The sequence below is a fragment of the Pan paniscus genome, chromosome 12 (genome assembly GCF_029289425.2).
Source record: "Pan paniscus chromosome 12, NHGRI_mPanPan1-v2.0_pri, whole genome shotgun sequence".
NCBI lineage: Eukaryota > Metazoa > Chordata > Mammalia > Primates > Hominidae > Pan > Pan paniscus.
In genome coordinates, this window is record NC_073261.2 from 93,672,607 (window position 1) to 94,224,992 (window position 552,386).

General features: G+C 39.0%; 3 protein-coding genes and 1 long non-coding RNA gene across 35 annotated transcripts; 1 reads left to right on the top strand and 3 right to left on the bottom strand.

Annotated features, from left to right (window-relative positions):
* Positions 1 to 1,027: 1,027 nt before the first annotated feature.
* On the bottom strand, positions 1,028 to 195,887 carry TTC27 (tetratricopeptide repeat domain 27). Of its 3 annotated transcripts, XM_003822003.4 has the most exons (20): positions 195,515 to 195,887; positions 193,213 to 193,390; positions 189,897 to 190,026; positions 183,494 to 183,634; positions 173,685 to 173,787; positions 157,453 to 157,617; positions 155,143 to 155,276; positions 149,546 to 149,658; positions 143,043 to 143,109; positions 119,107 to 119,220; positions 88,056 to 88,151; positions 85,158 to 85,280; positions 64,956 to 65,183; positions 44,060 to 44,158; positions 39,379 to 39,431; positions 34,900 to 35,065; positions 10,839 to 11,036; positions 9,444 to 9,555; positions 4,522 to 4,622; positions 1,028 to 1,263 (listed from the first exon to the last, which is right to left on the bottom strand). In XM_003822003.4, exons 1-20 carry the CDS (start codon positions 195,600 to 195,602, stop codon positions 1,141 to 1,143), a joined length of 2,532 nt encoding a protein of 843 aa, XP_003822051.2. In that variant the 5' UTR covers positions 195,603 to 195,887; the 3' UTR covers positions 1,028 to 1,140. The 3 variants fall into 3 exon arrangements, with proteins under 3 accessions (XP_003822051.2, XP_034808804.1, XP_063451069.1); XM_034952913.3 differs by lacking the exon at positions 85,158 to 85,280 and having other exon boundaries at positions 195,515 to 195,860; XM_063594999.1 differs by lacking the exons at positions 1,028 to 1,263; positions 4,522 to 4,622; positions 9,444 to 9,555; positions 10,839 to 11,036 and adding an exon at positions 12,788 to 21,857 and having other exon boundaries at positions 195,515 to 195,839.
* A 110-nt stretch (positions 195,888 to 195,997) lies between these two features.
* Positions 195,998 to 199,073, top strand: LOC117979121 (uncharacterized). The gene is made up of 4 exons (XR_008624393.2): positions 195,998 to 196,144; positions 197,176 to 197,273; positions 197,946 to 198,063; positions 198,732 to 199,073. It is a non-coding gene; the product is annotated as an uncharacterized LOC117979121 (long non-coding RNA).
* Positions 199,074 to 205,026: 5,953 nt separating this feature from the next.
* On the bottom strand, positions 205,027 to 468,326 carry BIRC6 (baculoviral IAP repeat containing 6). Of its 29 annotated transcripts, none has more exons than XM_034952910.4 (74): positions 464,290 to 464,754; positions 444,067 to 444,248; positions 441,541 to 441,678; positions 432,876 to 433,069; positions 429,669 to 429,780; positions 426,234 to 426,316; positions 420,339 to 420,561; positions 420,101 to 420,261; positions 415,161 to 415,219; positions 405,508 to 406,902; positions 392,384 to 392,533; positions 390,590 to 390,815; positions 387,892 to 388,052; positions 386,111 to 386,200; positions 385,512 to 385,643; positions 382,020 to 382,198; positions 380,241 to 380,374; positions 379,473 to 379,634; positions 379,244 to 379,375; positions 378,110 to 378,207; positions 376,021 to 376,168; positions 374,726 to 374,859; positions 369,726 to 369,860; positions 360,378 to 360,565; positions 358,936 to 359,250; positions 358,593 to 358,692; positions 356,028 to 356,242; positions 355,656 to 355,864; positions 354,986 to 355,332; positions 354,154 to 354,373; positions 353,467 to 353,600; positions 352,644 to 352,754; positions 350,521 to 350,648; positions 347,405 to 347,536; positions 346,168 to 346,383; positions 344,925 to 345,108; positions 344,126 to 344,281; positions 342,305 to 342,438; positions 341,168 to 341,321; positions 337,988 to 338,104; positions 335,950 to 336,104; positions 335,035 to 335,161; positions 333,596 to 333,706; positions 332,190 to 332,323; positions 330,078 to 330,205; positions 323,640 to 324,202; positions 321,877 to 322,052; positions 320,873 to 320,969; positions 320,528 to 320,722; positions 318,582 to 318,782; positions 315,525 to 315,804; positions 313,797 to 314,053; positions 313,157 to 313,265; positions 310,639 to 310,860; positions 308,016 to 308,796; positions 305,402 to 305,545; positions 304,848 to 304,977; positions 298,893 to 299,024; positions 298,284 to 298,448; positions 294,076 to 294,249; positions 292,353 to 292,549; positions 280,312 to 280,612; positions 277,991 to 278,208; positions 275,838 to 276,002; positions 274,364 to 274,532; positions 248,517 to 248,727; positions 229,844 to 229,989; positions 228,731 to 228,841; positions 225,898 to 226,115; positions 223,966 to 224,127; positions 220,788 to 220,865; positions 216,250 to 216,438; positions 212,310 to 212,444; positions 205,027 to 206,178 (listed from the first exon to the last, which is right to left on the bottom strand). In XM_034952910.4, the coding sequence occupies exons 1-74, from the start codon at positions 464,612 to 464,614 to the stop codon at positions 205,999 to 206,001; spliced, it is 14,574 nt and encodes a 4,857-aa protein (XP_034808801.1). In that variant the 5' UTR covers positions 464,615 to 464,754; the 3' UTR covers positions 205,027 to 205,998. The 29 variants fall into 29 exon arrangements, 28 of the variants coding, with proteins under 28 accessions (XP_034808801.1, XP_054964046.1, XP_054964049.1 ...); XM_055108071.2 differs by having other exon boundaries at positions 354,154 to 354,355; positions 369,714 to 369,860; positions 386,111 to 386,242; positions 464,290 to 464,753; XM_055108074.2 differs by having other exon boundaries at positions 313,157 to 313,205; positions 352,617 to 352,754; positions 369,714 to 369,860; positions 386,111 to 386,242; positions 464,290 to 464,753.
* A 43,968-nt stretch (positions 468,327 to 512,294) lies between these two features.
* YIPF4 (Yip1 domain family member 4) lies at positions 512,295 to 541,775 on the bottom strand. Of its 2 annotated transcripts, XM_003822007.5 has the most exons (6): positions 541,385 to 541,775; positions 528,630 to 528,783; positions 526,915 to 527,086; positions 523,023 to 523,100; positions 519,848 to 519,961; positions 512,295 to 515,854 (listed from the first exon to the last, which is right to left on the bottom strand). In XM_003822007.5, exons 1-6 carry the CDS (start codon positions 541,461 to 541,463, stop codon positions 515,717 to 515,719), a joined length of 735 nt encoding a protein of 244 aa, XP_003822055.1. In that variant the 5' UTR covers positions 541,464 to 541,775; the 3' UTR covers positions 512,295 to 515,716. The 2 variants fall into 2 exon arrangements, with proteins under 2 accessions (XP_003822055.1, XP_034808793.1); XM_034952902.3 differs by lacking the exon at positions 523,023 to 523,100 and having other exon boundaries at positions 541,385 to 541,725.
* Between the last annotated feature and the right edge of the window lie 10,611 nt (positions 541,776 to 552,386).

Here is a 552,386-nt window from a genome sequence, read left to right on the forward strand (position 1 = left end):
TATTGGTCTTTCTCACAGGTATTGTCTCTGCTATAAGAGAAACTGCTTTGGGGCATATGCCAATTTCTTGTTAAGGCAATATGCTAATAGAAAAGAAGCATGTGGTTAAGAAATGAGAGCATTTAGCACTGGTAAGCATTCATAATCAAAATTCACTAATGAAAGAGTTTTTTAAAGATGGTTTTTAAATGTTCAGGATACTTAATGGATTATGAATTTTTAAGTTACCAAAGGCAATTGAAACTCACAAAGAGGCTACGAGTAGAAATTATTTACATCTTATATATAAGAACATGGAAAAAAAAAAAAGGGCCAAGTGATTTATACATGGGACCCAAAATGTAGCAACCCAAGCCAGGACTTAGAATTCCTCACTATGACTTTTGTACTAAGATTATTAAGCTCAGCTGCTGCCTTCAATATTTGGCTCCATAGACATTGAAAGCATTTTACTTTCGCATTTCTGTAATATGGCACCATTAATAGCTGTCTTCACCCATAATACCCTAATTAAACAACTATCTTTGGGGCCGGTTGTATACATAATGAAGGGGTAACAGCCTAGCTCCTAGTAACTAAGCAAAAATTTAGGTTATGCCATTTTTTTCTTGCATTTTCTTGATTTAGAAGTTAAACCATGCTCACATTTCCAATTTCGCCAAGTCTGTATCTTTCTGAAACAAGCACAAAATCTCAAGAAACATAAATGTTTCTAGCTCCAAATCCACTCTTTTATCACTTTTGAACAATAAAGCAGTCAATCTAATGATTTCACAAACTTGTAGTACGTGATTTTCACCTGTTTAGACAAAAGGTTTTCCAAAGTATGATCCAATTAATGTTAGGTTGAAAGAGAATAAACACTATATTAAAAACAAAATTAATTTAATTGCTCTTTGTGCCAAAATACCTCAAGAATAAAAATACTGAACTCAACTATAATTAGACCTAATGAAATAGGGAGTTTTAAAAATTTAATATACTTCAGAAAGCATATAAAATTGAAAACATCACAAAACCAAGAATGTTAAGTCATAAAACAAATTTATTTTAAAAATCAATATCTTGCATTTCAGATATACAGATGTATCTTTTACCAGCAGGTGAAAGCACCTTTTCCAGAATCTGCTTCCAGCAGAATCAATACTGATTTCGAAACTGGTTGCTTAGGTCTTGGAGCTCTGTCACTAAGGTGTCCATAGCTGTTATGTCATCAGCTAATTCCCTGGACATTTCTCCAGTTGCCACATCTGTAAAAAGTTGCTGTAATATAAAAAACAAAGCAGAAGTATTAAAACAACACAAATTTCTTTAAAATAAAATAGATACAGAGTATAGAGTTAAAAAACCTTTTGCATAATAATACTATACAATTATAATAGCAATGGTAGCATTTTTTTCTGTTCACTAGCTGAGAAATGTACAAGCTAAAATAATTAAAGGGTGAATCAAAACAACATGCCTGAACTTATAAATTCAAATGAGCTCTGCTCTTCAAAGCATTTGCCTAAATTCTGATTATTCATTTCAATGTTATAGGATGGTTTTTGAATGAACAGACATAATTCAACCAAACAAAATGAGTTTATTTATTGTGTATGCAGGCAAAACAAATATATTCTATGTTCAAATTCATATAAATCATACCCTTTATGCTACTTATTTGAAAATTAATTTCGCTTAGGCCTCAGAGACCACAAAGATTATCCTAGCAAAAAAGTCCAGCAAAATAAAAATAACTGTGGCCTCTCCCTGAAAAAGGAATTGCCTTGGGAGGTTTATTGCAACATATTTCAATCATGCTACCATAGCTGAAAACATTTGGAAATGCCTCTCCAGGAACTGCCTGCTGAGCCAACATAGGCCCCCATGAAAATCAACTTCAGGATTTTATGACCCCATGGTATGTGTATGTGTGCACACATGTGCACGTGTGTACATGCGACTGTGTATATGTTTTATTCAGAAATATCATTTATGTAGCTTGCCAAATATCTGTTTCACTGGATTTGACTACATGATTTGTACAGCATTTCATAACAAAATGAAGTAGGAACTGCTCCAATGTCATCAGCAGAGAAAACACCTTTTAGGAAAATAACCTAGCCTCACATAGTTTTTTTGTTTTTTGTGTGTGTGTTTTTAAACTAAGAATTACAGTGCTTGCAAATCATAATCAATCGGCATCACTTCCCTGTGGGGTAAGGAGGAAGCACGGAGAAACTGAGGCTTAGAAAAAAGTGAATAATTTGCGGAGAGTCCCAAAGACTGTAAGGGGTCAAATCTGTTCTGTGTCCAGGCTCTCCAGCACTCTCATGAACAGCCCCTTCATGCCACTCTTGGCAGCAAACCTGTACAAGGACAGGGTGCAAATGGGCAGGGGAGTCACTCTGTCCTGGGAGAGCATGGACTGGATGATTTGTTAGGTGAGTCTCTAGGTACTAGGAGCTTATTTCCATGAAGTCCCTGGCCTGGCAAGAAAAGATCTGAGATTCATTCAATTAAGCCTATTTAACATAGGCTGCAAGCAATTTAACATAGTTATCCTCATTCATTTTCAATCTTCATTTTCACTTTTTAAAGTATTCTAAAAAAGTGACTTTTTTGGAATGCAATTCAGTTTGACAAACCTAATTCATTAAATAGAAAAGGCATAAGATCTACGAAACCAGAGACTCCCAAATATATGTGAAATATGCTTCAGAGGAGGCACTGGGAGGTAATTTTTCCCATTTTTGGATAATCCAGTTGGCATCTAATGAGAATGAAAATCTAAACACAGATGATGTTCTGGGGCCACATTTTCATTATTTGGGAATCTACCATAATATGGGAAGGTGTGCAGTACCTGCACAGACAATACTATTCAAGTCATGCAAGTATAGATTACATAAAGTAGTAATTTATAAGAAAAAGCTTTGCACAGACAAAAGGAAGCCAAAGTATACCCTGAAGAAGTAAACTACTGTGGTAGTAGTAGAAGTAAACTACTTTGATTAGATCACTGATCAAAAGTAGGAAACAAAGCTCCCACTTTGGGAAGGGAAGTCACAGGAAAAAACCCTGCTGCTCTGACTTTGAGGGAGCTCTTATAGATTTCTGAGAGACACAATTTTGAAGTTGTGCTGCCAAGCTAGGAGGAAATATAGTTCTCCTGGGTCATGCAGATAAATAGGAAAAGTGAAGTAAGTTAATTATTTAAAGAGGCAAAAATGATGCCTTGATCTGAAAAGATCAAACCATTAATAAGAACAAAAAAATATTCAGAAAGGTGGTTACAGAGTAAAAAGGTATTCAGAAATGGCCTCCCTGTGCCAGAGACTTACTCTCGGAAGTAAGTCAAAATTACTTTGCAACCCAAGATGCAATAGTGAAAGCAAGTAAAGGCTAGAAAAGTAAGTGCTAAATTGTGCTAGAAGTTATATTTGTCCAAATTTTGCTTCCAGAGGTATAATCCAAACCTGGCTGCAGAGTAAAATCACATAGGAAATTCAACAGATTTCCTGGGTCCATCCCAGACCTGAATCTACATCGGTCACAGATAGAGCCCAAGAATCAATCCAGTCTTCAATAAAGCTCCCTGAGTGATTCTTAGGCATCTCTGGCCCAGCACTGGTACACAAGTTAGTTTTTGTGAACTAATGGCGTATTTCAGTTGTCAAACCTCAATCGCCATCTACCTTAACAATTTTGCTCACATGCATATACGACCTACTTAATATTTTTATCTAAGTCAATTTTTTTACTTAAGAGTCTTTCTAAAAGGAAACATTACATTGCAACTTTAAATACAAAATAAGCAATAATATTCATGAAATTATAGGCTTGATGAGCTAGTCTACTTTTTTTCTAATATGTACTGAAATGAATATATATTTAAACCAGAAGTTTACCAGTAGCATATATGCCACACTTTGGGGGAAAATGACAATAAATACAAGAGCATTGTTTTATTTTAATTTAAGGAAAGCATTAAGGGCTGAATTGTAAACATTAGTTTCAAAGACTTTTTTTTTTTTTTGGGACATGGTATCTCACTCTGTCACCCAGGCTGAAGTGCAGTGGTGCAATTTCGGCTCACTGCAACCTCTGCCTCCCGGGTTCAAGAGATTCTCCTGCCTCAGCCTCCTGAGTGGCTGGGATTACAGGCACCCGCAACCATGCCCAGCTAATTTCTGTATTTTTTAGTAGAGATGGGGTTTCACCATGTTGGCCAGGCTGGTCTCAAACTCCCAACCTCAAATGATCTGCCCGCCTTGGCCTCCCAAAGTGCTGGGATTACAGCCATGAGCCACTGCACCCAGCCAATTTCAAAGACTCTTAAGTCATACACATTTAGAGTGGTCTATCCATTAGGCCAATAGTATCCTCACAACACAACCAACCATGAGGGGCTGCTATATAAAATAAAACATGCGCCTAAAATTATCACTGATGTAAAAGAAGATTTAACAGCAATAAGCTGATACTAATGACCTTGTTCTATATGACAATTCCAATTAATTCACATGTCACTCTCACCTTTGCTTTAGATAACAAGCCCCGTAAATTGAGTCGAACTGAAGAAAGCATTTGTACAGCTTCTTGGGGACTGGATTTGTTTTTACTGCATTTTATGGCCACTGGAAGATAAGTATGGAGAGAAACATCCATTAAAAAGTGTTAATAATAATTCACAGGTACAAAAGCCAATTATTTAATTAGAATTTTATAGTAACAGACTTTAGAAACACTTCTACCTGGGAAGTTTTTATTGTTGAAAAAGAATAATAATTATGTACATAGCTTTTCCCTTTATCCTTCTTCTTCTTCTTCTTTTTTTTAAGATACAGGGTCTCACCCTGTCGCTCAGTCTGGAGGTGTGGCATACAGCCTTGAACTACTGGCCTCAAGCTAGCCTCCTGCTGCAGCCTCCCAAAGCACTGAGATTACAGGTGTCAGCCATTGCACCTGGCCTTTCTCTATCCTTCTTTAAGAATGATAATTTACTGCTCCAGGGAATTTTGGGAAAAACAGGTGATTTTTGGTGAGTTACGGATCACTGGGAAGAGACCCTAAACACATATACATGCATGCATTCGAGCACACACACGCACACATGTGCATAGACAAATAAAATTAGGCAAGGAGACAAAATATTATTGAAAACAAAGTACCCACACAGACAAAAACAGATGCAGCACATCTTTGTGTGGCTTTCCATGCTACCAAGTCCCCAATGGGGACTTCACAACTGCTGATGACACAAGCCCAAGGAAGTGACATGCCAGATCTGTACCACTCAATTCTTACTGCATTTTCATAATCAGGGTTTGAAGCACCATTCAGGAAGCACTGACAGCAACCCATGTGTCTTCATGTAGAGAACGCAACCACAACCAGGTTCTTAAGTTCCTGAGCAAGGCTTGGCATCAGCAGGGAATGGGGAAGAGTGAATCACAACTCTGCTCCCAGCATTCTGGGGAACTCATTTTCCCAAAACCTGAAACTACGAAGAAGGCATCGTTCTTCCTGGTAGAAGGCCTGGCTATTAATGCTTTATGAGAACGAGTGAAGAGCTTTGTACAAACATAATGCCCAATATTTCCCCACTGACTTGTTCTTGGTTTTGTTCCCTAAATTATGCTCACTAAATTCAAACAGACCAATAATCAGATACTCCTTTAAAATGACACTAAACAGCGCAAGGATTAAAGTCTACTTTATACTCTAGATTGTAGACCAAGGATAGAAAATCAATTTTTTTTTTTTTTTTTTGAGACAAGGTCTCGCTGTGTCACCGAGGCTGGAGTGCAGTGACACAATCATGGCTCACTGCAGCCTCAACCTGCAGGATTCAAGTGATTTTCCTACCTCAGCCTCTCAAGTAGCTGGGACCACAGGTGCATGCCACCACAACTAGCTAATGTTTTAATTTTTTAATTTTTTGGTAGAGATGGGGTCTCACTATGTTGCTCAGGCTGATATTGAACTCCTGGGCTCAAGTGACCCACCCACCTCAGCCTCCCAATTACAGGCATGAGACACCATACCCAGCCCAATAGATTTCTTTTTGCACGCAAAGACTAATCAATCGGTAGAGGCTGCCTGTGCCTGGCAAAACAGAGTTCTGTCATTAATTAATATCTTCCAAGGCCAGCAAGAACTAGGTTTGACATTCCTATTTTAGAGTAATAATGAGGAATAATAATTAGACTTTGACATTTCTCATTAAAGGGTGAGAGGATGCATAATAATTAGCAATGTTAAGCCCATTTTCAAAAGGCAGAGTTAGCCCAGAGATAGTGGGGATTATTAGTCTGTTTCTCTTAGTAGAGGAAAGTTGTAACCACCATGGCAGCGGTATTTGAGCTGTTTAGTACCCAGCAGTTTAGATCAGAAACTGCTGTATTTCTTTTTTAGTCCCTTATTTTCATTCTGACAAAAACAAAGGTAAAGCAAAAAGACAGATATACTCTATTAGTTTTCCTACTCAATCCCATTTCCAAAAGGCATTATAGACTGAGAGAGAGACAGACAGCTAGAGGGAGAGAAATAACTTGCTGTTTCAAATCATCAGAAAATCTGCCAGCACTTTGGGAGGCTGAGGCGGGCGGATCACAAGGACAGGAGATTGAGACCATTCTGGCCAACACGGTGAAACCCCGTCTCTATTAAAAATACAAAAAATTAGCCGGGCGTGATGGCGGGCGCCTGTAGTCCCAGCTGCTTGGGAGGCTGAGGCAGGAGAATGGCGTGAACCTGGGAGGCGAAGCTTGCAGTGAGCCGAGATCGCGTCACTGCACTCCAGCCAGGGCGACAGAGCAAGACTCCGTCTCAAAAAAAAAAAAAAAAAAAATCTGAAGCAGCAGTGCCTCCTCTATGTAGACTGCAGTTAAAATGCATTAACTCTTATTTTAAAAACTCCTGGATGGCAAAGAGCTGAAACACTTTAGCCCACCCTTTCCCAGAAAATAAAATAGCAGAAACTATAAATGTATACCTTCCAGACAATACAAATGAGCACACAATGATGACATTGTTATAGGGAGTCCTCAAATACTATGTCAAGGTCGCAATATCTTATCAAGCTTTCTGAAGTGCATGGCTACCTTAATGATAGCAACCCAAGGAGTAAACCATGTGGAGATTTTTAAAAATGTTATTCAGTCATGCATCACTTAATGATGGGGATACGGTGTAAGAAATGTGTGGTGAGGCAATTTTGTTGTTGTGAGAACATCATAGGGTGTACTTACACAAACCTAGATGGTATAGCCTACTATGCACCTAGCTACATGGTATATAGCCTACTACTCCTAGGCTACAACCCTGTACAGCATGTGACTGTACTGAACACTGCAGGCAATCAGAACACAATGGTAAGTATTTGTCTATCTAAACATTGGGAAGGTACAGTAAAAATATGGTTTTACAATATTATGGGGCCACCGTCATATATGTGGGTCCACTGGTGACCAAAATGTTGCTATGGGATGCTTGATTGTATTTCCTTTTTATAATTGGGTGGGGTGGAGGAACAATGTTTTGAAGAGACTCATACACAGAGAAATCCAGCTTATTCTTTGTGCACTAATGTACAAAAGTAACAAGGAAATGATTAAGATTTATCTTTGTAAATCTAAAATATCATCAGAAACGAAAGCTGGGCATCCACTCAAATATGCTTAAAATGTTGTAGGAGCATGAACACATAATTCAATGATGTCAGAGGAGAACTTAAAAGAATGGACGCTTGTTTTTCTCCAAGTATTGCCCTGATGAAGAAAATAATGCCAATAACAGTTTAAACCCAACTTTAAGATGCAAAATAAAGATTTTTCCTAGAGTATCTCTTTAACCTGCATATCTCTCTTTGACAGGTTTAATACCATTACTTGGTGAGTTCAGAAAATATTGTGGCTTTGACTGTTACAGACCAGCAGTTCATAGAAATGCTTAGAGTTGGCAAGTTGAAGTAGATAAGATAAATTTTTCAAAGTAAATCCCATCCTGCTAATTATGTACCTAATACATCAGTGTGGGTTTCCCCAAATATCATACAATATCTACAAAGACCAAAAGCATAAGGACTGGATCCCAACTGAGCCCACCCATCATGAGGTCAGTAGAAGCCACATGAATTCTAACCACCCCCAAAACATCCTTCTACGGCTCTATTAGCAATTACCCCCAACTTTTCTACATTGACTTTCAGCTATATAGAGCTCAGCACTTCTACCTTCTCTGCCAAGTGCTTGGTGACCCAGGAAATTAGATATTTATATCCTTTAGGTCAAAGATATCAAAGGTCAAAAGTAGAATTATCAACTACCAAGCTAATTTCTAAATTTTCTGAATGTTCTGTGACTTCTTTATAAGCAAGCCAAACTTTATCCTTGTTCTTAATTTTTGTCTTTTTAGTTTTGAGTCCCTTATCATCTATAGCTCAAGTCCTCTACTTTGGAAGGAAGAGGGTGGTGGTGAGAGGGTAGGGTATTAACATCTAAACCATGTGTGAAATACTGCTAAGTGTTTGAATGTTTTCATTTATTCTTCATGGGTAGGTATTATCCCATTTTACTGATGAGGAAAGTAAGGCTCAGAGAAGTTAAATTATTTACCCAAGGTCAACTAGCAAGCATGTGATAGAGCTGGTCCTGGAGCTTAGGTCTCCCTGATCTTAAAGCTCTGCCCTTTGCATTCTTCCTTGTTTGCTCCCTATTTGTTGTAATTATTAGTGGCAGCAAGGAAGTTAGTTAGGCAGGGAAGTAGAAGGAGAACTTTAGGATTGGTGTAAGGTCTTTGTGATTCAGTTCTTAACATTGGGGGCATCATTATTTTATTGGAACTGCATCACACACCCATATTCAAATATAAATATAAAAATGCATTACCAAATGTAACTGGCATTTTTAAAAATTAATAACTAAAAGCAATGCTTATTTGGACTATATTTACCCAACAGGCATATAATTTTATATGTAAGGTTAAACCTTTCCTCAAACAATATCCTCTACCATTTCCCAAAGATAAGGCTTTTAAATTATATTTCTTTTGTATATGCTATAGCTCTGCATACTGCTATGTACCCCAGAAATCTATGTGTGAGTCAAGTTAAAATTAACAGATTTCCTTAATGCTATGTAATCAACACAATGAGACTCAGTGTGGAATGAAGGTTATACAAAGTTGTAAAGATGTTTCACATCTCTAAAAAAGTTTCTAATTTCTGTTACTTACTCCAACAGAATATAAGCCTCTATCCTGTTTCTTCTTATTATTTCAAAATGCCTATTACATAGTAGGTGGTCTATGAATGTTTGCTGAATTAAATACAATGTCAATATAATGAAATAATTTGATACTATTTATAATGGAACTTTACTTTTGACCAACACTCTTTTCTGTCAGTAGAAAATAAGTCAAAACATTCCATGGATATCAAATGTTACATCAAATACCATGTGCAAGTCCTAAGGCTCTTTGAACAACTTCCTTAAATGATGTAATATCTTTCTCCCAACAATTGGACTGGGTGTCACACTTGTATGCCTTTGAGAGGCACTGGAATGCCTGAGGAAGGAGAAAGAACAACATTCAGAATAACAAGTAGAATTCACATTTCAAACTCTGTTTCCTGGAAGTCATATGGAACTAATTCCAATGTGAAAAAGCAGCATCTGTGTTGTACAGCACAGCGTCTATTACTCTCACCAAAGAAGGGGTGGAAATGCACACCCAACGGCAACAAGCTGTGGCAAGAAATCAAATGGATGTACCTGGATTGAGACACTTCCCTGTAACCAGAAAGATATAAAGGCCAGGTTTGGAAATCTGTAAATATACAGATTTTCTCAGCATTTGTAGCCATCAGTTTAAAAAACCTGTTTAGAGAATGAGGCATGAACTTGGTTAAAACAATGAAATTGCTGGTAGATATATGTAATCTCACAGATGTTTAATGCACCCTCTTTCAAATCCTTGAGGGAGAAGTCACAGGTCAGAGAATTCTGGGTACTCTTAATTCCATATATGCAAGAAAGTCCATAATTCAAGGAGAAATGGAAGGACATGAAAGTAGGGTGTGCATGTGTGCAGGTGATACACGTTCTCTGGGCTGACAAGGCCACGGTGGAAGCCAGCTGTGTGGATTGAGGGAGGAGAGAATGGCTAAGAATCCCACAGATTAGCTGTGCCGTGGCTAATTCCAAACCCACGCAAGGAGTACATTTGATTTGTTGTGGGTGTTTTGAAAAGAAACATAAAACAATTATTCCAACTTTGGAAACTCTGCAGACTCCTTTAAGTTCTAAGATAAGAGGCTAAAGGCATAACTTGAGTGGAACTGGTGTTCTATCACACTTGTGAGAAAGGGCAGGGCAACCTTTGTAAAAGTATTATATGTTTTGACTTAAAAGTTCTCTTCCAAGATCTTTATCTTGTTCATTTTTCTCTTTTCTTTTCCTAGTCCCCATCTCAGATCTAAATACTCCTTCTCTCCTTGTACCCATCTACTGTAGTCTTTAGCAAGGTCCTGCAGAAAGGGGTATAGAGTAAATAACAAAAGCCAGCTCTGCTGCAGATTTAGTAGGGGTGGCCATTTCAAGAGGCCCTTTTGCAGGAAACAGGGAACAACTATGTAAGAAAACTTCATGGTAAATAAAAAGATGAATGTTACAAGTTTTAACCAGCCCACAATTCAAAGTACGTAGGTTAAAGACTGAATCAGAACTGAACTTAAGCATACTAATCTTATCTTTCAGATTGTTAAACTCTTCCTCCACCCATCAAAAAAGTAGATCTACTACAACATGTTCAAACGAAAGGCAAGGACTCAGGAGGAATGAAGGACTTGCCTTTTCATTTTCATCAGGCTTTTCACTGTGCCCATTTCCATATACGTGGGCATACAGCCTCCAGATTTCTCCATCATTTGTCACTCTTGAAGTCACTCTGCCAAATAACTCCTGCAGCTTTCCTTTGAGGCCAGTTGCAACATCTCCACTTCGATCAGTCATCCCATCAATCACTGCCCTGACTAGAATTTTAAGGACCTTAAAAATGCACAGAACAAACTGGTAAGTTAGAAACCAACAAACAATAACAAAAACAAAGAGCTATCTCACCATCATCAAAGACAATGACAATGAAAAACCTTATGAAACTTGTTAAGAGTATCACCTTTAAGCTTTTGAAAAGCAAAATAAAATTCAATCCTAAAGCACTCTCTAGGATCTCATGGTGACTACCTCTCTGATGTCCCTTCAAAAGCTTCTGGAGAGGGTTCTTCTTTCATTCAAAGGGCCCCATGTTTGGTGCTTGGCTCTTCTCACCTGGAACATTCTCTCTGAATGATTGGATCCACACCTATAGCTTCATATATATTGCTGAGTTGGCTTCACTAGTGTCTATGCAGCTCCAGCCAGATTCCCCTCTGGAGCTCCAGGACTGTGCACCTCAATACCTACCAGACAGGTTACACCAATATCCCTCTCCATCTATCCAAAGTGAAACATAGATCTCAAATTGCTCTTCTTCCTGTAATCTCTAGGTGAGCCTATCCACACAGTTCCCAAAGCCAATAACCTGAGCATCAACCTAGATTATCTCCCACTTCTGCCACAACTACTAATTTGATTTTCAACATTCCTAATGTTGATTTGTTTGATTTTCAACCTTCCCAATGTTTTCAACATTCCTAATGCCCTATTTAGGACAACATTGAAAACAACGTTGTTGAAAACAATCCTAAATACAGCTTCTCCTACCTTAGTTCAGGCCTCATTAACTTCCATCTGGGCTGCTATAATAACCTTCTAACTCCGCTTAAAGAGGTCCTAGCCCCTCCTAATTACTAAATGATGAACCGTTAATGCATTTGCATTAGGCATGCGAAGTATCTAGCAAGTATCTCTTCTCTTTCCAACGACCTCAGGTTGGCTCACCATTTTTTTTTTTTTTTTTTTGAGACAGAGTCTTACTCTGTTGCCCAGGCTGGAGTGCAGTGGTATGATCTCAGCACCACAACTTCCGCCTCCCGGGCTCAAGTGATTCTCCTGCCTCAGCCTCCCAAGTAGCTGGGACTACAGGTGAGCGCCACCATGCCAGGCTAATTTTTGTATTTTTAGTAGAGATGGGGTTTCACTATGTTGGCCAGGCTGGTCTTGAACTCCTGACCTCGTGACCTGCCCGCCTTGGCCTCCCAAAGTGCTGGGATTACAGGCATGAGCCACTGCGCCCGGCCTAACTTCTTGGCTATCTTATTATCATCAGTCAGCCTTTACACATTCTATCCCAGATGCTTTGAATGCTGACAGATGGATTAAACTGCAGTCTGCACCAGGTTATATTATAAAAAGGCACATCTGTCATATCTACATTAGGCTGTGTATCTGAAGGCACAGAAAACACAACCGCAATCTTCCACTCCTTTGATGGTGGGACAGCAAAAGAACCAGCTTGAGGAAAGTACTGTAACACCATGCTAGTCAGTGCAGTCCATGGACCGACAGCACTGGCATCAGAGCTTGTTAGAAATGCAGAATCCTGGATAAAAATGCTGATCCATCTTGGACCAAGATTCTGCATTTCCAACAAGCTCCCAAGTGATGCTGATGTTGACGGTCTGCAGGGCACACTTCGAGAAGCAAGGCTCCAAGAGACAGCTGCCCACATCTTTAATTTTACCGTGAACTGCAGGGAGAGGATGGCATTTTATCATTCTGTATCACCAGTGTTTAATATAGTGCCTGGCATATTGCAATTGCACTGACTCAATAAATAATTGTGCCTGAAAGACTGAATGAATACAACTCTTTCAGAAAGCGTAGCTGAGAGAAATGCAACCAGTGTGAGATCTTGCTGTCTCCTCCTAGAACATTCTGATCCGTGCATGAGATGTGGCTGAGGAGTAGGGGCTCCTCTGGAACATGGATACTTTTAGGAATGTGAACTCAGATTCATGGTCTTAATTATATACAGTGATAAAAGAAGACAGAAAATTCAGTTGTGCTTTTTTCTTGTTTTGACAAGGTACATCATCTCTGTCTGTAAATTCACATTACAATCCCACATGTGTACCTTTGACTCTGAAAGTAATGAAATTCATATTACAATCCCACTGGTGTTTTAAATCTGAAAGTAACAATGCAGAAGAAACAGTCTGAATGTGTACTGCTTGTTTCAAGTGATCATTCTATAAGCATGTCAGGTATTAACATGTTTTGAAAAAGATGGTCTATTAAAATAGTTACTAACATGTACAAATGAAACACACTAATGAGTGATGCTTTGCTTCTTCTGGAATCCCACAGTTGGCTCAACATCCTATCCCTTCACTTTAGCCTACTGGGGAGATGATGTGAGGAGAGACAGCTTTTGGTGTTCTTGCCAATAAAAATGAAGAGCTGTAGTCCTGGCATTAAGGAGGGAAAAAGTTGGTAAAGTGCATTTGTGCCTCCTCTGTGTATGTGTGTGTGTTTGCAGGGGCATGAAGGGAACTGCAGAAGTGCAAGGAGGTGAAGCATCTGTCTGTTGTGGGGGGTAGACAGGGGATGGAACGGTAGGTAGGGCAGATACTGAATGCCTCTGCCCAGTTCATATGCAGATACTACCAGAAGAGAGAGGAGGGAGGCAATAACCAATTTGTTTCACGCTCCCCATCTGCATGTTCAATGGCCAGTGAAATAGCTGGGCCTGGAGCTTAGAAAAGAGCTCCACATGGGAGGAATAGATAACGAGAGTCATTGAGGGTCACGGCAGATATTGCCTAAAGAGACTGTGTTGGGCAAGAATAAGGCTGAGGATAGAATCTTAAAGAACACAACATTTAAGAAGAGGGCAAGTAGGTTGGGCGTGGTGGCTCACGCCTGTAATCCCAGCACTTTGGGAGGCAGAGGTGGGCGGATCACATGAGGTCGGGAATTCAAGACCAGCCTGGCCAACATGGTGAAACCCTGTCTCTACTAAAAATACAAAAAAATTAGCAGGGTGTGGTGGTGGGTACCTGTAATCCCAGCTATTTGGGAGGCTGAGGCAGGAGAATCACTTGAACCCAGGAGGTGGAGGTTGCAGTGAGCTGAGATTGCGCCACTGCATGCCATCCTGGATAACAAGAGCGAAACTCTGTCTCCAAAAAAAAAAAAAAAAAAAGAGGGCAAGTAGAGAACTCACTCATCGAACTGAAAAGGAGTGGCCAGAAAGGTAAGAAAGTGATGTCATGGAAACCAAGGAAGGAGAAAGTTACAAGGAAAGTCGATCTACAAAGGATCAGGAATGGAAGATTCACCTGGATTTGGCAATCATTAAGGGTGAGTGACCATAATCCAGAACCAAAGCCAGAACAAGGAAGGCAGGAGAGATCATGATTTCAGACAAGAGGCATAAAAAGAAAGAAAAAACATAAAAACCAAGACGATTATTAACATCACAAAAAATGAAGAGAAACCCCCCATAATCATAGTATCCCATAATACTAATTTTCAATATCCTTTGCATAGGCATTTAGTGTATTTGTTTAACCAAAATTGTTAAAATAAATATATTAGGATGATGAGAAAGAGAAGTAGTGGAAGTGCCGGTATGACAGTTCTCATTTATTATAAAAAGATAAGAAGAAGTCAACAAATAATGCCTCATTTTGTTTAATTAAAAAATAGCAGCAATATAGTAACTATTAATATGAAATATGGAAATGTGCAAGTAGCAGAAGAGACGCTAAAGGGTTTCTCCTTTTTTGGGAGAAGGATTTTGAAGAGTAAGGAGGGGTAAAGAAGGAAATTGGTATACTTTGTAATGAGCCTTTTACTATTATTTGGCTTGTAAAACTATATATCTGTTATTTTAATATACATTTAAAAACAGAGAAAAAGCAGACATAAATACATCTAAAGATTGGCAAAGAAGAAGAAAAAAATGATGACACACATGAATATTCATTTATTAGACTTGCCTTTAATGTCCCATAGTGGTGATTACCTTGAGGGTATTTGGGGGTAGTGGTGACTAAAAGAAGGAAGGGAGGGTTTGGGGAATATGGGGAGTGCTGGTAATGCTCTGACTCACCTGGTTACACAGGTGTTTTCTCTTCACGAAGAAAAAATTCTTATGTTTACTTATGATTTGTATACTTTTCTGTATGTACACTACATTTCAATAAAAATTAATTTAAAATTATTCCCTGTACTTAAGAAAACCTCGTAAAGTGAAGTAAAAATATGTAGTGTTATTTAAGGACATTAATAAATGAAGCTAATATTCAATCTTAAAAAGTGGTTCTAGAGTGATATCAATTTTTTTTTTTCTTTGAGACAAAGTCTTGCTGTCGGTCAAGCTGGAGTGCAGTGGTGCGATCTTGGCTCACTGCAACCTCCGCCTCTCGGTTCAAGCGATTCTCCTGCCTCAGCCTCCCGAGTAGCTGGGACTACAGGCGCGTGCCACCATGCCCGGCTAATTTTTTCTGTATTTTTAGTAGAGATGGGGTTTCACCGTGTTAGCCAGGATGGTCTCGATCTCCTGACCTCGTGATCTGCCCGCCTCAGCCTCTGATAGCAATTATTTTTAAAAACCATTACAGTAATTGTATAACTTACTGGCTAATATTATCATTTTTATTTCCACTAAGTCAGAAAATTCAAATTCTGGTTATCCAGACTGACTGCAAAAGGAGTAACTTTTAATGTAACATATATATAACCTTTCTTTAGAAAATAGATATTTGAGATTAAAAGGAGTAAAGAGTGTTATGATAGTATTTCTTTGATTAAATGAATCACCCATGAGTACAATTTCCTCTTGGGCAGTCTACAAATTCACCAGCACTACACCCCTTTGCCTCATCAAAAGTGAAAAAAAATTTAAATAGGTGAATGTTTTTACCCACTGTTACATGTAAATTGTTATGAGTAATTAACCTATCAGCAACAAGTCAAAACTATAAATTACTACATATGTAATAAGTGGCTCAAGAGTAGAAAATTGAAGTTTAAGATTTTAGAGGTGGAATGACTCTTGGGGAAACAGGACCCAAGATATAGCCACAGGGATGGGTTGTCACTGAAATAAAGACTAAGGCCTCTGTTATGTCCAAAGTACTGGAGATATTATCTACCTAAACACCAAGTATCAAGATCAGCTAGATCTAGAATGGAGAGGAGGATACATAGTTGCTGAAGTAGCTCATGAACATGGGAAAGGTACTAGGAGCCTGGTAAATAGCAGTAATGAGCACAAGCTTTCTGTCCACTACATTACAGAACTGTTCCATCAAAGGGGCCAATATACAGGTAAGAGGTTTGAAAAGTGTGAAGCAATACAAACATATAAACTATTACAATTATCATTGATCCTCAACTACCTTACTCTGTTGGAAGTGGACAGTAACACCACATTGCTGGCTCACTCACTGTACTGCCCTGCCCGTTAGCTCACTTCCATGTTTCCTTATGGTTCAAAACAGAACTCAAACAGAATTCACCACCATGGTGTCAGCCCTTGATACCTCCCTACTACTTCTGCTGTGAGCACTCGCTTTGTGCCAAGCCCTGTGCTAAGCACGTGACCTACCTGATTTCATTAAATTCTCACAATAACCCTAGGAAGCAGGTACTTTATTACCCCTACTTTACAAATAAAAAACCTGAGGCTTAAAGAGGTAAAACAAACTTTCTCATGGTTACACAGCAAGTGAGTCATGAAGCTGGATTCTGATCACCAGTGACCTGTGACTCCTGAGCTTAGATAAGGATGAGGAGATGAAAACAATGAGGCAGATAACACCTCTTATGTATATAGCCCTTCCTATGTGCCACATGCTCTGTGAGCACATGTAACCCACCCAGCAACCCTATGAGGATGATGCTATTTTTATGTGCATTGTGCAGATTAACAAACTGGAGCACAGAGGAGCTGAAGAACCTCTCCCAGGTCATACCTAGGGAAAGCAGGCTTCAGGCTTGAATCTGAATTCACTCTGAGTCCTGGATCCTGTTATCAAGCATTTGCTACATCAGTTTACAAAGCACAGTTCCCCTCTCCTCTTTCTTCCTTTCTATTAAGTTCTTTAACATTGGAAAGGTTTCTCTTTTATGAAATATGTATGCTAGTAACTTTTATCATTTCTTTGCTAAATCTCGAATCAACCAGAACCAGAATGGGTTTTGTTTTTGTAATTTTTTTTTAAAATTAGAATTTCCCCCATGTCAGAGCTAATACAAAATTTAAAAAAGAAAATTCTTATTGGGTTCATCGGCCAATCACAAACTACTAACATTAGAATAAATTTCTTTCTAATCTTTTTATTATATGTAAGTTTTATATTATAATACTATATAAACTGTTTTATCTCCTTTTTCACTGTAACATTATGCTTATTGGGTCCATCGGCCAATCACACACATTACTAACAGAGTAAATTTCTTTCTAATCTTTTTATTATGCGTAAGTTTTATAATATAATATTATGTAAACTGTTTTATCTTCCTTTTTCACTGTAACATTAGGCTATAGAATTTTTTTCATGTTTTCCACATACCCTTTAAGTATAGTATTTTGATAGATTCAAGATATTCCACTGGACTGATAGACCATAATCTATTTAGCAATTCCCCTGCGCTTAGATCACTAGGCTGTTTCCATGTGCTGCCACCATTATCAGTAGTAGTATAAATAAAACACTTTAGTGCATATCTTTGTGCCTAAAGACTTTTTTCTTACTGAACCTTTCCTTAGGTTAGAATTCCAGGAACGGAATTATGGAGTTAAGAGAATAAATATTTTAAGACTCGAGATAAATGAGGTATTCTCTAAAAGAGCTAAATCAAATTAGGTGCCAATGAATAGTACTGTGTATGAAAATGTCATTTAATTGCATATTACCAGCACTGAGTATATAAATTTTTTTAATCTTTGATATTTTATTCTACAAAAGGTATATACAGCTATTACTCTGAACTATGTTTCTTTCATTATTAGTTAAGTTAAACTTTTCCATTTCCTTAAACATTTCCAAATGTTTATTGACTAAATATATTTCCTTTCTAAGAAATTTACATTTTTTTCTTTTTTTTTTTTTTTTAATTGAGATGGAGTCTCGCTCTGTCGCCCAGGCTGGAGTGCAGTGGCACAATCTCGGCTCACTGCAACCTCCAACGCCAGAGTTCAAGCGATTCTCATGCCTCAGCCTCCCGAGTAGCTGGGACTACAGATGCATGCCACCACACCTGGGTAATTCTTTGTATTTTTAGTAGAGATGGGTTTTTGCCATGTTGGCCAGGCTGGTCATTCCTGACCTCAGGTGATCCACCAGTCTTAGCCTCCCAAAGTGCTGGGATTACAGGCATGAGCCACCGTGCCCGGCCTACATTTTTTTCTTATTTTGTACTGAACTCATTTTTCCCCAATGTGAAGTTTTATTGTTAATCTTCATTATAAACGAACACAAGTTGCCAACTCCTTCTGAATCCTAACCTTGCACAACATCAACCTTGCTTGAAAAAAGAGAAAGTTAACGATCTGAAAAAGTACAGTAAAACATGTGAGAAACCCTGGGGAGACAGAAGTGGGTTGGATCCTAATACGGTGGAGAACATAGCTCAGGTGGAAAAGTGCTAGGTGCTAAGGTTCACAGATGGGCTGAGAAAAGTGTTTATCTGTCCCTTTTTCTTCCACATCCTACTATCCATGACATTTACCATCAGCATGGAGAGACTGAAACAGCAGTGCCAGCCCAGTGCAAGGCAGGGACCATATGTGCACATCAAGGCAGAAGACCAGGCTAGGGTGGAGAGCAGACAGCAAGGGCTTGGGCAGCCTGGCCGGCGCCTAAGAGTGCCCTTCTACTTTGCCCTCCACTCACTGAGGTTAGATAACTACTCAGGAAGATGGGCACTGGAAAAGAGCAATGTCTAGTGAAGGTAAGGGAGGTTTCCTGAGGAACCAGGCCACTTGGTGGTGGTGGGAGGTGGCAGTGGCAAAGTGTATCCAATGGGTGAGCTCCCCCTATGGCCCAGCCTCACCAGGAAGGTCACACGTTAGGTCCTGGGCTTTAGCCCCTCCCATCAAGTACATATTACCAGTTGAACAGACAATACCCCAGGGAAATACGAGCCAACAGGAAAAAAATTAAGACATCCAAAATTACAACCATGATAAAATAAACAAATTGAACAGACTATGTGAAAAAGAGTTAAAGGGTCATGGGCAGAAAATCTTGTAACTTGTTTTTATAATATGTATTCTCAGGAAGGTGAGAAGAAAACCAAGGGAATAGATGAGGCCCCTTGGGTAGCAATACATATGGGGAAGAAAAATAATTGACGACTGAACTTGAGGTTGTTCTCACAGAGAAAGGAAGATGAGGATGAGTCTGCAAAGAAGATTAGGATGCAGCAGCTGGTGTGATAAGAAGTGTGGAATTCTGGAAGCCAACGGAGAAGAAAGGAGAAAGCAATGGTGTTTAATATTGCTGGAAACCTGAGGACCAGCAACTGTCCACTGGATGTGGCAAGTCAGAACTTGACAACAGTACCCTAAGTGGACTAGGGGAGATAAAACTGCAATGGCATAAGTTCCAAAGAGGATGAGGAGAGGAAGCAGAAATAATGTGGAGAGACTCCTGTCTTGAGGGATTGACTACAAAAAGAGCACCAGAGAAATGCGGGTGATAATAGGAGAAAAGGAAGTTTTAAAAATTATTTATACACAGTTTAAAACATTGGTAACTTTTAAAAACTAGGTAACTTAAAAACTTTTAAAAACTAGGTAACTTTTAAAAAGTTAAAAAAATTTGGTAACTTTAAAAAACTAAATAAATGCATTTAGTGATATTTTCCCCTTTGTACTGTAACAAGTTATAAAGGTAAATTTTAATCCATGATGTTTACAAGCAAAGGCCCACTTGCCTTTTCATCTGAAAACTAAATCTAACAGTCTACTCCAAAGATAATTCTTTAATCTCTGTTTTTTTTTCCTTGGGGTTCTGGACACCCTTGCGGATCTAATGAGAGTTTTCCATCCTCTTTCTAGAAAATGCACATATCCATATACACAAATTCTTTCAGGGTATGTCAGGGAATGTCATAATCTGCTGAAGACTAATAACAGAAACTTCTCACAAATCCTAATTTGTCCCACATGACCTGGGATTCCAGTCTTATCTCCCAATATTGTATATGACTAAGTTTTTGTCTCTTTTGAAAAGTTTTATTAGTTTTCCATCAACTCCCTTCCTAGTCTCATCAGCTCTTTCGTCACTTCCAGATGTTCAAATCTCTGGTGGTGTTCACTAAAGGCAAGACTTTCATAGGAGTGGTTGAGGTCTTTCTGGTCTTCCCTTGGTGTAACTCTGTGCCTGTCACCTCTGCTACCACTAACAGCTCCCAGTGAGGTATTGGATCTACTCCCCTCTTCATGAACACCGCTGTTCTCAATGCTACTGCTACAACTGTTTTCTTCCTGAAACAGAGCACAAAAGCTATGGTGGGCTGAATAACATTCCCCCAAAATTCATGTGCACCCAGAACCTCAGAATCTGACCTGAAATAGGGTCTTTGCAATGTAACTAGTTAAGATGAGGTGTCATTCTGGACTAGGGTTGGCCTAATTCCAATGACTTCTTCCTCAGAAGAAGGGAACACACAGAAGAGAGGAGATGAAAATGGAGGCAGTGATTGGAGTTAGGGTGCCACAGCCAAGGAACGCCAGGAGCCACAAGAAGCTGGAAGAGGTGCAGAAAGACTCTTCCCTAGCATCTGCAGAGGAACATGGCCAAGTCAACACCTTGATTTCGAACTTGACTTCTGGTCTCTAGAACTCAGTGGGGAGAACAAACTTCTGTTGCTTTAAGGCAGCAAGTTTGTGGTAATTTGTTATTGTAGCCCTAGAAAACTAACATTGCATTTTTAAGCAGAAAGACTAAGACAGTTAAAACACTGAGAAAAACTCTTCCGAGGGCACTCTCCTGGCTTCTGGAAATCATTTTCTAGTTTTAGTTCAGAAAGCAATAAACATATGAATGTCACTGTCACAGCCTACCCTTACTATGGCTAGTGACCTACAGTACCCCACTCACTGGCCAGAAGTCCTTATTTTTGCACGTGAGTAAGTTTTAAATATCAAATCTCTTGATCTTTTCCTTAGAAGTATGGCTTTTTGTCATGGTAAAAAATGTTTTTTTCATCACCAAGCGAATAAAAATATTTGCCATACTTTCTTTTAGTGCTTTTATGGTGTCACATTTTCAATGATGACAATGATGATGAGAGCAGCTACATTTAAACAGTACTTGTGACCAGGCATGGTGGCTCACGTCTGTAATCCCAGCACTTTGGGAGGCCGAGGCAGGTGGATCACTTGAGGTCAGGAGTTTGAGATCATCCTGGCCAACACGGTGAAACCCCATTTCTACTAAAAAAATACAAAAATTAGCTGGGCATAGTGGCGCATGCCTGTAATCCTGGCTACCTGGGAGGCTGAGGCAGGAGAATTGCTTGAACCCAGGTGGCGAAGGTTGCAGAGAGCCGAGATTGTGCCACTGCACTCCAGCCTGGGCGACAGAGCAAGACTCTGTCTCAAAAAAATAATGATAAAAATAAAATAAAAATAAAGGATCACGTGCAGTGGCTCACGCCTGTAATCCCAGCACTTTGGGAGGCCAAGGCGGGCAGATCATGGGGTCAGGAGTTTGAGACCAGCCTGGCCAACATGGTGAAACCCCATCTCTACTAAAAATAGAAAAAATTAGCCAGGCATGGTGGCATGCCTGGCCAGCTACTCAAGAGGCTGAGGCAGGAGAATCACTTGAACCTGGGAGGCGGAGGTTGCAGTGAGACGAGATCATGCCATTGCACTCCAGCCTGGGTGACAGGGCAAGACTCCGTCTGAAAAAACACAAAAACAAAAAACAGCACTTGTATGTATCTGCCAGGTACTGTTCCCAGCCCTTTACATATATTAACTCATTTACTCCTCTTAATAGTCTATTAACTTATTTAATCCTCACAAGAATCCTACTAGGCAGGTATCGCTATCATCCCTATTTCATGAAACTAAGGCAAAAAGTGGTTAAGTAACTTGCCCAAGGCGACGCAGCCAGTGACTGGCAGGAATGGGCTGCCTAACTCCAGAGTACGTGCTCTTCCCTACAACACAACCTGCTTCTCAAGAAATTCCAATTTAAATATTTTATTTAACTGAATTTATTTTGGTTTCAAGCTTTTGGTCCTAAACATTTGGCTAGCTATTTCAATACATATTAAATATCCTATTTTTATCCCACAGATTTAAAATGCCATCATTATTACATACTAAATTCTCATTCCTACTTGAATCTGTTTCTGAATTCTCTATTCTGTTCCATTTCATTCCTGCAGCAGATGTTAACTCTTTATATAATAAGGATATTATTAGCTTTTTATCTTTCTTATTTGTTACAAATATCTTGTCACATATTTTTTAAATGTGATCATAAAAATTCCTTCCAGCTCTCTTTTACTGCTTCAGAGTTCAAGCACTTTTATCAGTATCTACTTCCATTCCCTATTCCTAATTTTTCTATGAGATTAAAAAATATTTAGCATAGATTTAGTCTATCTGGAGTTTGTTTGGTGTATCATAAACTAATCTGGTAAACTTTTTAGACCTGGATGCTTAGAGAGATTTTTTTCTCTACTCTTTCTCATTTTAGTAAAATACACATAACATACAATTTAGAATCTTAACCATTTTTAAATGTACAATTCATCAGTATTAAATACATTCATAATGTTGTACAACCATCACCAGCATCCATCTCCAGAACTATTTTCACCTTGTAAAACTGAAACTCTACCCCATTAAACCATAAATCTTCATTCCTCCTCTCTTCAGCCCCAACGACCATTCTACTTTCTGTGTCTATGATTTTGACTACTCTAAGTACTTCATGTAAGTGGAATCATACAGTATTTGTTTTTTTGTGACTGGTTTACTTCACTTAACATAAACCTCCTCCAGGTTCATCCATTTTGTAGCATGTGTCACAATTTCCTTCCTTTTTAAGACTAATATTCCATTGTATGTACATACCACATTTTGTGTATCCATTCATCCATAGATGGAAATTTGGGTTGCTTCCACGTTTTAGCTATGTGAATAATGCTGCTATGAATGTAAGTATACACATTTCTCTTTGAGATCCTGCTTTAAATTCTTTGGGGTATATACCCAGAAGTAAAAGTGCTGGACCATATGGTAATTCCATTTTCGATTTTTAAAGGAACTACCATACTGTTTTCCACAGCAGCTGTACTGTTTTACATTCCCACCAACAGCGCACAAGGATTCCAATTTCTCCATGTCCTTGTCAACACTTATTATTATTATTATTATTATTATTATTATTTTTTGAGCTGGAGTCTCGCTCTGTTGCCCAGGCTGGAGTGCAGTGGTGCAATCTTGGCTCACGGTAAGCTCCACCTCCCAGGTTCACGCCATTCTCCTGCCTCAGCCTCCCCAGTAGCTGGGACCACAGGCGCCCGCCACCACGCCTGGCTAATTTTTGTTGTATTTTTAGTAGAGACAGGGTTTCACCGTGTTAGCCAGGATGGTCTTGATCTCCTGACCTCGTGATCCGCCTGCCTCGGCCTCCCAAAGTTCTGGGATTACAGGCGTGAGCCACCGCGCCCAGCCATTTTCTTTCTTTTTTTTTGAGATGGAGTCGCGCTCTGTCGCCCAGGCTGGAGTGCAGTGGCGCCATCTTGGCTCACTGCAAGCTCCACCTCCTGGGTCCACTCCATTCTCCTGCCTCAGTCTCCCAAATAGCTGGGACTACAGGCGCCCGCCACCATTCATTTTTTTGTATTTTTAGTAGAGATGGGGTTTTACCGTGTTAGCCAGGATGGTCTCAATCTCCTGACCTCATGATCTGCCCGCCTTGGCCTCCCAAAGTGCTGGGATTACAGGTGTGAGCCACCACGCCTGGTCTATTTTCTATTTTTTTTTTTTTTTAAATTTTTTTGCTAGTAGCCATCCTAGTGGGTGTAAGGTGGTATCTCATTTGATTTGCATTTCCTTAATGATTAGTGGTGCTGCACATCTTTTCATGTGCTTATTGTTCATTTGTTTATCTTCTCTGGAGAAATGTCTATTCAACTCCTTCGCACATTTTTTAATTGGGCTGTTTGGGGGGTTTTGTTGTCGTTGAATTTTAGAAGTCCTCTATATATTCTGGATATTATTCCCTTATCAGATATATTACTTGCAAATATTTTCTTCCATTCTGTGAGTTGCCTTTTTACTCCGTTGATACTGTTTTTGGTGCACAAAATTTTAAAATTTTCACAAAGTCCAATTTGTCTGTTTTTTCTTTTTATTGCCTGTGCTTTTGGTGTCATATCCAAGAAATCATTGCCAAATCTACCGTTATAAAGTTCTTGCCCTATGTTTACTTTTAAGAGTTTTACAGTTGTAGCTCTTAAATTTAAGTATTTGATTCATTTTGAGTTAGCATGTGTATACAGTGTTAGGTAAGGGTCCAGCTTTATTCTTTTGCATGTGGATATGCAGTTTTCCCAGGACAATTTGTTGAAATTTCCCCATTGAATAGTCTTGGCACCCTTGTCAAAAATTATTTGAGTCAGGCACAGAAGCTCATGCTTGTAATTTCAGCACTTTGGGAAGCAGAGGCGGGCAGGCTGCTTGAGCCCAGAGGATGGAGACCAACCTTGGCAACATAGCAAAACGCTGTCTACACAGGAAAAAAAAAATTGTTAGATGTGGTGGCATGCTCCTGTGGTCCTAGTTACTTAGGAAGCTGAGGCAGGAGGGCTGCTTGAGCCCCGGAGTTCAAAGCTGCAGTGGCAGTAAGCTATGATCATGCCACTGCACTCCAGCCTGTTCGACAGTGTGAGACACTGTCTCTTTTTTTTTTTTTTTTTTTGAGACAGAGTTTCACTCTGTCTCCCAGGATGGAATGCAGTGGCACAATCTCGGCTCACTGCAACCTCTGCCTCCCAGGTTCAAGCGATTCTCCTGCCTCAGCCTCCTCAATAGCTGGGACTACAGGCGTGCACCACCATGCCTAGCTAATTTTTGTATTTTTTTGTAGAGATGGGGTTTCACCATGTTGGCCAGGCTGGTCTCGAAGTCCTGACCTCAGGTGATCTGCCCACCTCATCCTCCCAAAGTGCTGGGATTACAGGCATGAGCCACCGTGCCCAGCCGAGACACTGTCTCTTAAAAAAAGAAAAAAAAAATCATTTGACCATATACACAGATTTCTGGGCTTTTAGTTCAATTCTATTGGTCTGTATGTCTGTCTTTATGCCAGTTCCACACTGTTTTGACTACTACAGTTTTGTGGTAAGTTTTGAAATCAGGAAGCATGAGTCCCCTAGCTTTGTTGTTCTTTTTAAAAGTTGTTTGGGCCATCCAGGGTCTCTTGAGATTCCATTTGAATTTTAGGATAGGTTTTTCTATTTCTGGGAAAAACCAATCCATTCAGATTTCCTATTTCTTCATGATTTCGTCTTGGTAGGCTTTGAGTTTCTAGGAATTTGTCTGTTTCATCTAGGTTATCCACTTTGTTGGCATACACTTGTTCACAATATTCTCTTATAATCTTTTTATTTCTGTAGAATCAGTAGTAATGTCCCCATTTTCATTTCTGATTTCAGTAATTTGAGTATCCTCTTTATTTTTTCACTGCAGTCTCTGCGCTGAATTCCAGACATCACTTTGGGTAGTATTGACAACTTAACAATGTTAAGTTTTTCAATCCATGAACATGAGATGTGTTTCCATTTATTTGTATCTTCTTTAATCTCTTTCATCATGTTTTCTAGTTTTTGTGGTCCAAGATTTTTACTTCCTTAGTTAACTTAATTCCAAAGTATTTTTTATGCTATTGTAAATGGAATTGTTTTCATAACTTCCTTTTGGGATTGTTCACTGTTAGTGTACAGAAATGCAGCTGATTTTTGTGTGCTGACTTTGCATCCTGCTACTATGCTGAATTCATTTATTAGTTCTAACAGCTTTTTCGTGGACTCTTTAGCATTTTCTACATACAAGATCACATCATCTGCAAACAGATAATTTTATTTCTTACCAATTTGGATGTCTTTTACTTCTTTTTCTTGTATAATTGCTCTGCCTTGAACTTTCAGTGCTGTGATGAACAGAAGTGAAAGCAAGCATCCTTGAATTGTTTCCGATCTTAGAAAAGAAGCTTTCAGGCTGGGAGCAGTGGCTCACACCTATAATCCCAGCACTTTGGAAGGTCAAGGTGGGTGGATCACCTAAGGTCAGAAGTTCAAGACCAGCCTGGCCATCATGGTGAAACCCCATCTCTACTAAAAATAATAATAATAATAATAATACAAAAATTAGCCGGGCATGGTGACATGTGCCTGTAGTCCCAGCTACTTGGGAGGCTAACACAGGAGAATTACTTGAGCCTGGGAGGTGGAGGTTGCAGTGAGCGGAGATCATGCCTCTGCACTCCAGCCTGGGCAACAGAGCAACACTTTGTCTCAAAATAAATAAATAAATAAATAAGTAAGTAAGAAAAGAAGCTTTCAGTCTTTCACCATTAAGTATGATGTTTGCTGTGGGTTTTTCATATCTGGCTTTTATTATGTCGAGGCTGCTTCCTTCTATTCCTAGCTTGTTCAGTGCTTTTTAAATCAGGAATGTGTGCTGAATTTTTTCAAATGCTTTTTCAACATTAATTGAGATAATCAGGTGAGATTTTTTTTCCCCCTCATTCTGTTAATGTAGTATATTATATTGATCTATTTCATATGTTAAACCATCCTCAAATTCCAGGAATAGAGCCCACTTGGTTATGGTGTATAATCCTTTTAATATGCTAGTGAATCAATTTGCTAGTATTTTGTTAAGGGTTTTTGCATCAATATTCATAAGAGATTTTGGTCTGTGTTTTTTTTTTTTTTCTTGTAGTGTCTTTGTCTGGCTTTGGTATCAGGGTAATGCTGGCCTCATAGCATGAGCCGAGAGGTGTTCCTTCCTCCTCAATTTTTTGGAAAAGTTTAAGAAAGATTGTTGTGACTTCTTTAAATGTTTGATACAATTTACCAGTGAATCCATCAGGTCCAGGGCTTTTCTTTGTTGGGAGATTTTTGATTCCTGATTCTATCTACTTACTAGTTATACACCTATTCAGATTTCTTATTTCTTTATGATTTAGTCTTCGTAGGTTTTGTGTTTCTAGGAATTTGTCTATTTCATCTAGGTTATCTACTCTGTTGACATATACTTGTTTACAATATTCTCTTATAATCTTTTTATTTCTGTAGAATCAGTAGTAATGTCCCCCATTTTCACTTCTGATTTCAGTAATCTGAATCTTCTCTTTTTTTTCTGTAGTCCATCTATCTAAAGGTTTGTCCATTTTATTAATCTTTTCAAAGACCTAATTTTTAGTTTCATTGATTTTTCTTTATTATTTTTCTACTTTCTATTTCATTTATCTCTATTCTAATCTTTATTCTTATTTTTTTCCTCCTGCTAGCCTTGGGTTTAGTTTGCTCTTTAAGTTGTAAAGTTAAGTTATTGACTTGAAATATTTCTTGTGTTTTAAAGTAAGCATTTAGAGTTATAAATTTCTTCCTTAGCAATGCTTTCGCTGTGTCCTACAAGTTTTGGTATGCTGTATTTTCATTTTCATTCATCTCTAAGTATTTTCTAATTTCTCTTGTGATTTCTTCTTTCATCCATTGATTAAGAGTGTGTTGTTTATTTTCCATAATTTTGTGAATTTTCTAGTTTTACATCTGTTATTGATTTGTAATTTCATCCTGGGGTAGTCAGAGAAGATACTTTCTATGACATCTATCTTTTTGAATCTACTGAGACTTAATTTGCGATCTATCATATTGTCTCTCCTAGATAATGTCCCATGTGCACTTGGGAAGAATACGTATGCTGTTGTTGGGTAGAATGTTTTATATATGTCTATTATAAAATTCATTAACATACAAAATCTCCGCTTCTCTAACAGAGCCATACTCACCCCTTTTGGTTGTTGATGTCACAAAATTACATCTTCATAAATGGTGTGCCCCAAAACATACACTAATATATTTAATGCATTAGTCTCTTAAATTACATAGAAAGCAAAATATGGAGCTACAAAACAAAGTTACAATACTACTAGCTTTTAGACTAATAACTGTTTTTTTAATGTATTAGTCTCTTAAATCATGTGGAAAACAAAGAGTACAGTTAAAAAAAACATTGTAACAGGCTGGGTATGGTGGCTCACGCCTGTAATCCCAGCACTTTGGGAGGCCGAGGTGGATGGCTCACCTGAGGTCAGGAGTTCAAGATCAGCCTGGCCAACATGGTGAAACCCCATCTCTACTAAAAATACAAAAATTAGCCGGGCGTGGTGGCAGGCACCTATAATCCCAGTTACTCAGGAGGCTGAGGCAAGAGAATCACTTGAACCCAGGAGGCAGAGGTTGCAGTGAGCCGAGATCGCACCATTGTATTCCAGCCTGGGCGACAGAGCGAGACTCCATTTCAAACAACAACAACAACAAACATTGTTACAATAATATTAGTTTTATAATTGTTCTTATATTTATCTTTATTGAGATTTTTATTTCTTTATCCAGCGTTGAGTTATTGTCTAGTGTCCTTTCTTTTCACCCTGCAGGACCCCCTTGAGCATTTCTTGCAGGGCAGTTCAAGTGGTAATGAACTTCCTTAACTTTTGTTTATCTGGGAATGCCTTAATTTCTCTCTCACTTTTGAAAGGCAGTTTTGCCAGATAAAGGATTCTTGATTGACAGTTTTTTTCTTTTAGCACTTTGAATATATCAGTCCACTGCCTGCTGGCCTCCAAAGTTTATTATGAGAAATCTGCTGATAATCTTATTAAGGATTCTTTGTATGTGACAGATTTCATTTTAGCCAGTATAAACAGCTCTATAGCCCTCATATCCCACCCAAACCAATACCATCCCACTGAGTTCATATAATGGCCTTTAAATCCCTTACCCACATCTTGATTTCATTTAGGTAATAGTAGAACTTATGTTTCATTCTCTGTCCCAACCCTATTTCTCACCTCCATCAGGAACCACACTTAAGGAATGCAGCAAGCAGAGAATGACTGGGAAACTAACACTGGCCTGTGAAGAGAGTTGAAGGCCTCTCACGTAGAGGAGCGGCAATTCCAACATAAATGTAGAAGAATCTCCACAAAGAGAAATGTATCAACTATTCGTTTCCCAACACTAACCTCGACTTCCTTGGGCTAGTCTCATCAAAGTCCTGGCCTAAAGTGCAAGGCACTGGCCCTTTGAATCCTGGAGGTCCTCAAAGAAGGAAGGAATAGCACTGCCTTAACCCATTACAAAAACTACCAGGAGGGCTCCAGGCCAAGAATGAAGCAATTTCCCACCTCCCCTGCTTGGCTAGCTCCCTGCTCCACTTGGAGCTCTCTAAGTACTTGTTCTGTTTCCTGGTCTGATAACCCTGACCCTTGGCTTCCCCAAACATCAGTTATCAGAGAGAGATAGGCAGTTTAGCATTGTCTTTTTCAGTCCTTCAAAAAAAAAACCAAAAAACAAAACAAAAAACAGTTCTTAGACTGTGGAAAGGGCTTTAGGTTAAATATGCCAGATATCAAGCCTTAGCTTTACTGCTCGCTAGCTATAAGAAATCAACCTTATTAATTCACTTTGCTGAGCCTCAGGTACCTCAACAGTTAAATGGAGAGAATACCTATTTTCCAAAGCTATGATTTGTATAACATATATCCATTCTCTCCTCTTCTCTTTACTTTCAGGTAATGCACAGCCAGCAAGTGTCCCAGAACTTCAATTTCATTGGCAACTTGCCCCACTGCACATCAACACCATCTTCTCCTGTCCCCAAAGAAAGCATCAAATAAAAATACACACAAAGGACAACCTCAATATGCAAGAATACATACTGTATGATTCTATCTATATGGTATTCAAGAAAAAGCAAAACTAAACTGTGGAGATGGAAATCAGAAAGTAGTTGCCTCATGGGGGAAAGAGGCAGTGTTTCAACTGACTGGAAATGCATGTAAGAGAACTTTCTGTAGTAATGAAAATGTTCCATAACTGTTTGGGGTGGTGATTACATAAAATACACGTAGTTAAAATTATCTGCAAATTATTTTTTTATTTTGTTATTTTATTTCATATTTTTTTGAGATGGGGTTTTGCTCTGTTGCCCAGGCTGGAGTGTGGTGGCATGATCATAGCTCACTGAAACCTCAAACTCCTGGGCTTAAGCAATCCTCCTGCTGTAGCCTCACAAGTAGCTGAGGCTGTAGGCACGTGCCACCATGCCTGGCTTATTATCTGGACATTATGTCTGAATTTTTAAAAACCTTTGTTAGGTATAGTTCACAAGCACATTAATATGATGGGAAAATGTGCTTTTGACATAAATCTTCCCCCACAGACTTCAAGGCGTGACAAAGAAAAAAATAAGACATGCCTACCTGTGATTTCTGTCTTTGGTTCCTACTAGCCAAATGACTGCTCAAGTTATATAAGCTCTCTGGGTTTCATATTAATCAACTATAAAATGAGGAGTATTTACTATCCACCTCACATACTGTATGCCCAATAAAAATAACCAGTGTTAAGTGGCAGAAACATAGTAAGCACTCAATATATATTAATCCCCTTTCCTTCCTCTTCCACATATAAACAGCAAATGAATGTCAATAATGCAATACTTAAATTATTTTCCCAAAATGTTGCCCAAGGTATCCAGAAAAAGAAAAAAGGAAGAAAAGGAAAAATATCCCAACAAATCAACATCAGAATTTACCTTGGGGAAAGAAGTATGGCTATATATGAGGATTTGTCTGCAAGGATATTCATGACATTATTTATAATAGTCAAAAACTGGAAAACTGAACAGGAACTAATTATGTAGGAACATGAAAATCAGTTTTATGATAGATGAATAAAAATATGTATAATCTAGAAATAAATACAAATAAGTGCTATTATAGAAAAGCATTCCTGGGTTTTACCAAACTATACATTAGTCAAAATTAGGACAAAGGTGTTTTTCAACATAGTACTGGAAGTCCTAGACAGAGCAATTAGGCAAGAAAAAAGAAATAAGAGATATTCTAATAGGTAAGGACTGAGCAAAACTGTCTCTATTTGCTGACAATATGATCTTAGCGAAAACCGTAAAGAGTCCATGTAAAAACTATTAGAACTGATGAAATAAATTCAGATACAAAATCAACATACAAACATCAGTAGCATATCTATAATACTAATAACAAACTATACAGAAAGGAATGATGGTCACTAGCATCAGGGTGGGGTGGAGGTGGGGTGGGGAGGAAATGGGGAATTGTTGGGGAAAGGATACAAAGTCTCAGACAGAGGATTAAGTTTGAGATCTTCTGCAAAGCATAGTGACTACAGTCAATGATAATGTATATTTCAAAATACCTGAGTAAAATGTCAAATATGTCACCATAAAAAGATAGGTAAACAAGGTGATGGGTATGTTAATTAGCCTGATCTAATCATTCCACATTGTATACACATATGAAAACATCACATGGTACTCCATAAGTGTATACAATTAGAGTTTGCCAATTAAAATATTATTAATAAAATTATAAAATGGATAAAAAAGAAAGAAAATGATAAAGGTAGTATATCCACTCATTCTTCAATTACAAATAGTGAGAAAAAAACAGAAAAATTTGAGGCTAATTTACCCTATGTCTGTATTAAAATAAGCATGAATTTATACACACACACACACACACACACACACACACACACACGAAAAAAATTTAATGGCAATAATCCATATCCATAAAATAGAAAAAAACAGGTACAGGATTAGAACATGTTACATTGGAATCAGAACACAATTTTGCTATATTGAAAATTCCCCATGATTACAGGAGTAAAAAGCTAAGACTATGACCACTAAAATATGTTTGAAAAAATCTACTTAAGATAAAAGTTAAATCACGTTATCTGAATTCATACTAGGAAAATATAGCTATTTTTTTTTAGATTTTTTTTTTCTTTTCTGAAAAATGCTCAAATGCATCTCTATGCATTTTGGGTCCTTTTATTCTTTCTTAGGGAAGGCTCCTGAAAGACTTCTCTTTTTTTTTTTTTTTTTTTGGAGACAGGGTCTTGCTCTGTCACCCAGGCTGGAGTACAGTGGTGTGATCATGGCTCCCTGCAGCTTCAACCTCTCCAGCCTCAAGGGATCCTTCCACCTCAGCCTCCCGAGTAGCCACAGGTACATATTACCAAGCCCAGCTGAATTTTTTTTGTATTTTTTTTGTAGAGAAAGTGTTTTGCAATGTTGTGCAGGCTGGTCTCAAACCCCTGGGCTCAAGTAATTTTCCCGCCTTGGCCTCCCAAAATGCTGGGATTACAGGTAGAAGCCACTGCGCCCAGCCGGCTGAAAGATTTCTAAGCAAATGTTCTTAAAATTCCAATGATTTTGATTTGGCATCCAACAGGGCAAATCACAACTGAAAGTTTTATCAGAATCAACTATCTACATACTCAGGTTATTTTTACCAAAATTATATCCTTTGGTATTTATAATACCACTGTTACTACCAATAGATAATTCTAAATATCACCTCTCTCCCTACACATTTACAGATACTCAAATACAGAAGTATCATCTAAACATTAGCAAGAATGTTTTTTCATCCTGAGAGAGAATGAGACTCCTAATCTGGGGGTGGTAGGGGTGGTAAGAAAAGAGAAATTTAAGTAAAATTCTTCAATACCTTTTCAGCTATTGTAACCGCTTCTGCTTCACTTTTTCTTGCCTTTCTTTTAGAATACATGAGTTAGCAAGATTTGCCATACCTAATTCATCTAAGTTAACTAAAATCAGCATTATCTTGATGACTTTATAACCCTATGATGTACAAGTAACAGCTTTTCCAAACAATCTTTGAATAGTTATTTTGTCTGATATTTTTAATTTCCTTAAAACAAGTGGGTGGAGAGATCCACCCATCCATCCAGAGTTAGACATAGCTTATGACAGTATAATCCTATCCCCCACAGCTGTGGTGAGAATTAAATGAGCTAATACATGTGAAGTGCTTAGGATAGTTTCAGACACATGGCAAGCCCTCAGTAAATATTAATTATTGTTATTTTTCCACACACCACTTTGACCTGCTCTATGTGCCTTGGGAAGCGAAGGAGAATAAAAGCAAAGAGAAAAACCACTTCCTTTCATGTGTACATGTAATAAGTCTGTCTCTTACTGGAGGAGAGAGGCCTAGACCTATTTGGGTACCTTATATAAAACAACTCCTACTGGTGCCAAGCATGAAAGGATGACCAGGATTTTCTCAAGATCCAAAAAGCCAACCTGGTGAGCCAGTTGTTACTAATCCTTAGCAGATATGAAGGAGATTACTGGGGTTAAAGTATAGATTTAGAGGGGAAATCCCACTCACAACAGAAAGACAAGCAGATTAGTTAGAAAATGGAGGCACAGGACAGAAGATTAACAGGATCAGACTGACCAAGGAAGCCAATTCTAAGACAATTAAGAAAGAGATGACACAGCCAAGTTATCAGCAGCAATACCAAGAGGATAGAAAAGCAGACTGACAGCTTGAAGAAGTCCCCTGTCTAGCTTATCAGGAAGGAGGGGAGCTTCACACTCCTTTCTGACTTGGTGTGTAAACTTACTCAGCCTGGCCCTAGAGGACTTCTAAGGTCCCTTTTTGCTCTGACAGTGTGTGATTCTAAAGAATGCTGGAATTGAGCCAGCAGCAATGTCTAAATGAGGAGTGTTGGATTTGAATGTTTCATGTACATTTTTTTTAATATGAAAGAAAACAACAGAATTTCTTTCAACTGTAAGATGGAATATACTACAAATATAAATAATTTACATTCTCCTTGAGATTTTAGGAACAGGTTTCAGAAATCTTTCCTAGTAAAGAAAGATCTTAAAAATCACAATTGCAGTAAACAAGAGATATGCACTATTTTCAGCAGTCACAATATACTGAGATCTGTTCAGTCTCATCAGTGCCCTTTGCCAAGGTGCTAAGTGTAGAAAAGGAAGAACTATCTCAATGGAAAATTTCAGCAGTGTTAACAGGACAACTATTGACTGTCAGGGGACTGTGCAGATTCACTAGAGCCCCTACCCTTTCTAGGGATGTAAAACTCTGCTATCTCTCCATTCACTTGGCTATCATTCCATTCAGTTTTGTTTATTTATTTATTTAGAGACAGAGTTTTGCTCTGTCACCCAGGCTGGAGTGCAGTGGCATGATCTCAGAGTATCACTTTACACTGAAGACATCATATTGTCTTCAACTACAATTAAACCAAAATGGTCTTTTTTATTTAATATTTTGGATGACACAACAGCTTTGAATCTCCCATACTTTCTGGAGGGATAACTTTATTCCACCAAACAGAGCACCATCTCATGAAACATTGCAAAGAAAATGTTAGCCATCCTCTATATATTGTTCATACCATCTGAAGGTATGCAGTAAATGCTTGTTAAATGAATGAACAAGTGAGTATAGGATTTATTCCAGCTATCACAAGTCAGAAAACACACAGAGATACCCAAGGTACTAAGTAACACAGTGTTTTATTTAGTTTCTGCAAAGTGACTATATATGTAACCCACATATCAGATTTTCATAACTGAGTCACAGTAATATTCAGTTTATGACTGTACGAACAAATTTGACATTAGAATAGCAGAATTCTATATATCATGAAGAATATTTGACTAGAAAAAAATACCCTTTTCATATGTTACATGTGTTTAACAAAATTTTCCTGTGCATATTCAAGGAAATAATTTATACCATATGATCAAGGATTAGTATCAAACACAAACTGAAATAACGGAATATGAATATCCTACCTGAACATCTTTGTATTTGTCACGTAAATCCAAGAGCCGGTGATAAGCTTTAATGGCTTCTGAAAATTCCCCAACGTCAGTGCTGGTGAGGATGTAGTTTTCCCAAATCTGCCAGTGTTCATAGTTACACTTGAGAGCTTCTTGTAAAGTTCTAAAAGCTTTTACTCTATTGAAGGTCAAATTTTAAAGAGAGCAATAATGAACTCTTTATTAGAATAAAGCATAGCTAAATGTATAAAATACTAATGTGGACTGTCAGTCCTTATTCGTTCATATAAACAAACAGAATTAGAGACCCAGACAACACAAAACCAACTCAAACTTCCCTAAAAATTCAGTGACAGACCCTATGGCATATGTAGCATACATACAGAGATATTCCTTTCCTAATCTATTTACTGGTAACAAGGACATTATTTTAAAACTAGGTATCAATCCCAGTATCACCTCAGGAGAAGGCACACTCAAGTTCCAAATCTGGAGTCAGAGTGGCCAAGCAAGCACAATTGCAAACCTGTAAGACAAAAGGTGCAGACAGTAGTGGAGGGACCAGAGGCAAGGAGGTCAAAACAAAACAACACACTCCTCATGAATCTGCAACCAAAATGCTGCAAACCAAAATTCTACACCCTGTGAGAAAAAAACCTTCAGTCAACAAAACTAATCAACAGGACATAAATTTACTAACGATAGAATTTTAAGGTGGCCAGGCATGGTGGCTCACATCTATAATCCCAGCACTTTTTGAGTGGCTGAGGTGGGTGGATCACCTGAGGTCAGGAGTTCGAGACCAGCCTGGCCAACAGAGGGTAACCCCATCTCTAATAAAAAATACAAAAACAAACAAACAAAAAAAGCAGCTGGGCATGGTGGCATGTGCCTGTAATCCCAGCTACTCAGGAGGCTGAGGCACAAGAATCACTTGAACCTGGGAAGCCGTGGGTGCAGTGAGCCAAGATCACACCCCTGCACTCCAGCCTGGGCAACAGAGCAAGACTGCATGTTAAAAAAAAAAAAATTGATTTTAAGGGGGAGAGGGAGGAGTGAAAAAAAGTTTTTCTTAATTGTTTAACAATTTGTCAAGCCTTTAAATAAACTTGTTTAGAATACTGAAAGAGACAAAGAAATAATTTACATTGAAAAGGAACAGAAAATTGTGAAACAAAAACACGGAGAAATGAAATAAGAACAAGGAGATGTGAATAAAAACTAACTGGAAATTTCAGTATTGAAAGAGACAATAAAACAACAACAGGCCAGGCACAGTGGCTCACAACTCTAATCCCAGCACTTTGGGAGGCTGAGGAGGGTGGATCACAAGGTCAGAAGATCAAGGCCATCCTGACCAACATGATGAAACCCTGTCTCTACTAAAAATACAAAAATTAGCTGGACATAGTGGCACATGCCTGTAGTCCCACCTACTTGGGAGGCTGAGGCAGGAGAGTCGCTTGAACCCGGGAGGCGGAGGTTGCAGTGAGCTGAGATCGCGCCACTGCACTCCAGCCTGGGCAACAGAGCGAGACTCTGTCTCAAAAAACAAAAAACAAAAACAAAACCCTCAATAGCTAACAAAAACTAGAATGCACATAGTCAAGGAGTAACTGATGCATTGGAAGATAATAGTAAGGAGTTCACACAGAATTCGAATTATAAAATAAAAGCTGGAAAGAGACAGAGGAAAGAATGAGAGGTAAGACTCAAACATACATCTGATAGAGATTCTACAGTAAACAAATGCAGAGCATGGCAGGATTCTTTATATCAAAAGATAAAAGCAGAGAATTTTCCAGAAATGAACAAATTTCAAAAAAATTTTTGATCATAAATTCTATGATCAAAAGTATATTTCACATACTGAGCATTATAAGTAAAGATAAATGAACGTCTAGAAATATTGTGTGAAATTTAGGAAACATATTCCTAAAATCTACAAAGAAGTGAAGACAGATATTTATTTCATCAGCAGTAACATGACAGAAGACAACAGAATACTACTTTTAAAGTGCTGAGTGAAAAATAACTGTCAGCCAAAATTTTATCATCAGCTAAACTTACCACTCAAGAGTAAATGCAAAATGAAACATTTTTAGATATACAAAGGTTAAGAGCATTTACCATCTATTGACTCTAAGAGAACTATCCAAGGGATTCCTTCTGGCAAAAATACAAGGGAACTCAAAAAGAAAGGAAACATGTCTTCAATTTCAGTCATAAATTGTTTCCATGGAATATTTTCTTCTTTCTTTCCTTTCTCTACTCTACCACATCACCACCTCCATCTAATAACAACTGCCTCCAACAGTTTTGGACCAAGACTCCCAAGCTCTCCCATCCACAGGGGTTGGGGGTGAACTCAACAAGTAAAAATCCACACCATGAGGATTATCCTTTTTCCTATATGTCCTCCCTTATGATCCCCCTAATCATAATTTCCTAGCCTCAAAATGGTTCCATGAATCCTTTTTTCCTTTTTGGTAAATACAGCTTCTTTGTAAGGTGCTTCACTTCAGGATTCACTTATCAAAACCCCTCTATAGTAGAGATATTGCACCATTAAAATTACATCCGAAGATAGACATTTTTACATGGGACTGATAGGAACATGATATCGAGGGGAATCAGATGAAACAGCAAAGAGAGCACTTTAGTGAAGAATCTTGTGACCACAAAAGGATAAAAGAAAGTTTAATGGGCCGTTTTAAGGCATGAATAGGATCTTCTGAGAGAAGCATTAATAATTGCCTCAGAAGTAACAATCCCGTTAGCTTTGTCTGGAACCTTAGCAAAGAAAGAAAAAAGTAAACAGGAAAGAATAAAGAAATGATTTATCTCAGACCTTACAACTCCACCTTTGCACGAAAACCTATTTGTGGAGCTGCAAGAGGTAAGAAAGTCGAGAAACAATATGCAAGAACCCCTAAGAGAGAAAGCAGAATTCCTAACATGATTGGGCGGGAAGACAAGGTATCAAGAGCCTCACTACGTACAAACTTATCCGGGTTGCCAGAAAAACTCACTGAGATCATTCTACAACTATGACAGGGACTTCCGAGCCTGTTGCTTTAAACCAAAAAGGGCTCCAGAGAGTTTTAGCACCACTATCAGTTGCAATCAAGAACATAATATTATCTTCTGAAGGGAATGGTAGAACAGATAGACTTTATTTATGTCATCCAAGAGCAGAGGCAGCATTTCATGATCTCTACGTAATATGGATTTAATGATGTCTTCAGAAATTATCTTGTGATTCCACCAAGAAAAATTAAATTAAGTTTGGAAGTAAGGCCAAATAAAAATGAAAATATATCCATTCTTTAATTAATTTATTAGAGTTCTGGCAACAGCAGTCCTTGTCTCCTCCCTTTCCTTCGCTTTTCATAGCCAGTCAATAAGCCCAGTTAGTTGGTTTTCTCCTTTATAAAGAGTTTGGCATCTGCCCCTTCTTTTTCCACTCTAGTTATCTCATGCCTGAATTGTTACAACAGCTGTGTCCTAACTGGTTTCCCAGCCTCCAGTTTCCTCTACTCTGCCTCATATACTGCCACCAGATAAATCTTCCCCAAAAGCTTCTTTCTTCATGAGATTACCACACTGAAATCTCTGGCTTCCTATTCTCAACAGGACAGTCTCAATCATTGGTCAAATAATCAGAAGATGCAGCAATTTTACGTCAACCTACCTTTCTAACCTTATCTCTCACCGTATATTTCACATTATAGCTGGACTATTTTGCTTCCTATCTCCTAAAATACTACATTCATTCCTGTCATTCTGCATTTGGTCACATCATTTCTCTTGCCTAAGCGGCTCCTCTCTGTCCCTTCTATCCATCCTTCAAATTTCTGCTTGAGTCCAACATTCTCTCAGAAGCATTTCTGATCCAGGATGACATGGTTTCTCTCTTCTTTGATCCTCACAAGACTAAATGAGTGGCTGGCACATAATAAGTGTGCTACAAGGATCATGTATGATTATTTTAGCCCTCTTTGTATTCTCACTTGGTATTTGCCACAGATAGCTTATATACTAATCAATTTTTAAAATAAGATGGCGTAGTATTTTATTTTTTAAACCTACATTCCCTGAAGACATTGGTTCATATTTATTTATATTTCTCAATGTCTAGTACAAAGCAAGCAATGAATAAAAATAACTGTCAACTGAGTTGACCAACTAAACATATGTTTGCTTTTATCATGTAATAAAATGTAGAATGTAAAACTTCAGTACTAAATAAAGATTTCAAGTAACATTTCTTATTTTATTACATATGAAATGTTTTTAAGAAATAAACTGTATATTTAGAATTCAAGTTAATTTAGTTTGAATTAAGTTATTCTACTTAAGTTATTCTATTTCATATACATGGGCGAGAAAGGTAAAACAAGGAGAAACATTGAAACAATGTTCAGTTGTAGAAAATCTCATTCATTTATTTGGGAAGCAAATTTCTTCATGTTTGTCTGATGTACTTACTTTTGTTTTAATCGGATATAGGAAGTTGATAAATTGTTCCAAGCTTCAGCATTCTGAAATGATAGAGAACACAGTTAATTAACTCTTCTCATTTAGGTAAAATTATTGCTTAAACCAAAAGTACAGCACACTCTCCTAGTCCAATATATGCTCTTTAAAACCACAATTTTCAATAAGAGTGTGTTTAAAGGTATATGGCAAAATTAAATCAAACTGAACTTTTATAATTTAGAGAAAGGTTAAAACAATCAACTATGCAATGTAACTATCATTGTACCAATTAGCAATTCAGTTAAGATTTTATTTCCAAATTTAGACTTACAAAAAAGCTAATTTACAACATACTCTATATAGTACATAGATTTATTACGAAAAAGGCAATGCAGTATACTGTTTTTTCCTGTCTTAAAAATTTTTGCCATTATACTGTCATCCTTCTTCACCGGATAGGGGGGTTAAGAAAAAATCTGTTCTCCAGTGTTACTACTAAGTATTTCATCCATCAAAGATATTTCTCTACCTATTCCTCTACCCAATGACAAAAATAAAGCAAAAATGAATGTTTTTTTACATCAGCTTAATCAGGTTGAATTTATACAAACAAGAATGATATAAATTATCTATTTCTCTTTGTTCCACTTTTCATCTAATATAGTATATATCATTCTCAAGTCCCATACATATGATTCAAAAATTAAGTGGCAGTGGACCTCCACTTCCAGACTTGGCAAAATTAGTAACTTTTTGAAGTCTGGCAAAGAATAACTACCAGAAAGCTGTGAGCTGAATGGAGATTTTGGAGGTCACACTGTGCTAGAAGTTATTCAAATTCTAAACTAGCAAAACTGGAGAGTTCTTATTGATTGCCCATGGCATTAAATTCAATCCCAGAGAGGTTATACCTTAAGAAAAGGTTATTAGAGGGCTGGGTGCAGTGGTTCACATCTGTAATCCCAGCACTTTGGGAGGCCAAGATGGGAGGATCACTTGAGGCCAGGAGTTCGAGACTAGCCTGGTCAAGAGAGCAAGGCTCCATCTCCATTGATTTTTTTTTTTTTAAAGGGTTATGAGAAAATAAGGACAACTCCAGACCCACTTTAACAAGCTTAAAAACAAGCTGATTTAGGAGTAATTTAACTGAATGCCAGAATAAAACTCAATCTTCCTTAAGAGAACAGAATAAAACCAACAAGCACAACAACACAGCATCCACGATGTGAATACAATTTTTTTTAAAAATGGTGGACATGGGAAGAAGCAGGAAAATTTCCTTCATAACCAAAGGGAAAAAAAATCAGTTAATAAGAAACAGTACCAGAAATGAAAGAGACGTTGAAATAAGCACAGGATTTCAAAGCAGTTATTATAAACATGTTCAAAGATGTAAAGGAAAACATGAACATAATGAGAGAATGTTGGGGGAATGTTAGTAGAGACATTAAAGCTGTTAAAATATCCAAATGAAAGCAGCCTGACTGCTGGAACTGCTTGTTGTAAACTGAAACCAGTTTTATCTGCAGCTTCTGAGATAATTTGCTGAAACTCTGGGACTAATTTTGCACTCTGCCATCCCTCATCAATGGAAGCTTGCCAGCTCCCCAAACCCGTACTGTAAGTGCCAATGAATTTCTCAAAGAGCAGTATGTAACATTTCTCCTTTTAATAAAACTTCTAACCTTCTCCTTGTTCTTCAGACATTCAAAGACTACCTGGCATGCATATACGCCCCAAATTGCAATTCTTTCTTTTCAAATAAAACATTAAATTTAGATCTTTTATATAGAACATTTTAAGGAGTCCATAAAAAAAAAAAAAACCTACTAGAAGTAATAAATGAGCTCAGCAAGGTTGCAAGATATAATTAATATATAAAAATCAACTGTATTTTTATATACTAACAATAGACAATCCAAAAATAAAATTTAGACCAGGCACAGTGGCTCACATCTGTAATCCCATCACTTTGGGAGGCTGAGGCAGGCAGATCACCTGAGGTCAGGAGTTTGAGACTAGTCTGGCCAACATGGAGAAACCTCATCTCTACTAAAAATACAAAAATTTGTCAGGCGTGGTGCTGCACACCTGTAATCCCAGCTAATCGGGAGGCTGAGGCAGAAGAATTGCTTGAACCTGGGAGGCGGAGGTTGCCGTAGGCCGAGATTGCACCACTGCACCTCAGCCTGAGCAACAGAGCAAGATTCTGTCTCAAAAAAATAAAAAATAAAATTAAGAAAATAATTCCATTTATAATAGTATGAAAAAGGATAAAACACTTTGGAATAACTTAACAAAAGAGGTGTAAAACTTACACTCTGAAAACTATAAAATATTAAAAGAAATGAAAGAAACCTAGAAAAATGTAAAGACATTCCATGTTCATGGATCAAAAGACTTAATATTATTAAGATGGCAGTACTCCCCTTATTCACCTGCAGATTCAATATAAGGTCTTTTGGGAAAATTTACAAAGCTAAAAATCCCATAGGAAAATTCAAGGAATGCTGAATAGCCAAAACTATCTTGTAAAGGAAGAACAAAGTTGGAGTACTCACAGCATTTTCAAAACTTACTACAAAGTTTCCATAAACAAGACAGTGGAATATGCACAGACATATAGTCAATGAAATGTGACATATAGTCAACGAAACGTGATTGATGGACCATAAATACATCCTTACATTACAGTCAATTAATTTTTGACCACTTACATTTACAGTAAACTGATTTTTGACCAGTGACAAGTCTATTAATAGGAAAAGAATAGTCTTTTCAACAAAGTTTTGAGACAACTGGATATCTACATGTAAAAGAATGAAGTTGGACCCCTTCTTTATATCATAAATAAAATTAACTTAAAATGGTCCCTAGACCTTAATGAAAGAGTTAAAACTATAAAACTCTTAGCAGAAAAGATAGGAGTACATCTTTGTGACTTTGGATTTGGCAATGGATTCTTAGATATTGTACCAAAAGTATGAGCGACAAAAGAAAAAACAGGTAAGTTGGACCTCATCAAGATTAGGCTTTTGTGCTTCAAAGTGCACAATCAATAGAGAGAGAAAAAAAAAAACTTAACAGAATGGGAGAAAATATTTGCAAATCATTTGTCTGACAAGGGACTTGTAGCTAGAATATAGAAAGACCTCTTACAACTCAGTGACAAAAGGATACATGACCCAATTTTAAAAATGGGTAGGATGTGAATAGACATTTCCAAAGAGGATATACAAATGGCCAAGAAGCATGTGAAAAGATGCTCAACATCATTAGCCACCCAAAACATGCAAATTGAACCACAATGAGATGCCACCCACTAGAATAGCTATAATAAAAAAGACAGCTAGTAACAAGTGTTGTCAAGGATGTTGAGAAACTGGAACCCTCATACATTGCTAGTGGGACTAATGGTACTTTGTTTTTATTTGTTTGTTTGTTTTTTTGAGACAGAATCTTGCTCTGTCACCCAGGCTGGAGTAAGGTGGCGCAATCTCTGCTTACTGCGACCTCCACCTCCCAGGTCCAAGTGATTCTCCCGCCTCAGCCTCCTGAGTAGCTGGGACCACGGCATGCGTCATCATGCCCAGCTAACTTTTATATTTTTAGAAGACATGGGGTTTTACCATGTTGGCCAGGCTGGTCTTGAACTCCTGGCCTCAAGTGATCCACCCGACTTGGCCTCCCAAAGTGTTGGGATTACAGGCATGAGCCACCACACCCGGCCTAAAATGGTACTTTGGAAAACAGTCTGGCAGATTCTCAAAATTCTGAATATAGAGCTACCATACGATCCAGCAACTCTACTACTGGGTATATAACCAAGAGAAATGGAAACATATGTTGGTCTCAAGCTTATAAACAAATGTTTATAGTAGTGATATTTATAATAGCCAAAAAGTGGAAACAATCCAAATGTCTACCAACTCATGAATGGATAAATAACATGTGATATACCCACACAATGGAATATTATTTGGTCATAAAAAGGAACAAAGTACTGAAGCATGCTATAACCATGCATGAATCTTGAAAACATTAAGAAAGAAGCCAGTCACAAGAGCCCACAAAAAGTATGAATCCATTTATATGAAATGTTCATAATAGGTGATCTACAGAGACAAAATGCACATTAGTGTTTGCCTAGGGCTGAAGGGGAGGGTGTTTGGAGAGAAATAGGGAGTGACAACTAATGGGTACAGGGGTTTCTCTTTAGGGTAATAAAGATGATCTAAAGCTAATTGTAGTGGACGGCTGCACAATTCTAACTATACTAAAAATCATTGAATTGTATATATTAAATAGGTGAATTATATGGTATGTGAATTATTATCTCATAAAACCATCAAATATAAAAAGACTCCACCCTAAAATAACTTTCTAGTAATGCAATTAACATAGGCAGGACATACTAGTGAATGACAAAATATACATGATACTTTGCTATACATTCAGTGAAGTATATTTTTAACAAGAAAATTGTTTTATCAAAATTATTTCCTAAATGAAACCATGAAATATTAACTTATTTCCAGATTTATAAATCCGATACCTTGAGGTAGGACCTTCCCTCAAATGTACACTTTCCTCCAACACAAAAGGAATTGCTGTTCTGAAACATACAGTACAATTTCAACAACTTAGAGAGTAAAGAGCCATGTAAGGACAGAAGATCAAACAAACTTACATCGGGTTCTAGAGTCACACAGCGCTGAAATGCCTTTGCTGAACCTTGATAGTCTTCCAAGGCCAAATAGGCACAACCGAGAGAAAACCACACCCCGAGCTGCAAAGACCAAAAGTCAAAGTCATTCAAACACACAGAAACATTTACAGAATGTAATCTGAAAATTATTAAGATGCTATCAACAAACACACTCCTAGAAAGAATGCAGAGCTATATAATAAATATTTGCATTACATTTAGTTTAAATGTAGAATATTTAGCAATGGAGGTAAATTTTTCCATATAATTTTCAATGCTAACACTGAAAACATGTGCAATATTATTGCATATGTTTCACAGAAAAAGTCCATACTTAGTGTTAACCAAACTCCTTACTGGGCATGTTGGCTGTGGGTTCAATCAGCTGCAGAGTGAAAATACTGGAGAAAAAAAAACTGGATGGTTGCATCTCTACTGAACATGTACAAACATTTTTTTCTTGTCATTATTCCCTAAACAATACAAATTACATAGCATTTGCACTGTGTTAGGTACCACAAGTAATCAAGAGATGATTGAAAGTATATAGGAGGATGTACATAAGTCATAAGCAAATAATACAGCATTTTATACAATGGACTTGAGCATCATGGATTTTGGTATTGGGGTTGGGGGGGTGATGCCTGGAAGCAATGCCCCATGCATTCTGAGGGACCACCATATACAAAGTATCAGCAGATTCACATCTGATGAATGTATTACAAACTCAAAAAAAGAAATTTCTGTTTTCATCTTCAAACTAGACCACAAGAACTTCTGCAGCTTAACCAAGAGCCAAACTGCCCTCGCATATAACTGCTTTAGGCATGCCTGAAAATAATTTAGAAAAAGGAGGTTCCGAATCTGGATTATCAAATAGTTACTCAAAATGTAAAGTATGACCCAAGCCAATTAGATGTGTAAACACTGAGATTTAGAAAACATAAAATACGAAGTAGCTATTCAGATTACAAAAAAAAAAGTCTGTACATCATAAGATTTCCTTAAAATTCAATAGCCTCTGTCAAAACGGAGATAAAACTAACAAAAATTCGGCTGGGTGTGGTGGCTCACACCTGTAATCCCAGCACTTTGGGAGGCCGAGGTGGGCAGATCACTTGAGGTCAGGAGTTCAAAACCAGCCTGACCAACATGGTGAAGCCCCCGTCTCAACTAAAAATACAAAAATTAGCCGGACATGATGGTGTGCACCTGTAATCCCAGCTACTCGGGAAGCTGAGGCAGGAGAATCGCTTGAACCTAGGAGGTGGAGGCTGCAGTGACCTGAGATTGCGCCACTGCACTCCAGCCTGGGCAACACAGTGAGACTCCATCTCAAACAAAACAAAACAAAAACAAAAACACAAAAAACTAACAAAAATTCAATGGAATTAGTCAGAAATGCAGCTATTATGAGTTGTTTTCCTTCCAACAGTCAGCAAAGGCAACTTTATAAGCAGATCGAAGTCTCCTTTCTTACTGACTTCCAGAAAGGCACTGAGCAAGCTGTCAGATTTACTTGGACAGTTTAGGTTAGGAAAGAAAATGAGGTACTCTGTTATCTATCCACAGCCTTCCATAGAGGCAGAGTAGGAGGCTGCCTCTACATCACTCCTCCTTCAGCCATCCCCACAAAACTTGTTCCATGTGGCTGGCAGAGGCCTGAAAGTTCTTTAAGCAGATAAAGATTTTTAGCCAGTAATTAGAGATAAAGCTTAGAAAGCAAGCAGACTTGGGCCATTTAACGCTTTGCCAGGAATTCACAGGAGGCTATAAATAACTGTTATCAGGAGCCTTTATGGAGAACAGATTTTGTTAGAGGGACAGGTAATGACTGAAAAGAGAATGGATAAATGTCTACTGGGAGGGGGCAGAAGCAGAGGTACTAGTTGAAACTAAAAGTTAGAAGTTCACTTCTCTGAATCATGGGACTTTCAACAACCTAAAAATGAGCTCACCATTTTGCTTTCATCTGTTTTTTAATAAAATTAAATGAAAAGAGCTTCAATGCACCAAACCACACTTGCTGAACATGATACATTCTGAGAAAACCTAAAGTCTGATGCTAACATGTAAAACAAGCTCTCTAAACTCCAACCAAGTAAAAAGTTTCAAAATCTGTGTATTATATTTCATCAATGTTAAAGTGTACTTTTTTCCCTGCCATTTAACATTTCTGAAATAGAGATGCATCTGAAAAACCAATAGCTTGTCAGTTTTATTGGCAACGTTTTTTTTTCTATACAAAGTGGTACTTAAAGGTACTTCTTACAACTGATGGCATCTTAGATACAAAGAATTATGATACCAAGTTTACCTGGAATAAGGGATTCTTATTTTGAGACTAAATCAAGAACAATGAGAACTGACCTCAAGGTCCTCAAAATGCATGTGCTCTGCTTGTTTTCTGCATCAGCAAAGAACAGATACTATTTCCCATGTGTTGTTATAAGAACCACATGTGTGGCCGGGCAAAGTGGCTCACACCTGTAATCCCAGCACTTTGGGAGGCCGAGGCAGGTGGATCACGAGGTCAGGAGATCAAGACCATCCTGGCTAACACGGTGAAACCCCATCTCTACTAAAAATACAAAAAAATTAGCCGGGCGTGGTGGTGGGCGCCTGTAGTCCCAGGTACTCGGGAGGCTGAGGCAGCAGAATGGCATGAACCCGGGAGGTGGAGCTTGCAGTGAGCTGAGATGGCGCCACTGCACTCCAACCCGGGTGACAGAGCGAGACTCCGTCTCAAAAACAAACAAACAAAAACACATGTAAATTCAAAATCTAAATAAAAACTTCATTTTTAAATCCATCTAAGAAGATTTACAAGGGTTGCAAATGTCCAAAATTAGCAATTACCTTCTAGCTCTAAAACAGACTGGTGATGAGGTTATCTTTTATTTTTAATTTTTAAAACTACTGAATGGTTTGTAACCAATGTATTCAAAACCAAAACAAATTTAATGAAAATCAGACAGATGACTTAATTTAACATTAAGTATTATGGTTCTCTTTTCTTTTTACTCTTGGTTATTTTTGCAGTGTTTTAATACTTTGCATTTGAAGGAAAAATCCTAGGATCGTTAACAGCTAGGTTTTATCTACTGACAACAAGAAGGGAAATGAGCTTTGCACACAGTGGTGTTCTTTGAAATCATCCAGTGGCTTTTCTTTTTTGAGGTCTTCAGAATTTGGGGGACTACAGAGAATATTTGGTGCCTCTTTTACTTTTTTCTTTTTAAACTATTACTTAAACTGCTATTACCAATAGTGACTGGCATCTCAGTTCAGAATAGTCATACTCTTAAGAACAGAACATCGTAAAAGAAAAACAAAATCAAAAGAAGCTTCAAAAAAACCTCTCTTGATTCCTCAGAACATAGTTGTATATGTTTGGGTACAAAAATCTCTATCTTCTAGTCCAGTGCTATCACATAAAAGTATCATGCTAGTAGCCTCATTATATTTTCTACATTTCAAAAAGTCAAAGGAAGGTGGTCCACGCCTGTAATCCCTGCACTTTGGGAGGCTGAGGTGGGCAGATCACTTGAGGTCAGGAGTTCAAGACCAGCCTGGCCAAAATGGTAAAACCCTGTCTCTACTAAAGATACAAAAGAAATGAGCAGGCATGCGTCTGTAATCCCAGCTACTCGGGAGACTGAGGTGGGAGAATCACTTGAACCGGGAGGCGGAGGTTGCAGTGAGCCACAATCACACCACTGCACTCTGGCCTGGGCTAAAAAATGAGACTCTGTCTCAAAAAAAAAAAAAAAAAGTAAAAGGAAGGGTGAAATTTATTTTAATAACATTTTATTTAACTCTACATATCCAATATGCGATTACTTCAATATATTATTACTATACAAAGTTATTGAGATATTTTATATCCACTTTTTCACACCAAGTCTTTGAAATTTGATGTGAATTCAACACAGCATGGATCAATTTCAACTAGTCACATTTCAAGTGTCCACTGTCACACATGGCTAGTGGCTACCATTATTAACACAGTTACACTATTTCTCTAAAACACTGACATAGGCCCTGGAATACCTTGCATCCTTCCCTTCTTTCTCCAATAAAAAACTAGCTCCTTTGGCTGAGACCCTCCCTTGAGCTTCTTTCATATATTATAGTTACTCCTGTTCCTCTCTTTACAATAATAACCAAAATAATTAGCTCTTAATGAGCATCTGCTATGTGTGCCAAGCACTGACACCATGAGCTTTCCACACATTACTCATGCGTTCCTCACACCCACCCTGCAAGGTGGTCAATCTCACTCTCCTAAGAGAGGCGACAAAGAGTCAGAGTCAGTCACAGACAGAGGAGAGGTTCGACACAGTCAGTGTGACTCCAAAGACCACGTCCTCTCTGCCTCTGACAACACCATTCTGCCTATACACAAGCCATGATTTATGGCAATACCATCCTTGTCACCAATAAAGAGAGAGGGGGAAACAGGGCAGTTAACATGTGCTGGGAAAACCCAAAAGATAATTCTTTAAGAACCAGGAGCATATCTCTTCCCCCACAAACGCTCTCTTGATTGGGCTAGTCAGGTGGACAAAAGAAGACATAGAAAAATGGGTGGCCACAGGATGGGGCAAGAATGGAGGGAGATAATCACCTGATAGAGAGGCCCTGGTTGAGATTTCTGCAGAGCTTATTTCCAGGGCAAATCGTGAAGGCAAGCTGGCTGTAGGCAGGCAATAACCTTTAAAAGCTGACTGTCTAGCGTTTCTGTCTCAGGGAGCCAATAGAGAAACACAACAGCAGGCCAACTGTTTATTTTGAATGTGATAATACCTGTACTTAACCAATGGCTTTAAATTATTTTTAAAATAATTCACAAAGAACTCAAAAGGCTGAGAGCATGGTTTCTCTGAATTTCCCTCACAAAGTCCCCTAGAGTGTGATAGAGGAGAAAGACTACTGGGATTCAAGTGGCTCTGAGTAACTGTTACGACCCTGGCTATGTCACTTAACCTATGAGTCTCAGTTCCCCAAGTGTGAAATAAGCAGGGGTGGACTAGGCTAAAATTCCTGAGTTCTTCAGACGCCCCAGATTCTGAAAACCCAGAGGGGACTGGGTTCGAAGGTACACAATTGCCATCTAGTGGCAAAATAAGGACATTGACAATAGAATGGAACCACTGCAACTTATAGGGTTATATTCTGATAAATCTATCATAAATTGAAAATATTGTTAAGTCAAAAATGCATTAAATTCACTTGATCTGCTGAACCTAATAGCTTCACCTAGCATACCTTAAACATGCTCAGAACACTTACATTAGACTACAGATGGAGAAAATCATCTAGCACAAAGCCGATTTTATTTTTTAAAAAGTGTGGAGTATCTCATGGAATTTATTGACTACTATACTGAAAGTTATCAACAGAATAGATGTATGGGTACTCTAAGCATAGTTTCTACTGAAAGTGTATCATTTTTGCACCATCATAAAGTCAAAAAGTTACTAAGTGGAACTATCGTAAGTCAGGGATCGTCCGGTATTTAGAATTAGCAGGTTTGAAGAACTGGAAGGGAATCAATTCAATTAGAGACCTTAGAAATCAGTTCAAAAGAGATCTAGAGGAAAATGATGCTTACAAAGGAAATAACTGGCTTAAAGCCACACAATGGTTCCTCAACCCAAGTGTGAAATATGTGTGCTGAAGACAGTGACTGTAATACTTATTAAACATTAATAATTAAAATAAAAATTAAAGTTTGCTACCCTGAGGGCTAGCAAAGACTAAGCACCACTAGACAACTGGCATAGATAACTTTTATAATTAAAAAGTTAATTTTTACAAGGGTATTTAACACACATCTGCAATGGGTACCACTTATGAACCTACTACTCAAACTCCCTTCCTCCTGAAAGTTTCCACATCATCAATAATCAGTATTCACACTTTTGCCTAATTTCCCTCATATGATCAACTGTTTTGAATTTTTCTGTCACATATAATAAAGGTTAATGTAGAATAATCTAATCCTAAAGCCATACCACACTCTTCACTCTTTCTGTACCCCTGGCTGATTTCTGTGACCCCAAACACAGATGAGTTGTTGAATGTGGTATCATTAAACAGGAAATGACCAAAGTGAAATCCAAGAGTGACGTCAATGGTGTCTGATAGTAGCTTTTCCTCAAGTGATGCTTGATGCTCATTTTTTTCCTAATGTGCACTGCCAACTCCTTCATAGCCAAGTTTCTCATTTACTAAATTCTAAGTTCTCCTTCCATGAGGAAATATAAATCTTAACTTACCAGCTTCCTGATCTCTCCAAAGGAATAATTTCTTCTATTTCAGTGTCTTCCCTTAAACTAAAGGATCAACTAAATTTTATACATACTTTTTCTTTTACTATAGGTTATTAATTACTGAATGCCCTTCTCTTAATTCTTGTCCTACATTTGGTTACCACTGGTCTTTATATTTGCCGAGTCTTTTCAAATAATTCACAATGCAAAGTAACACAGGTGTTTATATGTCATCTGCATGTGAGATTCTCCTGTTAGATATATCTCCCTAATTTTAGGCTACAGATAATGGGGCAACAATGGTTTTTCTACAGTGCAACAGGCAGAAAAGGAAAGAACGACTACGTAACATCTATTATTGTGAACTTACTATGGGCCAGGAAATATGTTAGACACCTAACATATATTGGCTCTAATTTTCTCAGCAGCAAATCCAGGTAGAGATTATAAACTCCATTATTTAAAAGCTCAGAAAGATGAAGAGATTTGCCTTTGTTATCTTCCTCGGGATTACCAGAATTCAGAATCAGGTCTGTGGTAGCAAAGCTTTCGGCCTCCCCACTATGCATCAGTCACAGCTACAGCCCAGATGTTATCACAGTACTCACATTTCTTGGCAGTTATGCAAGTTACACCTTAAGACTTTCATTCTGTACTGCTTACCAATATTAGAAGGGAAAAATAAAAAGGAAAGAATGTCTTTTTTCCATACATATTATTCACACATGTTCATCCTGTCCTCCCTATTGGAATGTGAGTTCCAACATCCTCAAATCTTCCCACCACAAATAACATAAGTTCAAAACAGAAACGATATAAATCCATTTCAAATAAAAATATTTTATCCTTTCAAAAGCTAAAATGAAAGAAAAAGTTAAATCAAGGAAGAGCAGCATGTATAAACCGCCAAGATGATTAAAATGTCAGAGTACTGTATCGTAGAAGTCTGGTCTTATGTATAACAATGGCCTTGGAAAGGTCGGCTCAGTTAAATCCCTGGTCTCAAAGAGAGTCACTCCCTAACATGTGCTGGATGGTTCCCAAACATCAATTTACAATCTCACTTTGCTTCTGATGAAAGCCCCGATGGCTCTTCATTAAAGGATGAAAAGAGTTCAAACCTGACAGCCTGGTATTCAGGGCTTTTTATAACTTGACCTCAACCGAATCTGCCATTATGTCCTAGCATACTATGATATCCTCGAGGGCAAAACTGTGAAGAGGTTAAGAGCAAGAGCTCTGGAATCAGAAAGCTCAGGTTGAAATCCCAGCCCCATCCCTCATAAACTGTAAAATCTAGTACAAATTACTTAACCCTCTATTTCTTCATTTATGAAAGTAGGGTAAAAACAATAAGTAACTCAGTGACTGCAGAGAATTAAAAATATATGGAAAATGCTTCTAGAACAGTACCTGGCACTGAGTAAATACTCAGCATTAGTTGCTATTCTCATTATTATAACTGAATAAAATATAAACCACCAAAACTGATAGTTACCAAGAAACTGCTCTCTGCAGGGTTGGTTTTTACATCCGCTAGTCTCCTTCCTTGAAACATATTTTCCCAATTTTTTCCACCTATCCAAATCCCAACCATTCCTGGTAGTTCACACCAATATTCACTTCCATCAGGTTTTTTCTGACCATTCACATCCTTATTTACAAGGCCACCCAAAAGCATTGCCAGGCACCCAAAGCATTTTGCCTATTCACTCAATTCCTTGGCTACACACAATGCTATTCATGCCTCCTCTCTCCATTTAACCTATATAAACCCCTGGAGGGCAGGAGTCTGCGTCTTAACACAATTCTCCTGTATCCCCCTCAATACCTCAATGGTTTACAAAGAGTTCATACTTACATAAGAGCTTAGAATATAGATGCTTAATGAATAGAAATAGCTATTATAATGTTAATGTTCTCATTTTCTAGTCTCGTTTTTAATACTATTCCTTATTTCCAAAGCTAATATCTTCATCTCTTCTCCTCATTCCACTCTCCCCTAGAACGATATTGCCTATTTATCTCCCCTCTCTCCTTACAATATTCAATCTCTCCTTTATCCACAGGCATCTTTCATTTCTGCCTTCCTCTATGTAAAGGTCTCCAGTATCTTGAAATGTTTTACCTGACTTTTCTGGCCCTCTGAGTACAACACTCTACATTTGTCTCTCATCTCTCTGACGTGCTCCTAAAAGGAACAGTCTATAGATTCTATCTCCATTTCTTCATCTATCACTCACCCTTTACTCTCCTGAATCTGTTTTTGAACGTCATCAGTAAGCTCCAAATCCAATGACCTCTTCATAGCCCTCTGCACTTTATCACTACATGTGACATAACTCGCTGACATTTGCTCTTGTTTTAGGTGCCACGAACCCCTTGCTGGGGTTTCCTTCTATCCCTCTGACCAAGACTCTGATGTACTTTGAGTCCTATTTCACTGGTGCCATTTCTCCTATCTTCTTCCAACTTCAGGAGATGCCCAAAGCTCAGGACATTGCCTGTTATTCTCTTCCAACACAGTTTTCTGTGAAGAACTCACTTTCATGGTTTCAAGTAACTTACACAGAAAAGCCCCATCTGCATGCTCAGGCCTCACTGTTGGGCTTCACTAGGGCTTTTATCTCCAATGGACTAGCAACCATCTCTGCTACAATACAGCACCATCTCCTCATATTCAACATCCAAAACCACATCACCTTGCTGGCAAAAGATATTTTCCCTTCCTCCTAAATTCCCTATGGCTATCAATAGAGACATTTTCCTTTTTAATCAGACAATTGAGAAAACTGGCCTCCTCTCTGATTCCAACGTCTCCCTCAATACTGCCAGCCCAATGTCTAAGTCCCAGAAAATTTCCTCTGTAATGAGGCTTCAGTCATTCTATCTTTTCCATGCTTACCACTCAAGCCACTGATAACTCACCCATGATATTCATTCCTTATTTAAACTTCCCATAATACCACTTTTGTCATAGCACTTTTTAATTCAAAACCACAATAGGCTCCCACATCTACAGGGTTAGGTAATCTTGATACAGGGCATTTAAGGCCCTTTGGAAACTAGTTCTGTCCATTATCATTTCCTGGCAGAAACTCTCTGTTCTCTGTTGATAGGTTGACATAGCACAATTCATAACCACATCCATATCTGATATACAAGTACTTGATAATGCTAGTTAGGCAACCACATAATGTAATGCACAAACTGCAACACTTTTGAAAGTGAACCAGAGCACTAAAGAAAATAATTAAAATAATTTAAATTACACGGTTTAAATAAACATTTATCAACCAACAAATTGTTGATCAATAAATTGGTTTTACTCCATCTGGGGACTTATAAGATGATTCTATTCAAAAATTACTTTCAAAAACAAAATTATTGAAAAATAAAACTACATTAAAGTAAAAAAATTTTAATGCTGATTATGTGAACATTAAAAAATAATAAAGGAGCATTAATCAAGCTGTACAATTATAATTTTGTACATTTCCATAATCTATTACAGAATTAAAATTAATTATTCTGAGTAGACATTCATATGCTTTAATCAGTGTTTTAGTCATATTTTATGCTAATACCATGTCATTGATATTTTACTAATGAATATATTTTTTCAATATGATCTTAGTATTTTTTATTTTTTCCTAAGATTACCTGCTACTTCAAAGTTGTTCCTTATTGTTAATTGTCAGATTCATTGTTTATACATTTAAAATTGTTGAAAGCTTTTATTGACTCTTTTCTAGGGGACACAATAGTTTTAATTGAAAATATTATTTCGAAGTATACTGATGTACCTGGTAAGCTCAGAGCAACTTCTGCTAAATAGAACGCATTTTTAATTCTAGCTTTGTTAATATTAAAACTTATAAATATTCACTTAGTATCTTTTGGCTTCCATTTAGGGTACTTTTCTTCAACAAATATTTTTAACAAGACAAAATATATCAAATATGCTGTCTCTATTTATGATTTTTGTAATGTTTCACCAGATTTAGATGCTGCTAAATTACAGACCTCTATTACAGTCTGTTCTAGTAAAGGATATAAATTTATTCAATTAAAATCAGAAACTCAATCAAAAGTTTCTTACAAATTATTACTGATGTTTTAAGTGCAATGGTATTACGGTTTTAAAAAATTCCCTATTTCTTAGAAAAATATACTCAAAATGTTTTTAAGGAAATGATTTGATGTATGGGATTTGCTTTAAAATGGTATGAAGCCAGGCATGGTGGCTGACGCCTATAATCCCAATACTTCGGAAGGTCAAGCAGGGCAGATCGCTTGAGGCCAGGAGTTCAAAACAAGCCTGAGTAACATAATGAAACTTTGTCTCTACAAAAAATACAAAAATTAGCCGGTCGTGGTGGTGCATGCCTATAGTCCCAGCTTCTCAGGTGGCTGAGGCAGCAGGATTGCTTGAACCCGGGAAATGAAGGTTCCAGTGAGCAGAGATCGCACCACTGCACTCCAGCCTGAGTGACAGAGTGAGACCCTGTTGCAAAAGTAAATAAATAAATAATAAAGCAATATGAGGTGAAGTAGGGAAATACAAGTAACACAAGATCAACCATTTTTCCAACACTGTGTGCTTACTTCGTGTCTCTGTCACATTTTGGTAACTCTCACAATATTTCAAATCTTTTCATTTTTTTTTTATTACACTTTAAGTTTTAGGGTACATGTGCACATTGTGCAGGTTAGTTACATATGTATACATGTGCCATGCTGGTGCGCTGCACCCACTAACTCGTCATCTAGCATTAGGTATATCTCCCGATGCTATCCCTCCCCCCTCCCCCCACCCCACAACAGTCCCCAGAGTGTGATATTCCCCTTCCTGTGACCATGTGATCTCATTGTTCAATTCCCACCTATGAGTGAGAATATGTGGTGTTTGGTTTTTTGTTCTTGCGATAGTTTACTGAGAATGATGATTTCCAATTTCATCCATGTCCCTACAAAGGACATGAACTCATCGTTTTTTATGGCTGCATAGTATTCCATGGTGTATATGTGCCACATTTTCTTAATCCAGTCTATCATTGTTGGACATTTGGGTTGGTTCCAAGTCTTTGCTATTGTGAATAATGCCACAATAAACATACGTGTGCATGTGTCTTTATAGCAGCATGATTTATAGTCCTTTGGGTATATACCCAGTAATGAGATGGCTGGGTCAAATGGTATTTCCAGTTCTAGATCCCTGAGGAATCGCCACACTGACTTCCACAATGGTTGAACTAGTTTACAGTCCCACCAACAGTGTAAAAGTGTTCCTATTTCTCCACATCCTCTCCAGCACCTGTTGTTTCCTGACTTTTTAATGATTGCCATTCTAACTGGTGTGAGATGGTATCTCATTGTGGTTTTGATTTGCATTTCTCTGATGGCCAGTGATGATGAGCATTTTTTCATGTGTTTTTTGGCTGCATAAATGTCTTCTTTTGAGAAGTGCCTGTTCACGTCCTTCGCCCACTTTTTGATGGGGTTGTTTGTTTTTTTCTTGTAAATTTGTTTGAGTTCATTGTAGATTCTGGATATTAGCCCTTTGTCAGATGAGTGAACTCCCATTCACAATTGCTTCAAAGAGAATAAAATACCTAGGAATCCAACTTACAAGGGATGTGAAGGACCTCTTCAAGGAGAACTAAAAACCACTGCTCAAGGAAATAAAAGAGGATACAAACAAATGGAAGAACATTCCATGCTCATGGGTAGGAAGAATCAATATCGTGAAAATGGCCATACTGCCCAAGGTAATTTACAGATTCAATGCCATCCCCATCAAGCTACCAATGACTTTCTTCACAGAATTGGAAAAAACTACTTTAAAGTTCATATGGAACCAAAAAAGAGCCCACGTCGCCAAGTCAATCCTAAGCCAAAAGAACAAAGCTGGAGGCATCACACTACCTGACTTCAAACTATACTACAAGGCTACAGTAACCAAAACAGCATGGTACTGGTACCAAAACAGAGATATAGATCAATGGAACAGAACAGAGCCCTCAGAAATAACGCCGCATATCTACAACTATCTGATCTTTGACAAACCTGAGGAAAACAAGCAATGGGGAAAGGGTTCCCTATTTAATAAACGGTGCTGGGAAAACTGGCTAGCCATATGTAGAAAGCTGAAACTGGATCCCTTCCTTACACCTTATACAAAAATCAATTCAAGATGGATTAAAGACTTAAACGTTAGACCTAAAACCATAAAAACCCTAGAAGAAAACCTAGGCATTACTATTCAGGACATAGGCATGGGCAAGGACTTCATGTCTAAAACACCAAAAGCAATGGCAACAAAAGCCAAAATTGACAAATGGGATCTAATTAAACTAAAGAGCTTCTGCACAGCAAAAGAAACTACCATCAAAGTGAACAGGCAACCTACAAAATGGGAGAAAATTTTCGCAACCTACTCGTCTGACAAAGGGCTAATATCCAGAATCTTTTCATTATTATTACATTTGTTATGGTGATCTGCAAACAGTAATCTTTGATGCTACTATTGCAATTGTTTGGGGGCACCACAAACTGCACACATATAGGACAGTGAACTTAACTGATAAATGCTGTGTATGTTCTGACTGCTCCACTGACCAGCACTCTCCTATCTTCTCCCTCTCCTCAGGCCTCCCGCTTCCCTAAGACACAACAATATTGAAATTAGACAATTAATAACCCTACAGTGCCTCTCAGTGTTCGAGTAAAAGGAAAAGTCACACATACCCTACTTTAAATCAAAAGCTAGAAATGATTAGGGACTGTGGATCACAGAAGAACTAGAAGCGAGGCCTCTGAATGTCCTTACCAAAAAGAAATGATAAATGTATCAGGTGATCATCATGCTAAATACCCTGATTTGATCATAATACAACATATACCTGTATTGAAACAGAAAATTGTACTCCATAAATATGTATCATTACAATGTATCAACTGAAAAGAAAGCTAGAAATGATTAAGTTTAGTGAGAAAGGCATGTCGAAAGCTGAGATAGGCCGAAAGCTGGGCCTCCTGTACCAAACTGTTAACCAAGTTATGAATGCAAAGGAAAAGCTCTTGAAGGAAATTAAAAGTGCTCCTCCAGGGAATATACAAGTGATAAGAAAGCGAAATGGCCTTATTGCTGATACAGAGAAAGTCTGAGTGGTCTAGATAGATCAAACCAGCCATAACATTCTCTTCAGTCAAAGCCTAATTCAGAGCTAGGCCCTAACTCTCTTCAATTCTGTGAAGGCTGAGAAAGGTGGAGAAGCTGCAGAAGAAAGTTTGAATCTAGTAGAGATGGTTCATGAGGTTTAAAGAAAGAAGCCATCCCCATAACATAAAAGTGCACAATGAAACAGCAAGTCCTGATGGAGAAACTGCAGCAAGTTATCCAGAAGATCTGACTAAGACCATTGATGAAGGTGGCTACACTAAACAGATTTTCTAGGAAGACAAAACCACCTTCTTTTAGAAGAAGATGTCATCTAGGACTTTCATAGCTAGAGAGAAGTCAATGCCTGACTTCAAAGGACAGGCTGACTCTCCTATTAGGGGCTAATACACCTGGTGACTTTAGGCTGAAGCCAATGCTCATTCACCACCCGAAAATCCCACAGCCCTAAAGAATTAGGCTAAACCTACTCTGCCTGAGGACTGTAAGTGGAACAATGAAGCCCAGAAGACAATACTTCTGTTTACAGCATGGTTTACTGAATATTTCAAGGCCATTGTGGAGACTTACTCCTTAAAAAAAAAAAAAAAAAAGATTGCTTTCAAAATATTACTGATCATTGACATAGCACCTGGTCACACAAGAGCTCTGATGAAGATGTACAAGGAGATTAATGTTTTCATGCCTGCTAACACAACAACCACTCTGCAGCCCATGAACAAGGAGTAATTTAGACTTTCAGGTTTTATTTGAGAAATACATTTCATAAGGGTATATAGCCGCCATACATAGTGATTCCTCTGATGGATCTGGGCAAAGCAAATTGAAAATCTTCTGGAAAGGATTCACCATTCTAATGTTCACCAGTAAGAACATTCCTGATTCATGGGAGGAAGTCAAAACATCAACATTAATAGGAGTTTGGAAGAAGCTGATTCCAACTTTCATGGATGACTTTTAAGGGTTCGAGATTTCAGTGGAGGCAGTCACTACACGTGTGGCAGAAATACAGAACTATAATTAGAAGGGAGCCTGAAGATGTGGTTGAATTGCCATAATCTCATGATAAAACTTGAAGAAATGAGAAGTTGCCTCTTATGCATGAATAAAGAAAGTGGTTTCTTGAGATGGAATTTGTTCCTCATGAAGATGTTGTAAACATTGTTGAAATGACAAGGATTTAGAATGTTACATAAACTTGATTGATAAAGTAGCAGCAGGGTTAGAGAAGACTGACTCCAATTTTGAAAGAAGTTCTGCTGTGGCTAAAGAGCTATCAAACACCATTGTATGCTACAGAGAAATCTCGCATGAAAGGAAGAGTCCATCTATGCAGCAAACTTCACTGTTGCCTTATTTTAAGGAATTGCCACAGCTACTCCAGCCTTTAGTAACCATCACACTGATCAGCCAGCAGCCATCAACACTGAGACAAGACCTTCCACCAGCAAAAAGATGATAACTCACTGAAGGCTCAGATAATCATTAGCATTTTTTTTTTGGTAATAAAGTAGGTTTAAATTAAGGTATTTATGATTTTTGTTTTTTTTTTAGACATAATAGTATTGCACACTTAATAGACTACAGCATAAACTCAACCTTTATGTGCCTGGGAAACCAAAAAATTCGCATGACTTGCTTTATTACAATATTCGCTTTACTGCGGTGGCCTGGAACTGAATCTACAGTATCTCTGTGGTATGCTTGTACATATACTGTCCACAGTATCATATAATCTCACAAAGGTGAGTGACTGGTTGACTGAGGAGGAGCTTAAGGAAAATAAATTTTTAAAAAGGTAGAAGAGACTGACAAAAGTAAAGGAAAACTGTATGTGTGTTAAGTGGGAGATGGAAAAACTGATAGGATATAATATTTCTCTTTTTCAGTGCTAAACACACTGGTTTGATAGCTGAGTAATTTCTTTGGTTTTTACGTTTTTGCATAAAAGTAGAGTGTTAACAGGAATAATAACTACCTAAGAATAGGAATAAGAATGTATATTTTAATTCTAGCCTCTGCCTGGGAAATTGTGCCTGGGAGATTTGGTCAGATTTCCCTCCCATTTTCTTCAGCTTTCACTATCCCGCAAACCTCAGAAGTCTAAGGTTGAATTTAAGTAGTTTCAGAAGTCACTTGCAAAAATGAAACAAGTGGGTATAAGTGAACAATAGCTAGCAATCTCCAAAGCGTAAATATAAGTGGTACATGTCTTTTGGTTCTCTAATGAATGCACCATAGACAATGTATTTAGTTTTGCATCCCATCCCTGTTATAAGACCAAACCCCTCTATTTCGTATAGGAGCTCTCATTTTTTAAACTTGAGCTCTCACTCACTTTATAGAAGTTGTTTTTATTTAAGCTCTCACTTTAAAATGCGCTTAAATCTAAAAGATGGACAATAGCCTTTTTCCCCCTAACCCTTTCCAGATACAACTACTCTTATACCAATTTGACTTTAGAAAGTTATTAAGAGGTGCAGAAGCCATTCAGATACCACTTTGGTTTGCCTAAATTTTGTTATTTAACCTAATTCTTTGGATATGTCTAAAAAAGAGGATAGAATTTTTTTTAATTCCATTTTTCTATTTTCCCTTTATTGCAGGTCTTAAAGGAGACAACATAGCATACAGGCGTTCTCCCTCCAGACAGTTCAACCTCGGTTCACAATTAAAATGAGTATATAGTGTTCAAGTTTGTATCTTGTAGTAGTTCTGTACAATTATAGCATCCAATGCCTGCATATTTTGGCATGGTTTACCGCCCGCCTGAATTGGATCCATATGAGAAGCTCCAAAATATTTTCACATAACATCTGTTTATACTGTGACTCTGCTTTGAGCAATTGTCATTTCTTTGTCTACGTAAATAATTAATTCTAAATTATATAATGAGACCAGCAAGCCCTGTCAAGTTCTCCCCTGTGACTTCCCTCACTTCATCCCTTCCTTCCTATTGCCCCTCCCACACTGAGAATTGCCATGGCTAAAAACTAGGCTATTGGGCTGAGCGCAGTGGCTCACGCCTGTGATCCCAGCACTTTGGGAGGCCGAGGCGGGCGGATCACAAGGTCAGGAGTTCAAGACCAGCCTGACCAACATGGCGAAACCCCGTTTCTACTAAAAATACAAAAATTAGCTGGGCATGGTGGCATGTGCCTGTAATCCCAGCTACTTGGAAGGCTGAGGCAGGAGAATCGCCTGAACCTGGGAAGCAGAGGTTGCAGTGAGCTGAGAAGCTGAGATCGCACCACTGCACTCCAGCCTGGGTGAGAGAGCGAGACTCCGTCTCAAAAAACAAAACAAAAACCCAAAAAACTAAACTATTGCTACAGTCTCTTAACTCAGCCTCCATCTAGAATCTCCTATAGCCAGTGTTGCCAAAACAATATTCCTGAATTACCTCTTTACACACCACATTCCTTCATTTAAAACAAAGCTCCAAAGAAATCAACCCTTTAATGGCTATCTGTCAAATAAAAAACCCAACAGTTTAGCCTCACATTGAAGACGTTTCACAGCCTGGCTCCAGTCTAGGTTTCGCACTGTAACTTCCCTACTTCCTTCTACCCTAAAAAACTAACCTCTTCACCAAACCTCTGTTCCCCCAACACACACACACACCCCCACACACTTCTCTCTGTGTTTCTAGAGCTTTGCTCATACTCTTCACCTGCCTAGAATGCCCCCACCACTGCACTTCCTTTGCCTATTCTAGTCCTACCTGTCTTTCAAAGCCGCCTCCAACATCCTCTCTTCATTGTCTACCAAAAGTAGAAATGTTCTCTTTGGCCTCTATATAACTGGTGCTTTACATATAAATTGCTAGGTTTTTCTTTGTTGCATCATATTGTTAGCTAGTTCTGTCTGTGTTTGCTTCACTAGATTGCCATGGTACAAATGGGACTATCTGCTGACCTGCTGCTATGTCTTCATTCTTTGGCTCAGTGCTATGTGCAGGGCAGACAATTAGTATATATTTGACTGAAAAAAAGTAGTTGAAGATACTATTTATTCACCCATTTAACAAATATTTATTGAATATCTGATAAGTACAAGGCACTTTAATAGGCCTTGCATTCTAGTGAAGACAAAACAGAACTTTTTTTTAAAAAGTAAGCTATACATAAGTACTATGGAAAAAAATAAAGCAGGGAAGGAAAATCAGGAGTATAAGGTAGGGGTATGATTTTAAATAGAATGATCATGGAAGGCCCCTCTGAGAAAGTGACCTTCGAGCAGACTTGAATGAAATATCTGGAAGAAGGACATTCCAGGCAGAGAAAGAGCAAGAGGAAGACCCTGAGGCAGGAATGTGCCTGGCATATTCAGAGAACAAGGAGGGCAATGTGGGGTGAGAAAAGGGCAGAATTGGAGGAAGGAGGAAGAAGTGCCGGGAGCTAGATACTGGGGAAAGTCTTGAGAGCCATTAAGAGACTGGGTATTACCATATCTGACCTGCGTTTGAAAGATAAATGTGGATGTCCTTTGAGAATAGGCAGAGGGGCAAGGAGAAAGGCAGGAAGACCAATAAGGAGGTAACATAATTAATCAGGTGCAAGACAATGGGGATTTGGACCAGGATGACAGGAGGTGGTAAGAAGCAGTCTGATTCTGGACATATTTTGAAGGCAGATCTGCTAGGACTTGCTGATCGATTAGATGTGGGGTATAAGCGTAAGAGGAATTAAGCATGACTCCAAGGTTGGATGGGGTTGCTATTTATAGGGATGAGGATAAGGATAAGCTTGGGAGGAAGAGGGATTAGGAATGGGGAGAACACTTCAGATACTGGAAATGTTAGGTTGGAGTGAGGAATGGGGAGATCGGGTAAGCAGTTAAGTACTGGCGTCGAGTTCAGGGGAGAAAACAGGAGTGAAAATAAAATCTGGGAAGTTGTCAGTGTATAGTTGGAACTTAAAGCTCCAGCACTAGATGAAATCAAGGAAGTAAGTGCAGACAAAGAAAGGTCCAAGGACTAAGCCTTTAAGGCACCCCTAGGAACCAGCAAGGGAGCCTGAGAAGGAGCTGCCAGCGAGGCAGAAGGAAAAGGATAATGCTAATGTGTTGAGAACAGACTGTGCGCTGCAGAGAACAATTCATGTCTGTGAGGCACCTGGCACTGATTTAACTGAGATTGTGGCAGGCTAAGCGAGGGAACTCACTTACCCCACTCATAAGGCAACTGCAGTTAGGGTAAACTTTAGGCAGAAGCTTCCAAGATATGCATGGATATGATACAGTTTTTCAGAAAAGTAAAATTTTAAAAACAATATTGAGTGAGTTCTCCCTTCTACCAAAAACCAAAAACTAACCCCTCCCCCCGCCCCCCCAAAAAACAGAGTGATAATCAAGTTAGAGGAGGGTTTCTCAACCATGGCACTAGTGACATGACAGGCCAGATAATTTTTATTGTAGGGGGCTGTGCTGTGTACTATGGGATGTTTAGCAGCATCCCTGGTCTCTACCCACTAGATGTCAGTAGCATATCCCCACACGTCCCCATTGTCAAAACCAAAAATGACTACATAAGTTGCCAAATGTCCTCTGGGGGATAAAATCATCCCCAGTGACTTAGAGCACCCCCCCACTGACTTAGAGAAAACTGTCAACAAAAACCAATTCCTTAGTATACTCTAAGCATCCTTGCTGTCAAATACACCCATTAGTTTCTGCTGATATTCTGTACTTACACCTGTACTACTCTCTTCTCCAGGCTTTTTACCTGATTTGGAAAGTTCTAATTATATTCACCACCCAGAGTTCGGAAAGTAAGCAATTAGCTCAATCCATCATAAAAAAACGCACTTCTGATTTTTTTCAATGTAAAACGCATTCCCTCAGTTATCCAGTTCAAAAATGACAATTTCGGCACGCCCATGTTCACAGCACCACTACTCACAATAGTCAAGAGGTGGAAGTAAGCCGAGTATCCATCAACAGATGAATGGGTAAACAAAAGGAAGTATGTACATAGAATGGAATATTATTCAGCCTTAAAAAGGCAGGAGGTTCTGACACATGCTACAACATGAAGGAACCTTCAGGACATTATGCTAAGTGAAATAAGTCAGTCACAAAAGGACAAATATTGTATGATTCCACTCTTACAAGTTACCTAGTAAAAATCATAAGACAGTTACCCAGTTAAAATCATAAGACAGAAAGTAAATGGTGGTTGCAGGTGCCAGGATGGGGAACGAAGGGGAAACAGGGAGTTGTTTAATGAGTATAGAGTTTTGGTTTTACAGGATGAAAAAGTTCTGGAGATTGGTTGCCCAACAATGGGAATGTACTTAACACTATTGAACTGTACTTTCATTTAATTTTATTTTTTTTTTTTTTTCAGAGATGAGGTCTCACTATGTTGCCCAGGCTGGTTTCAAACTCCTGAGCTCAAGTAATCCCTCGGCCTCCCAAAGTGCTGGGATTATAGATGTAAGCCACCATGCCTGGCCCTGAACTGTACTTTTAAAAATGGTTAAGATGGTAATTTTTCTATGTTTTTTACCACAATTAAAGAAAAAAAGACAGTGTAGGCTCTGGAATCAGACCATGTGGATTCGAATACTAGCAAAATGCTTAATGAATTACCTGGCTCATAGTAAGTGCTTGGTGAACATTAGTCACTAATTATACATTAGTATTTTAACTGGTGATTACAGCAAATCAGTGTGCATGTTTTTCAACGGCAATGATTGACAGTTATATGTGCCTTTGATTGGTGAAATGGGAAGGCAGTTATAAATAAAGTTTGGTAGAAAAAATGACGATTTCTAATAATAAAACATTCTGATAACTGAATATCATTAAGTACAAAATAAGGTTAATCTCTTTTCCCTCAAAATTAGGTCCACTCCTATGGATTTATCATGTCACTTAGTTTAAAGATCCAGACCCTTTTGCATTATTTTTTTCAAACCTTTAAAAACTTTTAAACATTTAAATTTATTTGTGTGTATATAAATACACGTTTTTCTTAAAATGATCAAGAATCCATTCTATATGCTATCCTATTTATATAAAGGTTTTTCTTTCATTACTGATTTCAGCAAATACTTGCAAAGTCCTATGCTGTCTGCAATTTTGGCTCTTGTTCATTTTCTTCCTAACATATCCGCTCAAAATTGTACCTAATTTTAATAGTTGTATGTCAGTTAAGGACAGATAAGGGGAAAAAAAATAACAAAATGAAACAGAAAGTTAAAGTAATAGAAAGTGAATTAAAAAAAAACCTATCCACTTTTTGCAACAAGCAAGTTTGCAACAAGCAAAAAGTCTATTAGAGACTAAGTTCTTAGCTGTCAAAAACAAACTCACCAGTTATCAGGTTAGAAAATGGGTACTCATTCTGTAAGATCAAATCCAAAGAACAGCACAAGCGCTGAGAGCAGCAGGGGGTTATGAGTTGTCTAACCTGCATGGGATTAATCTTAACCGAGCGTTCGAAGCACTCTACACACTCTTGAAACTCCTTGTTCCGAAGATGAAGGAGGGCTTTGGAGCGCTGCGCACGAGCACTGCGGTACCGGGACAACTCCCAGGCCTTGTCATAGCAAGAATGGTCTCCGAGGACATCTCCAAGCAAGCAGTATAAACTAGGCGTTTCTTTTTTCTCCAGCTCTTGTCTAAGGATTTCTTCTGCCTAGAAACAACAGAAATAATGAAATTGCTTAAGAGTGATTAACTATTTTTTTTTTTAGCACATATACATCTTTAATCTCACACAATCCAAATTTTTATTTTCAACGTTTGAGATTTCTTATTTCACCCATCAAGGACACAGGTTGAGTAAGAGGACCGATACAAAATAAATACAGGCATACCTCAGAGATATTGCGGGTTTGTTCCCAGACCACTGCAATAAAGTGAATACTGCAATAAAGCAAGTCACAAAGTTTTTGATTTCTAGCACACATAAAAGTTGTTTTTCGCCGGATGTGGGGGCTCACGCCTGGAATCCCAGCACTTTGGGAAGCTGAGGTGGGTGGATTGCCTGAGGTCAGGAGTTCAAGACCAGCCTGGCCAATATGGTGAAATCCCGTCTCTACTAAAAATACAAAAAGTAGCCGGGCGTGGTGGCAGGTGCCTGCCTGTAATCCCAACTTCTTGGGTGGGAGGCTGAGGCAGGAGAAATCGCTTGAACCCAGGAGGCGGAGGTTGCAGTGAGCCAAGACTGAGTCATTGCACTCCAGCCTGGACAACAAGAGTGAAACTCTGACTCAAAAAAACAAACAAAAAAAAAGTTGTTTTTACACTATACTGTAGTCTATTAAGTATGCAATAGCATTTTGTCTAAAAAAAAAATGTGCACAGCTTAATTGCTACAAAATGCTAACACAGAGATATGAAGTAAGCACATGTGGTTGGAAAAATGGTGCTGACAGACTTGTTTGACACAGGGTTGTCACAAACCTTCCATCTGTAAAAGGCGCAGTATCTGTGAGGTGCTATAAAGTGAAGTGTAATAAAAAGAGGTATGTCTCTAAGGTGCAAGTAAAAGAAAGGAACAAGGAATAAAAGGGGAACACTGCTTCACTGGCCCTCTGGGGTCCTCAAGGAAAGGCACCGAAGAGAGGTTTACTTAATGATATCAGGTGGACTCACTACCTGCTCCAGGTGTCGCCACTGTGACCATTTTTTAGAGCAGTACCTTTCATTCACCTCTACCCAAAGGCAATGAAAAGCATGTTTTTCCTTTTTCAAAACGGTATGGTTGGGGAGCCTGGGATCACTGTGGAATTTATAAAGGAGGGGTTTTTAGCAATGTCTATTAAATTGTATCTAAATTTACATACAACTTAATAGGCATTGCTTAAAACCTACCTCTTAATCAAACTACATCCTACTTCACAGATAAAACTTGCTCATACTAGACCTACCTGATTCCAGACAGCCCATTCACTTTAGAAATTAAAAATCATCCTCAATACATTGCACAGACTTCGGCATTATTCTCATATGTCCACAGTTTGGAGCTACCTCATCACTCAGGCTAATTGTGTACTTGTTGCCACCACTCCTCAACTTCCTCCCACCGCCATGTCCACCATCCCATTTCTGATAAACTTCAACATAGAGAGAGAAGCACAGTAGTAGCTCTACTTTGCATCCTCACACACACGCCTTCACATAAACAGCAGTGGTGCTGCCAAGGACGCTAGGATAGCCATTGCCAAAATGGATGTACATATCCAGGAAAGCCATCCTTTAGCAGCTAAAATGAGACTTTAAAGCCCCTAACATACATCAGTTGGCAATCCGAAAGTCTGTATATTTGATTTTCTTTAGGTTGGGCATATCTATACTCCTTAAGCAGTCTAATTTTTGTGAACTCTTTTAAAAGAAGACTATACTTCTAAAAGTGTCTTTGGATGTTGGCTCCTCTGCATTCTGATATAGTTCAGGTTGTGTATGCTTTTAGACCTAATCTGAAAGTGAAACTGGAATTTATAAAACAGTTTCTAAGAAAAAATACTTTTAAGTCCCAGTCAAAATAAACATAAAGTTTTAGAATATAATCCATGTAATTCCTCTCTTCAAACATCAATACAATAGCTATTAAAGTATCTAACTATAACTCTAGTCACCTATAAAGAGATGTATTCAACCACAAACTGTAGCCACAGCAGAATTTTTGCTGAAATCATCTCACTGCGTGATTGAAGGCATTTCTCTTGACAGCCCGATACTGACGGTATGGTACCCACGTCACCCCAGAAATTCTGGAGGCCAATTCACCTAATAAATTCCTTTCTGCTTTAGCCAGTTACAGTGTACTGTAGTGGTCTGTAATTAAACAATGACCATTATAGTAACTGGGTATAGAAATGATTTCAGGCAATGTACTCCTGGGGCAAATGGAAATGTGTGATTGGTATCTGATCTGGTTGGGTTTGAAGACAGAAAGCCTGCAGTGATCATAAGAGGGTTAAACACCGGTAGTCCATGATATCCCATGATGAAAGAATTACTTAAGTTATCATGTGTAGTAACAGAACTAAGACACTTATCTAATGCACGGCTTTGCATATTGAGTGATAGATTATGAGGGAATACAACAACTGTGAGGTAAGTTGGCTGTTTCCAAGTTCACTAGACAGCTCAAAGAAAGCAAACAACACTCAGTGTTTTAAATCCCCCAGGTCAGAGAACCAGGAAATTTCTATGATTATCTAAAAGAATTTATTTTTCCCTGTAGCTACCAACCTGGTAAAAGCCAAAATCAAAGGTAGGTAGATACTGCTCCTATAGGATAGCTGAATTAGAATGTAGAATGAATTCAGTTTTATTAGTTCTTTTATTTTTTATTTATTTATTTATTTATTTTTATTTTTATTTTTGAGATGGAGTCTTGCTTCTGTCGCCCAGGCTGGAGTGCAGTGGCACGATCTGCTCACTGCAACCTCCGCCTCCCAGGTTCAAGCGATTCTCCAGCCTCAGCCTCCCGAGTAGCTGGGATTACAGGCATGTACCACCATGCCCAGCTAATTTTTGTATTTTTTAGTAGAAAGGGAGTTTCACCATGTTGGCCAGGCTGGTCTCGAACTCCTGACCACAAGTGATCTGCCCACCTCGGCCTCTCAGAGTGTCAGAGTGCTGGGATTACAGGTGTGAGCCACCGTGCCCGGCCCAGTTTCACTAGTTCTATGTGAATGTTAGGGCATTTGGGCTCCACACGGTGGCTCAAGCCTGTAATCCCAACGCTTTGGGAGACCAGTGTGGGCAGATCACTTGAGGCCAGGAGTTTGAGACCAGCCTGGCCACCATAGTGAAACCCCATGTCTACTAAAGGTACAAAAATATGGGCGCGGTGGCACACGCCTGTAATCCCAGCTACTCAGGAGGCTGAGGCAGGAGAATCACTTGAGCCTGGGAGGCAGAGTGGGAGGCGGAGGTTGCAGCGACCTGTGATCAAGCCACCGCACTCCAGCCTGGGTGACAGAGAGAGACTCTGTCTCCCAAAAAAAAAAAAAAAAAAAAAAAAAAAAGGCATTTGATTGGATTAATCGAGTATGCTTTAGTCTCCCATTTATTTTCTCTATTGGCTTTCAGTTATATATCATTTTATATTCTTTAGCGATTGCTCTGGGTGGGCTTGGGACTATGGTAAAAGTGACACTATGCGACTTTCAAAGCTGGAGCATAACAGGCCACTCAGCCTCTGTGTGGTTCTCTTGGAATCCTCGCTTGGAGTCCTGAGCTGCCAGGTAAGTAGTCCTACTCCCTGTAGTCATCATGCTGTGAAGAAGCCCAAGCTAATTCATGTGGAGAAATCCCACTGACAGACCCTGAGATTAGATGAAGAGAGTTGCCTAGCCAGTCCCCAAGTGTCTGAGATCCACCACCATCTGATTGCAACTACGTGAGTGATGCCAGACCACTGCTCAGTCAAACCCTTCCTAAATTCCTGTTCTACAGAAACCATGAGAGGGAAACAAATGATTGCTGTTGTTTTAAGCCACTAAGTTTTGAGTAGGTTTGTTACACAGCAATAGGAACTGCAACCATTGTTTAAAGAAAGAGGGTAAGTCTAGTACCAGTTACTTCATCCTGGCCAGGAGCAGAAGAGGGCACTGATTATGAAAGAGCAGGATCCAAGAATTTAAATGGAGACATTTGGGAGGATTTAAATAACAGAAGTTCTCCAAATCTACTAAGTTTCCTATACCAGCAGAGTATATCTGATAAGACTAGCGCTGCTTTGCTTAAAGACACCATAATGACTGTACCCTTCCATCCCTCATTGCCTTCAGACATAAAAATAAACCAACATGCAAAAAGAACAGCTGATTTTGTTAATTTACAGGGGAAAACCTTGGGACCACATGGTAAAAGAGATTCTAACCATGCTAGACCAGAGAGAAAAAGGATCATAATTTAAATCGGGCTGAATTAAGATATTCATCAGAAATTTTTGATTCGCAGTGCTAACTCAAGCAGCTGGGGATGGTTCTAAATTATTTGCTCAACTGCTTGACTAAAATCTGGACTCAAATGTGGCCAAAACTAAACAAAGTTAAGATGCCAGAAATTCCTTTGTGTAATGTACAGGAAGGCATCCAATAACTTAGAACAAAAAGGCTGTTGTTAATTTATCACTTGCAACCTGCTCATCTACCCCTAACTATGTCCCCAACAGGGCCCAGAGGATATTCCTTTTACATTTTAAATGGGAGAACCAGCATTTTTGAAAAGTGCTGTGGTAGATGTTCCGTGTAAGCTGGGGAAAAGCTTAGAGGTCCTTTTGTTGAAATGGGCTTCCTGATTTTAACGGGGGTGGTTAGAACCCAGGGTGGGAGAGACTTGCTGATAGCACTGAACCTGGAAGCATGATGAGCATAGTTATTTGCAATCAGCATGGCCAGAGTGATAATCAGATATTTAGGTCAGACTAGCATGGATCTTAAGTAGTGACTGACTGATCCTGAAACTTCAGTTCCAAACTAGATGGGCAGCTGATGAAGTTCAAACTTGATATGTATAATATTAAAGAAAAAAATTTCTAGGTTTGGAGACCAGATGCCTGACCTGAGTCTCCATGCTAAGACATTGTCTCTCACCCAGTTCCTATCTTTGAATCACTTCAAAGACTCACAGCCTTTTAGATAAAAATAAACAAGAAGCCAATACCATTCAGAAGGACTCTGGAATAACATAACAAGGATATATCATAGCTCTTCCCTAGTATTTTCCAAAGAAGTAACATAAATATTAGCCACATAATTGTATCCTGGGGAAATAGAAATACCCCATCTTCTTAGGGTTACCTCTTTAATGTTAACCCTTTGGGACTCAAAACATCATCACGATGAGTGGTTGGGTTAATGAAAGTCTGTCCATCCCATGGTAGGCCCAGTAATCTGGGCCTGAATCTATCTAGTAGTGATTTCTCTAGTTTCCTTCTCTTCCCTTCACTGTGAGTATACAGTGAATTAGATACATTGAGCAACCAGCAGATTCTCTACTAAGTGCTACTACAGTATAAAGGGCCAAGCAAAAGCCCCTGAAGCATACATACTCTTCTCATTAAAAGAGTAAACTCAAAGCAACACTACATATCTCGTAAACCAGAGGTTGATGTCATTATCAAAAACTTGTGTGTATGTGTGTGCGTGTGTGTGTGTGTGTGTGTGTGTGTGTGTGTGTGGTTTAACCTACCCATTTAAACTGAGCAGAACAAAAATGGGTCCTGGAAAATGTCATGGATTATGATAAACTTAACATAGTGGTGGCTCTGATTACAGCTACTGTTCTGGACATGATCTCTTTGCTGGAATAAATCATTACATGGGAAGCAGGGTACTGATACAGCATATGTGCTTTTCTCTACACAATAACCAGACAACACCTCATATAGCAGCCTTTTACCAGCACAGAGAGAAGTACACTTGTCCTATCTTGCCTCAGAACCACATGGACTTTATGATATAATTTAATCTGCAGTGACCTTGATTGTCTCACCATCCCATGGCCTTGATGACATCAGGCTAACAAAACACAAACTAAGATTTAAAAAACTTCTGTGCCAATGTTAACTGAAAACCAATTAAAAATTATCATATAGCTGATATTAATACTTGTTATTAGGGAAATGTTGAATTTATAAAAATCCATTTGATGTATCACCCCTAAGGAATTCATCTATTAAACAAATCAAGGTTTGTTAAATTAAATATTTAACTTTATATGTTGTAAGAATGCTTCAATATCTAAACCCCCATTTGAAGAAATTTTAAAAAGTTTCCCCATGTCAGAAACTCTTCTTTATGTAACACAATCTATGGAATAATCTGTACCTGCTAGTATGTTGCTACTTTCCAAATAAGTAAATTCCCAAGTTAAACAACTAAACCCTTGTATAGTCATATGTACTGGATTATGCTATGTCAACTTCCTTAAACTGGAAACTGTTTCCTAAAATCCCTTTTCCTTCTGATTTCATGTTAGAGTTCATCATAGGAGAACCTATCAAGGATTTGAAAGGCAGAAGTGAAGCAACAGCCTTTACTCTTGGAAAGTTGTCATGGTCTAATATGGTAACAAACAAGATGTGGAGATGCTCTGCAGATCCCAGAACCCATGCTCTGTGTGTCTACCTTGTCCTTCCAACTGCTGGCTCTGCTGACCTACAGCATCCCCAGGCCCCTGAGACATTTGCTGTGTGGACTCACAGGGTTAATAGCTATATAGATATAATGGTTGTCCATAGATCCCTCCACAAGCCCCTGCTTCATGGTCCCATTTCAATGTCTGAAAGTATTTGGCTTCTTGGATTTACCTTAAGTTCTGACTTACCCACTTGTGCCAATGTTTCAAGTGGACTAGTCAATGATTCTTGCCTTGATCTTCTGATTCCCTCTTCCATACCTTCATTTCCCCAGCTCTTCTCACATTTGTGTTAAGATTCAACTCCTTTAGTAAACCACTTATTCTCTAAAATACTCAAAGTGGCTCTGCTTCCACAAAACAGGCCTAAGTGATAAAACCTTTTTTTTTTCCCATTTCTACCTTTTGAACTTATGTATCCTTCCATTTGGTAGTAACATATAGGTTAGCTTTTATCCAGTTGATTCTCAAATGCATGATCTCATGTAATCCCTATAATAATTCCAAGTAGTATACATTAACATGCCCATTTTTGAGAGAAAGAAATAAAAGCTTAGATTTCTTAGTCAATTGGCCACCCAGAACCCAAGAAACACTAAGTTAAAAAGCAGGAACTTGATTCTACCTTCAACACTATTCCACAGGCAGACAGTAGCAAATGTAATGGTATAAGAACATCTGAAAATTCCCTCCACTACAAAATAACTAGAAAACTGGCCAAAAGTGTCAGAACCAACTTTTTCAGAACTCTGAAAATTAACCAAAGACTTGCAATAATACAGGAAGCATTTATTCAAGAGAAATGCTAAATCTTGGTAAGAAGAGCAAGCTTCATGGCATTTTAACTTGTACCATTCCAATCCCCTCTTCTCCAGTTCTGTAGTAGCCTTGAATACCAAGAGCCTGCAATCTTCGTGAAAACTAGTGGCCTGGCAGCCACTGGAGGGGGCAGAATGGGTTTGAAACACCTTTAAAGCTGCATTTCTGGAAAACTGTCATCATATGCCCAGTCTAGTGATTCCCTGGAAAAGCTCACTTGCAAGACTATCTTTATTTGACCTAATTCTAAGCTTGTTCAGTGAAAAGTCTTTCAAAAAACAACTAGAAATGACTGATTAATTTTGCAGCTGCCTGAGGTAGTAAATAACAGTTGGGGCAAACAAATGCAAAGAAACAACAAAGTATGTTTATACAGGGAAAAGGCAATCAACAGAAACTATCCCTGAGGATGCCCAGATATTAGACTTACTAAACAAAGACTTAAAATCAACTATTTTAAGTAATCCCTGGTACAGGCATTAAGAATATAACTCAGGCCAGGCACGGTGGCTCACGCCTCTAATCCCAGCACTTTGGGAAGCTGAAGCGGGCAGATCTCCTGAGGTCAGGAGTTCGAGACCAGTCTGGCCAACATGGTGAAACCCCGTCTCTACTAAAAATACAAAAATTAGCCAGGCATGGTGGCGTAAACCTGTAATCCCAGCTACCCAGGATGCTGAGTCAGGAGAATCGCTGAAACCTGGGAGGCAGAGGCTGCAGTGAGCCGAGATCACGCCACTGCACTCCAGCCTGGGCAACAAGGCAAGACTCCATCTCAAAAAAAAAAAAAAAAAAGAATTGTTAGAACAAAGGCACATTTTTACGATAAAATGTTTACTCCATCAAGAAAGATACAACAATCACAAATATATGTGCAGCTAAAATAACTCCAAATTGCATGAAGCAAAAACTGAAAGAACTAAAGAGAAAAATAAATAATTGAACAATAATATTTGGAGATGTCAATACCTAACTTTTAAAAATGGACAGAATAACTACACAAAAGATGTAAGTAGACTTGAATAATGCTATAAACCAACTAGACCTAACAGACATTTAAAGAACACTCCAGCCAACAGAAGAATACACATTCTTCTTAAGTGCACATAAACATTCTCCAGGATATACTATTTGACAGGCCACAAAACAAGTCTCAACAAATGTGAAAGAGTGAAGTCATAGAAAGTATGTTCTCCAACCACAATTGGGATAAAATTCAAAATCAATAACAAAAGGAATTTTGTGGAAATTAAACAATATACTCTTAAATAATCAATGAAATGAAGAAATTACAACAAAATTAAAAACACTTTGAGATTAATAAAAACAAAACCAAAATATGCTGAAACTTACAGGATGTAGCAAAAGCCTGATTCAATGGAAATTTATACCTATAAATGCCTATATTGAAAAAAAAGTTCTCAAATCAATAATCTAACCTTCCACCAAAAGTAACTAGAAAAAGAACAGCAAGCTAAACCCAAAGCAAGCAAAAGAAAGGAAATAAAAATTAGGGTATAAATTTAAAAAACAGAGGATCAAAAAATAATAGAGAAAACCAAAAAACCAAAAGTTAAATCTTTAAAATCAAATTACTAAAATTAGAAAGAAAAGGAGACATTACTACCAATCTTACAGAAAAAAAAGGATTACAGGGAAATACTATACTCCCCAGGCATCCTACGCTGAAAATAGGATCCAAGGCTCAGACATCAAATCATATTCTCAAAGAATCTGCTTGGTTAAAAACACCATTCTACAAATATTTATTCTACTTCAAACTATACTATAGTATAGATTGTGATGATTTACCAGAGTTTAATACCTAGTATTCTGCAACCATTGCAAAGAAGACAAAATAAATATAAACAGTTCCCAACTTACGATGGTCTGACATACAATTTTTTAAATTTACAATGGTACAATAGCAATACACATTTGGTAGAAACTGTACATCAAGTACCCATATAATCATTCTGCTTTTCACTTTAAACTGTATAAGATACAGAACACTTATTACAAAATAGGTTTTGTGTTACATTATTTTGCTCAACTTTAAGCTAATGTATTTTGAGCACATTTAAGGTAGAATAGGCTAAACTATGACGTTCAGTAAGTTAGGTGTATTAAATGCATTTTAGATTTACAATTATTTTCAGCTTACGATGGGTTCGTTGGGAGGTAACCCCATTGTAAGTCAAGAAGCATCTGTATACAAATGAAAAATGAAATCATAATCAGGAAAATCTTCATATTTGGAAACGCTAGGGTACTCAGGATTTCATATATTTCCTCCACCAACTCCCACCCACCACAACTCTTTTAAGAATGAGGAACATAGTGGATGGTGTGTAACTTGTTGCTACCCAACATCAGTTCTGGATATTCTATTCACTGCAAGATGGGTCTGAAGGGCCAGAGTGTGTAACTTTCCAGAGAAGGTGAGAAACACTAGAGCAGTCACCCTGCTTGGTCTGAACTGACCTCTTCTTTCCTCAAATTCTATCCCACATTTTTGTGTTAGATAAGTTAATTCTTTCTCCTTGAGATCTTATACCTCTTCTTTCTGCCAACAAAATTATCTTTCCCATGGGCAATGCTGGCAGTATTTCCTTTCTTCAGCTAGTCATATTGCATTCCTCAGTTTTCTTCACTCTTTCCAAAATGTTCTGTTTTCTCGGTCTTCCTCCACTTATCCACTCAATTTACATAATTCATTACCAAATAATGAGCTACGAAAGATGTGCCCAGTGAACATAAATAAAGTACCAGGGCCTACGTAACATCACTTCTGCAATATCAAAATGCGAATGGCCATAAATCTTCACAGAATGCAAAAGCTTTAGAATTTCTGGCTAAGGGTTACTATTTCCCCATGGGAATATACAGATGTGCATTCTTTTTTTTTTTTTTTTTTTTTTTGAGATGGAGTTTCACTCTTGTTGCCAAGGCTGGAGTGCAATGGTGCAATCTCAGCTCACAGCAACCTCCGCCTCCCAGGTTCAAGCAATTCTCCTGCCTCAGCCTCACAGGTAGCTGGGATTACAGGCATGTGCTGCCACGCCCAGCTAATTTTTTGTATTTTTAGTAGAGTTGGGGTTTCACCATGTTGGCCAAGCTGGTTTCAAACTCCTGACCTCAGGTAATCCACCCGTCTTGGCCTCTCAAAGCGTTGGGATTACCAGCATGAGCCACTGTGCCCGGCCAGATGTGCATTCTTATAGGATACAAGAAACTTTATATCTAAATGTCTATTAAAAATAATAAAAATACATTCCCCAAACAAAAAAAACATATTTAAATGGGCAACTGGTTGCAATGAACCTGCAGCGCTTGCAAGAATCTTCTCAGATGCAAACCCCAAAGATCATTACCCCCGCTCCACATACATACAAATCTAAGCTGTTTCAACAATCTATAGTAAGTCCACACAACTAATTATTAATTTTAATACTTTTTTTTGGCAATGACTATCTCAGCATAAAACTAAGTTGGCCAAGACTCAAGCAGAACTTGTAATTATAACTGGAGTAACACGCTGTTTACTTGACCAGGGAAACCTCCACTATTTAGAGCAAAGATCATACCCTAAATTGCCCAGAGATGCTTGCCAATTTTTGAGATGAATATAGTGGGCTGCTAGATGAGCATCCAAAGGAAAGAGCCACTGCTTAGCTCCAGCCAGTTAGGACACCAACATGGGACTCTGGCCGCTCAGTGTTTCCACATCTTTAAATTCTTTAAGAGAGGCCAAGAAGTCTAGATTTTTTTAGATGAAGTATCCTTAAAATATTTATTTATTATTATTTTTTTTTTCAAAACACTGAGTTAGGCAAAAAAAAAAAACTGCCTCTCTGGCCTATATTCACCCATAAGCTGCCAGTTTGCAACTTCAGATTTAGGTCATTAAACTCCCACCCCACAGTGGACATCACAGTTGCTTTTTTCCTGCTCAGCATCCCTTCCCTGATCTTCTGAAAATTAAACTCCTCTTCCCTGAGGAAAACCCACTTCATGTGTGGTCCAGGTAGTTCCTATCAGATGAGACGGCAGAAGGCACATGACTCAAGCCCTTCAGTCTTCCACTGAATCGTTCTTTAGAGATGTGGAATTGACTATATTTTTCCACTGAGATTACTAAACTTGGGCTTCCTGTGGCCATCATGTCTGCCTCAGGGAGAGAGCTAAAAAGTCCTGATGATATCATCTGAGCCCCTGCAAGAGCTCTCATGCGAAGTCTACTAGAATTTTCAGTTGCAAGAACCAATAAAATATCCTTTTTTGCCTAAGCTAGTATGTGTTAATTATTTTACAACCAAAATAGTTTTAACATATTACTAAAAAATTGTGTTGCATAATCTAGTCTATAGACTTCCAACTACAAGAAGATCTGTGAGGATATATGTGCTTTTTTTTTTTTTTTTTTTTTCGAGAGAGTTCACTCTGTTGCCCAGGCTGGCAGGCTGGAGTGCAGTGGCGTGATCTCGGCCCACTGCAAACTCCACCTCCCGGGCTCAAAGGATTCTCCTGCCTCAGCCTCCTGAGTAGCTGGGATTACAGGTGCCCATCACCATGCCCAGCTAATTTTTGTATTTTTAGTAGAGATGGGGTTTCACCAGGCTGGCGGGCTGGTCTCGAACTCCTGACGTTGTGATCCGCCTGTCTAGGCCTCCCAAAGTGCTGGGATTACAGGCGGGAGCCACCATGCCCGGCCATGGATGTATGTGCTTTTAATCAGATATTTCAAATGTCAAATCTACTTACTAAATGAATGACCATGAACAAGCTAAACTAACATTTTGAGAGTTTGTTCTTCATTTTTGGCTTACCTACCTCAGAGAGGTTGAAAGAAGCAGTAAGCCCTAAACTGTTTATCTTCTTCCTCAACTCCTTCCATTAGAAAACCAGACTGGAAAGCAAGACACTTGAGGTTGCCCTACCTCTAGGAAGAGGGGACTTGAAAGAGCTTCTAGGAACATTAATATTTTCCATAAATAATCACACTGGTCAACTGTGTAGTTTCTCCAAAAACAGAAAAATTGCCGTTGTCAACATTAAATAGGTGATTACAGAACTTAGCCAAGAAGAATCAAGAAAGTGAGGTCAAAGAGAAAAAAATTACTAATAGTAGAAGATCAAAACTAAATTTTTCCACATAAGGCTAATTTCCACCAAACATTGGATTTTTTATTAAAAGTGTGGAAAATCATAGGAGTCCTAAAAATCTCAGAAAGGAATCTATGCAAGATACAAACCAAGGGGATCACTGCTTTAGAGCAGGACAGCAGAGAAAGAAATATGTAGCTGTAAATATGAGAGCCACATAGAATTTGGAATCTGTACATACTTTTATCTTAGCACTGTCATACTAAAATATTTGCTCATGCGTATCTATCATATCGGACTATAACTGTGTTTGTAGTAAGTTTGTCTATTAGTCATCTTTGGAATATTCTTACCCAGCAAACAGTAGGTAGTCTATAAACATTGGATGAACTCAACTGGAACTAATACTAAAGTCACAAAGGGCTAATGGTATTTTCTAAGGTCCTTCACATTCTAAACAGAAACATAAAAGATCCTTCACATTTGAGAACGACAGGAGAACTCCTTTAGGTGACACACTCTAGCTGAAATCAATACTGAGTATCACTACATGACTAAATTAGGAGAGATCTAACAAAAATGTACCCTAGTGAATAGAGAGGTCATATAGCAGAATCTGAATTTCACATGCCCTTCTAACCAAATGATGAGAACTAGGAAGCAACTCTTCTTAGGACTATAAACACAGAGAAGCAAAACTGATGGCCTGAAAGGGGATTTTGGGTATTTGAGGGGTTCCCCATCCTGATGGTGTATTTTGCGATAGAACAGTCCAGTGTTGACAACTGAGAATTTCAGGTATGTGCAAGCGAAGGAACTAATATATTGAAAACCTGCTATATTGGGGCTCATTTATATTTATGATGATATGGTTTCTCTGCAAGTTGTTATACGGGAAATTTGAGATTTGTGGGAGGGAAGATCCTACCCTAAGCACCACTAGGATTCCAGGAAGCACTCTGTCAGGGATGAAGCCTTGGGCTTGGGGTAAAGAATATGGGTGAAAAATTAAGTTGAGCCTCCAGTGAAAAGGTAGACAAAATATTTCAAGAAAGTTATTCATACTTGAGTGAGAAGGAATGAAACTACCCTTTTTGGCTGCGATCTGTGCCTTAACTTTGTGAATTAGCGGAAATTTTGTGAATTAATGGAAAGAATTAAAATTCTAATGTGTGATAAGAGTGGTTCTTATCCGACCTTGCATCTGGTCAGTATATTAGGAAGGGAAATTGGCAGACCAACAACTATAGGAAGCCCTCCACGTAAAAAATGAAGGGGAAAAAAATAAGCTCTAGACCCAGAGATGGCACCAACTATGAAGAGTATCTTTGAGGACCACATGAAGAGCAAAATTAGACTTAATAAATACAGGTTTGCTCCAAGGGAATGGAGAAAAAGCAGGCTAAGAATTTAAGGTTCCCCAATTAGCCAGATGTGGCCTCTTGACAATAGCTTTAGGATTAAAAAAAATCTTTAAAAAGTGTGTGCGCACACACACAAGGGACTCACAAAACATTGGCCATAGTCTAATTCTAGCCTTCTACCTTGAAGCAGAGAGCAAAAAATGGATTCTGATTCTACTGTAGAGGCTGTTTCTCAATGACAGGGAGACTGACCACTGAAAGGTGCTCTACGTCCTCAATACAGTACATAAAGACGACAGGGGCACAGCTGACAGAACTCCAAAGCATGTTTCACTCTCACCAAGAACAACCCTTTTAGCAGAATGGCAATTTACTCCTAGTCTAAATTCTTATTCTATGAGCAGCAGCTGAGAGGTGACAAGCGCAAAACACTTTGCCCCACCCATCAGACACTCCCAGCTACACTTCTGTGTAGTGGTGTCTACTCCTACTTACTCTCTCATGGAGCCAAATGTTCACTAATTGTTTTTCACAGTTATATGTGTGACAACACCATGCTCTGGCTTGATTTTTTTAAAGATTACTTGCCAACATAAATACTCCAGGTCCAAGATGAAAGAGAGTAATTAAAAACAGGCCTTATTATTCAATTAGTTGATCATCTCTTATTTGCATTACCAATTTATAGAGTATTTTCCATTATTTTGCCTATTTTTCTCAATCAAGTGAGCACAACAGGTTTTAACTTACAAAGCTAATATCCAATTTTTAAGGGATTAACAATAACCATGACGGGAGGCAGTTGTGGGGAAATGGGTGCTGGCTTTAGAGGAAATAAAGGTCTGAGCTGATATTCCAAAACTGCCACTTAGTAATGCTAATCAGTAAAGTGATGAAAACAATCCATATTTTGTGGGTTGTTATTAATAGCATATGACAATTATAAAATAATTATATAAAGAATGCAGTACATATAAGGCCCTCAAAATATAGCATTACATAATAATATGCTCACAGTGTCCTTAGCATTTACTGAGCAAGAATCAAAACTCTTTAAGGTTTGTTCCTATTTCTACTCCTAAAGTTAGAAGGTTCAAATGGGAGCGGGGGAATCTCATAATTTGTTTTTGGAGAGAGAAGAGTAAGGCAGTTGTTGGAGGGGTATCTTCTGCCACATGCAGTCATCCATAAGGAGTGTCCTACATGGAGATTGCTTCAATGAGATAACTATTGAGTGATCACTTACTAGTTACTCATGCAGCAAATATGATTGACTTCTTGCTACATGCCAAAACTTTGCCAGGTTCTGGGGCAACAGATGTTTTGTTGTTGTTGTTGTTGTTGTTGTTGTTTTGTTTTTTGTTTTTTTTAATGGATTCTCGCTCTGTCACCCATGCTGGAGGGCAGTGGTGTGATCTCAGCTCACTGCAACCACCACCTCCCAGGTTCAAGTGATTCTCCTGCCTCAGCCTCCCAAGTAGCTGGGACTACAGGCACATGCCACCATGCCCGGTTAATTTTCTTCTTCTTTTTTTTTTTTTTGTATTTTTAGTAGAGATGGGGTTTCACCATGTTAGCCAGGATGGCCTCCATCTCTTGACCTCGTGATCTGCCCGCCTCAGCCTACCAATGTGCTGGGATTACAGGCGTGAGCCACCACGCCTGGCCAACAGCTGTTGACACAGGTCTGGTTCTTAAGCAGCTTACATTTAGTAGATCAGATGAGCCAACAAATGGGGTACCAGAGTAGTTTGGGTGCTATAGGAGTACACAGGTGGATGGTACCACCAAATGTGGGAGGAAAGTATCTGGGAAGGCTCTCTGTAGAAAGCAATCTCCTAAAGAATAAGTAGCAGTTAGCTGAAAGAAGACAAACGTTCTAGACAGACAACAATTACAAAGGTCTGAAGTGAGACGGTGCTACAAAATCAAGAACTTACAAGTACTTTAATTCAAGCTATTAAAGTTCTGCTGGAACTTCAGGTGCAACCTGGATGACAGAGTAGGTATGAAGGGGAGTAGAAGAAGAAGGAGAAAATGCAGTTGGCAATGGAAACAAGAGACAGATCATAAAGTGAGGCTGGGTGCGGTGGCTCATGCCTGTAATCCCAGCACTTTGGGAGGCTGAGGCGGGCGGATCACCTGAGGTCAGGAGTTCAAGACCAGCCTGGCCAATATGGTGAACCCTCATCTCTACTAAAAATACAAAAATCAGCCAGGCAAGGTGCTGTACGCCTGTAATCCCAGCTACTCGGGAGGCTGAGGCAAGAGAATCGCTTGAACCCAGGAGGTGGAGGTTGCAGTGAGCTAAGATCGTGCCACTGCACTCCAGCCTGGGCGACAAGAGCGAAACTCCATCTCTAAATAAGTAAGTAAGTAAATAAATAAATAAATAAATAAAGTTGTCTGTAAGCCACTCATTCGAAACAGCTCAGACTTAACCCTGGAAACAGAGAGAAGTTACTTGGGGTGAGAATGGCAGATTTGTCTTTAGGAAGACTATTCTCGCTATAGTTTGAGGAAAGAACTTCTGGGAAAATCTTTTAAACTGTATAAAGAATCTCTACGATAGAAAAAAAAAAAAAAAAGCCCCCAAAACAGGAAATCCAAACCAACTACTAAAAAAGTCTTAGCTGTTTTAGAAATACAACATTAACTTACAATTTAAAGGAAAACTTTTTAAGAGTCCATGATTACAATGATCTGCAAATGTAACATAATAAAAGATAGGACCATGTAATCTCAGGGAAGCCTTGCTTCCTTGAAACAAGAGAAAACAAGAGAGGTCCCAACCCTTATCTATCCCTAACCCCCCACCCTCAGTCTTTGTCTCTCATTTAGGAATCAAATTTGCTCAACAAAATAAGAATACATCTATCAGCTAGGGGAAATTGCTATAAGTGGGTAGGATAACCTTTAAATACTAAATGCTAACAGATAAGAACAAGTTCTGATACCAAGGCCGAGCAAAATTAATCTCAGCTATTTTGCCTATGGTCATTAAATAACAAGAATGTATGCTGGTAGTTTCTAAGCTAGAATTTCTGAGACCCTACAACAGCGGGCTGTAAACATGAGCACCAGAACACAATAATTAGAATTAAATATTTCTCCAAATTTGCCTTTTAAAAATAAATTATGCCAATTAAGCATTAAATGCAAGGATTAAAATTTCACAGACTTCTAGTTAAATCAAAATGTGGTGACAGCTACTGGCACATGACCAAATACCAAAAGAGCATCAGCTGTTTTAGAAATAAAACATTTGCTTCCACATTGCAGCAAAACTTTTTAGGGTCTATGGTTTTAAAAATCTGCAAATATAGCATAAGAAAAACAGGTAAAGGAGGTCTTTTATGGGTTAAATAAAATACTAAAATCAACTTTTAAGATCAAGATTTTGGGGGGTGTTTGGCTAAAACTCACAAAAAACTTAAGACAAAGTAAATGACTATACATTTCTAAAATTTTAAATATGCACATTTTCTAGAGGATTTAGAAACAGAAGCATTTGTCATTATTACACACAATTCTTACAAGGTCATGTGCACATTTAAAAAAATAATAATCATCACAACTACTTAGGGGGACAGTCAAATCCCTTCTCTGAAGGGGATGGATTCATTATGTTTTTTCTCCTGCAATTAAGGAAAGTCTCATCTTTCCATACTTTCTAAAAATAATTAAATTAATATTCTAAAATATGCTTTGAGCATTTGTGATTTACCAACTTGCTTATTTCAAATATTATTATTTCAAAAACTACCATTTTTATATAAAGTTATTACTTATTTCTTGGCCAGTGTAAAAAGACTAGCACAGTAAAGAATGATGCAATGGGAACTACATCAGACTGGAAGTCAAAATATTCATTCATCCATTCATTCCTTTGTTAAACAAACATCTGAGTACTACTTTAGTGTCAGACAACGGGCACTAAAAAGATATTTAAGTCGCTGAAGAAATACATGACTATATTTCACCAAATTTGAGATGCTATCAGTTGTAAGACAAACTCTGTTAAAGAAAGAAAAAATGCTTTTAATTATAATCTAATGCCTCTTGTTTGCTTTGATTTTTTTCAGTCTATTCAGAAAAATTTGGCAGTTCTTCCTGCCTTCAATACGTTGCTTGACATTTTAAATGACAACCTTTCTTCATACATCTCAGTACAAAACATAGCTTCATCTACTTTTGGGTATCCTTCTTTCTTGACTCCCATAAAGCACTTGGTTGCTGCTTTTAAAGAAAAGTAAATGGAATTGTGATGATTTATCTGATGGCAAATGTTTATTTCAGTAATACTAAATTTTCATTTCTCTAATTTGGTTCTGTCTTTTTCTCTGTATTCAATAACTTTTTGTTTCAGTGCCAAATCATAATGAAATACTTTTGAAGATATTTTAAATGGCAATTAAACACAACATACGTAGTGCTGACACCTTGTCCACAACTCAACTGAAATGGTGGCCTAAATGTAGCTATCATTAGCTTTCACACGCACAGGTATGGACAACCTGACAGGACAGCCACCTGAATTAGAGCAAATGGAAGATGCCATCAATTGTTAAATACATTCCAATTTTAGAGATATTAAAATATGAAGAAAAAACATCTCATAGAATCACAGCAAGTAATGGCAGCAAGCACTCACGTCACATTATGAGGTAAGCACTAGAGTATGTACTTTACATATATTATCTTACAAAAACCTATAAGGCAAATAGATTAAGTGCTTCCAGATGAGGGAACTAAGACAAGGAAGATTAAAGCAACTTGTCCAACATCACAAAGCTAGCATGAAGCAGGCTGGCATTTGACTACCGGCAGCCAGAGACCAGAGGCTATGCTTTTAGCCACCATGCCATACTACCTCGCAAGTAAAGAGTCAATAACCAGCTTGTGATCTGAAGCAAATCATAAGGGAAACCTTTCCTCATTTACAAAAGGAGGGAGCTAGAATGGATGTTTATGGGGTTCTTTTCCAGGATAAAAATATTATAACTCTATCAATATTTTTTTGAGATAGAGTCTCACTCTGTCGTCTAGGCTGCAGTGCAGTGGCATGATCACAACTCACTGTAGCCTTAACCTCCCAGGCCCAAGTGATCATCCTCCCTCAGTCTCCCAAGTAACTAGAATTACAGGCATGCACCACCACACCCAGCTAATTTTTTATTTTTTAATTTTGTTTTTTTGTAGAGATGGGGTCTTACTTGGTTGCCCAGGCTGGTCTTGAACTCCTGGGCTCAAGCGATCTTCCCACCTCAGCTTCTCGAGGTGTTAGGATTACAAGTGTGAACCACCATGCCCAGTCGATAATCTTCCACAGTAAAACTTTGTTCTTATTCTGGTTTCTCCTTAAGTCAATACAATTCAAAGACCTTCACTGCCATTAACTGATTAGTGAAAGAAATGCAACTTTCACTATTAATCTAAAATAGACATACTTAGGAAGGTATTTAAGAAAAACACATGCTTGAACCACTATTGCTCTTTTTTAGGGTGATGGCAAAAGGTTGACTGTAGGTATAAATGATCCAATTTGTGGGCTTTACTCTGCTTGCTTATGTACTCAACTTAAGTCTTTTAAATTTTTAATCCAAAATTTAACATATGATTTCAATGTGTCAGTTTTTAAAGTGACTTACAATGCAGAGCCCCTTATTCTTCTTAAAATTCTGTTCATGTATGAGGGGAAAAAAACAACAGACTAATAACAGATGCAAATATTGCAACATTTTCCCTCCTGGCCCAATTTAAGGGTAGAATTAAATGTGCATTACACACTTGACAACTCTTCTGCCTCAAGAGGTGTCGTCACACCCTTTGGATTTTCTTTTAAAGACCAACCCAGCTGCTCTCACCCTCTCTCCTAGGGAACCTCCATTGAGGCCCACAGCATCTGATCATCAGGCAACCCAGTGATCATTAAAATGATTCCAAATATTTCGCTTTGAAGTCATCCTAAGGGAGAAGGCGAGTAAAGGAAAGAAATCAAAATCCCACGTCTTCAAAGCTCTTGTTAGTCTTTCTTAAAAATTTTGTAAAAATCTGCCCCAATGGAAATCAGAGAAAACATTTAAAAGTTTTCTGGAAAAAAAGTGAAAAAAGGAATATAAGTGAATATTGGCAAAAGTGGGTTTGAAAAACAAAACAAGTGAGAAGATGCTCCCAGAGGGAAGGCTCTCACCAGTACATCAAATTGGACTATTACATACCTTTCCGTGCTGCCCGGCTCTTTCATAACAAATGACAACATCTTCCCACATTTCTAGCTTTTCAAATATCTGAAGGGCTGAACTGGTACATCCCAACTCAAAGAGCAAACTTGCAAGTTGGCGCTAGAAAAATCAAGTTAAAATAATTAATACTTCTTGGTGTAAAAAGAGATTCCTGTTTCACTTGCAGGTATACCTAATCTGCCTTTTTAGGGGTCTGCTTATTGTAATAAATGTATAAATTCTACAATCTCTACTATTTAGAAGTTTGTAATAATTCAATACATACCTTTACTTTAGAAAACAAGCCTCTTTATAGGGTATAAGGAATTAAAGAACAATATAGAAACTGTTGAAAATGCTAAATATATACAAATTTTCTCTAAGAACTTAAAAAGCAAAAATAAATATTTCTTTTTTACCTAGACACTCTGTATATAACAATCTCTAATTTATGAGGCTGAGATCCAATAAATTAATTTTTAAAACTCTGAGCAGTCAATAGAGATGACATAAAATCTATGCATTAGCCCTGCTGAATTTTATTCAGAAGGGCATATCTAGCTCTTTCTCACTCAAAGCTACTTAGATTTATTTCAAGCACATTCTAACAAACTTTGCTACCTAATTTCCCAGTCCCTGGCAGATAAAAAAAAGAGCAAACTGAGTTAAGGTCAGTGAAAGTTAAACATATTTAAAAATAAATATATTGTGGTTTATAAGTGTTAACACCTGCACAAAGGGAAAAAAAATTTAAAGATTTTAAAAAGTAGGTAAGGTCAGAATAAAGTGTAGTTTCATATTAGAGAGAGCTGTGTTGTTCTCTCTTAAGTATACTTTTACTACTCTGAAAATTCAACACATATTTAAGAGTTAAGTCCAGAAAAATCTAGAACTGACAATATCAGAAATATGCCTAAAAATTATAAGCTACAGATTATCAAAATAAATAATGAGAATGATCCAATACATCAGTAACCCATGGAATACAGGAGAATTTGGCTATTTTAGAGAATATAATTGGACATTTTCAAAAACTGCCCATGGCATGTGAGAGCTGGAATAAATCTTGGTGCTTATGCAGTGAGCAGTACAATATCTTCATTTAACAGATGAAGAAAGTTGATGACATCCAAGATGATATGGCTAGTTAGTAGCAAAGTAGAGACTAATTCTCTTTTTATAATAAACTGTTCTGTTATTTCTCAATCTTTAAAATAATACACAAAGATAGTCCCCATGATGCAAGAAAAAGTAATTAACGTCTTAATGAAAAATGATCCTTATCTAACTGCCTGAAGATCCTGAAATCCACAGCTTCCTAGGCAGATAAGCATTTGGCCTAAATTCAGTTTGAACAGTATTTGTTTCCTAATGTTTCTGTTCAGAAAAAGATAAAAAGCAACACCCTCAACAGACACATTTTGTCATAACAGCTCAGTCTGAAATGTTTATCCACCAAACCACATAATATAAAGCACCTAACCAATTTCACAGATCAGAGTCAAAAACACACTAAAAAATTCCAGCTGTTAACACATTCTTGATGAAGAAGCTATTCCTTTTGAGATATCATAAAGCTTTTTTACTTGCATATGTTTTATTGAGATTCCTTCAATATGTAAACTGAACTCCAATGCACAATAAACCTCCTAGTTCACCCTGTGTTTAAGAATATAACCTACTTTAAGAAGTCTTATAATGGGGATTTTAAACGATTGGATGGTGGGTTGGCATTTATGTTTCTAACTCACTACCTATGTGTATGATCCATGAAAGAGAGGACAGAAAACTGATTAAAATGACAATAGTAGATAAATGATCTGTAATCCCCTGGCTGGCTCCATCTGACTCCACTTAACCTCTCTGTGACTTAGCTTCCTCACGTGTAAAACAGATATTTTTAAAAATTGTTGCAATAAAATAAGAGAATATGTGTGGAATGCAGAATAAAATGTATGCATCATATTAAGTATGCAGTAAAAGTTGGTTGTTATTAGCTGGTATAATTTCAACCCAATGAAAAGCTAAGGAAAAGAGGTAGATTAAAAGTGAGGAAACTAGAAACCTAGTTCATGTAGATTGGGTGATCAACACCAGAAAACTAATTGCACCGAGCCTCAATTTCTCCTCTGTAACATTAAGAAACTGGGTCAGGTGTCTTAAGTTATTTTCAGTGCTAAAATTTTACAAAATAGGGAACTACACCTATAATACAGGAGAACCATGTAGACAAGGGGCCAGAATCCCCACCCCACCATGTGCCATTAGGAGCTACAGTAGGTATTCTCATAGCCTCAGGAAGAGGAGAGTAGTCATGTGTATCTCACAACTTAAAGTATACCAAATAAATGCTTTCTTTTGCTTTTTGTAAACAACTTGTTTAAAAGGTTCCTTCTTTGGCAGAAAGTCCTTAAAATAATTTTAATATAAGAAATTATTTCAAAGCCAGGCATGGTAGTGCACATCTGTAGTCCCCGCTGCTCAGGAGGCTGAGGCAAGAGTGATTGCTTAAGCCCAGGGGTTCAAGGCTGTAATGCACAATGATCACACCTGTGAATCGCCACAGCACTCCAACCTGTACAGTAAAGCAAGACCTCATCCCTTAAAAAAAAAGAAGTTACTTTGAAAATGCAAGCATTTATGATTCTCCTATTATTTAATTTCTAGGATTCTATTTCATAAGATTTTAAATTATTTTAAAAATGTTTTATGAGTCTAATATCACTTTAATCAAAATAGCAATTTGAAGTAGTTAGCAATTCCCAGGTAGATACATTTATTATCTTTAGCAAAATATTTGAAAATTCAAACATAAATTGAAATCATCAATTTATAACGCATTTACCTTTCTAATGCCAAGTAATTTCCATACCCAATGACAAACAACAAAAATACCTGAATGGCCCAGTGAGGTGGTACTTGACAGCAATAGAAAATCTTCAGGCGTTCCAATACAGATGTAGTTTTATCTTCAAATTGGTCTGCAAGAGCCTTAAAGGACATATATCACAATCAGAATCTATATGTATAACTTGTAATATAAATAAGTCCTTATTGTAATAGTTACACAAATGCACATATAAACAATAAAGAACTTAAGTCATTTTGATAAGGTGATAGGATGTGTGAATTTTTTCTTGAATTTCTTTAAATGTTCAAAAAACTTTAAACCTAATCCACATTTACATAAACATGTACATTAAAAACTTACCAGAAAAAGTTTTAATTTCCTATAATAGTTCTTTCAAAGAGCTAGCCTTATTGATAAGCCTTTTTACTTCTTCTATGAAGAACTGTTCTTTAGCTTATCTATTTCACAACATAATGCCACTTTGACCATGGCACTTTATAATATAAATCAGAGAAAAATTACATGAAGAACTCTATGTAGGATTATTTGCTCAGGAATAAAATGAAAGGAAAAAGTAGCCTATTTGATCACAGAGAGCAAGTTCTCTCACTCTTCAGCAACAGAGCAATAAGGCTGGACATTCACTCATGTGAGACCATCTATATAGTGCAGTGGGCAGCTGCAATCCACATACATGAAAGAATCCCTCTGATGTACTGAAATTTCTACAATAGTACTGAATAACTAAACTCTCAGAAGCTACATCAAGAAGCAGACCAACAAGACCAAAATAGCTGACTTTGAGACAAGGTACCAGGGCCAACTGCAAAGTCAAAGCTGGCGCTATCCAGTGGTCAAATGATCCGTCATAGAAGAGCTCATGTATTCAGCATCAAAGCGAATGAAGACACATTGTGGGATTGCTAGAGAAGCATGTGGACAGCAGCCCCATTATCATGATCATTTTCTCCTGCCTCTTCATTTGCCATTCAGTTTACATTAAGTGTACATATTTTTCTGATATTATACACTTATACCTACTCTCAACTGAGAATTATCATGATATTTTTTCTACAATGCAGTACTCAAATTTTCTTTTTTTGCCAGTTGACTAGTTTTCACAGGCCTCTCTTATGAGGATTAGACGGTAGTGAAAAGTCAATGTTAATTTCCTGATGTTATTATGCATACTGGGTTATGTAGGAGAATGTTGTTCTCATATTTGAGGATGATGAAGCACCATGTTGGCAACTTACTCTCCAAAACTTCGGGATGCAAAAGACAGTTGCACTGTTCTTGCAACTTTTTGGTAACTTGGAAACTGTTTAAAATTTTTACAAAATTAATTTTTTAAATGGAAAATTTCAAAAAATAGTAAAAAAGGGAGCAAGTCCAAGCCTCAGGAGAAAAAAAAGGACGGGAATCTACCATGTCCTGGTAAAAATCTAAGACAGGGAGACCAGTTTCTGAGCAGGGAGGCTTCTCCTAAATTGAAAGTTCTCTATTTTACACTGGGTGGGAGATACATTTATTAGCCTAAGAATATCTTGTGGTATGAGCTCAAGTGTGAGAAAACACACATTACACAACACTTCGTTGACAATCCAAGATGTTATTCAGTCAAGTCAGTCAGAGCAAACTGAGACATAACCAGACTCCTAAACCATCTTGGTCAAAATATGTTTAAAGCTTTCTGGCCTCACTTCATAGAAACTTAATAGCAAAAAGATTGCATGCTGCCGCCCAAAGCTGTTTAGTTGTGGGAGGGAGGGTAGAGAAGAATAACTTCTGGCTGCATACATATGGTTACAATACATAAATAAAGAGATCACTGAGTTACTTCATAAAAGGGGAACAAATTACTTCATAGAGAAGGGATACTTTTTTATCAATTCATTTTTTTTTGGAAAGAAAAAATAACTAATGCTCTCCATTAATAATAAAAACAAAAGCAACATTGTAAAATTTACTATTACTAACACCTAATAACATGCAAAAAATTAATTTTCAAAAAACTCATGGTTGTTGGCTATAGTTACTAAAACTAGCTAAAGCATATTAGGTACTCAGTAAATATTTCCTCATTTACTAATAAACACATTTATTATGTATTTCAGATACTCTCAGATACTTTTGGAGTTTTTAAGTGTCTCTTACAACTCTCGGATACTCTCCAAAATGGCAAAGACCACTAAAGACAGTGCAGAGAACCAACACTCATTTGACCTGAATGCCATGAATAAGCCCCCATACAAAAACCTGATTAAGCCATATGCATGATAAAGATCAAAAACAGAACTCTAGGTTGGGTGCCACCCCAAGCACTTTGGGAGGCCAAAGTAGGAAGATCACTTGAGCCCTGGAGTTCAAGACCAGCCTGGGCAACATGGTAAGACCACATCTCCACAAAAAAATCGTTAAAAAATAGCCAGGGTTGGTGGCACGTGCCCATGGGCCCAGCTATTTAGGAGGCTGAAGCAGGAGGATCACTTGAGCCCAAGGAGGTCAAGGCTGCAGTGAGCTATGTTTGTGCCACTGCACTCCTGCCTGGGTGACAGAGCAAGCCCTGTCTCAGAAGAAAAAAAAGGGGCCAGGCACAGTGGCTCACACCTGTAATCCCAGCATTTTGGGAGGCTGAGGCAGGCGGATCAGGAATTCGAGACCAGCCTGGCCAACATGGTGAAACCCCGTGTCTACTAAAAATACAAAAATTAGCCGGGCATGGTGGTGCATGCCTGTAATCCCAGCTGAGGCTGAGGCATGAGAATCACTTGAGCCCAGGAGGCGGAGGTTGCAGTGAGCCGTGATTGCACCAATGCACTGCAACCTAGGCAACAGAGTGAGACTCTGTCTCAAAAAACAAAGAAACAAAGGAACAAAAACACAAAAAAAACCCCACACATACACACGAAACGGAACTCTAGCCTATTTTCACTCCTGCACAGAAAATATTTCTTCCTGCCTTATGCATGACAATCATCTACATAAAATTTAACTATCAACGAAAACTAAGAACATTAAATTAATATACAAAAGTTAAGGCTTGGCCGGGCGCAATGGCTCATGCCTGTAATCCCAGCACTTTGGGAGGCCGAGGTGGGAGGATCACTTAAGGTGAGGAGCTCTAGACCAACCTGGCCAACATGGTGAAACCCCATCTCTACTAAAAACACAAAAATCAGCCGGGTGTGGTGGCGCAGGCCTGTAATCCCAGCTACTTGGGAGGCTGAGGCAGGAGAATTTCTTGAACCCAGGAGGCAGAGGTTGCAGTGAGTCAAGATCATGCCACTGCACTCCAGCCTGGGTGACACAGTGAGACTGTCTCAAGAAAAAAAAATAATAATAAGAAAGTCTTGATAGGTGTACTGTTTATGTGCCTACTTCCTCTACTGGATCCAAAGTACTCTTTTTTTTTTTAATTTGTTAATTTACTAAAAAGACAGGGACATTGTTATAGTGCATGTCTAGGTTTTTCAGACCAGGATTATTTCTAGCAACGCAATCTGAAATAATTCCATCATATTCAACCAAACCTGAGTCCTTTACAGACACAATAAATGGAAGAAAATCAGTGATGGCAAGTGAAGCCACTTGGATTATGTCCTTGTTCTATCCCCAGCAAGCAAGTAGTTTAACTACAATGGCATTTATCTATGAGATGATTTTTTAAACAATACCTGTATTTTCAATGGTCTAGGAGTATGGCTTTATCAAAAGAGTATTTTGTTTTACTTCAAGCATTTCAGAAGGTTTGTTGATTAATTTTAAGCCGAACACAAGTATTAGGTACATTCATTAGAAGCAACCCATGTGCCCAAATAGCCTGGAAGAAGACAATGGAAGAATGTCAGGTACTGTGAGAATGGGACTGAATGCACGTGAAGCCTCACTACTATTGAGGTATTTATGTGCATGAATGCGAATATAAACAATGTGCTCCATGAGATAGAAGTACCTCGCAAGCTTTCACACACGCCCAGAAATTTAGGTAAATGGTCTCCAAAGCAGTGTGTCCTACCCTTGCACTTACCCATTTTCTCTTTCCAGTTTCTAAATTTCATTAATTTTAGGGCTTAGTCATAAGTAAAAAGTGGTATGAGGAGGTGGTCTTTAAGGAAAGATGATAATGTCAAAAATGGAGAGAGGGGGAGAAGAAGCAAATATACCCTAAACCAATCATTAAGGGCAGTTTGAAGCAAGACAGTCTACTCTAGGTGGATGACTGAAGAGATGTGAATAAACGTAAAAGGTAACAAGCAGAGAGTGAGGAGCCCCCTGGGGCGCGGTCCAGAAGTAGGGGCTGGATATACCAGAGGTGACTTCATGTTGCATGGACTACTGTGATATGAGACTGTTTTCAAGTTTTAAGACTCCCTTTTAATGCCATTTACTCCCTAACTCCGCCTAAAGACATTTATACTTTCAGTGTCCTTTGAGAATATGTATTTGTGCATAAAGACCCCCTAACCCCATGCAATAACAATTCCCAAATCTTCCAGGAGCCACAGTGTCACAGGTCAAGGGATATCTCTATGGAATGGGGAATAAAACCCAAGAAAGCAATGATGTCCCCTCTCCTTTCAATGCCCTGTTTTCAACAGAGAAGGAATTTCCCAGAAAAAACTAGAGAAGATCAAAACTACATTTTAAAATTAGCACATGGAGAATGATTTAGTATAAAAGGACAATTCTGAAAAATGTCTGGTATGATTTAGACTTATTTATATGTTCTCATCTAAAAGTATGGCACACGTTTTCAAAAGAATAGAGATAGTCCCAAAGGACCTACCCTTTTCCTGAAAGCTATTCATTCTCACTAGCATGACATCTACGTGTTCATCGGCTTTTTGAAGAGTCAGGTAGAAATTAGCTGATAATCTAAAAGTTATGACTGATCATATGCCAAATCACTTTATGCTGGCTTTGCTGTGCAATCTTTGTACGTGTGTGTGTGTGTGTGTGTGTATAGGAAGATGGAATTTATTATAAAAATATGTATATAATCCAACAGTTGAGCCAAACAGCTTTCTCTAACAGGAGTCTGCAGTCAATTCAGCTGTAATTTACAAATAGACTAGTCAAGCTCATTGCCATCTCAAACCTCCAAGCCCAAGAAAATTGCCAATGGAAACAGGGAGAATAACAATTAAAACTGTTAACACACCTAGTAAGTATCAACACCATCATTAAACTTATTGTGAACCCAGTCTTTCCTCATACATAGAACACTGTTGCTCTGAGAGATAAAAATGACTTGCCCAAAGTCATAAGGCAATGAAATAGGTGAGCCTGTCAGACTCCAAAGACCACAATTGGCAACTTTATTAAAACCTTCTGTAAAACTATGTGATCAATGTCAGATGTGTGAAAATTGAAAGCAGCTTCTCATTGGAAAAATACTGAGAACTCTATTTAACTGTCTTATTTACACATAAATCCAAAAATATGGGAGACAGGATGTGGCCTGATCAAGGAGATGCTCAGTTATTGCTTCTGCCCTAGCAACGACAGACTTTAGGGTGTGGGTTGGTAGGAACTGGGTCTACTAATGGGAGATGGGAGAACCTAGATCCCCTTTTTGTGATTACAGGCTGAAAAGATGAACTTTAAGAGGCAGTCCTGGCCGGGCGCAGTGGTTCACGCCTGTAATCCCAGCACTTTGGGAGGCCGAGGCCGGCGGATCACAAGGTCAGGAGATCGAGACCATCCTGGCTAACAGGGTGAAGGCCTGTCTCTACTAAAAATACAAAAAAATTAGCCGGGCGTGGTGGTGGGCACCTGCAGTCCCAGCTACTCGGGAGGCTGAGGCAGGAGAATGGTGTGAACCCGGGAGGTGGAGCTTGCAGTGAGCAGAGATCACGCCACTGCACTCCAGCCTGGGCGACAGCGAGACTCTGCCTCAAAAAAAAAAAAAAAAAAAAAGAGGCAGTCCTCTCAGGAGGCCCAGATGGCTATCATGCAGCCGTCCCCTTAATCAGTCACACTTTGGGCGAGCAGTTCAACCTTCTGTTTCCAAGACCCCTTTAAACTCTTATAAATTATTGAGGGACTCGAAGCTTTTCTTTCTGTGAGTTATAATCCATCAATATTTATCATATTAGAAATAAAAACAGGAAAATTTAAATGTTCATTAATTCATTTAAAAAGAAAAATCTATGACATTAACAAAAATAGCATGCTTTTATAAAAAACAACTACCTTTTCCAAAACAAAACAAAACAAAAAGTCTTGAAAAGAGTGGCACCATCTTAACAATTCTGCAAATCTCTTTAATGTATGGCATAATAGATGATAGCTAGATCCTCAGATCTGCTTCTGCAGTCAATCTGTTGCAATATAATATTTTGTTTGAAGTTTATGGAGGAAATCTGTCCTCACACAGATAGGTAATTGAATAGGGAAAGAGTATGTTAGTAGCTTTTTCAGTTAATTGTGGAATATTATTATTTGATACTACACCAAAATTCAACAGATGCTGGTTTCTTAAAGGTTATTTGTAATGTGGAATTTGAAATCCTATCAATGAACCTTTCTTTGTTACATTAAATACTCTGTTATACTAAAATCCACTGGTCTAAAAACAAACAAAAAAGTACTCACTGGTCAGTCTCGACTTTGAATACTGATTGTGTAACATCATGCACTAGTTTTTTGGAAAATGAGCTGATCTTCCCAATGTGGACATATTTCACAAAAAAATTTAAAACTACATGCATTAATATCACCACAATCTCATCAGAAAAATCTTGTCTCAATATTTAAAATATTAGGAAGCTATGAAGTTCATAGTTGCAGATAGAGGTTTTCCGAAACTCTCATTTTTTTCTTGGAAGTTCAAAATTTTATCATTGGTAACTGATATGGTTTGGCTGCATCCCCACCCAAATCTCATCTTGAATTCCCACATGTTGTGGGAGGGACCCGGTGGGAGGTAATTGAATCACGGGGGCAAGTTTTTCCTGTGCTGTTCTCGTGACAGTGAATAAATCTCACAGGATCTTATGGTTTTATAAAGTGGAGTTCCCCTGCAAAAGCTCTCTTTCTTTGACTGCTGCCATCCATGTAAGATGTGACTTGCTGCTCCTTGCCTTCCACCATGATTGTGAGGCCTCCCCAGCCACGTGAAACTGTAAGTCCATTAAACCCCGTTTTCCTATGTAAATTACCCAGTCTTGGGCATGTCTTTATCAGCAGCATGAAAATGGACTAACACAGTAAATTGGTACCAGTAGAGTAGGTTGCTGCTGGAAAGATACACAAAAATGTGGAAGCAACTTTGGAACTGGGCAACAGGCAGGAGTTGGAACAGTTTGGAGGGCTTAGAAGAAGACAGGAAAATGTGGGAAAGTTTGGAACTCCTTACAGACTTGTTGAATGGCTTTGACCAAAATGCTGATAATGATATGGACAATGAAACTCAGGCTGAGGTGGTCTCAGATGGAGATGAGGAACTTGTTGGGAACTAGAGCAAAGGTGACTCTTGTTATGTTTTAGTACAGAGACTAGAGGCATTTTGCCCCTGCCCTAGAGATGTGTGGGACTTTGAACTTGAGAGAGATGATTTAGGGTATCTGGTGGAAGAAACTTCTAAGCAGCAAAGCATTCAAGAGGTGACTTGGATGCTGTTAAAGGCATTCAGTTTTATAAGGGAAGCAGAGCATAAAAGTTCGGAAAATTTGCAGCCTGCCAATGCGATAGAAAAGAAAATCCCATTTTCTGAGGAGAAATTCAAGCCAGCTGCAGAAATTTGCATAAGTAACCAGGAGCCGAATGTTAATCCCCAAGACAAAGAGGAAAATGTCTCCAGGGCGAAAGGGGTCTTCACAGCAGCCCCTCCAATAACAGGTCCGGAGGCCCAGGAGGAAAGAGTGGTTTTGTGGGCCGGGCCCAGGGTCCCTGTTCTGTGTGCAGCCTAGGGACTTGGTGCCTTGTGTCCCAGCCATTCCAGCTGTGGCTGAAACAGGCCAATGTAGAGCTTGAACCATGGCTTCAGAGGGTGCAAGCCTCAAGCCTCAAGCCTTGGCAGCTTCTGTTGGTGTTGAGCCTGCCAGGGCACAGAAGTCAAGAACTCAGGTTTGAGAACCTCTGCCTAGATTTCAGAGGATGTGTGGAAATGTCTATGTGTCCAGGCAGAAGTTTGCTGCAGGGGCAGGCTGTCATGAAGAACCTCAGCTAGGGCAGTGCAGAAGGGAAATGTGGGGTCGGAGCCACCACACAGAGTCCCTACTGAGGCACTGCCTAGTGGAGCTGTGAGAAGAGGGCCACCATCCTCCAGACCCCAGAATGGTAACTCCGCTGACATCTTGCACCGTGTGCCTGGAAAAGCTGTAGACTCTCAATGCCAGCCCATGAAAGCAGACAGGAGGGAAGCTGTACCCTGCAAAGCCACAGGGGTGGAGCTGTCCAAGACCATGGGAACCCACCTCTTCCATTAGGATGACCTGGATGTGTGACACGGAGTCAAAGGAGATCATTTTGGAGCTTTCAGATTTGATTGCCCCACTGGATTTCGGACTTGCATGGGGCCCATAGCCTCTTTGTTTTGGTCAATTTCTCCCATTTGGAATGGCTGTATTTACCCAATGCCTGCACCCCAATTGCATCTAGGATGTAACTAACTTGTTTTTGATTTTACAGGCTCATAGGCAGAAGGGACTTGCCTTGTCTTGGATGAGACTTCGGAATGTGGACTTTTGAGTTAATGCTGAAATGAGTTAAGACTTTGGGGGACTGTTGGGATGGCATGATTGATTTTGAAATGTGAGGACATGAGATTTGAAGGGGCCAGAGGTGAAATAATACGGTTTGTCTGTGTCCCCACTCAAATCTCATCTTGAATTCCCACATGTTGTGGGAGGGACCCAGTGGGAGGTAACTGAATCATGTGGGGCAACTCTTTCCCGTGCTGTTCTCGTGATAGTGAATAAGTTTCACAAGATCTGATGGTTTTATAAAGAGAAGTTTCCCTGCGCAAGCTCTCTCTTTGTCTGCTGCCATCCACGTAAGATGTGACTTGCTCCTCCTTGCCTTCCACCATGATTGTGAGGCCTCCTTGGCCACATGGAACTCTAAGTCCATTATACCCTTTTTCCTGTATAAATTACCCAGTCTTGGCTATGTCTGTATCAGCAGCATGAAAACGGACTAATACAGTAACAAATATTGTCAATTATTTTCCTTGAAGTGATGCACTTACTTCATTTATTTTTTGGGGAATTTCCACCAAATACCCAAGTCTGAATAACCAGTTCATCTGTCAATAGTCCTTTCAAGCAAAAATAATGTTCCATGGGAAAAAGTTTCTTCCTGAGACAACCATTGTACTTTAGCAAGTGGCACAAGTTTTTTGTAAGTACTTTCCATTTTATCACATAGAATTTTAAAAAGGCATGTTCTTGAGGGTAAAGATGACAAAATAATATTTACTGCTTCATCAAAGACATTTCTAAACACAACTGTCTTAAAAAAAAAAAACTGTGTGGTGGTGAAGCATTCAGTAACTACCAGCACAGTCTGGTAGCCATAGTCTGGTGCCCCACCTTGATTTTGACAAAGGGGCCAGGAATTTGACTCCCCTGCCCTTCCACTGCTTCTGGACCAATATGCAAATATCAACACAGTGAAAAGGCAAACAATATCTCACTGCCCTTATTATGAAGATGGTTTTGACCTATGGACACTCTGAAATGGCCTAAGGACTCCCAGGGATCCGCAAGCCCTATTTGATAACTGCTGCCTTAGGATTAGTAAAAGTACAAGCTCTTATGCCTTCCCTACAGCCCATCTACCTCCAATTTTCTCCCAAAACTTCTCCAGGGGACCCTGCTTAGTGTCTTAAGACATTAGTGTCTTAATGAAAGCACAAGTCACCCTGTTTACAATCTGCAAATTTTATGAGGGCAAAGAATAACAAATATTTATTGATTATTAAAACCTGAGTGAATGTTTTAAACTCTTAGTATTTTCCTTTCTAAAAAAAAAAAAAAAAAAAAAGCTTATGTATGCCAGCTGGTGGCTCATGCCTTTAATCGTAACACTTTGGGAGGCCAAGGCAGAAGGATCACTTGAGGCCAGGAGGTTGAGGATGCAGTGAACTATGATTATGCCACTGCACTCCAGCCTGAGTGATAGAGCAAGAAAAAGGAAGAAAGAAAGAGAGAAAGAGAGTAAGACAGAGGGAGGGAGAGAAGGAAGGAAGGAAGGAAGGAAGGAAGGAAGGAAGGAAGGAAGGAAGGAAGGAAGGAAGGAGGGAGGGAGGGAGGGAGGGAGGGAGGGAGGGAGGGAGGGAGGGAGGGAGGGAGGGAGGAAGGAAGGAAGGAAGGAGCTGAGTCTAACAATAATTAGCTACTACTTTCATGAGTAAGTGTCAGCCAAATGCAAGGCACCTGTTCTAAGTGAGCTCAATTTCAATTGGCCCCAGAGAGTTGGCCCTCAATAACACCTTAAAGGTTCCTGCTAGCATTCATCCCGTTAAATCATAGCACTGTACCCCAGAGCTTGGTGTATACCCGTTTGGCCTCTGTTCTATGTGTACCTGGGGAGAGAGAAAAACATCTGGAGCTGCTAAAGAACAACAGGCCACCTCTACTTAAGGCAGCCTTTCCCAAACATGCCCATAATCACCACCAACACTCTAACCCTGAATCTCTGCGGGCTAGGCTGAAGATCTATATTTTAACCACCCCCACCAAGAGCTGGTATATATGTTCAGCAAATTTGGAAAATGCTGCGTAAGGATGTTAAGATGTATGCAGTGTTATCTCAGGGAAAACTAAAGCATGAATTCAATCACCATAATCTGACCTTGTTCAAAGAACTTAAGTTTGTTCCTCCTTGGGAATCTGACTAAAGTTATTATTTAGTGCCTTTGAAAGTGTGCTTTAAGCGAATATATTTTACTTCATCCCATTAATACATTCCTTTATTATTACCTACTTTTCACTTTTCTGTAACTTTCTAGGGCTTTTTTTAGTATCACTAGTAAAGGTTCCTTTATATTGTGTGTTACTTGTCCCACTCTTATTCCACTTACCTATAAGCTACTCGTTGCATATTTTTTACCCCTCTATTCTCAGGAAGCTCATATCCTGGATTCAGCCCATCAGTGTCGCTCTGGGCAGCCCCCTTTCTTGGCCTTATTAGAAGCCAATTTCATTCATCCATTTGCATGTTCTTTTCCCACACAGAACCATATCCTGAGATTGTGTGCCTTCCATTTCCCTCCCCTTCAACCTTAATTGTAGGCCTTAAGACACTGAGTTCTGCAACCTAAACCTTTCTCACAAAAGTCTCGATTAACTTCTTCCTGCCTGTGGTCATTCCACTCCTTTCCTCCAGATGATGCCAGTCTTCTACTGATATCACATTTCCTTTGTAAGCCAGTTCTCATAGCTTCCTTAGAAAGTAGGGCATGGTGGATAAAAGCACGGACTTCTAAATCAGGTGGACCTGGGGTGAACTCTAGTTCAGCTATGAGACCTTGGGTAAGTAATTTAAACTTTCTGTGCCTCAGTTTCTTCATCAGTAAAAATGTACATAATGACTCCTCCCTAGGATTAGTTACCATCTGGCATACGAGTGTTCAGTAAAGTAACAATACACAGTTAATTAAATGGCAGTAACTACACACAGCTCTGTATAAACAGTAGCAACTATAATTATTCCAACAAATACAACCACAGCAACAATCACATGAGCAACTCCTAACACTACTTTTCAATAACTTTCAAATGCACATAGTTATTAATGCAGATGAAATACAGAGCTAGAATGAAAGACACATGTTCATATCTCAGATATGTGAAAATCTTGATGGCATGACCCAGCACACTATACATGAGGCACTGTAATTATCTCAATGTTGTTCAGGTTTCCCAGGTAGTAATGACTGCTTTTAATCAGTTATGAAGGAACAGCAGTTTTCTTATTCTTGTACCTAAACTTCCCCTCCTATAAAGTGAAGATGATAATAAGAGTCAATGTTTATTGAAGATTGACTATGTACCAAGCACTATTCCAGGCATTTCACAAGTATCACCATTGGTATGAGGTAGGCTTGACAGCCATCCCCACCCTACCAATAAGGAAAGTGAAGCACTGCTAGGCACGGTGACTTATACCTAGAATCCCAGTGCTTTGGGAAGTTGGGGCCAGGAGTTCAAAACCAACCTGGGCAATATAGCAACATCTCATCTCTAAAAAAATGAAAAAATTAGCCAGGCATGGTTGTGTGTGCCTATAGTCCCAACTACTTGGGAGGCAAAGGCAGGAGGATGGCTTGAGCCTCAGAGCTTAAGGCTCCAGTGAGTTATAATCATTCCACTGTACTCCAGCCTGGGTGACACAGCAAGACCTTGCCTCTAAAAGAAAAAAAAAAAAAAGAGAGAGAGAGAAAGAAAAGTGAAGCCCAGATGAGGTGAGGAAGCTTAACAATCTTGGCCATAGCAGTTTGTGATTTATCTTCCTCTTGGATTGTGAAGTCTATGGATAACGAAATCTGGTGCTACTGTGACAACAACCTTCCTGATACTGTAGAAGGTGGAGAAAAGCAAAGATATGAGAATGAGGATGGGAAAAGCAAGAAAAAGAAAGGCCTGATGATCTCTTTGAACCCCTGAATCCAGCTATCTCCGAGACTGGGATATCCCTAGAACTCTCAGTTATAATAGCCAATTTATTTCCTTTTCTATGGCCAGTTTGAATTGGGTTTCTGTCCCTTACAACTAAATGACTCCTCATTGCGACCTGTTCTTAAAAATTCTTAAATTTTACTGACACAGAAGGTCAAGAGTCATGAAAAGCTCTAAATTCTATTTGTCCATTACAAGAACCTTACATTTAGGGGGATTTAAAATAAGCATGAAAATAAGCATAAAATCAAATGTAATTTTTCAAATTTTGAAGCCATGCCCACTCATTAGGCAAACCAAATACAGCCATGGTCAGCTTAAATGACTAGATCATGTGCTACACTCCACTTCCCAGTCCTTCTTTAATGACTCCATAATGGCAGCTGGAGATTCTCTACTCACACAAATAGTTACACATCAAGGGCAATACCAAGTCTGTCAAGTATAATGCATGTGAACTTACTTCTGTGAAGAAGATATGCAAAAATACAATAGAGCACACGAATATTCTGAGACGCTAACACATGAGAGAGTAGTCTTTAATAGAGAATAAATGACCGGTTCATAATATAAAGGAAAGCTTTGTCTTCTGGTATGCTAAAAAATACAGAGTGAACATATTTCCAGTAAATTAAGGAGTTAATTTGAACTTCAGGCTCTTATTACTTCTTAGGAGCACATAGGGTACTGAATTATGCATTAATTCACTATTTTTTAGGAAACCCAATAAGAAAAACTGTCATGGCTTCATCTCTTTTCCCTTCCCTTAAAAAAATACAACCAACCAAACTGAATTACTACCCTATGTTGACCTCAGTGTAATCACAGTGACTATTCTGTTCCTGTTAGCTTTGGCATTGGGGCTTGTTACTACACTAAAAATTTGGACTGGAATGATATCAGAAAGGCTGGCCTCTACAGCTCTCAGATTATTGAAGTGCCAGATGAAAACATAATCTTTAACTTAGCTAACTCTCAATTAGTCCTGCTAATAAGTAAGTAATTCAAAATTCTATTTTTCTAATTCATCATTTAGCAAACATCCATTGAGTGTTCATTTTGAGAATGTAAAAATAAGTAAAATATAGAAACTGACCCCTCAAGAAGCTCACATTCTAGCTGTTATGAAGGAAAGTTTTCCAAATAGAGCATAATAGAATTAATAAATGCTAAAACATAGCTATGATAACACAGAGTCCAAAAATAAACCATACACATACAGTCAGCTGATTTTTCAATGAAGGTGCCAATAAGAATGGGGAGAGGCCAGTCAGCAGTAAGGAGAGAAAGTAAGCAGTGTTGAAGCAATCTACCTAAGAAGTGAAGATCCTGAAGTAACATAATTCAAGTATTATGTTACTATTATTAGCTATAGGATAAAACTAGACTTCTGAAAGCCTTCTCTCATAAAATTTAGAATGGAGCTAAGACAGGTCAGAAGCCTGGGCTGCTGAGGGAGACTTACCCTCATGATCTATATTTGGCTGGGGGATGGGAGGTGGCAGGTGGGCATAAACCATCCTTTCCCCCTGTGAGAATACCAAGGGGAGCTTCCGGTACTGTGCCTCCACAGGAAGGCATCCTCTATCCCTGGATGTCTTCGTGGGAAACTCTGGGGTACTGGGAAACCCAGATGTGCATCTGAGATCATGCTGTATTGTCTCCAGCTTAGAGTAACTAAATATTACCTCCTGCAGTTGTGTCTGTTAGCTTCTTTCTTGCAATCATAATCTCACCCCTTTGAGAACCACACACTTCCTTAATTATTCTCAAGTTAAGATGATCTTCATAAGCTAGCTCTCTGCCCCAAACTACTGCATTCCTGCCCAATGTTCTTCTTTATGACCACATGCAGAAGGCAATTCTGATGAGCTGCTTTGACCTGAGATCTTGCTCTGGTCTAAGGCCATAAAAGGAGGCCCTGTGTTAATATATTTGATGCAGAGCTAATGTAAGTTTCCCATATAGTCAACCTCAATACCTGTTATCTGGGTTGTTGCATCTCTTTCTGACCCTGCTATTCCATCCTTTAAACATTTTGACCTTTTTTCTTGATGACTAGGTGCCTCTCCTAATCACTGCAAAGCCTTTTGTATCTTTTACAGCCTCCCTGAGTGCACCATCTAAGGATACCTCATACATTGTTTAGTTCACTGCTCTATGCACAGCTTCATCTGTTGGATGTCACTCTGGTGAGGGTGACCCTGTATTCCAGACTATGACTTCCATAGCTCAGAACCACTGGCCAATGCTTCAGACACCATACTGAGAGGAGGTTCTCCTCACTGGGTCTCTATCCTCTGTTTGTGGCTCTTCACTTGGGATCTTGATCCTGCTACCAGCTCCTCTGGATGCCTCCTCTGCCCCCTAGGCTTGGTCAAGCACACTGCCTTCTTGCACCACTTAGGAGATACTATCTCAGACCTCACATGTCTGTTCAGAAGGAAAGGAATGAAAGAATGAAGCAACAGGAGGTGTGAGGCTTATTTTAAAAGAGAAGCATCTTTGTTATAACAGCAAGAGTGCCCAGTTGCCTCAGATTCCCAATTCAGAGCCTTAGGGGAAGATTTAGAGGGAAGACCCATGCCAACCCTACAGAAGCCTGCTAGTTAGCCACACTCTGGTCACAGTGCAGAGTCTGCAGTCAGCCCTGCCTTCAGTGGAAAAGCCTCTAAGACAATGAGACCCACACTGCTACAGGGGGACTTGTGCTAACTATCAACACAATCAGCTTTGGCAATCATCAGCCATTTAAGAAAAAGCAGTACCCATGAAAAAGAAAGGCCAAGAGGAACATATAAGACAGGTCATACCTGAGGACAGACAATTCACAGGAATAATTTTTAAAATTCTAATTAATAATGCACAAATAAATTTAAATGAGATATTGTATCTATAAAACACAAAAGACTATTAAGAAAAAGGACAATCAGAAAAATACAGATTTACTGGAAATTAAAAATAATTGTCAAAATAAAAAATTTTACGAATGGACTAAATATTATTAATTGGTCAAAATGGTCAAAATTAGTAATACAGGAGAAAAGATGGAAGAAATCTCCTATAACATCAATCAAAAAGACAAACAGCTTAGAAGAGGCACAGAAGATAGATCTGGGAGGTCTCCACATAGTTCTACTAAAATTCCAAATTCAGAACTGAATTGCATAAAGAAGTCTTTTAAAGAATGAAGAAAAAAGTATAATTAATTAAAGTATAATTAAATTGTTTCATCTATAGAGTCATAATTGCTTATATTTAAATAACCCAATATATAATCCAGCAAGAGAAATAATAATTATGGCAACTAACATTTATTAAGCACTTCCAGCCTGAGATGCTGATCTAAATATTAATTCATACAATGCTCACAAAAACTCTACTTATTCCATTATTTATGTGAGGCAACTGAGGCATAGAGAGGTTCAGTAGCTTGTCCAAGGTATAAACAGGTATAATATATGGTAGCGCTGGGATCGGAAACCAGGCTGTATGACTCCAGAGCCCATGGTCAAATTTAGATACATCCAGAATTCCAAAAATAAAGAGAAAATTCTAAAAAATTTCAAAACAAGAAGAACAGAAAGAACTTAAAACAAGACAAAAATCAGACTGCCATACTTATTAGCAAACTTGGATGACAGACGATATTAAGGTAATGACTTCATTTAAAGTCCTGAAGAAAAATGATTTTGCAACTAGAATTCTATACACCCAAACTACTGAATTATGATGGAAAAATACTTTTCACAAAGACACAAATTTAACTACATTTGTTCTTCATGTGAAAAAGTTACACAATGAGGCAATACAAAAAAACAAAAAAGGAAACAAGAGAGATAATAACTAACAGGAAAGAAGCAGTGGTAGCTGACCATGACCTACAGCAAAGAGCAAAAAAGAAATCAGTGGAGAATCCCCTGGACCTTGATTCTTGTGACAGCTTCCTTCAAGTGGCAAACACTTAGACACGGAGCACTGCATTTCCTTCTCCATGGGTCCAATCACACCATTTGGTGTATAATCAATAATCAGTACACTCACAGCATCATAATTACAATGCTGTAAGATTGGGTTGAAGTTTTTAAAAAATCAACATATAGGCCAGACACAGTGGCTCATGCCTGTAATCCCAGCACTTTGGGAGGCTGAGGTGGGAGTATCACTTGAGGTCAGAAGTTTGAGATCAGACTGGGAAATGTAGTGGGACCCTGTCTCAAAAAAAATATTACAAATTAGTTGGGCGTGGGGGGCTGAAACAGGAGGATCACTTGAGCCCAAGAGTTCAAGATTGTAGTGAGCTGTGATCATGCCACTGCACTCCAGCCTGGGTGACAGAGTAAGACTGTCTCAAAAAAAAAAATTAAAAAAAAAACTGAGCCAGGTGTAGTGGCTCACACTTGTAATCCCAAAACTTTGGGAGGTTAAGGCTGGAGGACTGCTTGAGCCTAGAAGTCTGAGGCCAGCTTGGGCAACATGGCAAGACTTTGCCTCTACAAAAAACTTAAAAATTAGCCTGGCATGGTGATGGGTGTCTATGGTCCTAGCTACTGAGGAGGCTGAGGTGGGAGGATCACTTGAGTCCAAGAGGTCAAGGCTGCACAGTGAGCCATGTTTGTACCACTGCACTCCAGCCTGGAAAACAGAGCAAGACTCTGTCTCTGAAAGAAAAAAAAAAACATATAGAACAAACATACATGATAAAAATTACCCAATAGAATATAGAGTAACAATCCCCAACAATTGAAAAATAACATAAAAATGGAAGAGGAGATGAAAAGTGTGCTGATTTCTTCCTCAGTCATAGTGTGGAATCAACAGATTCTATCTAAAAAGTTGACAAATCAAGAGACAGAAGTATTAAAGAAACGTAAATATTTAAAGTTATAATGGAAACCACTAGAATAACAACTAAAAAAGAAATAGCTAAAAATGAACTCAGAATTGGGGAAGAATTTATATCTTTCATTTAAAATCCTCCTGAGTGAACTAATTTTTTTATTATATGCAGTACTAAAATTTGTAATATGCAGTTTAAAAATAAAATATTAATTAAAGGACACTTTAAAAAATAGAGGATTGGTTAAATAAGTTGTAGCACTTCTATTTAAAAGAGTGACATATGGCTGCTGGAATGAATGAGCTAGATTCACAAGTACTGGCATGCAGAGCTGATCAAGCTGTTATGTTTAGAGGGAAAAAGGTTTAAAGCAATGAAGACTGGATGATCCCACTTATGTCAAAGTATATTTATGTTTACGCATAGAAAGAGGTTTAGAAGGTACAAACTGTTGAGACTGAAAGGCAAGCAAGAGGAAAAGAAAGCTGTTGTTTTTTACTTTCCAGTTCTATATTGCTTATATTTTTATAATGAGCAGTATCATTCATATAATTAAAACAATTAAGAACAGTGACATAGTTTAAAAAAACAAAACACACTTCACTACTACTGACCGTGGACTTGGTCCAGGTGTTACATCTAATTCCTGCAGAGTGTGGTAATTCCATCAGTATTAAAAAAAAAAAAAACATAAAGGACATCTTTCTCAAATTATTCAAACACAAGTACGAGCCTCAGTGTAACAAATCCTGACAGTACATTACTGTGACTAATATTACTCCAATCAACGGTTTCATTATGACATGCCCTTAATCATTACTAGAATTAATGAGATAGGTCATGAGTGCCATATAAAGAAAGGACTACCAACTTTAAAGAGAAATGTTTCGGCCCACACAGGAGCAATAATCTCCACAATGGTAACAAACATGGTATTTTGGGTCTTCCTCCCTCCATAATTAACTATGAGAAAAATCCCCACTCCTTCAAAGCATGCATGCAACTACACAGTATCAAGAACAGATGTTCTAACGCTGGAGGAATCACATTATCATACTTCAAACTGTACCACAAGGCCACAGAAACCAAAATAGCATGGTACTGGTACAAAAAACAGACACACAGACCAATGCAACAGAATAGAGAGCCCAGGAACAAAGCCACACACCTACAACATGTGATCTTTGAGAAAGTTGACAAAAACCAACAATGGGGAAAGGACTCCTTATTCAACAAATGGTGCTGGGATAACTGGCTAACCACATGCAGAAGACTGAAACTGGACCCCTTTCTTACCCCATATGCAAAAATCAACTCAAGATGGATTAAAGACTTAAATGTAAAACCAAAAACTATAAAATGCCTGGAAGATAACCTAGAAAGTACTATTCTGAATGTAGGGACTGGCAAAGATTCCATGATGAAGATGCCAAAAGCAATTTCAACAAAAACAAAAATTGACAAATGGAACCAAATTAAACAAAAGAGCTTTTGCACAACAAAACAATCAACAGAGTAAAGAGACAACCTACAAAATGAGAGAAAATATTTGCAAATGCATCCAACAAAGGTCTGATATCCATAATCTATAAGGAACTTAAACAAAAAACAAAAAACCACCCCATTAAAAAGTGGGCAAAGGACATGAACAGTCACTTTTCAAAAGAAGACATATGCACAGCCAACAAGCATATGAAAAAAATGCTTAACATCACTAATCACTGGAGAAATATAAATCAAAACTACAATGAGATACCATCTCACAATAGTCAGAATGGGTATTAAAAAGTCACAAAATAACATGCTAAAGAGGTTGTGGAAAAAAGGGAACACTTATATACCGTTGATGGGAATGTAAATTAGTTCAGCCATTGTGGAAAGCAGCTTGGCAATTTCTCAAAGAACTTAAAACAGAACTACCATTAGACTCAACAATCTCATTACTGTTTATATACCCAAAGGATTATAAATCAGTCTACCATAAAGACACATGTGTGTGTATGTTCATTACAGCACTATTCACAATAGCAAAGGCATGGACTCAACCTAAATTCCCATCAACAGTAGACTAAATAAAGAAAATGCGGTAGGCCTGGCCAGGTGCAGTGGCTCACGCCTGTAATCCCAGCAATTTGGGAGGCCGAGGTAAGCAGATCACAAGGTCAGGAGATGGAGACCATCCTGGCTAACATGGTGAAACCCTGCCTCTACTAAAAATACAAAAAATTAGCCAGGCATGGTGGCAGGCGCCTGTAGTGCCAGATACTCGGGAGACTGAGGCAGGAGAATGGTGTGAACCCGGGAGGTGGAGCTTTCAGTGAGCCGAGATCGTACCACTGCACTCCAGCCTGGGCGACAGAGCGAGACTCCATCTCAAAAAAAAAAAAAGGCGGGGCGGGGGGGGGGGGGTGCTGCATATACACCATGGAATACTACGCAACCCTAAAAAAGAACAAGATTATGTTCTTTGCAGCAACAAAGATGGAGCCAGAGGCCATTAACTTAAGCAAACTAATGCAAGGACAGAAAACCAAATAGTGCATACTCTCACTTATAATTGGGAGCTAAATGTTGGATACACATGGATACAAAGAAGGGAACAACAGACATTGAGGCCTACTTGAGGGTGGAGAGCGGAAGGAGCTAAGAATTGAAAAATTACTTATCAGGTACTATGCTTATTACCTGAGTGACGAAATAATCTGTACACCAAAACCCTGAGACACACAATTTACCTACCTAACAAACTTGCACATGTACCCCTGAGCCTAAGTTAAAAGTCAAAAAAAAGAACAAATATTCTAGGAAAAAAGTCATTTAAAAATTGTGAAATCTGACTTAATCAACACAGTTAAGAAAGTCAAATTGCAGTATAAACAGACTTCAGGGACAGAAAACTGCAATAATCTCAAATTTCCAATTCAATGCAATGTCCTCCCGGAAATCCAAGGAAGAAGAAAAATATTCCTGTTGGACAAATATCTTCAGAGGCACAACGGCTTGGACAGGGACAGAACTTCACGACTTAAATTAACAGGTGTAAGAGGTAACCAAGTAATTAAAATTCATTATCAAGATTATTTCAGTAATAAACATAAAACAATCTAACATTGATCTCCAAAGACTGAACTAAGTTTATCTAACACCAAGTGAAAGGAGTTTGATATGAAAGAAGACAATGACAAATTTGGTTTGTACAATTTTTTTTTCAAAAATGTTTTGTTTTGGACATAAATAAGGTGGTCCCTTTGAATATATGTAGTTTCCATTAATTTGCTTCACATTTGGATTATAAAATGTTTTAGCCCCTTTGTGTTGCTGTAACAGAATATTAGGATTGGGTCACCTATAACGAGCAGAGATTTTATTTCTTATAGTTCTGGAGACGGGGAAGTCTAAGATGGAAGGGCCAGCATCTGGAAAAGACCTCTTGCTGCATCATCCCATGGCAGAGGCACAAGAGGGAGAGTGAGAGCAAGAGAGAGAGAGGGAAGGAAGCCAAACTCATTCTTTTATCAGGAACCTAACCCCTGAAATACCGGCATTAATCCATTAATGACCTAATCACCTCTTAAAGGTGCCATCTCTCAATACTTTTGCATTGGGGATTAAGTTTCCACCACATCAACTTTGGGAGATGCACATAAACCACAGCATATAAAAGAAAAGGATGTGATCTTCTGATAAAATGTTGAATATAAGAATTTAAGGCTGGGTGCAGTGTCTCATGCCTGTAATCCCAACACTGTGGGAGGCGAAGGAAGGTGAATAGCTTAAGCCCAGGAGTTCAAGACCAGCCTGGGTAATGTGGTGAAACCTTGTCTCTATAAAAAATACAAAAATTGACAGACGTGGTGACGCACACCTGTAGTTGGGAGGCTAAGGCAGGAGAATCAGGTGAGCCCAGGAGGTGGAGATCGCAGTCCCGAGATCATGCCATTGCACTCCAGCCTGGGTGACAAAGTGAGACTCTGCCTCATTTAAAAAAAGAAAAAAAAGAAAAAAAAAGAATTTAGATCAGATGGGGAAGGAAAGGCGGAATGACGATAGAGAACACTACTTTATACTCCACTGGTAGAAAAGCAGGGTGTAAATGATTACTGAAGAATATAATCTTATTTTATTTCAAGCAGCTTCTGAATCATAGCCATTAAAATAGTTTCCATAAACATTATTTTCTTCATTGTCACTAACATCACCACTGCCTTGAACATGCAATAAAAAATTGCAGCCTGAAATAATTTCAGAAGACAGGGTGTTTTTAATAGATTGTCCTCGACTTGGAGTTTCTTCTTCTTCTGTGGATCTTATAATCATGATTTATTTACCTTTAGTTGTGATTAAACATTTTCTTTTCAAGTTTGGCACGTCTCACTTAGAGATCTCTTCCAAATCTGCCATTCCTTAGGACTTGCCGTTGAAGCCTTCAGTGTAACTGCCTGCAACCATGTAAGTCTGTGTAGTCCAGACTGGCACTAACTAGCCAGACAAACTGGGGCAAGGTTACCTGACTTCATCACACCTGCATTTCCTCAACACATAATAGAACAAGATTAAACTTTTTCCTAAGGGGGTCCTTTCTAGCTTATTTTCCTTAAGTCTTTTTTTTTTCTTTTTGAGACAGAGTCTCACTCTGTCACCAGGCTGGAGTGCAGTGGCACAATCTTGGCTCACTGCAAACTCCACATCATGGGTTCAAGCAATTCTCCTGCCTCAGCTTCCTGAGTAGCTGGGATTACAGGTGCCTGCCACCATGCCCAGTTAATTTTTGTATTTTTAGTAGAGACAAGGTTTCACCATTTTGGCCAGGCTAGTCTTGAACTCCTGACCTCAGGTGATCCACACACCTCAGCCTCCCAAAGTGCTGGGATTACAGGCATGAGCCACCGCCCCCAGCCTTTTCCTCAAGTTTTAAGTTTACCATTTTATCACTTTACACTGCTGTGGAAGGGAACAGATTTTCATAGAAACTAAAACAATTAAAAAAACACAACACTGTCTTAATATATACATGTAATTTTAAAATCATTTTCCTCTTATTCCTCAGGGATGCAGTAACTTCAACAAACAAAGTAATATCAAGTTCTGAATCAGGGGAATTGGCAGAAGTTCAGATTATGAGCTAAATGCCTCAACATTGACAGAAACTTAGACAAATTGTGCATTCATCCTGTCACATGATCTGACTAATTTCCAAGATTTCTGCGTTGGGGAAGTAAAGAGAATTTTCTACAGTACTACCCTGCGGAGGCAGAAGTAACTGTCTAATTCTGTTCTACAGGTAGTGGACTACGCAACTCTCTTGATAATGCAGCATTTGAATGGCAAAATGAACGAACCCCAAATATAGTAAGGCCAATGCAAAGGTAAAATGCCAGAGCACAGTGATTTGGCTCTTCTCTTCATCTTTTTTTTTTGAGATAGAGTCTTGGTTTGTCACCCAGGCTGGAGTGCAGTGGCACAATCTCGGCTCACTGCAACCTCTGCCTCCTGGGTTCAAGCCATTCTTCTGCCTCAGCCTCTCGAGTAGCAGAGATTACAGGCACTCACCACCATGCCTAGCTAATTGTTTTGTATTTTTAGTAGAGATGGGGGTCTCACCATGTTGGCCAGGCTGGTTTCGAACTCCCAACCTCAAGTGATCCACCTGCCTTGGCCTCCCAAAGTGCTAGGATTACAGATGTGAGCAACTGCTCCCAGCCTTCTTTTAAATCTATGTTTCCCACTCAAAACACATTCTTGTTATTTGATATCTAAAAACATAATCTTCACAAATGCAGGTTTAGAACTGAAAAGGTATATACAGGCTGGGCGTGGTAGCTCACGTCTGTAATCCCAGCACTTTGGGAGGCTGAGGCAGGCAGATCACTTGAGGTCAGGAGTTCAACACCAGCCTGGCCAACATGGTGACACCCGTCTCTACTAAAAATATCAAAATTAGCCAGGTATGGTGGCATGTGCCTGTAATCCAAGCTACTCAGGAGGCTGAAGGAGGAGAATTGGTTGAGCCTGGGAGGGCAGAGGTTGCAGCAAGCTGAGATCACGCCACTGCACTCTAGCCTGGGTAACAGAGCAAGACTCCGTCTCAGAAAAAAAAAAAAAAGCTATATACTTATAAACACCTAAAAGATTCACTTTTTTAGTTTAATTTGCTGCTATAAAAGAAAAATGAATGCTGACCTAGTTATTTTATTTGCCAAAGTTACTGAAAGAGATGGCTAAAAGGCAAATTATTTCTAGGTCAGTATGTCCTTCATCAATAAGTGAATGTAGTCTAGCACTATTTCTATTAAGAAGGCCAAAACTAGCCCGACCAACATGGCGAAACCCCAGCCCTACTAAAAATACAAAAAATTAAGCCGGTGGTGCATGCCTATAGTACCAGCTATTCGGGAGGCTGAGATGGGAGAATCACTTGAACTCAAGACACAGAGGTTTCAGTGAGCCAAGATCATGCCACCGCACTCCAGAGTGGGTGAGAGAGCGAGACCTCCTATCTCAAACACAAACAAACAAAAAAAGAAGGCTGAAGCTTTAACAACAACAGACACTTAAACTTTTTCCATAATCTTAAAAAAGGATTATGTGTATTTCCTTAAATAAACTATATTTTAGCCATTTCAACATTTTACAGTTTTAGTGTAAACTGAATTTTTAATAAACTTTAAAACAATGGTATAATCCACCATAATTGAAGATGCTAATCAACTACATCTTCACCTTCCCTCTTTGCTCTACACGGTGGGGCCCAGCTGTGGGAGTGGGGACAACAGACTGCCTCGGACTATCAGCTTTTTCAGCATCACCTCAGCTACAGAGCACCTAGCCTGAGGTCATGCCCCTGAGGCCGCCCATATCCAGTGATAGGGAAGAGAAGGCAGAGGACAGGTCCAGCCATTTCAGCCCAAGGAGACAGCAAAGTGGGAAATACTGTAGGCTCTACTGAGCCAACACCTCGGATTGACATTTTCTTCTGCTTCTTTCTATTTCTTTTCAACAGGTGTTGTACCCTAGTAACATGAATTTTGTGTTCAGATTTGGGTCCCATCCCCAAAATATCTCATTATGTATATGCAAATATTTCAAAGTCTGAAAACAATCCAAAATCCAAAACATTTCTGGTCCCAAGCATTTCAGATAAGGGAGACTGAACCTGTATCAACAGTTTTATCACCAGTGATATTAACCATAATCACAAGGTTATGGTAGTGTTTGCTAGTTTTTTCCACTGTAAAACTGACATCTTTCCCTTTCCATATTCTATATTTTGGAAGTGAGTCACTAAGTCCAGCTCACAGTTAAGGGGTATTAATCTCTACCTCTTGGAGGGGCATATATTTACATAAATTATTTAGAATTCTACTGTAAGGAAGATTTGTCCCCTCTCCTCCATTTATCCAAAATTTATCATTCATCAATGTTTATCATTCATTTATAACAATATGGACTCATGTATATTTATCTTATACTTTGAGTTATAATCAAATACAGTTGACTCTTGAACAATGTGGGGTGTGGGATGCCAACCCCCCTATGCAGTCACAAATCAGCATATGACTTTTGACTCCCTAAAAACTTAACTAATAGTCTACTGTTGACTGGAAGCATTACTGATAACATAAATAGCCAATTAACACATATTTTGTATGTTATATGTATTATATACCCAACAGGGGTATCCAAGGGAGCAGATAGAGTCATGGGTTCTTAGTTTCTATTTCTGGTTAAGCCAGGAGAAAGCCCCTTCCTCATCCCCCTTTTCCACTTATCATTAGAGACAGAAACTAAAAAAACATGGTTTCAGGCTGCTAAAAGCCTAAAACAACAAAACACAACAACGACAACAACAACAAAGTAAGGTGGGTTGGACAAGCTTAATATACTGCATTCTTACAATAAAGTAAGCTAGAAAAATAAAAAAAGAGGCCGGGCGCAGTGGCTCACACCTGTAATCCCAGCACTTTGGGAGGCTGAGGCAGGTGGATCATGAGGTCAGGAGTTCAAGACCAGCCTGACCCATATGGTAAATGTGTCTCTACTAAAAATACAAAAATTAGCTGGTTGTGGTGGCGCACGCCTGTAGTCCCAGCTACTAAGAAGGTTGAGGCAAGAGAATCGCTTGAACCCAGGAGGCGGAGGATGTAGTGAGCCAAGATTGTGCCACTGTACTCCAGCCTGGGCAACAGAATGAGACTCCATCTCATTAAAAAAAACAAAAAAACAAAAAAAAACAAAAAAAACCAAGGTAGAGAAAAGAAAACACTATTAAGAAAAAAAAAGAGAAAATATATTTACTATTCATTAACTGGAAGCAGATCACCATAAAGGTCTTCCTCCTTAATGTCTTAACATCGAGTAGGCTGAGGAAGAGAAGCAAAAGGAGGAATTGGTCTTGCTGTCTCATGGATGGCAGAGGCAGAAGAAAACCCATATATAAGCGAACCTGTACAGTTCAAAGCAGTGTTGTTCAAGGGTCAACTGTACTATTTAATTTGCTGCTCAAATTGTTCTAGCTTTGACCACTGGGTTCTCTTTAGATTAGCTACTGTGTCCTTTTGACATACCTCATTTCTTTCTTTTTTTTTTTTTTTTGTTAAGTACTACCTTACTTCCTGGCACTACAAGATGTTCCAGGCTCATCATTTTCCCTGCCCCAGCTGCCCCAATCCTAAAACCAGCCATCTATCCAAGGAGCTCTGCTACCCTTTGTTGAAGAATGATACTTAAAAAATAAAATCTGGCACTAGATGTGCTGGTTGCTACTGAGCTGTAAATGCTTCTAGGCCCTCTCAGTGGACAGAGCTATGGAATATATAAAACCTAAGGAATAATATTTGTATTTCTAAGAAGCATCAATAGAGCGCCCTAAACTTAGTGAGGTGGCCATCAGAAATATTTTTAGTTCTAGAAATTAATAAAATATACTTCATTAGTTTTTTTTTAAACTTTGGAATAAGGGAATATTAATTAGGATATAGACTAAACTGCTATAACAAAAAGATCAAAAAGTAGACTTGAGCAAGACAGAATTCTGTTTCTCTTTCATTTACAAATTCAACTCTTGTTTGAATTTGTGCTATAGTTTGAATGTGTCCTCTAAAAGTTCATGTGTTGGCAACTTGGTGCCCAATGCAACAGTGGTGGGAGATGGGGGCTCTACCCTCATGAATGGATTAATGCTGTTACCATGGGAGTGGGTTAATTACCATGGAAGTGGCTTTGTTATAAAATGGAGCTCTCTCTCTTACATAGACTTCCTTTTGCCTTCTACCCTTCTGCCAGGGGATGACCCTCATCACATCCTGACACCATGCTCTTGGGCTTCCCAAGTCCCCAGAACTGTAAGAAACAAATTTCTTTTCTTTATAAATTACCCAGTCTGTGGTACCCTGTTATCACAGCAGAAAATAGACTAAAACAATGAACGGCTCAGAACTGCTAAAAGGGCTCAGCCACCTTCAAAACATCTCTGGTCTAAGCTGGCGGCCCAGTTCTCCTGATTTCCCAGCCAATGGGAAGGGACAAAGTGCCAGGACAGCACACATTCCCTTTTAAGGGTATGACCCAGAAGTGGTACATATCACTTCATCCACATCCTACTGTTCACAACTTAGTCACCTGGCCTCTCCAACCTGCAAAAGAGGATAGGAAGTCATGTGCCTGGATAAAATTCAGGAGGTTCTATTACTAAAATAAAGAAGGGGGCCAGGCGCAGTGGCTCACGCCTGTAATCCAACACTTTGAGAGGTCGAGGCAGGTGGATCGCCTGAGGTCAGGAGTTCAAGACCAGCCTGGCCAACGTGGTGAAACCCTGTCTCTACTAAAAATACAAAATTAGCTGGGCATGGTGGCGCATGCCTGTAATTCCAGCTACTCAGGAGGCTGAGGCATGAGAATCGCTTGAACCTGGGAGGCGGAGGTTGCAGTGAGCCAAGATTGCACCACTGCACTCCAGCCTGGGCGACAAGAGTAACACTCTGTCTCAAAAACAAAAAGGCGAGGGAGCAGGGAGAATGGATATTGAGGTTCTAAAATTAGCATTCTCTGACAGAGAAAATCCACTTCTGTTGTTATCATAACATACTGTCTGTGGATTTATTTTTAATACAGCAACAAATAATATGATTAATACTTATTCAAACGGGCTAAAATTTTGTCACAATAATAAGAATAAGATAGGCCGGGCGCAGTGACTCATGCCTGTAATCTCAACATTTTGGGAGGCTGAGGTGGGCAGATAACTTGAGGTCAGGAGTTCGAGACCAGCCTGGCCAACACGGTGAAACCCCGTCTCTACTAAAAATACAAAAATTAGCAAGGCATGGTGGCACATGCCTGTAATCCCAGCTACTCAGGAGGCTGAGGCAGAAGAATCGTTTGAACCCAGGGAGCAGAGGTTGCAGTGAGCCGAGATCATGTCATAGCACTCCAGTCTGGGTGACAAAGCAAGAATGTCTCAAAAAAAAAAAAAAAAAGAGTAAGGTAAATAAGGAATGATAATGTAAGATTACACCCCATAAAATAAAACAGGAATCCATAAGTCCACAATCAAGTAAATAAATACATGGAAAAATAAATGAGAAGAGAAAGCTCTTCCTTACAGTAGAATACCAATTTAAAAAATTATTAAATAATCATGGAATTAGAAAATTACCACTTGGCAATACATAATGCTAACTTATGCAGAGAAGATACATCAATAAATAGTAGGTGGCTCCCGCCTATAATCCAAGCACTTTGGGAGGCCAAGGCAGGAGGATTGCTGGAGGTCAGGAGTTTGAGACCAGCCTGGACAACATAGTGAGACCTCGTATGACAAATTAAAAAACTATCCAGGCACAGTTGCATGCGCCTGTAGCCCTAACTAGTGGTAAGGCTGAGGGCTGAGACAGGAGGAATACTGGAGCACAGGAGGCAAAGGCTGCAGAGAGCAATGATCACACCACTGCACTCCAACCAAGGCAACAGAGCAAGACCCTGTCTCTAAGAAGAAATAAATGAATAAACACATACATTTTTTTAAAATGCTAAAACCTCCTCGTTAGTATAGTGGCAAGTAAAAAATAAATAAATAAAAATGTAAAAAGAAAAGAATAAATGCTAAAACCTATGGGTGAAAGTTAGATGACAAACCAGATGGTCTCAAAGTAACTCCCTGTGTTAATCTGTTTTGTGTTGCTGTAAAGGAATACCTGAGGCTTGGTAATTTATAAAGAAAAGATGTTTATTTGGCTCATGGTTCTGCAGGCTGTACAAGCATGTACCTCAGCTACTGATGAAGCCTCAGGAAGCTTACAGTCATGGCAGAAGGGAAGGGAAGCAAGTGGATCACATGGCAAGAAAGGAAACAAAAGAGAAGCCAGGCTCTCTCAAACAAGCTCTCACATGAACTAACAGAGGGACAAGTCACTTATTACTGTGGGGAGGGCACTAGGATATTCATGAGGGGTCTGCTCCCTCCCGTGACCCCAACACCCCCCACCAGGCCCCATCTCCAACAATGGGAATCACATTTCAACAAGAGATACGGAGGGAACAAATAAACTATATCACTTCCTGAAAATGTTTATTAATTACAATGGGAAAAGAGTAGAGTAACTTTACTTGGGGAGAAATCTCACAAACACAAGCTTACTGAATGATCAAATAACATCCCCAGTGACAGGATAAGTGAACATCATGTGCCACCTGAGGGAAGAAGAGTACTACATCATTTCTACAATATGACAGCCAAAATTCTATGACCTGAATCAAATCATGAGGAAACATCAGACAAACTCAAACTGAAGGGCAGTCTCCAAAATAACTAGCCCATAATCTTCAAAAGCATCAAACCCATCAAGGTCAAAAAAGGACTAGGAATTGTTCTGGAATAAAGGAGCCTGAGAGGACATGACAGTGAAATGCCAGGCTTGGATCCCTGTGCTACAAAGGACGTTATGAGGACAAGTTGATAAAGCCTAAACGGGATCTCACGGTGAAGGCTATATGGGAATTCTTCGTACTGTTCTTATGACTTTTACGTAGGTTTGAAATTTTTATAAAATAAAAATAAATTTTTGGCCGGGCACAGCGGCTCACGCCTGTAATCCTAGCACTTTGGGAGGCAGAAGCGGGCAGATCACGGGAGGCCAGGAGTTCAAGACCAGCCTGACCAACATGGTGAAACCTCCATCTCTACTAAAAATACAAAAATTAGCCGGGCATGGTGGTGTATGCCTGTAATCCCAGCTACTCAGAAGGCTGAGGCATAAGAATTGCTTGAACCCCAGAGGTAGAGGTTGCAGCGAGCCCAGATTGCGCCACTGCACTCCAACCTGGGCAACAGAGTAAGACCCTGTGTCAAAAAAAAGTAAAAAAAAAATCACTTTCATTAATTACTATAGTCCGAATGTGTCCTCCAAAATATATATGTTGAAACTTAATGGCCAATATGAAAGTATTAGGCAGTAGGATGTTTAGGAAATTATTAAGTCCTGAGGGCAGAGCCCTCATAAGCAGGACTTTGGCCCTTATAAAATGGTGTAAACGGATGGGTTCACTCTCTTCCACTCTTCTGTCATATGAGAACACCTAGACAGTGCCATCCATGAGCAATGAGGCTTTACCGGACACCGAATCTGCCAGCACCTTGATCTTAGACTTTCCAGCCTTTAGAACTGTGAGAACATGAATTTCAGTACTTTATAAATTACCTAGTCTCAGGTATATTGTTGTAGCAGCACAAACAGACTAAGACATTGACGTTAAGAAATCCTACATCTATTGTAAGATTTTCCATTTTTCTTGGTAATAAATTTGCATCATGGATAGTTTAAGAGAAAATGTGTAAAAGAGACTAAATGCTATTGACTCACTGGATAGGAATAAACATTAGCATTAAATGAAGAATGGTACCTGAATATGGTTTAATCTTACATGTGGTTAGTTCATTAGTGAATATTTTTTGCATCAGGATGAATTTTATTTCTTTATACAACCCATACCTATGGGGCTGCATATCTTTATTTATTAATTCTTATACTGTCTCTTTTAATGCTCACCATAAACCTGTAAGTGCTATTATTATTATTATTATTTGAGACGGAGTCTTGCTCTTGTCGCCCAGACTGGAGTGCAATGGCACGATCTCGGCTTACTGCGACCTCTGCCTCCAGGGTTCAAGCGATTCTCCTGCCTCAGCCTCCCGAGTGGCTGGGATTACAGGCACCCACCACCACACCTGGCTATTTTTGTATTTTTAGTAGAGACGGGGTTTCGCCATGTTGGCCAGGCTGGTCTCGAACTCCTCACCTCATGATCCACCTGCCTTGACCTCCCAAAGTGGTGGGATCACAGGCGTGAGCCACCGCGCCCAGCCTAAGTGCTGTTATTATTATTAACCTCTTTTACAGATGATGAAAATGAGGTTTGGAGAGGTTAAATACCGAGTTCACAGAGCTGCTAAGTCACAGAGCTGGGCTTTGGAACCAAGAAGTTAAATTATAGAACTTATTCTCTAAACAGTAACAAATTATTTGAGTGAAATGTAAGCCATTTTATTCTTTCATTCATAGCAAACATGTATGCTTATTGATAGCAATAGAGGGTTGGAAGAAGCACACAAATTGCCACATTAATTCTTACCTGTGTCTGCCTCATTGCCCGTTCCACTCGGCGTGTACTTCCTTTCTCAAGTTTTGTCCGGAGGATCAAGGCTGATGTCTGAATGGCCCAGAACTTTGGTTGTGAAAGCAAACACTGATAGAAGCGGGAAGAAAAAAAACATAGAAAAGAGATAAGCTAGGTGATCTCATTCTGAATAGGACAAAATTAATTCTTCCAAAATATCAGGGTACAGTTAAACACAGATTTGAAAATCTTCCCAGTTAACAAAAAGTTCTCTTTTTCTCAATTTGTATTACAGAAATCATTCTAAAACATATGAGAATGCTTTCCGGCATTTGTTAGGGTAGGGAGTCTCCAATTTTAATGAAAATGCATTCCTAGAAGGGGCATTTTAACAAAGACTGGCCTATATCAAAACTGAATATGCACACACTGAAACCTAACCCCAGAGAAAGCTGTGACCACCATTACTCAGAGAATATAGTAGAAATCATCCAATATGATCACAAATGTAGTGGGAAACAAAGTGAAAGTACTGGATAAGTGAAAACAGGGACAAAATGTACTATGATAAACACTGACTCCTTAGTATAATGAGCACAATGTAAACTCTCTTTGATGACAACTTGGAATCTGATATTGTCTCCGTGATCATTCACAACAATTACTTTCAGTAAAGATTACCACAAATAAAGGAGAAAGACCTGTTTATTTATCTGAAAGTTGATGCCACCCTTGGTCCTTCTCTTGTTTCAAAAAGTCAGGTTTGGAAAACATCTTAGAGTACAATTAATCACTGAAAATCTAGCTACTCATTAGAAGTACCTGGGAAGCTTGGTATTCTAAAAGTATATCAGATCTCTGAGAGCAGGATGTGGGTGTCAGTTTTGGTAGCTGGTTTTGTTTTTGTTTTTGTTTTTTTGTTTTTTTGGTTTTTTTTGAGACAGGATCTCACTCTGTCACTGAGGCTGGAGTGCAGTGGCATGATCATGGCAAGCTACAGCTTCGGCTTCCTGAGCTCATGCAATCCTCCCAGCCTGTACCACCATGCCCGGCTAATTTATTTTATTTTATTTTTTGTAGAGACAGGATCTCCCTATGTTGCTCAGGCTGGCATCAGTGTTTTTAAAAATACCCCCCAGGTAATTCTCAAGCATAGCCAACTTTAAGAACTATTAGGCTAAGATAAAGTAAGTATTTGTCTTTTATCAAACTCATTCATAACTCCAAACTCTCATTAAAGGTTAGCAAGAAGTCCTTCAGCCTGTGACTCCTTACAGTTCATTTCACTCATTTTTATTACCTGCCTGACTCCTATAGGCACTTGAATTTTTAACCTCTAATCTAGACCAACTAACCTCTAATCTAGACCAACCCCCTTACAATAAGAGGAAAATGAAGCACCAACAGGTTAAATTACCTGCTCGATCTCACACCTCTATTAATAGCAAAAGCTGGTACTAACACTTAGTATCCTAAGTCCCAGAACACCTTTATATTAGTTTATAACATTTTCTCTAAATAAACTTGTGCTCATTTAAATAGCTAAATTAAGATATGACTACTTCCTGGACATGGATGATACTACCAAAGAAACATTGGAAAGTAGAGTAATGTAAAAAGAGGACTTGGAGATGGTGAAGGAAGAGGAGTACGTCAAGAATACATGAATAAGAGAGAAGAATCAAAAGAACAGAACCTTAGTGAAATTTGTTCATTAACTCACTTGAGCACCTACTCCCTACATGGCAGTGTATACTTGGCCCTAAGGACAGAATAGCAAACAAAACAGACAGGATCCCTGCCCCCATAAAATATATATTCTAATCTTATTCTTCTATAATTAACTTTGCAAATTAAAATATTTTCATCCCCTTGAAATACAGTTTACAAGATTTAATGTATAACCTTATCTCGTTGGCCTCCATTAACTTAAATCTACAAAAAGAATGAATTTACCAACATAAATAGCTGCATATGGCCCTATAAAAATATGAAAGAGAAGACATTAAAAAAACTAATTCTTTAAAATGTACAAAACTACTTGTCAGATTTTATTATAAAATGTGATCTCAAGACTTTTCAGGCAGGGCGTGATGGCTCACACCTGTAATCCCAGCACTTTGGGAGGCTGATGCGGGTGGATCACCTAAGGTCAGGAGTTCGAGACCAACCTGGCCAACGTGATGAAACCCAGTCTTTAATAAAAATACAAAAAATTAGCCGGGCATGATGGCGGGTGCCTGTGATACCAGCTACTCAGGAGGCTGAGGCAGAAGAATCGCTTGAACCTGGGAGGTGGAGGTTGCAGTGAGCCGAGATTGCGCCATTGCACTTCAATCTAGGCAACAAGAGCAAAACTACGTCAAAAAAAAAAAATTTTTTTTTTCAAAGGAAAAGACTTTTCTCATTAGGTAAATCTGCAAAACTGATTCCACTACCCATAACGGGTCACATCACTGCCTTCATTTTCTTTTCATCTTATTAAAGGGATTATCATCTATAATCCCATGACAACAAAATGGAAGAGTACTGAGGAAAAGGCTCTGTAAAACAGTGGGAAAAGTCTGCAGAGTGAAAGATTGAGAGGCATCCCAGCCCCACCAAGTGACCTGGGGAAGTTACTTGACCTCCCTGGGTGTCTCACTTTCCTCCTCTCTAAAATTGGAGTAGCGTTCCCATCTCTCACAGAGTTGGGAGCATTAAGTAAGTAAGAATAAGTAAGGCTTAATGGAGCCTATGAGAGTTCCCACTGAAAAGCACATCTGGCCCCTACAGGAGCTCTCCTCCTCCAGTGTTTACACTCACCCTTAACAGAAAATCCCTCTCCAGAGTGGGCATGGGCAACGGTGCTCACCTTCCAACCACACTGATCATTCTGCTAGCAACAATGGTGCAGTGCACAGACCAGCTCAGCCCATGGGCTTGTCAGAGTTAAAACCCACCTTTAAAAAGGTTGTCCCAAACGCTTGCACAGCAAAGGGATGAAATATCTTCCTTAGATAACAAAGACACACTGTTTTCTACACTGGTATGAGAACAAGAGGCTTGCCTAAGATTTTTATTTGAAGGTCAACCAAAACATTCTCACTAAATACTGAAAATAAGATACAATCTGACAGACATTTGAAAAGCTTTAAAGAAGGAACTAACTGGATAATAGCATCACTGAAGAATGTGATGATGTCTATTTGGCTGGGAGATATAAAGACTTGAGAAAGTCTTTCTGAAAGGAAGCAATTGCACATAGGCTATATTCAATATATTTTATAAAACACTGCTGCCCATGATGAGGTAAGAATTGATCATAATATGGGACATTGGGTAAGTAAGAAGAAAACTAAACAGGAAATATGTTGGTTTATGAAGCTCTATTGACTTATTAGAAAATGGCATTTAAAAAAAATTTCAGCAACCAAATGCAATGGAGAGAACACCAATCTAACCTACCTAAGCAGCAGGCCAACCCCAGCTGGTGAGAGCTCAAGCCATAATCTACATAAACATCTGGATAGAGTTAATTCAGAGTCTTCACCACGCCCCCCAATAGGGGGTTACTGCTCTTAATTCCATTCCATTTAGAACTTGAGAAGTGATCACCCCAATGCCTACAAGGCTGGCTCTGTCTCATTTAGGTCTTGGCCTTAATGCCACTTTGTGAGGGAGCCTTCTCAACCACCTCATCTAAGTGACTCCATCTCTATCCAGTGATTCTTTATAACTGCATCCAGTTTGGTTCCTCCAGGGCAGAAGTCCCAGCTATTTGATTCCTAGTGCCTTACATACTGTCTGGTGCACTGCAAGAAAGGGAAAAAAAGAGGGACAAAGAGACTTTTCTTCTGTCTTCTTTTACAAAGGGACAAGGGCATACAAAGGTGGTTCTTCGGAAACAGAAATGAAAACTAACTAACAGTGACTGGAGCTCATGAAAATCCACCTAATAGATTCTTTTTTTGGGCATTCCCTAGATAGAATTGGGAACATATGCTCCCAAGGACATAATATTGTAAATAATAACTAGCTATCATGACATAATACTTTTATTACTGTGACCTAGGCAATCTGGGGTTTATATAGGCTTTTGTAAGGCAGCTCAGAAACTTAAACACTACTTAAAATATTTTTTCTTTAAGACAACACGTTCCTTGGCCGGGTGCAGTGGCTCACGCCTGTAATCCCAGCACTTTGGGAGGCCGAGGCGGGCGGATCATGAGGTCAGGAGATCGAGACCATCCTGGCTAACATGGTGAAACCCCGTCTCTACTAAAAATACAAAAAAATTAGCCAGGCGTGGTGGTGGGCGCCTGTAGTCCCAGCTACTCAGGAGGCTGAGGCAGGAGAATGGTGTGAACTGGGAGGCGGAGCTTGCAGTGAGCTGAGATCGCGCCACTGCACTCCAGGCTGCGTGACAGAGCGAGACTCCGTCTCAAAAAAAAAAAAAAAGACAACACGTTCCAAATGCTAAATAATAATAATAATAATAACTTTATGGCTGGGTGAGATGGCTTAACTGTAATCCCAGCACTTCGGGAGGCTGAAGTAGGAGAATTACTTGAGACCACGAGTTTGAAATCATTCTGGGCAGTATAGCAAGCCCCTGTCTCTACAAAAAAGTTTATCAAATTTGCTGGGTGTGGTGGCATGTGCAGGTAGTTCCAACTACTCAGGAGGCTGAAGTGGAAGGATCACTTGAGTCTGGTCAAGGCTGCAGTGAGCCCTGATCACACTACTGCACTCCAGTCTGGGCTGAACAGAGTGAGACCCTGTATCAAAAATAATAATCATAATATTCCATTTGCTTCATGGCAAGTAATAATATAATAAGGTACCAACATAATGTGCTACCATGCTTTGTAAAAATCTACAAATTAAGATTAATTATTACTGGCCAGGCGCAGTGGCCACTTTTGGGGCTGAGGCAGGCAGATCACTTGAGGTCAGGGATTCAGGACCAGCCTGGCCAACATAGTGAAACCCCGTCTGTATTAAAAATAACAAAAATTAACTGGGCGTGCTAGTGCACACCTACAATTCCAGCCACTCAGGAGGCTGAGGTATGAGAATCGTTTGAACCCAGGAGGCAGAGGTTGCAGTGTGCCAACATCATTCCACTGCACTCCAGCCTGAGTGACAGAGTGAGACTGTCTCCAAAAAAAAAAAAATTAATTATTTCCTAAACTAGCTTGAATTCCTCTACCGTCCCAGCCATTATCTATGTGCCCTTGAATAAGCAGGTTAAGCTCTGTGTGACTAAAGATGTCTTATCCATAAAGAGAAAAATGTAGACTAAAAGTTGACCAACCACCTCCAAAATTCTGTAGTAATGAAGGGAAAACAAGTTCATCTTTGTTGAATTTTGGTGATTTTCTATTTTAACATTAAGCTAAATGCAATTACTACAAACTTTACATTTACTGAAATATCGTATAAAAACATTTCTTTACTGTTCAGTAAAAGTGTAAGAAAGAAGTACTTGAGAACAGCTAAACTGCTCAGATGCCAAAAATTGGTAAAGATAAAAGAAGATGTTGAAAACACCAAATTGTGACTCATCAGATTTGGAATGGTGTCTTACATATTGAGAGGTTAAATAAGCACAGAGTTTCAGCCTTGATAATAAGAGGCAATGAGTAACTGAACACATGGACCTAAATATAAGCTGATATAATTTGCTATTACCATAGAATTCTAGCTACCCACTATTTCTTTTTGTTTGTTTTTTTTGAGACAGGGTCTCACTCTATTGCCCAAGCTAGAGTGTAGTGGTGCAGTCTCGGCTTACTGCAACCTTCGCCTCCCAGGCTCAAGTGATTCTCCTGCCTCAGCCTCCTGGGTAACTGGGGCTACAGGCACTTGCCACCACAACTGGCTAATTATTTTAATTTTCTGTAGAGACAGGGTTTCACCCAGGCTGGTCTCGAACTCCTGGGCTCAAGCAATGAGCCCACCTTGGCCTCCCAAAGTGCTAGGATTACAGGTGTGAGCCACCACGCCCATCGGCTACTCACTAATTCTCTGAGTGGAAAACAAAATACATCAAGGAATAACAGGAACTGTAAAACTTGCAGTGACTGCTCTATATTCTGTAGAAGATACTTTATGCTATCTTTGTATGAAAAAAGTAAATCTAGGCATTAGAAAAAATTATCTCCAAATTAAATATAGTATTCCACATGATTTAGCAATTCCATTTCTGGGTCATGCCTGAAAGAACTGAAGTCAGATATTTGCATACCAATATTCATGGCAGCATTATACACATAGCCAAAAGGCAAAAACAACTCAAATGTTTGTGAAGGAATGGATCATAAAATGTGGTATAGGCTGGGCGTGGTGGCTCACGCCTGTAATCCTAGCACTTTCGGAGGCCGAGGCAGGTGGAACACTTAAGGTCAGTAGTTTGAAACCAGCCTGGGCAACATGGTAAAACCCAGTCTCTACTAAAAACACACAAAAAAATTAGCTGGGCGTGATGGTGGGCATCTGGAATCCCAGCTACCCGGGAGGCTGAGGTAGGAGAAGTGCTTGAACCCAGGAGGTGGAGGTTGCAGTGAGCCGAGATCGCGCCACTGCACTCCAGTCTGGGCGACAGAGTGAGACTCTGTCTCAGAAAATAAATAATAAATAAAATAAAATAAACAAAAATGTGGTATAGAAACAACAGAGTATCAATCCGCTTTAAAAAGGAATAGCATTCTGATATAACAACACAGATGAACTTTGAGGACACCATGCTGAGTGAAGTCAGTCACAAAAGAACAATTTTTTTTTTTTTTTGAGGTAGAGTCTCGCTCTGTCACCCAGGCTGGAGTGCAGTGGTGCAATCTTGGCTCACTGCAACCTCCGCCTCCCAGGTTCAAGCAATGCTCCTGCCTCAGTCTCCCAAGTAGCTGGGATTACAGGTGCATGCCACCACGACCGGCTAATTTTCGTATTTTTATTTGTTTATTTATTTTTACTTTCATAATATTTTATTTTATTTTATTTTATTTTATTTTATTTTATTTTTTGAGATGGAGTTTTGCTCTTGTTGCCCAGGCTAGAGTGCGACGGCGCCATCTCAGTTCACTGCAACCTCCACCTCCTGGGTTCAAGGGTTCAAGCGATGGTCCTGCCTCAGCCTACCAAGTAGCTGGGACTATAGGCACCTGCCACCACACCCAGCTATTTTTTTTTTTTTTTTTTTTTTTTTTTGAGATAGAGCCTTGCTCTGTCACCCAGGCTGGAGTGTGGTGGCGCGATCTTGGCTCACTGCAACCTCCGCCTCCAGGGTTTAAGTGATTCTTCTGCCTCAGCCTCCCGAGTAGCAGGGACTGCAGGCGCGCACCACCACGCACGACTACTTTTTGTATTTTTAGTAGAGATGGGGTTTCACCATATTGGCCAGGCTGGTCTTGAACTCCTGACCTCGTGACCTGCCTGCCTCGGCCTCCCACAGCGCTGAGATTACAGGCATGAGCCACCGTGCCTGGCCTAATTTTTTATATTTTTAGTAGAGATGGCATTTCACCATGTTGGCCAGGCTGGTTGTGAACTCCTGACCTCAGGTGATCCACCCGCCTTGGCCTCCCAAAGTGTTGAGATTACAGGCATAAGTCACCACGCCTGGCCTACAAAAGAACAAATATTTTATGATTCCCCTTAAACAAGGTACCTAGAGTAGTCAAACTCATAGGGCTAGAAAGTAGAATGGTAGTTGCAAGGGCTAAAGGGAGGGGAGAAAGGGAGTTATTGTTTAATGGATACAGAGTTTGGAAAGCTGAAAAAGTTCTGCATATTGATAATACTGATGGTTGCACAACACTGTGAAGGTACTTAATGCCACTGAACTGTACCCTTAAAAATGGTTAAGACGGTACATTTTGTGTTATGTATATAAAAAAATATGTATTTTACAAAACCACTACTGTCAAAATCCTTAAAAAGACAGAGCAGGCTGGGCGTAGTGGCTCACACCTGTAATCCCAGCACTTTGGGAGGCCAAGACAGGAGGATTGCTTGAGCCCAGGAGTTTGAGATCAGCCTAAGCAACAAAGCAAGACCCTGTCTCTAGAAAAAATAAAAAATAAAAAAAATAAACCTGGTGTGGCAGTGCACACCTCTGGTACCAGCTACGTGACGGGCTGAGGCAGGAAGATCGCTTGAGCCTGGGAGGTCCAGGCTGCAGTGAGCTGTGTTCATACCAGTGCACTTCAGCTTGGGCAACAGAGCAAGACCTTGTGAAAAAAAAAAAAAAAAAAGAAATAGCAATCTTACATTCAAATTTTGTATTGCTAAAAACATAAACAGAACATATAAAGACAGAAATATAATTACACCCAAAGTAATATTTCATTACTTTTTTAAAGTCACTAATAATTTCTTATTTTTTTTAATAGAGATGGATCTTACAATGTTACCCAGGTTGGTCTCAAACTGCTGGCCTCAAGTGATCCTCCTGTCTTGGCCTCCCAAAGTGCCGGGATTACAGGCATGAGCCACTAGGCCTGGCTAGTAATAATATTTTGTATGAAGCATCCAGTATGCATATATACCACGCTCCCAAATTTCAGAATTTTTTTCCCAAAAGCTGGGTTATTTTAGCCCATGAAAAGGCTCTGATATGTTTCTGTATAGTTAATTATAGTAAACACTTTAATTTCAATTATTTCTCCCAAAGGACACATTTTTATGAAGATATAAAATACTACATGTTGTTAATTCTTATAATTCATATTTTTATTCCAATAATTCATACTCATTTCTTAGAAATGCTAAGAAAATTTCTGAACAGTTCACTCTAAAACTGGTCCTAAATAACAGAGATTACCAAAAGGCTGACGACTAGAGAGTTAGCCTCTTGTTCTGAGAAAAATGCAGTAACTACTCAACTGCAAAAGCCTCTACAACGGTGGTTCTAACCAGAATTTTATTTGTTCTCGATACAAGTTTGCTGTTTTTGCTATTTTGTTATTCATTTTATTTATTAGTTTTATTTAATAAACATTTATATAACACATTCTATGTGCTGGTCAGGCACTAGTCTAAGTGCTTTACAACAGTAATGGTATCTTTTCATAAGAAGAAGTGCTAACTGTGGTCCAGTGTACCATTTTTTGTTTTGTTAGAGCTTTACTGTCCTGTTTGACTGTCCTAAGGTCTCAAAGATGTTCTCCTACATTCATCCTCTAAGAGCTTTATAGTTTTGCTTTTCACTTTTATATATTTGATCTATCTGGAATTATGTTTTATATACAGTATGATGTAGGGGTAAGATGCCCATTTTTCCTATAGGTATATAAATTATCTAGTAATATTTATTGAAAAGTCTATCCTTTCTCACTGTTTTACAACTCCACCTTTGCCATAAATCACATGAACTGTATATGTATGGATCTCTTTCTAGACTACTGGTTGATTTATATTTCCTTGTGTCAAAATGTCTTAATTCTGTGTTTTTAAAGAGCATAAAAATAACTTCAAGAGCTTGTTAAAACACAGAGTTCTTGGCTCCAACCTCAAAGGTTCTGACTGAACAGGGTTTAGGGTGGAGCCGGAGACATTCCATTTCTAACAAGCTCCCAGGTGACGCTGATGCTGCTGGTCCAGGGACCCCAATTTGATGAGCACTGTCCTAAAATAGGTCTTGCTATCTGACAACAGAAGTCCTCCCCTCCAGCTCTGTTCTTCAAGACTGCCTGAGCTATACCCTTAGTCCTCTGCATTTCCATATGAATTTCAAAGTCAGCTTTAGCTTCACGAAAAAACAACAGAAACAATAAAAACAACAAATTTAAAGTTCTGGGACTTTCTTAAGGATTGTATTAATTATGTAGGTTAATTTGGAAAGACTTGAAATTTTAAAACATGAAGTCCTCATGAACAAGACATATCACTCCGTTTATTTACATCTTCATTAATTTATCTTAATTATGTTTTATAGATTTTTTTTTTTTTTTTTTTTGAGACAGAGTCTCACTCTGTTACCCAGGCTGGAGTACAGCAGTGCGATCTCAGCCCACTGCAACCTCCACTTCCTGGGTTCACACGATTCTCCTGCCTCAGCCTCCCAAGTAGCTGGGATTACAGGCATTCACCACGACGCCTGGCTAACTTTTTTTTGTATTTTTTGCAGAGACAAGATTTTACCATGTTGGCCAGGCTGGTCTTGAATTCCTGACCTCAAGTGATCTGCTCACCTCGGCCTCCCAAAGTGCTGGGATTACAGGTGTAAACCACCGAGCCCCACCAGATTTTTAGTATAGAGATCTCATAAATCTTTTGATAGGTTTATTCCTAGGAATTTGATGTTTTTTGACACTATTACAAATGCTTTTCTCTTTTTAATTTTTAAAAACTGTGGTAAAATACATATAACATAAAATATACCATTTTAACAATTTTTAAACACACAGTTCAGTAATGTTAAGTACATTCACATTGTTGTACAACCAGTCTCCAGAACTCCTTTCATCTTGCAGCTGAAACTCTATACCCATTAAACAACTCCCAACCCCCTTCCCCCAGCCCCCGGCAACCCTTTCTGCTTTTTGGTTCTATGAATTTTGGCTACTCTAGGTACTTCATGTGGAATTACATAGTTGTAAATGCTGTCTTATTTTTAACCATGGATTCTATTAACTGTGGTAATTTGATGAAATATCAGCTAAGTTATAAGTATTTGGTTAAAAATCAAAATGGGTTTGAAAAAGAGCCCTCAGAAAGTTGGTGGATTCAAAAATCCCCGCTTCCATGGCTGGGTGTGGTGGCTCACGCCTGTAATCCCAGCACTTTGGGAGGCCGAGATGGGCAGAACACTTGAGCCCAGGAGTTCAAGACCAGCCTGAGCAACATGGGGAGACCTGTCTCTACAAAAAAAAAAAAAAAAAACTAAAAAATTAAAAAAGAAAATCCCCACATTCAGAATTAGCACACTGCTGAAAAACCTCATGCCATTTGCAACCATGTACTTATCCATGAGATGGAATTTCCACCACTTTTACACATCAAAACAAAGGCCAGAAACCACTTACAAATAACATTTGTGTGCCTGTCTTAAGAAAAGTTCTCTCATTTCTTACCTCTCATTGACCAAAATCTATAAAAGGTGACTCATTGAGCCAGTAAACTTTTACAAGTATGTAATCTTTCATGTAATTTTAATATTTTTATGACTGTTGTGAATAGTGAAATAAACTAGTAATATTTATTTTATTTATAGTTATAATGTTTTATAAATTAAAGAATCAATTCTCTTCAGCAATTGTTGATAAGGTGTATAAGAGGATATTTTGAGAACAAAAGAGAAGTATTCATTAAAGATTAAGAGATGCAGGCCAGGTGCGGTGGCTCACGCCTGTAATCCCCCAACTTTGGGAGGCTGAGGTGGATTGATCACCTGAGGTCAGGAGTTCAAGACCAGCCTGGGCAACATGATGAAACCCCGTCTCTACTAAAAATACAAAAATTAGCTGGGCGCGGTGGCGTGTGCCTGTAATCCCAGCTACTTGGAAGACTGAGGCAGGAGAATCACTTGAACCTGGGAGGTGGAGGTTGCAGTGAGCCGAGATTGCGCCATTGCACTCCAGCCTGGGCAGAGAAAGACTGTCTCAAAAAAAAAAAAAAAAAGTAAATATTCATATGATGACAAGCTATATATGTACCTAAGAAGGACTTATTATTTTATTCAGCTAGCAATTTCCCACTGTATGGGCATTTCCCTCATGCCCCAGAAAAGTAGCAAAGAAAATTCTGCACCATCATCAAAGAGGATCTAGAGTGTCATTTCTATTAAAAATAAATTTCCTTCTCATTCTTATCACTGCATGTTTCAAATAATCTTCTTCCAAAGGTCACTAGGATCCCTTTAAATGACACACAACCAGGCTACTCCTTTAAACACTGAAGGCGCTTTCAGATAGCTGCTTTTTCCATACATAAATCAAAGCCAGCTCAGAGCTCTCCTTGTGCGTGATTGTTTGGCTACACTAAAGCCAAATCGAACGATGCCCACCCAGGTCACGCTGATCTTCCAAAGCAAGGAACAAAGAAATACTATAAAAAGCAGAGCTATCCCCACTTTTTAATTATCTACTTAAAAGAGCATTCATTTTTGAAATCAGTACCAAATGACAATAAGTTTAAAATTCCAAGTTTAATCTATAAATAATTCCCAGTAGAAGTGGAAGAGCAGTCCAAATCCCCTATCCTTGCTAGGTAGGTCATTTAAAAACTTTTTCAAATCTACTCTTCCCTAAGTCTCACTATTACCCTCAACAAAAGGACCCAAATACAACTTACATTCTCCCGTCTCCTTGCCTTTGCTTATGCTATATCACTCCATCTAAACCCTATCTGTTGTTCAAGTCCAACTCAAGTCCTCCCTTAGTGAACAAAGCCTTCTTTGACTGCTCAGTCCTAAATATTGTCTTCCTTTCTTAGCAACTAGAGGATATCTTTATCTGTGCTATCCATTTGTAGTTTAAAGGGCCTAGTATTGCTAAGTACAGTTTCATAAATTTCTCTGACCTGGGCTAAATTAAAAATTCCATGAAGGCAAGTCCCATGCTTTATGCCTTTATTTTTTCCACAACATCTAGTAGCATGCTTGGCAAATTTTGAGACTCTGGATCTTCTGCCATTAAGCTTTTAAAACTTTCTCTGCTATGCAAATTTTCATATAGGCAGCAAAGACACCAGTGATCAATCTGTTGGTCACTTGGCTTCTTCAAAAAAGAAAAACCTCTGCATTCAGGAGATTTTAAGCAAAATGTTCTATAACAAAACCATGTTTTTTTCTTCATCATTGTTAAAGCAAGCAATGTTACCTGAGGACCTGTTGTACACTGTCTTGATTCAAGTCAGTTTCCAAAAACCTACTCATGATGACCTTAAGCAAGGGCTTACTGTATATCCTTCACCCAGTTCCCCAAATGTTAATGTTTTGCCACATGACCAATAGTTTACTTTCCATACCAGATATAGATTCTACTTAAAACAGTATTTACAGACTTAAAATAAATTCTACTAATTACCTATTTTTATACTGATTAACACAAGTTGCTAGAAATCATATATTAATGCTTCACTTTATTTCAATTACCTATGCTATTCTATATACAAGTCTCATGTGCTAAGAAATGTTAAGATTTTACGTTCATCCTAGCTATCTTTCTATTTGTTATTTCTGTTGACTCTCAATCACAAAGGGGAAAAAATTTCAATTCAACAAATATTTTTTCAATATCAATAATCTGTGTTAAATGCAAAGGGTCAAAAGTACCCCCAACTTGAGCTGTAAATAGTATATTCCCCCCATTAACTTTGGGATTTCTTTTACATGCAGGTTTCCAAAAATATATGGGGAAAACTAGCTTGATTTTGCTTCAGAAAAGCAGTAAACTTCGTAACGAATGTGAACACTAAGTAATTTCTTATTGGGAATTTGTTCTACATTTTTTCCACTTAATAATTAGGTAAATTGAATAGTTTGTGTTGTACTTCTGAAACTGGTGGCATAGAATAATCAATATTGAAACCCAAGTCTATATTGATAATCTTAAATAGTATAGCTCTAAATAAATCTGGTCATGTGAATTCTTCCCTTTAGTGAAGTATATGACAGATGAACAAAACCCATATTCAGTATTGTGACCTGTTTTGAAAAATGCATACACCTATATAACCACTATTAAATCAAATTATAGAAATTGTTCATCATCCTAAAATATTCCCTTGCAACATTTTGTAATCAATCTGTGATCTACTTTCTGTCATTACAATGTAGTTTTGCTATTCTAGAATTTCCATTAAATTGAATCATACAGCCTGGCTTCTTTAACTCACAATAATGTGTCTGAGATTCATCCATGCTGTTGCATTTATCAGTATTTCATAACTTTTTATTGTTGAGTATTATTTCATCAGAGGGATACACGGCAGTTTATCACTCATTTGTTTTGATGGACATTTGGGTTGTTTCCAGTTTTAAGCTATTATGGATAAAACAGCCACGAGTATTTGTGTACAACTCTTTGTGAGGACATATACTTTCATTTCTCATGGCTAAATACCTGGAGAAGCAATTGATGATTAATTTTATAAGAAAATGCCAACCTGTGTTCCAAAGCAGTTGTGACATTTTGCATTACCACCAGCATTGTATGAGAGTTCTAACTACCCCACATAGTGTTATGTAAGTCTTTTCAGTAATGTATAGTGGTATCTTGTTGTGGTTTTAATTTGCATTTCTCCGATGACTAATGTTATTACACATCTTTCAAGCTCCTTTTGGCCATGCATATATCTTTGTTCAAGTGTCTGTTCAAATATTTTATCCATATTTAATTGGTTGGTTTCTACTATTGAGTTGAAAGGGGTCTTTATCCTAAGTAAAAGTCTTTTGTGAGATACATGCCGTGTAAATATTTTCTCCTAGTCTATGGCTGGTGTTTTCATTTTCTTAATGTTGTCTTCAAAAAGCAGAAGGTTTTAATGTTAATAAAGTCCAATTTATCACTCTTTTTCTTTTATGGTTCATGCGCTTAGTGTCCTAGCTAAAATTTCTTCACTACCCAATGTTATAACAATTTTACTTGAAGAAAACATAGGAGGAAAATTTTGTAACATTGAGATCAATGATTTAACTTCATGAATGACCTTCACATATAAATTTCTTCTCTGTTTTCTTCTGTGATCCATGGATAAAATATGCAGTTTAATTGCTTGGTTTACAAACATCTGGGGTTTTTCTAGATATGCAATAGTTATTTATGTCATTTAATTCAATTACAGAAAAAACTAAGTACTATATGTAATCTATGGAAAAAACTATGTACTATATGTAATCAATTTCTTAATTTATTCATTTATTCTTTCACTTATGGAGATTTGTTTTATGTCCCAGTATATGGTCTTGCTGCACTTACCATACGCATTTGAAAACACCATGTATTCCAAGCGTATTCCATAAACATCAATTCAGTCAAAATGGCTGATGTTGCCATTTATCTATGTATTTACTTGCTGTTTGCCAAGTTGTTCTAACAATTGCTGACAGAGGGGTGTTAAAATATTCAACTATGATTGTGACATTGTCTGTTTTTCAATTTAGTTCTATCCATTTTTGTTTCATGTACTGTGGAGCCATTATTAGATACATACACATTTATAATTACTATGTCTTCCTGATAAATATTCCCTTTATTATTATAAAGTTGTCCTCTCTGTCTCTGGAAATATTCTTTGTAATGAAGCCCATTTTACTTTATAATAATTTAGCAAATCTAGCCTTGTTATACTTACTGTTTTCATGGGATAATATTTTCCATTCATTTATTAACAACCCATCTGAGTCTTCACATTTAAAGTACATCTCTTCTAGGAAGCATATAGTTGTCTCTCGCTTTTTAATTCCATTATCAATCTTTGACTTTTATTTGGAGTATTTATCCATTAGCATTCAATATAATTATTCATATGGCTGGGTTTAAATATACCATTTTACCCTTTTGTTGTTGTTGTTCCATTATGCTGCTTTTCCTGCCTTCTTTTTAGATAATCTGAATATATTTTAGGTTGCCACCTTGACTTCTTACTGGATTTTTAGCCAGATGCCTTTGCATTTTTAAGTGGATGCTCTAGAATAATAATATCTTTAATTTTTCACAACCTACAATAGTGGAAAATTAATAGAGTAATCCTTCACATAAAATGTAGAAACTTTGCAACCACATAGGATCACTTGTTCACCCTTGAATGCCGTCTAAATATGTTAGAAAATACCAAGAAATGGCCAGGTGCAGTGGCTCATGCCTGTAATCTCAGACTTTGGGAGGCTGAGGTAGGCGGATCACCTGAGGTCAGGAGTTCGAAACTAGCCTGGCCAACACAGTGAAACCCCATCTCTACTAAAAATACAAAAACTAGCTGGGTGTAGTGGTGCATGCCTGTAATCCCAGCTACTCGGGAGGCTGAGGCACAGGAATTGCTTGAACCCAGGAGGTAGAGGTTGCAGTGAGCCAAGATTGTGCCATTGCACTCCAGCCTGGGTGACAGAGTGAGACTCCATCTCACACACACACAAAAGAAACCTAAAAATAAAATCACCCAATGTATTCCCTTCTTCCAAGCAAAAAAGTCATCTCCAGAATCTTTCTGCCTTTGATCATTCCCCAGTATCACCAGGCAGTTGGATTTTTTGTTTTTGCACCTTGCCCACAGTTGATAATTTTTTTCTGCAGAAGGGTGGTTCCAATCAGAACCACTACAGAAGCAGCCGGGCGTGGTGGCTCATGCCTGTAACTCCAGCACTTTGGGAGGCTGAGGCGGGCGGATCACTTCAGCCTGGGAGTTCGAGACCACCCTGAGCAATATGGTAAAACTCCATCTCTACCAAAACACAAAAAAATCAGCTAGGCATGGTGGTTCACGCCTGTAGTCCCAGCTACTCGGAAGGCTGAGGCAGGACAAATGCTTGAGCCCAGGAGACAGAGGTAAGCTGAGATCGTGCCTTTGCGCTCCAGCCTGGGTAACAGAGTGAGACTACATCTCAGAAAAAAAGAAACCATTACAGAAGCAGAAGTCCTCCAAATGATTTTAGAATCCGCATGTCAATTTCTGCAAATAAAAAAAAAATGCCTATGGGGATTCTGATTGCTACGGATTTAATTTGAAGCTCACTTTTACAAGAATTGTGAATTCAACATATTGAGCCTTCCGATCCACAGATATGGTAAATCCATTTATTTAGATAATCTCTAATTTCTCTCAATAGTCTTTGTCATTTTCAGCATAGAGGTCTTGCATTTTAGTTGTAATTATTTGTAAATATTTGATTTATTTAAGGCTATTGCAAATGATTTTAAAATTCTTTTCCCAAGTATTGCTAGCAAATATAATTGACTTTTTTATATTGACCTTGCATTCTAAGAACTTGCTTGTTAGTTCTAGTAGCTTTCATGTTCATTCTTAAGAGTTTTCCTATGATATAAACATGTCACCTCTGCATAAAGGTAGTTTATATCCTGATTTCCAATCTGTATACCTTTTATTTCTTCATATCTTCTTCTTATCTATTGCACTACTGGGATTCTAGTTCAACTAGAAGAGAAGTGAAGAAAGCAGACAATCTTCCCTTTTTTCTGAGCTTAGGGGGGAAAGACTACTTTTCACCAATAATGATTTTAGCTAGATGCACTTAATCAGGTTGATATTCTCTTCTATTCCTAGTTTACTAAGAGTTTTTATAATGAAAGGTGTTGAATTTTGTCAAAGGCTTTTTTGTTTCTATTAAGATAATCATTTGGTTTTTCTCCTTTGCTCTATTAATAAGGTGAACTGCATTGTTTCATATTAAACCAATTTTGTATTCCTGGGGTAAACACTATTTGGTCATGATATATTATCCTTTTTATACATTACTGTTTCATATATTTTATCCAATTTTATAGTTGTTGACAATGGGAATTAAAGTCCAGTAACAGTGGGCCAGAAGGGAAATTCTAATAAGCATTAACCTCAAGACATGGTTAACTGTAGAAGACAAAAAAAAAGCGGTCAGTCCCCAGGTCATTTCTAATTTGCAAGAGAACTTAAGGAACAGGCAGGCTGGGCGCAGTGGCTCATGCCTGCAATCCCAGCACTTTGGGAGGCCAAGAAGTGCAGATCACCTGAGGTCAGGAGTTCAAGAACAGCCTGGCCAACATGGTGAAACCCCATCTGTACTAAAAATACAAAAATTAGCTGGGCATGGTGGTGCGTGCCTGTAATCCCAGCTACTCAGGAGGCTGAGGCAGGAGAATCATTTGAACCGGGAGGCAGGGGTTGCAGCGAGCCAAGATTGCGCCATTGCACTCCACCCTGGGGGACAGAGTAAGACTCCATCTAATAATTAAAAAAAAAAAAGGAAAAGGCAAAGCAGAGCAATTAGTTTCAACGAGAAGGTGAAGGTATTTGCAGTTGTTGTTTCCTCTTATTTAATGTCTTTTTTTTTTTTTTTGGTTGCTGTCAAGACATTCTGTTTATGTTTTCTTTTCACCAGGCTGACTATGACATGTGTAAGTACAGTTTTGTTCATTTTATTTTGCTTAAGTCTCACTGTGCTTGTTCCTCTATACTGTGAGGTAATTCTGAAGTAATTAACTCTGGTAATAAAACTATCAAAAGTACAAGCACTAATAGTTATATTGCCTATCTTAATAAATTACAATTAAGAAATGAGTAATTCCCTAGAAGAAAAATGGGTAATCATTTTCATCTGTAAAACGGATTAGCAAACTATGTTATGATCATAGATAAGTATTTATTAAACAGCTTTAAAGTCAATAGCAGAAAAAGAAAATACATAAAATATAATGTGTAACTTCCAAAGATCTTTTTCCTTCTTTCATTTACAGAGACCTAGGGGCTTCAGGTAGAGTCAAAAGGCAAGCTGCCAGTATCAATTCACACTCACTTAAACAAACTTTTTTTTTTGAAATTTGTTTTTTTTTTAATTTATTATTATTATACTTTAAGTTTTAGACACATGCACACGTATGTTTATTGCGGCATTATTCACAATAGCAAAGACTTGGAACCAACCCAAATGTCCAACAATGATAGACTGGATTAAGAAAATGTGGCACATATACACCATGGCATACTATGCAGCCATAAAAAATGATGAGTTCATGTCCTTTGTAGGGACATGGATGAAATTGGAAATCATCATTCTCAGTAAACTATCGCAAGAACAAAAAACCAAACAAACTTTTTTTCCCCCCGAGTCAGAGTCTCACTCTGTCGTCCAGCCTGGGGTGCAGTGGCGTGATCTCAACTCACTGCAACTTCCGCCTCCCGGGTTCAAGCGATTATCCTGCATCAGCCTCCTGAGTAGCTGGGATTATAGGCGAGCACCACCACGCCCAGCTAATTTTTGTATTTTTTTTTTAGCAGAGACAGGGTTTCACCATGTTGGCCAGGCGGGTCACAAACTACTGACCTTGTGATCTGCCCACCTTGGCCTCCCAAAGCGCTGGGATTACAGGCATGAGCTACCCCACCCAGCCTAAACAAACTTTTGCCAAGGAAAACTGAAAAACCTGTATGAATTAACTAAACTGTTCCCATTTTCAACAATAAAAGGAAATTAAAAACATTACTGAATGTCATGACGTGGCTCATCTGAAGGGAAATAATGTAGATAACACAGCTAATTTTAAGTTATCAAGCTGATACAACATAAATGGCTCTCTAAAACAATATGGGTTATTTTTACTCTGACTCAGCTTTCCTGCAACATGCAGATATAATATCTCAGAAATAGCATCACATAACAGCAACCTTAAACAAGTAAAGCTATTCCTCTTAGGACAAGTTTCTGACTTTGCTAAATTAAAACATTTTCCCAGCATATTTCATAAATATTTCAACCTGCTGCACCAAAATGAAAACACTGGCAAAAATTTCTCCAAAAAAGAGATTTCACCATCATTCTAGTAAACTTTGGGACAGTTAATCAAAACTGAACAAAATTCAGGACCAAGAGCCATTCATTTGTTTATTCAATAAATATTTACCAAACACCAAATAACCACTGTCCCTGTCTCTCCAAGTGCTTACAGACTTCTGGTAGGAGTATTAAGACTTCTATTGGCCGGGCGCGGTGGCTCACCCCTGTAAATCCAGCACTTTGGGAGGCTGGGTGGCTGCATCACCTGAGGTCAGGAGTTCGAGACTAGCCTGGCCAACATGGTGAAACCCCATCTCTACTAAAAATACAAAAATTGGCCTGGCGCAGTGGCTCACGCCTGTAATCCCAGCACTTTGGGGGGCCGAGGCGGGTAGATCACGAGGTCAGGAGATCGAGACCATCCTAGCTAACACGGTGAAACCCCATCTTTACTGAAAAACACAAAAAAATTAGCCAGGTGTGGTGGCGGGCGCCTGTAGTCCCAGCTACTCAGGAGGCTGAGGCAGTAGAATGGCATGAACCCGGGAGGCAGAGCTTGCAGTGAGCCGAGATCGCGCCACTGCACTTCAGTCTGGGGTGACAGAGCAAGACTCTGTCTCAAAAAAAAAAATAAAAATAAAAATTACGCGGGTGTGGTGGCCCATGCCTGTAGTCCCAGCTACTCGGGAAGCTGAGGCAGGAGAATCGCTTGAACCCAGGAGGGGGAGGCTGCAGTGAGTTGAGATCGCGCCATTGCATTCCAGCCTGGGCGACAAGAGCAAAACTCCATTTCAAAAAAAAAAAAAAAAGACTTCTATTATATTTGCTCTTCTATCAACAGAGGAAGACATCTTGTAGCCTCAATAGTTCACAACCCTAGTCCCAGGCCACCAAGCTGCTGCTAGAGCAGGGAAATGGATGCCCAGCAAGAAAAACCCATGCTGTTTCTTTCCTCTCTGTTCCCTTCTCTTCCACATCTATGGCCAATTCCAAGCAGATCTTATCCATTTAGCCTGCTTGAAAATAGGAATGCTCTACTACAAACTAGCATCACTGAATGCTATGAGTGTACCAGCCTCTACCTACTCTGGAGTACTTTCATAGATGTTCTGCAATATGATCCTCAAGTAAAGTCTTTTGTGTTGGGATAGGGGCATTTTCTCTTTCCCCCATTTTACAGAAGAGAAAGATGAAACAGATGGTTATTCCTAGTATCATGCAGTACTACCTAAATTATGGAACCAAGTAAGTGACACAGCTCTTGAATAGACATCAACCCTATTCCAGGGTGTAGGATATATATTTCATTCATTTTCTTATTCTGCATGCATTTATTCACAACAACTATGAGTAAAGCATTGAAGCACTGTCACAACCCTTGTAGAGAGCCTAGAAAAGAACAGAGCCCAGTCTCTAAAACTGAGTTTATAGTCTCGTAAGGAAAAGACATATACACACACACACACACACACACACACACACACATACATATATATAAATAATTATAATATAAGCCAAAATATGAACCTTGCAAAAAGAGAGGCACAAATAAAAGTTCAAGAGTTCAGAAGAAGTAGGGTAGCACCTAGAAGTAGTCCCTCTTGTCTCAAATACAAATGCTCCTCAATATATGATGGAGTTACATCCTGATAAATCCATCATGAGTTGTAAATGTTCTAAGTCAAAATGCATTTAATAACACCTGTCCTACCAAACATCATAGCTTAACTTAGCCTGCCTTAAATACGTTAGCCTACAGTTGGGAAACATCATCTAACACTGAGCCTATTTTATAAAAAAAAAAAAAAGCTGAATATCTCATGTAATTTATTGAATACTGTACAGAAAGTGAAAAACAGAACGGTCGTATAGGTATTCAAAGTATGGTTTCTACTTGAATGAATATCATTTGCACACCATTGCAAATTCAAAAAATCATCAAACTTTCATAAGTTGGGGGCTGTTTGCACTCTTTTGGAGTTACATAGGATTTAAATAAAGTTTCTTTCTTCATTGAAACCAGGGACCACTTTTAATTCATCATCTTATCCACTTCGGTATCATGCACAAAGAAGGGACAGGAGGAAGAACTGATAGATGAAGAGCTGACAAGGGCTGACAAGTTTTTCTGGTTTATTTTGTATGTTTCATTTGAGATTAAAAAAATGTCAGGGAGACAGTGCAAAGCCCAAAGTATGTGTGGGGCTCTTAAAAGTCCTCCTCACATAGAAGTTTCTTGCCCTACTTCTCCAATTAAAGATTTACTCGGGATTAACTCATCTCTTTAGAAGAGTTAGGCCTAGCACTGTGAGTCATTGTAATCAAACAGCTTTCCTCCAAAAAGAGGTCGGTCTTCAGGATGGTTCTGATTGTAAGAGGGTGGGAGGAAAGCAGAAAAATCACACAGCATAAAGGCCTGAGCGGAGAAGTATAAAACCTGAATTTATGACCTTCACTGCAAGCTAGGAATGATGAGTTACCCACCATCAGAAGTTACTGATTACTTCACAGGTACCTCACAGTGCAAGGGAATGAGAATAGGTTAAAGAAAGGAAAAGTTTTAAAGAAAGGGAACCCCCGCCACACACACAAGAAATGCTAAAAAATTAACTGTTTGAATGTAAAAAGAGTGTGCTAGTGTCTTCAGGATAACTGTGGTAATATATATGCTGCAATAAACTGCTTATGGACCAATCCCAAGAAACTGTTACTACTGGCCAGCAGGAACATTTCCTGTCATATGCCACATCCCTGTTTACTTCCATCATCAGAGAAAGCCAAGCATCCAGGTCACCATTCATCACCTAGACACTTGTCCCCATCCAGTCCCTACCCTGACTCAAGCTCACAGCCAGTCCAGACCTTCCCTAGCCTTCCCCCATCCCTCATTTCACACAGATCTATGTTCAGTGTCACCTTCCCACTGAGACCTTCCCTGAACACCTTGTCTAAAACAGCTGCGCCCATCCCATTCTTAGTCTCTTAACCTGCTTTATATTTCTCCTCAGCACTTCTGTGAAATAGCTGGTTCTCTCTTTGTCTACTCTGTATTTGACATAAACTCCAGAACACAAAAGGCTTTATTTACTGCTATACCCCCAATGACTAGTACAATACCCGTATATATTATTTAGTAGATATATATCAGCTGAATGAATAAATGAAAAGTACATAATATGTTTTTTATATGCCCTTTAAAATTTGTTAACACTTTGTCAATTCCTTTATAGCACATGTAATAAATAATAAGGAACATTTCCACAGTTACCTAAAACACACATAATATGATGATACACACCAAAGATTTCTGAGAATACTGAAGTGGGAAAATAAAACACGCAACCAGAGGACTCAAACGACTAACACCTAACCAGTTCAAACAGGGTATGTAGGAAATAGTAACGTGAAAAGTTTATATTACAGTACAAAATAAGCTAGCTTTTTTTGTTTTGTTGTGTTTTGTTTTGTTTTGTTTTGAGTTTGAGGCGGAGTCTCGCTCTCTGTCACCCAGGCTGAAGTGCAGTGTGGCTCACTGCAACCTCCGCCTTCCGGGTTGAGGTGGTTCTCCTTCTCAGCTTCCAGTGTAGCTGGGGTTACAGACATGTACCACCAAGCCCAGGTAATTTTTGTATTTTTGGTAGAGACAGGGTTTCACCATGTCGGCCAGGCTGGTCCGAACTCCTGATCTCAAGTGATCCACTTGCCTCGGCCTCTCAAAGTGCTGGGATTACAGGCATGAGCCACCTCGCCCAGCCACAATCTAGCTTTTCTTTCTAGCCAGTAAAAGTATTTTATTTTGCCTTATCCGAAAAATAACAAAGGAAGAAAACAACAGAATTCTAACTGTATTCCCAACTAAGATAATGAAAATGCCTTTGAAAAAATGATATATCTTAAGCAACTTGTATTCATTAAAGAACATATGTATCTTCCTTTATCCATAAAGCCAAAATATACTGACTGACCCCTTCGTCTGTGACTTTTCTCTTCTTAAAAGCCCTTCTTGATCTAAAATCCTCAAATATCTATTACTCCATCTTTCCTTTTCACTGCTATTCTTCTCCAACTGTGATCTTTATCTATTAACTTTATTTCCTTACACCATATTCCCTCTGAATTCTCTGTAATGAGGGAACTGTCCAGAGAGTCCACTGAAACTGTCCTAGAAGTAACCAATGCACTCCTAATTGTCCAATCCAGTGGTCTCTTCTCTGTCCACATTTATCTCCGGACTGCTCTAGACTGTTGAACACTGATGAGCACACCATGCTCTTGACATCTTTCTAACCCATGGTCTCCCGGTCCTGCTCCTAGCTTTCTTTTTCACCATGACCATGTAGGCGTAGCACTCAAATTAAGAGTTGCAGACTCTTAAATCAGCAGCAAGATACATGTGACTTAGAAACTAAAGTGATAAGATTTTTCTCCACCTTATTTCCTTAGGTGGCAGTGTTTCAACATAAACAATCCAAGGCAAGACCATACCAGAGGAAGTAATTTACCAGGAAAAAAATGAAATGGAAGAGAAAAAGACATTACTCACTGATGTAAATGCCAGAAGCTCCTCTTCAGTTAATGTGTGCACTGGGTTATTCTTTTGAAAATTAGTGCTTTAAATTAAGAAAAAAAGGTAAATTAATTATAAGATGCATGTTGTAGCTAATGAAATATAATTTTTAAAAAGTAAAGTAAACTGCTATATTTTATATATTTGAAAGCAGATATTTAAATATTATGGGGGCCGGGCACAGTGGCTCACACCTGTGATCCCAACACTTTGGGAGACTGAGGTGGGCAGATCACAAGGTCAGGAGATCGAGACCATCCTGGCTAACAAGGTGAAACCCTGTCTCTACTAAAAATACAAAAAATTAGCCGGCCGTGGTGGCAAGCACCTGTAGTCCCAGCTACTCCGGAGGCTGAGGCAGGAGAATGGCGTGAATCCGGGAGGCGGAGCTTGCAGTGAGCCGAGATCGCGACACTGCACTCCAGCCTGGGCAACAGAGCGAGACTCTGTCTCAAAAAAACAAAACAAAACAAAACAAAACAAAAATAAATAAATAAATAAATACTATGGCATTATATACAAATGTAGAGTTTGTCAAAGATAGGTATAAAAATAAAATGCTGACAAATAAAATGCGATTGGTGTACTAAATGTCAACATAATTTATCTTTTTTTTTTTTTTTTTTTGAGACAGGGCTCACTGTGTCACCCAGGCTGCAGTGCAGTGGCACACACTTGGCTCATCACAACCTCCACCTCCTGAGTTCAAGGAATCCTCCCAGCTCAGCCTCCGGAGTAACTGGGACTACAGGCGTACGCCACCATTCCCAGCTAATTTTTCTATTTTTGTAGAAATGGAGTTTCACTGTGTTGTCCAGGCTGGTCTTGAACTCCTGGGCTCAAGTGATTGCCCACCTCAGATTCCCAAAGTGTTCGGATTACAGACATGGGCCACTGTGCAGCCAACATAATTTACCCTCCTAGGAAAAAAGAAATTCAATATGTGCCACTCAGCAAAGAAAATGAAAAGAATTATTATGACACCAAGTCTTATTTATTAAACTCATGCCAAAAAAAAAAATGTTTTTATAACAGCTGTCAAGGAGGCAGAACAATAGGCATTCTTAGATCTTGCTGATCCAGGATCAATTACATTATTGGTAGGATCATTTTAGAAAACAATTTGGGCCGGGCACGGTGGCTCATGCCTGTAATCCCAGCACTTTGGGAGGCTGAGGCAGGTGAATGAATCATGAGGTCAAGAGATCGAGACCATCCTGGCCAACATGGTAAAACCACATCTCTACTAAAAATACAAAAAATTAACTGGGGGTGGTGGTGCACGCCTGTAGTCCCAGCTACTTGGGAGGCTGAGGCAGGAGGATTGCTTGAACTTGTGAGGCGGAGGTTGCAGTGAGCCAAGATTGCGCCATTGCACTCCAGCCTGAGTGACAGAGCAAGACTCCATCTCAAAAAAAAAAAGAAGAAAACAGTTTGGCACTATTCTTTGTGAACATTCACATATCTTCGACTCAGTACTTCCATCCTAGATATAGAGACCAGAGGAATTCTTGAACAGATATATCAAGAATGAGATACATAAATATCCATAGCAATATTGTGTATAATAGGAAAAATGCGGCAACAATCCAAGTGCCCAAAAGAAAAACGACAAATTGTTGTATATTCATCCAACAGAATGCTATACTGCAAAGTAAATTGCAGCTACATATAACAACATGCATCACAGGAATACAATAATGAGAGAAAACAAGCAAATCACAGAGGACTATATATTTATTATAAGATACCACTTTTATAAAGCTCAAAAACAAGCAAATTTAAGCAACTGACTTACAAGCATACAAAACATGAAATTAAAATTTTTTTAAAAAGGCAAGAAAATGACAAACATGAGATTCAGGATAACAGTTAACTTTTCACCAGTGTTCTTTTTATTATTAGACTATTCCAAATGGAATATTAAATATTCTTAATATATGAAATATTCCACATATAATAATAATATATATGGAATATATATAAGTGGATATATATGGAATGTAATTCCAAATATTCCATATATTAATTTAAAAAATTTTAAAGGGCATATAAATGTATATAAATATTTCATATATTAAGAATGAAAAGAGGCTAGGCGCAGTGGCTAATGCGTATAATCCCAGCACTTAGGGAGGCCGAGGCAGGTGGATCACGAGGTTAGGAGTTCAAGACCAGACTGGCCGAGATGGTGAAACCCCGTCTCTACTAAAAATACAAAAATTAGCTGGGCATGGTGCCAAGTGCCTATAATCCCAGCTACTCGGGAGACTGAGGCAGACAATTGCTTGAACCCAGGAGGCAGAGGTTGCAGTGAGCCAAGATCGTGCCACTGCACTCCAGCCTGGGCAACAGAGCAAGAATCCATCACCAAAAAAAAAAAAAAAAAACAGAATGAAAAGAAAACACTGTCTTATAAAATATAACATATCCTTATAATTTTCAATACTGTTTAAGGATTTTATAATGACCATAAATTGTTTATATAATAATTTTTAAATGAACCAATTTTTATTGTTGGAAAAGAAAAAAATCAATGAAGGGAAAAGGAAAGAACTATGAAATGATTTTATTAAAAACACCTACAAGACAAACACACATGAATGCATACAAGCAGTCAGGTAGAATGAGGTATAAGAGAGGTGGGGCAAGTTCCAGCATTTGGTCGTCAGGTAAAAATCCAACTCAAGCAGGAAGCCAGTGAACAGCAAGAGTCTAGGGAAGGAGCCTGAAGCTATCCCCACTGTTGTGCCAATCTACAATGCATAAGAATTCACCTTCTCAGGCTAGGCACAGTGGCTCACGGCTGTAATCCCAGCACTTTGGGAGGCTGAGGCGGGTAGATCACCTGAGATCAGGAGTTCAAGACCAGCTTGGCCAACATGGTGAAACCCTGTCTCTACTAAAAATACAAAAATTAGCTGAGCTTGGTGGTGGGTGCCTGTAATCCCAGCTACTCAGGAGGCTGAGGCAAGAAAATCGCTTGAACCTGGGAGTTGGAGGTTGCAGTGAGTCAAGATTGCACCATTGCACTCTAGCCTGGCTGACAAGAGTGAAACTCCGTCTCAAAAAAACAAAACAAAAAAAAAAGAATTCATCTTCTCTAAGTCTCCTTTCCAAACCAACCCAGCCTAACACAATGTCTAAGTCACCTCTTCATGGGGGTTAGCGACCACAGGGATCAGACAGAGACCAGGCAATATAAGAAAATCACTATTTAAAAACCCCACAGTAAATTAGTACATGCAAATCATAAATTCATTACTATTCTAACCACAGGTTTATAAACTGCATCAGATGCACTAAGATTCAGAAAATAAGCAGGTGGTTTCTACCAAACAATGAAGAGTTAAACTGCCGGTGAAATCAATTCTGTGCTTTTATCTGCTCTATATATTGAAATTCCGCTGAGATCTTCCCTTGGGAAAAACAAGTATCCAGAAAAGACGAGCATTTTCTGGATTTTTAGTCCTCTCTTAAATGTAAAGTTTACCTCAATATAGCTATAGTTCAGCTGACGTAATGCCTGGGAATACATTTATTTGGCATAGTTTAATTTCCTGATGAGATGACAATTATGAATTTGCCAAAATAACATTTTCTTAAGTAACATAAAGAAGAACTCAGAATTTGGGGTCAGTAAAACTTAGATTCAGATCCTAATTGCCACTCTGTAATTCTGAACAAGTCATTTAGCCATGTGAACCTTGTTTTCCCACCTGAAGAACTGAGAAAAATAACAACGCTTGGTGTTGTTAGACTATTGATGAGGGTTAATGTGAAGGTACATGGTATAATGCCTACCACATACTATTGTTCATAAATGGTTGCTATTCATATTATTAACATACTAAATGTTGTTATGGATTGAACAAGTATTTTTTATGCAGTAAACATAAATTCTGTCACTGGAGGGCCAGGTGCGGTGGCTCACGCCTGTAATCCCAGCACTTTGGGAGGCCGAGGTGGGCGGATTACGAGGTCAGGAGATCGAGACCATCCTGGCTAACACAGTGAAACCCCATATCTACCAAATACACAAAACAAAATTAGCCAGCTGTGGTGGTGGGCGCCTGTAGTCCCAGCTACTCAGGAGGCTGACGCAGAAGAATGGCATGAACCCAGGAGGTGGAGCTTGCAGTGAGCCGAAATCGCGCCACTGCACTCCAGCCTGGGGTGACACAGCGAGACTCTGTCTCAAAAAAAAAAAAAAAAATTCTGTCACTGGAATAAATAATGTTACAGGAAAATTGCTTTGGATTTAGAAACAGAACTCTGTATGTGTGATCCATTTTAAAATAAAAAGGAACTGTAGAACTGAATTCAACTTTTATATAAAAGAAAACTTACTATTGCATATATGAAGTAAAATGCTATAAGGTGAACACCACAGGGTGAGTTCTACTGAATTAAAAGAATAAGATTTTGACTGGGCACGGTGGCTCACCCTCATAATCCTAGCACTTTGGGAGGCTGAGGCGGGCGGATCACCTGAGGTCAGGAGTTCAAGACCAGCCTGGTCAACATGGTGAAACCCCGTCTCTACTAAAAATACAAAAATTAGCCAGGTGTGGTGGCACACGCCTGTAATCCTAGCTACTTGGGAGGCTGAAGCAGGAGAATTGCTTGAACCTGGGAGGCGGAGGTTGCAGTGAGCCGAGATGGCGCCGCTGCACTCCAGCCTGGGCGACAGTGCAAGACTCTGTCTCAAAAAAAAAAAAAGAACAAGATTTTTTCAAATGCTCCCTTTCTTAAGTTGCCTATTACTAATTTAACGGTATCAATATTATAGCTTTGTGAGGGATTCTATTTTGAACATTAATAAATCTCTTGATGACAAATGGGAAATTCATTTAGTCTAAAATTACCTTTCAAAGAATTTGTTTTTTTTTTTTGAGACAGAGTTTCACTCTGTCACCCAGGTGGAGTGCAGTGGCGTGATCTCAGCTCACTGCAATCTCCCGGTTCAAGCGATTCTGCCTCAGGCTCCCAAGTAGCTGGGATTACAGGCGCCTGCCACCACACCCAGCTAATTTTTGTATTTTTAGTAGAGACAGCCTGGTCTCAAACTCCTGACCTTGGGTGATCCATCCGCTTTGGCTTCCCAAAGTGCTGGCATTACAGGCATAAGACACCGCACCTGGTCAATGAAAATGTTAATTACAAAATAAAAGAATAACTTTGGAGAAGCCTAGCAAACACCACTTTAATCATGTGATCGAAGTTAACATCACCAGTAGTGGGGCAAACCCAAATCATATTCTACCTGCTAGGATGCAATGAGAATAACAAAACTTCATTTCTCTGACATCCCAGCTAAAAACGCATAAGGTGGCCGGGTGTGGTGGCTCATGCCTGTAATCCCAGCACTCTGGGAGGCCAAGGCGGACGGATCAGCTGACGTCAGGAGTTCGAGACCAGCCTGGAAAACACGGCGAAACCCCATCTCTACTAAAAATACAAAAAAATTAGCCGGGCATGGTGGTGTGTGCCTGTAATCCCAGCTACTCAGGAGGCTGAGGCAAGAGAATCGCTTGAGCCTGTGGGGCAGAGGTTGCAATGAGCCAAGATTGTGCCATTGCACTCCAGCCTAGGCAACAATAGCAAAACTCCATCTCAGGAAAAAAAAAAAAAAATGCACAAGGTGAATCCAATTATTAAAAAAAAAAAATCAGACAAACTCAAATTGAAGGAAAGTCTAAAAGTAATGGACTTGTAAATTTCAAGTGTCAAGATCATGCAAGTCAAGCAAAAACGAGGAACTATTCCAGACTGACAAGGACTGAAGAGACATGAAAACTAAATGTAATACATACATTCTAGACTGGATCTTTTCTAAAAGAGAGTATCTGAACAACTAGCAAAATTTGAATGGGGTCTGAGAATTAAATGATAGCAAAGTACAAATGTTAATTTTCTGATTTTGATAGCTGTATTGTGACTATGTACAAAAATAACATTATTTGTTGGAAATATACACTAAATTATTCAGGAATGATACAGTATCATGTTGGAAACTTATTCTTAGAAGTTATATGTATTGTCCTGCCCTTAAACATTTTTCACAAATTTGAAATTATTTCTAATCAGAAAAAAAAAGTTAAAACTATTTCCACCACAGATAACGTTCCACAGTATTAAAAAATAATCCTATCCTTTGAAATGTAAATATCCTCAAATCTCAAAATAGTCATTCTCATTTGTCTTTAATATTCTGTTAATAATCTATTCCTAGCTAAAGCTAACCAAAGAAATTGTGCTTATAAAGGAAACAGAAGAATAGATACACCAACTCATTGGAGATTCGTAATATCTAACCCTTTAATTGGCTCTCCAAGTATTTCCTCCTGATCTTCATAAGCACTACAAAATTCCCTATTCATCCAGAACTCTTGGAACCTCCGTGAATAAAGATTCTCCACACATAAGAGAATCAATATGCAAAGTGTTCAAAGCAGCCAAGTCAGTCATTAACTCACCAGATTCCAAGAATAATAGCGATCTCTTCAGCACACAGATCCGGCATCTGGAACTGTTCACAATCTGCTAACTTTATGTCATTCAGAATGGTGTCATCATTGAGCTCAAGATTCTAGTAGAATACAAAAGAAAATACTTAGACCAAAAATTAAATTTTATTCATTCACCAGAATGGCATGTAATAGATTGCTAGAAAGGATAAAGTTAACTTACCCGTTTGACATATGGTCAATAGGCTATTTCTTGTGAAACACATATTTGGAAACAATTTACCTTCCAGAAATGAAAGATGTGCCATCTATACCTCAAGAATGCACTAACTATGACAATAATAGGGAATAACAGCTATCATTGATTGAGCCAAGTATGCAAAAGCCCCTCTGCAGATAATTTTACATACATTTTTCAAATTCATCCTCACAACAATCATAGACAATAGGCATTTCTATCGCTATTTATTGATGAAAAAACAAAGAATCAGATACTTGAAGCTCATCCAAGATCACACTCAAAGTATGTGACAGCATCAGGATTCAAAACTGGATCTTTCTATTCTGCCTCTAAATTCTAATCAAAAACATCAACTTCCCAACTCTGTGTCTCAGCAATATAGTGTGATCAGTTGAGAAATTTCTCACAAATAGCTTGTTATCAATGATGGAAATGCCAAACTGTGACAAGCTAATTCTAAAATTTATATGGAAATGCAAATGATCGACAATAACCAAAACAATTTTTAAAAGAATAAAATATGAGGAAGTACTTGATTTCAAGAATTACTATAAAGCCCAGACAGTATAGTACTGGCATAAAGACAGACATATAAAGTGAATGGAACAGAATACAGTTCAAAATTTTAGACCCATGCATATATGATGTATTGATTTTCAATATAGCTACCTAGGTGGTTCAACAGGTAAAGCCTTTCAATAAATGATATTAGAGAACTTTGGGAGGACAAGGTGGGAGGAAGCTTGAGGCCAGGAGTTTGAGATCAGCCTGAGTAACACAGCAAGACCCTGTCTCTCCAAAAAATAAGTAAGTGAATGATGTCAGAACAACTGGATATCCATTTGGAAAAAAAAATGACCCTTCACGTTTATCTCAATCATACACAAAAATTAAATCAAAATTAATCACAGACCTTAATACACAAGCTAAAGCTAAAAAAACTTCTAGAAGAAAACATTTTAAAAAATCTTTGTAACCCTGAGATGGAAAGGCAGTCAGTCCTTAATTAGGATACAAAAAGTATGAATTGTAAGAGAAAAACTTCATAAATTAGACTTCATCAAATTAAAAACTTCTGTTCTCTGAAAACATTGTTAAGACAAAAAGTCAAGCTCCAGATCCAAATATACTGACAAAACATATATCTGAAAAGGGACTTGCATCCAGAATATGGAGAACTCTTAGAACTCAATAAGAAGACAAACAACTCAAATTAAAAATGGGCAAGAGAGGCCAGGCATGGTGGCTCACGCCTGTAATCGCAGCACTTTAGGAGGCCAAGGTGGGTGGATCACTTGAGGTCAGGAGTTCGAGACCAGCCTGGCAAACACGGCAAAAACCCCGTCTCTACCAAAAATACAAAAATTAGCCAGGCATGGTGGCGCATACCTGTACTCCCAGCTACTCGGGAGGCTGAGGCAGGAGAATCACTTGAACCTGGGAGGTGGAGGTTGCAGTAAGCTGAGATCGTGCCACTGCACTCCAGCCTGGGCAATAGAGCGAGATTCCATTTCAAAAATAAAAAAAGAAGAGAAAAAAAAAAAACTTATGTTCACACAAAGACTTACATACATATTTTCTAGGCAGGTTTATTAGTAATAGCTGCTAGAAATAACTTAAATGTCCACCAACAGTTCATACTGGTATTTCAACATGGATGAATCTTGAAACCATTAAGCCAGATCAAAAGATTATACACTGTATGATTCCATTTATTGGAAATTCTAGAAAAGACAGATCTAATCTATGACAGCAACTGACTGACTGCAAAGAACTATGACGGCACTCTTTGGAGAAACTTTTTTTCATTGTGGTGGTGGTGACATGCGTCTATTTGTTAAATCTCAACAAAGTGTAATTTAAAATAGGTATATTTTATATAAATTATTCCTCAATAATCTTGGGTTAAATTTTTTTCTAATTCAACAACAACGACAAAAAGAAGACTTTAGGAGCCAAATGAAGCTAGACAGAAGCCAGGTGCGGTGGCTCATGCCTGTAATCCCAGCACTTTGAGAGGCTGAAGCGGGCGGATCACCCGACATCAGAAGTTCGAGACCAGCCTGGCCAGCATGGTGAAGCCCCGTCTCTACTAAAAATACAACAACTATCCGGGCGTGGTGGCATGTGGCTGTAGTCTCAGCTACTCGGAGGCTAAGGCAGGCTACAGAATGAGACACCATCTTAAAAAAAATAAAAAAAAATAAAAATTAAAATACATATTTTCACATTGTAACATTTCTTTTTTTTTTTTTTTTTTTTTTTTTTTTTTTTTTTGAGAAAGTCTTACTTAGTCACCCAGGCTGGAGTGCAGTAGCATGATCTCGGCTCACTGCAACCTCCACCTCCTGGGTTCAAGCGATTCTCCTGCCTCAGCCTCCCAACTAGCTGGAATTACAGGCACACACCACCACGCCCGGATAATCTTTTCTATTTTTAGTAGAGATGGGGTTTCGGCATGTTGACCAGGTTGGTCTCGAACTCCTGACCTCAAGCGATCCTCCTACCTCGGCCTCCCAAAGTGCTGGGACTACAGGCGTGAGCCACCACACCCGGCCATGTTGTAACATTTCCAATCAGGATATGTTTTGTAATCACTATAAATGGTATAGTAGTGTTCCTTTCCTTTTCCTGAAAAATGATTATTAAACAGATGGTGTATATTACAATCTAATAATGTGTTTGACACAAGGTAATATGATATGTAACCAACTTAACAATTCTCTTCCGCCCATTAGAATAAAGCTATGTTTCTATCTAATCCATACCTACAGCATACAACTTGTACTCTCCATCTTCAAGTAGTAATTAACAAAGACCATAAGATTATCTGAATCTATTTTATTTCACATACAAAAGATTAAATTCTGGCCAGTGCAGTGGCTCACGCCTATAATCCCAACAGTTTTGGGAGGCTGAGGAAAGTGGATGGCTTGAGCCCAGAAGTTCGAGACCAGCCTGGGCAACACGGTGAAACCCCATCTCTACCAAAAATACAAAAATTAGCCAGTCTCATAACCTGGTCTCTAAATAGATAAACAGGTAAAATTTATTTTTTATTTATTTATTTTTTTTTTTTTTGAGATGGAGTCTCACTCTGTCGCCCAGCCTGGAGTGCAGTGGCACGATCTCAGCTCACTGCAAGCTCCGCCTCCCGGGTTCACGCCATTCTCCTGCCACAGACTCCGGAGTAGCTGGGACTACAGGCGCCCGCCACCACTCCCAGCTAATTCTTTGTATTTTTAGTAGAGACGGTGTTTCACTGTGTTAGCCAGGATGGTCTCCATCTCCTGACCTCATGATCCGCCCACCTCGGCCTCCCAAAGTGCTGGGATTACAGGCGTGAGCCACCACGCCCAGCCAAAATTTTTAAAATAAAATAATTCTGAAAAAATTTCTGATAGTCACATGTAATATGTTAAAAATGTTAACCACATTAACCCTGTAACATGTATTACATGGTTAATCCCAGCACTTTGGGAGGTTGAGGCAAGAAGATTGCTTGAGCCCAGGAGTTTGAAACAAACCTGGGCAATATAGTGAGACCTCATCTCCATTTAAAAATGAATGAAAGAAAGGAAAGGAAGGAAAGAAAGGAAGAAAGAAAGAAAGAAGAAAAGGAGAAAAGAAAGAACAAGCAAAAAAACGATTAAAATTCTGTATTAAATGTTACATCATTTTCATACATTTCTCATAATACTCATCATATCCTATTTATCACCAGGAGATAATTTTCTTTTCTTTTCTTTTTTTTTTCAAAGGGAGTTTTGCTCTTGTTGCCCAGGCTGGAGTTGAATGATGCAATTGCACTCATTGCTCATTGTAGCCTCCACCTCCCGGGTTCAAGCAGTTCTCCTGCCTCAACCTCCCAAGTAGCTGGGATTACAGGCACACACCACCACAACTGGCTAATTTTGTTTTTTTTGTTTATTTTCTTTTTTTTGAGACGGAGTCTTGCTCTGTCACCCAGGCTGGAGTGCAGTGGCATGATCTCGGCTCACTGCAAGCTCCATCTCCCAGATTCACACCATTCTCCTGCCTCAGCCTCCTGAGTAGCTGGGACTACAGGCACCTGCCACCACGCCCGGTTAATTTTTTTTTTTTTTTGTATTTTTAATAGAGATGGGGTTTCACCATGTTAGCCAGGATGGTCTCAATCTCCTGACCTCGTGCACCCACCTTGGCCTCCCAAAGTGCTGGGATTACAGACGTGAGCCACTGCGCCTGGCCTAATTTTCTATTTTTAATAGAGACAGGATTTCACCATTTTGGTCAGACTGGGCTCGAAGTCCTGACCTCAAGTGATCCACCCACTTAAGCCTCCCAAAGTGCTGGGATTACAGGCATGAGCCACCATGCCAGGTCAGTCACTGGGAGATACTTTTCTATAGAACAACTCCACATTAAAAAACAACAAACACAGCCAGGTGTGGTGACTCACGCCTGTAATCCCAGCACTTTGGGAGGCCGAGACGGGTGGATCACCTGAGGTTGCGAGTTCGAGACCAGCCTGACCAACATGAAGAAACCCTGTCTCTACCAAAAATACAAAATTAGCCGGGCGTGGTGGTGCATGCCTGTAATCCCAGCTACTCGAGAGGCTGAGGCAGGAGAATCGCTTGAACCCAGGAGGCGGAGGATGCATTGAGCTGAGATTGCGCCACTACACCCCAGCCTGGGCAATAGAGTGAGACTCCATCTCAAAAAAAAAAAAAAAAAAGTAGTTGGGGGTTTCTGGGATCAGAAAACACATGCATAAATACTAAAGGGCTTCATGGAAGCAGCTGGAGTGGACTATAATTAGGTAAACTGACCAAGAGTCATAATTCAAACTAAAGAAGAGAATTCACTAGACATGTCAAATAAACATACTAAGGCAACCACCCCCCAATAATGACAGAGAAACAAAAGGCCGATCACAAAGCTAGTGAAAAGGAATTCTGATAATCTGTTTATATATTTAGAAAAAGCCTAAGAGATTCCAAGAGAAGACAAACATAAGGAAACAAATATGATAGCAGATAGAGAAACTGGTCTACACCCAGTCTGCCTTTTGTATTTCTTCAAGAGGGGTAATACATAACTAACTGCATCATTAATTCATAGTTATTGAATCCTAGAAGAAAAGCAGTATTTACCTCTATATACAGGTTAGGGAAAAAAAAACACCAGTTTTTTCTATATACAGGTTAGGAAAAAAAAAACACCAGTTAAACACCAGTTCTCCCTGACTCAGCAACCTTTAAAAGGCAAAAGAATAAAATGAAGTCTGTCCCCATCCCATTCAGTGTTTCTATGGTACTCACCTATTAAAATTGTTAGACTCAGCTGTTAACTGAATTTAATAACTTAACGTCCTACTTGCCTTGGTTAAATGTTCCTGAGGAGTGGGTGCTGGAGTGAATTCACAATTTGAAAGGACATCCCCTTCCCTTCTTACATCTAGAATCAGTTGTGCCACATAATTTTCCTGGAACCGTGTTCTTTTTCCCAAAGCACCTGAAAAAACAATAAAATTATATCTACTGACTTACCCATGAGATCTACTGTACAGTCATGAAGAGTAATATTTTCAGAGTGCTTTAGAGTTTACAAGGTATTTTCTCCATTTCACATAAGAAAGTCCTGAGGCCCAGCCTCAGGTTTTAAATGACTTATAAAATTAGAAAGCCAACAAGCTCTGGTACCAGGACTCAAACCCAGGATTTCTGCCACTAGAATCCACATACTAATTTTTGCATCAAACTACCACCCTTTAAAAAAAAAAAAAAAAAAAGTAACACATTGAGTGTTGTAGGTAGAAGAACTATTATTATCTCTTTTTCACAGATGACAAAAACAAAAGTTCTAAAGAATACAGTCATTTGTTCATGATCACAGGGCTTCTCAGCATCAGAACCAGAGCTTAAAGCCAGGATCTTTTGGTTCTAAATCAACAGTTTATTACACTATCTGACTTCATGTAAGACCAAAATTTTTTCATTATGTCTCTGAAATAACTTACTGCAGAATAGCTGTTTTCAAACCACTTTAAGAGAAGCAAAAGTTCCAACATCCACTCTCTGGACAAGGTCAGATTACAAAGATCCTTGATTACAAAGACCAGTCTAGAAAGTCTGGATTTTATCCTGTTATGAGTCTGGCTCTAAGTCATACATTAACCTTTTAAATATGTTATGCTGAAGATAGCCACTGAAATTGTTTGATACAGCTTACTTTTTTATTTTATTTTATTTTATTTTTTATGAGATGGAGCACTGCTCTGTTGCCAGGCTACAGTGCAGTGGCGCGATCTCAGCTCACTGCAACCTCCGACTCCCTGGTTCAAGCGAATCTCCTGCCTCAGCCTCCAGAGTAGCTGGGATTACAGGCATGCACCACCACACCCAGCTAATTTTTGTATTTTTAGTGAGGCGGATTTTGCCATGTTGGCCAGGATGGTCTCGATCTCCTGACCTCATGATCTGCCCGCCTCAGCCTCACAAAGTGCTGGGATTACAGGCGTGAGTCACAGCACCTGCCACAGTTTATTTTTTATAGGAAGGCTATAGATGAGTGGAAAGAAAGAATAACCTGATCCTCATATTTGTGAACATCACATTTGTATTTCTAAGTTCTTCAACTCTAACTTAGAAAACAAAATATGAAGAACTAGTTAGTAAATATACCAACAATTAAGTATTATGGCATCAATAGTCCCAAAAAAGCCTCCTAGAATCAAAATATTTAAAAACATAACTTCTGAAACTAACCTCACAAGATATATTACATACATTTTCATATACAGACAACTTACACATGGCCATTGTTCCAACTTATACTTGGCCATTGTTCCAAGTTATAAGCTGGATATTAAACAATTTTGCCCACACACACAATGTAACAAAAGGTAGCTAAAATCCAAGACAAGCCCACAAAATCATATTTATTCATAATATATTGGAAGGATTTTACTGATAGAACTAGCTCTATAAGAAGCACAGAATGTGGGCCGGGCATGGTGGCTCACACCTGTAATCCCAGCACTTTGGGAGGCCAAGGCGGGTGGATCACTTGAGGTCAGGAATTCAAAACCAGCCTGGCCAACATGGTGAAACCACATCTCTACTAAAAATACAAAAAAAAAAAAAAAAAAAAAATTAGCCAGGCGTGGTGGTGGGCACCTGTAATCCTAGCTACTAGGGAGGCTCAGGCAGGAGAATTGCTTGAACCCAGGAGGCCAAGGTTGCAGTGAGCCAAGATCACGCCACTGCACTCCAGCCTGGGCGACAGAGCAAGACTCGGTCTCAAAAAAAAAAAAAAAAGCAAGATGGAAAGAATAGGTGGGTGTTTACAAGAAAGGGCAATGCAGAGAGGCCAAACTTGGTCAGGAAACACCCCTATGGGCCCATCCCCCAAAGGCTCAAAAGTGTGTTTGTGTACTGCCTGGCTGCTATCTATTATTACTAACATGGCTAAACAGATCAGCGCAATAAATGGAAAACTCTAGAAATAAGGAAAATATATCATTTCAAATTTGTTATAAACTATAAATTTGTAAATAAAACCTTTAAAGTCTACTTTTGTAAAGCAAATAGGATATAGGAAATCTAATACCAACATACAATACAAACTGCCAATGTATATAGTTTTATCATAAAAATAAAATCAATTATCCACAAAAAATAAGTCTTACCTGTCAAATCAATTTGTAATTGGCTGATGTCCTTAGCAATATCCAACTGATCTTTTGCTTTTCTGTACTCATAATAATATAAAAACACATATGCACATTCCAGGTGGAATTGAATAGCCAAATATCGACCTGAATCATCTACAAACAGATTCTGTAGTTTCATCACTGCAAGACAAAAGATAAAACATTAAAAGTTATGATGAGAAGAAATATATATTAATGTGTAAAATAGAGTCTATAATACATAGAGTATATAGTACATAGTCTCTGTTGTTAAATAATTTTAAACATAAGACCTGAGGAATACAGTAACACTAATAGTTACCAGCCAGCATTATCTGAGCACTTATATGCTCCAGACATGAGCTAAGGACATTATGTACACTGAGATATCCTTTATTCCACACAATCCTGGGAGATATGATTCATAACCTTGCTCTTTCTCAGCGGGTTTGTCTTAACAATGCCAAAAAAAAAAAATAGTGGGGGGACGGGCGCAGTGGCTCACGCCTGTAATCCTGGTACTTTGCGAGGCCGAGGTGGGCGGATCACAAGGTCAGGAGTTCGAGACCAGCCTGACCAACATGGTGAAACCCCATCTCTACTAAAGATACAAAAATTAGCCGGGCATAGTGGCATGCGCCTGTAGTCCCAGCTACTCAGGAGGCTGAGGCAGGAGAATCGCTTGAACCCAGGAGGCAGAGATTGTAGTGAGCTGAGATCGCACCACTGCACTCCAGCCTGAGCGACAGAGCAAGAACCCGTCTCCAAATAAATAAATACATAAATAGGGGGTGGCTGTCAAGATGGCCAATAGGAACAGCTCCTGTCTCCAGCTCCCAGCGAAATCAAGGCAGAAGGCAGGTGATTTCTGCATTTCCAACTGAGGTACCAGGCTCATCTCACTGGGACTGGTTAGACAGTGGGTGCAGCCCATGGAGGGCGGGCCAAAGCAGGGTGAGGCGATCACCCGGGAAGCACAAGGGGTCGTGGAACTCTCTCTCCTAGCCGAGGGAAGTCCTGAGGGACTGTGCCATGAGAAATGGTGCATTCTGACCCAGATACTAAGCTTTTCCCCTCTTCTCAACCTGCAGGCCAGGAGATTCCCTGGGGTGCCTACACCACCAGGGCCCTGGGTTTCAAGCACAAAACTGGGCAGCCGTTTGGGCAGACACAAAGCTAGCTGCAGAAGTTTTCTCATACCCCAATGGCTCCTGGAATGCCAGCAAGATAGAACCATTCACTCCCCTGGAAAGGGGCCTGAAGCCAGGGAACCAAGTGGTCTAGCTCAGCTGATCCCAACCCCAAGAAGCCCAGCAAGCTGTGATCCACTGGCTTGAAATTCTCACTGCCAGCACAGCAGTCTGGTCAACCTGGGACACTCGAGCTTGGTGGGGACAGGGGCGTCCACCATTAGTGAGGCTTCAGTAGGTGGTTTTCCCCACACAGTGTAAACAAAGAATCTCTGGGACACAGCTAAAGCAGTGTTCAGAGAGAAATTTATAACACTAAATGCTCATAGGAGAAAGCAGGAAAGGTCTAAAATCGACACCCTAACATCACAATTGAAAGAACTAGAGAAGCAAGAGCAAACAAATTCAAAGGCTAGCAGAAGGCAAGAAATATCTAAAATCACAGCAGAACTGAAGGAGATAGAGACACAAAAAACCCTTCCAAAAAAAATAAACAAATGAATCCAAGAGCTGGTTTTTTGAAAAGGTTAACAAAGTAGATAGACCACTAGCCAGACTAATAAAGAAGAAAAGAGAGAAGAATCAAATAGGTGCACTAAAAAATGATAAAGGGGATATCACCACTGATCCCACAGAAATACAAACTACCATCAGAGAATACTATAAAAACCTCTACGCAAATAAACTAGAAAATCTAGAAGAAATGGATACATTCCTGGACGCATACACCCTCCCAAGACTAAACCAGGAAGAAGTCAAATCCCTGAATAGACCAATAGCAAGTTCTGAAATTGAGGCAGTAATTTATAGCCTACCAACCAAAAAAAGCCCAGGACCAGACAGATTCACAGCCGAATTCTACCAGAGGTACAAAGAGGAGCTGGTACCACTCCTTTGGAAACTATTCCAATCAACAGAAAAAGAGGGAATCCTCCCTAACTCATTTTATGAGGCCAGCATCATCCTGATACCAAAACCTGGCAGAGACACAACAAAAAAAAGAAAATTTCAGGCCAATATCCCTGACGAACATTGATGCAAAAATCCTCAATAAAATACTAGCAAACTGAATCCAGCAGCACATCAAAAAGCTTATCCACCACAATGAAGTTGGCTTCATCCCCGGGATGCAAGGCTGGTTCAACATATGCAAATTAATAAACATAATCCATCACATAAACAGAACCGCGACAAAAACCACAAGATTATCTCAATAGATGCAGAAAAGGCCTTCAATAAACTTAAACAGCCCTTCATGCTAAAAACTCTCAATAAACTAGGTATTGATGGAACAGATCTCAAAATAATAAGAGATATTTATGACAAACCCACAGCCAATATCATACTGAATGGGCAAAAGCTGGAAGCATTTCCTTTGAACACTGGCACAAGACAAGGATGCCCTCCCTCACCACTCCTATTCTACATAGTGTTGGAAGTACTGGCCAGGGCAATCAGTCAAGAGAAAGAAATAAATGGTATTCAAATCGGAAGAGAGGAAGTCAAATTGTCTCTGTTTGCACATGACATTATCGTATATTTAGAAAACCCCATCGTCTCAGCCCAAAATCTCCTTAAGCTGATAAGCAACTTCAGCAAAGTCTCAGGATACAAAATCAATCTACAAAAATCACATATTCCTATACACCAATAACAGACAAATGGAGAGCCAAATCATGAGTGAACTCCCATTCAAAATTGCTACAAAGAGAATAAAATACCTAGGAACACAACTTACAAGGGATGTAAAGGACCTCTTCAAGGAGAACTACAAACCACTGCTCAAGGAAATAAGAGAGGGCACAAACAAATGGAAAAACATTCCATGCTCATGGATAGGAAAAATCAATATGGTGAAAACGGCCATATTGCCCAAAGTAATTTATAGATTCAATGCTATCCCCATCAAGCTACCATTGACTTCCTTCACAGAATTAGACAAAAACTACTTTAAACTTCATATGGAACCAAAAAGAGCCCGTATATCCAAGACAATCCTAAGCAAAAAGAACAAAGCTGGAGGCATCACACTACCTGACTTCAAACTATACTACAAGGCTACAGTAACCAAAACAGCATTGTACTGGTATCAAAACAGATATATAGACCAATGAAACAGAGTAGAGGCCTCAGAAATAACGCCAAACATCTACAATCATTTGATCTTTGACAAACATGACAAAAACAAGCAACAGGGAAAGGATTCCCTATTTAATAAATGGTGTTGGGTAAACTGGCTAGCCATAAGCAGAAAACTGAAACTGGACCCCTTCCTTACACCTTATACAAAAATTAACTCAAGATGGATTAAAGACTTAAACGTAAGACCTAAAACCATAAAAATCCTAGAAGGAAACCTAGGCAATACCATTCAGGACATAGGCATGGGCAAAGACTTCATGTCTAAAACACCAAAAGCAATGGCAACGAAAGCCAAAATTGACAAATGAGATCTAATTAAACTAAAGAGCTCCTGTATAGCAAAAGAAACTATCATCAGAGTGAACAGGCAACCTACAGAATGGGAGAAAAGTTTTGCAATCTACCCATCTAACAAAGGGCTAATATCCAGAATCTACAAAGAACTTAAACAAATTTACAAGAAAAACACAACTCCATCAAAAAGTGTCCCCTAGTCCCCCACCCCCCATGATGTTCTCCTCCCTGTGTCCATGTGTTCTCATTGTTCAACTCCCACTTATGAGTGAGAACATGCAGTGTTCGGTTTTCTGTTCCTGTGTTAGTTTGCTGAGAATGATGGTTTCCAGCTTCATTCATGTCCCTGCAAAGGACATGAACTCATCCTTTTTTATAGCCGCATGGTATTCCATGGTGTATATGTGCCACATTTTCTTTATCCAGTCTATCATTGATGGGCATTTGGGTTGAAAGATATGAGCAGACATTTCTCAACAAAAGACATTTATGAAGCCAATAAACATATGAAAAAAAGCTCAGCATCACTGGTCATTAGAGAAATGCAAATCCAAACCACAATGAGATACCATCTCATGCCAGTTAGAATGGCGATCATTAAAAAGTCAGGAAACAACAGATGCTGGAGAAGATGTGGAGAAGTAGGAATACTTTTACACTGTCGGTGGGAATGTAAATTGGTTCAACCATTGTGGAACACAGTGTGGCGATTCTTCAAGGATCTAGAACCAGAATTACCATTTGACCCAGCAATCCCATTACTGGGTATACACCCAAAGGATTATAAATCATTCTGCTATAAAAACACATGCACACGTATGTTTACTGCAGCACTGTTCACAATAGCAAAGACTTGGAGTCAACCCAAATGCCCATCAATGATAGACTGGATAAAGAAAATGTGGCACATATGCACCATGGAATACCATGCGGCTATAAAAAAGGATGAGTTCATGTCCTTTGCAGGGACATGGATGAAGCTGAAAACCATCATTCTCAGAAAACTAACACGGGAACAGAAAACCAAACACCGCATGTTGTCACTCATAAGTAGGAGTTGAACAATGAGAACACATGGACACAGGGAGGAGAACATCATGTGGGGTGGGGGACTAGGATAGCATTAGGAGATATACCTAATGTAGATGACAGGTTGATGGATGCAGCAAACCACCATGGCACGTGCATACCTACTTAACAAACCTGCACCTTCTGCACATGTATCCCAGCACTTAAAGTATAATAAAATAAAAATTAAAAACATGGCAACATAAGGTGTTGATACAAAGTACCATGAATCTACAACAGTTAAACATATTTTTGTGGCGTGAAAATGTACACATCAAAGAAACTGGTTAGAACCAAATATTAAATTGGTAAGATAAAGAAAAAATAGAGTTGTACTTCAATGAGATCCTTAAAAAAAAAAAAAAGAGGTAACACCGAAAATCTGATGAAGACGATATCAGTTTACAAGTTTTCTTCGAAGAGAATGTAGAATTTCTCCCTTAAAAGAAAAGGAGGGGCTGGGCATTGTGGCTCACACTATAATCCAAGTGCTTAGGAAGACCTAGGTGGAAAGAATGCTTGAAGCCAGGAGTTCAAGACAAGCCTGAGCAACATAGAGTGGACTCATCTCAACAAAAAAATAAAAATATTAGTCAGGCATGGTGGAGCATGCCTGTAATTCCAGGTACTCAGGAGGCTGAGACGGGAGGATCATTTGAACCCAAAAGTTCAAGGCTGCAGTGAGTTATGATCACGCCACTGCACTCCAGTCTAGGTGACAGACTGAGACCCTGTCTCTAAAAATAAAAGAAAAGGGGAAACAGATATACATCCATATATCTAATACAATATGAACATCAAATAAGGAATAAGTGAATATTGGCTTGGCAGTCAGATTCTAATTTATTTCACTAAATATCTAAGATGAAAAGAATGGAGGATAATAACCTAGTAAAACAGCATCTGAAATAAAATGACTGTCAAAATTAACTACATATAAAGACAGGCTAGTTGACATACACTAAGTAACAAGGGTGTCTAACAGGCACCCTTATCCAACTGATCCCCCAAACAGAATTCCCTTCTATAATATCACTGACAAACTATCTCTCACAAATGTTTCCAATATGTGTTAGCCAGCATTTCACAAAACAGCCTAACAGAATGAATACATAATGAATGAATGGAACACAAAGGCTGATGACAGTTTTCCCATCATTCAAGCTAAAAGAGAAGTTATTTTTACTGAATATCTAACTCTGCCTAGGAATGGGTATTTTACATGTTGCGTTATTTAATTCTCACAATGATGTATTGGAGGCTGACATTATCTCCACTTAATTCATTATAAAATTGAGCTCAGGCTGGGCACAGAGCCTCATACCTATAATTCCAGCACTTGGGGAGGCTGAGGTGAGATGATCACTTGAAGCCAGGAATTCAAGACCAGACTGGGCAACATAGCAAGACCGCATCTCCACAATAAATTAGCCAAGCATGGTAATACGCTCCTGTAGTCCCAGATACTGGAGAGGCTGAAGTGGGAGGATCTCTTGAGCACAGGAGGTTGAGGTTGCAGTGAGATATTATTACACCACTGCACTCCAGCCTAAGCAACAGAGCAGTCTCTAAAAAAAAATTTTAAATAGGGCCGGGTGCAGTGGCTCATGTCTGTAATCCCAGCACTTTGGGAGGCCGAGGTGGTGGATCACCTGAGGTCAGGAGATCGAGACCAGTCTGGCCAACATGGTGAAACCCTGTCTCTACCAAAAATACAAAATTAGCTGGGCATGTTGGCACGCGCCTGTAATGCCAGCTTCTTGGGAGGCTGAGGCTGGAGAATCACTTGAACCCCGAAGGTGGAGGCTGCAGTGAGCTGAGATAGTGCCATTGCACTCCAGCCTGAGCAAAAAAAGAGTGAAACTCCGTCTCAAAAAAAAATTTTTTTTTAATTTAAATTTTAAAAAGAAAAGAAAATTGAGCTCAGCTTACTGACTGGTCACCTCATTAAGTGGCAATGCCAGGATGTGAATCCAAGCTTGTAGGGGAAAGGGGTATGAAAAAGTTTTTAGGGGAAGGATAAAGGTGCAGAGCTGATGCTACAAAAGCCCAATCTACTGTATCACCTATAATCTGGCAGAAACACCTACAGCTAAGAAACAGATACCCCTTTGTCTTTACATGAGCTGAAATTTAAATGGGTCTGAAAAAGAAAGTGTTTCGGTGAAACCCCGTCTCTACTAAAAATACAAAAATTAGTCAGGCATGGTGGCAGGCGCCTGTGGTCCTAGCTGCTCGGGAGGCTGAGGCAGGAGAATGGCATGAACCCAGGAGGCAGAGCTTGCAGTGAGCCAAGATCGTGCCACTGCACTCCAGCCTGGGCTACAGAGAGAGACTCCATCTCAAAAAAAAAAACGAAAGACAGTGTTTTTCTACAGTCCATTTAAGAGATTCTCTGGACTCAAAGAGAGTAAGTCAAGATGTACATGTCTCACCTCAGAAGGCACATAGGCATCCTAACGTGAACTTCACTGTGAAAACCCCTGAGTAGATTTCATCCATGCAAACCAAATCCAGGAAAAGCTGGATCTAATACTTAACACTCTTGATGACGGCGTCTTCTTTTTTTTTTTTAAATGTTCTTCTCCTTTTGTCTGCCCGTTATTCCTGAGTGTCTAGTCATTACTCTCAGAAATATAATAACCTTCTATGACCTTAGTACAATTCACAAGTGACACAATTTTGCTTGGCTGCCAATGACAGTAATCTTCCCAAAATGTTCTGGATGCAAAAATCAAGGGACATAAGGGTTGGCCAAGGTTCTTAAAAATCTTCTCTCAAGTATCACAGAAAGGACATTTACTGCATTTAATAAGGCTTACTAAGTTGTGATAGTTCAGGTAGGTCTACTATCAAATTTAAACTGTACTAAGAATACATAAGTAAGTCACACAAATGCCCAAAGTTGGTTGTATGTATCTATCTTCCCTCCTATCTACCTACCAACTTTTCTGCCCACCTATCTATACATATGTATATATGTATGTACTATCAGTATAATTGGCTTTATTCTTGTACTTCTGTGCTTTCTCTGCATTATCTTATATGTTCAGAGATCAAATGTTGGATAAATAAAGTAGGGGAGCTCGGGCGCGGTGGCTCATGCTTGTGATCTTAGCACTCTGGGAGGCTGAGGCAGGCGGGTCACCTGAGCTCAGGAGTTCGAGGCCAGCCTGGCCAACAGGGTGAAACCTCATTTCTACTAAAAATACAAAAATTAGCTGGGCATGGTGGTGTGCGCCTTGTGGTCTCAGGCACTCAGGAGGCTGAGGTGGGAGAATTACTTGAGCCTGGGAGGTGGAGGTTGCAGTGAGCCAAGATCACACCACTGCACTCCAGCATAAAGAAAAACAAGCATAAAGAAAAACAAATAATGTCTCCAGGTAATTCCTGCATAGAGATACAGATTCAGAAATAATAGTAGTATGAAAGATGATGGCTTGAAATATATCTGAACCTAGGCCAGGCACAGAGGCTCACACCTGTAATCCCAGAACTTTGGGAGGCTGAGGTGGGCAGATCACTTGATGTCAGGATTTTGAAACCAGCCTGGCCAACATCGTGAAACTCCATCTCTACTAAAAATACAAAAAAATTAGCTGTGCGTGGTGGCGGGCGCCTATAGTCCCAGCTACTCAGGAGGCTGAGGCAGGAGAATCACTTGAACCCAGGAGGCAGAGGTTGCAGTGAGCCAAGATCGCGCCACTGCACTCCAGCCTGGGTGACAGAGCGAGACTCCATCTCAAAAAAAAAAAGAAAGAAAGAAAGAAAGAAAAACAAAAGAAATATATCTGAACCTGCAAAATAAGGAAAAGTTACAGCTGATAACTCTGGATTAGAATATAAGTAGGTGCTGGGCAAAGTGGCTCATGCCTGTAATCCCAGCACTTTGTGAGGCCAAGTCGAGCAGATCACTTGAGGTCAGGAGTTTGAGAGCAGCCTGGCCAACATGGTGAAACCCCGTCTCTACTAAAAATACAAAAATTAGCTGGGCTTGGTGGCAGATGCCTGTAATCCCAGCTACTTGGGAGGCTGAGTCAGGAGAATCGCTTGAACCTGGGAGGTGGAGGTTGCAGTGAGCCAAGATAGCGCCACTACACTCCAGCCTGGGCAACAGAGCAAGACTCTGTCTCAAAAAAAAAAAAAGTTTGTGAGTGTTTCAAATTTTCATTGTTCCAAGAGTTTTCTTGATAAGCCATGAAAACCAGGGAGGCACATGGCCTATCTTGTCTAAATAGGAAAGTGCTTGCCAACTCCAATTCATTTCCTCTAAAAAAATCCTCTTCCTGCTGACCTCTATACTTTGCAAGCTTCATTTCCTATTGCGGACTCCTCTAATTTTTCCATCGTTCTCCTGCCTCTCTCCCTTCCCAACTATCTCCTTCTCTTCCATCGTACAACCTTTCATCACTATCGATTGAGTTATTAGCAATTCTTAGAATTATGCTAGATTAGGCCAGGCGCGGTGGCTCACACCTGTAATCCCAGCACTTTGGGAGGCCGAGGTGGGCAGACCACGAGGTCAGGAGATCGAGACCATCCTGGCTAACATGGTGAAACCCCGTCTCTACTGAAAATACAAAAAATTAGCTGGGCACGGTGGTGGGCACCTGTAGTCCCAGTTACTCAGGAGGTTGAGGCAGGAGAATGGCATGAACCCGGGAGGCAGAGCTGGCAGTGAGCCGAGATCGTGCCACTGTACTCCAGCCTGGGCAACAGAGCAAGATTCCATCTAAAAAAAAAAAAAAAGAATTGTGCTAGATCTTACTGCAAGGTTTAAGTCCTATTCTTCCCTAAAAATGGGGTGGGGTAGGAAGAGCTAGTAGCTAAGAAGAGAAGACACACAATCATTATTGAATGATTCAATATGCAGTTAGTTTGATTCTAAATTGTGTGCCATTGACCAAAAGTAGCAGAGGGGGAAACCCATAAAGACTGGATAATTGAACAAACCTTATCAGAAGGGTGGCGCCTTAAAAGATGGGTAGAATTTGGCTACAACCTCACACATCAAGTTTGTAAGGTTTACCAAGGAGGGGTCCATGTGTGTCTCATCCACTGGTATAGGCCCAGCACCTATCACAGCTCAAATAATATCCTCAGAGTGAGCAAATATTCTAAAAACCCTTTCGTGGTGATCACCAAGGAGATGAAAATCCAGCATCCTCGTGATCTAGCTCCTTCCCACCTGTAAACCTCATCAGCTGAGACACACACCCTTCACACTCTGCTCCAGGCATTCCAAACTACTGGAATTCCCAAATTCACAAAGATGTTCCAAGTCTCTGTGCCTCTCTTGCACATAGTACATGTCCTTTCCAACTTCTCTACCTAAAAAATTCTCACCGTTCTTTAAGATTCAGTGCAAGTATCAGCCACTTCGTGAAGGTTTCTCCGACCTCCCGGTTCAGAACAATCACATTCTCTCCCTCATTCCTTACTCTGCATTACCTGTTTGTCCTACCTGTATTTTAGTCCTTATCTCACTAAGTTCACTGATATCCACAGCACCTAACACAGTGTCTGGAACACAGCAAGCACTCAAGAGTTTATTAAATTAAATATCAAATTCAGCAGGAGACAGAAGGCCAAAGATAAAACTGGGACTAATTAAAAATTTCCTCATTAAAAAAAAAGACATTATGAAATTGGCATTTAGAAAACTCAAGCCAGTACTCAATAGCAGTGTTGTTCAATGCAACTTTCCCTGATGTTGTTGAGCAGTCTACAGCTGCTTGTCCAGATGGTAGCCGTTAGCTACATGTGGCTTCTGAGCACCTGAAATGTGGCTAGTGAAACTGAGGAACTGAATTTGCAATTTCATCTATTTTACTTTATTTGAATTTAAGTAGCCATACATGGCTAGTGGCTACCATATTGAATAGTACAGCTCTAGTTAGCAGAAATACTGCATGAAAGTGACAGAATATAAGATTTTGTAATTAATTTTAAAAGTACTGGGTGACAGAGCAAGACTCTGTCTCTCAAAAAAAAAAAGGGACGTTGCAGCAATTATTAATCCTAACAATGAAATGAGCTCCTTCTCAAAGTAATCTCTGAAACTGTCCAACAAAAAAGGGGATAATTTTTTAGACGCAAACTTCCAAGAGTCCACCATTAGTATGAGTGAGAAGCTGGACTACAAAACGTCACATTATTTTATACCTGGAAAGAATTCAGACAATATTTTATAAGGAAGTGAACCTTGGTTTGGAAGTCAAGTGAACTGCTTGAGATCACACAGGGAATCAGAAACTAAAAGCTAGATTTTAAAATGCTATGTCAGGCTGGGCATGGTGGCTTATGCCTTTAATTCCGCACTTTGGGAGGCCGAGGTGAGAAGATCCCTTGATGCCAGGAGTTCAAGACCAGCCTAAGCAATATAATGAGACTTCTGAATTTTAAATTTCTCTACAGAAAAATTTAAAAATTAGCCAGGCGGGCCAGGCACAGTGACTCACTCCTGTAATACCAGCACTTTGGGAGGCCAAGGCAAGCAGATCATGAGATCAGGACTTCAAGACCAGCTTGGCCAACATGGTGAAACCTCATCTCTACTAAAAATACAAAAAAAAAAATTGGCCAGACATGGTGGCGGGCACCCGTAGTCCCAGCTGCTTGAGAGGCTGAGGTAGGAGAATGACTTGAACGCAGGAGGCAGAGGTTGAGTTGAGCCGAGGTCACGCCATTGCACTCCAGCCTGGGTGACAGAGTGAAACCCTGTCTCAAAAAAAAAAAGGCCAGACGCAGTGGCTCATGACTGTAATCCAAGCACTTTGGAGGGCTGAGGAGGATGGATCATTTGAGGTCAGGAGTTGGAGACCAGCCTAGCCAACATGGTGAAACCCCATCTCTACTAAAAATATAAAAATTAGCCAGGCATGGTGGTGGGCACCTGTGATCTCAGCTACTTGGGAGGCTGAGGAAGGAGAATCTCATGAACCCGGGAGGCAGAGGTTGCAGTGAGCCGAGATCACGCCATTGCACTCCAGCCTGGGCAACAGAGCGAGACTCCATCTCAAAAAAAAAAAAAAAATTAGCCATGTATGGTGGCACGCGCCTATACACCCACCCATTCAGAAGGCTAAGGTAGGAGGATCACTTGAGCCCAGGATTTCAAAGTTGCAGTGAGTCTAGATCTCATCACTGCACTCCAGCACGGATGACATAGCAAGACCCTGCCTCAAAAAAATAATAACAACATGAAATGCTATACCCTGTTAATCATCTTAATTGTGATGATTTCACAGGTGTATGCATATACAAAATGTCACAAATTGTACACCTTAAATATGAGATCTTATTATAGGTTAATTAAACTTGAAAAAAAAGCTGTTTTTTAAAAGGCACACTATATCCACTACTATACCATCTTCGGCTCTACCTCATAGTTGTTAGGAATAAGCTAGTTAATATAATTAAAGACTTCAAAGACTGTGTGATGTGGTGTATACACTATAGAAATGTTAGCTGCATTATCATTAGTTACTAGAATTCTGCCTTACTTACCAGCTTGGAAAAAGCAAGGGAAAGTGTCAGCAGGACTTGGAGTCAGAAACTCCACATCATTGTGCTGGTTCTTGGGCAACTTCTGTAAGTCTCAATTCTTCGTAAAATGATTTAGCTAGACAAGATTATCTCTAAAGGGCCTTTCCAAACTAAAGATTTCAGATTAGGATAAAAGCTGTAGATATGGAAAAGACAGATCAATATGGGACCCTTGGGGAAGAACTGGTAAGATTTAAGAACTGGCTAGAAACGCAGAATGGTGGAAAGCAATGAGTCAACAATGGAAGCAAAATTTTGAGCTTTGAAGATAGATAACTCAAGGTTTACATTCAAAAAGGAGTGTGTTGACCCAATAGGCATATATTATTATTTTAATAAATCAGGAGGTTCTCCCTGGAAATGAATATTTGTGACCTTCTGGATCAAAATGTCACCCACACTTAAAATGTATGCTAAAACCAAAATCTCTTCTCACGAGATTATCTAAATGCTATGCTAAAATGAAATCCCTAATGGACAATTATAATTACAGACAATGACATTTAGTACATTCAATAACATTTATTCCAAAGTATCCAATTTATGAAAAGAAATCAACGTACGCACGTATGCATCAGTCACCAAAAGACTGTTTTTTTTTTGTTTTTTTTTTTGAGATGGAGTCTCACTCTGTCATCCAGGCTGGAGTGCAGTGGTGTAATCTCGGCTCACTGCAACCTCTACCTCCCAGGTTCAAGAGATTCTCCTACCTCAACCTCCTGAGTAGCTGGGATTACAGGCACACACCACAATGTCCGGCTAATTTTTATGTTTTTAGTAGAGACGGGGTTTCACCATGTTGGCCAGGCTGGTCTTGAACTCTTGACCTCAGGTGATCCACTGCGTCAGCCTCCCAAAGTGCTGGGATTACAGGCCTGAGCCACCGTGGAGACTGTTTTTTTGAACACTATTTCAACGTGGAAACAACCTAATCCCAGAGTCACAGAGCTGCCTGAAATGTCACAGCAGGACCTGATGACAAAGTATTTTAACCCAGTTTCTCTTAGCGACTTCATGAGGTCTTCTTCAAACAGCTAAAGTGCAATATTACATCTCATGCACTATATATAACATGTTTTCAGCACTGGATGCCATGATCAATTGTTGTATGCCCTGAATAGTCTTTAGAGAATCATGCTTTCATTTAGTGTGACATCCAAAAGAATGCTTTAGATTGTACTGAGGAATAGATTCTGACCTACTCCTATTATAGATGTAATCAGCCCAGCAAAGTTATGCTGACATTTTGATAGACTCCCTTCCACTGTATTATACTGGTGTAACACATCTGGACAAAAACCTAAATATCATAGTTTTCATAAAATCCTTTGCCTATGTTTCATAGAACGAAAAAAAAAATCCTGCCAACTTTCTGATGATCCTTCAAGGGCAACATTTCAAATATAATACCCTTCTCTGGACACTGAATCGTATTTCAGTTATTAAGTGACTGTTTGGTCAACATTTGGATCAAATCCCAGAACAAAACATTTTAAAAATGAAATCATTCATGAAAAGTTATAATTCAGCACTATCTACGAATCTATTTAGACCTAGCCAAAATGGACCATTTTATGACTAGATAAACTGAAAAGTGCCGTTGATTAGCCTAGAACAGCAACATAAAAAATTCTTAGTTGCAAGGTAAAGCAAATGACATGCTGAAATATAATATAGAAAAGAACTGAGACCTCTTTGGGAATGAGTCACTTAGAGTCACATTTTCCAGCTATCTTAGTTTCTGGTTTGGAACTTAATTTTAACTCATAAAATAGAATCCTCTCCAAAATATACCATATGGTTCCTACCTTTTATTTTATTTTATTTTTATTTATTTATTTATATATTTTTTTGAGATGGAGTCTCGCCCTGTCGCCCAGGCCAGAGTGCAATGACGCGATCTCAGCTCACTGCAACCTCCGCCTCCTAGGTTCACACCATTCTCCTGCCTCAGCCTCCTGAGTAGCTGAGATTACAGGTGCCCACCACCATGCCCAGCTAATTTTTGTATTTTAGTACAGACAGGGTTTCACCATGTTGGCCAGACTGGTCTCGAACTCCTGACCTCATGATCTACCTGCCTCGACCTCCCAAAGTGCTGGGATTACAGGCATGAGCCAACGCGCCTGGCCCGGCTCCTACCTTTTAAAAAGATACATAAGCATACAAGGATATTGGTATGAGAGGGTCAGGTTCCAGAACCAATCCCCCTTGGATACCAAGGGATGACTTACAATGTTTATGCTCACATCTAACAGGCCCCCTGCTAGACCCCCAGGCTTACGTTACCTAAAAATGTTGAAAGAATATAAACTAAGTCCTGGAACAAACAACATAAATGAATCAATTATTATGCTGATTGAATAATACTTTCATTATTATCTCTATTTGAATTATGTATAGATGGTCATTTTATCTAAGATTAGCATATGTTTATGTATTTCTGTCCTAGAATAAAATAAAAACTGAGAAATTAGTTTCAACCACTCACCTGGCTTAGGAATATCTATGACTAAACAAGCTATAGTCCTCTCCACTGTATTCTGGCCTAGCTTGTTACTGTAAAAACTCTTGAAGGACGCCGGGCGCAGAGGCTCGAGCCTGTAATCCCAACACTCTGGGAGGCCAAGGCGGGCTGATACCTGAGGTCGGGAGTTCGAGACAAGCCTGACCAACATGGAGAAACCCCATGTCTACTAAAAATACAAAATTAGCCAGGCGTGGTGGCACATGCCTGTAATCCCAGCTACTCAGGAGGCTGAGGCAGGAGAATTGTTTGAACCCGGGAGGCGGAGGTTGCAGTGAGCCGAGATTGCGCCATTGCACTCCAGCCTGGATGACAGAGTGAAACTCTGTCCCAAAAATAACTCTTGAAGGAAACAGACCCCCAAAAGGTACAAGAGCCCCTTATATTATACATGCACACACATGAGAGTTATGTTATACCTTCATGAATGTACTACCTCCATCAAGTACAGATCACTTTTCTCCACATAGAATGATGCTAACTACCACTCCTCATGTCCCTTGGACACACACATACATATTCATTCCATACTCTTGGATCTGAAAGGAGTCTGGGCTTTGGAACCAGACACAGCTAAAATCAAATCCCGTCTCTGTAACTCAAAAACTCATGGTCAAGTCCAAGTTCACTTACGTTCACATATTCCTTCACCACAAGAGAATCTGTTTTTGTTTTTGTTTTGTGTGGCAACTTTTGCCAAAAAAAAATCCCCAAAACCAGGAAGACTGGAAACCAAGTATTAAGGCACCTAAGATTCTCCTCTTTTCCAAAGTCTTTCCCTAGGATACAGGAGGAATATCTGCAACAAAGGCAGCAGGAGGCACTTACATGGATGTTTGGCTTATAATTATTTGGCAAATTTTTCATTTAGGTTTTAGGTATTTTTCTGCATGTATATTATATGTTACAAAAAATACTAATAAAATGAAATGCAAAATAGCCTCCCTACCCATTGTTAACTTCAGTGAAACTTATTTTCTATCAACTGTTTTCTTATGCTTTTCTTGATGTACTCAATAGGATATAAGGATAATTTCTTATTCTTTGTGTAATTTAACATAATTTACTCCAGCTCAAGTTAGTTGAGGACTTTTTTTAAAAAAAGAACTAAGGAGAGTACATCTGTTTCCAATGAGGCTTCTTAAAGAACAGAGAAAATATTAAAATATCTTTAAACAATTTGAGATAAAATCATGGTGACCTACATAGAGCAAATCACCCTAAGTAGGTTAAGTAAGTGAAAGTAGTTATCTTTTTTAAACTAAAAAAGACTAAAAGGAACTCTATAATCTGACAACATAACAACTTGTGATATTCTACACCAAAAAAAAAAAAAAAAAAGAAACAACTCAAAACGAAAAGGCACTACTACCGGACAAAAAATAAACTAAAAAGGAGTATCTCAGCCAAGTAATTAGAACTGAGCTACATGCCCATATCAAACAAAATCTGCTACATACCTTGATCAATACAGTTTTCGGCAAGAGTAAAAAGCAGAGGTGAGCGTTCCTCAAGCAAATGCTGATGAATATTCACACATCTCAAAGTCCACCATGGCAAGCTCTAGGAAAAAACACCACGTAAGCTGAAATAAACGGATACTTTAGAAAACTCTTTTTACATTAACTGAGATTTTTAGAATTTTTTTACATTCATAAAATTAAATTTATTCCTCAATAAGATTACCCATCCACTACTCTCTTCAGTAATAATACCAAAACCCACATCTGTGTCTTCCATAAGAATAACACCTCACCTCCATCCTCTCAAACCTGTATTTTTTTTTCAGCCACTTGGACTTCCTTATGTCATTTTGAACTTACCAACTCCTCCTTTAAAATATATGTTGTGGCCGGGTGTGATGGCTCACACCTGTAATCCCAACACTTTGGGAGGCTGAGGCGGGCAGATCACAAGGTCAGGAGTTCAAGACCAGCCTGGCCAACATGGTGAAACCCTGTCTCTATTAAAAATACAAAAATTAGCTGGGCGTGGTGGCAGGCGCCTGTAGTCCCAGCTACTCGGGAGACTTGAGGCAGGAGAATTGCTTAAACCTGGGAGGCAGAGGTTGCAGTGAGCCGAGGATGCACCATTGCACTCTAGCCTGGGCAACACAGCGAGACCCTGTCTCAAAAAAAAAAAAAAAAAAAATGTTGTATTCATCCTGCTCTGTGGCACTCTATCACCACTTTAATCCGAGTACCAACTCCTTCAGAGGCCCCACAAGAACCCCCTGTGGGGGTGATTTTTCCATCACCTGAACTTCCAGCACATTATCTGTAATTCCCTTGCAAACACATTCCATTGTATTTTATGAATGTCATCTCAGGTTCCAATGTTGTTCACCGTCTACTACCCAACAAGGTAAGAAATCATGTCTTATTCATCTCTATATCCTCCTCAAAGCAATGTATTTTACATAATCTACACAGTAAGAAATACCTTGGATTCAGATGCTCCCCAATCTGAGAAGATTGCTTCCACACCTGTATGAAACCTCTTCCTTACAGTCTTCTCCTGCTAGTGTGGCACATACTGATCTTTCACTTCTTTGAACTTCTACACTGTTCCTAGAAGTTGGCATCATATTGGACAGCACCTGTTTTTCAAGTTTATAACTCTACTTGAGCCATACATTTCTGAGGGCAGAAACTGCTTTTTTTTATTTATTTATTTATTTATTTTTGAGGCAAGGTCTGACTCTGTCGCCCAGGCTGGAGTGCAGTGGCATGATCACAGCTCACTGCAGCCTGGACCTCCTCAGGCTCAGGTGATCCTCCCACTTCAGCTTCCTGAGTTGCTAGGACTACTGGCCATGTCACCATGCCCAGCTAATTTTTGTATTTTTTGGTAGAGATGGGGTTTTGCCATGTTGCCCAGGTTGGTCTCCAACTCCTGGGCTCAAGTGATCCACCCACCTTGGCCTCCCAAAGTGCTGGGATTACAGATGTGAGGCACTGCACCAAGTAGGAAACTGGATTTTAGACACTGTCTTGACTAATGCACAAGCTGAGCATATAGTAGCTTTTTCTTTTATTCGCTGATGCTTTTTCTTACTTGATCAACATATATTTACTTAAAAAAAAATAAAAACAAGAAACAACAAGCCAATATAAAAGTATGGCCAGGTATGGTACCTCACACCTATAATCCCAGCTACTCAGGAGGCTGAAATGAGAAGATCACTCGAGGCTAGGAGTTTGAGACCAGGTGGGCAACACTGTAAGACTAAGTCTCTTTAAAAAAAAAAAAAAAAAAAAAAAGGGGGTGCCGGGTGCAGTGGTTCACACCTGTAGTCCTAGCACTATGGGAGGCCGAGGTGGGGCAGATCACCTGAGGTCAGGAGTTCAAGAGCAGCCTGGCTAACATGATGAAACCCGGTTCCTACTAAAAATACAAAAAATTAGCCAGGTGTGGTGGCACGCGCCTGTAATCCCAGCTACTCGGGAGGTTGAAGCAGGAGAATCACTTGAACCTGGGAGGTGGAGGTTGCAGTGAGCCAAGATTGCACCACTGCACTCCAGCTTGGGCAACAAGAGTGAAACTCCGTCTCAAAAAAAAAAAGTATATACGGTGAAGAGTGAAAATCTCTCTTCCACAGTCCCAATATCATCCTCCTCCAGCGGAAAAAATCAGTGACAAAGGTTTACATTCCTCCAGAGCTTCCTCTATGTATGTGCATGTGTGTATATGTACATGTGTACAAGTTATGATAAGTAATTTTGATTAGCTCATTATAAATTATTTGTAACTATATTACTTTACATTATATTACATGAAAGTCTAACAATTAGTTTTCCTTTTAGTTACCTGCAAATATGAGATGACAATTACCAAAAAGCTTTCTTTTGAGATGGGGTCTCAGTACACTGTCCAGGGTGGAGTGCAGTGGCTATTTACGGGAGTCATCATAGCACACTGCAGCTTTGAACTCCTGGACTCAAGCCATCCTCCTGCCTCAGATTTCCAAGTACCTGGGACGACAGGTATATGCCACAGCACCTGGCTCCAAAGAACTTTTTTGCTTGAACTTAATTTCTTCATTTGACTAAGACGTTCCCTTCTAAACTGCTACACACCATAGCCTGGTTCACTTCTAAAGTGTTATACACCACAACTACTACAACCGTGATGCAACCACAAATGAATTTTGACTCCATGACAAAATCCTTTCAAATTAATACTGTTTCCTCAGTCCATGTAAGGAAATATAAAATTATCTAATAGCAAAGAAATTTCAGACAGTTTTTAACTGAATTCCCTGAGGTGTTGCCTCATTTTCATTCTTTTCCTATCACTATAGCATGAAGTCAGTTTACATCTCAATTATCTGTCCCTTATCTGCTGTCAGCAATAAGTGAGTCAGGTCTGGCAGCTTATTCTTTTACTTTTCTAGACATGGGAATTTAGATACATCCAGTCAAAAAGATTTCACTTTTAAGAAAACACATAATACAAGGCCAGGCACAGTGGCTCACACTTGCAATCCCAGCACTTTGGGTAGCAGGAAGCTCACTTGAGGCCATAAATTCAAGACCAGCCTGGGCAACACAGAGAGACCCCATTTCTACAAAAAAATTTTTTTAGGTAGCTGAGTGTGGTAGTGCATATCTGTAAACCTAGCTACTCAGGAGTTTAAGGTTATAGTCAGCTGTGATCACACCACTGTACTCCAGGTTGGGCAACAGAGAAGAGACTCTGACTCTAAAAAAAAAAAAACAAAAAACAAACAAACAAAAAAACATATAATATGCTGAACTCTCAAAAATCAGATCTATAAATTAACTCTCAAACCAAAAATCTTTATATGGGGGAGGGAAGAATAAAACAAATATAGAGGCCGGGCGCGGTGGCTCATGCCTGTAATCTCAGCACTTTGGGAGGCTGAGGCAGGCGGATCACAAGGTCAGGAGATCAAGACCTTCCTGGCCAACACAATGAAACCCCATCTCTACTAATAATACAAAAAATTAGCTGGGCGTGCTGGTGGGAGCCTGTAGTCCCAGCTACTTGGGAGGCTGAGGCAGGAGAATGGCATGAACCCGGAAGGTGGAGCTTGCAGTGAGCAGAGATCGCGCCACTGCACTCCAGCCTGGGAGACAGAGCGAGAGTCAGTCTCCAAAAAAAAAAAAAAACAAATATAGAAAGCATAGCCTATTTTTCTACTAGTCAGTATAACAGACCTTTTCAGTTTGTCAAGAATTGCTTAATATAAAAATAGAGGGCTGGCACAGTAGCTCATGCCTGTAATCTCAGCACTTTGGGAAGCCAAGGTAGGAAGATCACTTGAAGCCACGAGTTTCAGACAAGCCTGGGCAATGCAGTGAGATCCCATCTCTACAAAAATAAAACTTAAAAAATTGAGCCAGGCATGGTGGCTCACACCTGTAATCCCAGCACTCTGGGAGGCCAAGGCAGGTGGATCACGAGGTCAGGAGATCGAGACCATCTGGGCTAACATGGTGAAACCCCGTCTCTACTAAAAATACAAAAAATTAGCTGGACATGGTGGTGGGCGCCTGTAGTCCCAGCTACTCGGGAGGCTGAGGCAGGAGAATCGCGTGAACCCAGGAGGCAGAGGTTGCAGTGAGCCAAGATTGCACCACTGCACTCCAGCCTGGGCGACAGAGCGAGACTCCATCTCAAAAAAAAAAAAGTAAAATTGAAAATTGAGGCCGGTCACTGTGGCTCACACCTGTAATCCCAGCACTTTGGGAGGCTGAGGCAAGCCGATCATTGAGGTCAGGAGTTCGAGACCAGCCTGACCAACATGGTGAAAATCCATCTCTTCTAAAAATACAAAAAAAATTGGCCGGGCATGGTGGTGCATACCTGTAGTCCCAGCTACTTGGGAGGCTGAGGCAGGAGAATCACTTGAACCCGGGAGGCGGAGGTGGCACTGAGCTGAGATCACGCCACTGCACTCCAGCCTGGGCAACAGAGTAAAACTCTGTCTCAAAAAAATAAAAAAAGAAAGAAAAAATAGGGGGGAGGCGGGAGGGATAGCATTAGGAGATATACCTAATGCTAAATGACGAGTTAACGGGTACAGCACACCAACATGGCACATGTATACATATATAACAAACCTGCACATTGTGCACATGTACCCTAAAACTTAAAGCACACTAATAATAAAATTTTAAAAAAAGAAACAAAGAAAGAAAAAATTGAGGCATTAATAAAAAAGTGAACTTGAAGTCTTGCTTTAGATAATTTCTAGATTTTATCTCCTGATTATAACACTTATTACAGAATGGTCTGACTGAGAAGTCACAATAGTTTAGAACCTCCCAGACAGCAGGGAGCAGTAGTATACTCACAAGACACCAAATAAATATTTGCCAGTTTATCCCATTTTATAAATGGAAACTGATATTCAGAGAAATTAACTAGCATAAGGTCACATAGCTGTTGATTTCAAAACCAAGACTCATTTTACTCAACCACTTACATAGTACCAATTCTAGTGTATATACTTCACAGATTAGGGGTTGTGGGAAAATCTGCTTCTTCTATAATTTCACAAAAATAATATCATCATAAATAACTTGATACATTTCTTGGAGTCAGGTTACTCAAAAATTAATTTAAAAGGTTAAAATTAACTTGGATAAGTATGTAATGTTTCTTTATTATTTTATCTTAATTCATCAAATCAGCCATTTTTAATAACACCATTAAGAGAAAGATATAAGCCAGGTGCCTATAGTCCTAGCTGCTCAGGAGGCTGGAGCAGGAGGATCACTTGAGCCCACAAGTTGAAGGCCATCCTGGACAACACAGCAAGACAACATCTCCAAAAAAAAAAAAGCAGAAAGGAAGGAAGAAAAGAAGAAAGGAAGGAAAGAAGGAAAGGAGGGAGGGAGGGAGGGAGGGAAAAAAGAATGATATAGTAAAGACCCACAGGAAAAATCTATAATAGAAAGAATAATGCTTCAATTGAATGGCAAGAGAAGCCAGGCAGGATGGTGTGCTCCTGAAGTTCCAGCTACTCAGGAGGCTGAGGTGGGAGGATCACTTGGGGCCAGGAGTTCAAGATCAGCCTGGGCAACACAGTGAGAACCTGTCTCCCATCTCAAAAAAAAAGAAAAAGAAAAAGGCAAAATTTCAGCACAAAATGATGTATACATAGTAATACACTACAGGAAAACAGGTTTTTAAGCAGAAGTCAAAAGTTGTTTACAGCTGCCAAGAAATTAAGGTAACTTGCCTCTGCAACCCTACAAGAATGACATCTACAACTAGTATTCCACATATTTATTAATTCTCCTAAGTTGTTGACAGTATATATATTATTTTTCAAATGATGCTTAACATACTTTTTTTTTTTGGAGACAGAGTCTCACTCTGTCGCCTGGGCTGGAGTGCGGTGCGCGATCTTGGCTCACTGCAACCTCCACCTTCCATGTTCAAGCAATATTCCTGCCTCAGCCTCTTGAGTAGCTAGGATTACAGGCATGCACCACCATGCCTGGCTAATTTTTTTTTTTTTTTTTTGAGACAGAGTCTCGCTGTGTTGCTCAGGCTGGTGTGCAGTGGAACGATCTCGATTCACTGCAAACTCCGCCTCCTGGGTTCAAGCAATTCTCCTGCCTCAGCCTTCCAAGTAGCTGAGATTACAGGCACCCGCCATTACACCCGGCTAATTTTTGTATTTTTAATAGAAACGGGGTTTCACTGTGTTGGCCAGTTTGGTCTCAAACTCCTGACCTCAGGTGATCCACCTACCTCGACCTCCCAAAGTGCTAGGATTACAGGCGTGAACCACCATGCCCAGAGATGCCTGGCTAATTTTTGTATTTTTACTAGAGACAGGGTGTCGCCATGTTGGCCAGACTGGTGTCGAACTCCTGACCTCAGGTGATCCGCCAGCCTCGGCCTCCCAAAGTGCTGGTATTACAGGCGAGAGCCACTGCGCCTGGACAATGCTTAACATTCTTGATGAAGAAAACTTTTGAGCAACTTAAAAACCATCTCACTCATTCATTAGTGACCATAAGTTCTCACTAGAAAGAAAATAATGCCATTTGGCAGCCTCATGGCTTGGTGATACTTTACCTAGAGTAAAGTAGCTGGGCACAGTGGCTCACGCCTGTAATCCCAGCACTTTGGAAGGCCAAGGTGGGTGGATCACTTGAGGTCAGGAGTTCGAGACCAGTTGGCCAACATAGTAAAATCCCATTTCTACTAAAAGCACAAAAAAATTAGCAAGGCATGGTGGCACGTGCCTGTAATCCAAGCTACTAGGGAGGCTGAGGCAGGAGAATCACTTGAACCCAGGAGGCAGAGGTTGTAGTGAGCCGAGATCACACCACTGCACTTCAGCCTGGGCAACAGAGTGAGACTCTGTCTCAAAAAATAAATAAGTAAATAAATAAAACAATAGAGCAAAGTAATCGTCACTCTTTAAGACCATTTAACTCAGATCAACTTACTTAGGGGAAAAATTTTTTACTCAAGCTACTGTCACTAAGAGCTCAAAAGACGAAGCCTCATATATGCTAAGACATGTTGAAATCCGTGTATTAAAAAACCTTCAATTAGCCAGGCACGGTGGTGCACACCTGTAGTCCCAGCTACTTGGGAGGCTGAGGTGGGAAAATCACTTGAACCTGGGAGGCGTAGATTGCAGTGAGCCAAGATCACACCACTGTACTCCAGCCTGGGCAACAGAGCAAGACGCTGTCTCAAAAACAAAAACCTTTCTAGGCTGGGAATGGTGACTTATGCCTATAATCTCGGCACTTAGGGGAGATGGAGGCAGGTGAATCACTTGAGCCCACAAGTTCAAGACCAGCCTGAGCAACAAGGTGAAACCCTGTCTCTACAAAAAATACAAAAATTAGCCGGGTGTGGTGGCGCATGCCTGTAGTCCAAGTTACTTGGGAGGCTGAGGTGGGAGGATGGCTTCAGCCCAGGAGGTGGAGGTTGCAGTGAGCTGAGATCATGCCACTGCACTCCAGCCTGGGCAACGGGGCCAGACCCTGTCTTAAAAAAAAAGCAAAACAAACAAACAAAAAAAAAAACAACCTCTAGTACAATGGATTCCAAATCCTCTGGCTCTCATGAGAGTTGCAAATAGAGGCACCACTTCCCTTCTAACCTCTTCTTTTAAAACAAATTTAGGCCAGGTGCAGTGGCTCATGCCTGTGATCCCAGCACTTTGGGAGGCCAAGGCAGGCAGGTTACCTGAGGCTAGGGGTTTGAAACCAACACGGCCAACATGGCGAAACCATGTCTCTACTAAAAATACAAAAAATTAGCCAAACGTGGTGGTGGGCGCCTGTAATCCCAGCTACTCAGGAGGCTGAGGCATGAGAATCACTTGAACCTGTGAGGTGGAGGTTGCAATGAGCCGAGATCACACTACTATACTCCAGTCTGTGTGACAGAGTGAGACTCCATCTCAAAAAAAACAAAAAAAATTTAGTGTATAAACTTAAATGCTTAGGAAAGTAAGCCCTTACACAGCACAGACCAAGTCTATATTGACCTATAGAAATATTGTGATGCTTGGGCCGGGCACAGTGGCTCACACCTGTAATCCCAGCACTTTGGGAGGCTGAGGTAGGCAGATCACCTAAGGTCAGGAGTTCGAGACCAGCCTGACCAATGTGGAGAAATCCCATCTCTACTAAAAATACAAAAGATGAGCCACGCATTGTGGCAGCCGCCTGTAGTCCCAGCTACTTGGGAGGCTGAGGCAGGAGAATGGTGTGAACCCAGGAGGTAGAGCTTGCAGTGAGTCAAGATCACGCCACTGCACTCCAGCCTGGGCTACAGAGCGAGACTCTGTCTCAAAAAAATAAATAAATAAAAATAGAAAATTAGCCAGACATGGTGACGCATGCCTGTAATCCCAGCTACTTGGGAGGCTGAGGCAGAAGAATTGCTTGAACCCAGGAGGTGGAGGTTGTGGTGAGCCAAGATCGCGCCATTGCACTCCAGCCTGGGCAACAAGAGTGAAACTCCATCTCGAAAAAAAAAAGAACGAACTATTGCATTTCTTAAAAATTTTCAGCCAAAACTGGGAGATTTCATATAAAATTTAGATATACTATTTCTGACACTATGGGGTCTGCAGCACACCAGGTTGCAACAATCAGATGGAGCAGGGGTCAGCCAGGCACAGCCTGTGCGCAAATCCAGCCCACTACTGGTTTCCGTATAGTCCAAGAACTGAAAATCGTTTTTACATTTTTATATCACTGGGAAAAATCAAGAATAATATGTTGTGAATGTGAGAAGTATAGAAAATGTAAGTTTCAGTGTCCACAAATAAAGCTTTATTGGAAGACAGTCATGTCCATTTAATGAAACATTGTCTACAGCTGCTCTAACACTACAATGCAGCAGAGTTGAATAGCAGCAACACAGACTGCACACTGCGTGGCTGACAACCTCCACTAAACCTCCAAAGACTGTCTTTTCTTTCTGCATATTAGCATTCTGTGTGTATATTTGTCCTCACTAGTTTATATGAAGAAACCATATAATAGATATTTAACAAATGCTTTACTAAATCCAACCCAAATAATGACATAACATAGAATGTGAGCCAGAAAACAGAAATTAAGACCCATTAAATTTTGGTCACTGCTCATTATCCTACATGAAATTCATAAAAGACTGCGAGGTATATCTTTTTTTGTTTTGTTTTTGTTGTTGTTGTTGTTTTGTTTTTTTTTTTTTTTTGAGACACAGTCTTGTTCTCTTGCCCAGGCTGGAGTGCAATGGCACAATCACGGCTCACTGCAACCTCCACCTCCCAGGTTCAAGCAATTCTCCTGCCTCAGCCTCCCAAGTAGCTGGGATTACAGGTGCACGCCACCGCGCCCAGCTAATTTTGTATTTTTAGTAGAGATGGGGTTTCACCATGTTAGCCAGGCTGGTCTCGAACTCCTGACCTCAGGTGACCCGTCCACCTCAGCCTCTCAAAGTGCTGGGATTACAGGCGTGAGCCACCATGCCCAGCCCAAGGTATATTTTTAAATCGATATTTAAGATTTCTGCAAATGAACATTTATATCTATACAGTACACACATAAATCCTATTAAGGAGGTGCAACATAATCTCATTCTAAACTAGATCAATCTCATGAGGGAAGAAAAGTTTTTGCTTATTTTCATCAGATTTTTAAATTACATACCTAGAAGACTTAGAAAACAAAATAGACCAAGACATTGTCAGCGACACATCTACAGTCTGGTGTTAATAAGCACAAAAGTCATACCACGGTATGAATCTCATGGATCCTTTCCTTACCTGAATAGCTGTCAGTTTATGTCTTACATTCACTAGGATAATGCGTGCTAATAACAGTAGTATAGGCTTCGAGGTCAGGCTGTAGATTGATTCACCATCTAGAGTGAGCAGGCTCAGAACAAATGCATCCAGTCCTTTACCCTGAAAAAAGGATTATAAACTAAGATGATATAATTTAACAAAATATTAATCTTTATATGTCTTGTAATAATACAAAGATTTTCCAGTCAACTCAGCTTTGAAACGAAAGCATTAATATATTACACAGCAATTGGCACTGGACAGAATTATAACACTGCAAATGCCCTTAGACATCTATAAATCCAGCCTGCCCTGATGGATGGCCACCCATCTGATCAAACTTGATTTTTTGGGTTTTTGGTGTTTTGTTTTTGTTTTTGTTTTTGTTTTGAGATGGGAGTCTCACTCTGTTGCCCAGGCTGGAGTGCAGTGGCGTGATCTTGGCTCACTGCAACCTCCATCTCCCGGGCTCAAGTGATCCTCCTGCCTGGGCGAATAGCTGGGACTCCAGGCACGCACCACCACATCCAGCTAAGTTTTTGTATTTTAAGTAGAGATGGGGTTTCACCATGTTGGCCAGGTTGGTCTCGAATTCCTGACCTTAAGTGATCCCCTGCCTTGGTCTCCCAAAGTGCTGGGATTATAGGCGAAAGCTTCTGCGCCTGGCATGTTCAAACTTTAGAGAAACAAGGAACTCAAAAAAAATGCTAGCATTGAAGAGATATCATCACTTCATAAATTTACTTACAACAAAATATTATCTCAATGAAAAGCATCCCTATATTAAAGTATTTATAGTAAATAGTGTATTTGATATTTATATTAAACACCTACATTTCACTTAAGCTTCAATACCTGGAAAATGTCATTATGAAGTAAGTCTCTACTCCATAATTTCTATCAAGCCAAACAATCAACAAGGTCTCATGCATCAAATGCAGAATGGGCATATGACCACACACCAGAGTGAGCAGAAGGCTGCAAAAAAAAAGGATGCCTTTGAAAAATGCACTCTCCTGTTGTACAGAGATTTTTTTACAATGGACAAGGTTGTTAAAATTTGGATGGCAGAATTTTAACAGCTCCATAAAATAGCGAGCAAGAATCTTCACCCATCAGGAACATGGGTTCCAATGTCACATGCACAGGACAGTGTCCTTTCTCTGCTTCTCATTAGTTTGTGAGCACATGTAAATTTTTCCCACAATTGTTTTCCTGATGAAGCCTCGGTTTCATCAATTATGAAATGAAATAAGTGGGCCGGGCACGGTGGCTCACATCTGTAATCCCAGCACTTTGGGACGCCAAGGCGGGCGGATCACGAGGTCAGGAGATCAAGACCATCCTGGCTAACACGGTGAAACCCTGTCTCTATTAAAACTACAAAAAATTAGCCGGGTGTGGTGGTGGGTGCCTGTAGTCCCAGCTACTTGGGAGGCTGAGGCAGGAGAATGTTGTGAACCTGGGAGGTGGAGCTTGCAGTGAGCCCAGATTGTGCCACTGCACTCCAGGCTGGGTGACAGAGCAAGACTCCATATCAAAAAAAAATGAAATAACTGAACCTATACCTCAGAGGGTTCTTGTAAGGATTAAACTGAACAATCCAAGTAATGCCACTCCCTGGCTCAATACTGAGTATTTTGAATACTAAATATTTGAATACTGAATATTTTGAATATTGTTTAAAGTATTCAATAGAAGAAAGAAGGAGGGTCGGGCACAGTGGCTCATGCCTGTAATCCCAGCACTCTGGAAGGCCACGCGGGTGGATCACCTGAGGTCAGGAGTTCGAGAACAGCCTGGCCAACATGGTGAAACCCCATCTCTACTAAAAATACAAAAATTAGCCGGGCATGGTGGCACATGCCTGTAATCCCAGCTACTCAGGAGGCTGAAGCAGGAGAATCGCTTGAACCTGGGAGGCGGAGGTTACAGTGAGCCGTGATCATGCTACTGCACTCCAGCCTGGGCAACAGAGCGAGACTGCCTTAGAAAAAAATAAAAAACAATAAATAAAAGAGAAAGAAGGAAATAACTGTGAGTTCATCCTCTGTCCTATTTTCATCATCATTCAAGAGTGTAATAGAGGAATAAAGATTTAATATGAATTACCTCCACAACCACAAAGCCTACTGTTATCTCTGCTAAGCATACAAGGAATTATTAAAAAAAAAAAAACTTCAATAATTAATGAAATATTATCAAGTTATTACAACTGCCTCAATTTTAGAGGTGAGGAAACAGATCCATAAAAATTAAGTGAAGCCCATGTTTCCAATTCCCAAATCAATTCCCAAACCAGCCCACGCTGGTAGAAAGAACATTGGTTTGGGAACTGGAAACAGATCTCTCTACCTCTTCCTGACCCTCAGGAAGGCCTAGGGCTATGCTAAGCATTTGGAGAGCCTCAAGGACATGGCCAGGATGACTTTTAGCCTTCTGACTGGCACTACACCATGGTGGCGTGCGTAACTGAAATACAGACACAAAAAGAGAAGACCTTCATCATGAGTTCAGTCTTGGACATGATGAGGAAATGAGGTATTCTGTAAGAACCCCAACTGGAGGTACTGAATGTACAGTGAATATACTGACTTGAGAACTCAGAAGAACCTGCCTAAAGTGCCCAAACTAGACCTGCAGCCTCATCGGATCATGTTGTAAATTCAAGTAGATATAACAAGCTTATTTCCTAAAGCCCAAGCCAAACTGGTAAAGCACAAGAAGATAATAAGGAATGTCTTTAAGAAAGAGAATCCTGGCCAGGCCCGGTGGCTCACACCTGGAATCTCAGCACTTTGGGAGGCTGAGGCAGGCAGATCATAAGGTCAAGAGCTTGAGAGCAGCCTGGCCAATATGGTGAAACCCCATCTCTATTAAAAAATACAAAAATTAGCCAGGCACGGTGGCGGGCGCCTGTAGTCCCAGCTACTCAGGAGGCTGAGGCAGGAGAATCACTTGAACCTGGGAGGCGGAGGTTGCAGTGAGCTGAGATTGCGCCACTGCACTCTAGCCTGGGCAACAGAGTGAGACTCCGTCTGAAAAAAAAAAAGAAAGAAAAAGAAAAAGAATCCTTCTCCTAATCACTCTGAGACAAGAAATATGTCTGCCTGTTCTACCACAAATTTCAGGTCATTATCTTCTACATGAATCCCTAAATATAAAGAACAAACAAGTAATTTAACAGAGCAACAAATAAAAATTATACAGGGAGACAGCACATGGTATAATATCTGGAGAGCATTACCTGTGACACTCAAGCTAGGTTGTGAGTACAAAGGAGATTTATTATTTAAATTGTGTACATTTCATATGCTCTTTTAAGTGTTGGCAGTAGTTCCAATAAAAAAGTTAAAATCAAAGACTTAGTCAAAGTTTCCTACAACTCCAAATGACCTCCATCAAGTGATTTTTCACTGCTAAAAGAGGCAAGTTCAAAGCATCCTTTTCCCACAAACACTATGCTGTCCTCTCCTCTAAATTCCTGCTCATATGACTGCACCTAGAATGGATATTTTCCTCTTCTCTATCCATTTTCTAACCATCCTTCAGGTTCTAGCTCAAGGTCCACTTCCAACTAAAAGGTCTTCTTTGACAAAATCCAGCTTCCACAAATCTCTTTGTTAATAGCAATATTTCTTATGGTCTGAACTTCTCATGAAACTCATTTCCATATTGTTTTGATTTGCTACCTGAATTTACAGGTGCTTCTACACTAGTATAGAAGAGTACTGGATTTGGAACCAGAAAATGTGGATTCCAATGCCCCAGCTACAGATCTCTGACAAGATTCTTTTACCACTCTGAGCTTCAGTCTTTTCACCTATAGATTACCTCAAATCTGTAAGGACCAAATTGACACAAGAAATGTGAATTAAGGCCAGGCGCAGTGGCTCACACCATAATCCTAACACTTTGGGAGGCCGAAGCGGGTGGATCACCTGAGGTCAGGAGTTTGAGACCACCCTGGCCAACATGGTGAAACCCCGTCTCTACTAAAAATACAAAAATTAGCCGGGCGTGGTGGTGAGCACCTGTAGTCCCAGCTGCTTGGGAGGCTGAGGTGGGAGAATCATTTGAACCCGGGAGGCAGAGACTGCAGTGAGCCGAGATCGCACCACTGCACTCCAGCCTGGGCGACAGAGTGAGACTCCGTCTCAAAACAAAAAAAAAGAAATGCGAATTAAGCACCATTCAAACCACACATCAGTGCTCAGGAGATATTTATGGCTTTGGCTGTTTGGTGGATTTCTAATCTATACTATAGGGCCATAGAAGCCAGAAACTGATTCATACATAATAAGAGAGGGAATGAGATGTTTCATAAGTACATTTCTAGATAACTGAAGCTTATCTCTTTAAGTGCTACAATCATTTAGGGTTTGGGGTTTTTTTACCCCCATTTTGGATGAAAACCTCTGTAGAATATAAGTTATAAATTCCCTTCATAGACATAAGACACAAAACATCTTTTAACCTTTCAGTTATAATTAGGATCAGCATTATGGATTAAAATTACTCTAATGAAGTATATATAGTGACTCACTAAGCTGATATGCAAAGAGTTAATTATTGTGGTTTTCACTTTATGCTTGTTTTTGCACTTCTTCTCTTTCTACCCCCCCATCAAATTATTAACACATATCTCTAATAACTCTATTCCACATTTACTTGCTACACCTAATTCTTTTTCTTTTTTCTTTTTTTGAAACGGAGTCTCACTCTGTCACCCAGGCTGGAGTGGCGTGATCTTGGCTCACTGCAAACTCCGCCTCCCGGGTTCAAGCAATTGTCCTGCCTCAGCCTCCTGAGTAGCTGGGATTACGGGCGTGCACCACCACACCCGGCTAATTTTTGTATTTTTAGTAGAGACGGAGTTTCACCATGTTGGTCAGGCTGGTCTTGAACTCCTGACCTCGTGAACCGCCCGCCTTGGCCTTCCAAAGTGCTGGGATTACAGGCGTGAGCCACTGTGCCCGGCCTACTTGCCACACCTAATTCCGAGAAACCAGGTAACACTAGGTCTGTTTTGCTGCATAAGTTCTGGATACAATTTGGTGATTTTGAACAAAGCTATCAATCACTCAGCTTTTTCCAGGCTGAGTGGTGGATAGCTACGTTCAAAATCACCAAAGTGGCTGGATAAATCAAAGTTCTTACTTTGATTTAAACCATACTTCTTTCGTAGATCATCTCATACTAGCCAGACCCTCTATATAGGAGCTCAAGATTCCTGAGGAACTCAAACTGCAAGCTCTATTGACGACATACTGGCACAGATCAATAATATTATCTTCACAATGGATAATAATCACCATGAAGCAATGCTGTGCCAGAAACTTTAATAAAGTATTTGTAATTTAAAGCCACCCCTGGGAGCAAACCACTCCTGGGAGCCATTCTTAAGTACAGTATCAAAACTTACCTGCAAGCCGGGAATGGTGGCTCACGCCTGTAAACCCAGCACTTTGGGAGGCTGAGGTGGGAGGATCACTTAAGGTCAGGAGTTTGGGACCAGCCTGGCCAACATGGAGAAACCCCACATCTACTAAAAATACAAAAATTAGCCAAGTGTGGTAGCACACGCCTGTAATCCCAGCTACTAGGGAGGCTGAAGCAGAAAAATTGCTTGAACCCATGGGGCAGAGGTTGCAGTGAGCTGATATCGCGCCACTGTACTCCAGCCTGGGTGACAGAGCAAGACTCTGTCTCAAAAAAAATAAATTAATTAATTAGTTAAAAACTTACCTGAAATAAAATTAAACAGATTTCCAGATTTGCTGCTTTGCCATTAAAGATCTTTATGTACAACGCTCACACCTATAATCCTAGCACTTTGGGAGGCTGAGGCAGGCAGACCACTTGAGCCCAGGAGTTTCAGACCAGCCTGGGCAACATGGCAAAACTCCATCTCTACAAAAAAATTAGCTGGACATGTTGGCATGCAACTGTAGTCCCAACTACTTGGGAGGCTGAGGTGGGAAGATCGCCTGAGCCTGAGTAGGTTGAGGGTGCAGTGAGCTGTAATCTAGCCACTGTACAACAGCCTGGATGACTGAGTGAGATACCATCTCAAAAAAAAAAAAATCTTTATGTAACTGAGGTGATACAACCAACTAAACAACTGGTGCAGCTGTCTGTACTTTCATTAAAAAACACAGCTAACACAGCTCCATAAAATGGAGTGTGTATGAAGAGGAGTTTGACAAAGGAACTTCTGGAAATCTGTGAAAATCTGATCAATGAACAAGCATTCTTAATAGTTTTGTGCAAACCATAAAGTCATGTTTCTTTCCTACTATGAGTTCCAGTTTATAAAGACCTGCTTATAAAAAATAAATAACATAATAATAATTACATACAACATTTTCAAGAAGCATACCTCACTGAATTGCTGGAACAAAACAGATGACAAAAAGTCCTGAGGGTGTAAGTCAACAGGGGGCCCCGTCCAGTTGCTCTGAACAAAAAGTTGCAAACTGCTCACACCAAGTAGAAATATCAACTGTTGTCTGCATATAAGAATGGTTAAAGAAATAAATATGAACTACTATCACTGTATAATCTCAAACACACTATTCCATTTCAGTTTTATTAAGAAAATAATATCTATCAACATTTATTGAGACTATCCTAGAGTATTACCAAAAAAAAAAAATTTCTAAAACTTAAAACAATTTAGGTTAGCTAGGCACAGTGGCTCATGCGTGTAATTCCAGCACTTTGGAAGGCCACGGTAGGAGGATCGTTTGAACCCAGGAGTTCAAAACCAGCCTGAGAAACATAGTGAGACCCTGTCTCTACAAAAAATTTAAAAGTTAGCCGGCATGGTGGTACATCCCAGCTACTCAAGAGGCTGATGCATGAGGATTGCTTGCAGCCCAGGAGTTTGAGGCTGTAGTAAGCTTTGATCATAGCACTGTACTCCAGCCTAGATGATAAAGCGAGACCCTGTCTCTCTTAAAAAAAAAAAAAGAAATTAGGTCTACAATATCCAATATTATAGCCACGAGCCAAACATGGTTTAAATTTACATTAGTTAAAATTAATAAAATTTATAATTCAGTTCCTTAGTCATACTTTCCATATTTCAAGTGCTCAATAGTTAAGTGTGGCTAGTGGCTACCATCTGGGCAATGAAGATAGAGAGCACTTCTATCTCCACAGAAAATTATCTTGAACGGCGTTGATTTAGGTTCTGATCAGACATCTATAAGTTTTTCTTGCACTCCCTTTAACAGCTCTGACGTTGCAAGATGTATAGAAAACTGACTTTATACAAAAGAAAAGTGATGATATAAAGTTGTTGCTAATTGTTTACCAATCCCATACCACCAAATGCTAGAACAACAACAACAACAAAACATACAGACATTTTAGTGAAAACTCTATTTTTCAGTCTTGCTGTGATGTGAGACAGGGATAGGCAAACTTTTTCTAAATATGAAATATTTTAGGCTTTGCATATCATGTTTGTTTTTTTCCAACCCTTTAAAAATGTAAAAACCATTAATTCTTAGCCACTTAGTTAGCCTGCCAGCCATAATGTGCCAAACCCTAAATTAGGATCTAAATAGGTACAGACCAACTCTAGCAAATAACAGCCAGGGAATCCTGGAGTTTCATTCTGAAGAGAAAGTATTAGTAATCACTTTTTTCCCCACAGCCCCTAGGCCCTTCCTTAAAAGGAAGAGTCTTTCAGAAAAAGAAAAAAAAAAATCAAACATACAAGCCTATGGTAGCAAAAATATAAAACTCTGGACGCAAAGCAAATAAGCAGCATTAGAGAAAAAAGATAACAAAAGAGCTGGTATGCAATCAGCAGTTTGGAAATTTGGAGAAAACAGCCTTAATAAACTGTCCTAATCAAAAAACAAAATCCATAAGGTGAACTGAAAATACACTTCAACTTTCAAATGTCTGAAAATGAGTCAATTGAAATGTCTCTTTTTAGCTTTATGTGACAAGATAGAAATCTAGTATATCAGTGAATAATGCATTTGTGTGAATGTGTTGTTTTAATGGGTGCCACAAGGCTAGTTGCTATGAGAGTGCACACATATAAGAAAGCAATGAGAATCCAGCCGGGCGGAGTGACTCATGCCTATAATCCCCACACTTAGTGAGGCAGAGGTGAGGATTGCTTGAGCCCAGGAGTTCGAGACCAGCCTGAGCAACATATCAAGACACCATCTCTACAAAAAGGAACTAAAAAAAAAAAAAAAAAAAGAATGATACCAAAGGAACATAACTACCAGTAAACTAAAAAAAATTAAATGGAGGCTGGGCGAAGTGGCTCACGTCTGTAATCCCAGCACTTTGGGAGGCCGAGGTGGGCAGATCACCTGAGGTCAGCAGTTCAAGACCAGCCTGGCCAACATGGTGAAACCCCATCTCTACTAAACATACAAAAAAAAATGAGCCAGGTGTGGCACAGGCCTGTAATCCCAGCTACATGGGAACCTGAGGGAAGAGAATCACTTGAACTTGGGAGGCAGAGGTTGCAGTGAGCCGAGATCACGCCTCTGCACTCCAGCCTGGGCAACAGAGTGATACTCCATCAAAAAAAAAAAAAAGAAAAAAGAAAATGAATAATATTAATTTTCAAAATAAAATTAAAAGCCTGTAGTAGCATTCTTTTCCAAACTCCTTATGAATATGGGTTATGCTTTATTCATCCTCAGAACCTCCACATCTACTACAATAGTTTATTTGTTGAAGGACTAAATGAAGCTATTTCCTAGAAATAATGGTAAAATAAAATTGCATGCATTTATAAGATAATTAAAGCTTGACATGGTTGCCACAGATAGTAGACGAAAGATAGAGGTATCAAATTTATAACAGTGAAATATAAGCCACTGAAAAGCTTAGGTTTCCCTGCTGTGTAACTATCTGCTATACTTAACCCTATAAAATTACACAAACTTTAATGGAAGAAGGTAAACCAAGGGCTTCCTTACAAAAACATTAAGTTCTCTGAGCTCTATAAAGATAATAATCTAAAACATAATAAATAGTTACAAATTAGCACTCAGCTATGCAGAAATAACAAGATTGAAAGTATGTTTTTTGTTTTTTGGGTTTTTTTTTGAGACAGAGTCTCGCTCTGTCACCCAGGCTAGAGTGCAATGGCAGGATATTGGCTCACTACAACCTCCACCTCCCAGGTTCAAGCGATTCTTCGGCCTCAGCCTCCCTAGCAGCTGGGATTACAGGCGCACGCCACCATGCCCAGCTAATTTTTGTATTTTTGTATAGATGGGGTTTCACCATGTTTGCCAGGCTGGTCTTAAAACTCCTGACCTCATGTGATCCGCCCGCCTCAGCCTCTGAAAGCACTGGGACTACAGGCGTGAGGCACTGCACCCAGCCTGAAAGTATGTTTTTAAGTTAAAGGAAATAAGGTCTGAAGTTTTGCCGGTGGGTAAAGCCGACCAGACCTAAGTATTTGCAGTTAACACCAAAATATGTGCCAGTCTCATATATGAAACCATTTTATACTGCACCACTTTACTTCTTCATTCTGGATGGACTTCTGGATGAGAGTTTTTACATAGATTACTTGGTACATCATGAGTCTTGAGTAAAATATAAGGCAAGGTTTCTCAACTGCTAAAATCAGGGCCTTACCCTGTCAAGGTGCTATTATATGTATTCGCTCTGTTCCTCTATGAAAATTTCAAATAAAATTCTACCTTTCCGTTGTGTCCAAATCTGTTGAGTAATCCAGGAATGTTACTACCTGCTTCTCCAGGTAGCTATCAATCTTTTCTTCAGCGGTTGTTGTTGAATTAAAAATATTTTGAGTCATTGAATTTAAGAATATGGCTTCATAGTTCCCTTCCAGCAGCAATTGTAGGAAAGATCCACTCTCTGTAATATAAAAAATTAGTGCGGTAATCCAAAAAAAATTATTTTTCATACCGTAAAGGATAACACTATTAGGTAAATCTACCATTTTAGTGTGCAAAAACAATCTATAGACTTAGAATGATTACTGTATGTCAGTCACAAGGCACTCAGTAAATCTCCATCATTCTACAAACATTCTCTCTCCTAGAATTAGCAGCTCACTCATACTGACTATGAGCCCCAAAGTGGAAGTCAGCCCCAGAAATAATATTCCTCATTAATAGGTATTTAGTCTTTTGCTGGGAAATTCACAAAGATTCCTACTGACAATACAAAAGTTTCCTTAGTCAAGGTTCTAAAACTTTTCACAATCTGGCTCTTTCTACCTCCATTATTTTCTCTTCTTGAAAAGTCACTCCAAGAGCGCTGGTTTACTCATTGTTTCCCTAATGTCCCATGCGTATTCCTGCCTCCACACTTTGCACTTGTGATATCGCCTGTTGAACTCTTCTCCACTTGTTAGTCTTACCCGTTAATCCAAAATCAGCTCAAGTCTAACTTCTTCTAGGAAAGTTTTCCAGGCCACCAAACTTCAAACTTCCTGTCACTGGAAGCACCTACTGTGTCACACAAGTGCCCACACACACACACATACACACAGAGTACTTACACACTACACTGTTCATTATTACTCTTTTGGGTCCAGCCTAAATCCCACAACCAGATGTGCCAGTGCATGTGCCTTTTAACTCTTTATCTCTCTGGTAAATATTCATTGCTCACAAGAATTAATCTTTGCCTCCTAGGCTGGGCGCGGTGGCTCATGCCTGTAATCCCAGCACTTTGGGAGGCCGAGGTGGGTGGATCACGACGTCAGGAGATCGAGACCATCCTGGCTAACACGGTGAAACCCCGTCTCTACTAAAAATGCAAAAAAAAAAATTAGCTGGTCGTGGTGGCAGGCGCCTTTAGTCCCAGCTACTCGGGAGGCTGAGGCAGGAGAATGGCGTGAACCCGGGAGGTGGAGCTTGCAGTTCGCGCCACTGCACTCCAGCCTAGGCGACAGAGCGAGACTCTGTCTCAAAAAAATAAAAAAATAAATCTTTGCCGCCTAGGCCGTGCATGGTGGCTCATGGCTGTAATCCCAGCACTTTGGGAGGCCGAGGCGGGTGGATCACCTGAGGTCAGGAGTTCCAGACCAGCCTGACCAACATGATGAAAGCCGTCTCTACTAAAAACACAAAATTAGCCGGGCATGGTGGTGCATGCCTGTAGTCCCAGCTACATTGGAGGCTGAGGCAGGAGAATCGCTTGAACCGGGGAAGCGGAGGTTGCAGTGAGCCGAGATGGCACCACTGCACTCCAGCCAGAGCAACAAGAGGGAGACTCCATCCCTCCAAAAAAACAACTTTGCTGCCTCATTTTAGCTCCTCTGCTTACCAACAGTGTGACCTTAAATAAATTACTTAACCAGACCCGGGCGCGGTGGCTCAGGCCTGTAATCCCAGCACTTTGGGAGGCTGAGGCAGGCGAATCATCTGAGGTCAGGAGTTCCAGACCAGCTAGGCCAACATGGTGAAACCTCGACTCTACTAAAAATACACAATTAGCCGGGCGTGGTGGCGCGCGCCTGTAATCCCAGCTACCCTGGAGGCTGAGGCAGGAGAATCACTTGAACCCGGGAGGCGGAGGTTGCAGCGAGCCGAGATCGCGCCATTGCACTCCAGCCTGGGCAAAATGCAAAACTCCGTCTCAAAAAATAAATAAATACATACATACATACATACATAAAATAAAATTACTTAACCAAACTGTATTTACAGGTCTTCACCGCAAAGTGGGATTAAAAATTGAATCTACCTTAAGTATCTAATATAAGCATTAAATGACTGAGTACATGTTAAGGGCTTAGAAAAATAACTGACATTGCCATTGTTATTATTACTGAACCTGGGCGGTAAGAAGTTTTGGGCAAAGAAAGTGAGGACCACGCCCACCATGTCAAAGACTCAACGACCCAAAGCCTCAAGGAATCAGCTAGATTGTGTTAGGGAAAAATGAAGGGAGGGATGAGAATCAGTCGCTGCCATCCCTTTTCCTCACAGTTCCCACGATAGCCTAAGGCCCGGTAGGTGCGCCTCTCACCTGAACCGACGACCCCCTCCTGTTTCCATTGCTGCTGCTCAGCCTCAGTGGGGAATCCCCTCAGAATTGCCAGCTCCGGGGTCCACATCACCCCAGACACCGCTGCAGCCAAAACAGGCTCCCACGAGAGCCACACGGGAGTCAACAAAAGAAAGTGAAAACAGGAGAGTCCAAAGGCGCTGAAATCTAGTGGCGACAGTTACCGTAAATACACCTGCGGCCCTAGAATTCCATGTGCGGATACTACCACAAGGAGGCGGCCATAACAGCAGCGCGGGGCACCCTGGGAAAAACACGCACGCTCTCTGGTTTGGCTTCCGCCTAGGAGAAGAACCCGAGCTTGAGTAAGGAGCCTGTGGGGTGGTTATGCCCCACCCCGGGGCGGGCAATAGGCGGAGTTGAGGGCGCGGTCGCGCTCAGCCCCGCCCCCAATGGGACCGCTTCCAAGAACTGTGAACATGGAAGTGAGTGTGGCTCCCACCGAGGGCTAGGATTCAAATGCAACTCAAAACGGACGTCTTGGCCAAAGCAGTTTGATTAGAAGGGCTAGAGTTGTGATTCTTAAACCATTTTGGGTCAGAACGCTCTTGACAACCCGATGAAAACCACAGTCCTTCGCGCAGAGTGCAGGTGGGCCCTTGCTCTCAGCATAAGGGTACCCTCTCAGGGAATCACAGACCCTCTGACGTGGAGTCGGTGAAGCCCCAGGTTGGAACCCCGTCAGCATAGCATAGGTCTTTCGGCGAATGAGCGTGTAAGGAAAGGATCTGGTTTTGACACTGCTCTACATGAATCATGGCCGGGTGGGAAATCTGCCCCTGCCGCTGGTGCAGGGAAGTTTTTGGAACACTGTCGGAACGCTGTAGAAGAGTGATCCCAGGGGTGATCACAAAGAAATTGCAAGGAGACAAACCAGCCTCCGCTGGTACCTTATTTGCACTTCTTTGAATCTTCCTAGCAGCACTCCAAAGAAACAGTTAGAGGGCGGGCGCGGTAGCTCACGCCTGTAATCTCAGCACTTTGGGAGGATGAAGCGGATGGATCACCAGAGGTCAGGAGTTCGAGACCAGCCAGGCCAATATGGTGAAACCCGTCTCTACTAAAAATACAAAAATTAGCCGGACGTAGTGGGGCACCCCTGTAAACCCAGCTACTCGGGACGGTGAGGCGGGGGAATTGCTTGAACCCGGGAGGCGGAGGTTTCAGTGAGCTGAGATGGTGCCACTGCACTCCAGCCTGGGCAATAGGAAAGAGGGAGGGAGGGAGGGAAGAAAGAAGGAAGGGAGGGAGGGAGGGAGGGAGGGAGGGAAGGAGGGAAGGAAAACAGGACTATGGCTTTGTCGCATTGGCTTGACACCTGTACTGAGATATGTCATGTAAGAGCCAGGAGAAAACTGCAGGGTAACTCCGACCACAAGAGCAAAAGCTCTCTGAAAAGAGGCTGACCCGGTACCCAGCTCCAAGGAAGAAGCTAAATAAATGTTAATTCACTTTCTTACTCAGTAAAGAGCCACTCCAGAATGTGAAGGGAGAGGAACTCAGCTCAGCTCATCAGCCATTGCCATCAGATACCAAAGGAAGCCGGACCTGACTGTGATTGGAGAAGAGCGGATGCCCTAAAATGTCCTCCCATTGAGAAGTAATTAAAAACTATTTTTCAGGCCGGGCGCAGTGGCTCACGCCTGTAATCTCAGCACTTTGGGAGGCAGAGGCGGGCGGATCATGAGGTCAGGAGATGGAGACCATCCTGCCTAACAAGGTGAAACCCCATCTCTACTAAAAATATTTTTTAAAAAAATTAGCCGGTCGTAGTGGCGGGCGCCTGTAGTCCCAGCTGCTCAGGAGGCTGCCGCAGGAGAATGGCCTGAACCCAGGAGGCGGAGGTCACAGTGAGCCAAGATCGCGCCACTGCACTCCAGCCTGGGCAGCAGAGCGAGACTCCGTCTCAAAAACACAAACAAAAAAACCCCCACTATTTTTCTAGAAAATGATACTTGACCAGGTTGTCTGTTCATTTCCTTAAGTATAAAAGCCAGCACTGTCTAAACTAATTTGATAATTGTTAAAGATGAATGTCTGTAAAAACACACTGGCCGCTCTGCCAAAGCTCCTCACCTGTTTGTAGCACCCCGTTAATCCACATAGTAAACTTGCAACTTTCAGTTAAATTCAAGGTTGGTTTGTTTTAAATGTGGTATGCTAGATGATGATGGTGACTGAAGTCTGCCTAATCACCCTTCAAGCAAAGTGAATTCCAGTAATAAAGTAGGTGGGGAATATGGTCTCGATTAAAAATATGTACATAGTGAGTGGAAATTGAGCAGGCAATGAGATATCTACTGTAGGATTCAGTATAGAATGCCTTGGCTGACGAGTCTATTGGGATCCTGTATGTCACTATCTAAAAGTCTTTTTTTCTTGGGCTGGTCAGATTTCTCCAAAAGACTCTTTAAATCTCCTACCCGGAAGGTGAGGCTCTGGCTGCCACAGTTCCAGGGCCCAGTGGAGATAGAAAGCCAGAAGTCTCCATATTCAAGACTAAGAATGAGGTAAGTGAGAGATACTTTTAACAGAATTTAGGACTATCCTTGGCTTATTTTATGCCTCTAATCCATATTGTTTCCTTTCTCGTCTCTTATGTCAAGTAGTTCCCAACCTATTACAAAATCTCATCTTCTCTAAACTAGTGATTCTAGCTAAATGTTTATAGTAATGTTTGGTCTACAGTAAAAAATAAATACAATTATAACACCTCTATTTTGAAATACGGTGTGACAAGAAAACAAGGTTTTGCATCGTTTCTTCCAAAAGGAGAAAAAATAGGAAGGAGGATGGCTGGAGATGTAAATTCAACAAGTATTGCAAGAGGCTAGGAGACTGGAGAAAATAATGGTGCCATGGGAGCATCAGAGGGGTCAAGGAGGACCAGATCAGAGTTTGGTTGCACTGACTAGAAGGAAGCACAGGGCAAGGACTGGCTCACTCTCTGAAGGAAAGCGGTGGTTGCAGGGCCATTGTTCCGAGGGACACAGGGTTTGGAAAGAGCAGGTGACCAACGGTGTCAGAAGAAGGAAGAATTGTTATGTCAGGAGAAGGCTTCTGGAGAATATGGGTCTTGGGAGACCAGATTTTAAGCTTCATACAACAATTTTATAAAAAGCATTATTCAGGCAAAATTGGCATAAAGTGCACATATTTTAACTGTACAATTTGTTAGGTTTTATTTTAGGTATGTACCCATGAACCATCACCACAATCAAGACGGTGAACACATCCATCACTCCTCAAAGTTTCCTTGTTCCTCTTTATAATCCGGCCCTCTTGCCATCCCCATCCTCTACACCCCAAGCAACCACTGATCTGCTGTCACTATTGATGAGTTTGCATTTTCTAGATTTATATAATGGAATCATACACCATATACTTTTTTTCTGGCTTCTTTCACTTAGCATAATTATTTTGATATTCTTATATACTACGTATCAATGTTCATTTAAAAAATATAACTGAAGAGTATGTATTGTATGAATACATCACAATATGTTTATTTATTCATCTGTGGAGGGATGTTGAAGTTGTTTCTGGTTTTTGGCTACTTCAAATAAAGCTGCCACAAACATTTGCAAACACTGTTAAAAATTATTATTAAATGTGAGCTCTGTTAATGAATATGAAAGGAGATGGAAGGGTCATGAAATGCTATTCGCAATCCTGACTTCCTTATGCTTGAGCTAATGACAAATCCAGCCTCTCTTTCACCACTTAAAAAGATAGGAGACAGAATTAGTTCAAACACATGGCTGGGTGTGGTGGCTCACTTCTGTAATCCCAGCACTTTGTGAGGCCAAGGCGGGCGGATCACCTGAGGTCAGAAGTTTGAGACCAGCCTGGCCAAGATGGTGAAACCCAGTCTCTAATAAAAAAATTAGCTGCACGTGATGGCACACGCCTGTAATCCCAGCTACTAGGGAGGCTGAGGTGGGAGGATTGCTTGAACCCGGGAGGTGGAGGTTGCAATGAGCCGAGATTGCACCACTGCACTCCAGCCTGGGTGACACAGCAAGACCCAGCTGGGTGTGGTGGTGCACACCTATAATCCCAGCTACTCGGGAGGGAGGCTCAGGCATGAGAATCACTTGAAGCCGGGAGGCAGGGGTTGCAGTGAGCTGAAATCATGCCACTGCACTCCAGCCTGGGCGACAGAGCCAAGACTCTGTCTCAGAAAAAAAAAGTTTTACATCTTAAGTCCCATAGGTGCTAACAGATACTAACAGAAGAGGGGAACTATTGTTTGAGTATACTGAGGGCTGGGCGCGGTGGCTCACACCTGTAATCCCAGCACTTCAGGAGGCCGGGACGGGCGGATCACGAGGTCAGGAGATGGAGACCATCCTGGTTAACATGGTGAAACCCCACCTCTATTAAAAATACAAAAAAGTAGCCGGGCGTGGTGGTGGGTGCCTGTAGTCCCAGCTACTTGGGAGGCTGAGGCAGAAGAATGGCGTGAACCCGGGAGGTGGAGCTTGCAGTGAGCCGAGATCCCACTACTGCACTCCAGCCTGGGCAACAGAGCAAGACTGTCAAAAAAAAAAAAAAGAAAGAAAGAAAAGAAAAATAGAAGATGGGGTGAGGTGGGGGTCACCTGCTAGAAGCAAGGGCAGGCTGATTGAAGGGAGGGGTAGTTGGTATGCTTCCGTATCTCCATAGTGTGATGCTTTTTCCCTAGCAGTTGGCAAATTGAGACCAACTGATAAAGTTATCAAATACTAAACATAGGGTCTAGGACATAGATACCAAAAAATGTTAGCAATTCTTAGCTAAGTATTAGGGGTTCCTCATTTGAGGCAGACGAGGGTATAGTTTTCTCATTGTGAAATCAGAAGCCAGATGATTGAAGAGTATAGGCTTTTCCTAGAGCTGCATGAAGTCTTCTCAGGGATCTGTCCTTCCTTGGCTCACAATCTAAGGTGATCGCTTCGGCTCAGAGACTGAAATTGGTGATAACCGGAAGACTCCCAAAATACAATTGAAATGATGAATATTATTTATTTATTTCATTAGACTGACAGCTTCCTGGGGGTAGGGTCAGACTCTTATATGACATTTTATCCCAAGAATCCAGCACATTGCAGAGCAGGTACAAGTGCTCAGAACAAGTTAAGGCACTATCTTTCCTTGGTAAAGAGGCATTTACAAATGACACCTAAGGGTAGGTGAGCTTCAGGCCTTTCTAAGCTCTCCCTTGCTAAACTCCTTTGGGAGATTAACTTTGCCCTTTGGGTCAAAGGAAGTATTTGCCTTGCTTCAGGAAGTAACTGCTACCTTTGGGGTACGGAGACAACCAGGGGGAAGATTTTTTTTTTTTTAAACCAAGACTAACATATGAGTGATTTGGGCTTGAAAAAATATTTTTTCTCATTTGTGAATTTATATCAAAAAATTCTGACAAAGTCTTATAAAAAGAGGAAAAAAAAAAAAAACCAACAGGACAAATATTTGAAAATTGGCCAGGCTTGGGAAATCTCATACTTATCTGGCAAGAAGGGCAATAACAAAAATAGCAGCTCCCAGAAAGGGGGCACAGACAGATTAAAGGAGCTCTAGCTGGTTCCTCTAAAGATGAGAAAAGCTCCAGAGCTGGAAGGCACTCTATGGCTCCATTTGCTGACTTTGCAGACAGCAAGGTGAAAAAGGGAAGGAATAAACCACAGAACAAAACCTATAGAAAGGCTGGGGGAAAGCAACAGCAAGGAACAGAAGTGGTAGGAGTAAGAACGAGGGAAATGCATGTCTACCTTTTGACCCAGAGGAGTACAGGGAGGTGGGGAGGGGCAGTATCCTGGGGACCCCAGCAGGCAGAAGTGTCTAACCTGAGGCCGTAGGTCTCCCAGCGGCCCAGGGCAGCCTGCAGCTGACATAATTGGACTGGGTATTCCCTCCCTGGAGAAGTGAGACGTGAATAAAACTGAAAACAATTAAAATGGTGGTGGGCTGCAGTCTCTTCCTGCACAGGAAAACAGCTAGTGCAACCTGAAGAGGGACACACATGAAGGAAGCAATGGAAAGCAGACTTTTGGTGGAGCTCATGGGAGCACTACGAGATCACATCCAGGAACTAAGGGAGAAAGAAGGCCAGAGAATGCCTCTTCTATACAGGAAATGTATAGGCTCACAGGGTTCACGTCAGCCCCTTTAGAGCTTGAAGCATCAGGAGGCTAGAAGCTGAGCGAAAGGAGGCTTGGATGGCTGCTAGAAACGGGGCAGAGTTTGAAGAGGAAAGAGAAAGCAGGATGGAGCTTCCTTTCAACATGGCTTGTATCTTCCATCCACATGTGGACTCTGGCTTGTCACCACCATACCTGCCTCTGCAGGGTGCGAGATGGGAAGCAGCTCAAGCCTGTTGCAATTCAGTTGCAGCGAAGCCTGTAACAATACCAAAAATCAATCTCAGTTAGAAAATATATAGCCTTTTTTTTGCCTTTGCATAGGGAATAACTTCAAAGGAATAAAATGCAATTAAAATCACAAAGGAACAGATCAATAGATGACTTCACGATTTAAATTTTTTTTTTTTTTTTTTTGAGACGGAGTCTCGCTCTGTCACCAGGCTGGAGTGCAGTGGTGCGATCTGGGCTCACTGCAACCTCTGCCTCCTGGGTTCAAGCAAATCTCCTGCCTCAGCCTCCCAAGTAGCTGGGACTACAGGCGCCCACCACCATGCCCAGCTAATTTTTGTGTTTTTAGTAGAGATGGGGTTTCACCATGTCGGCCAGGATGGTATCGATCTCTTGACCTCATGATCCACCCGCCTCAGCCTCCCAAAGTGCTGGGATTACAGGAGTGAGCCATTGCACCCGGCCCCACAATTTAAAACTTCTATGAGAAAAATTAAACAAAAATTAAAAGGCCATCTGGACAAATACAGAGAAGTTTGACAAAAACTAATATTCTACTATAGGTAGCTGATACATACTAAAAGACTCTAAGAAAATACACAAAATAGGGAAAAGGTATAAACTGGTAACTGACAAAAGTAGAAATTCAAATGGGTAATATAAACAATGTTCAATGCACATTAAAACATGTTTGATGATAATACAAATATCAGATCAAAAAATTATATAATCTCCAATGCTGGCCAACGCATGGCAACACTAAAAGATTTTCCAAGTGTGAATCAGTACCTCTCAGGAAAGCGGTCATTATATATCAAAACCTTTGACCTAGGAATTCTACTTCTAGGATTTATCATAAGAAAATAAAGATAAGACCATGCTCATCACAGCATTAGTTATAATCAGAAAAGCAGAGACAAAAGCAATTCCAAACTGTCCAACGGTAAGAGATGGGTTAAAAACATCCATTAATTTTCTTTTTAAGACAGGGTCTTGCTGTTGCCCACAGTGGAGTGCAGTCATGTGATCTAGGCTCACTACAGCCTCCATGTCCTGGGCTCAAGCAATCCTCCCACCTCAGCCTCCCGAGTAGCTGGGACCACAGGCATGTGCCACCATGCCCAGCTAATTTTGCTATTTTTTGTAGAGACGGGGTTTTGCCATGTTGCCCAGGCTGGTCTCAAACTCTCCTGAGTTCAAGCAATCATTCCGCCTCGGCCTCCCAAAGTGCTGGGATTACAGGTGTGGGCCATCATGCCCAGCCTACAGTACATTTTACATTTGTCTGACTTTGGAGATTTTTGTCTTAAAGCTAGGAAAGTATTTAAGCAGTTTTACTTTTTGTTTTTTTACTTTTCATTAAGAGAAAAACTTTATATAGTTAAAAGTTTCACAAATAGACCAATTCACTTTACTGATTTTCACATCTCTTCAAGTTCTCCGCATGTGCTCTTGGACCCAGGTCATTTATGTCTGTTAGGCTTTGCTCCATCCTTCCCCAAGGACTTCTCCCTGGCTCCCCAGCCTGAAAACATGCTAAAGTTATTCTCCTAACAAATATATGTATTTCCCAAAGTCCTGTCAATTGTCTCTTAATCTCCACAGTTTATGTGCCCTAGTTTATGACCTATTGCTTGGATGTGAGCAGGCTTTTAACTGATCTCCTCGCTTCTCAACAGGTTGCAGAATGATCTTCCTGAAAGACTAATCAGGTTACTTCCTTAGAGCTACTTGTCAGCTCTCCTTTACCTACAGGAAGTCAAAGTTCCTTAACAGGGCAAGCAAAGGCCTGGGATGAACTGACCCCTCCTCTCTTTCCAAAACCACTGCCTCCCATCCCTTTTGACTATCCTCACTTTGCCTGTTAAAAATCCAGTAACATCCAATATGGTGCCATCAACCTGAGCTCTCCTTTTGCTCTCCTGTGTCTGGATTATCTTGTTTCTGCCTGGCTAACTTCTTTATCCTCATCCTTCAAGAATCAGGCTGCACTTAGGAAGCTTTTCCAGACCATTATCACCTCAGTGCCCACCCAACGTTTTGCCTGAGATAAGGATTCTCCTCTGTGCTCCCAATATTACCCTGTAAATAACTCTACCAGAGACCTTACCAGATGGCATTGACATGTTTTCATGTCTGTCATTCACTCCTCAAGTGCAGGAACTTGGAACTAGTAAAAAAGGAGTGCTCAAATGTTTGTTGACATAAAGTCTGGATCTCAAATGGAATGTTTTAATGTAATTGGTTCCAATTTAGGTGTTTAGACTTTGGTTTTTAAAAAATATGAACTGGACCTTATAGTACTGGTATTGTTACTTACATTTTACATGGAAGACAAACAATACATTTGATACAGCTTTTATCATCCAGCACTCACAGTCCAAAAACAAACAAAAACAACAAAAAATAGCCTAAAGGATTAATGACTGTCCTTTATTATTGCTGATAATTTTATACTTAGATTTTAGCTGGCATGTCTGTGGGTGACATAATTTTTTTCTTCTTGTAAACTACCACTATTTTGTCATTCTCGGTGTAGCTCACTACCCACCAGACCTAACACTATGTGTTTTAGAATCTTTGATTTCCTGTCCAAATACTATTCGTTTCTCCTTTTTCCATGCTGAAGGAGCTTTATACTTTGTACATAAGAGAGTATCATTTCCCCAAGATCCCCTTTTTCATCAGAGAGCAATTCGCCTTTCAGAATACGGCTTCTCCTGGTCAGCTCCAGATTCAGGCGTCAGCTCCAGTTCCTGCCTCAGCCTCCTGAGTAGCTGGGATTACAGGCACCTACCACCATGCCTGGCTAATTTTTGTATTTTTATAGAGACATGATTTCATCGCATTGGCCAGGCTTGTCTCGAACTCCTGACCTCAGGAGATCCGCCTGCCTCGGCCTCCCAAAGTGCTGGGATTACAGGCGTGAGCCACCGCACACAGCCGCCACTTATATTTTATAAAAATACTGTCCAAGAATCACCTTAGCCTTTCCCCTGCGGCAACTGGTCTTGGAAAAACATGCTTTGTTTTCCCATGCTTAAGTCTTGAAAGTGTTCAATTCTTTATAGAAATAGCATTTCACACCATGGCAAAGGGGTTTAAAAACAAGACATACTAATTCACCTAAGTCTTTATTTATTTGGCTCTAGGAAGAATTTGCATGAAAATGAGCCTGTATGGCAGGTACAGAATGTACTGTAACAGCACCAGAGAGGTACATCCTCTCTCCTCTACAGAGCCTCAATGTTTAATACATACATGTGACTTTAGTCATAAAACCACATAGTCCAGCAAAAAAGGAGCCCTTTAGAAAAAAAATCAGTTTAGAATGACTTTCAAATTGACCATTCCTTTTCAAATACTTAAATTCAAATAACAGATACATTCAGAGGCCCAAATGTTGGCATAGAATAAAATCATGTTCATTTATTTTTTTCTGCATCTTAGAATTAGAAGGCATAAAATTAAATATGTTGAATGTAATAAATTCATCCATACAAGTGCAAGTCTCCAGATATAATGCATTTTATGGCAGATTTATTATTTTAAAAATGTACCAGTAAATCAAAAAAGAGGGAGTATGTCCATTTAACTTTTATTGAAGTGTATGTAGGAGGTCTTCAGAAATCAAATGTGAGCATGAAGATATGGCCAAACATAAAATCTATCAAATTCAGTGAAAAGTTGCTGACTTTAAATAGTAGTTGTAAGAATGACCAATATATATTCTTTGTTAACAACCCCTCACTCTACAGTAAAAAATAAAATAAAATAAACATTCAGTAAACATTCTTTCCTAAGGTAGTTTCCCTTATATAGCAGTGATTTATCCATTTCTTTGTATACACAAATTTGTTGAACATACCAATCAGTGGTTCTCACAATTGAAAAATAAAAGCACAAAAAAGTTTACACTCCTGTACAGGTAAATAAAAGATCACCTTGAATTAAACTGGATCTCCTTAAGGGCATAGTATAGTTTCAGTTTCATTACCTATTACATAATTAGTTTCTTACATACAAATATTGACATATTTGGCTTGTGCTTCGAAGCCTTTGTGTCTATGAAGTCCACATCAATGCAGCTCATAACTGGAAGTCACTGGGGAGTTCTTTGCTGCTGCTGGGTTTAACCTGATCATGCATTAGAGTCTCCTCAGCACCTGTTGTGGCTCTGCACATCTCTGGGGCATCATCAGTGTCAGGATCCAAGCCTTCAGGGCAGGGAAGTTTCAGCAACTCTTCGCGGAGCTGAGCAGTGTGACGCTATGCAGGAGAAAAGGACTAATGTTAGAACTGTAAACCCTCTAGCACAACATCATTTGAGGCAGGAACTGAATTTCAACAAAGCCCAAAGCATTAAGCCTACAAATATTTACTGAGCCCCTACTTATGCAAGCTACTGTTACAGGCACTTGATATAGTAGGTAAGCAAAACTGACAAGAATCCTTAACCTCAAAGTAACCGATGTTGCTGAAAAGACCTCAGTAACCTACCAGTAGATCCTACCCATGCTCCCAAGCTGTCACAGAAACAGCATTACTGACAATTTAAAGGACATTATTAGATACATATACTCTTTTTTTTTGAGATGGAGTCTCGCTCTGTTGCCCAGGCTGGAGTGCACTGGCGCGATCTCAGCTCATTGCAACCTCCGCCTCCCGGGTTCAAGTGATTCTTCTGCCTCAGCCTTCCGAGTAGCTGGGAGTATAGTTGTGCGCCACCACAACTAGCTAATTTTTTGTATTTTTAGTAGAGATGGGGTTTCACTATGTTGGCCAGGCTGGTCTCGATCTCTTGACTGTCATCCACCTGCCTCGGCCTCCCAAAGAGCTGGGATTACAGGCGTGAGCCAATGCACCCGGCCTACATACAAATATTCTCTTATTTTGTTTTAAGATAGCTCTGCTTTGTCATCCAGGCTGGAGAGCAGCGGCACAATCACAGCTCATGCAGCCTCAACCTCCTGGGCTTAAGCAATCCTCCCACCTCAGCCTCCCAAGTAGTTGGGACTACAGGAATGAAGCACCATGCCTAGCTAATTTTTTACACAGATGGGGTTTCGCCATTTTGCCCAAGCTGGTCTCAAACTCCTGGTCCAAGCGATCCATCTGCCTTGGCCTCCCAAAGAGCTGGGATTGCAGGTGTGAGCGACTGTGCCCAGCCTATACACTCTTTCAAATTAAACACCGTAATCCCTTGATTTGTCACACATGCTGACTCTGGCTAAACGTTTTTGAGAGAAAGACAAGTCCGTAAATTAAAATAAATCCACTGATACTTTAGCGAATGAAAAAAATATTTATCAGGTAGTACGCCATATGTAAAATGTCTGCAAATGTTCACACTAATTTTCCCACTTAATGCTCAGAATAAACCTTAGAAATAATTGTATCATTAGAATTTTTTTTTTTTTTTTGAGAACAAGGTCTCACTGTGTCACCCAGGCTAGAGTGCAGAGGCACAATCTCGGCTCACTGCAAACTCCACCTCCCAGACGCAAGCAATTCTCATGCCTCAGCCTCCCGAGCAACTGCTATTACAGGCATGCACCACCATGCCCAGTTAATTTTTTTGTGTTTTTGGTAGAGACGGGGTTTTGTGTTCTTGGCCAGGCTGGTCTCGAACTCCTAATCTCAAGCAATCCACCTGCCTTGGACTCCCAAAGTGCTGGGATTACAGGTGTGAATCTGTACCCAGATTCACCCAGCCTATAGAACTGCACCCAGCCTATCATTAGAACTTTTTAAAAACTTAAGTTAAAAAGATCATAGAATTTTAAAAAATTAAGTTAAAAAGATCATAGAAGAACAAAGAACTGCACCCAGCCTATCATTAGAACTTTTTATAAAATTAAGTTAAAAAGAAGATCTATAGAGATTAAATAAACTTTGCTTTGCTCTATATTGCAGTTTACGTAAGGATATAGGCATGTTAATTGGGAGTGGCTGGTTGTCTAACACATGCAAAGATTTGGTTCATAATTTTCTGGTGAGAGAGAAATGACCTTAAATAATCACACCAAAGGCTTTTAAAATTGTGTCGTCCGGGTCTGATGGCTCACGCCTGTAATCCCAGCACTTTCGGAGGCCATGGCGGGCAGATCACGAGGTCAAAAGATCGAGACCATCCTGGCCAACATGGTGAAACCCCATCTCTACAAAAAATACAAAAATTAGCTGGGTGTGGTGGTGTGTGCCTGTAGTCCCAGGTACTTGGGAGGCTGAGGCAGGAGCATCGCTTGAACCAGGGAGGCAAAGGTTCCAGTGAGCTGAGATCGCACAGCACTGCACTCCAGCCTGGCAACAGAGCAAGACTCCATCTCAAAAATAAAATAAAATAAAATAAATAAAAACTAAATAGTGTCAACAGCTGACTTTGAAAATTAAACAACATTTATTTATAGAACAATTTTTATGTATGAGGCACTGTGTTAAATACCAATAACATAAAGGCAATGAGTAGAATGAGGATAAAATCTTTAAGCTTATGGAGTCTAAAATTCTGGCTGAAATTATAAGACACATAAATAGGAAAAAACAACTCTACCTTGCAGCTATTTGCAAAGTTTCAAAGCACATTTACATGCCGGTAAGTGAAAATTTCCCTAGCCTTGATTTTCCTTCCACTGTGGACAACGGGTGAAATCACTAACCAGGGAAGAAGAAAGAAAAATCTGGCAATCATGAGAACCCAGTTAAGGCTGGGGATTGATCCAGTTTGGATATTTGTCCCTGCCCAAATCTCATGTTGAAATGTAATCCCTGTGTTGGAGGTGAGAGAAATGGGGATCATGGGGACAGTTTCCTCATGGATTGGTGCTGTCCTGAGATAGTGAGTGAATTATCACGAGATCTGGTTGTTGTAAAGTGTGGCACCTCCCACGCCCCTACGCCTTTGTGATTCCGCTTCATCTTCCACCATGAGTATAAGGTCCTTGAGGCCTCTACAGAAGCAGAGTAAATGCCAGTTCCATGCTTCCTGTACAGCCTACAGAACCATGGGCCCATTGAATGTCTTTTTGTTATAAATTACCCAGTCTCAAGGATTTCTTTATAGCAAAGAAAGAACAGTCTAATACAGGGATACTATTATTTTATTGTGGAGTCAAGCTAAACAACTACATACTTTTCATTTATTTTTTAAGACAGAATTTTGCACTCGTTGCCCAGGCTGGAGAGCAATGGCGCAATCTCAGCTCACTGCAACATCCACCTCCCGGGTTCAGGCGATTTTCCTGCCTCAGCCTCCCCAGCAGCTGGGACTACAGGCATGAGCCACCACACTTGACTAATTTTTGTATTTTTTTTTAATAGAGTTGGAGTTTCACCATGTTGGCCAGGCTGGTCTTGAACTCCTGACCACAAGTGATCTGCCCGCCTTGGCCTCCCAAAGTGTTGGGATTATAGGCGTGAGTCACTGCGCCTGGCCAATTGTGTATTTTTCTTGTGTAGCACTCAACAGCAAATGTACAGTTAAAATGATATAAATTTGGATTAATTCAGAGATGGAAAATTCCAGGTGACAGTGACACAGAAGAAATAAAGGAATGTGGATATAAGCAAGACACTGAATGAAAAGAAGCTGGACTTGAGCCAGTTTTGTGTAAGTGAAAAACATATCTAAATACATATTTGGGGAAGATCAGCCTGGTAATGCACTAAAGAAGGAACTGAAAGGGGGAGAACCTGGTACAAGGAAGCTGGACAAACAGACAAAGCTGTGGGAACTCAACAGAAATCATGGGTTGGGGAGAGGACAGTCCCCTCATGAAGTAACACTGACAGGACCTAGTACTGACCAGGGGTGCTGGATGAAGGATGAGATACCTAATACTTGAAGATTCTAAGACAGAAAAAAATGGTTTAAAATCAAGTAAAATTAAGTAAATAGAAAGCTAGAAAACTTGATTTGAGGAAAATCTCCTTTAAGGAGATGATGACAGGGCATCTATGTAAAAAATGTCAGTAATACAACTCAAGAGAAAGCTAACAGCTGACAACAGTTTGAAGTGTCACTTTTAGAGAGTAAATGGCCAAAGTCAGGGTTACAGACACAATGAAGGAAAAACAGAAAGACAGAAAAAAAATTAGTTCTGAAGGCCAAAAAGTAAGCCTTCAGGTAAACAATTGCTCAGGAAAAAAGAAAAAGGAAAACACACTGAAAGAATTAAGAAGAGTGTAAGCAGAAAAGCCAAGATAGTTTACAGATGAAACGTATAGTACAAAAGACAAACATTAGACAAATGTTATGAGTGTTTTAACAGGTAGATGCAGAGGGTTAGAAATGCTTATACTGAAATGATCTAACAGTCTATCAGTCAGGCGGGGCGCGGTGGCTCACTTGAGGTCAGGAGTTCGAGACCAGCCTGGAGTTCGAGACCAGCCTGGCCAACATGGTGAAACCCCGTCTCTACTAAAAATGCAAAAATTAGCTGGGCATGATGGCAGGCGAGTGTAATCCCAGCTACTCAGGAGGCTGAGGCAGGAGAATAGCTTGAACCCAGGAGGTTAAGGTTGCAGTGAGCTGAGATCAAGCCACTGCACTCCAGGCTGAGCAACAGAGCAAGATTACATCTAAAATAAATAAATAAATAAAATAAATAATGAAAATAAAAATACAAAAGTTAGCCAGGTCTGGTGGCAGATGCCTGTAATCCCAGCTACTCAGGAGGCTGAGGCAGATGAATCACTTGAACAAGGGAGGTGGAAGATGCAGTGAGCCAAGATCATGCCTGAGTGGCAGAGAGAGACAGTGTCTCAAAAACAAACAAACAAACAAACAAACAAACCAGTCAAGGCAGGGTTCCATGAAGTGAAATTTAAGCTGAAATATGAATGGAGCTGAACAAGCAGCAGAGCTGAAAAGTAGAGGAAAATGGAAACCATGTGTAAAGGCCTGGAGGAGGGAGAGCAGATGAAGTGAATGGAGAAGTGAGCCAGGGTCACTGGCTTTGAGAACTGGAGAGATGGTAACTTTGGTAAAATAGAAGTCAAACTGCATAAGGTTGATTAGTGAGACAAAGGTTAAAAAATGGAGGCAGGAAGTGTCAACTGCTATAGTCTGACGGTGAAAGAAGACAATCTGTTTCATAATAATAGGGGCAAAATAGAACTAGCTTAGGGAAATTTTCTGCAAGTGTTTTTCTCTCTTTTTCAAAACATTTTTATAGTGAAAAAATTCAAACATATGCAGAAGTGAGCAGAAGAGTACAATGAAGTCCCATGAATCTATCACACAGCTTCAACCATTATCAACTCATGGCCCATCTTCTTTCATCTATATTCCCACACTTTCCCCTTGTCATTTTATTTTGAAGTAATTCCCAGACATCATACACTTTGTCATTCACAAATATTTCTGTACATGTCCTGAAAAGATCGGGATCTTTTTAAAAATCACACCTAAAAAACTAACAAATCCTTATCATCAACTAGTTGTTTGAAGTGAAGACAGCTTTAAAGTTAGAAGATAACAAGCCAGTAGAAATGGAAAAACCCGAAGATAGAAAAGGGAGGATATTGGTGGAGGATGAAATGAGTAAAGACATTCAGATGCAGGAAAAAAGGAAGGCTGTTACAAAGAAAGATCTTCATGGGTAGACACAAAATCTTCCAAACCAATCACATTTCACATTTCCATTCTATGAACGTCCAAACTGAAAACAACTGCTTGTCTCCCCTAACACAGCCACCGCCACCATCAGCTGAGGGAGAATCTGCAACTCACATCTCCCTCATCACTCCAAGTAATAAAATTCTGGAAGGCAGGAGGCCTAGGGAAAGACTAAGGGAATAAAAGAAGTCCTTCAAGTCTGGCACGGTTGCTCATGCCTATAATTCCAGTGATTTGGGTGGCTGAGGTGGGAGGATCACTTGAGCCTAGCCTAGGAAACAGGGTGAGACCCCATCTCTACAAAATTGAAAATAAAAAAATTTAGCTGGGCACTGTGGCAGCTACCTGTAGTCCTAGCTATTTGGGAAGCTGAGGTGGGAGGACTGCTTGAGCCCAGGAGTTCAAGGTTACAGAGAGTCATGATGCCACCACTGCACTCTAGGCTGGGACAACAGAATGAAATCCAGTCTCAAAAGAAAAAAAGAAAAAGGAAAAGGCATTCATGGAGCACATCTTGTCATCATTATCTTCAAGGAACTTTACAAAACTCTGTTGTCTCAGTCCTTGGCCCACTTTTTATTTTAGGAACTGTCAATCTACTACCAAAAAAAAAATGTATCTTTTCTACAGACTTCTGAGTAACAATTTATTCCTCTGAACTGAAAATACATATTATGTTTCTTTAATTCCCTCCCTCCCGTTATCTTCTGGTAGGCATGGTTCTGTCAATAATTACACAACTCTTAAAGCAACAAGGCTCCTGTTAGAAAGGCTTACTCACCTTGAGAGCTGCTGCATGGTGAGACATAGTCCTGCCTACCCGCTTATCACTGCTGTACTGCTGGATATCCGCAATCCACTCCTCACATTGGGCCATTATCTCAACTCTTTTCAAGTAAAAATGTTTGTGTATTACCTTGAGAAAAAGTAAACAGGAGAACAAGCAGTGTTTACAGTCAAATTTAAAAGACACAGTAAATGACATTACAAAGAAGTAAAATGTATTATAAATACATTTAAATAATTTATTCTATAAATACATTTAAATTAATATTTAGAATATTATTACAAATACATTTAACGAAATAAATATACAGACATTGCAATGTTTTTCTATCCATAAAACTCAATTTGGGAGGCTGAGGCAAGAGAATGGTGTGAACCTGGGAGGTGGAGCTTGCAGTGAGCCAAGGTCGCGCCACTGCACTCTAGCCTGGGCGACAGAGCAAGCCTCCATCTCAAAAAAAAAAAAAAAAAAAAAAAGGCAATTTAATCAACTCTACAATATTAGCAGGGAAAAATCAAGCTCATGATTTGATATGACGTGTTGAAATATATGAAATTTATGGCCCGGTGTGGTGGCTCACGCCTGTAATCCCAGCATTTTGGGAGATCAAGGCAGGCGAATCACAAGGTCAGAATTAAAATACAAAAATTAGCCAGGCATGGTGGCAGGCACCTGTAGTGCCAGCTACTTGGGAGGCTGAGGCAGGAGAATTGCTTGAACCCAGGAGGCGGAGGTTGCAGTGAACTGAGATCCCGCCACTGCACTCCAGCCTGGGCGACAGAGCAAGACTCCATCAAAAAGAAAAGAAGAGAGGAGGGGAGGAGAGAAAAGAGAAAACAAATTTATAGCAGAAAAGAGTGTACAATTGTGGTCAGACACTTGGAAAATTAATCCTGTCCAGAGACCACAAGACACATATGATACAATATATTCAGAAGGCAAATGCTAATAAATAAGTAACCAGGAGAAAAGATTTAAAAAGTATTGACAACACAGAAATTTCTGCCTTTAAAAGATAACTCAAAGAACACCTAGATAAGTATATTCTAAATGCCAAAGGCATTCACACAGAAATCCCCAGAAATGGTACTATTCTTACTTGCTTAATTTTATCTTCCGTTTAATTTATAGATGGGATTTTATTTTAGGAAGTTAAATTTCCTTATTATTACTGTGATTTACATTTGCGATTTTTAAATTCTATCTTTGAATTCTATCTTTGAAAAACTGAGTAAAATTTCTACCAACATATAGTGGTAAGAGTCTATTTCTGACAAATTTAAATTAGAAGACAATTATCAATTTGGAAACATTGCTCTGTATTCTGGTTGAGCATTGCCCAGGGAGCATGTCTATCCTAAAGAACAGACAATCAAACCTACAAAGGGAAAATCACTAGAAAGCTCTGGGAATGAATGTCAAACACCAATACGATCCCACCACATTTAATAGTTATTGGGTTTGAAGCCTCTGGGATACAGAAGTAAGTATGACACAGCTTTAAATGAAGAACAATGATAACAACAGAATCAGATGGGATGGGAGTGTACCAGAAAAATATATTTTAAAGAACAACAATAAACAAAAGCAAAAAGCCCAGGGCATTCAAAGAGTAGCAAGTGGCATTTGATTAGGAAAACTGGGAAAGCATACATGGCCAAGGAGTGGCCCCTTTAATGCAAGCTAGATTCTAAAGAATGAGAAAGTTGATTGTCTCAAATTATACATATTTGCTTTTTGTAAAAGTCAGCCCCTTCTCTGAGTTCCCTGTGTTTATCCTTCCTGAAAAAAATGATATGCATAAAACAAATTACTTTTTTTTTTTTTTTTTTGAGACAGAGTCTCGCCATGCTGCCCAGGCTGGAGAGCCGTGGCGCGATCTTTGCAAAAGTAAAGTATCCAACTTTGTCATTCAAAGGACACTGGAATATAAATTTACTCAGTAATAGCAAAAGCCAAAGAAAAAGAAATATTCATCAGTGCTATCTGATGAAGAAGGTGGCTTCACAGTATTCATGCAGAACATCTGCATAGTTACATTAAAGATCAATTTTATATCAGGTAAATATACCATTTTTTCCTCTAAAATGTTAACTTTCCAGCACAATTTAAGAAATTAATGATCAAGTGAAACAATTTTAAGAAAGAAAAATGTTTCTGGACACAATCACAGCAAGTTGTATTGCTAACGTCATTTGATATGGCAGGTGAAAAGTATAATTCTATTTAGGTATACTATGGAGAGACAACTAATCACAGGCAAAGAGCTACACACACACACACACACACACACACACACACAGAGCCACACTTCAGGATGACATGAAAAAAACCACTTCAGTGTATTAATACAGGTTTTGGAAACTCATATCATCCAATTTTTTTCCTAAAGAAAAGGAAACGTGGCCAGGCACAGTGGCTCACGCCTATAATTCCAACACTCTGGAAGGCCGAGGTGGGTGGATCACCTGAGGTCAGGCATTCGAGACCAGCCTGGCCAACATGGTGAAAACTGGTCTCTACTAAAAAATACAAAAAAAATTAGTCAGTTGCGGTGGTATGCGCACACAGTCCCAGCTACTCGGGAGGCTGAGGCATGAGAATCACTTGAACTGGGGAGGCGGAGGGTGCAGTAAGCCGAGATTCCGCCACTGTATTCCAGCACAGGCAACAGAGCCAAGTCCTGTCTCAAAAAAATAAAAAAAAGAAATGGCATTCTCCTTACATATACACATTAGAATAAGGGCAAAATTTCTATTTGCAAGACAAATTTAGAAACCATCTTCAATAAAAAACAGTTCAATGAGAAATATATCAGAAACATATTTACAGAGTTTGCTAGTAGAAGGGTAACTAATAAAAATAAAGAATAGGCCAGGGGCAGTGGCTCATGCTTGTAATCCCAGCACTTTGGGAGGCCAAGGCAGGTGGATCACCTGAGGTCAGGAGTTCGAGATCAGCCTGGCCAACATGGTGAAACCCCGTCTCTACTAAAAATACAAAAAATTAGCCAGGCGTGGTGCCACATGCCTGTAATTCCAGCTACTTGGGAGGCTGAGGCAGGAGAATAGCGTGAACTTGGGAGGTGGAGGTTGCAGTGAGCCAAGATCATGCCATTGCACTCCAGCCTGGGCAACGAGAACGAAAAGGGATGGGACAGGAGGAAAGGAAAGGAGAGCAGAGGGAGAGGAGAGGAAAAGGAAAGGAAAGGAAAAAAACTTCTCAAAAATTTAGTCAGATGTCTTTTAGAATATAGATGGTTTTATACTTCATCTGTACTATCTACTACCATTTTTTTTTTTTTCTGAGACTCTGTCACCTAGGCTGGAGTGCAGTGATGTGAACACGGCTTACTGCAGCCTCAAACTCGTGGGCTCAGGCAAACCTCCTGCCTTAGCCCACTGAGTATCTAAGACTACAGGTGCCACCATGCCCAGCTAAATTTTTAAACTTTTTGCAGAGATGGGGTCTTGCTATATTGTCCAGACTTATTAATGATCTTTGGGATTAACTCTAAAACCTACAGTTTCATATACTAGATACATATAAAGGCAAATAGAATACTAACAAACTATATTGTAAAATGTCTTTTTTTTTTTTTTGGAGATGGAGTCTTGCTCTGCTGTCACCCAGGCTGGAGTGCAGTGGTGCAATCTCAGCTCTCTGCAACTTCCGCCTCCCAGGTTCAACCTCACGTTCCAAGTAGCTGAGATTACAGGCGCCTGCCACCACGCCTGGCTAATTTATCTTTTACTTTTTTTAAGTAGAAATGCGGTTTCGCCATATTGGCCAGGCTGGTCTCAAACTCCTGACCTGAAGTGATCCACCTGCCTTGACCTCCCAAAGTGCTGAGATTACAGGCATGAGCCACCGTGCCCAGCCTATATTGTAAAATGTCTTTAACAAAGTATTTCACTAATTTTATTGAACATACCTCTTTAAAACATGGTGAAGGGTTTCTGATTTGTTCTAGCATTGCCCACTTAACTGTTGCTTGTCGAATGTTTCCATCATATTCTCGAGAACTCTGTGTGCCACTGGGAGTGCCTCTAGACCGTTCATATCCCGGTTCATTAAAATAAGGCTCAGCTACTAATATAAGGGACTGGACAGACACCAACACCTAAAGAATAAAGGAAAAGAACAGCTATGATGGGACATTTTTACTGTGGGTTAACTGATATCCTGCTTTATCCACAAAGACTCTTCTTTAATATGTGTTTCCACAAATTTCTATCACAATAAAATCAATGTTTATGATTATACCATTGAAATATTTCATTATAAAAGCAAAATAAAATTAGGCACAATAGAGCCATAAGTAATACTTACACATCTGTTTTTACTCTTGAATTCTTGAATAATAGATATGAAGATAGATAATAATAGCTACGAAGAATCTATTTCCAAAAAATGCTAAAAAATTTTTGTTTTTTTAGTTTAGTTTATTTTTTTTTTTAGTTGTTTTATGAGTTTAAACAACTCATAGCAACATTCTGCTCAAACTGTTCTTAAGGAGCATAAAACTAGCCATGTACTTTTTTTTTTTTTTTAATAAGACTGAGTTTCACTCTTGTCACCCAGGCTGGAGAGCAATGGCATGATCTTGGCTCCCTGCAACCTCCGCCTCCCAGATTCAAGCGATTCTCCTGTCTCAGCCTCCCGAGTACCTGGGATTACAGATGCCTGCCACCACGCCCGACTAATTTTTGTATTTTTAGTAGAGACGGGGTTTCATCATGTTGGCCAGGCTGGTTTTGAACTCCTGACTTCAGGTGATCTGCCTGCCTCGGCCTCCCAAAGTGCTGGGATTACAGGCGTCAGCCACTGTGCCCGGCCTAGCCATGCACTCTTAACAATACTCACTTATAAAAAAACTATGCCTGAGACCATTTTAAATTTTTATTCCAAGGACAATTAACTGCTACAGTATCACAAAAACCTTATTAGAAATTCTTATTTATTTTATTTCTTTGAGATGGAGTCTTGCTCTGTTGCCCAGGCTGCAGTGCAATGGTACAATCTTGGTTCATTGCAACCTCCATCTCCTGGGTCCAAGTGATTCTCATTCCTCAGCCTCTCAAGTAGCTAGGACTATAGGCGTGCGTCACCAAGCAGGGCTAATATTTTTTTTAATTTTTAGTAGAGACGGGGTTTTGCCATGTTGGCCAGGCTGGTCTCGAACTTCTGACCTCAGGTGATCTGCCCACCTTGGCCTCCCAAAGTGCTGAGATTACAGGTCTGAGCCATCATACCCGGCCAGAAATTCTGATTGACAAGATGGTCTTATGGTTCTAAGACCACTTCCAAACCACCACTTATTTACCAGAAGGCTTGTCCCAGATGTAACATATATTAAGAGAGGTGATTTCTAGCGAATACAGTACTTCCAGTTAATGTATCTATAGAAGTCAATAAAGTAACATCTTTGAAGGCAGGAAAACATCAGATATTATCTACCCAATTCATAAATGAAAAAGAACAGCAATTACACTTCTGTTGGGCACAATGATTAAACAGTCCCATGGATATGCATCTTATAAGTCAAAGTTAAAGAGAACTTTAAAAATGAGTACTCGAAAGTAACATATTTGACCCAAAATAGAAAGTGACCATACTGATGCCAAGGTCAACTATGGGAAAAACTTTAATTCATATTATATCTGAGATAATGATCTCATATTTTTAATTTTTATTTATTTATTTTTTTGAGACAGTGTCTTGCTCTGTTGCCCAGGCTGGAGTGCAGTGGTGCGATCTCAGCTCACTGCAACCTCTGCCTCCCGGGTTCAAGCGATTCTTCTGCCTCAGCCTCCCAAGTAGCTGGGGTTACAGGTGCCCGTGACCCCATCCCGCTAATTTTTGTATTTTTAGTAGAGATGGGGTATCTCCATATTGGCCAGTCTGTTCTTGAACTCCAGGCCTCAAGTGATCTGCCTGCCTCCCAAAGTGCTGAAATTACAGGCAAGAGTCACCTCGCCCAGCCAGACATCTCACATTTACTGACACTTCTGAGATAACTTTCAAAGGCATAGTTATTAGTTACTGTCCTCTTCCCTTTTAAATAATTGTCCTCTTCTGTTAATATAAGTAGGGTATAATTGCATTTTTGTACAAAAGCACAGAAAGAAATTAAATATTCATTACAAATTTATAAAAAAGGACTCATTTATTTATTTAACCTCATCTCCTTTGAGACACAACATGGTTATGATCTCAGGCAGTTATAGTAATTTAAAAATTACTTTAGATTCACAGCCTATTTTGTTTAAAACAGCAAAGCAAAGCCCACTAAAGGAAGTATAAAATATTTTGCAGACGCTGGGGCCTATTTGATGGTGAAACGTGGGAGGAGGGAAAAGATCAGAAAAAAATAACTACTGGCTGGGCACGTTGGCTAACGCCTGTAATCCTAACACTTTGGGAGGCTGAGGCAGACAGATCACTTGAGATCAGGGGCTCGAGGCCATCCTGGTCAACATGGTGAAACCCTGTCTCTACTAAAAATACAAAAATTAGCCGGGTGTGGTGGTGTGTGTCTGTGATCTCAGCTACTCAGGAGGCTAAGGTGGAAACATAGCTTGAACCCGAGACGCAGAGGTTGTAGTAAGCCAAGGTTGTGCCCAGCCTGGGCCACAGAGTGAGACCCTGTCTCAAAAAAAAAAAAAAAAAAAGAAAAGAAAAGAAAAAGAAAAAAGAAAAAAATAACTATTGCATACTACGCTTAGTACCAGGGTGACAAAATAATCTGTATAGCAAACCCTTGTGACGTGAGTTTACCTATATAACAAACCTGCAGTGGAACCCCTGAACCTAAAATAAAAGTTAAACAAAAAAGAATGAGTGTTTTGTGTACCAGAAAAAAGGAACAAAAAATTACATCTGAGAAATAAATGTGGCTATAATTTATTGTCTGCTAAGAGAGAAAAATATAAAGTTTGTATTTGATAAGAATAACAACAAAAGATTATCAGAGATCAATACTTCCTGCAATTAAATTCAAAAAATACTTTATGACATGGGTTATCTTACCACTGGGTGGCCCAGCAGACATTACCTTTTTGGAAGAGTATAAATGCCACTTTATTTTTCAATAGTGAACTTAGCTATTTAATAGCTATAATACATATTTTAGGGAATTTCTGGACCACTAGATTGTCTGAACTGGACACAGTCATTTTAATGCACGCTACATTTTACTGTAGGCAGGAAATAAGCAGAGAAACAGTAAACCCTTGGCATGAAGGATTTCCTCTTTTAAAAAAATCTGATTTTCAGTATTATAAAATAAAACTTTAGGCCTGAGAAACAGTGTACAATATTTGAAGTCATAGGGATCACAGTAAAGTTATCTGTACATTTAGAACCTCTATTTTCATCATCTGTAAAAGGGGCATAAGATCTACTTGTGTTACAGGATGAATGAGAGAATTACATAAACTTTATAATATAGAACAAAATCAATTCTACACTAAAAATAATTTCTATAAATATATTAGAGGCATGCAAACAAGCAGCCAGCATGAACTGTCTGATCAACAGAACTTCACTTAAAAAGCTATTTGGATCAAACCAAAAAGTAGTATTTATTTTACTTATACCAAGCTAAAGTGTTTTCTTAGAATCTGAGTTGAAAATCAATTGGTAATTAACATAAAAACATACAGTATATATGATATATATACATATATCTATATTGATGTAATAAATATTTATTTTTAATCCATAATGTAGGCTCACTGATTTGAGTCAATTTGTTGATATTTTCAGAGTAAAGACTTTTATTCACAGGCCAAATTTACTGTCCCTTTCGTTTTTATTTATTGATTTTTATTTTTTAGATAGAGTCTCCCTCTGTCACCCAGGCTAGAGTGCAGTGCCGTGATCTCGGCTCACTGCAATCTCCTCCTCCCGGGTTCCAGCGATTCTCCTACCTCAGCCTCCTAGTAGCTGGGATTATAGGCACGCACCACCTCGTCCGGCTAATTGTATTTTATATTTTTAGTAGAGATGGGGGTCTTACCACGTTGGCCAAGCTGGTCTCGAACTCCTGACCTCAAATGATCCACCCATCTCAGCCTCCCAAAGTGCTGTGCCAACACACCTGTGCCCCCTCTCCTTTTTAGCTTCATATTAGCATCTGCACAACTGTAAGAGGCTCTCATAATCTGTTCAGGAACAGAAATCAAGAAACACAGGTAACGGTGGGCACTGCGCCTGGCCTGGAATTTTTTTTGATGGGAGTTTTGGCTAAACTCAATTTTTGTTTTATGCCCCAACTTGAGACTTTAGATTACACATAAGATGAGACTCCATTATGCTAACTTCTCACTTATAAGCTATTTAATATGCATTTCCTAGTAATCTATCTTTTTTTAGGTTTATATATTTATTCTTGGTCACTAAAAATTTTTAAAAATACTACACAGTTCTTTATTTCTTAAGTGAAAATGTCAGAGAAATTCTGTTTACTTGCAAAAAGCTTGAGGTCTGAGGATTCCACTTCTCTTCTGGTCTTCCATGCCACGTGTTTAAGATGCTTAAACAAACCTGACGAAGGAAAAAAGCATAAACAGAATTGAAAAAAGAGTGCTTAAAAACAAACTGTCATGACGAGAAGTAAAAACAAAATGCTATCATGTCAAAATAGCTCAGTTTTATATGTCCCCTAGACAAAACCCTAAGGGTTGTCTGTTAAAACAAATTGGCATCTTCAGATGTGATTCAAATTTGTGTGGCATTATAACTTTTTCATAATGCAAAACAGACCAGCACCTATTATATGTCAACACAAATTACATTTTAATGAAAACTAAATTATTTTAAAAGCAAAACATTTTTAATTAGCACATAGTTGTACATATTTATGGGGTACAGTGTGGTATTTCAATTTGTGTATACAATGTGTAATGATCAAAATAGGGTAATTATTGTATCCATCACCTCAAACCTTTGAGTGTTGGTAACATTCAACATCCTCTCTTCTAGCTGTTTGACAAAATACAATTTTTATTTACTACAGTCACCCTACTGTGCTATACAACAACAGAACCTATTCCTCCTATCTAGTTGTAATTGTGTATCCATTAACCAACCTCTCCCTATTCCCTCCTCTCTACCTTTCCCTCCCAGCCTTTAGTACCACTGTTCTACTCTCTACGTTGATTGAGATCAATTTTTTTAGCTTCTACGTGAGTAAGAACATGCAATATTTATCTTCCAATGTTTGATGTATTTCACTTAACATAATGTCCCACCAGGCTCATCTATGTTGCTATGAAAGAAAGGATCTCATCCTTTTCATGGCTGAATAGTATTCCACTGTGTATAACCAAGTTTTCTTTATCCATTTACCTGTTGATGGCCGCTAAGTTGATTCTGTATCTTGGCTATTCTGTACGGTGCTGCAATAAACAGCAGTGCAAATATCTCTTCGAGATTCTGATTTATTTCCCTTGGATATATATTCAATAGTGGGACTGATAGATCATATGCTAGTTCTATTTTTACTAAAATAACTACTTTTAATAAAAGTGGTACTATTTTATATTTTTGTGTATTTCTTTCTAAATTCTGAAAATGCAAAATAGCTTAACAGAAGAGACCTTGATTTAATTATCTGCCTCTACATTCAACTAGTTGCAATATACTCCTTTGATTCAAGTATATGGATCAAATCTAGCCTCACGCAAACAGACCCCCTAAAAGAGTATTCAGGCTTCCCAGGGTTCCTCAAAATATACTTAAAGATAACATTAGATACTCACTTAGCAGGAAGAGAACTGGGGACACTTAATCTGCACCTGTAACTACTCTTGTAATAAAAACAAAACTGGGCCAATCACATGTGTTCTTCTGGCATATATTCTATCAACATAAAATATACTCATCAGATTTTGTACACTTTTAATAATTTAATAATTTTATATAATGGCCAACAGATTTGGATAACAGGCGGTTCTTTTTTTTTTAGACAGAAGTTCGCTCCTGTAGCCCAGGCTGGAGTGCAATGGCACAATCTGGGCTCACCGCAACCTCCGCCTCCCGGGTTCAAGCACTTCTCCTGCCTCAGCCTCCCAAGTAGCTGGGATTACAGGCATGTGCCACCACGCCCAGCTAATTTTGTATTTTTAGTAGAGACGGGGTTTCTCCATGTTGGTCAGGCTGGTCTAAAACTCCCGACCTCAGGTGATCCACCCGCCTCAGCCTCCCAAAGTGCTGGGATTATAGGCATGAGCCACCACGCCCGGCGTAGGTGGTTCTTATAAATGCAGAAAGGTCTGTCTCCTTACTACTCTTTCAATGCTCTGTGAAAGCAAGAACGCAAAATACGTTAATTCATTCAACAGGTAGTTGATTAATAATTTAAAAAGAGTTGTATCTGTGAAGTCTTGTGTATTATTCAAAGTGCTGTCATACATATACCATTTGACCTTTAGTGCAAGCTTGTGCAAACCGCAGGCCACATGCAGCCCAGGATGGCTTTGAATGCAGCCCAAAACAAAATCGTAAAGTTTTTAAAAATATTATGAGATTTTTTTGCTATTTTTTTTTAAAGCTCAGTAGCTATATTGTTTGTGTTAGCGAATTTTCGTGTGGCCCAAGACAATTATTCTTCCAAAGTGGCCCAGGGAAGCCAAAACATTGGACAGCCCTGCTTTAGAGCATTCTTGGGACTAACAATGGCAGATAAGTAGCCTCATACCTATCTGTAGATATAGGACCTAAGATTAAATGCTAACAGTGTGTAAACTTTAAAAATAAGTCCACAATTGTGTGTATCATGGAACACATAGGTAAGTATGATGGTAAAAGACCATTAATTTAAGATTCCCAAGCCCTTACCCTCTTCTCTATGCAATGAAGCCTTGAGAATTATTTTCTTAAATACATCTTAATATTTTACACTTACACTCTATTCAAGTTCCAGTGTCTCAAGTAAAGTCAACGTTGCTATTTCCTCTTCCCTACTCAGTTATAGAAAACCTGTTCTTTGTTCTTCCAAAGAAAGTTCTGCCTCTGGTCAAATCTTTTGCAACAAACCCAAAAAACTAATTCTAGTTTTATGATTTGAGCTAATGATAATTTGCAACCACATATCTGCCACATATCTGAGGCAGGCTGTACCTTTTGAAATTCTTCTCTTCTAGATTTTAAAACATTGAATACTCAGCACAGAATTTACCATTGAAATTCTATCAAATTATCCAAAATACCTCTGAAAAACAGATTACTCTTTTAAATCTAATTTTAAAAGGTTTATGGTCATATGAGATGATTTTTATTATGTCTTTTGGTCAGCTTTTTTGTAAATGGGAATGCATCTTCCTACTTTTAATACAAGAAAATGTAAAAACACTTGAATATAAGGTACACCTTAAAATAAGTTCCTAATAGCATGTATCATAGAACTTTACGTTAAGTCCCTGAGTAACTTCTTAAGACTGTAAGTGCTTCTTAATTAACACTTAACTGTTTCTGCTCTTTTCAGTTCCTTCTATTGCTTAAGCTAATCTGGACGTAGGGAAGAGAAGTACAAAGAAACCCATGCCCTCTTAGCAGATAACTAAAACAAAATTTTTCTTCAAATTACAAAGAACCTTTGTATACAATCATTGGCATTTGAAACAAAAAATTGCAATTAATTTACCTTGCCATCATTATAAAGGTTTGGATTGAATCGCACGCTATGACCACCAGTTGTCTCTAGATTCACAAGAGGGGGTGAACTGGGATAATCTTGAGGAAAATACACATCAAACTCAAAGCAGCCATTTGCATAAGGGGTGTCCGCTGGACCAGTTATTAGAACCTGGATATATATAAACATACAAAAGTCTATGTTAATGTTCCTAAACACTGATATTTAGAAAAATACAATCCAACATGAAATAAGAACAACCTTCGTTTCTGGAGATGGAGTCCCACTCTGTCGCCCAGGCTGGAGTGCAGTGGCGCAATCTCGGCTCACTGCAACCTCCGCCTCCTGAGTTCAAGCAATTCTCCTGCCTCAGCCTCCTGAATAGCTGGGATCACAGGCGCCTGCCAACATGCCCGGTTAATTTTTGTATTTTTACTAGAGACCAGTTCCCCATGTTGTCCAGGCTGGTCTCAAACTCCTAGCCTCAAGTGATCCGCTTGCATAGGCCTCCCGAAGTGCTGGGATTACGGGCTTGAGCCACTGTGCCTGGCCAAAATAAGAACAGCTATTTTTTTTTTTTTTTTTAAGACAGTCTCACTCTGTGGCCCAGGCTGGAGTCCAGTGGTGTGATCTCGGCTCATTGCAACCTCCACCTCCTGGGTTCAAGAAATTCTCCTGCCTCAGCCTCCCGAGTAGCTGGGATTACAGGCATGCACCACCATGCCCGGCTAATTTTTGTATTTTTAGTAGAGATGAGGTTTCACCATATCAGCCAGGCTGTTCTTGAACTCCTGATCTCAACTGATCTGCCTACCTTGGCCTCCCAAAATGCCAGGATTACAGGCATGAACCAGCATACCAGGCTTTTTTTTTTTTTTTTTTGAGATGAAGTTTCACTCCACCGCCCAGGCTGGAGTGCAGTGGCGAGATCTCAGCTCACTGCAACCTCCACCTCCCAGGCTCAAGCAATTCCCCAGACACAGCCTGCCAAGTACTGGGATTATAGGTGCCTGCCACCACAGCCAGCCAATTTTTGTATTTTTAGTAGAGACGGGGTTTCACCATGTTGGCCAGGCTGGTCTGGAACTCTTGACCTCAAGTGATCTGCCTACCTCAGCCTCCCAAAGTGCTGGGATTACAGGCATGAGCCTATCCAAAAAATCAAAAGGAGCAAGTAAACAAATAAAACTTTCTACAAGTCAATAGGCCAATAGTTTTAGCTGCGTATCTATGGAAGACAGAATGTTTAACCCATGAATTAAATCATAAATATAAAGAAAGTTTTCTTTTTCGGGTTAAATGTTTAACATTTTCTTGATGCAGCAGACTCTTGGAATTTAAGGCCAGATTATCACGTGTTAAACATAAAAGTAGAGATTATATATTATTGTATTACCTATAATTCACAGATCTTAGGAATTTTAAAAAAACATAAATTTCCTAGAAAAGACAGAAAATGACTAAGTTTTGAAGAATGACACTAAAAAACATGAGAGAAGTATCTTGGATGACAAAATGGAAATCCTGTAACATTTTTTAACTGATCAGCATTAAATCCTTTGATATTGTGACCAGCTTCACACAACCTTTGCTCAAGGATGATGGCTCTTTTGATATTTTCTAAATTTTTTTTTCAACAGCAGTGTGATCCACACACTCTGAACTAACATTAGAAAAGGGCTCTTTGTGGAGGCTGCAGTGAGCTGTGATCAATCACATCACTGTACTCCAGCTTGGGCGAGAGAGAGATCCTGTCGCCAAAAAAAAGGGGGGGGGGAGGGGTGGGGGAGGCTCCTTTCACTGCCGTCTAAAAATGGTCACCAAAATTTCTAGTGTTTTGTATAATTTATTTGTATAATATTTCTAGTTTTGTATAAAAATTTGAGTAATTAGATGAGCCAAGGAGATAAGGGAGAGTGCTTTATTATCATTATTTTTTACCTTCATGATGTCAAGTCGCTCCTCATCACAGCGTACAAACACACTAGAGGATGAAGACAGAGGCAGTGAGGTTGAAAGTGTCACAGCTTCCTGGGCAAGGCGGCGAGCTCTGGCAGCACTGTTCGCATCATTAGCATTTTTCACCTGAGACATGTAGTGGTAATTTACTTTAAATCCCAATTTCCCATCTTCATCTTCAGAAACCATTTCAAATGTATCTAAAAGGAGAAGAAAAAATAAAACCCAGAACTGCAAAAAATTGTTATAATGACAAAAATCACAAACAATCACTAGTCCTTCTCCCACTCAACTGGAGAGAACTTCCAACCATGGAAGAATAGCAAAAGTGTAAATGTTTACATAACACCTATATATTAGCACTGCCAGATGGATTAGCACTGCCAGATGGATGGACTCTTGTCTTTCACATGCTATAGGGATACATTTTCTTTAACTTTTATAAAAAAACAATCTAACAGATGCAAGAAATGGGCCCATTACTATGCCCAGTGGGAAAATTTTATATCATATAGAGGACAGGGTCTATTAACTCAAAGATTTTATTAAATAAATGATTCAATCAAAGACAATGGCTACTTGATAAAACATGCACAGCCTGTTTTAATCAACAATTTCTCTTCTGTTAATTCATCCTACAGAATTAATCCTGGATATGCACAAATATTTACAGGTAATGAAAGCCACTGAGATGTTGCACATGATATTTAAATACTGGAAACAAACTAAAGTTCCACTTACTGGTTAAACAAATGGCAGCCAATCTCATATTATGGAATTTTAGGCAGTTAGTAAGTATCAAGTTGTAAAAGAATGATACTAGAAAATGTTTGATACATATGGTTGAAAATGCAGTTTCTTAAGAAAGCATCAACTGAAAACTTGCATGTTTTCAGACTTATTTTGAAAGCCAATGGGGAGCAAACTTGATTATGTTTAAAGTCACATACTTGGAGAGTTTATGATTTTATGTAGTATGAGAGAACTCTTCTAGCTAGCTAACATTAATGAAGGGGTCTGGACATATGATTCTAAATTTCTGACAGGTAGTAACTTTAAACCAGAATCTCTCACACATAAGGATCCATAAACACATTCATATACATGAAATGAAACTTTCTGGATTGAAAGAACTAGTTAAAGAATTTGTAGATATGAAATATGACTAAACGCCTTCAAGTACAAGAACACTGCCATATATTTTTAAAAGCCATTAGCTGACATATTTTTGATGACCCAGGAAGCGGAATGAAATCTGAAGCCCAATAAAATATTTATGTCCAACAGAAACACACATACACAAACATATGTCTGGAAACTCTTTTCTGACACTCTTCCCCTCCCCTTGAGTGTTGGCTGGACTTAGTGAGTGATGCTGTACACTTTCTAAGACAAGGTCATAACAGGCACTATGGCTTTTTCTGAATTCCTGACCCATGTAAAGAGTGAGATAATAAAGGTCATGATTTTTTTTTTTTTTTTTTTTTTTTTGAGATGGAGACTTGCTCTGTCGCCCAGACTGGAGTGTCTCGGCTCACTGCAACCTCCACCTCCCGGGTTCAAATGATTCTCCTGCCTCAGCTTCCTGAGTAGCTGGGATTACAGGCGCCTGCCACCATGCCCAGCTAATTTTTGTATTTTTAATAGAGATGGAGTTACACCATGTTGGCCATGCTGGTCTCAAACTCCCGACCTCGTGACCGCCCACCTTGGCCTCCTAAAGTGCTGGATTACAGGCGTGAGCCACCATGCCTGGCCAGGTCAGTTTTTTAAAGCAAATAAGTTATAGGGGTAATTTATGTGACAATATATAATACAGAACTATTTGATAAAATAACAAGCCATAAAAAACCTTGGTAATTGTTAATTAAATTCATATAAATGAAATAAAGTATTTGGTTTTAGTACTTTAATACACAAAGGAATTTTCAATAAAATAATAAATTCAATAAAATATTTATTATTTAAAAACCAAGTTAATATTATTGCTTAGAGTGAAGTTAATACACTAGATTGCCAAGCTGAGTCAGGCAAAAGGCTGTAATATCATTAGACACTGACCAAAACTCTTAACAAAAGTATAAATCACTTTCATATATATTATCTCTTGTGCTCTTTATGGCAAACCTGAAAGTAAGTAGAGCAAAAGCTAAATGATTTATAATGAGGTTTCAAAGACAATATGACAAAAATCTGTTTTCTGAATCCTACTTTAGCGTTTAAAAAAATATAGTCCAAGATTTTTAGGTTGTTTCTCAAGGATGAAAAAGCAGCATAGACAATAATAGTTAATAATGGTCATCAAAATTTGGTATGTGTTTTCTCATAAATCAGAACCATATAAAGGGTACTGACATAATCTTTTTGCCAGTTCTTACTTGTCAAGAGTTTTGGAATGGGAAAAGCTAGAACTGAACTACGTGTAACTACATTTTCTAAAGGTGAATTGCAAAGAAATCGAAAATGGCAAGAGTAACAGACTTAGTTCAAAGTTCTGGGTCTTCGCTTCCTTCAGGCCAGGATGTACAGAAATGAAGAGGTAAATAAGGAAAAACATTTTCTGCCTGTTTTGTAGACACTTGGCTTGGATTTATTTTTTCTAGGCTCTTACAGTCCTTCTATTGAAGTCACAGTTTATAACTAAAAATACATACATAAATTCAAGAGGCAAAGATGATAAAAAATGTTGATATGTATGAAGTAAAATTCATGTTACAAGCAATTTTAAAAATCTTTAATTTGCTAAAACACATTTCAATAGCACTGTTAAAAAATTGAAAGTGAGATCTTAAGCAAATCAAAAATTTCATCTTACCGAACTGTAATTTCTTCATAACAGCCACATATTTTTCTTCAAGTGACTTTAATACTGACAAAGGTTTGGGTTTCATAGCCGCCTTCTTGGAGTATTCACCCAGTTTTTTTTCTGTTATTTAATATTTCAAGATAAATAACATATACATTTAAAGTATACATTTTAAGTATATATTTTAAAAAATAAAACTAAAAAGAATTCACCTCTAGAGTTCAAATTGTGAATTCCAAAAAATTGTCAACTTCTTCACAATTATCTTATTACAACCGCTCTGAGAATAAAAAATTTCTATTTCATAAACAATAACATAAACATAACAATAAAGCAAAAACATAATCATCTTTATGAAAAGCGGAAGTGAAACAATAGATAATTCAGATCACTTTCTTCAGCTAACATAGGAAAATATCTATCCATCCGTCCATCCATCCATCCATCCATCCATCCATCCATCCATCCATCCATCCATCTATCTATCTGGAAACAGAGTATTACTCTGTCTCCCAGGCTTGGAGTACAGTGGTGCAATTACAGCTAACTGCAACCTCAACTTCCCAGGCTCAGGTAATTCTCCCACTTCAGCCTTCCAGGTAGCCGGGACCACAGGCACACGCCATTATGCCCACCTAATGTTTCCTGTATTTCGTACAGACGGGGTTTCACCATGTTGCCCAAGCTGATCTTGAACTCCTGAGCTCAAGTGATCTACCCACTTAGTCCTCCCAAAGTGCTGGGGTTAAAGGCGTGAGTCACTGCACCAGCCAGAGATATCAATTTAAACTAAATTCTCACCCATAGTCTTAATGTATTATTTTCTATCTAATACAAAGGCATTTTTTCAATTTCATGAATTTCAGTGGGAAGAAATATTTATAATGTATGTTCTCAGCCTACTAAATTTAGCAATCATATATAGTAGAAATGTTTAAAAATTAGACTATACATGATTGAAATCAGATAAAGAACAAAATCTAACAGAGAACAAAATTTTTAGGTAAATGAACTTGCTTTAAAATCATTAACATAAAGCAAAAACACAAAGGCAGGTTTCAGTAAGTAAATGAAACATCTTTACATCAAATGAAAAGTAGCATAATAGGAAAAGTTTTGTACCCTGATTTGCTTGCCGCAAACTGGTGGTGGCTGCATAAACTATCTCAGCAGTCTTTTGGATGTCGGGTACCAAAAGAGTAAGTCCTTCTGGTTCTTGATCAGACGCATCTGGTTTTACTCCTGTTTTAACATTTTCCCTTTTAGATCTGAATTTTTTTAATATGGAAAGAAAAGCAAGGAAAATTAAGATTTTAGGACTAAAACACCTCCATAAATCAATATACAAATGAGTGTGTGCATTTCATTTGTCACACACATGATCTATATTAACTTGCTTTTGAAGCCACTGGCTAGTAAAGTTATGGGTAGGTTTTCCCTTCTAATATAAAATCAGAGAAGAGACAGACATTATACAAATGTCATACTGTAAAAGATCCAGATACCTGATGTCCTCAGAGACGCACTTTTAAAAACACACATAATTATAAATATTCAGAGACAGAAATCACTTCTACACCTAAAATATTTGAGAATTAAAGGACCAAAAGCAGTTTTTAAATTTTAATACTATTTGTATTTCACTCCGAATTAAATTTCCAAGAAAAAAAAACATATTTTAGAGTAAAATGTAGGTTCATTACTGGGTGTCTGAATACAAACAATGTGTTTTTATACATTGGATCTTTTAATGAAACACTAAGTTTTAGGGCATATTCATTTTAAAGATATTATTCTGTTATTTCCTATCACGACCTAAAATGTACCCAATTTCATTTCACATTGTTATCACAATAGGATGTATTACAGCAAGGTTTAAGTATATAGGACATTAAATTTTTATTTAAATTTTCTAGATAAATGTACTAGTAGTTTAATACAAGAGTTACTGAAAACACAACTAAACATTATTTCCTTTTCTCTATTCCAACTCTCAGCACATTATTGACATCACAAACATCTTTACACTACTGCTTAGAATTTCAAAAATCTACATCTTTATAATTCTTTAAATAGATCATTTGAAACAAACTAAAATCGTATATAAATAAAAGTATTTAAAATATTTATGCTAAGGTATGATCTAAACTATACATCACTTATTTTTTTAGTTGTATACCTACCTAAAAAGGGACTTGGTCATTACATTAAAATACTATCTCGCAAAGTGGTCATGGAGCCTTAGAGAACTATAAAAAGAGTAACAGACAGTAGAAGAATCCTTAACAAATAGGCTGGGCATGGTGGCTCATGCCTGTAATCCCAGCACTTTGGGAGGCTGAGGCAGGCGGAACACCTGAGGTTGGGAGTTCGAGACCACCCTGAACAACATGGAGAAACCCCATCTCTACTAAAAATGCAAAATTAGCTGGACATGGTGGCGCATGCCTGTAATCCCAGCGCCCTGGGGAGGCTGAGGCAGGAGAATCACTTGAACCCGGGAGGCGGAGGTTGCAGTGAGCCGAGATTACGCCATTACACTCCAGCCTGGGCAATAAGAGTGAAACCCCATCTCCCCCCCCCCAAAAAAAAGAATCCTTAACAAATAATACTATGTCATCTACATACAAATGAACCTTTCCCTGTCACAAAAACAAAAATCTGCTCAGAAGCTATTCAATCCTTAACTCAAGGTAGATAAACAGTAAACTAAGAAGTCACTCAAGTGGGTAGGAAGAATAAATGAAAATAGTATCATGCATGTGTTTTGAATTTGGTTCCTACAATGTGTAAACAAAAACTAGTTTCTACAGATATCTTTAACTAGAAGGTAAAAACTTATGTCACCTGACTTAACTGAAGAGGTATAATATGTCACTGAATGGCTGCCTTTTTTCCTGTGCTCTCTTCTTATCTTCCCTGAGTTATAAGAAGTCAGAGAACACATGGCCACTTTCCTTTACCACTCAGGAAATGACTTGGCAGATGTTATACTGTACACCATTTCAGTCATTAATTGTCATCTATGTACGTGTATCTGAATATATGTTTTTGCATATATAAGGAGAGTGTAGTGTACGTCTGAAGACTGAAATATCAGAGAATTTTACTGCTAGAGTCAACTACTATACTGTGTCTTTTACAGCTCTGAAATTAAGGTGAGACTGTAGTTTAACAGTGAGTCACTTCTTAATAAAGATATGATTCTGGTAGAGTAACTCAGATTACCAACTTCTGCATTTGTCAATAGCTAATAACAATCAGTGTCAAACACTGAGAATGAAGAGAAGTGCATAAGCTGCTTGACAGTACCCACTTTGAATTTACAAAGACTCTTACTCCCCAGTTGTAAATGATTCTCTATTACCAGGTCTTGACAAATTATTAAGTAACAGGGCCAGTGAATAAGAAAACAGTAACTTGTTTCAGAAAGCACTTATGATTACAGCCATAATAAAATATAGTTTCCTAAGCCTATAATCAATGAGTTAACCCACTGTACTCTCAATAAAGATTTCACTTAAAGAAACATATCTTGCAGAGAAGGAAGATATGAAAGTGAAGCTCTTTTTCCAGAAAGGTTATTTTCTCTTTGATGAAACAAGAATCTCTAGCATGGAGCGTGAACTGCATTAATCCAGTTTAGGTCTTTATTGTATTTACCACCCCAGTGTGTAGATTACCCTTGGAACTACTGATTCTAAATCTCAAGCTCTATTCATGCCAATTTCCTAAATCCACTTTTAAAAAGATTAGTAAGAGATTATTAAAACAGTGCACAAGGTTAGGATGATAAATTTTATTTTTTTACCGTAATTAAGAAAAAGTAAAAGAAAAATAATTGTGCAAGAATCCTCAGAAGTTTAAAAAAATTCTTTACACCAAATGTGTGAAAGAAATGATATATATTTCATATTGAAGACAATGGTTGAATCATAAAGCAGATATATATTAGACCTTTGCACCAGGTTCTAATGAGAAATCTTTACTTGAATAGTCTGACAAAAACACACCGAAAAAAAGAAAATCTCTAAATGGTGAGAATACTTTGAATATATGAAGAACACACACTACCTGCCTATCAATGATTCTAACTAGTCATTGTCTGACATTAAACTATAGCCAGTAGTCTCTTTTCTATAAAAGTTGCAGGTTACTGTCAACCCATATGTAGGCCCAGCTCATGAAAAAAGGCCATACCTTAGCTCACATCCTGAAGTCTGTGTGAAAAGCTATTTGAGTTCAAGGCACCTAGCTGGAAGTAGGTCTTTGAGACTGACAATGGATCCAACATGGTAAAAGCAATCAGCGACGGCCGCTACCATGGTATCCGCTGCTTTGTGCATACGTTGAATCTGGTTGTGATCACTGCCCTGAAGAAATACGAGGAAGCAACTGAAGTTTCCACTATTGCACAGAATTATCTGCAAACATTTTCCACTATGCTGTGAATTCCAACTAAATAGCTAATTAGTTAAACAAATTTTGGCTCTGTGACACATATCTGAAGTAGGATGTGAGCAAAATGGGCAAATCTTTCTCCTGAAAACAAAACAAAAAAGCAAACCCATACTTCAACATTCAATTATATTGAACTGCCTCTACCAGTATCTACCGCCCAAATAGAGTATTAGTAAGACTAAATACACCACGTCAGAATTATGGTATTTTATAATCCATAAACTGAAAACAGCTTAATACAGCTATTTCCTTGATAAAACAAGACCCCTTTAACCCTTTGCACTCCTAAATCTAAGCTAAACATACTGCAAAGTTGCAATAAACATTTAGAAAAGGAGAGCCAATTGAAGAAGTTATCTGGAGACTACATGCTGAAATGTAGATTCAGAACTATTAAGAATTAGCACTGCAGAAGAAGATTCTAAAACTATAAGAGAATGAAACTTCTACATTTACCAAAAAGCACTGATCACACTGTGCTCCTCAGTTCTAAAGCTCTTTGACAGTAATTATAGTTTAGATTAGAGGTAAACTGAAAGAGTAAATAAAAATATTACTGTGGGAAACTGCTTCTAGTATCTCCAGGATGCACAAAAATAATTCTTGAAATGCACCAGTAAACGGGCAAAGATCTCCGTACAATAAATGTTTTCTGTGATTAATTTAAAGCTTAGTTTTTAACTCTATGATCCCCTTTTGTTTTTACTTAATCTCTAAGTGGAAGTACCAGTTTAATTTTGAATGATTTAAATTAATGTTGAAAGAAAAATATTTTGGTAGCATAAGTGAGCATGAAAGAAGGGAATACTTAAAATAGTTATAAGAAGCCTTTAAAAATAAAACCTTGATTTCTATACTAGACACAAATATACTAATTTTTAGGCCAAATTAAACATCACCAGACATACGGAAGGTACTGCATGCTACTGTTAAATAGAGTTGCCACAAATACTATGTTTCAGCAGTTTACCAAGGGACAACCCAACTGAGCCAGTCAAAGAGATATTAAAATAAATATTTGCCTATCTGTGTGAAAAAAGACTGACGAACAACTGAACTTGTTTTACCACCATCAAAAACAGAAATGTTTAAAGAAATATATGGGTATAACAAATGCTACCTGGCTAAGAAACCAGGACTTTTTCACTTTTAGGTATGAGAAGCAGAGGTAAGAGTGTTTTTCAACAGAAATCAAAGTAGGAGGGCTGGAACTGAAATTTTTTTTAACTAAAGTGCTAGAAGATCCAGCTTATGGTGGTTAAAATAAAAGAGTCTGGTAGAAAATATGCCTTGAAAGATGTAAATCAAGTGATCTCCCATTGCTTAGGTATATAAAAAGGAAGTGGGGTACTTGTACAAGTGACTTCAGTTATTTAAAAGTATGATGAACAACTTTCCATTAGGAAGAAACTTTGAGATAGCTAGGAAAAACAGCAATAAAAGATGCTTGCTTCAATGCTGTTCAAAGAGAAGTTAAATATCCAGAACACTTTACACTGAACACAGAGTCATTTGTGTCATGCCCTGACAGCAAATAAGATTTTTTTATTCACAATAAGTTTATCTCTCAAATTTTTGGTGAAACCATCAAATACCAACTACACTAAATACGATTTTTGCTTATTGGAGTACAGCAGAAAAAGTCTGCACAGAAGATCAGATATAAAAAAAAGTCTTTGTTCCTGCTTGAAGGAAGCTATGAAGTATCATATTTATTCAAAAGTAAAACTACTATGGCTATATTTTAATTTCATCTTAAGATAATACCAGCTGGAATGACCAGCAGGAGATGAATTTCACCAGAACTAACTTGTAAATGCTAAAGGGTCCCATCTTCACAGAGTGACTATTTTGTGGGTAACAGAATGTATTTTCACAATAGATAATAATATTTAAATTCAAGTAAAAACAATATGTATGTACAGATTTAAAGTATTATGTTATCCACGCCAGAAATCCCTTTATTAGTGGAGGTAACTGAGAGTTACTTTCAAGTTCTGTCTTTTCTAACAGTCTAAAATAAAATGTTGAACAATACTCATAAATGGGGAGTGTTTTTGCTTACTCTTTAAATATCAAGTACTGCTGCATAAATACTTTAACCATCTCTTCTTGACAAAGGAGCTAAAGATATTAGAAATATAGGGTACACTAAACCACAATAAAATGCAGGAAATGGAAAATAATACTGTGTGTGTGGGAGCAGGGGGCTTCTTTAGGCAATGCCATTTTATCACCAACACATTGCCCTAATCTACGAAAGTGGATACCAAATCATCTTGAAAAGACAGTAGAAAAGTACATCCATCAATAATTAAGAAAATTTCAGAAAAATCTTATTTATTTATTTATTGAGATGGAGTTTCACTCTTGTTGTCCAGGCTGGAGTGCAATGGCAGATCTTGCCTCACTGCAACCTCCGCCTTCCAGGTTCCAGCAATTCTCCCGCCTCAAGCCTCCTGAGTAGCTGAGATTACAGGCACCTACCACCACGCCTGGCTAGATTTTTGTATCTTTAGTAGAGATGGGGTTTCACCATGTTGGCCAGGCTGGTCTTGAACTCCTGACCTCATGTGATCCACCTGCCTCCCAAAGTGCTGGGATTACAGGCGTGAGCCACCGCACCCAGCCTTATTAATTCTTATTCAGTTAATACTGCAAGAAAAACATCAGACGGCTAAAGCTGACCTACTCTTCATATAAGTGATTATAAAGTTGCTACCTGCTCATACTAGAGAGATAACCAAACACAATGAGACTCAGTTTACTTTGGTAATCTAGTAACTAGACATGACTGGAATACTATGGATATTTAGTGAAATATGCTGCCCTTTAATCTCCTATCATAGGATATTACAAATTCTTCAGGGGAGTGAAAACACATGAGTAAAAGGAAAACAGTAGGAAAATTCTGTAAAATGCACATTATTCTATGTATTTTTTAAATTATCAAAAACAGGTTATTTTCTTCTCTTTTTATTTTTCTGAGATAGAGTCTCGCTCTGTCGCCCAGGATGGAGTGCAGTGGCGTGATCTCGGCTCACTGCAACCTTCACCTCCCAGGTTCAAGCAATTCTCATGCCTCAGACTCCTGAGTAGCTGGGATTACAGGTGCACACCACCACGCCTGGCTAATTTTTGTATTATTAGTAGAGACAGGGTTTTGCCTTGTTGCCCAGGCTGGTCTCAAGTGATCCACCTGCCTTGGCCTGCCAAAGCACTGGAATTACAGGAATGAACCGCCATACTTAGCCCAAAAGCAGATTTTTTTCAACTAAAAATATTTTACTTCATTGCCATCATTTAAAAATAATTTTTTTTTTGAGACTGAGTCTCGTTCTGTCGCCCAGGTTGGAGTGCAGTGGCGAAATCTCGGCTCACTGTAACCTCCACCTCCCAGGTTCAAACGATTCTCCTGCCTCAGCCTCCCGAGTAGCTGGGACTACAGGCATGCACCATCATTCCCAGCTAACTTTTGTATTTTTAGTAAAGACAATGTTTCACCATGTTGGCTAGGCTGGTCTTGATCTCCTGACCTCATGATCCGCATGCCACAGCCTCCCAAAGTGCTGGGATTACAGGCGTAAGCCACAATGCCCAGCCCCTTAAAAATAATTTTTAAATATCCTAAATATTAGAACCAGCTCAGAAGCTCCATGCTCTGATTTTTAATTAATCATTTACGCACAAACCTAATTATTATTTGGGAGAGAAGTTTAATTTAGCAGATAAATGTTTTGAGACATTAGGAGGTATGAGTTCTTATCATAGCTATGTCACTAACCATCAGAGAACTGAGAACAAATAACAGTCTGTATGAACTTTGTTTTTCTCATTTATAAAAAGGTGGAATTTGAACTACCCGAACTCTAAAATCTACAGATAGTATGAACAAGTTACTAAATGTAATGTGCCCAGAAAGACCTGCTACGAAGTAAATTTTACTTAGCAACAGACTTCAAATTCAGTAATTAAGACTGGTTGAGATTTTGGCCGGGTGTAGTGGCTCACACTTGTAATCCCAGGACTTCAGGAGGCTGAGGCAGGTGGATTGCTTGAGCTCAGGAGTTCGAGACCAGCCTGGGCAGCAAGGGGAAACCCCATCTCTACTATAAACACAAAAATTCGCCGGGAGTGGTGGTGTACGCCTGTAGTCCCAGCTACTTGGGTCAAGGTGGGAGGATCGCTCTGGGTGGTGGAGGTTGCAGTGAGCTGATACAGTGCCACATAGCCTGGGTGACAGAGTTTAACCCTGTCTCAAAAAGGACTGCTTGAGATTTTGTCTGAGATAATACAGTGAAAACTGTCGTGAAACATAAAGCTCATATAATGCAATTTGATAAAAAATAAAGTGATCATTTTATACTAATATGTTATGCTTCTGAGGCAGAAACACTAAGTCAATTTATAATTTTTTTAAAGTTTTTTTTTTTTTAAATCACTTAAGTAACAGAGTAAGTTGTATTTGGGCATTTAATCAGTGTTTTCCAACAACCAATTAAGGCTTAAATTTAGCCATTATACAAGCGTGAATCCTAATGATCAATGAACTATTTGGGTAGTGGGTAGTAGTGGTATATAAAAATAGAAGTAGCTAGACTATGGGTCAATCAAACTATCTTTCTTCATCAATACTGTTTTCCATGATGAACATCAACAGTATCAGAAGGCTTGGAAGCTAAATCTCAGCTTTATTACCTATTACTAAGTTTGTAATGTAACATTCTAAGCAACAGATTCCTTTTCTATCAAATAAGAATAGTACATACTTTCTTGCCCACTACATAGAGCAGAAAAATCAATATATACCTAAGCAATTCAGAAACTATAAATCCTACATAAAAGTTAGGGCTGTATTATTAACTCCTTATATTCCTACATAACTATACGCAACTATGTATTTATTACAACGCATGCTTGATTTACGGCAGATTGGCTTATTTTCAAGAAACAAGAAGAGAAAAAAATGAAAGCACAGAGGCTCGAAAAGAAATACTGTACTAATCAGCTGGGCACGGTGGCTCACACCTGTAATCCCAGCACTTTGGGAGGCCGAGGTGGGTGGATCACCTGAGGTCAGGAGTTCGCGAATAGCCTGGCCAACATGGCAAAATCCTGTCTCTACAAAATATACAAAAATTAGCCGGGTGTGGTGGCACACGCCTGTAGTCCCAGCTACTCAGGAGGCTGAGGCAGAAGAATCACTTGAACCTGGGAGGTGGAGGTTGCAGTGAGCCAAGATCACGCCACAGCACTCTAGACTGGGTGACAGAGTGAGACTTTGTCTCAAAAAAAAACCAAAAGAACCAAATATTGTACTAATCAAAATTTAATTGGTAGAACAAAAGGAATGCATGAAATAATTTTGTTTTGTATCCTGCCTAAGTCGTCAATCAGAACATTTCTAAAATTGATTTTCACCAAATTTTGAGTCCTCACAATTGGTATGGAATGAGGCTTGGAGTCTGTGCATCAATAAACATCTTTTCACAGGTTGTCTTTGGCCCATGTGCAACATTGCTTGCACCTGATATATATCCTTTGCTACTTTTCAAGTCTCTTTTTCTGTCTTGGTCCTTAGGAAACTATTTCCTCCCACTCTTTATAGGCCTAAACCCCAAAAATATTACATACAAAAATGACTAAATTATAAAGCTAAAGAAGTAAGCCAGAATCTAAGGGTTTGGGGATAAAATTAATGATAATCTGGTAAATTTTTTTCTGCCAGAAAGAAAGGGGTTTCAATCACAAAGCGATTGAATATTGCCAGCCTAAGGGCATCTAAAAAAATAAAACGTTTATGGTAACAGGAATTTTCAAACACTAGCCCAGGGAATGGATCTCACCTAGAGTGCAAGTCCTTGATGGGTGAATACTAAGTTTTCTTCTTCTGCCTAATATGATAGTAGGCAAGTAGAGGAAATAAGCCTCTTAAATAATTCCTCTGAAATAAAATAAAGAACTACTTAACATTATACAGGCAAATAAATTAAAAAGAACCAATATTTAGGGTTTAATCAACCATTTTCATTCAAACTATTATTAAAAATAATTTTAATTGAACAAGAAAAACATACAACGCCAGCATCCTGATATGCTCCACTTTTTATTGTTTAGGTTTTAAAAAACTTTTATTTATTTATTTATTTATTTTTGAGATGGAGTATCGTTCTGTAGCCCAGGCTGGAGTGCAATGGCACTATCTTGGCTCACTACAACCTCCGCCTCCCCGGTGGAAGCGATTCTCTTGCCTCAGCCTCCCAAGCAGCTGGGATTACACCCACTGTGCGCCACCACACGCAGCTAATTTTTGTATTTTTAGTAGAGATGGGGTTTCACCATGTTGGCCAGGCTGGTCTTGAACTAATGTCCTCAGTTAATTTGTCCGCCTTGGCCTCCCAAAGGGCTGGGATTAAAGGTGAGAGCCACTGCACCCAGCCAAAAACATTTTTTTTAATTTAAATATTATTTTAAAGAAGAGAGATGGGGGTCTCGTTATATTACCCAGGCTTGTCTTAAACTCCTGGGCTCAAGTAATCCTCTCACCTCAACCTCCCAACATGCTGGGATTACAGGTGTAAGCCACCGCACCCAGCCTATTCTTTAGATTTTAAGTGACAGATGATATTAGAAGAATGGTCTAAGTGAAATTTACAGGCCGGGCAAGGTGGCTCATGCCTGTAATGCCAGCACTTTGGGAGGCCGAGGTGGGCAGATCGCCTGAGGTCAGGAGTTCGTGAACAGCCTGGCCAACATGGCGAACCTCCGTCTCTACAAAAATACAAAAAAATTAGCCGGGCGTGGTGGCGGGCACCTGTAGTTCCAGTTACTTGGGAGGCTGAGGTAGAAAAATCACTTGAACCCAGGAGGTGGAGGCTGCAGTGAGCCAAGATTATGCCACTGCACTCCAGCCTGGGCGACAGAGTGAGACTCTGTCTCAGGGGGAAAAAAAATTACAATACGTTTTAGCATTATAGGTATAGGTAAAGTACACATTCAAAATGCTATTAAACTAATGTACCAAATGTCACATATATTCCTTTAAAAAAACCTTTAATTTCTGAAGAAAATCCTAAGAATACTTAACTCTAACCTTGTCTTTTAGTTCAAAAAATGCAAAGTGTTGAATGTAAAATCTCTATTTTGACATAAAATACTGACCTAATCTTTTGTTCCTCCAGAAGGAATGCTATCTCAGAAATTGCCTTAATTCAAATTCTGGTTATTAATATACCAGCCAACATCAATATTCATCAGTTTATCTGTGTTAACTTTTACACTTAACACCATGCGGTTATTACAAATCGCGATTCTTGAAAGGGGGTATTAGGAAAGATAGTAAATTACAGAAACACAGAGCCCTGAACCAAAAAATATTAAAACATCATCTTTATGAAGCTCTTAAAACAATCTGTACAGTGAATACCCAACAACTGCCTAAGGAATTGTCAACTTTCAAAACACAGACTAAATCACCATGAAACACCCCTAGCTGCCACCTTACAGTGTCAATAGGTTACTCTAACAGGTAAGTCAGAAAAGATGAAATTAACTAAAAAGTACACTCATTCCTTGAGCAGTGCGCTAGTTTATACTAAATATCAATCCCATCAGAGTACTGTAATTATCATGCACCAAACTATGAGAGATTAATCACTTAGTATTAAGGTGTAATTGAGGACAACTTAAAACATGGCTTAAAGTCTACTATTTCAAAAATAAAAATTCAGAGGCTACCTTTCAGATATATGTATGCATGTATATTAGAGATATTATATATAATTATGTACCTGATACATTACTATATATAATAGTGAAAACTCTATAATAAGAGAACTACAAGACATAAAAGAAAATCCCACAGTGTTAATCCTGAGTTCCTTCTTTAAGCAGTCATTCTGGTTTTTTTGTTTGTTTGTTTGTTTGTTTTTGAGACAGAGTCTTGCTCTATCCCACAGGCTAGAGTGCACTAGTGGGATCTTGGCTCACTGCAACCTCCGCCTCCTGGGTTCAAGTGATTCTCCTGCCTCGGTAGCTGGGATTACGGGTGCGTGCCACCACACCCAGCTAATTGTTTTGTATTTTTAACAGAGACGGGTTTCGCCATGTTGACCAGGCTAGTCTTGAACTCGTGACCTCAGGTGATCCACCTGCCTCGGCCTCTCAAAGTGCTGGGATTAGAGGCGTGAGCCACCACGCCCAGCTAAGCGGTCATTCTTACCAAAACCTTTGGATGAACAGAAAGTTCAGTGATATGGCTGCAATATTGATTCTACCTACTCTACTCCACAGCACACCACCTAAAAGGAGTACAGTGTACAAGGCAACTCAACTAATATATCAGGGTTTTACTTACCATGTTGCCCAGGCTGGTCTTGAACTCCTGGGCTCAAGCAATCATCCTCCCACCTTGGCCTCCCAAAGTGCTGGGATTATACACAAGAGCCACCATATCCAGCCCAGCTTCCTTTTCAAAATTCAATGATACATCCAGGAGCTGGCTGTTTTTACATCTAAATTATAGATCAGGCCGGGCGCGGTGGCTCACGCCTGTAATCCCAACACTTTGGGAGGCGGAGGGGGGCAGATCACTTGAGGTCAGGAGTTCAAGACCAGCTTGGCCAACACGGTGAAACCCCCTCTCTACTAAAAATACAAAAATTAGCCAGGTGTGGTGGTAAGCGCCTCTAATCCCAGCTACTGGGGAGGCTGAGAAGAATTGCTTGAACCCAGGAGGTGGAACTTGCAGTGAGCCAAGATCGCACCACTGCTCTCCATCCTGGGTGACAGAGTGAGACTCCGTCTCAAAATAAATAAATACATAAAATAAAATATAGATCACTTTTCTTTTCCATTGTTGCACAATTTTACATGTATGAATATTCTGTAGTATAAACAATCCTCCTTTTGACGGACATGCATTTATTTTTCCAGTGTTTCATTTAACAAACAAAATCTGAATGATTATTCCCGATTGTACTGCTTTGCACACATGGTCTAATATATTTCAAGGATTAATAAGTAAACACTATTTTATTCACAGTAAATGGTTCACTCATGTTTACACTATCTCCTATTTATGGCAAATGATAATGGTCCATCCGTTATGGGGGTAATTTGAAGTTTCCTCTTTAAAAGCCTGAGAAAAACTTGTTGTTTGTTTAAGTTGATCTGAAGAAAAATTCTAAGTAGAAAAAAAAAGGCAAAGGAAAATTTAAGTAAACAGTAGCATAGGTGGTATAACATCTAAAAGTTCTTCCTCACAAATGCCAAGGTTCTACAGTCTAACAAAGAATTTCTACCAAGAAAATTTCCTTCACTTTTCAATCATGAAAACTGACTTATTTAATAAAATTAATAATATCTCATCATCATATGAGTTCTCTTTTAGATTTGGGTAGATAGGACACAAAATTTAATGTTGTATAAGTGTTCCATGTCTACAACTTTAGCTGGGTGACAGCTTTAAGCAAACAGTAGAGGAACAGGAAGACATGAACATGTATGGAGTCTCACCCTGTCATTCCAGGACCTTAATACAAAACATTTAAGATGCTTTTTGACTTAACGACTTAGCTTCTATCAATCGACGGATCATAGCTTTCTGCCTGAGTCCGTCAAATAACCAAGTAGTAGGATTAGTGTTGGAAAATTTCTGCCTAACATTGTAGACGTCAGATTCGTATATGAGAACAAAGGAAGCCATGTTCCCAGATCCATTTAGGCTATGGCACTTGTACTCTATTGAAGGAGATCCCTAGAGATAAATCTGCAGTAGCCAATATGAACACAGATTGCTTTTTAAGACAAATATCTGGAGCATAGAATATATTTCTACCTAAAAACTAACTATCTATTAAGTCCATAATATGAGAGCAAGAGTGCTGATGAGTACCAAAATCTCAGTCCCCCAAAACAGTAGGACAGGGAGAAGACATATACAGCTCTATCTGCTGAGACGAAACAGATGAAAGTCTCTTCCATGGTAGTTTGGTCTTGTTCCAACTTCCCCTCCAACCATTCAACTACACCTGAAGACCATCTTTCTATAATGCAAACCTGATGACAGCTGCTGAAAACCTTTCAGTGGCTCAACATTACTTTTAAGGTAAGTAACTCTGTGATATATTCCTGTTTTTCTTCTAGCCCCTGATTTCCTCTCCAGGCTCATCTCCCACCACTACCTTCCAGCTACACTATACTCAGGCACACCAAACTTTTCAAGGTCCCCTGAATATGCGATGCTTTCCTTCACTGCTGACATTGTTTTCATACCCTTGGGACACCAATCCCTTGCCCCTCTTCATTTGTACTCTATTCTTTGTTAATACCTATGTATCCTTTAGGCCTCCAAACCTGGATTGATTTTCCTGTAGTGTCTTGAATTCTACTAATATGTCAGATACTATGTTGTTACAACTGCCAGGTTGGCCCAGCACAGTGGCTCACACCTGTATGTACTCCCAGCACTTTGGGAGGCTGAGGCGGGCGGATTACCTGAGGTCAGGAGTTCGTGACCAGCCTGGCCAACATGGTGAAACCCCGTCTCTACTAAAAATACAAAAATTAGCTGGGCGTGGTGACACACGCCTGTAATCCTACTCGGGAGGCTGAGGCAAGAGAATTGCTTGAACCCAGGAGACGGAGGTTGCAGTGAGCCGAGATCAAGCCACTGCACTCCAGCCTGGCCGAGAGAGCAAGACTCTGTCCAAAAAAAAAAAAAAAAAAAAAAAAAAACCTGCCTGGTTATTATTTCCCCCATTTATATGTCAGCCCCTTAGAAAGAAGACCAATTTTCTAGTTATGTGCCCATAGACATTAAAAAAAAAAATCTGTTAAGTGAATGCATCAGTAATGATTTTGTGACCAGGCCAGATCTCACCTATCAGTGTTAATCATGAATTTCTTATAATCATGAATATGTTACAAATTAGATAAAGGTAAGGTAAATGATAAGCCTTTCCAGCTTTCTATCTTTTTTCTTTTCTTTATTTTTGTTTTTACACATGCAGAGTGGGTCTCACTCTGTCGCTCAGGATAGAATGCAGTGGTATAATCATAGCTCACTGTAACCTCAAAATCCTAGTCTCAAGCGATCCTCCCACCTCAACCTCCTGAGCAGCTAGGACTACAGGTGCAGCCCACGATACTGACTAATTTATTTTTATGTTTTGTAGAGACAGGGTCTCCCTATGTTGCCAAGGCTGGTCTTGAACTCCTGGCTTCAAGTGATTGTCCCACCTAAGCCTCCCAAAGTGCTGGCACTGGGATCCAGATTCTTAATGATGTCTTTTTATCTCCTCTTGTAAGGGTTTTGGGCTTGGGGGCGCACAAACCTATGGAATCTCCTCCATTCTTTGAATTATCAGATCAAAATTAATTGGGTTTAGGCAGTGGCCTCAGGATAGATTTCAAGATAGACAGGATATTCTCAGCAGTCATAGTTAACATCCTCTTTACACTTGACCTTTTTCTTTAATTTCTCTCATCCCCAAAAGGAAGGTAAAAATTCTATTACAAATACAACATACACATCATTTCAATGAAAATCATTATATGCAACCACAATCACTACCTAGAGATCTGCAGAATACACAATGAATCTATTTTCTTTATCTAAGATGATCAAAGAGTTAAATACAATTTTATTTGAAGAAAAGAAATTTGCATGTCTTGTGTATGCTTGTTAAAAAACAAAGACAAAAGAGAAATAAGAAAAAAAAAACAAGGCAATATATTAGGTGTATAAAAATAAGTAGTAAACTATGATTTCTCTTACTTAAAAAAAGAACCATACCAAATACATGTACTTTATTCACCCTTGGATTTCACAGTAATAGAGGCAGAAATATTGTAAAATGTTTCTGAGTGTGTGATACATAGTATGTATGTATGTATGTATTTATTTATTTTTTGAGACAGAGTTTCCCTCTGTTGCCCAGACTGGAGTGTAATGGAGTGTAATGGTGTGATCACTGCAACCCCCACCTCCCAGGCTCAAGTGATTCTCGTGCCTCAGCCTCCCAAGTTCCTGGGATTACAGGTATGCACCACCATACCCAGCTAAATTTTTGTATTTTTAGTAGAGATGCGTTTTGCCATGTTGGACAGGCTGGTCTAGAACTCCTGGCCTCAAGTGATCAGCCCACGTCAGCCTATCAAAGTGCTGGGATTACAGCCGTGAGCCACTGCACCCGGCCGTGATACACAGCATTTTTAAAGTTACAGCTCCAAACCCTCAAAAAAACACTAAAATAGACCCTGAAAGTGATACATTAACAAAACACATTTTCCTGAATCATTCTCTTCTCAGAGTATTCAAAGATTTTTGTGAAATACAGTTGGGAATGAGGCAGACAGGTGGGGTGGGGAGCTTTGAGTCAGTGTTAAAATTAAACTAAGGCCACTTTCTGTGGGTATACACTGTAAGGGAAAAATGGATTACTTTGTGAACTCTGTTAGAAAAAAAATACATCTTAAGTTGTGACAACTGGAAAAGAATAGATTTTACTCTCTCTGTGAAGCTGAAAATGAATTCTCTATATGGTAAACCTTGAAAGGAAAGTAGAGATGTAGTAACATTATTAGTCTTTACCAGTGTCGTCTTATAACAGAGGCTGCACAGATTAGCAGAGACCATGAGGGTTTCAACTAAAAAGTATATTCAAGTCTTAATACAAAATATAATAATCAGTAAAAAGAATTACTAAAAATATGTACTGCACAGGGTCACTGTAAAGATAAAATAATCTAATGAAATGAGCTTTACGAACAGTCATTATATCTTCACATGCATATTTTGTTGGTACATAATTTATAAGTCTGAAGAATGTTCTCTGGCTGAAGTAAGAATAAAAGAATTTAAATGGAATAATTTCATCCGGTTAATCAAATAGAAAAATAAAGAGCTCCAGTTAATTGAAACTCAGTTATCCTCTATCTGAAATTAAATTTTCATGGTGAATTAACTGGTGTATTTTTATACAGAAGATTCCTTTCTCAAAAAATTATAGTGTGTTATGTGAACAGGAAATAGATTAAGCTAAGAAAAGCAAATAGACCAAAGAGGCACTATAGGTGTCCAAATTTCCTGCAATAAGAATATTCTATAATTACCTTAGAATTCAATACTCTGTAACTCCATTTTTGGAGGATCTAATAGAAATTATAGCATAAGGAAATACACAGTTTAAAGAAGGATATTATTATTTACTGGTTTTATTTTCACTTTGTAACACTATAAATGTGTGATACTGTTTTTAATCAAACAACATTCCAAATCACTATGCAATTTTTCATCTAAAAGACAAAATATACCTGGGTAAAAAACACTCAAGGTTTTATAAATTTTCAGTTTTAGTTATAAGCTAACAGAGTCATCTCAAAACACAGAAATGTAAGGTACAGAAATACAGGGCAAGATTCCCCTAAAAAGACATGATGGCAGTTTCAAAGCTCAGTATATATTATACATATTGATATACTGAAAACTATGTTTATTCTACAAGAATAAGCAACACAGATGGCCAGGGAAGGGAATAAGATGTTTTAGTAGACACTTCTCAAGGAGGCATTAGCTCAATGAGACAATCAGATGTTCAGTTCAATTATGATACCACACTATTGTTATATTATTACACTAGCTTCCTTGGTTACCAGTGAGAAAGATTCTGGCGGGAGGGCCACAAGATAGGAGGGGACCAAATACAACACTATTCTCTTCTCTACAAAAGAAAAAATATCACACTATCAAAGAAAATATACCTTTACATTTTCCATTACTAGTAACAGAGTTGTATGAGTCTACAGCTTTTTATCTCTACCAACTGGCTCTTCATTTCATCTTTTCTATAATTTATGATTCTGACTGCCTGGCAGTGAGCCATCACCACCATATAATTCACCCATGTAATCAAAAACCACTTGTATGCCAAAAGCTATTAAAATAAATGAATAAAGTGATAATGACAACACATTAAGCCAACAAAGTCAGAACTCCTTCACAAGGTGATTTTTCCCTCATAGGCAAAGACTAACAAGAATTATTCTTCCAGTGACCAATTCTCTATGATCTTTTGATCTACACTATTTCTTAAGTCATAGGTTCTTAAAAAATAAGTGAGAAAAAGCAAAGTAAATACAGTAAATACGGTAAACGACATTAATTTACTCAAAAGGTAATTGACAAAGGAGTAAACTTCCATTAACAGTATAAATGCTTCAAAATTCAGAATTAGGCCATCTTTGAGGAATAAACTGACAATCACTGAACAGATTCTGCCATGAGAAAGGAAAAGGTCACTGAACAGATCCTGCCAAAGGAAAGGAAAAGGTTTCCTAGGTTATTTAAAAAAGAGTTTTGACAGAACTCATCGTCTGAATCTACTAAGGTGTAAACAAACTAAAAATAACAATTCGGTTTTCCTTAAAGATAAGCATTAAGACTTATTTTAATTCCATCAAATACTGAATCCTTTGACTTCTAAAATAAAACAGAAGTAATCCATAAACCTAACAATTATACTTCTTAGATTCTATCTGCAGAGATTTCTGCAAGCACCAAAAGATGTATGTATGAGGTTATTATGAACTGAAAATAACCTAAAATCTACTAATAAATAGTTAAATAAAATATAGCACCTAAATACAAAGGTGAATTCGAAGTATTTAGAACAATGTCAGTGATATTTATTGACACTGAAAGATGTCTCTGACATCAACATTATGTGAGAAACTAGCATCTATTTGTCTAACAGGTACAATGGGACACCATTTAAGAAAAACTTCACACCTATAGCTATGAGATCACACAGGGAGATACTGAATAAGCAGTTGTGAATAAATGTTTCTAAGTGTATAATTTGGGTGGATACTTTTTCTTTGTATGTTTATTTATTGCTTGTGTGTGAGGGTGTGTATGTTTCTTTTCTTTTTTTTTGAGACGGAGTCTCGCTCTGTCACCCAGGCTGGAGTGCAGTGGCGTGATCTCGGCTCACTGCAACCTCTGCCTCCCGGGTTCACGCCATTCTCCTGCCTCAGCCTCCCGAGTAGCTGGGACTACAGGCGCCCGCCACCATGCCCGGCTAATTTTTTGGTATTTTTCGTAGAGACGGGGTTTCACCATGTTAGCCAGGATGGTCTTGATCTCCTGACCTCGTGATCCACCCGCCTCGGCCTCCCACAGTGCTGGGATTACAGGTGTGAGCCACTGCACCCAGCCGAGGGTGTATATGCTTTTAAAAAGCACATATCACTGAAAAACAAAAACACCCATGGAGTTATTTTAAAAACATTGTTAGAGGCAAACTCAAGAGAAATGAACATTGTATAGTACCTTAAACGGTTGGTATAGGTATCAACACAGGTCTTCATTTTGGCTAACAATGTACCAACAGAAGTTTGACATTCTGACTGTTCTTCTTCCTCTTCACCGTTCTCTGTAGAAAGGGGCAACAATAGGGGCACCATGGCAGTACAAGAAGCAATGGCCCGAAGCAATTCCAGCAGTGCCCGATAGAGTGGCACATGTCTTGCCATGTCCAGAACTATAAGGAGAAGAAGAAAAAGCACAAAATGAGAAAATGTACAATATAAAAGTAGGTCCACAGGAATGTAGCTTTTACCTGGATCTTACCAAGGTCCACAGCTGACCCGGCTGGGCACGCTCGTTCAGGCCTGTAATCTCAGTAGTTTGTGAGGCCAAGGCAGGCAGATCACCTGAGGTCGGGAGTTCGAGACCAGCCTGACCAACATGTAGAAACCCTGCCTCTACTAAAAATACAAAAATTAGCCAGGTGGGATGGCGCATGCCTGTAATCTCAGCTACTCGGAGGCTGAGGCAGGAGAATTGTTTGAACCCGGGAGGCGGAGACTACAGTGAGCCAAGATCATGCCATTGCACTCTAGCCTGGGCCACAAGAGTGAAACTCCGTCTCAAAAAAATTACAGCTGACCCTTGAACAACACAGGTTTGAACTGCACTAGTCCACTTATATACAGATTTTCTGCCAGCCTGAGACAGCAAGACCAATCCCATCACTTCTTCCTCATTAGGCTACTCAACATGAAGACTCTGAGTATGAAGACTTTTATGATGATCCACTTCCATTTAATGAACAGTAAATATATTTTCTATGATTTTTTTCTTAATATTTTCCTTTCCTTAGCTTACAGTATATAATACATACAACATCCAAAATGTGTTAATAATCAGTAAGGCTTCCAGTCAACAGTAGGCTATTAGGAGCTAAGTTCTGGAAGAGTCAGGAGTTATACTTGGGGCCGGACACTGTGATTCACGCCCATAATCCCAGACCTTTGGGAGGCCAAGGTGGGAGGATCACTTGAGCCTGGGAGTTTGAGACCGGCCTGGGCAACATGGTAAAACTTCCGTCTCTACAAAAAGATAACAAAAAATTAGCTGGGCATGGTGGCGCACACCTGTAGTCCCTGCAACTGGGGAGGACAAGATCATGCCACTGCACTCCAGCCTGGGTGATAGGGCAAAATCCCACCTCAAAAAAAAAAAGAAAAAGTTATACTTGGATTCTCAAATATGTGGGGGTTGGTACCCTTAATACCTGCATTATTCAAGGGTCAACTTAATAGGTTAGTTGCTAAATGGAAGAATGCAGCAGATATTTATGAAGCACCAATATACAAACTATAATAATAGGCACTTTTGGAAAACAAAAAAAAGTAAAGTATCAAGTTTAGGGGAGAACAAGAAATGTAACTAAATAGCTAGTTATATTACATATAGAAATGATTAAATACCCCAGATAATATATTATGGCTGGAAACATATTTATCAGTATGAAGTGGAAACTTTTTTGAACTAAATTGAATGATGAAGTTATTTTATCTTTTGTAAAAATGAATGACAGAATTGCAATTTATCCATAGTCTATTTCAATAAATCAACTTTCTTTTTAGTAAAAAAGAAAATATTGCCTATGTTAACTTCCAATTACTAGCTATAAATCAAATGAATTTTGTATTAAAATCATTTGCATCTAAGAATGAATTCCTTACTCGAGGAACACATGTTGCTTCTAAGGCTTTTATAAGTTGTTTTGTTGGGTTTTGTGTTGTATACCAACTGGAATTTACTTTTGTGAATAATGTGAGATAAGGATCTAACATCTCTCTTCCAATGACAGTTACTGAACAGCCATTCCGTAAACATTTACCGGCAGGGCGCGGTGACTCACACCTGTAATTTCACCACTTTGAGAGGCTGAGGCTGATGGATCACCGGGGGTCAGGAGTTCGAGACCAGCCTGGCCAACATGGTGAAACCCCATCTCTACTAAATATGAAAATTAGCTAGGCATGGCGGCGCAGCTCTGTAATCCCAGCTACTCAGGAGACTGAGGCAGGAGAATCGCTTGAACTCAAGAGGTGGAGGCTGCAGTGAGCTGAGACCACATACTGCACTCCGGCCTGGGTGACAGAGCAAGACAGTCTCAAAAACAAACAAACAAAAAACATTTACTGAAAACCTGTTCCTGGACAGGCTGGGAATAAGCAGTAAAGAAAACAAAAATCTCTACCATCAAGTATCTAACATTCTAGGCGAAGGACATGAGTTACATTCTTTTCAGAAGCTAGTAAGTATTCTAAATGCTATATAGAAAACTAAAGCAGGGGAGGAGAATTGTGGGAGTCCAACTAGAGGTAGGAATTGCCTCAGTGCCCACAGAGCTATATGGGGATTAAGTTGTAACAGGATGAGGCATCACCTAGCATCCTGTACTTTGTATGGTAACTGATGTGAAAGAGATCTCTACAACTGATGTAAAACAGAGACTATCAGAGCTTAATGACAGTGAGGCTATTTGGAGTGACGTTCAAAGTGATGGAAGAGAAGGTCATTTTACACCTTCCAGTGATGATGCAGAGGACAGGGTAGTATGACTACCATTCTTTCCTTGTTTCCCCTTGTTTCCACATATACTTGAGTATGAAAGCCCATTTTCCAACCCATGAACAATGTCACAACATCCTTACTATAATTTTATAGTATTATAAGATACTATGTTATTCAGGAAAATCAAAATTATATCCAAAAGTTACTAACTGATAGGCATAAAACACAATGTCAGTACTTGTGAGGATGTGGAAAAGCTAGACTCACATATAGGTAAAAGCGCAAACAGGTATAGCCAACTGGCATTATCTATTAAAATTGTAAATGCCTATATTCTATGACTCAATAATAGCACTTGTTACTGTCTACCCTACAAAGAAATGTTCAATACAATACTGTTTTCAACAGTGAAAGCTCGAAATGATCTACCAATAATACCATAATCAAACAATAACATTCACAGTAATACAATAATAGTGGAAGACTTCAACACCCAACTCACAGCACTAGAAAGATAATTGAGACAAAATTAACAAAGAAAACATTGGACTTAAATTGGACTTTGGACTAAATGGACTTAACAGACGTAGGACAGTCTACTCAACAATGACAGTATATACATTCCTTTCACCAACACATGAAACATTCTCCTAGACAGACCACATGTTAGTCCATAAAAGGAGTCTTAACAGAATTTTTAAAAATCGAAATCATATGAAGTATCTTCTCAAGACCACAGTGGAATAAAGCTAGAAAACAATACCAACAGGAACATTGGAAGCAGTACAAATACATGGAAATTAAACAGCATGATCCTGAATGATCACTGGGTCAAAAAAGAAATTAAGGCAAATTTAAAAATTTTTTGAAATGAATGAAAATGAAACGCAACATCAGAAAAACTGTGGGATATAGCAAATGCAGTGCAAAGAGAGAGAAGTGTATAGCCTTAAAAGCCTGCATCAGAGAGTGGGTAACAAATCAACAACCTTACATGCACCTCAAGGAACTAGAAAAGTAAGAACAAACCACACCCAAAGTTACAAGAAATAACACAGACCTAAATGAAATACAGCCCCCCCCAACAAAAATATACAAAGCATCAGCAAACTGAAAAGTTGGTTTTCGAAAAGATAAACAAAACTGATAAACTATTAGCTAGACTAACCAAGAAGAGAGAAGATCCAAATAAACAGAATCAGAAATGAAAAAGGAATACAACTGATACTACAGAAATACAAAAGATCAGGGACTATTATGATCAACTATACACTCAACCTAGAAAACCTAGAGGAAACAAGTAAGTTCCTGGAAACATACAACCTCCTGAGATTGAACAAGAAACAAACTGAATTTCTAAACAAACTAATAATAACAAGCAGTGAGATTCAACCATAATAAAACATCTCCCAACCAAAAAAAAAAAAAAAAAAAAAAGCCCAGGACCACATGAATTCACAGCCAAATTCTACCAAATATAAAAACAACATACTGATACAAGTCCTCCCAAAACTAAAAAAATTAAGGAGGAGTTTCTTCTCTCTAACTCATTTTATGAGGCCGGTATTATGCTGATACCAAAACCAGGCAAAGATATAATAAAAGCAGAAAACTAAAGACCAATATCCCTAATAAAGTCAGACACAAAAACCCAAAACAAAAAACAAGTAAATCAAATCCAACAGCACATCAAAAAGATAATACAGTAATGGCATGGTGGTTCACACCTGTAATCCCAACATTTTGGGAGGCTGAGGCAGGAGGATCACTTGAGACCAAGAGATCGAGACAAGCAAGGTCAACAGAGGAAGAAAACCTGTCTCCACACACACACACACACAAAATTAAAATTAGCCAGATGTGATGGCAAAAACCTGTATTCCCAGCTACTTGGGAGGCTAAGGTGGGAGGACTGCTTGAGACCAGGAGTTTGAGGCAAAAGTGGGCTACGATGACACCACTGCACTCTAGCCTGGGCAACAGAGCAAGACCCCATCCCTTAAAAATAAACAAATAGGCCGAGCGTGATGGCTCACACCTGTAACTCCAGCACTTTGGGAGGCCGAGGTGGGTGGAAAACCTGAGGTCAGGAGTTCGAGACCAGCCTGGCCAACATGTTGAAACCCATCTCTACTAAAAATACAAAAATTAGCCGGGTGTTGTGGTGCAAGTCTGTGGTCCCACCTACTTGGGGGTGCTGAGGCAGGAGAATCACTTGAACCCAGAAAGTGGAGGTTGCAGTGAACCAGGATCATACCATTGCACTCCAGCCTGGGTGACAGAGCGAGACTCCATCTCAAAACAAACAAACAAACAAACAAACAAACAAATAAATGGCCACGCACTGTAGCTCACACCTGTAATCCCAGCACTTTGGGAGGCCAAGGTGAGTGAATTGCTTGAGGCAAGGAGTTCGAGACCAGCCTGACCAACATGGTGAAACCCTGTGTCTACCCAAAATAAAAAAATTAGCCAGTCTCACAAGCTGATCTCAAAATAAATAAATAAATAACTTTTAAAAAATAAACAACAAAAAAAAGATAATACATCATGATCAAGTATGATTTATCCCAGGGATACAAGGATGGTTCAATATACACAAATCCATAAATGTGACACATCATAATAACATAATAAAGGACAAAAACTCTATAGTCATTTCAATAAATGTAGAAAAGCATGTGATAAAATTGATATAAATCCCCAATAAACTGGGCATAGAAGGAACACACAACATAATAAAGGCCATATATGAAAAACCCACAGCTAACACTATACTTAATGGGAAAAAGCTGAAAGCATTCCCTCTAAGAACTGGAACAAGTCAAGAGTTCTCATTTTCACCACTCTTATTCAACATCGTACTGGACATCTTGCCAGAGTAATCAGGCAAGGGAAAAAAAAAGGCATTCAAACTCAAAAAGCAGGAAGTCAACATTTTCCCTGTTTGCTGAGGATATGATCTAGAAAACCCTAAAGACTCCATGAGAAACTCTTGGATTTGATACATGAATTCAATAAAGATTCAGGATATAAGATTAATATATGAAAACGAGTAATGTTTCTATACACCAATAATCATCTAGCCAAGGATTAAAGCAAGAAAGCAATCTCATTTACAATAGCTACAGAAAAAAAAAAAAATGAACAAGTGTGGTGGCTCACGCCTGAAATCACAGCACTTTGGGAGGTCCAGGCTGGAAGACTGCTCGGGTCCAAGGTCTTAAGACCAGCCTGAACAACACAGTAAGACCTTATCTCTACAAAAACCAAAAAGGAAATTAGTCAGGTGTGGTGGTTCATTCCTGTAGTCCCAGCTACTTGGGAAGCTGAGGCAGGAGAATCACTTGAGCCTACCAGGTCGAGGCTACAGTGAGCTCTGATAGCACTACTGTACTCTAGCCTGGGCGACGGAGCAAGACCCTGTCAAATAAAATTAAAAATAAGATAAAATAATAAAATCTAAAACAAAATACCTAGGAATATATTTAACCAAGGAAGTAAAAGGTCTCTATAAGAATAACTACAGGCCAAGTGCGGTGGCTCACGCCTATAATCTCGGCACTTTGGGAGGCTGAGGTGGGGAGATCACTAGGGGCCAGAAGTTCAAGGCCAGTCTGGTCAACACGGCGAAACCCCATCTCTACTAAAATACAAAAATTACCTGGGCCTCGTTGTGGGTGTCTGTAAACTCAGCTACTCAGGAGGCTGAGACACAAGAATCACTTGAACCTGGGAGGCAGAGGTTGCAGTGAGCCCAGATCACACCACTGCACTTGCACTCCAGCCTGAGCAACGGAGGGAGACTCCATCTCAAAAAAAAAAAAAAAAAAAAAAAAAATAGAGACATGGGAGACTCCTCCAAAAAGTGGGGTTTGAAAAATATCTACTGGGTACCATGTTTACTCTTCCAGTGATGGGTACACTAAAACCCCAGACTTCACACTATGTGCAAGAAATGTGTGCTTTTTTTTTTTTTTTTTTTTTGAGACTGAGTTTCGCTCCTGTTGCTCAGACTGGAGTGCTATGACATAATCTCAGCTCACTGCAACCTCTGTCTCCAGGGTTCAAGCAATTCTCCTGCTTCAGCCTCCCAAGTGGCTGGGATTACAGGTGCATGCCACCATGCCGGACTAATTTTTGTATTTTTGGTCAAGATGGTGTTTCACCATGTTGGCTTGGCTGGTCTCGAACTACAGATCTCAAGTGACTGCCCGCCTCGAACTCTCAAAGTGCTGAAATTACAGGCATGAGCCACTGCGCCCAGCCAAAAAAGGTGAACTTCTAAAAAATAACTTTACATTAATATTTATATTCTTTTCCTTTTTTTTTTTTTTTTGTGCCAAGGTCTCACTCTGTTGCCCAGGCTGGAGTGCAATGGTGTAACCATTGCACTTTGTAGCCTCGGCCTCCTGGGCTCAAGGATCCTCCTGCCTCACATTCCAGAGCAGCTGGGATTACAGGCACATGCCACCATGTCCAGTTAATTTTTTCTATTTTTTCGTAGAGTTGGGGTTTCACCATGTTGCCCAGGATGGTCTCGAACTCCTAAGCTCAGGCAATCTACCTGCCTTGGCCTCCTAACATGTTACGATTACAGTGATTAATATTTCAAATAGATTATCCTGAAAAAAAAAAAAAGATAAAACTTTCCTTTTAAGGCTATAGTTTCTTTTGACCATTTCTCTCCTTCTCCACTCTTGTTTGTTTGTTTGTTTTTTGAGACGGAGTCTCGCTCTGTTGCCCAGTCTGGAGTGCAGTGGCACGATCTTGACTCACTGCAAGCTCCACCTCCCAGGTTCATGCCATTCTCCTGCCTCAGCCTCCCAAGTAGCTGGGAGTACAGGTGCCCGCCACCATGCCTGGCTAATTTTTAATTATTATTTTTATTTTTAGTAGAGAAGGGTTTTCACTGTGTTAGCCAGGATGGTCTCGATTTCCTGACCTCGTGATCCACCCACCTCAGCCTCCCAAAGTGTTGGGATTACAGGCGTGAGCCACCACACCCGGCCTCCTTCCCCACTCTTTTACCTGGTACATCATTTTGGTATACATCCATCTAATCCATTTTCTATATGATGATGTTTCTCTGTGTGTACTATTATGTGGATTAGGTATTATCATCCCTACTGTGTGTATGAGAAACTAATATTTACTAAGTTGCACAAGCAGCTAAATAGGAAGTAAGAAGACCAGTGAAAACCTGGTACATTTAGCTTTAGTGCTTTCCCCATTATCCCATGATACTTCCTGAACTGTCCAGTATGGCAGCTACTGGCCACACGCTATCTAAATTTTAACTAAAATGTAAGAAAACTAAGAATTCAGTTCTTCAGTTGCACTAACCACATTTCAAGTGTCCCATAGCCACACAAGTCCTTAATGAATGGCATAGATACAGAGTGTTTTCATCACAACAAAAAATTCTTTTGGAAAGTATCATCTTCAAGAGACAAATTCCTGACATTCTCTTTTATAAATACAAGCCAGGAAAGGTATGTGGATATGGGGATTCCCCAAAAGAAAAACATTTTTTTAAAAAAGCATAAGAAGTGGGTAGGCCAGGTGCGGTGGCTCACGCCTGTAATCCCAGCAGTGTGGGAGGCCGAGGCAGGTGGATCACCTGAGGTCAGGAGTTCAAGACCAGCCTAGCCAACATGGCAAAACCCCGTCTCTACTAAAAATACAAAAACAGCCAGGTGTGGTGGTGTGCGCCTGTAATCCCAGCTAATCGGGAGGCTGAGGCAGGTGAATCGCTTGAACCCTGGAGGCAGAGGTTGCAGTGAGCCAAGATCATGCCACTGTACTCTAGCCTGGGTAACAGAGACTCTGTCTCAAAACAAACAAAAAAAGAAGTGGGAAAAGAATAATGTCTTTATTCTCAGAAAACTGATTCTCTATTTGGAAAATACGGTAAATCCACAGAAATACTATTAGAATACTAAAGTATGTGGATGCAAAATTCACATAAATGAATACTGTTAATTTTATATAACAATCAACTGCAAAATAGAGAAACTGCACAATAGGAAATACAACAAAAATACACAAAAAAACTTATGATGAAAATATCTATGCTGCAGGACAGAGATGATAGTCTCAATAAACAGGTGTATCATATTTACAATGGACATATACAACAGAATAAAAATGTCAATTAAAAAAATATGTGAGCTGGATGCAGTGGCTCATGCCTATAATCCCAGGATTTGGAAGGCTGGGGCAGAAGCATCTCTAGAGCCCAGAAGCTCAAGACCAGCCTAGGCAATACAGAAAGACCCAATCTCTACACAAAATTTTAAAAATTAGCCAGGTGTGGTAGTGCCCGCCAGTAGTCTCAGCTACTCATGAGGCTGAAGTGGCAGGATCACGTGAGTCCAGGAGGTCGAGGCTGCAGTGAGCCATAATCACACCACTGTACTCCAAGCCTGGGCAAGATCCTGTCTGTATAAAATTTAAAAAATTAGCCAGGCATGGGAAGCTGCAGTTAGTCATGATTATGCCACTGCACTCTAGCCTGGGACACAGAGTGAGACCTTATCTCAAAAAAGAACCTATTTATGTTTATTAATATGCAACTGTTTTAATTACTAAATGCCCATTATGTAGCCATAAAAAATTAGAATATGCTTTATGCTGTACTGGAGCAAATTCACAAGTACTATAATGTCATTTTGGGGTGGGGATAGGACAGTAAGGTATAAAAATGGGTTATATGGTAAACATAACCCATAAATGTTAATAAAAAATAAATGATTATTTGGGTAAACATAAAACAAAACACAAAAAACAAAAACATAAAAAGAGGGAGACTATGTGATATGGTTTGGCTGTGTCTCCACCCAAAACTCATCATGCATTGTAGTTCTCATAACCCCTATGTGTCATGGGAGGAACCCGGTGGGAGGTAACTGAATCATGGGGGTGGTTACCTCCATGCTGTCCTCATAATAGTGAGTTCTCACGAGATATGATGGTTTTATAAGGGGCTCTCACTGCTTTGCTCTGCACTTTTCCTTGCTGCTGCCATGTGAAGAAGGACATGTTTGCTTCGCCTTCTGCCATGATTGTAAGTCTCCTGAGGCCTCCCCAGCCCTGCAGAACTATAAGTCAATTAAACCTCTTTCCTTTATAATTCACCCAGTCTCAGGCAGTTCTTTATAGCAGTGTGACAATGAACTAATATGTATTTATATTTACTTGTTATATATAGATTTCCTATAAAGAAATATAAGAAACTAGTAGCACCGGTTAGTACTATCTGTAACTATTAGTACTATTAGTTAGATTAGTACTATAGGGATAACTATAGTTTATCCCTAATGAGCTGTTATTGGTAGGACAGAGGCAGGAAAACAGCTATTTATTAGATACCACCTTAAAGCTTTTGAATTTTAAAATGTGGAGAACAGAATACTTAAGAAAAACCTGATGTAATTTAATTAATAAAATATGTCTTATAGGGGAGAAGTACATGATATTGTATATTTAGGTATGTGTTGAATTTTATAAAAACTAGATACTCCATAGTGTCTAACTTCCTCTTTCTACCCAATATCAAGATAGATGGTTTCTACTTTCAAGAACTTGATGGATACAAAATATTCCACTGTAAGGTTCTAAAACATTTAATTAGTAGGAAAGCTTGAATATTTTACTTGGTTTATGAGAACTCAATTTTTCTTGCTAGCATGAGAGGGAAGATCCCTGCAGATCAGATCCCCAGTGAAACTGGTACATACTCTTTAAAAGAACACAACTATCTAAAATCTCTGGAAGTGGTCCTAAGAGTATGCAGCAAATGAAGAAACATTTATTCAAGAAAATGTACTAAAACTCAGTAAGAAAAGCAAGAGTCTGTGGTATGTGAATCAAGATGCTGCTCCTTTCTTCCCCACCCTCAGCTCAATGAGAAAGAAAAACCACTCCAGCTGGCTACAGCCAAGAACACAGGCCTCCCTCTCCCAGAGGTCCAAGTTGGAAAGCTATGCCTTAGTACAGAGCTGAAAGCCTGCCTTCCTAGCGGGGTGAGGGGCAGGATGTCAGCATTTCCCATCCTACCACAGCAACCTCCTGCTGCTAAGTTAGAAGGTACACATGGCTAAGAAGTTGACATTCAATCCCCTCTTCTAGCCAGCCCCCACTCATGGGGCAGAGAATTTGAAAAGATATTTCTCTGGAAAGGATAGGTGAATAGTCAATGAACACATGAAAATATGCTTAACATAATTAGTCATCAAAGAAATGCAAATTAAAACCACAATGAGATACCATCTCACACCCAGTAAGATTATTGTAATTTTAAGTCAGGTAATCCATGTAACTCAACAATTCCATCCTAGGTATATTACCAAAGGAATTCAAAGCAGAAACACCAATAGATATTTGTATCTATTTGTTGCTCACTGCAACATTTTTGCAACTGCCAAAATGCAAAAACAAATAGACACCAACTGATGGATAAGCAAAATGTAGTACACAGCCATAAAATGGAATGTTGTTCAGCCCGAAGAAGTTATCAACTACTGATACATTCAACATCAATAAACCCTGAAAACATTTTGCTGCATGGAAAAAGCCAATTTAAAAAGACCACATATTATATGATCCAATTTACATAAAATATTCAGAAAAGGCAACTCTATACAAGGATAGAAAGTAGATTATCAGCCGCTTAGTGCTAGAGAAGATGAGGGGATGGAAGATGATAACTAAAGGGTACAGGGTTTTTTTGTTTGTTTTTTGTTTTTTGAGACAGAGTTCCATTCTTGTTGCCCAGGCTGGAGTGCAATGGCACAGTCTCAGCTCACTGCAACCTCCGCCTCCCAGGTTCAAGCGATTCTCCTGTCTTAGCCTCCCAAGTAGCTGGGATTACAGGCGCCCACCACCACACTCGGCTCATTTTTTTATTTTTAGTAGAGACAAGGTTCACCATGTTGGCCAGGCTGGTCTCGAACTCCTGACCTCAGGTGATCCGCCCACCTGGGCCTCCCAAAGTGCTGGGATTACAGGCATGAGCAACTGTGCCTGGCCAAGGGTACAGGGTTCTTTATGAGGTGATAAAAAAAAATTATCAAATTCACTTTGGTAACAGTTGTACACATTTGTGAATATAATAAAAATCAATGAATTGTATACTTTAAATGGGTGAACTGAAGGGTACCGAATTATCAACCATTAAAGCTGTCACTAAAATTTTTTTCTCTTAAGTACCTATTCATATACATTTGCTCCTTTTTATACTGAAATATTTATTTTCTTCAATTGCTTTAAAACACTAATACGAGGAAAAGCACCCAATAAACATTGCATATATTTTATAAATGTTGTTTTATTTTTCAAATATATGAAAATATAAGACTTGAATGTACAATCATGTAGCCTCTTTTCAACTTGAGACTGGCACAATAATGAAGCCTTAGAAAAAACCTTCCCTATTCCACAGTTTTCTCCTGCCCCCCCATTTTAGCTACATCTGCTGGAATGGAATCCACAGGAGTTTTGAATGATTTCCCTGTCTACATCGAAATATTTGAAAAATCAGAATTTATACTGATAAAAATATAGCCAGGTACCCAAAGATTACCATTTGCACTGCTTTATAAACTCATTTAGCAAAGTAGTGCACATAGTATTTCACCGTTCTCAACCCTCTTCATGTAACATACAAAGAGAAACAGAACAGAGGACACATTGTTCCAACCAAAACCCCAGCAAGTTATTTTGTGGCTATCAATCAAATGATTAAGTTTCTACGGAAAGGCAAAATATGTAGAATAGCCAGCACAACACTGAAGAACAAAGTCAGAGGACTGACACTATATGACTTGACCACCTGACTATAATGCTGCGACAATTAAGACAATGTGGTACTCACGAAAGAATAAACAAATAGATCAGTGAAACAAAACTGGGAATAAAAATCTGTGTGTGAATGTTTATAGCAGATCTATTCATAAATGCCAAAAAAAGGAAGCAATCAAGATGTTCTTCAAAAGGTGAATGAATAAACACTTACATATTCATACAATGGAATATTTTTCAGCGATAAAAATGAAGCAGCCACCAAGCCATGAAAACACGTGGACGAAACTTAAATGTATATTATTAAATGAAAGAAGCCAATCTAAAAGGCTAGATCTTATGATTACAACTATATGACATTCTGAAAAAGGCACAACTATGGAGACAGTACAAAGAACAGTGGTTACCAGAGGTCTGGGGATTAGGAAGGGATGCAGGATTAATAGAATTTCTTAGGGCAGTAAACTCTTCTGTGTGATCCTGTCATGGTGGAATACATAAAATTGCGCATTTGTCAAAACCCACACAACTGTAGAACATAAAGAGCGAACTCGAATTTCAACTATAAATTTAGTTAAAAATAACATACCACTATTAGTTCATCAATTATATGTACTACACTAATGCAAAATATGAATAATAAGTAAACTGTGAGTAGGAACTGCATATATGGGAACTCTGTACTATCTGCTCAATTTTCTGTGAACCTAAAAATACTCAATAGCAATTTAGATAAAATTATAAAAGAATACAAGTAATACAAGATATGTTTATGTTTTAAAAATTAAATTATTATGAAGGTATTAAGAACAACCAAAACCACAAAATGAGAATCTTCTTCTCCATACATGAATAATGAAGACAGTCTAGCATGTTAAAGTTCAATAAGGAAGAGAAGGGGAAAAAGAGATCCCACAAATTTGCAAGCACAAATATAACTGATAATTCCAATTGTTAAAATCTAGAAATAATAATAATTTTATTTTTTTTTAAGTTGGAGTCTCGCTCTGTCACTCAGGCTGGAGTGCAATGGCATGATCTCGGCTCACTGCAACCTTCACCTCCCGGGTTCAACCAATTCTCCTGCCTCAGCCTCCCGAGTAGCTGGGATTACAGGGGCCCACCACCACGCCTGGCTAATTTTTGTATTTTTAGTAAAGACGGAGTTTCACCATGTTGGCCAGGCTGGTCTCGAACTCCTGACCTCGTGATCCGCCCGCCTCAGCCTCCCAAAGCGCTGGGATTATAGGCGTAAGCCACTGCCCCCAGCAAAATCTAGAAATAAATAAATAAATAAATATATGATTAAAGCATTATTTCTTCATATAAACACAAAAGATAATCCCAGAAACTTTAAAAAAAACTTTAGGTTCAAAAAAAACCTTGAATATAATTTACAACTAAAAAAAAAATCAAAATAAAATGAAATCGAACGATTTCAAATTTCATAATTAATGAATATTAATCAGAAAGTATATCACTCATGAGCGGGCACAGTGGCTCATGCCTGTAATCCCAGATATTTGGGAGGCCGAAGTGGGCAGATCATTTGAGGTCAGAAGTTGCAGACCTGCCTGGTTAACATGGTGAAACCCCGCCTCTACTAAAAATACAAAAATTAACCAGGCGTGCTGACACGCCTGTAGACCCAGCTACTCAGGACGCTGAGGCAGGAGAATCACTTGAGCTTGGGAAGTGGAGGTTGCAGCGAGCCAAGATCGTGTCACTGTCCTCCAGCCTGGGCAACAGAGCTAGACTCCATCTCAAAAAAAGAAAAAAGAAAAAAAAAAAAAGTATGTTACTTGGAGATCAATTTTTTTTTTTTTGAGATGTAGTCTCACTCTGTCACCCAGGCTGCAGTGCAATGGCATGGTCTCGGCTCACTGCAACCTCTGTCTCCCAGGTACAAGTTACTCTCCAGCCTCAGCCTCCCAAGTAGCTGGGACTACAGGCACGTGCCACCAGGCCCGGCTAATTTTTGTATTTTTAGTAGAGATGGGGTTTCACTATGTTGGCCAGGCTGGTCTCGACCTCCTGACCTCGTGATCCACCCGCCTCGGCCTCCCAAAGTGCTGGGATTACAGGTGTGAGCCACCGCGCCCGGCCTACTTGCAGGTCAATTTATAAAGCACGAGATGTTATATTAACAAAAAAAAGTTGGGCACAGTGGCTTATGTATGCAATCCCAGTGACTCAGGAGGCTGAGACAAGAGGATTGCTTAAGGCCAGGAGTTTTGAAACTAGCCTGGGCAACATAATGAGAACCTATTTCTACAAAAAATTTTAAAACTTAGCTGGGCATGGTGGCAGGTGCCTGTAGTCCCAGCTAATCAGGAGGATGTTTGAGCCTAAGAGTTGAAGGCTGCAGTGACCTATGAGCACACCACTGCACTCCAGCCCGGGTGACAGAGAAGACTATGACTGAAGAAGAAAAAAGAAAAAATATATAGTTACATTATATTCACATGTAAACAAAAGGGCATAGAGAAAACAACACAGCTCCTCTGAAATAAATGAAACATGCTATTCCCTCTTATTTAACTGGTATATATTTTACTCTATTGAGTTAGCATTAGGAGAGGCCAACTGGGAATCTTACATTATGGAAATAGAAGAAGATATTCTCTTCATATCAAGGAGTATGAAGGCAAAAGCTAGCAAAACAAGGTAATAATAAGCACTGGCACACGAGACTGGGAAAAGTCCAAAAAATGTGAGAGATAAAATTGTGTGTTTATTTTACAAAAATCTTTAAAATTTTAAAAAGAACTTTAAATTTCATTACTGTACTTTAAAAAATATCTCAAGATATCAAATTTCTTCATTTTAAACTAAAAATATCAAGTTTTTTGTATTTCTGTATTTTTCTTGACAACCATTAGTTACGTTAAGTATGCTTTTCTTTAAGTCAAATTCTATATTAATGCATATGACAATCTATGCCTATGTCTGGAACCTGACATGTGTTATTTATATCGGATTTATTATTATTGTTGTCATTATTTTTTTGAGATGAAGTCTCACCCTGTTGCCCAGGCTGGAGTGCAGTGGCGTGATCTCGGCTCACTGCAACCTCCGCCTCCCGGGTTCAGGCAATTCTCCTGCCTCAGCCTTCCAAGCAGCTGGGATTACAGGCACCCGCCACTACACCTGGCTAATTTTTTTGTATTTTCAGTAGAGACAGGGTTTCACCATGTTGGCCAGGCAAACCCTTGACCTCAGGTGATCCACCGGCCTCGGCCTCCCAAAGTGCTGGGATTACAGGTGTGAGCCACTGTGCCGACCTTATTTTTTTTTTTTTTTTAAAGATTTTGAAGACCCCCCCCACCAAGAGGAGAACTTGGAAAACTAATGTAGAGCTGATTTATGCTCTCCTTTTAAGACATGTGCTTTTATTGTAAATTAATGTGTACTGGTGGTCAGCAAGCAACAAGAATGGATAAAGACAATAAACCCTTAATAAAAACCTGCCTGTTAAAGCACAAAACAACATAAAAACTACTTCAATCTTGAACTCTTTCATTCTATTTTTGCCATGAAGAGCTTCATCAGAAAACCCTTAGATGTCTTCAAATTTAGCTCCTTTACACATACTTCACTGTTATTACAGGACTCAACGTGCGCCTGCCTGACAAAGAACAGAGGCACAACACGCTGTTATGCAACACCATGTCTCCAAGTGCAGCTTGCAGCTCCTTTACTCAGCAAGCACCAAATGCATGTTTAATCAGTGTTACAGCTTACAACCAGGCAAGTGAAGTCACTATCCTTCCAATCCTCAAAAGGGCCTGTTTGCTGATTTATGCATAGCTTGAAGACTATCTTGGAATTGTCATCAACAGCTACAGATGCGGGTGTGTGACATTACAAAACTTAGGCCAATAAACAATTTTTTTCATTTTTATAGTAGTAACTGGTAGTAGGGAGAGGAATAAAATCACTTTCTGCATTTGGAACTAAAACATTTCAATGGGGAAAAGTATCTTCAAACAGCTGAAAAGAAAAAGAACAGTGTAAAGGTTCATCAGACAGAAAATTCAAAAGAAATAACCATAAACATTAGCATTTTGGAGGAAATATGTGATTCAGCATAAACAAAAACCTAAAAAAACTAAAAAACAGAGCCTATTTACAGTGTGACTTACTTGCAGAGGCTAGCAATTTACATCAAATAGTTACAGTGAAATTTACCACAGATTACTAACAGCGAAGATACATCCCTTCAGGATATACTGAAAACATTTGCCATCTTTGATATGAAGCTTGTTCAGGTTTTGTTCACAAGCCCTCCATGAAGAGAAAAGGTTCATTCATCACTATTGTGGACTAAAGCAACATATCTGATAACACTTTACTCCTGATGCAATGTAGGGTAAGCAGCACTTCTCTTTTAATTATTTTAAAACTCTGATATTTAGTAACTCCATTATTTTAAGCTTAAATATGTGATGTGTTTAATCTGTGGAAATAAATCTTTTATTAAGAGATAAACTCTGCTATTAATTGCTTTTTCAAAATATTAGTAAAATGGAATTAATTTCAATACTAGATTATAAAATTAATGACACAATGATCCTCTAATCTTCAAAGGAAAAAATTATTTAAATCCCTATTCTGCTCAACGGCTCCCCAAAAGAGTTGCTTTAAAAAGGAGTTGATGTTCTAAACTTACCGAATTGTGTACACTAAGTATGTGTAGTTTTTTGTATATAAATTGCAGTTCACATTAAATACATCAGCCTAGTTAGATATGTAAAAATTTTTAAGTATCTTTGTAGCTACTAAATACAGAATACGTAAATGGCAGAATCTAACTTCTACATTTTCATTATATTTTCGGCTCTTCAGCCCAAATGTTAAAAATAACAGATTTTAAATTCTATTAAAATACACTCAGTTACTATCATTTTCCAACACGTTAACAGACTAAAGTAGGACTGCACACTGAAAAACTACGCAAGAAATGCAACATGTATAATAAATACATTTACTAGCTCTCTGCTAGTAAATACATTTTCTAGCAATTTTCTAGTATTTACTAGCTAGTATTTCTTTTCTAGCAATTTTCTAGTATTTACTAGTATTTTCTAGCAATTTTCTAGTATGTACTAGTATTTGTAATAAATACATTTTCTAGCAATTTGCTTCACAATCATTCTCTTTTTCTCTAGATGAAGACATTTTCTGGGAAAACTGGTACTTCTGTCATCACTACAGCAGAAGATGTTAAGAAGCAAGAAGAGAAGAAAAAGAAGAATCTATCTTGACTATGTTAGGTATAGCTGGAACAGTACTTAACCTCTTAGTGATTGTTTTGGTCTACATCCATACCACACTCTGAAGGCCTTGTGCAAGGGACTGCATTCAGGGCAAAACCTGGCTCTAACAAGAAAGATTTAGAAACTATCCTTTAAAAGCACACCTCCAGAATATTAAGACATACATCCCAGGGTAACTCCCTTGCTCTAAGAGCAATTACTATATGATGCTTCCAGCTTGAGGAATAAAATTATAACAAAGCAAACAGGCAAATTTTAACTTTACACAGAGGAAAAAAACAGGACAAAGCAATGAATATGGACACTGAAGATGGACTACTCCAAAACATACAAGATTTAGTAATGTATACAAGACACAACAGCAAAAATGCTACAACCATTTTTCTAAGAGTACATATAAAATATATATTAATTAAAATAAAACTGCATTTAGGTTTGTGTTTTCCTTAAGCCTCTAGTAATCTACTTAATACAGGAAAGGGAAATTTAGTCAGTATAGGAAAGAAGACTATGAAAATGTTCAGAAAAATGAAGTTTTAGTTAGCATTAATGAACACTGAATATTTTAAAAACTGTCTTTGGAAATTATATTTTAGTAACTCCAAAGAAATGAGCCTTAGCGTGACTTTTGGTAGTTAAGCAGTTGTAAAGATAAGGCCACATAGAAAAATAAAGACTACATAGAAAAGAAACTTTCTTGTTTCAATAAAGTATTGACATTATTTCTCTGATAAATGTGAGTAATACAAAATAAAACTACCATTGTTAACATTTTAATATATTCTCTAAGTAAACTGGAGTAACTCTTTCTTTCTTTCTTTTTGTTTTTTGAGATGGAGTCTTGCTCTGTCACTTAGGTTGGAATGCAGTGGCTCGTTCTTGACTCACTGCAACCTCTGCCTCCCGGGTTCAAGCAATTCTTGTGCCTCAACCTCCCAAGTAGCTGGGACTACAGGTGCCCGTCCACCACACCCGGCTAATTTTTGTATTTTTAGTTTTGCCATGTTGGCCAGGCCGGGCTCGAACTCCTGACCTCAGGTGATCCACCCACCTTGGCCTCTCAAAGAGCTGGGATTACAGGCTTGAGCCACCGAGCCTGGCCTGTAGGACTTTTTTAAAGCATTTCATGATTTACCATAAAAACATCTAGTTTGCATAACAATTATATAGCGGAAATACAACTGGCATAAACAAATCTGGAAACAAACACAGCTCACTCTTAACTGGGATGTTTCATAGAAGAAATGGAGAGTTATGGCTAATCTGGTAGGTAGTTACGTGGAAATCTGATTAAGCTTTTCTTAATAGCTGGACTACAGTGTGAAAGGTGACAATATAAGGATTAGGTACGTGAGCAGCTCATAGGAGAGAAAGGACTACTCTGGGTAGTCAAGAATGGTATCCCTGAAGTGTCTGAGATGTGAACTAATACTTTAACTTTACAAATCTGTACAAATCAAAGCAATTCAAAACCCATCTAAATTTTAATTTAAGCAACCTGTCCTCCCCTTATAAAACTTACCAGTCATAATTATTTAACACAGAGTGATATATTCTATACCAAAGTCATTTCCACATTGGATGCCCTTGACAAAAATGAAAACTCTAAATGAAAGGAATTAACATTTGTTGATAAGCACTTACGTTATAGATACTCTGAGTCGCCATCAACATGTCTTGCTAGTGACCATATATAGAAATAAATACATTAAACATGGGCAAGTGTTTTAAATTTTATTGGTACTGCTCAGCTAATTGTCACAAAAACTACAGCCATATTAAAATACTATTAAAATATACTTTGGGCTAAAAATAAAGTGGCAGGTTACTCTACCTTTTTTTTTTTTTTTTGAGATAGGGTCTACTCTGACACCCAGGCTGGAGTATAGTGGTATGATCACGGCTCACTGCAGCCTCGCCCTCCTGGGATCCCACTTCCCGAGTAGTTGGGACTACAGGCGAGTGTTGATTTTTTGTTCTTTTGTAGAGACAGGGTCTAAGTTGCCCAGGCTGGTGATCCTCACGCTTCAGCCTCCCAAAGTGCTGGGATTGCAGATGTGAGCCACCACGCCTGGCCTGCTACTCTAATTAGTAGAATAATCTGATAGATTATTTTATTTTTATTTTTTTATTTTTTTGAGATGGAGTCTTGCTCTGTCGCCCAGGCTGGAGTGTAGTGGCTCACTGCAACCTCGGCCTCTGGGGTTTCAAGCGATTCTCCTGCCTCAGCCTCCTGAGTAGCTGGGATTACAGGCATGCGCCACCACGCCCGGCTATTTTTGTATTTTTAGTAGAGACGGGGTTTCACCGTGTTGGTCAGGCTGGTCTCGATGTCCCGACCTCGTGATCTGCCCGGGTCAGCCTCCCAAAGTGCTGGGATTACAGGCTTGAGCCACTTCACCCAGCCTATTTTATTTTTTAATAGAGATGAAGTCTCACTGTGTTGCCAAGGCTGATCTCAAACTCGTGGGCATAAGCAATCCTCTCATCTTGGCCTCCCAAAGGGATTACAGGCATGAACCACCACCACAGCTCCCAGACTCTTTATTAAAACAGTACAAAGAAATGGCATAATTTGACAGTTTCATATGAACTATTACCATGAAAACTATAAATAAGGATACACAGTTAAGTATCATGTTACGACAGCTCGACAATTTTTCATTATTTGTTTCTCAGGCAGTGTATATCAACAAAATAAAGTATTTTTATAAATAATAAAAATTATGTATTTTCTATTGGTATCAAACCTTATCTTTTCCTGTAAGAGCACTAATACAATTTCTATGTCCTTTATAATTTGGAGAGCCCTGAGACCTAGCAAGATGGCTAGGTTTCCAACTGCACATTTACTTTGATGTAACTACTAAGTAATTCAAATTTAATAAATGTGGTCATATTTAAATTAAGACATTTGTCATGACAACAAAATTAACCTTATTCTCAAACAGTATACTTATGAAATTAAATACCTACTCTTAAAGAAACATATCCAAAGGTAACATAAAGTAAAAAAAAAAGAGCTTTAAACATACAAAATACACTGTGAGAAAAATCAGATGGTATATCAAAATGCAGTAATGGGTTTTGACACATTATAGTTTGTTATAAAACTGTCAAACCAATATTAGGGAAATTAAAAATTTTAATCCTAGTATATACCATCATTTAACTAAGATAACCAGCCAATTCAGTAGATTTTATAATTTTCCCAATGAAGTCCTGTGCCTGCTCTCTCATGTCTACCTTACTCTAACACATCACTTACTCATTTTTATTTTTCATAATGACAAAATCCATTTATATCTTGCTTTTCAACTTGAAAATAAGTGAGTTTAATAATCACCACGTCACTAACCAGTTAAACTTGAGCAACTGAATACATTTCTCTAGATTTCATTTGTTCTTTTCTAATCTGTAAATTGTCAGATTAACCCGGATAACAGCAATTTCCCTTGATAATCTGAAAGAATATTCATCCCCATATAGTAAGACCACTATTAAAAAGGTAAAGATTTATTTCAATAAGAATTTGTAGCATACCCCACTAAGTTAATGGCAAATAATTTAATGTGTGCTGAGACTTAATATGCTCTCTTCTCAAAAAAGGAACATACTATTTTCTAAAATAGGTGAGGGTCTCTAAAGTTAACATTCTGCCTGTTAACATTAACATCTGAATATTACCAAATACTTCTTAAAATGAAACAGGATCTCCATCTAGTGGCCAGTGGGGTAACTCCATACTATACAGGGGCTAGAGAAAAAATGATTCTGGCCTACAAAACGCAACTTTCAGAATACCATTTCTTATGAAAAGTGGAAGTGAAAATGTTGAGAAAGAAATTAAAATGAACAAATAATATATTTTCCTATCTAGAACACTAACAGATGTCTTTATTTTAGTAAGCAATAAGAAACAAATTATTAAAGCATCAAACTTACTATTTTGAGTAACTGGAACCATAATGTTAACCTTTGATAAATCTGATTAATTTAGCCTAAATATGAAGATTTATGTTTCTGCTGTAATGCCACCAAACGCTTTTTTTTAAAGTCTCCATTCATTTACAGGCTGGGTGGTGGCTCATGCCTGTCTGTAATCCCAGCACTTTGGGAGGCCGAGGTGAGTGGATCACTTGAGGTCAGGAGTTCGAGACCGGCCTGGCCAACGTGGTGAAACCCTGACTTTACTAAAAATACAAAAAAAATTAGCAGGGTGGGTGGCGGGTGCCTGTAGTCCCAGCTACTCGGGTGGCTGAGGCATGAGAACTGCTTGAACCCGAGAGGCGGAGGTTGCTGTGAGCCAAGATCATATCACTGCACTCCAGCCTGGGCGACAGAATGAGACTCTGTCTCAAAAATAAAATAAAAAAATAAGTCTCCATTCATTTACGTATCTAAATTTTCCTCTCCACCCATTTTAAGATCTACAAAAAGAGGTCAAAATAGTAGGAAAACTACTGTTAAGTCACAAAAATCTTATGCTAGAAACAGTGAATTCAAAAAGATGAAATACCAGGAATTTATCTTTTTTTTTTTTTTTTTTTTTTTTTTTTTGAGACAGAGTTTCACTCTTGTCACCCAGGCTGGAGTGCAGTGGTGCCATCTCGGCTCACCGCAACCTCCGCCTCCTGGGTTCAAGCGATTCTCCTGCCTCAGCCTCCCAAGTAGCTGGGATTACAGGCATGTGCCACCACACCTGGCTAATTTTTTTTTTTTTTTTTTAGTAGAGATGGGGTTTCTCCACGTTGGTCAGGCTGGTCTCGAATTCCCAACCTCAGGTGATCCACCTGCCTCGGCCTCCCAAAGTGCTGGGATTACAGGTGTCAGCCACCGTGCCTGGCCAGGAATTTATCTTAAGAATATTAAACGTATAAAGCTCTGGATACATGTTCCCAAAAGCATCTAATAATTTTAAATTTTACAAATTAAAGTAACAATCTGAAAGTAAATTGTTTAAATAACGGCATAGCCATTATTATGCAAGTAAAAAGTTCTTAGGCGATTATTTAATGACTAAATACAATATACTTAATGATTAAATCACTAAATATAATCAGTGCCTACCTCTGGAGAATAGGATCGGTGTCTCAGTTACAGAATTGTGACAAGTTAGTAATGGAAAAAAGGTTGTCCTTTCCTCTAAGGAGCTTATATGCTCCCTCTATTCTGGTAATAATTTTACAACTAACAATATTCTCTTTTTACCTTTGATGCAAAGATGTTCAGAACTAAAACTGAAGATCAATTTTATGTGCAATTATTGTTGATCCTTATGGTCAGCTTAGAATTATCATTTAATATGTTCAGGCCAGTTTTTAAACTTCTATTGAAATAAAACTGACTTAGCTAACCAGCTACATAGTAAACTCATTAATATGAGAACTTGAAGGTTTTATTAAAATGAGGAGCAGACTCTGGTATTCATCTCAATCTTTAACAGTCATTAAACATTAAAGTTTAAAGATTACAAAGTATCTAATGTATACCTGTAGCCAAAAAATAAGGGCAAAAAGGGTGTGGGACAGTAATAAGAAACCACAATTGACATTTAAAATTAATGGCAGACCAATCTCTGCACTGAAAGGAAGGCATAAACTAGTGTGTTCCTATCTTTTCTTGTCTTGCTCACCAATCATTTAAAAACATGTTATAGAAAGAAAATGTGCATTATTTTACTAAAGTTCTCAGAAAAGGCTATTATGTTAGGCCTGCGTTTTTTTATATCATCTGCTAGCAATATAAGCAAATCATCCCTTGAATACAATGTCTCAGGCAAAATTATGAGGACTACTCTCACACTTACAAACCAATCTGTAGAATATTCTATAAAATAAATGGTTATATTCTGTAAAAATATCAGTATTATGAAAGATAAAGATAGGCTAGGAACTCTTCCAGATTACAGAAGAAAAGGACATGACAACTAAATGTAGTAAAAAATGGTGGAGTGGATCCTATCACATTACCTCAACTCCCACATTGCCGAAAATAATACTATATACGCAAATGAAAAAATTGGAAAATAAACTTTAGACTAATTTTCCAAAATAGAAATTTTACCAAGTCTAAGGAAGACTCTGGCTAGATAATTTGTTCAGGTTTTTAAATGCCACTTAAGGCAGGGTGTGTTGGCTCAGGTCTCTAACTCCAGCACTTTTGGAGGCCAAGGTGGGCAGATCACATGGGGCCAGGATTTGAGACCAGCCTGGCTAACATGGTGAAACCCCATCTCCACCAAAAATACAAAAATTAGCCAGGCATGCTGCTGTATGTCTGTAATCCCACCTACTCAGGAGGCTGAGGCAGGAGAATTGCTTGAACCTGAGAGGTGGAGGTTGCAGTAAGCCAAGATCGTGCCACTGCATTCCAGCATGGGTGACAGAGGGAAACCCTGTCTCAAATAAATAAATAGTAGCCACTTAAAAAATTATTACTATTCTAACCAAAACTGATAACTAATTATATATTTATATATTTATATTTATGTTTACTTAATTATATATGTATTTATATACTTATATTAAGCTGTGTTTTCCTGAAAACAATCCATATTTAATATCATTTAGGAGGCATGCTACCGTTTAACCTACTGACTATAAGTTACATCATTTTATCTTAATATAAGGTATTATCTCAAAATAAGTATTTGTTACCACATCCAAATATATCAATTAGAATTAACCACTGGACAAGTTACCAAATTCAAGAACATCTAAAGCCTGATGAAAGAAATTTCTTTTTTCCAGGAAAATAATAAATCATAAAAGAAAGGTCAAACTTCGATCTGTCACATTAAATTTCTAAAACAGTTCCAAGATATAATATCTAAGTCTCTGCAATTCCATACATTTACCAAAAATCAGTTTAACATACACACCTTCCCAGGAAGTGCACTTACATGAACAGCAATTACTGTAAATATTATGTAAATAATCCTGGATTTCCTTTTTGACAATGAACCATAAAGATAAAAGCTCAGTGTTATAAGAGAGTCAATTTCAGACCAAAACAGAAATTTAAAATTTTTGGTAGGTCATATCTTCACAGTATAAGGATTAAGAAAATAATACTTTAATAATAGAGAAGTGAGATAAAAAGAAACCTATCGCACCCTATTCAATTGTTCTATATAATCTAAAATTAAAATGTATAGTCTCAAACATTTTAATAAAAAAAAATTATGCATTTGACATCTACTTTTTAAAAAAGACCAGTCTGATGTATCAAACAGGTCAACAATCTAAACAAACAAAAAAATCAATCTAATACTTCCATGAAGGAGTCTGAGACAGACTGGGAAATAGCGTATTTTTAAAGGACAACAATCTTCCTGATACTGGGGAATACGGGCAATAATCCCTTCAAATACTAATATTTTTACCAGACATCCAACTGTGTCACTTAGCTGCTACCAACCACAAAATAGACTACCAAGATTCATTTCCATTGTTTCCCTTATCTATTCTTCCTTAATAAATTAATGAAATATACATGTTAATTTTCATAAGAAGATAAAGACAGAGATAAGAATATGAGTAAAACAGAGTTGAAACAATAAATAATAAAGGTTTTGGCTGAAAGAAATAGATGTTAACTGCTTGTTTCTCTTGGAAATATCTATACATTTCTGAACATGTAACTTTCTATTCTTAGGAAAAGAACACATTTCTTAGATAATTCCATAACCAAGGAAACAATAAACTATATTATTCAATCAATAATCAGTTGTATACTGGCAAAACAAGTAGCTACAGTACTTTTATTATTGAATTTTAAGAAATTAATCATCATCTTATCAAGTACCTATGGACTTGATTTATGTATCTGCCTTTCTTCAAAAATAACTGTTGTCTGCAATAGTGTTTGACAAAAATATTTAAAATCCATAGAAGTTTGACCATATTCAGATCAGAATGATGTCATGAAGTTGTTAGCCTTTGTCCTATCATTTTCAGTTACAGATGATTAAAAGGAAAAAAAGTTTACTTTCACCTTTCACAGATAAAGACAAAGGAATAATGAAACTTTTATTATTCTGTGTTCTATGGTAAGTGATGACAAAGTATCAAATTAAGGGCACCAAAAACCAACTAAATATTTCCAGAATACTTTTTAGGAAATAAATCCATCAACTATTTCAACTGAAACTTACTATTAGACAATGATAAAATAAGCAAACAAAATTATTCATCCACAGACACATTTACAGGGATTATTTACCTGAATCATTTCGCAGATAAGATGACATGGCTGGGATGAGGCAGGACTGACTGAGAAGCTCGAGAAGTACAGAAGGAAGGGCATTACTGTTCTGCCCTCTAGTCTCATGAGATGACTGAGCTTCTCCATTTACCGCACTACTGACGGGATTTATGTAACTGGCAAGAACCTAAAAATTGTTGAAATTAATTTGGATTTCAGTTTCACATACTTCAAAAGTTTTTATTGTAAGTTAGAAATTCAATCTGAATACTAAGAGTACATATTTTCTACTTAATCAGTATCTTATACTATGTTTTAAAATAATTATTTGTTTAAATTTTCAAAAGAGAAGGATCTGTTTTGTCTGAGAGTGTTGCTTACAAAGGATGGTACACTACATATGACTAGACATATAAAAGCAATACAACTACGAACATAAAAAATGTAGTAGCAACTCTGTATTATTTACATATTTTATTGAATAGACTCAATTCACAGTTTGAGGGTAACAAAATCTTAGAACTTTATACTAGAAGGAGCATTCTAGAGTTGCAGAAGACACATTCAAAGCATTGACCAACTTCAATTAGCTGATGCAGGAAGCAAAGCTAACCTTTTCATTATTTCCCCTATACATTTCTGTGGTATAAAGACTTTCTATTCTTGTCCAACTTGCCTGAATCTAGAAAAGTTATTTATTTATCTATTCATTTTTTTGAGACAGAGTTTCACTCTTATCGCCCAGGCTGGAGTGCAATGGTGCAATCTTGGCTCGCTGCGACCTCTGCCTCCCGGGTTTAAGTGATTCTCCTGCCTCAGCCTCCTGAGTAGCTGGGATTACAGGCATGTGCCACCAAGCCCAGCTAATCTTTCTATTTATTAGTAGAGGCAGGGTTTCACCATGTTTGCCAGGCTGGTCTCAAACTCCTGACCTCAGGTGATACACCCACCTCAGCCTCTCAAAGTGCTGGGATTACAGGCATGAGCCACCGCGCCCGGCTGAAAAGTTATTTTAAAAAATGTAAGCAACCGTGAACCTGGGAGGTTAAGGTTGCAGTGAGCTGAGATCACGCCATTGCACTCCAGCCTGGGCCACAGAGTGAACTCCGTCTCAAAAAAAAAAAAAAAAAAAAAAAAAAAAAAAGTAAGCAACCAAAATGCATATAAATAAATAACACTTACAAAAAAAAAAGTCCAGATACAACACATTAAACAAGAAAATGCCTGTAGGAAGATGCATCTTCCAGCTACTGGATAATTTCATCCCTGCCACTTTCCTCTCAGTGAAGAAGCTAGTTGAGAGGGAAGAAATACAGAGTCACAAGTAAGCAAGAACAATCTTTATCCAGTGGTATCTTAGAATGCACTGGGAAGAAGGACCACAAGTGGGCATAAACATAGCTGATGAAAGTTGGATTAGTTATCAATATTTTAAAATAATAAATACAAAAAAAAGCCATTATCATGAACAATATCAAGTTTACAAATATACCTGCAGAAGGCAGGTAACATGTTCCTCTTCCAGCCTTTGCTTAGTTAAGGCTTGTTCCACATCCCACCCAGAAGCTGTAGAGCCTGTTCCAAAGCCAGTCCCTTTGGCCCAATATAACTGTTGTTCTTCTGTTGATGTAGGGTTATGAGAGCTTGACACCTGTGGCTTAAAATAACAAAAAATGAAAATCCATTACAATTTGTTTTTGCTTATCTTCAAAAATATTTATCACTGGGAAAGTAAAATGATGAAGCTACTATGGAAAACAGTTTGGTGGCTGCTCAAAAAAATTGAACACAGATTTTCTGTATGACCCAGCAATTCTACTTCTAGTATTAAAACAGATAAAAACTGGTGCTGAAATAGACACACACATTTACAGCAGCACCATTTAAAACAAAAGATGAAAATAGCCTAGATGCCAACTGATGAATGGATCAACAAACAGGATATTTATTGAGCCATAAGAAGAAATGAAGTACTGATATACGCTACACGAATAAACCTAGAAAACATTATACTAAATGAAAGAAGACAGACGCAAGGAACAACACATTACATGATTCAATTTATATGTAATATCCAAAATAGGTAAATGCATGGAGACAGAATGCAGACTGGTAATTGCCAGGGGCTGGGGGAAGGGGTAAATGGAGAGAAACTGCTTATATTTAAGAATGAATCAATCAATAAACACATAAATAAATACAAATTTTCAAATATTTATCAAGAAAAGAAGGGATAAACCACCCTAGAGCCTAAAAAGTCAATGACTCAAAATTGAATTGAGAAAACAGTGAAAAGAATACAGATATGAGCAGATCTTTCTAGGATAAATATAGCAAAAGGGTATCTCAGCTATTCCTGACCCTTTGCATGTTTATATACATTTTATAATTGGCTTGTAAACTTCCTCCAAAATGAATCTGGAATTGTATCAAACTTAAGGATTGATCTGGGAAGAAATAATATTATTGCACTATCATATCTAACCCACTGAAGATATACATGACCACAGACAGATTCACCTGCCTCAGCCTCCCAAGTAGCTAGGAATATAGGTGTGAGCCACCAGGCCCGGCTAATTTTTGTAATTTTAATAGAGATAGGGTTTCACTATGCTGGCCAGGGTGGTGTCGAAATTCTGACCTTAAGTGATCTGCCTGCCTCCACGTCCCAAAGTGCTGGGATTACAAACATGAGCTACCATGCCCAGTCAAAAATTTCATAAAGAGGTATTATACATATTTTTCAGATTTACTCTTAGATATTTTCTATTTTTGGTACTATTCTAAAATATATCTTTATAAAGCTCATTTTATGTCTGTTGCTAGTATGTAGAAATTAACTAATTTTTATAGACTGACCCCATGATGTATTATTAATAAACTCACTTATGCCATTAATTATTTTGGTTTTTTTTTTTTCTTTTTGAGACACAGTTTCAGTCTTGTCGCCCAGTCTGGAGTGCAATGGCACAATCTTGGCTCACTGCAACTTCCGCCTCCTGGGTTCAAGTGATTCTCTTGCCTCAGCCTCCCAAGTAGCTGGGATTACAGGCACAAGCCACCATGTCCAGCAAATTTTTGCATTTTTAGTAGAGACAGGGTTTCAGCATGTTAGCCAGGCTAGTCTCGAACTCCTGACCTCAGGCTATCCACCCACCTCAACCTCCCAAAGTGCTGGGATTACAGGCGTGAGCCACCTCACCCAGCCTATTCTGGTATGTTCTACAATACAATTAAATCATATTGAAATAATGAGGAATTTTTTTCTTTCTTTCTTGAATTTCCTGTCTTACTGCACTGGCTAGATCCCCACCCACAACCCCCATTCTATAGTATTATTCTTAAAAGCTCAAAAAGGAAAGGAAGAAGGATCACAGTATAAATTCAGTGTATTTTGGTAAATGGGAAAGCTTATTAAGCGCTTAAATCTTTTCTGCTTTTCAAGTAGATAGGTTTCTTTTTGGTTTACTGAAGAAGACTAATAGAGAAAACAATTAATTTACAATTTCTGTTTTAAATATCCTTTTAGATGTGAAAATGGAACACCCAAGTCTCTGAAAGATTAATTCAGAAAAAAACTTTATTCTGTACTCCCTAATTAAATCTAGTTTTTTTAATAACTGAAATAATTAAAAGTGAACCTACCTCAGTTTGATTCACGCTAGAGTTTGGAACTCGTGGGGCATGGTGGCTCAAAGCAGAGAGACAGACAAGAATGAGGTGTAAGGCTCCAATTTCCAATGCCATCCGCCTTAGAAGTACACCATCATCAGTTGTCAAAGGTGTAGTGCTAAACAAGCTACGAAGGACGTGGAAAGGAAGGGTTGGAAGCACATTGGCTGATGGAGATTGAAGAATATGACCTAGATTGAAGAAAGAAGAGGACTCAAGATTAAAAACAGTTAAAAACACATAAGAAGTTACATACAGGGTCATAAATTAATAATGACACTGTAATACAAAAGTATATCACTAAATTATTTAGCAAACCAAATACCACAAATACAACAGTAATATCTTAAAATTTAATAACGAATAAGTATCAGGAAAAACTCTGTCAGACACGGTATACATAAACCTCAAAAAAATGGAAACATATGTATGATCATAGCTATAGATTATGTCAAAATTATTACAAACTAGAATTTAAACTAAAACCTGAACAACAGAAAAGAAGCATTAGTAGTATCCTACAACAGTAAGAAAGTAACTGCTTTTCTTGGGAGTAGCTTTAACCATGAACAGATAATGAACAAGTAAAACTATTTTTTTCCCAACAGTGTTCTACTGTGTTCTAGCCAGGAAGGGGTATTAAATGCAAAGAAAGCAATGCTACATGGATGGTACACGAGACAATTATTAGAGAGAGAGATATCATAACTATCCTTTTTAATAAAAATTCATTGTATATGCACTAAAAATAGTGTGAAATTACAGAAAGGCATTTTTTTTTTTTCCTTTTCTGTTTAGGGTTACACCTACTTTAACACTCTGTGGTAACAATGTTGAAATACCATGGTTCTTATTACACATTCTATGTCTGTATCAAAATATCATATGTATAACATAAATATGTACAACTACTACGTATCAATAAAAAATATGGTTCTTACCCCTCTATCTACTTAAAAAAAAATCAGATCAAGTAATTAGAAATTCCTGACCTACTAAAATAAATACAGTTGACACCTGAATAACACAGGTTTAAACTACATGGGCCCACTTATATGCCAACATTTATGAGGGATTTTTGTTGTTAGGAAAATATAAAGGAAAAAATATTTACTTTGAATATTTGATAGCTTCAGAGTTTTGAGATCTACACATAAATTCATATAGTTTTATTAGATTAAATATACTTTGTAGTACAGAACTTAACAGTTTATTCTTTCTAAATGGCATGTGAAAGAAATCGACCCTAATCAAAACCATGTGATTTTAAAATAACATAAGGAATATTAATTTTCTAATAAATATTAATAGAATAAATAGTAAGTGAAAATGCAAAAAAAAAAAAAAGAAGAAAGAAAAAAGAAAATGCAGACGTCACCCAAATGAAAATCTACTCGTGAGGCTATCCTGTAATTCTTCAGTTTTTCTATTAAATAACAATGCCAACCCAATGGAAACAATCATCACAGCTTTCTCTTATTATTCTATGTTATCATTAATACATATTATGGCATCATTTTCCTAATTCTGTTCTCTTTAATCTAAATATTGCTACCAGATTCATTTTCTGAAAAAAACTATATTCAACACATCACTAATCTTAACACATTTTAATAAACCTTTATTGCTATTCAAAATAAAATCTAAAGTTTTTAGTACGTTTTTTCCATGATCTGTTACCAATATTAGCTTTTAAAATGCTCACAATGCTCCCTTTTGTGCAAATTTTCAGCTGCTAACTTATCCCCTCTCATACATTTTAACCTCAAAACACTGCTCTTTCCATTTATTTTCTGAGATAACTCATCCCAACCTAAATCTAATCTGTCCTTCAAGGCCCCACTAAAAACTACCATGCCACTTCACTCACATTGCTGAGTAGTAAAGAAATAATCTCACATGTGTGTTTCTCCATAATACTGCACTCAAGAGTACTGAAGGGATTTTATAACTTGCTAAGTATACATGTTTATGTACATCCCTTGTTTCTATTACTGGAGAACATTAGCTACTTGGGGGTAGCTCTAAATAACTGCTTCGTGTTTACATCCCTCCAGTGATGCCCAACAGTTTTGTCAGCACAAGGAAAATAATTTTTGAATGAATACAGAGATGAAAATGAAGATTCTTTAGGATTTATTATGTATAACTAATACTGGAAGTGAGCTACCACTTACAAATCATCTAACAGCTTAACTCTGAAGGAAATAAATGATGAATAATAGGCAATGATCTGGATACCTTTACACAACCTATTCACATATGTGTTGATAAATTTAATACTAAACACTTACTTCCTTCTCCATCATCAGTCACTCCCAATACCAATCGAAGAAGGCACTGGGCATGTTTTCTCTCTTTCAGTAGCACTTCCGCATAGCCCGGAAGACGAAGAAATAATCCAAAAGCAGCCAAAGAATGGGCAGGTATGGGAGACATGGTCTGTACTGCTGACTTGATAGGTGGAGGTTCAGCCGCAACAGTTTCTGGTGCTTCATAAACTAACTCCCCTGACTGTTCAATGGTCACCCATTCAAACTGATCGCTATCCTTCGGCTTTTCCTGAGTGGTAGATGTTACAACTGGAGCACTCACCTAAAGAAAAAGCAAAGTGTTTGCTTGGCCATTCACATTTTCAACATCAGATTCAAAGTAAAGACTTAACTTTAAATGATCTCTTTAAAATATAGGATTGTAAGGATTAATAAAGTTGCTTGCTTTAAAAAACAAGCTTCCAGCCGGGCGCAGTGGCTCACGCCTGTAATCCCAGCACTTTGGGAGGCTGAGGCAGGTGGATTACTTGAGGTCAGGAACTCGAGACCAGCCTGGCCAACACGGTGAAACACCGTCTCTACTAAAAATACAGAAATTAGCCAGGTGTGGTGGTGCACACCTGTAGTCCCAGCTACTCAGGAGGCTGAGGCAGGAGAAACACTTGAACCCAGGAGGTGGAAGGCACAGTGAGCCAAGATCACACCACCGCACTCCAGCCTGGGCAACAAAACTATCTCAAAAAAATAAAAATAAAAACAAGCTTCCAAACATCAAGACGCACATGACAGCAGAAGTATGGCAGTGTCTGCCAAGTGTCTCTACATTAGTTATTAATTCCACCTTTATAATTAGTTAAGTATCTGTATGCAGATTCTTGAGACTATTTAAATATCTTATTTCTCACCAAACTTTTGATCAGTCTTAGCATTTTTATAATTGTGCCTGAAACAATTATTACTAAAGTGGTTAAGAAAAGGAGAACTTTCTAATTCTGTCATTCTTTCTACATTTATTAGTTGGCACCAAGCTATAAGGAAAAATATTCCCTTCTTATCCATTAATTTTTATCAGTATAGATTCTAACTTTATTACACAGGTATACTGTTACTATCATTATTAATTTTGATGCCTGAGGGGAATAAGATTTGGTCTCTGAGACCCCATTAAAGCAGGATCCTACTTCCTTATAACTTGTCCCCCATCGTTCTTTGAGCACTTCCTTGCTTTCTAGCACAGCAAAACATTCTAGGCTCATGTTCTACCTACTCTTCCTCAGTACTAGAATTTCTCCAAGGAGCCCTGATTTCCTTTAGTAGAAAATTTTTAAAATGACAATATGGGAGATATATATGCATATATCACTAGGGGGAGTCTGCTTCTGGGTCCTATCAGCAAACATACCTAGAAAATACATGTATGTATACATGCGTAAATATATATATATATATAGACATAATTTCTAGCATGTATTCTTCAAAACTGTCAAGGCCATCAAGGCCATGAAAGATAAATAAAGATAGCAGAATTGTTACATATGGAAGACTACAAGACAACAAAATGTAATATATGATCCTGAACTACCAGTATCCTCAAACCACGCAAAAGAAAATTGATTTCTTTTTCTTTGGCCCTAAAGAACATTAGAAGGACAGGCAAAAGCTGAATAAGATTTGCAGTTTATATACAGAGTCAGTGTGAACTTCTGATTTGTATAACTGTATATGGTTATCCAAGAGAAGTTTTCTGAACTTAGGAATAAAGGAGCATCATGTCTATAATTTAATCTTAATAATTCAAAGAAAAACTCCAATTCTGAGCATGGTTGCCCTACAAACCTCTCATTGCATTTAGAAATACTCTACTTATCTTGCTTGGCCATGAATAATGCACTTCACTAACTACTAATTTGAAGTTCCACACTCAAATATATAATTAAATGAATAGTAAGCTAATCACAGTTATCTCACTATTCACTTCAAACATCAGGATGATTCCTAAGCTTCCTGTATGACTTTAGTAGACTGATAGGTAACTCTGTGGGGTGATTTTTAAATGAACGGTGAGGTAACTCTGTGATTAGTTCACTATTTCTTCCTTCTTTTACATATATATGCAGAAGTCTTAAGCTGATCTACAGCTTAGATCAGTCTTAAGTTGATCTACGGCTACACTACATGCATCTGTACACTGAATAAAACAGGTGCAATTTTGATGCCAGCTTATTTTCACTACTGAAGCTTAGGACAGAATGACAATATGAAATAGCCTAATTGTAAGAACATAGGAATTTGAGGCACTTTTCACTTCTAAACCATTTTGAAACTCTTTATAGGCAAATTTTTAAAGATCCTCTATATTTATTATTTTATGCTGCACAAAAGATAGTTTCATATAAAAGTACCTATATAATAGAACATTGTTACAGAAGCAGAACTTTACCTCATCATAATTGTTTTCTTAAAGGACTATTTCTCATATGATGCCACAAAACAAAACAAATATAATGAAAGCAAAAAGACAGCAAAACCAAAGAGCTCTCAGTTTATAGCATTCAAATTCTTTAACAAGTGAAAGACCTTCAACTTCACGAAAATCAGAAGAGCAAATTAAAACCACTGTCATATATTTCCCATCACCCATTATACAGATACAAATTTTTAAGTCTTATATTAGATATGTATACAATTCTTCACAACTTTTTTCATTATAGCTAACAACTGGAAATAAAAATGCTAGTCAACATCAAGACTAATACACACAATAAGGTATAGTTAAATATACAGCAAGTATACTAGAGCTATACAAATGAGACCACCACAGGCTTAGGCATCAACGAAGATTAATTTGAAAATACAGGTTCAGCAAAAGCACCAAACAGTAGAATATAAACTGATATTTACATAAATGTCACAAGTATAACGATTCAAACAGAACTGTTTTAGGGTATTAATATTAAGTGGATTTAATTTTTTAAAGTATTATATTCACTTGTATTATTTCACATTTTGAAAGTCGAAACTGAGAAGTATATGAAAACATGCTTTTTGCTCAATTAACAACAAAGAAATTTTATTTCTGATATACTAGGATAAAACAGCTCAATTTCCCAAAGAAAAGACTCTAATAAGGATGTGCTCACTTTGAATAATGTCTAAAACACAAATAAATTATTTTAAATTAGATGAACAGGATATGATTTATATCACAGGCTTTTAGGAATTACGATATTCCAACCATGTGATGTCTTTAATTCTGATACTCATTATATGTCACAGCAAACTGAGAAGACATGATACTTTCTAAAGTAGTCAAATGCTCCAATTTAAGAACAAAAAATGAGTTTCAGTTTAAATTGGAGAAACATGGGATTAATGTGATTTCAAAATCATAACCATGGTACTTAAAAATGAAAACAGACTAAAAATTCTGTATGTTTGATTACAATTCTGCATAAGTGTATACATACAAACGTATACATGCACTTCTTCTACTGATTCTGGTTGTGTTTTTCAAGGAATTTATCCATTATATCTAAGTATCAAATATGTTGGCATAAAGTTGGTTATAATAGTACCTTATTTTATTCTATAGAAATTATAATAATGTGCTTGCTATCATTTGTGGATGTCCAATTTGTGTGGTTTTCCCTTTTTCTTGAAAATTTTTCATAGTTTTACTATGAATTTACATAGAATTACTATGAATTTCATCAATTTTACTAAAAGTCTCAAAAGACAAAATGTACGGCTTTCTTGTTTCTCTTTGATTTTTTTGTTTTATATTTAATTGATTCTGGCTCTTACTGTAGTAATTCCTTGCTTCTGATTTTTGGTTAATTGTACTCCTGTTTTTCTAGTTTCTTGAGGTGGCAGTGTACATCACTGATAAATCTCCTCTTTTAATTATACGCATTTAAAGCTATAAAATCTCTCTATAGACTGCTGTAGCTATATCCCATGTCATGTTGGCATTATCGTTTTGAAATATCTTGTAGTATCTATTGTGATTTCTTCTTTCATCCATGTGTTACTAAAAACTATACTGCTTAGGTTACACATATTTGAGGTTTTCTAGATCTTACCGCTATTGGTTTCCAATTTAATTCTGATGTGGTCACAGAACATACTGGGTTTGATTTTAATGTTTTCAAATTTACTGAGACTTTTTGTATAGGCCAGCATACTGTCTATCTTTCTTTGGAAAGAAGTACATCCTGTAGTTGGTAAATGCTTTGTTCCATAAATATTGGTTACGTCCATCTAGAAGTTTTGGGCATTTCCCCCAACAACTCCTACTTCCTCACTTTGTTTCATTTACTGAGAGATAAATGTTATAATCTATTACTGAAATGTAGATTTATCTAATTCTTCCTTCAGTTCTATAAATTTCTGATTCATGTACTTTGAAGCTATTAAATACACACAAATTTAGGACTGTTATGACTTATTCTGAATTAATACTTTCATAGTGATTTAATGATCCTCTTTATTTCTTATCAGGTGGTCTATAATTCAACTTTGTGATACATTAAAAAATAGGGATAGCAGCTTTTTTCTTTCAAGCACATCTCTTTTAGGCAGCATATACTTGGGCTTTGCTTTTTCCTCTATTCTGACAAATGTTTGCTTTTCAAATGGGGTATTTAATACACTTATATTCATTCATTCATTCATTCATTCATTCATTTGTTCAATCATAGAGATGGAGTCTCACTCTGTCACCCAGGCTGCAGTGCAGGGGCACGATCTCAGCTCACTGCAACCTCTGCCTCCCAGGTTCAAGGGATTCTCCTGCCTCAGCCTCTCAAGTAGCTGGGATTTCAGAGGTGTGCTACTACTGCTGGCTAATTATCATATTTTTTAGTAGAGGCAGGGTTTCACCATGTTGGCCTGGCTGGTCTTGAACTCCTGAGCTCAGGTGATCTGCCTGCCTCGGCCTCCCAAAGTGCTGGGATTACTGGCATGAGCCACCATGCCCAGCCATACACTGTACATTGTTGATGAGATCTTGTACCAACTCTTGATTTTAAAATCTTCCTTGGAGTGTGTTTAGTTTTGTTTAGCAGATACGTAAATTATTGGTAGATCACCCTGAACTTAGAGGCTTTTGTAATTTATTAGAAGAGTCTATTTTGATTTTTCCCTTATTTCTCAAGTGAATCTTTATTAGGCTGTAGCCTTTATTCCTAATGTATGGGCCATTTGGAATTCCAATGGAAAAGCCAACATTTTTATCTCTGAGCAGGACTAAAACTGTAAATTGTATCCTCTCGGTGACAGACAGCAGCTGAAATCTCTGCACAGCTTTTTCAGCATTCTAGTTCATGCCTGCTCTCAAAATGCCTATGTTTAATAATTCTGGAGCAAGCTATGGATGTGCAGAATTTGGAGCTCCTCAGCTTCAGCTTCCTCCTTTCTGAATTCCTATTTTCCAGCCAGTACGGAAGAATCAAACTCCAGCCAACATGACTGTGGCTTAAGTCTGAGTTCTACCTGTCCCACCCCACAAAGACTGAGGAATACCCCCAGAAAAAAGCAGTATAGACGCTAATATTACTGAATTGATTCTATTAATATTGTGTTAAAATCCTCTTTAATTTCTGCCTGCTTCTAGTTGCTCTTAAAGCCTTTAAATAATTGGTTTTTTTTTGTTTGCTTTTTTTTTTTTTTGAGACGGAGTCTCGCTGTCGCCCAGGCTGGAGTGCAGTGGTGCGATCTCGGCTCACTGCAGGCTCCGCCCCCTGGGGTTCAGGCCATTCTCCTGCCTCAGCCTCCAGAGTAGCTGGGACTACAGGCGCCTGCCACCCCGCCCGGCTAATTTTTTGTATTTTTAGTAGAGACGGGATTTCACCACGTTAGCCAGGATGGTCTCCATCTCCTGACCTCGTGATCCGCCCACCTCGGCCTCCCAAAGTGCTGGGATTGCAGGCGTGAGCCACTGCGCCCGGCATAAATAATTGTTTTAAAATATATTTTGCCTAGAGCTTTTAACTATATAGAGACAACACAGTTAATCCCATACTTTTTATTCTGCCATCACTGATTTTTGAGAGGCGATGGGCGAGGTGGGTGAAGAATTGTAGAAAATTTTCTCCAATGAGTATAAAATTCTAGGATGACAGATTTTTTTGCTTATTTTGTTGCTTGTTGTCTTCTAGCATTTTGAAACTGTAGTGAGTTTCTTAATCCTGAGTTCTAGTTTGATTGCACTGTGGTCTGAGAGACAGTTTGTTATTATTTCTGTTCTTTTACATTTGCTGAGGAGTGCTTTACTTCCAACTATGTGGTCAATTTTGGAATAGGTGTGGTGTGGTGCTGAAAAGAATGTATATTCTGTTGATGTCTATTAGGTCCACTTGGTGCAGAGCTGAGTTCAATTCCTGGATATCCTTGTTAACTTTCTGTCTCGTTGATCTGTCTAATGTTGACAATGGGGTGTTACAGATTGTATATCCAGAAAACCCCATCGTCTCAGCCAAAAATCTCCTTAAGCTGATCGGCAACTTCAGCAAAGTCTCAGGATACAAAATCAATGTGTAAAAATCACACGCATTCTTATACACCAGTAACAGACAAACAGAGAGCCAAATCATGAGTGAACTCCCATTCACAATTGCTTCCAAGAGAATAAAATACCTAGGAATCCAACTTACAAGGGATGTGAAGGACCTCTTCAAGGAGAACTACAAATCACTGCTCGATGAAATAAAAGAGGATACAAACAAATGGAATAACATTCCATGCTCATGGGTAGGAAGAATGAATATCATGAAAATGGCTATACTGCCCAAGGTAATTTATAGATTCAATGCCATCCCCATCAAGCTCATATGGAACCAAAAAAGAGCCCGCATTGCCAAGTCAATCCTAAGTCAAAAGAACAAAGCTGGAGACATCACGCTACCTGACTTCAAACTATACTACAAGGCTACAGTAACCAAAACAGCATGGTACTGGTACCAAAACAGACATATAGACCAACGGAACAGAACAGAGCCCTCAGAAATAAGGCCACATACCTGCAACCATCTGATCTTTGACAAACCTGAGAAAAACAAGAAATGGGGAAAGGATTCCCTGTTTAATAAATGGTGCTGGGAAACTGGCTAGCCGTATGTAGAAAGCTGAAACTGGATGCCTTCTTTACACCTTATACAAAAAATAATTCAAGATGCATCAAAGACTTAAATGTTAGACCTAAAACCATAAAAACCCTAGAAGAAAACCTAGGCAATACCATTCAGGACACTGGCATGGGCAAGGACTTCATGTCTAAAACACCAAAAGCAATGGCAACAAAAGCCAAAATTGACAAATGGGATCTAATTAAGCTAAAGAGCTTCTGCACAGCAAAAGAAACTACCATCAGAGTGAAGAGGCAACCTACAGAATGGGACAAAATTTTTGCAATCTACTCATCTGACAAAGGGCTAATATCCAGACTCTACAATGAACTCAAACAAATTTACAAGAAAAAAACAACCCATCAAAAAGTGGGCGAAGGATATGAACAAATCCTTCTCAAAAGAAGACATTTATGCAGCCAAAAGACACATGAAAAAATGCTCATCATCACGGGCCATCAGAGAAATGCAAATCAAAACCACAATGAGATACCATCTCACACCAGTTAGAATGCCGAACATTAAAAAGTCAGGAAACAACAGGTGCTGGAGAGGATGTGGAGAAATAGGAACACTTTTACACCACTGGTGGGACTGTAAACTAGTTCAACCATTGTGGAAGTCAGTGTGGCGATTCCTCAGGGATCTAGAACTAGAAATACCATTCGACCCAGCCATCCCATTACTGGATTATAAATCCAAAGGATTATAAATCATGCTGCTATAAAGACACATGCACACGTATGTTTATTGCAGCACTATTCACCATAGCAAAGACTTGGAACCAAGCCAAATGTCCAACAGTGATAGACTGGATTAAGAAAATGTGGCACATATACACCATGGAATACTACGCAGCCATAAAAAATGATGAGTTCATGTCCTTTGTAGGGACATGGATGAAGCTGGAAACCATCTTTCTCAGCAAACTATCGCAAGGACGAAAAAACCAAACACTGCATGTTCTCACTCATAGGTGGGAATTGAACAATGAGAACACAGGGAAGGGGAACATCACACACCGGGGTCTGTTGTGGGGTGGGAGGAGGGGAGAGGGATAGCATTAGGAGACATACCTAATGTTAAATGATGAGTTAATGGGTACAGCATACCAACACTGCATATGTATACATGTGTAACAAACCTGCACGTTGGGCACATGTACCCTAAAACTTAAAGTATAATAAAAAAAAATTTTAAAAATAAAATAAAATAAAGTTGTAATTCCCTGGCTCATATGGTTTCTGTTGAAAGGCCAGTTGTTAGTGTTATTGCTGCTGTTTTGAAAATATAGGTCATTTTCTTTATAGCTGGTTTTAATATTCTCTCATTGTCTTAGCTTTTTTTTTTTTTTTTTTTTTTTTGCTTTTCTGGGGGTATGAGGTCTTGTTATGTTGCCCAGGTGGTCTGGAACCCGTGGGCTCAAGTAATCCTCCCACTTCAGTCTCCTGAGTAGCTGGGATTTCAGAGATGCACTGCAGTGGCCAGCTGTCTTTGTTTTTAACCACTTTTACCATGACAGTTCCAGGCATGCATATCCTGCATGAGTTAACAGTTTCTTACATGTTGAATTGAGATTTAAGTTTTACATCTATTTGGGAAATTTTTCTTCTTCTCAATACTGTTTCTGTCCATGTTTCAACTCACTCTTCTTCTCAGACTATAAATTCATGTATGTTAGAATTTTTCACTTCAGTCCATACAGCTCTTATGTTCTTCTCATTCCTTACACTTTCTATGCTTCCATTTGAACGATTTTTTTTTTTTTTTTTTGAGACAGAGTCTTGCTCTGTCACCCAGGCTGGAGTACAGTGGTGCGATCTTGGTTCACTGCAGCCTCCGCCTCCTGGGTTCAAGCAATTCTCCTTCCTCAGCCTCCCGAGTAGCTGGGATTACAAGCGTCCACCACCATGCCCAGCTAATTTTTGTACTTTTAGTAGAGATGGGGTTTCACCATGTTGGCCAGGCTGATCTCAAACTCCTGACCTCAGGTGATCCGCCTGCCTCGGCCTCCCAAAGTGCTGGGATTACAGGCATTAGCTGCCGCGCCAAGCCGAATGATTTCTTTTGATACATCTTCCAGTTCACTACTGTTGCAATCTGCAGTGTCTCTTTTTTTTTTTTTTTTTTTTTTTTGAGATGGAGTTTCATTCTTGTCACCCAGGCTTGAGTGCAATGAAGCCATCTCGGCTCACTGCAACCTCCACCTCCCGGGTTCAAGCAATTCTCTTGCCTCAGCCTCCTGAACGGCTGGGATTACAGGCACCCACTACCACACCAGGCTAATTTTTGTATTTTTAGTAGAGACGGGGTTTCACCATGTTGGCCAGGCTGATCTCGAACTGCTGACCTCAGGTGATCCTCCTGCCTTGGCCTCCCAAAGTGCTGGGATTACAAGTGTGATTACAGGATTACAGGCTAGGATTACACCATGCCCAGACAGTGTCTCTTATTAAACACACCTAACAGTATCCTTAATTTGATATATTAGAAATTCTCAACCCATCCCATATAGCTAGTAGTATCCTGACACCAAAACCAGACAAAGGCATTACAACTACAGACCAAACTCTGTATTAGTTTTCTACTGCTGCTATAACACATTGCCACAAACTCAGTGGCTCAGAACAGCACAATTTATTATTTTAAAATTCCAGAGGTCAGAAATCCAAAACAGGTCTTATGGGACTAAAATCAAAGGATGCATTGCTTGTGGAGGCTCTTAGGAAATAACAGTTCCTCACCTTTTCCAGCTTCCAGAGGCTACTTAAGTTCCATGGCTCTTGGATGCTTCCATCATCACATCATATCCTCTATTCCTGGCTTATGCTTAGACGGCTGAGGAGATCCATGAGTTACATGCCTAATCTCTTCAAAGAGCCCTCTATGTGACTGAATACTCTGACTTTTGATGTTTCTAAGGCACTAGCAAAAGGTTGTCCAGCCTCACCCTTGGCTTATACTTTGGAGCATGCTTTTCCGATAGCAAATATCTAAATTTTAGCACCCTCTGTGATCTGGATAGGTAATTTCACAAATTGACAAGCACTGATTGCTTGTTTTTCAACAGTTCTTCTCTCAATTTATATCTTTCCTCGCACATTTCACTATAAGCAACAAGAAAAAGACAGGTTGTACTTTCACCACTTTGTGTGGAAATCTCAGCTAAATATCCAAGTTCATTACATGTTCATTACATGTAAGTTCATTACATCCAAGTTCATTACAGCAGAAGTGCTGCTTTCTATATTTAGGACACAAATGAGTTAATAGTTCTGCTTCTATATGACAAAGGTCCCTTTTCCTTCAGGTTCCGGTAACATGTTCCTCATTTCCTTCTAAACCACCTTGTCAGCACCTGTATGTCTACCAAGTCTGCTTATGACAATTCAGATATTCTCTAAGACACTGTAGGTTTTCTCCCCTATGATCCTTACTTCCTTCTGGGCCCTCACTGGCCGAAGCTTTATCATCCACATTTTATCTAACAATCTATTCAAGGTAATCTAGATTTTTTTTTTAAATCATGCTACTCAAAATTATTCCATACTCTGCCAAGTACCCAATTCTAAAGTCACTTTCACATTCTTAGGTATGTATTACCAGGACCCCATTTCCAGTTACTAATCAATATAGTGAACCACACTGAACACTAAATTAGAAAAAATCATTTATGTTGAGCAATAATAATGCTGAAAATGTTGGGGTCTTTTCTGCTTCAAACTTTTGAGTAATTATGTCATTGTCTAGTAAGAAAATTTTGCTCATTCTGTGTCAATCACCTTATAACATAGTTATATCATCTTATATTTTTGAATACTAGGGAAGCAATAACATGAATAAGTATTATTGTGGGTTGCATTTTGTCCTCCCAAGATATGTTCAAGTCCTAACCCCTAGCACCTATGAAGGTGACCTTATTTGGAAATGGGGCCTTTGCAGATGTAATCAAGTTAAGATGAGGAGATAATGGTTTGCAGGACCCTACATTAAATGACTGGTGTCCTTATAAGGAGAAAGAGATACAAGGACACACAGGAAAGATGGCCATATGACGACGTAGGCAGAAATTAAAGTGATTCAGCTACAAACCAATGAACAGCAAGAACTACTGGCAACCAATAGAAGCCAGGAAGAAGCAAGGAAGGAGTCTTCCCTACAGCCTGAATTCAGAGGGAGCATGGCCCTGCTGATATCTTGATTTCAGACTTACAGCCTCCTCAACTATTGAGAATAAATTTCAGTTGTTTTAAGCCAGCCCATTTGTGGTATTTTGGTACAGCAGCTCAGGAAACTATAATAGAGTCTAGAGCTACTATACCAAAATAACCACACACACACACACACACACACACGACATGAAATCAAAGAGAATAATTCCCCTACTTCATTCAACAAACATAAAGTTTTGTTTTTACAACTCTCCATGCACCAAACTTCCTACTGATTGATACAAGAGCATGGAAAGCACAGACATTGACAGCTTCGTAAATGAACAGGGGAATAGGTCATGTTTTTTAACCACCAAAAATGGAAATGGCACCTGAAACAGGAATAAAAGGTAAACAAAAAGACATATATTGGTGGCAGTATACACTGCTATTTTACTTCTCCTATTTCCAATAATATCTCTAATAAATATCACACTTAAAGCAGCATAGAAAAGAGAATGCTAGTGTTACAACCATGAAATCAAGATAAATGCAACAGTGTAGTAAGTCTGGCAAATGTGCTTGATCTTCAACATTTCTTCCATACCTACTGAAGGTCATGAAGCTCTGTACAGACTGACCATTGAAAGAGTTATATAATGTTCAAAAAATATAAAGCAAAGGGTATTTCTACAAAGTTAATCCAAGTACATTAAAAAACAAACATTAAAAAGAAGGAAGGGCTTAGCTATGGAATGATATACTCGATTAGGAAATCTTATCTTACCTGTTGAATTACTTCTGGATATAGCATGGGTAGTCTTTCAGCAATAAGAGCCAGTCCACCCATTCCTGCAAAAACTTGTAATGGTGACTGAATTGGACAGGTTTCAAGCAAAGATTCATCCAGTATCCCATCCATGCATTCATCACCTGGAGTGAGAGCTTCATCTTCTGGACAGCTAGCAAGTAAGTCTCCATGATCTAGACAATAAATTACAAATAACTGAATAGGTAAGAAAGGGTATATTTTTTTAATATTCTTTCATTTACAAAAGCAGGTATTACTGCTTTCTTGCTACTCAAAAAAGAGCACAAAACATCATTTATTTAGATATAGCTGTATTATGGCTAGACGGTACAATGACCTTTAAATGACTTCTGATACTGCCTTCTTTAGTCTTGTTATTGGAAGAATGGTTCATGGACTAGTAGTATGGGCATCACCTGCAAGCTAGTTTGAAATGAAGAATCTCCATTTTAACAGTATGATGCTGGTCATTTGTAAGCATACTGAAGTTTGAGAAGCACTGTCCTTTAGGGCATACTTTAACTTATATCCTATGTTAAAATAAGTAAGTTCTCAAAGTTCTCATAGCAAATAATATGCTCTAAAGTATCCTATTAAGAAAAATTAATGACAAAGACTTCTATTACTTAAAACAAAAAATTATACCATATTAGTTTAACTCTGAATTACTCACCAAAGAAAACCAAAAGGTCACGTAACCAGACCCTTTAAACATTAAAACAAAAGAGAGAAATAATCGTGCTGAAAAACTGGGCAAAGACAATGTACCAAAATTTGCTGAAGAATACAAAAGACCAATAACTAAAGACTGAATTTTAGTCATGAGAAAGATGGAAAGTTTAAATAAGTTCATATCATACTCACACTATGAAAACTACTTATATAGCATTTATAGGAGTAAAAAATTGGAAACAACCACAATGTTTCAATGATTGGGGAACAAATAAATTTTCTTACATTTGTATGAAAAAATAGCCAATTTAAAAATGGATATTCAAAAATATTTAATGGAATATAAGGGCCGGGTGCGGTGGCTCATGCCTATATCCCAGCACTTTGTGAGGCCGAAGCGGGCAGATAAGTTGAGGTCAGGAGTTACAGACTAGCCTGGCCAACATGGTGAAACCTTGTCTCTACAAAAAATACAAAAATTAGCCAGGCATGGTGGTGGGTGCCAGTAATCCCAGCTTCTCGGGAGGCTGAGGCAGGAAAATCACTTGAACTCGGGAGGCGGAGGTTGCAGTGAACTGAGATCGTGCCTCTGCACTCCGACCTGGGAGACAGAAAAAGACTCCGTCTCAAAAAAAATTAATGGAATATATAAGTAAAAAACAAAAATATGTGATCCCAATTATATGAGAAAACATGTTTATATGCAAGAAATGCCACTCAATATAAATTATAACTAAGTTGTAAGTTGAGTTTCTCATTTTATTATAAAATGACAATTCACATAGCTCTCACAGAAATATCAGAAATTAAAGTACATGCGCTCATAAAACAAATGATGTTATAAGAAATAATGCAACTTAGTTTCCAAATGAAATAATGGCCATTTTTTATATTTACAAAAATTCAGTCTTAAAAAAATTATATCTTATGTTGATATAATAAAAACACAAGTCAAGTCATTAGCTATAGAAATCTCTGCCTCTTTGTATAACAGTCTGTAATTTTTAAAGTAGTATTATGCACATACCTTTTTCAGGGTGTAGTCTTTTATAAGAATCTGTTTTTGATAGACTGGGGTCTGTTATAACTCTTGATCCCAATTTAACAGTCAGATCTATTGAGCGGTAACCCTGAGGAAGCTTTCGGTCATACAGGAGGGTTAAAAGCTGGGCAAGTGTCATTTCAGCTGGCAATGGCTGGCCTAAAATGATATAACTAAGTTAAATCTGGAAACCGAGAAAGAAACATTTACTTGGTTTAATTATTATCTGCTTTTACTAAATTACAGGCAACAGTTTGATTCTGAAACCAATTTCAAAACAATTAAAAAATTCAACAGCCATTGGAAAGTTTACAAAAAGTGAGTTTATTTCTGACATATAATAATGAACAATAATGTCTGTGAAAGTGTTAAAAAGTCATGGGCAAAACGTAAACAAAGGAACAGACATTTCCATAAATCTGATGTGGGCCATTTTTTTCTATAAAAGGACAGCTAATAAATACTTTAACCTGGGGGGGCCATATAGTCTCTGTTACAACTGCTAATCTACATTGTAGCAGAGAAGCAGCTATGGACAATACACTAGTAAATGGGCATAGCTGCATTCCAACAAAACTTTATTCCAGGCAGAAGGCAAGACTCACATCACCTAGGTAATGGGCCATGAGATATGTCACAAGGACCTCTCTGGACAAAGGTATCCAACCCACCAGTCGATAGCTTGTTCACCTCCACCATGAATCAACAACGTAAAGCTAAGAAGAAAAATTCCTTTGAACTGAGTTGGCAATTTCATTTTAATACAGCATGAAAATGGTGATAAAATAGAGGATGGGTATCCCTCATCCAAAATGCTTGAGACTAGAACTGTTTCAGATTTCTTTTTTTTTTCTTTTTTTTGCATTTTCTAATATTTGCATGTACACAATGAGTTATCTTAGGGAGGGGATCCAAGTGGAAACACAAAATTTATTTTTGTGTGTATACACACATACACACATCCCTTATATACATAGCCTTAAGGTAATTTTATACCGTATTTTTGATAATTTTGTGCCTGTAATAAAGTTTGTATACCCTGAACCATCAGAAAGCAAAGGTGTCACTATCTCAGCCACCCATGTCAACAAGAGTCATCATTCCTGACTCTTAATCTACATGCTAACAATAGGCAAGTGTTTTCTTACATTTATTCATACATTAAGTACTTAACAGTAAAAATATGACATACCATTAACACTGAAAAAATAATGTGTCAGGACAACTAAGCAGCATAGTAGCATCACCAGGATACCTGTTTCAGCTATTAAACAAAACCAACCACAGAGCCGGGGGTAGTGGCTCATGCCTGCAATCCCAGCACTTTGGGAGGCCAAGGCAAGTGGATCACCTAAGGCCAGAAGATCAAGACCAGCCTGGTCAACATGGTGAAACCCCGTCTCTATCAAATATACAAAAATTAGCCAGGCGTGGTGGTGGTTGCCTGTAATCCCAGCTACTCGGGAGGCTGAGGCAGGAGAACTGCTTGAACCCAGGAGGCGGAGGTTGCAGTGAGCCGAGATCACGCCATTGCACTCCAGCCTGGGCAACAAGAGTGAAACTACGTCTCAAAAAAAAAAAAAAAAAAAAAAGGAAAAAGCAGCTACGAACAACAGCAGGCTTTCAGTCTTCACCTATGATGCTGTGTTTTTATTAAAAGGTTACTATAAACTGTGTTTTTTAGTTAAGAAGAAACATCAGAAGCAGCTGAGGGACCAGGAAGTGGATCCTATGGGGGATGAAGAGACATTCTGCTGGAAGGCTTTTAAAAATGCTTCTTGTGGAGTCATCTGCCTCATTAACATGGTTTTTAGCTCAGAAGTCTCTCTTCAATTTTAAAAACTGACATGGTTTTTCATTCTGTTGTTAATGCACGCTGCCGTAATCCTTCAATATGCCCACCATACATTTTCACCATGTCTTCTTCTATAAGCACCTTTTCTGTGGTGTTATCTTGACCTTCTTCATCACTATCATAACCCTGATTCAAAACCATTTCAACTATTTTACCACCAGTCAATGAATGAATAACTGAAGCATTATTATCAAAGTTCAAAACTTCTTTGACATCTACTTCTTCCAGCTTACTGCTGAACTCTGAAGGTATATTTTTTACATATGTAAGGAGGTCAGACATCATTTTTTTTCACTTGACATACAGAATCCTTCAAAGTCACACACACACAGTTCATCATTATCACTAAACACAGTTGCAGGCCAGAGGTTGTGCCAGGCATGCACAACTGTGTCTTTGTCACTGTGTTCCAAGTATTGGCAACAACATATATGGCATTCTTTATACTAAACTCCTTTTGAAAATTTTCTGCACCCATGCCTCTGTTCACTGCTGCCAGCATGCTATTCAAGAAAGTGGATTTATATTTTCTGTTCATTGATCTAAAGATACCCTGGTCACATGGCTGAATTAATGAAGTCACATCTGAGGGAAAGTACATGGCATAAACATTAGTTTTGAGAATTTTAGCTGGAGGATGAATTGGGTGATATCAAGGAATAACAAACTCCTACATCATCCAGTCTAGCTTATGGGCAGTACATACAAGCCACTGGTACAAAGTGTTTATGAAACCAATCAGAAAAGATGTCTGTGGTGATCCATACTTTTGTGTCAGGGTAACCATGGACTGGTAAGAAATTCACTCCTTGAAAACAACAAGTGTGAAAGGTTTTGCCTATCAGAGCATGTTTGTACTTATGTATGCCAGTTGCATTAGCACATCCCAGGACAGTTATTCTGTCCTTGGTATCCTTAATTCCTGGAGGGGCTGTCCCATCAACTGTAGCCCAGTGTCTTTTTGAGACAGTAACACCAGAACAGGGATATATTTCATCAGCATTATAAACTGTTCTGGCAGATTTTCATCAGCCATGACTTTGGCAAATTTATCAATGAACTTCTCCATTGCTTCCTGATCATCAGATGCTTTATCACCACAAATCTTTAAAAATGTAATGTCGTATCTTCTCTTAAACTTCTGCAACCAGCGTGTTGAATATTCACAGCTCCTTTCAACATTCAGTTCATCATGATAGATCGTTACTTGTTTCATGATCAGCATACCATTAACAGGCACGTGTTCACTGCCAACACTGATGGATTCACTGTTTCAATACACAATCAATATCTTCATTTTTAGCTTCATGGAGTGCTTTTTCTATTTTTCATTAACCTCTATTCACCACTTGCAGCACAGAACATCAACGGTTTATCTTTCTGTTTGTTCAGGTCATGTATGGTGGTCACTCCAACACCATACTCTCTTGAAAGACGTTTCACACTTACATTGCTGTCCAGTTTCTCCAACAGCTTGTTTTTCTGTGCTACAGATAAACATAAATACTTCCTCTTTTTATCACTGTTACCCATAAGGGTATCTGGGGCCTTTTTTAAATTTCCAACACCACAGAGCAAAAAAACACAGTAATGCACACACATCTTGGCATCATGTGGGGCATCATGGGAAACCTGCTGTTGGCACGTCTGGCACGCACATTTGCAGTTTTGTTACCCACTGTGGATATGTAGGGAGGAATCGGGCATGCTCAAAAAATATCTGAAGGGGGCTGGAAGGTCTTTTTCCTCTTGTGGACACTGAAAAAACTGTGTGTTGTGTGCCTGTGTTTAGACTGCAACCGTCATATGAGGTCGGATGTGGAATTTTCCACTTGTGTCATGCCAGCACTCAAAAAGTATCAGATACTGAATTTTTGGATTAGGGATGCTCAACCTGTTATCACCTTGAACAACAGACAGGATAGTGCTCAATAAATGTGTTTTACCTGGGAAGAACATATGGCTTAACTACCAGTGGTCTAAGAGTTCTACTGCTTGAACTAGTCCTACAAATTTGCCCCACGGTGTTTCCTAAATAACTTGTCATGAACTCTCTAAATGTCTATTTCATCAATCATTTCATGGCTCACTGACCAGAAAACTTAGAAAACCAGTAAAGTAGAAATAAATAACTTGATAGTGTTAAAAAGGATATGTAATAGATTACTCCTCCTTTGCTCTCACTTCTCTTCGGAGGAACTGTATGGAAGAAGTCTCACTAACTCACTGATCTCATCAATGGCACCTGATTAAAATGATTTTGGTGACTGTGCCTCTGATTTACATAGTTTTAAGGCTACTAAAATTTCTTTGACATTTATTCATTGAGGAATATTACCTGCCAAGAGTTTGTGAAACAGGTGAAACACTGGGACAGTAATTATTTTGTTGGCAGCCTCTGCTCCTGAAGTACTTCCTATTTTATCAGGTATTGTCCTCCCCCTCCTGGATGGTGGGCGAGGTGGTGTAGCTGACACAGCACGTTTAGATTGAGACTTCAGCCCTAAAAGAAAAGGATCAGTAAGATTCTACATAGTCAACACACTAATATGAAGGAAAACAGTGTTTCTAAAATATTTTAATAAGGCATGCATTCCTAGCTAATGTCAGAAGACAGAAATGTTCCTTCTAATCCAATATCTAATCTCCCAATTCTATTCGTCCTTCATGACAACAAATAAATAATTTTGGCATTGCATCTGTAACTATTTTCCTAAAAAGTAAAAACTGTAGCTAGCTGCTATAATCTCTGAAATACAGATGACAACCTATTTAGTGGAAAGTGAAAAAAAATAAAAATAAAAAGATAAAAATCTAGTATTAAAACATCATTACGAGTCAGCTTTTTATATTAGTACACTGTATTACATAAATTTCCTGTAACTAAAATTCTAATATTTTATAGAAACCCAAACAAAATCAAGATTATAAAAAATAGAAAGCATACCAGAGGCAACAACAACACTGTAATTGTCTTGAAATCCATTTTCCGCTTTAACTTTTTCTTTCTCTTCATGGTTTTTCTTTTCTTTGTCATCTTTTTGTTCACTAATTAATTTAGCTGTGATACTTGGAGTATCTGTAAGAAGATATTATCTAAAATACACTGCTTTTCCAAATCATTAAGAAGGGAAGTAATAAATATTTCAGAGGAAGATTATGCAAGATAATATTATCCTTAATACTAAGGCAATATAAAGGAATTTAGGAGAAACGGCATGAGGTAAAGGCCTGATACCCAATCTTTACTGACATTGATGAAGAAGACTCACCACTGTACTTAAGCCAGAATATTTAAGTTCTAATCTCTATAAAGTATTATATACAGTATTTTAATGGTACCACCTCCAGAAACAATGAAAAACCAGTAGCATGAAAACTTGCTTTATTTTAGCCATAGTTCAATGTGCTTGGCAACTGCATCTAATTCAGTCCTCGCAACATAGAAATGAATGTTATTTTCAAAATGAAGAAACAGCCTTAGAAAGGCTACTGATATAATCTGTATATGGCAAATATGGGACTCAAGCTCAAGATTCAGTCTATAGCATTAAACTAGACTTCTGCTTATATTACAAATGAAAGTATAAAAGAACAAATTTCTGTAACAGATTTCCTGTTCTGTTAATTTTTATTTAGGACAAAAACAGGAATCTTAGACAACAAAGTAATATGTTTTAAAATTTAATGTGTTTTACTTTAAAAAATGAGTATTAAGGGCTCTCATAGATAGTTATTACTCTGAATATTCCTTTCATTACTGTGGCATACAGCACACCACTAAAAATTATAAAATAAATGGGTGATCATATAATGTGATTTAGTTATTAAGAAATTTAAAGGCTGAATGAATTGATTTGAAATTTTAATTTTTTTCACTATATAACTGTTATCAAGTCTTCTCTCTTTTTTTTTTTAGATAAGGTCTCGCTGTGCTGCCCAGGCTGGAGTGCAGTGGTGTAATCGCGGTTCACTGCAGCCTCAACATCCCAGGCTCAAGTGATCATCTCACCTCAGCCTCACAAGTAACTGAGACCACAGGCACATGCCATGAATTTCTGTATTTTTAGGAGAGACGAGGTTTCGCCATGTTGTGCAGACTGTTGTCAAAATCCTGGGCTCAAGCCATCTGCCTGCCTCAGCCTACTAAAGTGCTGGGATTCCAGGCATGAGCCACTGCATCTAGCTCAATTCTCTTTTTACTTCCCTAATTTAGCACAATTATGACCCAGTCTTTTATGTTAAAAAGGTTGAGACAATAAAACAATAAACAACATCTTTTGTAATAACTCTCATTTTATAGTTTTTAGTATATGAAAGTGATTTCAATTTATACAACTTCTTAATACTAATTGCTAATTGCCTATAGACAGTTTTGTGAAGTAAAAAATTTTATACACATAACAAATGCATGGTGCAACAATACATTTTACTTTCTAACAAAAACAACCAAGCAACTAAAAATGGCAAACATACTGACACAGGTCAGAGTGAAACATTTAAATAATAAGAAATTCACAAAATTAATTCATAGCATAATCAGGTAAGAAAAGCACACAAAGAATATTAGGTAATAATTTACTTAGTGCAATTAGAAGTTTAGCCAATTTTCATTTATTACCCTTATTTCAAAAGTAAATATAAAGAATAAATGCCATTCAAACACTAAAAAAAAATTTCTCAACTTCCTTTTAAAAATGCTCTGGTTTCTAATATTAATTTACTTTTTTATTTTTTAATACAAATTTCTGTTTTATTTTTTTCTCTGTACTTGAATGTATGCAAAAAGCTGCTCTGTTTTAGAATTCCACTTCTGAAATTATAAGGACCAACTTCATCTCCCACCTGAAATAACCTTAACTAGAAATATATATTAACAATACTTTTCAGACACTGAGTATCAGGCAGGGCAGGGCAGTGATGCCTGGGTAAGTGGAAACCAATGAGGTGACCCCTAGGATTGTGTGAGCTGTCTGGAAAAGAATTCCTAGGCCACAGCTCAGCACAACCTAGTTGTCACCCTAGACTGAGGATGTAAGAGCCGGAAATCCAGGAAGAAAAGATTTGCATCTATGCAGATTTGCATCTAGAGATCTGGAGATCCCTGGATCTCCAGAGATCTATATAGGGTCTTCAAGACTTCAGCATGTACTGACGAACATATGTGAGCAAACCACTGAAGGCCAGGAAAGGTACTATCGAAAAGTAGCAGGGCAAGCAACCCCAGGGTTTCAGGGAATAAAATGCTTTGTGCTCTTAGACATCTAGTGAATTCCTAACAGAGTACTCATAAGGACAGAGCCTTAATAGTGGGGTCAAATGGGATTTAGAACTGCATTTTCAAACCTGGTACCTTAATTCTATTCTAATGAGGTACATATTTAAAGGTAAAATTCGTTAAAATTAAAAATTCAATCTAAAAATTTAGTTCCTTAGTCTCATTTCATGTGCTTAACAGTTACCAAACTAGACAACATTGGTTTATAAAAATTACCAATAATTACAGTAAGTCTTACCTTAGATTAAAAGCTGCTCTGATCCTACTTACAAAGATTAAAAGCAAGTCTAAAAGCAACAAACTGTTTTCAAATAATATCATTATATTTCATGAAAAAATAAAATATATATATTAGAATACAAAATATTCAGCACCCCAAAAAGTAAAATTTACATTGTCTGGCATCCAAGAAAATTCTCCAGGCAAATAAAGAAGCGAGAACATACAATCCATAAGGAAGAGAAAAATAGTACAAACAGACTACTATGTTCAAGAAAGCTGAAGAAAACCTATACACTTTAAGTAAGGACAAGGAGATATAAAACGTCTAACAGATCAGACACAGGAAATTATCCAAAATTTAAAAATAGAGAAAAAAAATGATGGAGGGAAAAGAGGAAACACAGATTTGGGGTGTCAAACAACTTCATACAGCCTAATAAGTAACTGTAATTATAAAAAAAGGGGAGGCAATTATTGAAGAAATAATTGCCAAAATATTTCCAAATTTAGTGAAATCTAAAACACACAGATTCAAGAAACTCGACAAACTCTAATCATAAGAAATGTGAAGAAAAAATTGTAAGGCACACAATCATCATACTGCTTAAAACCAGTGACAGAAATTTGTAAAAGCAAACAGACTGACACATAAAGGTTATTATTTGAAAGTAATGTTGTCGGCCTGATGTGGTGGCTCATGCCTGTAATCTCAGCACTTTGGGAGGCCGAGGAAAGCAGATCACTTGAGGTCAGGAGTTCGACATCAGCATGGCCAATATGACAAAACCCCATCTCTACTAAAAAAAAAAAATACAAAAATTAGCCGAGTGTGGTGGCGCGTGCCTATAATCCCAGCTACTCTGCAGACTGAGGCAGGAGAATTGCTTGAACCTGGGAGGCAGAGGTTGCAGTGAGCTGAGATCGCGCCACTGCACAGCCTGGGGGACACAGTGAGACTCCGTCTCAAAACAAAAAACAAAAAACAAAAAAAAAGAGAGAGAGAGAAAATAATAGGTCACTTCCTTTTTGGCCAGTTTTAGTATTCTCTTGTTGTCTTTGCTTTTTTTTTTTTTTTTTTGAGATGAGGTCTTGCTATGTTGCCCAGGTGGTCTGGAACTCATGGGCTCAAGTAATGCAGAGAAAGACTCCATCTCAAACAAAAAAAAAAAGTAAGTATACTGTCAAAAGCTACAGATAGCAGATAAATTTACTGAGGCAATACTTCTGAATTACTTATTCTTATACATGTTGATCTAATATAAACCTACAAGTAAATATATCAGAAAATATGGCTAAAGAGTATAAATCCACTTTAAAGAACCAAAAAAAAAATCGCCAAATAGGTTACATTCAGCACATATAACTTTTGAGGTCGTGTACTTCCAAAGCGATTAGCTTTTATTTTTATGCAATACAGAAAACTATTTTGTAAAATATTTTGAATGCTAGAATGTTTTAGAATAGCATTCTTCCACAGTAAAGACTAATTAAAATGTTCAATTTTCAGTTATTTTGTATTAGAATGTCTACTTTTGCACTTCAAGTTAAACATATGAAATATCAATATCAATAACTGAGCTTCAGTGCTCCTCCCCACTTTCTTCATTTATTTAATTTTGTTTGTATGTGTTTTGAGAGAGTCCCGCTCTGTCGTCCAGGCTGGAGTGCAGTGGCGCAATCTCGGCTCACCGTAACCTCCACCTCTAGGGTTCAAGTGATTTTCCTACCTCAGTCCCCCAAATAGGTGGGACTACAGGTGCACGCTATCATACCCAACTAATTTTTGTATTTTTAGTAGACACGTGTTTCCCCATCTTGGCAGGGCTGGTCTCAAACTCCTGACCTGAGGTGATCCACCTGCCTTGGCCTCGCAAAGTGCTGGGATTACAGGTGTGAGCCAACAAGCCTGGCCCATTTATTTAATTTTTAATTTTCATTTTTCTTCATCATGTAGAATGGACAATTTCAGGAAACTGATAGAAAATACCCTCTAACATCAAATTTTCAAAAAAGTTTCTCTGTAACAGATAAGGCAGTCATTTTCAAATAATTTTTTTTAATATTTATAACAGTATGCTAACAACCTATTGTATAAGTTGTAAAACGGTAGGAAAGAATTACGATTTTATGCACATGCATATTAGACACAGCGATTATGAAGCAGAAAACAATCTTTCCTACCTATAATGATTATATCCATTCACATGGCTTCACTTACCATCTATGTGTGGTAACAACTCCCAAATCTCTTTAACTCTCTCTTTTACTCTGGGCTTTAGATTTTTATTTTTAACTGATAGACATTTCCAACTTTTTTCTTAGATACTCCTATTCTTGCTTCAGTTCACAGCTTCCATTAAAAACTTAGGTCCCTTCTTATGTATACAGATAGAAATATATCTACTTATATTCATGTTATAATGCAAACAGACATTTCTAGTTTATTTTAGAAGTTGACAACAGACATAACATCACAACTATCTTGTGGGGTGGAATGTGTGTCTTGCTCATGTTTATAATCTTAGGACAAATTACAGGCACGGTAGCTCACACCTGTAATCCCAGCAATTTGGGAGGCCGAGATGGGCGGATCACTTGAGGTCAGGAATTCGAGACCAGCCTGGCCAACATGGTGAAAATCAGTCTCTACTAAACATATGAAAAAATTAGCTGGGCGTGGTGGCACAGGCCTGTAATGCCAGCTACTCAGGAGGCTGAGGCAGGAGAATTGCTTGAACATGGGAGGCACAGGTTGTGGTGAGCCAAGATCGTTCCACTGCACTTCAGCCTGGGTGACAGAGTGAGACCCCCCTCTCAAAATTAAATAAATAAATAAAATAAAAAGTTGATATGCCTTTGCCATCAAAAACTGCTTTTTAAAAAAGTATCCCATATGTTGTTTAAAGGTATCATCCTATAACATACAGGCAAGAACCTAGGGGAAAATGTTCTGTCTGCTTTCTTCACTGACTACGATAAACAATAAGGTGACCAGTCAATTCTACCTACTCCATTTATGTCTTGATCACTGATCACCACCTTCAATTTAGTAAATGTGTATTAATTAGAATCTTGCTATTCAACCAAATATCCTGCAATTAATCTAGTATAAAATGACCAGATGGTTTATTGTGAGAACATGCCATCAATTATTTGTCTGTATTTCTAGCTGCCCATTTGTCACTGTGCCACAATAAACCAAAAAATTAGGGGTGCCTAAAAGTATTTTACATTTTGTCCACTTGACTGGCTTCTTATGCTTCAAACTATAAAGATGTCTTGAACTTTCCTAGTCATCAATGGTTGCAAAGTGGATGCAGAAAATAAAGTTATAAAAACAATAAACCTCCATATACATCAAACATAAAGTTAAACAAAAACTAATACTTAAATCTGACTTGCCTGACACTCTGTCAAGAACATCTGATAATGTTGTTGAGACTGGCAAATGAAGAGTACGGAATTTGTGGCCTGCTCCATACATTGGATGCTGGATGACGTGGCTAGTAGCATTAATTCTACCTTTGTACAGCTGAAAATCAAGAAATCAAAGAGATCAGGAAGTAACTTTTTGGAATACATATTATTATAAAATAATCTCAAAAGCATCTAAGAATAAAATACTCAATAAATCCTACAAGATATAATTAATTTAGATATGGCATATTTGCCATGATTTGTTGGTCAACTTTTGCATTATCACTCTGTACCTAATATTTTTTCATTTTTTTCCACAAATCAAACTATACTTCTCAGGCTAAGGTAAAATTATGTTATTCCTAGGCATGAGGGAGAGCGCTATCCTGAAATTGTCAAGTTCTGTCATTAGGTATAAAGGCTGTGCTAGTTTCACTTTGCTATACTCGAAGTTAGAACATAGGAGGTAACTGCAGGCTCTGATACAAAATTGTAAAATACATGTATACACAGCCAATGATTAAGTGTTAAATACTCACTGGACATGGAGACTGAAGAAACATTGTCACTTTCTCATCTTCCAGCATCAACTGTAAAAATAATCTTCGTATAAACCCTGAAATGTTCCCAGATGTTGGAAGGTTCCCTCTTTGAGGAGATGTCTGAAATAGTTCACAAAGAACCTGGCAGACAAAATATTTAAAAAGTTAAATGCAAGATTTATATGCAGCTTTTTATTTTGAAAGATAAAAAGGAAACAGAAAATATGAATAAGTTTATTTTAACATATCAAATCAGTAGCTAAAAAACAAATGTCTCTGGGGGTCTAGTAGTTAAGTTTTTTTTTTTTAAGGAGGAAAGAAATGATTTTATCTTAAAATATATGAATACCAAAGGAGATAAAAGTGTAAGAAACGTATCCAGGGTTAGAAAAAATTAGTACTAAACGGTTTGCACATAATGAATACCTAGCATAACGAACTCCCATTAACTTTAGTCAATATTGGTGTGGTTATCTTAAAATAAAAATTATGAGAAAAAGCATATTAAAAATATATAACAAGGCCAAGGTCATGCTGATAATCTCAGAACTTTGGGAAACTAAGAGAAGAGATCATTTGAGCCCAGGAATTCCAGACCAGCCTAGGCAACGTGGTGAAACCCTGTCTCTACCCACTCCCCCCACCAAAAAAAAATAAGCTGGGCGTGGTGGCATGTGCCAGTAGTCCCAGCTACTTGGGAGGCTGAGGCAGGACTTCTTGGGCCCGAAAGTTTCAGTGAGCCACGGCTCACTGATTGTGCAACCGCACTACAGGCTTGGGCAACAGAGAGAGATCCTGCCCCACCTCACCCCCAAAATGTATATAAAGCCTTAATAAGAAACCAAGAGAGAAATCAATGGGACACAAAGAGTTCATGCTACCCAGAAGCACAAACCAAATTTTCAAATACCTAGAATCATGCCCTCGGGTGAAGTTGGTAATTTAAGCATTTTCTTTTAATGCATATTTAGCAGAGATATTTTCCCAGTAATTAATTACTACAGGCAGTAAAATATCTTTCTCTTCTTCCTCTGTTTTGTTTTGGTTTTTGTTGAGACAGGGTCTCGCTCTGTCGCCCAGGCTGGAGGGCAGTGGTGTGATCTCAGCTCACTACAGCTTCAACCTCCTAGGCTCAAGTGATCCTCCCACCTCAAGCCTCCTGAGTAGCTGAGACCAAAGGCACATATCACCATGCCCGGCTAATTTTGGTTATGATTTCTTTTTTTGGTAGACAGGAGGTTTTGCCATGTTGTCAAAACTGGCCTCAAACTTCTAAGCTCAAGTGTTCCACCCGCCTTGGCTTCCCAAAGAGATGGGATTATAGGTATAAGCCACAGCACCCGACCTGCCCTTCTTCTTAATAAAACTAACTCCTTCAATATTTTATAAAAATTATATTATCTATTTTTCTAGGTACTACTAAAGTTTGACTTGAATGAGCACTATTAAATAACAAGGAGAAAAGTTATTTACTAGTGTCTACCATATCTCATATAGGCTCTATGCTGGGTATGTTATACAAATTAAAATATTTAACTGTCTCAAAAAATCCTTGAGGCAGGTATTGCTAGCCCCATGTTAACCAATATGCCCAAGGTCACGTGAGGTAACCAAAAGCAAAATTTGGCAAAAAGCCAACTAGAATTACTCTTGAAATAATTCTACCTTTCAGGACTTAATTTATTATGATAAATAATAAATTATGATTATCATAATATATGACAATCCACCACGCCCAGCTTATTATGATAATCATAATATATGATAAATTATCTTCCACTTTTTTTTTGAGATGGAGTCTCACTCTGTCGCCCAGACTGGAGTGCAGTATGATAAATTATCTTCCACATTTTTTTTTTTTTTTTTGAGACAGAGTCTCGCTTTGTCGCCCAGGCTGGAGTGCAGTAGTAAGATTTCAGCTCACTGCAACCTCCACCTCTCTGGTTCAAGCAATTCCCCTGCCTCAGCCTCCCGTGTAGCTGGGATTCCAGGCACATGCCACCACACTCGGCTAATTTTTTTGTATTTTTAGGAGAGATGGGGTTTCACCATGTTGGCCAGACTGGTCTTGAACTCCTGACCTCAGGCAATCTGCCCGCCTCAGCCTCCCAAAGTGCTGGGATTACAGGCATGAGTCACCACACCCAGCCTATCTTCCACATTTTGTATGTGATTTATGTGGAGTCTCCTATCTGAAACCTAATCTAATGCCCATGTAAAGAGAAGCAAACTATCAGTATGGCAATCTCGTTACACAAAAACACAATGCCTCAAGGCACATACAGTACTCAGTGATCAGTGTCAATACTGTTCCAGCAGCTGAAATGTTTTTTTGGGCTTTTTCTTTTTGTTTGTAGAAATTTTTGAAAATAAGGGTTGTATGATCTAGCTAGCATCCCAATGCATCTGCTAGTCATCTCATCATAAAGAATAAGTGATTCCAGTGACAGCATATTTTGAGGGGGAGAAAGGAGATATCAGTACTTTATAGTTTAAATTCAGATCCTTAAAGGCACTCAACCCTCACTAAATTTATTATTACCTGGCCTTTATACATGGCCCTTTCTTATGTAATAAAACAACTAAAATGTAAGTTATTTTTTTGTCTTACCTGTGCCATCAGCTTTTGATTATTAGGATGGCATGAAATGCACTGTAGAAAGAATGCAACAGTTGCATTCTCAATTGCTGTGCGCTGTTGAGTAGTCAATCCTGTTGTAGCAGCTGAAGAAAGAGAAGCTGATCTTGCACTGGTCTGTTGTGCACCTAAATTATGGCTTCCAGAAGTGGACCCAGAGTGACACAATAAAAACAGAAGTGCTGTCCATAGTGGATTGACTTCAGAACCACCAAGCCAATCTTTCATAATATGGCTATTGCCAACTTCTGTCAAAAACCTAAGAATAGGAGCAACTAGGTCGGCTGTGATAGGCATCTTATTACATTGTTGTGGGACATGATGGCGCCTGAGTTTGTCCTGGGAAATATCTATTGACTGAGCAATGCTTTCTGAGTTAGAAATGTGGCTAAAGCAGAAACTAGCCAGACTCCTCACAAGAAGAGAAGGCAAACCTGAGTCTAGTAATTGTTTAATAGCTTCAGGAGATTGAGAAGAGGAAGCAAGGGTAGCCAAATGTGATTCAGTTAATGCGAGAGGTGCTTGTGCATTTTTAGAGTCATCTGTTAAAGATGAACTAAGATCCTGCTTTTTGCTATCATCTGTCATGGACAGTCTATGATGACATTGCACTGGAGGAGGGGTAATTCCCATCCAGCCCATGAGCAAAGAAAAATAGTTTGGGTGTACGTGACACATTGAGCAAAGTAGACTGTCAACAGCTTTCTTCAAAACCATATTGCAGGGAAGAGACATGGACCAATTAAAAAGTAACCTAAAAAATAAAAGATATCATATTAATGATACAAGTATATTTTTAGAAGAAACTATTTCAAATATTTCTGTTATAGTTCAATGTATACTCTGACATTATATACTTTATTTGACATTGAATAATAAAACATTGTAAGATTTAAGACTGCATATATATATATATATAGACACACATATATATATATTTAAAATTGAAGAATGTAGGTACAATGCAAGTTGAGTTAGACTTGTCACTGAGTACAGAAAATCAAGTAAAGTATTTTAAAATGGTTCTATCATTCTGTGTGACCTAAAAAGGTCATGTAGAGAAACAAACAAACAAAAAAATCATGCCAAACAAATGTTTACGTTAAATTCCACATGACAAATGGCTTAAATTCATGTTTGCAAATAAAAAACTACCAGTGAGGCTCAGTAATTAAGTCATGGATTATGCCAACCGCTAAGGCCAAATATGATGACCTACTAGAGAACAATAGGCCTACTTTTTATGTGTCACAGGAACTCTTCAAAAATGAATTCTGCTGCAGACTTAATAGTTAGCTATCAGTAAGTTCAGCAAAGACTTAGCTAAATATGGTGAAGAAACGTGGGTAAATAAAAACTACTTGTCAAAAGGACAATCTAGAAAAGTCTCAAATTTTCTAGCTTTACATTTTTGTTCTTTTTTGAGATGACATCTTGCTCTGTTGCCCTGGCTGCAGTGCCAGTGGTGCCATCATCATAGGTCAGTGTGGGCTCTAACTAACTCCTGGGTTCAAGTGATCCTCCCACCTCAGCCTCCCAAGTAGTTAGGGCTAGAGGAACGTGCCACCATGCCTGGCTAATTTTTAATTTTTTTGTAGAGATTTGGTCTCTCTATTTTAGCCAGTCTGGCATCAAACGCCTCGTTTCAAGTGATCCTCCCATCTCAGCTCCCCAAAGTTATTTTTTTTGAGATAGAGTCTCGCTCTGTTGCCCAGGCTGGGGTACAGTGGCGTGAGCGCAGCTCACTGCAACTTCTGCAGACTCAAACAATTCTTGCGCCTCAGCCTCCCAAGTAGCTGGAACGACAGGTGCATACCACCGTGTCCGGCTGATTTTTTTTTTTTGAGACAGAGTCTTGCTCTTGTCGCCCAGGCTTGAGTGCAATGGTGCAATCTTAGCACACTGCAACCTCCACCTCCCAGGTTCAAGTGATCCTCCTGCCTCAGCCTCCCAAGTAACTGGGATTACAGACACGCGCCACCACGCCGGGCTAGTTTTTCTATTTTTAGTAGAGACGGGGTTTCACCATGTTGGCCAGGCTGGTCTCGAACTCCTGACCTCGTGATCTGCCCACCTCGGCCTCCCAAAGTGCTGGGATTACAGGCATGAGCCACTGTGCCCAGCTTTCTTACTTCTGCATTTTTGTACAGACAACGTTTTGCATGTTGCCCAAGCTGGTCGTGAACTCCTGACTCAAGCGATCTTCCCACCTCGGCCTCCAAAGTGCTGGGATTACAGGTGTGAGCCACCATGCCCACCCCCAAAGTTGTCTAGCTGTACTTTCCTGCCAGAGTTGTACATTAAAGATAATCTGGTGGGAAAATCTGCAACTGAGAATAAACACTATGAACCACAGCAATATCTACATTAAGCATAATTTTAGGTTAAAAAAAAGGCAGTACTGCTAACATATCTTCTTAAAACACAAAGATAAATTAATATTTGACAATTCATTTCAAAAGTATACTTGATTATATTTGCTACTTTCAAAATATTATGTTTCTCCTAATAAACATGTAAAATATTTTGTTTTATCAAGTGAACACTAACTGATCTAGTACTGGGGGATAAAAAAGATTTCACAAATCATACTTACTCAAAGAGCTCTTGGTCCAGGAGTGCTGGTAAGTCATATTCTACAAGCAGCTCATAACTGTGCCACAGAATGGCTGCTACACAGTGCAAATGAGAAGGAGATGGCATCAGAAGACCATACTCTACTGTTGAGGAGTTAGGACACATGTAGTTCATCCTGCCACTTCTCTTCATAGCAGCCACTCTTGCAGAATCACTAACCCATTTTAACAAGGCCTGAATTCTTAAACGAAGAAAACGAATTCATATAACCAACTATATAGTGCAATTGGCATTTCATATAGATAAATACCATCTCTGCATGGTGAGTAGGGTATTTATGAGAATAATGTACTAATTGTTTTTGATTATTTTAATCTAAAATAGGAAAAAAAGGAAATCTATCGGCAACAAAGACATACTAGTTCCAGTTCCAATTTTCCAATAACCTTACCAATTTCAACCATCAAAAGGTTTGAGATAACATACTAGAACAGTGATCTGGGGCTAATTCTTCATTGTACAAAGTCTCATGAAATACAGCACGTTTCACATCCCTGGACCCTAGCATTAAATACTAGTAATAGCCACCCACACTCATTCATTCTGACAACAGAATACACCCTCAACACTTACATATATTTTTTTAAGTATAATTTTTATAAGATGGAAATTAAGCTTAAATTTATTTTCTCTGCATAGTACTTTTAAAAATACAGGTATCTGTCATTTAGAACTAACATTAATAACAAGATTATAGGTCAACTAACCCCACTAATCCCAATCTCCTGGAGCTCGGAACCAGTAAAACACACCCAATTTTGAACCACAACCTGGGAGCAAAAGACTTTTAGATTTCTCAAGTTCTTAAAACACTGTGTTTACATTTTGTTTATTTTCCTTCAATTTCTATTTCAGAATATAAGATTCTTGGCTTCACACTAAAAGAAACAGGGATAGGAAGGTATATAATACTAATTCTGAAAGATAAGACTTTCAATTTCACATGATGGGGAATAAAGAGAATTCAGAAGACACGGAAGACATTTTTCTCAGTCTAACAACCTTGTCATTAATGTCAGTTTTATATAACAAACATTCATGTTTTAAAAAGCAGTATGCAGAGAAAATGAATTCAGCTTAATTTTCTTCTTATTAAAAAGCCACAACAATATTTAAAAATTAAATAATCCTAACAGATTTCAAGCAACCTGTTCTGGAAAAATATTTAACACTGATATTTTAAATATATTTTAACCACTACTAACCATTATGATTCAAATTTGGCACAAATTGTTATTCACTTTATCAAAAACAATTGCAATCTATGTTTAAATGTAATCCATAATTTTAATAATTTATAAAGATATTAATAAAACATCAAATGACTTCATTTTAAACATAATTAATCAAAATATTAAAAAGTAACATAAATCAGGAAGAAATCTCTCTGTTTTTCTAATATGGATGCTACACATAAAGACAGAGAATGCCAAATATTTGCTCAAAAATTTATCAACAAAAATATGTTTCAAAACTACTTCAAGTTGGCCGGGCGCGGTGGCTCATGCCTGTAATCCCAGCACTTGGGAGGCCCGAGGTGGGCGGATCATGAGGTCAGGAGATTGAGACCATCCTGACTAACACGGTAAAGCCCCGTCTCTACTAAAAATACAAAAAAAAAAAAAAAAAAAAAGTAGCCAGTCATAGTGGTGGTCGCCTGTAGACCCAGCTACTCAGGAGGCTGAGGCAGAAGAATGGCATGAACCCAGAAGGTGGAGCTTGCAGTGAGCCAAGATTGCACCACTGCACTCCAGCCTGGGCAACAGAGCAAGACTCCATCTCAAAACAAAACAAAACAAACAAACAAAAATTCAAGTTGGTATCAATTTGGAAGTAAAAGACATCAAGGTAGAATGACATTAGGACAACTCATTAAAATTACCTAAATGTAAAAAAAAAAAAAAAAAAAAAAAAAGAAAAGAAAAAAATCACTAAATATTTAGCCAACGTGTTCAAATGTCATTTACATGTTATGATATTGTTTCATTCTGTAAATAGCAGGAAAGAGTGCAGAAAGTCATGAAAAGACTTCGATGAATACGATAATCAATAATAAATAAACAGAACCATTATAAAAACAGTTGAAGTACCAACTACAGACACAATATCCCTACATTCATATACACATATAAAGTACTACCTAAGACAGTATGACTCTGATACCATCACTTTACAAGGTTCCTTTCACACATAGCCAACTTAAAAATATATGTTTTATTCCATTCCTCAAAAGCAGTATTAACAAAGAATTCTATTTAAGTTCAAATTTGCTTAAAGTATGACCAAACACATACAAATGTATGTCTAATGTTCATGAAAACTTGCAGAAGTTACATCGTGTGAGGCATATGGTAAACATACAATATATCACAGTATTGTCTTTTATGACATCATCTAAGGAAAAACTGTCAGAAACATTTACTATAGCATGATTATGTGCATGTGTGTGCTTAATTAAATGAAAAATAAAATCATACCTGTCTTTTGTACCAGGATCCTGAGTTGTTCCAAGCTGGTAAAGAATATCTATCGTAGAGTCAGAAGAGAGTCCATTTAGTCTTCCAAAAAGTAAAGGACTATTCAAATCTTGCAACAAAGAATCCAAAGAAAAAGTTTGCTAAATAAGCAAGTTAACCATGGGAAGATTTACTTAATTGAATTAAGTTATTCATTAAAAATGAGGCTTCCATAAATTCCAACAACAAAGAACAAACTCTAAAAATAATGAAACTAGGCTGGGTGCAGTGGTTCACACGTGTAATCCCAGCACTTTGGGAGGCCAAGGTGGGTGGATCACCTGAGGTCAGGAGTTCAAAACCAGCCTGATCAATATGGAGAAACCCCATCTCTACTAAAAATACAAAAATTAGCCAGGTGTGGTGGCAGATGCCTGTAATCCCAGCTACTAGGGAGGTGGAGGTTGTAGTGAGCCAAGATTGCGCCACTGCACTCCAGCCTGGGCAAAAGAGTGAGACTCCATCAGAGAAGAGAGAAGAGATAAACATAAACTAAAAGAAAAAATAATTCCCAAAACAGAGTTAAGCACGAAGATCGCACAGTTCAACTGCTGTTACTTTACAGATATGTAAACATTTAAATATCAAAGTTAATTATCACCTGTAGGATCACTGCCTGATGCTGCACAATTTCTCAGGAGAATGTCTATGAGCTTCAGGCCAATTCTAGTAGACTGCAGTCCTATCTTTACAAGCACAACCTCGATGTTGGGTGAATGCATTCCACAGTAAGGTGACATCAATAAGGCCGCACAAGTCTGCAGCAGATTAGCAGTAGGTGCAGCTGCACTTGCCATCATTCCTTCTAGATCACTTATGTGAGTAAGGCAATGATGTAATAACCGTAACCATCCAATACTGAAAATACAAAATGACTTGTATGATCAATATAAGTCGCTCAAATCACTTCGAGGTAGAACATAACTTTTTAAAGATCAGCATGTTGTGTTTCATAAACAGCATTAACCAATCTAAGACATGTTTTTTTAGAATGCTGCAAATTAAGTAAACAGACAGTAAGTTTTCCCTATAAGATAAATCACGGCCAGGCACGGTGGCTCACACCTGTAATCTCAGCACTTTGGGAGGCCGAGGCAGGCGGATCACAAGGTCAGGAGTTCGAGACCATCCTTGCCAACTTGGTGAAACCCCTTATCTACTAAAAATACAAAGATTACTTGGGCATGGTGGTGGGCGCCTGTAATCCCAGCTACTCGGGAAGGTGGGGCAGGAGAATCATTTGAACTCGGGAGGCAGAAGTTGCAGTGAGTCTAGACTGCACCACTGCACTCCATCCTGGGCGACAGGGTGAGACTCTGTCTCAAAACAAACAGAAAGATAAATCACATACAAAAGTACTTGTATTCATAGCACTTAGACACCATGTGTTTGCTTTTTTAGGCAATCATCCAGAAACCTTCTTTTACATGCAATTATATATACTGATAAACAGATTACTATCATAGACTTCTAAAACTGTGTAGTCTTAGCACCTTGAAAATAGAAATCCTAAATTCTTTTTTTTTTAAAGACAGAGTTTCACTCTCTCACCCAGGCTGGAGTGCAGTGGTGGAATCTTGGCTCACTGCAACCTCCACCTCCTGGGTTCAAGCGATTCTCCTGCCTCAGCCTCCCAAGCAGCACACCGCCATGCCCGGCTAATTTTTTGTATTTTTAGTAGTGATGGGGTTTCGCCCTGTTAGCTAGGCTGGTTTCGATCTCCTGACCTCGTGATCCACCCGCCTTGGCCTCCCCAAGTGCTGGGATTACAGGTGTGAGCCACTGAGCCAGGCCTTAAATTCATTTTTATCAGGCAGAACTTTCAATAAAATCCATCTATAAAACATCCAGCTGTCAAAATTTATCAGAAAAATGTTGATTAAAAAATATATTTGGGTCCTTGTTAGTTTGGTTCAGACATAATCCTTCTGTTAACTAACATTTAGGAATTACCATATAAGACTAGGTCGCTGTTTCTAAGGTCAGTTGGTATGGTTCAGATGTCATAGGCTGGTCATAGGCATTTGCAAATTCCCGAAACAGAGTATAATACAAAAAATTACAAGCCAGAAAATTACAATGTACACCTACATGTAGCATACAGATCATCTCAAAGACTAAACATATATACACCTTAATTTTAATCAGTGTCAGCATTCTGTTTCCACAAAACTGTCTCTATTACATCTAATAAAATTGTATTATACAGATACCTATGGAACAAAGACCTTCCTAAGACCTAAAAAAGAAAAAACCCACAAAATAATTAAGTCCCCTATCTCCCAACCATGCCAAAAAAAAAAAAAAAAAAAGGACAAACAAAACATACCTTGTTTTGGATACCTGATCTTCAGATGGAAGGAATGGATTATTAACTGTTGCAGAAGAGGTGGTACCAAAAGCAGTGAGCCCCAATAATTTAATTTGTGAAAGGCCTAATGTGCTGGCATCCCGTGGACGATGTAGTCTAAGGCAGACAGCAGAAGCTACTTCGGCTTTTACAAGCTGAATTTTTATGTAGGTGAGGCCACTTGTGACAACAGGAGTGGACAAAGGTAGCATATTTACCCCATCTGCACTTACTTCAACAGACACTGAGGAAGGGCAGGCTAAAAAAAGAGAAAACTGAATCATCACAAAAGACAAAGTAAACTAGATTGAACAGTTTATTAAAATCCCAGTAAAATAGCAGCTTTCACAGTTGCATTCATCATGAACTTGTAAAAAGAAAACTTATACAACAAAATATAGTTTGACAATGACTTTCACCATAATTAATGTTGGAGCTACTTTTCAACACAAAATATTTGATCTACAATAAAAATTATACTTACACAGTCTAATATTCACCTAAAAAAAGAGGAACCAAAGATGTGTGATGCACATGTACCTGATGCTCCCTATGAATAAAACCAGCCAAATAGGTAATTATGTCATCATTTCTACTTTACTCAAAATTATCACAAATAATACAAAACTACCTTTGATTAATATGCTATGGTTTACTATTTTAAATAATTTGGGGAAAAATGTAATAAAACTTGTTTATCTACCAATTATTCTATTACTACTAGACTGTGATATTTTTTAAACACTGAGTTTAACCTCACAGCTGAGTTTAGAAATTTTTTTTTGTTTGTTTTGTTTTGTTTTCCTGAGATAGAGTCTTGCTCTGTTGCCCAGGCTGGAGTGAGTGCAGTGGCACGATCTTAGCTCACTGCAACCTCCGACTCCCAGGTTCAAGTGATTCTCCTGCCGTAGCCTCCAGAGTAGTTGGAACTACAGGCAGGTGCCACTACATCTAGGTAATTTTTGTACTTTTGGTAGAGACAGGGTTTTGCCATGTTAGCCAGGCTGGTCTTGAACTCCTGTCCTCAAGTGATTCACCTGCCTCAGCCTCCCAAAGTGCTGGGATTATAGGTGTGACCCACTGCGCCCAGCCTCCTTTTCAAATTAAACCAAATATCCACAGGATTTTTTTAAAAAAATCAATTCTTGCTGAAATGTAAGGAGTCCCCAATGAACTACCAGAAAATTATTTATTTCTAGCTTAACATGGAACCCCATATAATAAATATATGTCAACTAAAACTTTTGAAATTTGGTTTTATTTTTAATTTCAGTGGTAAAATAAGAAGGAATTACATGCCAGCTTTACACTGATTACTAGACAGTCAAGTTAATTTTTAAATTTCTACTTCAAAACCTTTTGAGGAAAGTATTATCTACATTTTACACAAGCAGACATAGCAAAAAGAGATTAAGTAATCCACGCTCCCACAAGAAATGTCACACCTTAGATTCAAGTCCATGTTTGATTCTAAAGACTGTTATTTCCACTGTATCACAACATATTTTCAACTTCTGCTCTAATCCAATAATAAAACCAAATTTTGTAATCAAGTACACTTAAGTAGGGAACACCTAAACCAATTAATTTTTCACAGGGGTTCCCCCTTCATAATATGCTTCCTGTTTCAATTCCCATATGAAAAATCCAGCTGAACTTCAAAAGCCACCACTTATGACCAACTCCTTTGCTTTCCAAATAAAAGCAATCTCTTTCCAATTTTAGAGGTAGCCTAAGTCTTACATTGACTTATATTTGCCTTTTAATATAGTTATTTTTGACCTCCTAAAACACCGTGTACTAGCATATTTTCCTTCTACCTTTATATTATCTGTTTTTTATCTAAGGAGTGTGGATGCCACAAGTAATTAAGCTGTATCAGTCTAATCTTGCAAACACATAGAAAAAAATTGTTTTCTCCAAAGATGCCAGGAATCTACAACATTTCCCACAGCTCCTCATGCAATTATTGAGTGATATTTGATAGCAAGGAGAATCAATCAATAAATGTAAGCATGTGTATTAATTTAAACAATTCTGGCAAAATTATAACTATATTGAAAGCATTTGTGAACCATATAAAACACAAAATGGGCTGGGTGCAGTAGCTCACACCTGTAATCTCAGCACTTTAGGAGGCCAAGGCAGGTAGATCCCCTGAGCCCAGGAGTTTGAAAGTAGCCTAGGCATCATAACAAAACCCCGTCTCTACAAAAAAATACAAAAATTTAGCCAGGCATGGTGGTACATGCCTGTGGTCCCAGCTATACATGAGGCTGAGATGGGAGGATCATTTGAGCCTCAGGGGTCAAGGCTACAGTGATATATCAAAACTGCACTCCAGCCTGGGCAACAGAGTGAGACCCTGCCTCAAAAAAAAAAGCAAATGAGTATTTCATATTCTTTATAAATACTTGAAAGAGTTCACGCTCTTAAGTGATAGTATTTTGTAAAAATTATTTTGAATTATTTGCCTTACAAAGTTCAATAAAATGTATTCAATGAACATGCAACAAATGAATGATACAATATTACAAGGATACTGACATATTACAATAAACACAGTATGAATCTTAAAATCACACTGAAGTAGTCAAAATATAATATTATTCAAAAAGGTAGTTATCTTCTAAAGAAGTTGGAGGGCAGGCACACAAATCTATGCTAATTTCACATTACAAGGCTAGGACTGAGGTCTGGGCTGAAAAAACTAACATGGAAAAAAATGGGTGTGTAATGAACTCATTTCAGCTTAATACTGAAGCTTAGTAAATTTGAGAGAAAAGAGAAAGCGAAATAATATATAACTGGAACATATTTGTTTAGACTTCATCACATAATCTTTTTGTCTGAGGTTAACAGTCATTTCTCCTAAAATGACTTGGTAGTATTAATTATTTCAATAAAAACTGTTCAGAAGTTACACTCTCTGGTAATCACACCTAAGTGTATTTCCGCTTACTAAACATTTTTATTTTCAAATATTTCTAAATTAAAGCTTGTTCTCATGATGCTTCTTTATAAAATATTACTCACTTGCAAGAGATGCAAGATGAGGCTGGATATGTATCTCCTTAAGCAGCACTGCTGCAGGAAGGTGAATGGTAAGGTCACACCAAGCCTCCTCTGGAAGAAAGATGTAGGACCAAGCAGCAGAGCGAGCTCTTCTGTGAGGAGGTGTGGCCTGCAATAGCACTTCAGCTGGTTGGGCAGTAGGACTGCTAGATGTGATTGTACCTAAAGAAGATATTTTACATAAAATAAGAACTTGCAAAAGAAACATAATAAAGCTTTAAAATCTATACAAATAAAATTAAACTAGAAAAATTAATTGAAAACATGAACAATTGATGCTGGTAATGTACTTAGTATCCTAAGCATGACTGTAAAGGTATTCACAAAACATTAGGAAATCCTGTCAACTGGCAAGGTGACAAGTTCATTATTAACTGCTGTCTACTTTGTACTCATATGATACATGAAAACTAAAGACACAGCAATAAACGTAGCTCAATAATTTTTAAACTCTTTTTTAATTTTTTTTTTATTATTTATTTATTTATTTATTTTTGAGATGGAGTCTCGCTCTGTCGCCCAGGCTGGAGTGCAGTGGCGAGATCTCAGCTCACTGCAAGCTCCGCCTCCCAGATTCAGGCCATTCTCCTGCCTCAGCCTCCCGAGTAGCTGGGACTACAGGCGCCTGCAACCACGCCCAGCTAATTTTTTGTATTTTTAGTAGAGACGGGGTTTCACCGTGTTAGCCGGGACAGTCTCGATCTCCTGACCTCATGATCCACCTGCCTCGGCCACCCAAAGTGCTGGGATTACAGGCATGAGCCACCGCGCCCAGCCTCAAACTCTTTAAGTAAAAAACAATGTCCAATATATCCTTCACCTTTAAAAAAATCATCTTTATTCTAAGATGTCAATGTCTATGATTTAGAAATATGAAAAGAAAAATTTAAAAGAAACTATGTGAACTAGATAAAAAAGTAAATACCTAAATTCAAAACTTTTAAAAAAGACAGTACTACTTTAAGGCCAGGCACAGTGGCTCATGCCTGTAATCCTAACACTTTGGGAGGCCAAGGTGGGGGATCACTTGGGGCCAGGAGTTCAAGACCAGCCTGGACAACATGGTGAAACCCCATCTCTACTAAACACACACACACACACACACACACACACACACACACACACACACACCCCGCCCCAGTGTGGTGAAACACGCCTGCAATCCCAGCTACTCAGGAGGCTGAGGCATGAGAATTGCCTGAACCCGGGAGACACTGTGCCACTGCACTCCAGCCTAGGTGAGAGTGAGACTCTCTCAAAACAAAACAAAACACAGTACCACTTTAAGAAGGAAAATGAGATTTAAAATTGATTAACATTTAAAGAGAAAACTTACGGAAGAATATTTAGTTTCTTAAATTGTGCTTCTATTTAGACTCACAAATAAAAACAAACTTTACTGCTAAAGAACTGTTAAAACATTCCCTCTCGGCCAGGCATGGTGGCTCATGCCTGTAATCCCAGCACTTTGGGAGGCCGAGGCAGGTGGATCACCTGAGGTCAGGCATTCGAGACCAGCCTGGCCAACATGGTGAAACCCTGTCTCCACTAAAAATACAAAAATTAGCCAGGCGTGGTGGCAGGTGCCTGTAATCCCAGCTACTCGGGAGGCTGAGGCAGGAATCACTTGAACCCAGGAGGCAGAGGTTGCAGTGAGCTGAGATCACGCCATTGCACTCCTGCTTGGGCAATAAGAGCAAAACTCCGTCTCAAAACAAACAAACAAACAAACAAAGTATTCCCTCTCATAAGTAGAATGTCGAGATATCCACTACCTCTAAAATAAACTGTTTGTAATTAAAATAGTGATATATAACATCCTCAACTGACTTCAACTAATTTTGTTTCATACCAGCTAATAAACTAGATAAATTCACATACGTAAGATTTAGTAACACTTTTCTTACCAAGGGGTGCAAAGTTATGAATCCCTTCAGCATTATCAGGCTCAGAAGCTAGTATTCTTGTTTTCAATGTGCTGTCAACAGCTTTATTTGGACCAGAGTCAAGAAATTTCATAATAGTTGATACCATACTTCTTGCAGTGTTCACAATAGCCCTTGTACTAGTAACCATATTATTGCATATGAGCTGAACACCACCTAAATTTATAAAGAATATGAAATGAAATCGATCTCAGGACAGATGGTTCAACATCAAAAGTAAACTTCCACAAAAGACTACAAAAATGAAAATGTAACATACTATCACATAACTACACTTAAATGATAGTTATTGAAATATTATCTTACCCATATCATGAAATGCTTTCAAGGCATCACTAGTATCCAATACTCTCAAAATGAACCACAATAATGGCTCAGATAACTGGCAAGTAGCAAGAGAGCCCTAAAAAATGAAATATGCATATTATGACTTTATATATTCCTGTGAATAAGAACTAAACTCAATGCATGTAATATTCCTTCCTAGTTAATTTTTGTAAACTGACAGCCTTAAATACGCTAAATACAAAATGTCTGCCAAAATACATAAGAAATCTTACCTGAATAAAAAAAACCATCTCCCTGAACTCAGAGAATTTTTTAAAGCATGTGTCTTCATCCATTATTATCTTTTCTCTTAATATGCATTTAGACACCAATTTCATTTAAAATTTGAACCATTTAAAGTACTTTTGTATTTTCTAATAGAGAAATATACACATTCAACAAATGTTTACAAAAATGATAATTATACGCTGCTATATAAAAGACATAAGAAATTGTTCTAATATCTGCATTTCAAAATGGGAAATGGACAAGAAAGTAAAATAATCTGGTTCCTACAATTTCATTTGTAAAAATGAAATACAAAAAGGAAAAATTTTGTAACCTATTTTCTTTAATTAGCCTAATCTCTTTTAATGGAAAAAAAAGAAGCTGAATACACAACATAAATTTCAAAAGATTTCACATTACTTCTTCTTACATAACATCTATGGAGAACACCTCAGTATTACACTATGCTATTTTTAGGAAAAAGAGAAGAACTTCTTGAGACTATATTAAAAAATCTAAAACTCAGGAACACATTAAATGTTTTACTCTTATATCACTGTGGTCATCTCTGAAAATACCACTTCAAAGAAACTTTATTCTCCAACTTTTATTAATAATCCATAGCCCTCTTGTACTGATGCTTTTCATTGTCCGATATATAATAAATATACTTATTTATCTTTGTCCTGTAATTTTCCACTTACATCGCAAGAAATTTATTTGAATCACTGCAACTGTTGTTGGCTTGAACTTACTTGTCTGCCCATATATCCACAGGCCATGTATGTTAAAATTGGCTGCAGCATCATGTGGACTGTAGAAGCTTTCTTACTAAGGGTTGTCAGTATGGTAAATAATCCATCCCCAACTGATATGGCATCCAACCCACCATGAAAGTTTTCATGTTTAGTGAGATGTAATCCACTTGCTCCTAAGAAAAATAAAAGATACCACATTAAAATTATATATATCCAGCCGGGCGCAGTGGCTCATGCCTGTAATCTCAACACTTTGGGAGGCCAAGGCAGGCGGATCACCTGACTTCAGGAGTTCAAATCCAGCCTGGCCAACATGGTGAAACAAATAATAATTAAAATATAGAAGCTGAAAAGTCATTTTTTCCAAAACTGCTGAAGAATGAATATATAATAGCTGCTAAACCCTCTACACATAACCCGAATGGACTCCTAGAGATTAAAATATCAATGACAATATTCAGTAGAGCACGGTTTATGGCTATCTTCTTACATGAGATACCTCTATATCACCAACAATAAAAATAAGTTGTTCTGTTATATGACTGAGAACATCACTCTACATACATCAAGAAGAGAGGACATGAATAGAAAAATATGTGATACCAGCATGTAACTATTCTTTTTAATCTAATCAAACGGAAGATGTGGCTGTTTCTCACACACTGACAAAGAAAAAAATACCAACAGGCAAAAATATATTAGAAATGGATTTTGCCACAGTATACAAATGTTCATTTATTTTAAAAATTTAATGTAATGTATTAACATTCAAAGAGGTAAAAGAGTTAAGCAACAGCATATAAATTTAACACTGGTTTGTGTCATAGAAAATGTTACAGTACGAGTAAAATTTTACATTTTATTTTTAAAGCAAATGTGAACAAATAATACTTGTCTTCAACACAAAATGATGTGAAATAAGAGTTCAAGACCAGCCTGGCTAACATGGTGAAATCCCGTCTGTACAAAAAAAAAATTGGCAGGGCGCAGTGGCTCACACCTGTAATCCTAGCACTTTCGGAGGCTGAGGTGGGCAGATCACCTGAGGTCAGGAGTTCAAGACCAGCTTGCCCAACATGGCATAACCCCATCTCTACTAAATACAAAAAATCAGCCAGGCCTGGTGGCACATGCCTGTAATCCCAGCTACTTGGGAGGCTGAGGCATGAGAATTGCTTGAACCTAGGAGGTGGAGGTTGCAATGAACCGAGATCACACCATTGCACTTCAGCCTGGGCAACAGAGCAAGACTTCATCTCAAAAAAACAAACAAACAAAAAACTAGCAGGGGCATGGTGGCACACACGCCTGTAATCCCAGCTACTCGGTAGGCTGAGGCAGGAGTATCACTCGAATCTGGGAGGCGGAGGTTACAGTGAGCCGAGATCGCGCCATTGTACTCCAGCGTGGGAGCAAGACTCTGGCTCGGGGTAAAAAAAAAAAAAATTAGCTGGGTGTGGTGGCAGGCACCTATGGTCCCAGCTACTTGGGTGGCTGAGGCACGAGAATTGCTTGAACCTGGGAGGCATCTCAATAAAAAGAAAACAAACCAAACTGACATGACATTTGTCAATATTTCACTTTCATTCATTAATTGAAGCCCCTAAACAAAAGTCCTCACCAATAAAAATCAGTCATGAAAAGCTTAAAGCAGTTTTACACTATAAAGTAAAAAGAAAATGAATCCATATATTGCTTAAAAAAAAATAAACAGTTATAGTATCAGAGACAATGGTAAGATTAATATTCTCAATACATACCAATTATCATTGCCATGGCACTGCTATTACACAGGCCCAGAGCAGACAAAATCTGGCTCATAATTTGTTGGTTGGCTAAGACTAAGTCAGCAACATATGCAGGCGATCCTTGAACACTGGTACTGCTTCCATTGCCATCTTTGCCTCCTGAGACTTTTTCTTCATCTGAAACACTATCTGTTGTATTTGTGGTCACAGACACTCTTGCACTGTATTCCCTATTGCCTGAAAGAGGCAGCTGCACTAAAATGTTAACAAGTTTTAACAAATCAAACATGAGTTGATCTCTTGTCATTTCGCCACAAACTGCTTTTGCATCACCCGGACGAATAAGATTGGCAAAGAGTCCCCCAAAGCATGCTCGAGCACCCACGGAGCTATCTGATCCACTTCTTGACATTACTTTGTCTGAGCAAGTGATATAGTGGTGCACTAAAAATGTAACCGATTCTATCACGGCAGAAATAGTACTAACTGAAACGACTTCAAAATTCTGCTCCAGAGTGAATTCTAAGAGCTTCACTTGGGCATCGAGAGGTCCTTGGCCTGTCTGGAAAGCACCCCTGCAGAGAGAGAGAGAGAGACAGAAAAAGAGAGAGAGAGAGATACAACAAGAGAAAGGATTAAAAATTAAACGATTTTAAATAGTTCTGAAAGTAGTAACTTATCACAATACAAGAAAGTTAAACAAATTCTTGATATTCACTATTTCATTAGGTAGCTAATAGTTTTCATCTCTTTTGGAATTCTTGTTCTTGTCTCCATTTTAGACAAACTCAAAAACAACCTCCCTTCCAAATACAAAACTAAGGGACAAGTATATCCGGAAGTGATTTTGAAGCTACAGACAAAAAAACTTCAAAATCACAAGGCACTTCTTATAATGAAATGAGTTCTAATTTTTTCCATTCTCAAATAACGCTGTTGTAAACATTTCCTACTGATAATAATACATAAAAATTAAGATTCAATCAAATCATTCTCAAGTATCAAAATTGAATGCTCTTCAAATTCTGTTTATGCCTAAGATATAGAATGCTGAAAAGTCTAACAGCAAGTCAGTCTAACAGCAAGAAAAAGGCAAATTAGGCCAGGTGCAGTGGCTCATGCCTGTAATCCCATCACTTTGGGAGCCCCAGGTGGGCAGATCACTTGTGGCCAGAAGTTCAAGACTGGCCTGGCCAACATGGTGAAACCTCATTGTTACTAAAAATACAAAAATTAGCCAGGCATGATGGCATGTGACTGTTAATTCCAGCTACTCAGGAGACTAAGGCAAAAGAATACTTTTGAGTTTGAGACCAACCTGGCCAACATGGCGAAACCCCATCTCTACTGAAAATACAAAAATTAGCCAGGTATGGTGATGGGCCTGTAATCCCAGCTACTCAGGAGGCTGAAGCATGAGAATTGCATGAACCCAGGAGGAGGAGGTTGCAGTGAGTCGAGATCACACAACTGCACTCTAGCCTGGGTGACAGAGCGAAAGTCTATTTCAAAAAACAAACAAAGACTGTCTAAAGCAAAAAAATAAAAAATAAAAATAAGGTTGCACAGTATTGTGTTTATAGCATATATAAACAGTAAAAACATGACAACTATGTCACAAAAGACGGAAGAAAGGAACTGAAACTACACTGTTAAGTTCTGACATTATACATGAACGGAATAATATTTTAAAGTGGAATGTGATTAAATAAAGGTATATCTTGTAAAACTAGGACAACTAATATTAAAAATTTTCGGTTATAGGCGGGGCACAGTGGCTCATGCCTATAATGCCAGTGACACGGGTGGATTGCTTGAGCTCAGGAGTTCGAGACTACCCTGGTCAACCTGGTGAAACTACGCCTACAAAATATACAAAAATTAGCCGTGTGTAGTAGCATAGCAGAAGAATGTAATCCCAGCTATTCGGCAAGTTAAGGCACGAAAATCACGTGAACCCAGAAGGCGGAGGTTGCAGAGAGCCAAGATCGAACCACTACACTCCAACCTGTGCGACAGAGCAAACGAACACTGTCTCAAAAATAAATAAGAAATTCAGTTATAAATAAGGATGGAAATGAAATTATTTTAAAAGTTGCTTAATTCAAAAGTCAACAGAAAAAGATTTCTTAAAAGGAATCAAAAATAGATGAAATAAATAGAAAAATAGCAAAATGATCAATTTTAATCCAGCATGTCAATAATTACATTAAATGTAAGTAGTCTATATAGTCTATATAGACCAATTCTGACTTTGTCAAATGCTTGTATTAGAAAAGAAAGGTCTAAAATCAATTATCTAAGCCATAAAGATCAAATTAAATTCAAAGAAAGTAGAAAGGAAGAAATAATCTATAAGCTGCCTTTTTTTTGAAATAATATTGATGAACTTCTAGCCAGAATGACCCCAAAAAAAGATAAAAATTACCAACATCAGAAATGAAGGAAACTTATAGATCCTATAAACATTAATACATATATATATTTCCACTAACAAATACAACAATGTAAAGGAACAACTTCCTTCACAAAATTACCAAAGCTCACTCAAGAAGAGAAAACCTGAATAGTCCAAGACCTAGAAAATAAGTTGAAAATTTTTGGGGCAAAGAAAACTCTAGCCACAGGATGCTTCAATGGCAAATGCTACCAAATACTTAAGTAAGTGACAATACACATATTACACAACCTCTTTCAGAATAAATTCAGAGAATAAATTCAGCAAGTTATAAAATGGATTGATATGTTATGACCAAGGGTGTCTATCTTGAGAATGCACATTAACTGACACTTAACAAAAAAAATCAAACTTGGTGTAGTGGCATATGCCGATTGGGCCAGCTAAGAACAGAATGAGACTGAAAGCCTGCTTGAACTCAGGAGTTCAAAGCCAGCCTGGGCAACATAGTGAGATCTCAACTCTTTAGAAAACACCAATATAATTCAACGTATGAACAGATGAAAGAAGAAACAATCTATGTTCATTTCAACAGAGGCAGGGAAACATCTAACAAAATCCAGAGACATTCATAATTTTTTTAATGTCTTAGCAAGTTAGAAACAAACTGGAACTTCCTCAACTTACTATCACATATCTAAAAAAGAGCTCCAGCTAGTAACATAACTAATTATGAAAGACAATGTTTCATAAGATCTTAAGATTGAGAAAAAGAAGGAAGAGTAACTTTTACCATATGTACTCAACAGCATACTTGAAGTCCGAACTAGTACAATTGGATGGGGGGAGGGGAACCCATGAGACATATGCATAAGAAAGGAGGAAATTAAACTAACCGTATTCTCTGACAATACGGCCAAACAAGCAATACATCTGCCCAAACTGATCTACAGAATGATGCAATCTCACTCAAAATGATTTTTTTCTGGAAAATCAATAAGCTGATTGTAAAATTTATAAGGAAAAAGGAATGGAATTAAAACAGCCAAAATAACTCTAAAAATAAAGAACAAAGGTGGAGAGCCTACACTACTAGATTTCAAAAAATACTGTAAGGGAACTAAGACAGTGAGGTAATGCATAAAAAACAGACAAAAACATAAATTCTATACAATACACTGTATGAACAAATGAGGCTGGGTGTGGTGGCTCACGATTGTAAACCCAGCAATTTGGGAAATGGAGGCAGGTGGATCTCTTGAGGCCAGGAGTTTGAGACCAGCCTGGCCAACATGGCAAAACCCCATCTCTACTGAAAATACAAAAATTAGCCAGGCATGGTGATGGGCCTGTAATCCCAGCTACTCAGGAGGCTGAAGCATGAGAATTGCACGAACCCAGGAGGTGGAGGTTGCAGTGAGTCTAAATCACACCACAGCACTCCATCCTGGGCGACAGAGCAAAGTTGTCTCAAAAAAAAAAAAGTGTATGAATTAGATCAAAACAAGTATTGATTGATATTTGAAAAACTACAAAGGGAATCCAATGAAAAAAGGAAAGTATTTTCAAAAAATGGTCTACGAAGGCGGGGTGCAGTGGCTCATGCCTGTAATCCCAGCACTTTGGCAGGCTGATCACGAGGTCAGGAGATCAAGACCATCCTGGCTAACACGGTGAAACCCCGTCTCTACTAAAACTACAAAAACAAAATTAGCAGGGCGTGATGGCAGGCACCTGTAGTCCCAGCTACTCAGGAGGCTGAGGCGGGAGAATGGCGTGAACCCAGGAGGCGGTGCTTGCAGTGAGCCGAGATCGTACCACTGCACTCCAGCCTGGGTGACAGAGAGAGACTCCGTCTCAAAAAAAGAAACAAAGATATAGGAACAGTTGGACATCCACAGGCAAAAAAAAAAAAAAAAAAAAAAAAACTTCATCCTGAAAGCAAAAAATAACAAGCCTAAATATAAAACATAAAAATGTAAAATTTCTAGAAGAAAACATAATATTCTGTGTGACTTTGTGTGAGGAGGGTATTTAAGACTTTGTGTGAGGAGGGTAACAACAACAAAAAATACACAGAAGTTGACAATTTAGATTACATCTAGAATTTTAAAACTTCTGCTTTTTGAAGGCTACTTAATAAAGTGAAAACAGAGTCCAAAGACCAATAGATAGTATTTGCAAAACACTCATCTGATAAAACTGAATGCCTTCTTTATACCAAGTATTTCTTTCAGTGTATATTATTATATCATTAATCTAACTAAAGACCTGCTGGATCTTTCACAGAATGCCAGAGCCTTTATTAAAAACAAACATAAACTAACATTCTTCTTGGGCCACAGCTTTGTGGACCCTATTAAATAAACTAGGCCACAAAAATGTACAGGATATATGTGTGGTGAAGTGAGGTGGAGAAAATTCCTAAACAGTTTTTGTGGCATATAAACCTCAAAATATCTCTGCTTAAATATTAGATGTGACTAAACTACAAACAAGATTAATAATCCTTTAGAAAATGTTAGAGCAAATATATTAAAAGTTTAGTATGACAATCTTCACTGTTGTGAACTCTGTGGATCGGATTATGCTAAAGCCTGCAGAGTTAAAATTTAAAAGCCTAGTTAAAAGAAAAATAAAACAAATGATGACTAATCTTTATTCCTCACGGGATTTTAATTATGTCATTCAAAATTTCACAAAATCCTCACAAAGTACGTATAAATATTGTTTATTTGAATAAAATTAGATAAAAAAGTGACAATAGTCACTACTGACTTATTCCTGATCATTAATTTATTTGAGAAAGAGTGTTGTTCTGTCACCCAGGTTGTAGTGCAGTGGCACAATCAGGACTCACTGCAGCCTCCACCTCCTGGGCTCACTGGTTCAATCAAATCTCCTGCATCAGGCTCCACAGTAGCTGGGATTACAGGTGTATACCCACACCCTAGCTAATTTCTTTTTCTTTTTCTTTTTTTTTGGAGAAGGGGTCCCGCCATGTGACCCAGGCTACTCTCAAACTCCTGGGCTTAAGCGATCTTCCCGCCTCAGCCTCCCAGGGTGCCGGGATTACAGGCGTGAGCCACTGAGCCCAGCCCTATTCCTTATATTAATGGGGATTTTTTTGAAATACTCAGTTTTATTGTAACTTCAAAAACAAAATAACACTTTATAATTCATTATAACTTTTCGGCCAGGCACAGTGGCTCACACCTGTAATCCCAGCACTTTGGGAGGCTGAGGCGGGCGGATCACGAGGTCAGGAGATCGAGACCACCCTGGCCAACATAGTGAAACCCCGTCTCTACTAAAAATACAAAAATTAGCTGGGTGTGGTGGTGCGTGCCTGTAATCCCAGCTACTGGGGAGGCTGAGGCATGAGAATCGCTTCAACCCAGGAGGCGGAGGTTGCAGTGAGCCAAGACTGCACCAGTGCACTCCAGCCTGGTGACAGAGCGAGACTCTGTGTCCAAAAAAAAAAAAAGTTTTCATCAGAAAGTAATGTTGGATTTTAAGAAATATAGAATAAAAAAAGACATTAATAAGAGATATATGATATTGAAGCATTCATGCATTATAATAATCAACCCATTATGGTCAAAATTTATTCTTATAACATGGAGTCTGATTTTGTTAATAAATTTATTTAGAATTTCTACACAAGATTAGTATACAATTTTCTTTTATAAGCTCTATTTTTCAGGTTTTCTTACATATAAAATCACTGGTAGCTTTAGAGTTTAAACAGCTTCAAAATAAATTTCACCTTTTAAAAAGCTTATAATAACTAATCTATAAAACCATTAAAAGCAAGTCAACTGTATTCCTTTCATATTAAAGAGAGTAGAGGTAGAAGGACTTGGGAAAACCATAATGAAATGAAATGGAAACAATCAGGAAACACACCAATATATCCTTCCCCCTTAATTACTACTGTCCTCCTGCTTATTTGTTCACAGATAAATTCCCAACAAATGTTAAAGAAAAGTATATTTGGAGAATTACATGTTACTTCTATATCAGGAACAAATTAGTACACAAAAATTTACCTTTCAGTTGAAAGTATATGAATTAGCTTGAGCAAAAATTCACTGAATATCTGAGGACATGTTGAAGAAAGATGCACTTGTAATCGAGTAAGAAATTCTTGCATAGCTTGTGTAGCTGTGGGACCAACCTGAAGAGAAATGTATATTCACTGAAAACTGCTTACTGGTAAGATGTAAAAAATCATTCATTTAAAAATTATCAAGTAGAAAGTCAAAAGCTATATACACTATAACTTTTCGTATGAGGAAAACAAAAGTATTAACAATGATAGCAGGAAATGAATTTTTTAGGTCTTGATGTATTTATTTTGAATTGCAAATAAAAATACTGTTAATACTTTTTCATTATAGTTTATACACCACAACTATATTAGGTTTATTGAACTCAATACTAAAAAAAGTTCACCTGAATTACACAATAAATACTTTTATAATGCTTTTTAGAGTATAAATAACTTCAACATAGATTTTCACAAATAACCTTCTTAATTACCCCATTTCAAAATCAAATAACTCAGGAGCAGAGAGGTAAAATGATCCATAAAAGGTCATGTTTCTAACAACTAGCAAAGCAAGCATTAAGCTAAGTGAAAAACAAAACAAAAACTAAATAAAAATAAATTTATACCAAGTCAAAAAAAAAAAAAAAAACTGCTTTCCCAAACTTCTAATTCATCAATGAAAGAAATGATAGTGAACACTACATTAAGTAACCTGAGGTAGAAGTGTGCTCTAACACTTCTACATATTATTTTATTTGATCCTAATTTGACTTGATGAACAACTCATAAAACCTTGGAGTAGTTCTGGAAAAATAAAATACAATATAATCCTCCAAACTATTTTAGAGTTAAATAAAGTTAATTTCTGATACTGAGCATACAAATCATAGCTTTCGTATCAGAACTTCCTATATAAAACCAAGATATCAGTAGGAAAGCTTGATCTTCAGTAACTTAAAAAGTTTTAAAAAGTTATTTCCTCCTTTCTTTTATTCAAAAACAGAAAGAAAATATTATTTTTTGCAATGCCTTGTTCACTGATACCTAGCTATACAGATAACTAGTTATGTAATTTGGGGCAATGTAGCTGATGCATGTTTTCTTACATGTAAAATAATTAAGTCAGAATTGGTCATCCTGAGGAGTCTTCCTGTTTGAAATTCAATCTTTAAGTACAATAATCACTTGATAACATGTCTCTGCCCCTACCAACACCCTGTCCCAATCTAACTGTAAGTTAGTTTCTTCTCTCTTACTTGTTCCTTGTCTCATTTATTTTATTAAGATCTGTAAAATTAAAATATATTAAGTATTAGAGTATTAACTAAAGCTCTATGAAGGCAGATATTTGATCTTGGTAAATACTGTATGTCTAGTACCTAGAACAAGCACGCAGAAGCCTCCTAAACACTGAATAAATGAATTAATAGAGAAACTGGGCTGTTGAGGACAACTAAATTAGAATTTATCTGACGGCAAATCCAAGAAGTTTAAAATGATAAACTTGCAAGATAATCTTGAATAATCTTGATTTTAAAAGATGTTATAAATGCTAAATATATTTTTACTTTAAAAGAAATATAATGAAGTACAAATGTTTACACAGAAGCAGTACAACATAACAAGAAATTAAATTGATATAAAGGAAAATTTACAGTGAAACAGAAAATGTTTATAAGTCCTGAGCAATATTGTTATCTTTTGCTAAGCAAAATCATTAACATCATAAAATGATTAAGGTGAATTGATAATCTTGATAGTAGAAGTAATCAAATATGACATATTAAAATTTATTTTGATTCCAAAATTTTTGAAATGCTTCTCTACCTTTGCAGTATTTACTCAGAATGTTTCCAATTATCCAAAATTAATGCCAAAAATATATATCTACATGAAAACCTAGTATCACTGTTCTAAGAGGTTAACTTACCACCTGCTATTATTTAGTGTCAGTATAGCTATTACTACAAATAACAAAACCTTTTTTATTATATTGATACATAAAAGGCTATTATTTAATACTTTAGCAATAAAAAAGTTACATAGCTTTACATTACGAATACTGTTTATTGAATAGTCTGGGCATATGCCAGGCTAAACATCATATTACCTGTGGACTGTGTTGATTTGTTCCATGTGGACTGGTGCCAGAAAGAAATTTCACTAATACATGAATTAGGTTTGGATCTGAAACCAACAAATGAGCAGTACTCTCCTGAGTTCCAATGGCACTGCTGGAACCAGCTATAAAACATTTTTTAAAAACCTCTTAAGAAATGGACCATGAAATAATGGAAATGCAGTATCTGAAAGCATCTTTCAGTTCCAAGGAAAATTCATATATTCCTAGTAATTACAGTTTATTAAAGGGGTTCAGTTTCTACTATATTGACTAAGCAGGACTTCCCTCTCTATCTACTATCTATCTCCTCTGCCCCCTTCTGATTCTGAAAACACCTCGAGCTTAATGTACATCTTATTTAGTACAGTCAAACAGAAAAGATATAACTAGGTCCTGACTCTTATTTGGAAAGCCTATTCTAACTAACTCCCCCTTCCAGAAACAGTCAGAGATCTACTTTTCAGGTAAACTTTAATCAAGTTTTCTAAAATAAGTTGTAGCAAAATTATTCCTTTTTGCATGTTAGTTGTATACAGGTTAACTGTGAACTAACGTACAGGTAACACAACAGTTTTCTGAGATGAATAAAATATCCTTTGCATGAAATCCACCTTCAGTATCATAGTGATGCTTTTGATCTCATTTTTGGAAAATATATTCCAAATGAAAAAAGATAATAGCATTTTAAAGCTAAGCAATGATTTAAATTATTAAACAAAACCCAGGAATCTAGTTATGCATGTTTATGAATATAATAATGAATAAATCATTTTTAAGTACAAAGGTATCTTAAAAGAATAACATAAAAACTTAGATGAAATGTAAAAACCTGCCTTTGTACTCTAAAAGCAATCAATTTTCTTTTAATCAGTTTTTAAAAGGTAAAAAATATGATTTGAACATCCAACGAGACATATGAGACTATATTATCAAAGTAAACAAGCACAAAGGATATATAAGAACTAATTCAGAAGAGACATGTTAGAAGAAAAAACTCAGTCACTTTTATTGGAGACAGAGTCTTACTCTGTCACCTAGGCTGGTGTGCAGTGGCGTGATCTAAGCTCACTGCAAACTTCGCCTTCCAGGTTCAAGTGATTTTCGTGCGTCACCCTCCCAAGTAGCTGGGACTACAGGCGCCCACTAACTTTTGTATTTTTAGTAGAGATAAGGTTTCACCATGTTGGCCAGGCTGCTCTCGAGCTCCTGACCTCAAGTGATCCACCCGTGCCGGCCTCCCAAAGTGCTGGGTTTACAGGCGTGAGCCACCACATCTGGCCAACTCAACCACTTTGACAAGTATACCACTCCTTGGAAAACTCTGTTTTAAGAATCCAATAGTAGAACACTAAAGTATATGTCAGAGATTCAAATGAATAAATTTATGAACTTACAATTAAGCTGCATGTTTGTCATGAGTGTTAGGCTATGAAGCACAAGGCACCATGTCCGGAGCAAAGTATTGGGATACCAAGCTAACACTGTGAGAAAGCTAGTTATTGATGCTATGCAGAAAAGAGAAAGGGAAAATATTTTTCAGAAAAACAATGTTTATGAAGAATTAAGTCAAAAGAATAAATTTAAAAACAAGACACTATTTCTTTAAATCAGCTCCTTAACCAGTGTCTTCAAAACATGCAAATAAAAGGAATTCTCCATTAAATACAACTAACGCATTAAGAATCAGTAACATTTTAGGATAAGGTTTAAAGCTCAGCCCACAACACCTGAAATGACATGTTATTACTCTCAGTATGTTGTACTTTCCAAACCATAGGCATTTCTACTTCAATACAATTTACTAAAAATCCTCACACTCTACAAAACTGGCAACTGAAAACAGTAACGGATACTGGAAAAACTGGTATTATAGGCATGCGTCAACACAGCCGGCTAATTTTTGTATTTTTTTCACCATGTTGGCCAGGCTGGTCTAAAATTCCTGCCCTCAAGGGATCTGCCCACCTCGGCCTCTCAAAGTGCTGGTTTTACAGGTGTGAGCCACTGTGCCCAGCCAGGAATAACTCTTTTTTACTCTTTTATTTTTTATATATATTTAATATTTCTCATAATAAAATTAAAAACAGATGAAAACAAATTTTATTATAATAATAATATAGTTGAAGAGATGGAAACCTATAAATTAAAGAAGGGCTGGCTGGTGCTGAGACAGTGCAGATGTAAGTAGAATCCGTGCGTGACTCAGTGGAGCTGGCACTCACATTGGAAAATACACCATGTAAGACCCAAGCAAGCTACAGGATGCCTCACTCTAGGGAGAAAGCATCAGGAACAGATTCTCATTTTTATTTTTCTTTAAATATAACTAAAATAGATTCCTGTAGCTAGAGCTGAACGCTAATTCTTTTCCTGTTGTATTATTTTACTACCACCATTCCCATACTCATATTTTGCCAAGAAACACACACAACTTCCACAGGAAACTGACAACCTTCTCCAGCTGACTAACTCCTCCAGGGGCTAACTCATAGTTTTAAAAAATGAAAAAAAAATAATAATAAAAAACTGACCTGCTTTTACAGATCAGACAAAACTTCAAGAAAATATAAAGGAGTAACAGAACATTGTAAATTTTAGTTGCATACAGGCATACCACAGACCAGAGAGTAAGAGTCTTCTATTCTCAACAAGGTCTCCCTGTATCTTTCCTGCTAATCGGTAAGTTAGTGCATCTTTTTAAAAAGGTATTCTGTTTTTTCCCCACTAGAATGTTATAACCCCTAATGACAAAGATTAGGTATATTTTAACCTAATAATTACGTTTTAAGCTTGCTATTTAGACTATAATGATTTTTCTCCTAATAAATCTTACCTTGATTTAATGAAATAACAGGTATCCTATTAGCATTATATAAAAATATGTCTGCTCCATTTTCTTTGTTTCCAGATGAACTAGAATTCAGGCTCAGTGTGAGCCACAATTGGAGAAGTGACTCCAACTGAAAAAGAATGAAAATCAACAGGAGAAAAATGTACCTATTATAATATGAAATACAATTTAAACAAAAATCTTATGTTTAAATTCTTGTCACGAGTAAATAACCTTTTCTATTAAACACTTCTTCACACTTAAAAGCATCTTCTAGTTAATTAAATTAGTTGATCAGCAAACACATCTTAAAATTCTTGAAGAAACAAAATTTACCTGAATTAAAAGTTAGAAATTACCTCATAAAAAGATTCTTCTAAATTAAAACAGGTGATTCAAGTCATTTTTTTTTTTTTATTTGAGACAAGGTCTGCTATATCTTGAACTCCTGGGCTCAAGCCATCCTCCCGCCTCAGCCTCCCGAGTAGCTGGGACTGTAGGCATGTGCTACTGCACCTGGTTAATTTTTTTTACTTTATTAGAGACAGGATCTAGTGTTATGTTGCCCAAGCTGGTCTCGAACTCCTGGCCTTAAGCAATCTTCCTGCCTCAGCCTCCTGAGTAGCTAGGACTACAAATTCAAGCCACCATGCCCTGTGATTCAAGTCTCTAAATCACAGCTGTGTGTATGTGTAGTAGGAATTAAAGTACTGAAGCTTAAAATCATTAAAATTATCAATGGTCCATCATTGAGAAACTGTGATTACTTTGGTAATCAAAGTATTTCTAATATTTTTCCAACTGAATATAATAAAGAAATCATCCCTGACAGGATTAGAATGAACTTCCCAATTAGTTTCATCTTTTACCAGGCTAACAATAATATGTAAAAATACACCATTTCTCCTGAAGTCATACCTGAACATGATGGACTTGAAGCATGGAAAAAAGTTTGTTGAAACAAACATTTAACATTGGGACAGATGATAACTGTATAATAAGCTGGCTGGTTTGGTTTGCTGCTTGTAAACCCCCTAGAAGTGAATCATCTGTTCCAGTGGGAGACTGTGATACTGAAAATTAAACACAAGTATAATTTTATACATAAAGTATCAGGATATGTGTTAACTGGTTATTCATATGTATAAATAGGTTAAATTGTTTTTAAAAATTAAAACTGCATTCTTTAGAATGGTTCAAAACAATATTTAGTATTTGAAAAACGTGTTTTTATAACATTACTTGAAAGTAAAAAAGACAATGACCAAAGAGAGAAGTTCCCAAATTCATAGGACTCAACCAACAAAAAAAGGCAAAGAACTTTTCTAGCAATTTTTATTTGCATTTTTTTCCAATTAATAAAGGAGGGAAAGTAAAGGGAAAGAAATAAGACTCCTGACTATTGATAAGGTAGTTTTAGAATAATCTAGATTCTAGTTCATTCATCTTTAACCTTGACTATAGATTAGAATGATCTGGGGAGCTTTCAGAAGTTCTGATGCCCAGGTTACACACAAAACTAATTAAATGAGAATATATTCATGGGAACCAGAGAAATACAAGGATACTAAGAGCTTTATCATATATTTAGAGCCTTATTTTATTATTATACTAAAAAGAGAGACAGCTGTGTGCAGGATAATCAAAAGATAAAGAGGAAACACCAATTTCAAACAGATTTTCTTTTTTATTCTTTTTTTTTTTCAAATATCCTTTCAGAATTACGAAAAGATATTCTAATAAGTGGTTTTAAATAAGAAATGTCTAACAAAGAAAAGGGTTACTTTGGGCAGTACCGAGTTATCTCTAATCACGCAGACACTGGACCCTACAAAAGGGATCCCCATATTGCCTGGGAGATAAGATACAAGAATATTTGTGTACCAATACTGAGATTATAGAACACTAGACCATTCCTTCTGTTTTTCTTTTTTCCCTTCTTTTGATACCCTCTAAAGCAAGAAACAAATGAAGATTGCAGACTGAAAGAATTCAATTTAACATAAGGAAGATGTAAAAACTCAAATTTCTCTATTGAAATGGGTTGTGAACTCTCCATAAGAGAAGCATCTGTAATTTTATTCGGTTCTACCTACTATCTCTACCCCTTCTTCACTCTGACCTAGAGAAGGGGGAGCAATATGCAGGCCTAAGAAAACAAAAACCAGCACCCTCTTCTAAGCACAGCTCCCTAATCTGTCCTTCAAAAACACCGTGCTATTTCAACTGTATTCCTCCGAGGTCTACCCAGTTCCAGACTTGTGTAGACCTCATCAAGGAAAACAAACCGTAACGTGATGGCCAGCTCTGGCAGGCTACCTGTTTCTTGTAACACAGCCATACCCATTCATTTACATATTGTCTATGGCTGTTTTCCTGCAACCAAGTCAGAGTTGAGTAGTTTCAATACACACCATATGGCAAGGAAAGCCTAAAATATTTACTATTAGTCCTTTACGAAAAAGTTGGCCTTTCTTTTCTGTAGGTTATTAGGTAGTAAATCCTCTCAATTCTGGCTTTCAATTAACAGGCCTATTTGGCTGTCATCCTACACTATATTCTCTATCCTAGTCTTTAAGGATGATAAAGATGTTACTACAAAAAATCTACTTCATCATAAATTTGGAATAGTGCAATGAACTCACAGGCAGGTATGAAGGCTTCTGTAGGAATTTTATTAACCTTACAACAATACAGTAAACAAAACACAATGGAGGTTTCTGCATTGAACTGACAGCACTACATGGAGGTATTTTGCATGACACTCCCTGCATTTGTTAATCCTTTGTCTTAGTTTTCAACTTGCTACTAACTCGGAGCCGGGAAAGTGCTACATACTAAGTCCCCTCAGACTCACATCATGGAATTTAAAAATCTGTCCTTGATGAATCCACCTGAAAATGATGAAGAGCTGAATCATTCACTGCAATACTCTAAAAATGGTCATTTTACTTACACGTAGGAGATGTATTTGTTAATGCCTGTAAAATGGAATCTGCCTCCAGAGTAGACATCATTTTCAACATCAGTTCTGCTTGCTGTTCAAGTCCAACTTCTAGGCGAGCATCCAGGGCTACAAAAAGCAATTGAAAGAAAAAGAAAACATTGACAATTATTACTCATGTCCTACCTCCTACAATAAAATGATGACATCTGAACCCAAGAGAGGATGAGGAGTGTGTTCTTACAGAACAGCCACCTAACATGCAGTATCGGAGCCACAGCAGGGGAAGAATATCTGTGGAAAGGAGGGTAGAGACAGGCGATTGGTTATATAGAGACAGAAATATTAAATAAGTGAAGTAACAATAATGGAAACAAAGACATTAAGGATAATGAGAACCAGGTTTCTCACTGTCAGAATAAAGTGCTATAAATACAGACAAGAAGAAAGCTAAAATGAACCCTATGGAGTTAGATTAAATCCAGATACACTGATGTGAATTCATCATATTCAGAATAGAGAGACAGATACAGAAATATAGATGCCAAGTGTGTGTGTTCACACGCACACACAAACACATACTCCCTAGCTCCGTCCACCACGAGGAAATGAAAACAGTCCCAAAATAGCAACACATATATCTATGACGAAATCATGGTTTGTTAACCACATTTCTCCTTTAAAAGGTTTTGAAATACCATGCTCCTTTAAGAAGTGACTAATTCCCGGGGTGGGGCAGATTAAAGTAAAGGATGAGCCTGGGCTATCATGTTTTGCCAGAGAACAAGGAAGTGCTAAAATGATGAGAAAATCTCAAGGGGGATCCTATTGGTCAAATTTGAGACAATCTGAACATCAAAAAACAGATGACAACATTGTGAATATATTCATTAACAGTGAACTATACACACACAAAAAATGGTCAAAATAATAAATTTGCCAGGTGTGGTAGAGCATGCTGTAATCTCAGCTACTTGAAATGCTGGGGTTGAAGGACTGGGCTCACCCAGGAGTTCAAGACCAGCCTGGGCAACATAGTGAGACCCTATCTCAACAAATAAAAAAGAAAAATTTTATGTTATTTACATTTTTCCACAATTTAAAAAAATGATAAGGTATAATTCACTGAATAAAAAAAGGCAACCATGAGTCCATTCAAAACTGAACGAATAAACTATTACAGTAATTTTTTCTTTCTTTTTTTTTTTTTTTTTTTTTGAGTTGGAGTCTTGCTCTATCGTCCAGGCTGGACTGCAGCAGCACAATCTTGGCTCACTGCAACCTCTGCCCCCAGGGTTATAGCAATTCTCCTACCTCAGCCTCAGTTCCCAAGGATTACAGGTACTCACCACCATGTCTGGCTAATTTTTTTATATTTGTAGTAGAGATGGGGTTTCACCATGTTGGCCAGGCTGGTCTCGAACTCTTGACCTCAGGTGATCCACCTGCCTCGGCCTCCCAAGTGCTGGGATTACAGGCGTGAGCTACCACACCTGGCCAGTAATTTTTTTCAAAAAGAAACTTTGTGAGGAACAGGATAGTTATAGTTTCCAAGTACCATTCTGCTCCCCAGCCCACAAAAAACCTTTTACAGCAGCTGGGCACAATGGCTCACACCTTTAATCCCAGCAATTTGGAAGGCTGAGGAGGGCGGACTGCTTGAGCTCAGGAGTTTGAGAACAGCCTGGTCAAAATGGTGAACTGCTTCTTGATTCCAGGAGGCAGTGACTGCAGGGAACTGAAAATCATGCCACTACACTCCAGCCTGAGTGACAGAGCAAGACCATGTGTGTACCCCCAAAAAACCCAATGAGAACAAAACATTTTTACAGAGGGGAAAAGAATAACTTTACAAGGGAGAAGCCCAGAAGACAACTCATTCATCAAGTGCTTAAACTTAACATCACCAATAGTGAGAGAGATCAAAATCATGGGCCACCCTAATTGAATGAAATGTTGGGGGGGAACATTATTTGTGGGATATTCCTTCAAAGATGCATTAACTCAATATTCTATTCACAAGGAAATAGCATACAAACACAAACTGAGGACCATTCTACAAAATAACTGGCCTGCTATCTTCAAAAGTATCAATGTCATGAAGGTCAACTATGAGGAAATACTGCAGACTGAATGAGACTAAAGAGACATGACGATTAAATGCAATGCATTATTTTCCCTGGGCTCTTGTGCATAAGGAACATTATTTTGACAACCACTATAATTTGAATGGGCTCTCAGTATTTGACAGCAGTAACGTTAATTTCCTGATTTTGAGGGAATATACTTCTTGATATGTATATATGGAAGAATGTCCTGATTTGTAAAACAAAACAAAACAAAAATGACATCAAATTACCAACGTACTCTCAAATGGTTCTAGAGAATAAACATTCTCCGCATTTAACTTGAAACATTCTGGTAAATGTGTGTTTCAAATTTTTAAAAAATATTTTATAACAGAAGGAGCAGCGTTGAAAAGGGAAAAAATGTATTTTATTAAAAAATTAAACACATCTCATATATTCTACATGACTAAAAAAGTGTAAAAATAAAGCCAGGCATGGTGGCTCACTCCTGTAATCCAAGCACTTTTGGAGGCCGAGGCAGGCAGATCATTTGAGGTCACGAGTTCGAGACCAGCCTGGCCAACGTGGTGAAACCCTGTCTCTACTAAAAATACAAAAAATAGCTGGGCTTGGTGGCATGCACCTATACTTCCAGCTACTCAAGAGGCTGAGGCAAGAGAAGCCCCTCGACCTGGGAGGCAGCGGTTGCGGTGAGATGGGATCACATCACTGCACCCCAGCCTGGGCAACAGAGCAAGACTCCATCTCAAAAAAAAAAAAAAAAAAAACCTGCAGAAATAATACTTAATGTAGTTTCATTCTCTTTATAAATAAAATACAAGTTTACTATTAAAGTCAACAATTAAAATACAGCACAATTAATTAAAATCATTGCCAATCCCAAACAACACTTGCTAGGTGTTATTCTGACAGAGAACCAAAAAGATAGAAGTTCCTCCAAAGTGACTACAAAGAAACAGCTCTGAATGGTACTCACAGCACAGCTGTGATACTAACCCCACTGGCATACACCCAGGCTCAACTTCTCAAGGGACAAAGTATACATAAATGACAGACTTGTTTTAAGAATAGCATATGCCTTAAAATATAAACATACACTTACCCTGAGAGACTGAAACGCTAACTGTCTGTGATCCGTTCTTCTCCGTGTTTGCTGGTGGCTTTGCTACAGGAATTCCCAGACCTCCAATGTAAGGGTTGTAATTGTAGGTCCCATAATCAGCACCCCAGTAATCATACCATGTACTGCTTATTGGCTTAAAAGAATGGAAAAAAAAACTGTGGTTTATTTTTGCCTCTTGGCTGAATGACACGTTATTTACATTATCTAAACCCAAACAGAACTACAAAATAAATATTCTATCCACCCTTTAAATTTCCCAAATCCCCTTATAATTTTAATGATTTATAAGAATGGTCCAGTAATTTTCTCCTCACTTTCTGCCAAAATCTAAAAATACCTTATATGTTTAGAAACTGAAAGTAGCATCCCTAATAAAATCTCTTATGGACCAAAGAACTGTACCACCATAAATTATTACAGGTGATTCTCCTTTAAAAAAAAGAAGCAGGCTAACATACAAGTAGACTCTGCAATGAACACAGCTCGGATGAAGTTTAAATGGCTGTCTGAAATGTTGGTGATCTATAACTATACTTCTGTATACTTAAATGTAGTTCTCATTATTGTATGATAATTATGAGTAGCTATATTAATAAAAATGTAAGTTTTCTTTATACTATTCCATTGATTTTTTTTAAAAACTACAATAGTAGTACCTATAGCAATTTAATTTTGAAAATGCTGAATAATGAGTTGCATTAGTGGTTAAGTATGTATATTTTCCTCTTTTAAGTAATTACTAAGCCAAAAGTATGAGACGGAAAACTTCCCTTTCAAAGAATTTTTTTTTTTTTCTTTTTTTTTGAGACAGAGTCTCGTTCTGTCACCCAGGCTGGAGTGCAGTGGCATGATCTCGGCTCATTCCAAGCTCCGCCTCATGGGTTCATGCCATTCTCCTGCCTCAGCCTCCCAAGCAGCTGGGACTACAGGTGCCCGCCACCATGTCCAGCTAATTTTTTGTATTTTTAGTAGAGATGGGATTTCACTATGTTGGCCAGGATGGTCTCGATCTCTTGACCTCGTGATCTGCCCGCCTTGGCCTCCCAAAGTGCTGGGATTACAGGCATGAGCCACTGCGCCCAGCCTCCTTTCAAAGACTATTCTCATGTATCATACCTTAAAAACCTTGGCTGCAAGAGGGTCCTTTTCCAAATCAATATCTAAAGGATCAATGTCAACTTCCATTAGATCCTGAAGTAACTCAAGGTCAATTTCTTTATCTTTTTCCAAAGAGGACAGAGGAGGTGCACCTTCAAATAATTAAAAGTGATCTTATTGGTGGAGTGTATCACATAAAATTTCGATGACATAATGCTTTTAGTTACAAAAAGTTATTTTACTTGCATGTTACATATGCCTAAAAAAAAAAAAACTCTATGTATGCAAACATTTCGCTCCATAACACACGATAAAAACAAAGATTCATTGATATTTGCTTTCCTAGAGAAAAGACCACAGTATTAGCTCTTATTGAAGTAAGTTGCATAAACTTTGCTATTAAAAATAATTACCAACATTACTAAATAATATACATTCTATTACATCTAACATGTAATTCATTATTACAGGTAATGTTACCCAGTATTAAAGAGAAAAGCAAACAGGACTGAAGTTATAAGAATGCCATTTACCGGCCAGGCATAGTGGCTCCCACCTGTAATCCCAGCACTTTGGGAGGCCGAGGCAGGTAGATCACAAGGTCAGGAGTTTGAGACCAGCCTGACCAACATGGCAGAACCCTGTCTCTACATAAAATACAAAAATTAGCTGGGTGTGGTGGTGGCCGCCTGTAATCCCAGCTATTCCAGGGGCTGAAGCAGGAGAATCGCTTGAACCCAGGAGGCAGAGGTTGCAGTGAGCTGAGATCACGCCATTGTGCTCCAGCCTGGGTGACAAGAGCAAGACTCCATCTCAAAAAAAAAAAAAAAAAAAAAGCCATTTACCTTATTTTTGTGTTATGAATTAGAAATTATTGTCTCTCAGATGTCTCCAAATTTTTAAGTAGCTTTCTTATAACCCTTATAAGTACCCCTTTATAACTCTTACTTTTCCATCATTCCTATCCTCTTATTCAGCTTAACTTTACAGAATGCCTAGTAAATGCCAGCCTGTATGAGGGTTTGAGTATAAGTACATGAAGATTAATAAAACTCTCCAACCCAATAAATTAAGAGAAATTCAGAGGTGGGGGTGCACTATAATTAAAACTGACTACAACATGATATGTGCTAGCAGAGATATTTGAGAGCGCAAGGGAAGTACAGATGGCAAAGTCCCTAACTCTGCTGGGAATGACAGAAAAAGCCTCTTAGAGAAAGGCACGCTTTATGTGAACCTTCGATAACGAAGTGTTCATCGTGCACACAGGAAATCTACTCCAGATAAAGAGAATATCAAGTAAAAAATAGAAAATCATGAGCAAACATAAGATTAAGGAATGACAAATGGTTGAAAATGACTGCAGCATCTGACATATACAGGTTAGTACCCAAAACAGACTTTTGAAAAGTAAGGGGTATGGAGATGATAAAGGATTATGCATGCTAATTTATAAAGATACTTTTTAAAAAGGAAAAAAAAGAAAAAGTAAGAAAAAAATATACCAAAAAAATCACATGCTCGATCTTAAAGAATAAGAGCTTTTAAAACTGCTGTCTTCATCACTTTGTATTTTTACATGTTTTCTACATTGCATTTTCTTCATCGTTGCCAAATCACACTATATCAACATAATTAGGATATTATGAAATTATAGCATTTTGTTGTAATGAGAACCAAGATAAAATGTATTTACCAGGAAAATAATGGATCTAGTTTATAAGGCCAAAGAACTAATAGAAAAATATAAAAATCAACTTTATTTTTCTCTAACATTCTTTATTTTGAAACATGTTTCCATTTAATAGAATAAAGAAGAAACATAATGTAAAACTTTACCTGTTATGTCATGTGTCAAAGGTTCATCTACAGTTTCCAGCAACTGAACTGAGGACTGTTGAAGGGAGTCATCAGAGTCACCAGCTGTCGCACCTACATCATCACCCACTGTTCCTTCCTCCATGGCTTCTGCGGCTACTGGAGCCAGTAATTCTCCTGTATGTAAGGGGATAGTCCTGTTTTAATAATTTATACAGATTTCGAAAACGTATTACAGCACATTTTTTCCCTCCAGTTTAGTCACTGACAGAATAAATGCTCTACTAACTACAAAAGAATCTGAGGCAAATGAGTTCCCACCCACGTAAGGAATGCTAGGACTCACTCCATTACTTTCAAATGCTAGAGACAAGTATCCAGTAAACACATAACATGTACAAAGAGTTATTTTAATTACTGTACATACATTAACACGCTTATTCATAAAAACAACCTTATACAAAGATTATCCTTATTATCCTTATGTTATATATGAAGAAACTGAGGCAAAGTGATTTCCTCACCCAGTAAGCAGCATACCACTGATGTTAATAATAAAGCAGGCTAGCTCCAATATTCATGCACTTTAACAACCCAAAGCCTTTCTAAAGCCTTGCATTTATCGCGACTATCAATATACTTAAATACAAAAGTAATTTTCAATGGTTGCTACTGCTATAACATTAAACCGATTAAACAGACCTTTATGCTTTTAGGGGGTTAAAGATCCCTCTGGGGGTTAAAGATCCCTTTGAAGATTCTTAGTTGAGCAATGACAAGGTAATTTTGACATACTCTATGAAGAAAAATCCTAACACACCTGCTAAAATATCTTGTAGCATGCAAGTTAAGGAATACTGAGCCCAAGCACCACCCCAAGATATATCTCCTCTATTGAAGTCAGTTCCAACCAAAAGTAACAGCAGTCTTTCCAGCTGGGGTTCGTTCACAATCTCACACAGATGAATAGTTGGCCTCGTGGCATTTGCAATGCGTGCAAGAACCTGTAATACATTTTATAAAATCATACACTTAAATAGCAATTACATGTTTTTTCAAACAATAACAGAAGTCTACCAATACTTTAGCACTGAACAATAGGTTTCAACAATGATGTATGAGTCTGGTATCAAAAAAAATTGCTTGAGATGGAATGCAAAAAAGAATGTAATTTCATGAATCAAATATTAAAATCTGGTTTAAGATCTAATTGTATAGTTAAGAATTAAATTTCTACGAACAGTGAATATGCCACAGAAAAGCAATCATGACATTAAAAGTCCTTCTTCTTTTTTTATTTTTTTGAGACAGTCTCGGTCTGTCGCCAGGCTGGTGTGAAGTGGCGCGATTTCAGCTCACTGCAACCTCATCGCCCCCAGGTTCAAGCAATTCTCCTGCCTCAGCCTCCCGAGTAACTGGGACTACAGGTGCATGCCACCACACCCAGCTAATTTTTGTATTTTTAGTAAGGACGGGTTTTCACCATGTTGGCCATGATGGTCTCAATCTCTTCAACTTGTGATCCGCCCCTCCGCCTCCCAAAGTGTTGGGATTACAGCTGTGAAGCACCACACCCAGTCAAAAGTCCTTCTTTAATATAATTTGACACTTACTTGTGTATTTCCTATTTTAATTAATATAAGAAAGGCAGGTTGGAGATAAACATATCCACATTACTTACATTTCAAACCCTCAAGTTTTAAATAAATTAAAATATAAATCAGATTTCCTTAAGGAAAAATTTGAAAAGAATTTTTTTCATCTTTTAAGACACAATAAAAAAACTAACTGCAAAAAAGCAAAACCAAAAGAGGCATCATTTCTCTTAATCAAAATTGACTAAAAACATCATCCTTTGCTAGTTTTTAATTAACCTACAAGTCACATTTTTTTTTTTTTTTTTTTTTTTTTGTAGAGACGGGGTTTTGCCACATTGCCCACACTAGTCTGGAACTCCTAGACTCAGATAATCCACCCACCTCAGTCTCCCAAAGTGCTGGGATTACAGGCATGAGCCACTGCGCCCGGCCAACCCTGTAAGTCTATACTTATAGTTTACATACCTTACAAACAAACAATAAGAGATCTGCATGACAGGTAAAGTCCATGGAGAGAAGAAACAGAACAAGTTTCTGGACTACTGAGATACAACGTTCATGGGCCAGAGTAAATGGAAGTGGTTCTATCTCAGGACTTTCTTTTGCTGTTGTAACTTCTGTGTCTAAATTAGAACGGGACCATTCTGCTGTCCGACGTAAACGAATTAAATCCTTAAAATGCTGCACACAAAAATTTATAGTATTTAAATCAATGTTTACTTAATGAAAATTTTTTCAGTATAGATTTATGTAATGAAAATGTCCACTCCATATTACAACTTCTAAAGAGCAAAATTTTTAGATACACTGTAAGTTTCAAAAGTAAGAATATTAAAAGCTAAACTGACCAATATACCTTACTTCCTATTTGGAGTAAAGTATCAGATATGTAACAGAGTTTCAGAAAAGTGAAATTCTACAGACATTCAATGTAGATAATATATTAAGTTATTAAGTCAAATCTAACAACATAAATATTACCGTAACATCCTAAACATAATTTGTAAAAGCTTGAAGGTAAAGAAAACTAATATAACATCAAGTACAAAATATTAATTCGAGTTACTTCAAAATCTGGTGGAATAATCATAATTTCAGGTTATAGAAAGACTACAAACTTGTTTGATACATACACGGTATCCCTCAAAATTTTAAAAAGTAAACACCAAGGTTTTAAAACTTACAAATCAGTTGAACTTCACTTTCACTTACAAAAGACATACTACATTTGAGCCTTGTGAGCACCACTGGACCCAAAGAAGTTTCAATTCTAAACTCAGCCACCAAAATATTCCAATAACAATACTAAGGGGAAAGAGAATGCCACATTTTTCACTTTACATATACATTTTATTTGTGAGGCTGATACAATAATATTTGCAATCATCTTGTATAATTTTGTATTGTAAAATGGAAATAAACTGCTCTATCAATGCCACATTAGCAAAACTATACATTCCACTGTCCTTTATCTTCAACTTACTGGAACTCAATCCACAATGAAGGTAATACATTACAATAATACTTAAATACCACATTTATCATACATTTCCTTCAGTTAAACTACCCCACCAAAAAAAAGTCCAGAGTAGGTTGGCTTCTCTTGTTAAGCAGAGTAATGTATATTTAAGTTTCTCGATCGTAATTAAAGATCATAACTCGACTTTTCTGAGATAACTATATTGAAAAGTATAGATCATACCTTTGAAGTGGCCTGCTTTAGTTTTGCTTGTTCTACCAGGAGTTTATATGATGATCCTTTGTTACTTTGTATTTTTTCTTTTTCCATCTGTTCTACCAATGCCTTCTGCTTTGCTTTTAGTAGGTTAAGTTGCTTTATAAAACAAATAAACAACTTAATCTTTAACAATGTTAAAAACAAAAAAATTATTATACTCCTCACAGAATTCATACATCAAACTAATGGAATGCACATTATCTTGAAAGATGTAGTATAATTTTAACTGTGATGATAATTTTTTTTAAAAATCATTCCAAATCCTGACTTTGAGATCTCTCCCTGTTTTCATTAAAATCTCCCTTACCCATGGGAGTAAGAAATAACTGGAAGACTTTCTTATATAAGCCACTAACATAATCGAGCGATATATATTTATTAATAGAGAGAAAAAACTTTACTTTTAATTAAATAAATGAGAAAAATATTTTATTGCTTAATATTTCTTAGCTTTGTTTTAATGGAAATCTCAAGAGTAGTACACATTTTGGTATGTCTATATTTTTTATTAAAATTTGGATTGAGATCATTGTAGTTATTTGCTACAATGTAGCTTAAGAAATAATTAAGCTATATATAAATAAATTAAGAAATAATACAGAAATCTCTTGTACACTTTACCCAACTTTCTCTAATGATATTTTGCAAAAACTATAGGATAATATCACAAGGTATTGACATTGACAGAATTTGCCAACCTTATTTTTCCATTTTTAGTTGCACTCATTTGTGTTTGTCTGTGTATGTATTTAGTTGGATACACTTCTACATGTGTTAGTTCATGTATCCACCACAACAGTCAATACCAAACAATTCCACCACAAGGTTCCCTCATATCCTTTTATAAGTATATCCACACTTCCCTCCTATCCTATCTCCCCCATCCCTAAACAACAGCAATCAGCAGTCGACAACAATGAACAAACAGACCACAGAAGAGAAAAAACTCTCTGTTCACAAAGACCTTACAATCTGGTGACTGTGTTCTCCATACAGCATGTACACAGTGTACACAGAAAGTTACTTTAAATATACAGTACTAGAAAGGTACAGCCACAATTATAAATGAATAATAATTGAGTTAGCAGCTTATTAAGTCTTCCTTCTCAGAGAACACTTCCTAAATTACTACTATTGACACTTTTTTTTTTTTTTTTTTTGAAGATAGTCTTGCTGTGTCACCCAGGCTGGACTAGTGGTGTGATATCAGCTCACTGCAACCTCTGCCTCCCAGGTTTAAGGATTCTCCTGCCTCATCCTCCTGAGTAACTGGGACTACAGGCACACGCCACCACATTGGCCAGGCCGGTCTTGAACTCCTGGTGCCAACGGATCCACCCGCCTCAACCTCCCAAAGTGAGCCCTGCCTGACACCTGTTTTTGGTATCAGGAAAAAAAACATTACTAATGTTATCTTTAAAAATCCACTTGGCTGTTATCTCCATAGATGAAAAAAACTCTATCCTAAATTAAAACTAGCATGTACACATAATTTTTAAAACGTTAACTGAGAATTTCTACAAATCAGTATTTTCAGAAAATAATTTCCAAAGTTCTACCATTAATGTATGCAAGAAATATAATCAAGAAAAGAATCATTTTTAATTTATTCTGAAACAGCCAGTTTTAATTATTGTACAAATACAACTGGTTTTCACTAAGCCATTTGGCAGTAAGTTAGTAACCTGATGACTAATCGCCCTGATTACTTTCGTTTATAATTCCTAGAAATAAAAACCTTCTACAAATCACAGTTACAACCATCAAAATGAGAGAAGTAATACCGACACCTGACCACCAATTATCCCTCAGGGCACCTTTTAAGTTTTGCCAACTGTCCCAATACTGTCATTCATAATGATGAATCAAATAATGATATTTTACAGACAAATATTCACTCAGAGACACACTAGGTTTTGTTTTGTATCCTAATTAAATGCACTGAGTATAAACATTAAAAGATACAAATTACTACTACCTAAAATTGGTTAAAGGTCTCAAAAAGAAAAGGTAATTGAGGAAAATGCTTCTCATCATTTTTCCTGCAAAGGATTGAACTAGCTCATAGCTGAAAAACTTAGAAGTGAAAAATAAAAAACGTATTGCCAAGTCTACCTTTAAAAAAAGCCCCATAAATCAAAAAATTTTTTAAATATAAAAAACAAAACAAAAAATTTGAAAAGCCCAAAGCTTTCATAACATGCCAGAGCTAAGGATTTTCATATAGAATCTTCTTACATCTTAAAGCAATAATAAAAATATTTTGTGGCCGGACACAGTGGCTCAGACCTATAATCCCAACACTTTGGGAGGCCAAAGTAGAAGAATCGCCAGAGCCAGGAGTTTGAGAGCAGCCTGGGCAACAAAGAGAGACCCCATCTCTACAAGAAACAATTTACAAATTAGCCTGGCACTGTGGCACACAGCTGTAATCCCAGCTACTCGGAAAGCTAAGGAGGGAGGACTGCTTGAGCCCAGGAATTTGGAGACTGCAGTGAACTATGATTGTTCCACTGCACTCCAACCTAGGTAATAGAATGAGACCCTGTCTCAAAAAAAAAAAAAAAATACACACACACACACACACACACACACACACACACACACACACACGAAAAAGGAGAAAAAAGACATGGAAAAAGAAACCAAAATTAAAATCTGGAAGCTAGATAGAGGAGCAGAAGATGAATACCCTGAAGCCATGTTAAACAGTTTGACCTTCATCCAAAGGTCAAATAAAAGCCACAGAGAATTACATGAAGGAAAATGGATTGAATTAAAGCAGAACAAAGGAAGAGAGGTTTTTGGACTAGGCAAAAGATAATGACAACCTCATTTAGAATAGTAGTAATAGAGATGTATAACAGTAAATGTTAAAGGAACATCAACAAAGTCTGTAAACTATATATTGTCGTCATTTTAACAATTAAGGAAATTGAAGTCTCCAAAGTGTTAGATAATTTTCCTAAGCTAAGAGCCCATTAAATGTTATACCTCACATCTGATGGCACATCTATCTCATGCAACCTCCAAAACAATATTCTCAAACATTAAAAATTTTTAAATATATTGACAATTACCTGTTTATGATGAACAAGCTGCTTTCTGATTTTTCTGGAATATAATCTATCAAGGCTACTGCTGCCTTTAGAAGATCTATTTAAGCTCTGAGTGTGTAGATTATTGTTAATAAAACTCCACTGATTACCTACAGGCGAAGGAAAACTTGTATTAATAATTCTGTTAAATGTGATTTTAAAGTACCTTTCCTACCCAGAAAACAAAAAACACAGCTATACATGTGCGAATCATGAAAAGCAGTTTTAATAAGAAAAACATTGTAAAGACATTGCTAGAAGATCTGATTCTATAAAGACTGGATAACTGTCAATTATCTAATGTAGACCCTAAATCATTTTAAAACCAGAGTTCCCTCTGTCTCCAATCTTTCATTTAGATAATAGCTATTTTCCTTCACAATTAAGATTAATCTCTATACAACTTTGATGATGTCATTCAATTTCAACAACAAATACTACTATTGCCTATTTCAAACACAGACGCTTTTAATCAGGAACCAAAAAAGGATACTCAATAATTTAACTAATAACTACCAAAATAAGGTTAAATAGTTCAGAACGCATAACCGTCTACCTATACTTACTCTCCTTTTTTGGAATATTTCCAGACTATTCTGTTTCATTCAATTTGGGCCCAATACCACACTTTACACCCATCTCCAATCCCAAAACATCTTTTCCTAATCCTAAAAACATTTTTCTGTCTTTCCTACCTACTTATCAAGTCTTAGTTCAAGTTCTTCAAGCCCTAAAACTCTTCCACCAATGTTTCCATAGTATCCGCGTGTATAAATAAACACAATCCCAATACTGTTATATTCCAAGATTACATTACAGTTTATTTTATATTTTTCTTTTTTTCAAGACTGTTTCTCAGCCAGGTGCAGTAGCTCACATCTGTAATCCCAGCACTTTGGGAGGCCAAGGCGGGTGGGTCACTTGAGGTCAGGAGTTCAAGACCAGCCTGGCCAATATGGTGAAACCTCGTCCCTACTAAAAATACAAAACAATTAGCCGGGCGTGGTGGTACACGCCTATAATCCCAGCTACTTGGGAGGCTGAGACAGGAGAATCCTGTGAACCCAGGAGGTGGTGGTTGCAGTGAGCTGAGATCGTGCCACTGCACTTCAACCTGGGCCACAGAACGAAACAAGACTTTCTCAATATGAATGTAGTTTTATTTATGTTAATTATATTTCTTACCTCTATATCCTACAACTGAGTAAACTAATCATAGATATACATTATTTTTTAAAAATCAATATAAAGCAAATTCCTTATACATATGAATTCCCCATCATCTTCCTAAACATAATATGCATACTATAAACAACTGATTCCACTACAACATCTCAACAGAACTTTTTAAAATACTGAGTTCCTGACAATGTACAGAATTCCAAATTTTATGGATTTCAATGGCTTACATACTACATGTAAGCCATATGTAAGCATATGTAGGCTTACATATCTCAATGGCTTACATACTGGATTTAGGTATCTCAAATCCTTTATTTAAAAACCCTTATTTTCAGAACAAGAATCTCTGAGGAAAAATAAAAATAAAGAAAAATAAAAAGCCTTGTTAACTGGGAAGAGGGTAATAAAATAATGTTGCAGGTTGATTTCCTTTAATTTTTAAATTTTTCTGTGCTTTGAACCTATAAAGAAAGCTTACAACTCAAAATCTGAGAATTTCTGTATTTAAAAATACAGGCCATTTGTAGTTAATTAGTAGATACCAATAATGCTAAATGAAATGACACATCATACTAAGAAAAAATAAAAACTCTCTGATTTCCCTTTCATAACTCACTTATATGCATGCTATTATAAAGTCTTTAAACAAGCCTGAGGGAAGACACCTTGTAAAAGTCATAGCTGTATTTAGAAACTAAAAGTCATGTCCAGACAAAGGAGCTTGTCTATAAAGTCCACCAAGTATAAATGTTATCTTTAAACAGAATTGTAGTAAAGTTCATTTGTATTTTCCATAAATTACATACAGCTGGTAGCTCCAGGCCAATAGCCAGTTCTGGAACAACTGCGAAGTCACTCAAAATCCCCACCAACATATTATTATAAACTTCTGATACCTGTCAGAAACCTCTCCCTGTCTTTACCATTCAAAGGTTTCTTTGCAGCTGCTGCTTCATCTTCAACAGTTGCCACATAATCCAGCAACCTGGACACCAGCATAACAACCCAACTGATCATGGGAATATCTAGTACTCCTGGAGAGAGATGACAGCAAAGGAAAAACACCCAGATGACTTTAGGATTCCTAATTAGATCTGATAATATAAGTGAAACAAAACATTCTATAAATCCAAAACATATCATATCATTACTAACACTAATATTTATATGTAATAAGTCTAAAAAATAGACACCAACAGCCAGAAACTGAGTAGAACATCAAATCTAATGAAAGACAAAGACTTCAAGGTATAAGAACAGATTAAGTGCAGGCTGAATCCAAAATGGACTATATAAACTAGAAAGCAAGGTATAAGATACTATTCTTAGATTCACAGGAACTGAAATAAAACATCTAACTCTCAACTTATAATTCATATAGCACTAAACTATGTTCTAATGTTTTTATTCCTATAAAAAAGTGTGTTCAAACAAAACTCATTATTGGTGATGGGAACAACAACTGTGCCTTACAGCTCAAACTTATGTAAGGGAGTTTGACTTTAGTTATAATAGTACAGGAAAAACATACTATACTAAGTTCAAATAATGAAAAGGTAATAAATTTTAAAAGTAGTAACTATATGGCAGTCAATCACATGAGGGTTGCTCATTCTTAAAAGCTTACATCATAAAAATATTAAATGTGCTGCAAATAATATTAAAGTATTTCAGAGAAGATATTTTATAAAAGAAATATTTACAGGAATATTGTTTTTACTAAAGAACACTGCTTTCTCTTAATACCTTCTGTCCTCCTATGCATGGGTAACTGTGGCTGAAGAGGTGACAATAAATTATCCAAGAGATTAAGTAAGCTTTCTAATACTCCACTATTACTAAGTGATCTTTGACCAATGCAGGAAAGTAACATGAAGACCCTAAAAACAAAACAAACAAAAAAGAAAAGAATAAGAATCAATTCGATTGTTCAATTTTTAAAATAATTTACATAGAAATTTAACAGAGTAATGATAGAATATTTGCTTTCTTAAAACATACCATATTTCAGACTGGGAAAGCAAGATTTGTATCTGGAGGTATGAAGCTAAGATTAGTTTGTTTTCTAACTACTGGTTACATTTTCTAACGTTATTAACAAGAAATCAAGCACTTAGTGAATGAGAGAACTTTATTAGCCACAAACAAACACATTTAGCATATAAAGTAACAAAATCTAATAGAAATACTTATAAACACAGATCTATGAAGTCCACAAGTTCAATTAGAAAACTAAAGAGTAGACTCTAATTATCACTTATTATCTTCTTCGATACACAGTGCTGGTGCCCTTCACTGGTCATTTCACAAACTCTGAGATCTGCTTCATATTCACAACTTAGTATCCACATTTGAAAGATTTCAAAAGCTAACCAGTAACTGTGAAAAGTATAAATCATTAATAACAAATACCTCCAACATTTTCTGACCTACCTATCCTGTGGAAAGATGAGAAGCTGTTCCGAATTGTACAATTCCTGAAGGACATTAGAAAGAAATTGACCCCACCATCTTTCACCACCACACAGTTGAACAAGAAGAAGACCAGTATGTAACCGTATCTTTGGGGTTCCACTGATGCACAAGTGTTTAAAGAGCTCTTCACAGGCCTGGGCATGAAATGTGCTCTGCAAAACTGCAGGAACAGAGTGTCCTATTACAAGAAAGAAAACAGTAAACTTTCCTATTTAAATGTATTGTATAATATTAAAATACGCATGCCTAAATACACTTTCCTCTTTTCTAGTAATCAGTAGATAATTATACTCTATTTATTTTGCAATGTATTTACTCCTTGTATGTAGAAATCTGTTACATACTTGGAGACGAAAATATTTAGCACTTAAGTAAATTACATTTCTTGCCTATGGAGCTGGATGTGTCAGATGGCTGTGTCAGTGAACGTGTGAGCTCGTGTAATGATCAAAACTACCTCCTGGCTAGAAAATGATAGCTCTATATTAGGTTAGCAATTTATGAAAAGTTTCACTGTTCAACTTCTATGCAATACTTAATACTTTGCCAGTAGCACAATGATGTGCACGTCAATACCAGAAACCCAAAAAAAACCACACACAACTTCATTTAAGAAATGTTTAAAATAACAGGGAGAAATAGATTAACCTAAGGAGACATTTCATAAATACTGACATTTTTTAAAATACCAAAATTTACAATAGAAAATATTGACACAGATCCTAAAACATGCAGCGAAATCACATCAAGTATATTCCCAGCCTTTAAAATATGTAAGCCAAATACAAACCATTAGAAGCATGAAGCAGGCTGAGCAAAGTGTCCAGTAAATATCTGATGATAGTACGTAACTGCTCTGTGGAAGATGTCTGAATTAAATCTTCTGGATTTGATGTTTCATTCAACATCTTCCGGCTTGCACCTAGCGCCACTTTGAGCCTCTGCACTGCATTATGAGCCAAATTTAGTTGAAGCTGTAGCTGAATACAATCTTGATAAGCAGAAAAAACCCTACTGTCTTCCTCAACTGCCTTATCTGGTTTTCGTAAAAAGTACTGTGCATTGTTAGCACTGTTTAGAGGAGGAAGATCAATACTTTGCAAAAGGGTTTCCAGACGATGACAAGCCAAGTTATACCTAAAGTAAAAAAAGATTGAACAAAATAATTCTTGTAATGTCCTCTTTATGTACATGTACAAATACTAAGAATTAAATCTCTTAAACCTGTTAACATACAACCATTAAAAAGAATTACCCACTTGATAGGTACTAATAAATGGAGCCCATTAATTAATCACAATATTTTCACGCATTAAGTGTTATTGTAACGTGCTAATCTCCTACTTCCTCTTGCTCTTATCTGTACACCTATGAAAAGACATTTCTTGACAGAATTATAAGCAAGACATTATATAAAATACAAAGTTTCAATAAGATTAAAATTTGCACTCTGTACTAACCTGCACTGTATATCCTCCTGTAAAGCAACCATCATTGCTAAATGCTGGTCAATTTCTGGCTGGTTTGCAGATTCTCCCTCTCCCTTTAGAGGATCATGCATTAACTTCAGTTCACTTTCCCAAGGCAAGATGTAGGTATGACCATAGTAAAATCCTAATGGGATTTTGGCTCTGGCATTTGTACTCCCGTAACGTCCAATGACAGTGATCTGAAATGAAAAATTATAAATATACATATATGCACATCTGCCACAATAAAAATCTGAGCAATGTATTTAAAAAGATAGTTATATTTTTAAATTATATATTCATTTTTCATAACTTGTCAGAAACATAGAAAGCGTATCAATTTACTTTCTTAAAGTTCTTTACCTTCATGAATCTGCACACGGGAGGTGGTATTAAGTCATGAAGAATTAGTGAATGGGTGCTTATATCAGTTGCCACTACCAACCTCCTTCCATCCACCTCTTCTCCTAATGTCCAAATGTCAATTGACAAAGAGGCCAAGTCTCCACAAGTGGGAATCAATACATCAGTCAACAATATAGGCCTCCCAAAATCCAAGGTCACAAATCTCCTTGCTCCTATGAGAGAAAGAAGAAGCAGTCGACCAAAAATATATCAATTAACCAAATGATACACTCAAAAATAGTTTGGAGCACTCATCTTAAAATATGAAAGCAACTCACTAAACTATAAATAAGAGGAAAAGTAAATATGTAAAAATGGCCTTGTCAATTGATTAAAAAATTTTCTGAAATCCCAGTCTGTGTTAGTTTTGAACCCCAAGACGTAAGTAGAAAATTAAGAGTAGCTGGGCACAGTGGCAAGTGCCTCTAGTCCCAGCTACTGGGGGACCTGAGACAGGAGAATTGCTTGAGCCGAGGAGTTCCAGGCTGCAATACACTAGACTGCTACTGCACCTGTGAATAGCCACTGTACTCCACACTGGGCAATACAGCGAAACCCCTCTTTTTTTTTTTTTTTTGAGACGGAGTCTCGATCTGTCGCCCAGGCTGGAGTGCAGTGGCGCGATCTCTGCTCACTGCAAGCTCCGCCTCCTGGGTTCACGCCTTTCTCCTGCCTCAGCATCCCAAGTAGCTGGCACTACAGGCGCCCGCTGCCATGCCCGGCTAATTTTTTGTAGCTTTAGTAGAGACAGGGTTTCACCAAGCTAGCCAGGATGGTCTTAATCTCCTGACCTCGTGATCCACCCGCCTCGGCCTCCCAAAGCGCTGGGATTACAGGCATGAGCCACCGCACCTAGCCACCCATCTCTTTAAAAAACAAAAACAAAAACCAAAACAAAACAAAAAAACAACAGTAAGACTGCTACTGTTACAGTTAAGGCAATCAACCACTATACAAACAAGCTTCTTTAAAACATCAGAGTTTTAAAAAATTAAATCAGCAAATGCAGTATATTAGTTAATTTTGTAAAGGATCAATCTGCTCTTCTTTCAGCCATTGGCAACTTTTTTTCTTAATTTCACAACTAGATGCATTTAAATACCAAATAGTATTATTTGATTTAGTTTCCTTAAGCCCTGCTTAACTTCCTGTGAAGTTGCATATTGCATTCATTGGGGTTTAGATGCAAAGTGAAAGCAGGACTACAATCATATATAATCAAAATACCACTGAAAAAGGCCTTGGGAAGGTCCTCTAATGGATCTCAAACAATGCTTTTTCCCAGTATAGACATATCCCAGTCTCTTCAGCTCAATGCCAGATGAAATAGGTAAAGAAAAAGCAGATTTACATCCCTCATTTCACCCACATTACAAGAATAAGTTCAATTAATAAAACAGAAGGCAGATCATTAATAATGTCATAATTCTTTTTCTTCTTTATTGTTTTGGGGTGGGTCAGCTAGTAATCTTACCAGCTACATTTTATAGTGAAGGAAAACAACTAAATTAAACTTCTAGGAATAGTGCTATTCTCAACAGAGCTAGTTTAAATGAAAACAAAGCAGTTACTAATACTTCCCTAACAAGAAAAATTATTAAAAAAAAAAGAAAGAACATAGTTATCCTCCTCAGGAGGCTTATGTACTACAGTCATTGCTATGTATAAAAAAACAAACTACAGTGTAAACAGCTGCTCATCTCCCATAACACTTCAGAATAACAAATTTCCACTCTAAATGTCATCAACACTAATGTTGTTACCAATGAATGATTAGTTGGGCAGAAAATACTGTAAGACTTTTATTTTAGCTTTCAAACTCCCTCTTACAAAGAGGAAACAACCACATTGCAAGAACGCAAATATTATTTAATTCTTCATATAATGATACATGCTACAGTGTATACTATAACCATGTTATTTCCCTGAGGATTTTGTTGAATTCTACTGCTGCTAAAGCACAAAAATGTTGGTGGTAGTTAAAACCAACTGTTTTAAGAGAAAAGTTGCCTAGAGTTTATTCACAAATATGTTGTGATTGAAAGCATCTATCCCAATGTCAGTTCTGTAGCATATAAGCAGAAGACAAACTCAGGTAACATTCAAACTATTCAGAGCCTAGGATATGTTATTATTCTTATCCAGTTATTACAGTAAGCAGTAGTTCTGTTTGCTCTTCTCAAGAAAGAGTTCTACTATAAGAAGGCTAGTTTTAGGAATATTTTGAGTGTAATTTCTAGTATAATGGTGATTTGACCAACTACAATAAATTATTTATGTCAATAATATATCAGCAGGCAAGATTCATATATAGATCAAATCCACTACTCAACAGCACTCTTTATGCAATTTGGTGAGCACAAAGCTTGAACATGTAAGTGCTTATTCTTGATAAAATGTACTTACCCAAGAGGAAATGCGATTTGCAAAAAAAAAAATCGAACTGAAGAATAATGAGTCTTTAAAAGGCCGGCAGACTAAGCAAAAAAAAAAAAAAAAAAATTTAAGAAAGTAAAAGATTACCTGAATGCATTCGCTCTATAATAATGGACTGGTGAGGCGGAGGTTGAAGAAAATGTGAAGCATGAGAAATTGCAAGGGCTAGACCAGAACCAAGTGGATTCTAGAGCAGGGAAAAAAAAAAAAAATCTAACTTTATATTGATATTACTATAGTTCTATAAAAACTACTAACCATAATAGCAAATTAATAAGTTTCTTCTCTTAATGTATGTACTGTAATATTTTATAAAAGAAAATAACTTGATACATCAAGTTGGTATTAAAAATTTTGCCTTCTAAAGTTAGAGTATATTTCAAGATATTTTTAAATGTCTAAGTCAACACCTATTTAAAACATAATTTACCATTCTGGACTTGTTGGAATTTTTGTTATGTGCAGCAAGATTGACTGCTGGGGGATCAATGACTGAGCCTGGGAAAAGCTGTGCAAGTTCGGCATTAATCACAACGGAAACTGCTTCATTGGGTGGAGTGAGTGGTGGAGTCATAAAAAGAGGTGTTGTTTTTGGAGTGGGTGGAATAACATCAGATGGATGAATGAAGAATCCAGGGGCAGCCACTGGGTTGGAAGGCACAGAGTTGTGAACAGGACCTACTGCTGATGCTGCTGCAGCTGCTGCAGCTGTTGTCTGATGTAACTTGGCTTCCAGCTTTGCTTTCTGCAAAAGAAGTAAAAGCAACATATATAGACTAATCCTGCCTACCTAAATTGTGGCAGAATACCACATGGACATATATTATGAAGATAAACATGATTAAATTGATCATACTTAAAGATGAAATTAAATCAAAACTGGACTTGATATAAATGGATCATTGCTTTGCTATATACACTTTAAATGTTTAACACAAAATTTCCTGTGCATTTGGGAACTAGGACTCTTTCAAGGTAGTGGTGAAAAGGAAGCAGAACAATTAATGTAAATAAGGAATATCTGCTCAAAACAAAATATTATAAGGAGTTGAATTCTCATATTGACTAATGTAATACGATTTCTCACCTGGAATTGCCAAAGATTTCATTTAAACCAGCGGTCCTCAACCTTTTTGACACCAGGGACCAGTTTCATGGAAGACACTTTTGCCACGGATGCGGGGAGATGTGGCAGAGGCGCAGGGGACTGGTTTCGGGATGAAACTGTTCCACCTCAGATCATCAGGCATTAGACTCTCATAAGGAACATGCAACCTAGATCCCTCACATGCACAGTTCACAATAATGTTCATGCTCCTATGAGAATCAAATGCCCCTGCTGATCTAAAAGGAGATGGAGCTCAGGTGGTGCTTGCTTGCCCACCGCTCACATCTTGCTGTGCGGCCCAGTTCCTAAAAGGCTGTTTATTGGTACTGGTCCATGGCCCAGGGACTGGAGACCCCTAATTTAGGCCACAATAAAATTTATGAAGCATCTGTCATTATTAGTGAATTTTAAGTCACATTAAATTTAACTGTTCTATAAAATTTTGTTTTAGGAACTATACTCTATATAAATAGTAACTAGTAACTGTACATATTCTTTGATCGAGTGTTTAGAGAATGGATTTACTTCAAGATTGCACAAAAAATATCAATCATATTCCCTCAAATATGTATCAAATAAGATGTATTCATACAATGTTAACCAATTTAAATATCACAAAGACTTTACCTCAATTTTTGTTGAAACTGATTAGCTCAGATCAGTCAACCTACGTTTCTTTATGAAAATAATGGTCATTTTTAAAGTGCTTATTCAGCTTTTGAAGTTTAGAGACAGCATGAACAAAGAGCCAAATAGTCTCCAACCTGTTGCTGAAGCTTCAAAAGCTGCTGCTGTTTCTCTTGCAGCACCTGTAGCTGTTGCTCGGCTGAAGCCATTGCATGAGAGAGAGACTGCAAAGCTACCTGGGCTGCTGAACTCAGGGCTGTCGAGGCTTCCCCAACTGTCCCAGATGATAGTCCACCTACTGCAGGAGTAACCCCGAAGGAACTCACTGGCATAAGACAAGGGGTAAAAACAAAAACAAAAAACACCAGGATGAAGAAAAGGTTAAAGACAAAACATGTTCAAATATTTTGGCACTATTACGATGCTAAAACTATAGTTAATTTTCATTCTAAAAAAGAAATCTGGAAAGTATAAATAAGGAAACATTAATGGTAAAATAAAGTATATTGATACTACTATCATTCAAGATCTAGGAAATACAGGAATGATTTTTTTTTTTTTTTTTTTTTTTGAGACAGGGTCTCACTCCGTCACTCAGGCTGGAGTGCAGTGGCGTGATCTTGGTTCACTGCAACCTCCACCTCTGGGTTCAAGAGATTCTTGTGCCTCAGCCTCCTGAGTAGCTGGGATTAGAGGCATGCACCACCATGCCTGGCTAATTTTTGTATGTTTAGTAGACATGCGGTCTCGCCATATTGGCCAGGCTGGTCTGGAACTCCTGGCCTCAAGTGATCCACTAGCCTTGGCCTCCCAAAGGCTGGGATTACAGGTGTGAGCCACCACGCCCAGCCCAGCAATGATGAGTTTGCAAATATCTTTGTTATAGTAAAGTGATCATTAAAAATGAAAGTAATCTTATTACACAATTTGAGGGTAAGAAATAAATTTGCTTTACTAAGTTTTCTTATTGCAACAACACACCCCACTTCACCTACCAAAAGGACCCCAGAACACCAAAATGGAGAGAGGCATATCCCACACACAGTAAAACTAGCACACACTTCTTACCCATGAACATTATCAGTAATAAAGGCTCTGTGAAACCCTACAAAAGATTTCTTTGATTTTCCATTTCATTGTTATTCAAACAACATTATAAATAATTCTTTCTGCATTGTTTTCCAATATTTATGAGAAATATATTAGAAAAGCTGGGATAAAAACTTCATTTCACAACTTAATCCAATATGTCAGCACAAAACAAAAGGTAGTTGCCAAGTTTAATAACAGCATAAATATTTCTAACAGGCCTTTACTACAAAGTTACAAGGAGGGAAAAGATAACTGCTATAAGAATAGCAAATATTTAGTATGCATTACCATGTGGCATTGTTTTAAAGAATAACTACAATTCACTTTATGGGCAACTTTATGGCCCAGGCATCATGATCCCCCCCCCTTTTTTTATTTTTATTTTTATTTTTTTGCTGATTAAGTAAAGAAGGCTCAGAGAAATTAACCTGTAAACTCACAGTAGAACTAGGATCAGAACCAAAGCGTATGTGAAGCCAAAGCCAATGAAGGGCATAGTGTTAAGCATGGAAGCTACATCAGCTTATTTAATCTCGGCAAGAGAAAAGTATTAAGTACTAACTAGGCAAAGTTTTTGTTGCTACTATTATACGTATGAGGTACTAAAATAATCCCATTTTCTACATAATGAAACTAAAGCTGAGGGAAGTAATTTGCTCATAGGTAGTGGATAAAGGGGAAAATCCAGGCAATCTATCAGCCCATCTTTTTAAAAGCAAACAAGGGCTATATTGTGCCAGAATTCTAATAAAATTAAAAAATAAGCTAAAATAAACAATATACCAATAACAAAAACTGCACGTATCCTCTTATAATTAAATTTCCTTATGTAAAAAAAAAAAACACCACTCATTACAGTGCAGTCATACTGTGCCCTTCATTTAGTGGACACCAATTCAACATTGTAAGCTTGGTCAACGAGCAATTGGCTAGGCATGGTGGCTCACGCCTGTAATCCTAACACTTTGGGAGGCTGAGGTAGGTGGATCACCTGAGGTAAGTAGTTCAAGACCAGCTTGTACAACATGGTGAGACCTTGTCTCTACTAAACACACACACACACACACACACACACACACACACACACACACACACACACGTTAGCCAGGCATGGTGGCACAAGCCTCCAATCCCAGCTACTCAGGAGGCTGAGGCATGAGAAACACTGGAACTCAGGAGGTGTAGGTTGCAGTGAGCTGAGATACTGCCACTGCACTCCAGTCTGGGTGATGGAGTGAGAGAGAAGGGAAGGGAAGGGGAGGGGAGGGGAGGGGAGAAGAGAAGAGGAGAGAAGAAAAGAAGAGAAGAGAAGAGAAGAACAGAAGAGAAGAGGAGAGGAGAGGAGAGGAGAGGAGAGGAGAGGAGAGGAGAGGAGAGGAGCAGAGCAGAGCAGAGCAGAGCAGAGCAGAGCAATTGCATCTCATAAAACATGCGTAGTCCCAAAATAAAATCATCTGCTCCTTCAAGTGTTCCACAGCAGATCGACAGCTATTAATCCCAACAGTCAAGGGGAAACTGTTAGACTTGCTAAATCATTCATACCATGCTTGTATTTTGGGGTAATATATATGGTTTTTAATACTGTGAACATTTACATTTAATTGATTTTAAAATCTAATGCCCAAATAACACAGGGAAAACTAAGTGAATCACTACAAGCAAACAGAAGACGTAAACAATCCAAGGAAAAATAAGCCATCCTGATACTATAGAACTAATCAGAAATCTTTTGCACAATCCGAGTTTTCAATATCCTTTTCTATTTTTATACTACAAAGGGCCTCAAAAACTCTAGTTATAAAAAAATATAGGGCTGGGCCAGGCATGGTGCCTGCCGCCTGCAATCCCAGCACTTTGGGAGACCAAGACAGGTGGATCACCTAAGGTCCGGAATTCGAGACCAGCCTGACCAACATAGCAAAACCCCGTCTCTACTAAAAATACAAAAATTAGCTGGGTGTGGTGGTGGGCACCTGTAATCCCAGCTACTGGGGAGGCTGAGGCAGAAGAATCACTTGAACCCGGGAGGCGGAGGTTGCAGTGAGCCAAGATTGTGCCATCACTCCAGCCTGGCAACAGAGCGAGACTCCATGTCAAAAAAATATATATATATATCTATATATATCTATATATAGATAGATAGATAGATATATCTCATATATTATATATATCATATATGAGATATATATATATCAGATATATCATATATATAATATAATATATATGAACAAGACCAAGATGAGTACTACTATTACCATTTCTATTCAACAACATATAGGAAGACCTAGGAAGCGCAAAATAACACAAGGAAAAAATGACGATAAAATGATGAGAAAGAAAAAAGTAAAACTATTAATAGACAACATGATTGCAACACATTAAAAATTCTCTAAGAAACTGCAAACTATAAACTACTTTTAAAATTAATAATATAGCACTGTCACCAGATGTGATAGTAATATATACAAATCAATTATAGTTTTATACACAAATACCAAATGAATGGAATGATTAAGAGGAAGATCGCTTATAACAACATAACAATTAAATATATAACTAAGAATCTAAAAAAAAAATGTAAAACTATGTTGAAAACCACAAAGCATAACCAAGAGAAATCAAAGACCTAAATATATTATAGAATATATACCGCCAGTGTGTATTCTGGATTTAAGGGGACAGAAAAACACACACACAAGTGTTAATGCATTTAAAAAGTCAATATTAAGATGCCAATTCTCCTAAACTGATTTACATAAAGGCCCTAAATTTTAAAAACAAGTATTTTGTGTAGAAATTGACAAATGAAATCTAAAATTCAAACAGAAATACAAAAGACCTAGAATAGCAACAACAATCTTTAATAAAAAGAATATTTGTAGGTTGTACTCATAGGTACATACCCAAGAGAATTGAAAACACACATTGACCAAAAAAAAAAAAAAAACACAAAACAAAACAAAACCTACACAAACATGTTCACAGCAGCATTAGACATAACAGCCAAAAAGAAGAAATCGCCTAAATCTTTACCCGTAGATGAATGCCTAAACAAAATGGAATATTCAGCCAGAAAAAGGAGTAATGTACTGATACAGGCTAAATGGATGAAACTCCAATCTGCTGGTTGCCAAGTGACTGGAAGGGTTTGGGGGGAATGGGAGAAAACGCTAATGGATGAAGAGTTTCTTCCTGTAGTGATGGAAATGTTCTAGAATTAGATAGTGGTGATAACTGCATAACATTGTGAGTTTTATTTAAAAAAAAAATTAGAAAATCAATTTTTAAAACCTACCTAAAAAGAACGTTGGTAGATTTTTACTATCAGATATAAACACTTAACATAAAGTTACACTAAGACAATAGAGGCTGGGCACGGTGGCTCACGCTTGTAATCCCAGCACTTTGGGAGGCCGAGGCAGGCAAATCACTTGAGATCAGGAATTCAAGACCAGCTGAGCCAACATGGCAAAACCTCATTTATGCTAAACATAAAAAAATTCACTGATGGTGGTGCATGTCTATAATCCCAACTATCAAGAGGTTGAGGTGGAAGAATCACTTGAGCCCAGGAGGTGAGGCTACAGTGAGCCAAGATTCAGCCACTGCACTTCAGCCTGGGCTACACAGTGTCTCACTCTGTATCAGAAAAAAAAAAAAAAAAAAGGCAATAGAGTATTAACAAAAGGCCAAATAAATGACCAATGAAACAGAAACAGACCCATATATATATGAGATACTTACTACAGAGGCAACACTGCAGTAAAGTGGGAGCAGAGTAGTTTTCCCATAAATGATTAGATAGCAGAAGATAGAATAAGTATAAAAAAAAGATGGATTAGAAGAAAATATCCATAATTAACTAAGGAGAGATAAAACAATTGAAAATTCTATCAGTTATGATGATGAGATACAACATATATAAAAATGGAGACTCAAAAAGACAGGAGACAAAATAGAGCAGAAGCAATATTTAAAGAGTTAACTGGTTATTTCCCTAAAGCTGTGAAGGATATCAGCTAAAACTTCAGGAGGCTATCAACTAAAGATTCAAGAAGTCCTATCAATCTGAAGCGGAATAAACACAAATGAAACCACATGTAGAAACATCACAGAAAAATTCTGAAAGCAAAAAAAGGGCAGAAGGGCAATCTCAGAAAGTTTGAGAAACGACCTTTAAAAAGCAATAATAAGACTGACAGATGACTTCTAACAAATACAAACTAAGCTAAGAGACAAGGAAAGATTACCTTTAAATCACCAGTAAAAATAACTAGTAACTTAGAATCCCTATAGAATTCTATATTATATTGTTTAATCATGTATTGAAAATCAGATGACACTGCAAAACTGATTGTTTACAACAACACTGGTTTCATAATAAATTATAATTAATTTAGGTAGTTATCGGATATTAAGATCTGTTTTGAAGTATTTTGGCAAAGAAAAAAAGAATAGACAAATGTGAAAAAATAACAATGATATTGGAATCTGGATAATGGCTATGCTGTTTGTTCATTTGATTATTCATAAAACTTTGAACTTTTTCCCAAAAAACCTAATTGAATGTGTCATCAGTAGATAAGTACAAAAAGAGATCTTAAGAGTATTTTTCAGACCTAAGAAAAATCATACCAGATAAAAGCTCAAAGACAAAGGAATAAAAATCAATGAAAATGGAATTATGAGGTAAATCCAAGTGAATACTGAATATAAAAAATTATAATAATGTATCATGGGAATTCATACATACTTCTGGAATCTAGACTATATACTCTGGATTATGAGAATTAATAATGTATTATGGGAAGAAACATATACTTCTGGAATCAGAGTACATACTGTGATCTCAATGATATAATTACTAAAAGAACGGTTCAAGAAAAAAATGGAAAAATTGACCAATAAAAAATATAATCAGCCCTAAAAACAGAAAAGGAGGAAAAAGAAGCATGTAACCAACCATCAGGACAATGAGAAATAGAATAGTACATATAAAAAATCATGGCAGACTTAAACAGGAATATATCACTAATCACATTAAATGTAACTGAATTAAATTCTCCCATTGAAAGACAAAAATGTCAGGCTGGATTTTTAATAAATGCAACTACATGCCACTTATAAAAAGTATATCTAAAACATAAGGAAACACTGAAAAGTTGAAAGTAAAAAGATGGAAAAATATATACCATACAAATAGCAGCCAAAGAAGGCTGGTGTTAGCTAAGTAAACATCAGACGAGGTAAATCCTCGGAGAAATAGCAAACTTAAAGATAAAAAGATAACTAATGCCAGGTGCAGTGGTGTGTGCCTGCAATCCTAGGTACTTGCGAGATAGGGGCAGGAGGGACATTCGAGCCCAAGACCAGCCTGGGCAACATAGCAAGACCCCATCTCAAAAAATAATAATAAAAGATAATTCATAATGATCGAAGAATTCCCAAGAAAGACACAACCATTCTAAATTTATATGATGGTCTCAAAGTGTATAAAACTTGATGACAAAAAATAAATAAATCTACCATTTTTTAACTTACTGGCCTCATTAACTAAAAAACAAACAGTAAAATAACCAATAAAGATAGAGAATTTGAAGAACACAACTAGCAAACTTGACCAAAAGGATATATAGAGTACACTTCACCAACAAGTGCAGAGTTAACATTATTAAGTATGGATGGAATATTTATAGAATTTGACCCTCTACAATTCTCAACAAATTTGCAAGATCAATACTCTGAGTATTTGACTTCACAGTATTTAAATAGGAACCAGTAGCAAAAAGGTTACTTACTTACTGAAGCTGAATATATGAATACCCTATGAAGCAGTGAATCAACTTCCACATTCATATTCAAGACAAAAGTATATCCATCAGTACTATTAGCTCCACAATGAAACAACTCAAATGTCTATCAGCAGTATACAAACCAATAGTGGATACATAAATTTTGTTGCATTCGGACAAAAGAATCCTAAAGAGCAATGAAAAAGAACCAACTGTCTATATGCAATGATATAGATTAATGCCATAATCATAGGATTGAAAAGAAGGCAAACCAAATATACATACATGTGCAATTCTATGTTATACAGACCTTACTCAACCACTGTTCAAGAATGCATCATTAAGTGGTTATTCAAAGAAATAAACAAAAACCAAAAAGTAACTACTCCAAAAGGATGATGTTTAGCTTCTGGAGAAAATGAGGAAGAAATAAATGGAAGTGGTCACGAAGACACCTTTTGGGGTGCTGGAAATGTTCTTTCTTTACTTATTGGTCATCACACAGACAATGTGTATCATGATAAACTGCCGAGCTATGCAATTATTTTCTGCACTTTTCCGCATAGGTATTATATTAATATTAACATGTTTCAAAAAAGTAAACAGGACTGAGAGACTACAATCATCTTTCAGCTCCTTATAATCACTAGTCAGCACTTTGCCTCAACATTTAATAAAAATCTCTCTTTAGGCAGTTTCATTTTGGGTGAAATAAAGAGGTGATGGCATATATATACACAGACTAGCCCTGTAAAGACAAGAAACTCGTTCCATTGCTTGCTTTGCAGGGGGAGAAATGGGTGGGGAGTGTGGAGAAAAACTTTTTCAAACCTAATCTTTTATCTTTTAAAAATTATGTGCCTTTTGCAAACACATGAATTTTTGTAAAATAAAATAAAAATCCAGGATACTTAATTTCTTTTTCTTTTTGAGACGGCGTCTCACTCTGTCACCCAGGCTAGAGTGCAGCGGCACAATCTCAGCTGACTGCAACCTCCACCTCCCGGGTTCAAGCAATTCTCGTACCTCAGCCTCCCAAGTAGCTGGGACTACAGGCAGGTGCCTGCCACCACACCCAGCAATACTTTTTGTATTTTTAGTAGAGACGAGGTTTCGCCATGTTGACCAGGTTTGTCTCAAACCAGGATACTTAATTTTTTTTTTTGGAGACAGAGTCTTGCTGTTTGCCCAGGCTGGAATGCAGTGGCGCGATCTCAGCTCACTGCAAGCTCCACCTCTCACATTCACACCATTCTCCTGCCTCAGCCTCCTGAGTAGCTGGGACTACAGGCACCACCACCATGCCCAGCTAATTTTTTTTGTATTTTTTAGTAGAGACGGGGTTTCACTGTGTTAGCCAGGATGGTCTCGATCTCTTGACCTCATGATCCGCCCACCTTGGCCTCCCAAAGTGCTGGGATTACAGGCATGAGCCACCGCGCCAGGCCCAGGATAATTAATTTCAATACAGTTCCACGAAAGGTCCTGATTTATAATAAAATAATTTTCTGAAAGTTCAAATTTTTTGTCATGGCATGTTTCTATTCTAGTGTAAATGTAAAAGTTTCTACAAAATGACTATATAGTCCAAGAAAACAAATACAAATTAATTCTGACCTTCCTAGAATCACCATATAAAGGAAATATTAGGTTTTTATCTAAAAAGCTCATATTCACTACATAAACTGTGAATTTCACTTAGTAGCTACCTCCACAATTGGATATATAAGGCAATTCCTAACAAAAAGACACTCAAATAAAGAACTGATCAATTCCTTTTAAAACCTCCTGCTATTCTGGAACCAGCTAAGATTAAATTTTTCACGACTTCTCTAGCAAACCGTTTTTGCTTTTTGTTAAACTGTTGAGGAGACTAAGATGGTACCCAATTACACAAAACCATTAACAGAAGAATCACGTTAAGACAACAGTCAAACCCTTCAGTGACTAATACAGATACAAAATCATAAACCAATCTTAACTGAAAGACTTCTATTATTTATGCTGCAATAGAAGTAACTGTAAATAAATACCGATCTTCCTACGTGAGAAGGAAAAAAAAATCACAGAAAACAAGAAAGAAAATAAACAAGTTTCCACTGATTGATGGTCAAAAACTTAATTTTTAAGTGAAGGTATTTAACACACCAAGAACATCACATATTCAACAAACCCAAATAGTTCCTCACATATTCAAGGTTGTTTTAAACTAGTTCGAGAAACAGTATTCCCTCTTTACTCATCTCAACCTTCTCAAAAACATCATTCAGTAGTAGAAACACGTAGTCTATTTTTACTCTTCCATTTCCAACATATTTGATATTTTTCAAATTAAAAAATTTCTGAAAGTGCATACACATAAAAACAGAATGATTTAAGACACTGTTCTAAGTGGGTACAGGGGGAAAAAAAAACCCTGTGAATTGACTTAGGAAAGAATATAAAACGATTTATATTTCCCCCAAATGCCCCTCCCACAAATAAATTTCCACTTAACAGCAATGAAAATTACATAATTAGAAATAATGTTTAAATATATAAATATCACTTTATTACTGCATAAAGTATATAATAAAAGAAGGTATATACCAGTAAACGTACTTGCATCATCCCTTTCTATTCTGGTTCCATCACTAGTTGACACACAAGTAAAGTGCAGAGGTTCAACTTCCAAAAGTCCAGTGAGAGATGTGAAACTACCCTCAGCAGCTGTGCAACTACTGACCTTTCCATTTCCTAATGGCAAAAGACAAGTTTTATAATACGTGAAGATAATTTTTAAAAAGCAATAGTCACAACAATAATTACAGCTGCAACTTCAATTTTAATTAGAACATATAAATACACAACTCTTACACAGTGCTTGAATCATGGGCATGGTATTAAGAAAACTGACAAAACAGCAGGCACCAGTTTCCCTGCTACAAAAGCAGATTTGGATAAAAGCAACTTAGTAGCTCTTCACATTAACAGAAACATGAGTGGTAGTTTCCTGTAACATGAAATTTACATTTAGTAACAAGTGATTTCAATCTCAAATGGGGTGAAAAAAGTAGTAAATCAGCTAGTCACATTAGCTATCACCTAATCTGTTGGCTATATGTAAAATCAGAATACATTCTAAGATGTCAACTGCATAAATATAAGACACAAAACAAAGGATGAACATTTCAAAATATTAACAAGGTTTATCTACACATTGTTTCTTGTATTTTGTTCATATTATCAGTTTTATAGAATGAGGCACACTACTTCATGGTCATAAAAATAGTTTAAGCTAGCATAAGTAGTTTTTAAAAGAAAAAACCATGTAGCCACAACTATATGACTAATAAAACCACAGCAAGAAGTCTAGAGGGAAGAACACAAATGAATTCACAGGGACCGCGAATGTAGCTTGGGAAGGCAAGGATTATATTCACTACTTTGCAATTTTTTTTTTTTTTTTGGAATTAGCACTCATTTAAACAGAATTATTTAAATCACAAAGCAAAACAGAATTCACAGATGAAAAGAATGGGGAGATATAAAAACTGTCATTAACAGCTGAAGGACTATCAAACACAAGAATAAACTGTCATAACCTTGTTTTCCAATGTCTTATTGGGGGTCAGCATAGGGCCTGACACATGCTCCAAAAAATGCTTATTGCACACTTACTCAATACAAGAATTGGGAGACAGAAGAATAAAAGGTAAGTCCCAGTCCTCACGAAGACTATATTCTATGTTAGTGGTTATTAGGAATCAACGCAACTTTTTTTTAAGCTGCAAGGTTTTACTTAAGAGAAATTTAAAGGACTAGTAAGTCAAGGGGCAATCAGTCCTAAGGTATGGGATAATAAAATGCTTCTCTAACAAAATGAGGGGATTAATGGGAAGAATAAGAGAGTTTCATACATTTGCTCCCTTGAAGTGGCAGAAAAGCCATGCAGAAAGAACATGAGTGAAATCCCCATAGCAAAGAAACATGGCACATTTAAGGAACTGAAAGAATAATATGGCTAGAGGAACAGTTCTCAATTCTAAGATCCCTCTACATATCTTTAAAATATTAAGCACCCTGAAGAGCTTTTGTTTCCATTGTTTTACTGGTATTTACCATAGTAGAAATTTTAAGGTGTGAAATTTAAATATTAATTCATTTAATAATAAACCCATTAAATGTTAAAATAGCATAATTTGATGAAAAATAACTGTTTTCTGAAGAAAAAATAATTTAATGGAAAAAGTGACAATGTTTTACCTATTTAAAAATCTCTTTAAAATGTGAAGTATCAGAGGATACTTGGATTCTCCTACCTGCCTCTGTATTCGACGTGTTATAAAATGTTGTTTTAGCAGAAGTAGGTGAAAACATCTGGCCCAACACAAATATGTAGTTGGAAAAAGAATATTTTAAAATACTTGCATATTCAAAAACTTGACAAGTGGTAATTTCTTAAAGGTTACAATGTGGTATCTGAAATCTTACCAATGAACTTCTCAAACTCTGTTACATTAAGATCAACTGATATATTTTATACTTTTAAAGAACTTTACCCATGCATACTGGTGAAACATCACGCACTGATCATTTGGAAAATATTGGTTCACCACTGTATACAAATATTCCAAATGTTGACACATTTCATTATCCAGTATTGGAAAATTACACTCTCTAATATCAGACTCCATGAGAAAAGTCTACACACTGGGAAGCTATCAAGCTCACTATGGGAGATGTTTCTCATTCACTTTTCAAAAAACAACCGTCAAATAACGCAGTGTAAATGGGCGTAGTTTGTCTGTCAGTCATTACTGCAAATAAAAATGGTATTCCAAGAAACAAGCAAGTAGTTCAGCTTGTAACTGAACTTCACATCTCCCTGAAACAAGCATGGTACTTTGGCATGCCACAGAAGTACTCTATGCATATGTATCATTCATCTCAGAATAAAAGATGTGTATTCATGGGTTAAAATTTTAATAAAATTAATAATTTTTACTGCAACGTCAAGGGCATTTTAAAATGAAACCGACATTTTTATTACAAGTGCACAGTGAATAACACCATGCTTTTTCACAATCGATAAAAATGTCAACGAAATCAAAAAGACAAATAACATCATTCTACTATCATCAAAATAGTTATGACCATATAGATCCCCTTAATGATCTCAGGAACCCTTTGGGGGTCTATAGAACACACTTTGAGAATCACAGGGCCAAAGAAGACTAAACGGGGCAATGACACAAGATAAAGTGGCAAGGAAAAGAGAGCCAAATCATTTAGGATTTTATATGCTGTATTAGAAACTTTGCACTTCAGAAGATGGGAAGACCTGAAAAGTACTCTAAGGAGAAAGGTAAAGTAACTGAAAGATCATACTCAATGCAATGTGGAGAATGTACCAAAGTGAGGCAAGAACAGATGTAGGCAGACCAGTGTGAAAGCTATGATTGTAGTATGGGTTCAAGATGACTGTAACTTGTGATCATGGGAGGTAACAGAGTGAGCAAACTTGACATACACTCAGCTCTCTGTATCTGTGGGTTTGGCATCCATGGATTCAACCAACTACAGACAGAAAATATTCAGGGGAAAAAAATGAATGGCTGAGTCTGTTACAGCCTTTTTTTCTTGTCATTATTCCCTAAACAATACAGTATAACAAGTACTCATGTAGCATTAACATCGTATTAGGTATTATAAGTGATGTAGAAATGATTTAAGGCACACAGCAGGATGTGTGTAAGTTATACACAAACTGCACTACATCATTTTTTATAAGGGACTTGAGTATGTACAGATTTTGTTGTCTGCAAGGAGTCCTGGAACCAATTCCCCACGGATAGAGAGGAACAACTGCATACACTGGTGGAAAAATAGGTGCCATATGGTGATATCCTCAATGTGGGTGATAAGAAAGATATAAGTATCATGAATGACATTCACATTTCTGTCTTGTGCCACTGATGCCATTAACAACAACAACAAAAAATGCTGTAGAGAGACTAATAATGAGGAACAACACAATGAGACATTAAAGTGGAGACACATCATAATTTTTTTTTTTTTTTGAGGCGGAGGCTCACTCTTTCTTTCGCCCGGGCTGGAGTGCAGTGGCGCTATCTCAGCTCACTGCAAGCTCTGCCTCCCGGGTTCACGCCATTCTCCTGCCTCAGCCTACAGGTGCCCACCACCGCATTTGGCTAATTTTTTTGGCATTTTTAGTAGAGACGGGGTTTCACCGTGTTAGCCAGGATGGTCTCAATCTCCTGACCTCGTGATCCGCCCACCTCGGCCTCCCAAAGTGCTGGGATTACAGGCGTGAGCCACCGTGCCCGGCCGACATATCATGATTTCTAAATTCCTTGTTCTGAGTCTTCTTTGCTCATTTGCAAACTTGATGACCTCAGAGCTTGGAATGAACCTTACAGTCCTTCCCTTACGCTTTCACCCTAACAGATTTCACTGCTTCTTTTGGTATACTGAAGGCATTGGTATCTCCAGTTCTAGTCTCTCCTACTAGTTCCAATCATAAATTACAATGGTCTAATTGATGCGTCACTTGGATAGAGAAGACAGAAAATGGTGAGATGCGTATAAGGCAATCAAGAGCCTAAGTCATCAAATAGTAATAACACATATATTCAAGGCAGCATAAGCAATTAAAAAGCAAGTGACAGACCAGTATGGGTAGTATGCTCTTTCATTAGAAACTATATTAACGAATACAGGTTGCAAACAAGTTTAAATAGCTAAACATCCAGTTAACAATAGTAACCTAAGAGGGTGGAAAGGTTGGGGTTGAGGCATTTTACATTTCATTTACATTTTTGTATTTGATTTTTTTAATTTTGCTTTTATTACACCTCATAAGTTACTTTTCAACAAAATTGAACTTCTCTCTCAAAATTTACTTATATCTGGTTATTACCTTAATCTGTTTGCAAATTTTCTAACATTTTTTGTATCCTAACAACATCTGCAATAAGTACAATTAGATGGAAGAAAAAAATGAAACGGTCACTCTTTTATCTAACAAAAATAAACAGCAAATTTTAGCACTTAAAAAGATTATAAAAATAGTGTCATGCATACATCCGAAAAACACATTCTTTAGAAAGTATAAAAGGATATATGTAATGTATACAAAGCTTACCTCAAGAAAGTGACAGATTCAGAAAATTATCTTTTGTTTGTGCATCCTTATTACAGTAAGTATATATTACTAATTTTGTATTTTTGAAATAGGAAATGTTTTTTAACTTTATAGAGGCAGCAAAGATACATCAAATAAAACTGAAAAGGCTACAACAAATACATTTTAAATAGTCTCATAAGCATTAAAATCACACTGAAATGAAATGCATAACAAAAACAAAAAATTAAAGTCACAACCCTTTCAAATATGACTTTAATATACTGGGATTTTCTTCAGAGGGAAGGAGGAAGTTAAGAACTTCTAGGAAACATTTTAATAATTCATATGATAAGTTCTAAGGAATTTTAGTTTTCTAAAGACAAAACATCATGACTATAATCTATTAAGTCAAATGGCAACTTAAATCCAAGACACAACATTCAGAATTTCCTTTAATAAAAGAAATCACTACCTGAAAGGACATCTGATAAATCAATTTCATCTGACTGGACACCAATGCTGCTGTTATAAACATTTTTACAAGAAGAGCCACTCATCTCCAAATCAAAGAGGACTGGATCAAATGGTGAGCTATATAATCCATATCTGAAAAATAAAATAATGCACTAACAATTTTCCTTTCAGCCATCTAATTAACAAATTACCTTTACTTAGTTTTAAAAGCAGTCTGACTAACAGCGCAGAGGGAGATGCTGACTAGATTTGACCCATCAAATTCAGTGAATCTCAACTATGTTCCCTGCAATCTATACTCTAAAAGACACTGTCCAGAGACTCAACAAATGTGATTCCAATAAGCTGGCAACTAAGGTACTAAGACTGCCACCTGCAGATTGAAGCGAGGGATATCAGGCACCATTCTCTCCCGTGAATCATTACGACATAGCCTCAAGTACAAAGGCTTTGAGTAAAACGTCATCAAAATCAGAACATCTAACCTAGGAAATTATAAAATCACTGCTCTAAATAAAGGAATGCCTTACTTCAAACGTAGACAATCAGGCAAGAACTTAAATCTAACCTTTTGCTATTGCTTAATTCATCATGTTAAAAGTTTTGAAATACAAGTAGCAGGTAGAAGAATACTAGTTATGGGACAATAAGTGACTCAGATAATTCCACCTATAAAGTGCACAGAGAAACAGACACATTACATTCTTCTTCCATTAGCAGGGCATACCACTTTTCATTATTAAATAAAATTAGCCCTCTGAGTAACCATCATAAGGATTTATCAAACTGTTAAAGAGTAATTTCTGGCCGGGCACGGTGGCTCATGCCTGTAATCTCAGCACTTTGGGAGGCTGAGGCGGGCGGATCAACTGAGGCTGGGAGTTTGCGAACAGCCTAACCAACATGGAGAAACCCCGTCTCTACTAAACATACAAAATTAGCCAGGCCTGTGGTGCATGCCTGTAATCCCAGCTACTCGGGAGGCTGAGGCAGGAGAATCGCTTGAACCCGGGAGATGGAGGTTGTGGTGAGCTGAGATCACACCATTGCACTCCAGCCTGGGCAACAAGAACAAAACTCCATCTCAAAAAAAAAAAAAAAAGAGTAATTTCTGACAAAACAGAAGAAAGTAAAACCTCAGGCTATTATCATATGGAAAAAGTAAGGTATAAACTAAACATTTTTGTAAGAAAAAGACTGTTATCAGCATATATATATTAAATAACAGTTCTCTGCAAAAGCGTGATCATACTCAGAGACGCCTATTATTAGTCATTAGATATACTAAAATACCTTGTCTGAAGTAAAGCCTCCATTGGTGTTAGCCTGTCCTGTAACTGTCTGGACACTGCAGTAAGCAAAGATGCACAAGCTGTACTGCATCCAGCCAGATCTTCATCTTTCACATAATTCAGTAAGACAAAATACCAATAGACAGAACCTGGAAACAATAAAAACAAAATAAATGTTTCTTTTTCCTCCTTTTCCTCTAACAATGAGAATTTAAGATTACCTATTTATCAGAATACTTCCTTTTGCTAGAAAGATACTCCCTTTTCTGGAAAGACAATCTTATGGGCAATTTACAAAGATAACTCCTTGGAGGGATCAAAGAGGACACTTAAAATATAAACAACACACTGAGGCACAGTCTTACACTAAGAATTTCAAATATTTCTGGAGAGTTTTATAAAGTCATTTAGGTGTATAATAATGTGTATTTATTTAGGTGTATAATAATGTGAGATGCCTCTGAGGGACACTTCGAAATAGCTGAAAAAGTGAGGAGACTGCAGGTCCTTCAAATCATCCTTACCAACATACTGTTTCTCTGTACTAAACTTTAAAAAATAGTGGATGGCAGTGAGCTTCAAACAGCCCATTTTAGTGAATGAATGGGGAATAAAATTATTCTATAATGCGTTAGGTACAGATCCACATTGCTTAAAAGATTATCATGACAGTGTATTTTTACTTTTATTAACTGCTACATACATGCCAAAACTTAAGCGTCCCAACTTTAAAACTATCCTTAAGAAGCTTTTAAACATTAGAGACTATCGTAATGAGCAACTGAGTCAAAATGTTCTATTCCATAGAGTTAATGGTTGTAGCCAAAATATGTTCAATGTAAATATAAACACACTTTACCTAAATTAAGAAAATGATATAACTTTTCAACAACTCTAAACAAGCATTTTTTTGTTTAACACAAAGATGAAATCTTTATGAAATATATAACTCACTGAGGTAACTTGTTGAATGGGTTGTTTTTTTAAACTCCTGGCCTCAAGCAATCCTCCCTCCATGGCCTCCCAAAGTGCTGGGATTACAAGTGTGAGCCACTGTGCCCAGCCTGAATGGTTTGTTTTTTAATAAAACAGATTGTGAAAAATGTCTATCAATAAATAAAATTTGGCTTAAAAGGCCAAATTAGTAGCCCTTCATAGTAACACCATGTACTAGCAAAAACAGTAAGAATCTTTAAAAATCTTCATTACCTTATATATGTGCTATTTTAGAATTGCTTTATGAATTCCTACTTGATAACCACCTTCACTCTTTTTTGATACATAATAATTGCACATATATAGGGGGTATATGTGATGTTTTGAAATATGGATGCAATGCACAATGATCAAATCAGGGTATTTAGGATATCCGTCACCTCTCTGCATTGAGAACACTTTAAATCTTTTAACTATTCTGAAATATACCACAAATTACAGTCACCCTACTGTGCTATCAAACACTAGAACTTATTTCTTCTAACCATATGTTCATACTAATTTATCAACCTCTCTTCAAATCCCACTCACCCTCCCAGACTCTGGTATCCATCATTCTACTCTCTACCTCCAATTACATTCATTCTTGAAAGGCATTTCCACAGAGTCCTCAGGTGCTTTTAAAAAAAAAAAAAAAAAAAAAAAAAACCACTGGTCCCTTTTAGGAAATTCCAATACCTACCAATAGTCCCTACCAATCACACAAAACATATGCATGTGCAATGACACCTGGACCATTTTACTTATTTATGTTACCTCTCTGGCACATGCTGGAATTCTGGTTTCTGGCATCTGATCTGTTACAGTCAGTAAACAACCAAACAACTCAATGATTGTAATGAAATACAGAAAAATAGTTATGAATTGAGATGACTTGATATTAACGTAACTGCTCCATGAACCTTTTCCTTGGAGTACTATTGACGGAGTATATGACCACCCAGCCACAATCTATCGATCCCTTCAAAAAATACAGATAAGCCACAGAAAAGTGAACTTTAATAGAGAAAAAATAGTTATGAAATAATCCTAAGTATACATATGAGATGTTCCATATGACTATAACTATTTGTGATTAAATTAATTTTACATACCACCAGTTGCTGCTGCAGGTAAAAATGACATATTATCAAGTAAAGCCTTCAACAGAACAGATCCAAATGCTGGTTGACATGGGTCACATTTGCCATTACTGAAAAATTTTTAAAAAGAAAAATTGTAAAGACATTACTCAAGGTCTAAATTCGACCCTAAACCTGGTGTGGTACCTAAAAATCTTTAAAATGTATTCTATACCGATTAAAAGAAAAACCTGCCTTAAAGCTACATAAAATACCAAAAGATAGCGGGAACTGATTATACTAAGGATCGTTGTAAATATTTTCTTATGCATTAAACCCTTATCTTTACAACAGTCAATACTGACCATTAGCTCTTAGACACTTCCTAGATACAGTAGCAAGTAGGAACCTTTAAACATTAAGAACCCATATATGCAGTTTCAATTTCTAAAGTTTCAGTTACACATGGTCAAGTGCAGTCTAAACACAGGTGAGTACAGTACAATAAGACATGTTGAGAGACCACATTCATATAACTTTTATCATAGTATATTATTATAACTGTTCTATTTTATTAGTAGTTATTGTTAATCTCTTACTATGCCTAGTTTATAAATTAAACTTTATTGCAGGTATGTATATATAGGAAAAAACAATACTATATATATGGCTCAGTACTAGCTACAGTTTCAGGTCTCCACTGGGGAGGGGAGGGGTCTTGGGACACATGCCCTGGGGATCAGGGCAGACTGTTCTAATTTGTTTCAGGGTTTAGAAAAAAAGGGTCTGCACAATGCCACAAAAAAAAAGTCGGTAAGATTGTTACATAACAGAGAAAACACTTTAGGGCAAGAAAAGACAACCAAGGAAAGTAGGAGTGAAAAGGGTGTAAGAGTTCCCTTGCCAAATTCTCCAAACTGCTACTAACAGGCAGAGAAGCTCAGCAGACTTCTTTTCTTAAAAGTTAAATAGACTTATTTAACATGACACTTTCCCCTAAGAACCCAAAATTCTTGCTAAGATTATCAACAATCTTCATCAACTTTTGAAATTCTCTTAAATTATACATACATTAAACAAGGATCAAATCACACTATAAACAAGGTATCACCCACTAAATTGCAGGTGTACCTAGAAAGTATGCTTTCAACTTAAAAACATACCAACCTAATGCACAAGGCTAGAAATCGGGCACACTTATGGGCTATACTTCGTCCTGCCTCAAAGAAGCAAACACGTACGATGTCTGACAGAAATTTTCGTGTTTTTGAAAGTAGGTTCTCATTTCCTTCCTTTGAGCTGCAAAACAATAGCAGACATTTAGACTCATCCTGAACTTTCAATCATAACATCTAAAAGGCAATCAACAGTGGTAAGCAAAATTTTAATTATTAACCTTCCGGGTCCATTTGAATGAACTCCAGCTAACCAACAGAGAGTATCCAACACAAGGCTCTGGGCATGTTCTGTGATCTGGCCATCATCTGTTTTTCTGCAAAGAGTATTAAGAAGCTTCTCATGAAATTCTGAAAACTGTAACATGGCACATCGTTGCACTCTACAAAAAAAGAAAATATAAACACATTACCAACCAAAACAGAACAACTAAAGCTATCACAACCTGGCTGGTAATGCAATGTTTCATTTTAAATCATGAACATCTCAAGTACATTTAAAAACAATCAATAGCTATATGTCAAGTATTTCATTTGTAGAAAATTTTTTAAAAAATAACATTTACAATAATGTGTTGTAATGTAACATGGAATGTGTATAATTTCTTTTTGTTTTGTTTTTTTTCTCCAGAGATTGGGTGTCCCTCTGTTGTCCAGGCTGGACTCAAACTCCTGGGTTCAAGTGATCCTCCTACCCCCACGTCTTGAGTAGCTAGGACTATAGATACACGCTCCCTTGCCTGACGAGTACGTGTCAAATTAATAACTATCATCCATTCCTGCTATACAACAAGCACTGTGCGGACACTAGAGATAAACCAATGAAGTATAAAGACAACTCATATTCTCATCAAAATTATAATTATTTAAGAAAAATGGACAAAAAAAATTTTCAGGTAAAAGATTTTTTATTTGTGTGTGTATGTGTGTGGTGTTATGCTCTGCACTTTCATTACTGTAAGAATAACAAGATAATGCAATGAAATTACCTTTCCTTAGAAATTGAAGTTTTCTTAAATCTTCGAATGGTGACTGAGACCTCTTGAAGTAAATCACAGCCCCGGAGGTTTTCAGATTTACGGGTGCCACTTGTATTTTCATTCTTAACATTAGATGATTTTTCCTAAACATTACAAATAATAATGAATTTTAAAAAATAAACTAAACTAAAAATCATTTACCACTAAAGTTATAAAATAAAGGAAAATAACTGAATTGTGGCCATCAAAATATAAATCTCAAATTAAAATGATAGCTTGTACCCTCATATTCAGTAAATGACTAATTTTCTCCAGAATTATAATAGGGGAAAAAAAGACAGACACAGCCACTATTTTAAAGGCAATAACCCAATGATTACAGATGATAAAACCAAAGTCCTGAGTCCAATTCCGCTGGGTGCAGTGGCTCAGGCCTGTAATCCCAGAGCTTTGGGAGGCCGAGGCAGACAGATCACAGAACTCAGGAGTTCGAGAACAGCCTGACCAACACAGTGAAACCCTATCTCTACCAAAAAATACAAAAGTTAGCCAAGCATGGGTAAGTGCCTTTAATCCCACTACTTGGGAGGCTAAGTCAAGAGATTCACTTGAACTCAAGGGGTGGAGGCTGCAGTGAGCTGAGATCACATCACTGCACTCCAGCCTGGGCAACAGAGCAAGACTCTGTCTCAATGATAATAATAATAATAATAATAATAATAATAAATAAACACAATAAAATAAAATAACTACGTGAGATATGTCAGGCTCCCCAATTGCTAAGGTTCACTCACTTTCAGTATTTAAAAAAGGGAGGTAACAGAACCTGCTATGCCTACTTCAGAGTTATAATGAAGATTACATCAGATAAAGTACACAGAAGTCCTTGAAAAACTGGAAGACCTATATATGTGTAAAATGCCTGGTATTACTGATCAGTATCAGTATGATTCCTTATAAATAATGATGATAAACAAAACCTCCTTCCTGACTTCCAGGAAATCCAAGATAAGTCAATTGTAAGGAGCTGCACGGTTCACAGCTACTTTCAGAAAATCAACCATGAGGATTAGAACCTGTCTTAAAATTACGCCCCAACTTCTCTTTCTGTATACTCCCAAATAGTCACCAAAAACAAGATTGTGAGTTGCCAACAGAGGGCATATGAAGAAACTCTCATACCAAAAGAAATAAATATTATGGTCTAAAATAATTATAAAGGGAAATATCTGCTAACAATTACTCCCTATTCAGTATACATTATAAAAGCTAGGTAATTTGCCTAAAGTTAATTCAGGCTGGGTGCAGTGGCTCACGCCTGTAACCCCAGCACTTTGAGAGGCCAAGGTGGGCAGATCACCTGAGGTTAGGAGTTGAGACCAGCCTGGCCAATATGGTGAAACCCCGTCTCTACTACAAAGACAAAAATTAGCTGGGCATGGTGGCACACGCCTGTGATCCCAGCTACTAGGGAAGTTGAGGTGGGAGGATGGCTTGAATCTGGGAGGCAGAGGTTGCAGTGAGCCGAGTTTGCGCCACTGCATTCCAGCCTGGGGGAAAGAGCGAGACCCCGTCTCAAAACTCTAAAATAAATAAAATGAAATAATAAAGTTAACTCAAACATTCTTCTTCCCAAATATATTTAAGTCACTCCAAAGACAAAATACATACAAACCAAAGCATATAGTAAAACATCACTGAAAGGTCATACTACTTCTAATAGTGTGTTAAATCTGATCCACAATGTTTAAAACTGTATTGTTATTGTTCAAAATGACAGTTTCATACCTTGCCTGCTGCAACTTTAGCCAAAAGTGAAGCAAGTGAATAACCCTTGTTACTCTGGTGTTTTAGGGATGGAAGCCTTACTACAGGACGCATACCACCATTACAAATCTCTTCTGTTCCTCTTTCATTCACTGCCTTGACATGGATTAAAAACGAACGATATTTTCCTCCTGCCATACCTAGAGAAGTGGAGTAGAATGGGGAAAATAACTGAATCACCAATAAATTCCACTGTTTTTCATCTTCATAGAACAAGATCAACAACTAACTCCACAAAAAGTACAGCAGGCCAGAACTTTCAAATTATACTGTTTGAGCAGAAGAAAGTTGAACCACCTTCAGACGCTGTCAGCAAAAAACAACCAACAAAGGAATGATATGAATAGCATAAAACCATTATCTTTGACTAATTGAGATAAACATTTGGCATGTTTTTTCCCCAATATTATTCATTTTAATGGTAAAAATGTCATAAACCACACACACACACACACACACACACACACAAAACTGTCATTAAGCTATCATCTAGATAATTACAGAACGTATATCCATCCAGTCTTCTTATGCATACATGTACACACATCCATATATATGTGCACATATACACATAGCATTATAGTACTGACGGTTAACAATGTGCATGCAGGCTTTGGAGTCACTACCTGGGTTTGAAAAATGGCTCTGCCATTTATTAGGCACATGACAAATTATCCTCTCTGTGGCTCAGTTTCTTCTAATGTAAAATAAGAGTAATATTTCCTACCTCAGAGTCAACTAAACCACTGTTAACTGTGCTTGGCACAAAGAAAGCACTCAAATAGGCCGGGCGCAGTGGCTCACGCCTGTAATCCCAGCACTTTGGGAGGGTGAGGCAGGCAGATCACAAGGTCAGGAGATCGAGACCATCCTGGCTAACACAGTGAAACCCCGTCTACTACAAACACAAAAAAAATTAGTGGGGCGTGGTGGCGGGCGCCTGTAGTCCCAACTACTCAGGAGGCTGAGGCAGGAGAATGGCGTGAACCCAGGAGGCGGAGCTTGCCATGAGCCAAGATGGCACCATTGCACTCCAGCCTGGGCGACAGAGCAAGACTCCGTCTCAAAAAAAAAAAAAAAAAAAAAAAAAAAAAAAAAAAAAAAAAGAACACTCAAATAATTATTATCACTAGTATGTGATATTAACCAAATTGGGATCATACTATACAATCTATATATAAAATACATTTCTTAATTATCATCAAATTACTACATCTGCCAGCAAACTATCAGTCTATTGTTGCATTACCAGGTATTAAATGCTATCACTCTACTTAGCTACCTGCCTGCTGTGCTAGCACTACACTGTTACATTTTTCTTAACACTACTGTACTATTCTCTGTGTTGTGGTATCTGACATTCTGTTTCAAAATTTCTTTGGCCAATGTTACCCCTTTACTCGTCCAAAAAAACTTAGCACTTATCTTATTCAGTTTCAAAGATGCTGGGGAGAATTTTATGGAAAAAAAATCTTAGTATATTCTAAGAAAATTAATACTTTCCAAACACATGCCATGTAATTCTACACTCCATTTTGTCAAAAGTCAGTATTTTTGACCAGACGTGGTGGCTCACACCTGTAATCCTAGCACTTTGGGAGGCCAAGGTAGGAGGATCCCTTGAGCCCAGGAGTTGGAGACCAGCCTGGGCAACACAGGGAGACTGTGTCTCTAAAAAATAAAAAAATTTTTAAAAACACCAATATTTCTATTTCCACCTAAAAATTTAAGATGCACACTCTCATTGAACAAAACCTATAATCTAAACAATTTGAGATTCGTTTTTGTTCACTACTGTATCCCAGCATGAAACCTAACACATAACATCTCGAAAACCTAATGACAACAAGAAAGCACAAAACTTGCATATATACAGGCTGAGTTTCCCTAATCTGAAAATCCAAAATGCTCTAAAATGCAAAACTCTTTGAGAGCCGATATGATGCTAAAAGGAAATGCTCATTGGAACATTTCATATTTTGGATTTTTGGATTAGGAATACTGAACTAGTTAAGTATATCACAAATATTCCAAAACCAGAAAAGAATCTGAAATCTGAAACACTTCTGGTCCCAAGCATTTCAGATAAGGGATACTTGACCTGTACTATGTCTGCAATTAAATGGTTATGTGTGAATGTGGACAAACATTAGGAAGCAAATGTACACAAATGTAAATAGCTGATATATAGTTGGTCAGCTATTTTCTTGGGTTGGAGAAGGATCTCTACATCCCACCCCACCCCAAATTTCTTTAACAATTGAACTAGTCATTTTGTGTTGGTTTTTTCTATTTACCCCCAGAATACAAAAGCTGAAAACGTCCTACTACTGATATTTCTAAATTATCAACATGATAGCCCATTATCTTAAAACATTCATTATAATCTGCATTTGTTTATGACACTCAAATCATTGTATATGATACTGGCGAAGCTCTTCTAATAAAAATCCTCTTTTGGCCTGGAGCGGTGGCTTACGTCTGCAATCCTAACACTTTGGGGGACCGAGGCAGGCAGACTGGCTGGGCTCAAGAGTTCCACATCACCCTGGGCGACATGATGAAACCCCGCCTCCACTAATACAATAAAAAATTAGCCAGGCATTGTGGCACACGCCTGTAGTCTCAGCTACTCAGAAGGCTGAGGCACGAGAACTGCTTGAGCCTGGGAGGTGGGTGTTGCAGCAAGCTGAGATCACAGCACTGCACTCCAACCTGGGTAACAGAGCAAGACTCTGTCTCAAAAAAAAAAAACAAAACAAAAACCTCTCTTGGCCAGGTGCGGTGGCTGACACCTGTAATCCCAACACTTTGGGAGGCCAAGGTGGGCAGATGATTTGAGGTGAGGAGTTCCAGACCAGCTTGGCCAACATGGTGAAACCCCATCTCTACTAAAACTACAAAAATTATCTGGGCGTAATCCCTGCTACTTGGGAGGCTGAGGCAAGAGAATCACTTGAACCTAGGAGGTGGAGGTTTCAGTGAGCAAAGATAGTGCCACTACACTCCAGCCTGGGTGACAGAATGAGACTGTCTCAAACAAACAAAAACAAACAAACAAAATACCTCTTTTAAGGGAAGATACTGTAATAATATATAATAAAACTCTGAAGAGACGGGACTCTGATGTGATGGGAAGGGTAAAAATGGCAGAACATTATGTCTGCTTACTCAAAAGAGCTCTGTTATGTCACACTAAGTCATCCTGTAGTCATTTCTTCAACGTTTTTTCAAAAAGCACTGAGACCTCTAAGACACAAAAAGTAGGATCAGATAACCATACAGTTAGTTACTTTATGACAGGAAATGACCTCAGCTACCAGAAAACTGATGAAATTTTGAACGAAAGTCCCAAAGAAAACAATCTTATTTTTTTTGAGATCAGTTTTTTTTTTCATCTTTTTTACAACTGTGGTATTATTAATTCTGCTTTTGTAAAATGTATTACTTCACCTTTAACAAGTTTGGGGCTTGTTAACGTCAACATTCCAGCATGCCCTGATAGATCAAGGCCACTAGCAAGCCATACTGGCCCACATAGAATGTCTTCTTTATGATCCTCCAAAAATGGACATAATCTAAGACCTAAAAAGAAAAATACATATTTTTCTTTTAAATTCATTCATTTAAAATGTAATATTTAATAAGCAAATATCATCCCATTTACATATAATACCACCACACAAAATATCATACTTAGAATGTGTTAAAATAAGAATTGTCATGCTAAGGAACTATAATCAATTATTTGTTATGTTGCTTTCCATTCCCATATTATTTTACAGTTCACCTTTATTTTCAAAAAAATTATAAACCACGACTTGATTTCAAATCCCAAGGTATTAAAAACCAAGAATGCATTAGCGCAGCTGTGGTCACAAAAGATGAGCTGAAAGTTAAAGCATATTGCCAAAGCAGAATTATAGGTTATTTTTTAATTGTGTTCTTGAAACCAAGTTTTTGCAAGCCATAAGGAAATCTTGCCCGACATGTTGCATTCAGATCACTACTCCTTTTACTGTCATGGACAACAGCTCTATAATTTAACTCACACTGTGATTCCTCTACATCCATGTGCTGCATTTCTTCATTCAAATCAACCAGGGACGGTTTCCCATTTTGTTCCACTTCAATGTTAAGAGCTGGAGACAAAGGAAAGGTGATCTGCCTATCTACTGCTGTTTCTAGAGGATAAAAATATTAGTAAACTTAATTTTCTTTAATATCAATGATTTATGTGCCTGAAAAATCTAAAATTTCCTGTTAACTTGGGAACTTCTGTGATTTTCATCACAGATGCTATAAAATGATTGGAGGAAAATTTTGATTCAATTGTTTTATACATTCTTCTCTCTTTTAATGGTAATAAAATATTTGCCTAAAGAAACAATCTGCTGGCAACTAAACTAAAAGTTCTTACCCTAGGCTGCATGGTACAAGCACTTGCAGAGCTTTGAAACTACCAAATCCTGAGTCCTCCACCCAATTAATTCAAAATCTGTCAAAAGACTGCACACATATGAACATATCCATATACACACAGACTCACATAAATATACAGACACACATATAGTCATCCATCCCTCAGTATCTGTGGGGGATTAGTTCCAGGACCCCCACAGATGTCAAAATCCACAGATGTTCCAGTCCCTTATATAAAATGGCATAATATTTGTATATAACCTTATTCATATCCTCCCGTATAATTTTAATCATCTTTAGTTTACCAATAAAACCTAATACAATGTGAATGCCATGCAAATACTATTTATTTATTTCAGAGAGAGTCTCACTCTGTCACCTAGGCTGGAGTGCAGTGGTGCAGTCATAGCTCACTGTAACCTCCAAATCCTGGGCTCAAGTGATCCTCCTGCCTCAGCCTCATGAGTACTGCCACCTGAGTAGCGCCACAGGTGTGCACCACTACACCCAGCTAATTTTTTAAAAAAAATTTTGTAGACATGTGCTTGCTATACTTCCCAGGCTGGTCTCAAATTCCTGGGCTAAAGTGATCCTCCTGCCTTGCCCTCTCAAAATGCTGGGATTATAGGCATGAGCCACCACATGTGGTCTAATACTACTTTTTATTTGTATATTTTCTTATTGTTGTAATTTTTTTTATTTTTTCCCCCCCAAAGTATTTTCAATCCATGATTGGTTGTTTCTGAGGTTGGTTGACTCCTGGGATGTGAAACCCACAGATAGAGAGTGCCAGGCGTATATGTAATTTTTCAAAAAGGAAAATTTTCAAGTTTCAATGTTTGAAACTGGGGTTAAGTTGCCATTTTACCGTGAAATTATCCCCAGCCTCTTAAACTAACTTATTAAGGAGAAAACACTCAGTAGTAACACCTAGTTTCTAACCACGCTAAATGTGTATAATCTACTTTAATAACTCAATGCAACAAATTCTGAACTTGTAAGAAAGATAAAAATGAGTGTATTTTTAGCATTACATGAAAGGCTGGCTTCACTAATAACCTTAAAAGTAACTTCCATAACAGTTCTATTCACAATTAAGTCTTCTCCTAGGAAAAGAAATGCATAAAGCTAGTAATGCTAAAAATCAAACTAATTTACAAAGGAACTAATCTCACTTCCAAAAAAGTATAATTATATGATTCAAGTTTATGCAATTCTGAACATTACTGGGTCACTGAAAAGTTTTGAAATGTTCTCTGAATTACTTTTCTAAATAAAATCACAAAAAGTAGAGCAGGCAAATGGCAACAAGGGACAGAAAGGGACACGAAACTTAGCCAAGTTGAAAATTAGTTTTCAGAAATCAACCACAAAATAAAATCTTCAAAGATAAATTTTGATACATTCTTACCATTGACTTTCCCTAATCCTGGAGCTTTATTTTTCAGCAGTGTCACTTGTATCTGTGGAATATTGGTGATGTTTGAGTTCAAAACGAATTTGAAGTCCACATGTCCAACCATACAAGCTTTAGGTAGTACTAATTCAAATACATGTTCATCCCAGCTGTTGCTGTCAAATAAGGGGAAAAATGCTAAATAAAGCAAAAATCTTTCTTCAGCCACAACCATATTATCATTAAGGTCACCTTTCCTACTTTTTGCTTTGCAGCTTCCAACAAAATCTAGTGTTTCTCAATGGGATCAAGAGAGAAAATAGCTCCCAATGGAGAATGTTAAACAAAGGGCAATGAATAATCTTACTTTAGAAATCTACACCTGCCTTGAGACTTGCATATACCAATACATTCTTATTCCTCAAAGTGTGAACGATTTAATGTGAATTACGTGCAAATTCCTGGTACCCACCCTAGATCTATGAGTAGGGTCCCAGAATCTTCATTTCAAAACAACAATTTATTGCATTTCTTATATATATTCATTCTTGGGTTTTAAATGCTATATATATGCTGGAAAATTTAAATCTCCAAACTCCTCCACTAAATTTAAGGCTCATATCCAAATGTCTACTAGACATCTCAAACTCATTATGAAAAAACCCACTTCCAAATCTCAGTAAACAGAAACTTCATTTTTTCAGTGAACTCAGGCCAAAACCTGAAAGCTATCCTTTATTCTCCCGTCACACAATATGTTCAATACATCAGCAAATTCTATTCCTTGTACCTCCAAATTATATCCAGAATCTAACGACTCTTTTCACTACCTCCATCACTATCACAATGGTCCAAGCTACCATCAGCATTCCTGAATTAGCACAACAGCAACCAAACTAAAACCATTCTATCACTGCCCTCCCCACCACAACCATCATTCTAAATACAGAAGTCAAAGTAATCTTTGTAAAATATAAATTATACCACATCACTCCTGTATTCAAACCTGCTAACACTTTCCCATCTCACGTAGCATGAAAGTTTTTTTTTTTTTTTTTTTTCCGAAATGGGGTCTCACTCTGTCACCCAGGCCAGAGTACAGTGGCACAATCATGGCTCACTACAGCCTCAACCGCCTGGGCTCAAGTGATTCTCCCACCTCAGTTTCCCAAGTATCTGGGACCACAGGCACATACCACCATGTCCAGCTAAATTTTTTTTTATTATTTATAGAGACGAGGTCTCCCTATATTGCCCAGGTGGGTCTTGAACACCTGGGCTCAAGTGATCCTCCTGCGTCAGTCTCCCAAAATGCTAGGATTACAGATGTGAGCCACCGTGCCTGACCTTTTATAAAGGCATTCATGATCCAGCTCCCAGGTACCTCTACCTCTGTTTTTCTTTTTGAGATGGAGTCTCACTCTGTAGCCCAGGCTGGAGTGCAGTGGGGCGTAATCTTGGCTTACTGCAGCCTCCGCCTCCCAGGATCAAGCAATTCTCTGCCTCAGCCTCCTGAGTAGCTGGGATTACAGGTGTGCACCACCACACCCAGCTACTTTTTGTATTTTTAGTAGAGACAGCGTTTCACCATGTTGGCCAGGCTGGTCTTAAACTCCTGGCCTCAACTGATTTACCTGCCTTGGCTTCCCAAAGTGCTGGGATTACAGGTTTGAGCGACCATGCCTGGCACCCAGCTACCTCTTTGGATCTCCCTCCCTACCACTCTCCCTTATATTCACAGCACTCCAACAACAATGGTCATATTTCTTTTCCTAGAACTCACAAGATATAGTCCTCAGGGTTCTGTATTGCTATTATCATGGTAGCCTTTCTTAGGTCCCTTATATTGAAAATACCATACACATTGTCTCTCTTTTTCTCTCACTCTCTCACTCTTACATGCAATTACCTATCCAACAACTACTCTATTGACATACTCTGTTTTAACATTCTTCATAGCTTTTATGCCCATATGGCATGGTATATGTATCTGTTTACTTTCTATTGCCATTAGGAGGTAAATTCTATGAGACCCATATTACTAGTGACTGTAAGAGTGCCTGCTTTTATTAAATACAAAACAAGCATTTGAGTATTTGTTAAATAAATCTGTGGACTAAGTGACCAAACTAATTGCAGTAGTAAATTACTCTCATTATTTTATCCTAAAATTAAGAATAAGAATATAACAATTTCCAAAAGCAAATATGACAAATAGAAGGAACAAAGTCATCAACATGCAAAAATTAGCTTATATATTTGTTAGAGACAACACAGAATTCCTAGGTATATTACTGTTTATCTTTTAGACAGTTTAAAAGACAAACAGGCCAGGCATGGTGGCTCATGCCCATAATCCCAGCACTTTGGGAGGCCGAGGTAGGTGGATCACCTGAGATCAGGAGTTCGGGACCAGCATGGCCAACACAGTGAAACCCCGTCTCTACCTAAAATACAAAAATTAGCCGGACGTGGTGACGCGCGCCTGTAGTCCCACCTACTTGAGAGGCTGAGGCAGGAGAATCACTTGAACCCAGGAGGCAGTGGTTGCAGTGAGCCGAGATTGCGCCACTGCACTCCAGCCTGGGTGACAGAGTGAGACTCTGTCTCAAAAAAAAAAAAGATAAACAGTAATATACCTAGGAATTCTACGTTGTCTCTAACAAATACACAAGATGGACTTAAAATTAATTATCTTGGGAATATCTTTTACCTGTCGGTCTGTAGTTTCCAAGTTCGAGTATGCTGAGCAGCATCACCATGGTGTTGCTGATGCAAATGTTGAGGATGCCTCCTTTGCTGCTGTTCTTGTTGAACTTCTACCCAGCATGGAGGAACAGTCGCTGAAAACCTTGGAGTCAAAGTCTCAAAGCGGGTTAGCTCCACTAGGGATGTCAAGATTTCAAGGGTGAATGGCTGGTCCACCAATAAATCAACTCCTTAACATTAGTGAGAGCAGTATTTGAAATAGGTGTAAAAAAAAAAAAAAAAAAAAGAAGAAGACAATGAAGTGAAGTTTTAATTCATGCTTATGTTTTCTATTGCAACACTTGCCAAATATTCTGAAAGTTAATAAAGTGGGCTCAGGTATCTATATATAACTAAGATAACTAACTCTGGCTAAATAATAGCAAAGAAGAAAATTCTAACTTATATATTTAAAATTAGAGACAATACTCGCTATTGAAGAAACCCAAACCCAACCTGTTAGAAAAGGGCTTACTGAACTTTAGCCCTAATAAGGATGGCAAGAAAAGCAGTGGTACTAAAGTGCAAGCCAATGTACATCAGACCAATAATTAACTTTTAGACCCTATTTTTTACAAAATAAAATGCTAGACATCAGGCAAGTACATAACATATGAATAAAACACTAAAACAGTCAAAAGCTATGTGGTAAAGAAATAATTACAAACTGAAAAATTAAATTGTTTTTTCTATTTCTGTGGCAGTTAAGAAAATCTTGCATACATGCTAGTATTATAAGAGTAATAACGTGCTTCATACTAATTAGGTTTCTTTACAAATGCTATACATGTATTCACATCAGTGAAATGTATAACATTAAAAAATGCTAAGAAGCCATTGTTCCCACTTTAAAAAATTAATGAAATACTAAAATATAAAATCTGGTAGGTTTAGAATATTTTCACAATAAAAAAATGACAGCAAGTTCTATAAAATTATTACAAGTTTAATTCAAATTACATCTTTTTCTCAAAGTCTAGACCCTTTTAAATCTGCTTAGTTTGTAAATATTAACAGCGTGTCAATCTTCTTTCTTTACATTATTTATTTCTTCATTACAAAATTCATCTTTCCTCTACTAAAAAGTATTTTTCTGTACTTTATAAAAAATCTTCTCCATTCAACCAATAACCTATAAAATATGAGAATATTCAGTATTTTAGCTTTTTATACCAAGTTGTATACTTAACCAAGACATCTTGGTTAACTCAAGTAACTGGAGATTGAGAAGCAGGCTACTATGATTTCATAAAAGTCTACAAGGCAAATAATGATTTTTCGGCAGGGAGTAGCATGCTAGCAAAACTTCTTTTGAAAAATTAGCTCTGGAGGGCAATGTGGGTCAAGGATGGGGGAAAAAAGGCAAAAACAACAAACAAATATAAACAAACCTATCGAGAGATTCAGGATGGGGCAACGTATGTGTTGAATATACCACCTAAATATATCCTCAGTGGCAGTATTTTTTTTCAGCTTTTCAATTCCAGTAGTAATATTAATAATATGAGCCAGTCTACTAATTTTATTCTTAATGAATTCTCTTTTATATGATTTTTCCCTCCTCTAATTAGACTGAAAGCTCATTAATGGCTGAAATGTTTGTTTTAACCTCTTAGATGACTTCACAAATATTGAGTAACATACCATACAGGTTGAGAATCACTTCTTACGTTAATATGTTTACATCTTCCAACAACTAGAAAAATGATAAATAATACCTAATCTTTTTTTAAAATCATTTAAAAATTTAATATCATACCTGAAATGCCAGGACTTGAAGGATTTGATAAAGGTTTGGAACCTTCTGAAGATGGTTCTATTCCTTTACAAAGAGATCCATCCACTAGTATATCAGCTTCATCAATATCATCACAGGTTCCTCCAATTTGGAGAAAATGAAGCTCACCACCTACAGTGTAGTAAATTTCATAGATACATGAAAAATAGGTAAACATTCAAATATTCAAATGTAATACTACTTAGGAAACAACTGAATGTCACTTCATAGGCAGATAAGGAAAGCTACCAATGTGATGTATTTCCAAGAGTTTAGAAATTTAATTGCCAAGGAATTACAAATTGAAACCAAATTTTTATGAAGAAAATGATAAATACATAAACATACATGAAAACAGGTATTTATCTAGTATTTACTTTTATGAGACAGTATTTTAAGTGCTTTAATTAATTCATTTACTTTTTACCAAAAACCCTTGTGGTAGAACTATTACTGTGGTCATTTTACAGATGAGGCACTCACTAGCTATACTGGAATCCACAGCCAGATCTCTTAATCTCAACAATAACAAAACTTAACAAATACTCTTATTTTTTAAAGCATTCACAATGAAATGAAGGCAACTCAAATTTCTAGTTTAAAATCTCTGTCACAGGGAAAAAACTGACAGCAAATTTAGCTTTAATTAAGACAAAAAAATTAATGGGTAATAGTATATTCTAACATTCTAATTTGGAGATTCACTTCCAGCATAGCAGAAGAAGGAAGATGATAAATCCCCTTCCTGAAAGGCAACTATAAAGCTAGACAAAACTGTAATTTAACGAGGGTGAGGTAAGCAGTGAAAACCAGCACATTCACTGCTATCTCCAGATGGGACTTGATTGATGGAGAGCGTCCAGTTTAAACAGGTGATTTCAATGGGAAACAAACAAGGAGATCTGCTACTTGAGGTCACAATTCTGTATGGGGCAAGCAAAGCACTGGAAACACCAGGGATTTAACACAGAATTACATGTAGTGAGAGAAGCACAGGGGGCCTGGTAAACTCTCCACAAATCCCACCTTGATCAGAGGCTGTGCACGTGTCCAGCAAAGACCAGAGGGAGCCGAAGCCATTATTACATCCTTAGTCAACTAAGCCTCTATGCCTATGCAAAAGAGACCTGAGAAAGCACAACAGAAAATAAAAGCCAGGGCACACTTGAGCACAGCCTTACTGGCTAAAGGTATTTGGACACCAAACCTATCAATCTTTGGCTGAATACTAAGCTCTGCTGCCCCAGAAGAAACAAAATAAGAAACAAGTCTTAAAAATTAAAACTAGGCAGAATAAATGACAGAAATCAGCAGCTGCACAATACAGAAGAGATTTTACAGATTCAGATTTCACAGATTCAACAGTTTGTTTGTTTTCACAAAACAAACAAAGCAACAACCACCTGGCAAAAGGTAGGGAGATACGAATCCAGATTGCTATAGTGTTGTTTTAAATGTCCAGTAAATAAATAAAACATTACAAGACATGCAAAGAAAGAGGGACCCACATTCAAGATGTAAAACACACACACACACACCTGAAAATGTCTTCTCAGACTTCAGATTTAGCAAAGACTTCAAGGATCTATTGTAAATATTTTTATAGAATAAGAGGAAACCAGGGGTATAGAGATTACAGGAAATAATGGTATAAACGACTCAACAAACAAAAATATTTTTAAAAAAATTAAAGGCCAGGAGCAGTGGCTCACGCCTGTAATCCCAGCACCTTGGGAGACGGAGGCGGGCGAATCACCTGAGGTCAGGAGTTCGATACCAGCCTGGCCAACATGGTGAAACCCCATCTCTACTAAAAATACAAAAATTAGCCAGGCGTGGTGGCAGGCGCCTATAATCCCCTGAGCTACTCAGGAGGCTGAGGCAGGAGAATCGCTTGAACCCGGAAGGCGGAGCTTGCAGTGAGCCAAGATCACGCCACTGCACTCCAGCCTGGGCGACAAGAGCAAGACTTTGTCTCAAAAAAAAATAAAATAAAATAAAAATAAAAAGAAGCTTGGAGACCTACGGGACAGATAAAATATTAAGAACATACATGTAATGGGAATTCCATGAAGAAGAGAATTCCACCTGAAAAAATAATGGGCAAAAACTTACCAAATCCGATAGAAAACCACGAATTCACTCAAGTTCAATGACCCTCAAATAGGATAAACACAAAGAAATAACACACATATATATAAGCTCTTGAGAGTCAAAGGCAAAGGGAACATCATGAAGACAGCAAGATAAAAATTACTCATCAGACATGAAAACAACAGCACAAATTAACAGATCACTATGAGAAACAATGGAGACCAGAGGCAATGGAATGACATTTAAAGTACAGAAAGAAACTGTCAACAGATACTCTATGTAGCATTAATCCTCAAAAATGTGAGATGAAGACATTTCCAGAAAAACAAAGACTGAGAGAACTTTATGTTAGCAACCTGCCTTATGATAAGTAAGAAAGAAAGCCCCAAAGAAAGCCCCTTTAAGAGGAAGGAAAGCAACATCAAATTCACTGAAAAAATAAAGAACAGAAATGGTAAGTAGGTGAATATAATAAATAAATGTTTTTCTCATTTCTTTGCCAACTTTTTAAAAAGATAATGGTTGTATAAAATAATTGTAACATGTTTTGTTGGGTTTTGTTTGTTTTTTGTTTTGAGACGGAGTCTTGCTCTGTTGCCCAGGCTGGAGTACAATGGTATGATCTCAGCTCACTGCAACCTCCGCCTCCTGGGTTCAAGTGATTCTCCCTGCCTCAGCCTCCTGAGTAGTTGGGATTACAGGTGCCCACCACCACACCCGGCTAATTTTTGTATTTTTAGTAGAGACAGGGTTTTGCCATGTTGGCCAGGCTGGTCTTGAACTCCTGACCTGAGGTGATCTGCCCGCCTTGACCTCCCAAAGTGCTGGGATTACAGGCGTGAGCCACCACACCCGGCCATTCTGTTGGGTTTATAACATACTTAAATGTAATGTATGGGGTGGGGAGAGACAAGAGCAAAGTTCCTACATATTTTACTAGAATAAAGTATTATTCTGAAGTAGATTGTATTATTAATTAAACCACCAAAATATAACTCAAAAAAAAGTAGTATCAGAAAAAGAAACCAGAATCAACACGGGGACCAGTGATTTCATGCCAAATGACAGAGTAGGAAGCTCTAGGGATCAGTCCCTCCACCAAAGCAACCACTGAACTAGAAAGTATGATTGGAATCAACTATTTCAGAACTATGGGACCTAACAGGATATCTACAATAAACAGAGGAGACTGATTTCTGGTAAGAGGGTGGCCTAAATGAACCAGCTACCCCTCCATACTCAGCCCTGACACAGCTGTGGGGGAAAGTGGCACATGTGCTGGAAGCAGCTGGCTGGTGCCAGGGCGGACAGGAGGGACCTTCTCTTCCCAATATATAGGGTTGTGCATTTTGGTTGGTCTAGCAGTTCCCTAAGGGACCAGAATAGACTCTTGCCTGGGTTTCACCCTTCTGAGACTGCAGCTGCTACTCCAAGCAGCAGCCACCAGAAGATTTAAGGGGACAAAGCCGAAACAGGATCTACAGGAAGATTTAAAGAGATAGAACTCTTTTTTGGAAGGATAAGAGTGGGGAGAGGGTTCTATAGCCTTTGTACAAATAGTTTGAAAATGTCACAAATGGATGGCTGCAGCTGGAAACAAGCAAAATCTCCCGGAGTGAGAGAATAAGATTTCTAGAGGTACCACATTACAATACTCAGAAAGTTCTGACTACAACAAAAAATTACAAAGCACTCAAAGAAACAGCAAAGTATGGCCCATTTACAGGAGGAAAAAAAAAAAAAAAAAAGAATTACCAGAAACCATACCTGAGAAAGCCCAGATACTGGAATTATTAGTCAAAAACGTTAAATGAATTCTCTTTATATAGCCAATTAGCTAAAGGGAACAACGGTCAAAAACTAAAGAAAAACAGGAAAATGATGTATGAATGTAAGATTATCAACAAAAAGATAAACTGGACTTTTTCAAAACGCCAATGTTTTGTGCATCAAAGGACACTATCAAGAAAGTAAAAAGACAACCCACAGAATATGAGAAAGTAAGTATTTGCAAATCATATCTATTAAGATATGAATCCTGAATTTCTAAAAATGTTCCTACAACTCAACCAAAAAAAAAAAAATTCAAAAGTGGACAAGGACATGAATAGACATTTCTACGTCTATTATAGAAATACAAATCACCAATAAACACATGAAGAAATGCTCAACATCACTAATCATTAGGAAAGTGCAAACCAAAACCACAACAGATACCACTTCACAACCACTAGTTGTCAAAAAGACCAAAAATAACAAATGTTGGCCAGGATGTAGAAAAACTGGGACCCTTCCAAACTGCTTGTGGAAATGCAAAATGGTGCAGACTCTGTGGAAAATAACTTGGTGATTCTCAAAAGGTTAAACATAGGCCAGACGCAGTGGCTCACACCTGTAATCCCAGCACGTTGGGAGGGCGAGGTGGGAGGATCACCTGAGGTCAGGAGTTGGAGACCAGCATGGTCAACATGGCGAAATAGTGTCTCTACTAAAAATACAAAAAATAGCTGGGCGTGGTGGTGCGTGCCTAATCCCAGCTACTTGGGAGGCTGAGGCAGGAGACTCACTAGAGCCGGGGAGGCAAAGGTTGCAGTGAGCCGAGGTCGCGTCAGTGCACTCCAGCCTGGGCAACAAGCGTGAAACTCCATCTCAAAAAAAAAAAAGGGTTGAACATAGAATTACCATGTGACCCAACAATTCCACTCCTAGGTATATACCCAAAACAACTGAAAACGGGTACTCAAATATTTGTACACCAATGTTTACAGGGACATTATTCACAATAGCCAAAATGTGGAAACAACCCAAATGCTGAGTTACAATAGTCACCCCTTACAGTAGTCACAGTTCCAAGACCTCGCAGTGATGACTGAAACTGTGGATAGTATCAAACCCAATATGTATATATAATGTTTTTTCATATATATATTCATATATATATATTCATATATATACACACACACATATGATAAATTTAATTTATAAATTAGGCACAGGAAGAGATGAACAACAACAAAATAGAACAATGATAGCAATATACTGTTCACAATTTCACAAACAGAAGATTTGTTCTTACCATAAATCTTAGAAACCTGCACATAAAATTTTTTTCTTTCCAAGTCAAAAATTTCGCCTTTTCAACATAAAGAAAAAACTTCAAAACGGCTTCACTTTGGCATATCCGATAGCTAGCATCACTATTCTTGAACTTTAGGGCCATTATTAAGTAAAATGGTTACTTGAACACAAGCACTGCGATACCAGTGACAGACAATCTGATAACCAAGACAGCTACTAAGTGACTAACAGACAGGTAGTGTATACAGCATGGAGATGCTGGACAAAATGATGATTTGTGTCCTGGATGGGACAAGAAGAGATTTTTATCACATTACTCAGAATGGTGAGTAATTTAATAATTATCAATTGTTGATTTCTGAAATTTTCCATTTAATATTTCCAGACCAAAGCTGACCACAGATAACTGAAACCACAGATAAGGGGCAGGGGTTGGGGGGGTGGATGGGCCCTACTGTAATGGAATATTATATGGCATAAAAAGGAACCAAGATGTGATACATGGGTGAACATTAAAAACATAAAAAATATGCTGAGTGAAAGAAACCAGACACAAAAGGACAAATACATGATTCCACTTATATGAGGTATCTACAATAGGCAAAGTCATACAGAAGTAGAATTGAGGTTACCAGCAGCGGAGGGTAGAATGAATGGGAAGTTACTGCTTAATGGTTACAGAGTTTTTGTTTAGGATGATGGGAAAGTTCTGGAAATCAGTACTGGTGGTTATACAACATTGTGAATGTATTATAGCCACTACATTACATGCTGTAAAATAGTTAAAATAGTAAACCTCATTATGTATATTTAACACATTTTAAAAAGAAAAAAAAAAATTATAACCCATGACCCAACAATTCTACTCTTAAGAACTGAGAGTCTCAGGCCAGAAACAGTGGGTCACGCCTGTAATCCCATCACTTTGGGAGGCCAGGGCAGGCGGAGCACTTAAGGTCAGGAGTTAGAGACCAGCCTGGCCAATATGGGGAAACCCCAACTGTTTTGTAAAAATACAAAAATTAGCCAGACGCCTGTAATCCCAGCTAACCTTGGGAGGCTGAGGCAGGAGAATCACTTGAACCCAGGAGGTGGAGGCTGCAGTGAGCTGAGATCGGCACCACTGCACTCCAGCCTTGGCAACAGAGCAAGACTCTGTCTCAAAAATAAAAAAATAGAGAGCCCCTTACATATGTGCACCAAGGAACTTACACAAGACGTTTATAGCAGAAAAAACAGAAATAAACAAGATGTACACTGACAGGAAAATGCATAAATTATTTGTGGGTTTTTTGCACATTGGAGTACTAAGTTTAAGTGAAAATTAAATGATCTACAAGGCATGCAACAAAATCGGTAATCTTAAAACATAGTAAGAGAGGAAAATCAAGTCCCCCAAAACTAGTTAGAGTTTGGTATCATTCTTATAAAGGGCAAAAACAAGCAAAATCAATAAAATATGTTGAAATATTCACATCCGAAGCATAAAACCAGTTTTCTTTATAAAAGGAAAGACATAAAAATTATTGAGTAACAGTTATCTGTAGGAAAAGGGCAGAGTTTGGGAGAGGGGAGGAGGGACACATTCATAGATGCAACATATCCATACTGCTTTAGTTCTTGGTTTGACAGTAGGTCTCTGGGCGTCCCTAACAAATTATTCTTCACTAATGTTATGTAAATTTCCTTCTAAAAAAAATCAACAGAGGGATTAAAATGGCACACTAAAAATATTTATTCAACACAAAAGAATGCAGTGAAGGAGTAACAAAGGAATGTAAAGAACATTTTAAAAAATCAAAATGGCAGACATAAATGCAACCATAGCAATAATTACCTTAAGCGTAAAGTCATTCAAATTTGAAAGGTACAGGTTATCCAACTGTATAAAAAAGCAAGACCTAATTATATGCATCTAAGAGACCCACTTCAGATTCAAAATCACACCTTAGTTGAAAGTAAAATTGTGGAAAAGATACATAATACAAACCGTAACCATAAGAAAACCAGAGTGATTTTATTAGTATGACACAAAATAGAGACAGAGGAATATTTCATAATGACAAAAGGACCAATATATCAGAACGATGTAACAATTATGAAACAGTCTAACAAAAGAGCCAAAAGTCAAGTGAAGCAAAAACAGACTTAAAAGTGAACAATTCAACAAAAACATAGTTAGGGATTTCAATACTTGCTCTCAAAATTGATAGAAGAAGGCTCAATATAAAATCAGGAAGACTTTAACAACTTAAAAACATACACGTATACAAGTGAAATTTATACGACACTCTACCCCATGGGTGCCCAACACAAATTCTTTTCAAGTGCACACAGAACATTCTCCAGGACAGACCAGATGCTGGGTCATGAAAAAGTCTCAATAAATTTCAAAATACTGACTTCATATAAATTATATTCTCTGACAGCAATGGAAATAAGTTTGAGATCCAGAACAGAAAGAAATCTAGAGAAACCTCAAGTATTTGGAGGCTAAACAAAACACTTTTAAATAATCTCTGGGCCAAACAAGAAATCACAAGGGAAATTAGAACATATTTTGATCCAAATGAAAAAAAGGAAAAACACAATGTATCAAAATTTAGGAGGTATCACTAAGACAGTGCTTCCAAAAATATTTATGGCTTTAAATTTCCTATATTAGAAAACATCTCAAACCAATAAGCTTCTACTTTAAGAAACTAAAGAAGGCCAGCACGGTGGCTCATGCCTGTAATCCCAGCACTTTGGGAGGTCAAGGTGGGCAGATCACGAGGTCAAGAGATCAGTATTATCCTGGCCAACGTGGTGAGACCCTGTCTCTTCTAAAAATACAAAAATTAGCTGGGCGTGGTGGCGCGGGCCTGTAGTCCCAGCTACTCGGGAGGCTGAGGCAGGAGAATCACTTGAACCTGGGAGGCAGAGGTTGCAGTTAGCCAAGATCGAGCCACTGCAGTCCAGCCTGGCGACAGTGAAACTCTGTGTCAAAAACAAAAAAAGAAAGAAAGAAAGAAAGAAACTAGAGAAGAGCAAAATAAACCCAAATCAAGCAGAGGGGAGGAAATAATAACATTAAAATGGAAATCCAGTAAAAGGGAAAACAGAAAAATAACAAAGAAAAAAATGTCATTTAAATCAGAAGCTGGTTGTTCTGAAAAAAAAAATCAATAGAACAGATAAACCTCTAGACAGATGAAGCAGGAAAAAAAAAATACAAATCATCGATCAGTATCACAAATGAGAGTGGCGACATCCCTAAAGAGTCTACAAATATTAAAAGGAATGTAAGGACCCAGGCATGGTAGCTCACACCTGTAATCCCAGCACTTTAGGAGGCCAATGCAGGTGAATCACTTGAGGTCAGGAGTTCAAGACCAGCCTAGCCAACAGAGTGAAACCTCATCTCTACTAAAAATACAAAAATTAACCAGGCATGGTGGTGTACCTGTAGTCCCAGCTACTCGGGAGGCTGAGGTGACAGAATCACTTGAACCCAGGAGGCAGAGGTTGCAGTGAGCCAAAACTGCACCACTGCACTCCAGCCTGGGTGACAAAGCAAGACTCTGTCTCGAAAAAAATAAAAAGTAAATAAAATGATTGTGGGGAATATTATGAAATTCTTTATGCTAAAACTTCATAACTTAAAAACTGACAAAAAGACTGTCAGAACTCACTAAAAAATAAAAAACCTTAGGAAGTCTCTATAAACATAATTGAATGTGTATATTCAAAATCTTCCCACTAAAAAAAATCTCTGGGCCCAAAGAGCTTCACTGGCGAATTCTACCAAATATATAAGGAAAAATAAGACCAATTATACACAAACTTTACCACAAAATTGAAGAGAGAATACTTCCCAATTCATTCTATCAGGCAAGCATTACACTGATATCAAAACCAGATAAAGATTACAAAAAGCAAAAACTAAAAAAGAAAGATTACAAGGAACATATAATATCCCTGATGAACGATATGCAAAAACTATGAACAAAATTTTAGCAAACTGTATCCAACAATATATAAGGTAATGCATTATGACCAAATGGGTTTTATCCCAGGAATGCAAAGTTGATTTAATATCCAAAAGTCAATCAATATATTTTACCATACTGAACTAAAAAGAACAACCAAATGATCTCCATGGATGTAAACAAGTATTTGACAAAATGTGACGTTCATTCCTATTGGAAACTCTTAGCAAAGCAGGAACAGAAGACTAAAGGAATGTTTTCCACAAGAAACAAGTACCAAAACAAGGATGTGACCATACAGTCCAATAATCCCAGATAGTGAGATTATTAAAGACTTTCAAAGCAATTATGGCTCAACTTATTATCCTCCTTCTGAGTATCAGTACAGGTATACAGGCTTTATGTTGTTGGGGTCATATTTATATTCAGTATTGTTATATTTCATGATATGTTCCCTATTAATTGCGGCCTTTTAAAAAACTTTATTTTTTAAGCATTAATATTTTGTCAAGTATCATAACTGCACCCTATCCTTATACGCCACTGATACATCTTAGTCTTCTTTCTCATTTAAGTCTTTCCTGTTGATTTTAAATGTATTTGCACCAAGCAGAATACCAATTTATCTTTCACTTTAAACTCTCAATTTTTGAAATTCATACTTTTTTATTTTATGCCTTTTACAAAATTTTATATGTAGTGTGTATATATTCTATTCCTGAATTATCAAAGATACCTTAACAAATCTACATTTAGTATATTATTAATCCTATATAAAATTAACTTAAAACATATATTAACTATAGATTTATTTTTATGAAAAGACTTGATTCTCCATAAGAAAAAGAGTTTTATGTTATTTGAATATACTCAGAAGACAGGGTCACATCCATTTGATTCAGTCTGAGATGCTTTTTAAAAATCATACATGTACATACATTTTAAGACATCAACTTTTCTTTCCGCTTTGTTATTATCTTTTCAAATGCACCTTCATCAGTCAATCCCTGAAGAATTAGGAGCTCATTTTGAAAGCAACTAACTTCTCAGGTTTTTCTTATCTTTCATCATCTGGATAAATTCCCTATCACATGAGATCATGTTCTAGGAATTCCGGACTGTACAAACTCCAAGAAAACCACCATCTATTTTAAATACTTTTTTGTTTGTTTGTTTTGTTTGAGATGGAATCTTGCTCGGTCGCCTAGGCTGGAGTGAAGTGACGCGATCTCAGCTCACTGCAACCTTCTCCTCCTGGGTTCAAGTGATTCTCCTGTCTCAGCCTCCCAAGTAGCTGGGATTACCGGTATGCACCACCACACCTGGCCAATACTTTTATTTAAATGCTAAAAAACTTAATAACTTAAATATTTAAGGTGTAAATACTATTTCTCTTCTGAGTTACCTAAAGCATAGCTCATCAAATAATTGAAAGCATTAAAAACCCTTATTGCATTTCTGGAAAATAGTAGTTTCTTATAAAGATGTGCACCGGGGTGCCATGTCACCTAGGTTCCAAGTCCAGCTCCATTTTAGATGACCTACAGCAAGTTAAATAATTGTCAATTTTTAAATCTTTCAGATTAAAAGAATGCAAAGAATTCAGTGTAAGATTCTTCATCTTTTGTTGTATTATGGCAGTATAATGCCATTTAAAGTGCTCTGATGAAAGACTCCCAGGTTTGAATGCTGGCTCTGACATTTATTAGCTCTATTACTTAATAAGTTACTTAACCTTTCTTTCCTTCAGTATCTTTATCTACAAAATGGAGACAATAATAGTATATTAAAGTTGGTGTGATGACTAAACGAACACAGGTAAAGTTCTTACAACAATGAACTGGCAGATATACGACCAATAAATTCAAATTATCTCTGATACCACACAGAATTTTAATGGTTGTTCTGAAATTCTCAACTGTAATTCCAAGTTTTATTAGTCTAAAGTTATTAGACTACACTGCTCATTTTCTAAATCTAGTTGGATTTTTATGATATTTAAAGATTTTTTTCCATTATACTTTCACTAGAAATTACAGAAATTTCACTGGGTACAGTGGATCATGCCTATAATCCCATCACTTTGGGAGGCCAAGGCAGACGGATCGCTCGAGGTCAGCAGTTCGAGACCAGACTAGCCAACATAGTGAAACCTCATCACTACTAAAAATACAAAAATTAGCCAAGTGTGGTGACGCGCACCTGTGGTCCCAGCTACTCAGGAGGCTAAGGCCGGAGAATCACTTGAACCTGGGAGGCAGAAGTTGCAGTGAGCCAAGATTGCGTAACTGCACCCCAGCCTGTTGACAGGGTGAGACTCTGTCTCAAAAACAAAAAATAAAAATAAAAAAATAATTTCACTACATATAGTTCAAAGAAGGCAATCTAACCACTACATTCACCATTATGTTCCTTGGCTAAACTCTTGAAATCTATTTAAAGAGAGGAAAAACAGTCTAATTACTATCAGAACCACAGATGAGATGCATGCATAACTCTGCTCAGATCCTAATTCCTCTGCCATGCCTTAGTTATAGTCACTTAGGCTTCAACTATCTCCTAGTCCTAAATTCCTGCTAGACAATCAATAGAACTATTCATTTTGCCTGATATTGTCAGTAATCCTTTTCAAAAACTGCTTTATCTCCCTAACTTAAAATGTATATAAGTAAAAAAATAGGCCAGGCACAATGCCACACGCCTGTAATCCCAGCACTTTGGGAGGCCGGGGCAGGCAGATCACTCGAACTCAGGAGTTTGAGACCAGCCTGAGCAACATGGCGAAATCCCATTTCTACAAAAAAATACAACAATTAGCTGAACATGGTAGTGCATAGTCCCAGCTATGCACTGTAGTCCCAGCTATTCAGGAGACCAAGGCGAGAGGACTACTTGCACCCAGGAGGTTGAGGCTGCAGTGAGCTGAGATCATGCCACTGCACTCCAGCCTGGGCAACACAGTGAGACCCTGAGAAAGAAAAGAAAAGGCCTAGCATGGTGGCTCATGCCTGTAATCCCAGCACTTTGGGAGGCTGAGGTGGGTGGATCACCTGAGGTCAGGAGTTCAAGACCAGCCTGGGTAACATGGTGAAACCCTGTCTCTACTAAACATACAAAAAATTAGCCGGGCATGGTGCCACGTGCCTGTAATCCCAGCTACTTGGGAGGCTGAGGCAGGAGAATTGCTTGAACCTGGGAGCGGATGTTGCAGTGAGCTGAGATTGGGCCACTGCACTTCAGCTTGGGCAACAAGAATGAAACTTCCTCTCAAAAATAAAAGGAAAAGAAAGGAGGGGAGAGGAGGGGGAAAGAAAGGGGACGGGGGAAAGAAAGGGGGAAAGGGGAAAGGAAAAGGAAAAGAAAGGAGAAAAAAAGAAAAAATAATTGCACACTATCTTAATCTATACAGTGCTTCAAAATTTGCAAAACTAATTCACTACTAGCCAAAGATCAGGAATAAATCAGACAAAAAAATATATTTAGCAAAACTAAAAATTGTTTGCTAAGTATTTTTATTTCAGAAGGAAATAAGGACCAATAACTGTGCCAGAAACTTTACATACATTATTTCATTCTAATAAGCCTAGGAAATAGACTTTCTTATCCTAGTTTATAAATAAATAAAAACAGGTTTAATGAATTTAACATAACTTGCCCAAGGTCATAAATTTGAGCAGATGCAGAGTCAGGGACTCACTGAAATAAAAGCACGTGATTTTCTTGAGGTTAAAGCAGAAGATACTTGCTAAGTGACTTACTAACTTATTTACAGTTAGAATCCTTACCTAGGGCAGTAGAAGAAAGTTTTAAGAACAGTTTAAAAAGAAGGATTTACCACTTCATTACAAAAAAATTAATTCCTCTCCATCTATTTGAACCTAAAATTCATACTAGGTATGCACATAAACAAATGCCATATATACATGGATTTTATAAGATTTATAGCATAATCAGACAACTTACCTTTGGTGCACGCACACAGCCTGTCTGTGCCAGAACAGTAAATCACAGAAACAAATGTGTCCTGTTCCTCAGTGCCCTCCTTTTTGGGAGGCTCCACTTTGGCCAAAATTTCAAAGTTTGAAAGATCTAGTATTTTTACATATCCTCCCTGAGTGGTTATTACCAGGTGTCCAAGAGTAGAAATGTCAGACGTTTTTTCTCTCTCAAAACCATTCTTTGAGGTTAACTGCATGTCCTCAATAGGTTCCTCACAGTCATCCTCTCGATTATCCAATATATCGGGTGGAAGCAAAATGAGTGAGGTAATTGTGTCCTGGGGATCTTTGATATGTTGTATTTTTATTGGCTCCTCTTCTAAAGTCACTATCCGAGTGGCATAATTCATTTTATAAAGCACTAAATATCCACCACTAACATTCCTCTGCTCAGGCTGAATTATTAAAGGAGTCTGTACATCTGCTGGTGATTCATGTTGGATTACACTAATATTTGCACCATTCACTACAGCAAGATTTGATTCCAGCTCACCTTTCCGTCTATTACATAGTGCAGAGTTTAATTTATTTAAATTATTCAAGGCCTCTACTTGATTTATTGCACTCAAGGATTCAACAGGGCATGTCCGCAGTCCTACCAACAAATGAATTCCGTCAGCACAAGGAGTTATTGAGTCTATACAAAGATTCTCCTCCTCTGCAAACTTTGGCAGCCTCAAGCACTGAACCAAAGTCCCAGGCTTGGGAAACACAGAGTTCCACTTCTCAGAATCCGGAGAGGTAAGGTTGGCTGCTGCATCTGCAAATTGCTGAATGTAAGTCACAGGAGGATCCTGCAATAACAACTGCTCCTGACTATCCAGCTCCATTTCAATAATCTGTGGAACAGTAAAACCATCATCATGCAAACTTTTACTCATAATATTGTTCATCTGTGAAAAGATCTTTCCTGCTTTCTCATCAGATTCCTTGATGCTATAAAGAAGCAAAACCGGTAAAGTCCTCCTTACCAGAGGAGAATTTAGTTCTGAATTAGTGCAGGATTCATTGTCAGTTGACCCTTGTTCTGATATACTTTCACCCTGAGTTCTGCTTAAACCATCCAGTGACCTGTGAGAATTACTACTAATGGGTGAGGTAGCAGGAGATTTATATGTTAATAAACCTCCAGCTAATAAACATGGAAAAGGAATGTTGTGTTGCTCCTGGTGCTTTTCCTTTGTCTTTTCACTCTTAGAGTTTGTTAAACAAGGATTTGCCCCAAGTTCTTCAAGATCCTTAACAGTATCTTCAAGCACATTTGCAACAATCTCCCACTGAAGTTTTTCTGGCTGTTGGAGAATGCTGAGTGCTGTTATATCAAGGCTTACTTCCATGGCTTCCTTCTGTGATGTATGCCCTTTAAAAAGGAACAATATTCATTAGATATGTTTCTACTCATCCAGTCAGCACATTATGAATACACAAGTAAAACTATTTATTTATTTATTTATTTTTGAGACAAATTCTTGCTCTGTCACACAGGCTAGAGGGCAGTGGTGCAATTTCGGCTCACCACAACCTCTGAATCCCAGGTTCAAGTGATTCTAGTGCCTCAGCCTCCCAAGTAGCTGGGATTACAGGCGCACGCCACCACACCCAGCTAATTTTTCTATTTTTAGTAGAGCCTGGGTTTCACCATGTTGTCCAGGATGGTCTCAAACTCCTGACCTCAGGTGATCCACCCACCTCAGCCTCCCAAAGTGCTGGGATTACAGGCGTGAGCCACCACGCCTGGCCTAAAAAAATTTAAAGTGCAGTCAGCCCTCCATATTCACAGGTTCTATATCCACGGATTCAACTAACTGCAGATGGAAAACATTTTTTATTTACTTATTTATTTTCTGGAGATGGAGTTTTGCTCTTGTTGCCTAGGCTGGAGTGCAATGGTGTGATCTCGGCTCACCAAAACCTCCGCCTCCCAGGTTCAAGCAATTCTCCTGCCTCAGCCGCAAGAATAGCTGTGCCACCATACCCAGCTAATTTTGTATTTTTAGTAGAGACATGGTTTCTCCATGTTGGTCAGGCTGGTCTCAAACTCCCGACCTCAGGTGATCCACCCGCCTTGGCCTCTCAAAGTGCTGGGATTACAGGCATGAGCCACCGTGCCCAGCCAGAAAACTTTTTTTTTTAAAAAATGGATGGCTGCATCTCTACTAAACATGTACAACATGTACAAACTTTTTTGTCAATTAACAATAGAGCATAACAACTTTTTACTCAGTATTTACATTGTAGTAGATATTATAAGTAATCTAGAGATCATTTAAAGTAACAGGAAAATGTAGATGTGCATAGGTTATAAGCAAAACTATACCATTTTATACAAGGGACTTGAGCACATCTGGATTTTGATATCTAGAGAGGGTCCTGGAACCAATCCCCCATAGATACCAGGCTGTTTTTTTTCTTTTTTTTTTTTTTTCTTAAAACATAATCAAATCTAAGATGAGCTTACTCAGAAAAACCGTAAAGGTATTCAAGGGACTCAAAATTATTTTCAACTTAGGCCAGGCAGGTGGCTCACATCTGTCATCCTAGCACTTTGGGAGGTTGAGGTAGGCAGATTACCTGAGCTCAGGAGTTCGAGACCAGCCTGGGTAACATGGCAAAACCCCGCCTCTACTAAAAATACAAAAAATTAGAGGCTGGGCGCGATGGCTCATGCCTGTAATCCCAGCACTTTGGGAGGCTGAGGCGGGCAGATAACCTGAGGTCGGGAGTTTGAGACCAGCCTGACCAACATGGAGAAACCCCATTTCTACTAAAAATGCAAAATTAGCTGGGTGTGGTGGTGCATGCCTGTAATCCCAGCTACTCAGGAGGCTAGGGCTGGAAAATCGCTTGAAGCCAGAAGGCGGAGGTAGTGGTGAGCCAAGACCGCACCATTGCACCACAGCCTGGGCAACAAGAGTGAGACTATGTCTCAAAAAAAACAAACAAAAAAAAATTATCCGGGCATGGTGGCACATGCCTGTAGTCCCAGCTACTCGGGGAGGCTGAGGCACTAGAATAACTTGAACCTGGGAGACAGAAGTTGCAGTGAGCTGAGATCACGCAACTGTACTCTCTAGTCTGGGCAACAAGAGTGAGACTGTCTCCAAAAAAAAAAAAAAAAGTCTTTTCAATTCAAAATATATTCTCTTGGCAATTTGTGAGCAAAACCTTTTTTCAAAAAAGTAATGTGATTAAAGAGTTAAAAAATATTATTTATACATAACTTTAAATTAATATCAAAGTAACAGAATTTCTGCACTTCAATTCTAAACCAAAGAGAGAATACTACTTATGCATCTGTCATTTATGCGCTATGCAAAATATCCATTAAAAAAGATTGTAATCTCAGTTTCCTTTCTTTCACCACTCTGAAGGAGTTATAAGCACCATTTCTTCTCTCTCACCCCATCCTCTGCTGATTATCAGTGGAATGTCAGAAAATACAATTCTAACCTCAGTTTAGAAAAAAAATAATAACTAGGAAGAAAAAGTTCCAAAACTGCATCATCTTTATGTGAAACATTCAGTGTCTTCTGTATTATCTGCTAATTTTTAGTTCATTTAAAGCCACACAACTACATTACATCATCTTATTCACCTTTATTCTTTTCTTTTTTTTTTTTTTTTTTTTTTTTTTTTTTTTTTGAGACAAAGTCTCACTATTGCCACCCAGGCGGGAGTGCAATGGCATAATCTCAGCTCATTGCAACCTCTGCCACCCAGGTTCAAGGGATTCTCCTGCCTCAGCCTCCTGAGTAGCTGGGATTACAGGCACCTGCCACCACGCCTGGCTAATTTTTGTATTTTTAGTAGAGATGGGTTTTCACCATGTTGGTCCAGCTAGTGTCGAACTCCTGACCTCGTGATCTGCCCACCTCGGCCTCCCAAAGTGCTCAGATTATTGACATGAGCCACCATGCCCTGCTGACCTTTTTTCTATTGTGCCTTCTTTAAACTATTCCCTTAAAAGTAGTACAGTCTCAGAACTCAGTTTCTATACTGAAACACAGGACTGAGTTTCTCAGTCTCAACCTTTAAACCTGTGATATTAATCACAAAGCCAGGCATTGTGGTGCATGCCTGTAATCCCAGCTATTTGGGAGGCTGAGGTGGAAGGATCCTTTTAGATTAGGAGTTCCGTTCAAGACCAGCCTCAGCAACACAGTAAAACCTCGTTTCCAGAAAACAGAAAAAAAGGAAAGAAAGTCTTACAATAGATGTCAGTCAACTCCCAAATCAAGTATAATCTCTTGACGCTAAACTGAAAATTCTTTCCACTGATCTGTCTCTATCTCAATGGCAGAAACTTCTTTCAGTCAGGCAGCAACATCATTAGCAATAATACCATAAAGACCACTACAGGTTAGGCCAGATGCGGTGGCCCACACCTGTAATCCCAGTACTTTGGGAGGCCAAGGCAGGCCAGATCACTTGAGCCCTGGAGTTTGAGAACAGCTTCTCCAACATGGTAAAACCCCGTCTCTACCAAAAACACAAAAAGTAGCCAGGCATGGTGGTACATGCCTGTAGTCCCACTGCTCGGGAGGCTGTGGCAAGAGAAACTGCTTGTACCCAGGAGGCAGAGGTTGCACTGAGCTGAGATCACGCCACTGCACTCCAGCCTGGACAACAGAGTGAGATCCCGTCTCAAAAGAAAAAACCACTCTAGGCGATTTTTGAAAATACAAAAAATAGAAAATTAAAAAAAAAAAAAATATATATATATATATATAATTGCCTTAATGATTTAGATTGGAAAAACAGAGAAAAGGAAATAAATATAAAAGTGCTCAAGGCTGGGCGTGGAGGCTCACACCTGTAATCCCAGCACTTTGGCAGGGTAAGGCGGGTGGATCACCTGAGGTCAGGAGTTCGAGACCAGACTGGTCAACATGGTGAAACTCCCGTCTCTACTAAAAATACAAAATTAGCCAAGCGTGGTGGCATGTGCCTGTAATATCAGCTACTGGGGAGGGTGAAGCAGGAGAATCGTTTGAACCCGGGAGGCAGAGGTTGCAGTGAGCCAAGATCATGCCATTGCACTCCAGCCTGTGCAAAAAAGCAAAACTCCATCTTAAAAGAAAAAAAATGAACTCAAGGTGACTCCATGAAGGTTTGAAAGTTGCCCAAATAGGCTGGGCGCGGTGGCTCACGCCTGTAATCCCAGCACTTTGGGAGGCCGAGGAGGGTGGATCACAAGGTCAGGAGATCAAGACCATCCTGGCTAACACAGCGAAACTCCGTCTCTACTAAAAATACAAAAATTTAGCCGGGCGTGCTGGCGGGCACCGGCAGTCCCAGCTACTCAGGAGGCTGAGGCAGCAGAATGGCGTGAACCCGGGAGGCGGAGCTTGCAGTGAGCCGAGATCGCGCCACTGCACTCCAGCCTGGGCGACAGAGCGAGACTCCATTTCAAAAAAAAAAAAAAAGAAGTTGCCCAAGTAGAGCAATAAGCAACTGAGATTCATGAAGAACCACTTAGGGTAACTCAAAGCTCTGTTTACACCATTTTACACTATTTTATTCATGATCTCTTCTACATGCTCACTGGCATATCTAGAATTTCCCATAATCTGGGGATGATGTCATTTCACATAACATGACTACTACCCCCTAAAACGGAAATATTTTCTAGCTACAGCAGAAAAAAATTTTCACTATAAACATGATTTAATTGTATTAATGAAGCTGTTCACTTATTTAAATACTCATTTGGCTATAGTCACATGCAGCCTTTTTTCTGTCATTCAATATTCATGTATATTTTCTCTACAATTCAGATTGGAAATTGAAGGCTGACTGAGGTGGTTTTTTGTTTTGTTTTGTTTTGTTTTGTTTTGTTTCAGACGGAGTCTCACTCTGTTGCCCAGGCTGGAGTGCAGTGGCGCAATCAACTGAGATATTTTTATAACATGTACTATACCACAATAAATCCTGAGGATGCCCAACTGGACTAAACTGACAAATTTACTTAAATGTTTTCTTTCTAAACTATGTAGGAAACTGCCAAGAAAAAACAATTTTGGTCTATGTATATATTATGACAAAATAAACCATAAATTACATATATTAACACAAATTTAAGTCAATATTCAAAGTAAATGGTATGTGAGGTGAGACTTTATTAAAAAGGAAAATATTACAAGTGGCATTATTACTTTGCTGCTTCTCAAATATTTATTCAACATGTGGGAAGCAGCATAAACTATACATTCTACTCAGAAGGGTGACAAAGCACACTGATGACTGACAAACGCCCTGCAGAACTTGTCAACTCTACCTATTTCAGAATTTCTAAAACCTACTAGGCCACAAAATAAATTTTTACACAAATACCTACAAACAAGCACCAGCATAATATTCTTCAGACAATCATTTAAAAAACCCTTCTCTATTCTGCTTATTTGCGTAGTGTTAACCAAACTTCCTCAGGTAAGCAATTAGGTTTTATCTAGGCACTCTTTTAAAACTCAAATTTCAATTTGAGCCCTTCTTTAACTTCCTACCAAACATTCTTCTCAGTCTTCACAAGAAGCCATGTATACTTAATTCTGATCTGTGGTTCAAATACCAAACTTTTCTCTATGCAGTCCTCTTAGATATCTTCAAACCTCATAACCTCCAACTAAAAAACAAATGTCTCTTCATCTGCCCTCACATTTTTGAAATTAAGAAATATATTTCAATAGGCCGGGCACAGTGGCTCACACCTGTAATCCCAACACTTTGGGAGGCTGACGGAGGTGGATCACTTGAGGTCAGGAGTTAAAGACCAGCCTGGCCAACATGGTGAAGCCCTATCTCTACAAAAAATACAAAAATTAGGTGTGGTGGTGGGCGCCTGTAATCCCAGCTACTCGGGAGGCTGAGGCAGTAGAACTGCTTGAACCCAGGAGGCAGAGGTTGCAGTGAGCCAAGATCCGTGCCACTGCACTCCAGCCTGGGCAACAGAATGAGACTCCCTCTCAAAACAAAAACAAAAACAAAAAAACCAGAAAATAAATATATTTCATAATTCTTCAGATTGTATCATCCAACTTGATGAAAATCACTTAGAACTGTGATTTCCATCAAATTGGATATGCTCTGATAAGTCTGAAATGGTACCTTATCACTTTTTAGATACTTCAGGAAGAGAAGACACCAATCATTAATATCAAATATATATACATGACTACTCTATAAGCCTCCATAAAGTCACCAATGGTCTTCCAATATAACAAAATTAGTTTAGAAGATACATACTTTTACTGTGAATGAATAAGCTACTTACAAATCCTCAAATGAGGCAATTAAAAATTTTGAACTGGAAAGATATTTTCTCTTACCACAGCTACTGTTTAACACATAAAGACAATTTTTACACCCCTAAATGAAGTGTTATATGTAGTCGACAAAAATACATGATAATTTTCAAGACACTATTAGCTAAAGTAAACATGATTACAGTATCTTTAAAATGTGTGAAAAATCAAACAGGCATAGATGAAAAGAATAAAGGTAGAAAAAGGATAAGAAAATTGACCAAATACGAGTATTATAACTGTAAAAACATGTACTGAGATCCTTAGACCCAGGGAAAATAACAAAACTATAGCACACAAAGGAAAGGTTCCAGTGACAATCAAAAAAAACTTAACACAGCAAACACTTTACAAAGGAAAAACCGAAGCCCACAGTTTAAGTAATTTAACAAGACCAAGGAGTTATTTTTTGAAAGAGTTCAAAAACTTGGCCGGGCGCAGTGGCTCACCTCTGTAATCCCAGCACTTTGGGAGGCTGAGGCAAGTGGATCACCTGAGGTCAGCAGCTCGAGACCAGCCTGGCCACAGAGGGACACTCCGTCTCAAAAAAACAAAAGAAAGAGCCAGGTCTGGCCGGGCGCGGTGGCTCACGCCTGTAATCCTAGCACTTTAGGAGGCCAAGGTGGGCAGATCACCTGAGGTCAGGAGTTCAAGATGAGCCTGGCCAACATGGTGAAACCCCATCTCTACTAAAGATACAAAAATTAGTCAGGTGTGGTGGCAGGCACCTATAATCCCAGCTACTCACGAGGCTGAGGCAAGAGAATCCCTTGAACTCGGGAGGCAGATGTTGCAGTGAGCTGAGATCACACCACTGCACTCCAGCCTGGGCAACAGAGCAAGACTCTGTCTCAAAAAAAAAAAGAAACAAACAAACAAAGAAAGAAAATGTAGTAGTAACCTCTTATGTTTTTGCAAAAGAACAAAATAGGAAAAGAGCATTAGCTTCCTCGGTCTATGTTTTTTTTAAAAAAAAAAAAAAAACAATTTTTAACTTCTCTAGAACGAATTACACATTTGCACATTTTTAAGGGCATTTTCCTGCCTTATTTGGTGATTTTTTTTGTTCATTGCTAAGAATTGCTTCAAAAGACTGCTAAAGATTAACCCAAAATTGTCCAGTGTTCCATTTAGTGCCTTTCAAAAAAATTTGATGACAAATTAAAATTTAAAGAATATTTACTACCAAATGTTAACTATAATTTTTTTCAACTGTACTATACAAAACCATTCCTCTTCTAAAAAGATTTAAGTTATATATGTCCATAGTACACAGCATCTGACATTAAACAATAGCCACAATTTAATAATGGTCACTTTTTAAAAATACTGGGTACTTCCCAGGCACTACACTTTATATGAACTTATCTAATTCTTTTTTTTTTTTTTTTTTTTTTTTGAGACAGAGTTTCTCTCTTGTTGCCCAGGCTGGAGTGCTATGGCGCAATCTCAGCTCGCTGCAATCTCCGCCTCCCGGGTTCAAATCTCCGCCTCCCGGGCGCAATCTCAGCTCGCTGCAATCTCCTGCCTCAGCCTCCTGAGTAACTGGGATAGGCATGCGCCACCACGCCTGGCTAATTGTTTTTTATTTTTAGTAGAAACGCGGTTTCACCATGTTGGCCAGGCTGGTCTCGAACTCCTGATCTCAGGTGATCCACCCGCCGTGGCCTCCCAAAGTGCTGGGATTACCGACGTAAGCCACCAAGCCTGGCCTAATTCTTAAAACTCTAAATAACAGACTTTAATACCACTATGCTATATATCAGGAAATGCAATCAGACTATATTAAGTAGAAGAGTTAGGATTTAAATTCTAACATAATAAAACTATTTTGAAACATACTATTAGCTTTTCCTACAAAATAACATTAAAATACGAAGTATATTATTTTGCCCTAGTATCTTAAAAGCTAGTAAGGCAGCATTTACTTGATGTTTTAATGTCTATAATTTCACACATTAAAATGTAGTTCTTTATTCACCTACACGAATAAAGAGCTTTAAACACTACTTTTAGTTAACAGAATACATTATACAAATAAAAACATTTAATTACCTGACATATGTGACAAAACTTTAACGTAACTATCCACTGTAATTCCTTTGGCTCAAATAGGTACCATTTAAATTTTAAATATGGAACACTATGTACATACCACTAATTTGAGATCTCTGACACACAATATTTCAGTCTTCTGTGTATACTAGCAAAAATTTAGTTAGCATTAACTAAGAAATTCAGAATTAAGTGGTAGTTAGCTGTATACACAACTGTGTAAAGAATTTTTTAAGTACATTATCTAATACTTTTTACATACCTGTCACAGAATCTGATCTGGAATGCTCTTCAGTGTCTGAATCCTCCAGTAAATCATCACTTAAATCAAAAAACAAAGTAAACAATTTGAATTTCAAAAAAAGTATACATCATATGAGAAAGCAAAGAAAAAAGAACAGTTGGTTTTGTGGTTTTTTTTGAGACAGGGTCTCAGTCTGTCATCCAGGCTGGAGTACAGTGGCAGGAACACAGCTCACTGCAGCCCTGACCTCCTCCTGGCCTCAACCAATCCTCCTGCCTCAGCCTCCCGTGTAGGTGGGACCACAGGCACATGCCACCATGCCCAGCTACTTTTTTCTTTTAATTTTTGCAGAGACGGGGTCTCACCATGTTGCCCAGGCTGGTCTTGAACCCTTGGGCTTAAGCAATCTTCCCACCTCTACCTCTCAAAGTGCTGGGATTATATGCATGAGCCACTATGCCTGGCCTGAAAGTACAGTGTTAAAATCACTACTACACATCTCAACCATATAATTAAAATAGGCTTAAATGATATATAAAGAGTAGTTTGATATCATAACTGATTAACAACACTGACAAAAATCTTCTTAAATCATTAAATAAATGTCTAACTGAAAAAGGGTATGGAAACCTCCAAGAATCCATAATAACATTTGTAGGAATTTGAAGACTACTGTGTGACTAAGGACAGTTTGGGCAAACAAAAATATAAAAGACAGCAGCAACTAATAAAATCAAGCACCAGCTTGCAGTAGTAAAGCATTAAGAACTATTCTATTACTGAATTCAGGACAGCCTAAAACCAAACATAATAGTTGTATAAGCACGTGTGTATGTTTGTGTACTCACATGTACATGCAATTTTATTTTTGTTTTGTATTTTGTTTTGGAGAGGCTAAGAACTCCTTTACATATAGGAAAACTATGACAACTCAGAAGATAGGGGGTCATCAAGACAAGACAAAGTCTTGTCTCTATCTCCTGACCTTGTGATCCTCCCGCCTCGGTCTCCCAAAGTGCTGGGATTACAGACATAAGCCACCGCACCTGGCCTACGATGTTATTTTATACAGAATATGAAGTGGTATTCCGCACTGAAAATGCTTAAGGATATTACTGCACTCCAAGGCAATGTTTGAAATATTTTGGGGCGGCTGGGGGAAATTCACTTATATATTTTTGAAAAAGTTTCTCTGTTTTAGTTTTTTCAGGTGATAACAGTTGCCCATAAACCAATTTAATGCTGTAATTTACAAAAGCAAAAAATGCAAAAAAAGGTTAAAATCAGCTGCTAATTCATTAGCCTAATTGGCTGGTTTCAGAGAAACAGAGTAAGTGTAAAAATGAATCCCAAGAAGAAATATTAATAATTGGGAATTATCAAGAATGAAGAAGTCCAAACCAAGAAAACAGGTTTTAAGTATAGAATGGCTGCACATTAAGAAAAATAAATAACCAAGTATTAACCTGCTGTACTAAGATGAACAATAAAATTAAGTAGTAGTATGTTTTAAAGGAATTCAGGTGTCTTGATATTTCAAAGAGAGTTGCCAGATAAAAGCCTTAAATTAGCAAAGAATGTTTTATTCTGAAAGTTCTCAAAAATATAATCAGGGAACAGGCACAGTGACTCACACCTGTAATCCCAGCACTTTGGGAGGGCAAGGAGGGAGGACTGCTTGAGCCCAGGAATTCGAGACCAGCCTGGGCAACACAGTGAGACCCCATCTCCACAAAAAAATAAAAAATTAGCTGGGCATGGTGGTACATGCCTTTAGTCCCAGCTACTTAGAAGGCTGAGGTAGAAGGATGACTTGAGCCCAGGAGGTACAGGGTGCAGTGAGCCGTGAGCCCGGGTGACAGAGCAAGACCTTGTTTCAAGAGAAAAAAAAAAAATTATATATATATATTTGTAAAATCACATTCTTTTAAAATATTTTGTGACAAAAATATTTTATGGCTAAGGCCAGATGCAGTGGCTCACATCTATAATCCCAGCACTTTTGGAGGCTGAAGCAGGCAGATCACATGAGGCCCGGAGTTTGAGACCAGCCTGGCCAACATGGTGAAACCCGTCTCTACTAAAAATACAAAATTTACCCGGGCATGGTGGCGCGGGTCAGTCCCAGCTACTCAGGAGACTGAGGCACAAGAATCACTTGAACCTGGGAGGCAGAGATTGCAGTGAACCAGGATCGCACCACTGCACTCCAGCATGGGCGACAGAGCAAGACTCTCTCAAAAAAAAAGAAAAAAAATTATATGAATAAAATAACTAAATTGTACACTTACATGAATTGTATGGTTTGAAAATTACACTTCAATAAAACTTTTTAAAAAATCACATGCAGCTGGGCGTGGTGGCTCACGCCTGTAATCCCAGCACTCTGGGAGGCCAAGGCAGGTGGATCATCTGAGGTCCGGAGTTCGAGAACAGCCTGGCCAACATGGAGAAACCCTTTCTCTACTAAAAATACAAAAAATTAGCCAGGAGTGGTCGTGGGCACCTGTAGTCCCAGCTACTCAAGGAGGCTAAGGCAGAAAAATCGTTTGAACCTGGGAGGCAGAGGTTGCAGTGAGCCAAGATTGCGCCACTGCACTCTAACCTGGGCGACAGGGTGAGACTCGGTCTCCAAAAAAAAAAAAAAAACACACACATTTTAAAAAGAAACTAGAATACATATAAATGTTACCATAATTCCATAGTGTGATTATGACTACTCTATATTTCATCAATTTCCACTCCTGCATTTTCCCATTTTCCTGCAATAAGCATGCACTATTTATATAATAGGCACTGTATTTACTAAAGCCTTCTACATTTTGCAAAACCTTTTACAAAGCAATAAACATGCAAAATAAATATTATGGTTAAAGTAAAAATGTTTAGTTAAGATTATATGTGTTTCTGAAAAACAGACATACTAATATTATAACAGTACCTTGGTTTACAGCAATCCCATAAACAATTTCATTTACATTCAAGGAATTTTTACCAACTTGACCTGATATACAAATGACAAGTGAATCATCTAGAAGAAATCTTAATTCATTAAAATTAAATGTATTAGCATATCTTCTTCCTTAATTCAGAAGACAAATATTGTCTTCTAAGAAAAAATTGTCAAAAACAATTCCTTAGTCCTTCAATGTAAATAAGAAATAAAAACAAATTTTACAAAAACTAATCTAAGCAAACTATATTGCTAATTACTTTAAACTTCTTGGATAAGCTTAGATTTTTCCAATTAATGTATTATTCTTCAAGCTAATGAAACCCACATAGTATATTTTATAACCAAACATATTGGATCTCGTGTCACATAAAGTGAGAGGTAGTGTGGCTCATTATATTCACTATCAATTCCAACAGGACTGCTCCTACTTCTTGGGGAGGGGAAGTGAAGAGAGGGGGCTTAAGGTTAGGGATGAAGTTTCACCTCTTCAGCTTCCTCCTACCACATCAACTTAATGTTTTTGTATGATTTGTTTGAGACTTTCTTCAGAGAAAATTGACCTTCGACCCTAGATTGTGAATTTCTTAAAAGCAAGTAGAGATTACCTCAACTCAAGCACATTACCCCATATAATGTTGAGAAGTATTTCCACTAATAATACAGAATACATGTTTATCTAAAATGCACATTTTACCTAGGAGGGTGTGACTATATGTGTATGGGTGTATGTAATCCTAGAAGTATATTTTGATTCCATTTTTAATCCCCAAATTACAAAACTTCAAGACAAAGTTCAAATTAAAGTAAGTGCCTAGAAGGACATATAAATTTCATTATCTTCTATTACTTTTCCACTAACTTCTAAGAAATCACAGAAATTAAGCACGCTTAATATCTAGTCCTATTGGCAAAATATGGTCAGAAACTCAGACAACAGTTAAGCTGCTTTCCCATTAAGCTTTCACAGAGATTTATATTAATAGAACAACCACAAGGCTTTAATCAACATGTTATTACCAAGAGGAACTAGACAGAAGTAACGCATATATTGTAAATTTTCCACTAATTCCATTAATGAAATAATTTCCATTAATAAAACTTTACATTACTCCTTAATGAAAGGACATCCCACCAAAGGGGTTGTGAAGTAAAATGATAAATCACTGACTACAGAGTTAACACCCATCACATGTCAGTAACATAAGGAGCCCCTGGAAGTGAAATGGCAGATATTCTCAGTCTATCAAGACGTCTGATCACAGTTAAATAGCTCCATTTCACATGGCTGCCTACAGAATCTTCTTCCCCTCCACCTACAGAATCTTACTAGCCCAGTTCAGTCAAAACCACAGTGGTTCTTAGGAAACAAGTGGGTGAAAGAGGGTGATACTTTGACTCTCCCACCCCACCACAAAAATCAGGAATCTCTCAGAGAAGTTGAGTGAAGGAGAATCCAGAACAGCAATTTTACCAAAATATTTCTATAGCAATAATTATGGTATCTCAACTCACTGCTGACTACTGGTACACTGTTTTAAACAATTAGATCCTCTTGCCTCACCTCAGGTCATCCCATTATTATTATTCATTAGCACTGCCATAATTTGAGGTGCTAATGAAAAAACGGAAACTGAAATCATCTAGTTCGAATGCTCTATGAAAAGATTTAGTTAGTAGAAGGTGAAACTACAATAGAATTTCATTTCATTATTTAGACTTTCCAATGTTGACTTTTCATCATCTATTGTTCAATGTGGCAATTATTTCCAATTGACATAGATTGTGATAGAAAGTTAAGCATATTTTATAAACTATGGTGTTTCTGAATGAAGATTTTTCTTCAAGAATCACAGATTTCAGATTTCTAACCAAACATTTACTCTCTGATCTCTTAACTGCATAACTTTTTTTTCCTCCTCTTTAATTATTAGAACTATGAGAATATAAAATTTAGGAAAACATGTTAACATCTATTAAATACTACTAAAACAAACTCACATACCTATCTCCTTCCAATTTTGGTATATCTGAGCAACTAGAGGAGTCCTCCAGCCACGCCAAAGTTGGTCTCCTTGAATCAACTCCTGAGCTTGGGTCTCCTGATAGAATAAGCTGTTGTACAATTGCTGGATCATAGGCATTAATTTCAAACTTTAAGTGCACCTAAACAAATGAAAAGCCTAAGTTTACAACTGATCTTTTTTCAATTACTAATTTGATACTACAAAATTCAAACATACCTTCATAAGTTTGGAAACATCCCATATGCAGATCTTTCCTCGTTTAGTTGCAGCAGCTAGAAAATGAGGGCAGCTCCCCGACCCAAAGCAAGATATTCTGTCAGTTCCATCCGTACAAGGAAACTGTGCAGGACTTGTTGCAAGAGTGACTGACAATGGCACATTCTGTGTGTGCTCACCTTTCACAAATGGGCAGTTTGGGGAATGTCTTTCGTGTTCAGACCTTTGCATAGATTAAGAAAGGAAAAGTTTACTAAAAATAAAGCAATTCAGTTTGTACATTAAAACAGAACTCCAGGTTCATCATCTTTTTTTAACTGAACTTAAAGTATTCATCATTAAAGACTTAATATAACCAAATCATTCAGTTTTATGAAGATCACTCTAACATGTTCAACCGTTTACAAATTCACACATTCAATATTCCAAACATTCAACAATAGCAGTTGTTACTCACTTTAACTGATTATAAAGTCAATCTCAGAAAAAACTGAAAAACCAATACAATGCTGTATTACATACTACAAAATTGTTTAAACTCCTGTTATTTCCTCACACTGGTTTCCTACAGCTTTGAATGATTAACTACTATGTTTCAATTTAAAATTCTCCATATCTATCAGGGGCCACAACTATAAATGATATACAGCTGAAACTCGATAAATGCCACTCATAACACAAAAAGTTATTTTACTAAATATTTTACTAAATTATTTTACTAAAAAGTTTTTTAGTAAAGATCTGAAAGCAGCCGGGTGCGGTGGCTCATGCCTGTAATCCCAGCACTTTGGGAGGCCGAGGCGGGTGGATCATGAGGTCAGGAGTTCGACGCCAGCCTGACCAACACGGTGAAACCCTGTCTCTACTAAAAATACGAAAATTAGCTGGGCATGGTGGTGGGCGCCTGTAATCCCAGCTACTCAGGAGGCTGAGGCAGGAGAATTGCTTGAACCCAGGAGGCGGAGGTTGCAGTGAGCCGAGATCGTGCCACTGCACTCCAGCCTGGGCAACAGAGTGAGACTCCATCTCAAAAAAAAAAAAAAAAAAGATCTGAAAGCAGAAAGATCTCTAGTATGAATAAAATAATATATATTAAGAACACAGAAATATACTTTATGTATTCACTATAGGATCAAATCAGACAAATAACTTTTAAATAAAATTTATTTCCTAAGAGCCTTAGGAATGTAAAGTTCATAAATTATACACTACTTCTTTCAAATAAATGCTTACTGAACAAGAAGAAATGTTAAATTAAAAACATAACAAGTTTAAGAAATATAAAATACAGGCTGGGCACCATGGCTCACACCTGTAATCCCAGCACTTCGGGGGGCCAAGGTGGTTGGATCCTTGAGGCCAGAAGATTGAGACCAGCCTAGGCAACATAGTGAGGCCTCATTGCTACAAAAAATAAAAATAAAAATAATTAGCTGGGTGTGGTAGCATGTGCCTGTATTCCCAGCTACTCGGGAGACTCAGGTAGGAAGATCCCTCGAGCCTGGGAGTTCAAGGCTGCAGCGAGCTACAATCGTGCCACTGCACTCCAGCCTGAGCAATAGAGCATGACCCTGTCTCTAAAACATAAAAAATTTAAAAATTTAAATTAAAATATAAAAAATAAAATACTAGGACCTCATATCAAGACTGGTATAATGACTTTAAGAATTATCTCAAATATTGTAAGCAGGATCAACTTAGCACCTATCTGCTCAACTTTATGATTCCTTTATATTTCTTTCTGGTTATTCCTTATTTTTATTTCTATTAGCTATAATTATAAGGCATTAGAAATGTCAGGATCCTGCTACCAAAACAAGAACCCATGAGCCAGGCGTGATGGTAAAGCATATAGTCCCAGTTAGTCAGGAGGCTGAGGCAGGAGGACTGCTTAAGCCCAAGAATATGAGGCTGCAGTAAGCTATGATCACACCTGTGTATAGCCATTGCACTTCAGCCTGGACAATATCGCAAGACCCCGTATCTAAAAAATAAAATAGGCTGGGCGTGGTGGCTCACGCCTGTAATCCCACCACTTTGGGAGGCTGAGGTGGGTGCATCACTTGAGGTCAGGAGTTCCAGACCAGCCTGGCCAACATGGGGAAACCCCATCTCTACTAAAAATACATATATTAGCTAGGCATTGTGGTGCACACCTGTAGTCCCAGCTACTTGGGAAACTGAGGCACGAGACTCTCTTGAACCTGGGAGGCAGGGGTTGCAGTGAACCAAGATCGCGCCACTGCACTCCAGCCTGGGCAACAAAGTAAGACTGTGTCTCCAAAAAAATAAATAAATAAATAAATAAAATTTTAAAAATAAATGTTTCTTAAAGAACCATTGTTTTTAAACTCATTGTTTTATTTCCATGGCAAAGAAAGAACTTTACACATAAAACATGCTACTCCTTAAAATGTATGTATTTCTTTTTACAATGCACCTACAACTTACATATATAAATCCATCTATAAATCCTGGGCAATTTTTAATACGTAGATGTCTTTCCTAAATCCTTTTACAGTGCACTTCCAAGCAAATGACATTTGGGCCAGGTTCCCTCCCAGCTAAATCTAGCGTACCTTACCCCTTTCCGTCTCTCTCTCTTTCCTGAGTTTTAACTTTTTCAATAAAATTTTATTTATATAAGTTACACGCGGCTATATAAAATAAAGCTAAAGACCCACATCAATTTTAAAATCTAATCCCAATAATTTCCAATCCCACCTCCAGGAAACCACCATTATAAATTTAAGTGATACATTTCTAAAATATTTTTTTAAGTTTACATACATAAATGTACATATAGAAAATACATGATGCGGAAGTATGTATGAAAAAAATTTTAAAAATAAAATACAGGGTCTTAAATTGTTAAACAATTGGTGTCACTGTACATGACACATATACATTTTATCATGTATTCAATCATCTACCATTCTATTAACACGAAAGATTTCTTGATACAGTAACATATCTGAAAGTTACTGAGGGTGATTAACAGAGATCTTACTGTTCATTCCCCTTAACTGTTGGACCACAGTCTATTATATGAACATAGCACATTCTATTTGGCTATTCCCCTCCTGATTGGCATTTAAAAGGATTCCGATTTTTAACTGCAGTGACCATCCATTTTATGCCTCTGTGCCTACAAGAGCAATTAACTCCCTAGGGTAGGTAAATAGAAGTGGAATTGCTAGTTACTAGGGTATGGTCCATTTTTTATGTTTTTAACTTCAACCTCCCTCCAAAGTAACTCTATCAACTCGCACAGTCAAAATATGAGTCCCATTCACCCTTTCAAATTTTTCCTTTCCCCTTTACAATTCAGAAGGTGCCTAGGTTCCCCAGCCTCCATCAATCCTCTTCCCTCCTACCCATTTGGAAGACTTGCCCCAGGCCTTCAGAGACCAAATCAACTTCTTGAGTGTTTGAGGAATCCCAAATGCTGGTGCAAAGAAGAGGTAGACTCCCTGAATCCCTGGCCATGTCAAGAAAACATAGGTTTTCAGTAGCCCACGTTAGAAATTTTAATCAACTTTCCATAGAAAATATTTACAAAGAAAATAATATTTGATAATACTGTATAACTTTTCAGGTATAGGTTAAATAACTTTTTGAGGATTGGCATAGGGACCTAAAAAATATATACTAAAATGGTATATATATATATATGTGTGTGTGTGTGTGTGTGTGTATATATATATATGTGTATATATATGTGTGTGTATATATATGTGTGTGTATGTATATATATACACACACACATATATGTGTGTGTATATATATACATATATATGTGTGTGTGTATATATATACATACACACACATATATATACACATATATATATATACACATATATATATACACATATACACACACACACACACACACACACACACACACACACAGCCTTTACGGGGAAAGACAATTCCAAACAGAAACTCAACTTAAACTGAAAACTGCTCATGCAACAGGTCCCCCTCTTATCCACAGCTTCACTCTTTTTTTTTGAGATGGAGTTTCACTCTTGTTGCCCAAGCTTGAGTGCAATGGTACAATCTCGGCTCACTGCAACCTCCGCCTCCCCAGTTCAAGCGATTCTCCTGCCTCACCCTCCCGAGTAGCTGGAATTACAGGTGCACACCACCACGCCCAGATAATTTATTGTATCTTTAGCAGAGACGGGGTTTCACCATGTTAGCCAGGCTGGTCTTGAACTCTTGACCTCAGGTGATCCACCCGCCTCGGCCTCCCAAAGTGCTGGGATTATAGGCGTGAGCCACCATGCCTGGCCCACAGCTTCACTCTCTATGGTTTCAGTTACCCATGGTCAACTATGGTCCCAAAATAGATGAGTACAGTACAGTAAGATATTTGGAGAGAGAGAAACACAGACAGACTGACCACAGTCACAGAACTTTTATTACAGTATATTGTTAAAATTGTTCAATTTTAGGCCTGGCGCAGTGGCTCACGCCTGTAATCCCAACACTTCGGAAGGCTGAGGTGGGTGGATCACCTGAGCTCAGGAGTTCGAGACCAACCTGGCAAACATGGTGAAACCCCGTCTCTACTAAAAACACAAAAATCAGCCGGGCGTGGTGGCCCACGCACACCTGTACTCCCAGCTACTCGGGAGGCTGAGGCAGGAGAATCGCCTGAACCCGGGAGGTAGAGGTTGCAGTGAGCCGAGATCGCGCCACTGCACTCCAGTCTGGGCAACAGAGCAAGACTCCATCTGAAGGGAAAAAAAAATTGTTCAATTTTATTAGTTATTGTTATTAATCTCTTTCTGTGCTTAATTTATGAATTATACTTTATCATAGGTTATGGATGTACAGGGAAAAAAATATAGTATGTATATGGTTCAGTACTATCTGCTGTTTCAGGTATCCAATGGGTCCTGGAATGCATGCCCTGCAAATAAGGGGGACTACTGTATTCAACTCTCTGCCTGCAGACAGATACAACTTGAATTCTTCATACAGTATTTTCCAATCTGAACTCCATAGGTACACTGCAATACGTTTTAGCAAGTTTGCCCCATGCACATCAGCTGATTTAACATTCAGAGACTTCAAACTAATTTTCATACAAAATAAGCAACATATCCTAAAACCAAACCCTGGCTCTATCACTAGCCATATGCCCTTCAGCAAATTTTATTCTCTTCATTTTAAAATGGGATAGTAACTCCTATCTCATAGAGTGACTGTAAAGGTTAAACTGGAAAATATTCATAGTTTCCTCCTATAAAATGGAGATTACAATAGTACCTACTTCACAGGGAAACATGAGAATTAAATGATTTAAAAATACATAAAGTATTCAGAATGGTACCTAGTATACCATCTTATATAAATATTTGCTATAATAATATACTATTATTTCTATTAATAAGACCTCAGAATAGTTATTTGTAAAAATGAAGTTTCAATACACGATCTCTAATGTTTAACCAGGTTCTAAAATTTCATGCACTAAAATTCAGAGACATCAAAGACTCCCTAAAATTACTTCAAAATTAGAAATGTATACTATAAGCCTCTCTCCATGGATTCCCTACTGACAACCTGCTCTCAACAGACCAAGATTCAACTGCTAAAGCTCACGCTGGAGTTCACTTTACCATAGCTTTCCGGTTTTCGTTAGAGCGTGGTTCTATTGTTTGGTACTTCCCTTGTGTACAATTTTTAGAAAGTCAAACTTACAGACACTGTATGCCAAGTGGTGTGCCAGAGTATAGACAGGGCTAGCTCATTCTCAGGACAATGACAAAAATATAGGTGGCAAAAAGGCAAAAAATTATACCATAAGCAGAAAAGTAAAATTTAGAAGCATTATTTACACGACTGACTTAGCCTATTATGCCCAGAAACATCAAGACTCACCAAGGTTCATCAGTAGGTTCCCAACAAACGAGGCATACACTACAAGTAAAACACATGGCTCTATCATCTCCAGATGAGGCAGGCTGCAAAATTATAAAGAAAAGAGGCAGAAAAGGTAAATCATTATTAAAATAGCTTTATAATAAAAGTTATTTTTAAAAGTTCATAATTTTAAGTAAAATTCTATACTGAAAATAAGAATATTAGCCTATAATATTAGGTCCAACAATACACTGAAACCTCCAAATATTTATTAATTGCCTGCATTATTTGAAAATTCAGAAAATGACCACTAAATCAAAGAGAGGTACACATATATGCAATCCCTGATCTAGTACTTTTCTCATTGCTATACTGAAGTATCTGAAATATTAAGTATAAGAGAAAGAGTCTGGCTGGTTTACACTATTTGTTTCTGTTGTTGTTGTCGTTGTTGCTGTTTTTGAGGCTGAGTCTCGCTCTGTCACCCAGGCTGGAGTGCAGTGGCGCAATCTCGGCTCACTGCAAGCTCCACCTCCCCGGGTTCAAGCGATTATCCTGCCTCAGCCTCCCGAGTGGCTGGGACTACAGGCGCCTGCCACCACGCCCGGCTAATTTTTTTTGTATTTTTAGTAGAGATGGGGTTTCACCGTGTTAGTCAGGATGGTCTCAATCTCCTGACCCTGTGATCCACCCCCCTCAGCCTCCCAGAGTGCTGGAATTACAGGCGTGAGTCCTGCACCCAGCCTCTTGTTGTTTCTTTAAAGAGACAGAGTCTCTTTAAAACTTTCTCTTTTAAAGAGACAGAGTCTCAGGCTGGAGTGCAATGGCACAATCATAGCTGACTATAGCCCTGAACTCGTGGGCACAAGTGATCCTCCAACCTCAGCCTCCCAAGCAGCTGGAACTACAGAAGTGTTTCACGACACCCAGCTAATTCTGTTATTTTTTTTGTAGAGACATGGTCTCCTTACAGCATCCAGGCTGGTCTCAAATTCCTGGGCTTAAGCGATCCTCCTGCCTTGGCCTCCCTAAGTGCTGGGATTACAAGTGTGAGCCACTGCACCAGCCAATGGGTTTATTATTAAATACTAAATCACATACAACTAAACAAGAAGGGCAAGTAAAAAGGTAAAGCAAAGTAGTCAATCTAATTCACATAATATGGAATCTAATTCATACAACATAGGACAAAATGCTATATATATTTCAATTCAAGGGCCAGGCACAATTTATATATATATATATGTATATATTTTCAAAACCTGAACTGAAATATACCTGAAAACTAATATTAATATTTGTGAACATTTACGTTATAGATGCAAATTTACTATACATTTTAGAAGATTAAAATAATCAGCCCCTAACATTTCCTAGAATCAGAGTATTCTAGGAAACCTATTATTTGACCTCTCTGCAAAGACAGAATATAATGAACAATAACTCAACAGAAAGAAAAAAAAAAAATCAAGGCATCACTTAACAGAGACTCTTAGAAAATTACACCAAATTAAAAGAAAGACAAGTTGCTAGAAAAATGGTCCATGTTCAATCCTTAATTTAGAGAAATTATTTCACTGATTCTAATATTAGCCAGTCTCCAAACTTACCTATCTGTAACAGGAAATCTGACAAACTTTGAATAAAATATTCATATATATATATAGTTTTCTGGTTTAATTTTAGTAAAGATGTTCAGAATACTTGAAGATAACGAAGGAATAATCAATCTTCAGATTCTAAATGACAGTTACTTTAACGTACTTCAAAATGTACTTGAATTCTTAAATTAGGCCAGGCGCAGTGGCTTACACCTGTAATCACAATACTTTAGAAGGTTAAGGCAGGCAAACTGCCTGAGCCCAGAAGTTTGAAACCAGCCTGGGCAACACAGTGAAATCTCACTCTACAAAAAATAAACAGAATTAGCTGGGCATGGTGGCACATGCCTGTAATCCCAGCTACTTGAGGGGCTAAGGTGGGAGAATTGTTTGGAAGCTGAGGCTGCAGTGAGCTGTGGCACAGTGAGCTGTGATCATGCCACTGCACTCCAACTTGGGTGACAGAGCAAGACCCTGTCCCAAATAAATAAATAAATAAATTTAAATAAGCATGCTTTATTTAAACTGACATATAAGTATTAGATTTCTTAGATTCTTTTAGCAGTGGTAACAGTGGTAAGCCAGTCTATACCACTCAGTTTAAGTTTCCTATTAAATAACATATTACATCTAGCTAAAATCATTTTTCTTAACTTCCCTCTAATTCAGCAAAGCTTTTTATAATGTCCCATTCTTATGCCTCTGTATCGTGTTAATCCTTACACTTTATACTCTCCTCTTTTCCTACACAAAAGTATGACTGTTTTTCTTGACTAATTCTTCCTCTACCTATGCAACTTAATCAGTTCTTTAATGCACAGATATTCAAGTTGCAATGCACTACCTGTAATGCTGCTTCTGTAGTTATCTAGTATATGGGTAATTTGTATCCCAACTAAAATGAGAATTTCGAAACTGTAAAACTGCTTTTATTGCATTACCCTAAGCATCTACTACTGTGTTATGAATGCAGATGTCAAACACTGGAAATAAACATGCATCAAAATAGAATACTTGTCAGAAACCAAATCTGAAGAATACTATTTGTTGATTTTATAAAAAAATTATGGCCTAGCACAGTGTCTCACACTTATAATCCCAACACTTTGGGGAGGATGAGGTGCGTAGATCACTTGAGCAGGAGTTCGAGACCAGTCTGGGCAACACCAGAAACCCTGTGTCTACCAAAAAAAAATTAGGTTGGTGCAGAAGTTAGCCAGGCCCAGTGGCACACACCTGTAGTCTCAGCTACTCAGGGAGGCTGAGGTGGGCGGATCACCTGTGCCTGGGAAGGTTGAGACTGAAGTGAGTGGTGATAGGGCCACTGTACTCCAGCTTGGGCAACAGAGTGAGACCCTGTCTCAAGACAAAAAATAAAAATAATTGTTTTTTTAAAAAGTTGTATCTAATCTTAAAGAAAATACTCAGTTGTTAATTGCTTAAACAATTTTTTTCCTAGCCTGGCATGCCTGTAATCCCAGCACTTTGGGAGGCCGAGGCAGGCAGATCACCTGAGGTCAGGAGTTTGAGACCAGCCTTGGCAACATGGTGAAACCCCATCTCTACTAAAAATACAAAAATTAGCCAGGTGTGATGGTGCACACCTGTATTCCCAGCTACTCAAGGAGGCTGAAGCACAGGAATCACTTGAACCTGAGAGGCTGAGGTTGCAGTTGAGCCAACATTGTGGCGCTGCACTCCAGCCTGGGCAAAAAAAACAAGCATACATGCATACAAGCAAGCATACAAGTTGCACAAAATAAGTTTCTGAAAAAGTAAAAAAAATGTGATAATTTTGCTGAGGGCTACAAAGGACTACTGAGAAAAGTATTTTTTTATATTCTTTTTTTACCTGATGATAAAATCCAGCTTGAGCCATGGGATCTGGTTGTGCCCACCTATAGCCTACATGAGGCCATGAGGTAAATGTCTCCCGTCTGTTAGCTTCACTATACATCAGTGATCTAAAAGTAAACATACTTTATGTAATTGAAGTTAGGCATCAAATCACAGTGAAACTTCTATTTAACAATGCAAAAAATAATTTTACTGGGTTATCAGCAAAAACTGCAAATGGTCTGATGATCAAGTTCAATTTTTTACTTTAAACTAAAAACGGTAATTTTTGGGAATTTCCCTTAAACAGAAAGGGAAGGAGAAAACCTGATTGGTGGCTGCAGTTGATAAACAATTCCAGGGGTAGATTACATATGTTTTCATATTAAAATATATCAGCTCACTAAGAGTCAAACTATAACAGAAAGTACCAGAGTAATTTTTTAAAGGACAATAGTAAACTTTTAGAGAAGTCCAAAAGATTTTAAGTAAGAAAGGATTGATAAGCAAAGCTTATTCATCCTAACATAAAATTACAACTGATAACAGAAAGAAAAAGTGGTAAAGGTCATGACAAAGAAAACAGGAAAATACTCTTCTAAATTCTTCCCTTAAATTAGCACATGATTTTCTATAAAATTGCTAGTAACTTTAGGTTTACTCATAGTTGTATTCAGGTTTTTAAACAAATAGCTGTTTGGTTAGAAAAGCATTCTCAGTTTCACATTATATGTGTCTTTAGGATCAGTCTTAGAACAGAAGACCTATCTCATTTCGTTATATTACCCAACAAAACAGCAGTAGCATCCAATAGACCCTAACTCAAACCTTCCACAGACCTAAGTTCATCAAAGCCTTCAGAGGCTCCTAGATTGATTTTTAATGAAACAAACACCACAGTCTGTATCAAAATTAATATTTTAGGACATTTTTAACACCTCTAAAAATACTGAATATCCCATCTAATGGCTGCATTTCCTAAAATATAACATTTACCACAGCTTGCACTGATTTCTTTAGAAACACTGCAACTGTTTGCAAAGAAAATAGCTCTGCAGAGCTGACTCTTTTATAATCTCAAAATAGGCATAGATCTCAGACAAGAAGCACTTGTTCTAATTACGTATTTTTCTTTTTTCCCATCTCAGGCATATCCCAAAGAATATTTTAATGACAGCCATAGCACATATCACCAGATAATCTGATTAAAAATGATAGTCTGCATGTTGCCCAAGAGATTACTACTACAGAATATAAAAATTCTGCCCAATTGTTAATACGACTAATAAAAGTTATATATGTAACAACAAAATCACTTAACTAACAAAAAGAGGGCAAGTGATTACGCAGAAATCAGTTTACCAAAAGATTAATAAATATTGCTACTGAACTAGAAGAGCCATACTAAAAATAATAGAAGTTTAAAATGAATTTATTCAGTAGTGCCTTTGATAACATCTGCACATACTATTTATAAATGTACTTCAGAAAGATGCTTAGGAAATTACAAGTCACATCCAATGAAAATGTAAAAATGTAAATACTACAGCTGGGCACAGTGGCTCACACCTGTAATCCCAGCACTCTGGGAGGCCGAGACAGGTAGATCACCTTGAGGTCAGGAGTTCGAAACCAGCCTGGCCAACATGGTGAAACCCTGTCTTTACTAAAAATACAAAAAATGAGCCAGGCATGCCGGGTGCAGTGGCTCACGCCTGTAATCCCAGCACTTTGGGCGGCCAAGGTGGGTGGATCATAAGGTCAGGAGCTCGAGACCATCCTGACTAACATGGTGAAACCCCACCTGTACTAAAAATACAAAAATTAGCTGGGCATGGTGGCGGGCACCTGTAGTCACAGCTGCTCGGGAGGCTGAGGCAGGAGAATGGCATGAACATGGGAGGCGGAGCTCGCAGTGAGCCAAGATCATGCCACTGAACTCCAGCCTGGGCAACAGAGCGAGACTCCATCTCAAAACAAAAATATAAAAAAAGAAAATTTGGCTGGGCGCCATGGCTCATGCCTGTAATCCCAGCACTTTGGGAGGCCAAGGCGGGTAGATCACCTGAGGTAGGGAGTTCGACACCAGCCTGACCAACACAGAGAAACATTGTCTCTACTAAAAATACAAAATTAGCCCGGTATGGTGGCACATGTCTGTAATCCCAGCTACCAAGGAGGCTGAGGCAGGAGAATCGCTTGAATCTGGGAGGCAGAGGTTGCGGTGAGCCGAGATCGTACCATTGCACTCCAGCCTGGGCAACGAGCGAAACTCTATCTCAAAAAAAAAAAAAATCAGCCATGCATGGTGGTGGACGGTTATAATTCCAGCTACTCAGGAGGCTGAGGCAGGAGAATCTCTTGAATCTGGGAGGCGGAGGTTGCAGTGAGCCGAGATTGTGCCACTACACTCCAGCCTAGGCGACAAGAGTGAAACTCTGTCTCAAAAATAAATAAATAAATACTACATGAAAAGGCAAACAAAAATCTAATCAAAATTGTGGGTATTATATTTCAGTACAGCATTTCTAAACCTTGGTACTTTTAGTAAGAACCTCAATCGTCATTTCAAATAGCAAATCATTTAAGTTTTTAAATGAATGTGTCACTGGCTTTTTAATTAATTAAACAAAAGAGGCATTCAAAAAAACCTCTACCAAAGAAAATGATGGTTTAGGTATGATTTTTGTAATACTGTTTAAATCCAGGGCGAGCAGCATAAAAAATTGTTAACTCAAAATTATTCCTATTATTTTTTAAACTGGTCTTGTTTTTTTTTTTTTTTTTATTGTAAAATGATAGCACTTTCCTTATACCCACATTAGGGCATGGTAAGTTAGGCAAAATTTATCTCAAAGGTCACAAAATGTCATCAATGGAAAAATAGTTATTATTCATTAAATAATTATAGTAATTTTAATTTGACTAAAATATTTACTAAGCAAGTACTAAACTGGAATTTTCAAAATGTGGCTTTATAATCCCTTCAAATACCCTTAGTGTACTAAAATATAGTGTTTAAAAATAGCAATTCAAGTAGCAGTTTACTTTAAATCTGGTTTTCAGATTCTAATTCATATTGATTTTTTTTAATTTCAAAATTAGGCTAGAAATTGTGAAATTTTTAAAAATCATAACCAGATTTTCTAGTTATTCCTTGTTTAATGCAAAAACTAATCAATTCTATCTCACTGTCACCTTTCTTTGTTAGCAAGGTTCATACCTGTCTACAGAACGGCCTGGCCCCACTCCGAGTTCTGGACGTGCACTAGGTAAGAGGTAAGACAATCTGTCCATCACTGAGGACGCCACAGGTAAGGCAGCAACATTTTGATTTATTTTCTTGAGTTCATTTACAATGGCACTGGCAATGGACTTCAACACATGATGAGGAAGATGAAATGTAACTGTGGCCCACTGAAAGAAAATGGGAGTATAAGCAAAGGAAAATGTACTCAACAGTTTTAACCAAAATCATAACTTAACCATTATCAAATAAAGAACACTCATCAGTTTCAAGTCAGTTTTCTTCATTAGTTTATCATTTAAAACAGAAACTTGCAGTTATAAAAAAAAAATAAAATATTTTACAAAAGCCAAGATATGGAACCAATCTAAGTATCCATCAATGGGTGACTGGGTAAAGAAAATGTGCAGTAAAGGCCAGGTGCAGTGGCTTACGCCTGTAATCCCAACACTTTGGGAAGCTTAGGAGGAATTAATTTTAGTGATCTGGTGACGGCAGTTACTAATTATGTATTGTATATTTCTTTTTTTTTTTTTTTTTTTGAGACGGAGTCTTACTCTGTCACCAGGCTGGAACGCAGTGGTGCAATCTCGGCTCACTGCAACCTCTGCCTACCGGGTTCAAGTGATTCTCCTGCCTCAGCCTCCTTGAGTAGCTGGGATTACAGGCATGCGCCACCATCCCCGGCTAATTTTTTTGTATTTTTAGTAGAGACGGGGTTTCACCAGGTTGGTCAGGCTGATCTCCTGACCTGATGATCTGTCCGCCTCTGCCTCCCAAAGTGCTGGGATTACAGGCATGAGCCACTGCGCCTAGCCCATGTATTGTATATTTCAAAATTGCTAAAAGAATAGATTTTAAACATTCTCATCACAAAGAAATGGTAAGTAGGTGAGTTGATAGATATGTTAATTAGCTTAATTTAATCTTTCTATAATGTATAAATATATTACAACATCACATTATACCCCATAAATATATACAATTATTTATCAATGAAAATTTTTTAATTTTTTAAATGAAACCTCAACTAACTATTCTGGAAAAGACAGTTCAGAACCAGACAGTAACACATGTTCTTATATATATCACCAAAAATTAAGGACAACTAAAATCATCTGTCATTTTTCCTATTCATCCAGTAAAATGTTAAGCACAGAGTAGGCACTCAAATACCTCCATCCATAAGAATATATTTAGACAATTACCATTACTGGGGTATATGAGGATTTAGTTCAGCTTAGCAGATGCATTGTTTTTGTTGCTGTTGTCACCATAATCCAGCAATAGCAACTAAAAACATAGGCCTTATAGTCACACATCTGGATTCTGGGCCCAGCTTCGCCATCAGCAATATTCGATAAATGTTAGCCATGATTATTTAATATTACAACAATTACTAAAGTTAGACCACAAAAATGCTAAGTACTATTCTCCCAGAGAAATAAGTCTATAATGTAATTTCATCTTTATATCCTGTCCCCAGTTCACCCATGAATGGTTTCTACTCTTGTCTAGTATACTCAAGGCAGCCTAGTAAATTATTATTTATCTATACAATACTGGAAAAACTTGCAGACAAAAACATGACTTGAATTGCTAAAAAAAAAAAAAAAAAAGAGGGAGAATGAAAACTTCTAGACCTAATTAATCTGTTCACAGATCAGAGCTTTTTATTGAAAGGGAGGATGACTCCCCTTGAGAAAGGATCCTACGATACCCCAACTATATTTGGTACTGTAAATCATACTCCAAACCTTCCCTCAAAAAGACCTATGGGCATTCACTACAGTGACTGTGCATGGGGGAAAAGATCTTTCAGGCATTACAAAAACATGGCACTGAACTGACCTAAAACATCACTGTGGTCCACGAAAGAGGGCACGTAGGATGGTCAAGCGATTAATAGAGTTTCAGCCCAAAGCTGTCTCACAGAGTTCTATGGGTCTGTAAATCCTTATTGTGTAATAGTTACTTCCCCAGTTCCTGAATGCATAATATAAAACAGGCAACTGAAAACAATCCCCAGATTAGCTCTCTGCTCTTCTCTGTCGGCCAGTAATATAGAAAACACGAAGTATAAGCCCCTAGAACTTTCCTTCTCTACAAAGATATTAAACTAAAGCAATGCTACATTCCTGAAGAAATTTTTTAGATTAATGCCACTGTAAAAGATTTGAGGTTGGGCACAGTGCCTTCATACCTATAATCCTAGCACTTTGTGAGACTGAGGATGGAGGTTCGTTTGAGCCTAAACGTCTGAGACCATCCTGGTCAACATAGCAAGATCTCATCTCTACTAAAAAATAATAGCCAGGCGTGATGGCATGCACTTGTCATCCCAGCTACTCAGAAGCCTTGAGGTGGGAAAATCACTTGAGCCCAGGACGGCAAGGCTACAGTAAGCCAAAATCACACCACTGTACTCCAGCCTGAGTGACAGAGCAAGACCCTGTATTGGAAAAAAAAAAAAAAAAAAAGAGAGAGAGAGACTTAAAAGATACAGAGGTAATCAAATGACCTCGTCCCCTTTACTGGACTGTTGTAAATGAATCTTGAGGAATGACTGTGGATGGTAAACTATCAGGTGGTGACTTCCATTGCAGCTGCTTTTCCAGATGAGGTATCTTTATTAAAGCAAATCAACAAATCCCCTGATATCTGGTAGGTAGTTACAGTTCTATCCAATATTTTTCTATCTTTAGTTTTAAGGACTATACAAAAAGTCCACTTTTACCTGGCAGGAACAATAATAAATCTTTGCAATCTTTCCCTAAGACCGCATCTCACATTCTAGAAATCCTGATCATCCTAACATCCTGCAGATCAACATAATGGTCCACTACATCATGACAGCACGCTGATTGGTCCAGATGAAAAGGAAACAGCAAGGAAATTAAATGCCTGAGTAAGGTGCAAACCAGAGAATAAGAGTCCCCAGAAAAACTCAAGATTCTGCAACCATGGTTAAGTTTCAGAGGTCCAGAGGTCTGGTCATGTCAGGATATTCCCTCCAGACTGAAAGACAAGTTGCTCCAACTTGTAACACCAACCACAGAAACAAAAGCCACAGTACTTAGGTGGCCTACTTGGATTTGGGAGCCAATATTTAGCATACTTGAAAGTGTGCTCTAATCCAAGTATCAAGAAACATATAAGGTTGCCAATTTTGAGTAAGGTGCAGAACAAGAAACTCTGCAACAAGACCAGACTGTACTGCAAGATGCTCTGCCACTTTTACCTTAAGAGCACTTTCAATGACACTGACACTAGAAGTCCACAGCAAATAATGATGCTGTAAGGAGCCTGTGGCAACCTAATTGGGACAATCACACAGCAGAATGCTAGGGTCTTGGAGCAAAGCCACACCCTCTCATGCAAATAACCATTCTCCTTTTGAAAAACAGCTCCTAGTTCCTTACTAGTCCCAGATAGAGATTAATATCTATCTACGAAACTAATGTCTACGAATTCAGAGCTGTCCAAATGTTATCTGACACACCAACCATAATATTGAGCACAAGCAACAAGTATCCTTCATCAAGTGTTTTATAAAAGATCTGTCTTGACAAAGTCCAAAAGGCAAAAACTGAATAAACAAGTGGCTCAGAATTCAATACCTACTCCCACTATAATGTCTCCTCCTTGTTCTACATCAATAGCTTCATGGGGAACTCCTTATGATGAAATAATATGAGGGGAAAATACTCTTGGCCCTGATTTACAGATGGTTCTGCATGATATGCTGGTACTACCCCGAAATGGATGGCTACAGAATCACAGCCCCAATCACAAGGAGAGTGGTGAAGGTAAATCTTCTCAATAGATAGAACTTCAGTCAGTATGTATGACTGTTCTTGTATGGATTTAGAGTTGGCTAGAAGTAAAGATCCTCACTAGTTAACAGAGTTGCTAATTTGTTAGCTAGATGGTCAGGCACTTGGAAGAAACAGAACTAGAAGACTAGCAGCAAGGAGGTCAAAAACAAAGGTCTATGAATAGAACTCTCAGAGGGTAAAAATACGTATGAAATATGTCAATGCAGACCAAAAGGCATCCATTTCAGAAGAAATGGGAGAAGTTATACACATTATATACATGACAGTAAGCCTCTCTCCACGGGCACTCCAGTGCTTGCTCAATGGACTTGTGTGCAAAATACCATGGCAACAGACATGGAGGCTATGCACAGGCCCAAAAATGTAAACTTCCCTGTACCAATACTAACCAGGCTACAGCTGTTGCTGACTGCCTAATCTGCCAAACAGTTACCAAAGTTGGGTGGCCAATATCACGTCATTTCCCAGGGGGAACAGCCAGCTATCTGATGGTAGGTTGATTATACGGGATTCCTAGTCATGGACTAGGCAGCAATTTGTCTTCGACATAACAAATATATGTTCTAGGTATGCATTTACCTGTTCTGTCCATAGTTTTCTGCCGTAATATTATATAGTCCATTGCCTGTGGACTGACAGAATGTCATGGTATTGTAGAAAACTTTGCTTCTGATCAAGAAAAGTATTTCAAAGCAAAAAAAAAAAAAATCTTTTTTCCACTGGTCTTACTGTGTATCATCCTGATGAAGCTGGCCTGGCAGAAAAGCTCAATGGCCTACTAAAGACTCATTTTCAATGCTAACCGAAAGAGACATGCTGAAAGGTTATGGAGTTCTACCTTACAAGATGAAGCATATGCTTTGAATCAACCAAAAATGTATGATACAGTTTCTCTGGGCATGCCCACTATTATATTTAATAAACTCATTCACAGATTTTTTTTAAAGCTTTCAGCTCTACAGGTCTTACTCCCAAGGGAGGAATGTTCCAGCAGGGGTACAACAACACTTCCATTGAAGTGGGTGTTGAGATTGCTACCCAGCAACTTTGAGGTCCTCTTGCCACTGAATAAATAGTCAAAGAAGTTCTACTAGTTTGTATGACTGGAACTGACAAGCGGAAACCTGGATTGATGCTAAGTAACAGGGGCAAGGAGAACTTATGCAGAACCCAGGAGATTCTCTAGGATGCCCCTTAGTACTTCCAAGTCCAATAGTAAAGATGAAGTAACAATTACAACTTAAAATACAGCACCAGCTGGGCTTGGTGGCTCAAACCTGTAATCCCAGCACTTTGGGAGGCCAAGACGGTTGGATCACCTGAGGTAAGGAGTTCGAGACCAGCCTGGCCAACACAGTGAAACCCCGTCTCTACTAAAATACAAAAAATTGGCCAGGTGTGGTGGCCCGTGCCTATAGTCCCAGCTACTGGGGAGACTGAGGCAGGAGAATGACTTGAACCCAGAAGGCGGAGGTTGCAGTGAGCTGAGATCACTGCACTCCAGCCTGGGTGACAAAGTGAGAGTCCATCTCAAAAAATAAAATAAAATAAAGACACAGCACCAGTGAGGATTCAGATTCTTCAAGAATGAAGATGGGTCGTTCATGTACGTAAAGAATCCTGACCAGTTGAGATGCTGAATGATGACAGAGCTAATAAGGAACAGGTAATACAAAAAAAAGAAATTAGATATCTTCTTGACTATTATACATCCTCTTGACCAATATATCCTCTTGACCATTATAAACTGAGGACTAGGCCAGGCGCAGAGGCTCACGCCTGGAATCTCACCACTTTGGGAGGCCAAGGTGGGCAGATCACACGGTCAGGAGTTCAAGACCACCCTGACCAACATAGTGAAACCGTCTCTACTAAAAATACAAAAGTTAGCCAGGCGTGGTGGCATGTGCCTGTAATCGCAGCTACTCGGGAGGCTGAGGCAGGAGAACCACCTGAACCCAGGAGGCAGAAGTTGCAGTGAGCCGAGATCACACCACTGCACTCCAGCCTGGGTGACAGAGACAGACTCCGTCTAAGAAAACAAAATTAAATTAAAAAATTAAATAAACTGAGGACCAGGCCACACGCGGTGGCTCACACCTGTAACCCCAGCATTTTGGGAGGCCAAGGTGGGTGGATCATGAGGTCAGGAGTTCGAGACCAGCCTGACCAACATAGTGAAACCCCATGTCTATTAAAAATGCAAAAAGTAGCCAGGCATGGTGGCGCACGTCTGTAATCCCAGCTACTCAGGAGGCTGAGGCAGGAGAACTGCTTGAACCCAGGAGACGGACGTTGCAGTGAGCCAAGATCGCGCCACTGCACTCCAGCCTGGGCAACAGCACAAGACCCCATCTCCAAAAATAAAAATAAATTTTTTAAAAAGCATAATAGTTTTGTTACATGAAAGTTCAAATATATAAAGTGTGAATGGAGATGCTGAGTAGCCAAAGGGGTAGACTGTGCAGTTAATTAAACTGTTGTCTCTGAGCTCCAAATCTACCCTTTAATTCTCTGCTCTATCAGGTTGGGGCTAGGACTCTGCATACTGTATTTCCTCTTTTCAACCAGTTTCCTGGCTTTTAGGTTCTCCCAGCAACAGCACAGGAAGGAAACTGGAAAGACAGAGGAAGAAAGACTTGCTCCTTCTTATTTACTGGCCATTGCCGTCAGCACTGTTTCAGCAAAGGACATGATGCAGTAGTTGATTCTTCCAGTCTTCAGCATTTTGTTTTGGTTTGGTTGTTTTAACATTCCGAGATCCAGTTTCATAGAGTTCCCTCAGAGGTACTACCATCAGTCAAGTAGCATCTCTCTTCAGAGATCTGAGTCCCAGTTTTGCAAGGCCCTCGTCCAAGCTCCTGAGTTACCAACTGGGTAGCACTTCCTAGTCCCAGATCCACGGGGCCTATTCTCTAAGTTTCTAGGTTCTGATAACCCTAATCTCCAGTCTTTGTTCCTCCAGACCTAGGTGAAAACTGCTTCCTATAGTTATCTCTGTTATCTCAAGATCTCCTTTTCACTTTTTCAGTTTTCAAACACCAGTTAATTTCTTACAATAAATTATCTCTGTTGAAACTCATAGGACAGTTTCTGTTTTCCTAAATAAAATGCCCCATCAATAGAGTAAGGTATAATAAAATCATGATAAATCTACAAAAAAAAAATTCAATGCAACTATTAAGAAGAACATAGATGATCTCTGAGGATATGAGAAGATATCCAAGACAAATTCTTGAGTGAAAAAAAGCAAGGTGGCCAGGCACGGTGGCTCACACCTGTAATCCCAACACTTTGGGAGGCCGAGATGGGTGAATCACGAGGTTAAGAGCTCAAGACAAGCCTGGCCAACATAGTGAAACCCAATTTCTACTAAAAATACAAAAATTAGCCAGGCATGGTGGCGTGTGCCTGTAATCCCAGCTACTCGGGAGGCTGAGGCAGGAAAATAGCTTGAACCCACGAGGCGGAGGTTGCAGTGAGATAAGATCACACCACTGCACTCCAGCCTAGGTTACAGAGCGAGACTCTGTCTCGAACCAAAAAAAAAAAAAAAAAAAGAGCCAGGTGCAGTGGTTCATGCCTGTAATCCCAGCACTCTAGGAGGCCAAGGCAGGCAGATCACCTGAGGTCGGGAGGTCGCGACCTGCCTGACCAACATGGCGAAACCCTGTCTCTACTAAAAAATACAAAATTTGCCAGGCGTGGTGGTGCACGCCTGTAATCCCAGCTATTCAGGAGACTGAGGCAGGAGAATCACTTGAACCCGGGAGGCAGAGGCTGCAGTGAGCCGAGATTGTGCCATTGCACTGCAGCCTGGGAAACAAGAGCAAAACTCTGTCTCAAAAGAAAAAATAAAAGAAAAAAAGCAAGGTATGTCATAACACAATATTAGTATATTTTAGTATAGTTATAAATGTACTTGAGAAAAATCTTTGCAAATGCCCAAGTTACTTATAGGAAAATGGCTTTTACCTTCTACCTTATATCCTTCAATAATAGGGAAGTTTGATATGCAGTATAACTTAGAAAAGGCCTTAAAAGAAAAATCTGGAGGAAATTAATAAAAATATACCCAAGGATTTAATTGAAAGCACTCTCTCATATACATCCCAGTATGCCAAAAAATTTCAGAGAAAGCACAAAATGGCTCAATTTCCAAAGACATAGTCCATTCTTATCCAAGCATCCAAGCTCACAACCTAACAAGCAAGCTTCTTTCATCAGCCTCTTGACCAATCCAGGTCCATCAGGCACTAAGAAAGATTGAAGGAAGCATTAGAAAACACAATAAGCAAAATAGTTCCCACAAACTGAAGTTAAGCTTCGATTAAGAAGTTTCAAAGTTTCAACTTTTTTCTTTTTTTTGGGCAACAGAGTCTCACTCTTTCCCCCAGGCTGTAGTGCAGTGGCGCAATCTCTGCAATCTCAGCTAACTCCGCCTCCTGGGTTCAAGTGATTCTCATGCCTCAGCCTCCAAGTAGCTGGGATTACAGGCGCCTGCCACCACGCCTGGCTAATTTTAGTATTTTTAATAGAGATGGGGTTTCGCCATGTTGGCCAGGCTGGTCTCAAACTCCTGACCTCAGGTGATCTGCCCGCCTCAGCCTCCCTCAGCTGGGATTACAGGTGTGAGCCACCGTGCCCAGCCAGTTTCAACTTTAAAATGACTTATAAGCACATTCTGCTTTTTAAAAGAAAAATCTAGAATTAGAACATTTCCAAAAGGAAAGGAAAGTGCAAAAGAATGGAGGTGTCCATTGTAATATAACCCCAAAAGAGGCAATCTATTAACTTCTTACCTTAGCAACTTTGTGGTTTGCTGCAGTCTCATGAGATGTATTTTTTAAACCATCTTTGAGCTGTGTGATGAACAAATCATAACCCTCTGTACTAGAAATATCTACCTTTTCTAAACATGCTGATAAGAGCTGCTGTGCCTAAATAAAAAATAAAAAATAAAAAAATCACAGAAAATTCAACACAAGAACAACAAAAAATTAAATTCAGATCCTCTTTCAGATATTTTAATATGCAATGATTATGACAGGTACTATACTAAACTTACCTTTTAACGAATCTACTTAATTAAACAATAATTTAAAGGGCTGTTATAAAATTAAATGAGATAAAGCAATGTATTCAGTGTAGAAATACTACATGGTAAAGTTTAAACACAAAGTAGTTATTGTAAACCAAATCAAGATAGAAAAATGGACAAGCTGAAACCATAAGCAAAAATAATACAGGAAAAAATCTGAAGAGACAAACTTAAAGTCCTCCAATGAGCTTTAAATACTCAAGCTATATAAAGTCATAATAGAGGACACTAAGTCAGCAAGTAATATGAAAAAGCCCTTTGCATTGTTATCCACATATTCAATATGAACTACTGTAATAAAGATATATGCTAATATAAGGAAAACAATATATCTACACCGAGCAAATCAAACCTAAGACTTTAGGGAAGACAGTGACAAACTAATCTGATGCAGTAAAGGAAGCCTGGAATGCTGGAAGATCTACAAACAATATTATCTGAACAACAGTTACAGCTGTGATTAAAGTACAAAGAGAAAAAAAACAGTAGATTTAACAGTAAACTAGGTGGAGGAAGGGATAGAAGCTAAACAGCATTTCACTGTAGTAGGAAAAACACTGACTTGAGAGTTAATAAGTGTTCAAGTATTTTATTGTAATTCTTTAATTGTTTGTTAAACCTAAACATAGTTTGATAGTGTTTTTTTGCTGCTGATTATATATCCTGATATCAGCTGGTTTATATTCCTTAAATTAGGGGAAAATGTTCAATTTTTTCAAATGGTTTTTCAAAGTTTCTACTTGTTCAAATCAAGTAGAACTAATTAATTCTCTATCCAAAGATTTTAGACATGCCTCCAGACCCAAATACTCTGATGAGAAAAAGACAGCTTCTCTGTTTTTGGAACTCAAACTTTCAGCAACATGCTTTCAATATTAACATATAATAGACTACTGTTATATGACACTAAGTGTAAAATCTAAGTGAATATACTTTATTGGACATACTTTTTTGATACCTTTCATAACAAGTTAGCATGAACACAAATAATATCTCACTTTATTATAGAACACAACATAATCTTTACATTCTACTTAAGGTGATGCAAAATCCAGTAATTATGAAAAATGTACTTTCAAACTGCAGGATATGAAGCCACGCAAAAAGAATTTAAGTTGGGCTAGACTTAAAAATTAAGTAAAGAAAATTTAACACTACAGAAAAGTATATATGGCTAAAACTTAAAACTCAAGTTATTGAAAGACAAGATGCATAGCAAAAATTACTGGTTGTGTGGCTGGGTGCGGTGGCTCACGCCTATAATCCCAGCATTTTGGGAGGCTGAGGCGGGCGGATCAATTGAAGTCAGGAGCTCAAGACCAGTCTGGCCAACATGGTGAAACCCGTCTCTACTAAAAATACAAAAATTAGCTGGGTGTGGTGGTGCATGCCTGTAATCCCAGCTACTAGGGAGGCTGAGGCAAAAGAATCACTTGAACCCGGGAGATGAAGGTTGCAGTGAGCCAAGGTCAAGCCACTGCACTCCTGCCTGGGTGACAGAGCAAGACTCTGACTCAAAGAAAAAAAAAAATTACTGCTGTTTTACCAGAGTCTATTCCTCTCTCATTTTAAAATATTAAAAAAAAAAAAAGAAAGAAAGAACCACCTCTTTCCCAGTCTCCCTCTCAGCTTGGTGTGGTCATGTGACTAAATTCTGTCTAATGGGGTAAATATGAGGCTATATGAGAGAGTATTTGAGTTGTGAAAGGCAGAAAGAGAACAAGAACAAATGAGTAGGAGAGGGGGCTGGGGGTTAAGGGACAGGGAAAGGGAAGGAGAGAAGAGAGAGATGCCAGAGTGCTCTCCTCTAGCCTCTTGCCCTCTCTTTCCCTGTGACTGGGAAATAATGACACCTAGAGCAGCTGTCTTAAACTCCCAAGCTAACCCAAGTGTTGAGGTTGGCAATGATGGCCATACACTTAGCCCTGGACTATTATTGGAAACAAGCTATCCTGTTTAAGCCATTGTTTTTTTGGGTCTCTGTTACAGCTGTTTAACCTGTGCTGATGCACCATTCACACCTAAAAACACCACTTCAACAAGAATTAATTATGCAGAGAAAAGGTGAGTATTAATATTTAAATGAAGTTGTGGTCAATAAGTAAATTCTGTTTTTATAGCAATACATATAATAATGTCCTTAAAGGATGACTTAATTTCATTTAACATCTAATATGTCTAAGATTACATTAAGTAGAGGACCACATTGATACTTATTCCAACTTACCTCTGTAACGGGTAATTCAAGCTGAACCACATCATCCTGCTTTGAAACTGGAGTTTGCAGAGCAGTGTCTAACAACAAGATTCCATTAAGGTCCTTCCTACACCCTACTGCATAATCATCCACAAATATAACTTTATCCACAGCAGAAATATACTGACATTTCACCTGTCCACCTGGTTTAGCTGTTAAAAGAACAAAAATTCAACACTTAAGATTTTCAGGCCAGTGGTCTATTAAAAATAAATGTTTACATAGTGACTAAACACAATATATTATCCTGAATTGGATCTTAAACTGGAAAAAACTTCTCTAAAGAACATTATTGGGCCAACTGGATTAAATTCAAATATGTACCATAAATTAGATAAAAGTATCAATGTGAAATTATTAAAATTTGACAACCAAATTGCTATTATAAAAGAACATCATTGTTCTGAGAAATAAACACAGCAACAGTATAGGGAAAATGAGCATGATACATGCAACCAACTCTCAAGTAGAATAAAATATGATGTGTATATATACACACACACACACACACACACACACATATATATAAGGGAATAATAAGCAAATGTAGTAAAATGTTTAAAACTAGTAGAGCTGGGTAAAGGGTATATAGGGAAGTTCTTTGTAACATTCTATTCTTGCAATTTTTCTGTAAGTGCAAAATGAAAGTGTTCAAAAACAAAACTTTTAAAAATGAATTACTGGATGTCATTTTTTGCAAAACTCAATAAAGATAAAGACAGCATGGACAGTTATTAGATACAGCAGTGCCCCTCCTTATCTGCAGTTTCACTTTGTGCAGTTTCAGTTACCCAGTCAATAGAAGCCCAAAAACAGGTAAGTATGGTACAACAAGATATTTTCAATCAAAGGTCCAAAAGTAAGTACAGTACATAAGATATTCTGAGAGACCACATTCACATAACTCCTAATATATTGTAATTGTTCTATTTTATTATTAGTTGTTAATCTGTCACTATGCCTACATTTTAAGTTAAACTTTATTACAGGTATGCATAAGAAGAAAACCCAGCTAACCCTGGAACCATACAAGTTTGAACAGCGTGAGACCACTCATACATAAATTTTTTTCCAATTCATACATTGAAAAAAATTTCAGAGATTTGTGACAATTTAAAAACCATGTAGACAAAACACGTAGCCTAGAAATATCTAAAAAATTAAGAAAACAGTATGTCACTGATGCATAAAATATATGTAGATATTAGTCAATTTGATCATTTACTGACATAAAATATACACAAATCTACTATAAAGTTAAAATTATCAAAACTTACACACACAAATAGTATATGGCACCAGTCAAGAAAAATGTAAACAAATGTAAAAAATACAGTATTAAATCATAACTAAGTAAAATTAACTGTAGTATATATTATAAAACTGTGATAATTTTGTTCCTATTGCAGTGAGTTCAAGTGTTATGAGTACCACCATGTGACCCTAATCATATCCAGGTGAGCAGTTCATCTCTCAATTGTTAATTGGTAATCGCAGTAAAAAGTGATCTCTCCTGATTCTCATGTATTTTCTTTTTTTTTTTTTTTTGAGACCGAGTCTTGTTCTGTCCCCCAGGCTGGAGTGCAGTGGCATGATCTCGGCTCACTGCAAGCTCTGCCTCCCGGGTTCATGCCATTCTCCTGCCTCAGCCTCCCGAGTAGCTGGGACTACAGGTGCCTGCCACCTCACCCGGCTAATTTTTTTGTATTTTTAGCAAAGATGGGGTTTCACCATATTAGCCAGGATGGTCTCGATCTCCTGACCTCGTGATCTGCCCGCCTGGGCCTCCCAAAGAGCTGGGATTACAGGCGTGAGCCACTGCGCCCGGCCATCTCATGTATTTTCATCAGGTTTAGTGCAAGACCATAAACCCTGAATAACACTATGAAACCCATAAAAGGTAACACTAGTGATGCTCGAAGTGTTCCCAAAAGGCAGGGACAAGTCATATGATTACAAGAAAAAGCTGAATTGCAAAAAAAAAAAAGAGAGAGAGAGAAAGAAAATACATTTACGGCACTATATTGCACTTATCAATACGGTAAATGTACGTCATCTGTTTACAAAATGAATCCTGTGCCTGAAATGGCACGCAACCACAGCTGGAGACCTCAGTCTATGGTACGTATCAAGCAATTCGGCTTTTTCGGCCTGGCATGGTGGCTCATGCCCGTAATCTCAGCACTTTGGGAGGCCGAGGTGGGCGGATCACAAGGTATGGAGTTTTTTGGGGGTTTTTTTTGTTTGTTTGTTTTTTTAGAGACAGGGTCTCGTTACGTTGCCCAGGGCAACGCCTGGGGCTCAAGCAATCCTCCTGAGTGGCTAGGACTACAGGAGCACACCACTGTGCCTGGCATGTCAACATACTTATTGGTAAAAGGCTGAATACTTTCCCATACAGATCAGGAACAAGACAAGGATGTATGCTCTTACCATTCATATTCAATACTATACTAAAAGATCTAGTCACTGCACTAAAAAATCAGGATATAAAAGGCAAACAAATCAAAAAGAAATAAAACTGTCCCTTTTTACAGAAATGATTACCCGTGTAGATAAAAATCAATCATACTTTTCTATACTAGCACTGATTAATCTAAAACCAAAATTTATTTTTTAAAATACCAGTTTACAATAGCTCTAAAACATACTTAGACATACATATACACCTTTTGTGTATATGTATGCTGAAAAGTATAAAAGGCTGATTACACAAATCAAAAGCCTAAATAATACCATGTTCATGGACTGAACAAGTCAATCTGGTAAAAACGTCAACACTCCCCAAATGGATCTACAGATTTAACGGAATTTCAATCAAAATCCCAGGTGGCGTCAGCATGGTGGCTCACACCCATAATACAACACTTAGGGAGGCCTACACGGAAGGATCGCTTGAGCCAGGAGTTTGAGACCAGCCTGAGACAGACCCCGTATCTATCTTAATTTAAAAATTTAAAAAATTGCCGGGCGCGGTGGCTCACGCCTGTAATCCCAGCACTTTGGGAGGCCGAGGCGGGTGGATCACAAGGTCAGGAGATCGAGACCATCCTGGCTAACACAGTGAAACCCCGTCTCTACTAAAAATACAAAAAATTAGCCGGGCGTGGTGGCGGGCGCCTGTAGTCCCAGCTACTCGGGAGGCTGCCAGCTACTCGGGAGGCTGAGGCAGGAGAATGGCGTGAACCTGGGAGGCGGAGCTTGCAGTGAGCCGAGATCACGCCACTGCACTCCAGCCTGGGCCACAGAGTGAGACTCCGTCACAAAAAAAATAAAAATAAAAATAAAAAAAATTTAGCCAGGCGTAGTGGCACACACCTGTAGTTCTAGCTACTCAGACACTGAGGTGGGAGGATCACTTGAGCCCAGGAGTTCAAGGCTACAGTGAGCTATGATTGCACCATATAAATAAACTGACTGAAATGTATTTGAAAAGGCAGTACCACAAGAAAGTGTGGTACTGGCAAAGGACAGACATATAGCTCAATGGAACAAAATAGAGTCAAGAGATATGACTATATAAACATGGCCATTGGATTTTTTTCAATTATGTAGTTTTTTTAATTGTGGTAAAATAAACATAAAATTTACCATTTTATTATTTAAGTGTACAGTTGAGTGGTATTGAGTATATTCATGCTGTTGTTTATCCATCAGGATAAAGGGAAACTCTGTACGCTTTAAACAGTAACTGACTTTTATCCCCTCTCCCCAAAGCCTGGCAACCACTTTGCTACTTTCTGTCTTCATGAATTTGACTACTCTAAATATCTCACATGAATGGAAGGAATCATATAGTATTTTTCCTTTTGTGACTGGCTTATTTCCCTTAGCATAATGTCCTGAAGGTTCCTCCACATTAGAGCCTATGTCAGAATTTCCTTCCTTTTATCCATTCAACGATCAATGGACAGACACTTAGGATGCTTCTGCCTTTTGGCTATTTCGAATAGTGCTGCTATGAACACTGTTGTACAAATATCTCCTTGATTCCCTGCTTTCAATTCTTTGAGGTACACACCCAGAAACAGAACAGCGATCATATGGTAATTCTATTTTTTCCTTAATTTTCTGAGGAAACTCCACCATCTCCCATAATGGCTGCACCATTTTATATTCCCACCAGCAGTGCACAAGAGTGCCAATTTCTCCACATCCTCACCAACACTTATTCTCCGTTGTTGTATTTTGTATATGGTGTTAAAGTCCAACTTTATACTTTTTGCATGTGAGTATCCAGTCTTCCCAGCATCATTTGTTGAAAAGATTGTCGTTTCCCCCAATGAATGGTCTTGGCCTCCTTGCTGAAAATCATTTGACCATATATGCAATAGTTTATTTCTCGGCTCTATATTCCTTCAGTCTATATGTCCATCTTTATGCTGGTACTTTGCTATTTTGATTACTGTAGCTTCATACTAAATTTTGAAATCAAGTGTTAATCTTCCAACTCTGTTCTTTGTCAAGATTATGTTGAACTATTTAGGGTCCCTTGAGATTCTATATGAATTTTAGAACAGATTTTTTTTTTTTCTTGCAGAAATAGAAAAAAGTTACTGGGATTTTGATAGGAATTGCAATGAGTCTGCAAATTGCAATGAGTCTGCAAATTGTTTGGGGCAGTATAGCTATCTTAACAATATAAAGATAGTATGAAGTTCTGGCAAGGATGCAGAACAACTGGAACTCTCATACATTTCTAAAGGAAATACAAATGGTACAGCCACACTGGTTTGACAGTTTCTTACAAAGTTAAACACACACTTACCAAATGGCCCTGTAATCCCACTTCTGTGTATTTACCCTGGAGACATAAAAGCTTATGTTCACACAAAAATCTATACTCAGAAGTTTATAGTCGCTCTATTTATAATCATCAAACATTGAAAACACCCAAATGTTTTTTTTCTTTTTCTTTGTCTTTTTTTGAGACAAGGTCTCACTATGTCACTCAGGCTGGAATATAGTGGCGAAATCACTGCTCACCACAGCTTTGACCTCCAGGGCTCAGGTAATCCTCCCACCTTAGCCTCCCAAGTAGCTGGGACTACAGGCGCACACCATGATGTCTGGCTAATTTTTAGTATTTTTTGTAGATACAAAGTTTTGCCATGTTGCCCAACCTGGTCTCAAGTGATGTGCCCACCTCAGCCTCCCTAAGTGCTGGGATTACAGAATAAGCCACCACACCCAGCCCCAAACATATTTCAAAGAGTGACTGGCAAAACAAATAATGATGCATCAATACAATGGAATACTATTCAGTAATAAAAAAGGAATGAAATATTAATACATGCAAAAACTTGACAGAATCTCAAGGGCATCATGCTAAGTGCAAGCAGCTAGCATCAACAGGTTACATACTGAATGATTACATTTCAATAACAACGTAGAAAACACAAAACTCCATATTATGGAGAACAGATCAGTGGTCCCAAAAGATTAGTGGTAAAGGGAAGATGTGACTACAAAGTGATACCACAGGGAATTTTTTCAGGTGTTGAAACTGGTCTGTATCCTGACTGTGATGGTGGGTTACATCAATCTATGCATATGTGTACCTGTATGACAAGTACACAAAAAATAGGCAATTTTACTTTATATTCTATAAAAAATAAAAATTTTTAAATGATATTGTAAAAGAAAAAACACACCCAAGCACAATGCCTTCACACCTGTAATCCCAGCACTTCAAGAGGCCGAGGCGGGCGGATCACTTGAGGTCAGGAGTTCGAGACCAGCCTGGCCAACCTGGTGAAACCCTGTCTCTACTAAAAATACAAAAATAACTGGGCACGGTGGCAGGCACCTGTAATCCCAGCTACTCGGGAGGCTGAGGCAGAAGAATCACTGGAACCAGGGAGGTGGAGGTTGCAGTGAGCCGAGATCGCGCCATTGCACTCTAGCCTGGGTGACGGAGTGAGACTCTGTCTCAAAAAACAAACAAACAAAAAAAGAATAAACACATACACATGGAGCAATAGCCTATTAACTATGCTATTAACTAAGGGGGGGTAGTTCATAACACATCACTATGATCCAAATTCTATAAAAATATATTAAACAATAGAAGAGGCCAGGCATGGTAGCTCATGCCTGTAATCCCAGCACTTTGGGAGGCCGAGGCGGGCGGATTGCCTGAGCTCAGGAGTTTGAGAGCAGCCTGGGTAACACAGTGAAACCCCTGTATTTTGTCTCTACTAAAATACAAAAAATTAGCCGGGCATGGCGGCATGAACCTGTAGTCCCAGCTGCTCGGAAGGCTGAGGCAGGAGACTCACTTAAACCCAGAAGGCAGAGGTTGCAGTGAGCTGAGATTGCACCGCTGCACTCCAGCCTGGGCAACAGAGCGAGACTCTGTCTCCAAAAAAAAATAATAATAATAGAAGAAAGTAAAAAGAAATGCCAAAATGTTAACAATGCCCATCTCTAGGTAATGAAATTATACGTACTTACTTTTTCCTTAGGCTGTCTAACATCCTATAAGGTATGTCCCTTTTAAAACTGAAAATTTCCTTTTTTTTTTTTTTTTTGAGACAGGGTCTCACTCTGTTGCCCAGGCTGGAGTGGTGCAATGGCGCAATCTCAACTCACTGCAACCTCTGCCTCCCAGGCTCAAGCAATCCTCCCGCCTCAGCCTCCCAAGTAGCTGAGACTACAGGTGTGTGACAGCACGCCCGGCTAATTTCTGTATTTTTTGTAGAGACAGGGTTTTGCCATGTTGCCCAGGATGGCAAAATTGAAAATTTCAAAGGAAAGAAATTTTAATTAGTTACCAATTCTAATACTTTAAGAAATAATGTACAACCCTAAAAAACTTGCAAAAATGTTACAAGAAATACATTATCTTTTCAAACTGACAATACACTGTAAAACTCCATTTCCACTGAGATCTCATCACACTTCAATGCTATTTTAAAATAGCCTATTAAAAGGTACTATATGCAAAGATCAAAGTCAATAAAGAAGATACAAGCCTGTATCAGAACATCTCCTGTAACCCAAAAATATATACACCTACTATGTACCCACAAGAATTTTTAAAATTTTTTAAAAAGAAGGTACAAAATTAATGTAAGGTTCTCACAAAGCTTTTGATATAATTAACCAAAAATGAAATCATTTAATAAGAGAAAAAATGTTAGTAACACTATAGTATTAAAAGCCAAAATGAGTATTCCTATAAAGCAGAACTCACTGCAAAACAAGTTTGGGAAAGGTCAGTGACTGCACCACAAAGAAAGGGTAACACATGATAAAATACAACATAAAACACAATGCAGGGACAGTGTTGTTTCAGGCAAGAGAACCAACATCTACTTAAGCACAGAAGAGGTTCTCCAAAAGATACAAAATTACTGGAATTAAGAGTTCCAAGTTATGATTCTCTTCATTCACATTAACCAAAAGTGTCATCAGACCACTCTTACTTTGCTATAATCTTTAGTATCTGACATCATTTGTTTTGAAAATATAATCATACGAAAAATTTATCATGGAGAGGGCTCAATCTCTAAAGACCTACTACTCCGTGTAAGATATTTGCTGTGGGGTTTCTTCATATACATTGTTCAATTTATCACAGTTATATCTCTCAACGTCTTGGGACACATAAGTTATATTATTCCTTTAGGATGCTGACCTGGCACACCCGTGCGTGCTCTGTGTGTGTGTGTGTGTGTGTGTGTGTGTGTGTATACACACACACACACATATATATACATACATATATACATATATATACACACACATACATACATATATATATATATTTTTTTTTTTAAGAGACAGGGTCTCACTATGTTGCCCAGGCTAACCTGGAACTCCTGGTCTCAAGCAATCTTCTCACCTCAGTCTCCCAAGCAGCTAGGACTACAGGTGTGCAACCTGGCTAAACTGGCTATAGTTAAGTAAAATTTGAAGACTAACTTCCCCAACTGACGTTGGGCAAGAGAACCCTTAACCGTCTGTAAATCAATGGCGCCGGGCGAGATGGCTCATGCCCGTAATCCCAGCACTTTGGGAAGCTGAGGTGGGCGGATCACTTGAGGTCAGGAGTTCGAGACCAGCCTGGCCAATAAGGTGAAACCCTGTCTCTACCAAAAACACAAAAATTAGCCGGGCGTGGTGGTGTGTGCCTGTAGTCCCAGCTACTCGGGAGGCTGAAGCAGAAGAAACGCTTGAACCCGGGAGGCGGAGGGTGTAGTGAGCCGAGATCACACTACTGCACTCCAGCCTGAGCAACAGAGCCAGACTACATCTCAAAAAAATAAAAAAAAATCAATTGCTACTGCTGCACAAAGGTGCCAATGTGAGAAGCAACTCAGCTACTAATCAATATAATAATCCTACAGTTTGGAACATGTGCCCTTGCGAATTTCTATTTAGAGCTCATATTGGAAATTACTGTTTTCTGTTTAATATAGATGCCAGATATCTCCTGAATGGTAGTCACACAGACATCTTCATCACTCCTTATAAAGCCTACATTTTACGTCAGCCCAACTCGAATTCCATCCAAATATGAAAATCTATCTAGCTGTTTTTGTCTATTATATAACAGACAAACAGAAATGTCCCCTGGATATCTGCACTGATGCTATCTTGCATCATGCAGATCTTTACTCAAACACCACCTCAAAGAGGCCTTCCCAAGACTACCTAAAAGCACAAATTTAATATACCATCATCCTCATATCAGCTGTAATTTTCCTTATGGCATTAATTACTATAGTATGTCAAGAGGTAATTAATGCCATAATGACACAGTGGCTCACACCTGTAATCCCAGCACTTTGGGAGGCCAAGGAGGGCAGGTCACTTGAGGTCAGGTGTTCCAGACCAGCCTGGCCAACATGGTGAAACCTTGTCTCTATTAAAAGTACTAAAATTAGCTGGGCATGGTGGTACACACCTGTAATCCCAGCTGCTAAGGAGGCTGATGAAAGAGAATCACTTGAACCCAGGAGGAAGACGTTGAAGTGAGCTGAGATTACATCACTGCACTCCAGCCTGGGAGACAGAGTGAGACTCCGTTTCAAAAGGGGACAGGGGCGGGAAGCTCTCATTTATCCCAGACACACTAAACAAACTTCTCTAAAGTCTAGGGAGTTAGAGAGTTTGAACTCCTATTTTATTTTTTATTTATTTCTTTATTTGTTTGGTGTGGGGGACAGAGTCTCGCTATGTCACCTAGGCTGGAGTGCAATGGTGTGATTTCAGCTCACTGCAACCTCTGCCGCCTGGGTTCAAGCGATTCTTCTGCCTCAGCCTCCTGAGTAGCTGGGATTACAGGGGCGCACCACCATGCCTGGCTAATTTTTTCTACGTTTAGTAGAGACAAGGTTTCACCATGTTCGCTAGGCTGGTCTCGAATTCCTGAACTTGAGATCCATCCCCCTCGGCCTCCCAAAGTGCTGGGATTACAGGCATGAGCCACCATGCCCGGCCAGGGAGTTTGAACTCCTAAACCTAACTGCACATTAGAACCAGCTGGCACACTTCTGAGAAGAAGAAGAAAAAAAAAAACAGTATGCCTGGGCTGCACTCCAGGCCACTTAAGTCAGAATACTGGGGCCCAAGCGAGGTATTTTCTTAAAAGTTCCCCTGATGATTCTAAATGAACAAAGGTTGAGAACCACTGCCCTGTGCCATCTCCCAGTCTTCTGTCTCTCCTACTTCATAAATCAAAGTAAAAGTACACAAACAAATTATGAAGATTTAAATTCCTGGTGCCCACAATAAATCTTGAAGAAGACATTCCCATCTTCCCCACTCAAAAATTCATTTCCTCTAAAAAGTAAACATAGTATTTACCTCCTCTAAGATGCATCCCTGATTTAACATACTCAAACCTGATGATAATTACTTTTTGGGGGAAGGTGGGGGCAGCAGGGAGACAGTCTCACTCTTCTCGCCCAGACTGGAGTGCAGTGCTGTGATCTAGACTGACTGCAACCTCTGTCTCCCGGGTTCCAGCGATTCTCCTGCCTCAGCCTCCCAAGTAGCTGGAATTACAAGTGTACACTACCACATCCGGCTAATTTTTGTATTTTTAGTAGAGACGGGGTTTCACCAAGTTGGCCAGGCTGGTCTCAAACTCCTGAACTGATCTGCCTGTCCTGGCCCCACAAGTGCTGGGATTACACGCGACAGCCATCATGCCCAGCCTAATAATTACTTTTTTTAACAGCGCTGTCCCAGCCACAGACTGTTTTGTTTTTCGTTTTTTTGTTTTTTTTTTGACATGGTGTTTCACTGTTGTTGCCCTGGCCGGATTGCAATGGTGCAATCTCGGCTCAGTGCAACCTCTGCCTCCCAGGTTCAAGTGATTCTCCTGCCTCAGCCTCCCGAATAGCTGGGATTACAGGCATGCACCATCACACCCAGCCAATTTTGTATTTTTAGCAGAGACAGGGTTTCACCATGTTGGTCAGGCTGGTCTCGAACTCCGTACCTCAGGTGACCCACCCACCTTGGTCTCCCAAAGTGCTGGGATTACAGGCATGAGCCACCATGCCAGGCCACAGACTGTTTTATAAAGCAATTACTGTATTCTTTTTATTTGTATCTCTATTATCTCCTGTCTGTATTTCCTTCTTTTTGCAGTTTGTATCTCTATATGATATTCTCTTCTACACCCAAGTTTATCTTAACTTTTTTGTATCCCTTACATTTGAAGTGCTACAGTTCTACAGTTTGCAAAAAATTTCTACGTTTAGAAAGGTATTAAAAGCCCCTTTCTGCCCTAGGCTGGAGTGCAGTGGCACAATCACAGCTCACTGCTGCCTGAAGTGCTGGACTCAAGTGATACTCCTGCTTCAGCCTCCCAAGTGGCTGGGCCTACAGGCATGCACCACCACACTCAGCTAATTTTTTTTTTTTTTTTTGTAGAGACGGGGTCTCACTATGTTGCCCAGGCTGGTCTCAAACTCCTGGCCTCAGACAATCCTCCCACCTAAGCCTCCCAAAGTGCTGGGATTACAGGCCATCAGCCCATTTTAAAGTTGGTATCTCAGAGAAGTATCTTGCCAAAGGCACCCTTTTCATGAAGCCATCAGCAATACAACACACATATCAGAGAGGTCACTCCTGCTTGCGTCCCCACTGTTCTTACATACTATATTACAGAAATCTATTATTTTTTTAAGTTCTATATATACTTACAGCCAACATTCCTAAGGACAGACTACTAAATGTTTAACAATGTAAGTATAGTTACAACTAGAGATTTTCAGTTTAAAAATAATATCATACATCCACATTTACCTCTGCTCCCTCCCAAGATCCCACTGAAAAGACAGTAAAGGAATAAAGAAGGTATTGAACAAATCCAAAAAGACAAAAAGAACAAGTGAAGAGAAAATAGCAACAAAATTTTTGAAGTTGGAGGGCAAATGGAAAAGCATTAACTAATCTGTTTCCTCTCCTCCCCAAAAATCTTAAAAGCTAAGCCAGCAGGGAAAGAGAGCCCAAAACATTCACGTTGTATTCTTTCTCACATACATAGGTAAAAGAGGTCTAATAATTAAAATTGCTGGCTGGGCATGGTGGCTCATGCCTGTAATCCCAGCACTTTGGGAGACCGAGGCAGGTGGATCACCTGTGGTCAGGAGTCCAAGTCCAGCCTGACCCCATCTCTAGTAAAAAGACGAAAATTACCTGGGCATGGTGGCACGTGCCTGTAATCCCAGCTACTTGGGAGGCTGAGACAGGAGAATCGCTTGAACCCAGGAGGCAGAGGTTACAGTGAGCCAAGATCACATCACTGCACTCCAGCCTGGGCAACAGAGCAAGAATTCATCTCAAAAAATAAATTAAATTAAATTAAAATAAAAAATAAAATAAATAAATAAAACTGCTTAAAAGCAGTTGTTTTTACAATATTTTCTCAATTAATTAATACTGCAACCAAGCTCCAATCATAATAGGGCCCTAATTTTTTTACCTTAAACTGGGAGTTCTTGTACTTTAAAATATGGGAATCATGGCCAAGGTGGTTCAAATTAACCTTGTTACCTACATAAGGCAGACAAACACTTGTTGAACTGAACTATATAATTTAAGACAACAAAACAAAAAGTAGGGCCGGGCACGGTGGCTCACACTTGTAATCCCAGCACTTTGGGAGGCCGAGGCGAGTGGATCACAAGGTCAGGAGTTCGAGACCAGCCTGGCCAACATTGTGAAACCCTGTCTCTACTAAAAATAGAAAAAAATAGCTGGGCGTGCAGGCGCACGCCTGTAATCCCAACTATTCAGGAGGCTGAGGCAGGAGAATCGCTTGAACCCGAGAGGCGGAGGTTGCAGTGAGCTGAGATCGCGCCATTGCACTCCAGCCTGGGCGACAGGGCGACCTCTCAAAAAAAAAAAAAAAGTAACATTTATTGACTGTTTATGGTGAGTCAAGCAGTATTGTGTATGTATCAGTTTATTTAATCTTTACAATAACCCAGTGAGTTAAGTACTAATTATGAAGCACAGAGAGAGGTTAAGCAGTTTGCATAAGGTCACACCTGGAACTTAAATTGTCTGGCTCCAGAGCTCAATATTCTATTCTTTCTTAATATCACTAAAGTCAGTCACCAGAAACAGAGCCAAAGTACATATTCATAGCCCAAAAAGAGATTCTGCTAAATTAAGTTTTTATGAAAACTCAAATGCATTCATAAGACATCTTCTAGGGCTATTGAGATCCGAATTCTATATCATGTTTATCTCTCAAAGAATAGTTGAGAGTAGGAATGCCGCATGTACCGAAGTTAGCCAGGAATTAGAACTGTTTTGAATCATTTACAGTTTCCATCACTGGGAGACTGCACATTTTAGCCAAAAAAAATTATTTCTTGAGGACTATGCAGGCACCATGACCTCTCAGAGCAGGCAGCTCTGGGCCTGAAGTTTGATCAAGAAGCTCTTACATCAGGAAAGAAAAAAAAAAAAAAACACCCGATCTAAACCTCACTGAAGCTACAGTAAAGTACAAAGATCTTCCTCTTATTTATGACCACTATACAAATTTCTCAAATCAAAGTCATTATCTGTATTACTGAGGGACTGACTCTAAAAACCCAGTGGAAAAAAAAAGTCACTATCTATATAGGAAAAGAAAAAAGATACAAAGAAATGTAAAACTGGAGTGTTTGTCTAAGAACACTGAGCAGGGCTGGGCACGGTGGCTCACGCCTGCAATCCCAGCACTTTGGGAGGCCAGGGCGGGCGGATCACGAGGTCAGGAATTCCAGACCAGCCTGACCAACATGGTGAAACCCCATCTCTACTAAAAATAGAAAAAAAATTAGCCAGGCATGGTGGCGCACACCTGTAATCCCAGCTACTCAGGAGGCTGAGGCAGGAGAATCGCTTGAACCCGGGAGGCAGAGACTGCGCCACTGCACTCCAGCCTAGGCAACAGAGCAAGACTCCATCTCAATATGTAAATAAAATAAAATAAAATAAAAACACTGAGCAGGTTTTTTCTTCTTCACTGCAACACAGATCTGGAATTCACTTCGGAAACTGAAGAGACATCACTTTCTCCTACCCATATACTGCCATATCCATTGATTAATACCTGCACACATATACCTTCACTTACATATGCATATATACTACATAAACAAATCTGTATACACACAGAACTAGTAATACAACTATCTTAACTTCATTCTGACATTTAGCCACACCAATACACTAGAAGATATTTATCCAAACACAGATTACTGTATATTTGTTACAAACATTTATATTTCCATCTACATCTGCCTATCCTCTATGTATAAACATTTAGTGAACATTTTTTAAAGTAATCACGAGGAGTGTGGCAATATTGACCAAGCAGCCAAGAGACTCAAAGGAATTAGCATTCGCTGAGCATCCCCTATTTTACATTTGTCATGCACTGTTAGGCACTTTTAACATGTTTGACCACTTAGTCTTCCCCACCATCCTATTAAACATTAATCTTAATTTACAGATGAGGAAGCTGAGGTTCAGGAGGTTTAAGTAGTGAGTTCATAAAAGAACTAAAATTCAAAATTCAGGACTACCTAACATAAAGCACATGCTCTCTCCACATAATCTCAAAAAAGCTTATAAAAAAGACAAACAGTATAAAATGTACTACACTGGGGAGGGGCATTATTTCAGGAAGTAAGAGAAATCATCACCCCCAGTAATTAAGTAAGAGAACACCTTAACAATATCTTACTCTCACAAAAAAGCAAAACCTAGATGGGTTATGCAGGATGGTGGAAAGTGGTAAATCACAAAAAAACCTTAGGAAGTTCAAAGTTCAGTTTAAGTCCAAAAACTGAATATAAAAAAAGCTTTAAGTGAAAAAGGAAAAAAAAGCAAGGTTTTGTTGCTTTTGTTTGTTTGTTTGAGACAGAGTCTTGCTCTGTTGCCCAGGCTGGCACAATCACAACTCACTGAAGCCTCAACCTCCTAGGTTCAAGCAATCCTCCCACCTCAGCCTCCCGAGTATCTGGGACTACAGGTGTGCACCACCATGCCCAGCTAATTTTTTTATTTTTTTCTAGAGACAAGGTCTCACTATGTTGCCTAGGCTGGTCTCCAACTACTGGGCTCAAGCGATCCTCCTGCCTCAGCCTCCCAAGGTGCTGGGACCCCAGGCATGAGCCACAGCACCAGGCCAAAAGCAAGGTATTTACAGGGAATTAAAGTAGATAAGACAAACATTTTTGGGGCACTTGTCTGGTAAGTACACTGCTGCAAACACTTTACATGCATAATCACTTAATTCTCACAATTAGTACAATTATCCTCATTTTGCAAATAAGGAAACTGGAACAGAAATATTAAATAATTTAGTCAAGGTGTTTAAAAATTTAGACAGGTGTTTAAAAATTAAAATAATTCTGTGTAATGGGATGAATTTAAAAAAAAAAAAATTTTTTTAAGACACTGGGATCTTAACCCAAGCTATCTGTGTCCAGAACCAAGCTCCTTTCTAACTATTATGCTAAATTTCATGAACAAACAATAGCTAGGGTAAAGGACATATCTAGTAATATGAACAGTATGGTCAAGCGGTGTATAGCTTTTTTATTTTTAAAACCCAAAGTCAGGCAGGGTGCGGTGGCTCATGCCTGTAATCCCAGCACTTTGGGAGGCCGAGGCAGGCAGATCATGAGGTCAAGAGATCGAGACCATCCTGGCTAACATGGTAAAACCCCATCTCTACTAAAAGTACAAAAAAAAATTAGCCGGGTCTGGTGGGGGGCACCTGTAGTCCCAGCTAGTTGGGAGGCTGAGGGAGGAAAATGGTGTGAACCTGGGAGGCGGAGCTTGCAGTGAGCCGAGATCGCGCCACTGCACTCCAGCCTGGGCGACAGAGCGAGACTCTGTCTCAAAAAAAAAAAAAACCAAAGTCAGCAAATAAACATATAAAAAGAGACAAACAAGCATATGAAAAGATGCTCAACATCATGTCATTAGGAAATTACAATTTTAAAAAAGGAGATACCACTACACAACTACTAAAATGGCCAAAATATAAAACCCCCAAATGCTGGTGAGGAAGTAGAACATTCATTGCTGATGAGAATACAAAATGGTACACAGGCACTAAGAGTCTGTCAGTTTCTTACAAAAGTAAACATACTCTCACATGCAACCCAGCAATTGAGCTCCTTAGTATTTACCCAAATGATTTGAAAACTTATGTCTACACAAAAACCTGCACACAAATGTTTACAGCAGGTTTATTCATAATTGCCAAAACACGGAAGCCAGCAAGATGTCCTCCGGTAAGTGAATGGATAAACTGTGCTACATCCAGACAATGGAATATTATTTAGCGCTAAAAAGGAATGAGCTATCAAGCCATGAAAAGACAAGGAAGAACTGTAAATGCATATAGATAAAGAAGGCAATTTGAAAAGTCTACAAACGGTATAAATACAACTATGACATTCTGAATAAGGCAAAACTATGAAGACAGTAAAAAGATCAGTGGTTGCCAGCAGGGAGAGGGGAGGGAACAGTTGGGGGGAAAAGGAAGGGAAGGATGAACAGGCAGAGCAGGGGACTTTTAGGGTAGTGAAACTATTCTTTATGATAGTACAATGGTGGATACATGTCACTATACATTGTCCAAACCCACAGCCTGTACAACACCAAGAGTAAATCCTAATGTAAACTATGGACTTTGGGAGATGATGATTGTTAGTGCTAAGATCATGGATGGTAACATACCACTCTGGTGCAGAATACTGATGGGTGGGAGGCTCTGTGAGCACGGAGATAGAGGGCATATGGGAACTGTCTGTACTTTCTGCTCAATTTTGTTGTTAACCTAAAACTGCTCTAAAAAAGAAACATATATTTAAACAAAAAAAAAGTCAAGGAATGTGTTTATTTAGCAATTAGTATATAAGGAAGTACTAATATACTCATTGTTATATATGCATCCAATCAAAAATACTCGAGTTTATACTGTATATATTAGGGCTGGGCGCGGTGGCCCAAACCTGTAATCCCAACACTTTGGGAGGCCAAGGTGGGCAGATCACTTGAGGTCAGGAGTTCGAGACCAGCCTGGCCAACATGGTGAAACCCTGTCTCTACTAAAAATAAAAAATAAAAATAAAAAAAATTAGCCAGGTCTGGTGGTGTGTACCTGTAATCCCAGCTATTCGGGAAGGTGAGGCAGGAGGATTGCCTGAGCCCAGGAGGCAGAGGCTACAGTGAGCCGAGATCGCATCACTGCACTCCAGCCTGGGCCACAGAGTGACACTCTGTCAAAGAAACAATAATAATAAATAAATATATACATACACACACACATACACACACACTGTATACTAGGCATCCTGGGGAAGGGATATATAAACGAATAAACAAAGTACCTCCCCACAAGGAGCTTGAAATATGAGACAGACCTCATATATTTACAAAAAGCTAAATAAAATGGAATTTAAACTTAAATAGTTCAAGACGGTTGAAAAAATACCCCAAAATACTAAGCTGCCAGATTACTAAAATGGACACTAATAGGACCATATGTGCTTAGGGCTTCAGTCATTTCTGGCTAAAGGGATCAGGAAGTTAAGATACGCTCTCGGTCTTGAAAATGACTAAGACTTAGCTAAATGACTGGAGCGAATTGGTGCATTCCAAGAAAGAACAAAACTACTGTAGTTAGGAAAAAGAATTAAATGGACCATTTCACAAAACTTATAAATAAGGAGACAAGACTAGAGAGACTAGTAAAAGCCAGATCGTGCAGCTCAGAGCTTCAAAAATCTTCACTCTTAAATACTGACAGGGAGCAAATACTTACCCAGCCTGTGTATATACTGATAGCTCTTAATCCAGTTAAACTGTATTTATAAACATTTTATATCAGATACAGATAATATAAAGACATATACTAGTAGTCATAGTTAAAAATTCACTGTCTTTGCCACTCAATACATATACATACAAGTCCTGTTCCCATCCTTCAACTGCAAATCTACAGGCAACCCATAACCCTATAAACTGAACCCCAGGCGTCCATAAGACCTATTACTGTATCACCTAGTCTTTATCCCCTCAGACACAGATATCTTTCCTCTGTGGTAGAAAAGAAAGTGGCCCATTGCCCATAAATGGGAAAGAGGGATTATGTTAGGACCATGATCGCTACTGGCATCTTCTCTCTACTCTATTTATAGGGCTGTCACCCTCTATTAATCATTAAAAGCAAACTTACTAAATACCTGCAGATTCTAAGTAAAACATCTGAACTGGGGCAAATAGGACCCTATACAACCTCTGATAATTATTATTAATAACAAACTTCTGGCCAAGTGGGACAGCTCATGCCTGTAATACCAGCACTTTGGGAGGCTGAGGTGGAAGGATCATTTGAGGCCGGAAGTTCAAGACCAGCCTGGGCAACACAGCAAAACCCCATCTCTACAAATACGAATAAATTTTACAAATAATAATAAATTTCACTTCTCATATATGAAAATGTTTCAGAATGCATCCATTGTTAACTTCCAAATTTTTTCTGTAATCCTTCATTCCGTTCACTATAAACCCTTCTACATATTTTAATTCACATACTCAATCTTCATGCATGGGGACCTGCAATTGTATCCAATCCCAAACTCTTCTAATCAACAAATGCCCCAACAAAACCTGTTATCCCAAATCAATGCTACGTTTTACTTATGTACCTACACCTTCATGTTATACATCTAAAACCCTCCTCTTTAGTAATCTACCACTAAAGTGAATATTGTCTTTCCTTCCATGTACAGGCACATAAATATATGTCCAATTTCCCCAACCAACAAATCCTGACACACATTATTATTCTCAAACATGGCCTCCAGACATAAAAAGCACACCATAAAATTCCTCTTTCTATCCAAAACACTTGAATACTTTTGTTAATGACTTTCTTTAGAAATCCTAGTACATATACCACTTATTCCAAGTTAAAAATCACAAAAATACTACATCCTCAAGATAGAAACATATACTAAAAAGTGTAGACATGTATGAAAAGGATAAAATCAAATTAAAGATAACGTTTATGAAGAGGGAGGATTGGAGAAATGCAGTCCAGGAGAGATTCAGCTGAGATTTTAATCCTATTTGTAAAGTTTTATTTCTTAACCTGAGTTGGGGATGCATGGTGTTCACTGTAATTACTCTTCATACCTTTTCATACTTGAAATACTTTTAAATGACTTTTAAAAAGAAAGACATCCAATTACCAATGAGCATCTCCCTCTTACACACAGTGACAAGCCATTATGTCCAAGTTGCAGTAACTGTTCACTGCTACATCTGGGCCACCCCATCATTTACCTAAGCCAAGAAATGAAAAAATTACAAACCTACCTCCCAAAACTTTCTCTTAGATATGTTCCAAGTTTATATCCTGAAACTATACATAATCCAATTCTTTCACAACTCTCACATCAACAATAATTAACATATCTAATTTCACGTTTGCATCCCTAAATTGCCATTTACTCTTACAAATGCCTTATTACTCACATAGTAAACTTTTCCTTGTTTGTCTACGTTAAAATACAAGTGAATTGGTTGACCACATAACTAATTCCACTTGGCTAAACGCAGACAGTTGTATACATTACATCTCTATGCAGGAGTCCGATTCACTCATACACTAACTTTTCAATCTTAACCTACAACATCCAAATTAAGCCACCCATCATTTAACCACAAATGAAATGTCATCTCCGCCAAATCTAACTCAGCCAGGGCCATTCCAAAACCACTCCAGTCCGTCCACTGAGCATACACCTCACGCATCTAAAAGTCCCGTCCCTGGACCAAGGTTTACACCACCCAGAAGTGCTCTCCTCCAATGGTGAGACTCAGACACACCTTCAAATCCTAATTTTCGGCTCGCTGTGGGAAAACAAATAGAGACAGCCTGAAGTTACAAACCCAAAGGAATCTATTTCATACACCACAGGTCCTGACTTTCTCGTCACTGGGGCGTAGAAGTTGGAAGCCCCGAGCAAGGGGACCAGGTCTAGTCGTCTTCGGCGTCCGCAGAGTCCTACAGTCGTCGACCAAGCAGATCAGGCAACTGGCCCGCCTACTTCCCTCCCCACCCCCACCCCGACCCACCCCACCCCCACCCCCACCCCCACCCCCACGCTGGGCGCACAGCCCGCGGTCTGTCCCCGCACCTGCGGGACCTGAGAACAGCAGACTGCCGGCTCCTCTCCCACAAGGGAGGGCTTGGGTGCCGGCTCAGACGCTCCCCGCCCCTCGCCTCCGGCCACCAGCCTCTCCGCCCGGGGTCAACCCTTCCAGCCTTTCGCTCTCATCTAACCGGACGCAGGACCGACAGCCTCTCCAGGGCCTACCCGGGCCTCGCTTCCTCCGGTGCCAAGCTCCGAGGTCTCCTCACCTCTCGCGGAGGACCAAGCCAGACCGGACGCTCCAGGCCCGAAAGGCAACTCCCCTCCCACCACTCCCTGACTCGCCGGTCTTTCCTCCCAGCTGCAGCCGCTGAAAAAGCCAAGTCCTAAGGTCCCCCTCCATCAGCTTCCGGGCCTCCCTTCACGGCTGGGCCCGAACCCCCAGCCCTGCCCTCTCGCCACCTCGCTTCCCCGAGTCGCGAGGCCGAGCCCCGGGGCTGGACGGCTTCTTTCCCCGGCTTCGCGCCCGCCCGGCGTGCGGAAGACTCACCACTGAGCGCGGAGGCCTGCAGTGTGGCCCCCGAGGTGCCGTCGATGACTTTGATGGTCCCGCGGCTAGTGACGGCCAGGATGGCGTTGAGCGCAGGGTGGTAGGACAGGCTGTGCAGCCCGTCGGCGTCGCAGTGCATGCAGCCGTCCCGCAGCACCAGCCACTCTGAGACCCCGGCCGCCCCCGCCCCCGCCGCCGAGGAGCAGCCGGGGCCCGAGGCCGCCGCAGCCGCAGCCGCCATCTTCCGGCCTGCGCTCAGCACAATCACACTGGGAAGCGGCTCAGTGACAGTCCCGGGAGGTGCAGCACCACCGCCAGTCACCATCCGGGGCCAGGGGGCAAGCCGAGCGCGTTAGCCGGAAGTGAAGTCAGGCGCCCGCACGCACACGGAACGTCGATCGCCCGGCCGGAGGGGCCAAACTCGGAGGGAGGCTGACGGGGGAGGGGGAGAAGCAGGGAGGGAGGCGGGGCCCGGGGCGCGGGCTGGAGGCCGGCGGGTGGAGCATGCGCGGGAGGGCTCGCGCGTGCCACGCGCCGCGGGTCTGGCCAGCTCCGCGTCCGCAGCGTGCCAGTTTCTTCCTGTGAGCCTGGGGAGTGGCGGCTGCCGAGTCCGCCCCGCTCCTCGCGGGGGCAGGGGGAGGGGTTGGCCTCCTTGCATTTCCGCTAGGTGGGGACCCCCGCCGTTGCGACCTGTCCGGTACGCCCGGAGGCCTTTTGCAGCGGTTCCAGCTGCGCCTTGACCGTTCCCGGTACGTGCGGTGCAGCTGTTCGGCCGTGGCCGAAAGCGGACCTCTGGATCTCGGTCACGGCTCTGGTGTGAGAATAAACAATCAGAAGCCTCTCGTTTGGATTGGAAGGAACCGAGCGACCTTCCCAAACCTGTACCTTTTACCATGCCTGCCCTCCCCATTCCCAAGGCTTTCTGTTGAACAGAAGTACCAGATGCGAGGTGCTGGAAGCGCATAGTTAAGCTTAGTTTCTCTGTCCACATTCCAAACAACCCGAGTTACCGGAATTAATAGGAGTGTGGGTCTGTGTGAGTGTGTGGTGGGGTGTGTTGGAGGTCTAGAAAGGACTAGTCAATTTACTAATCATCCCCCCTTGGAGAATTTTTTTAAAACTTTTTATTTTGAAATAGATTACAGTTGAAAATATACTACAGACCTCTGTGGTCTTTCTCTCCAAAAGCCATAACCCCTATCTAACTATGAGAAAACCATTTGACAAACCCAAACTGTAGGACATTATTTTTATAAAATACCTAAACACTACTCAAAGATAGTACAGAGAGATCCAATTTACTCTTTACCCAGTTTCCCCCAATGGTTGCATATTACATAATTCTAGTACAATCTCAAAAGGAGGGATTTGATAGTTGTATGATGTGTGTATAGTTCAATGTCATTTTATCACATGTAGACCTACGCACCATAGTCAAGATGCAGAGTTGTATGTTCTATATGTTTTGTGATCATTAGGTTATTTTGGAAAGAACTAGTTTTCCTTAAAAACCTAATCAAAGATCTGTTGTGAGGATTAAGAATCATTTGTAAAATGTGTAGAAGAGCATCTGACAAGTATATACTAGGTGCTCAATAAAAATTATAAAAGTTAATTGCCCTCTCACATTCATGCGAACTTCCTTCAGGAAATCTTCATGGATTACCTCAACTACATCTTAAACTATTAGCCATCAGGCTACATCTGAAACACTTAGAGATTTGGCTGTATTCCTCTCTTCTTGGGGGTCCCTAAAATACACTGAAGTTCCTGGGCCTGCCAGAGAGTGACATTCCTTACTCATCTGTGGTTCTTTTTTTTTTTTTTTTTGGCTTTTTTGTTTGTTTTTGTTTGTTTGTTTGTTTATTGAGACGGAGTCTCACTCCGTCGCCCAGGCTGGAGTGCAGTGGCGTGATCTCGGCTCACTACAACTTCTGCCTCTTGGATTCAAGCAATTCTCGGCCTCAGCCTCCTGAATAGCTGGGATTACAGGCACCTGCCACCACGCCTGGCTAATTTTTTTTTTTTTTTTGTATTTTTAGTAGAGACGGGGTTTCACCATCTTGGCCAGGTTGGTATTGAACTCCTGATCTCGTGATCCACCTGCCTCGGCCTCCCAAAGTGCTGGGATTACAGGTGTGAGCCCCCGCACCCGGCCACTCACCTGTAAGTCTGGGAACAATCAGGCCAGTTTTTCAAACGAAGACTTTATTGGCTCCATAAAGTCAACCATAGCTCCTTAAAGCTATCTGGTCATGTTTGAAAATATGACATTCCAGTCAAAACCTGGTTAATATAACCAGTGTCTCCAATTATGTCTTGTTACAGGAGAACACATTTTTATAGAAATTATGCAAATAACTATATTGCCATAAAAATAGGAATACTTGGCCGGGTGCGGTGACTCATACCTGTAATCCTAGCACTTTGACTAGCCTGGCCAACATAGTGAAAGCCCATCTCTACTAAAAATAGAAAAAAATGAGCCGGGCCTGGTGGCGGGCGCCTGTAGTCCCAGCTACTAGGGAGGCAGAGGCAGGAGTATCACTTGAACCCTGAAGGCAGAGGTTGCAGTGAGCAGAGATCGTGCCACTGCACTCCAGCCTGGGCGACAGAGCGACAATCTGCCTCAGAAAAAAAAAAAAAGAAAATGGGACAAGTTGAGTTTACCTACTCAGTAAGGGCTAAAGCTTTTTACCAATATTTGTGGAAAATTCTTTTTACTTTTTTTTTATTTGCCCTGTTTCAAAACAGTCTCATTTTTTTCTCTCTTTTCAGCCTCAAGTGATTGATTTGGAGGGTCCTCTCAGTCCCTTCAGAGCCCCCAGTGGAGGGTAGGGAGCCTAAAGTGCAAGTGACTGTGGGGCTGGAGTGAGAAGGGAAAGGATCTGGCAGTGGTGGACAAAGTTGGCAAAGGTTATAATCAGTAGGGATTTCTGGTTTCAGAGAAGAAGGGTTTCAGGTGACAGAATTTCCCATGGGAGAAGCAAGATCCAATAGAGAGAATACAGAGGCTTCACAGAGAGCCAGAAAGAACATCCAGCCCAGAAGGTACCTTTCAAAAGAAGCCTGGGACTGTAACATAGTTTCAAAGAGTATACTTTTTTTTCCTTTTTTTTTTTTTTTTTTTTGAGACGAAGTCCCGCTCAGTCGCCCAGGCTGGAGTGCAGTGGCGCGATCGCGGATCACTGCAGGCTCCGCCTCCCGGGTTCACGCTATTCTCCTGCCTCAGCCTCCCGAGTAGCTGGGATTATAGGCACCCGCCACTACGCCCGGCTAATTTTTTGTATTTTTAGTAGAAATGGGGTTTCACTGTGTTAGCCAGGATGGTCTCGATCTCCTGATCTCGTGATCCACCCGCCTCGGCCTCCCAAAGTGCTGGGATTACAGGCGTGAGCCACCGCGCCCGGCGTTTTTTTTCCTTATTTTAAGAGACAGCGTCTTACCGTGTCACCTAAGCCAGAGTCAGTGGCATGATCATAGCTCACTGCAGCCTCAAACTCCTGGGCTCAAGCGATCCTCCTGCCTCAGCCTCCTAAGTAGCTGGAATTACAGGTGCAAGCCACCAAACCCAGCCAGAGTATACTGATACCTTAAGAATCCACATCTGTTCTTACCAGCTTTGGTAGACATTTGTCTTGAGCAATGGTTCAGGAATCTGATTCACCAAGGAACAATGTAGGGGGTCAGTAGATAGAAAATTACTAAGAGGAAACCTCAGGGGTAAGTGAAACTCTGGCCAAATCAATCTAACAGGATTCTTGCTGAAGACAGGCCACAGTGATCAGACATCACCTGGGAGATGGTGGAGGATGAGGAGCCTGATCAGATATGGAGGAAGAGGGGTTCTTGCCAAACTGACTTAGCTCAGTTTTCTGCTAAAACTAGACTTTACAAGGAAGTGCACAGATGGACCTAGCAGAAGATTCAGAAGTCTGACTAAAGTTTGGCCAAAGAATCTTTGTCATAGTAAAGTCTGGATGAATATCTGATTTTCATAACTGTAGCATCATTGATCACCTCTATGAACTTGGGCTAGTCATACATTTTGAGACTGTTTCACCAAGTGTCAAACGGAGATGATAAAATTTCTTGCCCTAGTCATTTAGGTTTGTTCTAAGTACTTCTGAAAGTACTTGTAAATGGTAAAAATTGAAAAACAGGGCCAGACACGGTGGCTCACGCCTGTAATCCCAGCACTTTGGGAGGTTGAGGCGGGCGGATTACTTAAGGTCAGATGTTTGAGACCAGCCTGGTCAAAATGGTGAAACTCTATCTCTAGTGAAAATACAAAATAGGCCGGGCACGGTGGCTCACGCCTGTAATCTCAGCACTTTGGGAGGCCAAGGCAGGCGGATCACAAGGTCAAGAGATCAAGACTATCCTGGCCAACATGGTGAAACCCTGTCTCTACCAAAACTACAAAAAATTAGCTGGGCATGGTGGCACGTGCCTGTAGTCCCAGCTACTCTGGAGGCTGAGGCAGGAGAATAGCTTGAACTTGAGGCAGAGGTTGCAGTGAGCCGACATTGTACCACCGCACTCCAGCCTGGCCACAGAGCAAGACTCTGTCTGGAAAAAAAAAAAGAAGAAAATACAAAATAATTAGCCAGAAATGGTGGCAGGCACCTGTAATCCCAGCTACTGGGGAGACTGAGGCAGAAGAAACGCTTGAACCCGGGAGGTGGAGGTTGCAAGGAGCCAAGATCGCGCCACTGCACTCCAGCCTGGGGGACAGAGCGGGACTCCAGCTCAAAAAAATAAATAAATATTAAAACACAGAGAGGTGAAATGGCTTCTCCATCGTCTCACGGTTTCTGGGGCTGGGGTAGAAATAACCTGGATTTTGAGCTCCAGCAGTTTGATTCGAGAATTTGTACTCCCAACTTAACCCTCTTGTTCAAAACTTCAGGGCCTTGAGGTGAAAGACTGTAAATAATCAAATCTAAATATAAGTGGGGTGTCGTTTTAAAACAGTTTTTAAAATCTTTAGGATAGGCCGGGCGTGGTGGCTCACGTCTGTAATCCCAGAACTTTGGGAGACTAAGGCAGGCGGATCACCTGAGGTCAGGAGTTCAAGACCAGCCTGACCAATATGGTGAAACCCCATCTCTACTAAAAATACAAAAATTAGCTGGGTGTGGTGGCACATGCCTATAATCCCAGCTCCTCGGGAGGCTGAGGCGGGAGAATCGCTTGAACCCGGGAGGCAGAGGTTGCAGTAAGCCGTGATCGCCCCACTGCACGCAAGCCTGGGTGACAGAGGAGACTCTGTCTCCAAAATAAAAATAAATAAAATCTTTAGGATATAGCCGGGCACGGAGGCTCATGCCTGTAATCCCAGCACTTTGGGAGGCTGAGACAGGCAGATCACGAGGTCAGCAGCTCGAGACCATCCTGGCTAACACGGTGAAACCCCATCTCTACTAAAAATACAAAAAAATTAGCCGGGCGTGGTGGCGGGTGCCTGTAGTCCCAGCTACTCAGGAGGCTGAGGCAGGAGAATGGTGTGAACCTGGGAGGTGGAGCTTGCAGTGACCCGAGATTGCGCCACTGCACTCCAGCCTGGGCAACAGAGCAAAACTATGTCAAAAAAAAAAAAAAAATCTTTAGGATATAAGTAGAGGCCAGACACGGTGGCTCACACCCATAATTCAAGCACTCTGGGAGGCTGAGGCAGGTGAATCACCTGAGGTCAGGAGTTCAAGACCAGCCTGGCCAACACGGCAAAACCCCGTCTCTACTAAAAATACAAAACTTAGCTGGGTTCAGTGGTTTGTATTTTTAGAAGACACCCCATCTCTACTAAAAACACAAAAATTAACTGGGCACCTGTAATCCCAGCTACTTGGGAGACTAAGGCATGAGAATCGTTTGAACCCGGGAGGCAGAGGTTGCAATGAGCCGAGATCGCCCCACTGCACTTCAGCCTGGGAAACAGAGCAAGACTCTGTCTCAAAAAATAGAAATAAAATAATAATAATAATAATAATAGGATATAAGTAGAAACCATAAAAACTGCCATTTCAAAGTTTTAATCTCTCAATATCCCATCTAGCCAATCTTTTTCTTTAATCTGAAAGATTCCCCCGAATAGCCGGGCTCGGTGGCTCACGCCTGTAATCCCAGCACTTTAAGAGGCCAAGGCGAGTGGATCACATGAGGTGAGGAGTTCCAGACCATCCTGACCATCGTGAAAACCTGTCTCTATTAAAATACAAAAATTAGCCAGGCATGGTGGTGCATGCCTGTAATCCCAGCTACTCAGGAGGCTGAGGCAGGAGAATCACTTTAACCTGGGAGGCGAATGCTGCAGTGAACCAAGATAGTGCCATTGCACTCCAGCCTGGGCAACAGAGTGAGACTCCATCAAAAAAAAAAAAAAAAGATTCCCCTGAATAAGTCTCCAATGCAATTCAAGCCCCTCATTTTAATTTGTTTCTATTTTTTAAATTAATTTTTCTATTTATTTATTTATTTATTTTGAGATGGAGTGTCACTTTGTTGCCCAGGCTGGAGTGCACTGGCATAATCTCAGCTCCCCTTCTGGGTTCAGGTGATTCTCCTGCCTCAGCCTCCAGAGTAGCAGGGATTATAAGCTCGTGCCACCATGCCTGCTGATTGTTTTGTTTTGTTTCGTTTTGTTTTGTTTCGAGACGGAGTCTCGCTCTGTTGCCAGGCTGGAGTGCAGCGGCACGATCTCAGCTCACTGCAACCTCCACCGTCCAGGTTCAAGCGATTCTCCTGCCTCAGCCTCCCTAGTAGCTGGGACTACAGGTGCACCACCACACCCAGCTAAGTTTTGTATTTTTTTTTAGTAGAGACGGAGTTTCACCATGTTGGCCAGGATGGTCTCCATCTCTTGACCTCATGATCCGCCCGCCTCAGCCTCCCAAAGTGCTGGGATTACAGGCGTGAGCCACCATGCCTGGCCTGATTTTTGTAATTTTAGTAGAGACGGGGTTTCACCACATTGGCCAGGCTGGTCTCGAACTCCAGACCTCAGGTGATCCACCCGCCTCGGCCTCCCAAAGTGCTGTGATTACAGGCGTAAGCCACCGCACCCGGCCTATTTTTATTTTTATTTTTTGAAACAGGGTCTTAGCCAGGTGCTGTGGCTCACACCTGTAATCCCAGCACTTTGGGAAGCCAAGGCGGGTGGATCACCTGAACTCAGGAGTTTGAGACCAGCCTGGGCCTACAAACACTTTAATTCAAGGAATCTGAGCCTGGGTCCTGAATCTCTTAACTGTAGTCTTTAAGGTCTCAGCAAGTTTTCAAACAGAAATACATATTCGTGGCCAGGCGTGGTGGCTCACGCCTGTAATCCCAGCACTTTGGGAGGCCAGGGCGGGCGGATCACGAGGTCAGGAGATGGAGACCATCCTGGCTAACACGGTGAAACCCCATCTCTACTAAAAAATACAAAAAATTAGCCAGGCGTGGTGGCAGGCACCTATACTCCCAGCTACTCAGGAGGCTGAGGCAGGAGAATGGCATGAACCCAGGAGGCGGAGCTTGCAGTGAGCTGAGATCATGCCACTGCACTCCAGCCTGGGTGATAGAGCCAGACTCTGTCTCAAATATAAATAAATAAATAAAATTTTAAAAAATTTAAAAAATAGAGTGTTTGTAAAGGCCAGGCGTGGTGACTCACACCTGTAACCCCAGCACTTTGGGAGGCCAAGGCAGGAGGATCACTTGAGGTCAGGAGTTTAAGACCAGCTTGGGCAACATAGCGAGACCCTGTCTCTACAATAAAAAATTATTTGGACATGGTGGTGCGTGCCTGTAGTCCCAGCTACTCAGGAGGCTGAGGTGGGAGGATCGTTTGAGCCTGGGAGGTTGAGGCTTCAGGGAAATGTGGTCATGCTACTGCACTTCAGCCTGGTGGCAGAGTGAGACCCTGCCTCAAAAAAATAAAAAATAAATGATTGTAAACATAGAATTGGGGAAGACTGGGTGAAATTCACCATCAGCTGTGTTGTTGATATCTTGCTGCACGTGGTTTTGAGAGCAAATACCCTCAACATTGAGAAATGTACTGATTTTCATGGCTAGTCTATTTTGAAGTGATGGCCTTTTAAGGGACCACAGCCAAATCATTTTGGGCAGAGGTGGTGAGCACCTTAAGGGAAGTAGAAATTCCTTCATATTGACACTCATTCCGGAAAGAGGAATTTGCTGAAATCAGAAACATGGACTCAGAAAGCAGGTCTGATTGAAGCAGAAAAGCGTTTGAAAAAAAAAAATCCAACACTCATTTCTCCAGCCTGGGCGAGAGAGCAAGACGCCATCTCATAAAAAAAAAAAAAAAAGAAAAAGAAAAAAGAAAAGAAAAGAAAGATGGCCAGGCACAGTGGCTCACGCCTGTAATCCCAGCACTCTGGGAGGCTGAGGTGGGCAGATCACAAGGTCAGGAGATCGAGACCATCCTGGCTAACACAGTGAAACCCCGTCTCTACTAAAAATATAAAAAATTAGCCAGGCGTGGTGGCAGGCACCTGTAGTCCCAGCTACTCGGGAGGCTGAGGCAGGAGAATGGCGTGATCCTGGGAGGCAGAGTTTGCAGTGAGCCGAGATTGCACCACTGCACTCCAGCGTGGGTGAGAGAGCGAGACTCCGTCTCAAAAAAAAAAAAAAGAAAGAAAAGAAAGAAAGAAAAAAAGAAAGGAAGGAAGGGTGGGAGGGTGGGAGGGAGGGCAGTCAGGCACAGTGGCTCACGCCTGTAATCTCAGCACTTTGGGAGGCCCAGGCAGGCGGATCACGAGGTCAGGAGTTCCAGACCAGCCTGGCCAACATGGTGAAACCCTGTCTCTCCTAAAAATACAAAAATTAGCTGGACATCGTGGCACATGCCTGTAATCCCAGCTACTCAGGAGGTTGAGGCAGGAGAATTGCTTGAACCCGGGAAGCAGAGGTTGCAGTGAGCTGAGATCACACACCACTGCACTCCAGCGTGGGCAACAGAGCAAGACTCTGTCTCAAAAAAAAAAAAAAAAATTTAGAAACATAAAAGCCAGGCGCGGTGGCTCACGACTGTAATCCCAGCACTTTGGGAGGCCGAGGTGGGCGGATCACGAGGTCAGGAGATGGAGACCATCCTGGCAAATACAGTGAAACCCCGTCTCTACTAAAAATACAAAAAAAAAAAAAAAAAAACCCATGGAAAGAGAACAAGCAGAGATTCTCACCTCCCATTCTCCACCCCTAGTGCAGTACTGGTGAGGGTCACGCAGTTAGAAGGAAGAGTAGGTGCTGAGGCCTAAAAAGAAAAACTGCTGATGGTGATTGGCAGAGTGGTAGGAAAGGGCTCTGAAGGCCTGTGTCTGGAGCAGAGAGAAAAAAGCATAACTGATTTTGGAGCTTAAAGAACAAGCACCACCCCTGAAGATTCCCTTGTAAATACCAGGGAAGACTCTGAAAGGGTGGCCGAGGTCATATCATGGGAGCCAGAATTTGGGCACATTGATACCACACTGTAAAACCCACAATATGCACACGCACACTATTGAGCCATATGGAAACATTGCACTAGGCTGGTAATGGTTGCTCACACCTGTGATCCCAACACTTTGAGAGGCCAAGGCAGGTGGATCACTTGAGCCTAGGAGTTAGAGATCAGCCTGGGCAACATGGTGAAACCCTATCTCTACTAAAAAATACAAAGGCCGGGCATGGTGGCTCACGCCTATAATCCCAGAACTTTGGGAGGCGGAGGCAGGTGATCACCTGAGGTCAGGAGTTTGAGACCAGCCTAACCAACATGGAGAAACCCCGTCTCTACTAAAAACACAAAATTAGCTGGGTATGGTGGTGCATGCCTGTAATCCCAGCTACTCGGGAGGCTGAGGTAGGAGAATCACTTGAACCTGGGAGGCAGAGGTTGCGGTGAGCCGAGATAGTGCTATTGCATGCCAGCCTGGGCAACAAGAGCGAAAGTCCGTCTCAAAAAAAAACAAAAACATATATATATACACACAAAAACTTAGCTGGGTATGGTGGCATGTGCTGTGGCTACTCTAGAGGTACTCTAGAGGCTGAGGTGGGAGGATTACTTCAGCCCAGGAAGTTGAGGCTGCAGTGAGCCATGATCACACCACTGCACTCCAGCCTGGAGATAGAGCAAGACTGTGTATCAAAAAAATTTTAAAAAGAGAAAAGAAACATTGCACTATACAAATGTTTGAGGTTAATAAGGGGATCTCTAAATCTAAAAAAAAATTAATGATAATTTTAAAATTTCTAAACTAAAAAGAAATTAAAACACATCACCCTAATACCCAAATTAATTAACCTCTTTGCTGAAGTTTACAGATGGACTTGCTTTGTCTCAAAGCAAAATATGATAAAATTCTAATGATTTATAACAGAAAGGTTGATCTCTTTGGGAATTCCTTCTCTCTGGCTTGATATTGACAGCCAGTACATGTATCATTAAAATTCACCCTAAGGACAAAGCCACAATGAGAATGAGGTACCACCTCACACCCATTAGAATGGGTACTATTGAAGAAAAAAAAAAAAACAGAAAATGGTAATGTGGGCTAAGTGTGGTGGCTCCCGCCTGTAATCCCAGCACTTTGGGAATCCAAGGCAGTGGATCACTTGAAGTCAGGAGTTCGAGACTAGCCTGGGCAACATGGTGAAACCCCGTCTCTTCTAAAAATACAAAAATTAACAGGGCGTGGTGGCGGGCACTTGTAATCTCAGCTACTCGGGAGACTGAGGCACGAGAATCGCTTGAACCTGGGAGGCAGAGGTTGCGGTGAGCCGAGATCACACCACTGCACTCCAGCTTGGGTGACAGAGTAAGACTCTGTCTCAAAAAAAAAAAAAAAAAAAAAAAGAAAAAAAAAAAGAAAATAGTAATGTGGAAAATTGGAACCCTTGTGCACAATTGGAGGGAATGTAAAATGGTATAGCTACTATGGAAAACAGCATAACAGTTCTTCCAAAACTTAAAAATAGAATTACTATATGATCTAATAATTCCATTTCTGAGTGTATATTGAAAAAAATGGAAAGTAGGAACTTGAGGAGATATCTGTACACCAATGTTCATGGGAGCATTATTCGTAACAGCTAACATGTGAAAGCAACCCAAGTATCCATCGATGGCTGATGGAACCAAATGTGGAATATTCATGGGATAGAATATTATTAACCTTAGAAAGGAAGGAAATTCTCACACATGCTACAACATGGATACACCTTGAGGATATTAGGCTAAATAAAGTAAGGCAGACACAAAAGAACAAATTCAGTATGATTCAACTTATATGAGGTCCCTAGAGTACTCAAATTAACCAAGACACAATGTAGAATGTGGTTAGGGTGGGGGGAAATGGGGAATTATTGTTTAATAGGTATAAGAGTTTTGGTTTTGCAAAATGAAAAGAGTTCTGTGGATAGATGATGGTGACGATAGGAAAACAATGTGAATGTACTTAATGCCACTGAACTGTGCACTTAAAAATGGTTAAGATGGTACCTCTACACACCACTTAAAATGGCTACAGTCCAAAAACCTGAGAATTCCAAACACTCGAAAGGATGTGGAGCAACAACAGCAATGAACTCTCATTCATTGCTGGTAAGAATGCAAAATGGTAAGATTACTTCGGAAAACAGTTTGGCAGTATTTTACAAAGCTAAACATAGTCTTACAAAATGATTCAGCAATCACACTCCTAGGTATTTTCTCAACTGAGTTGAAAACTTATGTCCACACAGAACCTGCACATGAATATTTATAGCAGCTTATTCATAATTGCCCAAAACTGGAAGCAACTAAGATGCCCTTTAATAGATGAATGGATAAACAAACTGTGGTACATCCAATGGAAGTGTTCAGTGATAAAAATAAATGGGGGCCAGGCACGGTGGCTCACGCCTGTAATCCTAGCACTTTGGGAGGTCAAGGCAGGCAGATGGCCTGAGCCTAGGAGTTCGAGACCAGCCTGAGCAATATGGTGAAACCCCATCTCTGCAAAAAAAAAATACAAAAATTAGCCAGGTAGGGGGACACATGCCTGTAGTCCCAGCTACTTGGGAGGCTGAGGAGGGAGGATCACTGAGCCCGGGAGGTCAAGGCTAGAGTGAGCCATGATTATGCCACTGCACTCCAGACAGGGTGAAAGAGTGAGGCCCTGCCTCAAAAATAAAATCCCTAGCACTTTGGGAAGCCGAGGCAGGCAGGTCACCTGAGGTCAGGAGTTCGAGACCAGCCTGGCCAACATGGTGAAACCCCATCTTTACTAAAAATACAAAAAATTAGCCAGGCATGGTGGCGGGCGCCTGTAATCCCAGCTACTTGGGAGGTTGAGGCAGGAGAATTGCTTGAACCCAGGAGGCAGAGGTTGCAGTGAGCCAAGGTCCCGCCACTGTACTCCAGCCTGGGTGACAGAGCGAGATTCTTTCTCAAAAAATAAAAAGAAAAGGAAAAGAAAAGAAAAGAAATGGGCTATCAAACTACAAAAGACATGGAGGAACCCTAAACGTATATTGCCTAACGAAAGAAGCTAATCTGTAGAGGCTATATACTGTATGATTCCAACTATATGGCATTTTAGAAAAGACAAAACTATGGAGACTGTAAAAAGATCAGTGGTTGCCAACTGTTTGGGGTTAGTGGAGAGGGGTGGAACACAGTATTTTTCGGGCTGGAACTATTCTGTGTGAAACTGTAATAGTGAATATATAACATTTATACATTTGTGGAAACCAGTAGAATTGTACAACACAAGAGGGAATCTTCATGTAAACTATCAGACTTTAGTTAGTTATTTGTATCAGTCTTGGTTCATTTATTATAAAAAATATACCACACTCATGCAAAATTTTAATAATAGGAGAAGCAGTGCAGGGGAAGGGGGATATGGAAATTCTACTATCTGATTTTCTGTAAATCTAAAACTGTTTTTAAAATGGAAGTCTATTATTTATTTTATTTTATTTTTTTGAGACAGGGTCTCACTCTGTCACCCAGGCTGGAGTGCAGTGGCGCCGATCTCGGCTCACTGCAAGCTCCGCCTCCCAGGTTCACGCCATTCTCCTGCCTCAGTCTCCTCAGTAGCTGGGACTACAGGCGCCTACCATGACACCCGGCTAATTTTTTGTATTTTTAGTAGAGACGGGGTTTCACCGTGTTAGCCAGGATGGTCTCGATCTCCTGACCTCGTGATCCGCCCACCTCGGCCTCCCAAAGTACTGGGATTATAGGCGTGAGCCACTGCGCCCCGTCCTTTTTTTTTTTTTTTTTGAGATGGAGTCTAGCTCTGTCACCCAGCCTGGAGTGCAGTGGCACAATCTCGGCTCACTGCAACCTCCACCTCCCGGGTTCAAGCAATTATCCTGCCTCAGCCTCCCGAGTAGCTGGGATTACAGGTGCCCACCACCACGCCCAGCTAATGTTTGTATTTTTAGTAGAGACAGGGTTTCACTGTGTTGGCCAGGCTGGTCTCGAAGTCCTGACCTCATGATCCGCCCACCTCGGCCTCCCAAAGTGCTGGGATTACAAGCATGAGCCACCACACCCGGCCTCTTTTTTTTTTTTTTTTTTTTAAGATGGAGTCTTGCTCTGTTACTGGGCTGGAGTGCAGTGGCGTGATCTCGGCTCACTGCAACCTCTGCCTCCCCGGTTCAAGAGATTCCCCTGCCTCAGCCTCCTGAGTAGCTGGGACTACAGGCGCATGCCACCACGCCCCGCTAATTTTTAGTATTTTTTAGTAGAGATGGAGTTTCATCGTGTTAGCCAGGATGGTCTCGATCTCCTGACCCCGTGATCCTCCTGCCTCGGCTTCCCAAAGTGTTGGGATTACAGACAGGAGCCACCACTCCCAGCCCTTACCTCAATATTTTAAAAAAAGATTTAAAAATATTCACCCACAGGAGAAAACAGGTGCACAGTCCATATTTGTTTCTCATTACTGTGGAATAGAGTTCTCCAAATTTTTCCAGATATGGTTTTGTTTCACATTAGTGGTATCCTGGTGTCCTGGAAAGAGGCCAGAGCTAGGGCTGTCACAGGATATGTGCGTGTGGGATGTGAATATGATGATTTATAGAAAGGAAATGCTGCCAGTGGAACAATAACATGTTAGTTCCAAAATTACATCTAGTGCCAAAAATCAGACTTCATGAATTTTAGATCTAAAAGGTACTGTTTTTAAAAATTATCCTCTGTAGTAATTTGCATAAATTTACTAGATTTGTGTAAGGTTTTTTGTACTTCAGAAATTGAAGTTAATCATCTTTAAATACGCCAGTGTTTCTTGCTCTTCCTTCTTTTACTGTATTTTCTCATTTCTTTCTTTTTTTTTTTTTTTTTTTTTTGAGACGGAGTCTCGCTCTGTCACTCAGGCTGGAGTGCAGTGTTGCGATCTCGGCTCGCTGCAAGCTCTGCCTCGCGGGCTCACGCCATTCTCCTGCCTCAGCCTCCAGAGTAGCTGGGACTACAGGCGCCCGCCACCACACCCGGAGAATTTTTTGTATTTTTAGTAGAGATGGGGTTTCACTGTGTTAGCCAGGATAGTCTCGATCTCCTGACCTCGTGATCCACCTGCCTCGGCCTTCCAAAGTGCTGGGATTACAGGCGTGAGCTACCGCGCCCGGCCTCATTTATTTAATTAATTAATGTATTTATTTATTTTTAATTTTTTTTGAGACAAAGTCTCGCTCTGTCACCAGGCTGGAGTGCAGTGGCACGATCTCGGCTCACTGCAACCTCCGCCTCCGGGTTCAAGAAATTCTCCTGCCTCAGCCTCCTGAGTAGCTGAGACTACAGGCATGCGCCACAACACCCAGCTAATTTTTGTATTTTTAGTAGAGATGGGTTTCATCATGTTGGCCTGGATGGTCTCTATCTCTTGACCTCGTGATCCACCCGCCTCAGCCTCCCAAAGAGCTGGGATTACAGGTGTGAGCCACCGCACCCAGCCTACTTTTTGTATTTTTAGTAGAGGGGGGCAGGTTTCACCATGTTGGCCAGGCCGGTCTTGAACCTCTTATCTCAAGTGATCCACTGGCCTCAGCCTCCCAAAGTTCTGGGATTACAGGCGTGAACCACCACACCCAGCCATATATATATATATATATATATATATATATATATATTTTATGCCATAGTCTCTATCTGTTGCTCAGGCTGGAGTCCAGTGGCATGATCTCGGCTCACCGCAACCTCAACCTCCTAAGGTCAAGCAATCTCCCACCTCAGCCTCCTGAGTAGCTGGGATTACAGGCATGCGCCACCATGCCTGCTAATTTTTGTATTTTTAGTAGAGATGAGGTTTCACCATGTTGGCCAGGCTGGTCTCAAGCTCCTGACCTCAGGTGATCCACCTGCCTCTGCATGGCCTCCCAAAGTGCTGGGATTACAGGCATGAGTCATGGCACCCGACCATATTTTCTTATTTCTGGTTCTCTTCATGGTTTTCTTGCCCCTTTTATGGAAGGTGTATGAAATAGTGTAAAGATTAGTAGTCGAGTGAATTATCTCATAGGAATGATGCAGCATTTTGAAGGATGTACTGGGCTGGGCACGGTGGCTCACGCCTGTAGTCCCAGCATTTTGGGAGGCTGTGGCAGGCGGATGATGAGGTCAGGAGCTTGAGACCAGCCTGGCCAATATGGTGAAACCCCGTCTCTACTAAAAATACAAAAATTGGCCGGGTGGCCTGGCGTGGTGGCTCACGCCTGTAATCCCAGCACTTTGGGAGGCCAAGGCGGGTGGATCACAAGGTCAGGAGATCGAGACCATCCTGGCTAACACGGTGAAACCCAGTCTCTACTAAAAATACAAAAAAAAAAAAAAAAAAAATTAGCCTGGCGTGGTGACAGGCGCCTGTAGTCCCAGCTACTCGGGAAGCTGAGGCAGGAGAATGGCGTGAACCCGGGAGGCGGAGCTTGCAGTGAGCCAAGATAGCGCCACTGCACTCCAGCCTGGGCAACAGAGCGAGACTTCATCTCAAAAAAAAAAAAAAAAAAAATTAGCCGGGCATGGTGGTGCACGCTTGTAATCCCAGCTACTCAGGAGGCTGAGGCAGAATTGCTTGAACCCAGGAGGCGGAGGTTGCAGTGAGCCGAGACAGTGCCACTGCACTCCAGCCTGGGCAACAGAGTGAGACTCCATCTCAAAAAAAAAAAAAAGAATGAACTGATGTGTGCTAGAATTTACTTTGAAATGCATTAAAAAACAGAGACTGATGATGGATAGAAATGGATAGATAATGATAAAGCAAATATAGTAAAATGTTAACGATGGGATCTAAGAGGTGTGTATACAGATGTTTACTACAAAAAGTTTCTCAACTTTTCTGTGTGTTTGAAATAATAAAATCATGAAATATTTAAAATATACCATAATGAAAACATAAAATCAAACACTTAGAATCTCTCTCCTACTCCCTCAAAAGAATTACTTTTCAGTACAGTTTTGTCACTTTCTAGTGACAATGAGAAAGCTGCTAAAACTTCCAAACTGTGTTGCCACCTAGGCTAAATTGTAAAACTGGACAAAATCAACAGTTTCCAGAACTAGGGGTTAATCAAAAGTCAACATGGCAGATTAGCATCCAAGATGGAGTTACTTTAGCCTCGACACCATCATTATAATCTGAACCATTCTGTGCCTCAGTTTCCTCATCTGTAAAAGAGACCAATGATATAAAACTCTTAAAGCTACTGCAAGATTAAAGGAATTATGTGGTTTAACCTGGCACATAGACACTATGTAAGTGTGAATCATTATCCTTCAGTGAACAAACAACTTTTGAATACCAAGTGCCTGGCACAACAGTGCTGGGATACAAAGTTAACTAAAACATGGTCTCTACATTCAAGGAGATTAGAGTCACTTCTTTATTACTTAACTAGTTCTTTCTGCTTTGAATAACACCTCTTGCCTCCTACAATGACATACATTTTCTGTTCTTTTCAGGTTTTTATAATTTTTGATGATAAAAAATAAGTAATGTTAAATTTTTTTTTTTTTTGAGATGGAGTCTTGCTCTATCGCCCAGGCTGGAGTGCAGTGGTGCAATCTTGGCTTACTAACCTCTGTCTCCCGGGTTCATGCCATTCTCCTGCCTCAGCCTCCCAAGTAGCCGGGACTACAGGCGCCCGCCACCAAGCCTGGCTAATTTTTTATATTTTTAGTAGAGACGGGGTTTCACCATGTTAGCCAGGATGGTCTCGATCTCCTGACCTTGTAATCCGCCCGCCTCGGCCTCCCAGCGTTCTGGGATTACACGAGTGAGCCACCGCACCCAGCCAGTAATGTTTAAATTTTACTATAAATTTATTGCGTGTCCTCCTGTTCAGGGTCAGAGTGGCCCTTAATTTTGTGTATTTAGTTTTTTTTAATTTAATTTAAAAAATAGTGATGGGGGTACACACACACACACACACACACACACACACACAACAGTTTTCAAATGTCATTTTAGGTGTTGGAAGCTTCAGAGTCATTTTTGAGCCCCACCCTAGACCTATAAAATTACAGTTTCCTGGGAGGGGTAACACAGGAATTTTTATTTTTACACAAGCACCTTATGAAGTTTTCATACTAGTCAGGTTTGGAAACGCCTGGACTATAGTCTTTTTCCATTCTGCAGTGAGTACTTGTTTTTACAAGAACACGTGCTCTTAAATTTTTCAAGCACTAGGGTCTTGTAAAAATATAGATTCTGGGAGTGGAATCCTCATATTCTGCCTTTGACAGGTTCCCAGCTCTGAGGCTGATGTTGCTGATGCCCAGACCATACTTTGAGAAGCAAAGAGCTGGAAGATAGGAAGCAAAAGCAAGGGACCCCACCATTCTTTCATGGGCTTAGTTCTTCCTGCCTGGCCAAACCACATTCATAGAAAGTAAAGTATGTTGAATATACACTTTCTTAATTTCACATGGAAGAATTCTAAGAAAAATTCTAGTGCCTTTTTGGTGTGAGCAGTCATTATTTATGGAGAAAAGCTTCAACATGGTGTTTAGTTGAAATGCTTGGATACATGATTGGCTTACTTTTTTTTTTTTGAGATGTAGTCTCGATCTGTCACCCAGACTGAAGTGCAGTGGCATGATCTCTACTCACTGCAACCTCCACCTCCCAGGTTCAAGCGATTCTCCTGCCTCAGCCTCTGAAGTAGCTGGAACTACAGGCACCCGCCATCATGCCCAGCTAATGTTTGTATTTTTAGTAGAGATGGGGTTTCACCATGTTGGCCAGGCTTATCTCGAACTCCCTACCTCAAGTGATCCATCTGCCTTGGTCTCCCAACGTGCTGGGATTACAAGCATGAGCCACTGTGCCCAGCTGATTCACTTACCTTTGATGCTTTCAGGCAATCAGAAGAAAAATCACTGGGCCACTTTGGAGTAAAAATAGACACCTTAATCAGAATCAGAAGCTATAGCTATGATAAGGGTAAACACAAGACTGCAGCCTGAGATTAAAAGACAAAATAATGGACTAAACAAACAAAAAACAGTGGTAACTAATTGAAAGTTCAATAAAATGCTTGGAAAGTTCATTTGCTTTCCTCCTTGCTTTCATATGCTACCTCATTTACATTTCTAATCACATTTTTGCAAACATTTATAGAGAATTTTTTATGACCCAGTCCCTGTGTTATGTACTTACTTTATTTTATTTTATTTTATTTTATTTTTTGTAGAGACAGGGTCTTGCTTTGCTGCCCAGACTGGTCTCAAACTCCTGGCTTCAAGTGATCCTCCTGCCTCGGCCTCCCAAAGTGCTAGGATGTCAAGCGTGAGTCACTACCCCTAGCCAGTTATGTATTTATTAAGCACCTACTATATAGTAGACACTGGGAATAGAGCAAAAGTGACAAGAAAAATAAAACAAAGAAATAAACTCTCCTGGGGTTTACAATCAAGTGAGCAGACAGTTGTTAATCAAATCATCAGAAAAATAAACATGTGATTGCAAATGTGACAACTGTATGAGGAAAAACTTATAGTGCTGTGAAAAAGTTACAGGGACACTGCCTTAGAACAGAGTCACGCCAGGCTTTTCAACATAAGTGGAAGTCGAGCCAACATCTAAAACTTGAAAAGAAAATACCAGTTGAGGCCGGGTGCGGTGGCTCATGCCTGTAATCCCAGCACTTTGGGAGGCCAAGGCCGGCAGATCATTTGAGGTCAGGAGTTCGAGACCAGCCCGGCCAACATGGTGAAACCCCATCTCTACCAAAAATATTAAAAATTAGCCGGGTGTGGTGGCAGGTGCCTGTAATCCCAGCTACTTGGGAGGCTGAGGCAGGAGAATGGCTTGAACCCGGGAGTTGGAGATTGCAGCAAGCCAGGATTATGCCACTCCAGGCTGGGCAACAGAGCAAGACTCTGTTTCAAAAAAAAAAAAAAGGAAATACCAGTTGAAGAGGAAAGCATTTTGGGATATCTTGGAAAAGAGAATATCCTAGGCAGGGAATATTCTCTATGAAAGTCCTGGGCATTTGTTTGGCTTATTCCAGCTGGTGTAGCTGGAGTTCAGTAGGCAATGGGAAGAATGGCACAAGATGAGGTTCAGGAGGAGGGCAGGCGCCAGCTCATGTGGGAACTGAGAGGTGTGGGCCACTAGGAATTTTCAACTTTATATTAAGTGCAAAGGAAAGCCACTTAATAATAGAGTGACATCATCCGATTTGCCTTCAAAGAGCTTTATCTGGCTGCTGGGCTAATAATAAATTTAAAGGCAGCAAGTAGGGCCAGGACTAGGGAGGGATGAGTAAGTTACTCACCTCAGATGCAAACTTTAAAGGGCTGTAAAAATATCCCATAATCCAGGTAAATTATATTTTAATGTGATATTTTATTTTTATTTTATTGTTTATTTATTTATTGTTTTGGAGATGGAGTCTTACTCTGTCGCCCAGGCTGGAGTGCAGTGGCATGATCTCGGCTCACTGCAACCTACGCTTTCTGGGTTCAAGAAATTCTCCTGCCTCAGCCTCCCGAGTAGCTGGGACTACAGGCACACGCTGCCACACCCAGCTAATTTTTTTGTATTTTAGTAGAGACAGGGTTTCACTGTGTTACCCAGGCTGGTCTCGAACTCCTGAACTCAGGCAATCTGCCCGCCTCGGCCTCCTAAAGTACTAACTAACATTACAGGCGTGAGCCACCAGGCCCAGCCTACTTTTTATTTTTATTTTTTATTTTTATTTATTTATTTTTTTGAGACAGAGTCTTGCTCTGTCGCCCAGGCTGAAGTGCAGTGGCGCAATCTCGGCTCACTGCAAGCTCTGCTTCCCGGGTTCATGCCATTCTCCTGCCTCAGCCTCCCAAGTAGCTGGGACTACAGGTGCCTGCAACCATACCCAGCTAATTTTTTGTATTTTTAGTAGAGACAGGGTTTCACTGTGTTAGCCAGGATGGTCTCGATCTCCTGACCTCGTGATCCACCCATCTCGGCCTCCCAAAGTGCTGGGATTACAGGTGTGAGCCACCACGCCTGGCATACTTTTTATTTTTATTTTATTTTTGAGACAGGGTCTCACTCTGTTGCCCAGGCTGGAGTGCAATGGTGCAATCTCGGCTTATTGCAACCTCCGCCTCCCGGGTTCAAGCGATTCTCCTGCCTCAGCCTCCCACATAGCTGAGATTACAGGCGCCCACCACCGCGCCCGGCTAATTTTTGTATTTTTAGTAGAGATGGGGTTTCACCATGTTGGACAGGCTGGTCTTGAACTCCTGACCTCAGGTGATCTGCCCACCTCAGTCTCCCGAAGTGCTGGGATTACAGGTGTGAGCCACCACACCCAGTCTATTTATTTTTTAAATAATAGAGACGGGGTTTCATCATTGGCCAGGCTGGTCTTGAACTCCTGACCTCAGGTGATCTGCCCACTTTGGCCTCCCAAAGTGCAGGCGTGAGCCGCTGCACCCTGCCATAGCACAGAGTTTGAGAAGACTAAAGGAGGAACATTGTCTCAGACATCCTTTACAATAACCCTAAGGTACTTCCTGTTTTATGCTTGATGCCCCTGAAATCCTAAGGGGTTAAGGAATTTAAACAAGGGGTTAAAAGAACAAGGAAAATCTGACATTAGTAAGTGTCTGATTTGAACTTTGAACTCCTATCTGACTTCATAGTGTGACTTGTGGACACTACACTGAACTCCCCCTCAGAGGTGTAATTTTATTAATTTGGTATTAATGTTCAGAGGGAACATGGTGTAGTAAGAGGAAGGCTTAGGTCTAAGGACCCAGGTTCTAGTTCTGTCTTTTCCCGGTACCCCTCTAACAGCAGAGCAGTAGCTCTCAGTTGCAGAATCCCTGAAGGCCTCTAAGGGAACTTCCTTGTCATACAACAGATCTACTGAGTTGGAGTTGTTACCATATGCGAAGGCAGGTCCAGCATAAATCGATCTGATTCTTTTAAGCAAAGCTGTCGGTTGGATTTATTAAATGTAAAATCTCCAAATTTTTTAAATGTTGGCAAGGAATTCTCAAATGTTTAAAAAATAAACTTTATGCCAGGCACGGTGGCTAGCGCCTATAATCCCAGCAATTTGGGAGACCGAGGCGGGCGGATCACGAGGTTAGGAGATCAAGACCATCCTGGTCAACATGGTGAAACCCTGTCTCTACTAAAAACACAAAAATTAACTGGGCGTGGTGGCGTGCGCCTGTAGTCCCAGCTACTCGGGAGGCTGAGGCAGGAGAATCGCTTGAACCCGGGAGGCAGAGGTTATAGTGAGCCAAGATGGCGCCACCGCACTCCAGCCTGGCGACAGAGCGAGACCTTGTCTCAAAAATAAAAAAATAAAAATAAATAAAAAGTTTGTGTGGACGAATGAATTACATCCTTGGGCCTAAGGTAAAATAACTCAGGTTCTTATAACTCTGCTGTAAAAGAAGTGCCTATAGAATCTTTATTCTTTTTTATTATTATTATTTTTTGAGATAGAGTCGCTGTCGCCCAGGTTGGAGTACAGTGGCACGATCTCGGCTAACTGCAAGCTCCGCCTCCCGGGTTCACGCCATTCTCCTGCCTCAGCCCCCCCGCCCCGCCCCGCCCCGCCCCGCCCCGCCCCGCTCCGCCCCCGAGTAGCTGGGACTATAGGCACCCGCCTTGGCGCCCGGGTAATTTTTCTGTGTTTTTTTAGTAGAGATGGGGTTTCACTGTGTTACCCAGGATGGTCTCGATCTCCTGACCTCATGATCCGCCCGCCTCGGCCTCCCAAAGTTCTGGGATTACAGGCGTGAGCCACCGCGCCCAGCCTAGAATCCTTAAAGAGAATATATTTTATCTAAAAACACAACTTGGCGGGGCATGGTGGCTCGGGCCTGTAATTCCAGCACTTTGGGAAGCTGAAGCGAGAGTATCACTGGAGGCCAGGAGTTTGAAACCAGCCTAGGCAACATAGCAAGACGCCATCTCTCATTAAAATGAAATAAATAAAATAAAATAAAACAAAATAATAAAATAAAATAAACTTTAATAAACAAATTTAAAAATTTCAATGAGGGTATGAAATAAAACTAAAATGGAATAAAATGATAACAAGTGAACCTAACTGTAACATAGGCCAGGTGCAGTGGCTCATGCCTGTAAACCCAGCACTTTGGGAAGTTGAGGCAGGTGGATTGCTTGAGCCCAAGAGTCTAAGATCGGTGGGGCAACACAGTCAGACTCCACATCTACAGTTTTTTTTCTTTTCCCGAGTGGGAGTCTCGCTCTGTCGCCAGGCTGGAGTGTAATGGTGCGATCTCGGCTTGCTGCAACCTCCGCCTCCCAGGTTCAAGCGATTCTCCTGCTTCAGCCTCCTGAGTAACTGGGATTACAGGCGCCCACCACCGCACCTAGCTAATTTTTGTATTTTTAGTAGAGACGGGGTTTCACCATGTTGGCCAGGCTGGTCTCAAACTCCTGACCTCGTAATCCGCCCGCCTTGGCTTCCCAAAATGCTGGGATTACAGGTGTGAGCCACTGCGCCTGGCCCCAAAAATTTTTTTCAATTAGCTTGGCATGGTAGCATGTACTTGTGATCCTAACTATTCAGGAGACTGAGGCTGTAGTGAGTCATGATCATGCCACTGTACTCTAGCTTGGGCAACAGAGTGAGCCCTGTCTCAAATAAATAAATAAATAAATAAATAAAAATAATATAACCACACTGAAGGGAATGAGGAAGAAAACAACTAACCTAAGTAACTTTGGAAAACAGTATTTTGACTGTGTGCTGTAAGGATAAAGAAGAAAAGGACTGTACCAAGTTCTGTACTCTAGTTAGTAAACTTTACATATTGACATCATATACTCCCTGATATGACATACTGAAAAGAACATTACTTAGTTAATAGTATTGTACAGATGTTAATTTCCTGATTTTGATATATGTACTGTAGTTATGTAATATGCTAATACCAGGGAAACTGGGTGATATGTATTCAAGAACTCTTTGTATTATTTTTGCAACTTTAGAGTAAGTCTAAAATTATTTCAAAATAAAAAGTTCACACACACACACACACACACACACACACACACCCCTTAAACCCTCCCTTTGGTTGGTTGAGTTCCTCTAGAATGAACTGAGAGGCAAAGAGAGAGCCCAACTACTGTCTGTGTGTGTGTGTGTGTGTGTGTGTGTGTGTGTGTGTGTGTACAGCTCCGTTGCCCAGGCTGGAGTGCAATGGCACCATCTCGGCTTATCGTAACCTCCATGTCCCGGGTTCAAGCGATTCTCCTGCCTCAGCCTCCTGAGTAGCTGGGATTACAGGCGTGGAACCACCATGCACAGCTAATTTTGTATTTTTAGTAGAGATGGGGTTTCTCCATGTTGGTCAGGCTGGTCTCGAACTCCTGACCTCAAGTGATCCACCCACCTCGGCCTCCCAAAGTGTTGGGATTACAGGCGTGAGCCACCACGCCCAGCCTCTTCTATTTATTTTTACACAATTGGAAGTATACCATACATAGTTATCTGCACATTGCTTCTTTTGCTCAATGTTTCTACATCTTTCCTTATCAGTGTATGAAGTTCTTCATTCTTTTTTTTTTTTTTGAGATGGAGTCTCACTCTGTCACCCAGGCTGGGTGCCACTGCACAATCTCGGCTCACTGCAACCTCCGCCTCCCAGGTTCAAGCGATTCTCCTGCCTCAGTCTCCTGAGTAGTTGGGACTACAGGTGTGTGCCACTACGCCCAGCTAATTTTTGTATTTTTAGTAGAGATGGGGTTTCGCCATCTTGGCCAGGCTGGTCTCAGATTTGTGACCTCAAGTGATCTGCCTGCCTTGGCCTCCCAAAGTGCTGGGATTACAGGCATGAGCCACCGGGGCGCAGTCTGGTACTGACTGTTAAAAGCAACTCAAGACCACAATGATTCTAAATGTCATAGAAAAATGTTTGATTTTGAATTCAACAGCCTTGCACAGCATCTGGCCTCTAGCCTATACCTTCAGTGGTCTTTCCTGTTCCTACTCAGTGTATCTTTTTGCACTTTAAATTTGTATGTTATGTTAGTGGATAGTATTAACTGGCTCCCTCAACCTGCATTCTACCCGCCTACAGGATAGCTTCCTGTACTGCAGAAGTAGAAGACTAAAATCCACAGTTCTGGCTCCTTTGCAGGTACAGTTTGGGATGTGAATTGCTTCCACCAATTAGACATATTTGGTTGAGATTTGGAAGGCATAAGTGAGGTGGAAACTATTTTTCTGTTCCTTTGCTTATTTTTCCGCTGCAGGTGAGGTCGTGGAAATGTGAGGTTTTGTTTTTTATAGGACCTCCTTCAATGTTCCTTTTCCAGCTTCCTGAGGGTTGGGGTGCATTTGCTGTGGCAACAGCACTGAACCCTGGAATGCATCTAAGATATTGTGGTCTTGAACTCACTCAAAGTAGTGGCCTCAGAGGCAGCTCCCGTAGTGAGTCAGTTCAGTATTGTTCTTTTTTTATTTTTTATTTTTTTATTTTTTTTGAGATGGAGTCTCGCTCTGTCGCCCAGGCTGGAGTGCAGTGGCGCTATCTCGGCTCACTGCAACCTCCACCTGCTGGGTTCAAGCAATTCTCTGCCTCAGCCTCCCGAGCAGCTGGGATTACAGGTGCCTGCCACCATGCCCAGCTAATTTTTTGTATTTTTAGTAAAGACGGGGTTTCACCATCTTGGCCAGGCTGGTCTCAAACTCCTGACCTAAGGTGATCCACCCGCCTCAGCCTCCCAAAGTGCTGGGATTACAGGCGTGAGCCACTGCGCCCGGCCAGGTTCAGTACTGTTCTAGGTTTCACTCCTAAAGGCCCTGCCTAGAATCTATTCCTTTGGCCCTTTCAAAGATTTTCTAAGTGCATACATCTCTGCAATAAATTCCTTCATGCTTAAAATACTTCCAGTGGTTTCTGTTTCTTGCACCAAACTCTGACTGGTACAGTCAGTAGGATTTCAGAGAAAAAGTATATATATATAGTGAAACATTCTACCTAGGCCTCATGTTCTAATTGAGGTTATTCTAATTGCCCTCCAGTGACCCTGGCCTGCCCTTCGCTCTGATCCCAACCTTGGCCCCAGGCTGATAAAGTATGCAGAGCTCTAATTCAGGAGCCTTCTGGCTTTACTGTTTGTCCTGACTTGACCTTTGTTCTAAGTTTCTCAGCATCTGGTTTAACCTCCCTTCAGGAACTGAGTTTCTATTCCAGTGACTCAATTTCTTTCTTTCCTTGAATCTTTTTTCCCTCTATTTTATCTTCTTTTTTTTTCTTTTTTGAGACTGGGTCTCGCTCTGTCGCCCAGGCTGGAGTGCAGTGGCAGAGATTTTGGCTCACTTCAAGCCCCGCCTCCCGGGTTCACGCCATTCTCCTGCCTCAGCTTCCCGAGTAGCTGGGACCACAGGCGCCCGCCACAACGCCTGGCTAATTTTTTATATTTTTTTAGTAGCGACGGGGTTTCACCATGTTAGACAGGATGGTCTCGATCTCTGGACCCCATGTTCCGCCCACCTTGGCTTCCCAAAGTACTGGGATTATAGGTGTGAGCCACTATGCCTGGCTGTGCCTCAGTTTCTAAAGATTGGATTTTTGCCTAACACCTTGGAGGCTAACTTCCTATGTAGATGGTTAAAACATTACCAGGGCCCGGGCATGGTGGGTCACTCTGTTGCCCAGGCTGGAGTGCAGTGGTGCAATCTCAGCTCACTGCAACTTCTGTCTCCCAGTTCAAGCGATTCTCCTGCCCCTAGCCTCCTGAGTAGCTGGGACTACAGGCATGCGCTGCCACGCTTGGCTAGTTCTTGTATTTTTAGTAGACATGGGGTTTCACCATGTTGGCCAGGCTGGTCTCGAACTCCTGACCTCAATTAATCCGTCTGCCTTGGCCTCCGAAAGTGCTAGGATCACAGGAGTGAGCCACTGTGCCCAGCTATGCCTACCCTTTAAAGAAAAATACTGGTGCTTCTCTTCTAAGAAATCTAGGAAGGAAGTTGGAAGATAAGTTCACAACGGGAGAACATTAAAGTAGAAGAAATTCACATGGGTGGATGTCACATAATTTTTTTTCAGAAAAGAGAATCAAGGACATGTTCTAAAATAGAAAACAAGAAATCCTTGTAAAAACATATTGATGTGTTCAGGCAAAAATCAGGAAAGATGAAGACATGGGATTCAAGAAACATGGCAACCAACCAAGAATGCAGTGAAGAGGAATGTCAAGATGTGGCAGAGCTGGAAAGCAATCTGTGTGCATAGATTGTCAGTGGACTCCAAGGAGCATGTAATCAAGAATGAGAATGGAATGGATTTCATGTTGCAGATGGATAAAGGAGGCACATATTTCTTCTTTTCAGCAGGGAAAAAAAGGCGATTAACATTTATAGGAAAAGCCAAAAAATTCACAAGAATGCCACAGTCCAGATATGAAGCAAACTAAGATCTGGCTTCACGTTTTTGTTTTGTTTTGTTTTGAGACAAAGTCTCACTCTCGCCCAGGCTGGAGTGCAATGGCACAGTCTCAGCTCACTGCACCCTCTGCCTTCTGGGTTCAAGTGAGTCTCTTGCCTCAGCCTCCCGAGTAGCTGGGACTGCAGGTGTGCACTACCATGCCCAGCTAATTTTTGTATTTTTGGTAGAGACAGGGTTTCACCATGTTGGCCAGGCTGGTCTCAAACTCCTGACTTCAGGTGATCCGCCTGCCCTGGCCTCCCAGAGTGCTGGGATTATAGGCGTGAGCCACCACTCTCAACCCTGGATTCTTCTTTTTTTTTTTTTTTTTGAGATGGAGTTTCATTCTTGTTGCCCAGGCTGGAGTGCAATGGCACGATCTCAGCTCACTGCAATCTCCGCGTCCCGGGTTCAAGCGATTCTCCTGCCTCAGCCTCCTGAGTAGCTGGGATTACAGGCATGGACCACCAAGCCCAGCTAATTTTGTATTTTTAGTAGATATGGGGTTTCTCCATGTTGGTCAGGCTGGTCTCGGACTCCTGACCTCAGGTGATCCGCCCACCTCGGCCTCCCAAAGTCCTGGGATTACGGGTGTGAGCCACCGTGCCCGGCCTCCTGGATTCATTTTTTATTAACATTGATAGGATTTAAGGAAAGATATATTCTTTTAGGTGACAGCAGTGTCAAAAAGTGGACCCTGAAGGAGGAAATGTCCTGGTGTGCCTCCCGTGTCTGCCTTGAGTAATATTTACATAGTGATAGTAAAACAAATGCTGCTTACTGCTGTTCAAAGTTTAGAATCAGTTATAGACAAAACACTGACTATTTATTTACAGTTACAGAACAGGGTGTAGCTGTCATTAACCTTGAAGTTATAAAACGAAAAGACAGAAAGCAAAAGTGAAGCTGACAGAGGTTGGGTGGAAGAAGAAGAGGAGAGAATGAAAGGAGGGAGTGATAATGGCTTTATCTTATATACTGGGTAGACAAGAGCTGCTGTAAAGTTGATGAGCAAGAAGCAGGAGTTTAAGTATCTTATTTTAAGTCATAAAAATTTTCAGTATTATACCTAAGGATAATATAACTATTAAAAATGGGGAGGCCGGGCATGGTGGCTTATGCCTGTAATCCCAGCACTTTGGGAGACAGAGGTGGGTGGATCACAAGGTCAGGAGTTTGAGACCAGCCTGGCAAACATAGTGAAACCCCATCTCTACTAAACATACAAAAAATTAGCTGGGTGTCGTGGTGGGCACCTGCAATCCCAGCTACTTGGGAGGGTGAGGTGGGAGAATCACTTGAACCTGGGAGGTGGAGGTTGCAGTGAGCTGAGATTTCACCATTGCACTCCAGCCCAGGTGACAGTGCCAGACTCCATCTCAAAATAAATAAATAAATAATAAAATAAATTGGGGAGGACAGAGAGTGGCCTAGGTAGTTAAATCCTTACCTTCCAATGGTAGGAGTAAATACAGGACTAAAATTGATGCATGGAGAAATATTAACATAGGAGGCTGGGTGTGGTGGCTCACATTTATAATCCCAGTGCTTTGGGAGGCTGAGCCAGGAGGATGACTCGAGGCCAGGAGTTTGAAACCAGACTGGATAACATAGTAAGATTCCATTTTTACAAAAAAAAAAAAAAATTGTAATTAGCCAGATGTGATGGCACGCATCTATAGTTCTGGCTACGGGGAAGGCTGAGGTGGGAGGCTCTCTTGAGCCCAGGAGTTCAAGGCTTCAGTGAGCCATGATCACACTACTGCAACAGAGTGAAGAGTTAGAGACCTTGTCTCCAAAACAAAACAAAACAAAACAAATTAACATAGAAATATTACTCAGAGTTATAAAGTGACTACCTGCAAACAAAAATAAAATGACTTGCCCCCAAGCAGCACTAGGGTGAGGAGTATGGAAGGAATGAAGAGGGGTCTGTGGCATTTCATTATGTCTTTCTAGACTGGCTAATTTTTTACTATGTGTGATTAAAACAGCTAATAAAAATTAGGACAAGTTAACTGAAAATAGATATAATAGGTCGGGCGTGGTGGCTTATGGCTGTAATCCCAGCTACTTGGGAGGATGAGGCAGGAGGGTCACTTGAGCCAGGGAGGTGGAGGTTGCAGTGAGCCAAGATTGCACCACTGCACTCCAGCCTGGCCAACAGAGTGAGACTCAGTCTCAAAAAAAAAGAAAAGAAAAAGAAAATAGATATAAGAGGCCGGGTGTAGTGGTGCATACCTGTAATCCCAGCTACTCTGGGAAGCTGAGGCATGGAATCGCTTGAACCCAGGATGCAAGGTTGCAGTGAGCCAAGATGGCACCACTGCACTCCAGCCTGGGTGACAGAGCAGACTCCATCTCAAAAAAAAAAAAAAAAAAAAGAAAGGAAAGGAAAATAGAGGCCGGACGCGGTGGCTCATGCCTGTAATCCAGCATTTTGGAAGGCCGAGGGGGGTGGATCACCTGAGGTCAGGAGTTCGAGACCAGCCTGACCAATATGATGAAACCCTGTTTCTACTAAAAATACAAAAAGTACCTGGGTGTGGTGGCGCACACCTGTAATTCCAGCTACTTGGGAGGCTGAGGCAGGAGAATCACTTGAACCCGGGGGGTGGAGGTTGCAGTGAGCCGAGATCACGCCATTGCACTCCAGCCTGGGCAACAAGAGCGAAACTCTGTCTCAAAAAAGAAAATAGATATAATAGGCCAGGTGTGGTGGTGCATGCCTGTAATCCCAGCTACTCTGGCCTGTGTTTTCTTATACAAAAATCTATCTCTAGGTTCTTCCCTTGCCATATTTTGAGACAAAGGTAGCAGGTAGGAGATTCTGGTACAGTTTTAGGGTACATATAAATGAAGGGAAAAACATAAAAATATTCATAAAATAAGAGTAGCATTAATTCTTTTTTTTTTTTTTTTTGAGACAGCATCTTGCTTTGTTGCCCAGGCTGAAGTGCAGTGGCGCAATCTCGGCTCACTGCAATCTCTACCTCCCGGGTTCAAGCGATTATCCTGCCTCAGCCTCCTGAGTAGCTGGGATACAGTCTTGTGCCACCATGCCCAACTAATTTTTGTATTTTTTAGTAGAGACAGGGTTTCGCCATGTTGGCAAGGCTGGTCTCAAACTGCTGGCCTCAAGTGATCCTCCTGCCTTGGCCTCCCAAAGTGCTGGGATTACAGGCGTGAGCCACTGTGCCCAGCCTAAGAGTAGCATTAATTCTTCATTCATTAATTAAATTAGTAAAAATTAAATAGATATTATGTACCAGGCACTAGGCTAGATGGTAATACTGTGTATAAAGACAGGCCTAAAAGCATTATTCCATCCCTAGTAGTACTTTCACTGCTTGAAATTTTGGAAGATATGTTCATTTAGTGTTCTTTGATGTAGGGAGCTGTCCTGAGCATTGTAGGATATTTAGTAGCATTCCTGGTTTCTACCACTAGATGTCAGTAACCTCTGCTCCCCCCTTACCCTCCCTCCCCAGTTGTGGCAATGTCTCCAGACATTTTGAAATATCCCAAGGGTAGGCTGGGCGCGGTGGCTCACACTTGTAATCCCAGCACTTTGGGAGGCCGAGGTGGGCGGATCTCGAGGTCAAGAGATCGAGATCATCCTGGCTAACACGGTGAATCCCCGTCTCTACTAAAAATACAAAAAAAAATTAGCCGGGCGTGGTGGCGGGCACCTGTAGTCCCAGCTACTCAGGAGGCTGGGGCAGGAGAATGGCATGAACCCAGGAGGCGGAGCTTGCAATGAGCCGTGATCGCGTCACTGCACTCTAGCCTGGGCAAGAGAGCGAGACTCCGTCTCAAAAAAAAAAAAAAAAAAAAAAAAAAATCCCAAGGGTAAAAACTGTCCCTGGTTGAGAATCATTGTGATCACATTTTTAAAGAACTAAAGTGTATTTAATTTTAGAGATACTACTGCTATGCCAACCTTGCCTATTTCTTATGTGATGAATTTGTCTTATATGTCATTGAACATTTGAACTTGAGAAATATAAACCACAATGGAGTCTGATTCTCAGATAAGATAATTGGGATTTTAAGTTGAGTGGCATTTCCAAATAACTTATGAATTGCAGAATAAATACAATTGTGTATTTTTAGGTTATGGTGGTTTATCTTAAATCATACGTGGCTGATAAAAATATGATATCTAAGCTCTTGGCCAGGTGTGGTGGCTCACGCTTGTAATCCTAGCACTTTGGGAGGCCGAGGCAGGTGGATCACTTGAGGTCAGGAGTTCGAGACCAGCCTAGCCAACATGGTGAAACCGTGTCTTTACTAAAAATACAAAAATTAGCCGGGCATGGTGGTGCACAGCTATAATCCCAGCTACTCGGGAGGCTGAGGCACGAGAATTGCTTGAACTCGGGAGGTGGAGGTTGCAGTGAGCCGAGATCACGCCATTGCACTCCAGTATGGGAGACAAGAGTGAGACTCTGTCTCAAAAAAAAAAAAAAAAAAAGAAATGAAAAATAAAAAGAATTCTAAGCTCTTAGGATTTCTGTTGAGTTAACCAGATGGTATGCTTGTATCTACCCACAAAATCTTTCCATTCTTTTCAAATAAAAAGCTATTTTTCACTTTCCACTTTAAGGTCATATGCTTTTAGATTCTTTCAAAATAAAAAGATCCAGCCTACATTAGACACTAAACTATTACAAGTCCTGAGACTTGTGATAAATCTAAGGAAAATGTCACATACCTTAATTTCTTTACCCTCACCTAACCTAGGCTTCCAACCTACCATTTGTTGGAAGTTACCCGTATAGTAACAGCAAACACACATATACTCCTTATTATGTGCCAGGCAGCATTGTAAGCTCTTTTACATATATTTAAAAATTTCAAATGTTTTATTTTGGCTTAATTTCAGACAGAAAAGTTGCAAGAATAGTACAAAGAGCTCTTGGATACTTTTCACCCAGATTCACCAATTGTTACCATTTTACTACATTTGCTACCCCCTCCCACATCTCCTGTCGCTCACTCTCATGTGCTCTATCTGTATATCCATCCATCCATCTCACTGTGGTCTTGTTCTTTACTCAATAGGATATATTTATTTGACTTCATTTTTTATTCTGATGTTCAAATGGTCCCAGATTTGGCCAATAAGGGGCTCTTCAAATAGGCTTCTGTGACCTATGCCATGGCACAAAGCGATGTTCCAGGCTCATCTTGTATTTTTTCTGCTCCAGTCTTAGAACTAAGCATTTCTTCAAGGAGTCTCGGTTTTTTGTCAAAGGAATACTGAGCTAGAGCCAGTCCAAATCGTGGTTATTTTTAAGGGAGAAGGGATTTAGAAGCCAAGATCTGGATGTTACGTGTTCTCATTGCTACTGGGCCCTATGAGGGGACAGAACTGAGAAATAAATGTATTTGTACATTTTTACACCTATATACATAGGTGCAGACACACATGCATGCGTACACATTCATTAACATTTAGTCTTCATTACAACCCTATGAAGTAATTACTTTTTTTTTTTTTATGAGACGGGGTCTTGCTCTGTTGCCCAAGCTGGAGTGCAGTGGCATGATCTCAGCTCACCACACCCTCTGCCTCCCGGGTTCAAGCCATTCTCCTACCTCAGCCTCCTGAGTAGCTGGGACTACAGGCATGCACCACCATGCCTGGCTAATTTTTTGTATTTTGTATTTATTTATTTATTTGAGACGGAGTTTTGCTCTTGTTGCCCAGGCTGGAGTGCAATGGCGTGATCTCAGCTCACTGCAACCTCTGCCTCCCAGGTTCAAGTGATTCTCCTGCCTCAGCCTCCGGAGTTGCTGGGATTACAGGTGTGTGCCACCACGCCCAGCTAATTTTTTGTATTTTTAGTAAAGACAGTGTTTCACCATGTTAGCCAGGCTGGTCTCAAACTCCTGACCTTAGATGATCCACCCGCCTCAGCCTCCCAAAGTGTAATTTTTGTATTTTTAGTAGAGAAGAGGTTTCACTATGTTGGCTGGGCTGATCTTGAACTCCTAACTTCGTGATCCACCCGCCTTGGCCTCCCAAAGTGCTGGGATTACAGGTGTGAGCCACAGCATCTGGCCTCAAGTAAATACTTTTATTGTTCTCATGTTCTCAGTTTTGAGACTCAGAAGAAGTTAATTTCGGACTGAAATTAAGCTAAAATAAACATTTAAAAATTTTAAATATACGTAAAAGAGCTTACAATGCTGCCCGGCAAATAACTTGGCAAAGGTCTCCTGGTTAAGTGGTAAGGCTGAGATTGGAAGATGGGCAGTTTAGCTCCAGGCTCCCCTCTTAGCATTAATATTTGAAGATAAAAGGGTTGAGAAGGAAGTTTATCCTACATGACCTAAGAATCCTATTGAGTTCTTTAGCTTAATGTCTTGTACCGTGGTCTACCTGGAGAGAAGAAGGGGCTGAGGGTGTACTGCTGGCCTGGATATAAAATCCAAGTAACAGACTTCACACAGAATTGATTTTCCCTTTGGAAGACTAAAGGTTTGCAACTGCACCAGACTTGCTGTACCTGGCTCTATTCCCTAAGGATGAGTTTAGTCCTACAAGGATTTTCAGTCTATTTTCAGGAAATAGGCTTCTAGTGGGTTTGCCCTGCAAACCACTGTATGTGCTCATTGTTCACCTCAGGCTAAGCTGAGGCTCCACCTCCTGCTGCTTATTCAAATTTCAACCTACTAATGAAAAGCAAGGGAATTAGTATATTATTTTAAGTGGAACATAAACAGGATCATGGATTTTTAGATAAGGCCAAAGAAAATTTATTACTTTAAAATTAATTAAGAAATACTTCACGGTAAAATATTGGGAAGTTTTTAATACCATCTATACGGAAAACAGTTGTCTTGCTCAAGACTACATTGCTCTGATACCAGTGTGAATTTATCTTTGGAAGGTTTTGTAATAGCAGAAAGAAGTAGCTGAACACAAATGAGACATAACTTTTTGTATTTTTAGTACAGATGGGGTTTCACCATGTTGGCCAGGCTGGTCTCAAACTCCTGACCTCAAGTGATCCGCCTGCCTCAGCCTCCCAAAGTGCTGAGATTACAGGTATGATCCACTGCATCTGGCCTGAGACATATATTCATATATTCTTTTTCCTTTCTTTCTTTTTTTTTTTTTTTTTTTTGAGACGGAGTTTCACTTTTGTTGCCCAGGCTGGAGTGCAATGGCACGATCTCGGCTGACCGCAACCTCTGCCTGCTGGGTTCAAGCGATTCTCCTGCCTCAGCCTCCCAAGTAGCTGGAATTACAAGCATGTGCCATGACACCTGGCTAATTTTTTTGTAGAGACAGGGTTTCACCATGTTGGCCAGGCTGGTCTCGAACTCCTGACCTCAGGTGATCTGCCCTCTTCGGCCTCTCAAAGTGCTGGGATTACAGGTGTGAGCCACTGCACATGGCCTAAGACACATATTCTTAACTTTGGGAATGGTATCATGAAAATGAAAAAATTCATGTGGCCGGGCATGGTGGTTCTTGCCTGTAATCCCAGTACTTTGCTTTTTTTTTTTTTTTTTTTTTTTTTGAGACGGAGTCTCGCTGTCGCCCAGGCTGGAGTGCAGTGATGAGATCTCGGCTCACTGCAGGCTCCGCCCTCTGGAGTTCACGCCATTCTCTTGCCTCAGCCTCCCGAGTAGCTGGGACTACAGGCGCCCGCCATCTCGCCCGGCTAATTTTTTTGTATTTTTAGTAGAGACGGGGTTTCACCGTGTTAGCCAGGATGGTCTGCATCTCCTGACCTCGTGATCCGCCTGCCTCCGCCTCCCAAAGTGCTGGGATTACCGGCATGAGCCACCGTGCCCGGCCAATCCCAGTACTTTGGAAGGTTGACGCAGGAGGCTCATTTGAGCCCAGGAGTTAGAAACCAGCCTGAGCAACATAGTGAGACCCTGTCTCTGCAAAAATAAAAATAAAAAATAAAAAGAATTAGCTGGGCATGGTGGTATGAGTCTATAGTCCCAGCTACGTAGGAGGCTGAGGCGGGATGACTGCTTGAGCCCATAGTGCGGTGAGCTATGATCATGCTGTCCTGCTGGACCCCTATTGACTCCAGTAGGGATGGCACAAGGGTCAAGAGGCTGAAAAAGAGACCTAGAGCCAGCAAGGGAGACATAGGGTTTAACCAGGGGGAACTTTCATACAGGGACAGTGCAGCGGCAGTGGGCTGGACAGGAGAATTGCTACTGCTTGTAAAAAGCATGCAGTTTATATAGCACCTTCGCTTAGCACCCTCCACCCCAGCAACCTCCACATAGCAACCCTAATTTCTTAGGTTGTTATTGCTGCCAGGCACATCTGCCATACAGGGTCATTCTCAGGGTATGCTTCAGTCAAGCTGTTGCTGTCAGGTGTGTCAGGTGTGTATACACGCCACTGTGCTCCAGCTTGGGCAAACCAGAATGAGACCCAGTCTCAAAAAAACATTTTTTAAAATAATAATTTTTAAAAAGATGCTCCAATTCATTGGTAATTGGGGACATTAAAACCATAATGAGATACCATTAGATTGGCAAAAGTTAAGAATTCTGAGAATTCCAAGCATTGTCATTGGATTGGTGAAGCAAAAGGAACTTTCTAGTAAGAGGGATGTTGGTGTATTCACTTTGGAGAGCAATTTGGCAACTTACATTGACATACATGCCTAGGACCCAGCAATTCTACTCCTTGGTAAATTTTCTTTCTTTTTTTGGGGGGGAGACAGAGTCTCACTCTGTCGCCCAGGCTGGAATGCAGTGGTGTGATCTCGGCTCACTGCACCCTCTGCCTCCCCCGTTCAAGTGATTCTCCTGCCTCAGCCTCCCAAGTAGCTGGGACTACAGGTGTGTGTGCCACCACACCTGGCTAATGTTTTTATTTTTAGTAGAGATGAGGTTTCACCAGGTTGCCCAGGCTGGTCTCAAACTCCTGGCCTCAAGGGATCCATCCACTTCGGCCTCCCAAAGTGCTGGGATTACAGGTGTGAGCCATCACACCTGGCTAATTTTATAGATTTTTATGTTATTTTTAATGCTTAGGGTAATATAATTTTGACTATCCATGTTATCTCACTTTAAAATGAGCTCTATTTTTCTCTTAAACAGGTTTCTGAAAATCAACATGCACTAAAGTATACTTATAATAAGATTGTACCAAAGTCACTCATCTAAAAATGTCCATATTTTAAGACTATGCCCAGGGAAAAAAGGATAGAAAGTGTATTAGTGACAAAGTGAATCCAGGGAAAGAGAATCTATGGAATGTATAAAGAAAGAAAGAGATTTATTATACGGAATTGGCTTACTTGAATATAGAGGCTGAAAAGTCCCAAGAACTTCAGTGTGAATCTGAAGACCAACAGGTCCAAAATCCAGGAAGAGCTAATGTTTCAGTTTAGTCTGAAGGTAGGAAAAAAATCAGCTCAAAGGCAGTCAGGCAGGAGGCATCCTGTCTTACTCATGGAGGTAAATTAGCTTTTTATTTGTTCTATTTACGCCTTCAACTGATTAGATTAGGGCCACCCACATTAGGGAGGCCAATCTACTCTGTCTACCAATTTGAATTTTGTTTGTGTGTTTCTTTGTTTGTTTTGAGACAGAGTCTCGCTCTGTTGCCCAGGCTGGAGTGCAGTGGCGCGATCTCTGCTCACTACAAGCTCCGCCTCCCGGGTTCACGCCATTCTCCTGCCCCAGCCTCCCGAGTAGCTGGGACTACAGGTGCCTGCCACCACGCCCGGCTAATTTTTTTTGTATTTTTTAGTAGAGACGGGGTTTCTCCGTGTTAGTCAGGATGGTCTCGATTTCCTGACCTCGTGACCCGCCTCAGCCTCCCAAAGTGCTGGGATTACAAGCGTGAGCCACCGCGCCCGGCCACCAATTTGAATGTTAATCTCATCCAACAGTGCTCTCACAGACATATCTAGAATAATGTTTGACCATATATATGGGCAATCCCTGGCCCAGTTAAGTTTACACATAAAATTAACTATCACAAGGCCGGGCGCGGTGGCTCACGCCTATAATCCCAGTACTTTGGGAGGCCGAGGCGGGCGGATCACCAGGTCAGGAGATTGAGACCATCCTGGCTAACACGGTGAAACCCCATCACTACTAAAAATACAAAAAATTAGCCGGGCGTGGTGGCGGGCGCTTGTAGTCCCAGCTACTCGGGAGGCTGAGGCAGGAGAATGGCATGAACCCGGGAGGCGGAGCTTGCAGTGAGCCGAGATCATGCCACTGCACTGGTCAACAGAGGGAGACTCCGCCTTAAACAAACAAACAAACAAACAAACAAATTATCACAGAAAGGAAATATATCAAAATGCTATCATACATTTTATTAGATAATAATAACTTCCTTTGGATTTGGCTCTATATTTTATTTCAAATACCATATTGTACTTCCTTAAATCATTATTGCTTTTTTCATGCTTTTAGTTTTATATGTTCAATCACTTTTAGCTTTTGTCAAATTCATTTATGAATAAAACATATTCTCTTGAAAACCTAAACAAAGAATTGACATTTTGCTAAAATAATTTTCATAAGGCCAAATTTCTAAAAATATTTTTGGCCATATGAGGTGGCTCATGCTTGTAATCCTAGCACTTTGGGAGGCTATTTAGTCACTATTTCAAATTCTTTATTGTTGAAACATTTATATACCCTCTTAATTTTCTCACTGATGATTGCAAATCTTTGTTTAAAGCATGAGTTTTAAATGAACATGATTGCTTTTTGGATGAAAAACGCATTTAACACTTTGAACACCACAATTTTTGATAACTGCTAGCATTTAACATTCACTTCACCACTTGCAATGTCATGTTTTTCTTTTCTTTTTTCTTCTTTTTTATTTTTTTATTTTTGAGATGGAGTTTCGCTCTTGTTGCCCAGGCTGGAGTGCAATAGTGCGATATCGGCTTACTGCAACCTCCGCTTCCTGGGTTCAAGCGATTCTCCTGCTTCAGCTTCCCAAGTAGCTGGGATTACAGGCACGCGCCACCACGCCTGGCTAATTTTGTATTTTTAGTAGAGACAGGGTTTCTCCATGTTGCTCAGGCTGGTCTCAGACTCCCGACCTCAGGTGATCTGCCCGCCTCTGCCTCCCAAAGTGCTGGGATTACAGGCGTGAGCCACTGCATCCAGCCACAATGTCATGTTTTTCATTTCAGAGACGAAAATCATGTTTTATTTGTATTAATTCTTGCACAGTATCAAAAGAGATTTCAGGATGTTTCAAGACATGATCCAAGCTATGGTTCATTATCATGTTCTTCCATAGTATAAAAATATGAACATTTACAACATTTAAAATAACGCTAAACTTATCAACACTTTGCTGACACTTCATTCTGTGTGTTTCCAACTTATACCCTGTTTTTGAGACATGGTCTTACTATGTCACCCAAGCTGGAATGCAGTGGAGCAATCTTGGCTCACTGCAACCACCTCCGTCTCCCAGGTTCAAGCGATTCTCCTGCCTCAGCCTCCCGAGTAGCTAGCATAACAGGCATGTGCCACCACGCCTGGCTAATTTCTGTATTTTTTGTAGGGACGGGGTTTCACTATGTTGGCCAGGCTGGTCTTGACCTCAAGTGATCTGCCAGCCTCGGCCTCCCAAAGTGCTGGGATTACAGGTGTGAGCTACCGCATCCGACCTCCAACTTATAACTTTTAATTCAAGCACAATACCCATTCAGAAACGTGTACATGTTATAAGTCTACAGCTTGATAAATTTTTCAGACTAACTGCACCCATGTAATTAGCACTCAGATTAAGAAATAGAACATGCTAACATCCTAGAAGCCCAAATCTCTGTACTCTCCTTCAGTTACTTCCTTCCCACTCAAGGGTAACTAACATCCTGTTTTTGTACTTTACATTAATAGAATCATAAAGTATATTCTTTTGTATCTGTGTTCTGTTCAATATTATGTTTTTGAGATTCATCCATATTCTTTTTTTTTTTTTTGAGATAGGGTCTCACTATGTGGCCCAGGCTGTAGTGCAGTGGTGTGATCACAGCTCACTGCAGCCTCGACCTCCCGGGCTCAGGTGATCCTCCCACCTCAGGCCTCCTGAGTAGTTGGGACCACAGGTGCATGCACCACCATGCCTGGCTAACTTTTTTGTATGTGTAGAGATGGGGTTTTGCCATGTTGCCCAGGCTGGTCTCAAACTCCTGGGCTAAGCAATCTGCCCACCTTGGCTTTCCCAAGTGCTGGGATTACAAGCGTGAGCCACCATGCCAGGGCGAGCAAGATTCATTCATATTCTTATGTGCAGCTATACATCTTTCACATATTGTATTATGTGAATACACCATAATTTGCTACGTTGGTTTCCAGTTTGGGGTATGAATGGTTGTAATTATGAATGCTACTGCTATGAACACTCACTGCTGTCAGTACAGTAGCCATTAGCTACATGTGGCTCTTTAAGTAAAATTAAATTGAAAATCAGCTCCTCAGTTGGATTAGCCACATTTCAAGTGCTCATGAGACTAGTGGCTTTACAAAGAGCATAGAATATAGAATATTTTCATTAATACAGAAAGTTCCATTACACAGCACTGTATACATGACTGGATAAACATGAGTTGCCAGGTTATAGGGTGTATATATACTCAGCATTGATAGAAAATAGTGTCAAGTAGTTTTGGGGTGTTTGTTTTCAAATATTTGTTATAAATTCCTCAATCTTAAAATATGAAAATGCTTTACCTTTTTTTTGAGATGGAGTCTTGCTCTGTCACCAGGCTGGAGTGCAGTGGCACGATCTCGGCTCACTGCAATCTCCGCCTCCCAGGTTCAAGCAATTCTCTGCCTCAGCCTCCCGAGTAGCTGGGACTACAGGTGCACATCACCACACTCAGCTAATTTTTTGTATTTTAGTAGAGACGGGGTTTCGCCATGTTGGCCAGGATGGTCTCAATCTCCTGACCTCATGATCGGTGCACCTTGGCCTCCCAAAGTGCTGGGATTACAGGCATGAACCACTGTGCCCAGCCACTTTACTTACTTTTTACCTAAGAATTACAATGCACTAACAGTAAAACCAAATAAAAAACTAGACTAGGGCGGGCGTGGTGGCTTATGCCTGTAATCCCAGCACTTTGGGAGGTCGAGGTGGGCAGATTACGAGGTCAAGAGACAGAGACCACCTGGCCAACATGGTGAAACCCTGTCTCTACTAAAAATACAAAAATTAACCGGGCATGGTGGCACAAGCCTGTAGTCCCAGCTACTCGGGAGGCTGAGGCAGGAGAATCGCTTGAACCCGGGTGGCGGAGGTTGCAGTGAGCCGAGATCATATCACTGCACTCCAGCCTGGGTGACAGAGCGAGACTCTGTCTTGAAAAAAAAAAAAAAAAAACTAGACTAAAAGTATTTAAAAGCAGTAGCAACTGTTACAGCAAGGAATGCTTCATAGGTAATACATAATGCAGCTACATTATTTACCAAGATGCAGGCCAAGCTAGCAGATGTTACAAATGTTTCTTAGGTGTCATTACAACAAAGAGGTTATCAATAGTTGTCACAAAAGACAAATTAATCCATATTAGAATTTACACAATTTATTAATTTTAGTGTTGTACTTACAATAATACTATTTACCATTGACACAGATGCATTTCAATAGTTTAACAATTGAGACAGTCATGCTGGTCTCTATCAGTGAAATATCATATCTGCTTATAATCCCAACCAATACTGGATATTATTAATCTTTTAAAGTTTTGGGAATCCGAGAGGCCAATGTTGTTAATTCACATTTAATCATGAATGAATTTGTGCATCTTTACATATATTAGTTGGTCTTTTTACCCTCCCCTTGAATTGCTGATTTATATCCCTAGCCCATTTTATTGATTTATAAATATTAATATTACATACATGATATGATTGTCCAAGTATTTCCTTTGCCCATTTAAATTTACTGATAAATGTTTTTATTAAGAAAATTAGTCCTTTGTCTACATAAGTCCTACAAGTATTTTTCCCCAATTTGTAGTTCATCTTTTTCCTGTAGAATCATTTTAAATGACAGGTCTTCAAGTGTCTTCATCACTTTTCCTTTCGCTTCCGTGCTTTACACTTTTTTTTTTTTTTGGTTTTTTTTTTTTTTTGCCTTTTTGTGGAGAACGGGGTCTCGCTATATTGCCCAGGCAGGTCTTGAACGCCTGGGCTCAAGCTATGCTCCTGCCTCTTGCCTCCCTGAGAGCTGGGATTACAGGCATGAGCCACCGTGCCCGGCCATGGCTTCTGTGTTTCATGTAACGCTTTGAAAGCCCCATCTTCTCAAAGATCATATGAAAAGCTTATTCCAGTTTTTAAAATATTTGATACAAGGGTAATGTACTTTGGTATAAGGAGTGAGGTATAGATCCAGCTTTATATTTTTCTTTTTTTTTTTGAGACGGAGTCTTGCCTTGTCACCCAGGCTGGAGTGCAGTGGCGCGATCTCGGCTCACTGCAATCTCCGCCTCCCGGGTTCATGCCACTCTCCTGCCTCAGTAGCTGGGACTACAGGCGCCCGCCACCACGCCCGGCTAATTTTTTATATGTTTAGTAGAGACGGGGTTTCACCATGTTAACCAGGATGGTCTCGATCTCCTGACCTCAGGATCCCCCCGCCTCGGCCTCCCAAAGTGCTGGGATTTCAGGCGTGAGCCACCGCGCGCAGCCCAGCTTTACATTTTTCAGACTGGCCTACCATGTCTTTGTCAGACATTGCCATTTACCTACCTGGCATCCATTCTTCCTAACAGATCCCTGACTTCACTCAGGGCTGGGATGTCCCAGCTTAAAATACTTTCCCCAACTCTCTTACAGCAAGGGATGGCTATGTGATTCAGTTCTGTCCCATGAGACATGGATGGAAGCCACTGAGTGGGGCTTCCAGAGATTTTAAATAAGGACACCTTTGACTGACATGCTCCATTTGGTCTCTTAAGCTTCATCTTCTTCCTGATTGAAATGTAGATGTAATACTTAGAGGTGAAATAACTTTTCTGAGACAATGAGGATGAAAGCCACTCACCAAAGATGGCAGAATAGAGCAATAAATGGACCTTGAGTTCTTAATAACACTGTTAAACTGCCGTATCAGTTATGGATTATGTAACCTTGGATTTATTACGTGAAAAAATAAACTCACAGTGAAGCTAGTAATCACAGGAATTTTTGTTTCTTGCAACCAAATATGTTCCTATCTGATACAGTATCCCCACTTATTTAATATTCCACCTTTTTATACCAATTTGACATGCTACCTTCATCACCTTCCCATGTATAATTAATTGGGTATAATTCTGGAAACCCTCCTGTTTCATTGACCTAAATGACTTAAATTTTTAATAGCTAATATAATAACAGCCAATGTTTGTTGAATGCCAAAACTATTCTGTTTATTACATTAATTATCTAGTTCATTTAACCCTCACAACAGCGCTTGGAGCCTTATTTTTTTATTTTTTATTTTTTTTTTTTGAGACGAAGTTTTGCTCTTGTTGCCCAGGCTGGACTGCAATGGTGACATCTCAGCTCACCACACTCTCCACCTCCCAGGTTCAAGCGATTCTCCTGTCTCAGCCTCCAGAGTAGCTGGGATTACAGGCACGCGCCACCACGCCCAGCTAATTTTGTATTTTTAGTAGAGATGGGGTTTCTCCATGTTGGTCAGGCTGGTCTCAAACTCCCAACCTCAGGTGATCTGCCCGCCTCTGCCTCCCAAAGAGCTGGGATTACAGGCGTAAGCCACCGCACCTGGCCAAGGAAATCTAAAGCTGTTTTAAAAGACTGTATTTCAGTATGCATCCCTAAACACTATAGCTTAATTTTGCCTGTGTTTGAACTTCATATAAATGAAGTAATACAGTACAAATTCTTTGTCTCTTTCACTCAACATAATACTTGTGAAATTCTTCATGTTTTTGTATACGGCTTTAGTTCATTTATTTTCATTGCTGCGTAAGATTCCATTGTGTAATTATACCAACTTATTTGTCTATTCTGTGTTGATGGACATGTTCCCGTTTTTGGCTATTTGAATAATGTTAACTGTGCACATTCTTGTACATATGTCTCTTATGGTACATGTACATGCATTTTGGTTGAATATATGTCAAGAGTATAATTGCATATCTTGGCCTTTAGTATTAAAAGCACGTTTCTGGCTGGGCGCAGTGGTTCATGCCTGTAATCCCAGCACTTTGGGAGGCCAAGGCGGGCAGATCACCTGAGGTTAGCAGTTCGAGACCAACATGGTGAAATCCCGTCTCTACTAAAAATACAAAACTTAGCCGAGTGTGGCAGTGGGTGCCTGTAATTCCAGCTACTCGGGAGGCTGAGGCAGGAGAATCGCTTGAACCCAGAAGGCAGAGGTTGCAGTGAGCCAAGATCGCGCCACTGCACTCCAGCCTGGCAACAGAGCAAGACTTTGTCTAATAAAATAAAATAAAATAAAATAAAGCACATTTCTGATACCGTATTTCTACTCAAAAGCTCTGACAGGCTGGGCACAGTGTCTCACGCCTGTAATCCCAGCACTTTGGGAGGTCGAGGTGGGCAGATCACCGGAGGTTGGGAGTTCAAGACCCGCTTGGCCAACATGGAGAAACCGTCTTTACTAAAAACAAAAAAATTAGCCGGGTGTGGTGATGGGCACCTGTAATCCCAGCTACTTGGGAGGCTGAGGCAGGAGAATCACTTGAACCTGGGAGGCAGAGGTTGCAGTGAGCCGAGATTGCACCACTGCTCTCCAGCCTGGGTGACACAGCGAGACTCCATCTCAACAAAAAAGCTCTGACAAAGAAAGAATGGCCTAGAATGTCAGGTATGGTGCTGACATACCTGTTCAATTTCATTAACCACTAAACTTCAAACTGGTTTTCTTTTTATATTTTTAAATTTTTTTCCCCAAGCACACTCACAAACTGCGATTCTATCTGAAAGAGTCTTCCCTACCTTCTTTGCCTAGTTAACTTTTATTTTTCCCTAAGATTTCAGCTTAAGCATCGTTGCTTCAAGGAAGGCTTCTTTTATATACTTGCTTACCACCACAGGCCTCTTTTTCTCATTTCTTGAAATAGTTTTACAATTTGTGAAATTAATTGGCTGAGTCCCCAGCAAAATAAGCTCATTAAAGTCAGGGTGTGTGTATATGGGGGGGGGGGTCTTTTTTTTTTTTTTTTTGAGACAGAGTCTCGCTCTGTCACCCAGGCGGGAGTGGAGTGGCGCGATCTCTGCTTACTGCAAGCTCCGCCTCACCACTTCACACCATTCTCCTGCCGCAGTCTCCCAAGCAGCTGGGACTACAGGCGCCTGCTACCACGCCCGGCTAAATTTTGTATTTTTAGTAGAGACGGGGTTTCACCGTGTTAGCCACGATGGTCTCGATCCCCTGACCTCGTGATCCACCCGCCTCGGTCTCCCAAAGTGCTGGGATTGCAGGCGTGAGCCACCGCGCCCGGCCTATTGGGGGTCTTTTTTGCATTATCACTGTATCCCTACACTCAGCACAGTACTAGGTTCATACAGGAAGGGGTTAATAAATATGTGATTAATATCTATTGTCCCTTCACATTCAGGGTGCCAAATTCAAAGGCTATTTCTTCTCAATGTTTTATTATTCAGGCCACCACTAGCACAATCCTTTGAAAATATATTTTTTTTTTTTTTTTTTTGAGACGGAGTCTCGCTCTGTCGCCCAGGCTGGAGTGCAGTGGCGCAATCTCGGCTCACTGCAACCTCCGCCTCCTGGGTACACGCCATTCTCGTGCCTCAGCCTCCCGAGTAGCTGAGACTACAGGCGCCCGCTGCCACGCCCGGCTAATTTTTGGTATTTTTAGTAGAGTCAGGGTTTCACCGTGTTAGCCAGGATGGTCTCGATCTCCTGACCTCGTGGTCCGCCCACTTCGGCCTCCCAAAGTGCTGGGATTACAGGCGTGAGCCACCGCGCCCGGCCGAAAATAAATTTTTATAAGGTAAAAGATTTTATTAAGTACCATTTGGTAAAAAAAGATTGAATGAGGAATTTAGTACCTAGGCCCATCATCATAAACGTGAGTATTTTTACTGTTTTCCATGAAGAGACTATAATTATCACAGGAAGTAATTCTCCATAAGGATTACAAAACATATGAGTTGTTTCATTATTAAATGGTGCTTACTATTAAAAAGATACTTTACATGGAGAACTAATTCCACCAAAGTGAGTAGGTATAAAATAGAGCAAAAATATTGAACTTAATCATTTATTCTTCAACAAGTGCTTATTATGCAAATAGCAGCAATCTGCTTTTACATTATCTTTTTCCCTTTATTATCAGATGAGAAATTTCTCCCCATTATCATTTTGTGTAATTTCACTTGTTCTTGTGTAAATACTTCTGTTTGGTTTTTAATAAAAATTGCTCAGTGGCAAATATTACAGAAAAACCAAGGTTTTTATTCTTGATAAACTTAATTTACTGATAGTCTAGTGTTAACAAAATTATTACAGGTGGGAATGCTTCCTTTTTTCATAAGTATTAACTTGTATATACACTAATTACAACTTCAAAATATTTTACACAAATATTCTTTTTCATATTAGTATCTAACTTAATTATCTCAGCAACAGCATTAGTATAGCATGGACTACTATAAACCAAACATCTTCAAAGTAAAAACTTGCAAATATCTTGCTGAAAATAGAAAAGTTGAAACCAAGATACTGCCAATATAAAAATGTAAAGCAGGGAAACGTTTTACCACTGCCATCTTCCCTATATTCTTTCTCTAATGTAACCTCCAAACTGTAACCTCAGCATATCAAAAAAATTTTCAAAGAGAAAACTAATCCTAAGTTTCATGTTTAATAACATATGCCTTGTATAGGGAACATTCTCTTAACCATTTTTTAATCACTGCAACCCAGAAAGACATGGTTTGGTCTAAAATTTTCACCAGTTTGTTATAAATAAAATGTATTCATAAGTAGAACTTTCTTCAGAATGTATTTTTTTTAAGAGACAAGGTCTTACTTACTATGTTGCCCAGGCTGGAGTGCAGTGGTTATTCACAGGCACGATCCCACAACCGATCAGCATGGGAGTTTTTATGTATTGTAGTGCAAAAATGTCGGAATGTCTAGCTTTTTTGATGTCAAAGTTGTAATTTAGGGATTTACTTGAAGAGTGTCAAGAGATTCTCAAACACACAAAATGCTGCTAGGAAATTACAGTTGAACCTTGAACACCACAAATTTGAATAGTGCGGGTCAACTTACATGCAATTTTTACGTTTTTTTTCTTTTTTGAGACAGGGTCTCACTCTGTCGCCCAGGCTGGCATGCAGTGGTGTGATCGCGGCTCACTGCAGCCTCAACCTCCCAGGCTCAAGCAATTCTCCTGCCTCACAGCCTCCTGAGTAGCTGGGACCACAGGCAGGTGCCACATGCCCAGCTAATTTTTCTTTTGTAGAGATGGGGTCTCACTACGTCGACCAGGCTGATTTTGAACTCCTGGCCACAAAACAGTCCTCCCGCCTCAGCCTTCCAAAGTGCTGGGATTACAGGTATGATACTGTACCCAGGTATACAAACAATTTTTTTTTCCCAAACAAACTAGGATTGAAAATACAGTACTGTCAGGATGCAAAACCCATATAAATGATAGGCCTACTTTTTGTATACTTGGATTCTGCAGGGAAGACTGTGAGACTTGAGTATGGGTGGAATTTGGTATGCAGTGGTTCTGGTACCAATCCCCTTTGTATACAGAGGAACAGCTGTACACAAATGAGGAATGGAGCACTTCTAATTCAGGGTATTTTCTAAATTAAAGTATTATTATGATTTTTTTAGAGGCAGGATCTCGCTATCTTGCCCAGGCTGGTCTCCAACTCCTGGGTTCAAGCAATCCTCCTGCCATGGCCTCCCAAAGTTCTGGGATTACAGGCATGAGCCACCGTGCCTGGCTGTAATTCAATTTTTAAAGGGAAATTTAAAAATAGTATAAGGCTCAAAGGTTCAATTAAAGAAACCATTTATGAAGGAGAATAATAAAATATTACTTTGTGTACATATGTCAGTGCAGAGAATTGGGTAAGGGTGATTTTTAGCTCTGTTAAGACTTGCTTCAGAATGCCATACCACAGTCTGAAAGAATCATATGAAAGTAAGATATTATTTTAAAAACAAAAGTGCCGGGCACGGTGGCTTAAGCCTGTAATCCCAGCACTTTGGGAGGCCAAGGTGGGTGGATCACCTGAGGTCAGGAGTTTAAGACCAGCCTGGCCAACATGGCGAAACCCTGTCTCCATTAAAAATTTTAAAAATTAGCTGGGCGTGGTGGCGGGCACCAGTAATCCTAGCTATTAGGGAGGCTGAGACATGAGAATTGCTTGAACCCAGGAATCAGAGGTTGCAGTGAGCTGAGATTGCGCCACACACTCCAGCCTGGGTGAGAGAGCAAGACTCCGTCTCCAAAAAAAAAAAAAAAAAAAGGGTCACAATTCCCTAAAGCCTAAAACTGGCTAAAATGTGCACTAACAAAAATGAATATTTAAAAGTATTCAACTAGTTTTGTTCACTATGAAAAATAATTTTAAGTTGTAGAAGCATTATTTTATTCAACATTTTGTTACATCACAAAATTTTTAAATGACTAAATTTTAAACAATATTTAAACAAAAATATTTACTTCACATTTTAATTCAATGCAAATTTTCACTAATTTAGAAGTCTATGTTAATACAGATTGAGTATACCCTTTCCAAAATGCTTGGGACCAGAGTTTCTCAGGTTTCAGACTTTTTCAGATTTTGGAATATGTGCAGAAATACATAGTGGTTGAGTTTTCCTAATCCAAAAATCTGAAATGCAAAATGCTCCAATAAACATTTCCTTTAAAGTGTCACATCGGCACTCAAAAATGTTCTTATCTGAAGCATTCTGAATTTTGGATTGGGGTGCTCAATGGCTGTATGAGTATTTGGGGGAATTCCTGGAAATGGACACATTATTACATATAAAACTGTCTTACAGACCTTAGAAATAAGGTTTTACAATGGTTCATAAGCTTTACAAATCTTCTTAAACTACTTTTTAAAAAACAATGCTTAACTATATAGATTTTGATTTTTTTTTTTTTTTTTTTTTTTTTTTTGAGACGGAGTCTCACTCTGTCACCTAGGCTGGAGTACAGTGGCACGATCTTGGCTCACTGCCACCTCTGCCTCCCCGGTTCAAGCGATTCTCCTGCCTCAGCCTCCCAAATAGCTGGGACTACAGGCGCCCGCCACCATGCCCGGCTAATTTTTTGTATTTTTAGTAGAGACGGGGTTTCACCATGGTCTCGATCTCCTGATCCACCCGCCTCGGCCTCCCAAAGTGCTGGGATTACAGGCGTGAGCCACCGCGCCCGGCCCAGTTCTGTTTTTTTGTTTTGTTTTGTTTTGTATTTTGTGTTTTTCTTGAGATGGAGTTTCACTCCTGTTGCCCAGGCTGGAGTGCAATGGCGCGGTCTCAGCTCACCGCAACCTTTGCCTCCTGGGTTCAAGCAATTCTCCTGTCTCAGCTTCCCCAGTAGCTGAGATTACAGGTATGCACCACCATGTCTGGCTAATTTTGTATTCTTAGTAGAGATGGGGTTTCTCCACATTGGTCAGGCTGGTCTCAAACTCCCAACCTCAGGTGATCCACCTGCCTCGGCCTCCCAAACTGCTGGGATTACAGGCGTAAGCCACCACGCCCAGCCTGTTTTAAAAATTCTAATGAACTGGCCTGGTGCGGTGGCTGATGCCTGTAATCCCGGCACTTTGGGAGGCTGAGGCGGGCGGATCACGAGGTCAGGAGATCGAGACCATCCTGGTTAACACGGTGAAACCCCATCTCTACTAAAAATACAAAAAATTAGCCAGGCATGGTGGTGGGCGCCTGTAGTCCCAGCTACTCGGGAGGCTGAGGCAGAAGAATGGTGCAAACCCGGGAGGCAGAGCTTGCAGTGAGCCGAGATCGTGCCATTGCACTCCAGCTTGGGTGACAGAGTGACTCTGTCTCAAACAACAACAACAAAATTCTAATTAATAATTAGGTTGGAAATCATTATTTAAAAAATTAGTTATGACTCAGAAAATATTATTATATAAAAATTCAAGGAGAGGACATTATTAGGGTCGTCTTACCATTATTAGCCATAGCAGTACTGTGTCTTGCACACATCTACAAATCATGGTTGTTGTTTTTTTGTTTTTTTGAGAGAGTCTTGCTCTGCTACCCAGGCTGGAGTGCAATGGCACAATCTTGGCTCACTGCAACCTCCACCTCCAAGGGTTCAAGCGATTCTCCCTGCCTCAGCCTCCTGAGTAGCTGGGATTATACAGGCGCCTGCCACCACGCCCGGCTAATTTTTGTATTTTTAGTAGAGACGGGGTTTCGCCATGTTGGCCAGGCTGGTCTCAAACTCCTGACTCAAGCTGCTCATCCACTTTGGCCTCCCAAAGTGCTGGGATTACAGGCGTGAGCCACTGTGCCTGGCCTACAAATCCTGTTTTTAAACTGACAATCTGTTCTAACTACTTTGCTCATTAGCACACGAAAATGATACTGGTTGAGTTCGAAACATTGTAATTTGTATTTATAGAAACCCTAAGTAAGATAGTTCCCAAGATTAAATGCTATTTTAAAATACTTTTTGGAACAAAAATACCTCATTTTATCTTATATCATTAGGAGTAAACATGATCCATATAAGTGATTTTTAAAATTCATACCTTAAAGCAATGATAGTTTTTAAAAATTAAACCATTTTTTAATAGAGGTGATCTTAAAATACCTTCATTTATTGCCTTGTAAAATTCTACCTCCTGGTCCTGACCCCCAAGCTTTTTGTGAAAGATTCCAGGGTCAACACTATGAATGTCAAATATTATAATCCATTATAACAAAGTATTAACCTCAGCAATTTCTTAAGTGTAACAAATGTTTATCTTACAGTTGCTGCTTCTGTAGGCATAGATATTTCCTGATTACTTCATATTCTAACTTCTAGAAGTCCTGTCCCTCTGGTGCTTCTCACCTGTTTTTAAAAAAATCAGTACATGTAATTTTCTACATTATTCTAGCTCAAAAGTGCTCCACACTTTTTCTGCAGCTTAAAATAAGTTTTTCTTTCTTTCCTTTTGGGATTAGGGGAAAGGAAGACGGCTGGGCTTGATAACACACTCATTTGTAGGTTTGCTTCAGAGGTGCTGGATATTTCCTGATGGGTAAGTTTGCTAAAGAAATACATACCAAGAGGTCGCCATGTTATCATACTGAGGACAGCAGGAAACTCTTCCAGGTGAGACCAGAAAGGATAATACAATAATTTGCTAATAGTTAACAGACATTTGATATTTTATGGACATAAATAAAATGATTTACCTACTTTACAAAGTAATATTAACTACAGGTGTATCTAAAAACCTATGAAATTATTTGCAACAAATATTTCACTGATAAAAATTTCTTAATATTTCCCTTAGCAAAAACTGTACATTTGTTAGAGAGTACCTGATACTTGTTAAAATATCAAGTAATACAGGACATGGTGCTATAAAACAAAACACACAACTGGGAAGTATTTTATTTTTTCTACTTCATATAACATTGTTCAATACCACAAGATTTTAAAGGTCTCTTTCCGCAACTTTTATGATTTAAAAGTACCACTTAAAAATATTTACTGATGCTGTAAATATTACTGTTTTTGTACATAGTAAAGATTTTAATGAATGCCATATCCATTATACCTCTTGCTCCTTTGGTCAGAAAGATAAACAGAAACTTTAAATCAGATGTTTGGACATTCAAAAATGGTTTTGAAAAGTATACCCAAACAAACCAAATATATATCCGCAACTATTAAAAATCAGTTTTAGTAGTTATTAAGAATTCTTAACAAGGAAGTATCGAAGCATGTGTGAGATTTTAAAAACTATATACAATTTTAAAAACAAATTTAAATTTTTAAATAAAAAAGATTAATGGCCAAATTAAAAAGTTTGTGCATCAGATTTAATATCTTAATGTTTATCAGAAATATATTTTGTGAGTAAGAATTATTTCATAAATATATATGTATAAATATAAATATATATCTGCAGGATCTGTGATGCTGGAGAAAACATTTTGAAGAAAAAAATTGCAGTTTTGATTATCAAGATATTGTCAAATTTACCCTTTAAGTGAAATACAATTACCAATCCAGGTGCTTTTGGCACAAGTTTTTAGGTGAATATCGACACAATCTTAAAAACACAATGCTTTTGTATTTTATTCACTGGAATATGGAGAATCAAACAGAATTTAAAATTCTGACCCAAAAATCCCAGATAACTGCAATTGCTTAATTAAATACAAAAAAAAATTGTTTTAAAAAGCGCTTAGACTTCCCTTTCCATCTGGAACATGTAAAATTTTGCAGCAACAGGTTTTCTCCAATTCCTTCAGCAAGAATTCCCAGCCTACACACAAATTTAACACCATCTTTTTCTATTCATGTATAACTTGGATCACACACCAGTATATAACGACAAAAAATAAATGTATAATAAAAAGATTGGATAAATCAGAAGAGGCTTTTTGGTCTTGAATTCTTCACCCACTAACAATGAAGCAGCACTGTAGGCAGCCCAAAACACACCAAACAGCTTTAAAAAAAGGAAAAAAGACAAAAGGCAGCATATTAGCAAGTCAATTAACTTTTTGGATATCATAGAGTAAAAATGGTGTTTACAATATTTTTTAAAAATCAACAACCAATTTTGGTAAATAGTAAAACTTGTTACAAATGTTAAAAACTTATTAATAATGTCCATCTTTGCTCTACTCCTTGACTTCTGTAAATGTGGTCTTATCAAACCTGTCTAATCATAAGAATCACTTGGGGTGCCTATTAAAAAGACTTGGGGGACTCTCTAGTTCTGTTGAATTATAACTTATTGTTTCTTTTTCTTTGAGCTATAATTTCTAAGGGAAGGATCTAGTTATCAGTATTTTAAATAAGTTCCCTGGTGATTATCATTAGGCAACTTTTGAAAAAACTATTATTATACCAAATTACTGAGAGAAAACTAATTCCTGCAAAGTAGGAAATTTTCCTTTTCCTTCTAAATAAGAAAATCGATTAAAAATTGTATAAAAATTTTATACAATATTTATTAAGTCTTAATATTTATTAAGTTTTTCCCAGGAATAGGCAGAAATACAGGGTTGAATAAAAAGGAGATAAAAAGATCACATTTTGTCAAGAGTTTAAATAAAGTATACTATAGTTTTTGGATCACATACATAAATACTTTTAAATTATTTCTACTGGAAACTTATGCAATACTTATTGATGTAGTCACCTAACACATTTTATAGCATAAAATTAAGGAAAAACCTCAAGGAAATTCAGGGAAACTCTAATAGGAACAGACCTGGCACAAGGCAGAGTTTCTAAACCTTGCAATATTGACGTTTTAGGCTGCATACTTCTTGGCTGTGGGGAGCTATCCTGTGCATTGTAGGATGGTTAGCAGCATCCCTGCCCTCTACACACTATATACTAGTCACACTCCTCAAAAATGCCTCCAGATGTTGACAAATGTCCCCTGGGGGACAAAATCGACCTCAGTTGAGAATCACTGGTATACAGGTAAAAAATAAATATTGGCAAACTTATTAAAAATGTATTTGGTCTGGTCCATCTTTCCACTGGGTTTGTTGAACTTAAAAAAAAAAAAGTAACCCTATGAAATAATTCAAACATACACAAAAGTACAGGGAAATATATAAAATAAAATTTGATCAAATTGCATTTGTATTTCATGATTAGATTTTTTTCATTATAAATGCTTACAGAGTGATAAGTATTACAGAGATTTAATGTTAAATAAAATCAGTGCACTTAAACTATATACTCTAATGCTGGAGTTTACTGATTAGTTTCGCGTCATATTTCTCAACAAAACTCAGACTGAAATAAGAAACGTGAAATAGCTCACTACTCACAGAAGATTAAATGATCAGGAAAAAAATTTTGGCAAAGAATAATCTGAAGTTTAAAAACAATTTTACTCTAAATTTTTAATGATATAAAAAAGTTTTCCATTTTATAATACATTTATATGTTGTATAAAGAATATTTAGGTCCAACTTTAAGATAACTATATGATTAAAGATGACCACAGAACAATAGTTTTAACCATTTTGGGAGTAGTCTCAGAAACAAGCTTAACCCAAGTGAAAAAACACACACCAGGAAATGATGGTAAGTGAGTGGTATGTTCACTAAGGCTGGAATAGGAATAATTAAATGTCTGCTGCAACGTTAAGACTTTAAGTTCTAATAATGCCAATTTCAAAAAAAAGACTTTAGGGTTATACTGAATAGGAAAACAAGGTATCTTTAGTCTCTGAAGTATTTAAACACAAAGATGATCTCAAAATATTATAATTTGGGTTTTTATTGAGACAAGGTCTCACTGTCGCCTACACTGGAGTACAATGGTACAATCACTGCTCACTGCAGCCTCGACCTCTTGGGCTCAGGCGATCCTCCCATCTCAGCCTCCTGAGTAGCTAGGACTAACAGGTGCATGCCACCATGCCCGGCTAATTTTTGTATTTTTGGAGAAATGGTTGAGTCTCGAACTGGGCTCAACTGATCCACCTGCCTCGGCCTGCCAAACTGCTGGGATTTACAACAGTAAGCCACCATACCTGGCCTATTTTATAATATTTGTAATAACAACAGCTTGAGTGCCTACTCTGTGCCAAGCACTGTACTAGGCAGAGACAGGGTCTCACTCTGTCGCCTAGGCTGGAGTGCAGTGGTGCAATCATGGCTCACTACAGCCACGGCCTCATGGGCCCAAGCAATCCTCCCACCTCAGCCTCCCAAGGAACTGGGACCACAGGTACCCGCCACCACACCTGGCTAAATTTTGTAGAGATGGAGTTTCGCCATGTTGCCCAGGCTGATTGATCTCAAACTCCTGAGCTCAAGTAATCCACTCGCCTTAGCCTCCCGAAGTGCTGGGATTATAGGCGGTAGCCACCATGCCTGATCAGCATTATATATAAACTCTTTGTAACGAACCCTAAAATATAGTGAAGTTTACCATTGTTAAGAACAAATTGAGGGTAAGAAAAGTTAAGATACCTCGGCAGACCAGACAGCAAGTAAGCGGCAGAACCAGGGTTTGAATTTAGAACTGATTAGTTCCAAAAACCACACATTTTCGATACCCAATGCTTATTATCAGTATCAGCGTATAGTTTCCAAATTCTAAAAGGAATCATTATTTCTTTTATATTGAAATTAGTAATAATTTCAAGTGGATCAGCTACTTAAAAACAAATACTTTCATGTGGAAGCTACCTAACAGCAGTTCTGAAAGTCACAGTCTTTAAAAGTTCTGTTCTCCATAAAGAACAAACTTATATTCACTGTGTAATATACATATATGTGTCAAAGCAGTCATTTATTTCCCAAAGTTGTTCGACATTAATAAATTCCAATGTTTAAGTTACACTACTATTTATTAATACTTTTATCAGTAAATATTTAAATATATGTACATGTGTTGATTTAACATAAATAACACAAAGAAGTCCTGATCTCTGTACTACGGAAAATCCAATTTATTAGAACCACATCTATCATATTTGATAGGAAAGTTACTATTCAAACAGGAGTAGCAGTTACTAAATAAATGTCCAGTGGAATTTTAAATAAATATCCCCCTCAAAATCTGTCAGATGAACTCATATTATAAATATAGAAAATAAATTTTAAATCCAACATTTAAAAAATGCTGACCAGCCGGGAGCAGTGGCTCACGCTTGTAATCCCAGCACTTTGGGAGGCTGAGGCGGGTGGATCACAAGGTCAGGAGTTCGAGACCAGGCTGGACAATACGGTGAAACCCTGTCTCTACTAAAAACACAAAAATTAGCTAGGTGTGGTGGTGCGCACCTGTAGTCCCAGCTACATGAGAGGCTGAAGCAGAAGAATGGCTTGAACCCAGGAGGCAGAGGTTACAGTGAGCTGAGATCACGCCACTGCACTCCAGCCTGGGCGACAAAGCAAGACTCTGTCTCAAAAAAAAAAAAAAAAGAAAGAAAGAAAAAGAAAAATGCTGACCAGGCCGGGTGTGGTGGCTCATGCCTGTAATCCCAGCACTTTGGGAGGCCAAGGCAGGCAGATCACCTGAGGTCAGGAGTTCAAGACCAGTCTGGCCAACATGGTGAAACCCCATCTCTACTAAAAACAAAAAATTAGCCAGGCATGGTGGCACACACATGTAGTCCCAGCTACTAGGGAGGCTGAGGCAGGAGAATCACATGAACCTGGGAGGCACTCCAGCCTTGGTGACAGATCGAGACTCCAGAAAAGAAAAAAAAAATCTGACGATAATATCCTGAAACCTGATTTGCTCTTTGTTTTTTCCCCCAGACAAACAGTAATATCTGGTGATTAAAAAGGAAAAAAAATGAAAGAAATATAACTGGAAAAATCAGTAAGGAAGGTCACTTCCAAAATACTACCAACTGTTTGATAAAGAGTTTTATATCACAATATTCCTAGCTAGAGGCCTAGTATACTTTTGACATTGGAAAACAGTAAACTATGTAATACATAATCCTTAACTTACTTTTATAAGTGTAGACACCACTTCAAATGATCCAACCACCAAAAGTACAGGGGCTATTACAATGAGAGGAAGTAATGAATATCCTATAACTCCAAGGACTTGGCCATATGCAACCTGTGAATTTTGAAAATTTCAAATAAATATCATTGAAATCAAGATACTCATTTTAATCAAAATTGAACACCATATATTCCTTGCTGTATTCAAATAAATGTGAGCATTAAGAAGAAATCATAAACTATTATACTCATTATTTCAAAATATCATATAGTCTCCCATGTTCCTGGGCAGTCTCACCAACCAACATGGTTTCAATTAAAATAAATTTGCTGATAATACCCAAATCTACATTTCCAGCATTTACCTCTCTCTTGAGTTTCATACTACCTTCAGTATATCTCTACATTACGTTTTGTCACTACTTCCCCTAAATTGTAGAATTATTTAAAGGGACTACAACCATCCCATTCAGATGAAAAATCCAAGGTCTAGAGAACCTAGATGTTACCAATGCAGACCAGAAGGAAAGGGAAGGTAGCCAGGAGAGACTGAAGAGAAAAATATTTTTTAGTGACTACTTTATGCCAAGTTCTGTGATAGGGCTTCACATGCTGTGGAGAGTAAATGAAATAACAATCCTATGAAATATAGGCATTATTGTCCCTATTGTGAAGAAATCGATTCTTAGAGAGAAACACTGCTTTGCTCAGAAAAGCAAAGCTAGAAAGGTGTCAGTGTTCAAATTAAAATGTAGGCCCCTAAACTCCTACATCAACATTCTTGAATTACCAAAAAACGTAATGATACATATTTTCATATAAATATTATACTAGGTTTTGTCTAGGACATAAGAAATAATATATAAACAAATATACTTTAAGTGTCTATTAGAATTATTTTAAATTTCCATATGCAGAGTAAAAAGGTTTCACAGATGTTACTCTAAATTTATTCAAGAGTTTTATTAAGATGCTCGATTGAACATATATTCTAATATCATTCACTTCTGAAACTGAAAATAGAAGGGATAAAAGAAACTCTTTTTTTTTTTTTTTTTTTTTTTTTTAAAGACGGAGTCCTCCTCTGTCGTCCACACTGGAGTGCAGTGGCACGATCTCGGCTCACCGCAACCTCCGCCTCCCGGGTTCAAGAGATTCTTCTGCCTCGGCCTCCTGAGTAGCTGGGACTACAGGCGCGTGCCTCCATGCCCGGCTAATTTTTTTATCTTTTTTTTGAGACGGAGTTTCGCTCTTGTTGCCCAGGCTAAAGTGCAATGTTGCAATCATGGCTCACCACAACCTCCGCCTCCCAGGTTCAAGAGATTCTCCTGCCTCAGCTTCCCGAGTAGCTGGGATTGCAGGCATGTGCCACCACATCCAGCTAATTTTGCATTTTTAGTAGGGATGGGGTTTCTCCATGTTGGACAGGCTGGTCTCAAACTCCCAACCTCAGGTGATCCACCCGCCCCGGCCTCCCAAAGTGCTGGGATGACAGGCGTGAGCTACCGCGCCCAGCAATTTTTGTATTTTTAGTAGAGACGGTGTTTCACCACACTGGCCAGGCTAAAACAAAAAACAAAAAAACTACTCCTAGGCTCAAGTGATCCTCCTGCCCCAGCCTCCCAAGTAGCTGGGACTACAGGCATGCGCCAGCACACCCAGCTCAAAACTCCTTATTTATTTAATTTATTTAAGACAAGATTTCACCGTCGGCCAGGCTACGGTGCAGTGGCACGAACACAGCTCACCACAGCCATAACCCCTCAGGCTCAGGCAAGTCTCCTGCCTCAGTCCCTAGTAGCTGGGACCACAGGCACACACCACTATGCCTGGATAATTTTTAAAGAGATAGGGTCTCCCTACGTTGCCCAGGCTGGTATTGGAACTCCTGGGCGCAAGTGATCCTCCTGCGTCAGCCCCCCAAAGTGCTGGGACTACAGGTATGAGCCACGGCGCCCAGCCCCCTTGAGTTCTGGTGTGATATCAGAGAATATTCACCATCATCTGAAAAGGTTATTAAAATACTCTCCCTTTTCAATTATATACCTGTATAAAGCCTTATTTTCTTCAGATACTTTAGCCAAAACAATATATCTTAACAGATTGAATGGAAAAAGCATGTATTAGAATCCAATTTCCATTCAGCCAGACATTAAAGCTACTTACAAAAATGTAAAATAATGCTACTCTTCTAACTCTTTTGTTTTGGAAAATATGGTTATTTTTCTTTAAATGTATTGTTTATGTTAAAATGTAGTTGGTTTATTGTTACAAATCTCTTTGGCAACCTGAGATCAAAGTTTGAGAATTTCTGTAAGAATAAATTCTGGCTGGGCACAGTGGTTCACACTGGTAATCCTAGCACTTTGCAAGGCTGAGGCAGATCACTTGAGATCGGGAGTTTGAGACCAGCTTGACCAACATGGTGAAACTCCATCTCTACTAAAAATACAAAAATTAGTTGGGCAGGGTGGCAGGTGCTTGTAATCCTAGCTACTTGGGAGGCTAAGGCAGGAGAATCGCTTGAACCCAGGAGGTGGAGGTAGCAGTGAGCCGAGATTGTGCCACTGTACTCCAGCCTGGGTGACACAGCGAGACTCCATCTCAAAATAAAATAATAATAAATAAATAAATAAATAAATTTTGTCTGGGCGCAGCAGTTCACTCCTGTAATCCCAGCACTTTGGGAGGCTAAGCAGGCAGATCGCTTGAGGTTGGGAGTTCAAGACGAGCCTGGCCAACATGGTGAAACCCTGTCTCTACTAAAAATTCAATAATTAGCCCGGCATAGTGGCACATATCTATAATCCCAGCTACTCGGAAGGCTGAGGCAGGACAATCGGGAACCTGGGAGGCGGAGGTTGCAATGAGCCGAGATTGCCCCACTGCACTGCAGCAGGATGACAAAGCAAGATTCCATTTCAAATAAATAAATTATATGCTTCCCTAAAAGGCTGCAATTACTTCATAAATGGGACGGGATATTTTCTTTTTCCTCATTTCTTGTACCATTTATTGAGTAAGCACAATACTAATATGTTGATCATCTTAAAGGAACTAGCATAAAGCAATTCTGGGACAAGAAAGTTTCTTGTATAGCTAATGATGATATCTGCAGTATCAAAAACTAAGCTCACCATAAATAAGGAAGGTTATTTTCAAAATAAACTACTTACTTCTCCACCAAGAACTCTGGCCAGTAAGAAAATTGTTAGTGAACCAAATATCCAAATGGTTATAATCCATGAGACCACCTTAGGGGGAAAAATCATGCAATTAATATTTTTATACCAAATAAGATGATAATTTTCCAGGAACTCGATTCTCTGCCATAAATGACAGTTTAGCATGCCCAATTTCAGGTCATAGAGAGATTATGTGGGCTCTCAGGTATTACTCCAAAACTTAATAAGAATACAATGTGTAATACAATTTTACATCCAAATTAAAATCTTAGCAATTATCAATTGCCTAAAGAAACCTCAGTATTTCAAAATCTATGATAAAAGATTATTGCAAAAAAAAAGTGTTTACTATCAACCCCCTGTCTTACAGCATCCCACAAGAAAAATTTATTTCTGAAGCAAGTTACCAATCTTCTCTGGAAGTCTTTAAAATTTAGATTACATATTTATTCAAGTAATGGAATATGGAAGCCATTTCAGACAATTTTAAACTCCTCAAACTTGGTGTAACGATACATACATATATTTGTATTTTGAAGCTGTCTGCTGGAATGGTCTAGAAATAATACCCCAGTAGCAACATAAGCACATTTATCGCCCAGATACTGGTTTCTTTTATTATTTATTATTTTATTTATGTATTTATTTAATAGAGACTAGGTCTTGCTATGTTATTTGGTCATGTACTTATTTATTTAATAGAGACCAGGTCTCACTATGTTGCCCAGGCTGGTCTCGAACTCCTGAGCTCAAGTGATCCTCCTACCTCAGCCTCCCAAAGTGCTGGGATTACAGGAGTGAGCCACCATGACCAACCCCAGAAACTGGTTTCTAAGTATCATTTGCTAATTAAAGGAAGTAGGACTTCTTAAAGAAATGGTTGGCCAGGCACAGTGGCTCACGCCTATCATTCCAGCACTTTGGGAGGCTGAGGCAGGCAGATAACCTGAGGTCGGGAGTTCAAGACCAGCCTGACCAACATGGAGAAACCCTGTAAAAAAAAATACAAAATTAGCCGGGCATGGTGGCACATGCCTGTAATCCCAGCTATTCAGGAGGCTGAGGCTGGAGAATCGCTTGAACCTGGGAGGCAGAGGTTGCGGTGAGCCAAGACTGCGCCATTGCACTCCAGCCTGAGCGACAAGAGTGAAACACCATTTCAAGAAAAAAAAAAAAAACAAAAACGGTTGATTCCAAGGCTGGGGCAGGCAAAATACAAGATTAGCCCAGAACACTGTGTGAAGTAAGAAGGAAAGGAAGTACTCAAAAAAAGAATGGGATATGTTGAAACGAGACAGAACGCAAGCTGAAGGAGCTCCCAATGGTTAAAGCTTGAAAAATCTGAGCGATGAAATAAATTATGACAGTACTGGATTATAACTCAAATAAAATGAATGAGGGAAACAGAAAAATAATCATTCTGTAAACATTATAGTAATAATTACTGCATGCAAGATCCACCAATGGATGCTAAAATTAGTAGGCTAAAGTTAGATGAGAAACAGGATATTTGCATAGTTGCAAAGTACCTCCATAAGCTATTTATTAATTACAAAGAGAAAAATAGTAACTTTATACTGGAGAAATTGAACAGATACTACCCTATCACCTAACCAAGTGATCAAGGTTAACATCACCATTTATAAGACTTATCAGTATCACATACTCCCTGTTAGCATACAGAGAGCGGGACAATGTCACTTCTGTGATATTCTTGCCAAAAATGCATAATCCAAATCAAATCATGAGAAAACATCAAGCAAATCCAAAATGAGTGACGTTCTATGATGGTATAGTAATCTTCTGGGGTTTTTTTTTCCTTTTTTTTTTTTTTTTGAGACTGAGTCTTGCTCTGTCACCCAGGCTGGAGTGCAGTGGCGTGATCTCGGCTCAATGCAATCTCCACCTCCCGGGTTCAAGCAATTCTCTGCCTCAGCCTCCCGAGTAGCTGGGATTACAGGCACCCGCTACCACGCTCAGCTCATTTTTGTATTTTTAGGAGAGATGGGGTTTCACTATGTTGGCCAGGCTGGTCTTGAACTCCTGACCTCATCATGATCCACCCGCCTCGGTCTGTAGGCATGAGCCACTGCGCCCAGCCGTAATCTTCTGTTTTTAACCTTAGAACCCTTTGTTCAAATGAAAGATTATACAAAACAGATACAATTAGAGATGTTCTAGATGAAGAACCAGTGGTAGGTAGGAGACCAGAGTCCCCATTCACCTTCTTCAATGGTCTTCGCAACACTTTAACATAACATCTGATATAAACTACTAATCTAGTGTAAATATTAATAGGACTAGTATAGTAATGCATCAAGTATCTTGTGATGGAGAGATTATTCTGGATTACCTTGCTGGGCCCTAAATGTAGTAACAATTGTCCTTAAAAGATGAAAACTGAGGCTGGGCAGTGGTTCACACCTGTAATCTCAGCATTTTGGGAGGCCAAGGTAGGCGGATCACCTGAGATCAGGAGTTTGAGACCAGCCTGACTAACATGGTGAAACCCCCTCTCTACTAAAAATACAAAATTAGCTGGGGGTGGTGGTGCATGTCTGTAATCCCAGCTCTGTAGGAGGCTGAGGCAGAAGAATCACTTGAACCTGGGAGGCAGAAAGTGCAGTGAGCTGAGATCGTGCCACTGCACTCTAGCCTGGGCAACAAGAGTGAAACTCCGTCTAAAAAAAAAAAAAAAAAAAAATGGAAACTGAAGGAGATTTAAGTACATTAGAGGGGAAGGTAATGTGATCATGGAAACAGAGATCATAGTGACGCAGCCAGAGGCCAAGGAATGCTGGCAGCCTCTGGAAGTGAAAGAAACAAGCAACAGATTCTGCCCTGGAGCTTCCACAGGAACCAGCCCTGTAGACATTTTGATCTTAGTCCTTTAAGACTCATTTTGGACTTCTGACATCCAGAACCGTAAAATAATAAATCTGTATTATTTAAAACCACTAAGCTTGTAGCAGTTTATTAGAGCAGCCACCAGAAACTCATTCATTTCCAAATGTGGTAAACAGTAACTTTTTACTCCTTCAAAGCCTTAAGTTTGGCATGAGAGAGTGATGTATATATGTTGTGTTTCAGTGATAAAGTATCTGAAAGTAGGACAAAGGGATTAAAATACCAGTAGTAATATAAAAACAAATACTGATGGAATCCTAAGTAATGGTCATTTTAAGAACAGAATTATGAGTCAATAAAAGGTAAGAAATATGAATATGAGTATTACATTTCAAACTGTTCATCTCTTGGGAAAATCAGAAGGTGCACCTTCTAGTGACTTCTGGTCAGCTGGAAGTGGTTCTATTCATTTACCCCAGCGTGCCATACAAATACTAATATTTTCTTTTTTTTTTTTTTTTTGAGATGGAGTCTCACTCTGTCGCCAGGCTGGAGTGCAGTGGCGTGATCTTGGCTCACTGCAACCTCTGCCTCCCGGGTTCAAGTGATTCTCCTGCCTCAGCTTCCCGAGTAGCTGGGATTACAGGCGTGCACCACCACACCCAGATACTTTTTTTGTAGTTTTAGTAGAGACAGGGCTTCCACCATGTTGGCCAGGATGGTCTCAATCTCCTGACCTCGTGATCCACCCACCTCGGCCTCCCAAAGTGCTGGGATTACAGGCGTGAGCCACCACACCCGCCCACAAATACTAATACTTTCTATGTGAATCATGATGTGGAAAAGTTTGAAAGCATTAATCTAAGGTACTCCTCACTTATTTAATTATGGAACGGTTTTAGGGATGAACAAGTGAGAAATAATGGGTAAAGCATTTCTCAAACATAATATGGTATATTACAGTTAATATCTTATTATATTTAATTTTTGAAACTCTCAAAATATTTAGAATTTGTATAAAATAAGATATACTTACCCTAAACTGTCCATATAATGATATCATGGAAAAGAAAAGAACAACAGCCAGAGGACCCCAAAAGTCAGGATTGTCTCTCACCACTTGTCTATTAAAACCAAGTGATGGCATTGGCATCAAAACACATCGGATTTTGTAGTAAATATCCTTTAGATCGATGTCCAATTCTTCCCTATAATTTTAAAATAAAAATTCTCAAAAGGCACACATTTCTGAATACTAAAACAATTTCAAAAAAAAATTAAGAAAACTATAAATAAGACAGTATAATCTCCATAGGTCAACAAAACATTTGCATTTGAAGTGCCACATTTCACTAATTCCAAGCTGTACATTTTTAACATTCCAATATCTCTAAATGTGGGACATATCTCTATCACTGGAGTCTTACAATCGTCAGCCTGGAGTGACGCCAAGTGTTTCTAATATTTACCTTTCCTTTTGCCAGTCTCCTGGAAGCCCTATCAATTTAAGAAAACTTTAAGTAAAATTTTCTGCTTGTGACTTTTTGGGCCTAATTCAGATTGCAAACCCATATGAGAACCAGTGTGGGTTTTATATTCTCTGGGGAAATTCTTTCTTTCAACATCTTATCCACTGCCAAACTGAAGCAAACCTCCTTGCTGTCTTTGTGTTGTGGGTTATTTCTCATTCTTCCTTACACTAATAAGGAGATAGCCCTTTGATGTCCCAGCTTTATGCTGTCTTATGCACTTTTCTGTTTAATTAATATGTAAAATAACTTCATCTTATAATCAATAGTGTCTTAGATTTGATGGTATATGGTTTGTTTCTTTGTTTTTGAGACAAGAGTCTTGCTTTTTCACCCAGGCTGGAGTGCGGTGGGGCAATTTCGGCTCACTGCAACCTCCGTCTCCTGGGTTCAAGCGATTCTCATGCATCAGCCACCCGAGCAGCTGGGACTACAGGCCCCTGACACCACGCCCGGCTAATTTTTTTTTTTTTTTTGTATTTTTAGTAGAGATGGGGTTTCGCCATGTTGGCCAGGCTCATCTTGAACTTCTAATCTCAAGTGATCCGCCCACCTCAGCCTCCCAAAGTGCTGGGATTACTGGCGTGGGACACTATGCCTGGCCGATATATGGTGTATTAACATGAAGAAACACAGGATGTTTCAGCACTTACTCTACTGATAATTAATACAAAGAAGAATCTGGAAATGCCTCAATTTTACAAAGCTATAGGTTCTTCTTCTTTTCAAAATTATTCATTTCTTTACTTTTTTCTCCAGATAACCACAAAATTTCAGGTACTATAAAGAAAGTGAAAGCCTCTTTATATGTAGCTCTCCTCCCAGTGGCAGCTCTAGAATTTCTATGTTGAAGAGATTTTGGAGTGGTAATCTTCTTGGAAATCTTAATTTGTCCGAACCTTAATTTCAACAGCTAGTACCTAAGAGCCTTGCTTTTTTAAATTGCATGATTACTTCAGATAGCTGACAGACCCAGGTAAGCTGGAGTAGACATACATGTGTGTGAGATACAGGATTACCATTCTTTTAATTTTTGTCTTTTAATTGGTTAAAAAATATTCTCTCATTATTATTTCAGTTTTTTAAATTACTAGTAAAATTGACAATCACTATAGCTTTTGACCAAAAAAGGTTAATGCTTTCTCTCTAAATAACAAGAAAGAATATAATCATCCCACAGACTAGCTAAAATATATATATATATATAATTATTTTTACATACAAGAGTGGCTTGTTATCTTCAGGATCATCATCTTCAACTTCCAGAAGCCAGCCATAACCTCTTTGTCTCAGAAATGTAGTAGCTGTAGATTCTTTGATAAAATCTCCACCAAGATTTAATTTGACATCTGGGGATGCTATTGAACCACTGAGATCTTAGGAGAAAAGAGGATAAAACTATATAAACTAAGGCACAACATGTGAATCTTAACCAAAGTGAGCAGATATTCAACTAAAATAATTATCATTTGAAGATCTCTAAGAACATCTGCTATTGCATATAATCTTCAAATTTTATAGTTGACAGATATCTAAAAACCATCATTTATTTTATAAGAATAAAATGAAAGATGAAAGAAGTGAAAAAACATACAAAAGGTTTCACAGCTAATTAGCCAGACTGGTACCAGAATCTAGACTTAACAACAGTAATTCCTTAAAATTTCCATGGAAAATATATGCAAAATACATTACATAACATCATTTTGGATTCCTTCATTCTTACACATATCACGTGCCTCAGAACAAAGTAACTGAATAAATTCTTTTCAGAGGCATTACATATGTATATATACAAACTATTAGACAATTTATTTGCTAAAGGAAATTCGTAGATAATTTTTCTCTACCTTTTCATGTATTTATTTATTCATATATTCTTTCATTTAAATCATCACATATCTATGCTAAGTGTTTCACATATTAATGCTTAATTCTTGATAAGTCTGATGAGTAAGAGTCCCCTGCTATTTCAGCCAAAATTTCCCTTTTCTTCACATAATTACATCATTCATCTTCAGTTTTGGCAAAAATAAATAAAGGCTATGTTTTCTTTTTGTTTTTATTTTTTAGGTCGGCTCTAACAAGAGGTGAAGAGATTCAGTTATCCACATAAAAAAATAAATTCCTTGTAGAGTCTGCACAGTATCTCAGGGGTTACAGATAATCATGGTAGTACTAATGCCATCTTTGCTAGTTAAAAAATGGAAATAGTTAAGGATTTGCCTGAGGTCATATAGGGATTTAAAAGAAAAAGCACATTTGTAGGACCAGATAATATACATTAATAAACAACCATCAATACTGTCAGTGCAAGTCACATGATTATAGTATTATTTCAGAAAAATACTTTTGGAAACACCAAACCAGAACACTCTAACACAGATAGATACTTCTCTGGAGATCATGTCCAACCAATACCAAAGTTAGCTTCCTTAAAAAACAAAAAACCGTTTTTCATATACAGTACAAAGAGCTTAATTTGCACAATACTCTATGAGTCACATCCTGGTTGGCTTATGACAACTCCTGCAATTAAGTTTGACAAACGTTTACATTCTGAAGCTAAGTCCCAGCTTAGCTACTAACTGATACAGCAAATCATTCATGTTTTCCGGGCCCTAGTTTCCTATTCAAAGTTCTTTCCAGGTTAAACATTATATAATTCTAAAAAGTTTTTATAAAGGAGCTCACTCAGAGATAAAATATAACCAGATTTGAATTCACCACTTAAAGTTTAAAAATAATCCCTGTACATGTTATCATATAATTGCATAGTGAAAATACTCTAAGTGCTTGCTACTTCTTTGTCTAAGTTGAAATGAGAGAGGTGGAATTTAAAAGTCTATTTCTAATAGATACAAAGAGTGTTATTTCTTCTTTTTTTTGCATCAGAGCCTCACTCTGTTGTCAGGCTGGAGTGCGGTGGTGTCATCTCGGCTCACTGCAACCTCTGTCTCCTAGGTTCAAGCCATTCTACTGCCCCAGCCTCCAGAGTTGGGATTACAGGTGCACACAACCATGCCTAGCTAATTTTTATTTATTTATTTATTTATTTATTTATTGCTCTGTCTCCCAGGCTGGAGTGCAGTGGGGCAATCTCGGCTCACTGCAACCTCCACCTCCTGGGTTCAATTAATTCTCCTGCCTCGGCCTCCTGAGTAGCTGAGATTACTGGCGTGTACCAGCATGCCTGGCTAATTTTTGTATTTTTAGTAGAGATGGGGTTTTGCCATGTTGGCCAGGCTGGTCTCAAACTCCTGACCTCAGATAATCTGCCCACCCTGGCCTTCCCAAAGTGCTGGGATTACAGGTGTGAGCCACCACGCCAGGCCAAGAGTGTTTTTTCTTAACAAGAAGAAGATTTACATCCAGAAATCATTAGTACAGCAGTGACATTAGAGGTTTTGCAGTTATGAGGCTGGAAAGGACCTTAACAACTGTTTCCTGGTTTCTAGAAAGGACTGTACTTAAAGTCCTTAATCTAAACCAAAAAAGGATATATAAATTATAGTGCTAAGGAATGTTGTGCTCAAGATCTGTACATGTTTAGCAGTTTGTCATAGCGCGGACGCAAGAACCTCAAAAAGGCATCTTCAGCTTACAAATTTTCTAGTACTTTCTGTTCCATGTAAAGTAGAAAAAATATCAAGGACATATGTAGGAATGCCAACAATAGCAGTTTGACACCTCCCCTAGGACCCCCAAGACATAACTGTCAGTGAGAAAGAACAGGAAAGTCCAAAAAATTAGTAGTAGTTTAACATGTTATCAAGTTAACAAGTGGAGAATGATGTCAGAGAGCAAGAAAAACAATTAAAAATCACTCCAGGAGCATGGCTGATTTAATTTAAACCAGAGTAAGAACGAGCTAGCTTGGTTGTCAGCTCTTGGATAGACGTCCAGATAGTTAAACATGAATTTTAGGTTAATTCCTCCTTACTATACTATATATAAAATATTCTTGTCATTTTCTAAGTAAAAACAATGTAAAGGATAATAAATATAAAAGTGGATTTAAAAAGATACAATCTTTTAAAAAATCTATCGTAAAAGGAAATTTTAAAAATGTTTCTACAGCTGTTTTGTCTCAGAGTGAAGAGTATCAGTAAATTTCAAGTCTTATTGAAAGCCACCTTTGGAAAACCCACACAACAAAATTTAACAGGAATTTTTCTTCCCTTTCAACTCAAATGTATGACTGGGTATGGGATCCTCTCTGAATCTTCTGCTCAGCCTGAGAATGTGAAAAATTCTCACAGTGCAGTGTGATAGTACACTGAAGATGAAATTTACTACTGATCTGCCCCTAGACAAGTTCCCGATTTCTGTGAAAGAAGAGTATCCTGCAATAAACAATGAACATTTTGTGGCACTTGACACATTCTTATATACGTAAAGAAGCTTTTCCTTATTTAATAAGCAACAACAGCAAGGACAAAAATCATCTCGTTTCATCTCATCTCAGACTTGAAAATGAAGTCTATGTGTGCTTCAGTATGACCCAGAGTTGTGTATTTGTGCTGCAGAAACAAAAACAAGCATATGTTTTTGCACTAAAAGATATTAATAAATTTCATTATTTCATTTGAGTTATAAGGATACCATTTTATTTATTTTAGAGACAGACTCTCTCTCTTGTCCAGGCTGGAGTGCAGTGCCATGATCACAACTCACTGCAATCTCCACCTCCCAGGTTCAAGCGATTCAACTACCTCAGCCTCTCGAGTAGCTGGGATTACAGGCATGCACCACCATGCCCAGCTAAATTTTGTATTTTTAGTAGACATGGGGTTTCAATATGTTGGCCAGTCTGGTCCTGAACTCCTGGCCTCATGTAATACACCTGCCTTGGCCTCCCAAAGTGCTGGGATTAAAGACACGAGCCACTGTGCCTGGCCTAAGGATACCATTTTAATGTATACATAGGCCTATGAAAGAGATCAAGAAACTAATGCATGTGCATAATCTTGTAACTATTAGACCTATACTGGAGCTTGATCACGTTACTCTGTAAGAAAATGTTTTTTCCGGCAGGGTGGGGTGGCTCAGGTCTGTAATCCCAGTCAAGGTCGGCAGATCACGAGGTCAAGAGATCGAGACAATCCTGGCCAACGTGGTAAAACCCTGTCTCTACTAAAAACGCAAAAATTAGCTGGGTGTGGTGGCGTGCGCCTGTAGTCCCAGCTACTCAGGAGGCTGAGGCAGGAGAATCACTTGAACCCGGGAGGTGGAGGTTGCACTGAGCCGAGATCGCACCACTGCACTCCAGCCTGCCAACAGAGCGCAACTCCATCTCAAAAAAAAAATGTTTTTTTCAAAGTCTTGTATAAATTTTTGTCTTAGGTTATATTTTAATCATGTTGTTCTGGTTTATGATTTTAGTAGTTTTTCTATCAAATATTATAGGTAAATTTTCATACTGTAAATAATTAAATTCTGTAATTTATCTGATAAACAAAAAGATGAAATTTCTTTTGTCTTATGTCTTTAAATTTTTATTTTGAAAAATTATAGATTCATAGAAAGTTACAAAAATAGAAAAGAGAGGTCATATGTACCCTTTACACAGTTTCTCCCAATAGCACAAACTCACATAACTATCAAATTCAGGACACTGACACTGGTACAATCCACAGACCTTATTCAGATTTCACCAGTTTGACATGCACTCATTTGTGTGTGTATATGTGTTTATAGTTCTATGCAATTTAATCACATTTGTAGATCTGTGTAATGCCTTATGAGTTTTAAAACTCATGAAAATAAGTAGATTAATTAATGAAAAAAGTAAACCTTGTTTAACTCCCCTAAGAAAGGTTGGCTAAAATGTCATTTTCAGTTTTCAAAAAGGAAATAAAAGTTATTCTTGCACCCATTACATACTATATATCATACTTCACCAGCATATTGTATAGAAAATATTTGTGATAAGACTAGACCTATATGGATATTATTTTTCATAAGAAGGAATCATAGAGTTCGAGACCAACCTGGCCAAGACAGTGAAACCCCATCTCTACCAAAAATACAAAAATTAGCCGGGTGCGGTGGCGGGCACCTGTAATCCCAGCTACTTGGGAGGCTGAGGCAGGAGAATTGCTTGAGCCTGGGAGGCGGAGGTTGCAATGAGCTGGGATCGCACCACTGCACTCTAGCCTGGGTGACAGAGCAAGACTCCGTCTCCAAAAAAAAAAAAAAAAAAAAAGGAAAAACTAAAGATTCCTCTGTCTACATTACTAACTTGTATTAGAGGTGACATCCTTTCTGGGAAGGGGGAATTTCAAACAAAGAAAAGGCTAAAATGGTCACAATAACAGAGTGACAGAAAAGTATCACTTACTCAAAAGAACACTGATAGTAATTATCTACAATTTACTGATCACTGTATTGTGAGCTGCAGGTATTATAATTTTTATATAGGGATAAAAAGACTGAAGAAGGCCAAGGTTGAAATGCAATATATTGAGTCCAGTCCTCTTCACTAGATTTATATAACCTATTGTCAACATTTCCTTGCATCTATCTCAAAGGCATCTAAAATTCAATATTCCAAAACTGATATATCTCAGGTCTTCCTCCATTTTTTTCATTAAATGATACTACTAATCTATCCAGCATTGTAAGCTAGAAGCTTATCCTTGACAGTTTGCTTTATTTGCATGCTTCCTCTCCATCCAAACCACCACTAAATTGTCAGTTTTACCTCTAAATATTTTTAAATGTCTGTCCACTTACCATTTCTACCACCAGTAGCAAGCTCATGCAGACCATCAACTCCTGCCTGCATGATTATAATGGTGTACGAACTGCCCTCCCCCCAGTCATTTTTGTCTCCTTCCAATCCATACTCTTCACTGTACTCAGGAGACTCTTTCTAAGATGCAAATATTTCACTCTTTTGTTTAGAATCCTTCATCTCCCTCCCCCAGTTGCTTTTCTAGCTCAAGTCCAATAATCTCTACATGCCCTATCTTCTTATCCAGGCCCACTTACCTACTCTCCTCCCAATCTGGACTCTATACCCTAGCCACACTAAGCCTCTCATTTCTCTGAATGAACCTGGATTCTGTTTGTCTCAGGGACCTTGTGCCAGGCTGTTTCCTCTAACTTCAGATAATTAAGTGCCATCCATTCTTCAGTTCTCAGATATACTTGCTGTATTAGTCCATTCTTGCATTGCTCTAAAGAACTACCTGAGACTGAGTAATTTATAAACAAAAGAGGTTTGACTCACAGTTCCACAGGCTCTACAGGAAGCATGGCTGGGTATGCCTTAGGAAACTTACAATCACGGCAGATTGCAAAGGGGAAGCAGGCAGTTTTACAAGGCCAGAGGAGGGAGAGACAGACAGTGGAGGTGCTACACCCTTTTAAAAAACCAGACCTTGTGAGAACTCACTATGACAAGAACAGCAAGAGGGAAGTCCACCCCCATGATCCAGTCACCTCCCACCAGGCCTCTCCTCCAACACTGAAGATTACAATTCAACATGAGATTTGGGGAGGGACACAAATCCAAACAATTACACTCGCTTAAGCAAATTTTCCTTGATCCTGCAGACTAGACTATGTAGGTTCCTTTCATAGTTCCCTCCACTTTTCCTTCATGATATTTATCACTATATATAATTATATATTTGTGTAATTACTTGATTGTTTATAAAATCTATGAAAGGAGAGATTATTTGGGATTTTTGGTGGCATTTGTCTTGGTACATATATCCCCAGTACTTATAATAGTGTCTGATCCATAGTAGGCAATCAACAAATGTGCATGCTTATTGAATGAATTAATTGATGGAAGGGCAAACAATACCATAAAGCTTAAATTAAGAAGTGATATTAGGCCTGGCGTGGTGACTCATGCCTGTAATCAATCCCAGCACTTTGGGAGGCAGAGGTGGGCGGATCACTTGAGGTCGGGAGTTTGAGACCAGCCTGACCAACGTGGTAAAACCCCGTCTCTACTAAAAAAATACAAAAATTAGCCGAGCATGGTGGCAGGCACCTGTAATCCCAGCTACTTGGGAGGCTGAGGCAGGAGAATTGCTTGAACCTGGGAGGCAGAGGTTGCAATGAGCCAAGATTGCGCCATTGCACTCCAGCCTGGGCAACACAGCGAGACTCTTGTCTCAAAAAAAAAAAAGACATGAGATAAATGAAAGCAAAAATAATTTATTCAACAAATAATTCTTTTGTGATATTTATACCACGGGTTCTATGATAGGTACTGGGGTATAGAAAATATTAGGAAGTTTCCGTTTCTGAGGGACAGTTAAAGCAAGTTTTACCAAGGGAAGAGCATTTGAGTTCAGTCTTAGGTTTTAACTTAAGGCGAGGAGGAGAAAGACATTCTAAGCATGAAGATCAGAATCTGCATCCACATGGAGACAAAACACCAAAGCACATTTTAGAATAAAGGGTATGTGTGGAGAAATAGTAAGGATAGATATCATTAAGAATGAGGGATTTGGACAGAATCTAGAAGGAAGGTTATACACTGAAAACATCTGTAAGTTGATATTCATGGTTAAAAAACAGTATAGGCCGGGCGCGGTGGCTCACGCCTGTAATCCCAGCACTTTGGGAGGCCGAGGCGGGCGGATCACGAGGTCAGGAGATCGAGACCATCCTGGCTAACATGGTGAAACCCCGTCTCTACTAAAAATACAAAAAATTAGCCGGGCGTGGTGGCGGGCGCCTGTAGTCCCAGCTACTCGGGAGGCTGAGGCAGGAGAATGGCGTGAACCCGGGAGGCGGAGCTTGCAGTGAGCCGAGATCGCGCCACTGCACTCCAGCCTGGGCGACAGAGCGAGACTCCGTCTCAAAAAAAAAAACAAAACAAAACACAAAAAAAAAAACAGTATAAAAAGGGGAGAAGCAAGAATTTATATGACATGTAGAAACCAGGGAAAAGACCCGGAGTTGTACAGTAAAATGTTCATGTTGGAAAACAATAAAAAAAAAGTGTGGGGTCAGTTAACACTGAAACCCAAGCAGCAACATCATTACTCACATATGTTGAACACTTAACTCTGCCAGATACAGTAGTAAATGTTTTACATTTACAAAGTATTTGAGCACTTGGGTATTCCTTTTTTTTTTTTTTTTTTTGAGACAGTCACTCTGTCGCCCAGGCGGGAGTGCAGTGGCGCGATCTTGGCTCACTGCAAGCTCCACCTCCCAGGTTCACGCCATTCTCCTGCCTCAGCCTCCAGAGTAGCTGGGACTACAGGCACCCGCCACCACCCCCGGCTAATTTTTTTGTATTTTTAGTAGAGACTGGGTTTCACCTTGTTAGCCAGGATGGTCTTGATCTCCTGACCTCGTGATCCGCCCACCTCGGCCTCCCAAAGTTCTGGGATTACAGGCGTGAGCCACCCACCTGGCCTGCACTTGGGTATTCTTATTCCCAATTTGTATATGAGGAAAATGAGGTTAAGAAAGGGTAAGTTGGCGGGGCGCAGTGGCTCACACCTGTAATCCCAGCACTTTGGGAAGCTGAGGCGGGCGGATCACGAGGTCAGGAGTTCGAGAACAGCTTGGCCAATGTGGTGAAACCTCGTCTCTACTAACGATACAAAACATTAGCTGGGTGTGGTGGCGCGAGCCTGTAATCCCAGCTACTTGGGAGGCTGAGGCAGAAGAATCGCTTGAACCCGGGAGGCAGAGGTTGCAGTGAGCCAAGATCGTGCCATTGCACTCCAGCCTGGGCGACAGGGCGAGACTCCGTCTCAAAAACAAAACAAAACAAAAAAGGTAAGTAGCTTGCCCAAGATCACATGGAGAGTAATTGATAAAGCCAGGATGCAAATCCAGGACTCTTCCATACTTCAGATACACAATTTAGAAAAATGTAAGAAAGAGACAGTAGAAAGAAACTTGAGGAGATAGCAGATTAGCTCTGTGGTTTTGTTTTTTTGAGATGGGGTCTCACTACGTTCCCCCGGGTGGCCTCAGACTCCTGGGCTCAAGCAATCATCTTGCTTCAGCTTCCTGAGTAGCTGGGATTGCAGGTGCATGCTATCACACCTGGCTGTAGACTAGCTCTTAATTCCAGATCTAGCATGTGGAAGTTGCTAAACCTCTCTAAGCCTCAGTTTCTTTTTTTCTTTTTTTTTTTTTTTTCAGCCAGGGTCTTACTTTGTTGCCTAGGCTGGAGCACACTGGCACAATCACAGCTCACTGCAGCCTAGACCTCCCAGTCTCAAGTGAGACTCAGAGTAGCTGACCCCATGGTAGCTGGGACCACAGGTGTGCACAACCATGGTTGGCTAATTTTTTTTTTTTTTTTTTGAGACAGAGTCTCACTCTGTCACCCAGGCTGGAGTGTGATGGCATGATCTTGGCTCACTGCAACCTCTGCCTTCTGGGTTCAAGTGATTCTCCTGCCTCAGCCTCCTAGGTAGCTGGGATTGGGATTGCAGGTGCGTGCCACCATGCCCAGCTAATTTTTTGTATGTTTTGTAGAGATGGGGTTTTGCCATGTTGCCTAGGCTGGTATCAAACTCTCGAGCTTAAGCCAACTGCCCACCTCAGCCTAAAGTGCTGGGATTACAGGTGTAAGCCACCACACCCAGCTCACCTCAGTTTCTTTATAGGATACAGGAATAATAAAGCTCACTGGGAGTCTTATAAAGAACAAATGAGGCTGGGTGTGGTGGCTTATGCCTGTAATCCCAGTACTTTGGGAGGCCAAGGTGGGTGGATCACTTGAGCCCAGGAGTTCAAGACCAGCCTGTGAAACATGGCGAAACCCTGTCTGTACAAAAAATACAAAAATTAACCGGGCATGGTGGCGTACACCTGTAGTCCCAGTTACTCAGGAGGCTGAGGCAGGAGAATCACTTGATCCCAGGAGGTGGAGATTGCTGTGAGCTGAGATCAAGCCACTGCACTCCACCCTAGGCAAGGGGAGTGAAACTCTGTCTCAAAAAAGGAAAAAAAAAAAAGATCAAATGAGTAGTATACTTAAAATACTCTAAATTTAAACTGTACGATATAATATTGTGTGAGGATATTATGCATATACATATAGCTCCGTGGATATACAGACCTATATGTCTCCTGAGGAAATACGGAGAAGTTTGAATAAACTTTATAGATTTTTACTTATTTCAGGTTTCTTAGTACGTGGAATCAATGGGTTATCTACTTACATTATTCTGTCAGATTTCTTAGGCATATTTAAGAAAAGTAATTCCTCAGGGAAGGGAGAATGAAAAAAATAAACAAATACATGGAAACATGAGTTTGAACAAACATCATGTTCTGATACTTAAACAATTTTTTTAAACCTGGGAAATTAAAGTTGATATTCCCCCCTAAGCACCATGCTACCAAATGTAGATGAAACAAATTGAAATATTTTGGGGTGCTGTATCTCAATTTAAAAGAAATTTACGGCTTGGCTGGTAGCTCACATCTGTAATCCCAGCAATTTGGGAGGCCAAGAATCTGAGACAAGCCTAGGCAACCTAGTGAGATCTACAAAATGTTTAAAAATTAGGCCGGGCGCGGTGGCTCACGCCTGTAATCCCAGCACTTTGGGAGGCCGAGGCGGGCGGATCACGAGGTCAGGAGATCGAGACCATCCTGGCTAACACGGTGAAACCCCGTCTCTACTAAAAATACAAAAAAAAATTAGCCACGCGTGGTGGCGGGCGCCTGTAGTCCTAGCTACTCGGGAGGCTGAGGCAGAGAATGGAGTGAACCCGGGAGGCGGAGCTTGCAGTGAGCTGAGACTGCGCCACTGCACTCCAGCCTGGGCGACAGAGCAAGACTCTGTCTCAAAAAAAAAAAAAAAATTAGGCTGGGCGGATCACAAGGTCAGGAGATCGAGACCATCCTGGCTAACAGTGAAACCCCGTCTCTACTAAAAAAATACAAAAAAATTAGCTGGGCATGGTGGCGGGCACCTGTAGTTCCAGCTACTCGGGAGGCTGAGGCAGGAGAATAGCATGAACCTGGGAAGCGGAGCTTGCAGTGAGCAGAGATTGCACCACTGCACTCCAGCCTGGGTGACAAAGTGAGACTCCGCCTCAAAAAAAAAAAAAAATACATATATATATATATTAGCTGGGCACGGTGGCACAGACCTTAGGGTTTCATGGGTCCACTTGAAGAGAATAAGCCACCCAGAAAAACCAGCCACCAGACGGTCTCCAGCTACTCAGGAGACTGAAGCGGGAGGATCACTGGAGCCCAGGAGTTTGAGGTTATAGTAAGCTATGATCAAACCACTGCACTCCAGCCTGGCAACAGAGTGAGACCACACCTCAAAAAAAAAAAAAAAAAAAAAAAGAACATAAGAGAAAAAAAAAATAAATGTCTCAGCTATGTTCCCTTTGATAGACAAAAATTTTATTGTACATTTTAAATTATGACCAGTACTATTTTTAAAAAACAATGCCAAACAGCACAACAAGAAAAACAAAAGGGAAAACAAGCTATACTGATACACCATAAAATTTCTTAGGAAAATCTAGGTTCTTTCGGCCGGGCGCGGTGGCTCACACCTGTAATCCCAGCACTTTGGGAGGCCGAGGCGGACGGATCACGAGGTCAGGAGATCGAGACCATCCTGGCTAACACTATGAAACCCCGTCTCTACTAAAAAAAATACAAAAAAAAAAAAAAAAAAAAATTAGCCGGGCGTGGTGGCGGGCGCCTGTAGTCCCAGCTACACGGGAGGCTGAGGCCAGAGAATGGCGTGAACCCGGGAGGCAGAGCTCGCAGTGAACCGAGATGGCATCACTGCACTCCAGCCTGGGCGACAGAGCAAGACTCCGTCTCAAAAAAAAAAAAAAAAGGAAAATCTAGGTTCTTTTTCAGACTGAAATTTCTGCAAACATAATTTATGATTTCATAGCAGGCAGTAAGTCTGGTCACTGGAAAATAACTGGTGCACGAAGTGTAATAAAAATTTGAAAATGGCCGGGGCGCGGGGCGCGGTGGCTCACGCCGGTAATCCCAGCACTTTGGGAGGCCGAGGCGGGCGGATCACGAGGTCAGGAGATCGAGACCATCATGGCTAACACGGTGAAACCTCATCTCTACTAAAAATACAAAAAACTGGCTGGGCGCGGTGGCGGGCGCCTGTAGTCCCAGCTACTCGGGAGGCTGAGGCAGGAGAATGGCGTGAACCCGGGAGGCGGAGCTTGCAGTGAGCCAGGATCGTGCCACTGCACTCCAGCCTGGGCGACAGAGCTCAAGAAAAAAAAAAAAAATTGAAAATGACTAGCAGAATAATATCCAGGTTATGAGTTGGATAGGGAACTGAGAATAGGAGGAAAACATTCTCCTGTGCTGTAGGAAAATATCTCCAGCACAATCGCTTCCTCAGAATAATACAAGGAAATCTGTAGAGGCTACTGGAAACACATTGTTGGTTTACACTAAACTTCCAATATACCTGGGTCAATTTCTCTGAATACTGAGGTGAAACATTACAAAATGCGAGGAAAACGGGGACTCGGGCAAGACATCAAATTCAATAAAAACCATTTAGTTTTTATTTGCAGTGCCAAATCTGATCCCAGACCCCCCCAAAAAATTATCTGTTGATACATAACAGAAGAAAACAGCCCTCCTTCCTTTTTCTCATTCTTTGAGATCTCCCTTGGCCAATCTATCCTTTTTCTGAGTAAGGGCGAGTAATTCCAGAAATAAAAGCTTAGGATTTCGTGGGTCCACTTGAAGAGACTAAGCCACCCAGAAAAACCAGCCACCAGACGGTATGGGGAAAACTAGGGGCTGACCGAGTAACTTGATGCTTTAAAAAGCAGCTCCCTACACCCCTCCCTCCGTCCTTCGGGGCCTCTCGGAAGGCCCGGCAGGCGCGGTGGGCTGCAGTCACCAGTCAGCTTCCTGCCTGTCCCCACCCGGCCACGACCACCCCGGCACCAGAAAGACCCTACGGCGTCGGGCCCTGGCTTCCTCCGGGTGATAGCCCTTCCAAGGGCTCAGCCTCACCTTCCGCGTCTGCTGAGGAGACAAAGGTGAAGTCCCCGTTAGTGGGGGCATAGGCCGGGGGCGGGCCCGGAGGCTGCATCTCGCGGCGCCTCCCGACCGGCCGCGGTAGAAGAGGCTGCGGCTGGGCCCAGACCCCGAGGCGGCCGCGGCGCCGACCCGCACGCTCGCCCTACGGTGCGGCCTACGAGTCTCGACGTGCAAGCTGGGAGCGAGGCCAGAAACGGGCACAGCGGGCCGCTGAGCTGCCCCGAGACTACCCCACCAAAGTCCTCTTGGTGGCGACCACCCAAGCACCACGACGCCGGCGCCCTGACAGGACCATAACAGTGACAGCGGCGCTGGGATTGGCTCTTTGTAATGTGCTCTCCCATTGGTTCTCGGAGGAAGATTCTGATTGGGTCTTCCTGTTGTTGATTCCGGAAGTTTACCCAGGACAGGAAGTTCACTTGTAATTTGTGGAAATCTCAGGCCTTTTTCCTCCTTGGGTGTTTTTGTTCCTTTAAGTGCCATCTTTCCTGGCGTTTTGTTTACCTATTACCTCCGTTTTTGTTAAGTGGGTGGGTTAAAGAATTTTAGAACTAGGTAGATTTTATGGGTCAGCCGCCGTACAGGATCTCAAGATTCCATTGCCATTAGCCATTAATTAATAGTGTAGGATCTTGACTAAGTTATATGTAATGTCTGGATGGCAGTTTCCTCACCTGTAAGATGAAGAGGGATGGCTCGGAGAAGGAAAATAAAAGGCAGAGAAGCCGTAAATCGCCACCCAGAGACTAGGGCTGTAGATACATTCCTTTATGAGGGAGGAAACTGAGGCCAGAGAAAGTAAGGTAGAAACAGATTTAGGACAGTACCTAAATCTCCTAATTTCTAGTCAAGTGCTCTTTTCACTGGAAGGCCCTGTCTACTGATAAGCTTGCCGAAGTTTACAAACTCACCTGCTTTTAAATGTTTACATACGTAACTTTAATATTCAAGCTACATAAATGTGGCTTCCAACTTGAAGAAAGAGGGGTTGGGGTATATTAGGAGGCCGACTTGGAGAAATACACAATTGATCAGCAATAGAGCAATCGAGAGACATGTCTATTAGTGTGTTAAATGGTATTTCTGGAAAATTTTCTCACAGTAGGTAACATGTTGGTACTTAAAGGATGAGTAAATGTAGTGGTTTTGTTTGTTTTAGAGACAAGGTCGCTCCGTTACCCAGGCTGGAGTGCAGTGGTGCAGTAATAGCTCCTTGTAACCTCACACTCCTGGGCTCAGGCAATCCTCCCAACTCAGCTATCTAAGTAGCTGGGACTACAAGCCGCCTGCCACCATGTTTGGCTAATATTTACATATTTATTTATTTATTTTTGAGACGGAGTCTCATTCTGTCGACAGGATGGAGTGCAGTGGCGCGATCTCGGCTCACTGCAACCTCCGCCTCCCGGGTTCAAGCGATTCTCCTGCCTCAGCCTCCCGAGTAGCTGGGACTACAGGTGCCTGCCACCACGCCTGGGTAATTTTTTGTATTTTTAGCAGAGATGGGTTTCACCATGTTAGTCAGGATGGTCTCGATCTCCTGACCTTGTGGTCTGCCTGCCTTGGCCTCCCAAAATGCTGAGATTACCGGCGTGAGCCACTGCACCCAGCCCGAATATAACCATTTTTTAAAACATGCCAATTTGATGGGTGATTGTGGGGAAAAGAAAGAGAGATCAGATTGTTACTGTGTCTGTGTAGAAAGAAGTAGACATAGGAGACTCCATTTTGTTCTGTACTAAGACAAATTCTTCTGCCTTGAGATGCTGTTAATCTATAACCTTAGCCCCAACCCCGAGCTCTCTGAAACATGTGCTGTGTCAACTCACGGTTAAATGGATTAAGGGCTGTGCTAGATGTGCTTTGTTAAACAGATGCTGGAAGGCAGCATGCTCCTTAAGAGTCATCACCACTCCCTAATCTCAAGTACCCAGGGACACAAACACTGTGGAAGGCCGCAGGTACCTCTGCCTAGGAAAGCCAGGTATTGTCCAAGGTTTCTCCCCATGTGATAGTCTGAAATATGGCCTCGTAGGAAGTGAAAGACCTGACCGTCCTCCAGCCCGACACCCGTAAAGGGTCTGTGCTGAGGAGGATTAGTATAAGAGGAAGGCATGCCTCTTTGCAGTTGAGACAAGAGGAAGGCATCTGTCTCCTGCCCATCCCTGGGCAATGGAATGTCTTGGTATAAAACCCGATTGTATGTTCCATCTACTGAGATAGGGGAAAAACCGCCTTAGGGCTGGAGGTGGGCCATGCGGGCAACAATACTGCTCTGTAAGGCATTGAGATATTTATGTGTATGCATATCTAAAGCACAGCACTTAATTCTTTACCTTGTCTATGACGCAGAGACCTTTGTTCACGTGTTTATCTGCTGACCTTCTCTCCACTATTATCCTATGACCCTGCCACATCCCCGTCTCTGAGAAACACCCAAGAATGATCAATAAATACTAAGGGAACTCAGAGGCTGGCAGGATCCTCCGTATGCTGAACACTGGTCCCCTGGGCTCCCTTATTTCTTTCTCTATACTTTGTCTCTGTGTCTTTTTCTTTTCCAAGTCTCTCGTTCCACCTAATGAGAAACACCCACAGGTGTGGAGGGGCAACCCACCCCTTCAGGTGACACATATTTTATTGTTTTAAATTTCATGTTATTTGTTTTAACTAAATGATGATATTTCTAAGTACTAGAAAAATGGACAGAATCCTGAGTGGGTGGAAGAGACATGACGTGAATGAAAGCAGATGTCTTTAATTTTGAATTAATACTAGTGAAAGAAGAATATAATGTAACAAACTGTAGTTTGAAGGTAAATAAACCCCATTTGATTAACATGATATTTACAGCCAGGAACCTGATGTTGTGCACACTTAGATGAAAGGGCAATAACTCAGAAAAACCGAATTGAAAGTTTCCAGGATTTATTTAAGCTTATTGTTGAGTCAATACATAAGGACTTGTATGCCATACCATTGGCCAATTCATTCTTTTATTTTTTTTGAGACACAGTCTCACTCTGTTGCCCAGGCTGGAGTGCAGTGGCGCGATCTCGGCTCACTGCAACTGAGTTCAAGTGATTCTCATGCCTCAGCCTCCCGGGTAGCTGGGATTACAAGCGCCTGCCACTGAGCTCGGCTAATTTTTTGTATTTTTAGGACAGACAGAGTTTCACTATCTTGGCCAGGCTGGTCTTGAACTCCTGACCTCATGATCCACCCACCTCGGCCTCCCACAGTGCTGGGATTACAGGCGTGAGCCACAGCGCTGGCAGCCAATTCATTCTTAATTTGTTGGTTCTGTATCTTGGTAAATAGTATCCTCCTTCACCTAGTCGTAAAAGCCAGAAATTTGAATTACATTGCAGGCTCCTCCCTTTCACTCACCTCTTAAATCCCCTTCGATCTTGCTTGTTCTGTCTCTGAAATAGAACTTGAGAGCACTTCTCTTCATCTTTATGGCTACTATTCTCATTGAAATTACTATTATCTCACCTAAACAGCTATCACTTCTTAACTGGTTTTACAGTGCAGCAGCTAAAGTGATTCTTTAAAACACAAGCATCATTATTCCTCTCTCAGTGTAGAAACTGTCAGTGGTTTTCCACTGCTTTTAGAGTGAAATCTAAACTCCTTTCTCCTGCCAGCCTCCCTAGCCTCATCTCATGCCACTCTTCTGCTTGTAATCAATCATCTTGGCCTTTTTACAGTTCTTAGAATTAGCTAAGCTCTTTCTCGCCTCAAGGCTTCTGTGCTTGCTCTTCTCTGACTAGAACATTGTTCCTTTGCGCTTTCAGGGCTGGTTCCATTCGTCCATGAGACCTCAGCTTAAATGTCACCCTCCTAGCTTCCTTGACCACCATATTAATCTCTATTATAGTACCCTAGTTATTTATTTCCTAGCACTTATCACAAATATGCCATTATGCTATTTATCTGCTCACTTATTATTTATTTATTTATTTTTGAGACAGAGTCTTGCTCTGTCGCCCAGGCTGGAGTGCAGTGCCAAAGTCTTGGCTCACTGCAACCTCCGCCTCCCAGGTTCAAGCGATTCTCCTGCTTCAGCCTGCGGAGTAGCTGGGACTACAGGCACGCACCACCACACCCGGCTAATTTTTGTATTTTTAGTAGAGATGGGGTTTCACATATTGATCAGGCTGGTCTTGAACTCCTGACCTCGTGATGCACCTGCCTCAGCCTCCCAAAGTGCTGGGATTACAGGCGCGAGCCACTGCGCCCGACCTCACTTATTTTTTAGAGGAGTGAAGAAACACAAGAATAAATGAACGCAAAACCACAACGAGATGCATGTCACCCATTAAGATGGCTGTAATTTTAAAAAGACAGAAATGACAAGTGTTGGCAAAGATGTGAAGAAATTGGAACCTTTATACACTGCTCTTTGTGATACAAAAGGTAGCTGCTGTTTTAGAACACTGTCCGGCAGTTCCTCAAATGGTTAAACATAGATGTACCATATGATCTAGCAATTGCACTCCTAGAGAAATGAAAACATATGGCCACACAAAAATTCGTGTGGACACAAGCACAGTAATGTTCATAGCAGCAATATTCATAATAGACAAAAAGTGGAAACCACCCAAAGGTTTATCAGTTGATAAGTGAATAAATTGGTATATCCATACAATGGAATATTATTTGGCAATAAAAATGAACGAAGTACTGATACATACTAAAATTTGGATGAACCCTGAAAACATTGTGCTAAGTGATAGAAGCCAATCAAAAAGGACCACATATTATTATTCCATTTATATGAAATGTCCAGAATAGGCAGGTCCATAAAGATAGACAGTAGATCAAGGCGACAGCTAAGGAGGACAGGTTTTCTTTGGGGGCTAACAAAAAATGTTCTAAAAAAATTTTTTTTTTTGAGACAGGGTCTCACTCTGTCATCCAGGCTGGAGTGCAGTGGCACAATCACAGCTCACTTCAGCCTCAGCTTCCACAGGCTGAAATGATCCTCCCACCTCAGGCTCCCAAGTGGCTGGGACTTACAGGCATGTGCCATTATGACCGGCTAATTTTTTTGTATTTTTTGTAGAGATGGGGTTTTGCCACATTGCCCAGGCTGGTCTTGAACTCCTGGGCTAAAGCAATCCCCCAACCTCAGCCTCCCAAAATGTTGGGATTATAGGAGTGGGCCATTTTGCTGAGGCAGTGTTCTAAAATTGATCATGGTGATGGATGCACAACACTGTGAATATACTATAAGCCACTGAATTGTACACTTTAAATGGATGAGTTGTAAGGTATATGAATTATATCTCAACAAAGCTGTTAAAAAACAAATGAATGACCTTATGCAGAAAGTGAATAACATCCAATCTGCAGTATATTTTAACAACAGTTACTAAAAGTTTGAGCTTTGGTTTTAACATATTTCTGTTCAAATCTTATTTTTCCACTTTGCTATATTACTCTAGGCAAGTTAATTTCTTTAAGCCTAAGTTACTCCTCTGTAAAGTAGGGGTAATAATTATCTCATAGATGCAAGTTAAATGACATATTTAAAACACTTAGAGTGGTTGGCACATAGTAAACAATATGTGTCATGACAAAAACACTCAGCAAATTAGGAACACAAGTTCCTCATTCTAATAAAGGGTATATGTGATAAGCAGAATAGTGGCCCCCCAGAGATGTCTGCATCCTAAAATCCAGAATCCATGTGTCTTAGTCTGTTTGGGCTGCTATAACAAAATGCCATAGATTGGATGGCTTATAAGCAACAAATTTATTTCTCACAGTTATGGAGGCAGGGACGTCTAAGACCAAGCTGCTGGCAACTTTGGTGGCTCATTTCCTGGTTCATAGTTGGCTACCTTGTCACTATATCCTCACGTGGTGGAAGGGATGAGGCCTTTTTTTTTCTTTTTATTTCCAGTCAGGGTGCCTCGCTCTGTTGGTCAGACTGGAGTGCAGTGGCACAATCATAGCTCGCTATAACCTCAAACTCCTTGGCTCAAGCAATCCTCCTGCCTCAGCCTCTTGAGTAGCCTAATTTTTAATTTTTATGGGTACACAGTTGGTGTATATATTTATGGCGTACATGTTGGGCCTCTTTTATAAGTCCACTAATCCCATTTATAAAGACTTCTCGCCCGTGACCTAGTCACCCCCCAAAGGCCTTACGTCGTTATATTTTGGGGGTGAGGATTTCAACATATGAATTTTGTGGGGACATAAACATGCAGACCATAGCACTATGAATATGTATGTTTGTTACATGGCAAAGGGGAATTAAGATTGCAGATGGAATCTTTGCCGCATTGGGATAACAAAGGTCTTAAATAGGACACAAAAGGCACAAATCACTTAAAAAAATGGTGAGGCCATGCGTGGTGGCTCACGCCTGTAATCCCAGCACTTTGGGAGGCCGAGGTGGGTGAATCACTTGAGGTCAGGAGTTCGAGACCAGCCTGGCCAACATGGTGGAACCCCATCTCTACTAAAAATACAAAAAATTAGCTGGTGTGGTGACGGGCACCTGTAGTCCCAGCTACTTGAGAGGCTGAGCCAGGAGAATCACTTGAAGGAGGCAGAGGTTGCAGTGAGCCTGGGCAACAAAGCCAGACTCTCTCTCTCTCTCTCTCTCTATATATATATATATATATATGAATAGAATTTCATCAAAAAGTTAAAGTTCTGCTCTTTGAAAGACATTGTTAAGTCAATGAAAAGGCACATCACAAACTAGAAGAAAATAGTCACAATCCAGAAATCTGATAAATGATTTGTCTCCAGAATACTTCAAGAATCCTTATAACTCAGTGTCATGAAAACATAAGCAAAAGATTTGAACAGATGCTTCACAAAGAAGATACTCATTTGGCCAATAAGTACATCAAAGGTGCACAGCATCATTAGTCACAAGGGAAATGTAAGTCATAACCACAATGAGGTACCTCTTTAGACTCATTAGTGATTATTTGGGGTGGCAGGATTGTGGGTTTTTTGTTTTTGTCTTTTCTGTATTTTCAAAGTTTTTGAATTTAACATGTATTACCTTTGTAAATAAAAAGTATTCTAGGCCAGGCATGGTGGCTCACGCCTGTAATACTAGCACTTTGGGAGGCCAGGGTAGTAGGATTGCTTGTGTCCAGGAGTTTGAGACCAGCCTGGGCAACATGGCAAAACCCTGTCTATACAAAAATAAAAAAAAAAATTTGCTAGGTGTGGCGGTAGGTGCCTGTAGTCTCAGCTACTTGGGATGCTGAGGTGGAAAAATCACTTGAGCCCAGGAGGTCAAGGCTGCAGTGAGCGAAGATCACGCCACTGCACTCCAGCATGGGTAACACAGTGAGACCCTATCTCACACAAAAAAAGTATTCAAAAAAGGTAAAAGCAGTTTAATTAGTTTCTAATGGTGTAGAACAGCAATCCCCAGCCTTTTTGGCACCAGGGTTTCATGGAAGACAATTTTTCCATGGATAGGGAGTGAGGGAGGGGGAATGGTTTGGCGATTAAACTGTTCCATCTCAGTTCATCAGGCATTAGAGTTTCATAAGGAGCATGCAACCTAGATCCCTTGCATGCACAGTTCACAGTAAGATTCACACTCCTCTGAGAATCTAATGCTGTCACTGATCTGACAGGAGACGGAGCTCAGGGGGTCATGCTTGCTCACAGCTCTACTGTGCGGCCGAGTTCCTAGCAGGCCATGGACCTGTACCAGTTAGCACCCGGGGCTTGAGGACCCCCTGGTGTACAAGTACATCCAATGCTTGCTACATTTCCTTCACTGAGCTGTAAAGGTAATTATCTCATTCATTGTATACTTTTGCACAATTAGATTTTTTAACGCTAGAAAACAGTATGTTCACTTTTCAAACATAAATAGGCTAATCCAGGACCACCCTCTTAAAAGTGTGGTGAATGAATTATTATTTTATTTTATTCTTTTGAGACGGAGTCTCGCTCAATTGCCCAGGCTGGAGTGCAGTGGCGTGATCTTGGCTCACTACAGCCTCTGCAACCTCTGCCTCCCGGGTTCAAGCTATTTTCATGCCTCAGCCTCCTGAGTAGCTGGGTTTCCAGACATGCACCCCCATGCCTGGCTAATTTTTTGATTTTTTTTTTTTTTAGTAGAGATGGGTTTTGCCATGTTGGCTAGGCTGGTCTTGAACTCCTGGCCTCAGGTGACCCACCCTCCTTGGCCTTCCAAAGTGCTGGGATTACAGACGTGAGCCACCACGCCCAGCCAGATGAATAATTTTGCTTTGTTTTGTTTGAAACAGAAGCTCACTCTGTCACCCAGGCTGGAGTGCAGTGTCATGATCTCGGCTCACTGCAACATCTACCTCCCGGGTTCAAGTGATTCTCATACCTCAGCCTCCTGAGTAGCTGGGATTACAGGCATGCACCACCATGCCTGGCTAATTGTTTTGTATTTTTCAGTAGAGGTAGGGTTTCACCACGTTGCCCAGGCTGGTCTCAAACTCCTGGCCTCAGGTGATCTGCCCACCTCAGCCTCCCAAAGTGCTGGGATTACAGGCGTGAGCCACCGCGCCCAGCCAGGATGAATGATTTTAGATACTGTCTAGCAAGCCCTGCTCATTTTTTCCTATCAGGACTACTCTCAGTAGCCCTGAGTCCAGCGACCCAGAAATCTAGAACATCAGTGGATGGTGGGGGTACACCCTCCTGCCTAGCTTCTGGAGGCTTCTCTCTGTAGCATTGAGGAAGTCTGGAATTTTCAGTCCTCCACTAGAGCTGGGAGTAGCAGAGAGAGAGAGAGCCAATGTGTCAGGCAGGGGTGAAGAACATGCATCCGAAGGCTGAGATGTAGACTGCCAACTTGGAACAAGAGGAGGAGGTAGCCATATCTTAGCAACCTGGTAAATGACTGCTACCTTGGGGATGTTAGTATCATAATCTGGGAAACTGCCCAAATACTGGAACACAAATGCAAGGAGTGCAAAAAGTATGACGAGACTGAGCGTGGTGGCTCACGCCTGTAATCTCAGCACTTTGGGAGGCTGAAGCGGGCAGATTGCTTTACACGAGGAGTTTGAGACCAGCCTGGCCAACAAGGCAAAAACCTGTCTCTACTAAAAATTACAAAAATTAGTCAGGCATGGTGGCACATGCCTGTAATCCCAGCTACTCGGGAGGCTGAGGCAGGAGAATCGCTTGAACCTGGGAGATGGAGATTGCAGTGAACTGAGATCATGCCACTGCACTCCAGCCTGGGTGACAGAGTTAGACTCTGTCTCAAAAAAAAAAAGCATGACTAATTCCCCCAAAGAAGTAATTTTATCATTAACTGACTCCTTGTACATGATTTTCATTTGTCATAGGCATCTGAAACATGTTGCCTCTTCCCTATGCCATGCCTCCGCAAATAACACAGTTATCAAACCTCCTTGAAATTCTTTCTGCTTCTTGCCAAATATCTCTACTTGTTTCAAATGTTAATTTTAGAACAGGATTTCAGACTCCTTGAGAGTCAATCTGTCCTCCAGCATTTAGTTTATTCTACCAAAGCCTCTTTTACACAGAGCATCTGAATTATTAGTCCAATTTTAAGGGGTGAGGATGGGGAATTATATATATTTATATACTTATAAATATTTGTATTTATATACTTACATATAAATATATGTATTTATATAATATTGTATATAAATATGTATTTATATAATATATGTAAATATATGTAACTTATATTTATAAATGATATATTTATAGGTATATGTAATATCATGTATAATATATACTTATTATATATAAATTATAATAATATACATAATTAGGAAACTAAAGGAGGTAGTCAAGAAGATTTAACCCTCCTGGCCAGGCACTGTGGCTCACACCTGTAATCCCAGCACTTTGGGAGGCTGAGGTGGGCAGATCACCTGAGGTCAAGAGTTCGAGACCAGCCTGGCCAACGTGGTGAAACCCCGTCTCGACAAAAATACAAAAATTAGCCGGGCGTGGTGTCGAACGTCTGTAAGCACAGCTGCTCGGGAGGCTGAAGCAGGAGAATGGCGTGAACCCGGGAGGAAGCGGCTGCAGTGAGCCAAGATCACACCATTGCACTCCAGCCTGGGTGACAAGAGTGAAACTGTGTCAAAAAAAAAAAAAAAAAAAGCCCGTGCATAGTGGTGCGCGCCTATAATCCCAGCTACTTGGGAGACTGAGGCAGGAGAATCGCTTGAACCCAGGAGGTGGAGGTTGCAGTGAGCCGAGATTGCAGCCACTGCTCTCCAGCCTGGGTGACAAAGTGAGAATCCGTCTCAAAAAAAAAATTGACCCCTCTTTATTAAGGCATATTAGGAAGCTGCCCGTCTGATTTGGCCCAGTGACTTCCCTGCCACTAAATATGTAAGCAGAAGACTAACAGAATTCCAGAATAATTATTTTTGGAGTTATGAGTTACAGGCCTCTAGGAAGAAAAGTATCGTGACTTTTTCCTTCCCTCCGCATTAAACTGGGAGTTAAAAGCATGAGTAGCTACATATGCTTAAAGTCACAGAATAGTTAGTGCCATGTGGTACTTCACAGATGGCATCTCAGCTGATATTCACAACAACCCTGGGGCAACTTGGGGAACCATCATTGCACTGCTAAGAAGCTAAGGTGACTTGTATTAGTCACAGGGAGGAACCCAGATACTTGGCTCCAGAGCTCTGGGCATTTCCACTTTACCACACTCCCAGGATAATAAGTGTTGGGAGAGACTGGGAGGAAGAACATAAGGGCAGGGGACATAACTGTTGGAACGTAGGATGCTGAAGTTACTAGTTAATTACCTATTTGAAATGCCCTGAAAACACCTGACTGCAAATCCACTCACAAAGGAAACTGGTGAGGCAGCCCGGAAGATGTACTTGAATGAATATGGATATAATTTTGCTTATTTTACTATGAAATACTACTGTATTAGTCTACTGTGGTTGCTGTAACAAAATATCATAAACTGGGTGGTTTAAAACAACAGAAA

Excerpts from the sequence above, each read along its gene's own strand:
- YIPF4 (XM_003822007.5), bottom strand. The coding sequence starts at position 541,463 with ATGCAGCCTCCGGGCCCGCCCCCGGCCTATGCCCCCACTAACGGGGAC. Across the intron at positions 528,784-541,384 it reads CTCCTCAGCAGACGCGGAAG|ATCTCAGTGGTTCAATAGCA; the intron begins GTGAGGCTGAGC and ends TTTTCTCCTAAG. Across the intron at positions 515,855-519,847 it reads TGGTGTCTACACTTATAAAA|CTGTTTGGTGTGTTTTGGGC; the intron begins GTAAGTTAAGGA and ends CTTTTTTTAAAG.
- BIRC6 (XM_034952903.3), bottom strand. The coding sequence starts at position 464,614 with ATGGTGACTGGCGGTGGTGCTGCACCTCCCGGGACTGTCACTGAGCCG. Across the intron at positions 376,169-378,109 it reads ACCTGCAGCAGCAACTGGTG|GTTCTGTCTATTGGTATTTT; the intron begins GTATGTAAAATT and ends TATTGTTTCCAG. Across the intron at positions 354,374-354,985 it reads CCTGCTTCATGCTTCTAATG|GACACTCTGTTCCTGCAGTT; the intron begins GTTTGTATTTGG and ends TTCTTGTAATAG.
- TTC27 (XM_003822003.4), bottom strand. The coding sequence starts at position 195,602 with ATGTGGACCCCGGAGCTGGCAATTCTGAGGGGATTCCCCACTGAGGCT. Across the intron at positions 193,391-195,514 it reads GGAGGGGGTCGTCGGTTCAG|AGAGTGGATCTTTCCTACAA; the intron begins GTGAGAGGCGCA and ends TTTATATTACAG. Across the intron at positions 65,184-85,157 it reads GAGCCGGGCAGCACGGAAAG|GCAGAAGAAATCCTTAGACA; the intron begins GTATGTAATAGT and ends TGTTGTTTCTAG.